This window comes from Balearica regulorum, chromosome 24 (genome assembly GCF_011004875.1).
Source record: "Balearica regulorum gibbericeps isolate bBalReg1 chromosome 24, bBalReg1.pri, whole genome shotgun sequence".
Classification (NCBI taxonomy): Eukaryota; Metazoa; Chordata; class Aves; order Gruiformes; family Gruidae; genus Balearica; species Balearica regulorum.
The window spans coordinates 7,239,946-7,816,661 of NC_046207.1; the positions used below are offsets into that span (position 1 = coordinate 7,239,946).

At 46.2% G+C, this 576,716-nt stretch overlaps 11 protein-coding genes and 4 long non-coding RNA genes across 49 annotated transcripts; 5 read left to right on the forward strand and 10 right to left on the reverse strand.

The window, feature by feature from the left end:
• Positions 1-9,054: 9,054 nt before the first annotated feature.
• DCAF7 (DDB1 and CUL4 associated factor 7) lies at positions 9,055-20,673 on the reverse strand. The gene is made up of 7 exons (XM_075775432.1): positions 20,225-20,673; positions 14,014-14,172; positions 13,485-13,596; positions 12,318-12,436; positions 11,475-11,684; positions 10,755-10,872; positions 9,055-10,213 (listed from the first exon to the last, which is right to left on the reverse strand). The coding sequence occupies exons 1-7, from the start codon at positions 20,360-20,362 to the stop codon at positions 10,041-10,043; spliced, it is 1,029 nt and encodes a 342-aa protein (XP_075631547.1). The 5' UTR covers positions 20,363-20,673; the 3' UTR covers positions 9,055-10,040.
• A 1,345-nt stretch (positions 20,674-22,018) lies between these two features.
• On the reverse strand, positions 22,019-55,547 carry KCNH6 (potassium voltage-gated channel subfamily H member 6). Of its 3 annotated transcripts, none has more exons than XM_075775324.1 (16): positions 55,280-55,547; positions 51,943-52,173; positions 43,817-43,972; positions 40,865-40,974; positions 38,673-38,985; positions 36,954-37,165; positions 32,213-32,641; positions 31,044-31,443; positions 30,554-30,753; positions 28,425-28,677; positions 27,741-27,934; positions 26,319-26,418; positions 25,770-26,057; positions 25,109-25,289; positions 23,759-23,957; positions 22,019-23,365 (listed from the first exon to the last, which is right to left on the reverse strand). In XM_075775324.1, the coding sequence occupies exons 1-16, from the start codon at positions 55,353-55,355 to the stop codon at positions 23,078-23,080; spliced, it is 3,630 nt and encodes a 1,209-aa protein (XP_075631439.1). In that variant the 5' UTR covers positions 55,356-55,547; the 3' UTR covers positions 22,019-23,077. The 3 variants fall into 3 exon arrangements, with proteins under 3 accessions (XP_075631439.1, XP_075631441.1, XP_075631440.1); XM_075775325.1 differs by having other exon boundaries at positions 23,206-23,365; positions 23,759-23,914; XM_075775326.1 differs by lacking the exons at positions 38,673-38,985; positions 40,865-40,974.
• On the forward strand, positions 55,260-63,907 carry LOC142605121 (uncharacterized). The gene is made up of 4 exons (XR_012838872.1): positions 55,260-55,313; positions 61,578-61,663; positions 62,284-62,392; positions 63,770-63,907. It is a non-coding gene; the product is annotated as an uncharacterized LOC142605121 (long non-coding RNA).
• On the reverse strand, positions 63,314-80,999 carry ACE (angiotensin I converting enzyme). Its single transcript, XM_075775322.1, has 25 exons — positions 80,545-80,999; positions 76,861-77,028; positions 75,399-75,486; positions 75,008-75,151; positions 74,580-74,771; positions 74,325-74,422; positions 73,624-73,796; positions 73,231-73,454; positions 71,707-71,851; positions 71,278-71,376; positions 70,922-71,044; positions 70,218-70,429; positions 69,552-69,688; positions 69,091-69,249; positions 68,592-68,679; positions 68,246-68,389; positions 67,824-68,015; positions 67,380-67,477; positions 66,914-67,086; positions 66,224-66,447; positions 65,847-65,991; positions 65,543-65,641; positions 65,009-65,131; positions 64,238-64,425; positions 63,314-63,957 (listed from the first exon to the last, which is right to left on the reverse strand). Exons 1-25 carry the CDS (start codon positions 80,752-80,754, stop codon positions 63,761-63,763), a joined length of 3,843 nt encoding a protein of 1,280 aa, XP_075631437.1. The 5' UTR covers positions 80,755-80,999; the 3' UTR covers positions 63,314-63,760.
• On the forward strand, positions 65,666-68,682 carry LOC142605122 (uncharacterized). 2 transcript variants are annotated; one of them, XR_012838873.1, is made up of 3 exons: positions 65,666-65,926; positions 66,873-67,039; positions 68,561-68,682. It is a non-coding gene; the product is annotated as an uncharacterized LOC142605122 (long non-coding RNA). The 2 variants fall into 2 exon arrangements; XR_012838874.1 differs by lacking the exon at positions 68,561-68,682 and adding an exon at positions 67,679-67,813.
• A 9,168-nt stretch (positions 81,000-90,167) lies between the features above and the next one.
• On the forward strand, positions 90,168-93,338 carry CYB561 (cytochrome b561). Of its 4 annotated transcripts, none has more exons than XM_075774992.1 (6): positions 90,168-90,306; positions 90,958-91,165; positions 91,392-91,490; positions 91,562-91,665; positions 91,744-91,901; positions 92,591-93,338. In XM_075774992.1, the coding sequence occupies exons 2-6, from the start codon at positions 90,964-90,966 to the stop codon at positions 92,787-92,789; spliced, it is 762 nt and encodes a 253-aa protein (XP_075631107.1). In that variant the 5' UTR covers positions 90,168-90,306; positions 90,958-90,963; the 3' UTR covers positions 92,790-93,338. The 4 variants fall into 4 exon arrangements, with proteins under 4 accessions (XP_075631107.1, XP_075631105.1, XP_075631104.1 ...); XM_075774990.1 differs by lacking the exon at positions 90,168-90,306 and adding an exon at positions 90,810-90,823; XM_075774989.1 differs by lacking the exon at positions 90,168-90,306 and having other exon boundaries at positions 90,830-91,165.
• An 845-nt stretch (positions 93,339-94,183) lies between these two features.
• On the reverse strand, positions 94,184-343,126 carry TANC2 (tetratricopeptide repeat, ankyrin repeat and coiled-coil containing 2). Of its 20 annotated transcripts, none has more exons than XM_075775485.1 (29): positions 342,970-343,126; positions 310,636-310,698; positions 300,821-300,920; positions 250,618-250,689; positions 245,152-245,331; positions 219,238-219,348; positions 201,931-202,079; positions 195,427-195,613; positions 182,305-182,568; positions 170,644-170,769; positions 162,765-163,046; positions 160,316-160,449; positions 148,808-149,039; positions 145,858-146,024; positions 143,200-143,807; positions 129,416-129,524; positions 124,929-125,051; positions 123,934-124,170; positions 122,438-122,623; positions 120,174-120,267; positions 114,908-115,041; positions 114,043-114,166; positions 109,581-109,756; positions 109,161-109,293; positions 108,577-108,606; positions 107,570-107,661; positions 105,942-106,088; positions 103,909-104,009; positions 94,184-101,862 (listed from the first exon to the last, which is right to left on the reverse strand). In XM_075775485.1, the coding sequence occupies exons 3-29, from the start codon at positions 300,885-300,887 to the stop codon at positions 99,906-99,908; spliced, it is 6,222 nt and encodes a 2,073-aa protein (XP_075631600.1). In that variant the 5' UTR covers positions 300,888-300,920; positions 310,636-310,698; positions 342,970-343,126; the 3' UTR covers positions 94,184-99,905. The 20 variants fall into 20 exon arrangements, with proteins under 20 accessions (XP_075631600.1, XP_075631610.1, XP_075631602.1 ...); XM_075775495.1 differs by lacking the exon at positions 342,970-343,126 and adding an exon at positions 342,283-342,826 and having other exon boundaries at positions 245,263-245,331; XM_075775487.1 differs by lacking the exon at positions 342,970-343,126 and adding an exon at positions 342,283-342,826 and having other exon boundaries at positions 94,184-101,859.
• A 4,876-nt stretch (positions 343,127-348,002) lies between these two features.
• Positions 348,003-374,290, reverse strand: LOC142605129 (uncharacterized). 2 transcript variants are annotated; one of them, XR_012838878.1, is made up of 4 exons: positions 374,145-374,290; positions 358,282-358,420; positions 355,141-355,286; positions 348,003-350,285 (listed from the first exon to the last, which is right to left on the reverse strand). It is a non-coding gene; the product is annotated as an uncharacterized LOC142605129 (long non-coding RNA). The 2 variants fall into 2 exon arrangements; XR_012838879.1 differs by lacking the exon at positions 374,145-374,290 and adding an exon at positions 359,705-359,990.
• On the forward strand, positions 374,233-390,738 carry LOC142605130 (uncharacterized). Of its 2 annotated transcripts, XR_012838881.1 has the most exons (4): positions 374,294-374,365; positions 379,297-379,400; positions 389,304-389,361; positions 390,581-390,738. It is a non-coding gene; the product is annotated as an uncharacterized LOC142605130 (long non-coding RNA). The 2 variants fall into 2 exon arrangements; XR_012838880.1 differs by lacking the exon at positions 379,297-379,400 and having other exon boundaries at positions 374,233-374,365.
• Positions 390,739-420,002: 29,264 nt separating this feature from the next.
• On the reverse strand, positions 420,003-448,035 carry MRC2 (mannose receptor C-type 2). Its single transcript, XM_075775286.1, has 30 exons — positions 447,863-448,035; positions 436,382-436,780; positions 435,902-436,075; positions 435,507-435,671; positions 435,214-435,327; positions 434,326-434,469; positions 433,580-433,768; positions 432,221-432,375; positions 431,845-431,952; positions 429,410-429,525; positions 429,101-429,249; positions 428,761-428,978; positions 428,373-428,515; positions 427,854-427,956; positions 427,601-427,739; positions 427,289-427,324; positions 426,751-426,911; positions 426,276-426,343; positions 425,941-426,041; positions 425,676-425,821; positions 425,236-425,350; positions 424,990-425,153; positions 424,666-424,774; positions 423,935-424,173; positions 423,680-423,848; positions 423,334-423,483; positions 422,933-423,052; positions 422,323-422,502; positions 421,897-421,923; positions 420,003-421,360 (listed from the first exon to the last, which is right to left on the reverse strand). The coding sequence occupies exons 1-30, from the start codon at positions 447,951-447,953 to the stop codon at positions 421,140-421,142; spliced, it is 4,413 nt and encodes a 1,470-aa protein (XP_075631401.1). The 5' UTR covers positions 447,954-448,035; the 3' UTR covers positions 420,003-421,139.
• A 7,601-nt stretch (positions 448,036-455,636) lies between these two features.
• Positions 455,637-499,701, reverse strand: TLK2 (tousled like kinase 2). The gene is given in 24 exon segments (XM_075775515.1): positions 455,637-458,348; positions 458,710-458,817; positions 459,783-459,894; positions 461,022-461,160; positions 462,651-462,820; positions 463,315-463,404; positions 464,366-464,457; positions 466,127-466,208; positions 466,577-466,674; positions 469,109-469,134; positions 469,137-469,174; positions 472,455-472,607; positions 474,009-474,145; positions 475,515-475,625; positions 477,043-477,135; positions 480,075-480,170; positions 480,737-480,904; positions 483,649-483,744; positions 484,845-484,888; positions 485,928-485,997; positions 488,481-488,552; positions 495,201-495,266; positions 497,074-497,162; positions 499,259-499,701. Coding segments are annotated over 23 exon segments (2,316 nt in total). The 5' UTR covers positions 497,155-497,162; positions 499,259-499,701; the 3' UTR covers positions 455,637-458,174.
• A 10,542-nt stretch (positions 499,702-510,243) lies between these two features.
• On the reverse strand, positions 510,244-523,677 carry METTL2A (methyltransferase 2A, tRNA N3-cytidine). Of its 2 annotated transcripts, none has more exons than XM_075775249.1 (9): positions 523,529-523,677; positions 521,582-521,673; positions 517,283-517,644; positions 515,858-515,907; positions 515,334-515,394; positions 514,032-514,171; positions 513,116-513,222; positions 512,851-512,916; positions 510,244-511,485 (listed from the first exon to the last, which is right to left on the reverse strand). In XM_075775249.1, exons 1-9 carry the CDS (start codon positions 523,615-523,617, stop codon positions 511,334-511,336), a joined length of 1,119 nt encoding a protein of 372 aa, XP_075631364.1. In that variant the 5' UTR covers positions 523,618-523,677; the 3' UTR covers positions 510,244-511,333. The 2 variants fall into 2 exon arrangements, with proteins under 2 accessions (XP_075631364.1, XP_075631366.1); XM_075775251.1 differs by lacking the exon at positions 523,529-523,677 and adding an exon at positions 522,942-523,290.
• Positions 523,678-523,819: 142 nt separating this feature from the next.
• On the reverse strand, positions 523,820-536,323 carry EFCAB3 (EF-hand calcium binding domain 3). 7 transcript variants are annotated; one of them, XM_075775254.1, is made up of 11 exons: positions 534,069-536,323; positions 533,856-533,935; positions 532,843-532,952; positions 532,169-532,267; positions 531,239-531,571; positions 530,570-530,641; positions 529,532-529,624; positions 528,568-528,667; positions 527,890-527,963; positions 526,129-527,411; positions 525,781-525,802 (listed from the first exon to the last, which is right to left on the reverse strand). In XM_075775254.1, exons 3-9 carry the CDS (start codon positions 532,853-532,855, stop codon positions 527,942-527,944), a joined length of 732 nt encoding a protein of 243 aa, XP_075631369.1. In that variant the 5' UTR covers positions 532,856-532,952; positions 533,856-533,935; positions 534,069-536,323; the 3' UTR covers positions 525,781-525,802; positions 526,129-527,411; positions 527,890-527,941. The 7 variants fall into 7 exon arrangements, with proteins under 7 accessions (XP_075631371.1, XP_075631372.1, XP_075631368.1 ...); XM_075775253.1 differs by lacking the exons at positions 525,781-525,802; positions 532,843-532,952; positions 533,856-533,935; positions 534,069-536,323 and adding exons at positions 524,564-524,674; positions 532,456-532,597; XM_075775252.1 differs by lacking the exons at positions 532,843-532,952; positions 533,856-533,935; positions 534,069-536,323 and adding an exon at positions 532,456-532,597.
• A 152-nt stretch (positions 536,324-536,475) lies between these two features.
• Positions 536,476-558,307, reverse strand: ITGB3 (integrin subunit beta 3). The gene is made up of 15 exons (XM_075775248.1): positions 557,919-558,307; positions 552,832-552,917; positions 548,529-548,712; positions 546,252-546,504; positions 545,605-545,767; positions 544,826-544,987; positions 544,570-544,665; positions 544,269-544,358; positions 543,749-543,883; positions 542,896-543,325; positions 540,397-540,619; positions 540,064-540,164; positions 539,824-539,943; positions 538,587-538,753; positions 536,476-537,851 (listed from the first exon to the last, which is right to left on the reverse strand). The coding sequence occupies exons 1-15, from the start codon at positions 558,061-558,063 to the stop codon at positions 537,783-537,785; spliced, it is 2,424 nt and encodes an 807-aa protein (XP_075631363.1). The 5' UTR covers positions 558,064-558,307; the 3' UTR covers positions 536,476-537,782.
• A 3,965-nt stretch (positions 558,308-562,272) lies between these two features.
• On the forward strand, positions 562,273-562,608 carry RPRML (reprimo like). The gene has a single exon (XM_010302331.2). The coding sequence runs from the start codon at positions 562,273-562,275 to the stop codon at positions 562,606-562,608; it is 336 nt and encodes a 111-aa protein (XP_010300633.2).
• The last annotated feature ends 14,108 nt before the right edge of the window (positions 562,609-576,716 follow it).

The window sequence follows — 576,716 nt, forward strand, 5'->3', positions numbered from 1 at the left end:
CTCCTCTCCTGTTTGACAGCATCATTATTGCTCTTGGACCGACTTTTATACATGCTTTTTCACAGCTTCATGGTGGCTCATCAACTACTAAATCCCAGCTTCCTTTCCTCACTAATTTCCAAGAAATAAAAAACTCTTAGCATCTTTCACAAATTTCTCCTCGCCCCGGAATTCACGGCCTTGCACTTTCTGCTGCTACATTTCATCTCATCTCTATTTCTCACCCTTCAAAGTCATCAATTCTCTAAGATATTCTAGATCCCTCATATTATTGAAGCCTCCCACTTTTGTTCATCACCAAATTTAATTATCACACTCGCTTTTTGTGCCAAGGTCATTATAAAAAGGCTTTAGTGAGATTACTCTTGAGACCAGAACTGGAGAAATTCAGTATTAATTCCCCACCGCGCCAGCACTAATGTCAAAACACTCCAACGTCACCTTACCATTTGGTATTTTTGTCTGTCTTCCAGTTCTTACATGTTTGCACATAAAATTCTGAGTTGAAGTCCTGTTAAATGAGACCGATTGCACGTCCTTTGTGTAGAAACTTGGTTTACTTAAGTCCAGGAGATATTAGACTAGCTAGTTGCAGCTTGTGACAGCGAGCCAGGAGTTCCCAGCAGATGGTAGGAGACAGCCACCCTGGTAAAACTCGCTCCTTCCATCTCCACCTGCCCAGGACGTCTGGATTTCACCAAAGCTTTTTTCCCCACTTTGTCAAATTGAAAAGTGAGTGATTTGTCCTCAACAGTTCATCATTTCACCCACCTATCAAGCCTAGTGTCTAAACCAGCAATTTTTATCTGCCGATTTGTCGTTCTTATTTTAGAGACGTTATCACAACACTGTCCATGTGCAAGTGCCATCAGGCCTTTTTTTAGACCACTGTAGACCCCTCTCGCTTTTTTTCTTCCCCTAGACAAGCTGGTACACCCTTCCTGAACTAGAATCAAAGTTTCTACCAATATAGGCTCTTCTTTTGTATACCTTGAGGAAAAAAAAAAAAGAGTAATTCCTTTCCCACTTTTACTGTCTACTTAATGCTATACTGGTTTTGTGCATAACAATCAGGTTATTTGTTTTACCAATAACACTATGGTAGAACCCGATATTCTGTGGTTTTCCACCCAGATTGCACACATCCTTTCAAAGCTATGGCTTTCCTGAAGAGATGCTTCATTCCTATAAACAGCAACTACCAAATATACTTAATTCTTCAACTTAAAAGCTATTCAGATTGTTTGAGGCCATTTAATGCAAAATCATCAGTAAAGATATTCACTGAGACTCTCCAGGAGCTACTACATTTATAGCTAGCCCATTTGTTTTACAGGAACTTTATAGAGGCCTAATTGTTTAATGCCATCACGCAGCATGAAGTAAGAAAAAGAAATGTAATCCCTGATTTAGGGATTAAAGAGCATTGCACAGGGCGCCACTTGCTCAAAGTTACACAGGAAGTCTGGAATAGACCTCTGGGATTTAACTCCTGGCATCTTTTCCCAGTCTCTTAATCACCATGCCATCATCTTATTTTCTATTTTGGTAGTATTTCCATTTTCCGAGGCATACCTGTCTGACTCAGAGAGCCTCTTCTCCTTGCTATCAGATATGCTATTTCTTCTTTCCTTCCTGTTTCCCTTCTTGTTTAGGTAGACACATCCTTCCTGGGGAGCTGAGCAGTCTCCAGGCTGAGTCCTGTCCCATGCCAAAACTTCCTTATGCTACATCTCGGACTCCACGGCCAGAGACGCTGAACAAGAGAAATAAAAACTGAAGGAAGGGAGGAAGAGAAACCCTGTAACTCTTCAAAGGATGCACGAAAGCGTTCCGCGCTCTTTTCTGCGGATCTGAGAGAAGAGTAATCTCACCGATTCCAGGCAGTTCTGATTCTGCCAACACATTCCTGTTGTGCTCTCAGCTTAGAAAACGAAGTTAATAGAAAACCAACATCATTATCCAGCTTCAGGACAGCGCGGCAGAATATATATTAGCCAAACCTTACTTCAGCTCCAGCAGAATACATCAACCAAGGGCAGCCCCTGACACACACCTGCCCTGTCCCGCTCCCGCCGGCACTCCGGCAGAGCGGGCTCTGGACCTGCCTGGTCAAACCTGGGAGCCAGTCTGCTGGTGGAGCGGGCAAAGCTACAGAGAAGGAAGAGGAGGAAGGATGTTGCAGATATTAAATGCTTTTAGATCGTTATTTGCTTCTGAGCTGGCAGTCTGGACTGTTTATAGAGCAGCATTCCTGGAAAAGGACAAAAGTAAACGCTTGTTACACTCACAGGCCCCCAAATAATCACAGACACCACTTTTTCTCTACCCTGATGTGTAGTATATTGTGTTACCATGGAAGTTTTCTTTCAAGTATTTTCGCACCGCTTACTGCTCAGTGATTATGTGCTTTTCACTTACAGCTGCTATCAGAGAAGCAGTGACTTTCCAGGGTCACAGAGCGAGTCAGCCTTGCCAGATGCCATCTGTTCCTTAATATTTACAAAGGGCAGAGAACCTCTCATCTCTTTTTCTACCCATATTCCTCTACAGGACTTTATGGCACTCGCTTTGCCACCCTGACAGGCACTCCATTTCTCATCTCATCTACCAGCTCCCGACTTTTTGCACTAGCAGCTCCAGTTTGCAGAAGTTGCCTTCTTTCAGCAGAGTGGAAGCTGAGAAAGTTTCTTCAGAGAATTCTGAAGCATAGATCCAGAGAAAAATAGATCTAGGAGGATGTAAATACATTTGTAGGGTAAAAGACAAACAAGTCTTAGAAGAAAAACATCTTTTCCAAATACAGATTACTAGAACAAAGTCCATATATAGCTTAAAAACACTGTAGCGTCTTTACGGATGACTCTTTCCACTGTAGTCATGAAGCTTAACAAGCTTTTATTTCAAAGCCCGTACACAAAGAATTAGAGGAATCCAATGCTGTCAGATAACAGTATAGTTCAACTAGGGTTTATCTAAATACTTACTCAAGTCATCAGTCCTGCTTACCAAGGTAGAAACAAATTTCAAGTTCTGCCACCCCATTCCCCTCTAGGTCCCAGTTCCAGCAACAACGACACCAGTGACTGAGCCTGTAAAGAAAACACCCTTTAACAGAGGTCAACCATACACTGGAGAGACTGGAAGCTAAGTAAGTGCCTAATTGCTTTGTCTTCAATTTGCCTGTATTCAAAAAGCCTTAGAGACCAATTATTTGAATTAAAAAAAAAAAATCCCTCTTCCCCTCATCTTAAAAACAAAAACATGCAGGCAGATAATTACCATTTGATGCGTAGGGAACAAGCGCCACACAAAGAAGTTGGAAAACAGAAGCATGAACAACACTGGTATACAGGGACCTCGCAGCAGGTTTGATTTAAGAAAGCAAGTATGTAAAGTACACCTGCATTAACCATTCTGTTTAAGTTCTGTTGTGACTGGGTTCTTAACAACGTAATTATTCTGAGTAACTTGCAACTTAGAGTAGCTAGAATTATGGAGTTAGTTTGGGTAGCAGTAGGATGAGAGATCAATATGCTTAACCAGTTTTGCAGACAAGATAAAGCAATCACTCTCCCTTGAAGGCAGGACAGATGAAGCTTATTTGAAGTAGTTCCCTGCTTGCCCCCACAGGTACCAGTTTTTAACTCACCACACAGTCAACTGCAGTCAATCTACAAATGTTCCATTTTTATTACAAAGTATGAAAGGCAGAAAATACCGTACCTAATACACAGGAGGCTGAAACTTAGAAAGAAGGTTAAAAAATCTGAATAAAACTACATAGGAAGCAGGAAATAGCATAAAAGGATGCAACATTCCACTTTCAAGCGATTTCAGAAAATTGCCTTAAAATTTACAGAGTTTCAACAATACGGTTCCATGACTCAGGTGTTAAAATCCATTGTAACAAAACCTTTTGTATTTTCTCCATAAAAATAAAGGAATATAGGGACACTGCAGTTATCCATGTCAACAACATATGTCTGTTGAATAGCAGGATACTAGGATTCCTCTAGGACAGTATAGTAGCAAAGTTGCAAATCTCAATACGGAAGGTGGAGAAAAGAAGGACAGAAGTAAACTACTATTGCTTTAACATATTTTAGTGAGAACAAGAAGTCAGGAATTTCATATGGATGTTTGTACAATCATGCTACAAAAATTACACCTTCAGGAAGTTACCACGACGGGACTGTGAATGGGAAGAGCAGAGGGAAAACACACATAAAAGTAAACATCTACTTGACTACTGGTAACAAAAATGCTTCGGTGCAACAAATTTAAATTACATTTTACACTGCTAGCAACCCAAGTTTATAAAAAAAGGTTCTTCTTAAATAGCAGATTTCATAATTCATATTTACCAGGTTGTCAAAAAAAAAAAAAAAAAGCAACGCATCGCTTTTCAGCTGTACTAGGACTCTTTCATTCACTGGTTCTTGCATTTCTGCCTTTGTTCAGATTCGACAGACCAATCCTCATCTGGAACAGAGGAGACCTGAGAGTCGCATCTTTTACAACCAGGAAAGCAAACTCCAATGGATGAGAGCTGGAATGCAGGCTTACAGCTACTCATGGCCACAATATTTTTTCAGGAAATAGCTTATTTCTTCATTTTGTTAGTTTTTGTGAAAAGAAATAAATGTGACAGAAGCCACACAGATAATTTGTTTTTATTTTTATGATTATGGAAATTCTAGCTTGATGCAGAGTATCAGGGGCTGCACAAAAGGCCACTAAGATACTGGGCAAAGTTTTCACCTGCAATCAGGCAGCAGCAAGCAGGTCTCAGAAGTGCCTTTGCCCCTGGAGCCTGCCATGAATCACTAGATGAGCATTCCGTGACTGGTATTTAGTTGCATTTTTAATTACTGTTTTTTAGTGCTGGTGAAAGGTGCTAAAGTTCTCAAGATCTCTTCCAAAAAAACCCAACCAACCAAACAAAAGAGTCAGGGGTTGCTAAACTCCTCTTGATATCCTTGAGAATGGGGCATTTCTGACTCTTCTGGGGTAAGCAGGGGGAAATACAGCTGCATCTCTAAGTAAGCATGAGAAAGTGCTCTTTAAGTGCCACATACAATTAATTCCCTGGATTCTCTAAAAAGATCAAGAGAAACAGGAACATAGTTGACAGTACCTTGCCCATTCCAGGATGATTTTGGACACCTCCTTTTAATGTCCACTGTACAATAAATACAGGCCTGTTCTAGAATACCTGTCTGAGAGTAGAAAGCAGGAAATACATATCAGAGAGAACTTGTGTTAACCGGACGGGGTAACACGGGGTGGATCTGATGTGGTAGAACCATTTTGCTAACCTGCAGTGGGAAGACTAAACCCTTCAGTACTTTGATGGAACTGTAACTGTGTAATGTATTGAGCCAAGAGCTTACCCTTGCTGCCGTTCATCCTTTTCAGGATGTTCTGAAAGACTTAAAACACCACTACCATAAGGAACTGACAAGTTCAAGAATTTAGGTTGTGTGAATTTACAGACAGCAGATGCATTTTTTGTATCACAAAAATAAGTTATCCAAAAAATCCAGCTATATCTTTACACAACCACCCTGCCACTACTGCCATCACGCTCGGAATGTAGAAAAGAGGATTCCCAAACACTGTCAAGTTCCTAAGCAAAGCAAAAGGGACTCTCGGTGACAAGCAGTGCTACATTACTTGGGTTGGCCCTGCAAGATTATGTCAGTCTCAGAATACAAAGCTTCAGTTTAACTTAACAGCATTGTCAAGTGCTCACATTTTTGGTGTTCAGTAGAAACAGATGAGGGTGCGCTACATGCTGACAACCATAGCCAGTTTAGGATTTCAGTGACTGTTGTATTTAACATTTTATACAAAACACAGACAAATGCCTACCATAAAAGGGCTGAGGAAAAGATGACTCTCTCCCTAATCTTACCAAAAATATACTTGTTAAAGTGCCATCCGCAAGAGAACAAAACAGACACGCTCAGCTTTCTTCATTTACATTTAAAACCAGCACAAGAGCATCTGTGAATTCCAATATATTGGTCTCCTCCCCTCACCTAGTCTCTGGCAGGCAGTGATCTACAGTCAAGCCTGATGCAGCTTTCTCATTGCAACACCAGGCAAAAATAGATCTTTTTACTATTATCCAGAACATTCAGGAGAGTAATTACAGCTAAGTTTTGAAAGGATCATTAACTTTGACTTATAAGAGGCAATGCCTCCCCCGTTAAGTACATTTCAAGGTTCCATAAGGAACAACCTGTATTATCAGTCTCCTTTCGTATCATTCTTTGAAACCACTGTGTTTTCTTTCTAAATAGATTGTCAAAGCACTCAAATCCTTGCCTTTTAAATCCCTGCACACAGAAGTACAATTCCCATAGATGCAGCCTACCACAGCCCATTTCATTTAGACAATTAACAGAGTTGGCATACTATACACTAATTCAACATCCAACGTGTTTTCTGTAGGTTTTCACCTCACTGAGTTTTACATGATGAAGATCTCCTGGTTGAGAAAACAATGTACTAGCAACAGATTAGTAATAGGAATCTATGGAAAGATCGGTTTAAAAAGAACACAACAACCAAACAATAGCTTAGTACTTTGAATTAATCAACTGGAGAAATGATACAGAACTAGTTAAGTCAGAGAAAAATATTTCTGTCCCAGAAACAGTCTTGCCTGTACCAACAATAGCATGTGATTTTCTGCTTTGCTAGTCTCACTGGTGCTCAGACTTTTGCCTTAACTTTACCTTTACACTCAAGAGATGCAAGGCATTTGAAAGCATTTGCTCTGCATCCTCTGCTTGTGCAGTAAGCACAAAATAATTGGAATCAAGTATCAAAGTATTTATTTTTATAAACTTTGGGAAAAAATAATTCTTTTGGGGGCTTTACACCCAACATGATTGAATGTTCAATGAGTGAAATATGATAAATTATATCTTCTGATTCACAGGCTACAGTGACAAGTCTTAGGGTTTTATTTTATCTTGCAAATAAACTTGAACCAGCAAGTAGACAGTTAGCTCCCTGCCGCTGTGTCAGCAGGTGCTGGCAAAAGGGCACCAAAGCCTCTCACTTCCTGCTCTGTATGGCAGTGCCATTTGCACTACAGAACATCTCACCCATGAGGATTTTAATGTCTTTTCAGTCATTAACCTTTCAAGTGACTTCTTTGAAAAGAAGCTATTTTAAGTAGCATTTCTCTGTTCCAAAACAGCCTCTAGTGATTTCAAATGTAATTTCATATGAGGAATGACAATGGATTACACCCAAAGCAATGTGTTACAGATTAGAAGGTACCCCAACTGGCTATAACAAACAGGATATATGCTTTTTATAGAATCCACTGGAGCCTATAAGATTCCTTTACTTGCCTTTGATGAGTTTGGAGTTAATATCCAATTCCACAAATTAATTTTGAGCAGTTTTATGGATGGAAGGACCGACACTGGATCCTCTTCAGGTTTGTAACAGGATTGTTTTCAAACAGTAGCAAAAGCTACCTGGCTATTCAGACTATTAGCCCCTTTATACATGCTCTCTTCTCATCATATTAGCGTAACAGATTGTATTCCTCTAGGAATATGCCACATTTGCCTTTTAATATAGCTTATGGAGTCTTTTAGTGACTTCGCTTTCAACTAAATTATCTTACATCTTCTTTTAAAGCACAATACTACAGTTGCAAAAGATGCATTTTTAAGCTAAGCAACAGATGCATTCATCTTTTACTCATGCCATCTATACAAGAATGAGACTTTGAAGCATAAAGGAGACTACTGAAAATACTAGTATTAGCAGTAGCTCCCTCTTCGTTACACCGCATATTATGCCTACTGTTTGAAATTAAACAGTACATGACAAGCCTGTATACGTATTTTTCTATGAGTATCTAAAGCTGTGAATGCCATTATCTGCCTCTGCTAAGAAAAATCCTAATTTTCACTTCATTCTGCATAATGTATTTTCCAGTTCAAGATGAAGTGTTATTGTAAAAAGTGATAGCCTAACTGCTTGGCTAACACTGTTCTGACATCTAGATCAAATCTGTCTGTGGAAGAGACTCTCAGCACTGCTGCTAATAAGAAAAACTGACCTTCAAGTCAAATCAAGCTTTCTGTCAAAAATCCCACAACTGAACACAGAATGTCATTGACAAAACATGAGCTTGAATCATGTTAAGAGTCTCTTGGTTCTCCGATACTAAAAGGGGTGATGGAATAAAGCTGTCCCTAATGAATTCCTATCAAATTCACAAGACAGTGCTTTTCTGAGCTCCATGTTGAGAAGCAGCCTGTAGAATATTTCTGCACATCCAGAATGACAAAAACTTTTCAAATTCTGTTCTGTATTTGACAGCGCTTTCAGCATCAGCTTCACCGTTTCACAGCAATCACTTTTCCCAACTTGCCTTTCCTGCATGAACTGACAAGGTTCAAGTTTGCCAGTGTCCTACTATTTATAATGCTGCCTCCAGTTGCAGGTAAATATTCATTGGGTGGAAAGACAATTTTGATACTTTCTGACATTTACATCAAAACCCAGCTGGTATACCCTTACAGACCAGCTACGGTTGTCATGTCTTCATTGAGAGAGTACTGCGGAGCATTCATCCGAGTAGCTATGTTATCAACAAAGATTTTTATCTTGCCTAATCCACTCAGCTCTGATTGAAAAGTATTCCTGTAGAGCAATCCACTATTCAAACCAGAAGCCCTTGGGCACATCCCCAAAAGATATGAGGATGACAAGTACCAAACCTTAGCCTCTATGGCATGGTTTCTTTCCTTTTAAGCCCATCGTTGTGCATTACATTAGGAAATAATTTCTTTCAGAGAAACAGCTTTCATTTGGATAGTGGATCAGCTTTTCCAACTCATCTTGCTCAATCAACAAGACCTGACAGTACAAAGCAAATACACTTTGGGAAAAAAGATTGCTTTGCACTCCTTTCAAGAACTCCCAGGAACACAGGCCAAATGCAAAGAAGCTCCAAGGAACAGGCTAACCACAAAATATTGCTCATATTATTTGCCAATCAAGCAAGCTACATAGTGTGAAACCATTTTATTTTGGTTTAGATAATAAGTTTTCTGAGGGGAAACCATTTGATTGGAAGTGTCAATCCCAAGTCCATTACAAATCACATTTTTTCAGGAGTCATTAATCTCCTAGGAGCTTAAGTCATGCACATATCTTCTTTCTGAAACCTATTACCATTCTGTTAGCTAACACAACTGCGGGATACACACAAATTCACTTAAAATTTAAAAATAAGGCCTACTATAGTAACAACTGCCTCTAGCATCAGAAAAGTGTAAAGAAATTGTGCAACAAGTACTTGTACTTCACAGCACCAGAAAATTCTGCCCAGGTAACCAGGTATAGAGAGCCAAGGCAACCATTAATTCTGGCAGGCCTTTACTGCCAGGGAGCCTGCAGTGTTACTGTGATTTGTATCAAGAAATAGATCCTGCTTTGGGCATACGGAAGTGGATCACATATCAAAAGTAAGAATTAGGGAGAAAAACCTTACTCAATAGAAAGTTAGCCCAATATATAAAAACCATACAAATGTTTAAACACTTTACAGGCAGCAACAACAGGAATGATAAAGATTCCTGCCAAGGTGGCTGTTAACAACAATTGTCTTTTTCCCCACCTTGTTTTGCACTTGCATCTATTAAACTAGTTGGATGTGCTGCCTCAGCTGGCTGACAAACACATGGACATATGCAGCAACTTAAAAGCCTGCAAGCTTACTAATACAGTCAACAAACAAATATACAGAACTTTAACAGAGGAGAAAAAAAAAAAAAAGAAAACCAGATCCCAGAAAGTCCAAGAGGCTCAGCACGTCTCTGCATTTTAGAGTCTTGGAGAGACAGGAGACACCTGCCATTGATTCTTCTAACAGTTTCTTGTAACAGTAGATGCAAAGCAACAACAGATACTGGCCACTTGACTTGTGTTGTTCTTACTTTAGAGGGGAGGGGAAATTTTACAGCCCTGCCTCAGTGTGGCATGAAGCAGTCATGTTACACCCTCAAAATCTCCAGGCAGTTGTTGTAGCAGATAGCTATCCAGTCTGGCTGAGTTGATGCCCACTGTACATTGTTGATTTCTCCCTCTGCTGTATAGGCCAAGATAGGGTCCTCAATGGCACGAGGCATTTGCTGGATATCCCAGATGAGAGCCTGATGGTCATCCGCTGCAAATGGAAGGGAAAAATCATAAGTAGAATCAAAGTATAACGAGATCTCCATACATGGCTACTAACAAGTGTATGACCCAAGAACCTAGATAGGATAAGGCTGCTGCAGTCCTGACGAATATTCAAGCCAGAAATACAGTGATACAACTATGCTCCAAAAAAATAAGCTCTGATCATTAAACATTATCCAGGACAGAGTTGGAAAAACAAATGATCAGTGGCATTCCTATCAAGTGAAAACATTTAAGAACTAGATTGCAAAAAACTAAGGAGCATTAAAATAATATAGCTTAGCCAAAGCAGATGCACAGTTTGGGGACTAGGCTGACTAATTCCACACAATAAGCTATAGTAGGTGTCTATTTCCATAAAAAAAGTTAGGGAAGTCACTAATAAAGCGCTTCTAAACTACAGATATTCCTTAGCAAAAGGCAGGCAGAGAACTGCACAAACTTTTGCAGAGAGAGGATTTTGTAAATGCAATTAAGGACTCCCAGAGATTCAGCAACACAGCTGGATAGAGATGGATCACACTTACCTGCTGTACAAATGTGGCAGGAAGAATGAGGTGCCCAAGCAATTCCATTTACACATGCTCTGTGGTTGTTTAACCTGGCAACAGGAGTGCAAGGAACTCTGACATCTAGAATGACAACCTTCAGAAACAAAAAACCCAACAAAATTAATAACTTGCATTTTTTCTATTTGTTTCTTCAGAAAACCAAATATTTTGAGCCAAGGCTATAAATACAGCTGTTTCCTAAAGGATGTGGTTGGCAAGCAAACACTGTTCTCAAAGAATAGCTTCTAGCCGGTCAGTGTGTCTCAAAAAGAGTCAGACCTCACAGGGAGGGCTTGTGAGTTATGCAACAAGGGCAAACGAACTGTGCTTCCCTGAAGCAGCACAGGTGACAAACTAAGATACACTGCCTCATGCGCTGAACCGAGAAAGAACAAGGTGACTAAAACACTTGCAGTTAAGAATGTATGTGAAAACTATTGCCCAACTGGCTCACAGACCCCTCTTAAAAAAACAGTTGAAATACATACAAGCCACAGAGATCAAGTTTATAATGCCAAAATTACTACTTTAACTCCTACTGAAGCTAGTGCACTAAGAATTGGTCCTTAATCACACTCCGTTTCAGGTACTGTCACTGCCCCCTTAGTTTAAAGAACTGACTACTAATTAGCACCAAGCCACCTCCCAAAAAAATCACAACCACTAGCACCTACAGAAGATGAGCGGCCACTTTACCTCCATGCCATCCATGGCCATTGTAGCAAGATAGTTGGGATCCTGCTTATTCCAGCAGAGACGCAGCAGTGGATGGTGCTGTGGGTCCTCATAAATTATGGTGCTGTGTTCCAGATGACGGAGATCGAACATCCTCACTGAGCCATCTGCACCAACTGAAGCAAACATATCTCTCCCACCACCTGCACGGCTAAATGCTATGTCATACACCTGTGTAATAACAGGACAGAGAAAAACAGAACCTGAGTTTTAGTGAGCACGCTGCCTCCTAAATCGCAAATTAATGGATTTTACATATGGATAGCAGATCTAATTGCAACATATCCTGTCAAATATTTGATGTTCCTAGTAAGCTTTTAGTTATTATGCTTGCCAAAAGGAGGGGGAAAAAAAACCCCCAAACTTAAAAGGGTTATGTCATTATAGGATCATTCACTGAAACTAAACACATCAATTCCCCAGACTCAGATTTTTTATACTAATTGCTGAAAAGTAATACTATGTTAAAATGAAATAATCTTGCAAGTTGTTTGTTGCCTTTGATAGGCAGTTGATTTCAACTCCAGTTTGACATTTTACTTCATTTTTCTAAAATATTCTGGAGCATAATCTAGTAAAACCAACATATTGTCAAGTTCAGATTCTATGATGAGTAAACAGAGCAGTTTTGACAGCCAGTAGTATAGTTTTAGTTTGGTACTCAAAACTGTATATCTTGATCTGAGATAAATTATCTTTTTGGATCATTAGATTTTTCAAGAAAAAGGAGGAAAACAGAAAAGCTCTGTTCCTTTTCTACTGCTTAACGCACATACAATGTAAACAACCAAAACAATCCATCACCTCTTTGTCATGCGCAATAAGCTGGGTCTTCACATGGCCAGAGACCAGATTTACTCTTCCCAGAACCTGTCCTGTCTCCAGACCCCAAATAGTGCAGGTTGTGTCAATACTAGAGGTACCTGAAACAAGAACACTTCTGTTAGCAAAATTAATATTATCACAAATTATTTAATCACTTACTGGATTAATGTAATATCCTCCAACATGTACAGATCAAAATAACGAAAAGAAGAGCATACAATTAAAATCAAGAACGTCAAACAGCCAACAGTCTACCATGCATTTAAATGACGCAAACCTTTTAGCTGCAGAAATAGTCTTCCACACAGGAATAAAGTGTAAATAGCTCATGTCTACTTCAATCTATTCAGAAGTCTGATGGAACTCCGAGATGAACTTTCCTATCCTGTAAGTCTCATGTGCATGTCAAAACCAAAATTCAATCATAGTGTTGCGAAAGCGTATTATTATTAATTGATTGTTTCTGTGGACTGAAGGTGGGGTTAGCAGTAAAGCTCTTAAGAGACGAGAGATGCAACACACAAAAAATAAATCATGTAGCAAATAATTACTAAGACATACTATCACTGTTAATCTCTCGACAAATCCCCCTGACATAAATGGCTGTACTCTTCTGGGAAACAAACCTCTGCTGGATCAGTCATCTTGGATTCACAATTTGTCCCATAATTAAGCCTTAAGCATTCAGCCCCCTTCAACTGAATTAAAGGCTCCTGGCTTTACTCCTGCTGCTGAAATGGCTTCCTAAAAGACAAAGCTTGGTACCTAGTTTTGTATCCACTCCAGAACATGCTGAAATAAGTCACAGGAGTTCATGTACATCATTACGTAGTGCTACAACAACAGCTCACCAGCCCTGAAGATTAAGACTCCCTATGTGCAAATGAAGAACACCCCTAATCCAACCTAAGTGACCCATTCTGCACTGGACAGGGCACCTTTCAGTGCAAAAAAGTGTTCATGAGCTGCTCAACTTTTTTTTTTTTTTTTTTTTGGTAACCTAAGACAATGGCAGTTTCTACAGTATACAAGTTTCTCCACTGGTTCATTATCAGATTAACCAGTGACATGCACTGACAGAGCAGTCAGTCACAACCCGGACTTCGCCTTTTCCATGTCAAAAATGTAGCATTTTTTCAGTCTCACCTAGAAGGTAAGGATCCACTTCATTCCAGTCAAATGATGTTAGTGGAGCACAGAAATCAGAGTTCTTGTTATTGTTCAGCAAACACTCCAGCCGGGTCTCTGTTTCACCCACCTTTAGAAAAAGTGAAACATCTGACTTAAATAGCAACATCACGTGACTTGTTCCACTTGCACTTCCAAAACATAAGGTGTTAATCCTGGGTTTCTTTCCTCTCAGCGTTACATCCTAAAGCTCTGGAAAACACAATCACCATCTCTATCTTCAATAAGGTGATTAAAACAGCAAGTACCATGATAATTCTGCTTCTCCTATAGTCTTCATATTTAGTAACAGTATTGCAGTTAATAAAACAAGTTATCAAGTGCTCTGACTTGATTTTATGTCTTAACCTCCACACTGTAGCAAGGACAAGACACTCTGAAAGGGAAATAACTCACTTCAAAAAAACCTGGTCTCAATTTAAAATGAGATCAATATGCAACACAGTTAATATCATGGTTCATCTCTTTCTAGGGAGGATTTACTCACTCTCCAGACGCGCAGATAGTCACCACTGGTTGCCAACAGGTCTGGATATACTCCCTTGGTGTCTGGGATCCACATAAGCTTTGTGGTAGGGTAGGGGTGATCAAAGGTGTTCCTGCAAATGAACTCTGAGCTCTCTTCATCCAAACCAACAAGTTGCACCTATAAGAAGCCATATTTAAAATAAGGCATTTTATCAAAATACTCATTTAGAATTACAGCATTAAGACTGAGTGCATTTCAGAAGGACACCTTCTATAACCTCAAGGACAATATAAAATGACCATCACATCAATGGAATGTGAAATCGTTAAAGCTTTGCTTCCTAGCTGGAGCATGTAAGCCAAGTGAAGTATACATAATCACCACAGTGCTTTACTTTGAAAAGATGATCTCAAATGAATTGAAATTCAATCCGAAAGGATTAAAGACCACCCTTCTCTTTTCCACATTGCAAAGCCTAGTCTAAATCACAGGCTTAAAGTGCACAAACATTATTCCAACTCATCTTCAACTGAACTGATGCTGACAATGTCATCTTCAGAGAGCAGGACAAGCTGTAGTTTGCATGACAACTCCCACAATAAAAGTCCTTATCTTGGAATTCTTGACCATAACCCTGCGGATTGTGACAGATTGCGTCAGTTAGCTATCAAGCTGTTTTCAGCATCATGTTAACTAAAATGTTCTGCCACAACTGCATAAAATTAAGATAGAGATTAATCATATTGCAGAGTCAGAAAGTAAAACTGAATTCAAAATTAAAGAATTGGGAAGCTAAAATATTTACATAATTATTCAAAAGTTTTGTGTGAAAAGACCAAGAAAGCAGGTCTGCTGAAAGATTCTAGGTAACTGAATTCCAAATCAGTTGTGAGAGTGATGCAAGACAGAGTAAACAAGAAACTATCTCCACATAGCTCAGTCATGACAACACCTGAAGTAATGCTTGAAGTCCCAGACATTATGTTATTAGAAAATTATTGACATGTCAGAAGGCGTTCAGAGAAAAATATGGTGGTGGGAGGATATGTTTAACCTAGCAGTGACTACAAGACCTAAGCAGGATGAAAGCCCCACTGTGTTAAATGCTGTTCAAACACAAACATTATGGGGACAACTCACTACAATTAGTTTGTAAGCCGCTCACTGTAGGAACTTCCTAGTACTTTCCACACTGCAGCTTCCTCCTAGAGAAAGTCCATTAAGCCACTGTTTCCAAGATGTTTATCTGGAAAAATCCTAAATATTCTGGGATAAGCAATTTAGTTAATAAGCTACACATTTAAACTGAATCTGAAATCTACCATATTTTTTTCCACATAACAGAAAACCAACAAATACTTCAGCGGATCTTAAACTATAACATTAGCAGTTACGAGCCCATTTAGAGAGGCCCTTAACAAATGCAAACCTTGCCCCCTACCACAATGAGAAGAATCATCCTTTTCACCCCATAACAAACCCTAAATGCTTCTAAAAACTGTGTATTTGTCTGCCTTGCACTCTCTTTATTACAGCTACTCATACTTCACACTCTACATAAATCAGTCAAGAATCTTCTGGTCTTCCAAAATGATTGACAAATAGCTTTCTAACTCCTTTAGGGATCAGAAATACTAAGCGGATTTTACAAAGAAAGCAAATTGTCCTTGGTGATAGAAAATCTTGTGGCAAGGTCAGGATCAGAAGACAAATGACCTCTAATAATTTCTTCTCCTTTGCTTATGCTGTTTTCAGCTCAACATGAGTGTATTAAGCCTACACAAAGCAATCAACATACTCATAACCAGAAGCAAGTCTCAAACAGCAGAGGACTCACTTTCACTGGTGTGAATTTATATATTCCTGGACTGCATACTCATGTTTAACCTCTCCTCAGATCTGAAGAAAAAGCAATGACTGTGTAGCAACCCAGTATCTTTGTGATCTTTGACATTTTTAGGTGCAGGCCACATTAGAGAACAAAAATTGCATTAGCAACATTAGAGCTCCTGGCAACTGCTGAAGATCAGGTGTCTGACAGTGATTGTCAGACCTGAAGGCAGCCCGTGAGAACTCTGAGCAGGAGGCATTGGTCTGCCCCGAGACAGGAGCAGAAAATACAGCTTGAGAAGGTCTATTCTTTCCTAGCTCGGCATATTCAAAAGTATAACTCTTCAGACCTGAACAGACACAGCACATTACAGAATCTCCCTATACATCCTCTTGCGCAGGCTGAACACAAGGAGATGGAACGATGGAATTATTTTCAGGATGCTGATTATATTAGAGCCCTGTCTCTCCCTCCTGCAAGTGAGGCAAGATTTGCTGCTGCCAGCTACTGCATGAAGGAGTGCCTAAAGTCCAGCCCAGGTAAGACTGAGGTGATGCTAACAGGAAAGTAACTGTCAGTCTGGATACAATTTGAACCATTCTACATCTACCTGTAACTCATTCCCACTGGGAAAATGAGGACCAGTGTGTTCAATCTCCATTATTTTTGCAATTATGCTATGACAGTAGCTAGGAATGCTAAATAATTATTTGTTTCTTCAATACATCAGGATATGCTAAAATTTGATGTGGATTTTCCTATCATAATCCAAGCCTTTACCAATGTAAGGCTTAATTGCAACAGTGCATCCAAGTAAAGAAGTGCCTTTAATTAGCATTCCTTAACTTCTAAAACAATTACATCTCTCTTCAACACGACCCAAAAGAATCAAACATAGAATTAAACAATGCAGAATTCAGTAACAGCTTATTTCTTTTTCTTGCATGGTTTGAGGAACAGTGAAGTAAGTTCAAAGTATTTTTTAAAATAAACCCTATATTCCTTTAATCTAATTAGTAACTACGAAGAACGTCATTTCACAATTATTTTAGGGGCATGTACAATCAGAAAGATCTCACTGCACCAATTATTCTTCAACATAGAATCAATTTATCTTTGCAACTCTAAGCCTTACAGAAAAAATGACCCTCTGCTAAAAACCACCCTGAACGCTCTGATTCGAGGCACTGTTCAGGAGAAGGTGACAACCTGGGAAGCACATGGTCACGACCCGTCTGCTCCAGTGACAGGAATGAGCAGTGTACAGCATCACCTTCTACTGTTTTCTAAAGTGGACTTCAGTTTTGTCTTGCAGATAGATCCCAAAATCAGCCTTTCCTGATGTTTTCCACAGATCATTCTTGATCCATGAAGCCATAGCCAGGAGTCTGCAGAACAGCATTAACAGTGAGATTTGTGAACACCTCCGTTCCCTCCCATTACACCAGTGATCCATGAGACACACTAAGGGCTGACAGCAGTTTGCTAATCCAGGAAGTTCAGGAAACACTACCCCAAATAATTTTATTTCTACCAACTGGAGCAAATAATATCTCTTCTTGTACCATGATTTGATCAGCAAAGGGGTACAAGCTGAAACAAACCTCCTTTGGGGTTCAAACAGTTCACGGCAACTAGGCTTCTGGTATGCTATACAGCTTGTTAGCGTGGGGGCTGACAGAGGTTAGATGAGGAACTGGGGAGAGCAGTAAATTGGGGTTTAGCAGTCAATAGATTTAAGTTCCGCACAAAACAGAGGTGTAAACAGCCATTTTATGTATGTAACCCATAAGTACCTCAAGCTCTGGTAATTACTACAGAGATAGAAACTCCAGACAAACGAGATAAGAATCTCTCCTCTTTCTTTCACTGCAATTCCCTCACAGCAGGCACTTCTGCTGCAAGAAACACTTGGTGCATTAAGTCTTTTTAAAAGGACCTTTTTAAAACAAACCCTAAAACAGAAGAGTCATAAGGAAAAGTATATTCACCTATTTGGCTAGATTTTAAGCAAGCTAGAATTGCTATTCCAGCCTATTTTTTTTAGTATATTAAGAGTAAGGAAGAAAGCCAGTTATTTGGAACAAACCATTGCAACATCAGAACAGAAATGTTGTCTGGACCTTGTCAGAAACCTCTAAAGATTATGACTGCAAAGAGAAAGTTGAAATTAAAATGAGTTTTCATTATCCTTTTAATTAGTGCCAACTGTACTATAAGTGTATTTTGATGTCAGAAGCTGGCAATATAAAACATCTCAACCGTGAAGGGCAAATTACGCAGGAGGACAAAGCTCTCACACATGCCCTGTAAAAATCTTAAATTTCTGCTTACCTCAGAAGTCAGGTCATAAAATCAACTGCTCCAGACCCTTTGTAGCACAATGTTATGGACTACTTAAACAGGGCGACTTCAGTTCTTTCCTTTTGTTCCTTTAGTTATACCACTTACATAGACAGAAGCTGGAGCTGAAAGAGTTTACAACTAGTGTGCACCTAGCACAAGCATACAGCGTCTGTCCAAGAGTTCCCAATCGGGAGCATGAACCTATTCCCTGAATGTTTCAGTATCCCCGAAAAGATTCAGCAAAGCTGTAAGAGTCATGGTAAGACACCATAAAGACAGTGCAGATGAAACACCACTTCCAACCTTATTCTAGTCCCCAAAGTAAAGGGGACAGCATCAATACTCTAAGCAATAACAATACTTGCAATTACCTAACTATCTTCCTACAGCGGAAGGCTGCACTGAAAGCACTACAAAAAACACCAAACAAGAAAACCACAAAAAATTCCCACCGCTCTTTGAAATATCAGAGACACAGCAAAATCTCCAGCAAAGTGAAGGTTATGTTTCACAGCATTTATTGTGCAAGTTTAATTTTTAATCATACATCATCTTTATTTCTATAGCAGCAGCATCCAGACTGGCATCTCATTCTCGTATTAGTTTCCAGCTCTTTACACCACATAGATCTAATAGCATGTGGTGCTTACATGGACTGAAGTCAACAGAATAGTTATTTCCGAAGCTCAGAGGTCAGGAGAAGCCCTGGGGAATATTTACAGACAGCAGTAATTCACATAGTCCTAGACAATTTCTGTCTGCAACAACTGTGAGCGTAAAGGGTAGAGAAGATAGTAGTTGACTCAACTGCTTTACGCTTGAAGCCTGAACTGAAAAGCAGACCTGATCACACTAATCGAGAGCAACCCCAGGGAACAGTCCAAACTTGAGGTAAAGGAAACATAAATGTAAACACAAAACTATTTGAGAGTTTGTTATTTTAGTTTATCAGAGTACAGACTACAAAAACATTTTCAAGTTGGTCTTTAAACAAACTAAAAGTTTTCAAGCTCAGGGCCCTGCCTCTCCCCAGCAGTACTCTCAGAACCACAGCAACGCTCACCAGCATAAGGAGACAGCTCGTACACAGCCTACTCATACTGGCTGGACTACAAAATACTTAGAAGTCTCATGTCTCAGACTGCTGCAAGTGCAGTAATTTAACCACTGAGTTAAGAGACGTTACTCCTGCCTCACTCCCTCTCATTACATCCTTGCACAAAGCCCAATCCCCAACACCAACTTTCTGACCTTATTTTCCACAATCCCCATTAATCATCTTGACAAAGCTACAGAGCACACACGCTATAAACACACAAAGCTGCATTTCCAAAATCTTAAGTTTCACACAAATTTCAGGATGCTCTATAGCTATGCCCATTTCCTCATCTCTCTTCCATTTATACGAATTCATTATATCAGATTACTACATTAAGGTCTGTTCAGAAATGACTGCACAAGCGTTTGGAGAGGTGAACACATAGTTTCTATTACCAATATAAGGTTCTCCACTTATATGTGGCAGGGAAACACTGAAGATATAATCTCATGCCTTATTACACCCTTGTTCTCAGAAAAAAGTAAAGGTACTGAGGAATCAGTGAAAGTAGTTTATGTACTTATGAAAAAAGTTATCACACAGAAGTCCTCCACAGCAAGAAAGTATCATGAGAACAGCACATTTCCAATGCAGACACCTTGTATATGTGCAGACTTTAGCCCTGGCCATAAACTTTCCGTCATACTGAAAAACAAGCCAGCTATGCTGAAGCCAGAGGACCTTCTAGCCGAGAAGCAGCCAGCAGCAGCACCACGGCTCTTCTCACGCCCAATCCCTGTCTCCCAACAGCCGAGGGCTCGCAGGAAGGAAACCAGCCTGAATCCAGGCCGGCACCCTGCACGTCAGGGGCGCATCCGAAGGCTCCACACAGCTCCCAGTGCCGAGGGCAAGGCAGGAGGCTCCGCCAGTCACACCAACCGCTCCCCCTCGCTCTGCCCCGGCCCCGCCGCCCGCTGCCGGCAGAGCCGGGCCCGGCCGCCGCCGCTCCCCACCTTGTTGTTATACTCCTCCACGAAGCTGCCCAGCGCCAGACGGAACCGCTTGTCCGGCCGGACGCTCCAGTTCATGGCGTACACGGTCCAGGGCGCTTCATATTTGTAGATCTCCTTCCGCTTCCCGTGCAGCGACATGGCTCGGCCGAGGGGGCCCCGGGTAGCGGCGGGGCTGAGGGGGGCAGCGGGCTTGGCCGAGGGGGGGCCCGGGCTGAGCTCGGAGGGGAGCGGTGGGCCCGACTGAAGGGAGACGGATGGCGAAGCGGGCCGGGGGAGAGGAGGAGCGCGGCCGGCCGGGGCGCAGCGAGGCCGGAGAGGTGGCGGGGAGCGGGGGAGGACGCAGCACGGCGCCGCGGCCCCAGGCCCGGCTCCAGGCCCCGGCGGCAGCAGCAGCAGCGCGGAGGCCGTTTGGGATTCGGCCCCTCACACAACGGGAACGGAAGCCACGCGGGGAGCCCCGCCCACTGGGTGCAGGTTGGCTGTATTGCCTGTCACTTACAGCCTCCGGCATCTATTGGGTAAATCACCCGTCCGTTTGCCCTTCTTCGGTCTTCTATTGGTGTCTTTGTCCTTCATTCCAAACGGACGCTCACCTTCTGGCTGGGATAACCTACCGTTGCTTTTGACCCCGCCCCGGAGGGAGGCCACGCTTGTTCTCGACATCTTACTGGCTACCAGGGGTCGCAGTGGCACGAGGCGGGATCTTGAGCCCTTATTGATAATCGATTGGTTGAAGCGGTGTCAGTCACATCAGCACGAGGGGGGTGGGGGGCACTTGCGGCGCACGGTGGTGCCGCGTGTTCGAGTCCCGCCCGTGCCCAGTGGCGGACGTGTACGGGCATGTCCCTAATTAACCGAATCTTAATTGCGCGGTTTTATTTCTGGTAGCACGCAACAGCATTGGCGTGTGCCCGGTGCCTTACTGGGGGAAGGGGCGCAGGTGGGCATCAGCTTCCTGGGGAGCTCCTGCCTGAAGCAGGGCAGGCTGAGGCCCAGCATCTGGCTGGAGCCCCGCGGGCAGCTCGGCTCCTCACGGCAGCGCCAGGCGGGTGCCCCAGGGAAGGCCTGGAGGCCGCCTCGCTCTCTAGGCCGAGGCATGGGACAGGGAGGAGGCATCCTGGCTCTGCCAGCAGAAACCTGAGCAGGCCCCGGGTATAAACAGTCCCTGTGTGGGATGGTGCCTGCTGGGGGCCTGGGCAGGGGCTGCCGGCTGGTTTGAGCCCCTGTGCTGCCCCGTGGAATGAGACCCGGGGGGTAGAGGCAGGTTCAACCCCCTGCTGAGGGCAAGGGCTCTGTCCTCACCTCTCGGGGCCATACGGGGTCCGTCACAGGTGATCCTGGGTCCAGCCCTCCTGAAGGAGCAGGCCCATTTGGACAGGGGCCGTGTCCCCTTCAGCAAGGGATGTAGGATGGGCTTTAGGTATCGCTGTGCTCATCTGAAGTCCCACTTGCTGCAAGGACTCTCGGTGTAATCTTTGCTTGAGGTGCGTTTGCAAAGTCTTTTATGATACACAGGAGAACTGCAGTAGGTTGGTCTTGTAGAAGAGCTTTTGCAAATTGCTACTGAGCCTGAGCTGCATCCTATTGGGAAGGAATTGCTCAGCACATCCCCCTCTGGCCTCATCTTTGACCTGGAGGACCTGCACGTGGGCTCCGTTAGCCCCATGCTCCCTGGATGAAGCAACCGGGGTTTGACCACAGCCTCTGCAGGGGTCTTTGCAGGTTAGCACCTGTGCTTTGTACTGCCAGGGATGAATTCACGGATGGTCCCAACAAACACAGCCGTAATCCACGTTAGGTGCCAAAAACATCTTTATTAGCAAAGTGTACACTAAAACTCCAGAGAAAGAGATGCTCACAGTTTTACTACTCTCAAAGGGAGCTCGATACATTACTTGAGCAGGTGGCCTAGGACTGTCACAGCATCTAACCGAACGGCAAGGCGGCAGTGCTACGTGGGCTTCTCCTAAGGGGGATTGCTGCAGGAGTCTGCCGGGGAAAGGGCTGGGGAGGAGGAAGCATCTATCAAACCTTTATCAAAAAAGAGAAGCTGGGAGGAAGGGCTGGAGATGAGTGTCTGGGGCTTTTCGGCTTTGCAGGATTGTGCTTTTGAGTTTTGTGCTTTATGCCCAGGCCAGTGACCGGTTGGGTTTCTCTGGGGAGTTGTGGGACGCGTGTTGGGGTTTGCAAGGCACAATTAGCCTTGCTGGAGAAGTCGGTGCCCTAGGACTCATGCTGAAGCATGCTGAAGTGGCAGGGGCTGTTGGCCCTTAGTTTCTGCCTTAGTGGCAAAGTAGGACAAGGATAGCTTCTGTCCTCTGTCCTTGTCCTGGGCTTCCCGCCTGCAGCTCCCCCCAGTACCACACTGTGGAGATCTCCTCCTCCTCCCTTTCTGTAATGCCCACAGGCTCCCCTGGGCTAAGCCCAGTACCAACGCAATGGTCCCTGCTCCAAAGAGCTGACAGCAAAGTGGCCTCGCAGCTAAGAGCTGTGGATTTGCTCTCCCGGTTGCTGTGGCTCACTTGGCTTGCGCCGTTCTCGAGAGGAAGCCTCGGCAAGGAAGAGGCGGTGGGTACCGTTTGGCCTAGCCAGCTTGTTGGAGGCCATAAAAGAACTGCTCTGGGTTCACTATAATGTGCAAATGAAATCTACTCTATGGGAACCGCTGGAAAACTTTGACCTTGGAAGCCAGCCACTCTACACTTCCTTTCACGGTGGCAGAAGACAGCTACAAATTATACCCCTGAGCCAATGGCATTGTCCTCTGTCTTACCCTTGCAGTCAAAATCAACATCAACTGACCGAGCTCGCAGTTGAGGTTCCTCTTGACTTGCTTCACAGCCCCCCACATCTCTAACTTCCAGGAAGCACTGGGTCGGAGAGGTGTCTCTGAATGTCCTGGTGCTCGGGAGATGCCTCCAAGTGCTCAGGGAGGGAAGGGAAACGAGAGCCCCGGAAGAGTCCCTGGGTATTTGGTGCCCTTTGGTGGGGAGGCTCTGGATTCAGGAGAGGTGGGGAATGGTGCTCCTGCTCAGAGTAGACCGCCATGGTTTTGTCAGATGCCACAGTGAGGTGCATCCCGCTTGACAAGGAGTCCCTGGATTTCATGTGGAACTTTTCTACCTCCGTGTAGCTTGGCCTCTGGTGGGAAAGGAGGAACCGGGTGGGTTATAGCAAAAGCAAAACAAAGTAGCCACGCTCTTCCCTCACCCCATCAGGCCCCAAGCCCCAAAATATTACTTTTTGCCTGAGGAAGCCTCAGAGCAGAGGAACCCACTCCCCCCTCTACTGATGGGGCAACTTGATAGTGCTGGAGATGGCAGGCTGTGCTCCAAAATCAGCGATGCACTGGGCAGAAGCATCTCTAAGTAGATCTACTCCCATTTCAAGACCCCTGGGCTTTGCCTGGACCCATGAGCGCTTGGCTGTGCTTTGCCTGCAGGGAGGCTGGAGGGAGCCGCTTGCCCTCCAGGACACGTCTGCTTGGGGCAGAAGGAAGCTCGGCCGGTGCGGAGCCGGGAGGAGTGACCTTACCTGCTCTGGGGTCGTCGGCTCCTCGTTCTCCAGGGGTGCGCAGGGGGCGAGCGGCTCCAGGCTCCGTGGGAGGATGCTGTACATGGCCAGGTTGTGGGAGGACGGTGAGATGGGGCTGTAAGCGGGCGGCACTTGGGACAGCTGGCGCTGCAGGAGCTGGAGGATTATATTAATGTCTGACGACATCCTGGACTCCAGCCTGGGGACAGAGCAGCCTGGCGTTAGCGCAGTGCATCCCGCTGCATCCCACCAGAGCCAGACAGGGGAGGCACTGGGGAGGAGGTGCCGATTCAGCTGCCTGAGGGCGATGATGCTTTGCCTGGTGCTGCTTGGTGAGGTTTTTAGAGAGCTTCAAACCAGCACTGCCACAGAGAGATCAATCCTGCCATCTCTCTCCTGCCACACTCAATCATCCCCTGCCCAGTTTTTTGTGGAGCCAAACTGGGATCTGGAGTGGGGAACTGAAGAAAGCTAAAACTACCCCGGAGGGGGGAAAAAAATTGCAATGGTTAGTTTTAATCTGGATCAATTCTCCAGGCCAGCTGCCTGTGCTGACAGATGGGAGCAAGGCAGGTTGGTGCCAACCATTTTTAACTGAGGAACAGAAGCAAATGGCAAAGTAGAACAAGTCCCTTCCTTTTGCCTTCTCCTTGACTGAAACGAGCAGCTCTGGCAGGAGTGGGTGCAGCCCCCCCTCGCAGGCAGTGGTCCTGGCAGCACTTACAGAGTGGGTAGGAGATCTGGCCCCTGCTGCCGGGGTGGCACGTTGGCGAGACACTGAAATACATGTGTGGGCACTGTGGTGGAGTGAGCTTAGCATGGCCAGCAGCCGTGGGCGAGAGAGCCAGCCGCTCGTGTGGGTGCTGCCTGGGGCCTTTAAACCTGCGTCCCCGCTGTGGGCTCTTCCTTCCCATTCAAAAATCATGTCTTTTTTATTTAGAGGGCAATGATGTGCACGAGGCTCATTTGCTTGAGCTACAGGATGTTTGCAGCTCTTTGCAACGGGAAGAGGAGGCCTGCAAAAGGCTCAGGTTGTGAGCCCGTGGGTGGTTTCATGTCTGCGATCGCACTGAGTTTGGGGGCAGTGGCAGAGTGACAGATCCCAGGGGTGGTGGGACAGCGGCCAGCGAGGTGCTGGGCTGCAGCCAGGGCCAGGACTTCCAGTTTGAGAAGCTGCTGCATTTGCAAAGTGCTCCCACTACCTCCCCAAGGAATGCAGTGTCCCAGGGGTCAGGAGGTGGCATCTGCTGCACACAGAGCCCACTGCAGCCACCCCTAGAGAGCAGGAGAAGGTGATGGCTCAGAGCCCCCCAGGTGCTCTCCACCCCTGTGCCCCGGGGACCTGCCCACCTGCTGAGCTGGGCCTGCAGGAGCTCCAGCCTGGACTCAATCTGCCCTGGTCTGTAGTCGCTGTGCAGGGGGATGTCCCGCGAGCTGTGTACCAAGGAGATGTGTTGCAGAGGCTCCGGGTGGTGGTTCGGCCTTTGGTCCTCCCAGAAGGTGAACATGTTGGGGATGTCCAGGGGGGTGGCTGGAAGGAGAGGAGACATCTCAGCACTTCTGTCTTGCATCCCCCAGCCCCACTGGCATGGAGGTGCTCCAGAGTCCATCATCCAACACATTCATAGAGAGCCAATCACCCTGACGTACACGGTGCTCAGGGAGAGTCTATCACCCTAGCACCTGAGGTGCTTATGGGGATCCATCACCCTGGCACCCAGGGTGCTCATGGACAGTCCATCACACTGGCACCCGACATGCCTGTGGAAGGCACATAGCATTTGTCCCCTTGGGGCAGCCCCACAGGGGTCCCTGGGTACTAGGAGAAACTGCAGGGCACAGGAGGGACAGAGCAGATGCTACTGGGGACAAAAGGCAGCAAAGACCCTTGGCCACAAGCATGGCTCCCCTCAAATCTGTGTGGCGTGCTTGGCTATGCCCCAAGACAAGGCCACTGTGCCCGAGCATCTCTCACCACCCTCCTGCCAGCTTTGGCTGCAGCTCTGGGTACCTGTGTAGGACTGGCTGCTCTCCGCTGCCTGCTTGCCAACCTCGGTGCCGCCGGCGCTGGTGGTGACGAGGCTGAGCGTGGGCAGAGCAAAGTCATCCTTTCTGGATGTGGGGAAGGGCTCAGCTTTTGTAGGACTGCCAATCTTGACCTCATCATCACTGGTTTGGGAGCAGGGAGTGGTGCTGCTGCCCAGGTCATCCCACTGGTCCTTACTCAGCAGGTCCTGCGGGTTGGTGAGCTCTGAGTAGGTGTGATACTGCTCTGCATCAGAGATGCCTGTGTCTGGGTCTGTGGGGCAGCACAACAGGTTAATTTGGGGAGTACCACACATAGCAAAATCAGCCCCCACCCCCTCTACGGTGCCTGTAGGGCTGGGGCATCCTAAGAAGAGGGAGGGAAGGCGCTGCGGGTGCCCCCAGGATGGGGATATGCAGGCTGGTCTGCAGGGACGGAGGCACCAACAGCTGCCTCCGCTTTGGGACAGTAATTAAATGCTGATCCCGCTCCCCAGCCCTGCAAGCCAGGCTCTGCTGACACTGTGGGACTCACCAGGCTTGTTGGGCTGGCAAAGGGAGTGCTTGCGTCGGCGCGCCCGCCGGTAGGTGCAGTCATACTCCTCGCTGAGCGGTGAGCGGGGAACGCTGTCTGCCTGAGGAATGAGAGGGGCTGGTCACCGTGGCAAGGGTGCCACGTCCCACCCATGGATGCCATCTCCCATCCATGGGTGCCTTGGCCCTGGGTGCCATGGGGACGACGGCCCATTCAGCATCCTCCTAGGGCTGGTCTCCAGCCACCTCTGGCTCTCCCTCACTGCCCTGTCCCACCCAGTGACTCCTGGGCTGGTGGCATAGCTCAAGGGATCCTAGAGGTGAGCCTGAGGTGAGGGTGTCAGGGCCATGGGGAAGGAAGGAGCACCCTGAGGTGGGGCAGGACATCCTGGGGTGAGACAGGACATGGAGGGAATTTGACTTTCTTTTCTATCTTATGTTGTAGAGAAAGTTAGTTGTAATTTAAAGCTAGCAGTTTAAACATTAATAGCTAGAGTAGACAAAGCCTATAGATCGTGGCATATGAACTGTAACAACTGCATTACAACATGCCGAAGAGCTAACTATAGAAACCGACCTAAGAGGATGTGATATTGTATAAGAAGATGACCACTTAGCAACCACTTAGTAACGAAACAGCAAACATCAAACCAATAAAAAAGCAAGAAGACCTCAGACCTTAATATTACTATTGGTCCGAACTATCGTGTGAGGGGTGGGGAACTTAGAGTGTAAGGGTATAATTGCCCAGGGATTTCTTTGTTCGGGGTCCCTCTTTGGAGGCCCCCAGCTCGAGCTGTAGCGCTATTAATAAAAAATACTTTCATGAAGGAATCTCTCTTTCAGCTCATGTGGAAACCTAGAGTCAAACCCTGTTATGGTGACTGGCATGCATCATTTCCATCACACTTACCAGGCAAGTGTCTCTGAAAAAAATATCAGGAAAGGACAAAGTCCAGTCATAAAGTTTAAGAGTCAAACAGCAACCACAAAAATGCTCTAAGCCTTTCATGGGTTGCAAATCTGATTGTTTAAAAAGGAATTTTCAGAGGGAGCTGGTACCCAGCTGAATGAAGCATGAGAATATTTCTTACTTCAGCAGCCTCAAAACATGTGTGTGACCCACTTGTCCAGGCTGGAGCAGTCCTGGAGAAGATTTACAGGTGCTGCAGAGCAGGGTACTACCTACATGGCTTGTGGGGCCAACTTTTCCAAAGAGCTCAGGAATGTGCAGTATGCATGTTTGTGCTGGGCTATGGGGGACACTGTAACCCCATGGAGCATGCCTTGGGAAATGTGGCTGGGGGCCAATCCACCACCAAATTGAGTGAGGAGCACAGGCTGACATCCTCACTTCAGCCCTTCCACTTGCCAAATTTAAGGCATCAACCACATCCCTCCCTGGGACAGCCCTGGCACTCACATCTCGCAGGTTGAAGGTGATCTCTAAGTTGCTCCAGAAGTTGTCAGAGAAGGCTGGGTACATGTCCAAGACCTCCAGCAGGTCCTCCCGCTGGATCTTGTGCAAGTCGCAGTAGGTCAGGGCCCTCACGTCAGCGTTGGACTTCCCTGGGCGGGCGTAGAGGCTGATGGGCTCTCCAAAGATGTCATTCTTCCCTGTGCCAACAGACAGCTCATTAGGGGGAGGCGGGCACCCATTCCAGTTCCACATGTACTGGTCCAGCAGACCTCACTTTGCAGCTCATGGACATGGGGATGCCCAGCAACCCTGACCCTGATTGTGGATGCTGGGAATCACACCATGAAAGCCATCACTGATGGGGAGGCCGAGCCAGGGCAGTGGGTCATCAGTGACGGTTGGGGACTGGTGAGCTGTGCCCTGCTCCTGCTCTCCTCACTCCTTTGTGGCCTCTCCCCGGCATCCCCTGTCCACCAGTGTGGTCACCAGCCAGATGTTGAGGAACAGCCTTCCCTTCTCCAGGACATAGAGAAGTCATTCGCCCCTCACCTGCCACCCTTTGTGCACAGCTCATCACCCATCATCCCTCACCTATCACCCTTTCGCCATTGCCCATCGCCCTTCACCCATTACCCTTTGCCCCTTGCCCATTGCCCCTCGCCCTCCCAGAAGGAAGGACTTTTCCACCTAAGATGGCCACCACAATGTCTTCCCGGAGGATCTCGATGGAACCCCGGGAGATGAAGTAGAGTGTGGTGAGGACATCTCCGTAGTGCACCAGGGTGTCTCCAGGCGGAGCGTGGGTTGTCTTGAACTTCATGGCCAGGGCGCGCAGGCAGCCTTTGCTGGCTCCTCGGAAAGCCTTGCAGTTCTGGAGCAGCGTGCGGTTGAGGTGGAGGCAGATGTCTGCCTGCAAGCAGTCGGGGAAGCCCTTCAGCACCTGCGGAGAGCGAGGGAGAGATGCCATCACACCACTGTCCCCGGGAATGACCACCGTGGCAGCCCAGGCAGGCTGGGCGACACACAGAAAGCTAAAGCAGGGGACATCTTCTGATCTTCCCTTGGCCTGCCCGTCCTTGGCTGGTACCGCATGCGGCTGGGGATGAGCGCGCTCCCAAGCAATAAATAATAATAACCAGATCAATCTATTTATACCCGCTGGTGGCATATCCCCCTTTTCATCTTTCCACCCACTAATCTTGGCTGAATGAGAGCACAAACTGGTAACGAGGTGCTGTCCTAATTAAACAGCACCTGCCTGAATGCCAAGAAGCAGCATGGGCCAGTTGTGAGCAGCAGCAGCTAAATATACCCGTGGCAAATACCTCGCATTGAACAAAAGCTAAATCTGAAGGTGAAATCAAGGTAAAACTTGCAATACGGAGAAAGTCGCTGCCACCAATGACTCATGGTGCCAGGGTAAAATCCACCTGGGTTTGGGTTTTTTTTGGAGAGCAGCATATGGCCCCAGGGTCCCCATTGCTCTCTTCTCACATCCTGCTGGCGGCCAAATCTGGGACAACCAGGCTGGGCCTGGCAAGCGTGGCTCATTCCTGGCTCCATCACGATCTCACAGGCTGGCAGCAGTGCCTTAGTTTCCCTACTGGGAAGTGAGGGGCGGACAAATTGATCGGGCTGTGGGATGATTGATTAGATTGCGTTGCGTCTCAGCAGCATCCAGCAGGAATTGGTGTCAGCGGCAGCACGTCCAAGCCGCAAACTCAGCTCGTCGCAGGGGATTTGCGACCTGGGTTTGCACTAAGCCAGGAGAACCTGTGCTCGGTAGGGTGCCACGGCTTTCCTTCTAGTTATTGCCACCGATGTCCAGCCCAGGATGTCTCCTCTGTGGGAGAGGTTTAACCCAAAGCTCTCCCAGCAGCAAACCCCCAAAGGCTGCCCAGTTCTTTAAAGTGGCAGCAGCAGCTGAAGGCGGAGAGGTTGAATTTACGCAAATCTGTGTCATGATGGTGCTCAGGGACGGAGGAGGATCAAGTCTTAGGAAAAAAGGGAGCATGAACTGGGAATGAGTGGGCTAACAACCTGCCCAGGGCCAAGAGACGGGGAGTACCAGGCCCCACCTCTCTCCTTGCCTCATCCTCTGCTCACCACTCTCTCTGCCTTGCAGCCGGCCGAACCAGCACGTTTATGCACCGTGGCCGTGAGCCGAGTCCTGCCACCCCAGCCCCAGCCCGGGACTCCTCAGCTGAGCCCCCTCCTCACCCCTGTGGTGCCCCGGCGCCGTTGGCACAAGCATCCCCACCAGGCTTGGAGACACGGTGCCTCTCCAGCGCGGCTCCGCCATTGATCCTCCCCTTTGCTAACAACCAGCCGCCTCTCCGGGCTCTAATTAAAATGGATCGAGGTTTATTTAAATGCCCTCTTTTCCCTGCTGCTGAGAGCGGGATGCACTTTGCTTAGCAACCGGCGGGGTGGAGAGGAGCTGGATCGATATCGGCTCCGCGGCTCTGTGACACCAACAGACATCGGCCTGAAAGTGCTCGGCGCCAACGGGGGCTCTGAGCTCCTCAACAGCGTGCTGGCACCAAACCTGCTCTCCAGCCAAGAAATGCCGTCATGGCCCCAGAAAACCTCTGAGGAGATGTGGAGGGATGGACAGACAGAGGGGGAGAAGGAGACAGGGGGATGCAGGAAGCGGAAGGGCAGACAGACTCTGTCTCCAGCCTCCCAAGTCTTCTCCTGCCTCCTCTCCACTGTGGTCAAAAGGATGGAAATGTTTGGGTGGACGCAAAGCTAGACTCTGGGTCATTCAGGACAAGGTGCCATGAGGACATGGGGCCTCCCTGCCCCATACTCACCGCATTCATGTCGATGCCGTTGGTGTAGGACCAGGCATGCTGGAAATACTCCTCCAGGCGCTGGCGCAGGGGGTTGGGGATCTGGTGGAAGCGGATGAACTCCTTGACCCGCAGCATCTGCGTGTGGTAGCGGGCTGTGCCCGAGTACAGGCGCTGGATGATAGCAGAGACATTGCCGAAGATGCTGGCATACATCAGAGCTGCAACGAGAGGGCAGGACTCAGCAGGACATGGGGAGATGCATGTCCAACTACATCAGACCTGGAACCAGCAGGTTTCCAAAACCCGTATCTACCATGGATCTGAAAGCAGTGGGTTTCTGAAACCTGTATTTCTATCTATCACTCCATCCATTTGTCTGTGCAGAAGAGGCATAGGTGGAGGGAGATGCTCTCTTAAAATCCCACGTGCTCTCCCTGTTTCTCCCCAGAGCAGCCCCTCCAACCTTCAAAGCAGGGATGGGGACAGTGGGAGACATGCAGGCACTCACAGCCAATAAGCATGACACAGATGGAGAAGATCTTCTCGGAGTTGGTGTTGGGCGAGACATTGCCAAACCCCACACTGGTGAGGCTGCTGAAGGTGAAGTAGAGGGCAGTGACGTATTTATCCTTGATGGACGGGCCAGAGGAGAGGTCGCTGTCATTGTAGCGCTTGCCGATCTGGTCACCCAGGTTGTCCAGCCAGCCGATCTTGTGCTCCATGTAGGGCCGTTCCACATTGCCGATGGCGTACCAGATGCAGGCCAGCCAGTGGGCGATGAGGGCGAAGGTGCACATGAGCAGGAAGAGCACGGCTGCTCCATACTCAGAGTAGCGGTCCAGCTTGCGGGCCACACGGACCAGGCGCAGCAACCGGGCAGTCTTCAGGAGGCCAATGAGGGTGGTGGTCTGCAGGGGAGAGGTGAGAAACCTCAAGGACAAGCAGGGGATAAAATTGACCAAAGGCGTGTCTCCAGTGTAGCCATGATCCCTTTGAAGGATAAAAATGCATTTCTAGAGCATGAATCACCTTGTTCTGTAGGTGACATCTGAAATAGGTTAGATGAATCATGCCACAGAAAGGGCAGTCTTCCTCTGCTGACCATAAAGGCAACAAGCTCTGGGGTTACCGGTGAGCAAGTGAGAGCAGCCAAGGCCAACCCCATGTTTCCTGATGGGTCCTCACCTTGCCAACTGTTGCTCCCAAAACGGCTGCCTTTCACCCCATCCCACAGGCTCTTAGCCAAGGTGGAGCCTCCAGGTAGCGCAGTAACCACGGAGGCCATCCCACTGCCAACATTTTGAGTCTGGTTGGCAACATGACCCCAAATTTGGCCTCGCTGCCATGTGGGACCAGTCCCTAAACTGAGCTCCCAGCTCTGCTGAGTCAGCCCCAGCAAGGGGAGTGGGTCCAGTTAGACACTATCTTAGCACTCACAGTAGGGTCTGGGTGGCTGTCTGACCCTACTGAATAAAATCCTAGGTCTCAGCTGCTTGATAAAAACCTGTCATGACATCCTTGTCCATCCCTCTGACTAACCACCCCTCTCCTTGAAGATCTATCCATCCACTGTTTATATCAAGCCATCTATATCCCTCTCTTTCTCTCCCATACATCTCTCCCCATCCATCCATGAGTCCCCTCCTGCCCTGATGGACCTCCAGGCCCTGCCTGTACCTCATCAGAGCCAGAGCGGAAGATGAGCAGGTCAAAGGGGATGGCGGCGACCATGTCGATGAGGAACCATCCCTTGAAGTAGTGGATGGCGATCTTGCCAGGGTGGCTCACAACCTCGTCATTGATGTTGACATAGGTGGTACGGAAGTTGATGACAATGTCCACAATGAACATGATGTCCACAATGAGGTCAATGATGTTGAGTGGGTCACAGGAGTAGCTGCAGTCCCAGTGCTTCTCCTCCACTTGCTCCTCATTGAGCAGGAAGGCAGCCGAGTAGGGGGTGAAGACAGCTGTGTAGATGACCAGCAGAAGGATAAGCCAGTCCCACACAGCCTTGAAGGGACTGTAGTGCAGGATGGTCCATCGGTGGATGCGTGGTGCCTGCAGCTTATACTCAGGAAGGACGTCAGCGCCCAGGGACAGCACCTGCCAGGAGATGGGTGTGAGAAGGACAGGAGACCAGGAGAGAGGTTGGATGAGGCCAGGAGCCAGGCAAGGGGCTCCCATGTGCTGGTGGAGCAGTGAGGAGCACGCAGTGGGTTTCCTATACCCTTTCCACCTTTGTCGCCTTCATGCGTGTTTGTCCAGGAGGCCACAAGGTGAGTTGCACACTATGGCTGACACCAAGGTCTGCCTGGCTCCTTGTCCATCTCTAATGGCCAGAGCACCCTTTCAAGTGTTTATCCACTTTATGCCTTGCAGACCCTACCACACCAACAGGGAGGAAAGTGCCACCTGCCAAGCCTCCTTGTGCCACCAGCTCTGTACCACCAGCCCAGGAGCTCCTGGGTGTCCCTGGCACAGGGCTCTGGGACAGCAAGCCTGGGGATGCAGTCCCACGGCGGTCCCATGGCCTGGCTCTGAAGGTGATGGCACGTTATGCATCTTGCAAGCTTTGCACAGCGCCTTTCTTGGCCCCAGCAGGGACCTTCCCCTTGATGTCCCTCTGGCACAGTTGTCCTCCAAGCAGAAAGGACAGCCTGGGCCACTCACAGCCATGCCTGGCCTTGGGCAATGCCCATTTCCCATCCGAGCATCCCCAGGGAGGGGGTGCCCTGCGGCCACCAACGTGCAAACACCACCTCATGAGCGCAGGCACCCTCCCACATTGTCCTGTGTCCCCAGGTCTGTCTGCCTCATGGGGACACACTCCCATGGCACCAGTGAGTCCCCACCAGTCCCAGGCCTGTCCCAGCTCCCCCCTCCAGGACCAACGCCGGCTCCCGATGGGCTCTGAGGCCACCCTGGGGACACAATGAAAGTGCTGGGACTGTCCTGCTCTGGTGCTGAGAGATGGTGGCATGAAGGGGCTCATTTGGAGCTGGGGGCAGCCGGATCCTCCCTGCTGCCCCTGCCGCTCCATTGTTCCCCGGGTGTTCCCGGCACCAAGCCCCCAGCCAAAAGGGTGCTTTTTGCCCGGCTGCGAAAGAGGAGAGAGGAGGCTCCACATGCCCTGAGGCCATGGTGATGGGCACCACCACCATTCTGGCAACAGATCTGGAAGAAGGGCCTGATCCTTCCTGCACTGACACCCGTCCTGTTCAAGGGTCCAAGGGCTTCCCAAGGGCTCCAGGTGCTGCAACCCAGAGCAGATCCAGCCCCGCAGCCCCATCCCACCAAAAGCAGCCGCTCCCACGTCCCGCAGCCCTGGGACATCGGTGGGTCCCTGCGCCCTGGGGGTGCCCCCGGCTCCTACCTGCCTGCAGCTTGCCCGGCGCCCCAGGCGGCAGCTGACCCTGGAAGTCCGGGTGTCCACCATGGAGGCCCCCAACACCACACGCCCAGGCAGCGACCGGCACGGAGGGCGCAGCACCGGGGCCATGGCATCGCCCACGCAGGCACGCATGCACTCGGCCGGGCGGGTGGGAGACACGCGGCTGCGAAGGGCATTCGGGAGCCCGGCGTGGATTAATCAAACCCGATCAATGCTGGGGCCCCCGTGGGGACGAGAGCACCAATGGGGCAGCGGGAGCCGCCGACGTCGCTGGCAGACGGAGAGGGGAGGGATTGGAAAAAGTGACCCAAACGCAATCGTTGCGGAGGGGAATGAGGCGCTGGCTGGGCTTGGGGACTGGCTCCCGTGGGGATGGTGGGGAAGGGGACAAGGCGATGCGGTAAAATGCTTTGTCCCAAAGCTCAGATGTGTCCAGCAGACCTGAGATGGGCTCCTACATCCTATGCCTGGGAAAACCAGCAATGCTCCCACCCTCAGCAGCCGAATCCTCCTGTCCTGCCCGGCCAGAGGCAGCTCTGTGGGGCCAGTCCTGAATTTGGGCCCCCAGTCGCTGCTCCCCATGCTGGGACCCCTGCCCTGCCCCTCGTCCCTGCTCCTGGCACCTGGCTCAGCAGAAGCAAGAGCAGGTCAAGCCCCTTTGTTTTCCGGGCAGGAATCAATAAAAAACCACAACCCCAAAGATTTGAGGCAGAAAAGGGAAAGAAATTCCCCAAAAGAGAATCCAAACCAATGCGGAGCCAGGGAGCAGCTGCAGCCTTGTCTCTCTCTGCCCCTCGGGGATGGGGAGGGCTGCGGGTGGCACCCTTGGGTGGCCTGGGTGGCCCCAGGAGTGTCCATGGGCGGCAATGCTGGGTGCACCCCGTGGTGATCCTGCTGGGTGCCCCTTCCCCCTGCACTTACCGGCTTTAGCTGCAGCCGCAGGCTCATGGTGCAGGGTGCTGGGTGCCGGCAGCAGGGTGCTGGGTGCCGGGCGATGAGCAAGGGAGCGAGGCAGCCGCAGGAGGGAGGAGGAGGGAGGGAGGAGGGAGCAGGGTGCGTGTGGGCTGTGGGTGACGGAGGGGGGAGGCTCCCACGGCCCTGGCTAACCCAGGCTGTTGCTTGTGCCCCATGGGGCCCAGCAGGGATGGGGATGGGGAGGGGGACACCGAGCTGGGGAGGGGGGCCATGCCAGAGCCACCAGGAGACCCTCAAGCACAAGGGGCTGGGCAGGATCAGGCCCACGGTGCTGGCTGCAGGCAGGCACTGAGCCGGTGTCCCTCCCGGCACGTATGCTGACATAAGTCAGCCCCCCATCCCTGTCTGCAGCACCCTCCTGCCCAGCTCCACCACCACTTGTCTACGGGGCAGCTGGGGAGACTGGGAGAGGTGCCACCCGTGAGAGAGGACCCCATCCCGGCGGCACCAACCCCATGGCGTCCTCACGTGCCTACCAGCCCTGGCAGGCTGAGCCCGGCACATTCATTGCACTTGTGACCTGCCCTCCCTGCCTGCTTGCTGCGGGGCCGGACCACCCAGACCAGCCCACGTCTGCCTCACCCTGCCTGCCAGCCGGTATTTTTAGATGCTGCTCGCGGTGTCTCGCCGCTGTCTCTGCTTCACCCATGAATTATTTAGCGGCCAGGAGCGGGGAGCCATGGCTTGGTGGGAGGCACGGGGTGAGGATGGGCAGGTCGCCGGGATCCCCCCAGGCCATGGGGAGATGCCGGGGGAGAAGAGGTCCATCCCATCCCGTCCTGTCCCGTCCTCCCTCCCATCCCATCCCACCTGGAGATTTAAAGCGAAGGGAAGATCGATGTTTGTGGGTGCTGCACCGCTGGGCCCTGCAGCCACCACCCGTCAGCTCCGATCCCGTCACCCCGCAACCAGCTCATCACCCCACATCAAGTGGCTGGTGCCACTGTGCCAGCGTCACCCCAGCGTGCAGCAGTGGTCCCTGGCGTACACGTGTCCCCCGGGATGGGGATGGGAGCATGGAGGCTCTCACTGTCCTGCTGGGGCATTCGGGGGCTGATCCCGGGTCACTGTGGTCACCCGCAGATCAGAGGGACTAAGTGGGTTTTGGGATGAAGGGGACAAGCCAGGGGGACAACAAGCCTAAAAACTGCCCCGTGCCGTGGGAAGCGGGGACCCCATCCACCAGGCACAGAGGCTGCGAGGCTGAAGATTTGCCGGCACGAGATGGGAGGAAAATCCCACAGAGCACCGCGCTCTGATGGAGCAAACTGTCGAGTCTGGGGGGCTTTCTGGGGTCAGCTGGCTGCATTTTCATTAAATTGGCCCTGGGCTGCTACTGGCAATGGTGTCCTTAGGTGTATTTTGTACATCACGGCTCTCCTGTGCCTCAGTTTCCCCACTTGTAGGAACTCCCGACCTGGGACAGCAGGATACAGCAGCACCTTTCACACGCACTGATGTCCATGTGTCCCCCACGGTGACAGTACAGTGCCATGCGTGTCCCCCGCGGCTACGGTGCACCGCCACAAGTGTCCCCCGCAGTGGCAGGGCAGTGCCACCCGTGTTGGTGACAGTGCAGTGCCACCTGCTGTCTCCCAGGGGATCCTGTGGCCCTCGGCGTGGCCACCCGTGCTCCTGGTGCGGGGTCCCCGGCAGAGCCGTGCCCCGGGGGTCCACCCCCGGCATTGGGGGCAGGAAACGGTGGCCAGAGCCTCCTCCACAAACGAAGCCACTTGCACACACAAACACGCACACGCGTGTGTCCCCTTCAAGGCCACCATCACACCATGAGCAGTTCATGCCAGTGTTCCCCTGGCCACAAAATACCAGAAATACTGATTTAGGGGAAAAAACCTGAGCATTTCAGCCACTCAGAGGAAAAGATGAAAATCAAACACAAGGATACTGGCATTTCCTGGGATGGAGACTCCAGGTATTGCTGCCCTCTCTGCTCCTCTCCTCCAAACCCCACAGGAATGGCTGTGACCGTACCCCAGCAGCAACACCACCACCCATCGCTGCCGCGGTGGCATCTCACCGCCCACGTACCTGTGTGACCTTCTCGGTGACGTTCTGGGTGCGCTCCATCACCTTGTGGGGAGCAATTATCTCAATCTCCGTGGTGGAGCCTGAGCGGTGCTTCTCCAGGTTGAACTCCACGAAGTTGAGTGTGAACTGGGGTATCTGGCTGATGGTCCGGTACTTCATGAGGTCCGAGTCTGAGGTGGAGTTTGGAGGGTTGGGTTTGACATGTGAAGCCTCTGAAAAAGGACGGAGAGGAGCATTGAGAAGGGCAGTGTGAGCAGGAACCAATCCACAGAGCCCTGACCTGAGGGTAGGACATCCAGGAGCTGGGGACCACCACAAGGTGCCACCAGAAGATACCAATATCTGCCTGGCCATAAAGGCTTGGCTTCTTCTGGGTGACTCAGACATGGGATACCCAACCTGAGATGCCTGAGAGGGGGGTGCTTTACCAAATGCCAAAACACAGAGGCATCCAATATCCTTTGCTACCCCTGAAGACTGTGGTGGGTTGGGGAACAGCCCCAATGAGGCCCACCAGGAGGGATGCCAAAACTGGCATGAAAACAGGTGAAGGAGGAGGTGGGTCTCTTCCACCCTTGCATGCTTCAGCCTGACCAACAGAGCTCCTGAGTTGCTGCCTTGGTTTTGGCCACCAAACTGAGCCAGGAGCTGGATGATATCCCCACTCAGATGGATCCTCCACCCCCAGGCTCCAGGTAGGGAGGTCATAGCTTTCTCTTGAAGAAGAGCTGTAGTGGGGCTGGATCCTGGCAGTTCTCCCTTGGGACCCAGGGGCCTGCCTCTCTGGGTCACCCCAGTGCAGGACCAGGGAGGAAGCCCCAGAGGTGGTCGCTTCATGGTCAGGCTTGTGGCAATGTGTAGTCACGGCAAGGAGCATGTACCCACACCCACGGCTTGAGGAACATCCCCAAGCACCGTAACCAGTGTGTCCCAACCTTTCCATCTCCTACAGGCAAGGCAGGGTTCTGTTTTCAGTTTTCTACCCCTTCTATCCCTTGCACTCTGACAGTGACTGAAGTGTCTGAGTAGCTGAAGACATTGTGAAGGTGCCCAGTTAGCACTAGCGATCCTGCTGCCACCCTTCTACTCCCTGCTCATTCCCCTTCCCTCTCTACGTTGTGTCCCCTCCTGAAGGTCCATAACCTGTGACTATTTGAGGATCATGATCCCCCACCCCATTTTCTCAACCCAGACACCGCAGACTGATTTCTCTCCATCCCCAGTTACTGAGGCTTCTCTTGCCTGATCTCCATCATATTTGTCATCATGCGTCTCACGATAACAAGAGGTCTGGACGTGAACACCGTGGTGGAGGTACGTTTCCTCCAGCCCTACAGAGTGGCCTGGCCGGTGTCTCGTCCACCTCCAATGCATGGGACACAGCTCACATTGCACATGCCTGCAGACCCCTTCCCTCCCTCCCGGGGAGGTGGGACGGCATCGGGATGCCCCTCATGTGGAGCAGCCAAACGCAGACTCACGCGGTCTCACATCTCACACGCAACAGCATGGATGGCTCTACCCAAACAGCAGGACCTGCCTACGCAGGGATCCGCATGGAGACCAGCGGGTTTTGGGGAGAAGACCCTAACTTATCTCCAGTTTGCAGAGGGAAAAGCAGTGCAGGATAAGAGACCTCCCCCCCGAGACGTTCCGGGGCCATCGCCCAGGACCGTGGCTCCCGCAGTAGGACCGACAACTCCGGGGTTTTTCCCCTACCTGAGTTTGCCCTCCTTTCCCTGAATTTTCTCTGGAACTCAGACCTCGCAGCCTCAAAGTTGTCCAAGGAGGAGACCCTGCGGAGGCTGTGGAAGCTGCCCCCCGGGCGAGACCGAAAGAAACCCCACGCAGAGTACGACCCTCGTGGGCCCAGCAAGGGAGGCTCTTGTTTCGGGGACGAGTGTTGTAGGGTGGGGTCGGCCTCCAGGCTCGGCCTCCGCTCCTTTTCCAGGAGGGATTCGGTCTCTGACTGCACACAGTTCTCCTTGGGCGATGTCTTCAAGTCCCTCAAAATCAGGGAGTCACCACCAGGCTTTAAGACAGCCGGGAGAAAGCGTTTTATTAGAAGGAGTCCTCGCGTGCTGGGGGGGGAAGGAGGGGGAGCCGGGGGGGGGTGAGAGGACGGGCAGGGGGCTGGGAAGCACTGCGGTTCCTGAGGTCACCTCCAGCCAGGACCAGGACCTGCTTTGCGGTGGGGCGACCGAGTCCTCGGGGACTTGGCAGCTCCTACCTCCTACCAGCTCCTACCGAAGGCTGGGCGGCCGCAGGGCGGTTTGCAAGGCGATGCTGCGCAGCTGGGAAGCAGGCCAGAGCGAGAAGAGAAGAGGAGACCCTAGGGATAGGCTTGCCTGGAGTACCTGCCTTTTCCGAGGTGTCCCTACGCCCCACCGCTGGACCTGCCCTTCCCTCACCCGCTGCAGGAGCTCAGGCCACCACTGAGGGTCGGTGCCCGGGGTCCTGTGCTGGCGTCTATGGGAGACGATGTGCTCTGCACCAGGAAGCACTGGGGGAGCTGCTGGGCTTGCAGATTGGGGCATATGTGGTTTTCCCTCTCTACAGTACCCCTGGCCGTTGCTAAACCTTTTTCTCTGGAGACCTACAGAGTTTCCAGCCTTTGACGACTTCTGCAGTGGGGTGCACAAAGAAACCACCTTCTGGGGCAGAAATCTATGGGTCTATGCCCACACCAGTCATACCCACGGGAGGGACTGGGATTTTGCACGCGTGCCCAAGGCAGACCACGGCACTTCTCACCATCCTTAAGGACCTTACTGCAGCTTGTAGGATGGGGTGCCTGGAGGGGCTGGCTGCTGGCCACCCCTGCATCTGCTGGGCTGCCCCGACTCGGACCAGGCTCCACTAAAGTGGTGGGTCATCAGGTTGCCCTCAATGCACATCTTCCGTGTGTGTACACCTGAAACACGGCAGTGCACCGCGCAGCTTCAACCTGGGGGTACCCAGAGCCTTTAGGAGTGCTGGTGTCTGTAGGAGCAACACACCCAGAGCATCTGATAACGCTACAGGTGTCTTCAACTTGCCATAAGCACAACCTCTGAGGAGACAGGCACCTTTCACCTCATCACATCTGTAATTTTGGGGAGCAGCTTTATCCAGGCTGTCTGGATACACCCAGCACAGTGAGAACCTGGTGCCTGGGGACGCGTTAGCAGAGCAAAAGCCTCCTGCCCACAGCACTGTGCCTCGAGCTGCGGCATTTCAGAAAACAACACGCCTTTGCCCGGAGATACCTTGAGCACTTTTGACAGTCAAGAAGTCACCAAGAACAGCAATCTCTAAAGAGGTCCCACCAACATTTTTCCAGTCTCATCATGTCAGCAATGACAGCACCACCCTCCATCACGGCAAGCACGGTCTTTGCTGATGGACTAAGCCAGAGCTGCCTGTGCTGCCTGCCCCCTGCCAGGAAAACGTGGGGAAATGTGCCCTTTCGAGGTTTGCCTGCAAGCCCCTGCCAGTCCCTGCTCAGTCCAGACCTGCTCCAGTCTCCTGCAGTCACCAGCACGGCTCCTCCTCCGGGTAGGGACAACTCCCTGGAGCTCCACCATCCCGGACAACTTGCACTACGGAGCCAGACCTTCCTCCCAGCTTTGGCAGCGGTACCCACCGGCTCGGCACATCTCCCGCTCCCCCCGCAAGCCACGGCATGTGCCGCGCCAGGCTGACCCTGGAGAGCAACACCATCTAGCTCTACCCCACGCCACCGAAGCACCGCTGCTCACGGCCAGCCCTCACCGGGGCCAACGCTCAGCGCTGACCCAGCGCCAGAGCCCCTACCGCTGGATACGGCCCGAGTCACAGCAGCCGAGGGAGAGCGGGATGGGGAGAGCGGAGGAAGAGCGCTGGGACCTGGCCTGAGGCATGGGCTTATATCAGACAAAGGCTACGGTTACCTTTCCATAGTCAATGGCTACTCCATCAAACTCACTGGTGGGCAGAGATTTCCGCTGGATTTTGAGTCGCCGCAGGGACGGGAGACTAAACTTCAACCTCCTACCTTGACCTTGTTAAAAAGAAAAACAAAACACAAGAGAGACAGATGTAACCTAGCTGCACGTGACGGTTGGAGCGAGACGGGTCGGGGCGGTGGCAGGGGAAGAGGCTACGGAGAAGTTTGGGTGGCTTTGGGGGACGTACCTCCTCCAACACACTTGCTATTCCCATGCCATCACATCGCCGTGTGCTCAAGGCAGACCCTAACCTGGCAGAAAGCACCGCTGGGCTGGAGGAGAGTCCCCTACAACTGCGGATGCAAGACGGGAAAGGTGCAGAGCATCCCTAAGCCAATTAGAGACTAAAGCCACTTAAGGGATTTGGACCTGGAGGAAACTGAGCCTCTAAATCTCCTTGGTGGGACTTGGCGAGAAAAAAAAAACACACAAAAGAGATGGTAAGTTAGCAAGGCATTAAAAAAAGTAGTTCTAGCACTTTTGTTCCTGGAGCTGTTCTGGATTCTACGTGAGTGATGCTGGACCAAAGACGGGGTCCCTTGCTGCCATCACAGGGGACCAGGAGACCACCTTGCTGGAAACTGGGACGGGGGCAAGGGCAGCCGCGGCTGCAAGGGGGTGCGAAAGATGTTCAGGAGGGGCAGGGGCCAGATGTGGAGAGGAACCGGCAGTGCCCACAGTGGGACCCAATGCCCCCAGTTGTGACACCCAGTAGAAAGTCGCTCGTTCTCTTCTAGTGCTGGTCCGTGGAGGAGACCGCAGCTGCCTGCCCTACAGGGTTAGCGTGAGCAGCCAGGCTCGCACCCTGCTGCCTCAGGGTCTGGCTCAGCCCCGGGGTTCACTGACCCCCAGCAGTACCAGTTGTACTCACTAACCAGACCAAAAGTGGCCTAAATCCCAGGGCGCGTGGGATGCCACACGAGCTCCGCAAAGGCATTTTCCTCTGGGAAAAAGCAGCACATTGAGGAGCTGTTTGGTTTTGGCAGGATTTGCTTCCCTCACTGAGCCCCGACATGCCACCGAGCTGCTTGGGCAGGCTCCCAACCTGCCCAGCTCCCCAAAAATGCCCCCGACGATGGGGGGACCTGCGCGAGCTCCCTCTGCTCACCCCATCCCCGCTGCCCGGAGCAGCTCTGCAGCTGGAAGAAGCAAAGCAGCCGACTTTCCCTGTGCACCTGTGAGCCGGGGACCGGCAACGCAGCCGCCTGCGGCCGTGTAATTAAAGACTGAGTCAGAAAACCCATGCACGAGAGACCGATCTGGGCTGGCGCCAGCAGCTCTGGCCCTTCCACACTCCCCGGCGCTGGAATGGGAAACCTGAGCAACACTCCTTGGGATGCGCAGTGCCATCTCCAACTCACAGCAAAGCAGTAGGTACCCCTGTTCTTTGGGTGCCTTCTGCAGCCAAAGGTACATCTTGGGGTGGGATGGGGTATGGATGCATCATATGTAGAGACATACGGAGAGCTGAGGGGGCTGCAAAGCAACACTGGTGCTGGAATTTAGGATTTCCTTAGCAGTCTGTGCATAGACTAACTGGTACTAAAGCAACACACCAAAAATATAAATCTCATCACACAGGAACACATGCGCAGGTTATATATACATTCACACATATGTCCGTAAGTCCTGTGTGTGCATATGTCTGGCCTGAGGATACATAAAACCCATCACCACACAGAGCGACTCCGCTGGTACCCGCTGCCATGCACACAAACACCTTAATGACTCCAGGATGTATATACACACCGAGTGTGAATGAGTTAAAACTCACATTACTGTACCGGTACAATGGGCAGCACGAAGGGTCCCCGTCGGTCCCTGATGCGGCCCTGGCTCTGGCTCCGCTCCCGGCCCCGCTGTGCCACCCCACATGCCATGGGGGGACAGACCCAGGCTGCTCCCACAGCTTTACTTTGGGTCCTGCCCAAAGTGTCCCTATAGCGACCCGCACCCCCAGGGCGCGTGTGCGTGCACATAGATGTGGGGTTATTTCCCCGACTGAAATGCAGGCGCCTGACACCGAGGGCCATCGAGCAGGAAGGTGGTTAGAAGCTACGGCTCTCCTTCCCATGGTTGGGTCTAACATCTGCATCCCTGGGTATCCACATCCCTTGGGAGCTTCACCACAGCTTCCCTTTGATGCAGCCTTCCCAAAACAGGGAGTTTGAATTTTCCACTGCCTCCAAAAGCCCCACAAAACCCTGGGATGAGCCTGGGGCAGCGAGGAACAGACCAAAGCCTGGGCAGGCTCAGAGCCATCCCAGCACAACCATCCTTGTGCCATTTGACGGCAGTGATGTCCCCATAGCACAGCCGTGCCGTCGGTGACACCAAATGTCCCCTGGCCCTCCCGGTGACAACCCCCCATGGGTCCCGTCCCGTGCCAGCACCTCCTGCCCTGGCCAAGGCCGTGCTGCAGGGACGCAGGAGAAAAAAAAACTCCCCGTGTTAAATATGGAAAGGACGCAGGAAGGCAGGGGGTGCGTGGAGGGGCTCCACGGCAAGACACCCTCTCCTTAAAACTGCACCATCCCGTGCCAGGGGGTCAGTCCCCACCCCTGCCCCCAGTTCCCCGGGGGTTTGGGAGGCGCGTGCGGGCTGGTGTGCACGCGAGGGGCTGTGCAGGGAGCACAACCGGCTCAGATGGTCTTTTTTCACCCAGTTAGTGTTTGGCTGGATCCGTCCCTGAGCCGGCAGAGCTGCGGCTCTGCAGAAACACAAACCTCCGCTCCTGGGCGCTCCGTGGGGCTCAGCCCCAACAGGGCAGGATCCTGCCCTGCCATGGATGCATCCTTCGGCCCCACGAGCTCCCGAGAAAACCGTGGGATGGGGATAGCCCTGAGGATGCTGCGCTGCCCTCCCACCGTCCCCACCGTCCCCGGGGACACCCACCTCCGCGCCAGCTCTGCGACAGACGCTGGTGCAGGCTCCGGCTGGCGCTCTTGGCGATGAGCTGTGCCAGGTCCTCGAAGTTGAGGATGAACATGATGACGACGCCGTCCTCGTTCTTCACCGGCACCACGTCCACCAGGCAGCGGAAACACGAGGCTGCCGAGCAGAGACATGCTCAGGGGGGGCCATGCAGGGGGTTCTGCCCACCCACTCCCCAGCACAAAACACTTTGGGCAGAAAAATATTTTTTTAAGCACTTTGATGGGTGCAATCCCTGCTGATGGGGAGTGGAGGATTTGGAAGCCTCTCTGAGCCCTGGGAAAGGGCCGTATCTCTGCAGCATCCCAGCTCACACAGATCGCATCTTGCCTTTTTTTTTTTTTGTCCCAGACAGTCATTTATATTAATGTACTTGAGAGCAGCAATTAAAGAGTAGGTAATTAAGAACTCAGAAAGTCCCAGGTAGTGGTTTAACCTCATTAAGCATGCTGCTTGTAATCATGCCATAGCTAATTGCCCTGCAGTCGCCAGGCAGTTTTTGAGCACTGACTTCAGCTGTCTTATTTCCTGGATGTGGGCAATGGGGGTGAGCCCGACCACATGCCCCATCCCAACCCCGGGCAGCAGGACGTGTTGGAACTGGTGTGATGGTCCCCAAGGACATCCCCTAAAGGCACTGCCATGGAGCGGACAGGCACAGGCTTGTCTCACTCCTGCCGTGGGGAAACTGAGGCACGGGGTAGGGGGGAGACACAAGGACTGGCTCAGTATCCTGGGAGTGAGGGGGCTGTGGGGAGGACCCCGAACTGGCCCCCATGCCACAGCTCTGCTGGCAAAACCCCCTGAGCCCTCCCTGGGCTCCTACCCCAAACCTCCGGGAAACTGTGGAGCAACCAGGTACCACTGCCCGGCCGGTACAGAGCGAAGCAACCTCCTTCCACGGCGGTTTCTGCTGGGTGTGGGTCCCTGATCTCGCCTTTCCCCCACGCTCTGATTACCAGGGATTAGCGGATCCGGCAGGGATGTGCTGCTGTCCCGGTCCAGTGCTCTCCCGCTCTCACCGTGGCCAAGCTGCGGCCGGGAGGGGGATGTCAGCCTTTCTATGTATAATTTTAAGGAGCTCAGGGCCTCCCGTAATCAGGAGCAGATGGCCGGCATCGGGCAACTTCAAAATCTGCTGTGACGTCAGGGATGTGCACACACACACACACACACACACATGCACAAGAATGGGAAAGAAATGGATATGGTAAAATCCGTTTAAAGGGCCCGGCAGCCAGGATTATTTCTTTCTTTATTTATTTCATCGTTGTTCACCACAGGGAGAGGAAATCCACTTAAACGCGTGAGCTGGGGAGGAGGCGGGGGGGGAGGATTTTCAGCAGATAAAGCTGTTTCGAAGGGACGCACGGGCACGCCACGGACTACCCGCGTGCGGAGCCAGCGGGGATGGAAAGAAATGAACCCTTTTCCCTCCCTTTGTCAGGATTTGTAGGGATCTAAAAGGCGAGCGGTGTGCTTTGGGTGATGGCAAGCGAGGGAGGCGTCCCACACGATGCTAAGGTGGCACAAGCCCAGCGGGATGATCTGGTGCCACCCCTGGGATGCTGCGGCTCTGCCCGTGCTGATGTTGGTGTGTGCAGGGGGTGTGCACGTGTGTGTGCCCACTCGCCTTCGCATGTGATGCCCTGCAGCACAGGATGCTTCCTCCTTTGGCGTGTGATAAAATGAGTGGGTTTTTTCCCCCACAGGTGACGTTGAAGCATCAGCAGTTTCCCTAGGACCCGCGGCCCAGTGGGGTTCATTGGCATGGGCAGCCATGGGCAGGTCCATGCTTCCCCCCTAGACTGGGAATCCTGATCCAGACGGCCTGATCCTGGCTCACGTGCTCTGCCTTGCTGCATCCCTGTCACTGCGTCACTTTTCCTTCCTGAGCCCCTCCGTGGTGGTGGGAGGGGATGGCTTCTGAGCTGTTCTCATGGGGGCCGGGTCCTGGCAGCCCCTGTGTGGCATGGAAAGGGTTAATCCCAGACCAATGCTAAACAGCTGAAAACTGGGCCCAGTTACATCCAGTTGGAGGGATATAAGGAGCAGCTGGGAGGAGGCTGGGGTTGGGTTTGGGAGGCAGCTGGTGCCTGGTTTGATCCTGCAAATCTGGGAGGTGCTGAGCCTGAGCAGCGCTGGCTGGGGCAGCTGTGAGCTCCCACGCACATCCCAGGGGAATTGCCCCAAAAGTGGCTCTGCCAGGCACAGCCCCATGTCCCAGGAGCTCAGTGCCCAGCTCTGACCCCTGCCCCACAGCGTGGATGGGACCAGGGAGGTGTTGGAGCATGAAGGATGGAGAGGATGGAGCCGGGGTGGGAGCAGCAGGTTCTCTTAAGCCCAGTCCGAAGGCAGAGCTGTCCCCCAGGATTTGGAGTCTCTGGGAAGCTGTGATTTGGGGTACCCCAGCTCTGTGGAGAGGCTGCAGCTGGGGGACCCCTAGCAGCCTGTGCCCTGACTCGGTTTCCCTGCAGTGAGCCAGTCAGGTCTCTCCAAATTCCAAGCCTCCCCATCCTTCCCCACAAAAACTAGGCACCTCAGACCTGCTGTGGTGCTGGTGGGCTGAGCCGGCCCTGGGAGGGACCCCAGCCCTGCGCTCCCGTCCTCGTTCCTCGATCGACTGTCCCCATCCATCTGCCTGTCTCTTCCCTTCAGCTGTTCAGCTAATCTGTCTCCATCCATCTAATTTTATCCAGCCACCAAATGATCTCCTGGAGGAGCCCCGGGGGCATTCACAACCTGCCTGCGCTCCACGGGGCTGCTCGGTGCCCTTCCGGGGCGAAACCCAGCCTGGAGGCTGGGGAAAGGGCTCTGCAGGAGGGATGCGACGTGGATGCTGGTTTGGAAGATCCCACACCCAATGCGATGGGTTTGCATGGGCTGGGAAAAACAGCTCGTTCCCTAAAACGCTGGGTCGGGTTTGATCTTCCCAGCACCCAGCCCACGTCCCTCAAGCCGAGCGTTCGGAGGTTTGCGCTTTCTGACCCATCTTGCCTTCTGACCTTGATAAAAGTGAGCACGTAATAACATTAAAAATGTCATTGTCGGGGGCCCTCCCTCCCCGGCACTCTTATCCTCTGCGGCCGCCAGTGGTTAATGCATTTGTCGGTATCATCGGTATTAAACTAATCAACAGGACATGGGGGTTTCCAAGAGCCGGACACAAACCAGTATTGTTATGAATATTAAAAAAGCAAGCTATTAATCTGCCCTCGGAGCTCTTACCGAGTCCTTCCCCCCCCCCCCCCCCGGCTGGGAGATTTAATCTGCAGGGTCTCATGGCAGAGTGGCTAAATCTATAGTGGCATTATATAACGGAGCGGAGGAGAGGGGCTGGGAAGGGCACGGAGGGGCCGGGCACAGGGATGGGGATGGAGCTGTGCTCCGGGGCTGGCTGGCACACCCGGGGAGACGCTCGGGAGGGCCGAGCCTTGTTCCCGTCCAGGGATAAATCAGCGTCAGGGCCGGGTAGAAACTTCAAAGGGAAGCACAGATTGCTGGGAGGCCCCAAAGCAAATCCTCGAGGCAGGATGGAAAATGATGGAGGTTGGGGCTGAGCCCGTGGGAGACGGGTCTCCCTCAGAGACGGGTCCGGGGTGAGCAATGGGTGCTGGGGAGCCCCTGCACCAGGAGCGAATGGGGCCTGCACCGGCCACTCTCCCCACACCCAAACGGGGATTTGGGAGACTGAAACCCGCTGTGACACCAGACCAGCAAAAATGCTCTTTGCAGCATCCCCCAAACCACTAAAATGACCTTATTAAGTAACGGTGGCAGGACGGAGGTTACTCCCTGTGTGGTGACGACCAGCAGGGATTTCTGTGCTTAGCAGGGAATTTTCTGGTTGGAAGCAGCAGCGGAAGGGGAAAACCAGGAGCATCGGGTGGCTGCGGGTACCCACCAACAGTGCGGCCACAAGAAGGATGCCTCCAAGCCCAGTGGGAGGTCCTGGGGTGCAGGTGGAAGGATGCTCTGATCCCCAGGAGCCAAAAGAGTCCCGGATCAATACAGGGGGGGTCTGCAAAATGCAGCTTAACTTCCTCTGCAAGCAAAGCGAGCGGCTGCATCCAGGCCCATGGTCCTTCCCTTGCTAAATCCCCGCTGGCCGCAGGAATTAGTCCAGCTTAGCGCGGGGCTGTGTGGCCAAAGCTGCAGTGCTGACGGCATTTCCCAGGGCTGTCCGGCCATCCCATGGGGCCAGCTCCCACTGGGGATGCAACAGTTGGCGAGGATGGGGATGGAGGGTTTGGGGTGGGGGCTCTGCCAGGGCAGGGAATTCAGGAAAAAGCCTCCTGGGAAGCATTCCTGGGGATGCTGGGGATGCTCTGGGCCTGTCCCTCTGTTTGTGGGACAGCTGGTCCAAGCACAAAGCATTCACGGAGCACCAGAGGATGGAAAACATGTCTCTTCCAGCTTTGTGCCCCAATCACACCATCCTCAGGACAGAGCAGGGGCAGTGGGGGTGGCCAGAGCTGTGGTGCAGCTATGCTGAGCATGGCAGAATTGGTCCCACAGCGCAGGATCTCTGGGACCGGAGCGTTTGTCATTGCGAGGCGGGATGTTTATAAGTCCCATCTGGAGTCGGGCCATGGTGTCTGTCCCTTTCCCGAGGTCACAGCCCCGCTCTGCCGAGCCTGACCCTTAAAGGAATGCAAAGCAAACAGCCCCAGCTTGGCTTAAAACCCAAGTTTTTGTAGAAGCAAAGAGCTCAAGTTGGGGTTGGGGTTTTGTCAGCTGGCCGTGCCTCCCTGCTCCTCCGCCACCCGGGAGGTCCCCTCTGTCCTGCCCTGTCCACCCCACGGGGCAGCAGCAGAGGCTCCCTGGGGCTGCCAGCGCTGGTCCCCAGCCCCAACGGTGCCAGGATCTGGCAGCTGCTGGTGGGATTTGCCCTCCTGCTTCCAGTGAGCCCGCTGGGCACATCACGCGTCGCTGGTTATAAAGCCGTACAGAGAAACCGTGGCTGGGTCCATCCCTGCCTGGCAGCTGGCAGCAGCTGCTGGAGAGATGATTGCTGTGCCGTGGATGTGCCTTGGGCTGGGGACAGAGGGGACACGTCCCGTGAGTCCCCCTGTCCCCTTTGGGTGCGGTGACACCCCACAACCCCTGCCTGCCTGGCTGCCAGCCCCATGGGGACCCACGGGGGACATCCTGGGTGACACTGGGGGGGACATCCCTGGTGACACCGAGTGCCCCAATCGCTCAGCGACCTTCCCCCTCCTCCTAGAGCCCCCAGGGCAAATCCCGGTTTTACAGCACCAGTGTAACGAGTTTGCTGGGCTGATCTGGTCCCTCCTCCCCGGCCCCAGGGGACCGGCACGGACCGCTCCTGCGGGAGGGGACCAGCCCATGGCTCTGCCCGGGGAGGGGACGGGGCTGGGGCTGCAGGCCACGGCTGCCCCACCAGCTGCTCCGGCTGCCTCAGCCCCGTGTCTCTCCTTTCATATTCCTAAGCATCACATTCATGCAGATTAACGGCGAAGCGTTCGGCGGGCACCGCCAGCTGCTGCCGCTCGGGCCATGCCAGCACCGAGGTGCCCAGCACCTGCAGCCGCCGGCCCCGCTCCAGGGACCCTGGGGGCTCTCGCTGGCGGCTTTACTGCAAAGCACATCACCCTCGGGGGGAAAAAACTCCAACCTCGTATGCAGCTCAGCCCCGCCAGCCCCTCGGTGCTGTCCCCAGGGGATGCTGGAGGGGGCTCGGCTCAGCCCTGGACACTGCGGGGGGCTGGTGGCCGTGGCTGTGCCTCGCCCCGGCGGGACCTGATCCCATAGTGACCCCCCTGGCTGGGGCAGCCCCCGCTGTGCAGCATCTTGTAAGGAAATTAACTTTTCACTGATCTCCCGGCTTTGAGCAGGGGATTAGAGCCCACACGTGCCAGGGCTGGGCTCTCCCCTCTTTCCGAGGCCTTTTTGGGGCTGCCATGGCAGGGAGGGACAGCTGCCCTTGCTGGGCTGGTCCCATCTTCCCCCAGCTGGATTTGGTTCTTGGCTCCATTTCGGCTGCCTGGAGCTGTTCTTGCCATCAGCACCCGTGGCTCCTTTTATAATTAACTAATGACAGCAGGGGTGTCTGGGTGAGGCCCGAGAGCAAGGCTGTCCCCAGGGACATGCATTACCTCGTCATACAGCATCCTGCCTGTGCAAGGGCAGAGCCACCTGCCCGGATACCCATGGGTGCCCCCCTTCCCACCTACCTCCATCCATCCCACCCTGGCCCTGCTGGGAGGAGCTCTGACAGGCAGATTTGGGGTATAATATTGTCTCTGGCAACCAGAAAAGCAAGGAAACAACCCCGCAAGCTGCAGAGCCAGGAGTACCGCAGTAATAAACAGCAGGTCGAGGCTGGAGATTGGTGCCGCCAGTATGAAAAGGAGGACAGGCGGGTTCGGAGCCTCCGCCGGCTAATTAAGCAGCAGCTCCCTATAATGCAAAGGCCTTTTCTTTGCCGATAAGACCCATTTATAATGGGCTGAGCGGTTGCAGGCTGAGTGCTGGGGGGAAACAATTGGAAAGCATATTGCCGGTGGGGCTGGGTTTTAAAAATAGACATGAAGGACTTGCTTCTGGGCTTTTTTTTTTCCCCCCTTCTTTTTTTTTTTTACTAAAAAAGAGAAGAAAGCAGCTCAGAGCTGTAACGAGAGTTTCCCGTGGCCTAGAGGAAGAGCAGGGCTCTGAGGAGAGCACCGAGCATCCCGTGAAGGCGGCAGGAACAGTTCAAAGCAGGGAGGATGGTGCTGGATCGGGCTCCCAGCCAAGTGGTCCCCAGGGATGGATGGGGAAACTACCCAGAGGGAGGGGAGCAGGGCTGCAGAAGCCGTCTTTGCCACAGCCACACGTTGGCATTGGGATGGGAGCAGGGGGACAGCATGTGCCCGCTTCTCCTCGTGCCTCCCGGGCTGCGCTGGGCTCCAGCCAGCCCCCTGCAAACCGCAGCGGCCGAGGGGGGATTCGCAGCCCAGCCCTGGCACCGCTCCCCCGTCCTGCTTCACCCAGGACTGGCCCCGCGGCGAAGAGCCTCGACCAGGTCCCTCGGCGAGGATGGGAGGAAAACCATACGGGAAACGCAGCTGGCGAGTGGCCTCATCCTGCCACCGCACAGGGTTAACTGTGTGTGTTAACACGCAGGGGTGCTGCCAGTGGATAATTCCTGCGGCCGATACGCCGGCACCTGGATGCCAGCCTGGGAGACAGGGTCTGGGAGGGAGGCCAGGACACCCGGGTCCCAGCCCTGGAGATAGGGTGCTGGGCTGGGAGCCAGGGGTCCTGCCTTCTCCTTCCCTTCGCTTCCAGTTGTTTCTCGTCCGCTCTGCCACCCCAGGAGCCGCTGGCAGCGGGGTGCAGCCCCTCGCTCAGGCCAAGCCCCTGTCAATACAATCTAAAGCAATGGGGAAACTCCACAGGTTGAAAAAAGGAAATAGTTAATATTTTTAACCTCTAGCAAGCACCCGATCTGCATCCCCCTGCCCCTGGAAGCCCTGGCCACTGCTGGTTTGCAGCACTAAATAGTTATTTAACTTCCTGCAGTATTAGAACTAATCACTAGTATTTTCCATCAAAGCTTCATTTTCATCTTAACATAATTCCATCTGTGCACACACAGCCGCATCCTGCTCGCTGGACAGGCAGCTCCGAGGCCGTCGGCTGCACCCGCTTTTGGCAGAGACAGGGGGTCTGCCTCGTCTCGGAGCACAGACCAGGAGACCTGTGTCCCAGCCCGGCTCCTCCGTGGGCTTCCCACGGGATCCTCCTTCATGACACAGGCGTCCCAAGAGCGATGTCACTGCTTGCCCCGGGAGCTCTGAGCCATCACCAAGGGCTTGCAGCCAACCCGATTCCCAAATAATCTGGCAACAACTTCCACTGCTCGAGGTCCCAACGCCCCTAGTGCCCCATCACAGCAGAGACGGCTCCATCCCGCCGGGAGCCACCATGGACTCACCCTCAGCAAAGCCCCGGGTCTGGGTGAAATCCCGATGCCCTGGCAGGATCAGACCCCTTTCGCTCCCACCGCTGGCTTCCGACAGCCCAAATCCTGGGCAGGTGACACCTCCCGCTACCAGATCATCCCAAAAAGCGACTCTTACTGTCTTTGCGGTAGTAAAGGATCTCGAGTTTGCACTCCTCGGAGCCGAGCAGGGCCTGGGTGAGCTGCGCGATGGAGCTCTTGGTGGTGTCGGGGCCGGTGAGGAAGTCGCAGGTGCAGGGTCGCTGCATCACCTCCACGCGGGAGTAGCCGAACATCTCACAGAAGCCATCATTGCAGTAGATGATGGCGCAGTTCTCCATCTGGGCGTTGGCGATGAGGAACTTGCGGTCTGCAGGGAGGCAGAAGAACACGAGGTTTAGGGAGGTTGTGGGGACCCACAGGGACAGGGGACAGCCTGGGTGGATGGGGGGTGCTTGGGCTTTTTGATGCCACCTGCCACGAGGCTTGTGCAGGGACGGGCTCCCCAGGGACACCGGTGAAAGGTCTGGGGGGAGGATGGCTGGCACCAGCCCACACTGCCCCAGGTGCTCCCCTGCTCTTCAGAGAGATGAAATTCCGCCAATTTCACGTGAATCAGTGACCGTGGAGACAGGGGGACCCAGAGGGGGGGTCCCCAGTAAAGGCAGTTTTTGCTGGGGTGGGCCAACCTGCGCAGCCTCCATGTCTCACCACTCGCATGTGGGGACTCGCTGCTGTCTAAGTCATGGGCAATCTGTCCCCGACCGGCACTGCAGGCAGAAGGAAGAGCTGCAGCGTCTGTCCCTCCCCAGGAGCTTATCAGGGACCTGAGTTATCTCAGAGACTTCCCACCCTTGCTCAGATTTGACTGAAGTCAGGCAAGGGGTGAGAGGAGGAGTGAGCGTGAGGCTTGGCTTCGTGGGAAGCCGGGTGAAACCCATCACACTAATGATTCTCCTAATGTTTTAGAGGATAATTGTGCCTTCGGGCTGAAGCTGAAATCCAGGCTCCGCTAGGCTGTGTGGTCCCTGTGCTCGGGAAGAAAGGGGCTCAGGTGGAGGAAAGGGGAAACTGAGGCAGGGAGTGGTGCTGCCCCATCCCCTCCTGGTGCTGCAGCCACCCGGGCTGGGCTGGGGCCAGACTCGCTGTCGTGCCGGGGTGTGTGGCAGCGCTGCCCAGCCCACGTTGTCCAGCCCAGATGGAGCCGCTTCCATCCTTATCCTGGGGGAGACCCAGCCTAGAACTTTGATTTGGTCTGACTTTTCTTTTTTCCAAGGCGATCGGGGGGTGCTGGGCTGGGGGGGACCCTCTTTGGGATAGGTTTGCTGGGATGTGATGGGGGGCTGTGGATGCTGATGTGACAGATGCTGTGCCCTTCCCAGCAGCATCCCAGCGTTTGGCATCGGCTCTGGGCTGGAGCCAGAGGCAGGTCAGAGCAGAGGGTCCGTTTGGAGGCTGCCTCCCATGCCAGACCCCAATTAATCTCCTGGATTACCCAGGAATGGCATCTGCAGCCTGTGCACTCCAGAACCCCGCTGAGCTCCAGCCTTGCGGGGAATTTCACCCAAATGCAGGAGAGACCTCTGCACGGCTGTGGCACCCAGCACCGGGACCCAGTGGTGTGGGGGGAGCCCTCCCTGGCACATTGGGGCTCTCCCTAATGTCACCTGCAGAGTCCCAGCTCTGCAGGATGCCTCCCAGTAAAACCAGTGCCCCCAGGGATGCTGCACTGAGGTCTTCTGCTTCATCCCACCCTGTGACAGCCCTTGGTGGCCCTTTGTGGGGGACTCCCACCCCAGCACCTTTCCCTCTCCCACGCAGGGCTGATGCTAGCGCTCGTGCTGCAAACAGCACAAACCAGCACAGCCAAATTTTCCCAGTTCCCTCTTCCCGATCCTTCCCTATCCCAATCGCTCTGCCAGCTGGAAGGCGGCACAAGGAGGGGACCTTCCCCCAAAGCCCTGCTCCTGGGGATGCGCTCCCCACCTGCGACGAACATCTCCCCATCCAACACCAGCCCCGCGGCTGGATCCAGGCTGTGCTGGCGCAGGACAGGATTTACAGGGCTGGCAGGGTGCCGGAGCAAGCTGTGCTGGGCACAGGGGATGTGACCGAGGCCGGGATGGGAAGGAGCTGCAGAGCCTGGTCTCCTCGGGGGTATTTTCACCCCAGATTTGCCCTTGCCCTCACCCACAGATTTGCCCTTGCCCCCATGGTACCGGGGCTCTGCACCGGCCCTGGGAGGGAAGCGTTGGGCCTCTCTGGCTCCAGCTGGGACTCAGCCAGTGCAGCTGCACCCATGGACGCTGCAGTGGGGGGTGAAGGCACCCACGAGCAGAGGTGGATGTGCTGCCAGTGACAGCGATGTGACTTGGGGGGGGCTGGTTTGGTGTCTCCCAATACCTGTCACACCACGAAGCTGCTGCGGGGGAGCACGGGGCGATGTTTTGGCAGAGCCCAGCTGGTGCCCGACATGGCTGGCAGAGTGCAGGCAGGGAGCGGGCAGGGACGAGGGGCCCTGGCTGCTTCCCCGCTGGCACGCTTCGCCACGTGCCCCCGCTGCTCCCCAGCCGCCGCTTCCCAGTGGGGACTGATAGGAACCAGGGACAGTTTTTCTCGCTTTCCGTCCCCAGGGTCACGTCACTCACTGCCAGGGCAGGCAGACAGATCCGGCAGGAATGGCAGCGCCAGGGACGTTTGCCCACCCGGCAAACTCAGACACCAGAGAAAAACCACAGCGAGCTGGGGCAGTGGGGGGTGCGCAGCCCCAGCACCCCACAGCAGACCCCTGAACACAGCTTTTGGGGGGATCCCAATCCCCTGCTCCCCTCCCCTCATCCCCAGCTGTACAGGGGTACCCCAGCCCCATTGGGGTGCCCAGACAGCGGAGCCCCCGCCGCCTCCTCCTCACAGCCCCCACCCAGCTGCACACAACCCCCGGCGCTCCCCGATGCGCACGAACTCTTCGCTATATTTGACACAAAAACCAGCCCAAAAATTCATATAAAGGGATTACTCCAAGCAACAGCAAATGGCAACATTTCACCAGGGACGGCTGCCTCCGAGCAGCGCGGAGTTGAAGGCAAACAGGCAGCGAGCCCGTCTGCGCTGGCGTGCACCCCTGTCCCCCCGCCCCGCCAGCCGGGGACCCCTCCCCGCCGCCCCGGGGACCCCCTCGCAGCCCGGGCACTGCGGAGGGCTGCGGTGCCTCCAGCCCCCGGGCACCCCCGGGCTGGGACCGCCCGTCCCCTTGTGTCGCCCTGTCTATAAATACCGCGGGGACGCTGCCTGGCTGTCGCCCACCCCTCTCCCCCCCCCGGAGGTCACAGGGGCGCCTTCGTTTCCCCGGGGACACCCCGCGGGTGGCCCCGCTCTGCCCTCCCGCCTGACACCCCCCCCCTCTTCCCCGCCGTGCCCCGAAGTTGGGGGGGGCCGCCCGCCGCCGCGGGGAGCGGGCCCGGGGGTGCGGTACTCACTTTGCCCTTCAAATTTGCGGATGATGGTGTCCAGGTAGGTGTTTTGGGGGGCCACATGGCCCCGGCGTACCGGCATCGCTCCGCCGCCCTGCGCGCCCCGGGAGCGGCGGAACTTCCCGCGGGGGCGGCGGGGAGCGCGGCCCGGCCCCGGAGCGGCTCGGTACGGCCCGGCACGGCGCGGCCCCGCTCCGCCTCACCCCAGGGTTGGCCGAGCTCTGGAGCCGAGCCGGCCCGGGGCTCCCATGCTCCCGGTGGCCGGAAGGGGGAACCCCTCCGCCCGCCCTGCCGCGCCCGGCTCCGGGCGGGGGCGGCCGGGGAGGATGAGGATGGGGAGGGGGGGGAAGGGGGGGGGGAGGACCCGCTTGAAAGGGGGAGAAAATAATAGAATAAAATAATAAGAGTAGAAATCCCCAAAGTGCTTAGTCACCGCTGCCCCGGCCCGCCGGAGGCTCCGGGGGAGCTGTCAGCAGCAACAGCTGCCGGCCGGGGGGAGCTGGCACCCCCCGGCGTCCGCCGCGTCTCCCCGGTACCTCCCGGCATCCCGCGGCACCGGCCCCCGCACGGCACCGCCTGGCACCGGCCCCGCAGACCGGGGGTGCTCCGGGGCGGGGCGCGGGGGGAGGGAGAAGGTGGGTGCTGGGGCTGCTGGGGGTGAGGTCCTTGGCGGTTGGGACAGGGGGTGCTTGGGGGGGGTGCACGTGGGGTCCTCGGGGTGCTGGGACAGGGGGTGCTGGGACAGGGGGTGCTGGAGGATTGGGGTGTTGGGACAGTAGGATGTGCTGAGGATGAGGGGCTGGTGGGAGTGCAGGTGAAGGGTGCGGGGGCGCTGAAGAAGGGGTGCTGGAGGAGGGGGTGCTGGGAGCTGGAGGGTGGGGATGGTGAAGGAGGGTGGGGATGGGGTGCAGGGGGTGGTGGAGGAGGGGGTGATGGTTGGCGCTGGAGTGCCGGGGGGGGGGGGGCAGAGGAGAGGATGCCGGGGTGCAGGGGGTGGTGGGTGGAGGGCAGCGTGCAGGTGGTGGTGCGGGGGGTGCGGGGGCCCAGGAGGAGATGCAGGGGTGCGGGGGTGCAGAGGCAGAGGAAGGGGTGCCGGTGGGTGAAGGCGTTGGAGGGAGAAATGTCTATGGGTGCAAGGGTGCAGAAGTAGAGGAGAGGGTGCTGAGGGGTGCAGGGTGCGGAGGAGGAGGTGCAGGCGTGTAGCAGGGGAGAGGGTGCCTGTAGGCACAGGGAGGCAGAGTAGGGGGTGCCGGGGGGTGCAGGGGGAGGAAGAGGGGGGTGCGGGGGGATGGAAGAGGGGGTGCAGGGCCGGGGTGCCGGGGGTGCCGGGGTGCAGGGCCGGGGGTTCCAGGGTGCCGGGGTTCCGGGGTGCCGGGGTGCAGGGCCGGGGGTTCCGGGGTGCCGGGGTTCCGGGGTGCCGGGGTGCAGGGCCGGGGGTTCCGGGGTGCTGGGGTTCCGGGGTGCCGGGGTTCCGGGGTGCAGGGCCGGGGGTGCCGGGGTGCCGGGGTGCCGGGGTGCAGGGCCGGGGGTTCCGGGGTGCCGGGGGTTCCGGCGTGCCGGGGTGCCGGGGTGCAGGGCCGGGGGTTCCGGGGTGCCCGGGTGCCGGGGGTTCCGGGGTGCCGGGGTGCCGGGGTGCCGGGGTGCAGGGCCGGGGGTGCCGGGGGTGCTGGGGTTCCGGGGTGCAGGTCCGGGGGTTCCGGGGTGCCGGGGTGCCGGGGTGCAGGGCCGGGGGTTCCGGGGTTCCGGGGTGCCGGGTGCCGCGGGCCGGGCGGGGCCCCACGCCCGGCGCTGTCCATTCGCGGCGGTGCTGAAGGGGCGGGCGGGGCGGGCGGGGGGGGGCTGGCTGCTTGTATGGGGGGGCTTGGCACGGGGGGGCCGGCCTGGCACAGGGCTTTGCGGGGACGGAGGGTCCCTGGGGGACACGGAGGGTCCAGGGGGTCCTGCGGGCTCTGGGGGATATGGAGGGTCCCGGGGTTCTGGGGCTGTGAAGATCCCATGGGCTCTGTAGGGCACAGGGGTCGCAGCGGGTACCCAGGTCTCTGTGGGACATAGGGGTCCCACGACGATGCTGCCCTGCTACAGCAGATGTTCAGAGCTAGCCCAAGTTCAGCTGCCCTCCTGCCCACCTCTCTGTACCCCTCAGGGTGAAGGCCAAAGGGAGCAGCTCCCTTTCCTTCCTGAGAAATCCCCTCTGGCCGGCCCTCTTCTCCTGGGCCCGCTGCTGAGGACAGTGTCCACTGAGGGGCTTTCTATTATTATTTTGTTATGCACGATTTTTCAGGCATGAAATTGGTCTAAGAGGATTATGGTCCATTACCATCAGCAGGAGTGTTTTGCTGGGATTTTCAATTAATATTCCACTGCACCTCAGCAGTACACATGAGAACCAGACCATGCCCATGGGGCACTCGACCCACAGTGTTGCGTGCTGGAGTTGCCTCCTGTCCCTGGGCCAGCAATGCAAATGGGTGAGCCAAGGCAGGTGCCCTTTCAGGCCCATTTCAGAGCCCTGGTGCTGCTTTTATCTCCAACTGTCATAGAAGTCAGCCTTCCCCAGCAGAGAAAAACTTGTTCTATTGTTGAAGAGGGTGAAAAACCCATTATCTCCCCCCCCATTCACTCTGCACACTGCCTCTGCCATGATTTACTGCGAGTCGTGGAGGATGTTTTGCTCTATATTACACAGATGCAGCTTAATAGCATGGGGGAGGGAGAGGGACACGGAGTCCAGGCTCCTGCCTTCTCTGTTTTCTTGTTGATATACTGGGTGACTCAAGGGAGACAGCTCTGTGCCGCAATTTCCTTGCTAGAAAATAGGGACGCTGGTCACTCGGCCTTGTGAAACTGCTCAGATTCCTGGATGACCAGTTCTGCAAGGGAAAGCAAACTATTATTACTACAGCTAATATGATCATAATTATGATTATTAATCACCAGGCAGTCAGGATTTAAGGTTGGCCTCCTGCCCTCCTCTCATCCCATAAATCAGTCTGGGATGTTCATGGACACATCACGTGGACACGGATGTGTCTGATGATAAGGGCACGTGCCGGCTCGCAGCCCTCCCCAGCGGGGAGCGAGTCTGCAGAGGGGAGCGCAGGGGCACCAGCAGGTCTTTGGCCATGGACCCCTCTGCCAGGGCTGGGTCTGTGCAGTGACCCCAGGAAGGTCTGTCCTGCTCTGGTCATGGCAATGGGGCCACTTTGAACCCCCTTTCACTTGCCAGAGGGTCTCATCCCATCACGTAGCTGATGGAAGAGCCTCTCTTACCAACCCTCTTCCCCATGCAGCCCTCGCAGATGGGGTTGAGTCATGTCATTCTCTTCAGGTTATTATTGCCTAAGCTCCAGGAGCCTCTTGCTGGCCCCACGGCTCTCCCAGTTCCCTTACAGCTCTCCCAGTCCTTCCAGTCCATCCCAGCAGAGCTGGTTCACGCGCGAGGCTGCCAGTCCATGCCCTGCCTCCCTGCCCTCCTAGGAGCACTTTATGCCCAGACTTCTATCAATTCCCTGGGTCTTAAGCATATGCTTGCAGTTAATCCTGTGCTTACATTTTATCCCAAATAGGAAGAATTGGGGTCTCTGGGCAAATTCTCCTGCTGTTCAAGGCAGCTGAAGGGCTCCCTCTAATTCAACTGAACAGTAATCCTCTCTCTCCCTGCCCTGCTCTTCTCCTCCTCTTCCTCCTTCATTCAGTTCTTTCCTCTCCTCCTCCTCAAATGTTTCTGAGGTTTTGCTTGTTTCCCTTTCCTTCCTTCCTTCCTTCCTTCCTTCCTTCCTTCCTTCCTTCCTTCCTTCCTTCCTTCCTTCCTTCCTTCCTTCCTTCCTTCCTTCCTTCCTTCCTTCCTTCCTTCCTTCCTTCCTTCCTTCCCACACCCTGGGCAATCAGTGGGAAACCACCTGATTTCCAGGGCAAAGGAGACCTGGGTGCTTCCCAAGGGTGTCCTCCCCTTCCCCGCCTCTGCACCACAAGGGCATAAGGAGCCACCTGGTAGTGCAGGGAATTATAATCTGTGCAGGGATTTATCACCCACCCAGCGAGGGGCTGCCCTGGACAGGTGCAAGCACATTGGGTGAAGGGGTACAGTCGTGAAATGGGGTGTGGATTTGGGGTGGGAGGTGTGGGATGGAGGGGACAGGCTCCCACTCAAATCCCAGCACAGCAGCTGCCGGCTGACGCTTGCCGGGAGAAATGTTTGCCAACCGAGAGACAGCGTTTCTCCACATCTCTGTAATTAGAGCTGCACTGCAAACACAGCCGGCAAGGGAGACGGGGCTCTCGCAGTCCCCAAAGCTGCTTGCAGCCACCGGGTCTGTCCCCAGACGGGCTCGGGTGTCCCGGCTACCTGGCACGGTTCATGCCCCTGCTTTGCCCTTCACTTTTGGAAGATGCTCCAGGGATGTGACGGGGAGGGAGGAATTGGGGCTGTAAATGGATTTTGCAGAGGGAAGGATGCTCCTTGTCCTGGCTCCCTCCTCCACCCCACCACTCCAAATCCTGCCGTATTTTTCCAGGCTTTCACCGCTTCACTGTTTGTTTGCGAAGTATATAAAAAAAAAATACCTACCCAAACCAAACAACAGTTAAATGTGCAGCCAAAATTAACCCTCATCAGCCTGGGCTTTCCGCCACGCCATCCCAGGGGAGGCCCGACAGGAGGCTGCAAACCTGGGAAGGACTCGGTGACATTAAACCAAGTCACAGACATTGTTTCCTGATAAAGGCCACTTCCCAGTTGGAAGTGGCAGGAAAAGCTACTGGGACTCAACTCCAGGATGTGGCACGCTCGGCTCACAGCAGCCACACCGGCATCCTGCCCGTCGTCGCTGCGCAGCAGGGGAAACTGAGGCATGGGGCAGGCTCGTGACTCACCTGCAGTCCTTGGGGTAGGAGGATGGATGGGGCAAGCAGGCAGCTGCAATAACTCACGGTGCTGCTGCAGGGAAGGCCAGGAAAGGGCAGGATGCGGCCAAGGGAGGGGGGTGCTGGCAGCGGCTGCAGCTGGTCTGTTTGGCTGGAAACCTCCTGGGCATGGGGGCAGAGCAGCAGAGAGCCAAGGGCTTGGCCGCACACTGCCCTGTCGTTCAGGTCTGCAACGCTTTCAGTCTGCGGCGGTTCCCTCCCCACCGCCTGTGAGGACTTGGCAAGGACGGTTTCAGCTCGAGGGGGAGCCCCGAGGCGTGGGTACGGTGCCCACCATGGGGACATGGGCAGAGCCAGCTTTGGGATCCTGCTGCCGACGCACCCCGAGGAAGCAGGGTGGGGGGATGTTGTCCATGCCGGTTGGGGGCTCTGTGGGGCTGGGTAGGGGGTCAGTCCAGCTTGCACCCCTGGGTGCATCCCCTGGTGAGGGTGGCACCCAGCTGGGTGCCTGGTGCAACATGTCCACAGGCGATGGTGGCACCACCCGGGTGCCTGATGCTTGATGGAGGGGACATCAGGAGAGCAGGGACGACCTTTGGGCTGGCCCCCTTGGTAGGGAACCATAGCTGAGCCAGGGGGCTGGGGAGAGTCTGAGCTCGCATGGGGGGACAGGACTTTGGGGTCCCCCACTTGCCCCTCACCCCCAAATTCCCCTTTATGCTCCTCAGCCCTGCTCAAGCAGCGGGGGGGCAGGACGGTGCCAGCCAGGGCTTGCAGGGGCTGAAGCCCCGGGCAGGGAGCTGGCAGGGATGGGGAGTCCCCGGTCCCTACCACGGCTCACCACATCCCTGCCACACGCCTGCTGTCCCCCAGGATCCCCCTCCCGCTGCCTCGCCCCATGTCCCCCGCCCGGGGTGGCCCCCGCTGATGGCCCCCGGCTGTGGCTGCATGCTTCCAGGCGCTCCTTGTCCCCAGGGAAGGGGAATGCGAGGAACGCGGCCCCGTGCACCCTGCCTGCTCCTGCCCGGCCACCCGCCGGCTAAGAATAGCCCTGGCTTGGCTGGGCCCCCGCCAGCACCGAGGGGCCGGGGCTGTGGGAACCCCCCAGCCACCTTCCCGCGGCAGATAACGAACGTTGAAAAAAAATGGAAAATGGCTTTCTGCAGTGCCCAAAGGGTCTCCGAGCCGGCGAAGGGAAACCAGGGTGTTTCTTGCTTTGAATTCATGTGATTTTAAAGCAAATCTCCTCTCTGGGAGCCTGGTGTGCAAGCAGGGTGGTGCAGGGCAGCCCCCCCGCAGCAAGCCTGGGGTACCTGCTGCTTCCTGAGATCCTTGTCGAGGAGTTACGTGAATTGAGGAGGAATCTCCTCTGTTTTCTGCTCTTTTCTTTTTTTTTTTTTTCCTCCTTAGGGAGTAATTTCACTAAACCTCCTAATTTCAGCAGAAAGCATGATGCAGGAGCCAGAAGGCAGCAAAATCTCTCCAGATGTTATCATAACCGGGAAGGGAAATCATCCTCGGTTTGAGGTATCTTGTAAAACATCGCTGCGGTGGCAGAGCCCTCGGGGCACCAGCAGACCTTCCTTGCCCTGGAAAGCTTCACCTGCCCTGTGACCCCCCAGCCCAGCAGCTCCATTTAAAGTCCGTGTGGGACCGTCAGTCTCCCCATGAGCTGGGCTGGCCATGACCTTGTATCCAGCCCCTCTCCTGGCTGGAACCTTGGACCTGGGTTGAAGGTAGCCTGGGTCAGCCCTGTCTTCTGGATGGACGGTGGGCTTGGGTTGTCTGTCTCTGAGCAGGAGGCCACAGCGCAGTGCACCCATTCCAGGACAGCGTCAGCTCCTATGTGGATTCTCTGGTGTCTAATTAGGGCTGATCTTGTGTTGCAGTCCCTGAGTGAGAATGTTCAGTGTGGCTCTTTGGTTTTTTTTGTGGTTTTTTTCTTCCCCTCCAGAAAGCAATTTTCATGAAACTTGTAGGATCTTAACGATCTTGGAGATCTCTTTTCCTCCACTAATGGGGTAGAAAGGAGCCAGGGGGATCAAAATTACTAGTGAGGAGCTGAGCTGGATGGAGCACACCTGCACCAGCCTGCTTCCCCAGGCTGAAAATACACTTGGCTTCAAACCCAGCTCTCACCGTGCCAGGTCTCTGCTCCGCAAGCATTGCGCTGCCAGGAAGGGGGGAGAGGAGGGTGCCTGGTGTGCCGGGATATAAAGCAGACGCATCAGGATACGACCATGGGAAGAACATGAGGTGAGTGCAGGCATCCGGGGCGGCTGCTCACCGGGTCTGGGGATTGCAGCAGAAAGACAAGCGTCGGGGTTTCGCCTCCCCGTGGGCATGCTGTGCTCAGCGGAGGATTGAAAGCAAACAAAAACCCGAGCGTGGGTGGGCAGACACCTGCCTTCCGCTCCTCTCCCGGGTGCAATGAGTCTCTCCTGGGCCTCAGTTTCCCCATGTAAGACATGACCAAGGGCAGAGGCCATCAGATGGGAGGGGGACGGGTGGATCATCCCAGATCCCCTCATTTCCCCTGCTGCTCCCGGCTGCAGCAGATCACAGCTCTTTAAGGCTGCAATAATCCCCAGCCTGGGATTAGTTTTGCACCTAATCACTGCAGAACAAATACTAAGTTTTATTTACAGAAGCAGAAGAAAGATGGGGGTGGGGGGTGGGGAGAAAGCCTCAAGCATGGCTGATCCCAAGATAATCGGGAGCTGGAGGGCAGGAGGCGATCGCTGACCTTGGAGCCCCCCCAGCTCTTACGTAAGTGAATGTCATTCCTGAGCTGGAACCACAGCAGCCGTGAGCCCCAGCCTTGTCCCAACTTGGGCTTAGTGACACCCCCAACCCTTTGAACAGTTCAGGCCTGGACTTTGGGGATTTCTGGCCCTGATACAGCCCCTTCCTTAGGTACGTGCTCCACAGTGAGCCCACGAGCTGTCAGCTGTGATGGGAGTCACGGTTTAGGGGAGGATGGGGATGCTGCAAGGGGATGCTGAGCTCTCATGATGGTGATGGGGGAGGCTGGGTGCTGCAGCTGCGTTGCCTCAAAGCCAGGCTGGTTCCCAGGGGTTTGTAGTTGCACTGGCTTGGGGTGGCAGCTCTCCTGCTCAAGAGCCCTGTCCCATTCAGATCTGAGCCCACCCGCAAGAAGGAGCTGAGCTGCTGCTCTGGGAGTGACAAGACATGGGTTTATTTTTCATCCATGCAAGTGAACAGCCCGGCAGTGGGCAAACCAGGGGTGGGAATATGCTCTGTCCCTCCCCAAACAGCCCCCTGTCACTTGAAGTCCCTGTAGCTTTGCCCACAGGTCGGAGATGGCTGGTGGGTGCCCAGGCTGGACCAGCTGCCAGCCCTGGGTGCAGGGGTAGCCCGTGATGGCTCCGTGCCCGCCGGTGCCTGAATGTCTCTTCCCCTGATGCAGACGTTGACAAATAAATAGCTCTTTTCTACTTTGTCTCTTGCATAGTGGAAAAAAACATCTGACCTGATTGGAGAGAGGAGTCGTGGGCTGTGGAAACCCATGGCTTCATTGGCAAATGTGCCCATGGCATCGCTGCCAGCCCGCCCAAATGCCCATGCTTGCACCCTGTTTGTGCTCCCCTGCTGATGGCTGCCTTATTTCAGTTCCATTTCTGAGCTGGATTTGAAGGCCTTTCTCCTGATTGAGAAGAGCTTGACGCCCAGGAAGATGGTGGTGATCAGGAAGATGAGTGCCAGGGCAAGCAGGACCCAGCCACCCGCTGTGGCTTGATTGCTGGACAGGGACATGCCCAGGAAATCAGTTTGGCTGGAGCCAGGTTGGGCTGGAGTGGCTGGAAAATGGAGAAATGAAGGACATGGTTGGTGCTGAGGGCTCTGGGCTGGGGTTTGTTGGGTCACCAGCTCTCCCTTTGCTGATGTCTTGGATGCCCTGTCCCCTTTAGCTTCAGCTCCATGGGAAATCACAGAGAAGCATCCAAACACCCTGTGGTTTTTGGGATGGCCAAGAGGCACCAAGACAGCCACATCCCTCCCACATGCCCCACCTGGTCCTGGTGAGGGCTGAGCTCTGCCCCATCATGGACCTGCTGTGCTTGGCTGAGCCCTGCATACCTGTGTAAGGAGTCCAGCTGTACTCAGGCCAGCCCAGGACCTCCCCATTCTTCTCATTCTCCTTCACCAGCCATGTCATGAGCGGTTCAAAGTAGCTCATCAGGGCATCGGCTGACATGTTGGGTTGCCCTGTGATGAGCTCCATGGCTTCAGGCCACGGCTTGCTGAAACCCAGCTTCAGGGCATCCCTGTGGCAGGAGAAATCAGCTCCAGTGGGTTCCCCATCGCCCTCTTGGCCACCAGCCCTTCCCTTTTCCCCAGGGTTGGGGCTCTTGGTATCAGCAGCCCTGGGTACAGTCTGTGTACCCAGCACCACAGGGCTGCCAGCCCAGAGCACAGGGAAGGAGGTTTTTGCCTGGGGGCAAGGGGGTGTTTACATGGACTAAAGCCCTCCAGTGAATCCAGCCTGATGCAGAGCAGTTCCTGGGTGAAAGGGTTCGTTTTGCAGGTGCTTTTCTTGAAGCAAGGGGGTTGTGTTCCCTAAGGAACAGGGGGCTGCGGAGGAGGAGGAGGGAGGGAGCCTTCCACCTGCCAGGGTCCCAGCTACCTCTAGTGGCTGCTTTTGCAATCACAGCCTCAGCACCCAGCCCAAGGTGCCCCTGCCCGGCGTCCCCCCTGCCTGCACCCAAGGGCCGGGGACCAGAGCATCCTACGCCAGGGCAGCGAGGGGATGGATGACCGGGGGGGCTGCATCGCCTCCTGTCTTGCTGGACTGGCTTTAAGGTGTTTGGGGACATAAATGTCTTGGCTCTGCCCTGCCCACACACCTACCCCAAGATCCTCCCAGCTTCCTTGGACTGGTAGATGTCACACGTGTGCAGGGCACCTGTGTGCCCAGCTGCCGCACAGAGCGCCTGGTGGAACTGGAACTGGATCACGAAGCTGACGAAGTACCTGGGGGGGTGGTGGAGGGGGTGAGGACATGGGAATGGACCCTACTAATGGCTGTGCAGGGGAGGATGTGTTCCCCCTCATCCCCTGGATGCGCCCTCCCAGCCTGGAGGAGCATCACTGGCTTTGGAGCTCCACCTGCATCAGCTCAGTCCAATCTGCTGATTTCTCCTTTAACTGCCATTTCTCCTTTAACAAGTGTTTTATTCTGTCTGGGTGGATAAACGCATCATCCTCAAATTCCCTCAAATCCAGCCTTCTCCTCTAAAGCTCTGTCAGGGCCTGCAGAGCTTCCCAGCACTCTCAGGATGGCACCATCAGCAATGAAACAAGGTGCCATCACTGGTATCTGAACTGGAGATCCTACTTCTGTGTCCAAGTGGTGTCTCTCCTGCCCCAGCCCTGATTACTCACCTGATGTAGGGGACGTTGGCAGGGATGTGAAACTTTGCCCCAGGGTCAAAGTCATCCTCAGACCTTGGCGCTGGTGGGCACAAGCCCTGGTACTTCATCCTGGGCCAGAGAGGGAGAGTTAGCCCAGCATGGGGAGGAGAAGGTGTGGTAAGCTGGGAGGGGACACAGCGGGATGTGAGGATAGGGTGAGCGGTTATGTATCCCATTGTGTCCCATTGCAGCCAACTGGAGCACAGGGAGAAAGGGCCCAGCAGGATAATGGCCAAGGCCCTTGCACCAAAGAGGGATCTGAATTCAAGCACACCTGAGATTCCACCACTGCTGGTTGTACTCATCTTCCTTGATCCGCCCATCAAACACCTTCCAGCGCCACTGGTCCATGAGGTATCCGAATGGCAGGAAAGCGATTTTGTCCAGGGCAATGCTCATCAGGTAGTTAATGTCACTTTCTGCCCAGGGTGTGAAGGTGTGAGCAAGGCAGTACTGTACTCACCTCTCCACCCCATATGGGTCATTCTGCCCAAGAGCAGGGTGTCCCCACCAGGTCCTGTCCCATCCATGCATGCAAAGCCATGGTGCATGTCCCTGATCCCTCCTACCTTGCCCAGCCATCCTGACCCTCTGCATTTCCAGCAGTCCCCAGCAGCCACTTTGCTGTGTGGTGCTCCCCTGCCAGCTCACCTTTGTTGTCCGTGACTTGGTCCAGCAGATTGATGCTGTGCAGGTGTTTGGGGGTGGAGACGGACAAGGCCATGACATCCCCAACAGCTTCATGGAAGCCAGGATTGGCCCCATCACGGAATGAGATGGGCTGGTCCATGTACTGCAGGAAGTACTGGACGTGGCCCATCTCATGGTGCACTGTGATTAGATCGTCCATGTTGACTACGGTGCACTGCTTGATCCTGGACCAGGACATGTGGGATGGGGGAGAAGGGAGAGCAGTGCTGGGGTGAAAATCTCCAGGTACAATCACACGCCCTCGAGCTATTTTTCCCTTTGGTATCCCTTTCCATGTGTTCCCACCCCACACCTGATGCCAGCCGGGCTGGTCCTACTCCATTGGGTTGGTCTCTTCCTTTTCTCCTGCGTCTCCTGCTGCCCCTGCCCATTCCCTGTCTTTGTTCATTGGCTTTTCCATTCTCCATGGTGGGACAGGGGTGGCATTGATTGCCCTCCATCCACCATGGGGGCTCCTGCCAGCAATGCCCACATCTTGGGTACCAGTAACAATGCCAGAGTGGGGCTGCCACAGCCATAGGACAATAGGCACTGTGGTGGCATCAGGCCATGTGCCTTTATTCTACCAAAACATTGCTCTCTGTCCCAGCACCACATCAGCTGACGCCACCACCTGCTCCCCACGGCCACCTGAAGTCCTTGCGGTTGTAGAAGTCCCAGGCTGAGGCATGACACACCACCTCCCGCCCGTCTGCTGGCTTCTCGATCATGGACTTGTCCCAGAACTCCTGCGGCATGGGGATGAGGCCCAGAGAGGTAAAGAAACGGTCTGACTCTTCAAACATCTTCTTGGGTGTCCAGCCCTGGGGATAGAGCAGACAGAGGACCTGGTAGGGGGCTATGGGGGATGCCAGGGTTGCCAGAGGCTGGGAAGGATGGGAGGTCAGGGACAGCCTTGTTCCTCTGGGCAGGGGAAGTCTTTTGGGGGCAGCTAGAGTTGGATCCAGCCCTTGGCATATCCAGGTGGGGAGAGAATACGGATGAGCCATGGAGGCTTTTGGCAGCACCAGAGCATTTGGCAACACGGGTGACAGCAATGGCAAAAGGGTGCTGGGTCCCGAGGGGCTTCCCCAGAGCAGCCTGGAAAAGCACTGACCTGTTGTTTCATGGCTGGGGTGGCATCCACCTTGGTGGCATCTGGGAAAGGTATCACCAGGTCGAAAATGTTGGACCATGATTGGGCCCACATGTTGCCTGAGAAGCACAGGAGGACAATGCATGGCAGGAGGGAGACAGGGAGAGAAGAGCAAAGGCAACCAGTTACTCCTGATTCCTGCACAGGGTGGATCACCCTGCCTGGTCTCTGCCCTGTCTGCACAAGGGTGATGCAAGCAGGACCCCATCCATGCAGGAGAGATCAAGTCATGCTGAGTGTGTTGGCCTTCCCTGGGGCAGACTGGCTTCTGCAGACCCATCTCACAAGGCCTTGGCCCTTTGGCCATTGCTGAACAGAGACCAGCCTCAACTCTTGGCATGACTTGGAGCAAACTATGCCTGGTGGGAGACACAGTTCTGCGTGAGGACCTAGCAAAGCCCTTACCTAGCAGGTGAGCAGGGATGGGACCCTTCAGGTTTATGCGCTCTGCACCGTACTTTTTGTATAGAGCTCGGCGTACGTAGGCATGCAGGTTGAGGTACAGGGGCTGCAGCTGCAGGTACAATTTCTCCAGATCTTCCTCAAAGGTGGGTGTCTCATACAGGGATCTCCAGAAGGCCCCGTTGTCTGTGTAGCCTGTGGTAGGGAAAGAGTAGAAGCTGTTAGACTCTGTCCTTCTTGGGCAAGAGTCTGTCTTGCTGCTCAGACACCCCAGGTCTCTCTGTATCTATGAGACATTAGATCTCATGGGAGTTGGTGGGACCTCCACACACTCAGATTTTGGCCCTGAGTTGGATGATCAGCCCAATCTTCTGTTTACAGTGTGCTAAGACCATGGTGGGTCTCTCAGGGAGCGGTACACTCACCATTAAGCACAGCTGCCTTGTTGCTCAGTTCCACGTATCTCTTGTAGTTGTTCTTGATCTTCTTCCCAGAAGCATCCCGCCAGCCCTTCCATGCAAACAGGAGCTCATCATAGTCCCGTGAGTTGGCCATGATGTCTGTGAGGTCTGAAGAGAGAGCAATGAAGTCAAAGTGATGTTGTTGGATGGGCTGGACTGACACAATGGTGCTAGACCCAATGTGCTGCTCAGGGGCCATCACAGAGAAGATGGGAAGGTCCCTTCATGACCTTTCTCCATGTCCCTGTTAAAAATCTCTCCTTTCTGGGTCTGTTGCAGATGACTCACCGGACACCCTGGCAGATCTTACCAGGATCCAGGGGACGACAGATTTCATTCTCTTTGCAGACCTTGGCTACGCTGTACGTGGTCTCCATATCTGATAGGAGGGTGTTGTACTGCAAATAAAATCAGATTATGTGAGTTCATTATCCTTGCTTCTGCTCTTGGAGAATGTCACAGACTATTGAGGTATCCCCAGGTGTTTTCCTCTGGTCCCTTCCAAGGCCAAGCATGACCCCAAACGGAGACTAAGTGGAGTCAATGCAGGGGGGATGAGGGCCAGCAAGCAATGTGCCATTGCCACCTAAGCAGCCATGCCCCACTGCAGCCTGGGATAGGCAACCTTTGGGTGGTAAATCCTGGAGACAAGGATCACAGCTTTGTGTAGAAGGTACCAAACTGTCTCCTTGGTCAAGGGCAAGGGGTGGCTTCCCAGTGGCATTTCTTAAAAGTTGGGAGAAGCCTATGTCTCCACACAAGGTAGTGGCAAGGGACACCCCCTCCTGCTCTGTCCCCTTGCAGCTCACCTCCTTCAGCTCATTCTCAGGCAGGGCTGCCCTCTCAATGACACTCAGCTTCTTGAGGATGCGTGTGACACTTTGGTCCTGGAAGTCGGAGGGGTCGAACTGCCTGGCCCTCATGCCATACTCAAGGGTGTGCTTGGACATGGCCAAGTTCTTCTCCAGCTGCAAGGGCAGGAAGGGTCAGGAGAGGAGTAAATTGAGGAAGATCTTTGAGACACCGGTCATCACCAGAAACACCACCTGGCATGCCATGACTGACAACCTCCCCATGGCTGCCCCTGTGAGTACATCATGGCATGACAAGGGTTTTAATGGAAAAGGCACCTCCTGGGTGAGAACATTACCCCTTGGCTAGGGGCAGAGGCTGCCCTGGTTTTCAGAGCTCATCTGAGACATGCCCTGGGTACCAGCTGCCTGCCTTGCCTGTTGCCTCTCCTCGCACAGACCCGGGGTCATTCCCATACCATGATCTCCTTGTTGTGGTCAGTGATGTTGGTGTTGTAGGCCCAGGATGCCTCGGTGTAGGCGTTCCACACTGCCTCGGCCGTGCTGTTGTACTCGGACAAGAACTCTTTAGCTTGTGCTTCGTCTGCTATTTTGTCTAGAGGAGGACACAAATGGGGGAAGAAAAGGGGAGTCAGGAGAGTCCTTCTTTTTGGAAGAGCACCGATCCATGGAGAAGCCGTGGTTGAGCTTTTCCCAGAACTACAGTTCCATTGAAGGATGCCACAATTTGGGAGCAGGTTGAGCCAAGAAATGGGGGTAGAGAGGTGCTGCTGGGGGTGTCCAATTGGACAGGGGATAACAGGACATGCTGCATGCCCCGGACCCTCCCGCTTGGACAGAAAGGGTGCAGCTGAAAACAGATGACCTGTCACACCATTACCAATGGCATTACTACAGCTTCAGACAATGGTACAGCAAAGGGCTGGCTAATGGTACCTGCTTCCTGGGAAGCAACACCCTGTGGGATTCCACACGGAGCTGGTTATTTCTCTTTTCTGGCATGGGTACCTCCCCCACCCACAGCAGAGACCTCCCTTAGCACCGTCTTGCCTAAGCACTAGTGATGTCCCTTGGGAGACCTCTTCCTGCCCCTCTCCAGACCCAGGATGGAGCTGCAGCCTTACCAATGCCTTCAGGGTAGCCTTCAGGGATCGGGGGACGCCAGTCAAACTCAGGCCAGCCCAGCACCTCATTGGTCTTGCTGTTCTGTTCCTGAAGCCACTGGGTGACAGGGCTGAAGTACTCCAGGAGGGCCCCAGCGTCCATCTTACCCGTGTCAGTGAGGGTCAACAGGATTTCCTGCCATGACTTGGAAGATCCAGCTTTCAACACTTCCCTGCAGAGGAGCAGGACAGCAAGAGCCAGCATGAGGACAGGGGAAGGATGGGAGAAAAGCCGTGATGGTATCTCAGCATCGCAAGGGTTGAAGATGCTATTCCTGAGTGGGACATGAACCTGGGAACTGCCTCTGAAGCCCCCATCTGTCCTGCATATGGGAATGAGGACTCCTCATCACATACTCGTGCATTTGTTAACACCCAGGGAGTCAACAGGAAACAAACGTGCTTTTGTGACCTCTTGTCTGGGTGGGAGCTTATGACAGGGACAATAGCAGTACTCTGGTGAGGACCACTCACTCCACCCCAGTGCTTCCAGGTATTTCCATCCATCCATCCACCTATCCATCCACCCATCTGCAAAGCTATTTCTCCAGCCATCTCCACAGCCACTTTTCCTTCCTTCCTTTCTTCTTTCCTTCCTTTGCCCACCATCAGCTTCCACGCACACATCTGCCCGTGGCGATTGTCCCGACCTCCTCTGTCCCCACCTGAGTTTGGTTCCAGCCTCTTTGGACATGTAGATGTCACAGGTGTGCAGGGGACCAGCGTGGTTGGCCGCCTGGCACAGCACCTTGTGAAACTGGAACTGGAGGATGAAGCTCACAAAGTACCTGCCAAGGAAGCCCATGAAAGTGAGCAGTGGAGACAAAGGGAAGCAGACAAGTCCCAGGGTGTGGGGGAAGGCACCCGGCCACACGTCAGGTCCCCACCATTTGTGGTCCCAAGCGTTGGATGGTCTCTTTGTCTTGAGCAGAAGGAATGCATCCCAGTCCCTGCCCTCAGAGTGGAGCCCCCACTCCCCCTGCTCCCCAAGCCTCTGTCCCCTTGCCAGCACTTCCTTTACCTGATGTAAGGGGTGTTCCCAGGGATGTGGTACTTTGCTCCAGGGTCAAAGTTGCTTTCATTCCTCAAAACTGGAGCACAGATACCCTGGTATTTGGTTCTGTAGACAAGAGAGAACAAGAGCATGAGCATGGAAATAAGGGGTCAGAAGAATAAAGGCATGGAATGGGAAGGGAAGGCACAGTGCTGAAGAAATCTGCACGATTAGAATGTGCTTCCATGTATTTCTGTCCATCCATCCATCCATCCACCCACCCACCTACCCATCCACTCATCTACCCATCCATCCCACCCACCCATCTATCCACTGTTCTCCAGCCATCTCCATGCATACTTTTTCCTTTTTTCCTTCCTTTCTTCTTTGCTGTCTTCCTTCCTTGCACACCCCCAGTTTCCACACCCTGATCCAACCCTGGAGACTGTCCTCTACCTCAGATACCACCAGTCGTAGTTGTAACGGTTTGGGGGTGTGCGGCCATTGAACACGTTCCATCGCCACTGGTCGATGAGGTAGCCAAAGGGCAGGAAGGCAATCTTCTCCAAGGCCATCTTCAGCAGATAGTTGATATTGCTCTCTGCATGAAACAGGGCCTGAACCAGGTTGGGAAAGAGTCTGGCTGGACAGGACTATGGGCACTAGACTTTTTGTGGGCAAGAGAGTGAGCAGATCTGGATGAAAAATGGTGACAGCCTTTCAGCGTATAATTTACTCCCTAGAGAAGGCTGTGTAGGACACAGGAGGTTTTTCTAGATACAGCGTCTACTTGTACCTTTTTACTGAATGAGAACAATGGGAGTGACAAGTGCGGTGTTCCCTTGCCTTCAGCCTGGATCTCAGAGTGAGAAGGTCTTTGGTGAGCGTAACTCTAATGGTATCCTCTTCACACGTTCACCCTAGGGCCTCAGGGTGAAGGGGTTTTGATCTGCAGGGTTGTCACACTGCTGTAAAGGCTCTCATGGTTTAGACCCAGAACTGGAATCAACTCTAGGATAGTCACCACCATGTCATGGGGAGCACAGGGGATGGTGACGTCTGCTTTCCCTATTGCCACAAGGAAACCTGGGGAAGAAAGGTTGGAGAAGGACCTGCTGGAGACTCAGCTGAAGCTGTGGCGTAGCACTGCCCTGAGGGGCTATTGGCTGCCATCGCTATGGTGGCATGGCTGCCAAGGGCTGGTTAGTTGGGCAGTGATGCCTTGAGGCGGGGACCATCTGCTCCGTGGTGTTTATGCAGCATCGGTCCAACGATCTTGGCTGCTGTGATGGCTTCCTTGTCATGAAACGTATTTAATGACAAGGCAGGAGGATCCCGGGACTGTCCCTCCTCCACAAAGCAGCCGCCTGCGGCAGAAATCTGTGAACGCTTGGTTTCTTTGCCGCTGTCTGCTTTGACGTGTTGGCTGAGAGACACTGGGTGCGGGGAGAGACTCTTGCCAAGCCAGGCAGTGCCCTGTGGCGACAAGTTCTCCTCTGCTGCGCCGGCTGGCAGGCGGAAATGTCACCCGCTGACTGTCCTCGTGACTGTGCACGAGTGCTCAGTGCCACCTCTACAGAGCTACACCGGGAGCTCCTGGGGTGGATGGTTCTTGGTGAGGGAAGGGGGAACGCTGGAAAGGTCAAAGCCAATCAAGCACAAAGATGCTGATTTCAGGTTTGGGGCTCTGATGGAGAAGGGAAGGGAACAGACAAGCTCTGGAGACCATCCCTCCTGCCCTTGGGGGTAAAGAGGATGGAGCCATGAAGGGCCCTACATGGACCCATGGAGATGAGAAGGGGTTGTGCATGGAACCAAGCATGGGTGAACAGCACACATCAACCATGTGGGGTGGTCTTGCCTGCTCTGGGTTGTGTTGCCAGACTGCAGCCCACCGTGGCATGTTCCAAACCCTTCCTGGTGCCACAGGCAGTGCCTGAGCCCTCCAGGCCACCCAGGTCCCCAGGGTGGCTGCCATACCTGCATCCTCGGTGGCACTGCTGAGGAGACCGATTTTCTGGAGGTGGCTGGGGGTGGAGACAGACAGGGACATGACATCGCCGATGGCCTCATGGAAGCCAGGGTTGGCCCCACTGCGGAAGGAGACGGGCTGGTCCTTGTACTGTAGGTAGTACTGGACGTGGCCCATCTCGTGGTGCACTGTGAACAGCTGCTCCATGGTCACCGTTGTGCACTGCTTGATCCTGCCAGGTGAAAACAGCATTGCCTGAGCTGAGTGAGGGACCCTGGCTGCCTGTGCACCCTCTTGGTGGGAAGGACCCTCCACAGCCCCTGAGGGGGTGGCAGCACCCCATAGGGTAGGGAAAAGACCCAGTGGAGGGGAAGGCAGGGCCCCTGCATGCCCCCACACACCTGAAGTCCTTGCGGTTGTAGAAGTCCCAGGCTGAGGCATGACACACCACCTCCCGCCCATCTGCCGGCTTCTCCAGCATGGACTTCTCCCAAAACTCAGGGGGCATCTCCAGCAGCCCCAGGGAGGTGAAGAACTCCTCCGAGACTCGGAACATGTGGGTGGCGTTCCAGCCCTGGTGGGCAGGAGGCAGTAGATTATGGCTGAAGAAGGGGCTGCCCATGCCCTGGACATCACCTCTGATGCTCTCCCAGCACTGTGGGGATGAGGTGGGTCCCTCCAAGGGACTGGGGTCCTGCCCCTCTCACCCTGATGGGAAGCCCTGGCCCCAGAAATGGGGTGAGCATTCCTAAGAACCACTGAACAGTGGTGCTGGTGCCCAGCATGGACAGGAGAGGGGAGCAGGGCTGATGCCCCAGGAGGGCTTGGAGCTGTGTGATGGTGTGGACACAGTCCCCGACCCAGGGATTGGGACTGGTCCCACTGCACTGTCCTTCCTCCTTGCCCACCTGTTGCCTCTTTGGTTCTTGCCAGAGAGGGAGTGGGGTCATTTTTTTGTCCCTTCCCCTCCTGGACATGGCTTTTCTGCTGTCCCCTGTGCAGGTATGAGAGACCACTTCCATGGGCTCAATATTACGGGCAAGCCTTGATACCCCCTGATTTTGTCCCCCTGGTGCCACCAGTGAGTCCCTCAGCCCATCACCTGCTGCACCATGGTGCTCGTGACATCAAGGTTGGGCTTCTCAGGGTAGGGGACCATCAGGTCATAGATGTTGTTCCACTGCTGAGCCCACATGTTGCCTGAGAAGAGAAAACAGCTGGAGCAGAGCTGGTGGTAGGTCGGGAGGAAGAGAAACACAGTGATAACTGGGACCTCTCTGCCCAACTGTGGCCCTGCGTGTGCCCCTCTGGCCCCAGCAGCACCCCTGGGCACAGGCTGGGGGGTTCCTCCTCTTACCCAGGAGATGAGCAGGGATGGGACCCTTCAGGTTGATGTATTTGGGGCCATAGTGGTCGTACAGCTTCCTCCGGACGAAGGCGTGCAGGTTGAGGTAGAGTGGCTCCAGCTGGTTGTAGAGATGCTCCAGGTCATCCTCAAAGGAGGCTGAGTCGTACCAGGAGCGCCAGTAGCTGCCTGTGTCCTCGAATCCTGCCAGGGAGGCAGTGATGACCCCCAGCACCGGCCCCCGGGGGCTTCCCCCAGCCCCAAGAGCTGGGACCAGGGACAGCAGTAGGATTTATGCCACTTCCCCAAAGTGAGAATGGAAGTTGGATGCTCAGCTGCATGTGGGACAGGGAGAGCAGCAGGGCAACCCATTGTGCCATCCATCCCCAATTCCCACCTGTGATACCTGACCCCCCTGCAATCCCCCATCCTGCTCGTACCATCCGTCTGATAGGCCTCGTTGCTCAGCTTCACGAACTCCTCGTACTTGGTGCGCAGCGGGTTGCCTGCGGCGTTGTGCCACCCCTCCCAGGCATAGAGCAGCTTCTTGTAGCTGCGGGAGGTGGCCATGATGTCTGAGATGTCTGGGACAGAGGGGACAAGCAGGCCATGAGAGAGGGGCATGAGGGGGGGGGTGACATCGCACAGCAGCTCTGCAGAAGCGCTGCTACCATCACGCCAGATCCAAATACCCATCCTCGCCCCCAGACAACCCTGATGAACATGGGTGGGACCTGCCAACCCCAGCCCACCAGGGATGTGGGAACCAGGACAAACTCATGGCCATCGGGTGCTCAGCACCCTGCAGGGGCAGAGGGACAAGGGCCATACCTGGCTCCAGCTCCCAGCAGGTACCATTGGCCAGGCACACCTTGGCCGTGGAGTAGATTTTGTCCATGTTGCTCAGGATGGTGTTGTACTGTGGGGAGGGAAAAGATGTTGGGGCTGGAAGGGGATGGGAATGGCCCTTCAGAAGAGATTTACAGACTTCCCAGCTCTGGAGTGTGTGTGTCCAGAGGGATGTGGAGGAGGATTAGTGTGTTTACACAGCACATTTTTTTGTGAGATAAGCATGTTATCACCCAGAGTTTTTGCACCCGTCGCATGGTGGGAGCAGGGAGGCTCTTTGGGACAGACAACTCGTGCACAGCCACTCGCCGAACCCCTCTCACACACAGCGCGAGCGCTCGCGATGTCCCAAACCGGGGCTATTTATAAAGCTCTTTGTCAGTGGGCCGGCGGCACGGACTGTTTATCCAAGCGAGTAGGAAAAAAAATAAGAAGAAAAGCAGGAGGAGGAGGGGGATTTGTTTCTGTGAACTTCAACAACAGCAAACAATAGCAACAGGAGGTTTCCTGGAACCTGCCTGGGGAGCCCATTCCCAGGGAAGGAAATTCCTCTGCTCCATCCCTCTGTCTGCTCCCATCCCTCTGCTCCGGCCGGGCGGAGGGGATGGAGACAGGGGACAGTGGCAGCTGCGGGATGGAGCTGCCTGGGGACGGGTAAGACATGGCTGATGTGCAGGGAGGAGACGTGATGCTGTTTGTTATCTGGGAGAGGGCAGGGATGGGTTTCCTGGAAGGAACCGGGGCCGACGCTTCTCCGGAAAGGATTGTATCACTGGGCTCTGCCAGGGTCTCAGTGGGGAGGGCTGTTAGGGAGCCATGGGCCAGGCTGGAGAAGACAGCAGTGCAGAGGCAAGCAACTGCCAGCCTCAGCCTGGGCAATATTTTCATGCACAGAAATCGAAATTTTGTTGCATTTAGGTAAATGGCCCTGAAAGCTCAGGACTGTGATGGGGAAGACTCAGGATGTCCTGATGTTCCTAGTGCGGAACTGTGTCACCAAGGCACAGCATTTCTGGGCTCACAGGGAGGGCTCGGGAGTCGGGTGGCTGCACCAGCTCTCCTTTTCAGTGGGCTGCATCCCCGAGGAGCACTGGGGCCGGGGGTTGAGCCAGCTGGCCCCTAGCCACGGGCACAGCCTGGCTGGTCTCCAGGTGACACCCAAGGCTGCTCTGTGTAAGCAGGAAATCTCTGGTTCCCACTGGGATAGCTCTGAAATGAGGTTAGGGCTGGACAATGGGGTCAGTAGGCACCCCACATCCCCGGAGATAGCACCCCATCTCCCCCCTCCATCACTCTCTTCCTTGTGCAGAGGCCAGGGAGACCCTCCAAAATGCAATGGAGGGGCAACAGGCCAGCAACAGAGTCTAGAGGCCTGGGAAAAATCCCTTTAAGGGGTTTTGCGGCGCCCCAGCAATGCCCAGGGCTTCACCAGCACCTCACCTACCTGCTCTCTCTTCTCCAGGGGCAGGTTGGAGGGTCCCAGGGTCTGGATGGACCCGATGATTTTCCTCAGCTGTGGGTCACTGAAGTTGCTCCAGATGCTGCCGTAGAGCTCCTTGGCTTTCTTCCCCCATAGCTCTGTGAAGTTTTGCTCCTCCAGTGACGCCTGGACCTGCATGGTGAGAGGGGACACAGAGACTCAGGACCAGCCCTGGGACATGCCACCACCCAGGCGATGGTTTGGGGGCTGGGGTCAGAACCACGAGGGTTTGTGTGAGCCAGAGGGGACAGAGCACGAGGCGGCAGGCAGGGCTGTCCCCAGTCCATGACACTCATAGATAGAGACATCAGCTTCCCGCTGACGTGGCAACGTCTGCAGCCCCGCTCGCCCGCGGCGCTCCCGGCGAGCACCAGCCAAGGTGGCCTTTGAGGATGTTTTGGAGGCAGCGCTGGGGTGTTGTGGCCCCGGTGGGGTGGGGATGCGGGGACGGGGGTGTCCATGCCACGCAGGCAGGGTGTCCGGGTGCTGCTGGGCTGGCTCTGGTAGCTGTCAGACCCCCCCAGTTTCAGAAGGAGCTCTGAGGTCTGGCTTCATTTTATTCCTATTCCTGCTGTTTCTCACCTTTACAGAAGCCCAAAGGGAAACTACAAACATGCCACATTCACTGTTCTCCTTTCTATACCTCCTTGCTAGATCTATACATGCATCCTTTGGCTGTCTGCAGCCTGTGCCCTGTAAGTGCCGTGTCTGGGTTTCACCTTGCAGAGGGGCACCCATTTGCACCAAGTCCCCGGTTTTGGGTCTCTCACTGTCGCCCATCTCCTGCCAGCCCCGATCTCTCTTCCCAGGGCTGTGGGATGGCAAGCAGCTGTCTGCGCCACGGGGGGTTATTTAGGCAGCTGGAGCTGTGGCCGATGGCCACAATTTTGGGACGGGGAGTACTGCAGGAGGTTGCATCCCAGCCTGGCCAGTGTCAGCTGTATTTTTGGGAAACACTGATCTTTTCAGAGTGTCCCAGCCTGGGTGATGCACAGGACGGAGCGAGAAGGTGCAGAGCGCCTGTTTGCTGTCCGTGCGCCATCCCGGCGTGATTTACGGACCTCATTAGCTGTTATCCATGGCATTTTTAGCCTGGCTCCAACAAGCCTGGTTTGTTTTATTTTAATCTTCACATTCCCTCAGCTGGCAGCAGGGAGGGAAGGGAGTTACAGTGCGGCAGGGCAGGAGGCTGCCCGGGGCAGGCACCCACGTGGATGTGGGACATGGGGGCGGGGATGCCGAAAGTGCTGGGTGCCCCTGGCTGCCCACCACTGGATACCCACCGCATCCCTCTGACATCCCAGTACCCATAGCATCACACTGGGTACCACCGGCCCTGATCCCCCGACATGCCGGGATGTGCCAGTCCCATGGACACCCTGCACTGGAGCAAGATGCTCTTGCATCACCCCACTAAACAGGGGATGTCTTTACCCCTTCCCAGACCCCACTGCGGAGCTGGGGGAGCTGTAGGAAGCAGAGTCCAGCTGTGTTTTGTCTTCTCCTTGAACAGGCGCCTGTGTTTGGTCAGGCGAATCGTACCCTAAACTCTCCTGACAGCTCCGGCGGAGCGAGCTGAGGCCGGCAGTGCTGCCCAAGCAAGCCAAGGCCAGCGGCACTTCCCGAGAGTCCCTTGCCATGGCCGTTCCCACCAGCCCTGGCCCTTCACCCTCGCAGCTGGGAGCTCTGTCTGTGGGGGTGCCCCTTTGGGAGTCTCAGAGATCCCTGGACGCCCACAGTCCCCAAGTCTCCCTACCAAAGGCCCCCACCCCACTCCTGCTCCTGGTTGCACAGTGAAGATTCAGCAGTGCAGGATGGAGCCCAGGGTGCTGGGGCTGCTCTGCCCCAGCCACCCAGAGAAGTCCCACGCCCAGGAGCAGCCCCTGAACCCAAACACTGTCACCAGGCTCTCGCCCAGAGCCCCGGTTGGCAGCAATGGTACGTGTCCCTCCCCTGTGGCTGAGCTCCCTGTCTGTGGTTCCAGCATCCCTGTGCCATCCCTGCGTGCCCGGGGGGATGCTGCCCTGCCTTTGTCTCCTGCCCCTCCCTGTCACTTTGTCCTGGGGCCACCTTTCACGACAGGTCCTGGAGGAGACCACGCCATGGTGGCCTGGCTCAGATGTCATAGACATGGGGGGGGGTGTGTTTGCCTGGCCCAAGGGTTCCCCAGATGCCCCAAATTCAGCCTTTTTGGGTTGTGCCAGCCAACTGTTAACCCTTTTGTAGTCAGTGCCTGCCCATCCCACCGCACACCTCCCTGCCGCCCCATCGGTGGGCTGACCTCAGGGGCCGATCCCCTTCTCTTCCTGGGCTGGCTTGGGAGCCTTGTCATGGCAGGGAGCACCTGGCCGTGATCCTCGGGCACTAATTAACACAGGAAAGTGTGAGAGCTGGCCTGGAAATGCCCCTTGAGAAAAGTCCATGCAAGGTGCTTTCCTGGCTCTAAGCTTGGACCTGGCACAGCTGGGATGCTCCCGCTCTGCCCCAAAGTCCCTGGCCGCACAACCTCTGCAGCAGATGTTGGGTGCCTGCCCAGACATCGCGTCAGCTCGCTGAAGAAAGGCTGAAGGGGCACTTGGGCGCTCTCAGGTGTCCTGCCAAGTTGGCAGCGGCTGGACCTGGTGGCGATCTTCGCCCCCGCGCAGGAAGACGCGTTTCCTTCCTGCCGCAGAGCGCGCTGTGCCTCCCCACCCCTGTGGGGTCTGGAGACGCTTGGGGCTTGATGGCAGCCCTTGGGGCACGGGTGCGATGCTGGGGTCCCTGAACGCACACAGGGGCTGCACAGACCCCTGTGCACCCCTAGCTATATGGGGCGGCAGGCACGTCTCCAAGCTGCACGCAGCGCTGTGGCTGTGCCCTGCGTGTCGGGGCAGCCAGCAGCTCCCTGGGCACAGCAAGAGCTGGGAAACCCTCTGCAGCCTGCCCAGGCACCACGATTCCCTGGCTGCGCTCAGCCAGGGAGTAACCCCTGGGCTGCTGGAGCTCCCTGCCCCGCTAAACCCAGCCCAAACACAGGCAAATCCCTGGCAAAACATGCATATGCCTGTTGGATGCACACAGCATTGCTCCCTGCCGGGACTCTGCCTGCACGTACCTGGGCTGATGTCTAATTCCCTGTAGCCTGGAGTGCTTTCCCGAAGCTGGCTTCATCCCCGTGGGCTGGGGACGAGGGGTGGCAGCCTCATTCCTGATGCCACCCCATTGCTTGCATACGCTTTGAGTTCCTGGTGTCTGCCCCAAACCAAAAGCCCCCAGCGCTGGGACGCAGTGGGGGTCCGGCACGGCGCAGCACAGGGACGTGGTGGCACCAGGCAGGGATGGGGACAGGGACGCTTGACACCTGACCCTGGTCCAGGAAGGGGGGGAAGGTGCTGGGAGGAGGGAACCATCTCTAAAAACAACCCAGACTCTGGTCTGGGGCCAGGGCTGTCGCTCCAGGGCAGAACCTCTCCAAGGGCCAATTTGGGGCAAACCCTGCAGTTCCCAGGCTACAAGTCCCTAGCTCTGGTTCAGCATCTTGGGGTGCCGAGAAAGGAGCCCGCAGGGAGGAAGGGGACCATGCCAAGTGTCCCCACCATGCCCCAGCCCCCCCAGTCCCTGGTGCTGGGGGCACCCCCGTGGCAGCATCGCCCCCGTCCTGCCACCCACCTGCAGAGCAGCGTTTTCAGTTGTCAGGTTGGTGTAGTAATCCCAGCTGGCCGAGACGCTCTCGAAGAGGACAATCTCAGCCGTTCTGTTGTAGGCGTCGGCGAAGAGGGTGGCCCCTTCCTCGGTGCGGTTATGCTCGGGGGGCTCGAGGCCGGGCCGAAGGGCACTCGCCAGGCTCAGCCACAGCAGCAGCCCCAGCACCGGGGGCATCGCGGCGGGAACGGAGCACGGAGGAGGGGGGCCCCGTTCGGTGCTTTGCGAGATAGCTTTGCCTCCGCTGCCGGCTGCTTATAAGCCAGCAGCCTTCGCGCAAACCCTGCCCACCGAGCCTGCCTCCCCTCGCAGATAAGACCGGAGCATTTTGCTTTTCCTTCGGTGGCTCCTGGGCTTGCTGGAGGAGCGAGGAGCGAGCGCTGCCTTGGGGTGCAAAGTCCCTTTGGCACCTGGCTGCGCCGGGAGGGAAGGGGAAGGGGCTGGGACAGCAGGGAGGGAAGGAGATGGAGGACAATCAAGGGAAAGGCGGAAAAAGGAGAAAGGAGGAAAAAGGCTGGGTTGGACGGGGTGGGTGGGAGGCAGCTCCATCCCTGCAGGGTCCCGGTCCATTCCCAGTTCGGCGCAGGGGGATCCAGCTCAACCGGAGCATGGTGCTTGGCAGGACATCCCCTCCCCACGCCAGCATCACGGGGCGAATGCCCCTCGGCAGCACCCTGGCCACCCGCCGCGGGGCACGAGGGCGAGTGAAGCGGGGAAAGCACTCACTTGGGGGGCAGCCAAGGTCCATCTCCCGCTGCCTCTTGTCAAAGTGGCCCCCTTCCCGGCATAACCTCATTTTTTTTGAGACATGGAGTATTTCTGCTGGCTCTGAAGGAAATGCCATCACATCACATCAAGTGTTTTGGACTTGGAGGAATTAGGCTGATGACAAATGAGTAACAAAAAGTTCCCTCAAAATGAAAACCAGACCTGTGTCGGTGGGCCTGATGATAGTTTGGGTTTTTTTTTTCCTTTTTAATTAACTAAATCCCTTTCCCCCAGGGCATAGCCCCAGCCCTGGGAGCCATGCCCAGGCTGAGCTTAGGCCTTAGGTTGGCTGAGCCCATCACCCCTTGTTGGTGCAACACCCCATGGGGACGCAGTGGACACCTGCCATGGAAGGGAGAGCTTTTTTGGGGGTCACAGAGAGAAACCCCTTGACCTGTTGGCCCTGCTGGGTGCTGCAGCACAGCTGGGCATTGCCACAGCCCCTTGGTGTGAGCCCATGGGGTGCCCCATGGGGACTGTGTGGCCCCTCAACAAGGGATGAGTCCTCCTGCCAGGGCTGGGGACCATATGGGGTTTGCAGAGGCATTTCCAGAATAAAAAAGAAAGGTATTTAGGAGGCTGGAACTCTCTGATGTCTATTAAACCTTCCTCCAAAAATCACAGCTTCGCACCCTGCCTGACGTGGGCACCCAAACAACCTTCATCCCCCCAACCCTGAGCCCATTTGGGTTTGCAACAGCACCGACACTGCCTGTGAGCCCAGACATCACAGAGCTGGGGGCGAAGCCAGCATCTGCCTGCAGCTCCCCCCTGCTGACCCCTTTCCCCACCGGCCGCAGGTCTCTGGAAACTCCAGTTTACTGGGAAGTTGGAAAAAAATGGTTGGTTTGGCTCCAATTTGGCTGGTGACCAAGTGTCGATGATTGGAGATTTCCTGCGCCCCGCCAGCCTCTATTCCCAGCTGTGCCGGGGAGGGGTTTTCCGAGCTCCGGAGCATTGCAGCACAGCCTCCGGCACCGGTGGGGGTCTCGGCGAATGGCATGGCTGAAATGGGCTCCGCAATCTCAGCACAGCACTGTTATCTGGAAATTCCCGTGAGGGAGGCCTTTTCCAAGGTTGGTGTTTCTGATGGGTGACCCTGCAGGGGAGGGGCAGCTTTACATCATTTTGCATGTGAGCATCTTCCAAGGGTGGTGCAAGAGGGGCTGATGCTGATGCTGTGGGACTTTGCACTGAGTGAGACGTCCTCTTGACGGCTGCATCTCCAAGGATGCCCGCAGCTCTGTGGCATCACATCCTATAAAGCTCCAGCTGGGATCAGGCAGAAGAACTTCCTACGTGTGGGAGACTGCTGGCAGTTCAGGTGGTTGTTGGCCCAGGAAGGCGGGTAAGACGCCTGCAAGCTTGAAGATATCTGTTGGTGCTTCCCTGGAGACACACTGTCCCCCAGCCCCCACCGAGGATGGGCTCAGAGACACCCATGGGACACCCTGCAGAGCAGGAGGGCTGGTCCCCGCTCTCCCCACCCCTCTCAGGAGTGCCAGGGTGGGTGATGGACACCCATCTGCTCCCAGTGTGCAAGGTACCTGGGGCTGCTGGCGCCACAGACCAGAGGGACAGGACGTATTGAAGGATGTGAAAAATGTGTTGCCACGGAGACGGATGCTGAACCGCTTGTGGGGACGCTGGCTTGGGGAACACTGGGCGAGACGTGGTGTCCCCAGGCTGTGAGGATGCTTGCATCGCCATCACCAGCTGCATGGAGTCCTTGTCCTCCCCCTCCCTGGAGCACGTGTGTGTGGACACGTGTGTGATGGCCAGAGCATCACTGCAGCACATCAGGGGGTGGGAGGGTGCAACTGTGGTGGTGCCTCACTTGCAAAGGAGCACGACTTGCTCTCAGCATTTTGGATAAGCTCCTTGGCATACCAGACCTGGAAAATCTCCCTGCCTGCTGTGGGCAGTGCTGGCAGGGGCACCCGCTGGTGCAGCCCCCAGCCCAGGAGCCCCCAAAATAAGGAAATAAGGAGTTTGACAGCAAATATTTCTTAGAGGAGCTGTAAGGTATTGGCCATGATAGTGGTGTGATGGGAGAGGGCAAGCAGGGGTGGTTGTGTGAAGAAGCAGGTATTTGGGGATGGGAAGATTTGGCGATTTTTCTGGGTATATCCCAGCCCTACGGCCTCTGGCTGGGGATGCTCAAACCCATTTCCCCCTTCTTTTATAATAAACCACGTTTTTGGCTTCTTCATCCCATTGCTCAAAGCATTCAAGAGTGCTTCCAAACTCCCATCTAATCCATCTCTCCGGGCAACCAAGGAGCTTCTGGAGGGGAGAGAAAGGATTCCCTTCTGATTTAAACTTCAAAAAGAGTTTTTTTTATCACGTATGCAGCCTTCTGCGTTACTTTTCCTGATGGCTGTGGTTTCGTGGGCACGACGGCTCCTGCACCAGTTGGTACAAATCACTGCGTGGAGAACTTTTTTCCTCCCTCTCTGGACACTAAGTTTAAAGGCTCCTGCTTTATTTACTGATGAAGTCAATTAATTATCATAGCGTATAATTCATTAAGCTGCTTTCCCAGATGTGGTGACACTGCCATAAGGGAGAGGGGAAAAAACCATGTCTCCCATTTTATTTTTTCATCTAAACAAACAGCTTTTTTCTCAATCTTCCAAAAAAAAACCCCAAAAACCCCAAACCCACCACCCTCCAAGCAACCGAGTTTTTTGCCATTTATTTCAGATCTGTGATTGCTAAAATATTTGTGAACCATTAGAGTAAGTGCTGTGGCCAGTGCAGCCCCTCAATGTCACCTGTGCTTGGGGACTGGGATGGTAAGAGGAACCCAGGAGTCCCTGCTCCTGCGTGCTGCTGTCTGACTGCAAAATATCTCTGCTGAGGATTTTTGGCAACACCATGGGGCGGTTTCCAGCTTTTCCCTGGATAAAAGATGTATTTAAAACCTGGCGTGTCCCCTCTGCTTGGGGATGGGGTGCAATGGGCCATGGGGAGCTCACCCCTGGCCCTGGAGCAGCGATTGCTTCTTTATCACCAAAAGCGCACACTCAGCTCTTGGCAGAGGCTGAACGCAGCAGAAATGCTCCTTATCAGCAGGATTGCCACCCTGCCCCACAAAAATGCTTCCCAGCACGCGTCTGCCCTAGGGCAAGGGTTTATGGCCCCGGGGAGGCTGGTCCTGGCACGGGGATACATGTGAGCCAGGCTGGCTGCATGGGGCAGCCCAAGCAGGACCAAGTGTTTCCCCCAGCCTCGGTGCTGGGCAGCTCGGTGGGGCTGGAGGTGGATGGGAAGGGGATGGAGATGTGGTTTCCACCATAGGATCTCTTCCAGCTCCATCCTCCGGACTGGGACCAGCGCCACCAGCCTGAGGATGTGCTATGACATTGCAAAGTCCTGAAAATGCAGCGTGCTAAGGGAAGCCATGGGTTCAGGACCCCTACATGATGCCCACATCTTGGGAAGGTCATAAATAAATGCAAGACCCTGATAGTCAGCCCCTGGGGAGCCCCCGGCCACAGTACAGGAGATGTGCCCAGTGCCAGGCATGTGGCTGGGAGCATCATGGGGCAAGAAGTAAAAGTCTGGCCAGAAATCATCCCTCCTCTTTCATCCTTCCTCCTTCATCCTTCATCTCTCCTCCTTCATCCCTCCTCCTTCATCTCTCATCCTTCATCCTTCTTTCCTCATCCTACATGCCTCCGTCCCTCCCTCCCTCACCAGCCAGCCAGTGCTGCGCACCGATACGGGGTGAGCGCAGAGGCCAACGTGTTCCCTCTGCACCCATCAGCCCAATGAAACATGGCAAAGTCCATTATTCCCCCCCCCCCCCCTTTTTTCCCCCCTTTCTTTAATAATCAAAAACAATCCCAGCCCCAAGGTGAGCGAGTGTGACTGCTCCAGGAGCATTAATCATCCTCTGCGAGCCTGGTGTGGGTTATCGTGGCTGTTTACCCAAGCTGCTATTAAAAAACTGCCATAAACACACCTTCAGCCTCTTCTGAAAGAGATTAAGTGTTTGCACTGGCTGCGCTGATCGTATCGCCCGCCCGGCTCAGCAAAGTTGTGCTTTTGGCAAGGAGGAGGGCAGGGTGAAGGAGGAAAATCACGGGTTTGCAGGGTTTTCCAGCCAGGCTGCTCTGTGTTCTGGCTGGGGAAGGAGCCGGGTTCCCGGGGAGCTTTGTCGCAGCTGGGAATCACCAGTTGTTCAGCCTGCACGGGACCCCAGGGAACTGGGGACCAACCCCCCAGCATGTCCCAGCAGGACAATTTGTGCGTAATCCTGAGCTACCCCACAGCCACTCCCTTGGTAGCCACAGAACCTTCCAACATGACTTTTTTTTTTTTTCTTCTTTTTTCTCCTATATTTAGTGAAAAAACTGTTAATTTTGCCCCGGGTTTGGGGTTTCATGGGGAACTGCAGTGGCTTGGGGTGTTTCAGGCAGCAGCTCGGATCCTCAGAGACAGCTGGGCTCTTGAATTGCAATCCTCCAGGGAGGCATCTTGCAAATTAGCATTTCTTAGCTATAAAAACTTGATTTAGGAAGGAAAAAAAAAAAAACAAACAACAAACCCCAAACCAAAAGAGGTTAGATCAGCAAAATGGTAATTTGATAATCTCAGGCGCAGGGAGGAAAAGCTGCCCATGCCAGGATGGGGTTGAGCAGCTGGGGAAGGGCAGGAACTGCTGGTTTTACCATGAATTACCAGTTGATGATGGTCCTATTGATCCGTGGGTGCTCAGCAGCCTGGGACAAACCTGGAGCAGGAGCCGGACTTGGCCGATAGCTGAGGAACCGGAGCAGCCTCCGCTGAGCCACTTCGACTCGCTGATCTTCAGGAAGCTGTGGCAGCCCCGAGCGTCCCCGAGCATCCCCCAACATCCCTGAGCAGCCCTGAGCCCCGAGGTCCGTGCCAGGACAGCCAGCACTGGCTCTGCTCCCTGACCGGCACACCGCCGCCCTGGCAGCGCGGGGAGGATTTCATTATTGCCAGCTCAGGGAAAGCTCAGGCAGATTTAATAAAGCCATTATGCCCCCAGCAATGTCTGTAATTAAAGAGCTGGTTACAAATGGCTCGCTGTTCCCCGGTAAGAGGAGCGTGCCTGTTTGTCCTCAGATCAGCTGCCACCGAGTCCTCTTGCACGTGACAGTGGGTGCAGGGACCCCTCAGCAAATGCTGCCTTCTGCCACCCCTGGGTTTGTCCCTGCTGTGGGGATGGGACAAGCAACCACGGCTATTTAATCACGTAGGGATGAGGGCTGCTGTGTCTTTTTGGCTGCTGGAAGTCGACATGGTTGGGCTGGATACAGTTATAAACATTTATAAATATGTTTTGTATTGTATTACAACAGTGCTGTTCTCAGCAGAGGGCGAAGCTTTTTGCCTTGCCAAATATCCTAAAGGATGAACCTTGAAATCTCATCCCCTTTGAGGCTTTTCAGGGGTCTCATGTCAGAGGGGAACCTCCCTCCGCTCTGCTCAGACACCCGGCCGGCCTTTCCAGCTGGGGCACAGCCCAGCGGCTCAAGGTTTGCAGTTTATGGTGGCTTTTATGGCTCAGCTGATGAGCGCTGGTAAACCATTTCCCAACAGCCACCACAGCGATAAAGCCCGACCGCAGGTTGGGAGGCGGCAGCGGCTCCTATGGCAGTGCCGTACACGGCCTCCTGCTGCTGCGGGGTTGTTCCCCCGCGCGAAGGCTCGGGGTGGTGACCCTGGGACTCTGCCCCCCCCCCCCGCCCCCCCCAGACTTTGCCGTTGGTGTGACAGCCCTCCATGGGCCCTGGGGCTGCACCGGGATTTCGGCTCTGTTGGATCACGTGCTGGTGGTGGGGTTTGTCCAGCTCCTGGGGTTTGTGCCCCACGGCACAAGTCCCTGACGGAGGGGGAGAAGGTGATGGGGATGTTGGGGGGAACCCCAGTAGGGTCTTTGGGGTGTCTTTGCTCAGGAGGGTCTGGGCAGAGGAGAGCAGCCCCGCGTGCCCGAGGGGAAGGGCAGGGCTGGGGGAGCAGAGGCCGTTACACCTGACCCCGGTGTAACACGGGATCCCCCCAGCCGCTCCAGGTCCCAGGGTGCTCCGGCCCCCGTGGGTGGTCCAGGGCTGAGGGTGCTCCGGACTCCACCAGCTGCTCCAGCAGGGCTGGTCTGGCTCGGGGGGTGCTCCGGGTCCCTTTGGGGCTCCACACCCAAGGACGGTGCCCAGCCCACGCGGGCCGTGCCCGGCCACCCCGGCTCCCACGGGTGCTCCAGGTCCCACCTGCGGCCGCTCCGTCCCGCCCCAGGGCGCTGCGCACCGCGGGCTCCGGGTGACACCTAGTGGCACCGTGTGACACACATACACACAGACACACACACACACAGACACACAGACACACAGACACACACAGACACACACAGACACACACAGACACACACACAGAGATAGACACACACACACACATAGAGACACACACACAGACACACACAGACACACACAGAGAGATAGACACACACACACAGACACACACACACACAGACACACACACAGAGACACAGACACACACAGACACACACAGACACACACAGAGAGATAGACACACACACACACAGACACACACACAGACACACAGAGACACGCACAGAGACACACACAGACACACACACAGACACAGACACACAGAGACACACACACACAGAGACACACACACAGACACGCAGAGACACACACACACAGAGACACACACAGACACACAGAGACACACACAGACACACACACACAGAGACACACACAGACACAGACACGCAGAGACACGCACACACACAGAGACACACACAGAGACACACACAGACACACACACACACATAGAGACACACACACGGCCCATTGCTCACCCCACTGCACAGTGCTGCATCCCCCAGGGGACACTGCCTGCAGCCAGGCCGGGGCGGGGGGGATCCCCCATGTCCCCCATGTCCCCATGTCCCCTCTCCTCTCATCCCGGGGGGGGCAGGCAGCGGATGGTGGTGCCTGAGGGTCTCCCGGGAAGGGGGCAGGCAGAGCCGGGGGGGGGGGGGGGGGGGGGGGGGGGGGGGGGGGGGGGGGGGGGGGGGGTGGTGTCCCTGGGGACATGTCACCCTGCTGCCAGCCCCTGACCCACAAGCCCCGCCAAAGGCCCTGCGGGGGTGCTGGCTCCTGGCACATCACCCTGCTGCTGCTGATGGGGTGCAGGGCATGAGCCGGAGTCAATTAAGCCAGATCCACATAAGGCCCTCATTAGCGCTGCCCACATAAATCCAAATTACACGGTGACAGAGCCATTGTGCCCTGTACACAGAACACGGCCCCCGGGGGCTGATCCAGCGGCGGGGGGGGGGGGAATCCCCCTGGTTTGGGGCTAGGGTCTGGCAGGATGCAGGGGCTCAGGGAGGTGCAGGCAGGCCTGGCACAGGTTGGGGGGGGTGTGTGTGTCACAGATGCTGCCAGCACCTTGGGGACTGTCCCCAAAATACACAGACACCCCCCACTCCCTTCCCTCCGTGGAGGTCCCCCCCCGTCCGTCCCCCCCCCAGGTTTGCAGTTCCCTTTCCCCCTCCCCGCTGTGCAATGGCCCCCCTCCCTCTGCAGTGATGCTGAGGGGGTGCAGCCCCCCCGCCCCTCGCTCTGCCATCACTCCGTTGCCTTGCCAACACGGTGGCCCTGTCCCTCGCTCAGACACTGTCACCGCTGGGCCTGGCGCAGCACCCACAGGTAGGGTTTGGGGGGGGGACGTGGGGGGGGGGGGGGGCTGCGTGGGTGTCCACCTCCAACCCCCAATATATCACTCAGCCCCCCCCCCCCCCCCCCCCCCCCCCCCCCCCGGCTCTGAGCTGGAGTGAGCCCCCTCCCCTGCACGAGGAAAGAGCAGAGACACCCCCCAAGACCCCTCCCAGCCAGAGGCCATGGTGAGGGGCTGCGGGGGTATGCAAAGTGCAGTCACCTCCCCCCGCCCCCTGCCCCAGGCCACGTGGGGAGGGTCTAACCAGAGACACACACCCCCCCCCCCCCCCCCAAAAAGTGGGGAGCACCAGCTTTGCCCTGTGGGGGGGTGGTACCAGGGCTGCACTTGGGGGGGGGGTGGATGGGTACTGGGGCAGATAGATGCAGGGGGATGGGGGGGGGGGGGCAGGTCCCCACCACGGGATGGCTTTGCAAAGATGCCCGGCCACTCCAGTTCTCCCAGCGCTCAGACGGGGTAGTTCTAGGGCTAACGGCCATCTCGCAGAGCCCACTTCCAACAGGCACCTCCCCGTGTCCCACTGCCAGTTCCCGTGGTCGGGGGGGGGGTCCCTCCCGGGGGGCGTCCCTCCCTGTCCCTCCGTCCCCAGCATTGTTGGGGACCAGGTTGGCCACTTGCTGGCAGAGCCAGGTGTTTGCATCTGGCAGGAGATGTGGGGGCAGGATGGGGCCATGTGAGCACCCAGTTGTGGCCCCCACCAGAGCCGGCAGCCCCACGGCAGAGGTGAGGGTTCGGGGGGCTGCTGCGATGCAGGGAGGAGATGGTGGCTCTCGCTGCCCCCCACCCCCCAGCCTGGTCCGGGTGCCAGTTCCCTGCAGAGCATCCCATGGCCCCGGGCAGCGAGGCCGGGTGCGGGCAGGCGGCCTTTGCAGTGCTACCTAATGGGATAAACCAATTCCCGTAACCCACTTATCCGGCTGATCCAATAAAGGTGGCTGGGAATAAAGTGTGTGCGTGGTCTTAATGCATCCCCCCTCCCCGTCCCCCGGTCCCGACAGCACCGTGGGTCTGTCTACAGCAGCTGGCCCGGTGCTCCTCCCCAGAGGCAGCCGCAGCGGGGCTGGGGACAGGGGTGGGACGTGGGCCCCTGGCGCTGGGACTCGCTGGCCCTGGCTGGCGGGGAGCAGGAGAGGTGGCTGTGCTGCTGGCGGCAGCTCTGACCCCCCAGGCCAGCGGGGAGCACCAGGGGATAACGCAGCACGAAGCACGACGCGGGTGCAGGTGGGTTGTGGGGGCCACGGGGCAGGTCTCTGGTGGGGCTGCAGCGCGGCTGGGTAATATGGTGTGTCTGTCCCACCCCCAGCACCGGGGTTTGCTCAGCCCCATGTCCCCCTAGAGCCATCGCTTTTGTCATGGGGGGTGTGTGTGTGTGCGCGCGCGCGCTCCCAGGCAGCCTTGCTTGTCCCTGTGCTGCCTCCCCCAGCAGCGTTTGGGGGGGTTGTTGTGGGGCTCTGGGGGTGGGGAGGGGGCAAGAGTGGGACACGGGATGGGGATGGAGTGGGATGGGGATGGAGTGGGACGGGGATGGAGTGGGACACGGACGTGGAGGGAGGGATGGTGTGGTTGGAGGGCTGGGCAGGAGGAAGGGGGCAGCAGGATGTGGGCAGGAGCAGGCACGTAGAGGCAGGAGGGTAAGGGACAGGAGCGCGGGACCGGGTGTGCCGTGGTGGCCGGGAGCCACCTCCGGGCTTGGGTGACGCAGCGGCTCCGGCAGCACCAGGAAGCGTCCGGCTCCACGGTAGGTGAGGGCGGAGCGGCAGTGACAGACGCTGCCCAAGTGGGACCCCGTGCCGGGGCTGTCTGTCCGGGACCCCCACTGCCATGTGGGGCCACCCGTGGCTTCGCTGCCCCCCCTGCTCTCTGTCCCCACAGGCCGGCATGGACGGGGCTCCGCCGCCTGCCAGCCCCGCCGGGCTCTCAGCGTACGTGGCCGTGTCACAACTGCTGGGCCTGACGCTGCTGGCCACCACGGGTGCCTGGCTGGGCCGCTACCGGGGCGGCGTGGCCTGGCACAGCCCCCTCCAGTTCAACGTCCACCCCCTCTGCATGGTGCTGGGCATGGTTTTCCTCCAAGGTGACGGTGAGTGGGGCCGTGGGACAAGCACCCTGTCCCCGCTGCAGCTGTCAAAGCCCCTGGAGCTGGGTGGGAGTAAGGGGGGGGGCAAAATGGTAACTGGGAAGATGCTCCAGGATCCCCTGCCTGTGTGCAGCACCCCTGGGAGATGCAGGGTGCCGGGGAGGAGGGGAACCCCCACGGATGCTCATCTGCCTTCCCCACGGATGCTCATCTGCCTTCTCTCCGGCAGCTCTCCTGGTCTACCGGGTCTTCAGGCACGAAGCCAAGCGTTCCACCAAGGTGCTGCACGCAGCGCTCCACGGCCTGGCACTGGTCATCGCCCTCGTCGGTGAGCGCTGGGGCTGGGATGGGAAGATGGGGCTGGATCCGGCCCCGGCGGTAACGGGCTCCTCTCCGCAGGCATCGTCGCCGTCTTTGAGTCCCACCGGACGAAAGGCATCCCTGACATGTACAGCCTGCACAGCTGGTGTGGGATGGCCGCCTTCGTGCTTTACCTCCTGCAGGTGAGGGCTGGGGATCCCCTGGGCCCCCGTGGGGGAAGGAACCCCGCAGTGTCCTGTAACATCCCCGCACCCCTGCAGTGGCTCCTGGGCTGCGGTTTCTTCCTGCTCCCCGGTGCCTCCTCCTCGCTGCGTGGGCGGTACAAACCCCAGCACGTGTTCTTCGGCATCGCCCTCTTTGCCCTCTCCATTGCCGCCTGCTTGCTGGGTATCACCGAGATGCTCCTCTTCAACATCAAGTGAGTGACCGAGCTGGGGTGGTGGTAGCCCCCAGACCCCACCGACCCCCAGCAAAGAGCTGCTCCAGCCCCATGGGGCAGAGGCTGTCGTCCCCTGATCAGGATGTGGCTCCATGGCTATTATATCTCCCCTGGAGGCCTTTAGTTCTGCTGCTGCTGAGTCACTTCCCAGAGGATGTTTAACAAGGGCTGGATCCTGCAACAGCTTTCTTTGGGGGTGGGGATAAAATATCCACCCTCGCCTCCCTGCAGTCAGGTGCTTTCAGAACACCCCCCCACCCCCTCCCGGGGCGGTCACATCCCCGAGGGCTCTGCCCTGGCAGCTGGAGGACACGGTGATGGCTCCAGCTGCACATTGGGGTGTCCCCGTCCCCCTCCAGCCCCAGCACCATGGGGACACGGCTATGGGGCGCCCCAGGAGCCACCTCCCTCTGACTGGGGGAGCACATCTGGCAGGGGATTGCCTATAGCCCTGCTATCGGACTGTACCCCCAGTTGTCACCAGGAGTGTCTCCCCAAAGTGAGCAGCACCCAGGCAGGGGTATCACCTCTTGCTCTGACTTGGGGGGGAAGGGACCTTTCCCAGGATGTGTGCCTGGAGGATGAGGATGAGGAGGAAGGGTCCCAGCCAGGGTAGGGACAGGCCACCCAACACCCCAAGGCTTGAGCATCTCCCTCCGCCCCCGCAGGGATTCCTACAGGCACTTTGTGCCCGAGGGTGTCTTGGCCAACACCCTGGGGGTGCTGCTGTTGGCCTTTGGGCTGGTGGTGGGCTACGTGCTGACACGGGACGACTGGAAGCGCCCGCCGCTGGCTGAGGAGCTGGCCCTCTCCATGGACTTCAAGACCCTGACAGAGGGTGAGACCCCCGATGGCGGCAGCCAGTGATGCCCCCAGCTCCCCGGTCCCCGGCACAGGCACCTCGTGGTGTCTGTAGGATGTCCCCATGTACCCCGTCTTGGGGCTCTGCCTGGCTTGGGGTGACGAGGACAGCTGGGGAAGGACATGCTTGTTGGTGTAATGCTGCCCATTGGGTTCAGCCTCACTTGGGCTTAATCCTCTGCTCTGCCCCATGCAGCCCCCAGTGACCCCCCGAGCCTGTCCCCAGCCCTGTGGGGCCGCGGTGCTGCAGGCAGGGGCAGGGGCTGGCAGCATCGCCGGGGCAGGAGGGACAGGGGGCCCTGGGCTCTGTTCTGGGCATCGGGGTGGGAGCGAGCGGCTGAAGCCCAAAGCCCATTCTGATGCCAATGGGCTGAGGGGATGTTTGCCATCATCCAAATTTCCCACTTGCTGCCCCTCAAAGGGCTCCCTGGGGGCTCAGAGTAACCCAGTGTCTGTGCAGGTTCAGCCTCTTTGTGTCCAAAAACATTTTCCCCTCTCGTGCGATGTGTTGTCTGCTCAGTGGATGCTCCTGACCTAATAAATGTTTGCAGCTAACCCCATCCTCCTCCAGCTCATGGTTTTAGGGTACCCCTGAGCTCCCACACACCGTGGGCAGCTGAGAAGGGCTGGGGAGGGCAGGGTGGGTATTTGGGATGGGATTGTCCCGTGCGGGCTCCATGCCATGCACCCGGTGCTGTAGAGCTCGGTAGTGGCTGCGTGATGGACCCCACGGCGACGTGTCTCCAGGGCCTGGCCACGCACCAGACGTGCCCATGGAGCAGGGGAGACCCACTGCCATGAGGTGCATTCCCGATTTGGGCTCATCTCCTCTGCTGAAACCAACCCCTCTTCCTCCTGGGTTTTGGCAAGGCAGCTGCACGGGCGAAGCTGCCGGAAACCTGAAGCTCCTGATCCCAGTGCTGCAAAGCAAGCGCAGCCCCAGCAAAGACACAAGCCCAAGCCAGGGGTTTTTGCTCACCACAACCCCCATGTGCTCTGTCCTTCCAGCGCTGCACATCCAGCCCGGCGGCTGCAGGCAGGGATGCTCGTAGCTGCGAGAGGTGTTCAGCTGCAAAACCGAGCCCCGGGTCTGGGCGGATGCTCTGGTTCTCGGGAGCTGCAGGGCTCCAGCGTCCACAACGCCGAGCTGTGCTTTCCACAATTTAACCCAGGCAACGCCGGTGCAGTTCCCTCCCCTATTTCATCAATGCCCCTTCGCTAATGGCAGCAGCAGTGCTGCCTCCGTCCCCTCCTGCTCCCGGCGGTGCCACGTCCCCACACAGCGACAGCCAGACCCGACCCCCACGCCATCCTGACGTTCCCAGGTATTTCCATGCCAAGAAGCCATGGCATGCTCCTTTGCTCATCGCAGTGTGAGAAAAACACCAGGCCAGACGCCATTTCCAAGTGTTAACCATTTATAAATAAGTACATTTTTTCATACATACAGTTTTCATTGTACAGATTACAATCTGTATACATTGGCGGGGGGGGGAAGCATTCTTTTGAACTTTTCACATCTATCTCACAGCTCACATGTACAGACAAGAAAACTCTGCTCAAGCAAATACAGCAAAGGAAAAAATATGTTTTCTTCTTTCCTTATACATGAGAGGCAAAGGCCTCTGCTGTCGGCAGGGGCTGCTCTTCCCACTGCACAATATCACAACTGTGTGGTGTTCAATATATCGGTAGAGAGAACAGAACATGCATTGAATAATATACTGTACAGAGAAAGTCCTTTACATCGGAATTATAGAAAAGCTAAAGGAAAATTTAAGTGTCTTAAAGATCTTCCCAGCAAGTGTCTCAGAGGATGGCAACCAGGGAATTGTACAAAGCACAAGGTGCGTGTACTGTACGTGTTTGTACCAAGCTCAGATCCTCTTGGATGTGAAGACAGAAGGGAGACGAGACGCTGAATGCAACACTATGGGAAAGAAAAGGCTGGACAGGGATGACACCGGCAGTACTGGCAGAGTCCACGTGAGTCTCTGGGTGGAACAACAAAAAGGACTTTACGTAGCGCACAGTGCTGCTCCCAGTGTCTGGCTTATCAGTGCACAGCGAGGCAGACCCACGGTGAAGTGACCCAGTTCCCTGGGCGTGAGGTTTTCCCACCCACCCAGCACGACCCCAACCCGCTGGAGGAGACGACCTGCAGCCCCAGCGGCGTCCCCGGGCAGCGTCGCCCAGAAGGGACAAAGTCTTTTGGAAAAGCAGCCCTCTGTTTTCGCGACTATAGGATGCGATCCCATCGGATGGGACCCGGCTGCTGACTCCTCAGTACTGTGACAGCTAGAAAATGAGCAGGAGGAATGGATACAGCAGATGGGTTTGATGTCCATTGGTTTTCCCAGTGACAGTCGCACTAGCTGTATTTTCTCTTGGGTAGGTCTGTAACAGTTGCGGTGAGATCCAGCTGTATAGTCAGGAGTTGGACACGAATGCATCTTGCTAAAGAATTGAGCCCTTAGTGGTTTATATTAGAAAAAAGAGTTTGATTGAATGAAAATCCAGCAATTATTCACACAAATCTGAAAAAATCCACACGTTAACTTTCAACCATTGTGCTTTGTGTCCAACACGCACCCCACCAGACTTTGCGTAGAGCAACTGGCACGGGGTGAAGGCATTTATCCGCAGAGGTCCCAGCGGGTACAACAGCTCTTCCCCTAAGCCCTTGGTTAAACACTTAATCCCGGTAGAAGAGTTATCTTGAATTCCCAAGACTAAAGCAAAGTACAACCACCAAAGAGCTCGCGACAGCTCACCGCAGACCCACCTTTGCAAGGAAGGCGGAGGACGAGCAGGCACGCCGGCTTGCTTGTTTCTCTAGATAAGGCGGAGCTGGCACTTCGGTTTTAGCTAGACTTCTTCTGGGTAACCCTGAATATACAGCAGCCTTTACACAAGGGGACTGAATCGCTCCAAATTTAATAGCCACCCTGGTTCCAGACCTAATCCAAGTATGGCTTAGGTGCTTGTCATACGCACACACAAATGTTCACACTAGCCAAGCAGTTTTCTTTACAGCCAGGTTAAAGAAAAAAAAAAAAACCCAAAAGTTCAGTGCTCGGACGGACCCACCTGCAGGCACTGGTGCCAGGCGGCAGACAGACAGACATACGCATGCCTCGGTTTGTCGGGAGCCGGCCAGCCTGTGCCCTCCCAAGCAGCGGCACAGAGAAGGTGGCTCAGGCTGCGCAGCGCTTTCGCCTTTGGGGACGGATCCCAAGGGATCTGTCTTTGTAAAACCTTCCCTTTCGTAAGCACTGATGACTACTTTCAAAGCCCTCCAATGCCATTCCCAGCCTGGCTGGTGGGGACCCCTGCAGAGCCCCCCACCAGGCGGGTGTCCCCTCCCCTGGGACTGGAGCATCCTCCCAGCCTGGGAGACAAAGCAAGAGCCGGTGAATCCCCACCAGGGACGTGTCAGACACCCACACCCGAAGCTGGGAGAAAAGATTTCGGCTTTACGGTGGCACACCCAGCTCTTGGAGCGGCCGCAGGCAGAGGACGAGAGGCACCTGGTGGGAAGGTCAGCCGAACACAGGGCTCGGCCTCAGCGTCGCCTACCCAACACGCCCCAAGAACCAAACCTGGACGTTTCAATGTCATCGAGAACCTGGTTTACTTGGTGCCCCCAAGAATCCTACTCGCTCGCAAGATGGGGGCTCGTCAGCGGTGCCGCTGCAGCTGGGGAGGGGATGGAGGTGCCGGCTGGCAGCATCGTCCCACATCTTAATTACTCAAAGAGTAATTAAACACATGGCATGGACGGACAACACAACACCGTGTCTGAAAATCTGCGCATGCTCCCGCAATGTGGCCCGGGCTTGTCAGCTCCGGGTCTAAGATGACAGCGTGAAGGGACGTCAGGTGAAGCTGAGCCTGGCGCTCCACCCAGCCACGCGTACCGCAGCGCGCCCCTCAGCAGGACCACGCACGACAGCACGATACGGAACGGCCTCTGCTTTCCGTCCACGCCAAATCTGAATTGTGACTTTGAGGACACGGGGGACTGTGTAAAGAACAGCTTTTCCTCGGAGAGGCGTGCTCCTCACCCACCTGGGAACCACAGCAGCCTCCTGCCTCAACTGTCCCTAAGAGAACTGCTGGGGAAGCGCTTTAAAACCACTGCAAATCATTTTGTATTTAAAAATTAATCAATCTGTTGATGCTTATATACAAGAGTCAGTTCTTGTGCTATAAATGTTATGATTCATTGCTTTGTTTTTTGTATTTTTTTTTTAAAAATACACTAAGAGACAAGAGCTGTTTTGCTATTTTCTAATGAAGACACTACTCACGCTTAAATATCCAGTATTTATCATAGTAACAAATTCAAACAATAAAGTGCACCCATTTACAGAGAGAACAGATGGAAAACCATTAGTGCAAGAATCCTGTGAAAAATGTAACATGTGGTATTGTGAAAAAACCTGCACGCCGCAGTATTTAAGCCTTCTTTCAGCTTGGTGTTTGTGTTAAAAGTGTGAGCTGTTTTCTTTTTCCCTTAAAACATCTTCATAAACCCAAAAGTTATACACAGAAGTGCTGTGAGGGGACGTTTCGGAAGGACTGGGAGCCCATGGCAGCGAATAGCGAAAGCAAAGCAGGGGCAGTTCTCCCATCGCTGCCCTCGGACCATCCCGTTTGCATCTCAGCGGAGAGAACCGGCTCACGGCCGTAGCGCATCTCGCTCGGCCATACAAAACAGGGACGGGGCTGAATTTGGTTACTTTTTCCTTTCAAAGAAGCAACTAAAGGCAGGAAGCCACTCACTCATTCAGGAAAGCTGGAGGATGGGAGGCGCTGGGGAAAGCGACTGGTGCTGCTCCAGGCCCACGGACAAGCACGTACCAGCTATAGGTCACTCTACGCGGAGAAGAACTGTGTTCCTTACGAAGCAGAACACGCTGCTTCAAAAAAAGAGAGGAAGAAAAAAAAAAATCATTACACCTCCTCTGCAAGGAGAGAAATAGTGCACGGAGCTGAGTGTCCCCGCGGGCGCGGGCAGCCCCCCCGCTGTACAGAGCCCTGTAAGAAAGCAGAGTCAGCACTGGGCTGCACCTCCAGAAAGAAACACCAACCTCAATCCAGTACTGGCTTGGACAAACACTAAATAGCCCAAAAGAGCCCCCAAATCTCCAGACCCCGTGGAGGAATGCCCCCCATCCCGAACGCTCTCAAGGTGTCTACGAGACACAAGCCTCCATCGTCCCAAGATGTGCACGTCCCAGTTTGCTCTGAGCAAATTAGGCAACGAAATAGCGACGAGATGTGCTGATCCACACAGAGGAAAAAAAAAACAACAGCCCCATCAAAGCCAGGGTTTGCTAAAGAGTTTTGGGCCAAGTCCTTATCTGGTGTAAATGGATGTAGCTGCACTGATGTCGCGCTGGGGATATGCTCATTTACACCAGCAGAGGTTGGACCCCGTGATTTGGTTCAAGAAGTCTTGCCATCTATTCGCATAGCCCTTTGGAAACACCGAAAGGTATCGCTCCTCCTGCTCAGCACTGAAATCGCTCTTAAGAGTTGATATGAGTGAGGTTCGGCATCGGGCAACAGGCACTATTTTGCTTTAAAACAAGCTACAGGGTTATCGCTCTCCCCCCCCCCCGATCGTCCCACCCTTCACCCTCAGTAACTGAAAAGGCAGATTACAAACCCACCAGTGATAAATGAATCTGTAAAGAAAGTCCCTCCACCCCCCAAAAAATTTCAGAGAATAATTGAAAAATTACTGAAAATCCTATAAAAAGGATTTTGGAAGTATCTCCTGCTTTTCACACTGTCTTGATGTGATTTGTATTTGATTAAAAAAAATAAAAAAAGAAAAAAAAAAACCAAAAAAAAAGTCCTGAAATAGATCGCATAAATAAATTATAAATATCTCTCTCTTAACTACAGATCCTTAAAAAGCAAAAGGTGGTCTCTACTATCTGCAGGTACAGAACACGGCAATCACTTTCCAAGATTTCGGGAAATGCTCAGAGGAGCACAGCCCTCGCTACGGCACTGGCTCCCCAGCAGGAGCGACTCGAAGGGAAGGGATGTTGCAGGGCTGGGTTTGCAGATGGACCCTTCCTGTCTCAGGAACCCTCGTGCCGTGTTATGCATCCTCATCATAAAAAAGTAATAAAAAATTTTAAAATTGCAATTTTCCTCCTTGAACACCATTTTCTAAGTCAGATTTTTGTTTTTCCTTGCAAGTAAAAAAACCCCATCAAATGAAACCCCCAACATTAGACCGTCCTGGTGACAACGTGGTGCTGTGTGTGAGGTGCAGTCGTTTGCTAACGGTGTGAAGTTGTTGATGCAATCCCAGTTCACGCGCAAGAGGTTTCTGGCCAATTCCCGTGGCTGATTAAAATGCGTACGAAGGGCCAACTTTAAACTCTCAATGCTTGTACAATGCCCCAGAGCAAACCAGTGTCGGGGCACCTGGCCGACGGCTTGCAAAGTAGCAAGGCATCTTGTGATCCCCACCCCTTCTGGCTGATGATGCCGTTAAATAACGAAGGAATCCAATTCGGATTAAACTGCTATAAACCAGATGAAGCAGGATGGTTATTGTGCACAGCTCCTTGATACTGAAACACATCGTGCCCTTGCTCACTGCGGACAATCTGCTCTTTGGGGGCAAAGAGCCAAACGACCCGGCTGGCATGGGGACCTGCGGATGCAGCCTTGGGAAAGGCTCCTGTGATCCCTGCTCTGCTCCCGCTAGGAATTCCCATCAGAATTAAGAGCTCGCTGAGCCAAAAGAAACCGATTTAAATCGAACACGATTGTCTCTTGAAAAAGAGCTGGTTACCTCCCGCTGCGTAGGGGATATTTCTGGGCCACCCCGCACCACGTACTAAGATATCCTGGTGGGGAACTTAGCTGGAATTGGGCAAACGATACTGGCTCGGCTGATGTTGGCTTCACGGTCAGCTGGGGAACGAAAGGGCTGGAGCACGTGCATGGCTGTCTGACCACCACACAAAGTACCGGAGAAACTTGGTCATGTAGCTACCAAAGAGAAATAAAAATAATAATAATATGCATGGAAATCAAGCTTGGGAGTGTGTGCTGAAAACATGAGGGTCTTACTCCAACAAGCGTCTTTTACACATTAGACTCCACAAATGGTCTCTTTGGTTTGATTGGGGATGTCTGCCCTTGCCTGGAGTCCCTGGAGAGCTGCCTGTACAGGTTGTCCTGGTAGGCCTGCGCCACAGGCAGCGTCCTTGCCACCTTGACGTCGGGATACGAGGAGGCTTGGGTGACTCTCTCCAGGAGGTCTCCCCGGGACCCATTGGCCAGCATCCCATGGGGGCTGTAATAGTCTTCCTCTAGCAAATGGCCGTTCTGTGCATTGTTGGTTTTGTTATAAAAGGCAATGTTGCTGATTGAAGAAGGCGGGCTAAATGATTCTGGCTGGGGGAGATTGCCAGGAGATGTAGGACTAATGACAGTGTCCACTGACGACACAGCCCAGGTCCGGTTCTGCTGATGGAGATGGGGGTACTGCTGAGTCCGAGCGGTTTTATCTATGATTCCCATGAACGGTGTGGTCCGGGAACGGGCTGGCTCGCTGGGGTAACCCCCCTGCGTGGGAGAGACCGGAGAAAGTTCATCGCACGATCTGTCGTAAGCTGGCTTCAGAGGAATCTCCATTTGCTGGATCGAAGCAGAAGGGCGGAAGTTGGGAGTCAGGTTGGAGGTGGAGGAGATGCTATTGCTGGAAGGAGAGAAGCGGAGGCCAACGCTCTGAGAGTGGAGCAGGGGCCTTGGAGTTGGTGGGTGAGGCTTGATTTCGCTGGGATTAACTGTGACGGGCCTTCTTATGAGATGAGACACATCTGGAGAGCCCAGCTGGCTGGCGGGGAGGGAAGAACGTTCCAGGTCAAGCTTTGAGTGACACACTGGATAGTAGGAAGCGGACTGGCTTCGCCCGATCTGAGGTGTCTGGCTGTATCTCATACCCCCCCTGTACGCCGAGGACGGTCTCTGGGGAAGGTCTTCTTTAGCCAGACCTCCGTGCTGACAGATGGCTCCCGCGCTGAGGCTCGCCTGAACATGCTGCACTGGTCTGCTGTCACCGACGATGCCCCCGATAGAGCCCTGGTAGACCAACCTGCTCTGGCTAACCCCCATTTCCCCTGACGCCGACTGGTACTTGCTGGCCATCGAGTGGGCAACCTGGCTGTAAGCACCGGTTGGGATTACAGTACTGGAATGGACGGCGGAGCTGGGCTGGTTGCTCCTCACGATCTGCGCCTTGGCCGGCTGCAGCCTCAACCCCTGCTGCGGCACGGCCACGGGGAGCTGGGGCATCTGGAAAGACCTCTGCGTCATCTTGGATAACGGAGACTTTGGTCTACCGGGGAGCTGGCTGACTCCGCTAGGTTCTTGCTGATAACGAACCGGGGAACCGGACTGTGACCTATAAACGCTCATGCTTTCTGCTGGGGGGCTGGCACGATACTGAGGACCTCTGCGAAGAGGAGAAGGTGGTGGGCTTTGATATTCCTTCCCTTGACTTCCGACAGGAGGTGGGCTGAAGCGGTAAGAGGAGCCCTGGTGAGCAGGGGACGTGTGTGGAGGACTGGGTCTATAATGTGAGTTTTGGTGCGTTGGAGACAGAGCTGGAGACGTGGACTGGTACCCTTGCCTGGTTGGCGAACCCACGGAGCTACTGGACCTGAAATCAAAGACCTGATGAGAGCCAAGAGGTGAGCCAGAAATATAGGCTGAGTCCCTGTGAGCTGGGGACGGGGGTGGGCTCTGGATGATGGGCAGCCCCTGGTTTGGCCTGGACTCTGTCTGCAAGCCAATGGAAACGTTTTCTACATCCTGCTCAAGGTATTCCTCCTCAAAGATATCTTGCACAGAATACAGCTCTTCGTGCTGGGCTTCAGGTTCAGGCTCCACCGGGAGCGGCGGCTGCTGCTGTTGCTGCTGCTGCTGCACCTGCCTGCACTCCTCTTCCACCCGCATCAGCAGCCGCTGAATCTCACGGTTGTTGGGACACAGCTTGATGGCCTCGTTCAGGTCCTCCAGGGCTGCTGAAAACTGCCTGCTTGACAAAGGGACAGAAATGAGAACTGAAATTACTCTGGATTTGAATGGAGCCGTTCTCAGAGGCTCCCGAGGGTTAAGTGGCTCGTCCGTGTTACTGAGGGAGATGTCTGTGATTGCTACCGCTGGCTGCGTCTCTCAAACTCTGTATTATGTGCCTCCCTTGGACTTACTTAATCCAAACCGAAGGAAAACACTGCCAGCCATTCTGGGGAAGAGGGGAACAGAGTCCTGAGATGGCACAACCCAGACTAGCAAAGATGCCTGTCCTCTGCAGTACGCGTTACAGGCTAATTAATTACTCCTCTCAGCACCACCGTGAGCTTTGCCCCCGTGTTAGCGAAGGGGAAACCAAAGCATCGCTAACTAAGAGCTGAGCTCACCACTGCTGTAAACAAGCGCAGCTTTGACAGAGTTGCAACCGCTTACGCCAGTGAAAATTTAACTTCTGCCTGATGCCAAGACCACACAGCGTCAGGGCTGGCTCCAGAGCCCAGGGGCTCCCACGGGTCAGTGCTTTAGGCAAGGCCTGTCTCTCCAGTTTTGCAATGGATTTGGCTAACTTCTTCAGAACGAAGGAATCGAGCACCCTTTGGGAGCCCGCGAGCCGCCCGGGAGGCCTTGGCAGGGGAAGGGCCAGCCTGCGAGGAGTAAAAAGGAGGTGGCGGTTTGGGGAAGGGGGTTGTCATTTACAGGGACACTGGTTGCTTTTGAGCAAAACCATGTTTGAGCACGACTGCCATCTTGGGGGCGATCGCAGAGAAAAACTCCCCAGCGCCTCCCAACACCAGCTCAAGCTTTTGCACAAGCCATTGAAAAACCAGGTGGAGGAAGGAAAAGCCTCCTGTTCCCCAGACTGTGCTGTGCTGCTGCTGGGCACAAACTGGGAAACAGAGAAGAAAAGCCAGACTGGTGATGGTTTCTGCTGGGGAGACCTGGGGAGATAAGGACGCTTGTATGGGGGGGAGGGTGGTATCATCTGGAAAGGAACCTGATTCTTATGCCTCCTTACAAGTGTTTTGGAAACAACGGAGAGGAAAACCACTAAAGGCAAGGCATTAGGTCAGTGTGGCTCAGCTAGCAGGACTTCTCTGCAGAACACAAGGTCATGGCTTCTCCTCCCACATCAAGAGCCGGTGGACCAGACAGCGCAGCATCAGCTGGGCCAGGAGCCTCCAGCACGGAAGGTCAAGTGGTGGTGGTGTCTGCTGAGCTACGATGTTTGCACAGGTGGACTCGACATACCTCTGGCTACCGGTGATTCGCTGCACTGCCATGCAAGGCATTTCGGCTGCCGTTTAAAACCGAGACGCGTGCAATGACAGTGCGCCCAGCCCTTGAGCCCAGGACTCGGAAGCAAGCCCTCCTGCTCATTTAGGAATGGCATTGATCGGTTTTGAAACGAATCTAATCTCACGTCTTTTAGCCTTCAGGGAGGTTAACAAGGGAATCCTCCGGGCTCCATCTGAGATGCAGAGAGATCCCGGGGCTGCAGCTCTCTAGAAGCCGGCTGCAGCGCTCTGAGCACAAGCTATGGCTGAAAGCTCACCGGCTGGCGCTTGCCTGCGCAGTCACCGCACAGCTAGCCAGCAGTTTCTGCCTTGCAAAAAGTGCTGCAGGACAGAGAGATTCACAGATTTTAAGGCCAGAAGAGATCATCGTGATGAATGAGCCTGCCCTCTTGCATAACATAGGCCACAGGGCTTCCAGAATCATATTTTGCTTGGAGTCCAAGTTGTGGTTGAACTAAAGTGTATTTTTAAAAAGAATACCCAACTTTGGTGTAAAGGTTTCCACTGTAGTAAGATGTTCAGACAAAGTTCAACTGAGATGAACCTCTCAATACTTTTGCATTCAGTTCTCTCCAGAAATTACCAAATGAGGGAAGGTGTGACTTTGGAGTTTGAGAGGTTTGTGATCTCGCTAATCAATGTTCCTTTGCCATTTCTTCCCATGGGGACACCGGTACGGTTTTGCATGGTGAATGCCTAGGTCAGTGTGGCCAGGCTTGAAGAGACCAGCCCCTCGCACTTCGCTCTCTCCTCACCTGCTGCTGCGTTTGGCCCTTGCTCTTGCATAGTAAGCTTCGTAAGATTTCGGTTTCAGCTCCAGTGCTTTAGTAGCAAATTCCTCCGCCATTCCAAAATCCTGTCATTACAATAGGTGTACAGATAAGTAATTGAATAGATATAGAAATAAAAATAGATACAGTTTGGGAAGAAAAGAAACTTAATACTGACATTTTTCTTTGCATGTAAACGTGGAAAACTCGATGGCATGTTTCACATGGATTCGACATCATTAACAGCCAGAGAGCTACAATGGCACGTCCAAAGACTCAAAGCCCTCTTGTAACGCTGGATACTGTCAGCACCCACAGAGGCCAACGTGCCACTGGCACCGTTCTCATCGATTGTGTCCCCAACAAGTGCAGGCAATCCCTCTCCAACAACCTACAGTCTTGAGGAAACATCTGGTCTCACAGAGGATGGAATGTAATCGCGTGAAGGATTTTTTTCCATAGTTGAAAGCAATAGGAAACCTTTCCCACACCCTCTGCTTCCCACTCTGCAACACACTGACACACTTCGAAGGGATGAATAAAGCTGCATGTGAAGGATGGGACTACGAAACCTTGGTGGCCACAAACAGGACTCACCTGGCAAAGGTCTCCTACCAGTGCCACCCATTCTGCTGTTCCTTGTCTCTCCCCTACATCACACCTGGGAGACTAGTTTGGGAGTGGGGAGGGAGAGGGTGGCAGCACAGGACGGAGGCTGCTCTGGGTGCTTTCGAGCGGCAGCGCCATCAGACTATCAGCCACAGTTCAAACCCTGCCAGCTGTCCTCCCTCGCCTTGTCCCAAATGCTTCACCTACCACTAAGCTCAGCACTTGTGAAGGAGACCTCTTCCCAGCAGAGGGGCTTTAATTTCACAACTAAACATTGCTTCGGATTGCTGGCTTGGGCAACGGCCCTGAGCAGTTCTGGGAGAAAGGACCGAAGAGTACTCCTGGTTTGTTCCAAAACTCAGTAAAAGCAAACCCCTGCTATCTGGACACCCTGCCTGGGGAAGCTCATACTTTTGTTTGTACCTTCGGTAGCAGTTACTGAAGAGACATTGCCTAATAGACTAAATTGGGAACAAAGAGGTAGGTACCTTTATGTTTTCATCTATAGGTACAAAAACTGCAGGAGCAACTACAGCCCTCTGAAATCTTCAATCACAAAACCTGGCATTCCCCAGTTAACAATAAACCAAAAATCTTGTCCTTACAGCGCAGGTTTAGCTGCGAGTTGGCTTGTTTAAAAAGAAGGTTCACACGTTTTCTACAAACTGTGGTGTTTGTTCACCAGCATTACGGTTTTACTTCCACTACTTTTCATCTTTCTCCCTCACCACTTAAAAAAACCATGAAGGTGTCACAAACCCCCCTCTCCCTCCAGTGGGATCTTCGCTGGCTCACGGCCTTGGAGGAGATTTCACTTCTCAAGTGTATGGAGAGTTTAAGCTGCAGAGGTGAAAGCCCCTGCACGCAGAGCAAGGGGGAGGTGGCACTGCTCTGCTGGAAGGACAGACTTGCTGCAGGAGCTGGTCACTACGTGCTGCTAGATGGGAGTAGGAAGAGCGACGGTGATCTGGCAGTTCTGGGAGGAGAGGGAGTATGTGGGGGTGTTTCTGGATGAGTCACTGCCCCGGGGAAGTGCTAGCCCCCTAAGCATATGCTCCTTCATTTTAAATTAATTAGCATTCAAAGGAGCACATCTCCTGGCTCCTCCCTCACCACTGCCCCAGAAATCTGGAAAATGCCTCCACCCTCAATTCACATCATCATCAAAAGGGAGTAATAAAAAATTCAAAAAGCTATAAACATAGCAATGAATTTTTAATCACCAGAAATGCATATTAAATCATTACTGCTTTTGAATTATAAAATGCCAGTGCTCTGTGAAGGACAACCAGGTTACACAGAGGAGAGCTCTCAGAGGTGAAAGCACAATCACAGGATGGACATATCTCTGTGCAGAGGCAGAAAGCTGGCAGCTTGAGCTTAAGGCCACGAAGAGTGGGGAGACTTACGTTCATTTTCCTTCGACATCGGGAGAGGTTGAGAAGGAGAGACACTTTCAGCTCACGGAAGGTTTTCAGGTCTTCTCCAAACCCTTCCCTGGGGAATTTTTTCAGAGCATACTGGTAGCGCTGGGCAGCCTCTTTCACTTTACCTTTCTAATAGAAAGAGAACATGTGAAAACACATCCTTGGGTTGAGTTTACTTCACTGCAGAGAACCCACTCACCAGCCCCAAGAATGTTTTAGGTGGTCAAGGTAACGCGACTTCACTATTTAGCTCTTTTCTAGAAAGGAAAGCCAGAACATTTGATCAAGGGAACATCTGATCTGGGAACGCAGATGCCTTGTGCAAGTTGAGTTCTCCCACTTTGTACAGAGTCGTCACGCTACAGTGGGAAACACAGCAGAAATTGTGTTATGGTAACTCGATACAACTCCATCTGGTTTCTGGATAGATGGTCTTTTGAGCTGGGTGATCAGTAACTCATTTCTGGAGAGCACCCTACGCCCAAAGGTGTAGGTCCTTAATAAGGACCAGGGAGGGTAAAGAATGCAAAGTGTGGGACTTTGGGTGGAGTTCCTGGGGCTCCGAGAAGCCTCTGCAACAGTAAAGATAAATGTTATGGCACCTATGTGGCTCTGAAGTTGGACAAATGGGTTGAGATTCATCTCCCTGGACTTTAGATGTCTAAAAATTAGGTGTCTACATCTGAGCCTGTCAACCAGGTTCCTTTTATAGTTATTGGGACGCAACAGTCACCTTCAAAGGGTGACTCATCTTTGCTATTTTGGGCACCTATTTTTGCGATGGGCTGATCTGCGCCCTGGAGGGGGGCAGCCGTGGCAGCCTGGGTGAAAGAAAGAGGGCAAAATGGGATCTAGGACGCGTGCAATTCATGATGACCCAGACATAAATTTTGCAGCTACGAATAGTAAGCTTTAAAACCTTTTAGACTCAGGTTTCTCAGCTGTATCATGTATCTCTGGCAGATAACTCCAGTTACAATGCCAGCTTTGCATATTTTTTGCTTCACTCTTAGAGCCCAACAGTGAATCGTTGTTCTTGCACATTTTGTGTGTTTGTGTGCAAATCTCCAGGTTTTAAAGATTGGGTTAAAATAAACACAGAGCGAAAAAGACTCTCTGACTGTAATGGTGGAACGTCTCCCATGGGCCAAAGGGCACGGCGAAGCCATCTGTGTCCTGACAATCTGTTTTCATTGCAAAAAGTTTCTTCCACGAGTTTTTCTGGGGTATACTATCGTGTTGCCTTGTTCCACGGCAGTGAGCCTGCTAGGTAATGACATCGTTGCCAGATCTGATGTGATGACATCAGCACTCCAAATCTCTGTAAAACACTTGGGTTCTGGTGTTTACAAAGAGGAAGTGAAGTGCTGGCTCAAATCCAGAATGTGGAGCAACTTGGCTTTGCTTCAGCTTTGTTACAGATTTGGACAATAAATCCCCCCTCCTCAACCCCACTAACCAAACCCAAACAGTTTGCAACACAAGGAATGCTGCGAGCAGTAGCTTGTACTTGCCACGGATTAAGGCAGCAGCATTGCTCAGTCAAAACCTCATACAAAGTTATGCTGCAAGCTGCATCTGTTCAGTTTTTCCAAAAACAATCTTCTCACCTTATAAAACATGTCTCCCTCCTCCATCAGCTTGCTCAACAGGATGATCATGATGTCTGGTTTGGAGGTCGCCATCGCCCATGTTGCTGGACCTGTAGTGTACAGGATGCATGATGGGTAAAGAACTCATACAATGCAAGGGTGGTAGGAAGCTGGGTGGAAAAAATATCCTGGGGTGGGAATTTCTGCTGGAGAGAACAACTTGGCATGGTCAAAGGGCAGAGCGCTCCAAATGATTGAGCTGACAATTCCTCTCGCACTTAAATTAACGTCATCCACATTGCAAATGTTTTCCTTTGCAGTCATTAAGACCAATCCTAATCACCACCACCACCACCACCACAGGCTGGGAAATGACGGGAGCCATTTCCACAAGAGGGCACTGCTGATTGTGGAACCAGCTGGGGTGGGGGAAACAAAACATATTTAACAGGAAAAAATCAGAGTGGTTACATAAAAGCATTTCTAAATTAGAATCTCTGGAAGTGTACTAGGAAATCTGCAGTTCAACTGTCGATAGGCGTTTTGTGTTTAAGTGGATTGTGATTTCCAACTTCACAAGGTGGGAAATACTAGAGTAGAAAATCCATTAAGGTGGAAAATACGACAAAGGAAAGGTCGTGCCTAAGTGCTGCTGGTGCCGGAGCCGTCCGTTGGGCTGGGGACACGCTGGCTCTGTGCAGGGGACCGCCTGTGCAGAGCCAGTCGTTATCTCAAGGTCTAATACTGGGAGGGAAGGGGTGGCAAAAATTTGGGGACAACTCATTAGTGTGGGTGAAGAATAAGTCAACAATATTCTATAAGTAGATTCAGTACATTTTGGGGGAAGGAAGTTAGTTTTTGAGTTCAAGTTATTCTCTGCAACAGTCATTAAAAAAATTATTTGAAGGTGAGGTAAATTAAAAGATTAGAGGTGTTGGGGACGCATGCAGGCTAAATCAAACAGGAGAAAGCAAGGCTGACAAAGCTATCAGATCGAAGCTGATGCTGACAGCAATGAGATATACCTCGTGGGCGACTCGGTAACGTCTGACAACCTTCAAAGAAAGGAGAAAACAAAAAGTTGTAGGAGAGAGGGGAAAAAAAAATGGATGAAGGTGAAAAAAAAAAAAAGAAAGGAAAAAAGCAGCTGTGAGAGGCAGGCAGCAAAGAAGCCAATGCACCAGCAAAATCCCCTTTCACAGGAAAACGTAACGTGAGCAGCTGTGTGGCGCAGTGCAGGTAACACTAAGATCTGAAAGCATACACAGAGCGAGTGAATGCAGCAGCTCACAGCAATGCATGGACATAGTACGTTTGTCGACTCAGACTAGTAAAGATAGAAAAAGCATTACCAGAGGAAAGACCTTGCCAAAGAAACAGTGGTTTATTGATTAACTTGGCTAAGTAATACGACAGCAAAAAAAAATAATCCCCATTTTAATAAAGAGATCAAGGCAGCCATGACTCGCCGGCTGCTTTCGGAGGATGAAGCAGCAGCTGGGGCTGAGGCTCCCTCTGCGTTACGCTTGTATTTTCTAGGAAGCCAGCCCCACTGCTCGGAGTCCTGCCTGAGCACAGAGCCGACAGCGGATGGTCCCCGTGTCCCTACCTATCTTTGCTCCTTTCTTCAGGAGAGTGACCACGACCGAGGTGTTGCGACACCCCACTGCCCTGTCGAGGGGGCGCATCCCGCTGTAGTCGACGTGTTCGATCATTGCCCCATGGTCCACCAGGAACTGAACCTGCAACAAGAAGCCCAATGGTCAGTTCTGCTCCTGGGCGAGATCTTCGTGCGCTGCTAGGGGATGTGCACCCAGCAAAAGCTTGCTCTGCTCCACTGCCTGGGCTAAACCCACCTCTATAGGGTCTGTGGGTACATCAGTCTCATGCTTTGACCTCTGTGGAAGAGCTCACGCATATGGCGGGCCAGGACCCCATACGGTTATCGCTACATCAACCCAAACTGTGCGATTTTGATGTTTTTATGCCAACTACCCTTTTTGTTCTGCGTCTATTACCGGCCACTTACCACCTCTGCATCGCCGTAAAAAGCTGCCAGGTCCAGCGGCGTGCGTCCATTTTTGTCCGCGTGGTCGGTGGCAGCCCCGTTCTCCACCAGGGAACGCACCACAGAGAGATGTCCCTTCAGACAAGCCCAGCTGAGGGCTGTCAGGCCCTCCTTGTCCATTAGAGAAATGGAGGCACCTGAAAGAACAAGCATCAGTTCACTGAGGAGCTCTCTGCTGTTGAGCACTACGAATCAACAAACCATCAGCTTAGTGATGACGGCTTATTTTTAGAGAGCTATGTACATAATTATTAATTTATTAACATTTCTCCCACCGTGGATCCCACCCTCCACAGCAACTTCAAATGCACTGATAGGAACTGTGGCAAATGAGTTTATGCACACCAAGCTGCAAACTTTTTCGCACCTAGCTCTGTAGGCTTTTCTGGCAAACATCTTCTGAGCAGTAGGGTGGATTTGACATCCCTCATCTGAGACATCAATCTTTCTTTTTAACTGTTTCGTTTTGGGTTGGTTTTTTTTTTAATCAAAACCCATTCCAGCCTGTGAGAGTCAGAGATGAAGACCATTTTGCTGTTTCAGCAGGTCATCACGTACCAAGGGGAACTAAGTCAATTCAGCTCAGTTCTTCTAAAAAAGCACATATTTTCTCCTCGTTACCCCCTTTCTTTTACCCAAATCGACACAATTTCCAGCATTATTTCTCCCTGAACTTTACCTAATATAAATACAATGTTGTGGGATAAACTACTGCCAACTGCAAGCCAGGGAGAGAGGGACTTGACGTTTTCTTGGACGAAGAAACTGCGCTGCCATACCAACGGGTCAGTATTGCTTCATACGGCATATGGATAAGCATAGGAGATCTGAACAGCAGCATTAAGCAAACACTCCTCGTCATGGCATGAAGACAACTCCTGTTGCCATGGCACAGGCAGGGCTCCGGCTCTCGAGCGTGCAGAAGAGATCCGTATCAGCTCTGCTCCTCCAAGGAATTGTGGCTACCTGCGGGATGCTCCTGCCAGCAGCCTGGGATGAATTGCTGCTGCAGTATTTTTCTCCTGCAGGTGAACTCTAAACTGCCCAGTGTGAGATCTCTGGCTGCAGAAAGCTCAGCAAATGGGGGAGTAAGGTGAATTTCCTGAACCCTCCCATTCGTGCCAGGTGACATATCCTCCGGTTAGCAAGCATCGCCCAGATGACAGCAAACTGACAGGTCTTCCAGCTTGCACAACTTTTTGCGGAGGAGCACAACACATGAACATTTGCTCGGGATACGCTCAGAAACCTCCGCCCAGAGCTCTCCGCACAGCCGCAGCACCCTGCCTGCTGCGCGCCTCCGAACTGCAGCCTGGAGCGCCAGCGAGGGAGGTGGCAAACGACGGCTGGGGCAATCTGGTGTGCCGAGGAGGGACGCTGGCTGCAGTGTACAAGCTAAGAGAAGACAACATAAACTCCCAACCTCTTGCCAGCCTTCTCTCGCACTGCCCACACTGCACCCAGGAACTCTTCCGAAGCTCTGGGAAGGCCCTCCAGATGATCCTCAATGGACCCGAGGCCAACTTTTGCTCAGCAAAGCAGGACAAAGCCTCATTTCATTCCTTCTTATTTGTACAGCTACCTTCTTGCAATCAAATCCTCAAAGTCTTTTCTTGTGTTTTCCCTCTGACTCTTCTGGAGCGGGCGAGAAAGCTCCTACAATAAGAGGGAAGGCTGGAAAGCTCCATCACCGCTTCCCACTCTCCCCAGCCCCGTGGAGGAGACACACCATACCACAGGGTGACACGCGCAGACTTCAGGGTATCACTGCCGCAATGCAAGCTGAAGGTCTAAGCGAGTGGACAATGCGCACCGCTTCAGAAATGCCAAAAGGCTGCTCCGAGGCAGGCTGGGCACGACCTCGGCAGAAGCGCCGAGCTCAGCCGTGGCTCCCAGCAGAACCTCTGCTTGACTCTGAAGGCATCTTACGCTCCTTTGGGGATCTCTGACCTACTTAGCATTAAGGCAGGCAGACATGAAAACAACTGATGGTTTCGAGGGCAAGTGGCTTACGGTGACCTCATGGGACCGGTCCCTGCTGCAGCGGGAAAGATTTTGTCTGGGTAAGCCCAGCTTGCTGCTGAGAGGGGCTGGGCTGCTCCTTCTCTAAAAGAATTAACTGGCTAAATGCAAGAGCTTATGATTTAGTATGTTATCCAGCAGGCACATAACAACGAGCCAGCTAGAGGAAAAAAGAAACTATTGACAGTGTCAGAGGATCAAAAAGAAGCAGGGAGTGTCCAGGATGGCCGGATCCCTTCTGTACAGAGGATGCATCTGCAGATGTCGTGCCCAGGCAGGGTTACCGCCCTGCAGGGACGAGGCTCGGCGTTGAGTGTCAAAGGCACAAGATATACAGTGAGGAGCAGCACCCACAAGTACCACGTACCCCAAGTTGTAAAAAAATCAAGGGATTGATTTTTGCAGGAAAATAAGCTTCAGACTCAAGCTCTCTCCAAATGGAACGAGCATCAAGAATTATTTTGCTTTGTGTAAGACAGATCCGTATACGTATCAGCTTTAGCAGAGCTGCTACCAGGAAAGTTCAATTCCCCATTCACACGTCCATTATTTCTGGGTGTTAAGCGAGAGCAGTAGGTAACTCTTAAAATTTGGATTTCAAATTGATTGATGACTACAACTCTGTTAGTAGAATGTGTTTACAAACGCTGACTGTGTTAATCAAGCACAGTCAAATGAGATTTACTTTGCAACACACTAATTAATGCTTATGCCTTATGATTCACACACTTGGATTTTAATGAAACATTGAACAGGATTGTCAAAGCCATTTTAATTAAAATATACCATATATCACTGTACTCTGCCCAGGCCTGAGCTAACTGTTCAGGACCACGCACTATAGCATATTTAGGGGAGTTTATTAAGCTATTGAGAAGAACGGATCTTTTAAAGTAAAAAGATGATTTTAATATTTTTGACTAGTTGGGCTCTCAGGGTCCAGAGAGCCAGGGAAACATTACGCCCATTTGCTGGCGATCCTATAGCCGGGATCAGATTATCTGGTATGTTCATTCTCCACTGAACCAGTCTTAAGCAACACGCACCGTTCTCAAGTCTGGCAAAACCAATCACTTATTTTAAGCCTTTTACACCGATTCAGTCAAGCTGCCAAAGGGGCCACAGCACAACTCAAACATGTGGAGAGTGTTAACTGGAAATTTTTAAAGAAACAGAGCATCAGAAAAGAATTAATTGAATTAATTCATAGGAAACTCATGCCTCAAACTGATCTTTGTCACATCCCCGTGCAGGTTACAGCACCGAGCAGCAAGGATCCCACTGGCCTGTGGCTCAGGACAGACAGACAGGCAATGAGAATACTTGTTCTTGGAAGCTTGGCAATTTTACAACTACTGCGTAAAATATTCAAGCGTCTCACATTTTGGCTAAGAGGTCAGACACAGTCACTTACGATATGAAGAAAACATCCCTTCTCAAACAGGGATCTTACCTGAAGTAAAAATATCAAATAACAACACAAGAATTAAATGCTATTTCTAGCAAAAAAAAAAAAAACAACAAAAACAAACCATGAATCGAAAATTACCCAAACATTGGCTATTTGTAAAAAAAAAAAAAAAAAAAAAAAAGAGAAAAAAAGAAGAAGAAAAAAAAGTTGTCTCTAAGGAACTACAGAAATAAGAAATAATTGTGTTCACACAGGTTGTAGGCAGCGCGTTGTTCTGACTCACCTCAAACATGTACATCAGAAATGAGTAAAACTGAAACATGCTCCTGTTGACTGAGTAACTCCTAGTGAGGAAGAGTTATTAGAGAGTGAAAGTACTGAATCTGTAAGCGCAAAGCTGAAGAGCAGACTATCTTCAAAACAATTCTGTTTTGTTTTCAACAAATACACCAAATCTTTGCCTGTGTCAGGGCCTTACCCTCCTGCTGATGTTGGTGTCAAAAACGTGGGTACCAATACTAGCACTAAAAATGGAAGTGTTAAAACATGACCCACATTCTGGTCCTGTGGGTGAGGCTCGCCTGCCTGTTCCATGGTGATGCTCATGGTTCAGTCACATTGCTTGTTGACTTTTTTTTATCTAAGGAGAAAGCTCCAACCATGGGTCAAGGGCATATTCTTAACTCAAAGCTCAAAGCGCCTGTGATATGTGTTTTACTTTCTCACACAAAATGCGTGGTTTTGAGGCTGTGAGCACCAAACACAAAACAAAACCGATAAGCAAGATTAACACTATGACTATTCTAGTCTTGCTCTTCAACAAGCCGGATCCAGTGCTGAGAACCTCTCCTACCGCCTGATCCAGCAACGATCAACAATCGTTGATCAACAATCCCCACCCCGACGTTACGAACTCCAGCTGTGCAGGAGACAGTGCGGTGTGACTCGTCGTGGCCGGTCTCCAACACACTTCCAAGCACGTGCTCTAACCTTGTGCAAGCAGGAACTCCACCGTGCCCAGATGTCCCTCAGATGCAGCCATCATCAGTGGCGTCCGTCCCTGCTTGTCTGCCATGTTCACATCAGCGCCGTGCGTGAGTAAGAGATCTACGATCTGCAACACACAAAGCGAGAACACACGTTGTACGTAGAGCCCCAGCTGGAAAGAACCCAGAGCCAAGGGAGAGCAGAGTGGTCCTCATGTCTTGACACCTCACCCCACAAGGCACGGTGCCCTGTGGGATTACTGCTGCAAGATTAGGGCAGAGCAGAAGCAATGGAGGTATAAGGAAAAAGGACAGGAAAAATGGTTATTACAAAAAAAAAAAAAAAAAACAATTACAAGGGGTAATGGCTTTAAACTGAAAGAGGGGAGATGGAGATGAGATCCGAGGAAGAAATCCTTCCCTGTGAGGGTGCTGAGGCCCTGGCACAGGGTGCCCCGAGAAGCTGTGGCTGCCCCTGGCTCCCTGGCAGTGTTCAAGGCCAGGTTGGATGGGGCTTCGGGCAACCTGGGCTAGTGGAGGGTGTCCCTGCCCATGGCAGGGGGTGGCACTGGATGGGCTGGGAGGTCCCTGCCCACCCAAACCAGGCTGGGATTCTATGAAAAATGACCTTTTAAGTCAGGAGCATCCCATTTGCTTCCCAAATGGTGAGATAACACAGTACTCAAGCAAAAGCTGTCTGCGGCCAGCAAGAGCTCAGGGTGTTTGAAGCATCAGTATCACTTCTTCTCACTCCAATCGTTCCTCAGAAAAGTTGGGGGTTGTCTTCTCTAACCGTATTTCAGCGAGATGGAAGGGATGGCCTGACCCTACATTTCAGGCCACCCCAACGGCGCGAGGCACCTGCTCACCTGCCAGTGGCCCTGTCTTACGGCGCTGAAGAGCGGAACGACCCCGCGGCGGTTGGGCTGTGCCACCGCAGCACCCTGCTCCAGGAGGAGTCGGCAGACCTCCAGCTTCCCGCGCCCGGCCGCTGCCGTCAGAGCTGCAGGAGAGAGAGAGGCAGTGAAGGGAAAGAGCCGCACGCTCCGTGTTTTTTTCCTACCTGGAGACAGGTCTTTCTGCTGGATACCGAAGCGATGGTGCCTGAAATGCCAAACATATCTCACGACAGGCAAAATGAATGAAGAAAATGGGTTGGATCAGTACAGTTCTAGCTCTTACTTGTCATTTTAGTTTACTTCAAAGGTCAACTCCTCCATGAAAAGATCTCATAATGTTATGGAAAGAGGTTAACTGGAATAATCAGCTTTTATTATTTTCTGCAAAAGCCACAGGCTGCAAGACCGAGTGTCTTAGCAGGGGCACAATGTCCAGAGAAAACACGGGTCTTTAGGTACATGCTGTCTTGACAAGACCTTCTGCAACCTGTCCTTGACTCGTTCCACCGTGACCCTGACTATGAGAAGGACCAAGCTGGAGGCACTGACAGATCACTGCCAGCCACTGCACGTCAGTAAGATTTGTGGCTTTTCTCTGCTCGAACGAGAACAGAGCAGCGTTATTCAGATGGAGAATTTTTATTTTCTAATATCCCACGTTAGCCTGTGCATCTTTGAGACCAGGGAAAAAACTGGAAAGCAAAAATCGTATGGATATGTTCACCCATTCTCCAAGAAAAATGCCGATTCTGGGCTTTGTTTCTGGCCAGGACTGATCCCATCAGCAAAGGTCTTTGTGCAAAACCAAAATTCTCTCTCATTTCTAGTATCACAGATGCTCACAATATTACAGGTGGGTAGAAGTAACACCTGACAGCTCTTTCCCTGACAAACTGTGCTCTGTTAACTCAGAAAGTACGGTTGGGTTAGAAAAGACACATTCAATCTGAAAATAGTTCCAAGTGCAGGACCTGCCTTTGACTCGTCTTTGGTATTAATTTTAGACTTTTTGGTTCCTCCCTCCTCTCCCTAACTTTCTGTGCACTTCAGCACAGCTCCTCTGGCTCGCTGCTCTGCTGCTTCTAGTAGGAGTTTGAGCAGAAGGTGGGAGTCTATTTCTAACTGACGTAGCTTGTTTTTTCTTTGAAGTGCATTTCTGTGGGATGGCTGATTACGAGGTGTTGATGGGTTTCCAACTGCAACACTGTTAATGTTGGGGGATTTAATTAATTCTCTATTCTGATCCACATTATGGTTGAGTTTTCTTCTCTTGGGGTTGAGAGACACCAAGAGTTAAAAGAAAAATCATCTTGCTGCCACAAGCAGAACATACTGCAAAATCTATAATCAGATCCATGTGGGTTTTAAACGTAAGCTACGGATATAGAAGGAGGACTGTGTGTAATGTGCATGGCAGAGGGATTGGTATGCAGGGCTTTTGGGTTCTATTTCTAAACCTGCCTGCACTTGAAATGTTGCAGGTTAATTTGAGGTATTTCACATCAAAATGACTTTATGTTTGCAACAATGAAAGTACTGTAAATTGCCAAAGTGTTTGGTGTTCATCATGAAATGTTCTTTGGAAAAGACTTTACAGAAACAGGATGACTTGATCCACAGCCATACCATTCTGCACCCTCCCTTGCAATCCACTCTACCTGGATTGACATGTCTTTGCTATTCCATTCCTCAGGGTCAAAGCAATTGGTGCAGGTTACTCCAGCCTGTCCTTTGCAGCTCCAACTCAAGAGAAGCTCAAAAGCTTCCGTGCTACCGAGCAGTCAGACCTTACTGCTTCAGGCAGGTCCCACACTGATGACCTGGATTCGCTGCCTGCTGCTGAGAGACACCTATCCAAGCTTGTCTTGTACAATGCACGGGTATCTAAGCATCTGTCCTCAGAAATGCAGAAACTCCTCGAGGGGCGAAAGGAGCTCAATCCAGCTGGACCCTAGGAGGCCAGCTCACCAAGGCACACCCAGACTTCATCAGTGCCTGTGCTTTGAACAGAAGGTTGGACCAGATAACCCCCTGTGGTCCCTCCAACTGCAATGAGCAGGATAGTCTGCTGCTGCTCTGAATACAGGTGCCTCTATCTTCAGCCTTCTAACCAAAGTGGCTTTTGACACCCCCAAGCTCCAGCTCCACTGCTGGTCACCTCAAGCCCAGAGCACTACCCTGTCACATCAGCTGGTGTCCAACTGTCCAAGCCCAAAAGCTCAATGAAACTACCTCAGGAAAAATTCCAGAAGTTCCTGCTTATTTAAGCCTTTCAGCACTCCTCAGATGGACTTATCAACCTGTATCTGGCATCTCCAGCGTGCCTTGCAACAGCAAGGTAAAGCTGTGCCCGTGTGTTGAAAGGAGATTGGAAAAGCCAAGAAGAGGTAAGGTGAGGAAATGAGAAAAATGGAAATGGTTCTGTTTGAAGTTTTACTATGTGCCAGAGAAGTCCTGTGGCCCAGCGTGCAAAGGCGAGTCCACCAAGCCCAGGCAAGGAGCAGTGACCAGGATCCTGGGCTGGAAAACAGGAACGTTCATTTTGCAGCTTTTCCATGAGGACCTAGTCAAGGAGAACAATCCACCATGCAATAACAAAGTCTTGGCATAAACACCATGAACCAGTTGCAGCATTTCTCACAACACAGCTCAAACAAAACCTGGGACAAGTTTCAGGTGTGGACGTGCCCCTCTCCGTCAGTGAGCAACGTCAGACAAGCCACAGTCTCCAGCATCAGGGATCTGCTACGGCACATCCTGCCTCTGCCGTTGTGCAAAGCATCTCTGTTTTCTTAGAGAAAAAACTTTATCTGGAGAAGGAATCATTAAATTGCTCCTATACGGCACGTGTGTCTGTTTCGCAGCCTGGCAGCAGGACAAATGCAGTTTGATGGAGTTGTTCTTTGCACCTCCAACTCTGATGGAGTTATTACAAAAGTGACTCAGATACTTTGATATTAGTCTTGTCCCAGAGGGAAATATTCCATCTGGAGTTGGCTATAGTGTGCTGTCAGCAATTCCTAAACTTATGATGTAACTTGGCACTGCCATTTGGATGATATCAGGCTGATATCACTAAGCCAGGCAGTCAGCTCTGCTCTGCGGAAGATTAGACACACGAGCAACAAGTATCAAAAAAACAGGCAAGACGTGATTCAAGTTTTTAGAGAAGATTGCTATTTTTAAGTGGAAACCAGCATTTCTCTTCAAATTTATCTAAACTCGCTATTTACTTTTGGGAAATAACAATAAAACAATGTGAAATGGGAAATATAAACTTGTCCTGCCTGTGACAGGACAAAAGGCTGCTGAATTTGGTGGTTGGCTCATTTCTGCTCATTCTTCCATCTTACCTACCACCAGTTTTAATGGAATAAAGGGGTATTCCTTCGAGATGGCTCCTCAATTTGTGTGTGATTTGCAAATCACAAATCCACATTCCCAACTATCCCAGTTACTCAGAACCCCCTCTCAGACAGAGAAACTCCCAGATGTCTGTGTGAATCCAGCTTTTTGGGGGAAGAGGTATAGGAGGGGGGATGGCAGAGATGGAAAAGGCTTCTGCTGAAGAGTCCTCGAGGCAACGGGCAGGCTGGGAATGGCAGAGCTGCCCGGGACACAAGGAAAGAGGAAAGAGAAGAGCCAGACTTTGTCAGGGAGAAGAGTTTGGTGCTCAGCTTACAGACTAGAGAGCACGGCTGAGCAGGAGAGAGCAGGACGGTGTGACCTGCAAAGGCTCCAGGGATGGGCAGGGATAGACACCAGTTCAGAAAACACCTATGGCTTGATACCAGGCTTTGCTAGATTCCTCCAGACAACCCAGGACTATCTTAACTCAAGGAGCTCATCTGTAGTGTCTGATGCTGCCTGTGAGGTTACATTGCAGGGACATCTTCGTGGCTTCTGATCAAACCCTGAAGGCATCTGGATCACCATCCAATTCACAAGATAATCCTCACATTTTGGACGAGCTGTGAACTGTGAGCTCAGTGGTCCAAAGCCGTTGTCTTGTTACCAACGCTCAGTCATTTCATTTGGCTAATTCCATATCCAATTTCTCTCTTCTCCCATGACACCCTAGGGGCACTTTTAAATTGCTCATTTGTACGTGTTGCCCTTATTTCTGCTAATAATGGCACAATGTCCTTGCTGCTCAGTTATGTCGCCGTGGGTGCAGGAGCTGACTCCTTCCCTGCCCCATGAGCCACCCGCCCGGCTCCTTGCTGGGACAACTCCTCCCTCCATCGCTGTCCTTTAAAGCTCCGGGGCAATCCTTTCTGATGACTCCATTCATTACAAGGCTCTACGGCTACGTTTGCAAATGTACAGCGCACAAAACAGCTCCAAACACAACCCAGTTGTCTCCCCCACACTCCTAACCAGAAACAACCCGGCTGAAGACCAAGCCACACACCAGGCACTGTCTGTACCTTTGGATCACGTCATCTTTAAACAACGCTGACAGAATCAAAATCAGTGCTCCGTTACCCAGACAGGAACATCACCTTGGTGTATTAACTTGACAGGAACATTACCAGTGATGCAAGTAGATTAGTGAGTTGAGCACAAAAGACAGTGGATAATATTTATGAGGTCATTGAAGTTAAAATCCAACAACTGCAAGTTTGAATATCCCAAGAAATGGAGATGATAGTGCATTCATCTCTGTGGAGTGGAAGGGGTGAACGGCTGCTTTTGTTCTGGTAGAAGTTAGGAAAACAAGGCTTCTGCATTATACCCATCAATACAAAAATATACTATTGCACAAAAGGATATTTGTTTAATTACCAGGTGCTAAATAATGAGAAGTTTTCAGAAAATCAATGGATAATTTAACAGTCATGGTGCTGCATGTAACAGGGAAGGGGAGAGAGAAACAGGGCGATGCTTTCAGTAAACATGCCACGGATCATGAGAAATTCGTGTCCATCTCACTTAATGTATTTCAGAGAAATTAGTGGCCTGGTTGTCAGAGATGCTGCATGCCTGAACACTCCTGAAGAGTGCCAGGAGCTGCAGAAGCTCAGATTTTCAAAAGCCAAACTCCTCTGTTTCACTTAGGCTGAGTGCAGCAAGCTCCACCCTGGCACCTGTACATCACCTGAAATCAAATCAGAGGAACTGATCCTTCTCCCTTCATCAAAAGAAGGGCAGAGATCGGGGATTCATCAGGTGACAGGGAGCCCATAAATACAAACACAAACATGCACGAAGCTAGAGCATCTACAGAAATCACCTGTCTCTCCCCAAAGGCTGTCAAAGCTGTTGATTTGTGCTCGCTCCACCTCCTCTTCGTCTTTTTCTGGAAGATCCAGCAGGTAGGAGACAATCTAAAACAAAATGACACGTCAGCTCACGAACTTGGATGCGTTATATATAAACTGCTGACATCTTAACATGAGCTGCTCTGAATACACAGAGGAAAAGGAACGGTCTCTGCCTGGCACCCTGAGCTCAAGTAAATGTTCTCCCAGAGATCAATCGCTGAACCTGCTGCCCTGTACAAGCCAAAAAAAAACCCCAAACCACCCAAGTGTCTTGGTACGACTGTACACGATGAGCCTTTGTAGTGTCAGTTCCTCGTAACCGTGTCTGTCCTGCTACAGATGACCCGGCGTGTGCGGCGGGCGCATCTGCAGCTACAGCTGCCGTAACCAGTGAGGAAACCGGTGTGTCCATCTGCATCAGCTCTCACCTGGTGGGGTTCAGCGAGTACGGTCATGTCCTTTTACTGCCAGGAAACTGAGATGTGGACAAGTGATGTAATGGTGCAGTTATAATCGTTATCTTCTTCATTAGCTTAACCTCTAGCCAAGATGAAGTTACTTCCAGAAATTATTAGCTCCTTTCTAGCAAATACTGGTTTTAAGCAGGCTGTTAAAAAGACTTCCACTATGTTTTTCTTCCAGCTGTGGATGCTTGAAACCCCAGAGAAGCAAATTACCTTCTTTAAAGGGCAAATTAAAGGATTTAATTGACTGAAAACTGGCAGAAAATTTCAGTGTTTGGATCATATGATGTGAGAAAGCAAGAGGCTAAGAAGAAAATGGAGATTTTATTTTAGTGACTGAAGGACAGGAACATTTTTCTCATTCTAGGAGAAACAATTATCTGCTGGGGTCTAGGCTACAACGAGCCTTTCCTGAGTACCCGGGAGGAAGCCGTGCCTGCTCCGCTGCCTGCAGCTGCCTGTGGGCACAGACTGAGAGAGGCACCAGCACAGGGCAGCAGGGATTTTGGTGACAAGTGCTGCTCTCCCGTGTCCCGCCAGCGATGCTCTAGTGCTAAATGGGACACGGGGAATGACAGCAGCATGGGGGGGAGCCGGAAGTCCAGGAGAGTGCTGACGTGAAAGATGCTGTTGAAGTGATGCCCACGGTCCCTCCACAGTAGATGCCTTGTGCATGTGATGCTGCCTGGGCGTGAGCTTGGTTTCAGAACCCCCCGTGGACTCAGGTGACCTCCCAGCCGGGTGCTGTACTGCTCAGTGGACCTCGTCTTGCCCAACTAAAGCGTAAAGCCAAGTCTGGTATGGTTACGCTAGGGTACAAGCACGTCAAGGACTCCAGCGTGGCTCCACCAGGATTAAGATCACTTTATAAACATGCTAAATATTTGTTTTATCACCAAAGTCAGAGAAAACCAGCAAAGTAATCATCAGCTTGCATCTCCTATGACTGCAAGTACCTCAAAACAGGGACTTGGAGTATTTTCTATAAGCAGCCATATACCTTTTATGGTACAACAGAAATATCAAACAATTCCAAAACTCCTTTCTATACATTATAAAGGTGACCAGTATTATCTGGGGGGAAATGCCTATTTAAAAAGTTCTGTGCCCTGTTACAAATTATGTCTTTGGCGTACAGATCTTCAGGGTTTTGAAGTCACATCTGCTTCTAATTGGTTCAACTCATAGTCACTTAGCTAATAAGAATTTCCCAGCTTTCTTTAATTAGCTCCTCTGATCTGAGCACATTACCTATGTTTTCATGGATTATGCTTAACAAAAGCAAAATCAAAACTCCAGTAAATGAGAGGAGCTCAATTTAGCAAAGAAATGAACCAATGCAAAAATCCTCAGAGATTGCTTCTCGGTAGGAAAACATACATCATTTTCCACATCGCAAATCTTTATCGGTATGATAGGAGCAAGCTCTTCAGCTCTTCTCTTCCCACAACACACAGTCCAAACCTACATGGTCTCGCAGAGCCCTAACAGCGCTGGAGGAACGCTGTAAGCAACACGCTGTTTATCCACCCTTGCTTAAAGGTTTATTCCGACAAATTAAAGGCTCTTACACTTCCTCTCTTGGATGCCTGCCCAGACCACAGGGTTTGCCAAGGGATCTGTGAACCCCACTTGCTGCAACGGGAAGGGGGGGGAAGAGTAGACAGAGGTACTGGCTCCACCTCCAAGACCCTCTTTGCTCCACGTTTTGGCTAGGAAACATGGTCAACCCTTGGTTTCCCACCCCGCAGGGGCTGGATAAGCCTTACCTCGGTGTAACCCATGCTGGCCGCAGCGATCAGTGCCTGCTGGATGGCGTGGCTCTTCTTAAACACTCCCTGCTGTTGCCCAGCCATCGTCCAGTCGCATTGGATCAAGAACTTCACCACCTCCAAGTGTCCTCTGAGAGCAGCGTGAACCAGAGCGCACTGACCGTTTTTGTCCAAATGATCCACCTTGAAAAGAGATGACAAAACACAATTAAGCCAAATCATGGGCAAAACGTCTTTGTTTCTTCAGTTTCCAGCCCCAGTTTCAAAATAACGCCACATGTGCAAAACGTGCATTTCTCTGGTAAACTGTCCCTTCCACGACCAGAAAACAACCATTCCCAAAGCAACTGTGCCTCAAGCTTAGACATCCTCTTGGCCACAAGCGTTTGCTTTGGGTAAATTACCATCATTTTTAGCTTTCTTCAGTTTTCTTCAGACTCAAAGGCTACAAAAGCATTTTCCCCTTTGTGTCCTGAAGTCCAGCGATCGTGTTTTCTTGCAGATTGAAATCATACACACTGGTATCATCTCCTTCACCCAAACCAGCTTGTTTTCCAGACGCCATTTCTTTTGAGACACAAAGAAGTGCCTCAGCCTGCAGCGAACGCACAATGCGAACCCAACGCAGGCAAAAGTCAATAGGAAAAAGAGATGGCACTTGGCAGCCCTGCAGGAACTTATTTGGTTGGCTTTTCAGGACAGGGCATGGTTTTCACTCGATGCCTTAATACATCAGCTGGGATTCTATGTCCTATCCCAACACCAGTAACTTGGAGAAAACAGGACAGGCAGATCAGCAACTGTCCTCCTGCTGGTAAACCCAGCGTTATTACAGACAACACAGCAAGATCTAAATGAGTCCCTCAGTCATCCCAACTTTCATACCAAAACTATACAAACCCATATTTTGCTTTTTGAACTGAAGCTAAACATATAGAGAAACCACAAATTGTTTCCAGGAGGCTCCACTTCAAAAATCAGCACAATTTTCTTCTTCAACAAAATATTTAAACTAGACTCATTATATACAATTAAAACTCCAAACATTCACCACAAAGCTAAACAAAGGGTATTTTTTCTAGGACAAGTCTGATGATAGAAGTTTTTGGAAAATGTGTCTCAAGGAGATATTTAAAGAACACTGTGCTGCAAAAGCAACGTTGCCATCTTAACCTCGTGAGGTTCCAGGACTTCTCCAGAACATCCTTCAGCAGGCCATCAGTGCAGTGTGATTAAGCAGTTTCTACCTCAGACCTGAATTCCAGAAGACTAATTACAGACTCCCAGAAGTTATTTAGCTTTTGTGTCAACGTGAGATTTTCAAAGCCACTGCATTTTAGCAGAAAAGCCAACCCTCCACAGCAGCATCCTGGCTTCATCTGCTGGAGGATATTCTTTAGCAGGGGTTACATATCCTGCCTGCAGCTCGTGCCCTGCCTTGCACAAACGCGGAACAGTTTAAATCAGCTTTTAGAGGAACGTGGTCAATTTACCTTGGCCCGTTTCTTGCAGAGCAGCACGACGATACTTAGAAATCCAGCGGCAGCCGCGTAGCCAAGGGGGGTCAGGCCACTTTCCGAAGCAGCATCTACGTTGGCCCCAAACTCCAAGAGCAAAGCCACCATCTCCGTGTAACCCAGGTGAGATTGGACACACAAAATGGGGGCGTTGTTCAGAACTTCGGTCCGATAATTGACGTTTGCACCTCCTAAAATCAGCAACCGACTGACCTGCACAGGGAAGGAAGAGCTCCTGTTAGCTGAGCTTTATGCAGAGAGATTAGTTTATAGTCAGGGCAACAACAGAATTTAAACCAGAACCGTTTGCACATTTCCAAGCAAACAGCGAAGGACATAAAATGCCCGTAAAAACACTTGATGGATACATGGTCCCATTTTAGGCATTTTCACCCGTATGGGAAGAAAGGAGCTGGGGCAAACACCCTTTCAGATACAGGACAACGTGAAATCTGTATCGCTGTCTGAAATCCTTTCTGCTGTAGAGATGAAGTCACTTCAGCTAACAGATTCGTCCTTACCAATGCAAATGGGCACGAAGCGCCTGACCTAGCACGTGCCGGTGTGTTTGGCGTCACCTCCGAGTTCGTGCCTGTCTAAGCCAGAGCCCTGCACGGGGCTGCCAAATTCCAACACCAGTTGTTGCATCCCACATCTTTTGGGAAGGAAAAACTCAAGTGAACCATTTTGTGCAGGCACAAATCCGCTATTCCCTCGCTGCCAATTAAAAGGAGATCCCTGGTCAAAGTAGAAGACTTGAGGGATCATCCCATACGGTAACAAAATCCCAAGTGAACGCAAGGTCTCTCCCCGGCTCAAGACGAACGCCCAGCAAAGCTGCTCAGTGCCCGGGTAGGACAACTGCCACGAGCAGGCAGCTCCAGCAAATGCTCTATGCGCAGTTACCGCGCATCGCCGGGAGCTTCCCACGCGAGCTCTGAACCACCCCGGCTCTCCTCCCCCTCCAGTACCTTTATGTTTGGGGTGTAGAGATTCCTCAGAGATGCCAAAGCCATCGAAAGACCTTCGGTACTGTAGGAGATCCAAAGCCCTTGCAGGATGGAGGAAGATACCCCAACTTTTTTACTCAGCCCCTAAAAAAGACAAGCTGACTTACATGCAAGCTTACAAATACGCTCCGTTATGCTGGGTAGATCCTCCTGGCTCTTTGGACTTCAAAGAGTTTCAAGACAGTAACAGCTATACGCAAGACAACGTGACAATTTGCCACGTCTGACCTTTGCAGTGAATTAATACGCTTGTAGGAAGTAACTTGCAAGGGTACTGTAGCCATTCCCAAGGTATTGGAAAAGCACGATTAAACCGCGAGCAACCTGAGTCCATTCGACACCCTCAGAAAACATCATGCTGAGGAGCACAGCATGCTGCTTCTCTTCTTTATTGAAAAAGTACACGTTATTTTGGCAGAACTGCTTCACAAAGTTCCCTCATTATTCACACAGTTAAACTAGATGACAATATCTGCTCACAGTAAGACAAATTAAGGAAGTCTCAACCACAGCCTAGAATAGTATTCCCGTATCTCACACCAGACTCCCCAGCGCCCCCCCTGGCTGCCGTCTGTGATCAGGCTATACGTTATATATAGAAGGTCTGATATCTTTTTCCAGCAACGCTAACTGGCAGAGCACACGACTGTTAAGCAAGTTTCCCCCCGTGCTATTGCAGGAGCAATAATTGCTCCGTAGCCAACAGACGGGAGCAAACGGTTGGACGGAAGAGGAGAGGAATGGGTTTGCAACCCCAGTATCGAGCTCTGCTGCGTGTCGTGCTCTGTTGTGTGATGCAGGTGCACCCTACGTATTGCTGTTCTGCTATCGATTTACCATTAAAGTCTGCTGTTTCCATGGAAACTGTATAGACATCTTTAATTCTGTTTTGATACGCAAACCCTGATTTTTACTTCCTTGCACGCCGTGTGGTCATTTCTGTGTGTGCAAAGCAGCAGGATCACACTTCAGTTTGTAAGTCTTTCGTATGACAGACAGTGGGAAGAAAACCAGCAGCAAAAGGTGGGATTTATTTCCTCTAAAGGAAGATGTGCAGGAGTCACCATCTGAGCCCGCCGCTGGACTCAGCTGCAGACCTCCAACACCTACGTGTGAAGGATATTCTGAAGCATCGCACCAGCCATCAACAGATTTGTCACTTGAAATGGCTTTACCATAAAAAGAAGCAACAGATTAGACGAGCTTTTATAAATAACAACTCCATGCGCTTGTTTCCTTCAAAATTCAGGGAGCTAAATAGAGAAAAATATCTGCTTGTGTTAAGAGGCAGAAAAAGAGCTCAGGAATTTTAGCCACCGTTAAATGCTACTTTTGAAATGACACAATACAGGACATTGGAGGTCAGCATTAAATTTCAGTGAACTCAGTACAGTATAATTGGACAAATGGAAAACAATTTTATAATAAACGGTTAAAATAATTTAAAAATAGTTATAATACTAGCAAAACCAGCTAAATAAGCTGTTTGAGTCACCATCAGGACCAAGAGAAAGAGTATGTATTTTCAGAATAGCCATCTGAAGATAATCACACAGGCTATAAAAATCTTAACCACTGTGTTAGAACATACATACTTAGATACTAGTGCAAGACATAAAAGATGACATTTATCCTTTAAAGAATAAATATATTCAGCACCATTATCATTCAGCTACTGAAACAAAACTGCACTATTTCTCATTTCACAGACAGTATCTTCCTTTTCCTTTTCTGTTTCCCTCTTCTGCCCAGGACTGTAAAGTAGGTTGAATCCTTCAGCAAAAGCAAATCCCAACTTGACACAACATCGAACCAAATACCAGTGGTTTTCACTTTGCTGGGACCATCCGGCCCAGGACCAAGGCATGGCCAGACCACGCAGGTTTTGTTTGAATAACTTTACAACCTCACAGAACCCATTTCTCAAACAGGCTTGCTTTCCCAGTCCTGCACTCTTGTACGCAGCTGTCGGCATCCTTGGTTTCTAATTTATCGCTTCCTCTGCTGTTTGGCCATGGGCACCTTCACCACTAGATCTTCATGAGGCTGTTTTTCAAGGAATATCAGACACCTGTACATACCTGTAGCTGTCAAAGCCAGTGTTTCTGCCTTTAATTGTCACTACAGTCTCAATCTGGGGACGAGGGACACCCATTTCTGGGTAACTGACATTTTAGCTAATTTAAGATGAAATTAAGGACTCTCTTTGGTTGATTTGCAAAACATACGTCAGCCTGAAGTTTGGGTCTTCTTGTATCATTACTGCACATTTCTCTTCTTGCCCTTTCATTCCATGCCAGGCTTTCCAAGCTGGGCTTCCATATGCTCCTGTTAAGACTGGTAATTGCTTTAAAAGACTAAAACATTTGTACTTTTTTTTTTTCCTCCAAAACTGTTTGAGGTTGTTTGGGTTTAAAAAAGAAAACCAGCAGACCTCAGCCATCAAGCGAAGCAGGGAGTGTGAAAGCTTCTGTACACCCATCTACCAGGTCATCGCCTTGTGACTGCATCACTGATGGTTTTACACGTGGAAATTCCAAGTGTCCCATCATCACCCTGCGCAAGGTACCGGTGGATTCAAACTGATAAGGATTGGGGCAGGACAAATACATTTTCTGCACTGTTTAATCAAAGTTTGTCTCCATACCCAGATCTCAGTATTGCCTGGCTGGACAAAATGCTTTAGCCTTGTGCTAATCCTCTCCTGGCTTCACGAGGGGTAAATAAAATGGAATTACAATGGCATCAGGCCTCTATAAATACCATCAAAATTAGGATCTTTGTGTCTGCGGAAAGCTGCTGCTATAACATGATACTTCAGGAAAAACACCGAATTGATGACCTGACATGCTCCCTACTTGGCAGAAAACCCATGCCATACTGGTAACGACTTCAACAAAAGATCAGCCAGAAGGAAAATCTTGAATGGAAAGAGAAAAAAAAGCTTGTTTAAAAACAAATACAAGACAGTAACAACAGGGAAAGGAGTTTGTGTACGTATTCTTGCAAATATTTTCTTTAAAGAATCCTCGAGACCTTAAACATGGTCTGCAATATTCCAGCTCAATGCCTCCTTCAAAAACTAACGCAGCTATTGTTTCACTCGGCAAACACTCACAAATGCTCAGTAAACACTTGTTAAAAAATGGAATAAGAATAAATCTATTCAAGGAAAAGCAAAAGACTAAGTTTTACAGTGTTTCTAATCCAGCTAATCCAAACCCATTCAAAACTTTATCGTGCTTCTAAATAACATACTGTTATGCTTATCTGTCACCGAGACATACTATTCTTACCGCAGTGTTGCAAACCCAAGGATTTTGCCGAGTGATTAGAAACAGAAGGCTGTACTGACATTTTTCATATGCTAATTGGCATTTTCTACTATTGTAAATATTGCTCAATTAAATCTTGAATCTACAGGCAACTTGTCCACTTAATGAAAATTGTCAGTTGTTTAGAGCCTAAAACCCTGTTATTTGTTTCTACCGTGGAAGTGTGAAATGAAGAAGATTTGGAACCAGATTTAGATGTAAATGGCAGCTGAATAGTAAACTCATACTGAATTTGGCCTTGGGAACGTAACTCAAAATTTGAAAATTATACACTGCTCGGGTAATGTGCCGATCTGGGGTTCTTCCCTTTGGCTCCAGCCATCGCTTTCCCAAATGAGGGGACTTTGCTACCATGCCTGACGGTGAATTCGGCACAAGGAACTCAATTAATAAATCCAAGAAGACTGACAGAAGGCAGAAACTATCTGTTCGCTCTGGGAATGCTGACAGGAGTCCTAAAGTTAAGTCTATAAAATCGTATTAGCCCAGACAAAAACACAGCCTCATTTTTACCAGTGTTAAGCACCCAAAGATCCTAACAGTTTTAAGAAATTTTGTATTTCCTGTGACCTTACAAATCCATCCTCTCGTTTCCATTTCCTGGTGTACGGGCCAAGAGGCCAAGAATGATAGTTGATGGGTCATACTGATGCTCACATCCAAGCTTGCCTTTCAATTACCCAGGTCTTAAATGTCTGTGTGAAGAGTAAAACGGACCGGCCATCAGATTTTAATGACCATAAAATTTTCCCTTTACAACCTAAATTTTGGGTTGGCTTCTTCAAAACCACTCCTTTTAAATGATTTATTTTTTTATAGCTGTTGTTACAGGAACTCATCTTACATGGGAAGAAACCTCTTATGGTAGAAGAGTAATTTTAGGTGAGGAGGCTATCTGCTGAATTTACAGTCTGAAGGACAGTTTAATTTCATGGAGCTCTTATATACCACTGCCAATTTTCTAAAGCTCATTTCTACACGTTTCAGCAGCCTGAAGCAATCACACTTCTCACAGCAACCCTAAAACAAGAAGAGACTGAATGCTGCCAGTGCTGGCAGATTATACGCAGCGGGGATGAAGTTGGCATAAGTCTTCATTTTAATTTTTGTTACCTTAAAAATATGTGCTTTGAGAATGTGATGTCCCAGTTCAATAGTTTGCTGTCGATTTAGTTTTCCTTCTTGACGGGAAAACCAGAAGGCAAGTAATGTGTGGCCACTCCTGAAATCAGAAGAACAAATATGTTAGCATTTGCTTGTTACACCAACAAAAGAACTTTTGACAACAATTTTTGCTATTGCTAAGCCTCCAACCTTGTCCAGCTTTGGGAAACAGAGCTGGACTAATTCTCACTTGTAAACTAGCATCCTTTATCAGTGGTGATCACTGATAGCTCAAAGAACCCCTAACACTGTAGGATAGCAAAAATAACACAATATATTTTCTATGAGCAGACGTAAATTTGGAAACAGTTTCATGAAAGCCGAAGCACTACTTTTAAAGTCATTTTCCAGGGGAGACCCGTACTTTGAAAGCATGCCACCAATCCTGAAGTCATTTAAAATATCCACACTTCGAAAAAACAGCCTTTAAACGACAACTACATTCTCCACCCTGTGACATGTCCTGCAGAGTGAAGCAACTTTATTTCCATGTAAAACTCCTCCTAAACACATTCTCCAGCTTTTCCAGTAATAAAGATGCTTCTGGCAACGACCTACCAGGTTGACAACCAAAGCAAATTAACTGAGCTATCCGCAGAGCCCTGTTTAAGGCAAAACATAATAAAAGAAACAGTAACTTCCTTTGCTAACGATGACTTTTACTCACATTTTTAAACATCCAAACTTCCAGCTTATAACACCAAAAGTTCAACACGGCTGAGTCTTCTGCAAGATGCAAGAAGCTGATTCTCCGCACGTGCACAAAGCACGCGCGGTGCAAAACCCATGAAGTACTGCAAACCATTTCTGGATGAGATCGGCAAATACCTGCCCCTGCAGGCACGCGTGGATGCAGCAGCAGGAGACCCAGCAGGCAGGGGAGGAGGACACCGAGGGTCCACGCATGGACCTCAGTGGTCTGGGGACCTGCAGTTCTTTTTGGTTTTTTGCCAACAAATTCATATTCTTCTTTAAGCCCCTGGGTACTCCCAAGGGAGTCCTTTTTAACCCACTTCAGTTCTCGAACTAAATAAAAATGTGTCCGCACATAAAAACAATCAAAGCCCTTTCAGCCAAAGAAAATAAAATATGATCTCAACCATGGCTTTAGAAGGGCTTTTAAGGACAGGGAACGTTATTAGCTCATCACTATTTGGTAAAGCAGAAAAGTGCTTTGCAAGTAAATATTACAGAGGACAAGAAGTTTTCACAATGGTGGGGATTTACCAGCGCCATCTCCATCCAGGGAGAATGATTACCCCGTCTCAAAATAAACTCAGAACAAAAGTGAAAGACTTGTAATGCTACAGCGAGGTGTTTGGCAAGGCCTCCCCCAAGCCCTGCCAATGAACCTCTTTTTGGACCGATAATACACGGATTCATTTGAGCGGAGCCCGACGATGCTCTGCCAGACCTCGTGGTACTGGTAGGATGTGGCCACGTGCCCGCTGGAGGAGTGGGATGGGAAACAAAATGCCTTTTTCTTACAAGGCAGGACTTGACCCCCGGGTCTTGACAGGTGAAAGAGCACCGCATCCCATTTACACATAATAAAATAAACTCTTTTGCTGGTGACTAATTCCATTGTGCCTCTCTCCAAAATGCAACTAAATTTACAGACGCATCATCAACTCAAGTAATAAACTGTTGTCTGAAATGTTTTTATTGACTGATAGTACACTTCACTCTTAGGGTGACTTAAGCTTAAAAAGAAACTGAAGAAAAACCCTTTTTCTGCGCGTTTTGCCTGCCAAGCTCCTCTCCACACCCTGGCCTGGCACATGGCGAGGTGCCCGTGTCGGGATCCCATAGCTCCCCGCTCCCCGTCACTGGAGAAGGAGAAACTCCTCCAGATGGTGACTCAGCTCAAGATGTAGCCTAGATGCCTCAGCTGAGTGCTTAAAATGAGGCAGGATACCTTGCACACAGGGCAGTGACACCGATTTCCACGTGTCTGTGCTGTAAGAATTCTCCATATCGTCCCAACAGAAGGGACAAACCACAAAAAGCTGGGGAAACAGAAGGGCCTCAGAAATGGTTGTAGCACCTTAAGTTATCTACAGCTTGTTGCCTTGCCTTCCTCTCGCTCTTCCCCTCTTTGTTCCCCATGTCTGGAGTGGGAGGAGAACATCAGATCAGAGCCTTTTAAAGGAGACAAGACAAATGCATTTGCTCATTATGCTGATTAACCTCCAGGAAGGCCCGTGGAAAGGAGAAACGGATCAGAAGGAAACAAGTGACTATGAAACACAGCTTGAGTGTTGCTAGATACAGCTGCAAGTCAAGGAGCGCAGCAATTCTAGATTTTATCCGTCCCCGTTCAGCCAGATTATGAAAACCTATAATCACTCTAATACACTCAACGCATCTCAATAGCTCATCAGATGCACAATGCTGCAGTTACAGTCTGGAGAAGAGCCAATGCATTTACCTCCACTAAAAGGCTGGTGGTGCAAGTTCACTGAGAGCCATCAGCTCGTTTCCCTTCTGGGGAGAGTCATCAGGCTTTCTGCTCCAGATCCGATCGCGGCTGCACTAAGGGACCCCGCAGCCACCCCTCTCTACCTCAATTTTTCACATCGTGATAGAGGAAATAATACCAGTTGTTTGCTTGTTGATGGAAAACTCTTCGAAAACGTTTGGGAAGGCTCTGAGTGGAGCTGTAACTATATCAATCCTAAGCATGAACTGAAGATCCAGAAACTTCTAACGTGCCTTTTCTTTACAGCAAGAGATGAAGCGCAGCTTCTGTCTGACACACAAGCCCAGGTTCCACAGTTAGCTCCTAAACTGCTTTTCAGCTGCAGCTGCTGGGGTATTTACCTAAATTTAATTATATGCATGACTTTGGCTGTTATGAATAAGGCATGTACGAACTATTCCAGAATATAGTACAGTATTCATGAGTAATACATTACCTCTGCAACGTTTCCCAGACCTTGGCTTTGGGCTTGTTGATAAATACTTGCAGTCACTTGTTCTGTCAACATTAATTGCATGCTAAACCAGACTCCAACAGCACAGGCTTTTTTTCTTTTCTTCCCCCCCCCAATACAGCAGAGGATGGCAGTAATGATTTCTACAGCAAGGAACTCAGTGAAATGATTTGCTTTGAATTTCACCACTGCAGAGTTTATCATCAGAGATTTTTCTATTTTTAATGTAAGATTTCTTTTTGTGAAAAATTAATAGCGCTGCCAGCTCAGTTCCAGCAGCCTTTGTCTGCTCTCGCAGGCTGCCTGTGTCGGCTCCTGTAATGGCCCGCGTGCATGTGCACGTACACATATACATAAAGACATAAAGATGAATCTTCAGCCTTCCAAGCCCCTGCATATCACGAACCAGTGCACACGTACAGCAGCTATAAGGCAGGCAGCTGTAAGTGAAGGCTATATCTGAGCACTAAGGGAGATGCTGGATTCAGCAGAGTGGTTCCTATACATCTGCTTCCTTTTTCACCCGAAGCTGAGGCACATATAGCTCTGGGCGCAGAGCAAGGCAGTGCAGAGAGTTGGTCCCTCAAGCACATCCCTCCTCGTGCCGCAGATGGAAGGGGACGAGGCGTCACTAATAAAATACCTGCGTGACCAAAGAGCTGTGATGGAGCATGGGGAAACACAAAAGAAAATACTGAAAGCTCCCAGATCTGTGTTTCTTCTATATTCTTCTATCCCTCAGGGAAAGTAAGAGAGATTTAAAAGGGTGTAAAACTACTTTAGTGCAAGGCACTGCACTACCAGGGTAAAAGGCAAAACACCCAAGTCAGAATCAGTCCCGTTTACTTCTGAACCCACCAAAGTCCAAATTCCCTGATTTACACCCACATCTCCATTCTTCCAGCTAATCCCATGAAAACATTCCAAAATCCAGAGATTTGACACGGTGCCCAGCAAATCTGGCCTTCCAAGAGACGCGTATTCATATTTTATTCAGCTCTGCAGAGTGCAATTTTATAACTTCAGCACAGAGAATAATGTCTGCTCTGACAAAGCCCGGAGCCTCCTTCGCTTTCCGAAGGATGTCTGTCCAGACTGCAGAAAGGCCAAGCTCAGCTCAGAGCTCCTCTTGTAGGATCATTTAATCACCAAAATTGATTTATTGACTTTTGTAACATAGTTTCCCTCTGATGTTATAATCGTGAATTAACTTGGAAAGAATTAACATTATACAAGAAAATTCAAACAAAACAGGGAACGCTCTTAAGCACACGATATTCTTTCCTACAGAATTAAAAAGTGGTTTAATTTGCTGAGCTATCTGGGACAGCCAAGTTCAAAGCCAAGAAAAATTCTTCCATCCCTCGGGTCAGACCTCACTGCAGTCAGACAAGCTATGGCGTATCTGATCAAAACCCATCAACCTGCCTAGAAGGCCACGGAAGCAACGTGCTACCGATTCTAGCTGCTTTAGGAAACTGCAGACATACTTCCTGATGAGCGGGACAAGAGACCTGTGCCAGCACGGCTGCTGCTTGCTTTCTTCACCCAACAGTTGACTTATTTGCACTGACTCACTCATACTGTAATCACGACTGTTCATCACACAGAGGAACACCTAATGGCCTCAACCGTTAGAAATCCATCATTCTGAGTATTAAACATGAGATTTCCAGGCTAAAGGGGGCTATATAGGATTATCTAAGCATACTCGTTCATAGTGCAGATGATAAGGCTCAATCCATACACCAATAGGTGCGTCGGTTAGACCTGCAAACCAAGTCCAGTGCGGGTAAGGCGCAACCCACGCGCCAACAGACACACGAGCCATAGACTTGCATACCAAGTCCAGAACCCCGGCTTCACTGAAGCAGGTCTGATCATAATTTCATATTTCAAACCATGATGTTATTGCCGCCAAGCAGAAGTGCTAGACTGACTACTTCTGGTTTACGGGAAACAAAGCACTGCACAAAAAAAATCCACATCCAGTCATCGTCCTAACTCTTAGTGCTTCGTTACCATTCCCCACAGCCTCGTGTAGTCTAAGCAGTAAAAGCCGCAAACCCATGATTTGTGCAAAGGAGAGCTAAAGAATTACACGAATCACTCTGTGAGCATTTGAAAAGCAGAAATGGAATCACTTAACGGCGTCTGGCCTGTCCTTAAGAGTAATTTTAATTTAAGTAACAGCATCTTGGTGATGGAGGACTTTAACGTTTCTGACATCTCATAAAATCAATAGGCTCGCTGGATGTTTCTTCATTGCCAGGGTGTGACTGAACACCAGTCAAACCAATACCATCTGCACAGGTCCAATCCCATTCACGTCTAGAGGGACGTGCTCAAGAAACACAAGCTCCAAATGCAGCCAGCGCTGCCTTGCCCCATGTCCTCAGCCCCAGGGAGGGGAGGCTGATCGAGCGTGCGTGAGACGCGGCCAGGAGAGGAACAAGCAGCAGTTAACAAGATCTGCAGCGCTAAGAGATGCTTTAGAGCATTTGTGCTTAATGACTCCTAACTTTGAATAAGCTGGAAAGCTCCTTACCTCTGGTGTGGTATTAACAGCATCCACAGCCGTATCATTCAGGTAGGAAGTTTATTCGAGTAACTTTGGCAGATGTAATGGCAATGACCTCAGTGATGCAGCTCAGCTGAAACAGAAAGTACGCTGCAGATCCGCTCGCAATCCCAGTCTCATTTTTATTTCTCAAGGCTGTCTGTTAAAAATTCCCTAGGTACTAACCGTGCTGCACCCATATTTTATCAAGGATGGGGAATGCATGTCTCCGATTACGTTACATACTTGGCTATCAGGCAGAAAGAGTTCATCTGCAGTTTACCCAGGATAACAGAGCTGCCTCCGTGTCAGGAGCTGATCCTGGAGAACCTCTACACTACGTGAAACAACTGCAGCCGGGCGCCGGGGACTGCCAAGAGAAGCAGCAAAGAGGAAAACCAGACAACTCTGATGGCACCCTTCAGATTTAAGGTAACAAAAGATACTGACAATGATTTAAAAAATATAGAACAGAAAAGGAAGGATAAAGGAGAGAAAAAAAGCATTTCCAAATGCTTACGGGCCCTGACTTAATGAGATTTAAAAAACCAGACCCAGAGAGCAGAGATGCAATTCCCTCGTCTCCGTTCAGTTCATAAGGCTTTTCACAAAATCTGCTGGTTGCCAGGAACAGATTACTTTATATTCAGAGAAAAGAAGCGTTGTCCAAGAGCAGTGTGAAAAGACTGCTGGCATATTTAATAAATATGTTGGATGGGTAAAATGAAGAACAAGATCTTTCAGGAAGCTCTCCAGTGACTACACAGTTAACATACAGAGAAGATCTCAAAATACCAGTGGTGATACACGTTCTGTTCTCATTCAACCTGACATAATTCAAAATAGATGGGGTTACAGCAGAATGGGGAATGTGATTTGGAAGTGCTTTACTGCCGCTCTGATCACGAGTAAACGACCAGGGAAGAAGCAGGATGGAACAAAGTCAGGGCTGCTCTCTCCTGAACTGTCGGAAGGTGGCTTTGCTCCGTAAGTGGGTCTTAAGATTTGAGGAATGAAATAACAGGAGAAATTAAGCAACATTTATTTCTTCAGTCAGCATTGATATTGCCTCCGATTAACTCCACTTCTCTCTTCTCGGTGGCTCAGTGCCACAGAATGAATTATTCCGTGAATACTTTCTTCCATTTAGATGTGAAAATGGTACGGCATACAGAAGTTTACAGTACAGAAGAAAAGAAAAAGAAAAGATTTTTATGAGGACAGTAACTCAAGACACTAAATATATTCAAACCCCCTCTGCATCCGAATGCTTAGGCTGCATGTCCAATGAGCCAGTTAAAACAAGCTGCTCTGCTGATGTCCTTTCTGGTGGTAGCGATCACATCTGGTCTCCATCTCATCTGTCATGATTTATAATCTGTCTCCCACTTCTCCTCTTCTGTTCCAACTGATGCTGCAGCTGCAGCCCTGCCCAAATTTCAGAGGAAAATTCTGCAGCGAAGCCACTTCATCGCTTCGTTAGACACAGAGCCACCACGTGAACGAGTTCAAGTTTCCTTCTCTTCTGCGCGCCGCCCGTCCTGAGCCCTGTATTACACAAGCATTAACTTCTGATGCTCAGAGAAGTCCCCGTTACAGATGCCCAACCAACGGCTTTAATAATTTATTTTTTAGCTCTGTATTTCTGCACGAGATTAGAGTTAACGTCTAGAGATGTTGGTGACGTGGATATGTTCATAAAATAAGTTTCCTACGTATTTTGTTGAGCTATTGCCCATTCTTTTTACATTTCAAAACGTACTAGGGTACGAGCAACGGAGTCAGAAAACTTTATTCTGGAAGTCATATGGGAAGCCTAGAAGCTGTATTCTCAGAGTCGGCACTCCATCAGGTCTCTACCGCTTGGTGAACAGATTGTTTGCCCCTCAATTAACTGGAGGACATCATGATGGATTCATCTTTGTGATTCAAAAATCTGGCACTCACTACGGTCTGCTCGAGGAGTAAATGAAAAGAGCAAGAAACACTGTGCTGTTGTTCTTACACGATGGGTATAGCCCTGCCCCAAATCACAGGTAAGCCACCGCTTCTACCATGCTCCACACTTCTGCCAAAATCAGAGCTGTGGAAACGATCTTAAAACACGAGATCCCCAGGGATTTGGTAATTCATTATACCAGCTCAGCACAGGCCGTGCACAAGGGCAGACGACTGGACCGCAGGCCGGGCGAGGGACAAACCTGACCTCGTGCACTCGGGTGACGTGGCATCAGCCCGCAGCTGGAGACGGCAAAACAGCAAATGACAACGCATCCCTCCTGCTTCTGCCGATGCTCCGAGTGCTGGCGCGTACGGGCACCTGCGGGCACTCAGAAAAGCCCAGTGTGAGCTACAGCTACAGCACCAGCAGAGCTAAAAGACTGGCACTCCGAAGCCACAAAAAACACGTTAAGAGAGGCAACTCCAATGGTAAAGCAATGCAAAATAATAATGGAAGCAGCAGTGCTCAGCTCCCTGCTGCGCCTCGAGAGCTGGGCTTGCCACCGACTGCCGACCGTTTGTGAAAATCTTATTATTTCATCTCCATCCTCACAAGGCGCTAGTGGGCACTGCATTATTTTTAATTTTCCGTGTAAGTATATAAGGGATTCAAATAAATCCTAAACTCATTATTTTGCCTCCCCTTGAATTCAAATAGCACCTTTGCTTCGCTGAGTAAAATCCATCCCACATGAATGCAGAGAAAACACTTAAGACATAGCCTGAGTTTTGGTGAACACTTGATCATTTCAGCTAACAATAAAGCAGAGTGTATTTTAAGAGCTTTTCAGAACCTTAGAATATAAAAGAGGAAGGAAGTCAACTAATTCATACACCATAATGACAAAGCGAGCTACATAAGGAGGAGCTAACTGTGGATAATTTTCAAGAAGCTGAGGACCCACTCCCCATTTAAAGCTCTCTGGTTTATCCCTGAATTTTTATAAATATCATTTTCACCAACTTGTTCTCCTCCAAACTTTCTAAATTAATTATCTCTTGACCGGGGATTGTTATTGGTCAATCGATTGAGCATTCCATAAAAATGAAAAAAAAAACCACCTTTATTTTTTTTCTAATGTATACGCTCTATCATTTTGCTGGGTAATATATAAAAACATTAATTTTGTGTAGGAAAAGTCTCCACTTGCAGCACGCCTCCCAAGAGAAAAAGGAAAATGCAAAATACCTACACTGTATTGTATTAAAAGACAGCTCTGCTAGAAACCATGGCAACTCAGCGTGTTGGATTAGAGATGCATGCTTCTGTTTGGATTGCTGCTGCATGCTAATCCACGCGGGGTGCCTTTATTTGGGGTTTTGGGGACAGATTTGGTGTTTTTTGTAGAAGAGAAGAGATGAGGAGTTGCCCTAAACCTCAGCGACAGAGCCACCAGTACCCCTCCCTGATTATTTTTTTGGTGATATTCCAAATTATTAGATATCTTCTAATAAACGCAATGAGCAGGAGCTGCCTGATAAAGTCCTGGTGCACTGAAGAGAACGCTTATTGCAGAGTATCGATTCCTCACGCGGTATTTCCAAGCTTGGACTTCAGAGTCAGCTCAGCCCAGCGGTGCCATCGCTGAACAAGGCACCAACACCCTGATTTTGAGAGATGCCAAATGCCTGCCGGGTCTCTCTACATTCCTGAACATTCAGCTTTTCTGGAAACCCGGCCACAGATGTCGAGGATTTCAGACGAGCACCACATCTGTAGTATCCATGAGAACAGCTCTGCATCTCCACACAGTGAAAATGTCCTCTGTGCAGGATATTCCTCCCAAGTTCTCTACCAGGACACTCTCCTCCATCATCACATTGGTGACGGCTATCCTTGCCGTTGTCTTATTGCGGAAGGAAAAATATGAGCTGCCCTCCCCATCACACAGAAAAACACAGAGTAAGTGCAGTTAACCAAACATCTGTGCAACAGCAAGGAGTCAGAAGCAGAACAGAGCCTTCGTCATCTTAAGGAACAGTTTAATTTCTGCAGACAAAAAGCATTCTTCATTATGCTCACTCTGGCCTTAATAAAGCCCAGCTCTGCCTATCAACACTGCAGCTCCGGGTGGGAGAAACACCTCGGGCTGCACTTCCAGAGTTCAGCAAGCAGAGGCAAGCCTACGCCGAAGGCATCACCTCTGCAGCGTCCCGTTTCTCCGAGTCGCAGCACGGCACAGGTCACCTCCCCAGGAGCGGCATGTCCGTGCCTGAGCGAGTCGCCCTGGACCGCCCTCCAGGCAGCGGAGGGGATGGCGTGTGGGATTCGCCCAACGGCAGAAACAGGCCAGATGCATTGCTTCACGTACTGCAGGACTCGGAGAGACTGCCTGCGGAAAGACGCGTGGATTGCAAGCATCCAAACTATGTGAGATGAGTCCAAGCCAGAGGTGAAGCACTTGAGGTGAAGATCTAAATGCTTCATTTTGCTAAGGTCCCGCGGATGCTGGGAAGTTCCCTGAGCAGTGCGGACAAAAAGCCTGTTTCTACCCTGCTCCAGACCGAGCAGCGACAACAGGGCACACACCACCAGCACGCACAACGCCGGGTGGTCCAGTGCCACCCTGAGAAGCAAAAGCCCAAATGAAGAGAGTCATATGTGTGCAACAGCATAGAGAGTATTTTTTTTTCCTTCCTTAGTTTTCCTGTACACGAAAAGAAAATCTGTGAGTCTACCTCAAAACCCTGTGTAATGGTTAGAAGAGCAGCCTGGACAGAATTCATCCCATCCAGTTTTATTTGTCAATACTGGAGACATCTCCTGGTGAGCGCGTCACCCCGAGCTCCCTTCATAAATCAACACGAGACGACACTTCCCAGGCACTCTTCATCTGACCTATTTTAGCCTTTTAGCTCATGATGAAATTAATTTCTCTCCTCTGACTATAAAGCAAGTCTAGACAAGTAACTCAGATGTTGATACTTAAATCTGGATAATTTCACTTCTGGGGTCCATATCTGACTACAAGTCTTTTACTGCCTTGCCAACGCACATCAATGTACTTCTGTCTCTCTCTCAGTCCCTTCATCAGCAGTACAGGGATAAAACATTTTATTAGCATTGTAAAAGCCTGGAAAATAATTGCATAGAAGTTTCTGATTAAGCCTAGGCAGAAAACAGCACAGCATTATAGCAGAATTTAGGTTACAAAATACAAGTGTAAGACTGAACGTACAACAATAACCATTTTCTGCATGCACCAAGTCACAAAGGATTGGGTCTTTCCCTAAAATGTTTTATGTTATCTGTCAACTAAGATGCTTGGTTAATAGTGCTACACCGACATGCTGGGGAAGTCATTAGTGCAATGCTGCTTAAACACTCTGACAAACGCTTTTTTGGTGCCGTTATTAAGCAACGGTGGCTGCTGGGCGGGCTCCCCTGCGGGATAGCCTGCAGCGATAGCGTGCCCCTTCCACGCCAATCAGCCTTTGCTTTGGACAGCAAACCACGGTGAGTGTTCAAAGAAGAGGGTTAGCACCTCAACAGGCTAACATCAAAATCTGGAGGATGGAGATCTGCTGTTTATCTTAAAAGTGTAGAAAAATGTCATGATTTCTGGACATTGTGGTCTTCCTCTCCCCTCTTTTCTGTGCTTCCGAGAACATGGGAACTCACTCTCATTAATGAAACGAGGAAAATTACTCCAGCTGCAGTGCCACAGACACAAGACCCATTATCCCAATTTCCTTTGTAACGTCTTCACACCTGGACACTCTGTCAGGGTAAGTCAATTAAAAGCAGCTTCACAAAAACACATTTCACTTCAAAGCTCTTCTCCTGGGGAAAAAGTCAGCCCCAGCAACCTGACTCTTTACGTATCAACATGGCGAGGTCAACAGGCTTCACGTTAACGGCGCATTTCTGCAGCATCGGATGATGAACTCTGGGAGCAGCCCATACAGTTGCCATGTCTTCTCAATTCCCAAGCGAGCAGAAAGAAATCAAACTCGCTGTAACAAACCAGACCCAGGCAAATTTTCATAGGCTTCTCCTATGAGCTCTGGCAGTAGCAAGCTGTGCTTCTTTTAGAAGAAATAAAATGAAAAATCATTACTTATCTTAATCGTCGCTATGGGTTTACCATGCTCTGAGCTCAACATCTCAGTATTAGCTCTTCCCCGAGAGCTGGACAGAAGGATTTTGAGGAGTGCAAAAGCTGAATCTCAGAGGGTCCTCTCTATTAATTGCTGAAATGTATCCTGTTTCATTATCAACCATCAGAGTATAACGCAATTAGTGCACATTATACAGCTGAGATATTTATTAGTCCTCCAGTACGTATGGACTCACACTCAAGGCAGTGGGAATATGCATCGTAACTCCCTTTTCACCAGTGGCAAAGAGCGGAGTCGGGTTAGGTCTGCAGGGGCTCCCTGCTTGCAAAGAGCACGAGCGCTCCCCGTACGCTTTAAAGTCGCCATTAATTTATCGTGTGAAATGCCACATATGGGACAAGAAGTGATGCCTGCAAGTCTCCTGAACCGTCCTGAGGGCAGCGCGACGCGTTCCTGATGTTCGTGAAAGGCAGCACCAAACCCGAACGCTGAGCAGAGATCGATCACGTTGCTGGGGCCCTGTCGAACGAATATGGGCTGATTTGTGCCTTCGTGCTAAAATCACACACAGCTGCACACCTGGTTTCACTGCGAAACCACCTAAAATGCAATATGTTTGAGTTTCATCTTGAATTTGGCATTCTGAGAACACCCTTACCCATCGCTGTGTATTTCTGGACCCAGAGGGCCAAAGCCCCCACGTCACCCAGCCACAGACATCGCTACTGCACGCAGGTGTCTTACCCACCAGGTAAGCATCCTGCACCTTAATTTTATTTTCGTGGTAACAAAGGATTTTTCTGAGTTGTTCTCATTATGGTTCGTTATGGCAAGTGCTGTGTGATTAGCGATAATTGCCAGGCATGCTGGCTGCCATCCCCTCCCCGGCTGCCGACAAGCTCTCTTACAGCCAGGCCAGCCAAAACCACAGGGACCAGACAAAACCAGTAGCGCCAAGCGGGAGCGACTGGGAGGGAGCAAGCCCTCAGCTCCACAGGCGCAAGCACCGCACAAGCATTGCAAACAGGGTGGAAAAGCACTACGCAGTGACAAGCACTTAATGACTCCGAGGAAGGAGATTAAATAAGTAACATTGATTGATATAAAGACACCTGCTGCTGTGAGATGCTTTACAAAGGGTTTGCTCCATAGGACTATTGTGTAGAACCTCCTAAAATGGCGAAGATGCCCGTTGGGAGGAGCTTTATAGTATTTTTCTACTGCAGCCTGCTTACCACAAAATTTGAAGTGGTAAATTACTCTGATGCTGCTAACAGCTACAGCTGCTTTCATCAGCCAGGTGGCTACTCAGGTCCAGCAGATACCATCACATTTTCTTCAGACTGACCACAGGGTCTGGGAGATGCACTGACGGGGCTTTGAATCTGAGTGCTTCCCTGATTTTTATAATCATATTTTAGGAAATGGGCAGGCCAAATGGAGCAAAGCTTATGGGGATAAACTACTAGAATTACAGTCAAAGTGTCTGTTTCCACTCTTCAGTAGAAACAAAGATAACGTCATTAATAGTGATCATTTGGTTTCGAGAATATGAATCTAACCACGATTAAATTCTGTTCCCTGTGAGCTAAGCCAGGAACTCAGCTGCTATCAGGATGGAGATTATGGATGCATTTACAGTCCAGAATTGCTAGAGACTGATTCTTTTCCTTATTTTGTTTTCAAAAAGACATTTAGTAGGACTACAAGGAACACAACTTCAGAAAGAAGCCAACTGCAAAAGACACATCCACACTGTTCATCTTTCACCTCCTTATCCTCTACTTCACGTGGTTTCGGTACCTTTGGAGAAAGGGAGGATGATTCCCCCTCTCCAGACTGAGCTGGCAGGAGTAATCTGCCAAGATGCAGACATCCCTGGTGCTGCCTGCACGGAGCTAGTCAACCTGGGACCTTCTGAGGAACAGCTCCTCTCATTCTGAAGACGACTATTAGGTTTTCCAAGTTAGTTGTGTGCCCAGGGACTGCTGCTTCCTTTTCATGAACAACCCAGAGAACTAAGGTGACTAGTACAGAGGTAGAGATCTACAGCGCAGACAGACCAAAGGCAGGTAAGACGCATCCGTGTGCAACTGGGTAAAATGAAACGATTCAGGTTAACAGTATCAGACGAACACATTTGTAAACTCTGATTTCTCAGAGCGTTTGCTTACCTAGGATCACAGAGAAACTTGGTCTTTTCACCTTCTTCTCTCCAAATAAGCCATTCTCGGAAAGAGGGATGAACAAACATTCGTGTCATATCTCTACGTTTGATAAGAAACATAGAAAGGTTCTCCATCCTCTGCTGAAAGTCATCCCACTCCAAAGTGCCCTCAATGTTACCTGCATTAATGGCCTGAAAAATATGTTCGTCTGTTAATGGATGCAGAGATGCCACTGCCACATTCAAGAGAGGCATAACCCGATCAAAGGAAGACTGCGTTGGGAACTTCATATTGCACTGCAACAGGTAAACTTCTGACAGAGACACTGGGACTACTTTGTAGCTGGAGCTTTTCAGTACTAGGTATCCTTTCTCTATGAGATCAAAAGTGAGTTTTAGGTACAAATAGGACCCTTGGCTTAAGGTCTTCAGGTGAGAACTGAGTTTGCCAAACGTAGTGTTGTCCATTTTGCCGTTAAGCGAGATGTTGTTCTGGATCTCCGAGCTGCTGTGTATCCGATGAAGGATGTATGCCTGCAGGTCCTGGTCTATGGCTTCATTCTCTTCCAGTCTATCCAAAAATATTCGGTGGAAGGGCAACAGCTTAATTATTTCCTACAAAGAAAGAATGGAAAAAAAAAGGATACTCATGCTGGCAGTGTTTATTATTCATTAAGTAAACTTAATTCATATTACAATAGCACCTTTGAGACTCCTTTAAGACCTCTTCCATCAGGGCGAGCACACAAGATGGCAGTTTGTGCCCTCAGGACCTCACAATCTCATCTATAATCAAGTAGGTTGCATGAGAAACATGACTGAAATAAAGATTAAGGACACTATTCCTAATACCGCATCCAAGGAAAGGGCTGGAAAATTCACACAGAGCTGTGCCCTTGTTATTCCTACCCCATCCCAACCATGCATCGACACAACACCCCTTCTGCTGTCATGCCAGAGGGATGGAGAACCAGATGACAGATCTGAGGCCAGAAGAAATTTTGCTGCAGCTGAGCTAAATACCTCCCCGGGAGTGCGCTCCTGTATCACACAGCTGCTATCAACAGGGAAACGCACGGAAACATCAGGACGGATAATAGCAAATGTTTTCCAGGGCAAAATAAATACGTCTCTGCTGCAGGATAGTGGGGCTAGGGATTCTCTCATCTGCTGAGCTCACTGATGATGCTTATGCAACATAACCCAAAGATCATCAAAGGCCTTTCCAAACGAATTCTTGTGCTGTGGGCTCTCAGTCACTGCGAAGAGGGGAAAAATGACGCAATGGAGCTGGACAAGGCAGATTCAGGACAAGCCATGAACTCTCCAGAAAAAAAAAAAAAAAAATTAAAGAGGGTGAGCACAGTGCAAAACTAAAGCTTGCAGTAAAGACTGTAGGGCTGCAAAAACCATAATTAAATGAGGAATTCAAGTCATAGAGATGCAATTTACTTACAATTACAAAAACATTTCTTCCAAATGATGTTTAATCTACTCCATTACTGAGCAAAAAAAAGAACTGCAGCACAAAGCAGCAGATAGCCTGTGCTCTCCTGGTGTCCTGGGGAGCAGCTGCCGTTCCCAGCCACAAAGGCAGCATGCGGCGGCTGGCTGCCTTGATGGAGCTGGAGCCAGCACTCAGCTCCCTGCCAGGACCACCACAGTAAATCAACCCGTGGATCGCAGTAAATATTAGCAACTCTCAGTAAAACCGCTTAATGGAGCTCCATAAAAATGAACTGTGCAGCCCTGTGCTAATAAAAAAATGGCTAATAATGAAAAAAAATGAGAAACGTAGCGCTGCAGACACGCCCTTCTGCCCGGAGCAGCTGGTCCTGCTGAAGAGCGGCTCTGAGCTGGCTCCCAAACGCGTGTCCCACCCCTCCGACGTGCATCTCCTTGGGGCTCCTGGCTCCGGCGCTCAGTGTGGATGTTCCCACAAGTGATGCTGCAAATCAACCAGCTCTACTGTGAAACAGCTGAAAGAGCCGATCTGTCCTAACGGGGTCACTGTGTTTGCTTCCCAGCTTGCTCCATTCAGCTGAGCAGTTGAGCCAACAAACTAAGGTCAGCTTAATCCTTATGCCAAGAGAGGGGTGATGAGCGGCTAAGGACAGGCTGAAGGTAAAAACCTGCCCAGCTGCAAACTAAAATCGAAATACTCGAGAATAACCCAAACAACATTCAGCTTAGAGCTTCAGCACCTGCCCAAGATATTCTTCATTGAGCTGAATAATGTCTTGCCCCAGCACTGACTTCTCCAGACTGAAGCAACTGCAGAAGGGGTATGAAGATATGCACTCCTGCACCCTTCCACACAGAGGAGCGGACGTTCTCGAGCAGCGCAGGCTGACAGACATCAGGCCCTACCCTCCTGATACGCTTGGTGAGTAAGGAGGCCGTTGGCACGTGAGCTGTCTCACTCACATGAACTCAACTATTTCCTGATGAACATTTATTAACATGAGCAAGTGATGCTGGATCAGATCCTTGCAATGCTGTAGAGTGAGTTTGGGGACATGAACGTAAATCCAAGTACAAAAGAGCCCAAAGGGTAACCTGAAACAAAGGGTCTTAAGCAAATCCAGATATCCACTAAGACCTTCTTTATCAAAGCCCGTCGTGACAACGACACAGTTTATCACAATTCTTGGTCTCAGCATACCTGTAGACTTGTCCTGACTGTCACTACCAGCTTCAGCCAGGAAGGGAATTTTCCAATCATTTTGCTCAGAAACGATACTATGGTGTCTCCATAATCTGGCTTGTGAAATTCAGCCTCGTTTAAACCATCAATTAATATGATGAAATCTTCATCAGGGATCTTCCTCTCTGAAAGAAGGAGAAAAAGAAAAAGCATTTATTTGAAAGGTTAGACATGTGACTGTGATGTACAGCCAAGTTACTACAGCGTTTTAAAGCATCATCAGACATTGCTAAAGAAGCAAAAAGACACAGCAGCAGCACCTTTCTCACGATACAGTAATTGCACATTAGATAGTCCCACACATACACAACAAATTCATATAAAATATGTATTCTAGTTATGACATAGACAACTGTGATATCCCACAGATAAAATAGCTAGTCCCCTTTTTAAAAATTACCTCTTCCTCAAAGTCTGATGTTGTTTGATGTGAATCAGTATCTTTCTGATAGGTGTTAATAAACACATTATTAGCGGTTCTCTATAGTTCTGGTATTAAAGTCTCACCCTGATGTCAGCCTGTCTTAATTTTAGCAACCGCTAAATAAACATTCACCAAGAAACTCACCTCCCCAACACCTCTAGATCCTACAAAAAGCAAATCATGGACTTATTAAACAGGATATTTTTGCTGCTGGTGAATACAGTAACCAAACTGATGTAGACAATGAAGTCAGTGTTTCTGCGTCAGACGCTGAGAGTGGTATCTTCTCAAAGGTAATCTTGCCTAATAGACTCAAAACTGGGTGGGAAACAAGAATTTATTGCTGGCATATGCTATTAACATGTACTACAGATTCTGATCTGTATAAAGTTTGCTCTCCTTTGTAAAGTACTACAGATAAATCCTGCTATCAAAAAGCTTGGTCTTCCCAGTAACAGGTTAGCTTTTCCCTTTGACTTTAAATTGCAACAGGAAATTTTCTACAAAAACCCAGCACAAAGTGTTCATCGATGACACGAGCAGTCTCTGTGGTGTTCCAGGGAGAACAGGAATTCGTAAACACCTTGTGTTTGGTACTGCTGAGCGCCAAAATCCCATCTCGTCCTTGCCTTAAGTTACCAAGGTGTGTTTATCTCCTAACGTACCGTTAACATCCGTACGAAAACCCACATAGTCTGCACTAAAATTACCAGAGATCCTTCTTCATTTAACTTCTCAGTAGGATTATTAGGTACACTAGAAAATACACTTTATGGCTTTCTGAAATCTTGGAGTGAACATAGTCCCTGAGTTTTATACCCACATCTCGTGTTTCTCATAAAGCCTGAGGGAGAGAAGAGAAAGCAGGGAGTGGGGGAAGAATCAGAACTTTGTTCTCCTATATATTATTTAGATTCCTTGAAATTAAGAAAAAAATAAAAATTTAAGAAACATGAATCTAACTTTCTCAGTGACATTCACCATTAACGGCTGCGCAATAATTTTGTCCCAGTAGCATTAAAGCTTCAACAGCACCTTGTAAAAGACCTGCTGATATATTTACAGAGTCTTAAATGTTATATATTTTAAAACCAATTTCCAGACACTGTTCATTTTGTTACAAAACACTCGGTGCAAATTAGCTTTCCAGCGCTCTCGATCAGCAAGGCTGAAAGAAAGATGGGAGTCCTGATTGTTGGCTCCATTGGAGCTGTGTTGAGTGCAGAGCCCAAGAGGAAAGGGGGAGGAAAAAAAAAAGCTTTTATATAAAATTTTTCCACCCCCCCCCCCGAACTTAGGACCAGATGGGGGTCAATCTGCTTGGCAAGAAAAATAAGCATCCTCCGAAATGCTCTGAATTCAATAGCTGGAATACCTCCCAGGGAGTTACTGTAATAACTACAAATTATTTTCCTTTAGAGCAGCAGTTCCTAAATGCTTTTTTTTTTTTTTTTTTTTTTGCCAAGAGTGTTGGGAGGAGAGAGTAGCCATGCTACTCCTACGGTGACATTTCTCCATGCCAGGAAAATCAACTGCTGTCAAGCTGTGCTGGCGCTACGTGTTCTTTGTGCCTGGTGGAACCACGCATGTCGGACCCAGATGCTGCTGCTCAGAACCTGGACACTGTGTTTTGAAGAACTGGTTTGATCAACAGGGTTTTGAATCTGGTAGAAGCTGCATCTATTTCACGTTGGCTCCTACACTGTCACATGTACGGTGGTAACAGAAAATTATCTGAACTATTTTTGCAGCCAACTTGCAGCACGCCATTTCAATAAACATCGTTTTGCAGGACAATGGTCCTGAACTCTGCAACGTTCTGACAGTTTTCATGGCAACAAGCAAAGATCTTAAATTTAGCGATTGTCACAACTAATTAGTTATATCTTGCAGAGGAAAGAAAGAGGAGGAGATAAAACCAATGCTGCAAGCCCGTAATCAGGATAAGGCTTGTTACCAGTTCTCCTAAAAGCTTTACACAGGGCACCTATAGACTTTTATGGCATCAGCTTTTTTAGTGAAAGCTTCAAATTCTCAAAAGCCTACTAAATAATGGCAGGGAAAGGGAAAAACGTTCGCCTCCTAAACAAATAAATCAGAACACGTTGCCATAAGCAGGGCTGTGCATGGAAACTGTTTCTTGCTTTCACCTTCAGAACTGCGAGGCCAGGTTCAGGATGTGGAAGAAAGCAAGAAAAGACAAAGCCAAATGCACGCCGTCATTAGCAGTGCATCTCCAGCCCCGAACTGCACATCAGGAGGAGAGGGGTGGCTGACCCCTCGCTTCCAAACAAGCATGCTGGCATATCCTCAGCTCCTCCACATCCCACGTCTTCCTGCAGCTCTTGAGATGCCATGTGGAAGGATTAATCTCTTGCTTCTTTTAAAAGCCCAGATGCAACTAAGCAGCATTTTAAAAATAATAATAACCAAAAAAATCTGTGCGGGAGCTCAGGGGAGGCGTGGGGAGCGTCATTACAATACCTTTGTGCAGATTTTCCAAGGGCTCCAGGACTCCCCGGCGGAAGGAGGCCATGGGGTCTTGCACGCAGGACCTGAGGCTGAGCATGCTCTGCAGGTGGGGCTCGCGCAGGAGCTGCTCCCTGTAGGCGACGAACTGCGGCGAGCGGCAGAGCAGGGCGGCCACGTTGTGCACAAACTCCGGCACCAGGCAGGTGTAGGCATTGTCAGCCTGGCAGTAGTGATAAGCGACAACCTAGCAAAGAGAAAACAAAAAAAAAAATGCATCTTCATCAGATGTGAGTCAGGCGAGTTGTTAAAAGCAGCATTTTTTGTTTGGTGAGTTTGATGTACTCTGGCAGGCGAAGTCTTTAAGAGTACCAAGTGTTAACTGCCCGTGACAAGAATCCAGACGAATCAGTTGGTAAAAACAGGCACTGATCCTGAAAAATGACTGGACCTGCCACTTGAGGAATAAATGAAATTAAGCTGTAGCTGCTCACAGAGATGGACACTGACACTAACTGACATGTCTGAAGCACCGTGCTGAGCAGGGAGCGATCGGATTGTGCTCCGAGCTCCGTTTAAGGACTTGGCATCAGTAATAACTTGTGATTGTCTTCTTGAACTTATTTTTTATCTGCTGTTTTCAAATGTCAGGCTCTGTAGAAGCAGGCAGAGAGCACTAGCCGAGTACCTTACAGCAAGGTAGCATCTGCAAACAACGGATTCCCGTGAACGGGGGGGAGGATGTCAGGCTTACTCTACATTTACTCATCCACTGCAATCCTGCTCTTCATTCAGAAAATCGATGAAGGAAGGAAGGAAGGAAGGAAGGAAGGAAGGAAGGAATAGGAAACCTTCCTCTTTTCCCAGGTAACCTGACTTTTCCAGCTCTTCAAACTCTGCTAGAACCCATTAAATTCTGCTCAGTTATTAAAACAAGCAGAAAACCAGTGATACCTTCCCAGTCCAACCTGCCAACTTTCCTGTTTTCTTTTGCAATACAGAAGGCGGCGCACAAAATGCTCGTACAGCACGGGGCATGCTGCGCCAGCACGGCTCCACGGCTCCTCCCGACACCGCCCAGCCATTTGCTGTCAGCCTCTGCCAGGTCAAAAAACCTTTCTCCAGCTCCCATTCACCGGGTTTTCTTTTCAAATGTCACTGATAGTACCCAAAAATATCCCGGCAAGGCAGGTGGGATCAGTTTTGTACCAAACCCACCATCGCCCTGGAGCACTGCAGCCCAGTATATAAACACTGCCAAACGAACCACATTTCTGAACGGGGAAAGGACACTGTAAGTGAGGACACTGCGCACGCAGGAGTGCTGTGGCCTCTCCGGAGGCCGCGGGAGCTTGGATGAAATGTGGCCTGTGGCTGTTGGCCGTGATTAAGGCTTTCGGGCTTTCCACCCGCAATAACCAGCCCTTGGTTCGCAGCAGTCTCCGAGGCGGACGGGGGTGGCTGGCCCAGGGACTGCGAAGGATGGTACCGAGAAATGAAAACATCTGGCTGTGGGGTCCTCACGCATTGCTGGCTCAGTGCCGGCTTTTCATTTTACATAGAAATATATGAATTACTGATGGCGTATAATGCAATAATTTCCTTTCACAGTCAAAACGAGGTGTGATGCACACAGTGATGATAAAGGTAGGCTGTTATTTCAAGCATCAAGCCCTAATACACGTGCTTAAGCTTTAATGGATACCTCCAAATTCCTAACAGAATTTTTCCTATGAGTCAGTTAAAATAGAATGTATTCCCTTAGAGAATAGCACTGGGTAAAGTAATAATAAAGATAGCGATTTCTTTTCAACAATCCTATTTATTTGGGGATTATAACTTGTGGATTCCACTGAATAAAGTTCTTAAGCGGCTGTCCCTTGATATCAGGTTCCCAGTAACAGAAACCGAATTGCTCTATGCAGAGCTCTTATTGCCCACACAATAGGTGTGTAGACACAAAAATAAAGTCTCGTTTTTACGAGATGTCAATTAACTTCTTCCAGGAATCTAAAGAGCCACATCATGGAAAAGGGGACACACCTAGTACCCGTGAAAGCAATGGTCACTGCTAGGTATTGGGACACATGTACAGTTACAACTCAAGTAATTTAAGCCCCTTCACGTACATAATTGATCCTTGTGCTGGCTTTAATGGTGTATTGACTAAGCCTTAAAGAGAAGGATGAATGCATTGCTTCACAGGTGCATCTGAAGCTAAACCAGTAAGCAATGAAGACTTTTGGAAAGGCAACCAAAGGAAAAGGCATTATGATGTTCTCAGAAATGCAACCGCACCAATTTTTTATCTTGATGTTATTTATTCTCTCTGACATTTTCTCTGTCTTCAAATCAAAGAGAAACTGCCAAAAGCCAGCGCTGCAAGCTGAGCCTGGTGCTAGAAATCAGGCTCCTCACTTGCACAACCAGAGTTGGGTGGGAAACGGTTTTCTCATCTTGTAAAACTTTTCAAGGTTTCAAAACATTTCCCTGTTCCACCCTTGGGAATGAGACCAGGGTTGATGTGAAAAGTGAACGAAGGAGACATCAGGACAACCAACGGGCCTAGTGTGGATGGGGCTCATCCCCAAACAGGTTCAAACCCTGTTCTTTCTGCCCTGTACTAGGTGAACATCTTTAATACCCAGCCACTGATGCTCTGGGGAAGATCTCTTCCAATTATTTCACTTTATATACTTTATTAATTGCTCAAGGATCCAGCAAGAGGGATGGATTACCATCTCCACTGCTTAGGATTCTCTTCTAAGATATGGGAAACGATGTCCAGACCTTGCTTTGCATCTGAAACGACCACTGCATACGCTAGTTGTAATTCTGGGGTGGTGTTAGTCTCTCCTCCTTTTGCTCAACTGGACAAGCCAAGAAGTACATCCAAGGGGAAGAAAAAAAAAACCCACAAAAACCCAACAAACTTGTATAGCCTGGAAATAAACTTTTCATTGAAAAAGGTATGCTCTCAATAAAACCTTTGTTTTTGATAAATCAAACTACTTTACTTTAAAAAACTGCTCGAAAAAGTTCCAACCAGCTCTCATCACAAACAAAATCTTTGAATTAAACATTTAATTTTACTTAGAAACTGTGTTACAATGAATGAAAACACCAGGGAACAGCATGCTCTTCCAAAGGAATGGGCATGCCTGGGTGTTGTCCCCAGTAAAGATTTACTTTTGTCTGATGCAATTTAAGGCATAATTTTTCTAATCATAGTTTCAATTTGAACTTTGTCAACACATAGCACAAAACACTATAAACACTAAATTGGACTTCCAAAACTTTTAAACCTTTATTTCAGCTCTCAGGTTTGTAAAATGATGTTTACAAAATTGGAAGCTGAGAAGCTCCTTCCTCTAAAGTTTGATTAAATTTAAATCACAGGATCTCAAACATTAAATATACAATGGTTATATGCAACCCTAATGTAAGAGAAGTGGATTACAATGAAGGATGGGTAAGGTAACATCTAGATCAAAAGAAATGCTCAAACTATCTGTTTATGTCATTGTCGTAAGGTCTGAGAACACAGTTTCGACAAGATGAGCGACTCCACATTGAGAAACCAAGGTCTTCTGTTGCTTACATTAAACATCAAATGCCAAAAGTTACGAACTTGTATAATTTTCTTTTTGCTTGAAAGGGAGCTTCAAATTCACACTTGTATGATGCATATTTTACTTCCAATAATTACCTCCTCTCCTAAAATGATTTCGGGAGTCTAGCTGGCTACACACCAAAGAAGTGCATTTATCATGAGCTTTTTTGGTAGTAAATTTTTTTAAATATAAATCATGTGTTATAAGGCTTGAGAAACACCAGACGTGGCGAAGGCAGAGAACTGCCTCTAACACATCATGGCCAACGTTCAACACGACCTTGTTCTCTCCTGAAGTGGGGTCAAGGAGCACCAAAACTCTCATTTACCCAGAAATGACACAAACTTCATCTTCTTAACTGCTAAAGCAGAATTCTGAAAGACGTTATTCATATTCTCTTCAGGTGTTAAATCCAGTAGGTTTTCAGGAGTGTCCTCTCCCAACTTTTCCAACACCAGCCATCCTACCCTCTCCTTTCTGCCACAAACACTTCCATTTCTCCCTTCATCCAGCCTCACGTAACCTTCACCATCCCTACCAACCTTTCTGCTGTCCTTCCAGTCGGGTTCACCCCTTCACCCACCCCTTTCTTGGATGCAGGACTCAGCAGCAGGGTCTCATCCTTCCCGCAGCTCTCCTTCCCACACCAAAATGCTTTTCTAAATCACAGCTGTGGAAACTGTGCTCCAAACCTCCAAGGCCAAGCTACCGATTTCACCTGGCTTGGGCTCAGCTGTGCAGATATGGAAGAATTCCATGAAATCAGAAAAAAAGGGACATTTCCTCACATGGGTTAGGACCTAGGAAAACACATGCTGGGAAAAAAAGGAAGACATGTGCGTGTTAAAGGGAAAACAGCTATTCCAAGGATAACGGAAAACGCCCGTGGAAGAGGAGGAGGCAAGCTGCATGAACACAGCAGGAGGAAGAGGCTGGAGAGGGCACAGAGAGCTGACAAAAATGATGCACAGAAGAGATTGTCTATCACCTATAAAGTACAGAGGGACAGAAGAGACTGAACTGTGAAGGGGGGTAAAGGAAAGAGAAAGAAGGGGGGAGAAAATGACACGTCAGGAGAGGCAGGAGATAACAGCAAGATGAGAAAGGCTGGAAGGACAGTGTGAACATCAAAGGAGAAAGAGGGGCTGAAGATGGCTCAAGGGAAATAAGCTATTTTTAGTTAATAGGACAGGCCCATTTTAAGCAGTTCTCTGGCACTATTTGTGAAAAAGAATATCCTCCATTTAAGAAGCATTCCTTTGACATCACGCCTCTGGTGTGATTTGCCTCAGCTTACTTCTGTAAGCGTGTCGTGCAAGGAGCCCATCCTGCCAAACACCCCCGGAAGGACCAACCTCACAGCCCCTGGAGCTCACAGCACCACCCGAGCTCCTCCAGTGCTCCTGAAGGGCTTCAAAGCTGTATTTTAACTGCATTTCTGCACCTAATAAGAGTTACCTTTTTTTGACCCATACAAAATAGCTTCAAATAAATTCGGCGTAATGCTCTTACCTGCCAAAATGCCATCTGCCAAGCATAATGTTGGTTGTAATAATGTAAACGGAAATCAGCACTGCTGTATTTTATCCATTACACATGACTGTGCATGTATGTGGTGACCCAGTTTATTGGGAATGTCCCTTACTTTTACATAGCCGAGTATGCCAGTAAATGCCCTCTGAAACTCATTAGTGTCGCAGGGCATCATGGCTCAGGAGTAATGAATCCCTCCACCTCTACATAAGGTAGGAGTACTCCCTTTGTTTTCTATACGCCTGCAGCAACGATAATGACGCTTTGGCTCGTGGCCTGGAGGATGGGGAGAAAAGCCTCTGAAGCCACCAGCCGTGCTCAGCATCAGCTGAGTGTGCTAATGCAACGGACATGCAGCTCCTCCACCAGCTGCTCTGCGTAGGGTACGACCCATTAGTGCAGCAGAGCTGGCTTTCAGGTCCATTTGTTTAAGTGCTGCTACCACAAGCAACCACACAGCATCCAGAAATCCAAAGAATACAGCTGTTCAATGGGTTATTTAAAACTGTGTAGCCAATCCATTAAAAATTCTCTACGAGTAAAGGATAAAACCTTCAGGGAAAATGGGGAAGGTGACCCTAACTAGCAGGGGGACAGTTCGGGCTTCTTCCTTTGAGCTGAACTGATCTCACCGTGCGTTACTGTACCTCTGAACAGTGCCAGTGCTCCTTGCCGAAAGGCAAAGGGATTTGTGGGTCAGTAATTTTCAATACAGGCTAGGGTCGGTGGGAAAGCCTCTCATTTCACTTCTCTGAGGTGCAGGACCAGCTCTGGACAAGCTAAGCTGAGTCACCATCCCTGGGGGTATTTAAAAGACGTGTAGATGTGGCACTCAGGGACGTGGTTTAGTGGTGGACTTGGCAGTCTTAGCGTGGACTCGATGATCTTAAGAATCTTTTCCAACTTAAATGATTCTCTGATTCTAAGGTCATGCTCCAGCTGAGATGCATCAGCTCAAGTTATACATCGCCCAGCATCGTTTGGAGACAGACAGGTGGCACTGCAAGGACAGCCACGTGGTGACTTGGCGATGGTCACTCACCTCCCCTGGCCAGAGGCAGTGAAGTCGCAAAGTATTTTAATGGATAAAAGATTAAACAGTAAAAAGGCAGAAAAAGCAAGGTGCAACATGGGAGAGGTGTGGAGTGCTGCCTTTTTATGGGATCTCAGGTCTAAAAACCATACTGTTCATATTCACAACTTTTTTCTCCCAGTTTCACCTTACAGTCATTCCGTGATATCAGGCAATATGTTTACAAGCACTGAACAGCAGCGGATGGGTGTAACAGTTACATGAAGCTACGTATTCAGCTATACGTGGCTAGCTCACCAGGAAAGCTGGTATGCCTCTATCGTAGCGAAGGAGCCAAGTCTAACTTGACTCGTTGGCATTGCAGAAAAACTGGCAGTCTGCTCACTGTCAGAGGGCAGACTTGAAATACATTCAGCAATCCTGCAAACTTATTTCCATAATACATGCATATATATTAAAACAAAAGACTAACCAAGCAGTTTTGCCAGAAATGCTTATGTTTTATTTGCAGGTGTCAAGAGGGTTGTTGCAATGTGCGTAGTTTTATTCATGACTTTTGAGAGTTTGTCAGATCTGGCAAGAGAACCGCTCTTGTCCTCCTTCCCTGCAAGTCTCTCTACTCCCTGCTACACTACAAATCCCTTCCGAGACAGGGGATGGAGGAAAAGCCGCAGAGGAACCTCCCCAGCAAGGACCACTCCGAAGCCGCTGCTGAGAGCTGGGGTCTGACCCACGTCCCCACGCTCTCACCACGACCGGTGGGAAGCCCATCAGCAGCCACTGCCCCAGCTCCTCCTCCCCCTACCTCTCCTCAGAGGCAGGAGAAGCCTGTGAGTGAAAGGGAAAAAAGGGGATTGTGCCAGCTCTGTTCCCGCCAAGAGGGTTAATGTTACCTTTAAAATTGGGAAATCGATTCACAGAAATCTCTGCTAAGAAGCTATTAACGTTGCCATATACTTAATATTTTCCTTGCAAGGAAATGGAAGGCAAGGCACTCACCTCTCGATGCCTCAAGCTTCCTGGCACACTTCTTTATCCCCGTCTAAATAACTGCCCTCAACACCATGCCAACCACAACCTTGGCCCACCCTGGTGCGGCAGCGAGACTTTGAACTTTCCCTTTTAAAAATATTCTCCCTCGACACATATGAAATGATCACTAGGAGCTGGAGCAGGACAGTCAGAGCAGACTGGGGTGATGCTCCAGGTAAGTTATACAAAGGCATTATTCTACTTCCAGTATTTTCCCCACTAATCTCTCAAGACAGAATCACCCTGCTTCCACTCCCAAAATCTGAGTGAGATGGGCTGTTGGGAAGAGAAGTGACAAAATGAACCAAACAATCACAATTTTAAGCTCCTTGTTTTCTCTCATTCTTTCAGGAGAAGCTACTGCAAACTCTGAGAAGTATCCGACCCTTCCCGCCACGATCGGTACTCATACGGCGAAAGACTCCATTTCCGACCAAAGAGAGGGACTGAGACCAGAGAAATCCCATCGGTTGCCCACCAGAGTCTGGGAGGAAGGGAATTTTGCCCTCTGTTTTTGAAGTTTTTCTCCTCCCGGGCCCCACCAGTAAGGATAACTTAGGTAACTTCTAAACCAGTTGGAAACAGCTTGTTTCCTGCCACAGGTTTAGCAGGACAAAACCCACACCTGATACTGTTTTTTTAAATTGCCTCATTTCTAAGCATTTTTCTTCTCCATTAGTTTGCTGATGAACACTGAACTAGAAATCATGGATGACTTCAAACTGCACTCCAATAATACCACAAAATAGTGCTCTTTTCCAGCATGGCAAGACTGAGTGGAGCTCCTGCTAGGCAATCTTCGGTTACTTACTTCTAAAATTAATGATTTGTTCATCTCTGACAACAAGAGCTAAGAGCAACCCTTGCCCCCAAGAACTTACTGCATGAAAAACAGACAGAAAAGTACAACCCTGAGTAATCCAGAGGAGGAAAAGCAACTGTTCACCTTTCATTTCTGTCATCATAAACACACAACTTCTGAGTTTCGGGATAAGTGACATTTTCAGCAGGAACGGAGTGGGTGAGAGGGACGGCGTGCTTCCCACTGGCATTCTGGAACCATTATTACTTAAGTCTGTTGGTGTATTATTAATCTGCTTTCATAATGATCTGCATTTCTCTAGCGCAATGACCACAGCACAACCTGAGAACCTCCTGTTCTGCTCAGTGCAAGCAGAGGGGGAATATCTGCACATAGCTTGATCTAGCTCCTCACCTACATTTCATGTATCTCCTAAAATATTCCTGACAACTGTGCTCGTCCATCACTGTCAACACTTTCTTCCCTACTTCAATTCTGACTCCAGTCTCAATGCAACTATAAAACACGCATGTCCAAGAAATACTTTTCCAACCAGACTAACCTACGGGTCAGTCTTCCCTTCACTTCCGTGCCATCTTTTTTCTTCAGCCAGTAGAACAAAACCTGTTTTAAGCAGGCCATCAGCAATTCTTGGTTTTATTCCACAGCTACTGGTACAGGAATATGCTGCTCTTCTCTCCCTTCCTCCTGCACCAAAGGAAAAACCATTCTTTTCTTTTTTAGATTAGACTTTAGAGAGCCTTTAGCTTACCTATGTGAAGAGTTTTCCTAAACTGTCCCCAAGAATTTGCCTGTTGGAGAATGTGGCATCAGACATTCAGATTAGGCAGCTAAATTATTTTAACCAACTATTTTTGCTATTGTCTACCAAGACGTTCAGTGTATTTGCTCTGTTTAAGAGTTCAGCATCTTCAAAGCCTCTTATGAACAAATTCTCATGCTCTCTCAAAGCCAAGTTAGATGCGTGTGATCGAGTTTCTGAATGAGGGCGACCGCACACAGAACAAAGAGCTCAATGCTGTTATTTTAATGGATTTTCAATTCTGTTGCCAGGTCAGTAATCCTTTTTCTCCCACTGTCACTCAGAGACTTCAAAAACCACAGCTGGGGTGGAATAGTCAGTGTTTGTTTTATATAGGAGGACATCATACAGCACGGTTCTTTCTAAGCAAATCAATTTATCTGCTGTTGACAGCAAGTATTCATCAGCGGTGATGCCGAGTTGTACTACTCAGGAGGTTACTAAGAGTGCACTAGGCACACGACTTCCAGCTATCAATCTGACAAACATCCTAAACCATTTTATTTGCCTTTATTTCCCTTCCTGAGGCTTGGTAATCCATCAAACTTACTGTGTGCAGTGTGCTGCACAGCAGTTCTGGAAAAGGCTCTGATGCAATAAAACCAGAACTGTTGTTTATGATAAAGAATCAGCAGCAGGAACATGGAGCTCAAAAAACGAAACAAAAAAAATCAAACAAACCAAAAAACCTCCTATACTTTCAGAAAAATTTCTCTTTGTGGTAGTGAATGAAGCTCTGAACCAGGACTGAAACATGTGCTTTATTTCAAGGCACAGCTTCATGCAGGCACACGCTGCAGTGCTGCCTGAAGACAACTGCTGTTCCGAATTGAGAAAACCAAGTAACACCTAGTTAGGTATTCCTCCCAGCAGCAGGTATCGAAGGACCAGTATCTGCACGTATCACTGTTCTTTTAACAGGCGGGGAAACGGAGGCAGGCAGACGAGATGCTGGTCTCCAAGGATCCCAGCAAGGCTAATGGCAAAGCTGGGAATAGACCCAAGGTCTCCGAATGCTGAATCAAGCCATGCCGCTGCTGCTCTGACTCATCCCAGGAACTGTTTGCTAAACAGTACGAAGCTTTTCAGAAGTTTCGCATGCTGCGTCAGCTATTCGGGTAGGAGAAGCGATTCCAAGAACTCTAAGGTCAACTCATCAGCCTTGGCATTGATCTACTCACGAAGGCCTAATGTTTGGAAGCCAGTGACGGTTATTTCTGGAATCTGCCTACATTTACAGTAGTCAAGATTTACTGGGAGATTAACAATCATACTAAAAGTCTGTAATCCTGCTGCTTGCACAAGAGGTAGTACATCTTCCGAACTCATTTGTTATGTTCTGACAGCAAAACGCAGGATTTGCTTTGCAAAAAAATTTGGCTAGAGGATTAGCAGGACCTTAAAACCCGTTCCTAACAGAGTCTGCAGCCAAGGTATAACAACCTATTTTTACTTTATTTTTGGCTATAAAGATTGCTTCTTGCTCTTTTCTCCAGAGATGCAAAAAAGCTTCAGTGCACGATCTATGCACTGGATGTGACGCACTGTTTGCAAGAGTCATATCCCTTACTTTGTTCAGGAGGAAACCAAAGCTAAACCTACCCGTTCATCAATTATGTATCCAGCAGGATTACTTAAGCACTCGAGGGAAGAAAGTCGAGATAGATGAGGTATTTTAAGCAGAGACAGCACACTTTACTGGCCTTTCTGGTAGTCTGTAACGCTTAAGATTTGCGAGGAATGCGATGACTAATGTGTCCTGAACAAAAGCAGACCTGGCCATTGCATCCCTTTCAAGAACTCCACGTGGAAGAGGAGAATATCAAGTCTTAATATTTATTTATGCAGCTAGCACACGCTCTCTGCCTTGCCACTGGGCGCAGCAGAAAAGCAGATAGGACAAGACAGTATCTGGCACAAAAAGCCAAGCAAGAACACATCCTGGCAATCATTTAGAAAAAAGACTTTGCTTGACATTTTCCTCCCCAAAGTGGGAGCCCGCAACAGGAAAGCATTAACTGCTCACATCCTCTCAAAAGGTGTATGAGGAGCAAGCTCCTCGCATTTCAAAGCAATACAATGGCACCTTCCCACCACCACAAAAGCAGGGCTAAATCTCAGCAATACAGTAAAACTCAAGCTGTAACTCTCACCTACAGTAAGCGATAGCATTATATACAATCCACACTTGCCATAACAGCAAACAATTTGTGTACCGCTGGAAAGGCTATGATCTGTTTTCTCCACTTTTCCAAAGCACGCCCGAGCGCACACAGCAGTAACGCTCGGTCTGCGCCCTTACCCTCTGGATGATACCCGCTCCTTTCAAAATGAAACGCTGGTCTAACGCTTGGCAATTTTGTTTTCACCACTGAAAAAAACCCACAATTATTCTGGTAATTATGTCGTATCGTAACATTTCTGAGGATAAAGTACGATGGCTGGGAAAGACAAACTCTCAGAGTAGAAGAGGAGTGAATTTGATGTAATGGGGATTTCATTTTACAGAAACAACTTTCCTAGGGTATTAAAACTTGCTCCAGAAGTTTTTCTCTAGCCTCTCCCAGTAAGCTGCTGAACACACACATTTCCCAGCGCACCAAGTGATGTAAGGCAGGAGACCTTCCAAGAGGTCCCATTAAAACTGACATTTTCCCCAGGACCGAGGAGGCAAATGTTTCCGTACCTGCGAAGCAAGTCTCCGCATGGCCTCTTCTTGGCGCCGGCGCATTTCCGGCGTCCCCGGGCAGCTCCCGCTGGTGATGGAAGAGTGAGCAGAGGGTGGCTGGGTTAAGGGCAGCTCTCGGTTTGCATCCACATCTGTCCCAAGGAAAGAGGGTATGAATTGCTACAGGACAGGCACGGCCAATATTATTATTACAGACTAGGCAGCTGCTATTTTCTGGCAGTTAAAATACTTTGCACAAATATTCCACTTAGGATTTCGGGCAGCAAGAGATGGTCACACTGTCCAGCCAGGCCAGGGGCTCCCCAAGAAACTTCTTTTGGAAGCAGCACTTTTGGGAAGGACTGCTAAGATAAAAGAGTTCAGCTGGTCTTATTCATCTCCTCCACTGTAATTTCACTGACTTTAAAATAATCACTATAACTGAGTGAATTGTGCAATCTCCAAGGTATGCTCTAGCTTCCAGTTTGGTACCTTTCAGTGCAGGGTTCTCCTACTCTGCAGTTCTGCCAGCAGATCTTCCCTCATTATGAACCATCGCTGGTTAATTTGGTTCCAAGTCTTTCTTCAGTGGAGACAGTCAATTTTTCTGAATTATGTGTCTATTTTATAACACACATAAATGGAGAGGTGTAGCTAACACATCCATCTGAAACCCATTAATGCAATCAGAGGGAGAGAAGCAGGAGTAGCACCAGCATCTGGAAAAGGCTTGCAAGCAAACAACGAATCATACTGGAATCATCTCTGTCATGTTTAACTGCTTCCTGTCACATTTTAGCTGATTCTTTTTGCCTGGCAAAGCAGAAATTGGCTTTACCAGTAGCTTGCTACAACAGTCCATTCACCCGGCCTTTGTGGTTAACATTTTCAAACCACTCATTTTTACACTCGTAGGTACTTGTACAGAGCATTTTTGAAGGACACTAAGACATGCAGTACCTGATGATGTCTAATTAGCAGTATCTTTATTTTAGGGACGTTTTAAAAGCAGCAGTCCTCTTAATCACAGTCTGTACTAGCAGAAGGATTTTCCTGAATGGATTGCTGCAATGCATCCTTGAGCTTGACTTGAAATCATAACGCAAACAATGACCCATTTAATGGCAAACAACAAAAGAGGATGACTCCTGCCTACATAATTAAACCCTGAATCTATTAGCAATGTTGCAGATTCTTGATTTTGAGTATGCAACACCACCTTCACCTGTATTATTTGTCAGAGATAGGAATTAAGAGTATGAGGCTGTATTTAAGCCAGTTTACTAATGCTGATACACAACTGCTGTAGTATAGTCAGGTCACCCGACTAGCATTTATTATTAGACATAGATTTTACTAAGCACAATAGATTTTTTTTTTCAGCATGTGGAAAAAAAAGAAATCAAATTTGCAGAGTAATTGTTATACTCTATAGCTAGACCAGGACTTGCGATGCCTTTAGGAAATAAAGGCAAATTAGTTGATTGATTCTGAAGGTCTCCATCCCAGTAACTAACACTGGGGAATCATTCAGCTTTGAACTGCATGGACAAACCAGAGTACAAACTAAACAACAGCGTGTTAGGTGTGACCAAGGATCTTTGTTCTTTGTGCACGAAAGACACAGGGCACCTTCTCATTTGAAATAGCCACGCTTTAGTCCAGAAGCAGTTAAGTACAGTAGTCTCTAATCTCCACAATCCCTCTAAGCAGACTGGAGCCATACAGTTGGTGCACTGCAGAGCTGCAGTTAAAATATAGAAACAAGCCCTGCCTTTCACTACGCATTGTTCATTTAGCTCTGACAAGTGACACTATCCAACATGCCAACATTCACTGACATTTCAGATATTTCAACATGGCTAAGAGTACTGGATTCCAGTAAACAGATTTAACTACAGTTTCACTGAGATACAGTGACCTAGATCCTTAAAGACACCTTTAGGTATCTAACCCAGTATTTTTAGCCCTGTCTTACTGAGAGCTGAATGATTTTCAAATGTTGTCATCCCCACCTGCAAACATGTCAGCACAGAGTGATGTGAATTGGATGGGACCACAAGAGGTAGAGTGATCCTGGGTGCCGAGCCTACATGGGCTTGACCACCCCAAACACTTATACCATAATAAACTGAGATAAACAAACTGTACGGGAAGGAGAATGCACCGGCATGGATTTGTAATAATAGAATATTGGCAATTAGAACTGGAGTCTTCCCAATCAGAGAAAAATTCATGATGTTTCTAAGTCAGAGAAATAAGAGACAGACTATTTTGATTCTTCAAAAGCAGATTTGGAACAGGAGCAGTATAAATATTGCTGACAGGTGCTTCCTTTGCTTGGCAACAAACACTAAGCTTGATTTCTTGAGCCTGAAGAGGAATGGGATCTTTTCAGCCAAAAGCATTATAGAAGCTGATGGAAAAGGTCTCTAATTTTTGAAGATCTGTGTACTGCTGTACTTACGTTTCGGAGAGGCATGTGGGCTATCAGAAGCAATCTGTCTCATACGTGTGCCATGGCAGCTGAGCGCAACCAGTCTGGAGATGATGGCCGTTTTTCCAAACCCAATGTTCCCAACGATGACTACACCTCGGTTGACGCTGGCGTTTGAACTCTGCAGCTGCGCATCTATCTCGTGGAACACCCAGTCCCGGCCAACGAAGACAGACTCGGTGGTAATGCTGGGCACCTCAAAGAGCAGTGGTTTCAGAGAGATGTCAGGAGGTCTGTAAGGTGCGAAGCGTACTATAAAGAAGAAACACAAGGAAAAAACATAAACGTCAACGCAAACAGTAAAACTATAGTTCGGAAATTGCTGTTTAATCTTCCTTAGAAGTCTTTTCATTGCAAAAGGTGAAAAAAACCCCAAGTTTGTTACCCACAGGTATGTTGTTAAAAGCATCTGGCTCGTTCACAGCATTTTCCACCAAAGGAGTTCAGAGAATTTTACAGGAGGAAGTAGCACACAGCTGGGTGAAGTGTAGCTGGAGAAATGAAATTTCTTGCTTAAAGTCACCATAATTAAAGGCCCTGGCACAGGCAGAAGGGTACGCTTCCCAAGGCAGCTGTCCCCATCCCCTGCGACACAGTATTCTATCTCTGTTCAATGTATAGATATGTAATATGTCTCTTCAATCCACTGAGCACCAAAAAAAAATCTCAGCACTTGGAAATGTTAAATCAATCTAAGCAAAGTTACTTCCAAAGTATGTGAATGAAAGCAGATTGCTGATAAGATTTTCCTGTACGGCAATTAAAACATTTTCTCTTTTCAGGAAGAAAAGCAGTGTTGCAGGCAAGAGTAAGTTAACAAGGAGCGCAAGAAATACCTCCCCAACTTCTGACAGATCACCTATGCTGATGCACTGCTAATGTCCAAGAACACAGACACCAATTGTGTTACTTTCCCCAGTTTAGATTATAATAAAATACACAACTAAACCCAAACCAGCCTTAAAACTTGTTCAGGAACATTTGGGGGTGGAGGGAGAGGGTATCTGCCATCTTTCCATTTGGCACAAGCTATCTAGGGAACGCACACCTAAAAAGAGTAACGACTACGCGCAGATCCGGTGCAAAGATGGCATTAGAAAGATCAACTCATATGGTGCGTTCTGCCTATGAGATCTGTAATTGGGAGATGATACACATAAATCCACAAAACAACACTCAAAAATGTGATGGACGTGCTTTGTGCTGGCAGAGACAGTTGCTGGATCTTCCCACTTCACCGCCGAAACCGTTTCTTAATTAAAAACTTTCAGAAGGTGGCCACAAAGACAGCAGGTGATTCCCACTCAGGGGGAGGTTAGTCACACTGCGTGTTCAGCTGCAAACTTGGAATTTTAGAACCTAACTCCTTCAAGTCAGGGCTAAGTGACGTGGATGGAGCTACACCAGTGGGACGCAATTTCAGACCTGGCGCTGGGACGGCAGCTCTGAACACACCTTCCAACTGCCGTACACCCATTGTACTTGACATTCAACGTGCATATTCAAGCTGATGTGGTAAGCTGTGGAAAATTTGAGCTGTGGATCACAGAAGTTGAATTCAATTTCTTTTGAGATCATGCATGCTGCAAATGAAAACCACCATGCAAATCTAGGTGTCTTTATAGCATATGTTAAAAGAAATCCCACGAAGCCGCAGAGGAGTTCCCCGAGCAGGGCTGCAGAAGGGCTCACATTCCCATCATTTACATCAGCTGCTTCCAGCAGAGACCGACTGGTTTCTTTGGAGTTTTAAAAGCCCTCAGACACTGAAAAAGCAGAAACATCATTCAGCAACTGCCAATGTCTGCAATTGCTTCACCTGCTCGCCCTCCGCTGTGGACGTGCGGGTGGTGGTTTAATCCCCACGCAGACCTCTGCCCCCCCAGGGGTACGGATAACGCTACTGCACCAGACTGTGTACTAAACTCATCGAAAATAGTCTATCAAATCACAACAGTGTGATGCTTTATCTACATGGGAAGAGGTTATAGATGTGCTACCACCCTGAAGATCTTACTGTAAATACAAGCACATGGTTTTTGAAGAGACCAACGTGCTGCATCATGCTCTGCGCTTCCGGACGAGCTCCGCTCCCAGGCTGTGCAACGAATCCCTCTGGAAGCTACAACCCAGCTGGCACCTGCTCCCTCCCAGTTCCCCCAGCCTCCCTCCCTCCCTCCCACCAGTCCAGCAGCAGAGGGGTGCTCCCCCCGTCCAGGGCTCTGCCACCTCTGCCCCAGCGCTGCCCCGTCCCCGTGTCGAACCTCCCCAGGGAACTGCTGAACCGATGCCCACGGCTCAAATCACCTTCAGATCCTTCACAGACCTGACCAGGGAGCTGACCCGCTTCATGCTACATCAGATAAGCCTGAGGAAAAAAGCCTGTATTTAAAAATGTTAGGTATTTTGAATTTTTTTTAACTGATACAGAAAATGCTGCAGATAGGAGCTGTATTTTTATTCCCACTTGGACAGGATGAATGTGCTTTACATTTATCCGAGGGTGGAGATGCTTTTTGAATTGCACGAGCTCACAAGCAGCTCGTCTGATTCCCCGTGCTGGGGCCTGTCACGCGAGCGCAGCAGGATGTGCTGGCACGGGAAGGTGCTGGAGAAGCCAAATCGCTGGCGGTGGCGAGGCACGGGGCCGCGTGTCCCCACGTCCCCATCACAGCTCCTGGCTGCAGCAGCACCAGCCCGGCTCTCGGCGTCAGCGGGACAGCTTCCCACCAGAGGATGGCATATTGCACAAGCAATAGCACGCGGACGTGGCCGAGATAACCAGCTGGAGTGGTCTGACTGATGCAAATTAAGCATTCCAGCAGTACATTTGACAGGAAATATTTTTGTTTGCATTATGCCACCAATACTATATATAGAAAATTAAATTAAAAGAAATATATATCAAAAGACAGCATTTGGAAAACATCAGGCTAAGATTTGCGCTTGATAAGCTACAGCTTTACTTTACTTGTGCATGCGTGTATATACGTGGCATGTTGTGTTAATGAGTGAAAAAGTACAATAATGTTCTGAAAGCCAGAAGTCTAACAGGTACCAAATGGTCTTGGGGGTTAATGTAGAGACAAGACTGATCAGATAGATATAAACTATGGGATACAAGCTACGTGGTGGAGACCTGGACTCAAACCTTGGTTTCTTCTCAGAGGTGCAGATGGCTTTGGGGCACTGTGACCCCTATACCACAACACCCCAAACAGACAAAGGATATCCTAAAGATTTGTCTTTACTGCGTGGACAAGAATAGACACATCTTGACTATCACCCAGGAACAGCATATCCTGTCCTAAAAAAGGCTTAACAACAGCTCAAGAAGAGACATCCCCACCTGTCCTACATCCAACCTTCCTGCCCCTCCAGACCTTCCACCACCACCGATCAAAGCAAACCTCTTCTCGTGCCAGCGCGGTGGGACATTTCACGACTTCAGGCTTTGTAACCTCAGGGCTCCTCAAGGGCAGGGGATGCTGGTGGGCATCTTGCCATCAAGAAAACACTCAGTGCCACATTGGTTTGGACCTGAGTGCTGAGAACACGCTTTTTGCCCCACCAGCCTCTCAAATCACCTCCATGTACCAGCAGAAGACATTCTATTTCACCATGCCCTCTTTGGAAGACGAACACAGTATCAACATTCTCTTAGCTGGACTGTCAAAAACGTTTATGAATAATTTAAGACTGCCATTGACTAATTGCAAGCCATGTGCCAGATACTCATTAATTCCCGATACTGCTTGCTGAACCACGCCAAAATCCTCCCATTGCTGTTTATTTTACAACCCTCAGCAGCCAGCGGTCCCCAAGCACAAACCCAGGGGAAGACGCCGGAGCCCTGGGGAAATCTTCACCTCCTTTCAAAGAGTTGAAAAAATATGCCACTTCACAAGGAAAGGAGAATTGGAGAGAAGGAAGGCCGCACCAGAGCTTCAACATCTGGGGCAGAAATTAAAGGATAAGCCAACAGAAATGGCTCTGAAAAAGAGGATAACACGGTTCAGAAGTATTGGGTGAGGATGTGCACATTTTGGATGAACCCTATCAGCCACTTGACTTTAGTACTTGTGAAAATCAAAGTGTGACCCTTGAAAATTTGTCAAACACTTGCTGGGTTTTATATTCCTTTTTAATGAAACATTTTATAGAACTAAAGCAGCAGTACCCCAGAAATACCCAGAACTTCTGATAATATCTTAACATAAATTAAACCTGTACTTGCCTGGAAATCAGTGTGTGGAGTGGGACAGAACGAGGTCTGGCAGTCTTCATGCCAGTGTAAAAGTTGATGAAATACTGTGCAAACTTCTCTGGAGCCCAAGCAATAAATTAAAATCCCAAGCTGAAACATGGCCTACCATACCCATCCCGGCTCTTTTTTGTGGCTGAAAACTTCAATTAAATCAAACCAAAGCTGGTTGTATTATGTGCACAATTGAAAGAAAGCCATTGGGCTGAAAATGAGCAAAATCAGAGAAGGGCCCATCCTGCTTTACCACGTAGGTCACCCTCTGCCACACAAAGTGAATTTTTAGTTATTTCACTTGTTGAAGACTTTAAAATACCTGTTTAGAAATCATTTGTTTTACAGCCTCCTCTCTCTCCAAACAGGAATTTTTTCTCAGCTACATTGGCAATCAGCATCCACAGCTCATTGGTTGTTTCACATTTTTTTTCTAGATGTGCTTTGTTGCCATTGTAGTATCCCTGGTGGAAGACACATCTTGCTGCCCAAGGAAAGCCCTTTCAGGGCTACGCTGCGCAGCCTGGACATCGCCAGTACGTTGAGATACACCCAGGTGAGAAGCGCTTTAATGTTTATTACAATGAAATGTGGTTCTGAATAACACAGTATCAATCAGCATCTGCTGTGTCCTTTGGTAAGTCAGAACCCATAAATTAGCCAAATGTCTGCGTTTATTTCCTTTACTTGCTTTAGACTGCAACTTACATGTCATCTTACAACGTATACATCCATCGGGATGAAGCCAGTGCCTATTTTTCACAGACTGTGTGCCTAAAAAAGGCCAAACTATTTTTTAGCGTTTTTAAGAAGTGTGTGAAACTCTCTTACCCTAAAGGTGACAGTAACAAATTATTGTGAGGAAAAAACCCCAGAAAAATTATAAAGACAGTTTAAGGAAAACATGCTACTGCCATATTGCTTATATGGGTAAACAATGCATTGGTGGAGCCTGCGCCACCCTCTCCTCCACTCCAAACCTCGCCTAAACGCCACAGTTCTCCAGACCCTGCACCAGCGCTGCCATTCGCTTTTTGGAGAAAAAAAAATCATGACGCCAACAGTCGGGATGTTCTAATACCACATAATTTCGTGGCCATGTGGCTCCCGCTCCAAGGTACATCACAGCTATCATCTTGTACTTTGGGTTACAACAACCCTGAACAGCTTCAAATCCCGCCAGCTGAAAATAGTAAAGAGCAAAAATCGTGTTCCCCGCCCTATTAAAAACCTGCCACCGGTAGGAATACTTGTCATGCTCTCAGCCGTTGGGATTGCTAAATTACTCCCCTGGTTAAAATAACGGATTTAACAAAAAATGGCAGGGACGGTCTCCCACTGAGTTTCTCTGCAGTGGGATTCTTGAACACTGGGAACAAATCAGCGGGATGTAACGTGTGCCCCGACACAGGGCCAGGAACTGCTTCGCTGCTTCAGCCCAGTGCCAAGACTAGAGGTATTAAACCCAAATTTAGGATTTACAGTTGGAACAAAGAGCTGGTGATTATAACAGCCCAGATCGATGCAATTTCACAGTAATATCTGGAACATGTAGTATTTGAGGGGAACCCCCCTCTCCTCACATACTCAATGAAATGAAAATATTTCCAAATAGTGGTGGTTTGGTTTTTTCACATCCTCTTCTTCTTTTTAAACGTAGCATGGCATCTCAACTAGGATCAGAAACAAATTCAAAAAAATTGAAACACTGCTGCTATTCTCATGCAACCTTCACAAAAAAGGAAAAAAAAAAAGGAAGAAAGAAAGAAAATATTTAGTGCTACATGGTTTTAAAAAGTGTGTCTGGAAAACAATTTAATTCTGTTCCTACAATAAAGTTTAATGTTTTGGATGCAATCACTGCAAATTACGAAGCCTTGGCAAGCTGCTCCCTTCGAACATATGGAAATTTTGTCTGTCAAACTTTGCTTTCTTCACTTACTGCCTGCTAATACATTTTTATAACTGCCTCACCAGCCAATATGATTTCATTACAGACTGCGATCCAAAGCGACACAAACCCACTTTTTTCTTCCAGTTGGGGGCTCGTGTATTTGGTAGAAATCCCACCCAACGGGGCTGTAACAGGTCGTGTTTGCGGTGCTGAGTGAAAACCCAACATGCCACCCCCTGGCTCCCGATATCCTTACCCAAGGACAGTGGGCACTTGCTCAAAAACACCCCAGAGAAAAGAAAAGTTTACTCTACTGCCAACAAAACTCCCTCTCCCTGCATACAGGGGGGAACAAACTAGTCTCACGGCACAGCAACCACTGGAAAAAGTCCCAAATGAGCTTTCTCAGTCATTTATTCATCTGCGCAACGAGAACTGATGGGGATGAAGCGTTAACCCGGCGATCTGTGGCAGATGCAGGGCTGTCACGGTGATGGCTTGGGGATGCGGCCAAAGACCGTGCTCAGATTAAAAGGGGGATGGAAGTTGTAGGGTGGGCTGAAACCCCAAGGGCATGGGGTGAATCTAGCTGGAGTTGCTTGGAAATAAACAAAATGCTAAAATGTCAGCCCTGACTCTTCTTCTCATTCCTAACGTCTTTTTTGTGGAATTTGCCAGGAAGAACCACAAAAATTTCCCCTCTCAAAAGGCCTTTCAGAAGTCAAAGGGCTGCCTGAATACCGGCATTGTGAGCATCCGTACGAGGGACGCGTCGGGATGGTGGCTCCGTACACCGCGCCTGGCTCCTTCCCTGCTGGCACGCTGCGAAGCTGGGGCTGCAGCCCTTTGCTTTTTGTTCAAAAAATAGAAGAAAAACATAGCAGCCCATCGCCCATCAAAGCTTTTCATTTTTTAGAAACTATCAAAGTATTAGCCCTGCAGTGCTCAGAGACTGACAGAGGGCTAGCAGGGGAGCAGTCAGGGAGAGGAATTTGGGGATCTTTTGCAGGAACAGTCTTTTGTGATATAGGGCTGGATGTACAGGTTCAGTCCCAGGCTGTCCGTGGGCAGACACGCAGCCCAGCCCAGCACCCCGCATGTGGCCTCTGGGCTCAGGGAGGGCAGCACCCCCAGCAAGCGGAGGAGGTGGCCATCACCCCGCACCAGGGCGCAGAGCAGCTCTGGAAGGTGGCGTGGGGGACGTAATTCCACACCCTGGTTTTAACGTACAACTTGCCTATTTGTACTCGTGTTCCTGAAAAATGAGGCTGCTCAGACTACGGGCCATTCAGTGCTACAATTCCCCTACAATTCATCTTTACACCATGGCTACGTGCAGCCTGCATCTGGCAAACCAGACACTTCAGTGAGCCCAGAAAAGCAACCCCAGAACGTTACGCTGATGGCACTTCACTGATCTCGGAACAGCACGGCAGCATCTGGCCTCCTACCACCAGACAGAAGTACTTAGTTCATTCCTACATTTATTTTCTTTCCCCTTCAATTTGGCCATGCTACCAAGGACGCTGGAAATAAATAAAGGAGACTGGTTTGCATCCTCGTGGAGTGGCACTTCTTAATACCTGTACGTAAAACAGTCCCGCTCCAGGATTTTCACGAGGATGTGGACGAAGCAGCTGCAGTACAAGCTCCCACCCCTGCGAAACGCGAGCCCGAAGCCTCCGGCACACTCCTACCTCGCAGGTCCTGCTGCGTGCGGGCACCGGCCACGCTCTGCCGTGGCATCCGGAGGGAGGTCCGCAGGGGAGTGTGTCTCTGCTCGTCCAGGTAAGCGAGGTCTTCTAAGTGGGCTGAGCTGGTGGCTGCCATGAGAAAGCAAACAACTACATCACACCTGGCTTTCAGACCTTATACTCTGCTTATTTATTCATTTTTCTAAACAAAACACACAGAGTTGTAACTACATTGAGTCTACACAGCTACGACGAACCAAGTCTAATTTCCCCTAGCAAGGAGCATGGAAGTGTTTTGGTAACTTTTTCTCATCCCTCATTGGAATTTGCTCTGGTTTGATCTCCTGTTGATGTTCACAAATAAAAAAAAAAAAAAAGACACATGGAAAATGGAGAAATGGAGTCTCTTATATCTGACCTAAGTTCTCCCAGTCACAAAACTTACTCAACTGGGTGTGCGCAAAGCTTTACGAAGGCAGGCAGCATGTCCTACTACAGAAAAGACAACTCAATAGTGCATTTTATGCTGATGTCCCATAATCTCCTCTTCAATTATTTTAGAGCTCTTTGGTTAGGATATTAACACGTATCTGTTTATAAAACTAGAATTAGAGGCAGAAAAAGTAAACTTTCAACAGAACAGCAAAAATGCACAAGTAAATGAAAAAAATGTTACCTGAACCGAAGAAGATAACTTTACTATTCCAATGCTCACAGGAGAATTTAGTTTTCTTTACAATGCTAGATTAAACAGGCATAATTTATTGATCTCTGCTGAAGGTGCCATCGCTACATGAATAAGCGTGGTTGGAACACAAACCACAGCTCAAAACTTCACCTTTCTCGAAAACTGGCAGATAATACAGCGCAAGTTATTTTTTATTGCATTTTTCAACTGAAGCACACGGATCGCCCCTGCACGGGCCGAGCGCGCACCTCCAGAACACCGGGCTACTTCTGCGGGGCAGAGCCAGGGGCGGCGACCCCCGAGGCATCAGGGAAAACGCAGCACATCAGCACGAAGGGTACATCAGCCTGATGCTGACGGCGTTTCTCTCCAAACCCCACAGCCTCAAGCATCACCTCGCATGTGCTACTTCCTACCAAGATGTGACTTTTTCTGCAATCATTTCAGTGATCGGTTTTTAAGCCACACTGTTTCCAAGGCTGCCCGATGATTACAAATATTTTTAAAATCGAATTACACGATGGGTGCAACATTCGGTGGGAACTGCCTCCAGACCGTATCAGAGGGGAACGGCTAGAGGTAACGCTGGCCACAAAGGTGCATCGATCAGGTTTTTTTATTGGTGATGACTGGAAGACAGGAGAAAATGTGGTTCAACCAAAACAAATTCGGATCACTTGCATCTGAATGTACCCACTATTCTGCCACCCTGTCAGAACCCTTTTCAGCCAATTAAGTTACAGAATAGTAGAAAATGGAATGAAAACTCCACTGCATGAAATAATCTTCCCAATTATAAACAGAAAACTTAAAAATAGTCTTTGCAGGTCACCAGCTCTCTTCTTGTTCCATTTTCAAAATTCACATGAAACATTTACCGGTGCTCAATACTCTGTATCCGATATTGCTTTTTTTTTTTACTTTAGTTTTTGGTCAATTACCATAAGAAGACTATTATTTTAAATGGAACTAATTAATTAAAAGACTTTTTCAAAGACTGCCTGTGCAGCTGACAGTAATTCTTTGCTGGGAAATGGGTAAATATTTTGATACAGCTCTCTAGAGTAGCTCATGGCACTGGACTTTGCATCCTTCCCCCTTGCCACCCAACACAACATGTAACAATTCAAGAAAACTGAAAGGCAGAAAATTTCAAAACTAAAAGAAACATTTTTTTCATGCAATGCCTAATGACCACGTTAAAATCTTTACAAGATCTCGTTGCAATTGAAAACTAAGGATGATTCAGAGGCTCTAACAAGGGGTGGGGAGAAGCGGCTTAAATTTGACAGCAATTTTTAAGGCTGTTCTTCAAATTGCCTGGGAGGTTATAAGAAAAAAAGAGACAGAGAGAGGACAGAAGGTAAACAACAGGAGCGAGGAAAAAAGAGGAGATAACCCATCAAAGTCTGTTTTTAGAAGTCCTTCATGCTCTTCTACTCTTGTAAATGTGATTAGATGTTCGCTGTGAAGGAGCAGATGAGAGCTGAAATGCTGGAATCACAAAGACGTGGCTTTAGCGCGGACGCAAGTTATTTCCTGCGAGCACTAAACCCGCTGCAGCCTGCTCGCAGCGTCCAGCATCCCGCTTCAGTCTCACTTACACTGCGGAGGCACGGGCCAAGGAAACGTGCCGTTCGCATAAAACCGCACGCGATTTATGCCCACTCTCTGCAGCATAACCAAGCCAGAGGATCTGCCGTGGAAGAGCAGAAGTGACTGCAGCAACCACAGGCAGACCCGAAGCATCCTGGGGGGATCTAGTTCAGGCAGACAAACCACGGGCAGCGCTTGCCCGGGGACCGCGTCAGGCAGCTCAGCGCTTCCCACGTCAGCCTTCACCCTCCATCCGAGCCGGCCACGCCAGCGTCAGCTGGGTATGCCTATACGTTTGATGCACTCAACACACGGGGCTGCTGAATTTCTCATGAAAAGCAGGACCTTCACCGATAATCCATTCTTGTTAAATAAAAATCCATTTTCAACTTCAGTTGTTTGTCAGGCAACGAAATAAAAACCAGCCAGCCAGGACTGCCTAGCACTGGCTACTGTGAAAATCCACATCACAAACAGCCCAAATTGATCCTGGGAGGGTTCAGAAAGGGAATATTCGCCTCCCTTTAAAAAAAAAAAAAATCAACGTCTGAATGCTTTTCTTTTATATCTGTAAATGACACTGCAGTAAGCTTACACAGACCATTAAATTAGGATAAGGATTATCATCCTTTCCAGGCATATCTTCTACCCTTGAATGGGAGTTATTAATGCATTACACACAGAGCTCAGCAGTTTTGCTGCGCCAAGGCTTCGTCGCATACAATAAACAAACTTGCTGGCTGAAAGAACTACTGTTTCTTTGTGAAGACACCACACTTTTTCTTTACTGAATTCTGCTAAATATCCTCACAAATTCAGTTCAGGTTACCCTGCTGAAGCTGCTCCTGCTGTTCTGAAAAAGGAAAGAAAACAAAAGTCCCCATATTGGGCTTGCTGCACGGAGAGCTGAGTACCCACAGCAGAGCACGACTGTGCGTATGCTCCATCACTAAATATATATATGTATGTATATGTGACTGCGTGCATGTGTATATATATCTCTCTAAATATATCTATCAACTGCTGAAGGACAATATTTCCTCCCTCTAAATTCCATATTCAGTCCTGCTCCAGTCCCATTTTAATTCTATCAAGAACATGCAGAGCCATCAAGGATGACCAGAAACATTTATCTTGCTGGTAATTTCATTTCTTTATACAAGACCATTCAATGTAGCAACAAACTGAAAAAAGCTCATTTTTCCAATTTATATAACAACAGTTAAACCCCCAAATTATCTCCTCCCCAAGTAGTCATCAACAAAACCCTAAAATAATCTTTTTTTTTTTGAAAATTCACATTTGTCCTTGAATAGAAAATCAGTTGTACAATATGATTATTAGCAAATTTTTTTTTTGACTCATGTTCTCCAGGAAAACACCCTCACACAAGCCAATCTTGTGCACACCGAGGAAATATCGCACTACAAACATGCTGCATGCCCAAGAAGCAAGACCTGCAATACGCAATATAGAGCCTCCTGTTATTTGTACAGGATTTAAATGCCAAATTGTTATTCTTGAAACACAGATCATTTACCACACACAACCTGTACTGCCCAAACTGTATTTGTCTCCCAGAACATCTACGACTAGTTTTACTCAGCTGTTTCAAAAGGATCAACTAGTGGCAGCTCCACAACTAGCGTGCAGTTTTCTTAAATCAGTACTAATTGTGTTCATTGAAAACTTTGTGGGAAAAAACTTGATTGACTTGCTAGGAGAGTATGCTCAGGCTTTGAAGCCCAGTTTTCCAAACTCCATCAGCTGCTCTGATCGAGGATGGCATCTCCCACTTGACACATCGCTTTCTTTAAAATAGAGGCTTAAAACCAACATGGGTATGGTCTTTACTTTGCAATATTGGCTATTCTACTTTTTTCTTCTGAGAAGGCTGCTTCTAGGGGGGTTTTGTTGGTGGTCTTTTTTCTTCTCCTTTTTAAGTCCTCAAAACCCACATTTAGAATGGCTTCAGATGAACAGAATCCTGCGATATTTCATCTCTTACACAGAAGCCACAGTTAACAGATAAAGAGCCAAGTGCCTCTCACACATCAGACCGATCTTCTCCCTACCGCCTGCTTACGGGCTGCAAGATTTTCCTGCTTATGATGCAGGGAAAGTTTTTCAACACTAAGTCAAGATTTCTGGAGCCTCAATGATGGACAACTGGTCACTGCAGCTGCTAAAGCAGAGCCAGACCTTGGAGACCTCCTTAGAAAGTGGGTTCTAGACGGTGCCCACACCAGCTAGCAGCTAACAGAGGGTTAGCAATGTTGGGACTCCTGATGACTTCTGAGGAACGTAATTTTGCCAGCACTTGCTGACTTGTGTAATTAAAAAACTTTTCTAGTGCAAAGGGTTGAACAAGCTTTCAAAATCGCATTAATCTTCTAGGATGTGGATTTTGGTGAGAAGACAGGAATGATGCCCAAGAGGTGTTCTTCACATTCACCCAGTAATTGAGGTCTACAGAGAGACGGCAGTCAGACCTTTATTACAAAGCAAGGAAAGACCATCAACTCCCCTGGCTCGAAAACAGCAAACGGCAAAAGCACGACGATCCAGCTGTTCCAACGGCTGCTCGATGGCACCAATTACTGCCCAGCAACCAGAAAAGAGTTTCTGAAGCAAACAATGACTGAATATTTTTCGAGTCCCTACAACACACGTGCAGCCTCTTGGAAGAAGAATTGTTTCATTTCCTGGGCAGAACTGCAATCCTGCTGGCATTTTTTATTTTTCTTTTATTTATTTAAAGAGTTTGCATTTCAACCTCTGTCCCATCTGTGAATCGAGAAGCCAGCTGCAATCCCAGATGTTCTGTAGGGATGGACTTTGTGTGCTGCCAGGGAAGAGCACGACGATAGTCGGTGGCCTCATTTATTGTTGATCTGCAAGAAGTGAGGCATTATTCCTGAGCAGCCCAAAGCCAGGCTCTCTTCCCACCTTCATCATCATCATCATCATCTTCTACAGCCGCAACTGAGGAGACTCGTACATGATGAACTGCAGTGAGCTGCCAGATCCATGTCACATTTTGCCATGGATTATTTTTGCAATTGTCAGTACCACTATCCTGCCATTTCTCAGGCTGATGAACTGAGATTTATCTTCCTGATTTAGAACTGAGGAATAATTAAAGAGATCTATAAGGCCAGAGGAACTAGAAGTAATTTTTCCTGAGAATATGCTTCAGTACTTCAAAAATTATGCAAGATCAATTTATCTTAGAAAATATAATATTAAACTGTTGAAAGCTTCCCCTCAATTCTGAACCTTATCCTACATAATAAGACACAGTGACTGCAGATAAAACATAAGGGAGAAAAAAAGTACCTCCCCAAACCCAATATTTGCATACTGCAGATGCAAATCTCCCAAGGAAATGGCAAACAAATAGTGGAAGATAATTCAGTTTCAATGTAATATTTGAACAACAAACACAAACCAACCTGACTTGAAATTGGTATCTGGCAGCCCAGGGAGGGGGGTGGCCTTTGCAGACTGGGTCTTCAATGGATTCACCTTGCCATGACTGATGCAAGGATCAGACTGCGTTATTCAAGGTAAGATGCTCTCTGTGTACCCCAAATTCAGCTTCCTAAATATGCTTCAGATTTAAGGACATAACTTTTGGCTGGATATCTAGTCTAAGTTATCAAGAAACAGCCAAACACAAACAGACAATACTAAGTTTTGGGGCTTATCTGAAACACCTTCACTTCATCTCTCTCCTTGGAATAATTCATATGAAGAGTTGCATCTAATTCAGCATTTAACCATACCCCATAATGAAAACAAAAAAAAGAAGGTAGGTGCAAATTTTCGTTCTATTGCAACGCAGCTACCACCGCAGGGCTGGTGGAAAAGCACACGCTCTACAGCAGATCTCATTAGAGCTTCCTTTCCCCATGCTGCAGTGCGTTTCGTTTAACATCACATTCCTCTCTGTGCTATTTTTGTATCCATTCTCTTTCCCTCGGGCAGTTAAAGGTATTCTTAAAAAGCTTCTGCTCTGCTTCCTCCCGTGTGGTCTTCAACGGGTCTTACTGCGATTTCACATCTCTCAGGTTGGTCGCTCCAGACTGGATCACTGCTCTTGCCCGGTTTATGTGACCTTTCCCAGACTCTTCCAGGGAAACCATAGGATAGAGGAAAATATGAACACACCCCAACATTAAAAACCCCATTTTTGTGACCAGTTTCTTCCAATCACTTTCGTCACCTGCTCAAATACTGCTGCTCGACCTCCTATTTTTCTGACCTTAGGTGGAGAGAGATTTGCTCTTCTGGAAGTCACGCTTTTCAAGCCACCTTTTATAACCTTTCTTGTACTATTAGCTTGCGCTTTTGCCCTTGTGCGGTGCAGGCAGAGGTAGGCAGGTCTGCCAGACACTCAGATCTCTGCCAGAAACACCCTTAGGGGACCAGCTACTGGGATACGGGATGCTCCCCGAGACAACCACCGCGCACTATGTTCTCAGAAGGACATTATTTACAGGCATTTATGCAAATCACCTTCAAAGATACACTTTTCTAATGGATAAAGAATTTAAAGTTAATAACTAATAATCTATTTGTTGCTATTTTATATTCTCCATGAGCAAAAAGAGAGAAGCTGGTATTACGTAAGGGCATTAATTCTCTATTAACATTTAAACAGACCTTATAAACCATGCATGTGGTCTAAAACCCACAAGATTTCATGTTTCATTTCATGGGTAATGGAAATAGAATGAGACTTTCATTGTGTACACGAAACGTAAACTTTCCTAATCAATTTCTGTTCATTCAAAAATCCAAATGCCCAACTTTAATGCCAAGCGTCTTTTGACAATTAGTAGGAAAAATGTTGAAGTATATAAAATGAATTATCGTGCGTATTTGCCTGGGATGGGGTAGGAAGAAAACGCACTTGAAGCTTTCAGTTTCTGGGAACAATAAAACAGCAAAGCAAATGGATTCATATGGGACTGAACTGTAAAAGTGAATTTTAAAGAATTATTGGAAGACCCAGGATTATTTTTATAGGGTTTTTTCTTGGATCATAACCTCTCAAAAATTGCAGCCCTCTCTCATTTCAGAGCACACACCGTGTCTCCCAACAGGTAAAAAGGTCAGCACCACACAGAAGAAAAGACCACATTTTTATTTTTTTGTAATTTGGGTGGGTTTTTTTGAAAGAATTTTGCTACCAACTCCTGACTGGCTTCCTGAAACTGTCACCCAAATCACTGGAGAACAGGTAAATGCAACAAAAAAGGGAATTTAAATTGCTTTTTTGGTAATTCGTTGTTGCTATCAACACGATGGACGATTTCCAGATTAGCTTTGTACCCTTTGCCATGGCCATCACGACTGCTTCAGGCCAGCAACACAGCTTGTCTACACCTGGCTTTGTGCGTGTCAGTGAAATACAGAGCTTTTTCTAACACGGACACTTGTTACCTTGACTCCACTTCTTTCTTCCCTTCCATTTCCTGCCTTTTTTTCTTTTTTTTTTTTTTCTTCTTTTAAAGCTTCGAGATTTGGGGTTTCAGTTAGAACTGGTGATTACTGGGTTATGCTTTCTGAATGTCACACAGCAAGAAAAATTGCTGTTAACACTGGAAGAATGGAACGTTTCTTTGTACTGCAAAGGCTGTTTGGGAGAGGTAACACAGACCTCCCAACACTCCCTTATTGTGACTACGTAGGAAGGGAATTTCCTTAACTAAGAACAAAGAGAATTTTTCATTTGCTTTTTTGTGGGTGTCTCCCCCATTAAATTAATACAGTATAACATAACATTGGTTAAAAGAAAAAAGTGTATTAATGGATTCGAGTTATAACATTGAGGTTAACAGAAAATATAATCACTTCCTTGCGTGCAAATGATTTAAAATACCAGTTAATGTGACTGACTGCGGTTCTAATCTGATAATACTCTACATTTTAGATAGTCAGGGATGGAGTTCACCAAAATAGAGGGAACTTTTAAATAAGCGTTAGGTGTAAGGCTACCAGGACTAAACTTGATTGTTGCAACTCCTTCCCCAATAATATGATCATCACGTAAATGAAGCTGTCTCAGATCACTGAAGTCAGCAAGATTACAAGATTACTCCAATTTAGAGCCTCAAGAGGGGTTTAACAAAAGCAGCGTGACACCAAGGAAAGGCGGCTGCGCCCAAGTGGCAAAACTGGAGTTGCTGGGACCTCTTAAATGCAGTGAGTACAGGAATTTACCTCCAGCAAAACACTGCATTTTCCCCTTATTTTCATGTCCAATGTGGCTGAATAGTTATGCTAAAGCTTTTCAGAAAATTCAGCCATCTGACCTTTAAACAGAGGTGTAACTTTGGTAAAATTCTAAGCCACTCAACACATGACATCAGAAATCTTCGGTGAATCCAGGTAAATCTTCTCCAAGAGGCTATGAGAAACCAAGGCCGATATCCAACGAAGGGCTACCGTTCCTTGTGTTTAGCCGGGGTGGGATGCACTTCAGTTTCCAAGATGAAAGCTATACAACCGTTTCATTCCAGCTCGTTTTATGCAATTTAGCTGATGAGAAAATCTCAATTTCTCAGGCTGTGCTGTGGCAACTAGTGTTCTTCCAAGGATAAGAGGGATACATCGAAGGAACTACTTCTCTTTTTGAATTGATAGGGACTTTATAAGTAAAATGGTGGAAACAGTATAATCTAGAAAATATAAAAAACTCCTGAGATTGTAAAAAAAAAAAAAAAACCCACCTTGGAATTCCAGAGAGACATAACTAAAAAATGCTGAAAGAATATTTAGCTCCACCAACTTGCGAGAAAAAAAGTGCAAGAGAAATGCCAACTCAGTAAGAAGATCTTTAAAAGACTCCCTATGGAGATCAAAACTACCTTTTCTGTATCAAAAGACAAAAAAGACAATACGGAGCCAGGCTGGGCTCCTCTCTGTGTTTCTGAAGACAGTCTGCAAATGGTGCACGAAACCAATTTCAGGAGCTGAATTGCATTTTTAGCTTTGAAAAGACTTGATGAAATTTGAAGGTGGAACGGACTCAGTGCCTGAGCTGCCCCGCTGGCTTTAACAGGGCTGGCTGTGCAGTGTGGTGGCACTAATTTAAATATAACTGAGAGCTGTTAATGTAAGATATTAGGAGAAAAGAACCAGCAGCTCTGGTCCCTGAATTTCCTTAAGTCTTTTTCTCCTCAAACATGGTATTAGTGCATAGAGACTACGCTCACTTTGTGCTTAGTTTTCTTCTCATTTATTAGTAGCACTTTACCTCGCAGCCAAGCTGTGAGCAATTTGTTGTCCGTAAGTTATGTGCGACACGGAGACCTTTAAGTTCTCCTGCTACTGCAAGAGGGATAATTTGCTCCGACCCTTTTGCAGCACAATTCCCCGTTCTCTTCCAAGTCTGTTTGGCAACGCTCGCTGCTCGGGCAGACAGCAGTGCCCTTCACAGCTGCTTCTGACTTCATTCCATAAAATTGCCTAACGACTTTTATACTCCGTCCAGTAACTCCCCCAGTATTGCTCACCATATGTGCTCCCACAACTGGGCTTGTAAAAAACCTCCTATCACATGTACGGTAACCCATGGATCTCTGTCATTCCCCAAGACCCCAAAGTGCTCTACCAAATCTAACATCTCGCTTTGGCATTTTAAGGTACACAAGAGTTTCCAGTGTTTTTTTCCAAGTGAAAGTATTTACAAAAAAAAGACATTTTAACTGTTTTTGAAGAAATATTGTGCAAGGAAGTGCAAGATAAGATCAATCTGCGTTGGGAGAACTGCTTCCAGCTGTAGGCCACAGGCTGAGTGAAGGGATGTATTACATGGCAGTGACTGCTGTTTGTATGCCCGCTGTAAGAACCAACATTTTTGTGCCATTTTGGAAAATATACAGGGAGAACTTTTTTTAAAAATTGAAGTAAAAAAAAGAAAAAAGCCTCAAGGTTTAAGTGCTGCCACGCATTGGTCCCCAAGAATAGACTGAACAGACTAAAGCCAACTCTTGTATTCTTGTCCATAGTTACTACTACAACGATTTATCCTGAGACATGAAGTGTGTTAGCTGATACACTACTAAAAAGCAGCAAAACCCCCACAAAACCAAATCATCCAGAAGGAAAAGGTGTTCCCGAATCTTGCTAGATACAGGCAAATAATGTTTCAAGAGAAAAACCAAATGCATCAAGCAAGCCAACAACTTCCAAAGCCAATTAAACCAATACACACATATTTAAATGTACAGTGCCTGGCCTACCCCGTTTTCTTTTGAAGGTGTTTATAAGGTGTCATTTATAAGAAATGAACCTAAAGCACCGAGGCTACATAAGCAGAGTTTCCCGCTTTTTTCCTATCCCCTCTTTTCATTCTGAAATCCCAGACTTTTAGTCTTTCAGACATAAGCAAGCAGCATGTGTTGCTGTACCTCCATACTTAGGGTGCCCATATTTGAGCATCTACAAAATCTTGTTTCTACATCGCTTTCAGGCCTGTGGCAGTCCGAAGTGGGATTAACAAGGAAATCTAATCCAGTTATGGAACGCGGCCTGGGCTGCCGAGAGATGCTGTTTTAACAGACAATGTATAACCCAGGCTGATGCAGTCCGGACTTTGTGGAGCACTGTTCACGCTGCCAGCCAGCGGGAGAACCCTGCAGGGACTCCACAAAAAGACAAAGACTGTATTTCTCCATGCGTCTACGCAGACCAACTGACCAACCGACCAACGCAATAGAATGTTTAACCCCAGAAACATGAAATTAAATGAAGAAAAAGTTGATGTTGTGCCAAAAAGAAAAAAAAAAAAATTCAGTGATTAGCAAATCCCAGATGCTGCAAAAGCCAAACCAGTGCGTGCACACGTGTGCATGGAGATCTTCAGGACAAAGTCCACCAAGAGAGATGGGATCCATAGTAACTCCTCTTTAGAGAGAAAGTATCATAATTCTCTTAACTCCAAAGTTCTTAAGATCCTCAGAGAAGATCAGATACTTGATTTTACTTGCAATGAATCCTTTGACATAGTAGAAATGGCTATGATGTTTTGGAATTATGTGGTACTTTAAACCCTAGATTATTCGCATTGCAGCAAAGAATTATTTAAAAAAAAAAATATTCTCCAATAATCTTATAGTTGTATAATTTTGTAAAAAAGGGACCACAGACTGCTGAAATAACCATTAAATATCATCAGAACCAGTTTTCCCCACAGGAATTTTCCATTTAGAAGCAATAAGACAAATGAAAACACAATTTTTGTCACGCTTAATGATGATGACTACCAAAAGGAGATTTCTCTTCAGATAACGAGAACATGAAAAAGGCTGAGACATGCACGCACTGTGTCTCGTTCTGACCTAAAGGCAAAAACGTTTATTTCTTACCTGCTACTGAATTTGGCCGCGGCATAAGGTACAGAGGAATAGACTGCACTGACTGGGACAAGACCGTCTCCAGGTTCCTCTCCGGGATTTTGTTCAGGCTGTAGGTGGAGGCCGTCATGTTCTCATCCACGCGGTATAAGCAGGAGTCCATGCTGGATTTCTGGGACTGCCAAGGTTTCAGGTTTCCTCCAGATCCAAGTTCTTTACTGCTTTCCCCTCCATATTTAGTGCGTTCCACATTTTCTGAGTAGCTTGTCAAAGTAGCTTGAAGGAAGAAATTATAAACAAAATGAGTAACAAAGAACGAATGGCTTGCACACACGCTGCTCTACACCGAGTTGTGCAACGCAAGAGCCAAAAATGATGTTCATCATATTTTCCACATTCACATACATCAGAGATTATGGAATTTAGTTTAATGATACTGTTTCTGCCTACTACTTCTAAAAGAACATTTAGGCTATAATGTTTTGGCTCATACTGTTAAAACCCATTTGTAATTACGAAGAGCATTAAAAATTATGTGCAGCATTGCATTCAAATACACAATTCCAGAAAGAGCAGAAATTATTAAGGAAAAAACATTATCAGCGCTCCTCATATCTTTTAATTTGCACATTTTCAGGGGATGTTCGCAGAAGTTTATAACCTTGCAATGTCTGACACCGAAAAGCCCCCACCTGCCTTCCATGAACAACCAGCTCCCATGGATTAGTTTGGTTCAGAAACGAACCCAGTATCTCATTTGATTGACAGCAGGTTTTTATGAAGCTTTAACTGTAATCCACACATATTCCCTTATAATATTTCATTTTACAGATCAGGATTGTTGCTATATTGACTTTCACATTAGGAAGTGACAATATTACACTGATCCACACCACGACCATCATCTCATTGGTGTTTTCTCTTCTGAATTCTGATGCAGTTATCCCCTGGCTGTAACTCCCTTCGGGCTGTCGACTTTCCTTTTGTCTCTGGTCTCCTACATATTCCTTCAAGGTCATAACCAGACCCCTTAGGTATTGAGAGAAGGTCCTGATGCCCAAACCACATATTATCTGAGCGTGTCAAACGTGCCTGCTCCCTAACTTGGGGGGGGAAAGAAAAAATAAGAAAAAAGGAAAAAAAAAAAAGAGATCACAAACCAGAGCTCACTATCTCTCATCGCCCCAGTCACACACATTTCCACTGCTATGCAAAATCCTGAAATTCAACTCAACCCTGAATATGCTGACGCCCCCGATGTGCCCTGTGCTTGTAGATCCACTTGCTAAATCCACTGAAATCCGTCATTTTCGCTTAGCTGTGGTAAATACCTTTCCCAGTCCAAATTCTCTGCTAATTTCTGAGCCATCTGTCCCTGGGCAAAAACAGCGTGGATCTATCGCTTCTTGTAAAGTCTCCTCAGGGGCAGCTGCCTTGCCTTCACAAAAGCCCACTCCCAAACCAAGGGAGATGCTGCCTCATTAACAAACAGCACAATGTTTATTTTTATATTGATAAATGCAAACAGTAAATTACTCCAAAGACTCACACGCTTTTAGGCTAAAGCTTTTTCTATACCAAATTTTAAGAGTAAGCAACATAGAACAGAAGTTCCAGCCAAAGAGCACCTGAAAGAGGATGCAGTTTAATCAAAAATGGGTAAGGGTTATTTCACTTGTTTTAATAAATGCATCCAGAAGCAGAGAACTACATATTTTAGCCAGTTGTTTTCATGTTGAGCACAAGAATAATTTCACTGCCCAACATCAGGCATTCAATTTAAATTCTCAGAAATACCCATATAGATCTGACAAAACACGAAAGGGCTGACCCCTAAAGCCAGGGCTCTGGATGGCTCTCCTCATCGAGGTGCCAAGCAGACTGCTGGACTCTGTCCCCAGTGCAAAACCCTGAACTGCCACGTCCAAGGACTGATCTGGCTTAATTATAAATGTTAAATGACATTATAATAGGAACCAGAATTAACTGCTTACATCTAAAGTCACAAAATCATCGTTAAAAATAATTCAAGACCTGTAATTCTTACTGTGCCTGTTCTTTATCCATCCCACCAACATTCACCCCTAGCTCTGCCATTTTATTACTCAGGATTGGGCTTCTTGTCCATGCAAGGGGATCAATATCCTCCTATCTCATCAAGCGTTCCAAAACAGAGTTGCTTGTAACATATTTTGAAATTTAAAACCAACACACGCAACTGCAAAGAACCGCTATTTGCTTGCTGGCATTTAAACATAGGTTTGCTGTCAGGTAAACACATTTACGCTCTAGCACAGGAAAATAAGACAAAAACAAGAAACAGATGTTCACAGATTTCTCTTGCTCCCTCAAATTGTTTAATGTTGAGAAATACGTTTGAAATGGTTTTCTAGAAAATCTCCATTTCAAAGTCTGGGTCTGCAGTGCTAGACATACCATGTTGTCTATTTACAGAAAACAATAATCAATTGATCCATTAAAACACACTGATTTTAAATCTCAGTATATGTCTAATTATTCTGTGTAGAAACACATCACCATCTGAAATCACTCATCTTCCAATACATCAAACTGAGGAAAACCAAAATAACTATGTGTCAAAATAAGTTTTCTCTAAATGAAGCAACAACAACAACAAAAATAATAAATCCTGCTGGCCGCTTTTCTAATCATCAATTTGTGTTCATTTTAAACAATTTTCACTGTTTTACACTAAAGCTGTTTTATGTGCAAACTCTTCATTGAATCAGGTATTTAGGATCGTTCCCTGTGGATTAATTTACCTTCTGAACAGCCTTGGATGATATAAGTGCTGCTACACAGGCTGTAAGCGATTGCTCTATGGACTTAATCTCTTCTATGAGCTATTTTAAACCAAACCAATTTTGACTTTATTTAAAAGGCAACAGCGTAAGGCTAGCTACGAGCCAGCAACACGAACCGACATGCGGAGCACGTCTCTGGGGAGAACTAAACGGCGTGACCCAGGGAGTTGCTCAGAAATTACAACTCCACCATCAAAACTTGTGAAGCAACAGCTAATTTCAGAAAATTTACATGATCTGCACAAACTAAGGTTGATGCAGTGTGACACTCAGGGCTAAAAAGTTGGTAATGCTCGTATACAAAGATTTGGTCAGCCCTGAAGTGGTCAAGCAGTTGGACTAGATGATCACTGTAGGTCCCTTCCGACTGAAAAAATTCTATTTCTTGGGCAGAAAGAACTTCATCTTGGCCCCCCGATAGGATCAAGCCCATGAATACCCACAACCAGAAGGAAATCTGCAAAATAATGCAATTTCTTCAAGTTTTGTGCCCTAAACTTTCCAGAGCTGCAGAGGGTACTCTAGGACAGGGTCGGTGCTCACATGGTTCGGGTGTGTGAGAACATCTCCCCGTCATCTTCCCGTCATCTCCTGCGCCGGCCCCTGAGGGGGATTAACTGCGCTTTACAGCAATAATCTCTTCAGAGGGTTGCATGGGGAATGAAGACCCACCCTCAGGATGAATCCTACTCACAGCCACAACAGGACTCCTGTTGCATCCATAATATATCTAAATTTTACCTACATGTTAAAAATATTCTGGGCCTTAATCCAGATGCAGAGAAGCCGACTGAAACAAGCAGCAGCTACAAACTAACACGACGGCAGCGCTGTCCATACTTCTATCGTCAAACAGATTTTTGTACACATAGAATAGGGCAGAGGAGCATCAGAATATCAGATCATACTAAAAATTGACTCTGGAGTTAAGATTACTTCTGATATTACTACTCTGGTTAGACTGAACATCTAACCACAAAACAAGTATTTTGTGCTCATCCTTTGAGATCTCTTTGCTCTATGATTAATAACGATGACTGGCTAACACAGCTGATGGCCTGCAGAAAGGAGGTCCCAACGATGTAAGGTCCCAACAGACCCCAATTTTACATTATATTTTTTAAATTGTGCCAGCACTAAAAGAGGCTGCAGCCACTGGAAAGCTGGAACATGACTGTGGCATCTCTTAATACAAGGTTTCAAAAAAACCCCCAAATGGTCCTTCAGATATTGCCAGAAAATCTCTTCTGGGTCCCATGAATATTTTTTTACAATGAGGGTGGTAGGACACAGGTTGCCCAGAGAAGTTGTGGATGCCCCATCATTGGAAGTGTTCAAGGGCAGGTTGGATGGGGCTTTGGGCAACCCGGGCTAGGAGTGGAAGATGTCCCTGCTTACAGCAGGGAGGTTGGAACTAGATGGTCTTTAAAGGTTCCTTCCAACCCAAACCATTCTATAGCTCTATGATTTTTAAACCCATGGATACCTGATCAACCAAAATCTCAAACAAATGCAATCTCTTAACAGATAGTGTGCTCTAAATTTTGGAAAGATGATGGGTTTGAGATCATCAGTTCAAAGAGGAGGAATTTTTGCCTTAAGCCACCTGCTGAGAGGCAGATCTTTCAACCCAGAGTCTCTAACAGATGATACCCAGCGCATCACATTACATGATGGGACATGTTAAGCTGGGGCTGCCACGACAGGAACACACCGTGATGCGAGAAGGGTCGCAGAGATGCCGTGGGAGAACATGCGTTTACAAGAAGCTCTTTTCGCTGCTGAATCCAGCTGGAAAGCACAACCCTGGTGAAAAAAGCAGAACATCGCAGTGCCTGGGCTGTGCTACACTGGAGCCGGTGGGCTGCGATCACACAGGCCACAGTGCGTGCCGGCGGCTGTGGGGAGCAGAAGAGATGTCGCTGCCCCGTAGAGGCATGGAGAAGGTTATTGCAGGGGACGGGGTAAGATGGGGGCAGCTATGCAAGTCACATACTGAACCTGAGAAACCTGACAGCCGTGCAGAAACATGAGGTTCTCTGTAGCACTACAGGAATACCGCGTGTATATAAATATAGACGTGTGTGTGTGTACACGTATCTCCAGCCTCACACTATTTCATATGAACACAGACAGAATTTGAGACATCTAAAACATGTGAGTGCTGTAAAACACAGTAATGAATAACAACACGTAAAGACCCTCAAAGGAGAGGATGCAGGCAGCACGGTGCCCCTTTCCAATCCCCTCTGCGGCTTTCTCTGAGGACTCGCCACATCTCCTTCCACAAGATTTCAACACCACCCTCTGTAACAGCACTCACTGCAGCACAGCCTGGTCGTCTTTGAAGACACGTGGACTTTGATGCCAGAAGGGGATACACTCCAGAGATGCTGGAGTCACTTTACAGTCCTGCCTTGCTTTTAGCAGCCAAGACTTACACACCTGCATTCTTCTTGGCAGAGGTCTTGCTTACGTTAAGCTTTCATTTTCCAACTTGTCTCATTTCCCTTGGTGAAACATTCTGATTAGAACTTTTTGCAGGTAACATGGTATAAATTTTTATTTCTTTGGGGAAAAAACAGATCTGTATCACAGCAGCAGTTCAGCCAAGACAGCTGACCGTAGATGTCAGTGCAGCCAGCACTACGCTTCCTGAAGAGTTTCATGTATTTACAGGATAGCAAATATTATTTTTCATTTAGTTGCAAGCTGGCCTATGCCCTGGAGCATGAGGCTTTCAACTGTACTTGTCTTGAGTCAAACACGCGAGGGGATTTTCACCATCCCATCCAATTCTCCTTGAGGCAGAGATCATGCCTGGAAAACATCAACCTTTACATTCACCTTTGAGATGGAACTGCAGGAGAAAGTAGTTTTCTATAGTTACTTCTTTATGATGACCAACAGCTGTAACATTAATTATATATAAAGATTTATAATGTCTCAAATAGGAAATAGGGATTTTGTTGCTTTAAAGAAATAACTGCAGCAAAGTAGCGAGCTTCATATGTTGCACTGAAATTAGGTACTTAAAAAAACCTCATGCAAACTCTGCAAGTTAACCTCATTTCACTCGTCTCCAGGAACATACTACAACATGACTTGCCTTATCGCATTAGAGATGTCCTAGCTAACAGGTATGAGTTGGTAAGGAGTAAAATAAATTTTTTACCCTAATCTACATAAGCCTTCATAAAGTCAGCCGCAGAAGGTTACACCTAAATATAGCTGTGTCACCCCAGACCGCTCCAGGGAGCTCGGCTGCCAAACAGAAAAATTTGGCAGGCAGAAAGCATAAGCCCAAACCTTTCCTGAGGGAAGAGGGCAGCCTCGGGCAGTCACACACAACCCATGCCCCAACGGCCCCTGCAGCACTTGGTGCTTTCAGAAGAACATTATTCTCTGCTCAACACCATCAGCTGGTGAGTTTAAAGCTGCTCCATGAAAAAAAAAAACCAACCCCCAAACCTTAATTCTGCCCTGCTTGAGGTCAAAATCCACACTGCTCTGTACATGTTTAACGTCTGTTATAACACTGGTATGAAACGGGAAATATGAAATAAAAATCACTGGCTTAATTCATATAAACAATCCTGTAAGAAAGACAGATTAAACAGGTAAACCCATTTCTGTTTCAAGCCTTGAGCTGTTATAAATCACGGTAAGTACACAAAAGGTCTTGAAACATAATGAAAAATACCCTGACAGTAGCATCATGCTGACCCTATATTCATTCTGTTCTAAATCTGAATTCCCTGCTGCACCGCTGACAGGCGGGATGAAGAACGGTAGGAATGCCTTGAAGGGCTCGTGCCTGCCTGCTACCCACACCAGAGGTGTAAGGCGCGGGTAAAACAGCCTTTCGACACAGTGAGACACCCCCACCGTCAGCACAACTCACTGCAAATACCCCGCTCCCCAGACAGAAAGATCAGCAAAGCTTTAGTTTGTTTATAAAATTGCAGAAACAAGGTAATGAATGTTTTTAAGCACAGTTCGCTATGGTAAACTTTAAAGAAACCTGTTAGAAAGGTTCCAAATCTAATACAGAGGCAGGAATCTTGTTGGCTGATTTACCAAAGCATCATAACCCTCCCCCCCACGCTCCTAAATACTACTATTTCACCATATCCCTCTTAGAGAACCACACGTAGGTCTCGAGTAACGTCTCTGCGACCGTGATGCACTAGAATCACGGAGAAGGGCTGACCGAACTGCAGAAGCGGCCATAAGCTGCACGCTCCTTTCCTCGCCCAACCTGACCACGTACGCTGTGCGAACCTGCACCTCGCTGCGCGCGACAGCTCACTGCTGGGTGTTAACAGCAGGGCTGTTAAAATTTCAGAAAAGATGCAGGTTCTGTACACACATCCCTTCAACCCCACATGGACTCCCACCGCCTTCTTGCTTCAGTGCCCTCTCTGCATTGTCCGCCTTTCACCAGTTCGGATCCTTCTTTATTTTTGCCTGTCTCCTCAACACCAGTTCACCTTTTTTTTCCTCCTTCAGCATCCGCAGGGATAATTTTTCTTCTTCTAAGTCCACCACAGTCTTGAAACTCGTTTTAAAATTGTAAGATTTAAAGAAGAAAGCAGAAAGGAGGCACATGGGAGGGGAGCGTGCACGAGGGGAGGGAAGTTCCTTGTAGACTCGGCATTAACATTTTGGACAAGCTTGGATCATTGTGAAGTTTTTCCTAACCATGAAGGTTAAAATCTTGCTGCTCTTAAAAGCTGAGAGTCCCCTCTAATCTCACGCCGTCAACAGCTAAAACATTAAAGAAAAGTCACTTATCACAGTATCCAAAGTAACACCGTGGGAGTTGACAACACTGAATTTTCCTCTAGCTGTCTTCTGATCCATCTTTTCAGTTTATTCCTTCTTTCAATTTTTCACTCAATTTTTTTTCCATCTACCAGGCTGGACTGGACTTCAGGTTTATGAAGCAAATTTCACAGTTGGAGTATAACATGTGTTCTGTGCCGCTTCCTTCAGCTTTAAGCACTCTTCTTTCTCCTTTTTTTCCCCAGTAAGACAGATAACAAAGACCCGCAGCTGACCCATTACCTGCCCAGTATCGAAGGGCCAGATTTGGGTGGCAAACCCAACCCCTGATGCCTCAGTGCCTTAACTGGGCGAGGGCAGAATGGTTGTGTCGTGACCTCATGGTTTCTCACCTCTGACATCGACCACGAATCATGTCACGTGCACACACACACGTTCGCTTTCTGCTTAATTTGTCCTTTTAATGAAATGGAGACAGAACTCAATCAGGATCCAGAGATGGTGTCCCTTTGTACTTCGTGTGGTTGGGATTCTGTGACCCCACCTAATTTTGCTCACGCCCGATAAATAGCCTCCCTTTTCACCTCCTAAACTCTCAGCCCCGTCACCTGCAATCTGCAGGTGCATTAGTGAATGAAAACTCATTATTCATCAATATTAGACATTTTTCAGGGAGCTCCTCCTTTGGGGAAATGAGCCCAAATGCAAGCTGGCTCGATTTTAAAAAAGATCTGTAATTCTTAGAAATCTTATTCATTATTAACAGAGCATTTCATAATACTGATGAGAATGTCAGAATTCAAATGCTTTAGCTGTAAGATCATAAAAATATTTAACCTGAGTTAAATTTATCTTGATGTGCCTTTCAAGCTGCTCTTTGTTCCCTTCTCAAAGCAGCTAAACTTGCAAACAAATCTATCTTGTTTTATTGTCAGCAGCATCTCTTCTGCTTAGCATGCACTCTACATGAATTTATTAACAAACCTATTTTTAACCCACGAACACATAAATCTGCAGAAAGCTGCAACTTGACAAAAGCTCAGGAGTCAGAGTTAAATAAAAAAACAGCAAAAAAAGAATGTGAAAAAAGCTAGAGTGGACTCCAGGAGGGGACAGGGATCCTTTACATGTCATTCTTCTTTGTAAAAATCCACAAAATTTAAGTGAAGGCAACTGGTGCACACGGTGTTAGACCTATCTACATCACTGTGGCAGCGGTGCAAGAGGATTTATGCAGCTCACTGGTTTCCCTTTAAGTTGCTTTAACATCATACCTATGTGCTTGCTCAAGATGATCCCCCTAACAATGAAGAGGGGAACACAGTGTAGATCATCACAGGACTTTACATGAAGAAAAAGGTGGCCCAGTTTCATCTTGGAGTAAATTACAGCACTTCTACAGGAAGATTCAACGTGGAAAACAGTCATTTTTTAATACCTCTGGGAGACTGCTGCTAAATGACATAGAGCGCTGCTTGAACATCACACATGCTTGGGTAAGCTTTATATACTGGCAGGAAATGTTTTCTATTTTGTTTTACAGGCTTGCATAAGATTGCTGGAGATTTTCTTATATTCTGCAAAGCAAAACTTTCCAGTCCACGTCTGCGGGGATGTGAAGTGCAAAGTTCCCCCACAGCAGCACATGATTCTCAACCAGTTTTCTTTTCAGTAGCAGATTTTGAACATCAACAGTTGGCTGCTTTTACATAGAGCGCGCCAAAAAATCCTGGAAGCTATTCAGAGGTTAAAGTCAGGTCAGCATTTTCACCAATCATTCTGTTTTACACAGAAAGGATTTAGTGGCTTCCAGGAGAAAGGGCTGACTTGCTCCTATCTCTCCTCTTGGCTCGCCTCCTCTCTCCTCCTCCCTCTTCTCCATTTCTTTTCTTTTACAAATAAAAGTGTCTGAATTGGAAGATCTGGACACTTTGCAACGTTTTTGTTACCTGTTCAACCTAAGTAGACTGAACTTCCCTTTCAGACTGATCTAAAATTTCAAAATAAGTCTGTTCTAAGCCAGTGATGCATTTATTAAAGTGATCAGTAAGCATGAAACAGCCCCTATGCTGTGCAGATTAGAGATACGACTGGCTTGTTCTCTAATAATTGAAATTATATAAAAGGTGACATACAAATGGACAGGAAAAACTCCAAGAGGACAAGTCATCAGAGAAAACTTGACTGGTTTAAATTTGGTCCTTTACATCCAGATTAAAACACCACGACGCCCACTCTATGCATCTCAGGGGATAGTTAGGCTCCTAACACAGTCAATTTGGAGTTTAAAGAGCCATGCTCTGATTTAACCTTGACAAATTAATGTTATGTCTAGCAATATAGATATGTAAAATGATCTTAACATGTACAAACCCCTTTTATGCTAAGCAACATCACACGGAGAGAAGCAATTATGCATAATGGTGTAAGGAACAACTTCCCACCTTGGTTAACTGTTTTCTGTCCTTGGCTAATTATCAAATATTTTACAAACAGCACGTTAACCTTCTGGGACACACGCTAAACCCTCTGTGTTCTTAAAATACTAAATTTGGTGGCGATTAATGAGTGCAAGATTTGGAGGCGACATTCGTTGCAGCTCACAATTGATAGGTGGCAAAAATCAAGAGATCTTCCCCAAACCGTAACTTTTATCAAGAGGACTAAGAAATGTATTGGAGCTGCCTATTATAAAAACACACCTTCTTGAAGCTAATGAGCTAATAGTTTAAATCACTTATTTGGGAGGAGCAGGAGGGATCATGACTCAGGAAACAAAATACTTAGGAAAATGTTTACTGTCTTTCTACATGTAACAATGGCACGAAAACGTAAGTAATTTTGACACGGAAATCTCCAACCAGTTTACACTTTTGAGGTACCATGTGAAGCTGCTCAGACCAAAAGCTGTGTCACTACAGTCATCTTTGCAGAGAACAACCATGAGCAAGGGAAATGCATACAAAGAGATCTGTATCCAATAACCGAGGAATGCAACCAAAAGGGAAACCGGATCCCTGACCCTCCTGAAACAAAGGAGCCGACGTGTTCCGAAAGGGGAGAGCAAAGCACCAGGTGGGCTTCGCTTCCTACACGTGGACAATTTGTCTGCTCTGTTCCGTAGTGAAAATAATTCCAGGGAATTGCTGTCATGCAGAGAGCACCTTCGAAAATTGTCGCACACCCAATTCGCATCCCAACAGGAGGGTAATGACCAAACTGCGCATCCATCTCCCGCAGTGAAACAGCCTCAGAACTGACCTTACGCTTGCAGAAGACAGCGGAGGTACAGAAAAACAGATTTAGCAGAAAACCTCCTAACTTTTGCTGCTGCTGGGAAGTATGACTGGAGAAGACCGTTTTCCCCACAACTTGTTACAGCTGCCCAGCTTCTATCAAATGCCAGAATAAGGAGGTGTTGAAAATGTTATTGTCAAAATAAAGGGGGGGGGGGAAGAAGGGGAGAAAGAGGCTCTTGTTTTCCTTTGGGTACGAACACTAGCAGAGGAAAGCCTTGATTTTCGAAAGCCTTGAAAAGTGCTTCCCCTACTCCACACGAACGTATTTTTGCAAGACTTTTCCATCTGGGATACATTAACACAGCCTTGGGATAAGCCACCTTCTTTTATTTTCCAAAGTTTCCACAGAAAAATCTAAGTTCCAAACAGAAGAACCTCTAAGAGAGAATCTTCCTCGTGAGGGGCAAAAAAAAAATGTTTCAGACTTAAAAATTAATTACTATAGACCTCCTGAAAAAAGGCTAGGGTAGAAAGTCTGAGCAACGAGCTTCAATGTCTTATCGTGTCAGGAGTCGGGATCATGCTGACGCTCCTCTGGCACACAGGCATGCCCCAAGGCCACCCAGACCTCCTCTGGCTCTCACATGGACAAGAAACTACTACAGTTCCATCACCTCCAGGTTGGCACCTGCCCACCACCCACAAGGGCCAGACGAGCACTGACAAATCTCATCAGTAAGAGCAGTTCGTAAAAGCAAAGCAGGCACATTTCTGCTGATTCTGCTGCTCCACATCAGGCTTCATTCAAGTCTTAGGCTTAATTCACAGCTCTGCCGAGAGGCAGGACCCAGCCAGAATCAAGCGTCCACTTCTACTCACCGTGATCCTCCAGCCCAACCAGGCTTCAAGGGACTGCTGTCGGGCAGACCGACGCTCTGATCGTGGGACATTGTGAGCAGAGAACGAAGGGTGCGGGGTACTGCAGTGACTTTTCCCAGAATTCATTAACCTACTTCGCTATGCAGCTCAGAATAGCTTACATATTTGCATTTTAAGATCACGCAGGCAGAAGTGCTACAAAGGTTGCTGTGGCATACAGGAGCTGAACTAAGCCCAGATTTCCTGATCAACCAAGCAAAATACTAATCACTAGTACAACTAAACTCCCTAAATTATCAACATTCCTTTCTTTTTCTTTTAAGCACTACATAAACTTTTGCTAAAGTAAAATCTTCTTAGCTGGAGAAATGTTCAACATAAAAGATGTGGCAAGGACAACCAAGTGAGGACCGTTCTGCCTGATGTTACATGGACATTACTCTTCTCCCATTGTCCCTTTATAGTTACTGAACAGAAATTCATCTGTGTATGTTATTTTCTCAAGATCCTTTACACTTGAATGAAAAATCTGCTACAGCAGCTACAGAAATTCACTGAAATTTCTGTTAATTTAATCCTGCCCAAGGCTGAGCTTAAGAAAAGTAGTCATTTCTGAGGCACGGAGTCACTGATAAGGTGGCATTAACAGTCATGGGGCGCAGAAGATAATCAGTCTTTTATATTTATAATAATATAATCCAACAGTATTTGAACTATGAATGTGATGCCATCATCCATTCTCTTTCCTCTGACATCAAAGGACAGTGGCTGTGGACTAAATGGAAATGAAGGGAAGGAAAATGCTGAAAAAACAGATGCCTCTCAAATTACTTGAGGTAGTAGGTGGGGATGGCAGCCCCAAATAACAGCCATTGCCTGGCACTGAGACCATCCCATCTTCCTATTCGACCAAAAAGCTTGTGTCTCTCTAAATTAGCAAATCCACATTGATAAATGGGCAGTAGCTGAAGGAGAGGATACAGAACAACAGAAAAACTTGGTAGAAAAAAACCCCAATAACCTCACTAGAATTAAAGGAGGCAAAAATGCATTGGGAAGAAAGATTGCAAGAAGAAAAAAGGTGAAGATGGCATGCAAAAATAGAGGAAGAAAGATAAAACTCTTCCTCTTTCACCATTTAAACAAGTTCCAAAACTTTGCATCAAATAATGTAGTCACCAACCTCATCTATCCCAATTTTCACCAACTCTGTGTAGTTTTACCTGTGACGAATAGAAGACGGAGGGGTACAAATTCACCTTGGTCACTGCAGTATTAATTTGAACAATGCAAAACCATTCCACTAATCAGCACACGCACATCTATTACCTCAAATAACGCTTATGAAACCAACACAGCCGACAGCTTCGCAGTAGAGCGGGGAGGAGGATGACCTCACTCACCTATGATACCGCTGTCTCTGCTCTCCAGTGTGGAGGTAGGGCTGGTGACGGCGCCGTAGGTGCAATCCTTGGCAGTGACGCTGGTGCTGACGGGCGGGAGGGTGGAGCAGGGGCTGCTGGCGGGCGGCGAGGCGGTGCTGCTGGTCAGCGTGGAGCAGGGGCTGATGCGCTGCGTTACGGCCGAGCTCTGCAAAACAGGAACCAGGAACATGTCACTCACCGCAGTCAGTCAGTATGGGGGGAAAAAAGTCGTCCTCTAGCTCAAGTTGGAGGATGTGCTTTGTATGGCAAAGTTAAAAAGTGCTTCACTGTTCAAAATTAAAGTGGCCACTGTGCCACCCAACATCAGTGGGAAACACAGAGATGCTGGGCTTGCTTATATTTCACTCCTTAAAGAGAACAGATTGCAGCTTCCACATTCAGTAGGAAACACAGGAAACATAAATAAAGTGGTATTTACTGAAAGCCTGATTCTATACTTTACTATGAATACAGACAATTTTGTTAACTTTGAACTGAAAGTTGAAAAAAAAAAAAAACCCCAAACAAAAATTACAATACAGTGAGCTGAATTCTGTGCCTCTGTTTAAGCAGAGATCTCCAGGGTGGTAGGTATATGGCATGATCTCACCTTAGGGCAAGAAACATCATATACAGGAAATCCTACAAAGACCTCTGAGCCATTTCCGTCTGCTCAGAAACCTTTGTGGGGCTGCAATTTCTATTCTGCTCTATAAATGTTTCCTCCATTCAAGAGAAACAACAGCGGTTTTACACCCTTGCAGAGAGGAAGCTCCAAATCCCTTTTCTAGATATGAGACAGCTCTTCCCTGCCCAGACGTGCTTTCTCCACCAGATAAAGTTTAAAAAAATCAAAACCACAATAGGGAAAATGTTGCTCTCCAAAGGCAGAACAAAACAAAAAATGCAGCAGAACAAAAAAGATGGTGTTTTAAAAGTTATTTTGGAAAGACCCCATAAGAAGCTGTGTGCAAGAAGCCTGGGAGAGTTTATACATCCGATGCTGCGCAGAGAGATTTGTTTGTTAAGAAAACAAAATCATTCTTGAATTCAATTTGAGACAAGCTGTGATACAAGACAGATCCCTTGTTTTAACCACAGGCTACTGCACACACAAGCTTCCCTGGCAAATGGTCCTCCTCTCCAGAGATACGTCCCGGAGTGTGTGCAGGCACCAAACACTGCTGCGCAGAGTCACCGGAGGAGGGCAAGTGCAAGAGATGGCTCACCCACCACAACGCTGGGAAGACGCTCTTGTTGACCCAACATAGCAACTTAATCACCCTTACACTGTACTTGAGAGCAATCATCCAGAAATCACTTTAAAAACGGCAACTTCAATAGTTCCCTTCCACAAAACTAACCCCAGACCCTGCATGCTGTTCGCGGTGTGGGCGTCAGAGGAGCAGAGGACCCCCGCGGTGGGTCAGGCCAGCGATCCATCTCCCCCTGAGTACAGGAGGATGTACAAGGTCAGCACTGAAAAAAATGGGCTTTTGAGCATGTGATCCTCTCTGAAATTTGTCTTTTCAGCTTCTGCAGCAAGGAGGTCACCCTGTCTCCTCCTTGCTCAGGGGACGCCGTGGAACGCCATCATCTCTCGCGCTGCTGCTGTTTTCTGTAGCTAGCCTCTGTGGACAGTGGTTTTTTCATCGTAAAATGATACTAGTCCCAAGGAAGGAATAGCAGAGGTTAATTCCCCATTTGGAATTTACTTAAATGAGATTTCTTTTATTCTGTGTGAATACTTCCCTAATAATTGTATGAATTTGTATTCCCTTTTCCATGTCATCTGAACCCAAGGTGACCATGGAGAGCATCACGCTTGCAAACTGCAGAACAGGTTTGACGTGAAAGTTTTTTTTTCTTCCTCTCTATTTTACACTTGAAGCTGAAAAAAATGCCTGGGATGGACTTTTCTAAGTAGAACATGTGAAATATTTACTGGTTTTTAAATTAGAAGGCAGCTCCGATGTGTAGCTACTGGGAAATGATCTAATTTGTCCAGGGTATCCCAATGGGGCTTGTAAAAATCCTTTCTCGGAGCATAACCACCCCGGCGTTCGAGGCGAAACAGAGCATCCCTGCCAGCGGTGGGATGGGGCTGCGCCGAGGCAGGCATCCCCCTCCACCGCCCCACGCCTTTGCTTTCACGCCAGCGTGCCGCATCAATCTTAACTTAATTACAGAGTGCCCTTAACGTGGATTAGCACATCAACAAACCAGGGATGGAGTGCTAATACGACAGCTCCACAGGCATGTTTTTTTACGTTAAATAGCGAGATTGCAACACAGGAGAAACTAAACCGTGCGAGTATTTCCATGATAATTTATAATCTCCCTCCGGTATCCGCATAAAATATTCCACACCAGTGAATGAGACAGCTGCCACCACGTTGACTCTTGAAGCACTCAAGAGAAGCAAACCAACACTTTTTTCTCCTCATCCAATTTGTGGTGCGACTAGTGGATCACAGTTATTGTTATTTTCCATTCTTTTATGTTCTAGGTACTTACAAATACATCTCTTTTTTTCCCCCAGAGCCTTCCAGGAATCGCAGGCAAGCTGACTGCTCTATAAATTCTGGCTCCCTGTATATTCTGGTTTCACACATTTGTTACATCACCCGTCACGCGCCTTCTCTCTCAATGAACCCTTTTCATCTTCTCATACTGCAATCTTTTCAGATGTCTAAATACCATACTGATTTTTGTAAATCTGTTTTTAATTTTGCAAAATTATTTCTAACTCATTAATTCTAGTGGTGAAATTAAAAACTACTTGTGTGTCAGTATGCAGTGACAATATTCCATTATGCTTTCCCCTTAAAATTACCGGGGTTTATGGTTTTCTTAATATAACCTAACATGGGGCTCTTTTTGGATCGCTGCTATGCATCAAGCAAATGTTTTCACTGAGCTACCCACTACAGTGGGACTGTCTCTTCTGATTTATCACAGCCACTTGGACTCCATCAGTACACCTGAGTTATCAAATTAGCTTTTTCCAATATTAATTTTCTTTAACTCACTGACAGTACAACGAACTGCGCGAAGTTTAAGGTAAGATTATTTCTGAGGTCCAAAGGCGGCCAACAGCATCCTGGGCTGCGTTAGGAAGAGCGATGCCGGTGTGCGAAAGGAGGTGATGCTTCTCCCCGGCTCAGCTCCGGTGGGACCACACCGGGAGTGCTGCACCCAGGTCTGGGTTCCCCGGTACAAGAAGCAGATGGGGATACTGGAGGGAGTCCAGCAAAGGACCACAAAGACGACTGAAGGACTGGAGCACCTGACATAGGAGATACAGAGATATTCAAAACCCAAGCAGAGATGGTCCTGAGCAACCTGCTCTGAGCTGACCCTGCTTCAAGCGGGCAGGTTGGACAATCTCCAGAGGTGCCTTCCAGTCTCATACTACAGCACCTAAAATTTAATCTGCTCCTATTTGGGATCTTTCAGAACGTGAAGCATTACTACTATTACAAATTCTTTATGGTGAGATTTTTTCAGCTGTTACTTTAAACAAATCCCTCCTGAAACTTATCTCAGTACTAACAAAATAACATCCGCTAACCTTAAAACACAGAAAAATAATGCTTTAATGCAAATTAAAATTCAGTATAAGAATCGTACACTCATCTTCCCTTCAGCTGATAACACCACTGTTTCATGAAGTGCCATTATAAGTTCTTTTATTTGTAGTGTTATCAATACAGCTTCTTGAGAAGCTCCTTGCAACTGGAAATTACTAAATAACATGGTATATCACTTGGCATTGATTGACATGTTTTATTTTTGTATTGATATAGAAAAATGTTCCTCTGTGCAAGTTTTAAATATAAATTTCCATTGACAGAACATTCTGTATTATTATTGCTGCTGTTTCATCTGTCACATTTTCACTAAGCTTTGAAAAACTAAACTGTTCTGTCACAGTCTCATTGTCCTTTGCGCTTCTCTGACAGCCAGTAGAGTTAAAAAATAGTCTCCCAAAAAGTAGGAGAAAAAGAATTTATTCTTCAGCATTTGTGATCTCTCATTAAGTGAAGCATGATTAAGAAAGAGACAGCACATAAAACACGCAATTTCACAGCAATCTGGATTAGAGAATATATCCTTTGACATATTCAAAATAAGGCAACTGAGTGAAAATGCAATGTGCCGATTTACAGATCGGGGCAGTTTTAGTGAAAACACCTCTATTCCTTATCTTCACTTTAGCTCAAGCATTGGTGAGATTGCAAATAATTATTTTCTCGCTTGAGAAGGCAAAGCATGGTCAGAATAACAAGTAGTAGCCAAGTCCCAGCTTTTGATACAAAGAACGTTTTCTTTGCCCAGGCCATATATATTAATGCATTAAAACCTAGAAAATTGTACTCATTTTTAAATTCAAGTGCAAATTAGTAGTCGAAGTCTCAATCAGATTTTAATTAATCAATGATTAATGGAAGAATTAATCTTTGCAAATCCCATAAATATTTTACTGATGAGGCTTTGGGCAACGTGGTCTAGTGGAGGGTGTCCCTGCCCGCAGCAGGGGGGTTGGAACTAGACGATCTTTGAGGTCCCTTCCAACCCAAACCATTCTATGATTCTATGAGTTTCAACACTAAGTAGAGCAGCTGAAGGAATTCAATTTGGGAAGGAGAGTTGGAGAGGCTTTCAGAAGATTTGCTGCAATCCAGAAGCAGCTTTAGCTTGGGCAGGATCTGTGCGTGGCTCCTGTCCCAAGACAGCCAGTGGCAGGTGGTAGATGGCAAAAGTCAGAGGCGGGCCACCAAGACCGTTAGATGGCTAGAGCTGATGATATAGGAGGAGAGGCTGATGGAGAAGGTTCATTCGGCCTGGAGAAGAGATGCCTAAACTGCATCTGGGGATAGCTGCAGGCTTCCACCACCTGCAGGGGCTTGTAGAGAAGACACAACCATGCTCTTCTCAGAAGTGCAAAGGGAAAGGACAAGACACTATCATCACACGTTGTAGTAAGGAAATTTTCTATTAGGTAAAAGTCAAAACTCCTATAATCAGAGTCATCAAGCCCTGGAACAGGCTGCCCAGAGAGCCTGTTGATTCTCCATCCATGGAGATCTTCAAAACTCGCCTGGACAAGGCCTGAGCAATGTGCTCCAACTTTGAGCAGGCGGCTGGATGAGATGACCTCCAGAGGTCATTTCTAACCTCAAGTACTTCGCGATTCTAGGCAAGCGCTGACAGCAGGAGATGGTCACAAAGAAAGAAAAAAAATTAACTTGGTAATTGAGGAACCAGCCTCTCTTTATCTTCCCCAGCACATGAATACCATTCAAAGGCCCTGTAAAACTTTTTCATGCAAAAATTAGCACACAGCCCAAGATATCAATCTATTTTAGAGGACAACTCTCTGCTGTTTCTCTTTAGATTTTTCTTTTATTTATTCTCCAAAGACATCTTTTGCTTTAGAGAAAAGACGGGATTTTAATTTTTGTCAAAAGGCAATAACAAAAGGAACCATTTATAGTAGAAAGCTCTGCTTGGCTTTGAAGTATTCAGTTCAAATAGGTGCCTGTTAGAAGTACATTTTCTGGCACAATGTATAGTAAAGTACATTTCAAATCCACCACAACTTGCATAAAAATTTGAATGAAAGTGTTAAAAGCTTAATGAAAATGTTAAAGGCAAAAACTTTACAAAAACACACTTCTTGGCTCTCAACCATACTTTAGCCCATGCAGAAGATCAAAACCCTTTTGGTTCAGTCTACAGCGTGGGACCGATAGACCCCAGGATGGAGTCAATTAAAAAAAAAAAAAAGGAAAAAACCTGTCTCCTAGTTTCATCTCACCAACACTGCTGGAGTGGGGATACTGTCCAGGCTTGAGGAGAAGGAAGAAGAAAGAAACTCAGGCAGTTTCCACAAAATCTACATTGTAGCCCTGAGCTTTTTTGCTATTTTGCTTTTCAGCCAGCCAGAAGGGAGGTAACAAACTCCATTACAATAAAGATTTTATGATTTGCTTTCTGTATCTGTTTTCAAGCATGAAATCACCTTGTTCAGCAAACATGGGCAAAACCCGTGACTATCCGTAAAATCAGGCTATTACTACTTACCTCTACTTTCTGGAAAAACCGTGAGCCTTTATGTAACATCGCTAAAGTACTTTTGAAATATTGCATATAAGATGCCACGGCAGTACAGATTATTTTGGTCACTATAATCTGATTAGAAACGCTACCCACTCCTACAACATTTGCAGAAACAGAAAAACAACAGAAGCTGTTTCACACAGTGGCAGCTGATCCCTGAAACGTACTGCTGTGCTGTAATGATGATTCACCGTTTAACGAGGAGATACAACCTTTTACCTCATAACAATTATTTCACCATTATGAGACACTCAGCTGCCATATCGTTAGAACATAACTGCTCTCTCACACGCTGCGTTTGGATCATAACCCGTGCAGCGACTGCTGTACAAGCAGGAAGGACTGGAGGCGTCGTACCTGGTTCTCGTCCTGCACCTCCATGCTGTACTGCGGCCCTGGCTGTACCTCCGTCACTTTCTCTCCGAGGAGGAAGCCCAGGCGAGTCATGAGTGTATTTGCTGCCTCATCTACGGATGGAGGGGGTCCCAGCTCCTGCTCGGTATCACCTAAACAGGAAGAAAAACAGATTTAGACAGGAATTGTTTGCCTTGGCTACCGCTCAGTGTTTTTACCAACAAAACACCGCTAACTTTTCATGCTGCAATGTCATTATCCGGGTTTTCAGGTTATTCATGTTTTTCAAGTCTGTTTTAACATTCCACGCTGGTCATTAATTTTAGGTTATGCATTGCTCCAGCTGTCAATACACGTTCCTTCTAACGTTAGCTGTGATTCCGCCCCTCACTGCTCGTTATATTCCCAGCACCTCCCACGGAAGCAAACACAGCCGCCCCTGTACCAGCAGCACCACCCGGGAAATGAGACTTCCTGGACCAACAACGGAGAAGGGAGAGCGCTCCTTCTCTTCTCTCATGAAGAAACTACCTAAGTTACTCACAGAGAAACCAAGGCCACACATGCAAAAGCACTCCACGAGACGCAGAGCAGCCGACCTGCGCTACCAAGTGGTTAACGACAAAGGACAGAAAACCCGCGTGCATCTTCCACGATCATCCACTGTTTCTGACACGCTCACGGTTCTGTAGAAAGCACTGCTCTCCAGACACCAAAGCCCCCTGAGCAGTCACACTATGGGCCACGATACAACACAAAGTCCACCTGCCAATTCTCCATCAAGTGTGTAAAATAGCTCAAAAACAACATTCCAGATAATTTTTCAGAATTTTTTCCTGCCATCTGTAGGGAGAAGCACGGACAAGCTTCCAGCTACCAATGCACACCTGGAAAAAGGCCAGGCATGCATATTGACTTTCCGTATCTTTTTACTTTATAACAAAAGTTTGTAGAGATTTTCAACTCATAGTATCACAAAGGTAAGTCGGGTTCTGAACGTCCAGTTCTTCTCTGCTCACGCCAGCAGCACTATGAAAGCCTGAAGGTCAAGTTCCTTCCACATTACACTGAAGCAATACTGTGTTTAGTGCAGTTGTAGGAGACTAATTAGGATTTGCAATTAGTCTACAGTTAATTATTCATCTGATAATGTACAAATCTGGAAAAGGGCCGATCTCCATTTTGCAGCTTTGTCCTGGCTCAGGGGTGCTCCAGCACTCAGCCTGAAGCTACAGTAAAAAGATGTTACTTTAAATACTGCTTTTTGATAACTACCTGAAAACCACAAATCACAGAATCTGGGATATGTATGAGACCTCAGAAAATTTAAGCCCGTTGCTTAATTCCAGAAATTCCCATTTAGACTCACAACGTACATCTCACGGAAGCTTAGAGCAATTTTTCGGTGTCTCACCTGCACCACTGCAAATTAAAAACCCTCGAGCATCTCACATGCAACCGCATCTGCATTCATAAGCACCATCAACTTTGGGAGCTGAGCAACTGGAGGCGTCCTTACATGGTGACTTCACCGTTATGAAAATGGATTACATAGTATGATAATAGAAACTGTCTTCTAAGTTACTGAATCCCTATTGTACTGCTTTATACAACGCTGACGTGAACAGGATAGATTTAAGGTAGAGACAAATTTAGATGGATGGCCCAATTTTCTGAACTGCTGACCACCCACATTCAATCTGTGGGCATTTACTATCTCTGGGAGTCAAATCCAGAACACATACATTTATGTAAAATGAAAATTATATAGGCTTTTATTTCCAAGGTTATTTTTTTCTTTTAAAAAAGTAGACTTTTAGAATTTATCCTAGATATCCACGTGGAGGATATGGCTCTGTTCCCCATTCTGGCTTCAGAACACTTAATATTAGTATACTCAAACCGTGCTGACTTTCACACCTTGGCAGAAGGGAAAAGCCAGACCTGTCTCTGCATTGCCCACCCAAGGGAGGATTTAGGGAGAATGCCTGGACTGCGCCGGGGCAGGCTGCAGGATGCTGGGCACAGCAGGTTTCCTTCGGCTCAGCATTAGGAACCACTCCCAAACCTTGGAGGCTGGGCTTAACCTTGCCCTTAAACCTCCCCTCTTTTAGACTACCCCTAAAATATCTCCAAGGGGCACAAAGCTGTCTTTCACCTGCAAAATAAAATTACGAGCTTCTCCCAGGTCACAGTGTAAGAACACAGAAGATACAGAAGATAATAACTATCTGCTGTGAAAACAGCTCTCATTTACCTGCAAGATGCTGCTCATGGCACAAGGCATCAAGAGCTGCACCTGAAGCAGCTGAGCTCCGAGAGCACTGCATTTAGAGTAGAACTATCAATTATTTTGTTGTAACATGGCTTACAAAGTACAGATAACTTTGAACTTAAGCAAAGCACTATTGCACTGGATTATTCCCTCTTTTGGTTTTAGGTCTTTAAAAATAAGAGAAGTCATTTAATTGAGTGTCAAAGAAGAGACAACAGCTTCAAGATGCCTGTGAATGGGTATTATGGAAAGAACCTGTCACTTGCCTTTCAGGGTTGACAGTAAAACCTAGTACTCTTTTTCTAAGTTCACTGCAAGGGCACAACTGTGTTTTTTTCTCCCCTCTCCATGTGTGCTATCCAGCTGATACTGCAGCCAAATTTTACACACGCTTCAGCACATGGTTCCCCCAGCCTCACTGGGGAAATGTGAACACACAGCTGATAACAGAACTGGCCTGAGATATTTTTAGCTATTCTGACATGACTGCTGTAACACACTATAACAGCTCCAACATACATACTACAGTCAACTCAAATAAGCAACCTCTAGTATATCAATAAACAGAACAAACTGCCCAGCTGCACACACGCAAACCAAAGTCAATCGGTGGATTCCAGAGATCTCAACGCAGCTCACGGTCTGAAGCTGCTGCACTGTGCTACATCACACGCTTCTGCGTACAGTCAGTAATATTAAAACCGTATCAAAATGCTCAGTGCCAAGAATTTTAAACAAGAATAAAAACCCTTTAATTCCCCGACTCATGGCATGTGCATGAGCATTTTGAGGGGTTCTAGAGACTGGGTAACTTTATGCCCCTTTATGTTCAGCAGAAAGCAGATATTTTTAATATACAGACACAAAACAACAGGATAAAAGGGTTGGTGCTGCTGGGCTGGGTAGGTGAACCACACCTATGTACCCACTGAGGTCTCCTGTTAGTTTCCCAGCAGCCATCAGACCACATAACTTGTTCTTTTTCATGCCAGCTGACATCTCTAGTTAGCTGCTTCGCTCGCTTACGTCTTGTTTGGTTTGAAGAGAGAGGTTTTCAACAAGAAGCCCCATTGCAGTGAAACAGCCAGGGACGGAACACCAGACCCACCTTGGCACCTGCCAGTAACCTGCCCGGCGCTGATGGGACACCCGAACAGAGCATGGACTTGCCTCACCTGTATTCAGCTTTAGCCAGAGATGAATTTACTTCTGATTACACCGTTGCTGATGTTACCCAACTGGGAGGAGTGGCTGACACAGCAGAAGGCTGCGCTGCCATTCATGAGATCTGGACACGCTGGAGGGTTGGTCGGAGAGGAACCAAACGAAGTTCAACAAGGGCAAGTGTAGGGTCCTGCACCCCAGGGAGGAATAACCCCAGCACCAGTACAGGTTAGGGGTGACCTGCTGGGAAGCAGCGCTGCAGAGAAGGACCTGGGAGTGCTGGTGGACAACAAGCTCTCCATGACCAGCAGCGTGCCCTCGTGGCCAAGAAGGCCAATGGTACCTGGGGCGCATGAAGAAGAGCGTGGCCAGCAGGTCGAGGGAGGTTCTCCTCCAGGGTGAGGCCACATCTGGAGTTCCGTGTCCAGTGCTGGGCTCCCCAGTTCAAGACTGGGACCTACTGGGGACAGTCCAGCCGAGGGCTGCGAGGATGATGAGGGGACTGGAGCATCTCTCGTATGAGGAAAGGCTGAGAGAGCTGGGGCTGGTTAGCTTGGAGGAGAGAAGCCTGAGAGGGGATCTGATCAACACTTATCAATATCTAAAGGGTGGGTGTCTAGAGGAAGGGGCCAGACTCTTCTCAGTGGTGCCCAGCGACAGGACAAGGGGCAACAGGCCCAAACTGGAACATGGGAAGTTCCATCTGAACGTGAGGAAAAACTTCTTCCCTCTGAGGGTGACCGAGCACCGGGACAGGCTGCCCAGAGAGGTTGTGGAGTCTCCTTCTCCGGAGAGATTCCAAACCCGCCTGGACAACCTGCTCTGGGTGATCCTGCTTTGGCAGGGGGCTGGACGAGATGATCTCCAGAGGTCCCTGCCAACCCCTGCCAGTCTGTAATTCTGTCATTTACCAATCTCCACGTGATAAATGCCTCTTCTGAATCTTATTAAAAATTATTTCCCTTTGCAGCAAGGAATTTGATAAAGAAACTTTTCCCCGCTTGGAATTTGTTGTGTTTTGTTTCAAGGCAAGTGCTCCAACCCTGGAGTCAGCATTTCAGGTACTGAAGTCAGAGTCAAAACCAAAAGAGATTTACTAGATTTACTTGCCACTAGTCCAAGGACTTTCATCACAGATATAGCCCGCAGAGTACAAACACGTTGTGGTGAATTGCTTATTTCTAATAACATAAATAAAACCCCATGAACAGCTCCAAGATAGATTAGTCTCAAAAGTTGTAGCCTGGTTGGAAGGAGAAGTAATTTGTCCAAGCAGTACCGGGTTGTTTTGGGGGGTTTTTTTGGTAAGAAAAATGTAAGCAACCAGCCTTGCTTTGCACTGCGAAACCAAATGAACTTGAAAATAAGACATTCAGATTCTTTTGTAGTGAGCTATACATAAATTAAAGGTATCTTCTAAAAAGTGGAAAAAAAATAATAACGTTCAAAAGACTACATGAAATAAATATGCAATCAAATTTTAGGTAGAGTCACCAAAAAGCTATACTAAAGGATACTTCTTTCTTTTAATCCTTAATCTTCAGAAGAGACAGGTAATGTCAGCATTATAGGACAGAAATAAATAGAAGCTCCTACAGAGATGTGAAACAGGTTGTCCTTTTAGATGAAAATACTACACGTGTTTAGGCTATCTGGCATTTTTATCTATCACAGCAGTAGAATGCTGGACACAGTAAATCGGAGGCTGCAGACTTAACCCTGCTGCACGCACGGAGCGGTCCAGAAGTGGAACAAACAGGAGCGAAAATCAGCAGGGCAAGAGCTTCCCATTCCCAGCACGGAGCCGCAGGGAAGAAAGCAAAATCCCAAACCAGCACCAGCCACTCAGGCTTCTGTTCCTGTACCCAATGCTCCCTTATGAAAAGTCCAATCTTCATGGTAATGGGAAAAAAAATAAATCGAAAATCCAACACAAATGTGACTTAAGTAGTCTGAAACCAGAAGACAAAGAAACAAGAAAACAAGAATATGTGATTTCTCCATCTCTAGCCCTTGAGGAGCATACTATGATTTTTTTACTTATTTATTTTGCTTCGGGACTGAACTATACTGGAATAGATGCCACCAGACATCTGGACAGGGAGACAAACAGAAGGTTAATTAGATCGGGGTCAGGAAAGCTGGGAGGTCACTTTGTGTTGCCGACGGCAGGGCGGTCTGTGGGACAGAAAAGCCTGTTGAGGCAGAGACTGAAGCTGCGTTAGGAGATCGATTGATTGATCGATCGATTGGCTGGGAGGAGGGCGGGGAGCGGGGACTGATCAGCAGCTGAGCCATAAGGCCGGGGGGATCCACGGGGGCGGAGCGGAGGATGCAGGAGAAGACAGAGCATCGCTCTGCCACAGAGCTGCCCAAGAGCGCTTCACCCATTCGACAGCGCAAGAACAATTGTCAAATATTAGTAATTAGTAATCATTAATTAATTTTTTTACATAATTTAGCTTCCAGAGTTGCACCAGATCTCAGCAGTGCACACCTCCACGCTTTCCAGCTACTTTTGTCATCCTTTTAAGTTAATGACTTTTTTTTTTGACTGAACTGCAAAAATGCAAATTAGAAACATTATAACCTGAGCTTGTCAAGCAATTTAATAGCTCTAATCCTTCCTCCATTTAAAAAAATTCAACCCACTTTACATATGTCAGAAGACCTCCACAATTCACCCTGGAATTTACCTGATTTAGGCCTTTTAGGAGTAATTTTATGGATCCCGGCAACTCTTTCAGGTGTTTTGCCTACATATACCCTCAGTATTTTTGAAAGGGTCAACTCTAATACCTCTGTTAACATCATACTCAGCAGGATGGAATTCATAAGTGCTCATAAATGTTCATAGCATTTCCTTGAAAATCAAATATATCATTTTATAAGCACAGTTATTAGGTTTGCTCTTTTCAAGAAAGCATTCAAAACGTACAATGTTTTTGCACATTATCATTTTAAAACACTGTTTCTGTTCTGTCCTTTCAAATCCTGTAATGAAATCTGCCACATATTTCAGCTGCAATTGCTTACAAGCAAATGAAATTTCTTTATGATTTATTTTGTAATTCTGTGACTTGTTTGATAGCTACCATTGTCTAATCTTTCAGACAAATGATGTAGGGTAGCGCCCCTGGGAGACACTAACAAAGTGTCTTTACTCCAGAGAATATTTTTGGTTTAATCGTTTTACTTCCAAAACCAGACTCCGAACACAATTTAAATTACATCTGAAATCTATTTCAGCAAGTGGCTAACAAGAAGAACTGGGTAAGAGCTCACTTAGTGGCACCACCACAGAATTTACCTGACTATGAAACTGATTGTCGTAAAAATAAAAAATTCTTAAATTAGCAAAGAATAGTTATATGCAAAGAGTGAGCACCTATGGAACGCCAGAAATAAATGATACCATTTATCATTTTGGTCTTCAATTACATAACTGTAGAGTTTTATCTAATGACTTCCCTCTCTCCATGTGACCTGAATCTGTCCCGTTATTACGTACGTCTGCTTTAAATTATTCTGGATACACTTGAGCTATATTTGGAAAACGCCCTTGACCATTTGTGCATATTCCCCTAATCTCAGAACTAACGGAAGATTTTTTTCATTAGCCTTGTTTACATCAAGAAGAGATTTTTAAAAATTTAACCAATACGGGACGAAGGCTGCCCCAGACGCATCACTTTAAATGCACGTTTTTGTACTGCTACTCATCAGATACTAAGTAGTTCTGTGAGAGCAACTGAAAACGGTCCCACCAACTTAAATCACACCGTAGACAAGTGGCAAAGTAAACATATTCTCCTTGTACATTGATATCAAAGCTCTCCAGCTAGCCAAAAAACTAACACTGAACTAAAGATGTCCAAACCACAGCTCTGACTCGACCTGTGCCCCGGGTACTGCTCCAGCTCTGCTTTCTATAGTGGCTGTTGCCACTCTATCTAGTAATTTCTATAAGAAAATTATCACTAATTCCACTAAGTCTGTCTCTTGCAGAAATTCCACAGACATTTCCTCTAAGAAGAAATTCAAACAAAAGAAATTCTCCTTTGCACCGCATATAAATACTGCTTCCTAACCAGTCCCTCCCACCACCTTTGCTGATGATGTCCTTCAACGTTCCTTCAAGTAGATTGTCAGAAAGACAGTTATTTTTAATCAGAAACCATGCCGATCCAGAGACCGGCAGAAATGTAATTTCAGTGCTATCATAAAATCTAATTCAATGCATTTCATGTTCTAGATTTTAAACAAAATCCTCTGCACACACATTTGGGGATGAATTTTCCTGGATTTCAGCTCCCATTTAAGTACCAAAGAAAAGGGAAGAGGGGAAATGTGAGGACATTCAGTGCACTGATCACTGAACATGTATATAAAAAAAGAAAAAGGCCACAAGTATCATAAATATGAGCCTGGGTATGTGGAACATTTCCTAAAAGCGGGATTACACTTTGATCCCTGAAAAGGTTCCTGAGCTCTTTAACATATCAAGGACAACATGACCCACAGTAAGTCCCCCACTGATGGAAAGCAGAGATGCAATTATTTTTTCCTTTACAGTTTTGGCGTTTTAGAGATAAAACATCAACCTGATCATGAACATGGGTCTGTTCTCCCGGCTCTAAACATACAACCTCTCATCAAACACTGACTGACCAAAGGCCTTGACTCTTTTAAAGTTGTTTGGTACTTGTGTTTTAGCTCTTTGAACTAACCTTTTATTCCAGACAAGTTTGAGGATGGTATCTTACACTCTCATTGATGCAGAGGGGTTTTTTAATATGATTCATAATCAAAGAGAACAAATAATCCCTTCAAATACTACTTGTTTGCTAAAATTTTTCTTTTGCTATATTAGTAAGGCAAATGATGACACTTCACTGTAGCCTTTAACCACTGTTAAATGGGAGGTCGTGGGTTTATAATGGAGTAAGAAGAGACCACGACAGCATAAAGGCTTTTTCTTTACTATATCTGATACATTAGCACATTCCCAGAATAAGTTTTATTATAAGCAAATCAGACTAAATTACGAACTTCGCATTTAAAACACTGACAGCAACCTCTAAAACCTACTGCCATTATATACCTAAATAAGATTTCAAAAGTACTGTTTGTATATTAGAACTACCACATGAATGTAATAATCTACTGTTACCACTTATTAGAATACCAAGTATAAAACATTGCTGGATAATTCTTACTTTCTATGTGAGAAATTGCATCATATATTAAAAAAGTCCCGCAGTGCTCAGACAGGGTATGTTCACGCTGTCACAAGCAAAAGGACCTGGCATGCTGTTACGTGGTGCAACTGCAAACTGAAATATTCTCAGGTAATCCAGCAGCGGGCTGAGATGCAGTAACTCCATCACTTCTAGTACTCGCATGGACTTTTGTACAACTGTTGTAGGCAATTCTAGTAGCACCCCTAAACGTAACAGAGTATTTTCTGTGCTTTTCGGTATTATTTTCAAACAGAGCCAACGCCTAGGGCTGTTGCTAACCAGCATCCCTTCGGTGATTAGAGGGGGAAAACCCAACCGTCCGTTTGGATGAGATCCATTTAAAACTTGTTGTTTCTCTACAGCATAAACCGTATTAATGAAAACCTTATGCCACCCAAAAATAAACCCAACCATGCTGTCGTTGCAGCGCGTTTCAGTTACATAGCATATGATCTGACATTTCACCCATGTAATTTGGGTGGAAATACCACACTGAAGATACCGAAGGGGGGAAGGCACAGGTGAGAGCCATGCAGGTAACCCCCATCACATCTCCTCTTGCCGGATAAGCAGAACAGATGCTGAGAAGAGACGGGAATAGAGCAGGGAGCCCAGGAACGACACACTTGCTCCAGATGCCAACACATGTGGTGGGACGCTTCTCTGGAGGGCCAGGGACTCCCCATGGCAACGTACAGAAGAGCTAGGGGGGACCTGACTCAGAAGACAGCAAGTAGAGGAGTCTGAGAGGAAGGCTGCTACAGTATCAGACCAAATACAACAGTTTTGGACCCTGCAATAAGTTCCAGACCACAGGAGGACTTTGACAATATAGTGGTATAATCAATGCTCCCCAGCAAGGCTGTACTTTCCAACTGGCAGCTGGCCAAAATTTTCATGTTTGGATTCAAAGTCATTATTTTTCAAGTGATTAGGAGTCAAATAATTAGTGACATAAGATGTCAAAAATTCTCCTTAATAAAGCAGACAATCTACTGCGATGCAGGAGGTTATGAGCAAATTGATCTCCTTTCTTCTGCGTACAAGTGCAGCTGTGCTGCCCAGGAGAAAGGAACAGACAGGATGAGGGGAATACGATGATCAAAACAAATTACAGCAAGGGGAACGATATTCACGCTGGATAAAAATAAAGACGTACTTGTTCTGCAGTCCTGCGGAGGGTCAGGAAGTCAAGGCAACTGGTAAGAGAGCAGAAGTAATGGAGTGGCTTTCAGAGCACCACATATTTTCACTTACAAGAAGCTCTCCATAGTATCACTGAAGTTCAAGTACTTTTTGCACAGGACAAAAAAATACCCCGAAAAGCATCCATTGGCCTCATGTCTGTGTTAAGACATGGGAACCAAGCTTATAAAAAAATTGAGCAGTTTTCTATAAATGCAGCCACTCCTTCTATTGTTAGAGCTGGTAAAATTAATATTGAGGGGATTTTGCCTCTATAATGAGTTGAAACAAAATAATAGTATCTCAAAACATTGTAGAGAAAAAAGAAGGGAAAAAAAAAGAAGAAGTAAAAGCAGAATTATTGACCACTTCCTCTAGACTGTAAAGCATTTGGGAATAAATATCTGAGCCAGAAGGAAAAAGGGAAGACTAACTGACACGACCATTATCTCCTTCCTTTTTGCCTCACTTAGCATCCCAGTATTTCCACTTGTGACAGGCATAAATGTAAGACTAACTTCAAACTAAACTCCACCTAAAGAACTCCTATAGAACTCAATAGCTCCGGGAGCTCAGATGGAAGATGAGGTTTGTGTAAAGACGACAACAGCACTGCAAGCAGGAGCCCAAAGACAACCAGGACAGGACTGTCACAGCCAGGTCAGGGCTGCCACGGCGCTGGGACCCTCAATGCTGCACCGAATGCGTGCCGAGGCACCGGTAAGTCAGCCTGACAGATGCTGAGTGGAGACAGAACTACCACAAGATGACCAAAAGTTGAAATCATTTCCCAAATCTAATTCGATAGGTAGTATCTTCGCCAAATTGGAAGCATTGATCAGTCTTTTCTTCCAAAGAAAGGAAAATCTGGGAACAGTGATTTAGTTTTGCCTAGAATTTATAATTATAAAATGCAAGTGCAGACCAGTGGTCCTGTGACACGTCATGAGGACACTGAGAAACACCAGCGTCTTTAGCAACAAGTGAGCAGCACTGCACTTGTGTTCGAAAGGCACATTTTACTTATTCTGTCAGCAATAAATTGAGATCCTGAAGATGGCTGAGAAATGGCTGAAGATTTCAGTAGGATGACAGAGGCAGCAGATGCCTTTGATGACTAAGCATAATAAATAGTCCAAAAGAAATTAAGCAGAAGACAAGCATGGAGACAGATTTGTTACCTGTTACTTACGGGGGGGGGAACCCCTTCCATCTTTTCAATATGAATGATTTCTTGGTCTGAGACAGGATATTTTGTACCTTTGCAAAATACGTTAGGCTAGAGAGAAATCAATGTCCTGTTATCTAAGCCAGAACTGAAATTGCTTCAGACTGAAATTCTAGGTAAGTTATCTGTCATTAGAAGGTCCAGTGACTGGTGAAAGATACGGTGACTTATGTTTCATTATTAGCCATGCCTTTGTCCCATCCCTAATAGGTACTTTTGTCTTACAGATGGGTATGTTAGGCCAACCAAGGAGCTGAAAATGGAGCCATGTGCAGACAAAGCAGTAAGAAGGCATTTGAGCATGCAAGGACTATCAGGACAGTGTTGGAGGTCTGCATTAGGCTGAGGGTCCAAGACTTGCAATCATTCCATGTACATCACCTACCTGACCAGTCCCTGAACTTACCTAGTCCTCAATTTTGCTTGTAGCCAAAGCACAATGTTCTACACCCAAAGACAGCTAAGCGGCATGGATGGTCATCAGAGTACAATCCTGGAGCGAAACGATGACCCACACCAGTACCGAAGACAAACCCTACACATCAGCTTCCCAACATAACTGATGCCTGACTAATCTGCATAACTCAGAGTACCTTGCTTCAAAGGCCATCACACTTTTGCAGCCATACTGCCCAAGTTGCAACATTTGGAAGCAGCAGTGGCCGATTGCCCTTGTTTAAAAAAATAAGATACTAGAAGAGGAAACTCCTCTGCCAGGAGTCACTCACTCAATGAGAAGTCTGACCTTGTCTGGTGCTGTCCATCAGCAATGAAAAGGATAAGTACACAGGTCAGGGAAAGTCTCCGATGCTCCATCCATACAAGAAAGTTTCGTATCAAGCACCTGGTCACATCTGCTCAGACATGGAAGAAAAGGAGGCTTTACACTGATCCTTGTAGGCCCATCACCAACAAAATCAACAGGGTTGGTTTGCTTGCATATATATTTACTTACTGGCAAGACAAAAAGCTGTAAATATTCAGTAAGCCAAAGTATTAGCACAAAAAAGTTACTGTTTCCCAGTAGGACAACTGAAAAGAAGCACTCCTGTTTGATGAAGCAAAATGACTTGTTAGACTCCCTGGGATCCATCCGGACAGGTAAAGGTGCTAAGCTGCAGGAAATTCTGCTGCTAAATTAAGTATCTGATGGGCAACACACTTCAGGGGCCACCTAGGTTGAATGTTTTGGCAGTAGCTGCAACACTTCAAAGTTGGACAGTTCTTCACATAAACAGAATTTGGATCACTTAAAGCCTTTTTTCCCCCTTTTTCCCTTTTTATTTTTCCCACAGACAGATGAAACCAAAACCTAGGTTGTAAAGGGAAGTTGGTTAAGAGATCGCATCAGGAAGCTTCAAGAATACCAGGTCATCTGAAGTTATTTAACAGTTAAAACATATGGCAATAGCACACGGAATTTGTCTTATGTTCAGTTTTTCTCTTGAGCATCTCCCCTTTGACAAGAAGGTTCAATAAACCCTAAATTGTAAACGCAGCCACTGTTCTCTGAGCTGCAGCTTTCAGTTTGCAGCAAACCCAACTATACCTAAAGTGGTCTATGGCTTATCCCAAACAGATACACATCTGAAACTCTAAAAACACCTTCACTATTCCTCTCCAAATCAGAATTTCAGACTGGGGTGGGGGTTGTTTTGGTTTGGTTTATTTGTCAGAGTTAAGTTTTGGAGGGTTAATCCAGGAATTTATGCTGAAACTGTTTCCACCTCTGAATACAGCAGAAGAAACCAGCACTGTCCTCCCAAGAGAAGCGTGAGAAAAGTCAATCGCTTCCATAGCAACCGATGTACCGAATTGCCATGACTCTCTTCTGCAATTAGGGCTGATCACAACGATTTCCCCTTCCCTTCAGGTCAGTGGGCTTGATAATGCTGGGACAACCACAAGATTCAACAGTAAAACCATTTGTCAAGCCATGGTTGCTTTGATTATTCCCTTGCCTTCCTCCCAATTCATCACTGTCCAACATGACAGAGGTTGATCAAGGATCCTGCTGGTTGAATTTGTTTGGGGGTTTGTGGGTATTTTGGCTCATTGCCTGTATTTTCACCATGAAAAATCAGAGTACAACGCTGTTGCATGCATTCCCTATTAAAGGCCTTTTTCTAACACCTGAGAAACGTCTTGTTATTTTAAGAGAAGCGTGTGGTTTGTGTAAAATGAAAAATACACATTTTACATGATGAAAAGAAAGAAGCAGCAGCAGCATGCTGATGTCAACCTCAACGATTCTTTAACCAAAGCAAGAGAAAAAGGAGCGATGAGATGAACATAAACGACGCTGCGATGGTAAATCATCCTTTGCTGTCTGTGGCAGCGGCATTGCTGGGGTACCTAACTCAATTAGGGATGGAAAACGGATGCCTGCCAGCCTAATGCGGAACAAGCAACCATCCCCAGGCCAGACATTTAAGACTTGTGTCCCAAAATTTCTGAAGAAGAACTTAATCAAATTAAAAGATACTGTCATAACATACTTAGCCTTTGAAACATAATGACAAGGTAATAAATCACACAAAATGCAACTGCAAACATTGATCTAAGACAAAAGGCAATTACCTGAAAGCACCATCCATCTCAGACCGTTTCCAATAGGTTTCCTCAGCACTTGTAAGGCAAAACATGCTTTAGCTACCATGCCAAAACCAAAAAAACAGGTCAAAGAAAGATGCCCTTATGATACACAACTAAGAAAACCAAGAAGCCAGGATGCTGTTCACTACACAAACCAGCAGGCAGGATTGGTGAGGTGAAATAAATTTTGAGGAAAAAAATATTACACATTAAACTGTGAACCACTAGACCATTACAGAAAAGGTTTAACAGTTGAACAACAGAGGTTTGAAGGTCAACTCCTGTTCTTCCATTGTCTTGGAAAGTCTGACAAGAAGGAACATGCAAACGTCTCTGCCAAACAGCGTCCGCAGGATCAGAGCTGAGACAGGGAGGGAGGATAGATCAAAGTCACCACTAAGTCAAGAAACAAGGAACAAGTTCTCCACCATAGACACTCAAGTCGAAAAGGGCTTGATTGAACTCTAAATGACCACTGCAACGACAAAAACTTACAGAAATGTAATTCTGATAGAAATGGGTTTCTCAAAGCCATGAAACAGCTTTTCTTTGTCATCTTAAATGCAACAACTATAAAATGTGGGCCAATTTCTGCTTTCACTTAAATAGATTAAATTTATCTTACAGAATTTAATGGCCTTCCTTGGCAAAAAAAAGAATATCGTTCCCCAAAAAAATTATGTATCAAGCTTTGTCCTTCCTATTAGAAGTTCCCTCAAAAGAGATTAGCCACCTGATTCTTCTTTTTCCTTCCTCAAAGTTAAAACGTCTAGGGCACATCACCTCGTACACTGATTCACATTGCAAGATGTCAAAAGCAATAATTCTCCGCAGCAGCACGAGAGGCCAAGCGGTGGCAGGGTGGTTGCTCAGGAAACCACCTCTCTGGAATGTGCAGAAATTAGCCTGAAGCCTTAAAATAAACATTTTAGCATTGAGCAAAATTTCATCTCTAGGCATCTCAAATTGAAATAATCATTTCTATATGCAGAGTAGATAATGTTCTCTCCTCGTTGCTATTTAGTGTTTTAAACTGCCTTTAAGTGTATAATTAATTGCATTACTTGTCAGGGATCACTTTACAAACCACTCCACCCTCACTCAACTGCTAGGCTCTAGCATATCTTCAGCCTTATTTTTTTTCCTTCTTTCAACTCATATCATCATTCCTGGAGACACTCAGGATTTAACACCATGCGCTAACATCCTTCACAGGATGCACGTGTTTTAGAGGAGGGTTAAAATAAGCCTAACACTGAAGAAAGGAGCTGCATTTCCCTGGAAAACTGATTACAGGCAGTGCCTGCAGGCTTTGCCGCAGTCCAGAGTAGGACTTGGCCCCTCTGCCTCCACCTCCCCATCCGGAGCTGGACGCTATGCCCAGACTCAAAGTCCTTTAGTCCTTATGAGTTGTCCAGATCTTTGGTTTTTCTTTTCTTCTTTACACAAGGATCCTTCTCCAGCCACCTACTTTTTTCCAAGGTCTCTTCTCCTGAGCTTCTTTAGCCCAGCAATACCTCTAGCCCTTGTGTTACCACTATTTTCACAGCAGGAACCACAAATCCAGACAGGTAAAGCATAATCCACTCCCACGGCAGAAGATGAGCAAACATCCACAGGGTAACTGCTCGCCAGTGACCAGCTCACCTCCAGAGCTGCAGCACTGAAAGAGGAAAATTGCTTCAGAAGCCTCCCCAACGCATTCCCCCATTCCCCCTTCACCCTCCCATCTCTCATTGCTTGCAGCCAACATGAACCTGGCCGGGCCCTTCAGAACCTGCAGTCCCTGGATCTGGGCAAACGCGGGATTCCCAGCTAGATGAGGTCCCGGGCACCAAGCGTGCATGGACACGATGGAGAGGGGCTCCCCAGCAGCTGCCCTGGCACACACATTTTTGCCGTCTGAAACCCCTAATCTGAAGTTTCTACCTTTACTGCAAGTTAGTGCTGTTCACTAGCACGTACTGTGACAACTCTCTTTCTTCATCTCGCTGCTTCTTTCCTTCCTTAATGATGCTTCATGTTTCTTTAATGATACTTCAAGGCAGTAGGAAACTCCACTTTTTCTTTCAGATCACTACACTACCAGCAAGAGGAGGAGATCAAAAGGCAAGAAAACTCATCGCAGATCCCATTGTCAGAGCCAGCTCCTGGGCTTGGCAGGAGTCCTGCCCTTCAAAACACCCCGGCAAGAGAAGCTAGGGCAGGGGGAAGAGACACACTTGCTAATGCAAGACATGGGAACGTGGAATTTATGCTTTTTTAACCCAAATTTGAAATTCAATTTTAATTCTCTGTGGATGCAATCATAATGTTTATAATTATTAACAATTCTAAACATGACAGTAGAAGCTATTTAGTTAGAAAAAGAAAGGACTGCAACAGCAAAATTTTAATTGTAATTCACGATGACAGAAAAAGAAGGAGCACTTTTCACAGCAACTGTGGCCTCAAAAGAGGCACTTCCAAGCACAGGGACTGGCTTTTTGTTCCAAGACAACTCCTCTTTCAAACACAATACATTAAAGAAAGCCCACGTTCAAGATTTGAACGCTCAATTAATTCCCCCAATTGTGAATACTCTATAAGTTCATCATCCACAGAAATAAACAATAGCTTGATTTCAGAGAATCATTTATTAATATGACCTTTTCTACTGCAACTATACATTTAAGAGGAAGACGTCACATATTTACATGCCATTTCAAAACACTGGCCATGCTTTCACCCCATCCAAGGCCTATGCTGAATATGGGTCCCTTTGCTTCATAAACCTGGAAAGCCAGAGGAGGAAACTGCAAAATTCAGAAAAAAAATACACTGAAACGCTGCTGCTTTACCATGGTGCCAGTCCCAGCCGCCCCTGAGGGCAGCACCTCCGCAGCCTCCAGCCCTCCGCAGGTTGTCACTTCCAAGTTAGGAAGAATCTGGGAATTGATATTGAGCTGGCGGGGAGATGCAGCTATATAAAGACTTAACAGCATTCGCACATCTGCATGAGGTCTGTCTGGGCTTGAAGGTATTTATGCAACTGCCTGCCCGAACCGTCAGACGCATACAGAGTTAAGCCAGGGAGGGACACAACCCACTTCTATTTGTGTTTCAACCAGAGGCCTCTAGCAAGATGTATACTTTTACAAACAATTACTATGGGATACATAAATTAGAAGCTATTTCTTTAAAAAAAAAAAAATCAAAAAAAGTAATATTCTTGGATGCAGGTAAACAAGTTTTGCATTAGTTGATTTAATGACATTTCTGAAATGTGGTTTTATTCCAGCCTCTCTGAAGAGGAACATTAAAAATTTAAATTTAAAGTTGTATGTTTCTTGGATCATTTTTATCTTCTCAAAAGCAACTCTCTAGATCTTCTAAATTAAACAGAGGGAAGAGCGGCCACAAGGTCAGCCTGGACCACACACAAAATTGCAAGTAACACGCATAAACGGGTATCAATTAGAAACTAATACTTATTCAAGTTTGCAAGTCAATAAAACTTGGCTGGGGAAGGTCCAATCAACTCTCTACCAAAAGGAGCCATACTACATTTAAAAAAATACTTCTGGGCTGGAATTGCCTGTTCTCCCTCCTTTAATGCAGAGCCTTTGCATGCAGCTTACCAGGGCAGTATGCATCAACGTCCAGTTTCTGTGCTGAAGAGAGTGTTGGTGAGCCAAGCTCAGACTCTGGGATTCGAGGGCTCTCAACAAACTTTGCTTTCCTCAAAGGGGCTAAGGAGAAGGAGGGGGAGAGAGAAAGAGAGGTCATGAGTAAGGGAAATAGCAAGCAACAGATGGAAGCACTTAACTAAACGACACTGTCAGACTCATATCAGGTTACCCTTTTTTTTTTTTTCCCCAGAAAAAAAAATTATCTGCATTCTTTACAAAGGAGATGGCTCTTGTTAAAACTTTCAAACTGTATGGTCTTACTTTAAAGTGTGTGATTATTGAGGCACATTCTTGATACTCTTAAATGCTTCCTTTTATTAAATATTTTTTTTTAATAGGAAGCAAATAGGCCTGGCTTCAGCAACTGTAGAAAAGCTAAGATCATAGAGAGGTACCCAGAGCCCATAAGGATTTAAGATATTTAACTATAAATATCTAAAATGAACACACAAATTCTGTGTTCAGTAATTGTTTCCTTTGAACATCAAATTTCAGTTTTAAAACATTCTGAATGTCTGACCAAACAGATTTAGTGTTCAACACAAAAGATCAGAGTAAAGCTACTGCTGTCCGAGACAAAAAACAAGCACTCCACTTTTATCCTTGCAAATCCACAAAAGATTAAAGAGACTTAAATAAAGAACAGGGAAAAGGTAAAAGTGTCTGTAACAAAGCAGTACTGACCAATAGTGCTAGAGAAATGGGATTTTTCCACATTTTAACAGCCTGAATTCTAAAAGACACAAAGTTCTGTGCAACATTTGTTTGTAATAAATAATTACTAAACCATTTTTATTAATAAGTTTTTAAATAGACATTTCTGCCAGACCAGAGACCTAGAACTAGCGAATAAGTTACATGCAGAGATTATTATATTACATTTCAAAGTTAAACTCACATGCCCATTAAAGCAAAAGGCTAATTTGAAAAGCCACTCTGCAGACGGTATCATGGGTCAGCATGCTTCATGCCTCTCTGAGTCTCAGCATAATAGCCTTGATTTACATAATTTATATTTATAGTTCTCTATCCTGCAAATTAAATTTGGGATCTGAAACTAAAGATTGGGGGGGACACATTCTCATGCATCTCCTGTAATAAAAAGCTCAACTGGTCAAACGATGACCTCTGAGGCAGCAATAAATCTCGCACTTTTACGGAGCCTGCACGCAGCCACCATGGCTGGCCCTGCAGTTGGAAAAGGCTTAGTAATTCCCAGGATGAGGACCCAGAAAGACTGCAGAAACCAGCTCACTAACTGAGCTGGTACATACATGATCACAGGAATTTCTAAAAGGGGGGTGGGGAAAGCGGAGATCAAGGTTAGTGTCTGGTTTTTCAATACAAAGTGCCTATGAAGCAGAATATAGGCAAGGAATCAGACACACCCCCCACCAAACCAGCTGCTGAACACCCTCCGGACTCTCCTTCCCCTGACGATCCGTCCCAGGAGCCCTGCTCTGATGAGGGATAAAAAGGTACCACACTGCCGTTTTGCCCAGGATGAATATTAGACATACGTTAAAGCACGTCCCCCTCCGGAGCCAGGCGCGAGGAATGCGGGAGACCGACGGGAGATAAGGGCACCTTGAAGCCCCCTTCTCCCCCCGGACCTGCCGCCGTCCCACCAGCACACGAAGCTCCTGGATGCGCAGCCCAGCTCAGAGACACAACCTGACGCTAAACACCACGAGCCAGGAGTCAACGGTATAAAAAACCCCCAATCCCCCCCACACGCCCACAACAAGCACCCTATCAGCCTGCAAATTGGCCAATGCTAGTGAAAAAATTATTCACAGTAATGATCTTCTGCCAGACACTGATGTAATGAAAATACGTAAATATCGAGAAGATTATTACTATGGCATGAAAATTGTTTAGAATAATAATTCTGCACAGGCCAATCTACTAATACGTCATTTGTAATTGCAGTTTTAACAAATATATTTATTTCAAATATTTTACCACAGTCCTAGTAACAGTCATTTTTATAACATACATTTGAAACAGCTCATCTTTCCTTTCTTTATCATTTCTGGCTAGCCCTAGAACCATAAATCATCCGATGCGACACTTGGCAATGCTCATTTTGTTCTGAAACACAGAACAAACACGGATCTCCTAGTTCAAGAGATGTTAATGACTGCAATGGAATTGCCACCAGAAGGCTTTGCGCTAAAGATTATTGAAGCTACTAACCCAAAGAGGATGAAAAAAATTAACAAAGAGAGGGCTGATGGTACCAACTCTGCCGCTTTCTGTGCGGACTCAGGTCCTGCATCTCCTGCAGACTTCTGATCGGCACCTAACAGGTCAGCTCCCATCCGTAAGGAATGAATACAGACACCTCCATGGGTTTTATTTCTTCATCTCTTCTGGATCTTCTTTATTCCTCACTGAGGAGCTGACCCTATCTGCTGACATTCACCTGATTAATTCTTGCCTTCCCCAAATGACTGACCTATGACGGCAGATGTGATCAGCTCCCAGATTCACCAAGCTGATCCATCGCTTTTTCTTTTAAGTACAACAAAGAACTTCGTATTAAAAACGTGGTGAACTCTCACTGCACTGCAAGTTTAGTCACAGGTGTCATTTTACAGTATTTATGTTTTTACTCCCTAAAAAGCATGACTTAAGTCCCAAAAACATATGTTACCATCAGACAAGATTCACTATGTCAACGTGACTTAAAGACAAGAGTTTACTCTAAAGGGCTCAAGTCAATATAATCTTCTTGGTGTAACTGCAGATTGGGGAAAAAAACACAAAGCAATAGTTTCTTTTATTTCAGATATTCTGAACCTGAAAAAGACAAAAAGCCCTCCTAACTCATATGTAACCCGATTACATGAAAGGAGGATTTTCACGTAAAAGAATTAAGCGCTCCTGACTCTTGTCCAAATGGAGATTATCCTGACAGATTCGTATTTGGGCATTAGTTTTCTACTGGAATAAACAACAAATGGAAATGTCATAAATTCAGAAATCTGTTTTGCCATTTTTTAGCCAAACGTTAAAGGATAACATTGATCTTTTTATAAAAAGTGACTTTCCATGCACAACAGTTTGCCTAGGTCCTGAACATCCTCCCATGAGCACAGGCAAATCTTATGATCAAAGGCAGGGGATCAGCATTCAGTACATACTATAAAAACTAATAAAAGCCTGAAAAAATTATTTGAAGTATTCTATACTTGCCTCTGTCCATTAGGCCTCTTATAAGATTTTCTGTACAAAACAGACCAACTCCAGGCATTGAACAGCATCAAAACAGCCTTTCCTGTTATACAACAGCATTTTTTTGAGTAGAGAACAGTATTTCTTCCAAAAATAGTGGAAAAAGGGATATTTGCAGCACCCAGTTACAAAAACATAATTAATTCAGTGAAGAGGTCAGTAGTTAGTAATGCTGTCTTTCTAGAACTGCAGAATCACAGAATCCCAGCCTGGTTTGGGTGGGCAGGGACCTCCCAGCCCATCCAGTGCCACCCCCTGCCATGGGCAGGGACACCCTCCACTAGCCCAGGTTGCCCAAAGCCCCATCCAACCTGGCCTTGAACACTGCCAGGGAGCCAGGGGCAGCCACAGCTTCTCGGGGCACCCTGTGCCAGGGCCTCATTTAATTCAGGAAAACGTACTGATGACAAGGATCCTGAAGTCACAACCCTGTCCCTTGGGTCCCACTGCCCGGTCACCGACGGCAGCAGCCGGTGCCGTACGAACACTCAGTGGGCCAGTCCTGCTCCTCAGGGCTCGAGGACAAACCTAACACTGGTGTTGTACAAGAACTGACTTGCTACTACTAATGAACTTAAATTTAAATAGCTAGAGAAGTTATTTAAAATAAATACTGCATATTTTTGGGTCTAGTTCCTGCAGTTCTTAGTGAGATGAATTCCCATCGGTATCCAAGCCAATAGAGCAAAACTGAAAATCCTTCCTTCAGTGCAAATAAGTCTCATTTGACTTTGACAGCAACTTTCCCTGCACAAGGAAATTCTAGGGTAGGAATTAACCACGTAATGCAAAACAATTACCAGGGCAAGCATTCAGAAAGTTTAATTAGATGGCTCATTTATGACACTTTCTGCAGCAGGTGGTCTATCTTCTAGTGAGGACAAAGATATAAATTATTTCCTTCTCGCCTTTCCTGCTAATTCTCCTTAATATCCACATGGACACTGTAAGTACAATGCTGTCACCAATGACTAAATCACAGTCTTCAAAACCGACTGGAGTTTAAACCAGTTTAAAAACTGTATAGAACGTATTTTTTGGAAAAAAATGTTTCAGAGAAACTGCCCTTCCAAAAAGGAATAATTCTGTTATCTGGGTTTCAGGATTGCCCGTTACATTTTTTATTATTAACTCATAGGCAGCTTCGTACACTAGAAGAGCCATACAACGGAGGAAATGGTCAATAAAATCCAAAGACCTGCTGACCGCCACCACCGCTTCTTCGTCAATGAGATGGGACACGCTTCGTTTTCTTTCCTCTGATGACTGAAGAGGAATAACCTTGTCACCTAACACCACAGCTAGTGTGAATTAAAAAGCATACATAAGCAAACACGTATTTAGAGTAGATGCACAGGACTGCAATAAAGCCCTGTTTAACGCCAGGGGAACTATTTTATTAGACACTGCAATGTCAAACAGTCTCTTTAAAAACAGAGATACAGAGATTTATAATATTCCTCAAGCTTGTATGCCCATACTAGTTATTCCTGAAGCTCTTGTTCCAGAGGCTGGGACGAGCAGTGCAGGAGAGCTGCATGGCCCCTCCAACATGGAAAACACTTCAAATATCAGGGCTGCTGATGGTTTTGTACATCTGCACGGAGCATTGGGATCAATTCTGGGCTGTCTGTGGACAAGACCAAGAATCTCACCTACTACCAAATAAAAATAACTGAAGAAAAACCAGGATGTGTTTATTGCTTCAGAGTAATCATTTTATCTCTATTAGCATTGTGCTCTAGTTCGGCCTGTTGAGCTTCCTAATTCCATTGCATTTTCTATGTTACCATTTCATTGTCACATAATTTATAGATGAGTTAGTATTTTAATTAAAAAAAAAAAAAGGTTTTGTTCAGATTAAAAGGCATTGATAAAAGGAAATTATCATGGATTACTGAAAGGCTTCATCTACTAAATTCAGTTTCAGCTCTGAAAGGAACGTTTCACTAAAAAAAGGGTTATTAACTTCTAATGACCTGATTGAACAAAGTGTTTTTTCAGGCAGCTATTTCAGTAGATATTAATTCATTCCATGATTTGACTACTATATATATATACACACACACCTATACCTTTGTGTACATGCCATATATCGGCTAGAAGGGGTGCTGGGTCATCTTGTCTAGACGGAGCTTTTGCCAAGAAAGGCTGGACAGATGATCCTTGAGGTCCCTTCCAACCTGGTATTCTACAATTCTATGATGAAGGTACACAAGAAACCAATCCATCTACGGACAAGGAAGAGGCTGGAGGAAACACCAACTCTTTTTCCACTTTGTGAACGATGGATTGACCATCCCAGGGTACCCGGAGCCTCTCCTTGTATCGGCTCCTTGCAAGCATTAGAGAAACATACATTATGGTGCCCTGAACTGCATTCACACAAACCACTACAGCTTTTTATTACACACACTCACATGCTTTATCATTATAAATATAAACAGTGTGGCCACATGCCTGAATTCTCGACTCGCTCCTACGGGGCAGGTCCTGAGCAGAGACCGGCTGAGGAGCTCAGCTCAAAATCAGCTTTTCTCCCGAGTTTCGTACTGTCCCCACCTTACGCACACAAGTACTGCTGAATTTCAACTGTGCTTTGAACCTTCCTCTGTGTGAAGAGGAGGGACTAATGAAATTTGCTACCCTCGTGTAAAAATACTGGGTTTATCACAGGCTAGAGAACGAGAGAGTGCCACCAACGATGAAAACGAGTGACCCGCTCTGTGTTTACTGCACGCTCATCTCTTGTGACTGGTTCGGCTGAAGGAAAGCTGAGTTTTGCACTTAAATATTGTATTTTTAAATATTCTAAGCACAGTATAACACAAAATCTGTATGGAGAGAAAGCAATCCCCAAAACACACAAGCTTTTACAAAAACCTGCCCAAGTTAGGCTGCGATGAGGTCTGAAGAGCAAACTTCAGAAAACTCGTATTTAAAGAGAGTAAGAGCGGGCGCTCTGCACATCATCCGTTCCCCATCTTTAGGTAATAACGACGGCTGCCGTGCCAAAGGCTGACTCACGTGCTGGAAGCTGCCCAGTGGCTATGTAATGCTGCAGAGAGACGACTTCATTGAAGTCTCCCTCGTACTAAAATGTTTTAAGTGCTGCAGTGCTATTGATCCATGGAGCTCCTGGAACAAATAACTGTCAGATTCAACACAGCTGGACTACACCCAAAACACAAGAGATGTAGCTTTCAGTGCTGCCTCTGATCCCAAATGACTCTTTATTTTGCTGAGGTAAGAGGCGTAAAAGAGAAAATTACAGACCACGTGATTATTTTTGCTGTGGCACTAAGATACCAGCTATATGTAATTCAGATTTTCAGGTATACATTAAAAAAATTATCTTTAGAAATAAAATAATGAAATTACAGGTTAACATCCTTCTTTAGATAATTCAACATTATTATTAGTATATATACAGAAACCACTATGTAAGAGTAACAGTTTTTTCCCTCCTGTTTTTTGAGAGTATAAAAGCTTTTCTAATTACGTTTCAAAGCCTCTCTCCTTTCATCACACGGTTGTTGCAGCATTGTGGGTAGGGCAGAACGTACAAGTAGTGAGAACAATGTGTTGTCTGGAAACATCACACTTGTTCCAAAACTTTCAGAAAACATGTTTAGTTTAGGAGATAAGGTGCTGAAACAAGAAAATCGAAGGAAATGAAGGTGGAAAGAGGAAAAGAGCAAAAAATGCAGGAAAAGAAGCCAGTGAGCTGGTAATGGAAGAACAGTGATGGGAAAGGAGAGTTAAAATAAACAACTTATCAAAAACTGTCTCAATTTAAAAATTCTCCTTTAAACTGTAAGAAGTGTGTAACACGAAGGTTTTGCCTGTTACTGCTTCTGAAAATGTTTTTTGTCAAAACAAGGAATAACCTTCTCTGATGAGCGGATTCTGCAATCCTGTGGCACCACAGAGACCTACTGGAAAAGGATTTCACCCTCCCTGTCTCTCTCCAGATGAGCAGTTCTGTACAAGGCAGAGAAAGTAACAGCAAGCCACAGCAGTACTGTTACAAAAAGATGTTCAGTGACATCAGAAAGGAATGAGTCTTCTGAAAAAGTATTTTCATTAAATCAAATTATAACCCATCTTACTTAAATTATGACAATCTCTCCCAAATACAAACAAATAATTGATCAAACTCACCTTCTGTATGAACAGGCACTCCTAACCAATTTTCAAGGGAGAAAATAACTTGGTTTTGAAAGGCCAATATGTATTTCAAATACATACAAAATAAAATAATACAGATTTCTGTCTAAAGTGTTCAATAATGGCCAGTATAATGATGTTCGCGATAAATTTGCGTATTCAGAAAGTATTTTGCCTAAAATACTAACCTGTACACCATCTGCACTCCCTGAGAGAATTTTAGCTCAATTTCCATTTTGCTTAGTACTATGCAATTATTTTCTGTCATTTATAGCAAATGGAATAGCAATTTGTTATCAAACTTATCACGGCTGGAGACAACAGACAGCGAACCAGCCCTCTCCTGGGTCAGCCCAAATGTTTTCACTTTAGGTTAGACCAGTCGGAGCATCCCAGCATGAATCTGTTGAGCAGCTGGTGCCTGGAATACTCTGGCAAGCCTTTAGGAAGAAAGTTGCTCCTATTAATGATCCCAGAAAGAAGAAAAACCCTCTCTCTTTCCCTGTAGATAAGTTTATTTCCAACGCAGGCTGCCAAAAAGTCTTTATCCCCGTAGGGGAGACAGCTTTGAGGAGAAGTTAGTTATTTAATTAACATATAGCCATGGCAGGAGGAGGATATGGTACTTTCATCTTTCCATTCAAACTTGTCAAATTGTTTTTGACTCCTTGGAGTCGTGTCACAGTAGTAGACTTCTCCACATCATTTCCCATCTAAAATTCTTCTTTTTGGCATCTTCTGAAGTATTTTAAAATTGCCTCTTTTAGTAGAAATTCCTCATGTGTGACTCAAGGTAGAAACTTATGTATAAGAGGAGGAGGATGAAAGAAGAGAAGGGAAGTCAGCATCACTTGCTCCAGCTAAGTCATCTCGTTACGAAAATAAGCAATTCCCTCACTGACTTTTTTCATAGATTTCTGATGCAGTGAGTTTTCCTTTTCAAGTTTCAGTCTTTGGTTATACTAAAAAAAAAAAAAAACCACCACAGAGGGAATGAAGACCTGGGACTACAGGATGAAATCATGCCATTTTTAAGCCTGCGTAAGATCTGCTCAAATACCCAAAGAATCTTCCCAAATGGCAGAAATGGGATGGGGCAGAGCTGGAGGGGAAAGCGTTCCTCACCCCCCTCGCATCCCTTTTCCTAACAGTTTTATTTCATTAAATGTTAAATTTAAAACAGATGAGAGGAGAATGCAACAAAACATGAGTGCTGAATTGTGTTACTCCCATTCAATCTCCTACTACCCTGGAGTTGTTGTTTCAGCAATTCAGTGACTCAAATATTGCACTGGCACTAAAAATGAAAAAAACTGTGAAAAAAAAGAAAAAAAAGACTTGGATATACTGTAAAGAGCATTTATTCTAAAGAAAACAGCAATGAGCTTGGTCACTTTAATCAAATTGTAGGTAACCCTGCTAATTCACTGTTTAGAAAGAAACCGTTTCACCATTTTCTAAACATAAAGTCCGACTCATCAAAACACAACGCTCACATTTCAAGATAAATTTTCATGAGAAATCAGAAACTAATTAAAGAACTACTGAAGCAAACATATTTTCCTCTTTTATGTACAAAGCCGACTGTAAGACAACTCTTGGGAAAAACTGTCTGGTTGCTACCGTGTCCCCAACAAGGGGCTTTTGTTTTATGGGGCTTTTTAAAATCGTACATATTGAACAAGTCAGGCTGTGGAAACCTATCTGAACATTTAACGTAGCTTAATGGATCTCAAGTCACTAGAAAAAAAGAAAATATATTTAACTGAAGATTCTTCCCACAGAAGAAAAGAGCAAGTGTAATATAACCACTTCCACAATAAGGCTGATCTTCCTGGCAGTGTGTGTTTTCCTCTTTTGCACAGCTCTTCTCTCCATTTTTATTTACACTGAGATTTGACTACAATAAAATTTGAATCATGACGTGTAACTGCGAAGCCACATTAAAAAGCATTCAGAATGGCTGTTCTCCTACCCTATTACACCAACATTTTTTCCAGTGCTTGCGCTGCTGCTGGAGAGCTCAGGAAATGGCATGCGTTTTGAACCACTGTCCTTCCCGTAAGGACGGGAGTATCAGCTTCCCGGAGCTCAGGAACCTGTCTCTACCAGCGAACACCAGACACCAAGGAAAGAGCGTGGCGAAGGTGACGGTGAGAGCCCTGTGCAGTCTCTCGCACCAGAGGTGTTATCCCCCGAAGCCCATGACAAATTCATCTCCCATTAATATAAACAGGCACACGTTTTGAGACAGATTTTTGCATTTCCAATACCTTGCGGCACAGCTTCCTCCAATTTAACTACACAGTTTGAAAAACCACTCCCCAGTCTTGCACTGCTGACCTCATTTCTGAAAACTCAGGGAAACTATCAACTTGGATTCCCCTCCGCACGGGTGACGGCTCTTCCAAAGATATCCCAACAGACCAGTGGAGCCTGACGCCGCCAGGCAACACTCACGTTAACTTTTTCCTAATATATTCTGTTTATCCAGGTGAGCATTAAGTGCCCTTCAGACCACTTCCTATTAACCTGCTCCGTACAGACATCGGCCCACAGGTCTGTAGTTACTCAGAGCTCCCTCAGAGCCCTTTCTAGTCCTTGATGCCGTAATAACCACCTTTCAGCTGCCTGGTGTTAAGGAAGTCGTAAACGAAAGGTTAGCCAGCAAAGACAGTAATTCAGCGTCCCTAAGCAGCTCCTGGTCCTCACGCTCTGTCACAGTTTGTTTTTATGACCTGCTCTACCACTGCGGCCCTCCGAGACAGACGCACCTCTCTGCCACTCCTTCTCCGCAGCGTCTGTACCGACGAGGTCAGTACCCGCGGCCTCTGCTAAGGCTGCGCATGAGGTTGGCTGTTCTGAATTCTAGTGCTCCCCTGTAATTTTAGCAGTAAAAAAAAATCAGAAACTGCGCTAGGCTTGGAAGGGATCAGAAAAAGAACAACAAAAAGGAATTATTCACTCTAGACACTGCTGCAAGAAAGCTGTTTAAGGATTTTACAAGCAGCCAAGAGTGACCAAAGGTAGGCATCAAATTATATAGCCACATTAAATGTGAACAGAAGTGGCAGGGGCCAAGGCCAGGAGTAAGCCTAAGTTGCACGTAATCAAAATCTATTTCATTCTCCCACCGCATCCTTAAGATCATACCAAGATACTGTAACCACGATAAGAGAGAAGACTAAACTGTAAAGTACCATTCAAAGCCCAAGTAATCCCACGTTAAAGCACATCTGAGACTAGGTCCTGTTCACTACGCAATACCATTGTTTATGACCAGGACCATACAGCATACAAGCCAATATAAATTCATTACTTGATAACAGCATTTAAAATGAAGACAAAAGATGTGAATAGATAAGGTGATCTTATTTATGTGTCATTCAAATTTTGCTATGCTAAAACTAATTTAGTTGGTTTAGCTGAGAAAGGCAGACCTGTAATTACACTCACATGCATGCATAATTGTTCAATTGATACGAAACTGTATTTAGGATCCATATTTCTTTGCTGGTAGGAGCTTCACAGAATATTACGTCCTTAAAATGAAGCTGCTTATCTGGCAAGACACAAGTCTAAATTAGCTGAACTTGTTTGTTAACACTTGAAAAACTGTATTATGCTGTGTTTACAAGGCAGGTTTCCACCTAAGGAAATTGCTACCATTCAACCATCCTTTAGTTTTCAGGAATTTATTCTTTGCTTTTAAAATTTTTTATTTACTTGGAGAAGTAAATAAGCTGTTAGAACTTTCTGTTTTGAGAAGTGATGACTGCTCATCAGCCTTTCCTTCCACAGACAAAGAGGGACAAGGAAACACGGCATGCCTAAACGATTTAATTAAAGTATCTAATGAACACACGATTATTTGTGTGCACACGCAGTTAAAGCAGACCAACTGGACCTGCCTCTGCTAACGACACAGACCCAACCATCTCTACGAGGTTTTGGTGGCACGTGCATCCTGCGACAGCAGCGAGATGTCCCATGAAGGACCGGATCCTGCCTAGTCCCTTAAGTGAAAATAATGTTAACTTTGCTGGGAAGGCAGTGCTCTCAGCACCCATTTCTAAGCTGAAGAAGGAACAGTCATGGTACACAACAAGGCCAGTGACCATTTCTTGAAAGAAACACACCAGTCTGGTGGCTTTCTTTCAAAAAAGATTTTCTCACATTTATGCACTTCCATGACTCCGAAGGTAAAAAGAAAACTATAGCAAGGGGAAAAACCTGTATTGTCCTAAGCCTGACTTCGTCTTTGCAGAGAAAAACCTTGCAGAAATTCCAAGTTCCCATTTTCCACAACCTGCAAATGGTACCAAACCAAGGAGCTGCACTCTTCGTCGAACACATGCAGGACCACAAATCCCTCCATGACGCATCATCCATCCCTGGGTCTAAACACATGTGGTGGCTGGGTGATTTTACAAAACGCAGCCACAGATGCTATTTGTGTGCCTGAGATAAGAATCAAGATCCATAAGTACAGATTTTTTTTAGAGCGGGGGGGAGGGGAAGAAATTAAAAATCAGTCTGTATTGCAAGAGCGCTGCTTAGTCCAGCTCCAGGGGCTGAAGAAACTGCTGGCGATGGCTGCTGCCCATCCTTCCTCAGCTGAGCGAGTTTCCTACCCATCACAGAAATTTTAAAGTAGGGCATTACAAAGAAAGGATCAAAGACATAATTGCTCCGCTGTAAGCTCCTGAGGAGCTATTTTCCACAAAGGCAACTCCCAGAACAAACACTTGTTTCGTAACCTACCTCAGAAGTGCTGCCTTATCCCAGCTCACACCTGCCTTGGCTCCCTCTGCATCTTTAGCACCCTTATCTTCCCCTTTCTGCTTTATCTTTATCCTTTGTCAAATTGAGTGTTCTTCTCCCCACCTTGAATTGAAGCTTCTTTTTTTTTTCCAGCTACACTTTTCTCCCTACCCAGCTTTCATGGTATGTGACAGCTGTCCCATCTCCTCACAACGCCGATGCCTTCATCTTCCAACCAGCCCTGATCGTGCCGTCTCCCCTCTTCTGCTCCCTCTCCTCCCCTCTCTACAACTTATCGCTCTCTACAACCACCTGAAAGGAGGTTGTAGCCAGGTGGGGGTCGGTCTCTTCTCCCAAGTAACAAGTGACAGGACAAGAGGAAACAGCCTCAAGTTGTGCCAGGGGAGGTTTTGATTGGAGATTAGGAAAAATTTTTTCACCGAGAGGGTTGTCAATCATTGGAACCAGCTGCCCAGGGAAGTGGTGGAGTCACTATCCCCAGAGGTATTTAAAAGACACGCAGATGCAGTGGGACATGGTTTACTGGTAGGCTTGGCTGTGCTAGGTTAACGGTTGGACTGGATGATCTTAATTAAGGTCTTTTCCAACCTAAACAATTCTATGATTCTCTTGCCCATTTTGAGGACTCCAAGGCAGATCAGGAGAAGCAAGCCAGATGAGCTGCCTTTACAGACCTCTTTCCAAACCTCTAAACAGATTTGGTACTTTGCAGAATTGGGAAAGATGAAAAGAGACAGAAATTCAATACAAAAGCTCCAAAACCACTGCTGAGACAACAGGAAAAATCCCACCATGTCCAACAGCTCACTGCCTGGGCCCTCAGCTCTTGCAGCACCAAGTGTTAGCTGGTACAACGTCCTGGTGCACAGCTACAGCAATTCCCCAGTGGGAAGTCTTCACGTGTTACACGTGTGAAAGCTTCCCCAAATGTCAATTACTGCCATCAGCAGTAACAGTATTGCCAATAATAATAATTTAACAGTTAGAACATACAGAATTGGAGTGCACATCATAATTTATTTAAAAGTAGGGTTGGATTTTTTTTCTTTTTGGAGGGGGACAGTTGATTGGTTTTGTTGATGCTCATTTTTCTTTGCATTTAGTTCTTTTTAAAAAGTAACTAGTTTGTCATAAATATGTGGTTACAGTAGAAGCTCAGCTTGGCAAGAGGTTGGATTTACTGTCTGTTTGGTATAGCTCCTTGAGATTTACATAATTCACATTGCTGTTACGAACAAAGTGCTGGACAAGCTTATTCACCTGCTCAATCTGTTTCTAGAAATTTCAAAGCATGCCCTAGGAAGAATTGCAGAAGGCAAAGTGCTTAGTCTTTTTTTTTTCCCCCCCATGAAATGAAATGAAGATGCAAACCTTTGACAAAAGCTGAACTTAAAGGGGCGTTTCAATTCACTCAGAAATCATCCTCTGTAAGCGTATTCTCACTAAATAGAAAATTGGACATTCTAATAGGAAAACAACCCACAAAGAAGTTAAACCACCAACTTGTCTAAATAGATCTAGATCTGAAAGATTCTAACACTGAACAGAAAGAAAAGAGTAAGTCTTGCTTCCCAAAGAAATAGGGTAGGCAGGAATCCATATATAAAAATTCTATGTTACATATATGGAGAAAAATCACAGAAACCCTGTAAAAGAATAAAACGGGCAAACCCAGAAGAATGTAGAAGAGCAAGCAACAGTCCCACATCTTTCACCTCTGCATGACCTAATGTGATACACTCAAACATATCCTGCTGAAAACAAAGGTACATAAACAAGTCTTTGTCTTCTTAAGAGGTGAAATTTTAAAACACTGGGAGAGAACAATGTTAGGTTTAAATTAGCATCTGCCAATCCAGATTTACAAAAGCTGACCAATCCGTTTCCTCTACTTAAATTTTATGGTATCTGACATTGTAAAACAAAGGGCACTGCAGCTTTAGAACAAACTTGACACGAAGTTATAACTTAACTGAAAATATTTATAGTGCAAAACCACTTATTTCTGAAATCAAACTATAACACAATGTTATATACTAAGTACTATTTTGATGCAAACATGAAAGAAGAAATTTAATCCTGTGTGTATAAACAAATCAAATGTGCAATGTTTAGATGGTTATTTCATAGCAGTGCTGGGTATTTGGCAATCAGAAAGAATGTTTCAGCACAACAATGTATTTATACATGTACAAATGCCTTCTGTCCAAATATAAACTTTTAACAAATATGGTATGAAATAAAACTAAGCCCATATGTTCTGTAGCAGTGATTCCTTTACTAGAAGACAATGTGGAGTTACTTATTTTCATCCCGTTATGCAACCTGCCCTCGGATTAAGTGGGCAACAAGAATCTGTCTATTTTGCAGAGCTGTAACAGCAACAGGTACAGATCCACATCACTCTTGTGCAAAACAGAAAAAAATTTAGAAATGTTCTAGTATTTCAGAAAATTTTTGTTTCCCATTGCCATGCCTCTTGCCTATATAAGCAGATTTTGGAACGCTCTTCCAAAAGTATCTTTTCTAACTGGGGGTATGGAGGAGGGAGAGAGAGGATAAAGAAATGGAAATTGTGCGTGTAAAAAAAATCCTGAAGAACAATTGTCTGTCAAGCCCTAGAGCAGCACGTGGTGAGGCACCAGGCGGAAGGCAGCCTGCCCTCGCTGTTAGACACAGAGCTCCTTCAACTAAGCCAACAGTAACCCTTTCAAAACCTCTTGGTGAAATCAGGCCTTTATTTTCCAATCTTCAGCCAAGGAGCTACCCACCAACTCATCAGAGTCCCGAGGGAAGAGGCTCTCGGGCAGCCCATCGCGAGCCCCAACCAAGTTCAGACCGTGACAAACACAGACCAGACCTGTGTGTCCCATGAGATGTGATGAAGGAGCTCTCCGAGATGAATGTCATGCGTGGCCTTCAGTTACAACACGGCACATCTCAGGACCCTAAGTATCTGGTTTAATAAATACAAAGGTACTCAACCAAATAAACATTGGAAATGAAGATTTGTTTTTCTTTTTTTCCCCTTCAGTCAAAGCATCCCTTCAAAATAGTTTAGGTTAATTTTTCTCATTTCATTTTAGCAGGAGGATGTTGCTTCTTTGATGACAGAAAAAAATGCACATCTCCACATGTGGTATAAAAATCTCTGGCCTGTCAGCTGTAGCTGTAGTTCAAGGAACTGGGTACTTAGAGCGCTACTGTTCAACTATTAAAAAAGCTGATGCTGGAATAAAAAAAGCAGCTGGTTCAGAAACGTATACGCACAGTATGTACTTGGAAATAAATCAAGAATCATTATCTTGGTAACAAACAATATGTTATTTCTCAGTGAAGCGCACAGAAGAGGGATGGATTATACTAACGCAGCTTTTGAGGTGCAAGAACCACGGGTACAGGTTTCTGCCTACAGAAGCAACGGTCAGTCTTCAGACAAATAATCCAACCCAACAACCCAAGGTGATCATGCAGGTGACATGAAGAAGAGTTTCCAAAACAGGTTGTCTCACTGTAGGACAGGATTAGAAAACAAGCAGCCCGGTTGGAGATAAGGGCTCTTTCCAAAAAAGAGTGTCTGTGAGGCCCCTCTGCTCCCAAGGAACGGCACGATCAAGTGCATGGAACATCTCTGAAGGCATGCTCTAGGAGCAGTAGGAGGAAAGACATAGCACAGGGAAGAGCGATGGCCTGATTTAACTCCACAAGAGACTTCCTACACCACCTTCTCTCGCTATAGAAACCTCTTAGCTACATCTAAAAATTAAAATTCTCACACACCAGAAGTGTAACCATGACAGATGCTCCATTTTGTGCAGCACCAGTGTGAAATAAGGACAGACTTCTAGCTCTGAGCTTCTCAAAAGCCACAGAGGTTCAGGGCTATTTTGTTTGTCCTTTTAATGTTATCTGCACTAAACATAAACCTTTGGGGTTCTCCCTTTAAGTGTATACCCACCTATGTGAAATGAAAAGCCATGAGCACCTTTTTCCAGCTATGGTGCCGTGATGACATGTTTACCCCATCCTCTGCAGGTCTGAGCAGCTGAAGGGCCTCATTGCAAAAAACAAACACCAAACCAAAAACCCAACATCCTAGGGAAGAAGAAATTGTAAACGTTCTGCAGGCCCGGCAGGCCATCTCACACCCAAACATGACGGGAAGCGTGTGGGATTTTCTGCCTATCTCTATTATGGTTTCTATTCTGACAATATGGAAGGCAGTTGTGTGTCAAAACACGACAGAAGAGAGTTCACCTTGTAAGCAGCGTTTGGGAAAACCCATGCTAAAACTGGCTAATGACTTTCAAAAGCCAATAAATACCATATGCCGATTTTTTCTTTCCCTCTATTAAAAAATAAAAGTTACAGCCAAACTATCCTAAAACTAATGCAGAAATGTCATGAGTTTGACAGGTCTCCAACAAAAGCTCTCAACACATGATTTGGTTTAATTCAAAAAGCTACAAACAAACATACTATTTATCTGTATAAACTTCAGAAGTAATTTTGGAGCCCATAAAAAAATTAAGTGGGAAATTTACCAATTTCACAGAAAGAATTATGTCGGTTTAGTAAAGATAAATGTACCTATGTGGGTACACACAGAGACACATTTATCCACCTGGTTTACTTCTGCAAGCCTAGTTGGTTTCCATTTAAGTATACACCTGTCAAAACAAATCACAAGTCCAAAAATAATGGATGAAGCATCCCAAGTAAGAAAGAACTGACACAACAAGAAAAAAAATATTCAGTATCTATCTTTGTAAATGACAGAAGATCCTCCTTCTCCAGCAGGTTTCATTGCTGGAGACATTAGGGTTTGCCACACTAGAGTACAAGACAGGACTAAAAAAGCAGGTGCCAAAACCACAAGGAAATCTTGCTTGTGTGGGCTTTACATCATTTTTTAAAAAGGGACGACTCAGTAATTCTGACAAAATACAAGTTTTCCACTTGTTAAACCTCTGGATAGCCACAGATTGCAATGCATCAGGTGAAATTAAATAGAAAATGAATTATGCACAAGGGGGAAAAAACCCAAAAAAACCAAACACAAAACCAACACATCAAGCATCTTGAAAAAGCCGACCCTAATGGCACTTTACAGATAACTGAGTCCTTGTCGTTATTCTGCAATTCCAAAATGCAAGAGTGGGCCTCACGTCCAACCTCCACTCCTACGTGAAAAACATGAATCTCAGATCAATGTCATGCTGACAGTATGACAGTTAAAGAAAGCAATAAAAAGAAATGTAAGCATACTGCAAACAGGATGGATATAAAAATACCTAAAAAGGATGAAAGTCTGTCCTGACACCAATAATTTCAAGCACAACACCCCTCAAAAATTAGGTGCAACATGAGCACTAGGCACTGGAATAGCTTTTTGTCATATTATACCTTGAAGTGATTGGTTATACATTTGTATTTTTCCCAGTACTATTGAATTTAAAATCTCGGTCTTTTAGTGAAAAGGAAAATCTCTTACCCAGCATAGATTTTATATTCTGCTCAAATCTAATTTGTGGTCATTTTGCAATACAAAAGTAAAACCTGATCTCAATCTCATTGTTCTCAAAATTTAAAACCAAAACACTCTTGATATCTGTAGTATTTTTCAATACACTCCTCGGTAGTTCTTTTATATTTTGGCAATGCTAAAAAAAAAGTGGAATTTTTTTCATTGATTGTTTATTTTACATTTTGTATGTGAAATTCTGCACATCCCAGCAAGCAGGTGACAAAGTCAGATTATGTAAAAGTATCGCAGCAACTACTAAAAGAAAAACAACCCCAGCAGCATAACCCTCAACGACACAAAAAAACCCTTCTAATGGCTTCCTTGTAAACTAGGAGCATCAGCATCCCTTATTCTACACTGATTTTCTGCAGAGTTAAAGGAGGCCAAGGAATGCCTAACATAATTTAAATCCAAGTCCATGCAAGACAAATTGTCCAAATACTCACAGGGCTTTGTTTTCTCTCCCTATCACCTGGGAGCGTGCAGCTTTGCAGCAGAAAGTCAGCAAGCCTCTCAATTCATGGGTACCGACGCCTTGAGAGCAGCACTTCAGTAAAGATCCTCCTCTGGTCCACCCCTCTTCCCCAGCGCTAGCTCCATATTGCTGCTCACAACGTCAGGATGATGTTACAGGTGACACCTCCCGCTGCTGATGTCAAGCTCGGTTCCCAAAAGCACAACCACCATCTCCCTGCAGTGCCCGCTGCCCCTAACAAGCATCACTTCTGCATCTTCTCTGTTCCCAGGGAGCAGGCTCGAAGATGAATTCAGAAAAGCTGACGGGCACAGAGCTTTCTCTCTTCGTTAAGTCTCTCAGCATTAAAGAGCCTTTCCTTCCAGAATGCTGCAGTAAATGTAGCCTATACGCCTCCCTTGGGGGAAAAATGAAGTATTTTTACAGTTTCTTCCTATGGTGCAGTTTAACCTGCTCTTTTGTTAGAGCAAACTGCTGAAAGAATAGGTAAATAATGGCGCAGTATACCGGAGTGAATGATTCACTGATGCTCTCCTGAACATTTCAGAGTAAGCCGAAGGGCTAGCAATGCAGCCCAGGACCAGAGCTGATGAATGGTGCAGTGCTGCTGTTGTCATGGCAACTAAGAGGGAAAAAAAAAAAAGCAGCACCATATAAGGAGTTGTGACATGGATTCTGGGAACAATTGTACTAAAAGGCTGTAAGCCCTTGGATGCTTTAAAGCTGCAGCATCCCCTTCTCCTCAGCTGGATACAGGTTTCATTGTTCAGACCGAAGCAGTCAGCACAAATCATCACACACACAATCACATCAATCCAAGACACATTTGCATTGGGAGCATTGTACCAAAATGCAGTGAAACAAGGTGATTTTGCAGTGGTTTCAAATAATTGAAATAGAAATACTTGAAATTATTAAGTAAGGAAAATGGCAGGATGCTAACAATGACCCCAACTGGCATCTGTGAAAAACTAGGGTACCAATGAGACCCACGGATGGCATGCAGCTGCCTGCAGGTAAGAAGCTCTGTCTCTACAGAAGCAAGCCTGAGATGAACCAAACTGCAGCACCATCAGGTGGCTGACTGCCTGAGCGGCAGTGCCACCGACCAGGGATCCAGCCACTCCTCCTGGAGACGGGAAAATACCCCCGAAACTAACCTGTAAACCAGCCGCTGTTGTGCAACGAAGGCTGGCAGTGCCCCTAAAGCATCTCCAGATAAAGCAGTGCAGTGAAAGCCAACTCACACATACAGTTGCCACAGCAAGCTATCAACAAGACCGAGGTTTATATTCCATGCTATCACAGAAGGGAACAAAACACGTTATTTTACACTATCCTCATATGCTTTTTGCTTAATGCACGTACTCAAATTGACAACATATCGTGATCAAGAGCGCTGCAACTATTTCACCAAAAGCCAACACAACACTGTAGTTCTGAAGTCTCTCCTCAGCAATCAAAATTTAAACTTTTAGAAATCCTTTCCATTTATTACCCTATTTTATTTGAACAAATGTGTACTGGCACGGCCAGCTTCTCCCCAACACTCAGACACCTAAAGCAGCTGCCTCATCATCTCTCACATTCACACCCAGCAGAGTTAGTGCGTTAGTTTTGAGAGAATAAGTAGTCCCAGACGGCTGCAATTATTAATCTGGGTTTGTCACCATTAAACAAGAAACAATTAGAGTTTTCATGTAGAGAGAGCTCGGCTTGTTTAGTCCCACAATTACAATTAGCATCAAGAATATTTAACCATTTGCTAAAGACACAGAGAGAAGGAAGAAATAACAATTTTCATGGCTATTCCCAAGGGACACAAAGGAAAACCCCAGCTCTCCCATTTCGCAGTACTACAAAGGACATGGGTGATGGTGGCACAGCGGACGTTGCCCGTGGGTGTCCCCAGCCTGGCTGGATCTGTGCTGAGAACCACGATGGTGGGTTCTACTGGAGTCAGTCTCCGTCCTGCTCCTGCTTAGCTCTGCTCTCACCATCTTTGAGGGATCTAGTGAAAGAGTACATGTTTTCTTTAGGAAAGAGGATGCTATTAATTGCCTGAACGCGCCTAGGAAGATTCCCACCCGTTTCTATTAAGTTTATTCTTAGGGAAAGTTCCCACATTCTCAAAGCGCGGGATTTGCAATGAAACTGATTCCTCAGGTCCATGTCTTCAAAGACACCGAAGCATCTAATTCACGCTGGAATACAGGAGGAACACGGCCTTTGAGAATCCAAACCTAAACATCAAGGCCATTTTTAGAAAAAACATGATATATTTCCTAAATTTCTTGACAATATTCTCCCTCCGTGCATGGCCACTCACACCCACATGCTCTTTCTGAAATAATCCTAAAGCTTGCAATCTGTCATTCAATAGAAAAAAGAAAAAAAAAGAAAAAAAAAGTAATAGCCCAGTATGGCAATAAATAAAATTATCCCTGCGCATATAAATTTACAGCATGTAAATTAAAACTCTTTCCTGAAGAGGAGCTAGGTGCTGCACAGGGCTTTGTGCAAACCCTTTGCAGGTGGTGGGTTCCACAGTAATAGAGTAAAGCATTGGTAGCCGAGTTTTTCAGCCCAATATCTCATATATTAACCTAATACGACACTGGGTACTATATTTTTGGCATTGATTCAGTAAAGCACTTAGATACATTCATCTCTATAAGCACCCTCCTGAAAAGTGATGCTTTCCTGAATGAAGGTATAGTATACAATGCAATCGCATTATTTTCATTGCAGCCATGGCTTTGAGCCATCAATAATATACTTTTGATGTATAGTAGAATATTTAACCCAATGGTTTTGAAAATGGTTGCTCTCTTTGTGCAGTAAGCATGGGAACTTCTAAGTGCTAATTTTATTCCAGACAGAAATCAAAATAGCGTCTTCTACATACTTATCCTGGGCTGGTAGGATTGGGGTTTGGTTTTTTCCTTTCTTTTTATTATGTATTTTTCACATTACACTTGCTAATAAAGCCACTGTTGTTATATAAAAAAAAAAATATTCAACAGCATAAACTGAAGTTGAACACGCTGATCTAAAATATGTTCTTAGTCACAGCTAAACAATAGGTTATACAGGCAGGAGAGGGAGAGCTGATTACTTATGCTTACTATTACTTCATCCTTTAGAGCCACAACCACCTTAGTTCTTCTTAATCACCAGACTATTCAGAGTGAAAATTGCAACCATGCTGAATATTTATCAACCTCTGAGCCCAGCCAAGTCTCCACACACACAGACCAACCCCAGATACCAACATGTTAGCAAGGAACCTCAGTTCCTCTGGAAAAAACCGGACGCACCACGTAACGTCTGCCTATGGCTTTTTACCAAAAGTGGGCATTTTACATTTTCTGGGGATGAAAAGCCAACTTGTTTACAAATCAGCCAGGTTAAGAACTTTAAAAGATTATATTATAAAGTAGATGAATAAATAAATAGATAGGTAGCATCGCAGTTTCTACTGGGCAAGTTTCTCTGCACTGTACAGGTTTGTTTTCCTTTTTAAAGGGTAAATTAAACCCCGAATTACTGTGACACCCTCCGACACCCAGGAGAAGGGGCCACCTCAGAAGCTGCTTTCCCCTCCCCATCGGACCCAACAAACCTACTCTACTACACTGGAACAGACGCACACAGATACAGAATGACCCAAGATACTTTAGCCCTCGAATGTGAGCAAATCATCTTGTGAAGAGCCTAAAAAGTCTTTTGTATTCAAATTTTCATCTGTGAAGAATTCCAGAAAGCATAAATCTGGAAGGTGGTACAGTCACGTTTTGTTGCAAATGTTCTTAGGAATTAAATCCTTAGTAAAAGAAAAAAAGATATCCAAGACAACAAAGTGTTTTCTGTAAGAAATGGTTACCATTCTGCTATCCGACCACTCCACAGATATGGAAATTATGACATGAATGGGTTAGTCACACACAAATGTAAGAAGCAAACAGCATGAAAAAGCCCCTACAATTGGATAATTTCTCAACAATTTTCTGTGCTCTGAAGGTTGCTTTGAAAAATCCATGTGGCAACTGTCAGATGGACAAAAGCCTCTCTTTGTAATACTTCAGCTTCCCAGAATCACCCTCATCCCTTTTCCAAAAGGAATCACTGCTGTTATTGTGTAGGATTTACAACTGGGCAGCAGAATGAGACAAAGAAGAAGAGGAAACCATCACAGCCAGCGAGACTTTGTGAAATGTCTCCATGCCTTTACTGTCAAACTGCTGGCTGCTTGTTTTTATCTGAAAGCTCCTGCAGTCACAGGAAGATTTTTGAACCAAGTTGCTTATCAATTCTACCAGATTTTGAGTACGCTACGATGGCGCTTAAAAGACTCCTCTAAAATCAGAGAGGGGTATTGAGCAAAACTCGTTTACTAAGGATTAAGACCAAGGAGGGCCTGTACAAACTGTCAGTCAATGTCCCCCAGAAAAAAAGAAACCAACGCAAACCCTTTTTATTTGCTGATATAATAAGTGGTCAGTCATTGCCATCTCTTTCTGCTGCTGAGGGATTTTTTTTTTTGCTTTTTAAGTCTCTCAGATTAGTAGTAACTAAGAGAGACAGCTGATAAGGAATAGTTGAAGAAACGTGACAAATACTATGAATAACAAAGAGCGGAAAGCATTACTTTCCCAGTTCCTTTACATGTTACCTTAATGAAAGCAAACAAATTCCTATAATGACTGCATGAGGAATGCAAAATCAACACCTTCCTTTTTACAATATCAACAGTAAATTAAACTAATAATTTAAAAAATCATGCTAATCCACCAACGCACTGAAACACACTTTGAATTCTAAGTATATCAGGAGCTCTACCGGAGGCATCAAGACATGTGCATGCAAACCATCAGCATGTGTTTTCATGCTATACCGGACTGGGTCCAGCTGGAACAGGGTATTTAAAACAGATGGAAAAGCAGGCAAGTAGAAGACAGATGTAGTTACCTTCCCAATCAACTTCCTACAGATTCTTATGTGTGGCCCCAAAACAAACCTGCAAAAAACTCAGGTGTCTACACTTTTCTTCTCTTACTTTTATGTAACAACAATTATCAGCATTTTATTGACATCATCCTGTTTTGTACACATCTTGTTCAGGTCTAGATTTCATCACATATGGTTTCCAAACCAGAGCAGTATGTATTTTCACCAGCTGAACACCTACAGCATGGCTCTACAAGATCACCTCGCTGGTGTTTGAGCGTATGTTTCAGCGAGCTGCCCAAATCCCTGAAGTTTGTATGAATTCACCGTCTCTTTCTTTGAATTACTACCTGCAAAAGCCACTGCTGGAATTCCAGTATCTGGTCTTTTGAGGAACTAGTGGGACACTCCAAAGAGGAGCCCTGCCAAATCCAAAGAAAGATTTCTGAGTTTGGAGCTAAATGGAGTCTGATCTGTTTCCACCTGGAAAAAGATAATTATGAATACATGGAGCTTAAGCTGCTAGGCTGAGTTGCTGTGACTTTGAGAAGCGGGAGGAGGTCAATCTCTGTTGCCAAGCCCAAGGCCCAGCAGACCTACACCAAGGCAGCTTGCTGAGCAGGCTGGAAGCTGGTAGAGAAATGGAGCTGCAGAGGTATAAGAAAAATTACTCTTTCCATGGAGTAGAGCTCAAACCCTCTGCAAGTATTTCAGAGGAGACTAATGAACTGTTCAAGTAGATAGATGAATATGATGTTACTCAGAGGTACAACAGGAAAGCATATAAACACAAAGGTTTATAGTCGTAAGAAGGGGACAGAAGGGTAATGAATGAGATAAAGGCCTAAACTATTTGTAAAATATAATGCTTTTCGTCCTTTCCTAACTGAAAAACAGTCTACGGAACTGACTAGTATTACCTGCCACTACTAAGGAAGTCACAAAAGCCAAAGAAGAAAATCCCTGCAAGTAACTAAAAAACTAGAAGGAAGAGGAAACTGGATGAATGTGAGGATCATGGGAGAAAACTCAGGAAAAGCAGCAACAAACTAGCTATACATTATACAATAAATTAAACAAGTACAGACATGCTGTGAGAAATAAAAACAGCCCTGATTTATTTTTGTCATTTTTCACAACCTATGCTTTTCATGGCAGGAAGGTTGTGGATTCCACACCTACCCATTACTATATGACAGGGAAAGAAAAAAAGGAAGGGGAAAAAAAAAGAAAGAAAGAAAGAAAAAAAAAGTTCATTGCAAGCACACCCAGAATTCCCACCCCATAGCAGCGTATTTGTAGCAGTGGAAAGTACTGGTAACTGGAATAAAAACTGACAAGGTTTTGGAGACACTAAGCTGAAACAGACTGTGTTTTGAAACTGCTTTTGTAATCTGCTACTGAATTTTATGATTCTAAAAGTCAACCCCAAACTGTTAAAAGCCAAGCAGGTTTTAGCAGCTACTCTGGTAAAGTACAATACGGCATGTTCCCAGCTGCTCTGGAAAGGAGAAGGAAATGACGACGGACAAACAGAAAGGAATATCCACCTGCACAGCCCTGACTTAGGAAGGCTAACTGAAGGAGATTCTTAAAAAGAAAAACATTTCAAAATACCCCCCAAATCCATAAAATCCCACAAATCCTCCAAGTGTCACAACATCAGCCATCCTGAGGAACCGGCCTGTGAACTACATGGCTGTTCTCATTGCCGCTAAGCAGCAGGTTTAGGCCTTCGCATTTTAAGGCAGAACTTCAGCCATGCTTTACAAGTTCTTAGCGATGGGAAACTCACGCTGAAGACAGCCCAGTAAGGCACTGAAACTTCTTTTTAACTATTTTCATGTCCTTTTCGATCTCCTTCTGCCTGATTCTCTCGCACCTCGAGCCCCACCGCTACCGAACACGCTCAGGCCACCCCAGGATCCTGCCCAGCGACAGCCACGATTTGGGCATCTCCTCCTCCCGTCCTTCTCAATTTCTCCTTTCACCAGAGGGCAGGGAAAACAAAAGGTACAAAGTGCATCAGAGCTCCCTTTCGCAAGCATAGATCTGATTATATCAGGTAAAAATTCTTTTTGGAGGTTTCTCTCAGGACAAGCTCAGTACACTGGCTGATTGTTTTTAAAGATGGGCACGGAGGGATGTCAGATTTTAGGCAAGAAGCAAGTTTCTCAAAACTGCTACCAGGAGAAATACGATGTCAGGCTTTTAAATGGATGTTAGACTCCAAGTGCTTTTGAAAATCCAAGAACTTTAAAATCTCTAGGTATTCAAACCACAATCCCAGCAGATTAGATAAATAAAACAGTTTAAAAATATGCATGAACTATGGAAAAAAAAAATCACTTTGCTGTATACGTTTATCATTTTTCTGATGTATTCTCTCGGCATTCAAAATTTTAGCATAAGTTCTTTAAAATTACTGTAACACTTCCCTTGTGCATAAGCCACAATACAAAGTAGAACTGAAATACACTCTGCTAGAAATTTCTCGGAAAACTAGAGAATATTTGTAAAACAGAGAGATCATTTTCAGAATAGAAAGATTTCTCTGTCAGCATGAAATCCAATCCGTTCCTGGTTTTGACTAAAGTAGCTGCTATAATAAACAAACGATGACTTGTATACAGAAGCTTGTTCAAAGCGTTTTCTTACAGATTTTTTGCACCAACGGACCTTAAAAGCCCCACTGAACTTTATTTAAAGTCCTTACCAGTTAACTTCTTCACAGGTTGGAGCCGAACACTGATAGACTGATGTGTGAGTAAGGGGGAGGATGGAAGGGAGCGGGACATGCCCTCCATAATCCGAATGTGCTGCATACCTTCGGTCACTGGGAGTGGCGGAATAGCGTAGTCTGGTTCAAAAGCACAGTCGTTCTCTGTGGAGGTGCCTGGTGGGAATATAAAAATAAAGAGGAACTGGTCAGAATACAAGGGAGTCTCCTGCTTTTATCATTACTAGAGAGAGGACTGTCCGGCTCGGGGAGCCCAGCCGCAGAGCCACCCCGCTGCACGGAGCGCTCAGTCCTGCAGGGACAGCTGCTTTCTCCTGTTCATCTTGCAGGGTCTTGACACTTCCCTTGAAGAAGTTATATTTCTGGAATAGCATCTCAGCACACCTCTTTAGATTATCAACAGTATAACCATGAAGAATTTATTTTTATTTTTTAATTTGTCTTTCAGAGTCCTAGAGTCACCAGTTTTAAATATAATGCAGACAAAGCAATAATCTGTTAAGTTTTTTGTAGGTTTTGATTGTATATTTCTAACAAAAATTTCCAGCTGATTTAAATTTCAACATGAGGACCTTTAGTCTACCCCCCTTGACCAAAACAGAAGAACAAAACCCTCCAAAAGCAGCCGCCTCCAACTCTCCCCTAACAAACCCACAGAAGCACCCAGAGCCCACAAAGCCTGTATGGGGGTCGCATCACTACGGATCCACATCGTAGACACCAGATAACATGACAACAAGTGGAGACAGAACAATAAAGGCACATACTGCTAATTGTTGCAATAAATATTAATGACAAAGGAAGGGCAGGTGCTCCAGATCAGCAAGAGCTGGGAGCCGTAAGGCTCCTCCTGTTACCTGCAGAATATGGAAACCTCTGGTCAAGAACACTTGGTTCTCCACCTCTGGTCAGTAAGATTAACAACCTAACACAGACAACTAATAATTCATCTGCAAAACCAACTTAAAACTTTAACATTTTAGCTTTCGGTGCCTACTAAGTCTTTCCTCCATAAAGACATTTATTATTTGATCTCCATTGGATAGCTGTGTGGTTCTCAATGGCTTGCGAGAAGAGAAAATGTAAAGTCCTGGCCAGAAGGTTAGACAGACAAAAGTGAGAGAAAACAAAAGGGTAAATGCCTCAAATACACGGTACTCCAGAGGAGACAATGGACTAACTATTCCAGACAGCCAAAGGACAATGTGAACAAATCAACATCTTATTTATGATCGGAGGAAAAGCCCATATGAAAAAAAATCTCAGACAAGCTCCTGAAGTGTTCTAAGAGGTATCACTTCTGGCTACAATCCATCCATTACTGATGCCAACTTTCAGGAACATCCCTCACCATTTTTGTATCGTTCTCTACTAGAAACCAAAACAAACACTAACACGCTTTACACATACACTATTTTTGACAGCTCAAAATATGACTTTTTACTCTCTTGCTTACTGAACGCTTGCCACACTCACAATAGTTTACTGAACACAGATTCCAAGTCTAATCCTTACAGAGGTGATTTTCTTTAACTTCTGTATGCTCTAGTAAGTATGCTACAGTTTGGTATGTTTTATTCATCAGAGACTGTCATTATTGCCACAACCTATGAGCGAGACACTGATGGTTTTCTATTCATTTCATGCTGCTTTAATTAAGTGTGCACACAAATGCTCTAACGGAGTACATCCCTTTAAGGAAGAACAGATCATTGTTTTTCTTTTTTTGTATTAAGAGATACTGTTGCTGGCAATATCCTGCCTTTTTTTATTATACATATATAAAATATTTGGCTATAGTCAGAGACAACTAGAATTACTGCCTCACCACCCATTTCTACGTCAGCAGCAGCTCAGCCCTGCTTCTCAGCCAGAGCCCATCGAAGCGAGGCGGCCGTGTGCCACTGCGACCCACCTCCCATCAGCACTGCTTCGTCACATTGAGCCTGCGCTTCTGGCCAGCCCCAAAGCATTTCATCAGTCCTCTTCAGTCATGCACCGGCAGTACTTTGGTGTGCTACAACTGCATTCCTCTCATGTAATTTCGGTGTCCATGGAAGAGATGTCTACAGCCAAGCAAGCTGTCTAGAATCGCTTCTAGAAAGCAGGGAGTTTAGGGCAAGATTCATCTAATGACACGTTTGAGGGTTCTGCTTCAGGAAGAGAAGAATCCCAGGCCGGACACTCCGCTGGCTCCATCCATTCCCTCTCCAGGGACTACTAAGGGAGCTGAGGGCAACAGGCAGCTCCGCTGCACCCACCCACGTTCAGACCCCAGGGTCTCCCATTTGAAGCACATCTGAGCTGCACACAACGACCACAGCCCCAGAGGAAGGCACACTGCCATTTCTCAGATCTCCTTCCATCGGATGTTACGCAGCACATCAGGCAGACGGGACAAATGAGGTATGCTGGAGACAAACACGCTCTCAAGAGCAAGGCCAAGACTTGCACACACACAACACGGGACAGTGCTACTGCTCAGCAGAGCTCGAAATCTCGAGTTTGATGATCTTGTTTTGAGGTTTTTCCTGCTAATCATCCAAAAGAGGTAGTGGCTCTGTGAGTGGAGTTGGGCATGATTTTTCCAGGAGGGCAAAATTGGATAGCATACTGCTAATATAAGAAAAAAAATTTACTTCTTCCAGCTGTGCATTGCCAATTGTAATTACTGGCTCCATATATAGCTTCGTTGACATAAGCTGAGCGAGGACCTTGCCTTTTCCAGGGTTGTTGCGAGCTGAACACCGCAGCTGACTCTGCAAGCCTATTCATCATCACCTGCGAGCGCCAGGAAAGGCAAACCAGCATCAGTGCCAAAATCGGCACTGGCATCGACAGAAACAAGCCATGCTGTTTTTTCAAAATACATTTGGTGCCAGAGACAAAAAAAAAAAAAAAAAAGATTTGCCATCATTGATTTTGATTCTTAAAAAAAGTTCAAATTTCCTCAGGCTGGATTTTGGGGTTTGAGGGAACCATAAACACTAGGCATCTACTGCAACTTCAGGTCTGGGAAAGACCTAGAAGTCTGTGTGCATTTCACTGGTTATGATAGTGTAAGTTCGCAATATCTTTGACCTAAACCCGAGGGCAACCGGGGGCAGTATCTTACATAGAAATAAAAGTAATGATATCTTTGCAAAGTTTTCAGTAGTATTTTCCCTCTCAATATTCAAATGCTTTACAACATTTTGTGAACTCACAAAATATCCCCAACATACTATTTTCATTCCACAGATGTCAAAATTTCTCTCTCATCCTTGCCAGAGTAAACAAATGTGCAAACAAGGTAATTGAAAGAGTCTTAAATTTGTTTCAGTCAGAAGGAACACCGGGTTTAATCAAACCCTCAAATTCGGGATCAGTCAAAGCTGAACTGGAACTTTGACAGTTTGTCTATAAAATATATTTAAGCAAAATGTTACTGCAAAGTGCATATTTGAACTGATAAACTATTTCTTGAAGTATTCCAAGATAATAAAGCTTTAAACAGCTGTAATACTTGGGCATCACACCCAGCCCCATGGAAGTTTAAACACAAGAAAGACGACCGCCTCATTTCAGTTGGCTGGTTTATCTAGGCATAATAAAACCCCGTAAGCCATCATTATGAAAAAGACGTGTTGACATGTGCAGACAGATAGCAACTTACAGACACGGAACAGGGCAAAGCTAAAGATAATACTTATATAGACCAAAGAGACAACTTCTACACTGCAGAAAGCCTGTGTCTACACTCACATCCGCTGATCCAAATGGAAATATTTAGCACAGAAGCTTGTTTCTCCAAGAAGCTAGACATATTTTTTTACCTGTTTCCCCCTCCATTCCCGCTCATACTGAAACTTCTTGCTAGCTACTGCAACTCCTAGAGTCATACTCATTGAGGCAAACAGATATGGGTTGGTCATTCTTTGGCAAGTAAGTACTTGCAAAAAAATCCTCACGTTCTCTGCCCAAAAGCGGTGCTTTTCCACGGCAGCTGAGATGCTGAATAAATAGGCTGAAACGTAACCTGGGAGAACAGGGTCTGAAACATGCAGACAGAAACGCAGCAGGCAACTCCCATCGGCAGCCACATCTGAGCTGCTGTATCTTGTAACAACAAGCTAACGGACAAAACCCAGACAAATGAAAGGACATCACAGGGACCAACGGCAGAGACTGTGGGCAAGGCTCAGCCTCCAGAAGTAACACAACGGGAACTTTATCTGAGCTAACAGTGTCTGGAAAAGAGCAACCATTCATTCAGTATCCTCGAAGCACAGAAATGCTGCTTGTACGCAAGCTACCACAGGGTACACGCAGTTATAAATTCCCTTGTTCCTTCCCAATTTAACTCTTCTATTTTAAAATAAGAAAATTTAAAATAATACATTTTAACATAGGAATTTTTTTTTACTATTTTAACAAGAGCAGTTTCAGCTGTTGATGTTTCACAGGGCTTCAGGGTTTTAACTAAATTCCGATCCCCCTAATTCTGATCGCAAGCTTCAATCACTTGCAATAATTTCGCCTGGGCAACGCTGGAATACTGCCAAAAAAGAACAATGCTCTGGAGAACATGTCTCCATAATAAATCATTAGGACATCATGACAACAACAGACTTGAACCTAAATGAAAGGAAAATTATTGCTGCAATCCCAAAGAGAAAATAAGTCAATGCACATAGCACCTACTAGAGACATGCTTCCAAAAAATGCTTACCCTAAAGAGCTGTGTGAAAATACCAGCATTTTCACAACCCTCACAAACGAGCAATTGCTTAAAACTTTAATTAAGCTACTTCAAAGGACACGTAAGCCAGCGCAGATGTAAGAGCTGCTGCCACCAGTGACAGAAATTCCCACTGCATGGCTCTAGTGGTGGTTTTAACGATGTGATACTCCACAAAAGAGTTTGTAGAATCACTATTTAAATAACGTAAAAACTATTTTTACTACTCTCTTCCCAGGACCTTTTGCCCTGTTCCTGGAGGATGAAACAAAACAAAGCAAAAGATGTTCCCAGGCAGGAACGCTCAGGTCCCATCTCTATCACATCACGGGGAGGATAACCTGGTTACCGAGAACCAGCCAGGCTCTCCCCTTTGCAATCAGCAGGGAAGGCAAGTGGTCACCGTGTGCTAGCAGCCTGGTGATTTGTGCTGGTATGTGCTGAAGATGTCTTATGCCACGAGCTCCAATGACCATCTGCAAAATGGAGATGCCGTCCACTCTACAGGTATGCCTGTGCTGTGCCATGAATTAGTCTAAACTCCTTCAAACTAGACAACGATAGTCTCACTTGTGAATATTAGTATATTTGTAGCTATACGGATAATAACGATGGTTACAAAACTGTAAGATTACACAGTCTCATGAAAACCACAAAACGCTTATATAAAAGGTGAACAAATGAGACATGAGTCACTGAGGCAGAACAACACTAAGGTTTACCTTGCCCAGATCGGCTCTGACGGGAGTCTACACTTGCCTGTCTTCGGTCTGGTGGCTCCTCGTTCCCTCCATCTGCATGAGAACCAAAACAGCAGAAATAGAACATCATAGTGGACAGGTCAGGCAGATGCAACTTTTCCTTGAGTACCATCACCTATCTTGTAGCAACACAGAACAAAAGGTCCCTCTCGCAGATGGAAACGGGGGCAAACTGCTGACTGACTCCTCTGCTGTTCCTTCCAGTTTCTCCCCAGCTCACTGCAAATGAAATCCGTGAGGGCCTCAGGATATAAACAGGCTTTTAATTTCTCCTACTGACCCCACAGACATTTGAATGAAATAGTAACCAAGCTGTGCATCTTCAGTTAGTTCCTTCATTTAGGATCGTTATATCAAAATATAAAAAAATACTTAGCATTTGAAGAACGAGATTCAGAAAAAAGAAAAAAAATATTTTTTGAAATTGTTTCCCTTTAAAATTGTTTGTCAGCTAAAAAATGGGATGGCTGGGAAGAAGAAAACCACTCTCATTACATCCTCTTGAAACTGTTTAGGAAAGCAGCTATAGTTAACAAGTAACAAATCCATCTGGATAAATGCAGAGCGGGACATTGCGTACAATATTATACAATTAATTACATGCTGGTCTTCATCGATCAACTGACCAGATTAGAAACAATAGATATGCGCATCAATATAGATGCTTGAGTACACAGGGTTTATGCCAGCTGGAAGCAAAAAGAAGTCCAGCTACACAGATTGTGAAAAAGCAAAACCAGGCATTTCAAATGCAGGATATATTTCAGAGGTTATTACACCTTATGGCAGGAGGAGGGGAGGCTTTTATCATCTTTAAAAATAGTTTTGAAGTAACTGAATTCTTAAATAGCTGTTTAAAAACTCAGTAGTTGATTTTAGCATTTATACTTTTTGATTATACTAAAAGCAGCTGCACTGTGATGTGTTTATATCTATCTATCTAGATATATCTATATATATCCCCAGTTATTTGTTGGGCAGGCCTGTCATGCCATAAAGTAATTCAACTTTATCAACTCGTATTACATGCGAGTTACATCTGTTACTCTGGCTTGAAAGGGAAGTTGAGCGAGTATTGGAGCACATCACCAGAACCGATAAGGTGACCGAAAATCTCAGCCTACTGACACCCCCAAAAAAGCAGAACCACAGCCCAGGCTGCAGAGAGGTTTCTTCTTTCCTCCTCCCTTGACAAAATGCTTCCAGCCCTCAGTTTCCCTGAAGCAATGCTCAGGCACCTTCAATGGGGGCCAGCAATGCGATTTTCTGTCACCTTTGTGTTTCTCCCTGCTCATACCACAGCTGCACGTCCCGGTCAGCCTCCTAAAGCCAGCTACAGCAATCTCGAAATCCCTGCCTTTGTATCGTTTGCTCGTGCCCGATAAGCATCCCAGCTACTGGGCATCAGAGGGGCCACAGATCATGACATTTTCCCCGCTCGCTCTTCTATTCTGGTTGCAAGGAGAATGTGACATTACAAATGAGACTGAAATTTCGATGTATTCAAGGAGCCTTTATTAGCCTGGAGACACTCTCTTGGGGTTAGTTACAGTGAGTCTTCCTACAGTCCGGCTGGCGTGAAAGAGTATTAACAGATCACGCGCTCTGTATTTTTACTTGTAATATACAATGTTAGTTTTGAACAGTGCTTAGCATATGGATATCATTATCGCTAAAGGCCCCCCAGCCACGAGCCCACATATACAACCTCTAAGCTATGAAGAAAACAAAAAACCTTTCCGTTCCAAACACAAATACACAATGCAAGATAATTAGGAGGAGTGAAAGTTTCAGAAGACGAGGGTTATTAAAATCAGGAGTAAAATCCTGTCTTGATCAAAAGCCACATAATCATCATTAAAAGAGAAACGCAATAATTTTTTTTTTTTGCATAGTTATTGTGAGGAGTGACGCTAAATCAACATGTTGCCAGGACAGCCCAGCTAATCCACAGGTGGGTCCAGGCAAACCTTCCCCGGCACGGAGCCGGCAAGAGGCTGCGTTGGTTTTGATGGAGGTGGACTGCTCATGGAGGAGATGCTGCAGGATGTGACCTCGCAGCAGATCGCACGTGCAAAGGTCTGGTTATGTGGCAGAGATGGACCAACGGCCCCGTCCTGCCATGAGAATAACCCCAGAGGTCCCCACAGGCAGGAAGATACAACGCAGTTGGGTTAAATTACATCTAAAAGAACCTCTGAAATAAGACTTCAAAATCAAATACAATTTTTGGGTTTAAAACTACAGTAAAATGAGGGAATGTTTGGTGACATGAAACTGGTCTGTAAGTTTTTCTTGAATTCACAGAGTAACTTTTTTCCATCGTGCTTTGCAATGGGATTTACACAACAGCTTAACTCTCATTTCAGTGAAATACTTTTGAACAAAGGCAGCTAATATTTCATCACATTAATAATAGTTTCCCTATCATAAACAGATGTTCCAAATTAACTTTAAAATGCCCTTATTCTAATTCATGTCAAAGAGCTACACAATGCCCCAAAAACTCTAATACATGCCTGACAGAGATGGAAGAGTTTTGAAAGTTAGGGGGAAAAAAATATAAAGGACTTTAAGGACTAAATTGAGCTTAAAACATAAGAGTACAGTAAGGGGTGCCTGACCTCCCCAGTCAATGTTGCTGGGTGGGATGAATTCTGGAGACGAAGGAACAGACCAAATATGAACCATTCCAATTTATTCATTTTCCCCATATAACCGGGCTCTTTTCAAAACATATGTTACCCTCACATCCTCAGCATGGTTTTGCTTTAATTCACCCCATTCCCACTCCTGCAGATCTCCTGTGGTCCTCCGTCCTCACCCAGCCAGGTTTACATTCCCACCTGCTTCAGATCCACACGTTTCAGACAAACTTGACCCAGCACCATTCCCCTACCTCCCGTTCAGAAGATTAATGAAAAATAAAACACGATTCACTAGGGACATGTAAATACTCTCAGCAACAACAGTTGCCATCACCAGGTGGTGGACTGGAGACTGGCAGAACAGGAGAGCATCTCTTGCTTTATGACATGAGGTACAACAGGGAAACTAGAGTAACCGAAGCATCAACCTGCATTTTATCGCAGCTGGTTTGCAGCTCTTCCAGAATTTGAGTCCCCCATTAACAGGAGCAACAAGGTTCTTCCTTGACACCATTTTTGGTGCGGAGGAAACACAAGCTGCTGTTTGGAAGACAGAAGGCTTTTACCCCACAGCTTTACTGGGAATCTAAATCCTATTTGGATTTTCTACAATGAAGTAAATCTAAGAGACAGGCATGTCCTTTATTTTAAAAGAAGAAAAAAAACCCAACCTGTTAGCTTTTAGCCCAAAATGAATAGGTTTGGGTCTCTGGGAAGTCAGATATCTTCTGAGTGTGGTACATTTACAAAATACAAGATGGAAGCTTAAATAGATACACCGCCAACCCACAAGTAGCAGAACTGCTGCATGTATCATGTCGAAGTAGGAATTAATCTATTTAAGATCACTTGGAAGGACAGGATCTCTCCTGTACAGTCACTTGGCCATACCAAAACCAGTGCTCGTGCTTTGAGAACAAGCATTAACCAAGGCAGCGGAGCTGACGGCCCACAGACCCACGGTCCTGCTCTCCAACGCTCCACAGCAGGATGCAAAACCGCGACAACCCGCTGCCAAAGCCATCACATTTGAGAACAGGAACTGCTGCACAGGATTCAGAGCCTGGTATAGATTTCTCAAGTAATTTGCAGGTTACACAATATATTAAGGGGGAGAGAAAGATCACAGTAAATTAACTTCCTGAATCAATTTAGGAGGGTGGGAAAGGAAAAAAAGAAATCTGATGACTCAGCATATGCGATGCCGTTAGTCAGCACGCAGTTGTGCTCACCTGTTGGTGCTGCGTTTGGTGCAGTTGCAGCAAAGGCTGTAGCCTGGGTGAAACACAGCGTGATCTAATGGGCAGCCTCAAACCATGCAGTGGCTTTTAATGAGGAACAGTTTGAGAACAAGCATAGCCGGTGTGAAGCTCACAAACGTAGAGAGGTGCATGTGCCTGCACACCTAATGTAGAGAAATAAAACCACGGGTTCACTGTACTGACATAAGGCAGCCAGACAAGCTGAGGGCTGTTTCGGGAAGCCCTTAACCCCCTCCCCTGCGACCACCCACCCTTCCCATCTGACGTGCCCTGTCTGTTCAAGTAACAGCAGCAGCAAACACGGAGCCCCCCGCCACAGGCAGAGCCAGGCAGGGTGGATTCTCCAGGGCAGAGCAGGCGCCTTCTCCCTCGCAGGCAGCAATTGGGAAATGATGAATACTTGCAATAAAAATATAAAAAAATAATACAAACAAATCAACGCCAGGTAGTGGAAAAGGCTGGTACCTGCAGAATTGAAGATGTATGGTGAAAAGGCAGAGGACTGCAGGAAGATAAGGAACAGCCTGCAGTTAAGAGCTGAACAATTTAATTTCTCTTTCTTTGCTACAAATCAAAATTTTGAGCACACTCCATTCCCTGCAGTGGAGGAGCAAGGTTACTAGAGAACAATACCATACATAATTAAAGACTTATCTTAATACACACGCAAAAAAAAGAGGCAAATTACTGTTGCTAGGGGAGCATTAATTCTCACGTTTTCAAACTTCTGAGTGCTTGAGTTTATGGTCTTGATAGCATTCACGTCTTCATGCACATCAGGACTGTCATTCCAATAATACTGTTAGTGATTTTATTTATGCATGATTTTAGTTAGTTGTTAGTATTCGCTCTAGCAATACCTATTCTTTATAGGGATCACCTACTATTTGGACAATAGTTTGCAGACAGTATCACTCATGGAAGTGCAATCAACTCAGCTGCTGTAACGCCTGTCAGCATGGTGAAACACCACAGTTATTGACAAAGCATCAGATGCAACGTGTAAAAGAGGTCACCGAAAGTAAATCGGTTGTGAAATCATTGCTAGAAAACACAGACATCTGTGTTAATTTAAAATAAAGATCAGAACAGACCAAGATAAACCTGGTTAAGAAGCTTCTACAGAAGTTGCCATGAAAACAGAAAGTGATTGTTTTTTGCAAATGCCACAGGGGAGGTGAATGACATAGGTAAAAATAAAAAATCCTCCCTCTCATTGCTAGATACAGGATAATATGGATTACTGAGCCGATACTTTACTATCTCAGTGTTAAGAAACTCCCTTACAATTTACACATTATTTTAATTTCAGAAAGATGCTGTCTCATCAGCATCTAACATCCCTCCAACTGGGATGTCGGACGGAAACTGGGGTCAGAAATCCAAAGAGGGCTGTCCAAGTGGGGGATTATGTGGTGAGCATACAGCAAATGGGAATAGCTAGTAATTCTTTCTCTCATTTACAAAGAAGTTAAGTAATCTGAACACAATCATGGTTAATAACAGCTTCAAAAAAGCAGTCTCTCCTACTATAAATGGGGCTGAGAAACGTCCGCTTCCTGTTCCTCCTTGCCTGCTTGTCTCCCCCTCCTCTATTCTACCAGCTCTCCATTTAAAACCAGTGACACAACAAATCCTCTCCAATACACAGAACAACTGTATTCTTTGAACTGACTGCTCCCGAAGGGAAAGAAAACCCCAAGGGTTTCAGCGATCCTACCACGTAAATCCACTGCACAAAGCACTGCATCGCAATTAGTAGGACCGCTCTGCAAATAAAATACAAGCAAGATGCATCTGCAACAACACGATCTGATGTCAGCAAACAGCACAGCACCTTCAGCATCACCTCACTGCCAGGTGTTCACGTTAAAGGCAAAGACAACAAGTCTTAAATAAAGTGCCAGCAGTCCAATATTCCTGTTCCCCTATTTAATTAAAAAAGGGTCTAAAATACACAACGTGACTAAATGTTTTCCCAGTTCTTTTATGTGACAAAGCAATTTTTAATGCAGAAAAATAAAAGGGTGGGTCAGCCTGCTTTACGCATGCTGGGAAATCTGCTGCAAGAACTGACTGCATTAGATGTGCCGTTGCTCTAACAGCAACTGACAGAGCGTGCTCCGCTAGAATAGCTTATAAATCATTACTTTAAACCTGCATCGTATCAAAATTGTATTTGGAAAACACAGAAGACTCACACAAAGCCAGTCCAGCAGTTAGAAACTGAGCTGATTCCAACCCAGCCTGGCATCCCTGCAGAAGGAAAGGACTGCCTTGTGCACGGCATAACGTACGGCGATGTGGCTCCCAACTGCCATCGTGCTCCCAAAACACAGACACAGGCAAAAGGAAGAGAAAAAATAAATATAAAAATCAAACTGCCGCAGGGGGTGAGGGAACGCCAGATCAAAGCGTGCGGTGACGGCAGCCAGACCGGTCCCAGGACCTCAGGACGCCGCTGCTGACGGAGAGAGCGCTGGGTCCGGTCCCTGGAGCCCGCAGCGGCTCAGCCCAGCGTAGGAGATGTAGTGGCAAATCTCGCTCTCAGCAATCCCGATGGATCCCAGCCAGGCGAAGGAAGGACATGTGCCAAACGCAACCGCCTGCCGTCCTCCCGGGTGCGAGCCGTGCCTGGAAAGAGGCAAACCGTACCCAAATGGAGCAAGAGGGGAGGGCAGACCGAGCCTGGTACTTAAGAGTCATTTTAATAAAAAATTCTTCCTGATTACTTAGTTTGTGAGGGGGTCTTCTGCTTCAGAAAACAAATATAAAAATTATTATTGTGCTTAAATTAGTATAATTATTAAAATTGTGATAAAAATTAAGAACTCCATTAATTTACTAACAGAATAAAGCACCTACCCCCACCAAAGTAAGTCCCCATTGGGAGTGTTGGGGTGCGTGGGGGGGTGTGGTTGGGGGTGCTGAGGGTGGGAGATTTTTAGTGATGGAACGATAGGACAGACCTGGGTTATTAATTGCCAGACCATTAAAAAAAGCTCCCTAACCACTTTCCAACATGCTGAATCCCTTATGAAGGGCTCTGATAATTCACACAAATCATAAGAGTGACACAAGGCGTACTATTTCTGTGTAGAATTATTTTTCTGCAATTAATGCTAAAGATAACATTATACAAACTCCCTCAAATTCCTAGACCAGATGAACAGATCATCATTCCTCGGCTGAGAGTACCCACAAAAAGCAGGTACTTTGCAGAGGTAAGCCGAGTAGTGACATTTCAAAATGTCAAAAAGGAAAAAGCCTACCTCAATTACATCACTGCTCTGATAAAAAAAAAAAACCCAATCACCAAACATACAAAAAAACCCAAACCAGTAAAAGCTTTTCAGCTGCGTACAGTTTATTATGCAAAGCAATGGGAGACACAAGTCGCAGAAATGTTTTCATAAATGTAATATTACATTTGGTAACTGTTAATCCATGGGTCATCAGAAGACTTTCTTCCTTTTTTGCAAACAAAATGCTAGTATTTAGGAAAATGGAAATGCCAGGCTGTGTTCTGAAATATAGTTTAGCTAAAGTGGAAAATTAATATACATTTAATACAGATAAGGGGTTTTACCTCATTATATGTTAAATATAATCCCACTGGGCAGTAAGCAAATGAGGAGCTGGTACCGACATACGGTGGGGGCTGACACCAGTGGAGTCCGTGGTTTGAAAATAACCTTGAATATCATAAAATGTTCAACTTTATGAACAATTATTTCTGGAGTCATGACTATAAGAGGGCATAATGGATCGCAGAAACCCAGTATTATTGCCACTTTGTTAATACACCTAAAGACCAGAATACAAGTACACATGCCGGCTTGGTTATTCTATGAAAGCTTATGAAACTACATTAGAGATTTTTATCCGTAACTATACAAAGAGGCGTGCACTTTATACTTTGTGCACTTTAAAAAGGCATTACTAAGTACATTATCTAAATTTATAAACAAAGGCCAGCTACCCCCAGTACCTGCATTGTATCCCAGCTCATTAAGGAACATTCTCAAGAGCAGAAAGCAATCTGTAGCGAAAACAGCGTTCCTTAATTTGCCCAAATGGCTGTGAGAAAGGGCAAAAGCAGACATACATGGGCTCTGAATAGCCAAGGTGAACGCAAAGCATAACCCAGACATCAATCTACCCCCACTAAATTCATAATCTCAAGACTGGTTGTTCAAAAATGTGTATTATATTGGAAGTATACACTTTGTATTTCACGTTGAAGATGTCAGTGACTTCTTTTTATTTTTATCCATAACCTTCTTTTAATAAAAAGTCTGAAACCTCCATGATCCTTTAGATAGAATAAAACTTAAAAATTCATCCGAACTCTTTGTTTCTCTAATGCAGACATCCCTAAGCAGACCAAGTACACACCACAGTAATTTTCCTTTAAAAAAGCATATTAATTTAAAAACAGGACCAAGAAAAAATAAGAGCACACAAACTCAATATAAAATTAGATTAGCAAAGTTAATCTTGAAAAGAACTGGACTTCTTCAGACTCCTTACGTTCCGTTCACTGTCAGTGAGCTTTGGGTTAAATCACATCAGTGCTTCTAAAAATTCAACCAAATAAGCCATCTAACCTCACTGCATCTTAGCTGAGCAATTTTGTTTAGATTTACTGTTCAAATTTTCACTACTTGGCCCTAAAACTGTTTTGATGAACAATCTTTCAATCGAGTTACTAAAAGGGATAGAAGTAGCCTCGCTCGTTCACTATTTTAATCATTTAAATAAATGTAAAGCTGGTCTTTTTGGAAACCACATAAAAGTTAATGGGGCAGTGTAGGAAGTAATCAGCTGAATGTAATGTTTACTGTCACTGAATCAGAAAGGTACTAATTTGCAGCAATCTACGTGCATCAACTTATAATTATTTTTCTGAAATTATGTTTCGTGCTTCTATGGGGGCAACACAGAATCACCCAGGACGAGCAGATAAAAGAGCCAGGGTTACAACTTTCAGAGAGGAGGAAAAATAAGAAGCGTTTGCCTCTTCAGCAGTCGTTGTAAGGAAATGCAAACGCAGATACAAGAGATGGAATTTTATCCACCCAGTCAATAAAGGCTGAGGAACCATGGCAGATGGCTTGGAGAAAGCTGATCAAAGCACCCGAGTCAGAAATAACCTCACTGACGTGGAATTAGAGCTAAGCATTACCTATTTTACAAGACAAGACAATAACTAGGTTTAATAACTGGACAGAATATTGATTTGATGATAGAAAATATGTTTTTCTCAGAATTTGTGAGCAAATGCTCAAAATAGTGTTTTGTTAATTGTTTTCAAAGAAAGTTAAAATTTATCCTTATACACGAGATGGAAAACACAGTCAATTACAAGATCTTTATTCCAGACAAAGTATCTGTTTCACTATCAAAATCAGAGGACCTGAGAACTCACTCACAGCACCATCTAGCAAAATATTATTAATGCATCATTTTGCATTTTACTTCTAACTTTTATTTTTGTTCTGACAGGTAGATGAAGACCTTTTGTTAACAAACTGTGTGCCACTCAGAAGATAAATGAGGTTAATAGGTAAATGAGGCATTCTGTCTCCACAGACCTTTAACCTGGACCTTCTTCCCCCTGATTTTTGCTTTCTTAAAAGCAAACTGCACCACCACCACTGCCCAGGCAATTTCTCTAAGCCCAAGGGGTGTTTCCCAAATATTTCTCTTTCCCAAACGACAGGCTATTCATTAGCAAATCAACATTATATCATACATCAAAAAAATGTAACTGCAACCTGAGGAACACACCTTGGAATCCAAACTTCCAACATCTGCTGCGCAGACAACTCAATCTGGAAAACTGGTACGGCAAGAAACTGTTTCAACCATGATGTCAACCCTCGTGCCTTATTCCTTGCTGCTGCTGCTACTCCTACTAGAGCAGTCAGTCTGATCCATAGCAGTGCATTTTTGATCTAACATACTGGAATCTGTAGCCTGGGAGTCACCAAGTGTTATCTTACCAGAAACTTCGTTAAAGATGCCCAAGATTAGGTATTTGGGAAGAACCAGCCCGCTGGTGAAGTCACTCTGAAGCAGTTAACATCCGGACACTGTGTCACCCCTGCTCTGGCATGGTGAGAAGAGAGATGGGACCATCCCTTCACCCTTCCTCCTCTCCAAAGTACAGCTTCTCACTTACTGCAGGGACTATCCCTATGTTATTTTAGCCCTGGTGAAATGGAAACCCATCTTCATAAATGCTTGGAGAAAGAGCAAGCACATCCCTTCCAGGCTCTCACCCTCCCAGCAATGGTTTTTCCCCGAGCCTCGCCACCACCCATGGACCTCACGAGCCGCTCCAACACGCACCCGGGCTCGCTCCCGCTCTGCCCAAACATGCCTTGGGCTTTCAGAAACTCAGCTTAAGTGTGCCTCAGCCACAATGCCCGCAGGAGCCTCCGCGGTGGGGAAACGGCTTCTATTATCCTTAATCAGTAACCCAGCAGCTCCTCTGAGGCATAATCTAGAGGTAAAAGTTAAACGGAACATGTTTTCATTTACATTAAAGCACAAATTGTTTCTCTTGTTGCAATGGAACAGAATATCATTCTAGCCATTTGAAAGATGGGGTCTTCTATATTTTGGGATAAGGAAGTCTTACTTTCAAACTGAATTAGCATAGAATTAAACCTGGTGTCAGCACACACAAGCAGAACAAGTTATAAATTGTTACACCTTCCAATCTGCATAGATGTAATAATGAATATATATTGGGGGGGAAAAAGAGGTAGGAAAACAATAAAAATAACCAGAATATTTCAAAAGGCGATCAAAGAACAACTCTACAGACAGTCCAGTCATTCATTTTTTTAAAACTCGTTACAAGGTGGGAAAACCCTTTGTTCTGTGTGTGAGAGCTCTGGGTGTCTGGCGGGGAAGCATACACATGCTCGCGATGAGGGAAAGGGGCGAGAGTGAAGGAGGATCAGCGATGACTGACCTCCAAATTCCCTCCTTGTCATCACTGACTCAACATGCTTTCGCTCTCCATCTGTAAATTATGAAATACTTGTACACTATAATAAGGCTGTCTGGGACCTAGCAACCACAAGAATTTTCAGCTTCAAATAAAAAGCATGACAGATATACTAATTATTCCAATTGATTGAATATGTTAAAATGTAATTAACTAAAAACAATTAACACTATATACAACATATGCTTTTCTTAGCAGCTAGAACAAGAGTTAGTTATTTTGTAGGGCAAATTTTGGCTTTGTATTGGTGTGTGCCTCTAATTACAAGTTCAAACAGCATTTTCAGAATGGCTTAGTGGTCATCTGTCCTAAAATCAGTTGAGAAATTGGTACAAGCTCCAAATAGGTTATTCTGATGACAGGCGGTCCGCTGCTAGCGCTCAGCAATCCCTGCACGACGACAGCAAGACAGAAAGAATACAGTGAACAGGATTTATTATGGATTCAAAGCACTATTGCATAGGAAAAAGGCTCTGAAATCCCCCAAACCCATAACCGACGTGCTGAAAGTATCGTTTCGGCCTTGGCGGAACGCATGGGAATGCAAAGGCCACCCAAGCTCTTTCCCTGGGAATTAACTGGAGTCCCGTACCCACTCAGAGCAGGTGACGCTCCCCATATGCCACTGCCGTACAGCGCTGGAGAGAGAAGGCGGTAACTGCACAGGAAAAGCAAACCCACATGGGCACAGGCACTGGCAACAAAGCTGGCTCCTGCTGTTGCCTCCAAGATGCTCTGCTCGGTGTCTGCCCTACCTCCCTAGGACAGCAGCAGCACAGCCTACCAAAATCCCAAGCAAAATATTTCAAGTACTTGCAAACGGTTTAAATTAACCTTGGCTTCAGAACTCAAAACGTTTTGTTCTTGCGCAATGATCGTACACCAGATTTTAGTGTTAGAGCTGCTATGGCCAACGTGTCCTTCCTACCTCTTTAATTAGCTCCATAGCTCCCAAACTGTGAATTTTGCCGCACAAGCCTAAGGCGGCACTGTTGCTAATGCTCCTCTAAATGATTCTCTCCCAAGATCACGGAGTAAATCAATGACGCTCAGCGGTGCTGTTCAGACTGCCAGTCCCTGCTTTCACCTGTGAACTACAGGGCTACCCAGATGTACTTAATTCAATTACCTTGATCAACCACATTGATTCATCCATGACTTACTAGAGGAAATTGGGCTTTGGCAGAGCGTACCAGCACTTTTGCATAAGAATTTGTCGCAATTAACATGCAGTTTGAAATGGAGGTCTTCCGGCTCTAAGTGTGCATGTGATCCTCACCGTAGTATTGTCACAATTAAACATACTTGGACAGGCTGGTATGAAAACCGTTGCCACTCTCCAAACAATGATATGGATTTTAATACTGAAGAAAGTTATTTAACTACTGTCTGAGTCTGAATGTGCTACCGAAATTAAAGATAACTAAGGAAAAACAAAAGGGAAAAGAAAACAAAAAATCCCATCTGAAAACATTGGATTTCATAGCATTTCATTGTTTTCTCAAACAGATGTAACACTGAGTATTATCTTCCATCATCAGCTCTTGTTGCATTCTGCACTCTCATACTGCAGCTGAATTAAGTCTTCCATTCCATTTCTAGTGAATGCACCAAGGATGTTTTTAGAAACAAATTGCAACTTTTAATCACAGGCATTTCCACCAAAAGCAACCAAAATCCTTCTTCCAGTCTGTTACCTCCTGGAATCCAAAGAACTACATTTTAAAAGTTACGTTTAAACACTAGAGTAGGAATAATGAAACACAAACACCCTCAGGAATCATCTTTCTTATTGCTCCTGTGGCTCTATACTGTGACAGAAAAAACTTCTCAGAGGTATGCGGTCACAACTTAGGGCCTGTGATCATAAATACCAGTCAATCTCCTACTTAAGGCAATTATACAGTAAAATATATTAAAAAAGTTAACAGCTCTATTTAGTTGGAAGAATGAGTAATTACTTGTAAAAATTATTTTCCAGATACTACTCAGACAGTAGTAGTAATATATATACCTACACATTTACAAATAAAGACAGGGCTTTAAAGAAATTATTAAGTATTCAAGAAATTCTGCCCGAAAGATAAAATGCAAAAGGAAAAGCAATACAGAGATATGCAGTACCACTTTGTACCTGTATCTGATTTCCTATCCATGGAACTATTTCTACATTAATTTTATTAGATGGCACTTTACAATACCGCACAGTCTAAAGTTACATAGCAATCCCTGCACCACCACAAAAGGCTTGTCTCGAGTACTGCACAATGTTGGATTCAGTCAGGAACAATACAAAAGGACATGGAGGAATAGCAAAGCATTAGTCCAGCATCCCTAGCTGTCCAGGAAGGAGTTTGCCCATGCTAAGGGATGCCACGTCACTCTTCACTGCAGCACCAGCCTTAGCAAGCTGCTGTCGAGTTGTAGGCAGTATCATAAACTGCTTTACAGAGACCAGACATAAATCTCTCTAATTAATACAATTACAGAAGCTCTTTATACTAATTTTTTTTGATTTATCAACCAGGAGGTACAATCAATCTACTACTAGCACATTATGCGTGATGGCTTATAAACATTTTTTGCCAATTAAAATGACGTGGATTACTCACATCCTAGAAGGTAAGAATACATTCCCTTCTCTTCCATCAGTTGTAAAGGAGAATGAAATATTCACAGACAAGGGCAAAAAGCTGCTAAAGTGAAAGAAAACTATTTTAGAAACAAAGAACTTCTCTTGCATCAATATTCCAGCAAATTCTGCTACTTAAGCTATCCATTCGAAGGAGCATTTTGCAAAGAAACCCACTCCTCAAAGAAATGCAAGTCATAGACCACAGATCAATAACTAACCTGGCATCTAACGGAAACGGTGGTTTACCCTGATCATATAATGCTATGAATACAGCAACAAAAAATTCCCTTCCCAATGAGAGAGAAGATAAAAAATGACAAACAAAGAGTCCTACAGATAGAAAAAGTAATCAGAAACAATTAAGAAGTTATTTACATGGTAAATAGTCAATAGCCTAAATGCAAACTGTTTTAAAATGAAAGCAAGAAAGTAATTGCCTTATGGCAAAAACCCTGCCATTTTTCTTGTTAAAAAAAAACCCAAACCAAAAAAAACCCCCAACATTAAAAAAATTGGTAAAAATAGTCTGATGCTTTGTTTGCACATACTCTGCCTGTATCTTACCACCAAAGAAGCAAGCATCTGACGACAACAGATGGTACCAAATTCAAACCCAGAATCCGTGTCAGCGGTTAGCTAAAACCTTACAATGTCAGGAAATTTCGCAAGGAAAAGATAGGAGAAGCAAGAAACCACATGGCTGGGGTGGCACTCTGGCAGGCAATAAGGATAAGGCATCATGAACAAACTTTATTCCTGAAAGCTTGTGAGGAAGGAAATTGTACTTCACCAGAATACATGCAACATGGCAAAGAATCACCAAATTTCCAAAACATGGGCTGACCCTTCACGTGAGGAGAAACAAGCCTTAAAGTCAAGAGTTGGCACAAGATGACCCACAACCATCAGCAATGGGGTATTCTGCTGCATTGGCTTCTTTTCCACACAAATGCCCTCCTTTTAGGAGTCTTTTAAGCGAAATTACGATCTACCTGCCAAGGCCTGAACATTCAAGGACTGGTGGGTCTTCCGAGGCTCGTTCAACAGCATTTCAGCAAGGCACAGATTTTCCTCCATGGGCCTCAATCTTGATAACACTGCTGCTTTCATAAAGTCAGTTAGCTGGGACTTCAGATTCCCACTAATTACAGAAGATCGCGACCTATAACCGGAGATGCATTTCTGTGGGTAAAACCGCCCGAGTGTCTCAGTGGCTGCTGCAGAAACTCCTCCTGCTCCTTCACACCCGGGTCCACACTTACAGACAGGACTTGGCAAGGAAAGGAGTGTTAACCTGAGGATTTCATCTGGGAGAACTTTGTTAGGCTAAGTAACTTCCATCTTCTCCTCCAAGTGATCTCCATACGGTTACATGCACGGAGGGACTCGGAGGAAAACCCTCACAGCTGGCAAGAGAGCAGGGCCTCCTCCCCAAGGCACCCCACCATCGAACCAGGCACGTCTCCGGCAGAGCATAAAGCCATAAGAAGAACTTAAAATTAGGACCAAGCCTGGCCAAGGACATCCACCTTCAACGGCAAAAGTGATGTTAAATCTCAGGGTGGAGCCCGCTGGCCTGTGGTCCCTCTGCAGACAGGTCCCCAGCAGCCCCCTCTCGCCTCGCTGTGCTGAACACCAACCATTTAATCCCATCTTACTTTTTGGCTAACTTTTTTTTTCTTTATCCTAGGCTTAGTCAGCTTTTTCAGCATCACTACATCGGTTACAGGGTGTACTTTTCCACTGGAATAATTTTGCCAATAACCTTCTGAAGATATTTCCCTTTTGTAGACACAGACACGCTTGCCAGCACCGCTCCATTCACTGCTGTGAAACCAAGCTGTTTTCACCTGAAAACGTATCAACGTAACCCAAATCAATAGTTTGGGATTTAAACTAAATCAAGACCACATGCACAGATATGTTTCACTTGTGTGTGGATTTATATTGTTAAAAACATTTGCAATCTTGCCTGTGACCAGGCTTAGCAGTGACTTTGCATTCAGTTCATCTGCCTTTGCTGTCACTACTTAATTAGCTGTTATGTTTCCCTCATGCTGCCCCACTACCTGGATGAGGTGTAAATTATCTGCTAAAAAAAAAATTGTTTATACTTATCTTTGTTTTGCTTGGCAATTTAAAACTGAGACTGTTGAGCATTTAATTTAATGAGGCCACGTTTTGCATAGCATTACATTATGTAAAATAATTACACTTTAAAAATTACTGCTATACTGAAGATTATGGAGAAACCTGTTAGTGCTAAAATTATTCTGTTTATGTAGACAAACTTTGAAGTTTATTAATGAAAGTTTGCAGTGAACAGCTGTTCTGATGATTAAATAAATTATGACTAAGTTTTTGTGTTAGCTTCCTCGAGCAGGCAGCTATTAAAAAACTAGACAGACTAATTCTATAAAACTCATGAAGCACAGAAAGAAGCGCAGCATATTACACAAACATGTGAAATTATAAGGAGAATTCAAATTGTCCACTATTTTAAGTGGTTTTCAGACTTTAAAAAAAAAAAAAAAAATACTATTTGTTTGGAGAAACATATGAAAAATTCTGAAGAATTCCTAACACCATGATCTGTCTTAAAGTAACCTACAGATTTCAGGTAAGAGAATATTTAATGATATTTAAGTTTGACTTACAAGAAAATTTAAATGAACAAGCAAATTAGGAATGCACAAAAAACTGTCCCTGATGAAATGAAAGGTGAACTAGTTTCTCAGCTTTGTACCCCATTTCCAAATTCGCTGTAGGTCACAAGTGGAAAAGAAAAAGGAAAAAAGGGAAAAAGGGAAAAAAAACTCCACAACTGTACCAATTTCCCTCTCATGTTCCAAAAAAGGTCCGTACATGGGGCAGTGGTGAGGGCAGGAGGAGCATCAGCCCCTCCCTGGGCAGAGAGCTGTAAGCCTCAGCCAACACTGCATGGTCAAAAGAAAAAATGTAAATGCCTCAAGATAGGCTGATGCACATTTAAGCTTACCTTAGTCATAAAGATGAAATAAGATTTGATACAGAAGTAATAAACTTGAAAGGTTTCCTGCAAAGATGGAGCAGAAGTCAAAAGGAGGGAAACTTAACCTGAATACATAATGACCAAATTATATGTCAAAGTATTTCAGTTTTACAGGCAGGTACAAATTCATCTAACTACCTCATTCTTTTCAGGCTTTCATGGATCCAGCTCTTTAAAAGAAAGAACACCTAATAACTCGAGTGCTTTGCGCACTGTAATAGAAACATTAGGAAACACCAGATCTAGAGAGGACTGCAAAGCTAATGCAAACAAATACTTGTTTTCTTAGAAGCAATTTTCAAGCCTCTCGGAAACAGAGGGCACAGCAGTCTTCAGCAAGAAGCCAGTCCATGCAACCAGCACGTTAAGATCAGGCAAGACATTTTCTGCAAGTGTTTTTCCTTGTAGACAACTGAGTGATAATTTTATATATATATCTATACACACACATATATGTATATATACACAGACACATACTGCTGGTTTTCTATTTGAGAATTATTTATCTTTTAAAACAAGATGAAAGTTAAAATCCAGAAACGCCCATTGGATGACCCAGCCTGTCTTCCCGCAGCATAGAAGCCACATATTTTCATTTGCTTACGTTTGACTGAAGCTATCTGCTCCTCTGCTGCCAGAAAATCACCTCCATTCAGTTAGCTTCAACAATTATTCATTCTGTTAAGGCACTGTGACTTTCTTCATCATTTCCACTTCTCGTTTCAGTTTGCGTTAAATGCTGCATGTCACATATCCCTGTATTAGACTGAGTGGCCTTATGGTACCCCTATTTTCATCAAAGTATTGTACAGCACAACTAACTCAGCTCCCCCCTTTCTGATAACCTTCACCCCCAGAACTCCTGATCTTCCAGGGTGTGATGTTTCTTTCCCCACATCCTGCAGCCCATTGTGGCTTTCCATATTCTCCCTAATTTTGCAAGCCCTTTTCCAAAATGCTGACATCAGCACTGACTGTAGCACAGCACTCCTGACCTCACCGAGGTCTTGCATAAAAAACCACCTTCTCGCTCATGCTACTTAAGAATTTATTGCACACATACCCGTATACTTCATTAGCCCTTTCTGTCACAGTACCTAACTGGAAACGCAACCTTTTCACCGCCACTGGTGTCCAAGACATTATTTTCTCATTTGCAGGTATATGTATGTATGCGTGCCTCAAATTTGATTAGCTAGTATTAATTATCCTACTGATAGCATGACAGCATCATCAAACAGTTTGTACACCCCCGTGTTTAACTGACCTTCCCCTGCACTCGGCACTCTGTGAATTTTATCAAACCCATACACAACCCAGCAAAAACACGCCATGTGATAATCAGTCGGGCTTTGCATCACTTCTGACTTCCAGAGATTTGTTTCAATTCAGACCGTATGTAAGAGCATTTGAAATATCTTTTTAAATAAAACTCAAAGCCCAGAGCTCCTGCACCAACAAAAATCCCAGAGCCCGTGCGTTTATGGAGAACTACAAACCCATACGCTTTCAGGGGTGTTTTACGTCCAGGTGCTTTATGCGACTGGCAGGAGTCGAGACGACTTTTCCTGTGGCTCCCAGCACCTCAAGGACAGAGTCTGGCACTTACAAGGAATATGCAAAAGTTAAAAGTGGAGGAAAGTGAAAAAATTTAGCTGTAAACTGTTAACAGCTTGCACTACGTTGATCATTTGAATGACACTACAACCACCACAGAAATGCAATTGTATAGACGAATAAAAGCAGGCAGGCCTAGCACCCCCCCCCACTTCCCTCATCATGCACGCTGGTTTGCAGCTAAACACACATTTAATGAGCACACAGGCTGAATGGCAAACTCTACTTAAACCAACAGGGGAGACTTCCTAAAAGCTTGTGAGCGCCCAACTAGCAGCCTATATATCTCCATGCTGTCTTTGTTACAGTATACGCATCTTTAATCTGTTTACACAGGCTTTAAACAGATGTTGACAAATAAAACCCTTTTTCACAGCCATTTCATGGTGTTTCTGAATTTAAATAGCATTGAACAATCAAAACTGAAGTAGTTCATACTATAATACATGAGCATGCTGCCTCTTCTGCTCCTTCAAACGCAAACTCACCCACTTCATGATCTTTGCGGATGTTGGTGGCAAAAAGCCGGGCAAAATCTCAAATAAATAATATAGCCCCAAATAAAGATACAGTTGCTGTTCTCCCAGGATCAACAGAAAAAACCCCAATCCTTTTAATGGAACTAAACTGCTTATACAGTAAACATACCCTGTAATCCAACTGCATCACTGTGCTGATATGGTCCAACTGCTTGCCTGGGAGAATTCAATTCTGCAGAGATAAGACCGCCCACATTTAATCCCTACATCGACATTTATGGACAAAACAGCAGCCCTGGACTGTCTCAGAAGTGGAGCTTTTTGTATCACACCTATTATCTCATACGCTTCACAGAACACATACCTGCCTCGTTTGCATCACTGCTTGCTATGCAAGAAACACCTTACAGCCGGCATCAGCCACAAACTCTGAAAGCTAATTACCGACTACTTTTAAAGCTAGCTAGGAACAAAGAATCCAAGCAATTTTGGCAGTTTTCGGAAGTATCAATGCACAGGTTAAGATCCTGTCAGTACAAGTGGCTCATGTTTAAAGGCAGTGAACTAGAAGACCAGCTACCAGTTGCATCCGTAACTGCTCTCTGCAGCATCACGCTAGGCTCAGCGCTCAGGCAAGCAACTGCTGCTCTTCCAGCATCCTCTGGCTCCTGGAAACTGCCGCCTGATTCTCTGAATACTCCTTTAGGTGCAGATTCTTGCACTGGACTTTGCTGGGCTTCCACCAGAGACGTCTGTCCTACATATCTGATTCACAACCCAATAGAAACTGAGTATTTTTAGCAATCTAAGCTATATGCACATTGTGCTATCCAGGTAAAAGCACACCTCAAAATATACTTATTTCGTTTACTAAGGACAAAAGAATCCCTTTCCTATGGTTTAAGAAGATCCATCCTATTCCTAAATTCTACATATAGCATACTACTACGTGTTCACTTCCTTCAGGGGGTGGAGGGGAGGAGATAACAAGGAAAAATAATAATCTGTGCAAATTCAGTTTTAGTATATCTGGTTTTACACAGAAATAGTATCATCCTTATGTCTAATTCTTCTTGCATTTGTCAAGCTGCTTGAGCAATTAATGAAAATTAAGTCTTTTGAGTAGCTACATCTTTTATTTAGGTTTGCTAGAACAGTCAAATACATTACATAGCCGAATTCAATCCTTTCTTCTTAACTGACATCAGGCATTACCAGGCCAGTAATTATATTTATTCATCTCCATTAAAGGACAGAACGATACTGACTGGCTGCACAGTTCAGTCTACAGATTCCTTATTACTCTCGGTAGTATAACAAGAACAAATCAATCCTGATTCCTGCTCTAGAGCTCCATTTCACTCTTCAAACAGTAAAAAAAACACTTAGAGTGCAAAAGAAAAAAAAAGTTTTATTTGAACAGATCTGTATTTATCCTCTTCTTGAGTCACATGCAGGAGAATTTAGAAATGCATGTTGTTGGTGGTTTTTTTTAACCTAAAAGGTTTTTTTGTTTGTCTTTAATTAAAGTACTTTGGGACTGTGCATCCTCGACCTCAGAAACTGAGGCTCCCGGAGCAACCTACGTCAGAGCTCTGGCATTCAGCAGGTCCAACCCCTCCTACTCCAAGCAACACCAGTTTAGATCAGGTCACTTAGAGCTTTACTCTTCATCATTTTTATCCTTCTGCAACATGTTTATGAGAACCTGTGCCAAGCTAGCATAGTTACCTGCACGACTCACCTTTTTCCTTTTTATCCCAAGCTGAAAGGAAAGCTTCACACTCTCTCTGAAGCTGCAACACAATGAACTTAAAAGGCACTAAAGCAGACAGCACCACAGAGTTTCTTGGGAACCTGCCATTCCCCCTCATGGATCAAGTCAACAAGGAAACATGTACCAAAGGTAAATCTATACAGCAGAGAGAAACATAAAGGCTTTCACGAATGCATCGAAGCAATAGCAAGAACACAGTCTGCAATGTGCCCAAGTTACCAAGTGCATTAGCCTCAGGCAACGGAGCTGCATTCCACCAAAAAGGACTCACCTACATTCCAAGAAAACTTCTTATTTCAAAGGAAATGTTTTGGTTCCCATGATGTAACTACGTGTCACCCGTAACTAATAACAGCAGGAATACAGACAAGAGTACTTGTTAATTGTAAATGGAGCACACATCAATAGGCAGCCCCAAGTTTAAAGGCGATAATACATCTTTCAACTTGTCAGTAGGGATAATCTAGGTGTGAACCCCACTCCAACACGTAGTACACCTGTAAAAAAAAGAACCAGTTTTGCTTTAAACACACTTCAAAGCTTAAGCTACATTTTGATTACCTTCTGAAAAGACAGGTATCTTCAAAACTTTTAAGGGTCAATCAGCAGAGAACCATCTTTAAACTGGTTTCTTAACACATAAAATATTCCAAACAAAACATAATAAAACACGTTCTTTAGTAAGGAGATGCCTAACTAGTCCTTTTTGGTTTTAAACATCCCTTCTTAAACAGTCTTCTGAGCCAGAACCACCTACTGTAGACACCCATTCATGCAGCAGCTAACATTACAAGGCATTGCAGCGGTCCCACTTCAAACGCATCCAGGTTAGGTAAGCAGAGTAAATCATTGTCAATAAAATAGCCTAATTACAATTAATTTTTTCTAAAGTCTATATTCAAATTAGCAACACATTTTAATGTGGAAAAACCCGAAAGCGTGTACTTCAATTAGTATATTCCTAAACCTATACACGTCAAAGAAAAGTCCTACATAAACACCATGCCCACTACAGCATGACCTTTTCATTAACTCTAGGTGAGAATAAATAAGGGATTTACTTGTAAAAATCCCCAAGAATCCCCCCAAAACAGTTCCATTTTCAGCAAAGAATCACTTTATTACTTTCACTACCTCATGGCATTCATATAGATGAAGGGGGTATTTTCCCCCTCCCAAAAATGGATTTTAATATTTGATCCCTTCTCAAGAACATGAGAAGTACCAACACTTGAAAAGCAGAGAGGCAATACAGCAAAATCTCCATTTGCTGTTTCTCAGTGGCTGGGCCATTGCTCCCAGCCACCCCAGAAAAACGCCATTTATACTATCCAGAGTACATGCAAAAGAATCTACATAAAGAGCAGCAAAACTATGTGCTTAGACAGCTTTTCTGAAATAAATAACTTTCAGGGAATTTCTTTTAAAGAATAATAATTGACCATCATATATCATAACTATAGTATGCACAGACATCTGTGCTGCGAGAAATGCTGCGCAACAGGAAAGACCCAGACTTGCCAGCTAGAATATGCACGTGAATTTTAAGAACCTCAGTATTTTAATGCCATGGTATGGATCAGGGTTTTGCTTCTTTTTATGATTTTTATTATTTGGGATCGCTGCTGTTCTGAAGGGAAAAAAAGAGATGATTGCAAGACTTGAAGCTATTGGGGGGAAAAATTTCAACTGACACAAGAAGTCTTACACTGGAGGGCAGATAAAATATGTATAAATTCTACTGAGTTTGTTGATTTTTATTTTTTTGTCATTATCAACGCACCACATTTTTGTTTGGTCTGTTTCTTTGAAAAATAAACTATTCTGGCCCCAGTATAACCACCTGTATTTCCTCCCACCTCTCCTGAAGGAAGCACTGCTGCTCCAAACTACCTCTTCATATTCTCCTCCAACCACAGACGTTCTCCCAGCTGGCTTGCTGTTCCACACACCCACCTAATAAGGTGTAAATGTTTCTAATCACCTCTTTTTTTCCACCACCTCTTCTAATATTAAAAATAAAGCCTGCACACTCATGCTTGTGGATCTTCTGTCCAAATGGGAACCTGTGAGTAAGATTACGAGCTCTCCATGACATCAGAAAAGCCATTCCTCGGCCCCGTTATGTTTTACCACACAATCAAAACAAACAAACAAAAAACCCAAACAAAACATTTCAAGAAAAGATAATAATAGGCAGAACCTGGCAACAACAGTGTTTGACACAAAAAAGCCGTGGTGGTGAAGGTTTTTGCTGGCTACTGTTTTCTGGCAGGGAGCGTGGTTTATTTGTGCAGCTCTGCTGCAAACCCATGCTTCAGTCCTGACTCGTCGTCCACAACATCCCCCTCTGCAAATCAGCGTGGTTTATCCAGTCCAGTGAAGGAAAACACAGGTGGATTATTGTTCCCACTAGGGAACAGCAAAGGGGCATTCCTTTACCTCAGTAACTTTTTTTTTTTTTTTAGGAAAGTCTTTATCTATACTGAATTTTTGGGTTTGGTTGTTTGGGGGGTTTTTTGTAAGGTTGCAGAGTTATCAAACACAATCATACATTAAGATTCGCTATATAAATGCAGTCTTAGCAAAGACTGAATCACCCTACCAGAGGAACGAAATAACTATTTCATGTCCCAAAACCTTCTCGAGAGAGAAAACACCTACATCGGTACAAGTCAGACAAGAATCCATCTCACAGTGCAAACAGGCTGTTGTCTTGGTTGGCCGTGAAGCCCAAATAGCTGAAATACATAAACTGACATACTGACATACATAAACTCCTCTCACGTGGTGAGAGGAAATGGCAGACAGTGATGGAAACCCTTCAGCTAAAGCTTTATCAGACCAGAGAAATGCAATCTTAGTTCACCCCACACAGCCTGAAAGCCGTAACAGACCATCGCTCTGGGTAAGCTCCCCAGAAGTAAGACCCCAAGGCCAAGTTCATAGCTAGCACTGGTCAGGCAGATGATCCGAAGGACACTTGCGGGGAGTCAAAGTAAAACGAGGAGCAGTTTGTGGCATAAAGCTGAGCCACAGCTCTCCAAACAAGGAAAGGGAGAACGGTGACTACGCTAGTGCCATGCTAAATCCTTGATTCTCATCTGGATGATTAATTCACAACCACGAAACACAAACGTAAAAAACCACACTTCTCCAGTAATGCTCGTAAACATCCACTGATCCCGTTTTGATCAGTGATAATACTTTGTCCCTTGAGAGCCCTTGTAAGAAAGGCTTTTGGATTTCTGTCTCACCAACGGCAATCCAAATGGAATCGCGGCAGCTCCTGCAGAAGACCTCCAAGGTGAGCTCCTGCTGGGTTTCCCTGACGGCCCCTCTGCGGTCTCTGCCCACAGCCCCTCACACCACCTCTCAGGGAAGGTCAGTAGGTTTAATCTCCTGCCGAGCTCGCTGGCAGTGACAGGGGTTACATGCCAACCTGTTCTTAATCCCAGTTGATTCTAATTACAAGCCTTCACTAGCTACTGGGCAAATTTAAGTTTTATTTTTATCAAAACATGCCCACCTCCCACCCTAGCATGTTATACTGGCCATCCACAAAACTCTCCAAACAATACTGAAGACAATGGAAGCACGCTGAGAAAGAAGCATCCAGTCTAATGAACACATCCTTAAAGTCGTAATAATCACAGAAACACAAAATAATGAACATTTCCATAAAAAATCCAGCTCATCCCTTGTCTGTTTGCACTACAGCAGTGCGGGCGAGCTGTCCTCCCAGCAAAGGTTCTCATAGCAGAATCTGGAGCACTTGGTGAAGACACCTATGTGTCACCAAAGGTCAGGGCTACGAGGGGACCACGAAGAGATGGAGAAACTTTTCCAAGCAGGAGAAAGCGCCGAGGTCATTTTAAGCACCCACTGCACATTAGAAAGAAATAATCAGCTAAAGGTTAATCCATAACTTGTACACTTAAAAAACGTTAAAGCCTTGCTCCCACAGAACGCGTGCTGCCGAGTGACATTTCGGCATATTATAGTGACGTTATGTGCTACATTTGTCATTTCAGAGATTAATTCCACATGTTGCCAACTTTACATCAAGTAATGAACATTAGTGAAACTTCTGACCAGAGAGCTGTTAAAGAACTTCCAGACAAGATATGTGAATTTTTTTTTAAGGTTTTCTGTTACAAAAGTCTCTGCACCTCTAAGAAAGTAGCCATACCCATTTTTCTCTCTCTCTCAAGTAAATCTGAAGTCTTGAATACTATTCCTAAAATTAATATATTCTACTGTATTCTGACAGAATCTAACTAAAGAAAACCTTAACCACGTAACACCTAGTATCAGTGTCTCAGTATTTACAATATGTTTACTGGGGTATATCCAGCAACTATTTTTAATGACATATGCTTGACTGACCCTTACAATGGCACTATTATAACATAAAAGCTGACTTTCTTGCCTTACATGCCACTAAATCAGCATCTCCCAGAGAAAATAATCCCATATAATGGCTTTTATTACTAGACATTAAAATTATTTAACATATTGGACCTTTACCTAGCATTACACTGATACATACATATAATGCTGTTTTTAAGTTAAGTATCAATGTCCTTCTGAGTAGTCTAGCTGTTGGAATTTTTCACTGTATGTTACAAACCTTTCAAAAATCTCTAGTTTTTATTTCATTGCTTACAATTAAAAAATATTGTCCATATAAAATGTGATTATTGGACCACCAGAAAGCAGCGTATCAATTCCTCAGAGTGACGGTAAAGACATAATCCCTGTTTGGATAGTCTGTATAGAAATATTTCACAGTAAATACTAGGAACTGTACCTCATTTCCCTAAATATCATCCAGTTCTCACAATTCAGTGAGAATCACACCTAAAATTTCACCTAAAATTACAGCACATGCTATTACTAACAGGCTCTGCTTCTCCTGTAAACATGCACAGCCCGCAAGAGTACTTTGAAATAAATTGGAGCTTACAATATTATGAACATACCATATTAAAACATTTTAAATTTAAAATATTTATATAGCTTGTACTTTTTAGATCAAAAGGGATAAATATCAAAGGCACCGTGAGAACCTCCACAGTTTACGTTACGGGGCCCATTATAGGAAATGTTACTACAAAAGTCTCAATCAGTCTTGTTGACTTCACAGTCCCATAAGTTTTGTGCCCAGAGTTTTGCACAAAACAAACTTAAATGAAAAATATTTTGCCACATTTCATGTTCTGAAACACGTAAACTTTGAAACACTTCAGCCTTAAAGCTACAGCATCCACCTGTTCGTATTTCACAGGGGCGATACCTGTGGTTCTCTCACCCTTTTCTATTTCTCCTTTAGGAAACCATACACGAGTCCTTAGACCAGGATAAGGCATTGTTCACCAGGTTATGTGTAAAGGCATGTGCAAATACCGAAGCATTTATATACTCAACAAATGTAGTATTTGCAAAATAGGCCAATTCGCCTGAGCACACAATCTATTGCGATCAAACAAGATTTTTTTTTTTAATCTTATTTTAAATCAAATTTATCAGAGATGAACCCAGACAAGGACCTAGAATTAAAGTTACTTTAAGGTTATAAATCCCAAATCATTCAACTCTCAGTTTTGCAGCTCAGCAACGATCATTCTGTCTCAATGGATAAAAAATCATCTCTCCAGGAGAAAGCCATGTAAATCTCCAGGTAGAGGCTTCCCAAAAGGAAAGACAATTACTTGGGGAGGGAAAGTTACTTTAAAAAAAAAATAATAATTGAACCATTTCTTCTACATACTGTATACACTATCTTTTTTGCAAGAGCACCCAGTTCTAAGCCTTGGTCAACATGAGTTTAAGAACACAAGTAACATTCCATTCATCACATAGCTGAAAATGCATCTAGGATATATTTCTGAATAGAAAAAAACTTTTATTTTTCAGTAGTAACTGCAGACTTGTTTGCAAATTTACTTAATTTAAGTCTGTTTCCCTTTCTTCTATCCCAATAATAGCTGCCCAACCACCAGTCAAAATCATTGTATTTTGCTTAATTTCTATTCAACAGAAATAACTTAATTGCAGCTAGCTCTTCATCTGCAATTTTGCAGCACTAATATATACCAGCCATTTTGTTTTCAGTGTGTAACACCAAGAAACAGCTGTCTCCAGCCTACTTCTCTATTAGTATAACAGATAATTCAGAAAAATCAGCTAAGAAGCAGAAAGTAGCAGGAACAGCTGATTTTATCATGCACAGATAGGACCGTTACCTGATTTTTCTGATTCACTACTGCTGGCTTTGATTCAGCCAGACGATTTCTCTTTTCCTTATTAAATCCCCACTGCTTATAAACCCGTGCTACTTTCACACTTCCTGAGTACCTAACTGTTAAAAAGAGGGCTGAAATACTGTGATTACAAACAGAATAAAGCACTTGCACTGTACAGATAGTATTTTTTATATTTTCAATTAACGGGAAGAGGGCACTCATTTGATCAAGTCATTACAGCTGCATTTTGCTGGACCACCTAACCACGAGTAACAAGGATGTATCAGTTAACAGGCTCTGCTCTCCTCTTTCCAAGGGTGTCCACACCAGGGAGCAGAGAGAACAATCCATCACCTACTCTGACTGCACCATCCTGCTGTCCGAATGCCAGTTACCCAGTGTTCTCATAGGAAGCGTCACTGAAGTCCAAAATGACAAATTTCTAAAGCCAAATTTAAATACTTTTGAGACTAACTGCAAAAACTGGTTTTCAGGAGCTTCTGTCTTTGCTGCAAGGCTTTTCATCAGCCCATGGTTAAAAAAAAATCTCAAGGACTTGTGATCATTTCACGCTTAATAGACTAAATTGAAATTTTATTTTCTTTTTTCTTTTCTGGAAGATTTCAAGGCATTTATCTTTGCCCATATAACCCAGAGAATATGTCTGGTATAATCCAGTCATGCAGAGCATGCAAGGGTTGTGCAGTGATACCACTAAGGACTAAGATGAAAATTTCCAGGATACCTTCAGATAAGAAGAAACTAGGAGATGTAAGAGTCCGAAGAAATGTCTAACTGAAGCCATTATTACTATTAAACTTCATTTCAGTTCTTAAATAAAACAAAACTAGCCAATTTGTAGCCTTGCTGTTACCATTCTTTCACAGCGCTGCGTGAGAACACAGATAAACTCCTTATTGCTGCACTTGGTAATGAAGATAATTCACCTTCTTGTTTCATCTGCAAATCTCAGTTACATAACACCCATGAAACAGCCAAGAAAAAGAAGATTTCTAACCAAATGTACACTATACCTTCAGAGGTACTCTTGCTACTACAGTAAACTATTTTTAGCACCTATAAATCTGCTGCATCATTCTAATTTTAAGCCAGTTACTAATAAGTGGCATCTGAAATATATGATGTTTTTATTCATAATATTTAATTGAACCAAGAAATATGCACTACAAAACATTATTAAATTCAAACACAGACCTTTCTTCCTTGAACTATAGTTTACACTGCAATAAATAAGGGGTGGGGAACAGGTATGCATGATAAAAGCACGGAACAGAACAAAATGGAATTAATAAATACACGATTATACTCCAGTAATGTAAGTAAAAATATTAAAACATGTAACCATCCATTTATAAATAAAATTAATTCCTTAAATACAATATTAAAATTGTCTGGCCAAGCATTAGCCAGACTTAAGAAGCCAACATTTTCGTCACAAAACCCCCTGTTATTTATTCAAGTTCATGAACACTCACAAACCCTCACGACATGAATCCCTCAGCCCTCTCTTCCCCTTCCCTCTCCCGAGGCCAGGTTTAACAGCCTAAATGGAAGAGTCCTTTCACAATAAATACATATTTCCTCTACATTTTGCCTGTGTAAGTACTGCATTTTCCTACATTCTGCAATGATAAGCCATCTCATCAGAAACCGAAAAAGTTGACAAGTCAAGATCCAGCAACTTCTCTCCCCAAACGATGGTGCACCACGGGTTAAGGTGACAGCTATCGACATTTTGACCGCACTACCAACAGGTTTCAGCCTGTGAAGGAAATCCCAGCTGTGTGTTCCAGGGAATTCCGTCCCTTCTCCATACCCCCCACGACCGAAGCCTGTGAATCAGCATTACATTAGTCCAAGCACCCCATGTCACAAGTCCTCTTTGAAATCTGTATATCCATAAAATAAACAGCGCTCTCGCTAGTAATGACACAATATAAGAGCAGACCTACCAAGGCTGTAGAACAGAATTATACTTTTACTTCTTAAGTTTCACGGCAACATTGTTACTACCACTGCTTAATAATCTAAATAGCCCAACGTTAAATATATATATGTGTTCAGAAGCATACCATAATGTAAAAAGTCAGCTCTATCTAAGCCTTCACATCTCTGTTTCCTTGGGATCCTCGTGACCCCCACCCCAACCCCTACTTCATTCCTCGCAATCTGCAATGACATAGTTTTGCAAGTATTTTATTCAAAAAAGGAAGCCAGTAATAATTTAAAGCCTTGTTATTCACAATGCAAACTAAACAGTGTATTAGGCTTATCAATAAAATATGAAGTGTTCATTCCCATGGTTTTCCACATCTCAGATGAGACTCCCCTCTTAATACTCTCCGGCATTACTATATACACAAAACCAAATTAACAAACAAAAAAGGTGGAGGAGGAGGAAGAAAGGAAGAAGAGACATGCAGGGTGTGTTTCATTTTAAAAAGGAAAAAAAAATTCTTATATTTGATTGCCATAACTAATAATTTTAAAGATAACTCTTTTATACATGCGAATCAACATTTCCACAAGACATTCTGCGAGTGTTTAAACACAAGAGGCACACACATTTTCATGTACTTTAAAGCTCATAAAAAAGCCACAGAGCTTTTAAAAATTTTTAAACATCTGTGCTCTAACACCTAACTGCATCCTGAAGCAAACAGAGAAACAAAAGATCCCCCAAGCAGTATTAACCTCTTCAGCTTTCCTCATCACTTCCTCATTGCCAGTAAAACTTGCCATACAAATTCATTTCAGGCAGATTATTACATGCTTTACTTTTTGTGCTTTATCTTAGCCATTACACTATTTAAAATGTAAGCTGCAATTTTTTTATATTTTATAATGAAAAAGAGATGCAAACTCATTCAATGCAAAAACATAAGTAAAACTTTAATCAGTGAATAGCGCATTTTGTATTTTCGCGTTGTTAGATTTCCTGCGGAGCCAGCCATCTGTTTTGGGGTAAAACCATCACTGTTTGCAATATGGAGACATTCTAATTAATGAAGTAAAAATAGCAATTTGGTTTAAGAGGCTTTGGCAATTCATAAACTTACCTAAGTCCATCCATTTATCATACAAATTCCTCTCTCATCAAGGAAGGTCACTCGAGCAGAGTATGAATTATGGTGTTGTTTTGTTTACTGAGGGAGCTGAAATGCGGATCCAGCAAAGTATCACCCAGCACGCGGCTAAAATGCCTCAGCACCTTTCCAGAAGTTGACTTTGGGGTTTTCTTCCCCTCCTCCTGCTACGTTTTTATGGCAATGACTCCATCTCCTCGGGAGCATGGAATGGACATTTGCCGGAAGGGTGTACGACAGTAGACACAAATCATAAATGTACCTCAAAACGTAAAGGTGCACTGCCTGCTTGTTAGATGTCTTAGATAAAGCACCCCTATTGCTTACCGTTTATGAAAAACAACAGAAAACCACCCACGTGGCCAGGGGCCACAAGGCTACTAAGAGCCACTGCAGAACTAAAAAAAAAGAACTTTTTTTTTTTCAGTGCAAGTATGTTTGTATTTATTTTTATTACTGCAGTGCTTGGAAGCCTGAATTGAAATTAGGGTCCTACTGTGTTGGCAGCTTGTACAAAAACACAGTAAGAAAAAAACTCTTGTCATAATAATTTTATTAGTTTAAGCCCTACTCCTACAAGATCCACTGTCAGCATTACTTCCCATGAATTTTAGACCCAAGGACAAGTCGTTTTTTGCCTGGCATGTACAGGTACGCATACTTCTTAAGAAATCATATAAACCAACATTTGGGTTATTTTGGAGCAGAATGAATCCTAAGTTTAGGCATCAGTGACAGAGATACCTATACCTTAATCATCTCAATCCTTTTATTGTCACTGTAAAGAAACAGGTACATCTAATTTGGGATACAATTAATCTTGCCTATTCCACGTGGGAAAAGTGGCACCCTTAGCTCTCTAGTGGTAACAGATCACTATTTCATCTACAGACACCTTTACTGTGTAAAGTGTATGGTAATCAGAAACTATACCCTTTGCTGCTTTTTGGTTGGTTGGTTTGTTGGGTTTTTTTAATGCGGGAAGATGACTGTAGAACAAGATGAATACCTGGAGTATATGAGCACTGGGCACGTATGTCTGCTTTTCATTCATAACGCAGAGGTCAGCCTTTAGTTACTAATTTCCTACTAAAAATGTTTCCAAGTTACAAAAATCTCTGGCCTGCGCCCTTCGGAGCACAAACCTGTGTGGTACTGCCGTGGTGCCTGGAGCCCTCTCGCCTCTCCTCGCCCCCGGGTGCAGGTGCTGGGTCCGGGCAGCAGCCGTCAGCTTTGACAGCGGCCACCCGTATCGCCACGGCTCCGCTTCGCAAAGGTGCCTGGTCTCTCTGGCACAAGTCTGGTGGTTTCGGGGCTATATTTGTAACCGATTACCGGATGCTGAAATGCAGCAGCAACCTCCTGTGATCTCAGGATGGACCTGCTATCAGGCAGCAAGATGGTGCAGGGCATTCATTTGACACCTATCTGCTAATCAGCTTTTGCTCATTAGAAGCATGGGCATCTTATATCAACACATACTGAACACGTGTTCTTCATACAAATGCTATTTGGTAAAATCCTTTGTCCGCTACTACATATTCGTCTCCACATGAAAGATAAAAGTGATTTTCTTCCTCATGTAGAGCAACTCTGACTTCACTTCAGGCTTTCCTGCTTAGGTGTTTCCTGTCACTCAGGTTCCCACCAGTCATTTATTACCACGCAACAGAGGATCTCTCTTTTCTGAAGCTCTGATTTCCTTTTAACTCTGCATTCATTATGTATTGCCCCTTTGGTTTCAAGCTAAAAGAAAGTCACAGATAGCACTAAAGAGAATGAAACACAAAGTTACCCTGACCTTTTTCAGACTGAAAAATAATTTGTAGAGTTCTGTTACCTTTTGTACCAACTCCGTGTAATAATTAGTCCAAGATAAGAGCTAACAGGAGGGCAGACTCTCACTTTGCCAGCAAGTTATCACAAAGCTGTTACAGAGCTGTTTACTAACGTGGGTATCAGCCTTCCTATTGAACACAGTTGATTGAGATTACCCCCGTTTAAAACAAATTGTATCTCTGTAATTACTGGACTGAAGATTAGTAATATACAATTAAGTTTTGATCATCACTCAACTTGATTATCTACTTTGCAGATTGATCACCCTGACATCCCACAACACACCTCAGCTATGGCTCAATAAGACACATTTTATGAGCAGGTTTCTCTGTAACTGCTGTTTAAAACTGCCCCAAGTCTAGAAAAATTACACCAAAAATTTCTGAGCAGGTTTTTCTATACAGAAAAACATTTTAAACAAATTCTTAGCACCTTAAGTCCCTTTTCCCTTTTCGTTATCCATGTGTTTCCGTGGTATAGCTTACTGTAAACCACAGAAAGGTGATCACTGAAAACAGCATCAGGACTCCTGTGAGTCCTTTTCACACCCACGAATCCAGCTCAATGCACGTTTTACAGATACCTTCTCCTTCCTCTCACCTGCCAGACAGCTGTGGATCGCTACTCACTGTGCTAGGAGGAGACTCAGGCACTTCTTGGTGACCACTTCTGCAACCCCCTGGTTCGGCACATGGCACCGCCACCACAGAACCACACAAACCCACGCCGAGCGCCTAAGGCTGCACATCCATTTCAGAAAGCAAGCTTAATCTTAACCTTAACCTCTCCTTGAAAAGTTTGTAATATAAGTCTGCATATGCCATTTTTAACTTGAAACGTTTATTTTCAAAATTAAACAGGAAATCAGATAACTGAGCTAAGTTTTTTACATATAAGGCACATTTACAGAGATTTAATTTCTACTTAAAAATCATCATAGTGGTATGGCGCCTCATGTATGCAATTATTAAGCACTTCACATGCTGGCACCTCAGGAACTTTTTCAAATCTCACTTTTATGGCAGTTATCTACCTTCTCTTTCAATCAGTTTTGCTGAGCGGAACTCCAGAAACTACGGGCTATAGATTTGCCAGGGTCTGGGGCACTGTATGAAGAAAGCAACAGTGTCACCTTAGTTAGCCTGCACTTTATTCACACTCCATTAAATTACTGTAAAAGTCACCTTCCACATTTTATGAACACTCCCAGTATCACTGATGCACATGAGCAACTGCTGTGATTTTAACACCAGTATTACGTGACATGAAATAAAAGGGGTCTTTGAGTACAACCAAGCTGGCAGCAAACCACTCCTGGCAAAGGTTTCTTGGCTTCACTCCTGTCTCACAGCTCACATCAGGATCCGAAAATCACGTTTTCTGGAATGTACAGGTTAAATTAGGAGATGGGGGTTTGAATTTATTTTTCAGAGAGTATGTTTGGTGAATTGATATCATCTGTGTCATGAAAATGGATCACTTTTATGGGTTTATCTCTTTGTTGCCATTATTTTACATATATTTTTACATTAGTGCCCAACCAGAACCAGGTATCACAGCATAAAGCACTCAGTAGAAAACCACTTCCAGCCCAAAAACCTGCTCACATAACTAAGCATTTATACTATATATTAACACATTATGACCACAAACAAAAGTGTAACATAATGAAATATTACAGACTTCTAATGCTGGAAAATGCATTGGAAATTTAAAATTAGTTTTAACTTCAACTCAGAATACTGGTAATTCATTAAAATTCATCTAAAACATTAAGACTTTGGATAACTCTGCAATGCTACTTTAACTCGTAAGTTGGTTGTAACTTCACAAATATGCTAAATACTACATGAACAAGGAATCCACACTTGTTAGATCATAAGGAGAAGAAAAGGCAGCTGCAAGGTAAATTCTTATGCCAAGAATGTACTGGTTGCTTGATAATTACAAATATTTTGTTCATACCCAAGGAGAAATTCATATGCACCTCAACAGAAGAACAAGTTAATGTAGGTCCACAGTCGTCTTAATTACAATTCTTACATAGAACTGCTTGCAAACCAGCTGCCTGTAAAGTTAAAAACTCAGACTTCTTCAGAGACCTCCAAGCTCAGAAACAAGAGGGAGCTGTTTTCCTGTTAGAGACACTCATCTCGAGGATTCAGCCAACAGACTTCAGAAGATACTCCCCAACTTACCTGCAAATATGGGGCGAGTAAAGCATCAGCACAAAGAAACTGTGCTCAGAGAAGTAGTTCTTTAATTCTCGATCAAATCCGCAGCCAAGATCTGGGGACATCTTTGACAGTACACAGTATTTACTCAAGGAAGCTTAACTGCACTCACTGAAAGGGGCTTTTACAGTTAAAGGAGTAAAAGGAGTAAAAGGCAGGAGCTCTTTCACAATGTTCTCTTCTTCCTATACTGGCCAAGACTAATGGCCAAGCTGTCCTCTCCATTGTCACCGCTGTTTTATCCACAGCACATGGCAAAGGCGACGATGCCAGCAGCAGCACAAGCCAGCAGGATACCTTGCACACAGCCAAGGCGATGCTACCAGTCCCCTTTCTCCCTGGCTTCTCCCCTCCGAAGCCCGAAGGACTTTTCCTTTCACAGGAGATAAATCGGGCTCCCTGGCCCTGAGCTGCTACGTTATTCATTCTCTCGGCTGGAGAAGCTGGAGTAAGGCCAGCCGCCTGGATTTCCTTCACGCACAGTGTCCTAAAGAGGCACATTTCGAAAAAGCACCCTGTGATAAATCATTCCTGTTGCCAAGCACAGTGTCTTGAAAAGAAAGAAAAAACCCAAAGCTGACATTAACCTTTTGTGCACTGTGATGCCTGAGAACCTGTGTGCAAAACACCCACTGACAAACATCCAAGAAACAACCATGTAACACGTATATTACAACGTAAATGCATTACAATTGCATAAATTGGAAAAAAGACGCCGTTTTAATTTCCCAGAATACACTTTTCCTTTCTGTTATCCTATTGAATTTAAGAGGAACTAGGTAGAAGACCAGATTTCAAATTAATCTAATCTAGCCACTTAAAAATGCAGGGAATCACACAACAGGATTTTCAGAAGTGCCCAATAAGCCTACGTACTCCTCGTTAAGTATTTAAGAGCTCCTGGAAAATCTGACAGAAATAAAGTTATAAATACCTTTTTAAGAATGGCTCACATCCAAAAAAATTTATCTATCCCAATTAAAAATTGGATCAATTTGAAAATTACTCGTTCAGTTTAAGCCTGTCACACTATGACTAAAAGAGCCATTCCAGTTTTGTTAAAATACAGGTTTATAAAACACAGAATCAAAAAGCTCAAAATCAGTCCACCATACTTTTCCACATCTGTAACACTAGAAGTGCTACAATGTGCAGTGTGGGAAATACTTCTCTTAGGAAAACAGGAAGAAAATTAAGAAAACTGACTTGAATTAATAAGCCAATGATTATGAGAAGGCCTGCTTCACCATCATTATGTACTCACAGAGTAGCCTCTGTTTCATGTGATTTTCGTCTCTGTGCCCTAATTTTACTGCAGTGAAGTGCTTTCAGGTGCAGCTCCTGCAGTTACCCCATCTCAGCCCTTCCCAGGTGCGATGCTGAATGGGTAGGAACAAACAGCACACTCCCTCCCCAGCTGCTTCACAAAATAAAGAAGTTTTGTTTTCACAATGTCACATCCATTTTAAAGTGATGATCTCTCTGGAGCAGGTCAAGAAGGGAGGTAAACTTCGTCGGTCATACCAAGAACAACCAGCAGAGACAAACATCTCCATTTAAGAGCAAGGATGTGGCTCAGCATACGCAGTGGGCAAAAAGTTGTTGCTTTGTTTAATCATCAATAAAAAGAAGATAAAGAATAGCTGGATGTTCAGCTTGTAAACTGTTAGTGGGCTTTTATCTTGTAGAGCAGTGTTCAGGCCACATTTCCCAGCTAAGGATCAGCACTAAAAGGCAGCTGTGACAGCCAGAATTCACATTTTTCATACATTTTAGAACTCTGATCTACTGACATCTTTCTAGATGTTTGTATTTAATAACACTGCATTATTGTAAACTTTCAAACAAGTTTTGTTCGTGTGACATGCTAATTAAAAATACAGACGCATTTTTGAACTTGAATTTCTAAACAGAAAAAAAACGCAGAAACACCACTGAGAATGCTTTCCATAGCTTTTTATTCCTTTTAATAAAACAGTATTGGCAACTCAGTGATTAGAACTAGATATTTCACTGTGAACACCTTCAAGGAATACTTTAAAAAAAGCGTAAGTGGATGACTCAGTCTTTTAAATCAGACAAGAACAACGTGACAAATAAATAATTCAAACGCACTATTAATTCTTGCGGTATCAGTGAAAGGAAGTGTTTTAATACAAGTTAAAAGCAGACTAATATGTATTCAGTATAAAAATAAATTCATGGATTAATGCTTCACTTGAAATTGTAAAAAAAATCAAATATCAATTAAATGCCTTTTTTTAAAGCAGTATATTGGAATCATGAGATAATCCATGATTATCTTCATTTCTTACTCTAAGAATGGACCAAAGGTCCAGCTCATCAGGTTATTTTTTGTCTATCAGCAACTAGTAACAGAGGTCTCAGAGGAGAGTAGGTGGTTGACAACCATTCCAAGTACAGCAAATGGTTTCATGCATCATTTTAGCACAATTCGCCCAACAGAACCTGTTTAAATGACACGAACCACCTCCTGCTACGATCTGGACTCTTTGACAAAGTTTCTTGTAAAATCATGTCCCTAACTTGCTTAGATTTTGGGGTGGGGTTTTTTTGTATGCTAAGAGAGTATGGGTTGGTTTCTATACTGATCACATCCTCAAAAAAAAAAAAGATATAAAAGGAAAAATAAATCCTTCCACATCAGAAAGATCTCACAGTAAAAATTTCCACACTCCCTTCAAATAGGTCATTTAAAAATGGAAGCTTTAGCAAAAATTATCCATGAGTTACCTAAAAAAATATATCTGATATAAAAAAAAGTCCTCATAGGCATGTTGAAAGAGTCAAAGTTTCTGTGCATGCAACAGAAACAGTCTGAAGAGGAGAAACTTCTAAAGATATGACAGCTTAAAAATCAATCCTCTTATAAAGAAAAGATAATTTTTCCATTAAAAATATTAGTAAGTACTAGACACTTACTCTTCCTTAAGGAAAAAAGAAAAAGGGAAGAGCAAGTGCAGCTCCAATAAAAAGAATGTAATAATGGCATTACAGACATCGATTTACCAACGCTCAGCACAGGTACTTCACGCATCAAAGAGATGCTTATATGAATGAAGCTAAACATGTATCTTCACAAAAACAGGAACTTTACATACAATGTGCTGAACTGGGAGCTGCAAAAGCCACATTAAAAAAGGCACAGAAAAACCCAGGAAGCTGAGAAGAGGATGCAGGAGAAGGGAGTTGTGTTTGATCATATTTGTATACATCACGCATTAGAACAATTCACTATAGGTCAGTAGGTTTTGTATAACCTGGCCAATACTTAGTGCACAAAAATACCTCAAAAATAAAAATACGAATCATACCTGGAATATAATTCTAAGATGACGCAATACAGGTTCAACATCTGTCAATGCAATAAACAAATGCAAAAACCTGTATCAACACTTCCTGTGGATAAATCACACTGAATATAAATAATATTTATATTTAGGTCCTGAAAAAAATTTGTGGTGTGGAAAAATCCTACATCTTTGGTGGAAATTTAAGTAAAGGCATTCTTAGACCAGTGAGGAATAATACTGAGGGGAGTGTGATGAAAATGGAACAGGTTAACAGATATGTACGGCCAGAGGGTTCAGCTCTGGAGACAAACCAACCTCTTCAAAATACACCCAAGGCAGACCAGAAGAACAGGCAAGGTCTACCCTCTAGTCATGCTCTGAAGAGCTAAAGGACACCAGGGATCCAGCAACTGGAGTCACACACGGAGAACCAGCAGCGGTTCCAGTGAAGAGGCTCCATCATCTTTGTTACAGCGCAGCCTGGGGAAGCACGAGCAGCGCTGGCCTGGCCCCAAGGGACAACTCACCGCACCCCATGTACCTCGTGCAGCATCTACCAACGTGACCTTTCATTCATCAAAGCAATAAAAAATAATTCATGAAGTAGGCTTTGTTTCATTTTGTTTGGGATTTCTCCTACCACGCTGTAAGGAGAACACTTCCAGCCCCTGCAAAAGTGCTTGATAGCCAAAAAATGTTTTGCACATGGAGCACAGAATCAGTGTGCAGCTTCTAATCGTGGTGTTTCATGAGACTCCTTCCTTCTTGCAAAAGGTTATGAAACTGCAGATTGCTTCTTAACAGTGATGAAATACCAAAATTAAATAAAAATAATGAAAAAAAAAATAAATCAGCAGGATTGTGAGGTCCCAGAAACTTCCTCATAATCATCTGACTTATCTTTGCTAAAGCTGCTTCAACTCCTATTGCAAAGCCGCCCTTCAGGGTTAGCATTTCAGACCCGTCAAGCTAGAATCACCCTGGGACATAACTGCAGCTCGCCATATAACCAAATTGTACATTAATCTCTCCATTCAAAGCTGTTTCTCACATGCGGCGGTATTCCAATGCTTCTTTCAGAGCAGTAACTACAACTCTCCTGACTGTCATCACACTTCATCCATCTTTTTTTTTTTTTTCCATTACAGCAAATCCAGTATTATTTGCTGCTTACTTTATAACCAGATAGTTGAAAAATCAAACATATTGAAAATGAAATTTAATAAACTAACAACCTAATAATACCTTCTTGCCATCCAGTTCCAGTCTCATCTTGATTTTTATTGTCACATTTAGAAGCTTAAACACAAAATGAAATTATGAGACTAGAGGCCTATTTTACATTCTGAGATTTTACAACAGAACTGGGAATACAGGCTCCCTCTATCCCACACAGCAATTAATATTCCTTCCTTCCACGCTATTTTGTAATATTCAGAGGACACACAGAAGAACCTTCCTTCCCGCTCCCCAAACAAATACAAAACCCACGACTTTTGCACTGTAGCATCTGCACCACATGCTTTGCCACTCAAAGTTTCTACTTTATATTCTTTGTAGTACCTATACTGCATAAAAAATTACATACTGTTGCTAAAAGATTATTCTATTGTGGTCTTATTGAACCTATCCCTACAAGTTAATCAGAGAAAAGACATCGAAGTATCAGCCTTTCACAAATCTCTTGGTATGTAGACTCCAGAAAAGCTAAATTTAATGCTACAAGTTGTGAAAAGCCACCTTGAAAGACCGTCTTTTGCAGAGCTGAGTTCATTCCTAAGAGACAAATTCAACTCGCCTGTCCCCATGAGTCACAGGCTCCTGCTGCCGTGCTGCACGCTGGCACCTTACACAGCGAGAAAGGGAGCTGCCCAGTTCAGCTATGGCTGTTGTTTATTGCTTGGAAAAATCTTCCTGAAATTGTGCCAAGTCACAGGATGTGAAAATTCACAAGCTAATTAGTAAAGGAAATTACCTACGGCTTTCTGTGATTGACATCGGTTAATTTCAAATCCTTGCAGGCAAAATTTCACTGCAAACAGAAATTACAGTTTCAACATTCAAAAAGAACAAAAATTGAAAGCCTGATATTTAGCTTCAACTTTTCTCCATTTTAATTATTTTGCCTTGCTTATTTTTGTTCCACATCAAGTTCTGATTAGAAGAAAATAGACATTATATATTCAACACACTAAGGAAAAATGACAAAAATCAAGGTGCAAGTGTTGAATATTTCTAAAACAATTTCTTTGTTGTGAATAACATTACTTTTAGTCTGCATGTGTATAAAAAAAGAAATCCATTTTTAAGATTAGATTATTCACTTTGTTTCAATCGTCCTTTAAGTTAATGAATCCAAGACTGTCGGTGACCTAAGAACTGGGGCTAGGCTTGTTCCAGCAAAGAAAGCCACAGATCAGTCATGAGACATTACTGATTTTACAGATGAAATAGTTGAATTCACAGATACAAACCTTTGTTCTTAATTGACTTGACTGCATTTCTAAAACTGTTATAGATATAGTAATTATTAGTTTCTTCAGACATCCTGGAAAGGACATTCCACATTCCCAACAGGTTGGCTTAACAAATCTCCAAAATTGATTATGGTTATTTTCTTTTGAAGCAATTCTTTTATAGTTGTGTATGAGAATACTTTTTTTTTTTTTTTGAGGAATAAGACAAGGTCATTTGATGTGGAAAACTATAACTTTATCTCCTGCGTATCAGCATGGTGGATTTCAGCACAGCTTTTGATACATGATTTGTCAGAAAACTTCTACCCCCTCTACTGGTTCAGCGAGCATAAGGCAGCTATAGGTGGCTGCCACATACCCACTAGTGTATGTGAGTAACACCACCACATACCCACTAGTGTATGTGAGTAACACCACCACATCCCAGATGTATCCAAAATTACTAGTACATACGTATTTTATTCGGTCCCCCTTACACACCTGTGTCACTACAACCTGACTGTAATAGTATACTGATATACGTCCTTCCTGTTGTGGTTTAACTCTATCCAAGCCAAAACCAGCACGCTTCCTTAGCCAAAAAAATCCTGCTAGATTTAATAACAAAATTGATGGGTTTGATTTGCTTAGCACCTGTGCAGTATGGCATTTTAAAGCTCAACATGTTGACTCACATAGTACGCAGGAAGACTATTTTGATGAAACTAGAAACTGCTGTGAGCTCTTCAGTATTCATCATCAAAATACCCAGGCGTTTCACAAAAACGGACTGCTCATTCATAAGGGTGCGGGATGAGGTATAACCCCCACTTTACAAATGTAAATCTAAGGCACACAGATTAAAGACAATATTTCCACCAGGTTTTTGCGCTGAACTTCAATCATTATAAAGACAGGATTTGAGAGCACTGACCATTCTTTGCTCCTTCATACCTTCAGCCATTGCTTTCTCTCAGTCTTCTACCTACTTCTGTGGATGTAACAACTAAATACCTGTCAAGGAAAGGACTGGAACCCTGATACCACACTTTGTGAGCACCCAGCCTAATGAGCACGGCACTGTCCATTATCTGCCCCCGTGCATGGGGTTAGCCTGTCCACGAGCGTGACTTTGCGTTTGTCCTTGCTGAACTCCGTACGGTTCCTCCAGTTCGCTGCAGTCCTTCAGACTGGCAACCCCTGCCCTTCAATGTATCAGCCACTGCCTATAAGATAGTGTGACCCACAAACTCGGTGAGGATGCTCTCCATCCCTTCTCCCAGCCATTGCTAAAGATGCCATATACTACCGATGCCAGTATCAACTTTGAGGAATGCTCCTCATAACTGGCCACCAGTTATGACTTTCAACTTTTGATCACGCTGCTTCAAGCCTGACAGTCCAGCTGGCTTTCCTCTCAGGCCACAATCCACCTATCGAGCCCACATCCCCTCCAGTTGGCTAGAAGGGTCTTAGACTCTACTGAAAGCCTTGCTCAAGTCCAGGTAAGCTATGTCCACCGCTCCAGCCCCATCTGCAGAGCCAGTCACTTCGTCACTGATGACAATCAAGCTGGTCAAACACAATTTGTACTGGATAAATCTGTGCCAGCTTTTCCCAATGACCTTCTTGTCTTTCAGGCCTGGAAATGGCTTTGAAGAAGTCTTCATAATTTTTCCCATGACAGAGTTGAGGCTGTCAAGCCTGTATTTCCCCAGACTCCCTCATTTCCCTTAGATGGGTACAACACTTGCCTCTTCCCCATCTCCGGGGACCTCCTTGTGCTTCTTGGCACCTACCTTCCAGCTTCCTACATTCTCCTGTGAAGATACGGAGACGCCAGAAGCGAGCTCTGGTGGAAAGTATCTGGAGAATGACTGGGGAGCTCCGATTCATAACAACCTTATTACAGCTTTCATACAACACTATCTACACTGATATTCTTTGCATGATGAAGCTGTTCAAAGCTCTTTAAAGGTTTATTAGCAGTTATCAGTACAGTAAAAAGCCAGCTGTGTTCTTTAACCAGCATTCAGTGGTTAGTCAACCAAGTCAATCCACCAGGGATTAAAGCAGCTAGGTTGCACAACTGAACAGTTTGTTTCTAAAAGTACCTTTTTGACCAAAAAAAAAGTTTTACAACAAAATTTAAAAATTACTTCTAAAACTTCTTTCAATATTCACCATGCACCTCCATTAAAACTGCTGGCAAATACAGTAGAAACAAACAGCATGCAGTATGAGGAAGAAAGATACTCCCAACATCATGTTTCCCTCTTTTCTTCCAAGCCTCCCACCTTCTCCAGTAAGAAACAAGAGCCACTTCCACAGCTATACTCACAGCCCCAGCCATCTGCCACCAGCACCCCTTGCCTTCTCCTCTTGCTCGCTCCTGCATGAAAACAAAGCTATTACAGAAGACCAATGAACTCCATGAGCTCTGGTCAAATACTGCTTTCTGCTGGTACGACATTCAATGGAAAATATTACATATAATCCACAAAGGCAAATCACTGTTACTGTAGTTTCTGACAGCTCAAAACCAAACACGCAGAGGAAAGACTGTCAGCTAAGTTCGGGGTGAGAAATGGTGGTTGACGACGCAGCGTTGGTGGAGCCGACCCACTGCCTGAGGGCAGAGCTCTGAAGGGGAAACGGCACAACCTGCAAACATTACCACTGCCTGACCCTTTTAATCTCAAAAATTGATTCCCTTGTTTGCAGAATGGATGCCCACATAAAGGATCAGTTTAAAAAGCCTTTTTCTTTTCCCTAGAAGAAACTCTCTGGAGGTTAAAGAGCTCAGAACAACATGTAAGGACAGCAGAAGGGGAGATGGCTGCCGTAATGGAAGCAGCACTCAGAGCAGAACAGAAAGACAAATCAGCCCCTGCTATTAGAAGGGACTTTGGTGAATTAATCTCAGCAATCAGATCTGTAGAATCTGTAATGAAGGTGAAGGTTTGAGAAGGATTAAAGCTGCTATGGAAGAACTTGAGAATGGACTCACTGACCTAGAGATAAATCTTGGATAAAAACCAGCAAGTAGGAATACATCTGAAAAATAAAATGTGGATGACTGAGGAAAAAGGAGTGCTTGTAGATGCACTGATAGAAATAAAAACTGAGGAAGGAAATAGGAAAAGAGAAAGGACCAGCACCCAGCAGCTGTAAAGGAGACAATCCTCTCAATTGCTCAGAGCATGCCTTCCTCTCTTTTTTAGCTATTTGAAACAAATACAGTAATCAGTATAGAAGAAATATATCAAACATTTTTCCCTCACCTGACCAAACCCATGTACCTGATTTTACAATTTAACCTTTTTGAACATTTCAACAAGCCCTGATACAGGCTAATGAAAAGGGAGGAACTAAATAAGAACTGCACCTGTACCAAAACAGTAAATATACTCACAGGGCCTGCCTCTGAACATTGTTGCCTATTGAAGAGAACAGTACAAGGTAAGTGGAGAAGAAGGGATTTAGAAGTCCCCAAAACTTAAGCCTCATAGCAGCCCAAAATATGGCATGTCAAAGACAGGGAGATGCTGCTCCATCATAAAAATCAGACATTAAGAAATACAGTATCTTCCAATTCCCCCACAAAAAATAAAGCCAAAAAATTGGGAATACTGAGAAGGAAAACTACAAGATTATGAGTGTTCAAGAAGATTCAACTGAAAGAAAACACAACATGTTGAAATATTCCAGAACTAACGCAGTAAAATGCAGTAATCTGGTGGGCTGAAATGTTGAAAAAATGTAGGAAAGGCATATTGTAAGGTTTGAAAACAGGGGCAAAGCAGAAAGGAGTTTTATAAACATATCACAATATGGGAAGTTAGAAGGGGAAGGTTGAGGCAAGGAGGAAGGCTTAAAATATGTCTCTGAAAAACTTTGCATATGCAAATCATTTAAGAATACCATGTGACACTACAAGATGACAATCAGGAAACACTGGAAAAGATCTGAAAAAACCTCTCCAGAAAAAGATGAGCATATATGTCTGATTTGATGCAAGCAAAACAGATAAAGAAAACAAAACCAATAAATTAAATCTCAAGAGGGTAGAAAAAGCCACAAAAAGGATGTGGAAACAATACTCACATAATGGTGCTTCAGGTAATAAAGTCACTTTTAGGGCTCTGGAAAAACAGGAGGTGGGGTGAGGATATTCATTGCTTGCCACTCCTGACAGGATGGAGCAGCCAGCCTTAGTCACACACTTGTTACAGCTGGTGATGTTCAAACTTGTGAAAATATTGGCAAGGCTTAGGCTGGCAGAGCTGGATTATCCCCTGCTCCCCCGTACGCTCACACACAGCAGCATAAAACAATACAGGTTGATAAACTCCAGTGGAATGGTTGAGTCAGTAAAGGACTGAACAGACCTCAAGAATTATTTATGAGCTATAAAGCAAGTTATGTTAATATCTGTGGTGGTGGTTTTTGTTTTTTTTTTTTAAAAAAGTATTTGTGGATCAGAAGAAATACATATAAGAATAATATGGGCACTAGCTGTTAAAATTCTAAGATAGCTGCGCAGGAGAGATGCAGAAACTTTATTGTTGAAACATCTTTTATTTGTCTGGGAAGAGAGCCTGGTAAATGAACAAAACATATTCTGACCAAATTGACTGGCCTCAAATTGCTCCAGGGGAGGTTTAGGTTGGGTATTCAGAAAAAATTGTTCACTGAAAGGGTAGTCAGACATTGGAACAGGCTCCCCAGTGAGGTGGTGGAGTCACTGTCCCTGAAGGTGTTCAAAAAGCACGCAGACATGGCACTTCAGGACATGGTCTAGCAGGCATGGTGGTGTTGGGTTGACGGTTGGACTTGACGATCCCAGAGGTCTTTTCCAACCTTAAAGATTCTATGATTCTATGATTCAAATAAATATGCCTTACTAAGAAGAAAAATGTGTGCATGTGTACACACACTTCTTCCCAATATATTTACTTCTTGAGAAGAAATACGCTAAATTACATAAATTAAAAACAAACTTTCAGGAAGGGTGAGCTCATTCTTAACAAACTCAAGGACAAGACTTCACTGTGATCAGAGGGGCTATGGATTTGTCCACACACTCAAGACTTGTTTGAAAATGGATTTATGAAAAACTAGCAAACTTTTTGGAAGAAAATGATCTCTATTATTATTTGGATGGAATCTCTTGAACATGTGGATACATTCAGTATTCAGTACCATAATACACCCTGTAAGTCTGGTAGGTCTTTTAATATCTCATTTCCAATACCTTCTTAAATTAAGTTATCCTGACATCTATAGGACCCACCAGCTGGATCTCATCACTCAGCAACTTCTTTCAGAAACCCAAAAAGCATTTGTCACCCTCTAAAACTCTTCTGGGGTAAAAATTATGCTTAGACTTCCAAAAGAGATCAGATAGATAAGAAACCGCATGGAGTTCTGACAAAGCAGCGATGAGACCTTTATAGAAAGGCCTTTTATCTTAGAAAGGCAAGAATCAAAAGAGAAGAGCATTTGATAGGGGCTCTTTTAGTCCTGGAATTAAAATACAACGTGGCAGGTTCCAAAAAGCCCTATAAATATATTGGAAGTTAGAAGTAATTGGCTCTCCTGTGAACCAGGAAAGCCAAACAGGTTTCAAAACCCAACACCAAAACTATTATGAATGACAGGCAGGCTCCTAGCTGGTAAGCTCAAGATAAAAATTGTGTGCAAGAACAAGTAAGACACAATTCCTAACTAACTCAGCAGAAAAAAGCAAACCCTTTGGGCTAGTTTATAGAGGATTACATGCAGATAAATTTAACATGCAAAAAAACGACAAGAGCACTTTAGGAATCTATCGCAGCCTCCGCCAGATATAAAAGGCACAAATTCCTGGACTTACACCTCACTAAGTGAAGAGAAATATAAAACCAAATAAAACATGTGGTTTTGCAGCTGAATTTTACTAGGTTCTAAAGGGAATCTGAACTTTTACAATAATATTAATTTAACACAATAATGTAAGAAGGAAATAGTCTATCTGCCAGGAAAAGAAATAAGGGTAATTATAATAGGTGGAAAGATTGGATCCATTACATAGGCTTAGTTCACTAACATGATACTGAAATGAATATATTAGTGGATTGATCTGATGTAAACTAATTAAATACATATCCAGATCAATAAAAGTTCAGTATAAGCAAGTAAACTGCAGACAAGTATGAGACAGGTCCTTGATAAAAACAGTAGAGTACCTTGTAGTCTCTGGATTAAGAGAACAGAACAGAATTGCCCTGGAAGGGCTCAACTTGGGGGAAGAAGTCTGAAAAAGACTTCTGACAAGCAGCAGCAGCAGGCACGAGTTTTAATGCAAAAGCTTACCCTAGCCATAGGGCTTCTGGCCACAACCATCATGCTGGATCTTCAGCCAGAAGGAATAACAGAATGGAGCAAAGCACAGTCCTTTTACGCTTTAAACCAATCATACTCTTAACTAAATTTAGCCCTGGACACAAACTTATGAGTCAGGAAACATACATGTCTGCATAGCTCTGTAAATTAATTTAGAATAGAAAAAACATAAAGGTCATATTTAACTATATTCAGATCACATTTCAGCTTTAAAGACACTGTTGTCTGGCAGCTTTGTGGAATATCCATTTCTGACAGAAGAAAATACAGCCTAATCAAGATACTATTGCAGTCATAATGTGTCCTCAAAGCATTACTGTAAAATATCTTGAGTGCCCTTGAATCACAAGAGAGCTTTTGTTAAGACAAGAGATTAAATGATGTGCACAAATACACATGCACAGAGTTGTGCTGCATACAGTACACTGCTATGAAATCCTATCAACAGAGTTCTGAAAGTACACACACACACAAAATTAACCACAGGAGATTACACAATCTGATGCTGCAGTAGAAATTCATTTATTTTAATTGGCATTACTGCATGTAAGTGTACATTCATACGCACGTAATTGGTTTCTTCTTTTATAAATATTTTGTGTGTTCCTGAACCACAATACCATAAAGAGTACCAAAGAAAAAAAACCCACTCCAGCTGAGTCAAAATAAATTTTAACCACAGTTCTTCAGAGAAGTTGCTCAGCAGTTTCTGAAGGAGGAATAATAAGAAAGCATTTTACTATTACCACTACCAGTGTTCTTTTAATCATGAAGAATTATCAAAACCACATCACAACATCTAGGGATTGTTAGCTTGACTTCATTGACCCTGTTCACTAACTACGTTACTGCAAATTAAAGAAACTGCAACAAACAGTAATTTCAAAGGACAGTGTGCTCACCTGGATTCCCCAAGGAAAAAAAAACACAATACCTTTAACCCTGATTGAAAGGTTTACTCCCAGACTGGAATGCAAAGTGACTGGAGTGTAGGAAATTAAGATATACACACTGCAATTTCACCCAAATCCACACACACTAGAGACCTGAGTGGGCTGTCACCTACCTACGTAATTTAAAATCATTACATGGACGGTGAGTCACCAGCAGATCTGAACCCTCTACTAGACTACTTCCACAACATAGAACTTACGATTTTGAGTTTGTTCCCAATTCCCAGAGATGGGTGTAGCTCTCTGTTAGTTTCCCTCTGAAAACAGGTTGTTCCAGAGACATCTGCCTCCGCTGTCAGGGCAGCTCATGCTCCAGATCACACTCTCCCGTGATCAAACAGCTTCTGAGGCCATGAGGCAAATCAGAGCACCGAAACCATCAGGGAAGCTTCACTTCCAACTTCTCTTTAGCAATCTAAATATTGTTAATGATATATACAATTTTTAAAACTTCAATAAATACCTAATCTTTTTAAAGCACTTGGCTAAAAAAGAATCCAGAATTCCCAGTGTCCCACCTATACATCCACAAAAACAGTCCCCCCAAAATCCTACAGTGAAGGCAATCGTCAGGTAGGTGACCTGAAGGTATGCACTCACCATGCAAAGTGGTCTAGAGAATGAAAGACTTGGACCTAGCTGTTAGACACGGACGTTTAGTCAAGGGGGTGCGAGGATTCCTCAAGAGTTTTTCCTTCGCATATCAAGAGACTGGGAAGGAAGGGAGGATGGGGAAAGGGAGTACCGAGGTTTAGGGTAAGCAAAGCAAACAGTAAGATGATGACTATCAAGTCACATTGTTCAGACCAGCACAGGAGTGCTCTGTCACTGGCAGGGTGACAAATTCCTTTTGTATACTATTAGATATGTACTCTCCTTTTTTATCAACTTTTAAAGCATCAAATTTGTAGTTCGCCAGAAATGCAAAACAAGTAAATAAAGGAAATCTCAGACTTGTAATACTGTATGCTACACAGAAATGTACATGGAAGATTTATTGATTTTTCCTTACTGTATTGCAAAGAAATACAGAATTCAATATATTTATTAAAAACTCTAGGAAGCAATGAATTCATCTAGTGTCACGTTATAGTTTGATAGACTAACACTTATCTGAAAAGTTATTTTCCAGTGGAAGGATGTTTTCCATTTAGACACTGTTAATACAACAAATCTTATCATCTCCTTTTTTTATTCCCTCTCCTCCCCTCAAGAATGCCAAACAGAACTTCACAATAAAGCAACATATTTAAAAGGCAGAATTGCAATAAATTATATTTATAATTTAAATATAATTTAAATTTTTATAATAAAAACATACAGTATAGTCATTTGGCATTAGAGCAAACCTCATCTGTTAAATACCATCATCACTTTTCAAGAAGACCTCTTTTTTCTGTTCTGCTCAAAGACCGAAGTACAGCCCTATCAAATCTTGTTATTTCAGAACTGACGTTTTTCAGTCACAAAATAAGAAACACCTATTTGCAAAGCTCTGCATATACAAGATCTTCAATACTGCTTTGGGAGATAAGCCAAAAGGAATACTAGGGACCAAAAACAGAACATCTGACAAAGATATGGCTTTGTACAGAAATCACAATTTCAGATTATTTGTCTATGTACAGTTTTCCAAAGGTTTTGAGTATCATCAGAGGACTTGCACTTTCCTGGGCTTTAAACTGTAAACGCGATACTTCACAGAGATACAAAATCACAAGAGGACAGAGCCATCTGCTCATGTGTCTTCCCAAAACCTACATGTCTTTTTGTGCAGGTACCTTCCTCAGATTAACCGCTCCTGCAACAAAAGACTAGGGAGTTCATAAGGGAAGAAAATCTTCATAAAAGCAGTGAACAACAACCACAACCTCAGGCTCCGATCACTACGGGCATCTCTGCAAAACAGACATTTTTCCCCACTCTATGGATACATGCTAATAACAGTAACTAATGCAAAGAAGTCAACACCATGATGCACTGCTTAAACTTTTCATGACAAGTATCTTCAAGATCAATCAACAAAACTGAGACTCTCACCAGAAACCAGACTCTAACGGATTACTGACGTCCAAGGACCAAAACGAAGTTAGCACTGCTATGAGGCAACTTCAGGACACGGAGAAGCAATACTACTGAGAAACACAGTTCCCCTTCCCCAAATAAAACTTGGGGTAGTAAGATATTAAAAGGGTGGGGGGGAATTCTGGGGGAATTTCTGTAAATAAGTACACATTAACTTTTTTCAACCAGGGGAAAACAGTTCATTTTTTCCATTGCACTTGTCGCCATCGCATCTCTGCATCTTCACTTGTGGTTTCCCATGGAATATACGTATGCGCTACTCACACAGACACACAAGCACAAATAAACACTGTATCCCAAAATATTCAAAATGTGCTGCCAGATGGCTTTAAAAAAGAAAAATGAAAAATCTAATTAAAAGCTCTTACACTGCCAGCACTCCGTTTTTGGAAATAAATACAAAAGTTAAATAAAAATATTCTTAAAGCATATCAATTTTTTTGTAATGTTGTGCTTCACTATTCCTGTCTCTCCTAACCTCCTTCCTGGATCAAACAGGCCAAGCCATATGAACCAGCACTAACTGTAAACTTCTTTCCTGGCATGGCGGAAAAAGGAGACTAACGGAAATGGTGATGAAATTTAGGCAATTTCTTCCCATTCCTCTCTCTCCCTCCTGTTGAAGTAAAAAAAAAAAAAAAAGCAGCTGCTGTCACAAGTATTGTCTGTAATGAAGAAGATTTCATGGCCACAAGTTATCACAGTCATTTTTGAGGGGAAAAAAAACCAATTTTCTTAATTTCCATAATTGAAACATGAACCTTGATGTTAGTTTACTACAGGATTATGTATAACTATTATTTTTTTTTCCCTACATCTTATCTCCCCAATAAAAACAGATTGTGGTTTACATACATTTTTAAATAAATATACATATATTTTAAAATATTAAATTACAGCACAGTATTAAAATGACCTATGATGATGTTTTGAGTCTACGAGATCATCAACTGAGTACATCTATTTATTAACAAGAAGAAAGATCAAGTAAAACCAAAACACACATAAAAGGAATACTTCCAAAAACTGTAAATAACACACATGCATGAGTAGTTGACATTTACTTACCACTGGACCTGTTTTTGCGGTTTGACTTCCCTCCTGTGAGAAGCATCTTGAGACTGTTTCGAAACATGGCGATCCTGTTCCACTTTCCGTATCCCACAAACTGTGTAAAGTAAAAGAACAATAGATGTAAAAAAAGCAACGCTCTGATTTGGTCAACAGGAAAACATTACAGAGAAACAGTAAGAAAAGAAAATTAAAAAAAAAACAAGATAAAAACTTAGAATGATGAAAAACTATTTTGCCAATACATTTCCCAACAATAGGTATCAAGATCCACATAAAGCCTACCATTCTGTTTGCTTTCATTCATCCAGGCTATTTGCAGGACAAGACAATTCCAGCACCACTACCTATTTTGTCAAATGATTTGACCAAATTATCACACTAAACTGGGAAAGACAGCATTTCACAACTGCCTCCCTTTCCCATTACTATTAAAGCCAAAACCATCAGAAAGAGTTGCTACCCATTCACGTTGCTCAAAGTCAATCTGGCTCACAACCCACGGACTACAAAAGCTGTTGTCTTTAGCTCCTGGCCTAGTTGCCTGTCAAATTCTTCTGTGAGTTGAATAAATTGTCATGGGGAGGAAAGCCACTCAAACCCAATGTTAACTGTTGCAAAAAATGAAACAGAAACATTATCCATATATTTTCCTCACTCTATACATCTTCGGGGAAAAAAAAAACAAACAGTTTTGTCTGTGCTGTTGAAGATAAAAGAATGAGCTTCTGGGTTCAACAGACACACTGACAGCTTGTTCTGGTGGAACATCCTCTTATTGAAGTAGGTAAGCCATCAAAACAGCAACAACAAGAGCAGCTGCTAACTAGACCAAAATAATCACAAGTAGTCTTTGATCAGGACATATAATAAACCACAACTTTCCTTCTATTGTACACATAGTGTTCCATACTTACAAGGTAACACATTCATCTTATAGCAATATAGCATGAAATTTTTTCCTGCAAAAATATTAGGTTCTTCTTGGAGGATGCTCAATAAATGCAATCTTGAGTTTCTTCACATTTATCTAATATTTTCAAGTGTATTAATGCAATAATACCCAGTTCAAAGAGCTTTATATGTACCTTTAAAGCCACTGAAAGTTCTTTTAATATGACTTACTCACTCACTGAGAGATACTAACATTCCAAGGCAGCAACTCAGAGCACATGTTACAAACACCGGTACGTGTGCACGGATCACCTTAACTTTGGCCTTTCCTGACTTCCAGGAGATTCCATTCACTTTAATTAGATTCCACAAAGAGATTTTGGGGTATGTTTGTCTGAATGCATATATGTATGCATGCATGAATATTAAACAGAAAACACAGTACTCGTATTTCCTACGAAATAGCATCTATGAATCACTTGAGTATCATCTGGCATCTTTCTGAGGCCTTGCACAACAACATCAAAGCCCAAGCAGCCAGTGTTTAGGCTTATTCCCAGGGCTCCTAAACAAAGCTTAGGCCCCTCTTCGAAGCATCCTACTGTTACATGACAACAAAAGACATTTCCATCTGGGCACAAACACAATTGTCTTAGATTTGAATTCTGTTTATTTTCTTTAGACGGCTGTTACATTCCAGCTCGCAGCATAGGAAGAAAACTTCTGGGTTCACATATCCTTCCTCTCTTACAATCTCTTGCTAATAAACTCCTTCATATACAACATCCTTTGCAACATCAGAAGGAGAAAATATGAAGTAGACATTAAATGTAAAGAGGAGGCAACAGAACTCAAAAGTGTTATTTAATTTGGAACATGATAATATTATAATCCCTCCAACATCCCACTAATCCAAATGTATTTATCTAGGCCTTGAGCAAGACAAGAAGGCAGTCAACACGTCCTGCTACTATTTGGGGAACTGCTTAAGTCTGAATGTGACTTGTGATTTCCTGCTCTACAATACTGAGCGCTATGCTGATAGCATAATGTGTACATTTGATTGATCCATTTATTTGTATTTATTTTAGAAAAAGTAGACTGAAGTGGTTCTTATATTAAGCCAAGTGTCTTAGCCACAATGAAGTTATTTTTTTCCTAAAAGTTTATGAACAGAACAATGTGACTATCACCTAGCAACATCTTTCCAAGATAGACAAAACAAGAAGTAGTAGTTTATTTGTGCTCTCTGACAGTCATATGTAAAAATAAGGAGAAAAAGTTTCACCAGCTATCAGAGTTAATAAGGATTCACACTAACGTATCATGCTTGCAAGAATACACAACTGTGTTTCAACAAGCAATCCAAGGCACTTCTGGAAACATAGCTACTGCAGTGAAGCACGGAGCAGAGGGGAGGCTTCTGATGAGGAATTTATCCTAATTCTGTAGGCAGGTAACGCAGCCTGCACTGAGCTCCTCTACCCAATCCTCCCTTACCTGCCCTAACTATCCTTGCGTACCGACTGTAGTGCCACGTCTGAGTAAGACCTTGGAAGCATTCCCACCGAAGTCATACTCACGAGTGTGCAACTCCAGTGAAGTAAGCAACGATACCATTTGCAACCGGCAGACTTAAGTTTGATTCTCCATTCACACTAAAGTAAATCAGAATCACTTCCACTACTGATGACAGAGTAACGTCAGACTTCGACTATCACCAGCCAAGAATAACGTCCTATTTTTCATGTTTTACTTGTGGCTTTAAGTGTACTAGTTAGCTAATGCAGGTGGAAGGATAAAAGGGGGTTGTAAAGTGCTCAGATTGCTATTTCATACTAGGTAAAAAGAGGGTAAGTAAACAACAATCTTAAAGCATTTGGTGAGCCTAGGGTAGAGGAGAAAGATCCTGCTAAAATCCCACTGAAGAAAAATGTGAGGTGTTTTCTTTTTCTTTTCTTGTCTATTTGTTTGTTGTTTTAAAAAAAAGCAGCTCTCCAGGTGCCCATTTTGAGTCCCTTCTAAGTCGGGAAGGACAATCAATCTTTATAATGGCACCTTCCTCAGAATCAAACTCTCATGGTAGCAGCGGACAGTCCAAAACTTCAAAGTTCCTACAAATTAAGAAGGAGGTTTAGGGACTACCCCCACACCAGCTTGTGCTGAGAAGTGAGTGGAGCTGTGCCACCAGTGCTGAGGTAAAACCTAATTAAACCTAATTATGCTGAAGGAGCCAACTGGGCTAAGCCTGAACAGTGCCAAAGGTGAGGATGACAGTTTGCTAATGATGTTTACCTCTAGCCTTCACATGGCAAACCGTGCCAGGAATCGCTGTGCTGCTACTGGGATTGAATTAAGTCTCTGCATAGGGCATATATGGGGCCTCCATAAATTTGCTTCGAAGAACCACGGAGTAGAGAAAGAACTGATGTCTTGCATTAAGAGCCTCAGTTACTGGCCATGGGATGTCTCAAGGACTAATTCCATGTTCTCAGAGCTCATCTAGAAGCCTCAGAGGATGGCTAGACCCTTAGTGACCTGCAGAGGTGGGAGATGGCAAGAAAGGTCTTTTACTAATAGACCTCGTTTAGCATCAGCTCATGATGTGGTTTCTCACTGTGTCTTACAGACAATGTTGTAGTACTCTTAAGTGTAAGTACTCACTAAATTTATAACCTGATTAGTTATGGTTTTCACAATATAGAATAGCAGAATCAGTGGGTCATCAAAACCAACTGCTGTTTTTCTTATGCATGCACAATGACATGACTTTGTGGCTTTGAGCAAATGTGGTCACAGCTCTTCCTCTGTTTAGTTAGTACTAAGCCAGAAATAATATTTAAGAATAAGCACTCTAATTTAAAATTTCTGTTGGTCATATTAGTTCATGGAATTAAAAGGATTAAATAGCAAATGGTATTACAGTATTAGGAGGAGTTGGATCAGGCATTTTTTCATACCCCAATGAGCTCCTCAATGCATCTTACAGTCCAGGTTAATTCTCTTCTCCGGTCTCACAAGCAGCTGTGTCAGCAGAAGCTAAAGATGTGGCATGCTGATGGCGATCCTTTACACTCCCATTGCCATGGGATACTTCTATTATCAAATCGGGCAACCAAAAGCTACTACACTTTGTCTTTAGCTTGTCATTTGTAACTTTACTAAATCTAACAGACATGTTATGTGAGCAAAATTCTCCAAACAGTATCAATAGGTACTACCTCAATGAACTCTCTTTTATAGCATCAATGGTGCTTCACAAAAGTAGGGGTTTTTTTTTAAAAACAGCTCAAGAATCTTCTAGTTTATGTATAGACAGACTCTGCCACATGTTGTTTTATCTTCTAACAAAGCCAGATTTCAATGAAATACACAAACAAAAACAGTTCCTGGAGCATGAGAAAGCAGTAGTACAAATACAATGAGGAAAAAAAAAAAAACAAACAACAAACACAAGCTCGTAGAAACAGACTGAATGCTGCAAGCTGAAACTTTACACCAAATGCTAAGCTTGAACAAGTCTGCAACATCTCATAAATACTCCAGAATGACTAAGGCCTATTTCTTTGTTTTCCTAATTTTAAGACAAGAGTTTGTAGACAGGCTGCGAGAACTACCTCACATTTTGGGTGGCTACACATTATGACAGCCCACAGAAGTAATTTTTGCTTCTTCTAGAGATGTCCTAGGGAAAGATATCATCTGTCAGACACGGAATTTCAAAATCAAAGCAAATTATTTTTGCCCCATATACCACCACTAAAACAGCTAGATCCCGGTATTTTCCTCTTCTATGATCATCTCACTAAAAATAATTTTTTTTTTTTTACGTAGAGCTGATTAGTAAAGCTAAACTCTTTTTCAAAAAAGTGTTTGATGTCCAATGAGACGTACAAACATTGCTTGGCCACTGCTGTCAAGTTTTGTGCAAGCTAGCATTAGAAGTTATTAAATATTAGATCTATACTTTTCTATATTTTTTTCCAATAATGAAAAGTTTCTAACTACAAAAGTATTAAGGGCATGCAATTTAAATCCTATTTGCAATGCATGTTTCTTAAGACTTTCCCCCTTCAGTTTTCAGTTCCTTCTTTGCCTCCAAAGTGAAAATACTTACATAAAAGGACAAGCATTTCAAAAGTTGTTTTTAGAAAGTAAAATAACTATAAACATTTTTGTCTTCCAAACATTTTAAAAGAAACAGATTTCTTTATACACGTTCACAATTTTCCTCCTTGAAATCTCAGCAGAAAGCCCGATTAGGCCGCCTGTGCATTATGGCGATGTTCACAGATATTAGTAGTTCAAAGTGGCAGACTAGTGAGTACAGTCAGCACAGAGCCTCTACAGAGCTTTAACTGAATGTGCCAAAAGGGCAACTTAAAAAGTAAAAAAATAGCCCATGCTTCCAAACTGGAGGTGGTTCAACAATTCTGTCAGCTGCCTCTTTGTATATTAATTTGCAGTTGAAAAGTGAGTGAAGTAAAACAAGAACACTCCTGTGCCAGACAACATGATCCCATTAGCTCATTGTCCGACAGCAGCTTATACTGTAGCAAATTAAGACAGAATTTACTCCCAGAACCTTCGTAATATTCGGCAGATGTTTATGAACACTATCTAGTCAAAAATTCTCAAAACATTACATCTACGGATACATATAAACAAGAAGTATTTGCAAACTTCTATCAGAACACGTTTTTCAATGAGAAATCACTACATCCTTCAGTGACAAACCACTTCCCAAATTCAGAAGAGCATAAGAAGTGTAAACCTTACGGCACCCTACTCCCTGCGATACTTTGCCAAGCTGTAGATAGGAGCATTACAGTATTGCTTAGTGGTGCAGTCCCACCCAAACGTGAACGTTGAAAGCCCTCTGCAACAAACCACTTCTGCACTGAGCGATCAGAAGGCAGGCATTCCTACTTAATTTCTATTGGAGTCTATCATTAAAGATGAAACAATGAAACAAAACTTTGGAAATTGGAATCAGGACTTGGCAGCACCAAGTCAATGGAATAGACACAGAAGATCACGACAAATAGTTAAAAAAACCCCTCATTAGATAAACCTTAATTACTACACTTTTACTGCTGATGAATACCATGACAATATTCTGTTTTGACAAGCAGTAAAACGATTAGTCCAGATCTCGCTACTTATTCCTTTATTCATCTGCTTCAGTCTATCTCAGAATATCCAGAGGCATCACATTTCTTTGGTACATCTTCCCTTAACTCCCAACAGGAATGATGAAAATTTTTTTTTGGGGGGGGGGGGGGTAATTTCCTTTGGAAAAAGAAGAAAGTCCTCTGACAGAAAATACTCGCTCAGTTATGCAAAATAACAGAAAAGTTTGTTACTCATAAAATACTCTATTTTAAAAGTTCCTGGTAGCACCCTTTTCATGAGGGAAGCTGAACTCACTAGATTAGAAATTAAGAAGTGTGTATAAGAAGACGCCCAAAAAAAAAAAGTACCTTTTTGAATATTAGTTTTCAGGACTTAAAAACATGTAAAGACTAAATTAACATTCTGTGAACAAAAAAAATGTAACCTTTCACAAATTAGTGAACTGTTTTCAAAGAGCATTCAAACTTCAGAAAGGAATAGGTAACAAGGACTTTTTTTTTTAAAAAGTGACAGATTTATAAAGCTAATTCTCACAAGATGAAAGAAATTGAAAAATGAAAGGAAGGCACACAACACAAACCCAGTTAGGCTTTCGAGCATTTACTCTATCTATAATGTATATTATACACAGAAATCTGTTCCACATTTGCTCATAACAGCTGCTAGACTGAAACTTCCCATGCTCCTCAAATAAATTATTCAAAGTTTAACCTATACTCTTACTGTAAATTGCCTTAAAATTCAGTAGGATGTTTTGAGATGACCTGATGACAAGGACCAGTAGCCCAGGAGAGCACATTTAAGCAGCACTCCAACGTTCACCAAAAGACTAGACTGCTAGACGTCGTACCTGATAATTGTCAGTATATGTCAGAATCTCCACAAACTTCATGATGATCAAATGCACTAAACTCTGTCTCACATAACAGCTCTGACTCACAAAAGGAGTGTGAATAAGCGACTATAACAACTCTGAAGTCAAAGGAAACATGTATTTATAACCTTGGTCCATGCACATTTAAAAACAAAGGAGCAGAATTTAGAGATTAAGTATTTCCAGGAACTTTAGGAATGAAAAAAGCATTGTTGTAAACCAGCAAAAAAGCCAAGAACTTCTAGAATTATTTGGGAAAAGGAAAACAAAAAATGAATTAAAAGGACTAAACCCTACCAATCACCAATTACAGGGTTTTAAGCAATTAAGAGTTTATTAGACAAAGTTCTTTAAATCAATAGGCTTTGGAACAACTGAATATGAACAAAACCTCATGATTTTATGTTCCCTCACAAAAGCCTGAACACTAACCGTTAAGATCAGGGGGCCTGATGTGAAGGTCTATCTGTCCATCCCCTCTGGCCCCTCCTCATCAAAATCCTCTTGACTACCTTTTCTACAGATCTGCCACTAAGCCCCACAACTCAAGAGCCCCAGCATTTGTTCTCTCTCCTTCCTCCTGTGAGCAGCTAGATAATGCCCCATGTAGTGCCTTTGGTTCTCCAACTATCCTCAATGGAGATACACAAATATATAAAAAGACATAAAAGTAACTGGATGAGTGTGCAGCAGGTCAATATTTCACAAGGAAGCAGGAAGTCAGCTTCAATCTCTGCTTTTATTTTAGCAAAATAAAGCAACCTTTAATGCTCTAGTTGAAAAGCAATTCTGAGGGCATAACACAGTAATATTCCCATGTCCGTGGAGTTGCCAAAAACAGCCCTAAGGTGAATGTGGACAAACATAGTTCTGGATGAGTCTGTGGTGATTATGTTCACTTAAAGTCTGTGGTGTTTGTGTTCAGAGGTAACTTTTCTACAGTTAGAGCCTGAGAGGAATGAGACAAGTACTGTGTTGTTATGAGAACCCATACAACTTCCTCTGAGGAACAGCTCATTTTGGAAAACAGCACTTCCAGAGGGCTAATTAGCTGTGCAACAGAGCCAGACTGAAGCTGCTATTTCCTTCTGAAGCTGTACATCAGCAGGAGGAGGACACCACCAGAGAGGTGCAATTCTCCATTGTTCAGCACAGATGTACTCAGTGTAGGCTTGAGTTCCCTGTCCTCCATTAACAGGAGACATTTGCTTTTCATTTTGTCTAGAACATAGTCATACTTCTAGTAAGAAAGATGAAGAATAAAAGCATGATTGCTAAGAGAGAGCTATGCCACTGATAGCTTATGACTCACTCTGAATCTAGATGACCTTACCATTCTCAACAACAATAATTCTGGTAAAACAAGCTTGCTGATCACAGAATACTAACTAATATACTTTGCAACCTTGTCGGTCAAGGTTTGAATTTATTCTTCTGGGGAAAAAAATTCTCAAACAATACTTTATATTTAAGTGGTGGGATTTAACACCAGAAGAGCTAAATAGCTATTTAAAATGAGATGAGAAACACTACTGAAAGAATGTAATCGCTCACTACAAGAAAGTCCAAAGTCAGAACCAGTTCTCTCTTGACGATAAAAACGTGGTGACCTTGAAATTAAGGAGATTTAATTTTGAACAGGGCTTTATCATTTTGCATAACCCGGTTTCTAATTCTAGATTAATGATACAGACTGAATTCATAAGGGACACTTACATTCTCCATATACAATGTCAATTATACTGTCTCTGAGAAAACTGGTAACCTAGGAAAAGTTAGGAATACAATCACCTCGCTTTCATCAACTCATCTTCAGTGTTGCCCAGAACAGTTAAAACTACTGCTTTGGTTGTAATTATTATAAGTAGCTGCCTCCATCAACAACCATGTGAACTAGGTATTAAAGCCTGAAATAAAACATGGCACTGTTCTGCAGAAGTTGAGTCTAGTTAAACCGTCTGCCTTGGAAGAAATTTTAGGGCACTTTCTACAGCTGGAATCAACAAGCCTCGTTCTGCCAGGACCAACAATCCTGATTCTGCCCCAAACCACCAGAAGATTGAAGCGCAGCAAGTTTCTCCATCAGGAGCCGCTTGCATTTCAGTGTTTAGCTGTGATGTGGAGCTGCCAAAAATCCATCACTCAGAAAAACACCAGCTACATACTACATGTTCTATTTGAGGCTCTTCTCAATCTTAAGTTAATTTTGAAGATATCGTGGTTTGGCAAAAAATTAGGCAACGTATAAAGTGGCAGGAAGTGTTACAGCACTTGACTGCTTCGAGAGATCAAAGGAAACTTGAATTATTTTCTTAATTTTTAAATGATTAAAAATACGTATTAAAATACAGACCTAATTAAGGAACTGCTGCAAGTCTGTTCTGCAAACCTGCTCGAGTCTCAAGAAAATTCAATATGGAGCTGAAGTTCAATCCATTGGCAAGCACTGGAGATTTTCTCAGAACACAGAAGATTTTGGATTTCACAAAAAACACTTGAAAAATGAAAACAGAGTGTATTTCTATAGAATGCTGTGACACTATTATACATTTTGTTTACAAAAAAGTAAAAATATTTAAATCAGCAGTTAGAATGAGCTCAATAAATAACATGGAACACTACATAAACAAATATTTTTATTACATCGGTTTTCCTGTTGATGGCCTCCAATGGAAAAAGATAGAGAACGATCAAACACTAATACATGAAAGCTATTACATCTTTTCTCTAAATACAGAAAGAATCAGGTTAAAAATTGGTAAAACTGATATAGGAAGATAGTGCCCATGCTCCATGTTCCAATTCTAAGTGATCACAGATTAACAAAGAAACACCAGAGTTCAACTTCAATTCTATTTAAATAATTAAGTAACTACTGCAAAAACGTGGGGGGAAAAAAATCTCCTACCTTGGTATCTTTAGACAAGTTATATCTCTAGTAAAAAGTGTCTTCCTCCATTCAATGAAAGTCCTGAAAGACAAAAAAAAAAAAAAAAAAAAACAAAAAAAAAACCACACAACAGAATTTAGTAGCATCTTCTCAACATACTACTATGTGTAGCTGTGCGCACAGAACTGTAATAACCTCACCCCAGGAATAAACTCCCAACTTTTCCAGAGTATTACTGTATCTGGTATAGCTACCAGTCAGCCCCCACTCTTTATCATCACAATTAAAAAGTTAATGCTTGTGCTTTTAAACCTCTGTTAATCAATACTAGTCTTCCCTCTCACCACTTTTCAAATGGGAGGAGAAGAAAAGCGGATAACACTTTCCTTTGATACACATCATATAGTGCATTATTTAAAAATTAATGATGTCACTTCCAAATATTTTCCCTCAATCTATCAAGGTTGCCTGCTAAAATGCTGCAACCTCCCCTTAGTGTTTAAAATTCAATCCTTACATAAACACAACTCCCACAAAAGGATTCAACACTAAATCAAGACTTCAATACTTGGCCCTTTCCTCTGTCATCACGTACTTTTAACAAGTTCATCAACAAAGAGCCATGAGAAATGTATCTTGCTACTTACTGAAAAAGACCAGAGCACCTATTTTAGTACCAGGGCGTGTGTTTATTTGAACTGACGATATTGTGTTACAGGCTTTACCAACCTATTCTTTAGAAATCTCATCTGAGAAACAGCAAGCAGAAGGAAATACAGACACATCTCATTTGTAATCAAACAAACAAAAAAAAAAGTAAACTGAGATCACCTTAAGCTTGCAAATTTAAAGCAAATAATATTCAACCACTTCAGCGGGGTTTTTTTTACTCTACTGCAAGAGGATACTGAAAAGTAATTGACAGCTTAACTTGTAATTCACACTGCTCTCCAGAACCTTAAGAGAAACTTCTCAGATGGTCTTATATGAATAATTTTGTATATAAAACTGTAAGACATTCCATAAATTCATGAAGCAATCCCATCTTACTTCTCATCGTTGCCAATTACCTCCCTGCTTTCATTTTTTCACTTCTGTGGAAAAATAGCTAAAAAGCTAGTAACCAGCAAACAACGCTCACCAAGATCGTGGCTGTTCCAATCAGTCAAGCATGGCAAACACACAAATGCAGCTCTGATCCCACTGCGCTAAATGTGATTCTTGCTATGGCACGGAGGAAGGGTCTGACCTCTGTCTCGGCTCACGCACAGCTGTAACCTGGACTCTGCACCACAGGCTGCCTTACCCCACGTTGCAAGAGGATGTCCCTTCTTCTAATCCCCTTCCTGGGTTCTGCAAACTCTGCTTGCACTCTGAATCATCCAACTGCCTGAGCATTTGCATTCTGTAGAAGCTATATTGTTAGAAAGACCCAGCTAAACATTTCAGAATGAGTGTACAACCACATATAGCAAGAGACCACAGTTATGGAACTTATTTAACTAAGCCCGTATGGAGGCCAAACCCAAATACGTTCAGAACAAGGAAGATTTTTATTCGGCATTACTTCACACAAGAAAACCCCCGCTATATTCCTTAGATCCTAAAGAAACAGAAGAAGAAAGGATCTTAAACCATTTATTCGGCATTCTCCACAATTCTTTTAACTGGTCAAAAACTAGGTACTTGCAAACACCTCCAGTAGGTGATGGAGTAAAAAGAATATTTTCTTTCAAAAGCAGCAATGTTACTATTTTTTCAAAACTGAAAACATGCACAGTTTTGAAATAACTAAAAATAACTCCTTTTTAATGTTTCAGTTTGCTGCCATCTATCTTCTTAATATATTTCTTAACATGATACCCTGTAAAACAAAGAGCAGAATACAGCTTATGCAGTGTAGGCTGTAGATGAGTGCTGACTACCCATAATTCGCTCAATAACTTTCCATCTGTATTCAGAGAGCATATTTGATGAATATGCTCTGCATTGAGCTTTTAAATAGCAGAGCTTTCATCTGCTCATATTATTACATTAGAAATCTTTATGTGAATGCAGTAGATATTAGTGGGCTGTCAATAAAAACTGAATGTCATTAAAGTGCTTTTATTCTTTAAATGCCTTTAACCCTCTAATTATATTTGTAAATTCCGCTATTTAACTGTATGAAAGTTATAGATTCTGACATGTTGTATCACAACAAATACATTTACAGACTAATATACAAACAGGTTTTTTTGGGGGGGAATCAATTTTAGAATTATTCCCTCTTGATTAAACACATAAACCAGAACTATGGTGTGTTTCAATCAGAAACAACATACAGTCAGAATTTCTCCAGATATTCTAAGAGTCTGGGGTTTTAAAACCTCTGTCCTTTGGTAGGGCTGCAAGTAATAATCTATTTTTAGAAATTACTGTCTTTTTTTAATTATTATTATATCAGTATAGTTTTTCCAAGCCAGTTATCTTGGGCTTGGCAGAGACAAAGTCCTACTACTTAACTCTTACTCATCACCCAAACCAATATGAAGAATTTCCTCCCCAGAAGCACAAGGTGGGCTCTCTGTAACACAGGCACAAACAGTTGCAGAACAACTGTCCAGCACTGTCCTACCAACTGCAAAAGGTGGTTCGGCATTCGGATTCATCCTACCTTTGGCCATCTATGAAGAAGCCAATTACTGTCAGTCGGGAATTTTGCCCATAAAAGCCAACTAGGAATAACCAGCTACGACTTCCAGTAGCCAACCAAGTTTCCAAATTCAAAACATGACCTAGGAATAGGAATATTCCTAAGTTCCATAATGCCAATTAAAAAAAAAAATCCTAAGGAATGCTTTTTGTCAACAGAAAAGGTAATTTGTGTCAGGAACACAAACAGAAACAAGAAACACTGAGACTCTTACAAGGGTTTCTGGGATACAAAACAGCACCAAAAAACCCTTCATCCACCGATCGCATTCACTGACATTGCATCCAACTGTTGATTTCTTTCCTTTTGAAGAGTCATCAGCCCACAGGAATATCAATTCAACTATACATTTCCTATACTATGTTTGCTGTTTCAGTATATCCATCACTTTATTCAACTTCATCCAGTAAAACAGAAATAGTCCCTTTAAATAGTTTTTGATAATTCTCTGCATTTGGGACCTTTTCACTGATTCAGACAATTTCTGAATGAACACATAGTGAACAAAGCTGCTCAAACAGCAGTGAATGAAAGGACATTATGTAATTTCCAAAATGAGAAAACAAAGAAATGCTATTAAAAACTACAAGTTAGTAATAACTTCACAAAGCCAAGTAAATAAAAATTTAATAGATACATTAATTAAGGTTCAGCATGCTCAGTAGATGAGGCGGTTAAGTAATTCAGGCACAAAGCAGTCAATCTGCAGACTTGCAGACCCAAAGAATTTCTTGGTTATACCTGTGTAGGTAATAACTGTACTGAATTCTTCTGCAGAAGAACACGTTAAAGGGTACAACAGCACACTCACCATACCTCTAACATCCTTCACATAGAATCATAGAATGGTTTCGGTTGGAAGGGACCTTAAAGATCATCTAGTTCCAACCCCCCTGCTGCGGGCAGGGACACCCTCCACTAGACCACGTTGCCCAAAGCCCCATCCAACCTGGTCTTAAACACTTCCAGGGATGCGGCATCCACAACCCCTCTGGGCAACCTGTTCCACTGCCTCACCACTCTAACAGTAAAGAATTTCTTTCTAACATCTAATCTAAATAGACCCTCCTTCACCTTGAACCCATTACCCCTTGTCCTGTCACTACACTCCCGGATAAACAGTCCCTCACCATCTTTCCTGTAGGCCCCTTCAGGTACTGGAAGGCCACAGTTAGATCTCCCCAGAGCTGCCTTTTCTCCGGGCTGAACAACCCCAACTCTCTCAGCCTGTCCTCATAGCAGAGGTGCTCCAGCCCTCTGATCAGCTTTGTGGCCCTCCTCTGGACTCTCCCCAACAGCTCCATGTCTCTCCTGTACTGGGGCCCCCAGAGCTGGACGCAGTACTCCAGGTGGGGTCTCACAAGAGTGGAGTAGAGGGGCAGGATCCCCTCCCTTGACCTGCTGGTCACGCCTCTTTTGATGCAGCCCAGGACACAGTTGACTTTCTGGGCTGCAAGCGCACACTGCCGGCTCATGTTGAGCTTCTTATCAATCAATACCCCCAAGTCCTTCTCCTTGGGGCCGCTTTCAATCCATTCCTCGCCCAGTCTATAGTTGTGCTTGGGATTGCATTGACCCACATGCAGGACCTTGCACTTGGCCTTTTTGAACTTCATGCGGTTCACATGGGCCCACCTCTCCAGCCTGTCAGGGTCCCTCTAGATGGCATCCCTTCTCTCCAGCGTGTCAACCACACCACACAGCTTCTTAAAAAGAGCTTTTCTTAACGTCTGTCAAATACATAAGTATATGGTCAAAAGTTACCACAATTTCTCAGTATCTATGCCCTAGTGTATGAGTGCACCAAAAAAGGCATAAAATAAAAGCTAGCTAAATTGACTATCCTAAAGAAGGGCTCCTAGTTAACCTAAGGATTATTGAAACAGGTAAGAGAAACCGTTTATAAAGAAAAAAAATCACAATATTCTCAACACTTTTAGCTGACAGAATTAAACAGCCTTCCATTGTTCTAAGCCAGAAGAGAAGTACCTACAAAAGGAACAAATGCTTTCAGGTTCAGTACGCACGTTCCAGCTGCACTGTTTTTCTGTCAAGCTAAAACCCATGACAGAAAGAAGACTTAAAGCTTTAAGATTTAAGAAACAAAACAGAAAACCTGTCTTCTATAGCCACTTGACTTTACAGCTGTAAAGAGGTACAGTATGAAATGATAATAGGAGGTTTGATTTCACAGTAACAAGTTTGAGAAGTCTGTGAGATATCTTGAGATGACTACCACCCATTCTATATTTGAAAATATTTAACATTAGTATTGAGCAAACTTCCAATTAACAGGATGAAATATAAGACTGGTTTTCTATCCATCCTAAGGCAAAGCAATCTTTTTTCCCATAATCAAAGCCAGCAGACACTGCATTTGAGCAGGTAAAAATTCACAGTGATTTTGCAAAGCTAATTGAATTTGAAGCCTCTAAACCAAACATAGCATAGGTCACATGTATCCTGATCTCAACAGTTTAATTATATTTTCCCAGAGAAATTAACAACTTACTCATACTTTTATCAACAGAACATTAATACACAGACATTAAACACAATGACCATCTGTCTTTGAAAACCATACACGACACCAATGATCAGAACATGTTGCTCAACCAGTCCTGCTGGAAAGAAAAATCTCTGAAATGGTCTCATGAATAGGGATTTCCATCTTTAAATGAGGTTATTTTTCTAGTTTTGGCTGTCAGTTGCACCAGCTGGTATTCATCTGATAAATTGAGTAAGCTTGGATGGTATTCTAAAATCAAATAAAATCACAGTTTAAATTCTTTGCACATACATACATGTTGGAAACAAAATACATACTGACAAAAAAATAGTGTTGATTCCAGTTCTAGCTCACATAAATTCTTTTCTAAGCAAAATGTGTGTTTCGATGATGGCTGCCATCTAACAAATCAAAGATCAGGAAAATGGCAATATTCCTTAAATCACAGTAATGTAAATATGGCTGACCTAACTTTGTTAGGGACTAATCTGGAAAACACGTCTCATGTTTCCATCTTGACAAAGAGTTTGTCTTCTCAACTTCTATTCTCTAATTAAAAGTAAGATTTGAATCATATGTTACCATACATAATTACTATACTTACAGAGTTCATTACATAGGAACGTATACCATTGATAAATCAAGAATGCCACAAATAAAACCATACAACTTAACACTTCAGTCCATAATTAGATACATCTTGGCTGATTCTCAACAGTATTAAGCAAGCATCCACTCTACCATATTCTAAGTTGGCAACAGTTTCTTCATGATCATTACTCTAAATAACTATGGGAAAGCATCCAGACATCACTGGAATGATGAAAGGGAAAAAAAAAAAATCAGAAAATTGTCCACGCTTTAAATTAAGATTTTTCTACTTACTTCATGTGCCTTAAAAAAAAAAAAAAAAAACAACAAAAAACAACCCACAACAACCAACCCAGGAAAAACAACAAAACCAAAAAAACCAACAAACCACCCTGTGTGTTAAATACAGGCAACATTTACATTCTGCGATCTTAAAAACTAAGACTCCTGGTTTTATATGAAAATTATAATGAGCTTCCCTTTTATTTCCTGCTTAACAAACAAATAGTTCTAAGCTATTAATGGAGTATCCCATTTATTCTTCAGCATCTTAATAACGTTTATCAAAATGTACCAACTTATCTAGTAGCACAGTGATTTGGGGAGCAGGAGCTGTTGTTTGGTTGTTACAATGACTAGTGCTACAAAGCCCTCACCTTTCTAATGCCTTCAGATGCTAACTACCATAACATGTTTAATAACATTAAATACAACCTGTTTGTTCACCCTCTCCGCTCTGTCTACAGATTGGTCATTATTTATTAACTAGTTGTTTTGGCTACTGCACTCATGATACACATGCCAACGTGACCATAAAATGATGGGTTAAGTATGGCCCAAGAAAAATATTTTCCTTCTAGAGTAATTCAAGGTTAGGAGACTTATTGTAATTATCTGACATTTTAATAGATGTCAGCAAATAACTAGAAGAGGAGACTTAATGGCCCACAGATATCATGACACTGAAAAGATATCTAACACAGCAGTCATTCTGAACATCCCAAGCCTATTCCAATCTTTCCAATGCTGCTGAAAGTCTTGCCAGGGATTTCAGCAACAATCAAACAAAAAATTCTGACAACACTGCTCAAACATACGCAACGTAACAAATTTAAGGATCAAAATCCTAACATGCCAAGAGTGTTATTTACAGCATAGCTTTAGCCCAGGGATCATGTTTGCATTCCTGTATCCATACACCACCATCACTGCTAATGCTACTTCAGACACTACTGGTAAGAAAGCAGCCGAAAACACAGCAAGGATCAGCCGGTGCCTTTTGGATTTCTACAGGTTCCTCCCTCTCCCTGCTCTCTTCTTCTTTTAATTGCTGCTAGAACTGTGCTCAGTTTTCACAGGTTTGTCTTGTTTGACTTTTCTTTAGAGCTTTAAAAGGCCACTTGCACAGGACCTCCTCTAGCAGGGGAACAACTGTTGCTCCTAACCTAAGGCAGTACCTAATAGCTGCTACTGTGCTGCTTTATCTCAGAAGACTCTGGATATTGAGAATATGAAATAACCACTCCAAGCTTCCTTATCCAGCTCCTACAGAACAAACAAGTTTCAAAGAAAGTCAGTCAAAACCTTTCCTCTGCTCCTTCAGAGGCATGCAACCAGAACTTAAGTACCCAAAAACACTACTCTTCTTCCCAGGCTGTTTTTGCTTTTTAAATAACCCATGTGGAAATGGTGTGGAAAAATGTGAAGATGAAGACAACTACCAGAAGGAAAGAGAAGCAAGTGCAGATAGGGGAAGAAACTGGAAAAATGAAATGGAGTGCAGGGGAGAAGAGAAGGTAATTTCTAAAGGAGAGGCGGGGTAAAGCGTCATGGAATATAAGACTGAAAAAAACGGGTAAGTGGTAAAAGTGAAAATGATGGATAGAAGACAAAAAATACATGTAACAACAACCAAAAAAGGTTTCCGGAAAAAGAATCTAGGAAGAAACTTGCAAGAAATAAAAGGGAATTCACTACACAAAGGTGCGTTTGCACGTGCCAGTGACTGCGTGTGACACTAAGACCTACTTCTGCATCACACCTAGCAGATGCGGTTGGTACCCGCGCCGGCTGACCTAATTACAGCCCTGTAATTCAGTACACAAAGCTACGGAGAGAGGGAACATGATGACGCTTTCACTGTAATGCACGCACATGATTGCACTAACAAAATGTCTGTAATCTCATGTGCTGTGAGCAAGTGCCATAGAACATGACAGTCAGGAAACACAGATAACTGGGGTGGGGGGGAAATCAGGGCAATAAAAACACTGGATGAGGCATTTTGGGTCTTGCTTTTTCATGAAACTATTACAAATAAGTAGCTTGAATTTTTTTTTTATTTGAATTCATTTCTTTTTATATTGCCAGAGGATAGAATTACCTACAGTTGAATGAAACAAAAGTAATATCCTACTGACAGTTTTCTTAGTGAAAAGTATGTGTCCTTATAAAAAGTCAATTAAACATGTGGTGCAGTCCCATTTCTTTTTCAAACATTTCTTGTATTTGGTACAATCAATAATACTAAAGTTTAACATAGACAAACAGCTTGGGCTTTGGGTTAAAACAGAAAAGGAAAGACGGAAAGAAAGAAGAAACATACCTTACAAATCACAAAGGATTTTTCATGTGTGAAACCATATTTACATTAAAAAGAACAGCATTTTTTTGTGTCCTTAACTTAATCTGCTAACTCTATAGACCACATCTTAGATTCCGAGTGAAATACACGAATGAAAAGGGAATTTTTGTGACAGTTTGTTTCACTTGGCTTTCATTTTTTTTGGTAGCTGGTTAACCATATTCCACGCAGGAAAACTGTGACTTAGCAGAAGTGGAGATTCTGCTTTAAGTCACTTCTTCAAACCTTCCAACAAGGGAACACGTACATGAGTAAGTACTTGAAGGAAAGGGTATATTTATACACCTTTTATCTTTTATGAAGTATAAAAATTGTATTTAAAAATAGGCCTGACTACTTAAGACAATGTGTTTAAACTACAAGCAGTTATAAATGAAGCCATTATATGAGCACACTTGAAATTACAGCATATAGCATACTTCAGAAGAATTCAATGTTGTATATATGAGCTCTGCTTCATGCTGTTCTTGTTAGCTAACAGCTCAGAGTTTCTGATTTCATCCTGCAACAGGCAGTGAAAATGTAGATAAGAAGACTTACAGTTCTGGTATGAAGAACTGTAGTTCCTGCACTTTATGCAAGTGAGACCTGAAAACCCAACGAGATTTTTTTTTTTTTTTTTAAACTGGAGAAAGCACCTAACCTAAAAGCAAACTATTACTTAAGTCCATAAAGAAACTCAAGCCACAAGGAAGTAAGAAGTAGCAGGCAGAAAACGGTCACCGTGAGAGTACCAAAGTGAGCTGGGCACTTCCCAAACCCCAGCCTTACTTTCTCCGTGACTCTTGAAATCTACTACATTACTATGGCTTAAAAAGTCAGCTGAGAATATGGAGTATCCTCTTAACTTACCCCAAATGCACAATAAAACATGTTGGCTCACAGGAGCCACTGTCTTTAGCTCAGGTGTACTTAAGTCACTTCAGAAGACTGGTACAGGAGCATTTGAACGACCTGACCTGAAATTTGTTTTGCTCTGCTCAGAGTGTATCATGTATCCCTGCTATGTTCTCTTCTGCTTGGTCCGTCCACTCTGTTTCACAGAGAGCTGAGTAAAGATGAGTGGTAGCAATGCTACAGTACTGGTGCTTTTCTGAGTCTCTCCAGTACTGGAATGTTTGGGGACACTGCTCTCTTTCATTTTGGGAAAGGAAATGCTCTATCCATGACTCATGGATAGAGTCAAGAGAGTATCAGAAAGTGAGTATCAAAACTTAAAGATAATGCAGCAGAGCTGAATACAGCAGTCTTGGTTTGGCTTTTAGACAAAGCATTCACCTCCTCCCTCATTTAGCTTTAATAAAACTTCAGCAGCGAAGGGTGAGATTTCTTCATAAAGTTGTGTAACTATAAAAACAATTTGATTTTTTTAATTACTATCTATAGTCTGTCATATGGAGGAAATCTAAATGTCTTCTAGAGACAGAGAGATAGGATGTATGTTTTTCTCTACATTTAGAACATAAATGATTGCAATTGCCATGTCTAATCTAGAACAATTTATGTCATCATTCGTTGAGGCAAATCCCAAATCCTACCCATTTCTAAATAAAACCCCTTGTCATTGAAGAGCATGCACAACCAAGGAAAACAGGAAGAAACAAAAAAAATAACTGGTTTGCTTTGCTTCTGAAGCCTACAGCAGCCAAATACATCTTAAAGAAATAACACATACCTACTCAAACTTGTTTTCTCTCTAAAGCCATTAGGTAGATTTGCTGGTGAGAGCAGGGAGACCCATGCCTCACCCTTGCTTACACCTCCTTTCTGTTGTGGCACCATCACTACTCACAGTGCTACCCTGACAGTAAGTACCTGGACAGAGGACTGGAGTAATAGTGTTACCAGGGGTTCAAGGCTTCTCTTTGTAGAGAAGTTTCTGTATGCGGATATATTCCATAGCAGTACTTGCATACCATATCCATATATATACATACACCTCTCATACACACACTCCACTTCCACCCAAACTCTTATTCCAGAGTGATGAGAATTTAGGGCTTTTGGAACCCCCTCCCTCTTGGTATACAATCCTGCTTCTTTTGTTTTAGTCTTAAAAGCAGCATATTCCCACCCCCACTGCAGCGCAACAAAGTCAAAGTCTCTGATTCACCTTTATTACAGTCTGGAACAATGTCTATTAAAAAACAATGGTCTGAAATTTCCTCAGGCAAGTTCTGCAGGAAAACATTTCTGACATCAAGATGTGTTACAGAAAATCCAGTAATCTCTACTGTTGTATTACCATTTGTATTAGGAAGCCTTTTTTCTTTAACAAGAATGAGTCTGAAAAAGGAAAAATAGTTTCACAATCACAGTTTTGTAGCTAGATTGGATTATCTTAAATCTAAATTGGGTATGCATATCACATTTTCCAAAGTTTACTACTTTTAAAGCAAAATAATGCAAACAATACTGCAGAAACCACTTGAGAACATTCTTACCACAAGTCCAAAAAAAGGCATATTTCCTCAACTACCACAGGAAGCTCTTTTATGTTGTATAAACACGTGTAAGGAAAGTGAAGAGGAAGAACTCTGCTGTTGGCTTTTGGAACCTTGCTATTAAAGCAGGATTCACAATCCCAATTGCCCAGCTATGTGGTATGGTCACTTAACACGTTAGCCTTTTGAAGGCCACAAGACCCATGAACAAATCCCTGATTAACCCATGAGTGAAGCAACTCACTGGCTCAGTAACACCTCCCAGGAACGTGGCCAAGTCAAGAAGATGGACACGCACACTATACCATTGAAGAAAAGTGGCACGACCTTACTTTCAGCAGTGATTTAAAGGGCGTATCAGAAACGAGGATTTACAGGTGTCTGCAGAAGTGTTCTGAGAGATACAAATGGTATTTGTCTACATTTCACTTGAAATTTGCACCTAATTTACTCTTTTCCAGATAATTGTTTTTTGAACCACATCTCTTTCCCCTGCTAGATAGTTCCTGTCTCCTCAAGCACTCCTTTTCTACAGAAGTCCTTCGGTATCTTTGATCATCCTTGTTGCCTTGCTCTAAGTCTTCTCCAGCTCTAAAATATCTTTTAGAAAATAAGCAGGCCAAACTTCAGTCTTCAAGACGGGCCATTCCACAAATCTCTAGGATGGCTCTATGATGCTTTGTTTTATTCACTATTTCTTTCCTATTAATCCCTAACATTACACATTGAGATTTTTTTTTGCTTTGTTTTGATTTTAAAGCTGGCAGGCACTGAGCTGATGTTTTCATGGCTCTACTAGTCATAATCCCAAGATTCTCTACTGAGTGGTAATAGTCAGTTTAGAATCATAATTTTCTATAACTTGGATTTGGTTTTCCTGCAAATTTACCATATTGCATTTCATTCGCTGTTATTAAACAGTAATTAAAGACTTATGGCCCTTCTGCAACCTTTCAGTCATCCCTTGCTTTTACTGCACTAAGTCTGTATCACTAGTGGGACTGACTACCTCCAGCTAATTTGCATATGAGCCCGCTAATTAGCATGATCCTCAGGTAACATCCCTCTGCCATGACAGCCAACTCTTTATTTCCATCCTCATTTTTATCTTCGCCCATTATTCTCCATGACAGGACACTCTCTCTCATGCTGTGCCTGCTCAGTTTTCTAAAAACGTCTTTGATGAAAAACTTGGCATGAAACTCTTGTGAAAATCCAAGTGGATTCTATGAACTGGATCCTCTCCTCCATGATTTCCCAGCCCCTTCAGCAGAACTTCATGTAGTTTCTAAAGCAGGAATTCCTTCTGCAAAAGCCATGGCGAGTCTTCCTCTATGTATCCAGCTGTCATCTAAGTAGCATGAAGTGCTACTTCATGTCACACAAAGTCACACACAAACGTGAAGGTAGTACATCATCACCTCCATGTTCCTAAACCAACGAGCCAAACAGTTTGCATTTGCTGAGATAACTTTCCGTTTCCCCAGAATAAACTGATAAATCCAAAACAATTTCTTTAACGCTTTTAGCACTTGACTATAAAGAGCCCAAAAACCCGTTACCCACTCAACAACCTGTCCACAGAATCTGCTGTCCTAATGGCTGCTCACAACTGCGCTAGCAGAATTCAACCAACTTCCCTTTTTCAAGGCAGTACGAGTCAAGTTGAAGCAATGGAAGCATTACCACTTTAGCTATTTATAACTCATATTTCAGCACCTGTTATGATTACAATAGTGTAGGTCTTCATTTTAACAAAATCGATTAAGAAGTTTAAAACCTTAACTCTATCAGGAGACATTCACACTGAGCTCCTTCACTTATCCTCATCAACAACATTACTCCATCCTGGTAAATGCACTATAGTCTCTCCTTTGGACCTAAAACAAGCAAGCTACTCCTTGCTTACACAGTGTGTAGCCTTGGCAGTGCCTGCCGTGCCTCATACACTACCTGAGGTGGAACAACAAAAACAAGCCTTGCTTGCTCTTAGCACTGCCGGTGCTACAGGGAAATAAGGTTCTCACGTTACAGACGAGTGTGTGAGAGATTTTATTTTTTTCAAAGAAAAGTCAACAAAAAAGTAACTCACTCACACCAAGTTCCACCTAAAATACAAATGCAGATTTTCTTTCTACATCAAGTAAGCATGTCATTGAAAGTCCTGCAAAATAACTGAAAAGGCATAAAAGTAACTCTTAGGAAAATTTCTTGCTTTAATTTATTTATAAGATCAAGTCATTTTAGATTAACCAAACCACTGAGCCACTACAATATAGTTCCATAACAACTCAAACTTATCTCAAAAATTCCTTTAAGGTGAAACCATTAAAATAATAAGGTAAAACACAGGAAAACTGCCAACTAAGAAATCATTTCTCTCCTCTATAAAGTCCAGGCAGTTAAGATTATCATAAATAAAGCTGGCAGAACGAAAAATCTTCCTCCTCCCAGTTAGCTTATTCTGCAGAGCTGACAGCACCGTGTTTGCATTGGTTTTCCAGGTATAGTCAGTCCATTTCCTCAGCTGTTCTCCCTTACAGGAGATACTCACACAGCAACAAAAAATATGAAAAAATAAAATAAATAAAATAAAAAGAATCTCAACTGAGTCAACGCTGAACCTAAAATTACTCTTTTCCTTTCAAGTTGAGGTCCCTCCTGTTAAAAGGTTGCCCCACTCATGAGTGCCTTTTGGTATAATAATCATCTTTAATACACTAATACATACAGAAACCAATAAGTGAGGTTTCATTGCAGCCCCTGTGCTCAGCCTTCAGAAAAAATATAGATCATTTCACTTGCATCAGAATAAAGAGGCTTCCTGAAACACATTTCATATTTAAAGGTGAAAGATAAAATGGCTGAAACATCAACATTTTCACAGTCTAAAATGTTGCTAAAGCACAGGCCAAAAGATATTCCTAAATACCAATTTAGGACAGTCTGTCCTTACACAAATATCTAGTTGCCCTGGAAGTTCAGTGATTCCGGTTGATGCATTGGAAGGGTTTGGGGTTGAATTCAGTAAAGAAGCTACTTTCCTATGAAAAATAAAAACAGCCACCATTCTACCAGAGCTATCCTTAGCAAAGAAAAACGCACAATATATATTAAGAAACACATCAGGTAACTAATAATTTTTAAAAGTAGATTTATTCAAAAAATTAGACTTTAAAGTTGTAACTGAGCATTCAATCCATCTCTGTATGTAACTACTGCCTATCTGAGAAAAAAGTTATTAAAAATTCAGAATTGGTAGCTGGTATTCCATTGTTAAATGATGGTACATACCCACAAAAATAAATTTTAAGCTTAATTTACTTTCGGAACAATATTCTGGCTTTTAGGGTTTACTCTCTGCAATTCAATTCTTTAACTATCATGGGTAGCATACTTTTAGGTTAACTTTTTTTAAAAAAAAGAAAACATAAATACTGTGGGAGGACTATTTAAATAACCTTTCTCAACAACAGCACCTGTATCTGCTTCATTACTGTCCCTATTTCTCTCTTTTCCTATTTAATTGCTCTTCCCCTTCAAGTGTCTGCTTAACCCTCCACCACAGGTAGTAAAAGTTTCCCTTGGAGCCTGTATCAAGATTATTCAAGCTATCAACGGGTTAAATGTTTTCAGCAAGTTTTAATTTTTTCAGAACATATGCATACACACAAACACATCACACACACATATATATATATTTGGGAAGCCCATAGCAAGGACAGTGCAATATTTAACAGGACAAGAGTGAAATCATGGCCACACCAAAATAAAACTGGTGCAAATACACATAATGATGTCAAACACCACCACTCCAATTTCTTATGTCCCAGAAGTCAGGTCTTTTAAATTATGGTGAAACACCATGAAGAATAGTATTTCAGATGTAAAATTATAATGGTTTCTGTAACTTCCAATTCTCATCATATCTTCCCTTTCTCATGCTGAAGATTAATAGAGACATACATGCGAATGAGGTTCTTCCTGAGAACTGCAGTATGCGAAATTGGTTACGCTTCCGTGAAACATTATCTGGTTAAAATACAAGAGCACAGTACCATTCCTTCCACTCAGATGACCCTCCCTCCAGAACCATCCCCGCAGCCGCTACCTGCATAAGAAAATCAACACTTAAAATGGCTTTAAAAGGCTCTAATGGAATGCACTGTGAGCTTTAAAAAAAAAATATTTCCCTTTCATGTCAAGAATATCTTTTCTTCAGATTCAACCGGCTTGCTTGTTTCAGAAATGTTACTGCCAGAATACATAACAAATTCTTCCCACACTCTGTTTTTAAAGGTGCAATTAAATGTTGACACGTATAATGTGAACTGTTATCTGGCATAACTATCTGTATGAAGCCATTTCCATCCATCTGCAGCTGAAGTTTGTCATCACATTAGTACACGAATCCTACCCCAATCCTAGAATACACATTTTTAATGTTGAATATCATGTTTAAAATAGTAATAGAAGACGCTTGATGTTTCAGACATGCATAAGATAAGCTTGGAAATGGCCCAGCTTTGTGCACACCGAGATGCAAAAGTTTCATTAGCAGCACAGCACAGTACATCAGATTCCTTGGAACAGTATGGGGATAGAGACAACGAAACTTTTACAGAGGAGGTGTGTATTATCTCTCTGGTAAGAGACAAATAAGTTACTATTTTATACAACAGCTCTAACCATAGTACCAAAACCAATAAAGAACCTTTGAATTATTTCTGCTCATGTCAAATTTGTGTAGACTGGCTTCACAAGCTATCACAATAAACAACACCTAGAAGTATACTTTCCCTATGTAGTTTTGAATAACGTATCAATGCGGAAAAAAAACCAACACAGATTCGGTGTTAGTTCTAGGTCATTTAACAGTAGAGAATTGGATCCATAACTTGAAATCCTTCTAGAAAGCAATTACTACCACAAAATTGCTACTATATGACTCTATTGCATCAATTAATAAATAAGAACTGCCAGCAGATTAAGAAAAAAATTCTTGACAGGTTGTTTCTGCTACAAACTCCGTGTGCTTTAAGCACTCATACTATACTTGGCAGTAAAGTTGAACACTTAGCTTAATTTATGTAAGCAAAATTAAAATAACTACACCACTGAAGTAATTAAAACAGAGGAAGATAAGGAATGAATTTTAATACTAATAGAAATACCCTCTCCTTCTAATTCTTAATTATATTTGTTTGTATAAAAATATTTGTGTCAGGGTACATTTTATTAGTTTGCTGTAAAACATCTGTAGAAAACTCAGGCAGCAATTAGACAGATTCATGTCTAATACTGAAGACCAATTTACTACATTCCATGCTGCCATCTAAGAAGTGCTATTTAGTCCTTTCTAAATGTGCCCTGGCTACATTTTCCAAGTCTACAGTGAAATATAAATTATGGCTATGAATACATACACATATATACCCATACAGAATTTTAAACAAAGTGAGTAGGTCAATTTGCTAGAAAAAGGGAAATCATGTAAAATTCTGTATTAAAGTTTGCAATCAACCTAGTCATTGAGTCCCAAAGGTCTTAGTATACAAAGCTGAACAACATTGTAAATTCAGAACAACTCAGGGAAAAAAATGTAGTCATGAAGATTTACCAGCTTCTAAATACTGAGCCAATAATTACATATGTGAAAATCCACTAAAAATCCACTTAAAGGATGCTGCTTAAAGCAAAACATGACCTATAGAATCTTTACTACCAGGATGTCTAGAGAAATAATGCCGCTTTGCATTCCAGTTCAATCTCAAGTTTGTCAACCTCACAGATACAAGAAATGTATCTGTCCTATCAGCCGGTATTCATCTGAAACACACACAAATACGTTCCTTACAACTCTTTGAAATACTGTCCTAGCAGCATTAATACTAACATACTTGTTCCCCTTACCCACTGCCCCACATACATAACACCGATATAAATGCTTATTAAAATGTTAAATAATATTTAAAATATTTTCCTCACATTTCTTTGAATATTAAAATTACTATTTTTAATCCAAAGGAGAAAAGGAAAAAGGAGAAAAAGCAGCTGCACACTCATCCATCTTTGGACAACCAGTCACTGTAAGTGCAATTATCTGTTCTATTCAAAAGGATGTTGACTGTCATTTGTAGTAGCACAGGTATAAATGTGTCAAAACTCTGTTTGACTTTTGAACCACTTAACCTAGTCAGTCTTAATCCTCAGATAAGTTTTTGTTATCTCTTACCACTTTGTTATGAGATTGGTAGCCTTTTTCATACAAGCTTTTATTGTTACTAAGTTCACCACTTTCCAGTTACTCTTCCCACCAGCATGCAATTATCTGTTCAGGAAGCACATTTACAAATTCAGAAACATCTTGTTGCTGTTCTGTTTCTCAGTTTCATCTTCACTATGTTAGTTCTCCTCTGATAATTTATTTTCACATCTTCCTTCATCCTCAGAATTCACAAGACAGTTTTAAGAAACATAAAACATCTTTACAGATCTACACCTTCACCACTAACTCCACCAAGGGAAAAGCAAATAATGTCGCTCTGATATACTGGCAACCTGCTGACCACTCTGCACACACGCAGACCCAGGTTCACCACGATGTATGTTGTTATCTCATGAGGCAAGGTTATCAATGGACACTGGAAAAAGGCAGAGGTTGCCATCCTAGAGAAACATTTCCTTCCAGCTGACTGAAGGACACAGAGCAGAAGTCCGAGCTCGCAGAAAACAGATCCCCTGGGAATGGGGATGCCAACCAGACATCGTCTGGGGAGGCCATAGCTGTTGTGGCTAATGGCACAAAGGACAATTGTCAGATTTGCTCAGCCCAAAGTTGCTCTGTGATACTGCAAGGAGCAAACACACCACTCAAGGCCTCCCAGTCCTGCACACCGGCAAAGGCTGGTGCCTTGCTGGAAGACGACTGACTTCCCATACAATTGCTAGTTTTCTCAAGACCAGGTAGAAACACTTCTTCATGGCTGCTTTTGCCTGTTTCTTAATGACTTAAAAGCTTACAGCAAGCTCTCCACGTTGATGGAAAAAAGAAATGGGAAGGAGTGCTTGTTGGTGTGATCGTTTACTTAAATCCTGCCATTACTAATGAGAAGCATCATAAAAATCACGTAAGTGTGAAAGGCAGTGGACTTCACTTCATACTAAAAGTGTCATTTCAGAGGATTTCATCACACGTGAACAGAAAAGAAATCAATGGTGTTTGTGAGCAGATCCTACCCAAGCCTTTGCTGCAAACCAGCACGCAACTCATGCTGCACTCGAGGGGCGAGAGATCAATTTCTGGCAGATAAAACAGCAGGATGAGAAGGGGGAGGGAGGAGGAAGAGGAAGAGCACAAATAAAGGAAGGAAAACCAACCTGACGTTCCTATAATGAGTAATATGCAAAAGCTAGCCATCTGATATCTATACCAGAGGTAAACACAACCGTAGAAGAAAAACAAACAAAATACATTTGAAAAAATACTAGGTTCTCGCTAGCTTTCTTACATTATGTCCAGAGTATTTCACATTCTTGCCTACAGTATTTCTAAACATTATTTAGTAAAACCCTGCTAGCAAGCTGCAGATAAAAGCAATTTCCTAAAGGAAAACACTGAATTCACAGAGGTATACAAATAACACAATATGAAACCTGGAGACCTTTTTCCTTTATCTAAAAAGCAACCAACTATAAATATTGAATCTTTCAATCAAACTAGGCACATCAAACATGCAAACAAAGTGATTAATACTTAAAGTGGTTTCTTATTTGGAAAAAGATCATAAACTTAAATTTTACAAAGTATTTATATTTTCAGTAATCATTTCCTATTTGTGTTTTATCCAAGAAGAAAATCAGATCAACTCCCATTAGCACACGGATTTCAGATGCAACAACTCTAACATCAAGAATAAACATGAAGGAATGTAAATTCAGTCTTTTACAAGAGAGAGCACTGACACACAGCACTTTCTACTGGGCTCTTTTTAGTGATATTTTAATGATGTATTACAGAACATCTTAAAAATACAAAAAAATCCTCCTAAATAACAATTACGTACTTCCTTTGAGTTATCTGAAGTAATTCCAGACTAAGACTGAACTTTCCTTCCTATACAGGGACTCCTGAAAACTTGAAAACGATGTTATTTGCCTTAATGTATACAAGCACCTACTACATCAAACTAAAAGCTATTTCTCCCCATCACAAAGAAGATGCGTCCAAGATTATTTTACATGTAACATTACATATGTTACTGTGGGCTTACTGTTACACCCTTTTGAGCTTGGTCTAGCCACATCTGGTATTCCGTACAGTGAAGCGTTGGAGCCAGACTCTGTGCCCTTGCATGGAGTTACAAAAGGCTCCAGAATTTATTCTATTGTCATTTGTGAAATATGAGATATTATTTTGGATTAATCAGTGCTTAATATTGGGAAGTTATAGCTTTAGCATTTACAATAATTTTTATGTGTCAAAGTGCCCAAATAACCTGTTGTAAACCAGTCATATTAGGAAAAGGAAAACGGAGACAAATGAACAAATTTCAACTCAGCTTTCCATTTTATGCTGGTGTCACAACATAACAAAAATATTCAGAAAATTGAAACCATTTGAAAGGTTAGCCCAGGTTTGGGAAATCACACAAACAAAACCAGCCTTGACAGTCAGGAAACAAATACTTCATTGCAGCCATACTTTTGTCAGCCATAGTTTCAAGGAGATTTGGGTTTTGTTTCTTGCAGATAACTCAGTCCCTATACACCACCTATGTGAAACCAAAATTATTGTTTCCTCTGGGAGAGATGTCTAGGGAAAAAAGTAAGAAAGCATTATTTTATGTATTGCTCCTACAAAGTTCTAAAATACAACACCATATCAAAATTATTACTTGATCCAAGCTAATTGCAAAAATCGGATGCTCTTTCTAGTGACGATAAATGCAAAGTGCATCTATTATCAAAAGGAAATACTATATAGTTTCTCGTGACCTGCTCCAACTAACAGCCATTACTCCTGCTCACAAACTACAGCGATACGGAGTCTCAAAGGGGAGACTGTTCTCCAATCCGATCCCCATGCATTGCTCGATCTGACTTTTAATCATGTCCTGCAGTTCACACCAGAACCAGCCACGCTGTGTCACTTCTTACATGAACATTAATATTTATTCAAATTTTCTTGCAAAACTTATCTAGAAATCAGTCAGCCAACAACTTGTCATGCTTTATGCTTCTTTTTTTTTTTCCTGACGATCCACAAAGAGCCTGAAATCAGAATATGGAATAGCAGGACTGCTGCCAGCAGACTTCCTGCACTCAGAGCTTGTAGCATATGGATAAGCTCTTAATACAATACAGAAAGACGACTTCTGAATGTAAGCAGTCAGGACTAGCTTCATGCAGAAGTTCAGCAAGAGTGTCTAGACTATGAGCAAACTGCCCCCAGATATAAATCTGAGGATTTATAGTACAGGCAATTGACAAGTACAGATTTAAGCTGATGAAATTCCAAAACTGCAGATTTCAGTAAGCACTTGGATGCATCAGATGCAATAACACAGGTGGCAGCACGTGGCATCTGAGAAGGGTAAATCCCCCACATATGCCAGAGTCAGCTCTAGTATATTCATAGCTAAATAGGTAATAATTAATGCAACAAGATTGACTCTGCATACAGTATTACTCTTTAACTGAAGAAAACCAACCCAAACCATAGTCATGTAGAACATGGTATTGTCAAGACAGACTCATCACTTGGAAGATTTTCACAGTTGCTCAGTTTCCTGATAATGATGAAAAGCTAAATAATCTTATGTCATATGACCTAATCTTTCTTTAAAGATGGTTTTATCCAAACTTGCAGATTTTTCATCCCCCCCCCATTTATGAAGAACATTAATTTGCATCTAAGATTTTCAGTGTTTATATTAGAATGAAATTCCCCAACCTCACAAAAAAGCGTAGCACATGCAAAGCTGTAAACACAGCCCATAGTAGTCCCTTATCTGCTTTTCCAACTGCAAAACTGTTTGTTTACAAGGACAAATGCAATGCAAGAGTTTGAAGTTAATCATAATGGTTTTCCTTAACGCAAAATCTTAATTGTAGCCAAGACACAAAAGAGAATACACGGTGTATAGTTACGTCAGGTACACAAAAATCATATAATGTATTTGGTTTACATAAATGCTGAAGTTTCTCACAAAAAATATCTAACTGAGGCAACTATTTCAAGTAAGGTGCCCTCATATCTATCTGACTTAAACTCTGTTTCTGAATAGAAATTCTTAGGTGCTTACTAATTAACATTCATTAACTCACTTTAAAATCTGTGCATGTGTCCACCAACTTCAATGCTGATCTCTGTTTCCAAAGATCAAAAATACAGCAACACAACACAGAAAACTAACTCAGTGCAAGGACTATGAATGCATTCAGTAGACTTAGACAAAGTCTTTACTGATCAGATTTGTTAGGTAGTCTTATGGGCATTTACAAGAAGCAGGAGCAGTAAAAAAAAAAAAATCCACAGAGAAGTAAGAGCCTGATGCAAAGCTTATCTACTCGATGAGGACCCCTGCAGTTATAGCTATGCCGGGGAGAGGAGGGAAGATACTGGCAAAGTCCCCTAGCAGAAAGGCAATGTATGCTGACATAAGAGCAGCTAAATCATCTACCCAAATAACTTGAGAAAGAACAACAAAAGCTCTCTTTGAAACCCTATCTGTGTCTGTGCGTGAATTTCGTCCACACGGTACTTTCAGTGTCTGAGCAAGTCTGCAATAAGAAGCCAGATCTGAAGAGTCCCAAATTCACAATTCCCCCTCAACTTCCCTAGCTCCATGTGCATGCATGCATGCAGGCAAATGACACTGAGGTTTTTTTAATTTTCAGTTTGGACATTTTACAGAGCTTTGCATGTTCCAAACTCCTCTCTTCCTGTTTTCCTTTATTTATACTATTGACCATTCTTTTTGTTCAGAATAAACTCTGAGAAATTAATTTGTTCATATTTTAAGTTTCCAATTTTTCAAGACCCTTTTGAATCTAATCCTTTCTTCCTATCCCTGTAATCCCTTGAAAGCTGATGTCATCCACAGGTTTAACTAGTACACTCTCAATTTTATCACCCAGGTTACTAAACAACTCGCTAACCAGTTCTGCATCCACTTGATGGCAGTTCTGATTATGCTATATCTAACTTTTCAGGCAAAAATATCATAGGCCACCATATCAAAAGTGCTACTAAAAGCAATATAGGGAATTTTTTACCTAGTTACAAAGGTTTTCTCATCATCGTACAGCAGGTAGCAGCAGTCTGTTCATGACTAGTTAGTAGTGCCAAAGGATGAAGAACTTGAGATCTTTCATTTCTTATTCGGCAAAGTCAAAATCAAATCAAAGGACCACTCCATTATTCACTCTTTTAAAATAATTCCTCAGTTTCAACCTTGCATGTACTAACCAAGTTGAGGCTTACATCATACCAAAAAAAGCCAACTTCTTTAGTGCCTAGAAGATGGTCTAGCGGGCATCGCAGCCCATATTCCCCTGACTTACTCCCCTCACACTTTCTTTCAAATGCTAGCAACTAAAGCCTCAGCATAGACCCCCATGCCTGAAAATACTTCTCAAGTTCACAAAAATAAATACTTGCATCTCTTTCACTTTGGAAACGTACGCTAATTTAGAACTACACCATTTGGCTTGTGATCACAACTTGTAACTGGCAAGAACTCCCACTGTTATTACTTTTTGGGATAACTACTACCCACATAGTGCCAGATGGTATACTCCACCTCTGCTGAGGAGGTGTAGGATCACTGCCTGCTGTCAGCATTGCATTTTATTATTTTTTTTAAAATCAAGACACAGATAATATTACAAGTCTGAAGAGAAAGTGGGTGGGCACATGTAGCTCCATTACAGCTTAAGTCTTCAAAGAACAATATTCCTTTCTTTAATGGTGCCTGTTACACTAAATCCCCACTCCTGAAGACAAAAAAGCAAAGGATGCTGTGACACAGGCCCAAGTATTAACCAAAGGCTGGTGCCAATGGAAAGCTGCTCACAAAGATTTCAAGCAAACACTTATGTTCTAACTGTGAAGCTGAGTATCTCATACTAATAACTGTGTGAAACAGTAGAAAATTGAGTTGGGGTCCTCTAATCAAATCTTACATTGAAAATTAAATAGGAAAAATTATTTTAGTAAGAGGAAAAAAAATCCCCATTAAATTAGCAAATGGGAGATTTCTCCCTTCATAAAAAATAAATTAGCTATTAACCTAAGATTATTTAGAAATGTAAAAGCTGCTAGAAGAGATAATAAGCATCAGACCCCAATTTAAGCAACTACAGAAAGTAACAGATTAAACAACACAGAGCTAGATACACAGAATAACTGCCTGAACCGTATCATTTTGCAAATACCCTTAAAACTAAAGTCACATGAAGAACAATGTGGCCTGAGAGCTTGTGGCGAGCCAGCAAAATCCAGAAGCACAAACACAATTTTGGTCATTCAAATCACTACATCCACTTAAGATTTGCACCCCTCCACAGGCTCTGTTTTATAACTCTCATAAAAGCTTGACACGCAATTCCGTTGGGCTCCTTCCTTCAAGCATCACATTTCTAAAATCTACCCTCACAGTATTTTACTTGTTTTTTTCTCCTCTCTCGGAACTTTTCCACGTTCTGTTCCATAAAACCTCTGAAGGATAGAAAGTTGTTTATCTGTTTGTCCACTAATCTCCCCTTTGCTGAAGACTTTCTTCTGCAGCACTCACAAGAAACAGCCTGCCTAAGCCTATCCCAATTATCTACTCAGTGACTGACTTCTTATGTTCACAGACATGCACCAACCACCGAGAAGAGAGCCAAGACACGAAACTAAAAATCTACATACTATTAAAGGAGCCTAGAGAAAGAGGAGTGGACATGGGGGGCTTAGGCCGGAAAGGACATGACTATTTTGCCCAACTTCTTTCAAGTTACAAGCACCATGCTGCCATCTCCCTAGTGACTCCCTAAGTCCTGGTGAACGACAGAACAGGTAGGATTTCCCAGTCACATCTTTCAGCATTAAAACCACATACCTCATTTCTACAGAAGTGTGCACCTTTATCTACTAGTTACTAGGCCTCTTCAAATTGTTATCTGGAACATTAAGAGCATCTTACTATCAAAAATAGTTTCTTGACACAGAATAATCCCACAGGACAGAATGGGAGATAAGGCAAAAAGGAAAATCATCTGTTACTAAAGAGGTAAATAAAAGGATCAACAACAGGAAACATGCACACTTCATTGTTCATTGCACTCTGGCTGCATATTGTTCCTTTACTTTCTAATAATATTTCTTCATTAAAAATGGTAACTTTATGGGATCACAACCCAAGAAGAGAAGATGGCAGAAGTTCATTTTTATTGATGGAAAAAGGCATCACCAGAACCTGCTGTGCCAGACTGTGGGACAAAACAGGACTGTTAACTCCACCAGTAAATAATTTCAGGGCAGGAACACCATGATGAAGGCAGTAAAATGGAATTATTCTTTTCACCTTACACCCAGACATCTGGTTCAGCACAGCTGAGGGACCAGTGGCTTTCAGCAGGCAGGTGAAGGTAGCAGAAATCAACAGCTGGGTGACAGCACAGACAGGTAAAACTTCAAAGAGCAAGAAAAGATAAGCCTTTTTGGTTTGTTTCCCTAAAACAATAAAGCAAATAAACCCATTTCCATTTAACAACTGCAGAAAGAATCTAAATCCTCTAACATTTATACCTCTAGATACACGACCAGGAAGCTACTCAATTCACGTTTGTTTCTCCTTACAGTCTTCTCCCAGTTTTCCTTGTATTTTTTCCTCGACTTCTGTTGGAAATAAGAGTGTTTCACAAGCTCAGACAGAAGCAGCCCACTAAAAATGCTAAGCATGACTTAAGAGCCCCTAAGTACAGCTTACCAATATTTAAGCCAATCATTAAAAAACACTGACCACAGGATCTAGCTCAATCAGCTTAATACTCTGCAATTCCAAGGTTGGAAAATTCACCTGCAAGGAACTTCAGATTACCATCAAGGTGACTGGCAGGGAACAGAGAGACCATAATTGTTTCCAGGTTAAGGACATTAAGACACTTTCAAGAGTTATCAGTTAATGCTTTACAGCAACTGGAATCAGCGCACAACTGCTTTCTGGAACCACAAAGACTGTAAACATTCATACTCCCATTCTGAAGAGATATTTTACATTGTCTTTAATTTTGATACTTTTCATAAGCACTGATGGTTTCTCTTTTTCAAATGCATTCATCAAGTTTCTCATCCAAAGAAAGAAACTCAAATTTTTAAGACAGCCAGCTGAAAAGAACACATAAAAAAAGAGGAGGAACCATTCACACGCATATACAAACCTCACTCATTAAGGCATCTAAAAAATATAAATTCCCTCAGTGATGTTTCCTACTGACTGCTTTATAAAAGCATTTTATTTAAATCTGAATACAGAAAAATAGCAGCAATCTGCCAAAATATTATTCTACCTGCCCTGGAAATCATACAGGCATGAAGGGAAAAATGAAATAAACACCCAAAATATCTAAAAGTAAGTAAACAGGGAGATCCTCTATGATAAAATACAAATTAAACATCTCTTTTCTCACCCTCGCTAATTAATAACAAATTCCCAGTGTGACTTATATTGCAAATAAGGATTCGCCTATCCAAAATACTTTTTTCTCTAACGAGATCATTACGAATCTCAAATTTGAGATCACTAGAATTCAACCATAATTAGCAGTTAAAGCTGATATAAGTAAAAAATGGACAGTATTCACCATTAAAATGAGGGACTCTGAGAAAAAAATAAAAAGAAAAAACACACCAAAACAAAACACACATTTACCCTATTCACTGTTATTTGGGAATTTTACCTGAACTGCTCTGTCAAACTATTCCATATTTTAATCTTAAATATATCCCCTACAGATTAGGGTAAAAGATGCAGTTCAACTATTCAGCTGAATTTCATTAGCAATGCATTTATACAAGCTTCAGGTTTTAAGTATTACACTGTGAAAATCTGCAAAGTGTCACTGGTCTCTGAAAACTAAGTCAGCTCATTCAGTGCCAAAAACCCAGAAGATATGGAAAACAGGCTGTAAAGACACGTAACTCCTCGTGATGACCAAACCTTTGCTGTCTTACATGCAACCTACTCTAAAAGACATGATTGCAAACTTCCAGATTCAAAAACTTGGGGAAAGAAAAGCAAGAAAGCTTGCCTCCATCCTTCCAAGCTTTGGAAAGACTTGGATAATGGCAGATAGACATTTGCTGTTTGCATACACTTACGGCTCAGCACAGGAACAAACGCAGCTTTGAGCTTTCTCTGCTTTGATCAGAATGAGGTCAGAAACGCTAATCAGATGACTTTTCAATAACTTATGTGGAATGGGGCAACATGAATGGAACTGCTGGTGGTGCAAGAAAGAATAATTCATACATACCAGAATCTTCACTTTGGACATATACCACTTTATTCTTGCTCATTAAGTACAATCAAACACCTAATGAGCAACAAGTTGCTCCCAAGACTTTGAAATGAGTATGAAAGATCTCTAGCAACAAATCACTCCCCAGCCTTCCTACCACGGAGCTATCAGTCTGCTCTGGAAGATATTCCTTCAGTTACCAATATGTTCTTTTCATAAAGTACAAATAAATAACAAATACTGGTAACAGCTGAAATGTCAACATGCATGATTCATCACCCTCTTCGTTAGTTATGCCAGTTCAAAAGAGAACACCACTCTAACAGATTACTTCCCTCCCTATTAGGTCATACAACATCATTCCTCATCAGCACGAGGGCCCCAGCTCAAGGCAGTGGCGGCGTGTGGAGACTTGCCTGCATAGGAATAGTAACATGAACTCACCGGGATTCTTCATGTTCCTGAAGTATCTACGTGTGCCTTTGCCAAATTGGCTCTTAAGGATTACTACCTAAGGTTACTTCTTCAGTAAAGCTAAGTAATTCTCATCTTTATGAAGCGACAGGATTGGTGGGAGGGAAAGAAAAAGCCACTCTCAAATTTGAAATTCAAAAAAAGCAACATTTTTAGCAAATCAGCCCAACACTCAGAGCGAGAAAAAGCTTTACCAAAAAAAATTTAAAAATGACCGAGGAAGCAAAACTTCAACCAAGGTTTGTTTTATGCAGAATATGCACAAACCCAACTATTATTGCATTTTATAAACACCATGAATAAGTAATGATTCCTTTGAAATCAAACAATCGAGTAATGTGGCAGAAAACCAAACTTGAGTCAAATAAGCATACTATCCTTTTTATGTTATATCATTACTAATGAATGTTCCCTTACAGAGTATTTTTCAATATGGCGTTTCTCACACCACAGTATGAATTCACGTATTTGACACATTTTGGAAGGATAGGTAATAAATGCTGACCAGGAAGAAGACCAGACTATTCAGGGAAGTCCACAGATTATTCAAGGATGCCTCTTCCTGAAGATCTGAAACACTCTAGTCCCATTACCACAGCACCCAAAACATACGGCATTTTTATTCAAAATCCAGTAACTTCTGCTCTCCCATCAGAATCCCACAACCTGTTCCATGCTAGGACAACCAGCTAAATTCCTCTCCAATTTGTCCATCACCCTCATGATGAAACCAGACCCTTTCATCACAGGCCACTTAAGTAGAACCTCAAGGAGCTCTATCAGATGGGGCAGCTTCACAAGGGACAACTTCAAGAGTGGGCTCTAAATTCCCAGTTTCTCCCTTCTTAAGGTAAGTACACAAAACAAGCCACTATCTTCTCTAATTAAGGTAGGGCTTGTATTTAAAGTAATTACTTTTTAAACAAACATAAAACAAACAACTGCATTTTAGCCCCATGAAATAATGGGGCTGGAAAAAGTCTAAGTAACATAACTAGAATTTGTTTTTTAAAGCTCATAAAATCCACCTGGCAAATAAAGCAAAGATGAATGATCTAGTTCACTCCACCACTGCAAATATTTGCAGATGCAGCGAGCTTTAAAAACTAATTTATCTCCAGTGAATGCAACAGGCATACTCTCTACCTTGAAGTTAAAATGAACATGTTATTCCAAGATGCAAGAGTCAGAACCAACCAGGGGGCTCAGTTCTGCTCTGACTCCTGACGACAGTAACCCCCCCAGACCTTACTGGTAACGTCACTGGATCTTGTATGACCACACAGCTTTTGCATGTTCTACAGATGCTCAAAAATGTTCCTAGAGGTTGGCACGTGTTTATTATATTGGAAGCAAAGTGCAAGACAACCTGAAATTACCGATCAGGCTGATCACAAGGATTATAATCAATGATGTAAGTAAGGCTGTGAGTGTTCTTTGTGTAGTACTAAGCATAAACAAAACATGCACGCAGGGAAAGGCACTCACTGTACATCGAAAGGTACCATTTGCAGAGACATTTTTAAGGCTTCACCCAAGTACTCCAGGCATGAGTTCACAACTGGCATCAACCCTTCAAAGAGTTCAGTGCTGCTGGGAAGGACAGACGCAGCCGCTCTATTTCATACTCGTGCACCCTCCTCCCGTCACCCTCGTGTTCAACAGGTCAAGTTCAGTTTATTGATCCAGCTAGAAATGAACTCTGCAAAAATAAATAGTTTTCATTCACCCACCAGCTGCTCAAGCATTTCACTTGGTACGAGAGAGAGGGCTACAACATCACGCCACTGCGGGTGGGAGAACACGGACAAGGTCACTGATTTTTTCACCAGTTCTTAAAATCAGCTTCATTTTGTCAAGAAACAACCCTTAGAGCCATTTGCTTGTCTAGATGTCAAAGGAAGTCACCCTGGCGTATCACTCTGCTCTAAAAAAATTCATACTCAAAAGTTTAAAGAAAAAGAATGAATGTGTACACAGAATGTGTATATAAAGACATGAAATCAGAATTTTTTTCAAAAAAGTTTAAGGCAAAAGATTTTTTATATTTCACAATGTGGAATTACAGGTGTTTCTATCTTCTCAGTTGATCACAACCACCTCTAGAAAAGGTAAACTTAGATAAAACATAAGGAGGAACAGAATCTTTTTCTTTTTTAGATGAGAAAAACCATGCACAAAGTTGGGAGGGTTGCAGGTTACTTTTTTTAATGTACCAAGGGGTTGTTTTAGACTTTTCTGGTTGCCTTCTTATTGTTTCCCTCTAGCTATTTAATAAAAGAGTAAAATAGATTATTACAATTTTTAACAAGCATCCTGAAATTAAAGAAAATTTAAGATTCCATTCTAATAAAACTTAAATGTGTCACAGGCAAACCAAAGCAGGCCTTGCAGATAAGTGTTCTGGAAATACATATATAGAACAAAACCTGCAGAACTCAGCGTATAGAGTGCATAATACTGCATGTGATGCGTATTTGGGACTTATACAGTTTGCATTTATGAGCATTAATATTAATAAATTAGAATTTGCAAGCAGAAAATTAGACATGCTTGTCTGTAATGTTGCATTAAAAAATTAATCTTTTAAAAATTCACTGCACATAGCAGTATGCTCACGGATTTCTGAACAACAACATATGTATCAATTATAACCTAAAGGTTTAATTGAAAGTAAATCTAGTCTATGTAACCTGAAATGATAAAGTGTAATTTAGGTACCTCAGAGAAGACATTTTTGTTCAGAATACTTATTTCTATTAAAAAAGCCACAAACTCACATAGGATCATGGGAAAGCCAGTGGAAAAGACAAAAAGATGAGAACAAGACAGGAATTGCTACAACACAAACAACATTGATAAGGAGTTTATTTTATAAAACTGTATTAGTCATCCAGTTATGCTGAACATGTAACCAGTAATCCATGTTGTAATTACCAATCTAAATCTCATGCAAGTATGCTTCAATATTCCATGACCATAGTCTAGATCCAAACAGGATACAGCCCTACCATTCCTCGCCACTCAAATGAAACTGGTGGTAAGTCTGGAGTACACAATTTTGCATTTATGATGCACTCAGCAAGAGTTACTACAAAAAAACAGTACAGCTCTTCAAGTATATTTTTTTAGAAGCCCCAGAGTTATAATGGCCACAGACCTCAAACGGTCTGTGACCATTTGACAGGCTTTGCCTAAGCACTACCATTCCCCCTCCCCCCCCAACAGTTTGTTTGCAGAGCCAAAAAAAATGGGATTTTGATTATGGCAAGTTGCAATATATTGTACTTCCGTAATTCAACTGCTCGTTCATCGTACATTTTCTAGATAAACATACCTCTACACAAAGTAGCCATGATCTAAGGTGTCTCTCACCACTTCAGTAGGAAACCCTCGTGACTGTAGCTAGCGAATTCTCTTCAGTGTGTTCTCACCAAAAGGCACTTATTTTGCCAGATTCTTTTCTCTTATTTTATTTTTTTAATTTATATATTAGGAATGGATGTTTTCAGTTGCAGGTTTTGTATTTAACTTTCGAGGCTTAAATAAGAAAAATAGACAACACCCAACCTTTAGCATTTTGAAGAAATCACTCCAAGCTCCAACCTGAGAAATGCTGCAAGCAAGGTTTCATGGCCATGTTGTTGTTCTCTATGGCACGTTCGCTGTATTTCTTCGTGTTCTTCCCCCAATTCAACATTAATTTGCCTTCATTCAGTACACCGTAGCTATGCTGCACTCCCCAGCAGCACTAATTAACTGCCATAATTTAATTTCTTTAGCTATTTCGTTTTCCTTATGCTATTTTCACCTGTATAAAAGCCTAAAATCCATACTGACACATCATTCTCTAACCCAGCTTACTGCCTAACATACGCTCCCGAACTTCCCAACACAAACAGGGATGAGAATCTGTCTTTTCCTTGCACAGTATACATCTCAGCGAAGCTGTTTGCCTCATCATCTCTCATTTCTTTTTCACATTTTAGCCCCCAACAACCAGCCCACGCCTCTAATAGAAAGATACTGTGTCATTAGACTCCACGCTCCTTACTCACCCTACGGGAGGAGTAAGAGGGCGGCAGTTTAACCCGTTTTTCCCAGCCCTGCAGAAGCAGCAGGCAGGGCGGTGTGTTTGTCTCACGTGCATCCTACCTGCAGCACAGCCCCTGTAAATACGGGGCCATTCTGCAAGAGAAATTCCTTCTCACAGCCTCCCTTACCCTTTGAAGGGATGGAGCCCAATTCTGCAGCACGTGATTTGCGCACGAAATACCTTTGAAAATTGCATGCCGCTCTCTTAGAAACAGATTTCTCATCGAAAAGATCGGATTTTTTTAAACTCTACCTGTACGCTGCTCTCACCGCCCCCACCTTTACAGCCGCCGCTATCCCAAGTTTTTTAACGGGCAATCTCGCTCAGCTCGAGCCCGGCTCACCCACCCCGCGGGGTGCGGGTCGGGGGGGCGCCCCGGCCGCGGGAGAGCAGCGCCTGGAGCCCCCCCCACTGTCACGAACACGGGGGCTGTACCTGCCCCCCCCCACCCCCGCGGTGCGGGACTCTGCCCGACCCCCAGCCGTGTGCGGCACCGTGAGGGGGGGAGGGGCGTGGCGGGGGGGGGGTCTCGCCGCGATTCCCACTCAGACACCGCTACCCGCCGCCCCCGTCCCCTCCCCGCCGCACGCCGACATGTCGCCGGGCGTCGCCCCCTCACGATCCGGCTCCCCTCCCATCTGTCGCCGCGGGGGGCGGTGGACACGCACACACACACACGGCCCCGCGGGCGCTGGCCCTTACCTGGAGCGACGGCGTCGCGGGGCTCCCCGGCGGCCCGCGCCCCCCTCACGGACGCACCGGCCGCGGCTGGCGAGCGCGGGGCGCCTCCCTCTCACCACATCGCCGGGAGCCGCCGCCGGGGTGAGCGCGCGCCCGAAGGGGAGGGGACGGGGAGGGGTGGGGGGCGGCCGGTCTCGCCCCTCCTCGGCGGCGCCGGCTCCGCCGCTCCCTCGCCGCCCAACCGCCACAGCGCCCCCCTCCCTCGCTGCCGCCCAGCCTCCCCGCCGCGGCCTCACCCCGGGGAGCGGCGGCCCCCGCGCCTGCTGCCCCCCGTTCGCTCGCTTCGGAGCGCGCCCCCGCCGCCGTCTCACGGCTGCGCGCGCTGGGCCGCGGGGAGGGGGGAGGGGAGCGGGCGGGGCGGGAACGGCGGCGGGAACGGCAGCGGCGGGCGGCGCTCGCCCCCCGGGCGGGCGGAGGGGGAAGGAAGGGAAGCGGCGGGCGCGCGCGCCCCCGAGCTCCTTCCCTCCCTCCGCGCTCGGAGGTGAGCCGCCCGGGAGAGGCGGGGCTGCTTCGTTATTCATGAGGGGGAGGGGTTATGCAAAACGCGCACCCCTCCTCGCCCGAGCGCATCCTGCGCCGGGGGCGGTCGCCTCGGGAAGGGCGGGGCGCTGCCGGGCGGCTCCTTCCTCTCCCTCCCGCCGCTCGTACCTGGCGTGGCCGCTGCGGAAGGCGGCGGGATGCGCTTTAATCACATCCGCGATCGCCGGCTGCCATAAGCACCGGTCGGGAGAGAGCGGGAGGGTGTCGGGAGGCTCCGGCGTGGCCAGAGCAGCGTCCGCGCCCGGGAGAAACTTCAGCGGGAGGCGGGCGGGCGGGGAGCGCTGTGGCGGCGCGAGCGCCTCCTGTGAGGGGGAACGCGGCGGCGCGGGCCCCTTCTCTGAGAGGGGGCATCGGCGGCGGGCCCCGCTGTGCGGGAGCCGTTCCCGGCACAGGGCCCCCTCGCTGCGGGCGGGGACGCCGGGGCGGCGACCGATGCTGTGGGAGGGGTTTGCGGAAAAGAAGGGAGCCGTCCGCGGGCGGGTCCGTGGGCCGGGCTGCGCAGCGGGAACAGACCTCAAGCGGCTCCGGCATCCGTCCGCGCCTCCGGCAGGGCCGAGGCGCTAAAACCGCGTTTGGTGGCTGAACGTGTTCCTGCAGGTACCGCTCGGAAGGGACCGGGGCTGAGCGAAGGGGTTTTTCTTGGTGATGAGACGGAGCAAGGCGATGGGAACGCGATCACCGCAACCGGCCCCGGTGCCCGTGTGCTGCCCGCGCAGGTGGAGCTGCTGCAGGTACCTCCCGTCCGTGTAGGCTCCTCTCTGCTGTGAAAACGCCCCCACAGCCGCCTATCAATCAGCTTTTGTTAAAAAGATTTCTGGGAATAATCCCTGAAATCCAAAACGTTCCACTCATCCTCCCCAACAAGAGATCAGACAGACAATGAAGACCCGGTGCAAAAGGAACACACAGGAAGAGAAAAGCTGTGTTACCTGTTAAAGCTAATATAAACATTTATTTAAATTACCTAAATACCTTTAGAACTATACATTGCAACTAGCAAACTGATCAGTGTATCAAAATTGCTTAATTGTCCACAGCAAATGAAATAGTGACAGAAATTTGGTTTTCTCATCAAACCATAAAAAATCAAAGTTATTTTTCAACAAAAAAGTCCATGGTAAAGAGAATTGAGGGTTTTATCTGGCTATTTCCCTTAAGAAAACTAATATTTAGGTCTTAGTCAACAAAATAATATTTTTAGTCCAGTACAAAATGTTCTCTTTAATTAATTAAAAGTATCAACACTCCCTTGGGATGGATGCCTTGTTAAACCTTCTAGGTGCAGATTACTTGCCTCAGTCTAACCCCAGGATGGTTGAGAGCTTTACGTCGCATTTGCCCGCAGTGCCAAATTAATGTCCAAATAAATTAAGCAACAGGGTAATCTTCAGTTGTTACTTGAGAAAATTACTTGTACAAAAATTAAATTGCAATAGAAATAATCCTACCTAGGAAGTATTAATAAAAATTGGAGGTAGTTCTGTTTTGGTTTTTATGTGTATTTGTTAGCAGAGCTGATAAGATGCCAAGTTTCTGGAATTAAGCTTGGATCAGAGTGAATGAATATATGTCAGCTGGATCATCTGTCACTTCAGTCGCTGGGTTTTGCTTTCACAGGAGAGTGGCAGCACATAAAGCGGTGCAACAAGCACTTAAAAAAAACCACCAAACCACATAGTAGGGAAATCTTCCAGAAATATTTTCATCTAAATCTGTAGCCTCCTGTCTCTTTCATTACTTCCAGCAGAAGTGCTTTCTCTAATTGCTTATCTTCTGTTGCCCTTTAGCCTTTTTAAACCACATATACTAGAGGGGAATACATAGCTAGAATAATTTCCGTTTTTCCTTCAGCAACTTATTAGCATAGCAAATCACTGATTCTGTGCACACAGTACCAAGGAGGAATAATAGTTCCACCTACAAGAAAATATTCTCAGAACTGATGTCAACTGCTTTATATACATACCCATATAATTCCTAAGAAAACAGATTTCAAGACATAGTTTGTGAAAGAGAGGGAGGATCTGACGCTTCCAGTACAGAGCTGAGAAGTCAAAGGGAATGAGATAACAGCAAAAGACCTGCTTCCAAACAGGAAGAGAGGGGCCACAGCATCTAAATACTTAGTCATTTGTGTCCCATCCAGAACTGGTGTTAGTCACCTCTGAGAACGCCAGCGCGATCGCACAGGGTCCGTTTCCCACCCTGCCCTATTTGGCCAAAGCCAAGAGTGGACGCTTCAGCGCGGGTCAGTGTGCAGAAAGGTTCCCCCAAGTGGAAAGGTTCCCCCAAGTCTCGTGGCAGCTGACGTTTGTGGCTGTAGGACCTCCCGAGGCACGCGTGAAGTCCCGCAAGCAGAGGAGAGGACAGTAAAGAGAGCATCCTTGTACTCCACCCGTGACAGCCTCCCTGAGTTTTGCAAGGAGCCAGATCCTGCTGGAACTTGGGGAGTTTGCTCTGAAAATGCCATCTGGGACATGGTTTGTGGACCCTGGCTGTTGAGGTTTGGTATAAATCAAGCACCAAACTGCCCATACCTATAAGACCGGTTGGTCTGTGCCTATGCAGAAGCACAGCTATGGGTATGTCAAGAATATCAACACAAATCACATACAGCATTTAAAGTTTTCAGGATCACCATTCCTGGCTTTGGTCCAGAAATCCAAGTTCCATTTTGGTCACATCCACATCTAGCCCCTTGGCATTACAGCTGCTTATTCAAACATCTCTTCGATGAACTAGGGAGCCAAAACATTCACACACAGCCTCAATCAACCCTTTATGTGTTGTGTGTTTGTACTGCAAGCTGATGTGAAGTTTGCACAACAGCAAAGAAAAAAATTTGGCTGTAATAAACAAGATGTTGTCTCTTAAATAGCCAGAATGCCTACAGGAAGATATAAAAACATTTGGTCTTTTAGATCATGTAATACCATCCGATCGTCTCCTAGATGGATTCTATTAAATGTGACCACATAAAAAAAAATAAGTATTGCTTACAATATTTGTTATCTAAGAAATTTATGCCTGTGGAGAAAATATTTTAGCGTAATCCTGTAAATGTGAGATACTCATGTTCTTCACACTTCAGCAGTCTGAAACAACACTGGGTCTGCCATCGCTTCAGTAATAACAAACGGTATATCTATTTGTGTAGCCTAGGGAGTTTTGAAATAGATTTGGGGTTTTTTTCAAAAGGAAAGGGAGATGTGTTTTGCTGGCTGTTTAATTTTTGCAATTTTTGGCAAGAGCACCTTGAGCTCTGGATAACTGACTCTAGTTTGTCTACATCTAAATAAATGTGTGCTTTATGACCCTTCTACCACCAGGGTTGCATTTTAACACCAGCATTACTCTTCATCTGAGCAATGGCTGAAATTGGGGCTTGCCAACAGAGCGTCTGAGAAGAAATCTGTTACAGGATGAGTAAAGAGAGCTTTATTTCCCTGTATACACCTGTTTTGGAGCAAGATGTCCAGATAACATGAAAGGAACTGCATTTTGGGAATCTCAGAATCTATACCCAGATTCCAGTTCTTTCAATAACAGAAGCCAACAGAAAAACTTTTTCTGCTTGCAGAGCTCCATCTCCTCAGAAATACATATAACCAAATGCCAAAACTCCCCCTTTGACGCTGAGAAAAAGAATGTTAAAGGCTATGTAGAAACAAAGAACTGGTGACATCTGCTACAGCTTATCAAACCTACATCAAACGGTCCTGCCTCTAACAGGAAGCAACTTGCAGCCACTCCCATTTCCGTCTGCAGCAGATGGAAGTACAGAAAAGAAAAAAAAAAGCCAGAGGCTTAGATGAAGTGAAAAGGTATTTGGCCAAGAGATGATGAGCTTTGCACCAAAGGTCTGTCGGAACACGAGATTGCTGACGTCCAGAAAGATTTCATTCTGTGCGATCAGAGACCCTTTGCAGAAGGTCTTGCCCACTGTCCTCAAGACATTTTCAGCGAGAACAATAGTGCTACACGTGACTTTGTGAGAGAAGGGCATTAGACAAGATGTTAGGGTGTTGTTTGGGTAGCAGTGAGCAAAGAGGGCTTTTAAGTAGGATGATCGTGTCCCCTGTCTAGCCCGTGTTCCCTCCTACCGTAAAACTTTTCAAATGCTGCCCGATGCTTTCTCATGTTTTCTTTTTGAAAAAGGTAGCTGAGAGTCCTTAACCCACCAACCAGATGCACACAGCTCAGTGCAGAATTCTGTGTCTGTTTAACAGAAAACACCCGTTATTAAAAGAAGAACATTGTATGTCAAACTATAATTACAATTTTGAAAGAGAGGACACATTTATGCAGATCATAATTTGGCAACAATACCAATCTCACCCTTTTCCTCTCAAGAGGCACTACAGGAGTGTTCATGATTGCATGTGGTCCAGGTAATGTCTTGACTGAAATGATGCACCACTGGGATACACCTATGAGAGGGCGAACAGCTTGCAGTTGTAACCAAAGGAAAATTTTCCTAATTGTACCTTCTGCTTTGTTAATGTTACAGAATTAGTATGCTCTTTGTAGACAAAAAGACACCAGAATTTGTATATACGTAGACCAAACTAGAATACCAGCTTTTCCACCATTCAACTATGTCAGGACCAACTCAGCTCAGTTTTTAGAGTTCACGAGATCACCGTTGATGACTGCAGATGGCAATCAGACAAATGTTCATTTGGGGTAGGAAAAGCTTCAGACCATTTTCTGCAGCTTTGGCACAGCTATTTATAGACTGCGTTCAGTGGCTACTGAAACAATTTCAGATTACGTGTGATGTTTGTGGTCCTGAACAAAGATAAAGATACACTGAGAGCAGCTGAAAACTGCATTTCCAGTTTGTCTGCATCCGTTAATTAGAATTCCAGCACATTATCCTTTGCGATTTATGTTCCAGCATTCTGGAAGGATACTACATGTGGATGGATACTTTGCTGTGATGATCTCAAGACACAGGCAGGATAAGACTCATTGGCAGACCAACTAGTATAGTTGGAAAAGTTAGAAAAGCTTTTCTGTTGTTTTGTTTGGTTTTTTTTAAACTTTTCCTACTTCTGCAGAGTTCAAAGTTTGCTGTTAAAGGGGTTGTGCACCCTGAAAAGTTGCCTCACAGTTCTAATTACTCCAATCAATTTAAGAAAAGACATTACTTCTACTAATAAATCTTGTCCAAACTGAAGTGCCAGAAGATGACAACCAGTTTCTGTGTTATTTTCTGCCTATCCCACCTATCCTCTTATCCCCTGACAGAATGAGCAAATTAGCATGTTTAGCCTAAAGAAAAGACAACAACAACCATTAAAACATTTAACTCGGGACACTATAAAGTTGATGTAAATCATTTATCATCTTTTGCACATGTGTTGGTAGGTCACTGAAAATTTGCAGCAGACACCTCAGGTACCTGCAAGGAAGATAACACTGCTCACCTTCACAATCACCCTTGGAAAATCTTCAGAAAAGTACCAGTTCTAACACAGTGCTAAGTATTTTACAAGCCAACTAAGTAAGTAAGGCTAAAGTAAAACTGTCAGAAGTTTGATAAGTTGATTTAATACAGTATATTTTAAAGAGTACAGTTTTAGTCATAGCCATTTTTATGAAAGGAAAAAGCTTTGGTTCATTCAATTTGTTTCTGTCAAATACACTGCAACTCTTAGCGGTGATGGAATAAATGATATTTAGTGAAACTGCTAAAATAGTCCTATGTATTGCATTAACCTCTAGCAGTGCTAAAAGAACACGTCTGATTCTTTTCCAGCAGAGCACATCTCCTGCGCAACTCACACAATAAATCAGTATAGATTTTTTTTTTTATTATTATTATTGCTTGCCTACACCAAAATCCAAAGTGCTGTATAAGAGCACTGGCCTGAGCGGTTATTTTGTTAACTGAACAGCAACACTGATGACAGGGAAACAGCACAGTAACTTTTTCTGGATGTAACAGCACTGAAACGCTTCCTTCCCTCTATTTCTGGGGTTTAGTTTATGATGCTGAACCCACTGAAATCAGTCAGGGTTCTCCCACCACCTTCGGTGGGGGAAAGACCTGACCTTTAGCGGTTGGTTTAGTTGGAGCTGATGATCTCAACTAGCAAGCGCTCAGGTCCACAGAGTTTCGAGATCCCTCAGCTCCCACCAACATGAGTTACAGCGACAGGAACTGCCATGTTTTGCAGAAGCACATCTCACAGCAGGAGATGTGGAAACACCTTCCGTCTGAAAAAATGCTCCAAGTCAAACCACCATAAAGAGTGGAGAGGATGTCTCCATCCAGAGTTTAGACGCAATAGCTGCTGAATTCTGTGTGAGAATATTTTAAAAGCATTATTCCTATCTCCAGTAGGATCTTCCAACTCTGATACACTATCCCAAGAGGGCATCATTATCATGAACCACAGCAAAGCTCCAAATCCTTTTTTCATGACATTCCTAAACTGTTTGCTCCACCCTGATTCATTTTAGGAAACTGATAAGACAGCTGTGAAAATACACAATGTAAAGCACTCTCATATTACAAAACAGCTGGCAGAATTTGCACTTTTTTTTTCTCCCAAGGGAATAAAGATAGTTGTTTATTCCACTTTTCAAAAGGCACATGAACCAAAGTGTAACCTTCTCTTCATTAACCCAACTGGTATTGTTAAGTAGGTGTGTATCGAGATAACATTTTGGCCTGCAATAATCAGCAAAGCAGCTGCCTCTGAAACGTGTGGACTATTCTCAAAAGATTTTCTTATTATGAAAGGGGGGGGGGGGCAGTCTTTCCTTTCATGAAATGCTCATCATTTTCACTGTTCCTCTTCAGTGTCTACTATAACCATTACTGCATTTCTCATTTGACAGCTTCCTGTCACCAGGTGATGGCTATAAAGATCTGCAAAGCTTGTTTGTTCATCCCAGTGCAGTACTGATAACTCTTAATGGCAATTTTTTTTTTCAGAATCATGTATCTCAAAGGCAAGAACATGATCAAGATGCAGCTTGCTTGGCTTATTGTGCTGTGTTGTTTGTACAGCCTTCCTACAGTCCTCCCCAACTGCTCTGTTATTTTACTGAAACTTCTTTCTCACACGTTCGTGAACTGCTGCTGTTTTACACCCTGGGGATGCCTGCAGTTCAGTGATAGGTCCCTCTCTAGAGACATTAGCACTCCAATGGAGCACAGGAATCCAAATCTTCAAGACAAATGACACCATAGACATATTTACAAAGTGAAAAATGATGCTTTGATGCTGCGATTCCTTTTTAATGGTTTCCTTACTTCAGTCGATCCCAGCTGTCTGCTAGCAGTTATTATCCCAACCCTCGCCTCTTTCTCATCTCTTGGTTTTGCACTGATACTGAACAGCAGCCCACACATGAGAGTTATTTCTTCCTCCTGGTCCAGATGCGATGCCTGCAGCCTAGACCCGCAACTGAGAAACAAAGCTTGGTAATGGACTTGCAACTTAACTAGGCAACCCCAAAGAGCTACAGATTGCTTCTTCTGCTACCCCCAGACTCGCTGTGTGCATGCTCCTGGCAAAAGATCCCAGGAGTATCTCCAAATTTTCTGCATTAAAATGTATCCTGGGATGGGCAGGATGGGAAGGGCTCTCTGCCACAGCTTTCTGTCCCTTTCGCTACTATTTTAGCCAGAAACAGAGTGAGCAAGTAAAACGGTCACCTAAAGTAAATGTATCCCTTGGAATGCAAAAGAATATGAAATGCAGTTTCTACATCACCGGGTCATCTCGCAGGGATCCTGAGAAGAGGGAATCTGGGCTCTGGGTAGTGAACTGGAAGAGATGTACTAGAGGTGCTCTGCTGCCTCATCCCTGGGAAGGATTTCCATGCATAAATCCCTCTGGGAATATTATTGCTTTCTTCAGCATCCCATCCTAGTTGTTTTTGAAATCTACAAAGGATTATGAGTGAATGGAACCAATGACAGTGTGGCTGTCTGAACCCTTTCTGTGCATGTCTTCTCTGAAAGAGGGTGATTTGATAGCACCAACCACTCTGTATGCAATCAATTATTGCCTGAGTGCTCCAGAATGAGATGAAGCCTGGATAATTCAGAACACCACTTGACCCCTACAACTTGTGCCTACAGCTTTGTCACACCATTTTTTTCCATTATGAATATCTGTTGTGTAACATCAGATACTTTGCAGTTAATTTTTTTTTTTTTTTAAGGTAAGTCATATTTGAACAGAATCAAAAATAAGCAAGAGCTAAAATATCTGCAGTGCTGGGGCTGTGCCAAACACCCACAGATTCTGTACCTTGTACTCAAGTCTTGTCAAGTAGCTCAGCACATCTTTATTCTAATCATTTACTTTCATTTTATGCCTAACAGAGAATTGTCCTGATTACTCAAACAAGGCACAGCAAGAAAAGTATAGAAAACGTGTGGTCAGCTTTGGGCACTTGGCGCTACTATCAGTACTCTAACCTCCACAGCACACTTACGTTGAAATATTTAGGTGTATGTGCAATGATATATATAGCCCCTGACTCTTCTTCCACAAAGTCTTTTAAATAAGTAATCAGGTAACTTTAAGCAGAGAGGCAGCAAGAACTGTTAGAGGTTATAGCATGACTTGTACAGCTGAGAGAGGCCAACAGTTAATAATTCTTTCTGGCAATGCAACTCAGTCCAGGGTTTTCAACCCACAACCATTTAGTGTCATCCGTGGGACCATGAACATCTCAGTATTGCAGACAGTAACAAAGCAATTGGTTTCCTTTTACATGGGCAAGCTCTGCATATCTACATAGACAGTATTAGGATATGTGATAAAATGCTCAAAGAAAGGAGCGCAGAGGAAAATGGACAGGCAGAGAACCCCCCCCATGAGCTATGAGAGAACAGAGCACCCAGACCCACTCCTCCCAGCACTACTAGAGGCACCTGGGAACAGGGAGCTGCAGCAGCCTCAGCTGTTGGGCTAGTGGGTTTGGCAACCCCGTAACAGGCACAGCCTCTGTAGACAAGTCCATGCAGCAGTCTGCTTACATGGAGTTTTCAGGGGACCAGCATCCCCACTGGAACATTTCTGAACATAAAGAGTTCAAAAATCACTGCTCTAAACAGAATGGGTATAGAGTGTGAGAAGACACTGCCTAACGAAAGAAGGTCTTCAGGAAACTTAAGCATTAACAAACGCTTGTGTGTTGTGAGGAACTGAAGCGACTACTTTATTCATGTTATAAAAAAAATGAGCGATTCACCAGTAATCTGCATGCCATTTTCAAGCATGTAAAAAACAAACCAACCAACCACAGCTCCAACACAGTACTGTGATCAAGGATGATCACTGTACCCAAGACAAGTGTTGCTACTGGATGTTCTGAAGGCATTTGAAAGTAAGTTCTCTGACAGAGCCAGGATGGTAGTACAAAGGGGAAAAGGAAGAAAGAAAAAAAAAAAAAAGGTGACAAAAGAACCACTAAACCACCATAACCAATGGCAACACTATTGGGTAGCTCTCACTGCAGCCACAGCCATGGGGACACCTATTATATCAGTTGGGCTTGACATCACTGAAGCTGTTTTTTTTCCTATGAACTTCCTAATAATCTCTCTGCTGTGATAAAACACTCTAAACTCCTGACAATATAGTAATGCAATACCCTTCATACAATGCCTTCAGTGCACTGTGGCATAAGTGACTTTGCCCAAAGATATCATCACAAGCTAAAAGAAAGAGACTGGCTGCTGTGTCTAGAAAGTGTGAATTAATGCCAGCCAGGTTTTCTCCTCTCCTGTGAAAGGACTGCAAACTGCTTCCCTCAAGGAGGCTCTGTATGTGGAGTTGCTGTTTGTATCCACTCCAATTTAGAATTAAGAATGTTTCTATACTCAGTCACCACAGCGAAAAGTCATATTGTTTCCACCTCTTCTTTTGGTGCAAATATCATACTCAACAACAGCAGCTCCTCACAAGAAACAGCAGTCAACTTCTTGCTTGAATTAATTTCTTTTACAAATTTGTACTGTTGAATAAGTCTTCCTATTTAAGAAAGATTTTAGGAACAAATTTAGGGAGACAGACAAATCTTTTAAGAAAGAAAGAAAAAATTAGCTCGTGGAGGCAGTACAGCCCAAAGGATAGCAACAACACAGATGCAGAGGAGAAGCCAGCATTTTCAGAAGTGCTCAGTGTTTACCTTTTCCGCTAATGTCAACACAGTATTTCCCAGAGGTAAGAACAAGTCTTGAGAACATAGGCACAAGACCAGGAGGGTACAGAGATCTATAAGGTAGGGCTAACGCACAGACACTCTACAGGTTTATAAAGACAGACCACGTGCACAAAGTCTTACAAGAGTTTGCTTTGATTTTAAAGCCCATATGACACTGGACACTTCTCCCAAAAGCGTAAAAATGCTCATCCAACAGCTCTCTAGTCTCTCAAATTTAGGAGGTATTTTTCAAATAGGACTTGAACACTGAGAATCACCATAAAAGACAGGAGGAAACAACAGGGTATAGCACAGAGGCAACAAAGTCAGACCAAGCATGAGACATGATAAAAGTGAATTTTAAGCACACAGAGATGAAAATAATCCAAGGGAACAATTCCTCTTCCACCAAGGAACCTCCCTGTACGCAAAATGAAGAGATAATCTCTCTCTTCTGCCACTTGCAGAATAAAGACACTTCCCTTGACTAGGCTGTGTGCGAAGAGAGAATAAACATCATTTCTTCATCTGGAGCTCAAACAGACAAGAAACACCCCGCTAGTTTGTTCCAGTCAGAATCAGGAGAAAGACACTAAAAGCAGCCTGTTTTTCCTGTAGATTTACTTTGCCCACACCCCAAATTACGCTCCCTTCTTGAAGAGATGGAGATCATTCACACTCTTCCATTGAATGAAAACCAGTGGGCAGGCCACTGGTATGAAGGAGAGGAGATCTGTCCGATCTGTTACTACAAGCACCCATGATTAGGATGCACAGGGAACGTTGATTGTACCAAAACAACACTCAGCTCAAAGGTGGAGTCTGGAACAAGGGGAAAGGCAAGACTGAGGCAAGGTCAGACAGGAAACTATTTATAAACTACCCGTGTTAGGGGAACACTGAGGACTCCTGTTACTCCCAAGCAGAAGGACCAGTGGCTGACAAAGGTCACCCTGAATTGGTTGTGATGAGTCCTCCTTACAGCCAGAGGTCTGGGAGCATAACCCCACTGTAACACTAATGCTCTTCAGTGGATGGAGCCTGAAGTTTGCCTCTATCCCACCGCTTAGGCTGTCTACCCTCAGACAATAATTTCCAGCAGAGGTGGCTTATATTTTAATTTGAGTTAATAATTGACTCATTAAATGTTCCTGAGATCATTGAGATCATGTTGTTAATAAACCTGCAAAACCTGGGAGGCAAAAGTAAGCTTGTAATCCAGCTTTTATAACAATAGCTTCAGGAATTGTGTCCTGAAAAAGTTGGGTGCAGAACATGAAACTTTAAATCAAAGGTGAGAACAACTAACTTGAGGGGAAAAGAAGGAAGGAAAGGAAGGAACGGAAGGAACGGAAGGAACGGAAGGAAAGGAAGGCCAGTTCCCAAAATCAAATCATTCAAGAGCTTAAAGTTAAGGTAGTCCCAAAAGGAAGAAGCCTGAAATAGTGCTTAAGAATTCAGATTTGAGCAGGAATTAGAATATTCCTATAGAGAATAAGCTGTGATTTCAGTGTGTCCTGGTGGAGCATTATCTCTGTTTTGTGCTTTGTTCCTTACATATGGGTAATAGAGACTCTTTGTAGCTTGGTGAGATGATTTGATCAAGGCTGGATTTATTAGAATAGGAAAATTAAGCAAACATATAAAAACACCTCAGAGTCCGAGCAACTCTGAAGGAAAACAGTCATGTGTCGAGGCAGCAGGATGATTTTTCTTTGTTGGAGGAAGACAGTGAGACCCTGGCAGGAGGTACAGGGAACCAAGCTGGATTTATGGCAGAGAGGAGGTTCATCAAGAGGTGCGCAGGGCTAGTTTTTGCTGGAGTTTGAAACAGTTTCTCAATTACTACTATTTTGAGCATAAGGCAGATAATTCTTAGACCTTGAGGGAAAAGGGACTATCGAAACTAATGGCTGGGGTACCAGAATTTCTGAAAAGCCACAGAGCAGGGTACAGGGCCCAAACTAACACAGAAAAGAACTCAGTTTAAGATTTAGATACATTTTTTGTATAGCAAAAAGATACACTTAGAAGTTTTAATGTCACCTTCCAAAAACATTCTTAATATAGGCCTACAGTATTCAAGTTTTCATCCCTTACCTTACACCTCCCTGGAAACTGCTTTTGGGGCCTTATACAATGTCCGAAGCAGTCAATGGGAGCGGTTTTTGAACAACTTCCAGGAGAGCCATTACAGTTCCTTCTTGGCTGCCTTCAAAACATGCTGCAAGTTTCAGCTATGAAACCTGTGTATATGAACAGAAAAATATCTGAGCAAGTTAAAGAGGAAAACATTCTTCAGATGTGCTTTGCAGAGTCCACCAGTAAGGACATAGCACAACAGCAGCAAGTGACTGAGGATGCAGGTGCTGTTAATTCAAGTAATCCATTTGATGTTCAACTATAGAAATAATATTTATGACACCCAAGAAGCTTAAAAAAACCAAACAACCTAGCACCAGGAAAACCATTTAAAAACTGCAATATTCAATATTTGAGAATGATCTCATATAAAAAGATTAAGTGCAGCAAAACGTGTAACTGGAAATGAGAGAAAAAGTGAAATGTCTTAAGATTTAGCATTTGAGGGATATAGAACAGGTTTTGCCAAGAATTATTTACATACATCTGCACAATTCCCATCCCTCTATTTTTACATTTTTTGTGGGCCAATAAAGAGAGCTGCATATTGACAATCCTAAAAATAAGCACTTAAGCTTTAAAAACCATTTGTGTAACAGTACAGAAAAGGATGATTACGTGCAAATTAACCTTTCCCACCACTTATGTAGCTTCAGCTATATTAGACTGAGGGCACAGCATAACCTCTTCCTCCCCTTCCTACAGGAACAAGAAAAAACACACAAGAAAAAGGGTTGGGTGATCCTAATCAGAGACCATCTTGGCCCAATCTTCCTGCTTTTGCATCCTATGAACTCTTTTCTCCAGGAGTTTTGTATCCCAGATAAGCCATTCTACCCTGTAGCACGCGGGTTTTTCAAGAGGTTACACTAGATAAGTCCACGGTCCCTGTTGGCCTCAAAAGCTCAAGGTGAAATCCTGGCTCCATTCAAATAAATAGCAAAACTCCCCTGCCTTCAAAAGCCATTTCCCACTGTAAATTCCAGAGTCATTTGCAGAACTGTCCATCTGCTTAATTGTTCGCCCCAGTTGCTGGTTTCTGTCAGCATTCCCTTCCCTGCATACCTAATAACGGCTTTGCTCTAGTTACTTAGTTAATTAGCTTTCAGAGCATCTACTGTATACCAGGTAGGGGTACTTGAATGGCCATCCTATAAATAGGCTTAATAATGGCTACTTTCTTTCCCTACAAGCAGGCTTCAAAAATTAGGGACCTTTCTCCAAAGTAAGTTTTCAAACACACATTTAGAACTGGCCATAAATACCCAGAGGGAATTTTCCTGGAGGAGGGACAGAGATTACATGGGCTAAGGTTTGGCACTAGGTCTTCCCAACGTAGGCTCTGCTGTTGCCACACAATAAAGGCAACACCATGCAACCCACTCCTCATCGTGTGCCTCCCAGCCATGCAGATTTTCAATGGTGACCACCACCTGGCAAAACTGTAACACTCACAAACAAGTATTTTAAAATAAACTCATAGAGTCCTGACTTCACCAGATGTTTGGCATATTTTTCGAAATCTTGTTCAATGGGAATACAGGCAGAGGAATGACAAAGAATGGAGCCACAGCAGATGTCTGCATACAACCATGTTTTAGTTGTCCTGCATCTTCTATATTCCCTTTCAATACAGAAAAAAAAAATCCATAACCTGACAAATGCTGATACAAATAAGGAGAGTCTGGGACTATAGTAATAGTGGAGTATTCCTGGTATTGACAAAACCATTCTCCAGTGGATGCCTTTAAACTAGTCATTTATTCAGCCAACACTATTTCAATGCAGCTTGCTTATTCAGTTGCCTTACATTTCCTATAGTTTGTTTCATTCATGGCAGTGACACTGACAGGTGAGAGCGGGGCAAATTAACCTGCTATTGAAGCTAGGACCGGCCATCAAAGCCAGCCAGAGCTCCCGCAGCTGTTTGCATTTGTTTAGAATACAAGGGATAATTTTAGCAGCATTCCCTTTTGGTTTTTTCTCCGTTTAGAAAACAAATGCTAAACCTTCTGGGGAATATTCAAGAACTCACTTGCCATTACCATGAGCCATACATTAACCTCATCAGCATCAACAGAACTAAAAATCGTGGTTTCTGGAACAGAGAGCTGAGCAGATGAGTGTGGCTGAGCTGTCGGGACAGTTGTTGAGGGTAGAAGCTGCCAATCTAAAAAGATTTTTGCCTCTCAGCTAACAATTTTAGTCATATGCAGTAAAGGTCCTCCCCTTTTCCTTTGCTTCCAACTGGCCTTCCAGATGCTATTTTTGCTAAGCATTCATGACAAATCTACTCAGTACTGTAAAAAAGCCAAAGGTTCTTTACACCAGTAATTCAGCTATGTCTGCCATGGCTCCATTCAAAATATTGCAGCTCCACTGCTGGGGCTTTTGACAGCACAACGTAAACACACAACTGCAGGCAAACAAGTTAAAAGTAAAATGAAAAGATAACAGCTGGAAGACAGGAGTCCAGTGTATTGTTTCCTCTGCTTTACACAGTTACTTATTCTTGTGCAGTCAACTTCTCATATTTCTAAAGAAGTAATGTTTATGTGTTTTATGCATACTTTGCCTTGGTGTTAATAACAACCCAATAGGTGATGCAAAAGCAAATGAGGCCTGTGGCAAAAGCAGCTCAGGCATAAGTGATGAATAAAATCAAATGTGAGCCTCAATTCCCTCATTTCCTATTGCTTAAATCCTTGGCTTTGCCATTGTTTTAATGGCATTTCCTATAGTCTTTTGGTTTGTTGTTTGGAGGAAATAAGAAAAGCAAATTCTTTTTCTCTCCTCCATGCTTCATCATCAGTAGGAGAATTTGAAGAGGCTAGAATACTCTGACAAAAATATTTTTATCAGAAAAAATAAGATTTCATTCAATTTCAACTGTACTTGGAAAACAATTGCTTCCAAACATGTCTTCAGGCTTTTGAACAGCGAGCTTTCCCTCCTGACATACACACATACTTCACTATTATTTTCCAAATTTTTCCATTTGGAAGACAGTACGAATGTGGGGGAAACACTGTCAAGCTTTGGAACACTTTCCAAATGAAAATAACTTTTGTTTTTGAAAGTAACACTTGCAGTACTTACCAGGTGTTAAATGTTTGATGCATTAATTTTTCAAGTGGCAGTATGACCCTGAGGCTGGTTTTAGGCTATTTTGGTACAAAATGTCAGGTTCCTGCTCCAAAGAAGACTCTAGAGCTCTTCAAGACCAGCAGCCGTGTTTCTAGAATTAAAAAGAGAAGACTGCTTACATGAAGGGACATTAACCCCTTCCAGTCTCAGCTGAGCAGTGGGGTTGAAGAACACCAGCCTTACCAGCATACAGAGATACAGGCTGCATCACTGCATCATGTTAAAGATCTATGGTAAAAGATATAGTAATATCAGAATAGCTAATGCATTTTTTCCTTAATTGAGCACTAAATGCAGAACCTATGTGATTATATGATTAATTATGCAATAATAATATGACTCTGCAATAAAAATGGAAATTCAGTGGGCAGTCTGTAAACTGTAAGTTTTCCTAAAAAACAACCTCTAAATACCTGCGGAGGAAGCAGCATCCTTGGAAAACAATGAGTCATAATTTTTTTTTTCTTTCCTTGACATACTGAGCACAAAAAGGAGCTAACATGGATAGTAGCTGTTAGCATGTTTGTGTTACGTCGCTTTCTTCATGTCTGAGAAGAAAAGGAATCCTTTAATAAAATAGTAGATAAATAATTGTTCGGGGTTTTTTTTTTCCTCAGATGAGGCGCTCTTGTTTCCAGTTCATTATTTCCTGTGTGTCTTGGCTTTTGATGCTGTGTTTCTCTTGCTCAAAATTCATTAATTCAACATTTTGCCATGAAGAGATTCCCACATAACCTGGAATGCATTCAGATGACTCACAGGGGTATGACGACCACATAAAGAGAGCAGAGAATGTAAATATAATTTAGTCAAATGTGTATGTCTTACCAGGATGGATTCTACCAGCATAACTCATACTAGGTAGCATGCTAACTTACCAGTGGATCCATTTAACCTAATGGAATAATTTACATAATAAATTAGGGACAGATTTTCAATGGTGACCACCACCTGGCAAAACTGTAACACTCACAAACAAGTATTTTAAAATAAACTCATAGAGTCCTGACTTCACCAGATGTTTGGCATATTTTTCGAAATCTTGTTCAATGGGAATACAGGCAGAGGAATGACAAAGAATGGAGCCACAGCAGATGTCTGCATACAAATATGAAGCCTCATTCCACCTGAAGCAGCATTAAGCCCATTGCATGAACAGAGTGAAAGTACCACAGTAAATAAAGGCATGACCTGCTTTATACAGGACACCTTCTCACACCCATACTTCAGCTTTGTTTCTTCATGCATGCGCAAGAAGGAGCGCGAGAAAAGAAATCAAGTATTAAAAGCTTTATTCTGTGAATGAGAGCTGAAGGCAGCTCAAGAGTTTCAAACACAAGAGCAATCCAAAGTTGTATCTCTGGTGCTATACTACCTTATTTACATAGACGCTGCACTGCACAGGGAAGGAAGAGATGTGCCAGGAGGTGCACAGGTCCTCTGCCATCGACCCTGGCTGCACTGCCTCACACCTCTGACCCAGGCACACCTTCTATTTGTGCCTCACCCCGGCTGTTGCGGATGTTTACCAAGGAGATGATCTTAATCCTTCTCTTCTCTTTCCTATCTGGAGGCTTATATTCTTTCCTAGATTGTAAACAACACATGATATTTAGCCTTGAAATACAGTATACATGTAGCTATCATTTTCTCACAAATGTAAGGATCTTTTTCTCCCTGTGTGACCCATTTCAAATACTGCAGTCATTTGTAATGCATAATCGTACCATATCACATTGGTATTGAATCTTTAGCCTCACTGTGATCAAATATTTAAAATACAACTAATAAATTGAATGTAGACTAGAATTTACTGCTACTGTATCCTTTATAATCTACAGATAAATTATACAGGCAGAATCCCTCCAGAAGTACAGAAAAGAACAAATTTTAAATTGGACTGACAGCAATGGTCATTCACAGGCAGTAAGTCTCCACTTGTGTATTACACTGACTGTGGATAAATGGGAAATTGTTACCTTCCAGACTGTCAGTTCCTCACCTGACATTTACTAGAAAAGATTAAAAGAGCCAGTTACAGCTGACAACAGACTGGATTGAGATTGTAGGAAGTATGAAGATTTAGAATCTGGTCTGTCTCAGTGAAGGCTGGGCCCACGCACCTGATTAAAATAAGGATGGTCAGTTATTTTGAAGGTAATAAAAATCTATACTCTCAAAACAACAAATATCAGCTTTCACAATCTATCTGCTAAATAGGTGGGATGTGAAATTACCTCCCTGACAATGAGCATTCCTGGGGGAATAGTAAGTGCACAGCACAACATAACAGAAAATCTGAAATAAAAGTACAGAGGGCCTTTTTAAGTGTCATCGTTTGTTAATGCTGACATATGTGACTAATCACAGTCAATTCAGTGTCGATGTTAAGTTTGTCATTTTTACAAGGATTGAGTAACGTTAAATATCACTGTGGGCAGGCGTGATTGTTATTTAAAATAAAATTGATACAAGTGTGAAGGGCCACAGCTACAGTTGGTGTAACACGTTAGTACTGCCCATTTCAGGACAGTGGAGTGATGCCAAATTAAGTCATCTAGGAACCTGTCGTCTTGTATTCGAATGAATTCTTACATGCTGTTAATAAATAAATAAAAAACACCAAAAAAACCACCAAACCCAATAAAAACTGTACAACAAAACCAAAAATAATGTTTGCATCTGTTTCAAGAAGTATGTGCACGATTTAATCTCTGGTTTTGGGATGTACAAATTCTACAGCCAAGGTTAGGATGGGGTTTGCCCTTGAAAAATTAAACAGATGCCTTAGGTTTGGTTTGCTTTTCCTTTTTTTTTTCACCCTAGCAAACAAGAAAAGCTGGACACAATGTTAAATCTGGCACTTCACAGACTACCTTTGACCTCCCTGACAAACTGCACCTAGCAATCCATCTGCAGTATATGCTGTGTATGCTCGTCCACGTTGGCTTCTGAAATATATTACGGGAAGGTAGAGACAAGAATTTGCAATTTCTCTGCAACACCATCAAACATATCAAATAAGTCCTCACTGCTCATTTCCCTTGTCCAGAGGACAGAAAGGATTGCCACCACAATAGGTCATTAACTACCTTCTTGCTTAATAACCTGAGAGGCTGACATACAGACCCCTGTGGTTTTCAAGGTCCGATGCACTCACGGGTTGCACATGAAACGTGAAGGAATGGGTTACTGCATATGAAAGGAGGTCATAAAAAGCACGCAATCAACTTGCTAGTGGAGGTTTAGGAGCTAGCTCAAAACAAGACGCTGGCAGGTTGCAAACCCCTGGGCATAACATGCCACGTTCTTTCCTCCTCTCCAGCTGCCAGCATTAAGAAAATCCCTAAAATACAAGGACATCCACAATATTGTTCAAAACCAGCAAATCAACATGTTTCCCTGTGATTTCATCTCAGCCTTATTCTGCTTTTTGAACACGGGCGCTATGTCACACGCCTCGATCTTTGGGTGTGCAACTCCACACCTCACTGGGATCCCACCTCTGCAACACACATTTCAGCCTCTTAAGAGACACCTACTTTGACACCCCCCATCTAGAGTCTGTCATACCTACCCTTGGCAGGTCCCTGATAAAATAAAGTCATTAAAGTTAAGCATGTGCGTAGTTCTATTAGCTTACATAGGAGGGGTTACGTGCTTGAAGTTAATCCTTGTATAAACTATTTCCTCTTGTTCAAATCAAGGTAACTGTTCTTGGCAATATGGACTATGCCGCTGTATTTGTTTGTCTATCAGAGGGGACGGGACAGGCAATCTCAGGGAGGATATGACTACAATACAAATATTTAACACAACTTTACATTTTAATTTCATCATCCATCTTCGTAATGATTTCCTAAGCTTTGCTAATTCACATCCTCCTCCATGAGGCAGGTTATTATCAAAAGCCCTCTGAAGTACAGGGAATATAAAACCACAAAAGGAACCAGTATCAGAGCAGGAACTAGAAAAAAAACCTTTCAAAAAGCATTTCAACACCTGCATTTTGGGAGGCTTGTCCTGAAACATGACATCTGATCAGCTGCAAACCTGGGAAGCTAAGGATGCATCTCTTTTCATGCAGTGCAATGGCATCACTTTAATCACTCGGCAGCATCACATGTTGAATAGAACATTTTTATTTATTTTTTTAAAAATAAATAGACTCTTGTCTTTGCCTTCCTATGAAGGTTCCCACATTGAACATTCAAGTGAGGGAAAGCAGCAGGGAGGGGGGGAATCCCCAGGAAACAGGGACATTTCTGTAGTAATTATTTCACACCAAAAAGACAAAAGTTGACAGAATGAACATATGATTAAAATCATGGGCAATATTAAAAAGCACCAGCTACATTTCCTAGTTACAGGATCATAGGAGCGGGTTGCTTGGTAACTCAGCCTGCCAGCTCCAGCCACGCTCCGCTCGGAAATCAGCCATAAGAGGAACTCCCATGCCATTGCAGCGTTGCTACGGCAACATGCAGAAGTGATGGATCCCAAGTTACAGACACACCTTAAGCAAGAATATGTTTCCTCTCATTTTAAATGCTTTCCAACCCATAAATACATGGGGGCTGTAATTCTAAATAGCTCCCAGCAAGGCTAACTTACAGGGGTTTTTGTTAGCATTCATATCATTTGAGACTTCGCACATGTAGCAAAGCAACTAGCAAGGGAAAAAAAAAAACCCACAACATAATGTCTGCAACACTGATTGCAAGCAGTTCATCAAATAATAAGGTACAATGCACAGCAGATGTGTAACTGCATTCTTACAGCACATTAAAAAACAGAAAGAGAAGGGTACTCTAGCTGGTAGACGTGAGGTACAGTGAAGCTGTGGGAGGTAATGTATACCAGTGGGGCTGTGCATGTAGAAAACCTGGGTTCAGACAGGCAACTCAGATGGAGATACCTGTGTTCGAGACACCCTCTTTCCATCTGATAGAGCCTACCCTTATCCCATCTCCCTGTCCCACTGTGTGCAGTTGTAACACAGCTCTACCAGGCTACCTGACAGAGAGGACTAAAAACCTGTTGTGTCCTAAAACCCCAGTCTGATGAGGGGGAAGTTTACTATGACCACATGGAAGAGTAAGTTTGTTGACTCCTGTAAGTAAGTTTTCCCCATGAAGCCAAAGAGTTATGTGGGTTTGCAGGAAGTCAGCTTTAACCCACTGTGCAATTCCTTTACTTCTAGCAGCTGCTGTCCACCACCTCATTTCTGCACAGTGATTACACCGCTAAACCAGACACGCGCCTTGGCAGGGAACTTCACTTTTCAAAGTCAGTCAACGCCAGCTTGTAACAACGTCAAGTCCGCATTCATCTCACTGGTGGTAGCCAGATCCTCAGGCAAATACCAAGTGCAAATGATGAGGACAGAGACAGAGCTTCTCTTTCTGTTCCTGTGGCATGCCAATGACTGGTAACTGAGTACAAGGGGGGTTAACAGAAGCTGAGTTCTTTTTTTCCTGACAATGTCTAAAATGGCCTCACGAACCAAAATTATAAAATAATTACACTCCGCCTTGAGCTGAACACAAAAAGGTTATTCACTACAAAGCCCTAGCAACCATCTTACCCTTAAAGAAAAAGAAAGCAGACTGCCAAAGCAGTAATGAAATGACACACAACTGTTAATTTCATGTCTGTTTTTCAGAAGTCTGCAATAATAACCAGTAATTCCTTACAAAGCATCCATTCTTGTTCCCTAATTCCCACCTAGGGATATTAAGAGACTTAACCATTCCCTAGCTGTATCTTTTAGGCAGATAATATACACTTTATTCCTTAAGTAAAAATACACAAATCTTTTTTAAGGGAAATAATTGAATTTATAAAGGCTCTATAAAAGTGCTCAAGTGAGTCCAAGGGCTTAGCAGGACCAGTAATGACATCTGAACATACAGATGAATTTTTCTGTGGCCCAACATGAGGTGAGTTTGATGGCCTCAGTACAACACTTCCTATCAGAAGGTGACCTTCCATAGTCTTAACAGTTCTGAGCAGAAAAGAATGAGAACGGCACTAAACCAGACAAAGCTGCACAGGTTTATGCTGTAATTAGCTGAAAATATACAATTTCATCGTCACCATTTGTGTATCTTTCAAGAGGACACATATTTATTACCAAGTAGAGATCTGAAAATAACAGCAAAGGCAGGCAGGATTAGGAATAGCTCCTCTAATTGTGTTGCAACATGATGTTATTGCATAATGAAAAAGAATTCAGTTCCAGAAGCAGAAATCTCTGTGCAGCTCCTGTGATCAGCCACTTGGGAAAAAGAACTGCCTCAAAACATTGATCCTGCTGACTGACTCAGGATTGACATTAACAGGTCTGCTAGTCTCATCCAGCTGCCAGCTGCTCTTATGTATGTAGGAATAAACTGGGCTACAAAGATACTTGTGGCGTGTAAAAAAAAAAAAAAAAGCATATTCACATATGGTACCTACTCGACAAAAACAGATGCAGGCACATAAACATTCTGCAGTTTAAACAGAGAGAATCTTCAGTAAGCAGCCACGAATGTATGGCTACCACTCCACATGAATTTATGCAACACTAATGCATTCTCCTTTGCATCCAGTGCAGAGTCTGCGGCAGTTCTCAGCTACAAATGCTGCCCCCCCCTCAGCACAAGACAAAGATAGAGACTTCCTCACGGGACTTGGTCAGAGTGGTGGCTGCAAAGGCTCAGCCCGTTTGAATTGCTAGGGCTTCTAGAACTAAGCTTAAGCTTCTGCTTTTCACAGGGCATGTGCAAGACATTGTCAGCATGCTGCAGAGCCCGGATGTAGGGTGCAATGAATGATTCAACCTTTTGCCTCTGTAGTTATTCTGGTCAGCCCACGCTACTGGCCAAAACGTCAGCCCTCAATCATGGATTTGGTCCCCAGTGCCAGTTTCAGCCTGATGTTCCCTATGAATTTTGAAATACAACCTACAGCACAATACCATAAACACTTTCTATTACTGTATGCTGTCTAATAAGCAATTCAATGAGCATTATATTTTTATTTACATCTGAAAGAGCTGCAGTAAAAAAAATTCTGGGCAGGCTATGCATAAATACATGAAATTGCTCCTACTTCACTAATGAACTATTGTGTGTAATAAAATTAATCTCATTCCACCCATGATATAGCTAGTTTAATTTTTGAAGCAGGGAAATTTAGACGCGTGTAATTTGTAGAAGGTGAGCCAAAATTCAAGAGATCCACTTTAAATCAATCAGGCAGTTGTTTTATTTATATAGCATCCTTCAGAAAAATTATCTGAAGGCACTTTACAATGCAAAAATAACTCAACTTGGCAAACTTCCAGGAGGGTTGCTGCTGTTGACCATGCCTTGAGACACCGTTTGTATAGCAAATGGGTTCCTTAATCAATGCACACTTTTTTTTATCCAAATCTGGTTTATATCCTAAAGTTACAACTACAGTCACTCTAAGCAGGTGTTTCTCGAGAGCTCGTTCACACAGCTTGCCTGTTGGTCAAAACCAGCTGTTCTATGGGTTGGTGACACACCTTCCTCACACAGCTCTGCATGCTTTCAGGACAATGATATTCACTCCCATACTCTTGGCAGGGTTCTCTGTTATTTCATTTCTGCATTTGAGGAAGAGATGGGAGTGGAAAGGAAGCTGTCTAAGCCTTTTTTGCATTCTGCATACTCTGGTGCAACACAGGTCTGTGTGTACTTTACGTAACGTGCAAGACAGATGAGCCTCAGAACTGAAGCTCACATGAAGCTTTATGTAAAATACTTGCACAACAGACTCAAAAACAAAGCAGAGCTCTGAAGCAGAGCCTCAGGAAATGTAGCTCTCTACTGACTTGTGCCAGCAAGCCCTGTACATTTTCATTATTTATATAGAGCTTTAGATGAGCAGAGCAATGTGCACTAGGTAAAATGTACTGTACGAGTCAGCTCCAAAAATTTAGTCTAATGGCACCAAAGGAGCACACAAATCAATACAAAACATACACAGGATGATGTATGGAATTTTGAGTTGGAAAGTGGCTAGAAATAGGTTCAGTCTTAAGAACCATTTTTAGAAAAAAATGGGTCTTTGTGAACTCTGCTTGGACAGCTATTCCAAGCACATGGAAAGGCTTAGAACAAAGGGAAAAGCACAAAGCCAGCAACAGTGAGAAGCGAAGGAGAAAGGGAGAGAGGGAGAGAAGGCTCATGAACTGTACAGGACTGTGAGGACTTGGGAAGCTAAAAAAGCTATGAGGATACATAGGGAGAGAGAGCTCAATAGCACCTCCATGAAGTTGGAATGGATCAAGAATCTGAACTGGATGAACAAAGCAACACAAGATATTTTAAACAAAGGACGTGTCCAAGTGAATTGAACCCTGACATGGTTGGTAGATGTTTTGCTTTTAATTTTGAATTAGAGAGATACCCAATAGTGAATCTGGAGTTTAAAGCTGTGCTATAAAACAGTATTTCAAAATAAAAGCAGTCACACAGACATTTTAATTTATGCATCTAGTCATATAGGATTAGTTTCAAGCTTTTGTATTTTCCATGTGGTTTTGTCTCCTCTCTGTGTAGCTTTCTGAAGGAACAGTTGGGATTAGGTTCAAGCTAAAGTTTAGCCTCAGCTGTCATAATCTTCAACACTTAAGAACATCTCCCAAGTATTAAAACTAGATGGAGAGGAAGATCCTCAACAAGTACAATGCAACAAGTAGATTTATTCTGCAAAGCTATATGCTAAGGGGATTTTTTCAAGTATTTTTCCATGTTCTGGATAAAACCTTGCATGCTACACAGACTTGATTAATGGAGGCCTCACGTGCAAAAGCATGACTAATCCAGTATCTTCACTAACCTGGTGGCGGCCCTCCCCCAGAGTGAGTGGAGTACATGCACAATTGATGGCCATACCTAAAATCCTTTTCATGGGGAGCGATATCCCTACAACAGATCAAGACCTTGACTACAGCATTATCTTTGCTGCCTGAAGATGTTAACCTTCTCTCATCCCCACTCTGCATAAAAACCTTTGTTAAATTGTGATCTTCCAACAGCTAGTTTCTGTGCTAAGTGTGCAGAGCTCCTGGTGTTAAGGAAAATACAATCTAGCAATAACACTGTGTACAGAAGGACAAAGACACAGCAGAATTAAGGTTGCAGTGCATGCTGTGTGTACAGTACTTATGTTTACACAATAAGGTGTGTATTTAAAGGAAAAAAGCAGGATCTGTTAAGTAAGTAGTTTAACTCTCCAGTTTCTTGCTAGCATCACTTTGTGATGTACTAGGTATATCGCAATGCTAAAGGCTCCACTATATTTTTCTACTGATCGCATACTAGGAAACTATGTGCTCTAATGTTGTTGGCATTGACACAAAAGGCATCACAAGATAGACCCTGAATGGCAGACAATAAAGCCAGCGCAGGACCAGGACCTGAGACCTGCAGCATCCCAAGAGAAGCATCTGCACAGGGCAATAGCTCCTGTCTTCCAGCTGCCATCAAATTCTAAGTGCAACAGCAACAGGGACACTCTGCTTTTCACAAAAAGCAAGACACCACCAGTAAAGTGACTGGTAGGATCTTCCCTCTCTGAAAGACGATGTCTCCAAGTTTCTCCCAACACATTTGAAATTTGGGACAGAAAATAAAAGACAGTCTGGAGCCCTTTCTTTCCCCCAGGAAAGTTTGCCAATCCCTGTGTTACGTGTCCCATAGAATTACTATTACTGCATCTTGGAAACAGAAGTGATGAGGTGCAAAGCTAGAAGAGGGCAGGAGTTTGTTCTACAGGGAGAGTTACTCCTGACATTTTTGTTGGAATGATACTTAGCAAGCTGGAATGGGAACATGCCAGATCAGGGGAAGGGAAATCTTGCTCTATGCTCTTGCCTTTGAGGCTTCAGATTGCCAAAACATGCATAAATTTGTCATATAGAAATTAAAGCTCACTTAAGTCATGGCAATTCAGAATTCCCCTTCCTCCTTTCAAGTGAGGTGGCCAGAACACAAGAGAGGAGGCAAAACCACAAGGGCTTGGGTACAGAAAAGCCTTTCTGTGCTGACTCTTTTTTGCAGCGACAGACTGCGCTCAGTGTAAGCTGAGGGCTTTTCCTGCACTTTACAGTTTTCCCACTGCTTCCCCACCACCACCACACCACCCCCCCCACCCCCCCCCCATTACCTTTGGTTGTTTTAAGACATGTTGTTAAACAGAGTTATCTTCCCCTTCTTGGCTGGGAAGAACACCCTACTTTGGGGAAATTTCAACCAATGGCCACTAAAAGAAAGGAAATCATAGGAATCAAAAACAAGAAGCTCAATTGTCAGCACTGTTTTTTTCATGAGTTCAGGATAAATAGACTGGGGTTTTTTTCCAAAGAAAAGGACATTTTGTACATATTTATATATACGTTAGTGCACCTATAAGACTGAAGCTTGTAATAGCCTCTCTGCTTGTGAAAACACTGCATACAAAATGTTCGGTGAGCTTGAAAACATTTTGGGAATCACTTTCAGAGGCCTGTAAACAAGTCACAGAACATGAACTCCTCGATATGCACAGGGGACATTTTTTTAACGATACTGTTTGCCTTTCCATATAATCTTTCTGAAAACACTTGTGTCAGGCAGGGGAAAAAAAAATCCAGAAAAATATATTGCATTGGGGTTGAAAGAATGTAAGGCATCTTTCTGCTCTTAATGAAGTTAATGCAGAGTTTATAATTGACCAAAACTAGAACATGTCTGATTCAGCCAATGTCACAAACTGACACAACCACTGAATATCCTGTTTATTGTTTTTAAAGTATATTTTCTCCACTGACCGGACTGATGCTCCATTAAAATTCTTGAGGCCATACCAAAAAGAAATTCTGCCAAAAGCTGCCCATTAACGAGCAATTAATATACAAGCTTTAAAGTACAAGGTTGCTCATGCCATCCCACAGAAAATATTCTTTGCCTGCTATTTCTCACTGGAGACGTTTTCTGACAGAACATTCTATCTCTGCCAGGGATTTCAAAAAGTAGACTATAATTCTCAAGAAGAAAAAGTCTATACTTGCTCACTCTGAAAATACTTGGATTGATTAAACTTTAATCTTAAAGGCTGCTTTCTGGCCCACTTAACAACTCGTGTAGTAACAGAAATGACACCATTAGCTGTACAGCATCTGCCAGCAATCAGAACAGGGTAACAAGACCATTCAAATATACATTGTGAATATGTGATTTGTAACATGAGGACTTGGGGTGGGACAGAAGTTCACTTTGGGCTTGCACCATCAAATTTATAATGTGGTCTCACTGTACCCACTGGGCAATAAAGTCCTGACTTACACAGCAGCATTTCTTTGCATTGATTATTCTTATCACAGGAAACAGTGCAGAGATGAAAATAGCCTTTGAAGAAGTTCTACTTAACATCTGACCCCTACGAGGGCAAGCGAGGGTGTAAGAAGTAGCCTTGGTTCTGCATTTCAGTTTCCCAGTCATAATAGCTACCTACAGAGGACTGACCATGGCTATTTTTTCTTTAGCCAGAGGACAGACTGAAGGCGAACTGAATTCCTCATCTGCTGCAGGGCTTACACAAACACGGGCTGTCTGGTGCTCAGGGCCAACCCACAATGCGCCCATCCTTGCAAAGTAGACATTAACCTGCACAACAAATCCAAGAACAAAGGCTAAAACAGAAAACCCCATCAAAAGGGCACAAATGCAGCTCCACATTCCTCAGAGGACAAAGGTTTGTTGTGGGTTTCAAAGTAAAAATATAGACTATAACAAACATCACCAAATTATGTGTTTTGCCTGGTAAGAAAATATTTTCAGCCCAGAGACAATTACTAGTCCATATCTAGGAGTCCGACAGTGTTGGTGCTCCTCCAGCTGCATAGTTCAGACCTGCCAAATGCCACTCATTTAAATTGAAGCATAGAAGGGTTTTTTTGCTTTAATTAGCAAAACCCAAAAGCCTTCATTGCTTCAATCCTGCAATACTAGAGTTATTATCAAACTTAGTCAAATTACTTTTATCACATTAAGGGACACAGAGCTGACAAATAAAGGGTCTTTATGACAACTTTGTTTTTTGCAGTGAGTTTCTGCACACACACCTAGCCCACTGTCCTATCTACATCCTGTAGCAAAAGCTACCAACAGCTACAGAAAGCAGAGATCCTACAGAGGACAAAAAAGATTCTCTCACTCATCTGCCATTCTTGCTTCTGACAACAACCAATTAACAGGTTTCCTGAGCTGCATGTTACATTAAGACCCCTGTATTATTCAGTAGTAACTGATGGACCTATCCTCTATTCACAGGTAGAATCCCTTCTTCAACCTCCATGTCCTCCATGGAACTACTTCCATGTTTTAATTACATGGCCTTTCATTAGTTTATTCATCAAAATTAACAAACTCTTGGGATAAAATTCAGTGGATCAAACATCGATTCATTTTAATTACCTTGATATATACATTAAATAAATGTATTTCTTCTAATTCTAAACATTACGTCTTGTATTATAATGAATTATGTTTTAAAAGCAGCTCACTCTTGCTCCTTCTTTGCTTTCTTCTTTTCTGAATTTTACACTTGGTACAATTTTGTGTTTTTAGCCAGCAGGACCTGATTTTAAAATGTCCTATGATGAAGTGCTGCTGTTCCATTTTGTATTCATCTCCAGTGTTTCTGAACTCCGTCTGTTCTCATTTATATTTGCACTTCAGTTTTCATGCAAGAGAATCCAGCTTTAGAACATGATAAACAATTTGCGATCCTCTAAGAATACATCAATTCCCAGATGGTGAAAAAAATTGAAATCAGATCCTTCACGTGAAGATCTAGCTCTTAAAAGATTCCCCCTTAGGCAGTGTGGAGGCCTGCAAAAAGCATGAACATAAATACCATGATACTCTGGTTTTCCCAAATACCACTGTTCTCAGCTTCATTCAAGTTCCTGTTGTGGCCGCACTGTAATTTTGAACAAAATAACAGACTATTCAACTTCAGACACAATCTGAATTCAAGTGTGACTCTTCAGTGAGTCAGGTGAGGTTTGTTGCTGTTATGGAAGATTTTATACTGTTTTGATAATGCTTTACAATGAAAATTTGCAACTGTGTGTGAGGCACTGTTGACTGTTAGTTCAGAACACCCTTGCAAACAAGGTCATGAATCTCATAACCATTATCCTGATATGAGATTTTAAATACATGTCATTCCAAAGGGACCAATAAGGCTGAGACCTTCCCATTTTCATAGCCCTGAGCTGGATTTTGCAGTGTTTATTACTAAACTAAAACTGCACAAAGAAGAAACCCAGGCTTTGAAAATCATTTGATACTGCTCACTCAGGGGCATGCTGGAGATATTTTGCCACAGAAGAACTCTAAAAGCATCTTAGGGATTACATGCGCTGCAGGACAGCAATTTTATAATGGTATCTCTGACTTGTATGTGTTGCACACTAGAGAGTCTCTTTATGATGCTAAACTATAATGAATCACATACACACACAAAAAGAAAAAGGAAAGAGATATAATGCAGAACACAGACTGACATGTAAATCCAGAGATTCATGGGTGGGATAAAGCAAGCTGAAACAGCAACCTCAGGCATGTTGTTTATATAAAGAAAATGCAACTTTAAATCATATGGGTAACACCAGTTGGCTTTCATCTGTTCTTTGCCTTTGTCATTTGCCCAGCACAATTGCTACATTAGCAAGATAGTCTGCAATGAAAACTCACTGCTGAAATAATACAGACAGAAGGGAGAAGGCAGGGTCAAAAAAGAAAAAATAACTTTAAAAAGCACCTAAAGATTCAATTTTTAAAAAAAAAAAAAAAAAGCCAAACAAACTGAACTAATGGTTAAATGGTCAGTTCTACATCCATGATGGAAGCGAGTCTGTGATCACCTAAATTGTTACTAAAACCAGCTTGATTTCAAGGGGGGGTGGGGTGGTGAGGCCCTTATTCAGCACCATAACATACTAAGAGGTAGCTTGTGTGCATGCTCTGAGCAGATGTTGCTCCTAGATCCCTGCTGCTTGTGCACTGTAGATTATGGGACAGATTTACAACAGTATTTGGGGACTTAAGCATATTACTACATGTCACATGGGATTGGCAGGAACGCCAAACAAGGTTATACCTCTTATTTAGGTTGTATTATCATAGCAGATGGAGATTCTCCTGAGGTTGCATCTTTAACATCTCCAGGGCAATGAGCGCTTTATTTTCCTATACTTCATGAATCCACATGGAGTGCTGGCACCAAAACCAGAATAATGACGGCAGAAAGCGAAGGAAATAGCCATGGCTACGCTGACAGAAGGAAGACATTGCTGTTACTTAAATCTGATACTCCTGGGCAATATTCCCTCTCTGCCTAATTAATATTTTTCAACATTTTAAAATTATTTTTGTCCTGTTTGCAGTAAGAGATTACATGTACAGCAAAAAAAAAAATCATTAAAGTAAGCCTCATGCGTTGACCTCAACAAACAAGGAAATTCCAAATTAAGAGATACCACTGAGCTCTGGAAACTTGACAATATTAAGAACAGTGGAGGTGAACCAAGGGCAAAGGAAAGGCTTCAAATGTAACTGGTCTTTGCTAGTGTCTCTTTTGCCCTTTTGCTGTTTTTGTCCTTGTTAGCAGGACAAAACCACAAAACATTAGCATGTGCCAGATGGAGTCATAGAACAATGTCTGATACATGTACCATGACGTATAGTGGAGGACTGGAGTACTTATGCTACTGTGTCACTGTGCTTTGAATCTATCAAAATATTAAATAACATAGCAAAGCAAGAAGATGCACCTGAGTTTAGGAACATGTGTAGTTCTATGCCTGCTTACAACTCACAGGTGTGATGCTGCACTGAGTATGTTTTCCTCTGAAAGATGAGCAAGACAGAATGCAAACAAACAAAAGGTATGTCTGGATCACGCCTTGGTTTAGACTTAAAAGCACCGCAACTCTGTGGTTAGTCTTCTGGAAACAGTCTTTAAAAACAAACAACGCCAAACATGCGGTCTCTGAAGAGAGAACAGAAACCTCACCGTTCCCTTTCTGCTCTTGTGTAAACGTGTCTAACATCCACGGGGAGACTTCTCACAGAAACCTCGTATGACACGACCAAAGCCTTGCACCAAAACGGCTCCCCAGCGACTGGCTCTTCCCTCCACTGGCGCCGCAGGAGCCGCTGCGGATACCCCGGGGCCGCAGCAGGCCGACACCCCTGGCAGAGGGCTGGAGCGAGGTTAGGCCCCGGTTACCTCCAGCTCCCCAGTCCCCGGGTGCTCACCAGGGGCGGGCAAAGGGTCTAGAAACACCTCGAGACAGACCCAGGCGCCCTTTGTAAGGCCCCGGAGAGAGGCACGGCCATCGCCTCAGGGCCTGGCTTTGCTGAGGGCGCGGGGATCCCCAAAGGGGCCTTCCCCCTTCCTCCGAGGCCTGAGAGGAGAGACAGGCCGCGGCCTCCCCGCTGCTGAGAGCCCGGGTGACGGGACGCTGAGGAAAACCCGCCCGGTCCCCGCTCGCCCCCCGCCGCTCTCCCTCACGGCGGCGCTGCCCCGCCCGAGCGGCCGTTGGGGAGGGGATCGCCCGCGCGCCGGCGGGCCCCGTTACCGCGGTAACAGGCGGACGCCGTCCAGCGCCCGAGGGGCCGCCGCCCCGCTACCCCCCAGCTCCCCGCCGCCTCACGAGGAGGCGCCTCCCGCTTCCCGCAGCGCGGAGGCCGCCCCGCCAGCGCTCCTCAGGGGGGCGGCGACGGCAGCAGTGCTCACTCACCCACCCACGGGCGTGTTTTCCCGCCGGGAAATGGCCTCCGCAGCTCGGCCGGGTTACTCCTCCTGCGGCTCCCAGCCCCCTTCCCGCCGCTCCTCCGGTCCCCAGCCCGGCGGGGGCCGCCGCTCACTTCCTCCGTGCCAGCTTCAGGTGCTGTCTGACCTTTCCCGCCCCGGGGGCAGCTTCGCCCCTCGCCGAGCCCCACCTGCCTCCCGCTGGCTGCCCCGGGTAAGGTGTCCCGTCCCCCCCCCCCCCGGACTGCCACATAGCTGGCTGTTGTAACAGATGGCGGTGATTAAACAGTGTGATTAACGTGGAGGAACCTCTGCAGGAACTTGGCAGCAGGACAGGTGATGGTGAGCGTGGCTCCCACTGTATTGCCAGTTACATAAAGCTGAAGTGAACAAAAGTTTCTTTGTTCCTCCTGTGCGTATACCACAAGACAAGACATTTTACTCATAGCCCTCTATTTAAGCTATGGGTATCATCAGGCATTTCAGTCCTTCAGAAAACTTGCGTCACAGGCACAAATTAGAAAACAGGAGAGCCAACAGCACAAGCAATATCCATCAGAGAGAATACCCTGATGCTGGCAAGCTGTCCCCCTGGCTCCTGAGGAAAATAAAGCTTCCCTCCAACAATCTGCCTGAAAAAAAAATAATCGGGTAATCAGTTTGACCTTAATCATATGAAGTGGGAAGATTAGCCAGACATCAAAAAAAGATGAGTTGGCCTGCCATTTCTTATGCTGTATCAGCCCACTCTGGGTTACCCCCATCCTCTTTAGCCAGTCTCTGATAGTTAAAAAGGCGGCAAACAGGCCTAAGAATAAGCTTAGCCACTCATACTGAAGGGTTAAGGGCAGGGTCAATCTTGCTCAGTTCCTTGGCTGAGCAGACGATACCCCGAAACAGGAGATTTGAGTTGTGTTGGTACAAAGCTGCGTTACGAGCCTATTGATTGCAGGGGCCAGCAATTTCGTTGTCCCTATGGCATCCATGATTTAAAGGGATGAACAGGAAAACTCATACAATCGCATGATCTAAGCTCAGAAAGGACTGCAAAAACCAGCCAGCTCAATCAATCTCCTTGCATTCGTATGCGATTTATCCCAGAAGCTGGGTGAAATAGTGTCTTATAAATATCTTATCTACACTGAAAAAGTATTTAACTACCTGTGAACGTTTCAGGTGATGGTGAGTTCATCACTTGATAAGATGTTCCACTGCTTTATTATCCTCATCACTAGGTAATTGTGTGATTGTGGTTGTTTTAAAACTTGCCTGCCAACTTTGCAGGCAGTAAATCTTGTTCTGCTTTTTTCAGTATTGTTGCAAAGCCCTTTGCTATCAGGTGCTTGTTAAAGGTGTGTGTAGATATACACAGTGATCAAGTCACCTCTTAACCTTCTTTTCAATTAAGCTGAATAAGTTAAGCTCCTTAAACCTTACATGATTAATGGTTGTTTTCCAGGCCCTGGATCATTTTTGTAGGCCTTCTTTGAACTCTCTTTAGCATTTCCACATCCTCCTTTAAGAAAAGGGATGAAAACCAGATAAAATGGCCGCCTCTTCATCTCACCAATTCATTGCAGAAGCAAAAGAGAAACTTCTTGATATTTATTTTTGGGTATCAAAGGACCATCCTAAGCTTTCCCCCTTCCCCCCCTTTTTGAGGCAGCAATATATTATAGAGAGGATTTTATTTCTTTCAGTACAGCATTTTCATTTGGTTTGACATGCAGTAGGCATAGTAGAAACTCCTCCTTAGTAGCTCGTAATCATTTGAGGGAGACAAAATGACCCATCTGATCTGCGTTCTCGTCTGTTTTATTTGCTGGTGTTCTATGAGTGGTTTTGTTGATACCAGTATGTACAACACTGATATGCACATGGGATTGCAAGCTTTGCACTTGCAGGAGATAATACAATGAATAAATAAGGAAAAAATATGGAGACAAAATGTTATTTAGGTCCCTAGGCAACCGATGGATGTAGCTCTCAGTTCTGTCTTGCTGATGGAAATACGTTCATACATGGTAGTACGAGCATGGTATTGTCTCTATAATTATGATATTAAAAGAGAGAATTGTTTATATTTTTATGATGATAGATTATTAAATCATAAATACAGACCTTAATGCCACAAAACACTTGATTTTAATTTATGAACAACAAGACTAGAATTAAGTTATGCTTTAATGTGTTTTGCAGGATGTGGCCTAGACATGGACAGTTCTTGAATTCTAGACAGTCTTCAGCACCAGCTTCAAAAAGAGGAAAAGATGGAAAACATAAATGTTTTCCAAGCTGTATTCCCCTTTCACTAATACCAGCATACAGACTAGCTGCAGCAGACTTTCAGTGATGCAACAAGACTGAATTTGGCCCTTGGGGAACAACTTTAGCAGGTTGACTTAGGCTATCTGATATGGAAACTATTCTCAAGTGTTGGTGTGTCGCAGTTCTTAAAATACTAAGTCTCTGAAAATGCCTACGTAAACAGAGTGTCTTAAGGAGAGAATCATAGCTTCTGGCTTCAGAGTCTCGTGCCCTTTCTTCTTCTTAAATAACCATCCAGCCTCCAACTGCCTATTTTCCTCTCCCTTTTCCTTCTTCACTTCTTCCCTTACCTTATTCCTTGTGAATGAGGCCTGCCTTCAGAAAACCTGTTTTCCAAGGGGTGATACCATCGGACACCAGTAGCTATACCAAGTACAACTCTGCATTTTTTATTCAGACACAGAAGCTGATGAACTCCAGGAATAGCATTATGTATTTTCATCATAGCTACTACATTTACAGTTAGCCAGTATGATTTTCATTTTATGGAAACAAGTAATCATTAATTTTTGTATGTAAATATTAATCCTGCAGAAAACACCAAATCTTTATTCTGTTATTAAAGATGTAGGACATGATCGGAATCAGTGGAATTTTGTCCATGCTATCTTCCCAATGTCTTATAAAAAGTAAAGCATAAATCATTCTTTACATCTCTCTTAATCCTTGTTTTCATTTCCTGAGATTGCCAACAAGCAATCAATTTATGCCAGAGAGAGAGAGACAGAGGTGTTTTGTTTGTCTACTGCTGCTCAGCTGACATATTTTCAATGTTACATTGGCCTTTTACACGGGTGACATTGCAGTTTATTGAGAACAGCAGAAGTATGAAAATGTGTTATGAGGTTTTTATGACAAATTTTGAGAGCAAAACTTACACAGGTTGTAGTGTTTGAGATACTTTTACAGACTGCATGTGATAACTGCATACAATGAAAGAGACGTTAACAGTGTTTCACAGAGCAGAGTTGCAGGTATGCAATTAATGATCCAGTGTCAACTTTTTTTTTAAATTGTATTTTGCACTCTGAAAATACCTTTATTTTCTATAGCAATCTCTCTCTGATAATCTTCTGAGTTATTGGTAAGTCTATATAATATTTTTGGATATCAGAATATCCAAGTTGACTATTCATCTCTTGTTTGCACAGGCTATAACAAGGTTCATTTCTCTCTTTTTTTTTTACAGATGCTAAATAGTTTAAGCAGCAAGAGAAGTAGTTCAAGATGGTTGCTAACTAACAGTTGTAAGTTTTCTTGATTCCTTTGATAATTTGTGATATCAATTTTGAAATATGTTCTCAGAATATATATTTTGTATCTAAGAAACTTTGATTTTGACATCTCCTTAGATATCTTTGATTCTTTCAGAAAAATGTTGTCATGGTACATTCTTAAAGACTGCATTGTGCTCAACAGTCTATGAGTTTTGCTCTTAGCACTTCTGATTTATCTCCCTAGTTTCTCGGTGAATATAGCTCACATTATCTCCTCTGGTGCATAGAACACATCTATTTTTACAGGCCACTTGAAATATTCTGTCCAGAAATTTGCATACTGCTCCTTGAATCATGCTGCTATACCTTTCTCTCACATTACCTCTCCTTTGTTTCCAATTTAGTTGCATACAAGTAGTTAAGCAACTGTATAAGTTCAGAAGGTAAGATGTTATAATGAGCAGCAAATAAATCTTCAGGTGTGCAGAGAGCTTCTAAGCACAGAGATGGATTCTCTCTTTAACATGCAGCTCCAAATAGAGGACAAATTCAAGTTGTGCTAAGGTGACCAGATTTTTCAGTTAGAAAGATAGTGCTTTGGTATTTGCAATTTTAAAATCCCCAAAGTAAATCAGGCATATTAACCAATTCTGTGATTTGTACAGATGAAATCATGACATGAAACCACAAAAGCTGCCAAGCTATTTCTGTTATTTCTGTTTGGTTCAAACAACCATAGGAAAAATGTCTGGTAGGTATCTTCTCTCTCATCTTCCACACCCTTCCCTATAGGCAGGAACATGGGGGTTTTTTCTGCATATACTGAGTCATCCAGTTATTGTACTTACCTTGTAATGTCATTCTCAGATATGTTAAGACACGATTCAGCCTTCAATGATAGTTGGCGTAGAACACAAACTCCTTGTATGGTTAGAATTAAACCAAACTACAGAAATCATTGTGTTGGCATAACGATGTATTTTGTTAAAATAATCTTTATATGCAGTCTGGAATGACGAAATACCAGGACATGTTTATCATTCTAGGGAGAAACAGAGTGAAAATGAGTAAAGGTGAAAAGAGGATTATCCCATAAAGCTGCAACACTGTAGTCTAAGCAAGCTTACCAAAAAGCAGCACAGTCCGTCCTCAAGTGGCTTTCTGGCTCTGTACTCCTAGCTTGCTCCCTGTGCTATTGTGGTGAGGCTGAAGACATCTGCTAGCATACTAATCCTGGAATGTTTCAACTTATTATTTTAGTAAAGACTTGATGAATCATCAGGGTCTAGAGATTGCTCAGGAAAGAACACCAATTCTGTCCATAGTATATTTTGGATTTTGACCATGTCTTATATTACTGAAGTTTCCTGTGATCAGATTCCTGGTTTCCCATCTATGAAACTAATACTCTGTTAGACCTTGATGCCACTAATTTCCTGCTCATGAATAGACCAAGCTTATTTAAGGTAGTGAGCAATTTTGCAACTACAAGGTTTAGAATTAGTAAGACAAAGCTCTAATTTGTCACTAATGGCAAGACAGCCTTTCCTTTTGAATAGAATCAGTTCTAAGAAAACAAATATACTTGCTTTGTGTACAGGCTTCGATCAACGGGTGAGAGATGAAGCACAGGAAAGACAGAAGTTCATCAGCAACGCACAGTATGCGAGGGAAATGCCATACAAGATGGATTCAGAGTCTCAGGTAGGCCAGAAAGCAGTAGAGAAACCCACTGCAGCATATGTTAAAAGTTATTTCCACTTGGTGGTGAGCTGAGAGTAGCTCTTTTAAGATGGCTATTTCTAAATGACATCCATTTTATTTCATTATCTTGTATTGTAATGTTTGTAAAAAGCAACAGAAAGTCATGCAGCAACCTTTCCATCAGCATCTTTGTTCTGTACAGAACTGCATTTATTTTATGCAGGGCTTAATAATATTTCAATACTTTAATTTATGTATTTCAAATGGATCCTTAAAGTCATATCTGCTTACTGCACTATTACAAGTAGAATTCCTGCTCCTAGCCTTAAAATATTATTTACAATTCTGTCACACTTACAAGCCTTTTTAAGGATTAGGCCCCAGTAGCCCACTTGCTGTTTAAATACAGTAAAAGACTGTGACTACTCCTAATTGCTTACTAAGCAGCGATAGCTATTCAAGAGAGCATCTGGAGCCTCTTCTGCTTCATGCATCATCAAAATAATTCTCAGCTAAATTCTGAATGCTAGTCTTTATTACTGGCAATTATGTAAGAGGCAGAGAGATCACATTATGAATTTTAGAGCCAAGATGAAATTTGTAAAGATGGCAGTTAAATCATCTGTTGATTTGCAGATTGGGCCAGTTTGATACAGAGTTACTGAAAGTAAATTTAGAACTCTGCAGTCATTTATACAGTCCCTCCATTAACTTGTTACATTTTAATAGATTTTTTAAAACTAACTAAAATGGAAAAACGAAAGCAGTAAAGGAAACATCCAGAAAAAAAATGCTAGAATATGATATTGCTGTACTGAAATAAGTGTATCTGTTTGCAGCTGCTTTCTTACTGTAAGTAATTTAAAAGCCTAAAGGGGAGGGGGGAAGATTGAGCGGTGTAGGGGCTTTTGTTAGGAACAACACACTATGCAGTCTGTCTCCAGTATGTAAATTAAGATAGTTTCTTTGGCAGGCAAGTCTACTCACTCAAGCAGGTGCAAACTGTAATATTTATGGGAAAGACTGAGAAGGTATACAGAACTATTACCACCAATTTCATTACAGTTGTTCACTCTCTGCAAACAACTGCTGATCTGTAAGGGACTTGCAACCTGGGTCCAACAGCACTAAACTAACTTCAGAAAAAAACTTGATTTTGACCAAGCTAGACTACTAACTAAATGCTACGAGGACAAACTTTCTAGCGTACATTCAAATAGACACCCAGTGAGAAAAGTGTAGAGTTTCTTTTGTTCACCTCTTTTGGGGGTATCGCTATGAGTCCCAGCCAAGATCCAAAGGCTAGACAAAGTATGCATCATACAAATATATGTCTATAAGACCCAAATGACAAGAATTTGCTTCCTTTCTAAATTGAGCAGTATTTTAGCTTCCTGATTTTTAGTGGAAACCATGACTTTTAACTTCTACAATAGTTTTTCTAGTAATTGCACACTGAAGCTTAACTCTGGTTTCAAAGACACAGTAATATAGAAAGTGTATGTTTGTATGCTGTACAAATTCTCAGTGTCAGTCATTTTGTCTGGCACTAAATTTCCACTCGTGTTATCTGGGTTGGTCAGGTAGCTCTTGGGGGAAGTTTAACAGGCCAGAAGCAGAAGGTGTCTTTACCTCTTACAATTGGCAGGACAGTGCCTCAGATTCTGGTACATAATAGTTCGGCTTTATAGGCCATGCTGACAGCAAACATGCCTTGCTGGTACACGCTCTGCCACTGCTCCCTTTTTCCCCTTTATTCCACTATGCCGAGTATTTGTGGAGGACAGAGGCTGCTATGTGATGGTGATGTTAGCCAGAGATTCCTTTTTTCTTGGGACAATGCTGAAGCAGTTGAATCAAATGGCTTTGGTCATTCCTCTTGATCAAACTAATGATGACAGCATTAAAATAGGAAAAACCAAACACCAAATAGCTGTGCAGTCAGACTGATCATCAAGACCACTGCGCAGTTGCACAGCAAGTCCACTTGCATTGATGGCAGCATTTCTGCAATGTTTGGGCATGTAAACAACTGGAAAACAAATACAAGCATTTTTTTATTGTGCCGGATGAGTTTTACTCACAAGTAAGGCAAGGAGAACAGAAAACTCTATGGAAAGCATTAGCTCCCTCATTTTATAGATTTTTATCTCTGGGTTTAACAGTGAGCATCCTTAAATACAATACTAAGTTCCAATAAACGATTGCAGTGTTTGTTATTTATATTTACCAAGATTATTGCATTACAAGGTGATTATTCCCATCAGTGGTAAACTTAGTCATTCAGTGGATTAACTCTTTTATCATGTCATGAACCTCATAAAGAACATGGGTTATGAACACTCAGACATGAGATCATTATCATCCACGTGCACAACACTGAAAAATCTCTCTTATTCCAGACAAATAGTATGTTTTGTTCCTTAGGCATGTCTGAGACAACAGAAGCATAACAGAAAACAGGCTAAAAAGAAAAAAAAAAAAACCACCACACATGGGAAAAACAGAGGGGGAAACCCAAAGTTTGGTCTTTGCTACAGGCAGTTCTGACACACCACAACCATCAAACATAACAGTTGTTAGACTAAACTGGTGTCATGGAGAACTGCCAATGAAAAGAAATTCCATTTTAGAGGACCTACCTTAAAAATTCAAAATAAAAACAATTGAAAAATCCATGAGAACTAATTTAAGAAAAAATCAGTAACAATTACATTTTTCAGCTGTGCCTACACCCACTGCACCTTTCAGTTTCTCAAGCACGGGTCAGATCTATGTTAATGACAAAGCTGTACTGTGCTTCCACAGCAGAATGAGGAAAATATAAAGCTCACCTGAACCCCTTATTGCTGAACAAGGCAAGAAGCCATCATATGTTACGTTAGACAAGTACTTATGTACTGGCTGGATTAGCATCAGTAAGTCCAAGGGATCACAATAATGCAATAGCGATGCAGAGCTGCCTGTATTATCTTTCTGTTATCCACTCCACATTTGTTCACCATCTTGTGGACCCAAACTGCAGTTCATAATACCTACATTATGGGATGAGGTCTCACTCGTGATCAAAAGACACTTGGTTATGTTTTGGCTTGAACTTGTTCTTAGTGTAGGATACTGATAACTCAAATATTCTACTATGTGTAGCTTATTAATAAAATTTCAGTCACCCATAGCCATCAGCTGTCACAACAATAACAGAAGCTTAATTATTTTGAGTGTTGTACCCTATACAATTGTTTGTCCAAAATACAAAAGCCGGGGCAAGTGTGAATTGACATAAAAAACTCCACTGTAAACACACAAGAATTGGTCCCTTTATAAAAATAGATTAAATTAAAAAAAAAATCCCAAAGTTTTTATGTAGAACAGTGCACACCAGAAACTTTTCTTGAGTTTTACAGGTGGCAAAGACAAATTATTGTAGCGTATTGAGCTATGTTAATACTTGCCATTCTGTAAGGGAAAAGCAAGCTTCTTGTTTGGTCTTGAGTTTAACTGAAAAGCAGTCAGGATGGAGGAGGTTACTACAACTCATAAGTTTTTTCTTGATGTAGGTTTTGTGCTCTTACTATGTTTCACAGGCTAGAATGTGTTTTTACTATGTTTCACAGGCTAGAAATTACAGGGAGAAGGGAACAAAAAACCCACAGATTTCTTAGAGATTCAGAGTAAACCAGGAAAATCCTCTGGTCTTCTCTTATAGAAAAATCTAGGGAAATCTTCTATCAGTGCTAGAAATTACATGTATGAGCCCACTGAGTAGAAGTTAACCCCATCTCAAAGTTAGATAGCTGTAAATGAGATGAGTTGCAAAGTAAATTGCTTCCCCCTCAGCCAGAACTTCCACTTGTTTCATCCACCTGTAGGATGATTAGCTACAGTACACCATGTCTCATCATCGTATCGCACCAGATAGCCACTTTCCTAAGAACATCGTAAGAACGCAGAATTTGGTGCTGCAATCATCGTGCTATTTCCCAAATATCTTTTAATCTGCTGAGATCAGGATATCTGTGCTTATTGCTATTCATAGTCTGTTTTCCATTTGCTGTCATCACCATAAAGAGATTCTCAGAGTTAAAATGCATTAAACATGAAAACTTAGTGCTGCATCTCTCATCAGAGTATGATATTTCTCAAAACAGACATGGCTCATAGCAGAGGTCAATCTATTTTCCAAAACATTATTTGGTAGTTCCATTAAACTCTTGTCTTAATCCAAAGTACCCTTGAAAGTTGCGTGATAGACTTTAGACATTAGAAAAACAGTCAAATTATATTCACACAAGGAGTTCTTGGGGAAATAATTGTTTTATTTATTGATTTACCAGCTAGCAATCCAGAGAATAAAAGCTAGGAACAGCTAGATCTTCCAGTAAAGTTCCCAGGAGAACTAAACAAAACTGAGCATGCCCAGCTGGATCTTGAACACTCTGGACAGTTAGATTTCTCACTTGTGTCTAAACCCTCTCAAGAGCTACAAACATTGCATATTCTCCTAGCCTACATGTCTAGGTAATGGAGTTCAGGGAGGAAATGTCACTGAGGCAGAAAAAGGAGGAGGAAGCCTTGGCTCCAATCTACTGAAACTTAGATCCCTGCACTATTTTGCCAGTCCCCAACAGCTGGATTACAACTGTATTAACTTCCTCCTTACCAGTATTTGTTTACACTCCATGCAAAGTGAACACTGTAGGTAGGAAAACTCAAGAACCACCCCTCTAGAGACAACAGCTTAGTGGCTAGGGCGTTCATATGAAGGGGAAGCAAACCCAGTTCTACAACCTGAGAAAGCAGTCTACATATTAAACTATTTGGTAAAAAAAATGGGATTGGGATGTTGCTTCCATGCTTCCCTGTGTTACGGGAGAGAGCATAGTTCTCAGAGTGGGCTAAAAGGCGTGAGTCACCTCATTTCAGATGTGGAAAAACCTGTGTCTTCTACAATGTGAAATTAAGTCTATAAACACTGTCTTACGTGGTTGAGTGTGTTTTCAAATCAGGTCATTACATTTAGGTCAGAGTCATTCCCTAATGTGCATACTATTGGCAAATGCAGATGATATTACTTTGACTTGGCGGGATTCAGGCTTTCCTAGTCTACAAAGCAAAGCAATCTTACTTGAACTTGGCAAACTTTAAAACATGCAATGGGTGAATGATTTGGCTGGGTGTGCATGCCTCTCCCATACACTTTCTCTTTTAAGTGACATTGCTTTTGTAATAGTTGTATTCGAGTTTTGATGCATATTTCTGATAGTAATTTGAATACATTGCTCAATTACCAACCTCACTTCTATTTTGGTTGTTATACTGCCATAATCAGTGTATTAGGTGAACAAAATAATACACAATTATGATTTCTGTCTCCTGGGTTTTTTCCACCATATTTCCAGTGACAGAATTACATACTACAATGTTTTGATTCCCCCTCCCTCCCCCAACTGTATTGTGATACAGATTCATAGTAAAGAAGACCCAGTCAAAAAAGAGCATCCAAATGTTGGTAAGGTGGTCAGAAAATGGTTTGTGACTGGACCTGCTTTCCTGGAAGTTGATTGTACCATCTTAGACTGGTCTCTGGGTAACTCTGGATTACATATTCACCAGGTAGTAATGCAGCCTGATAGAAGTAGAGTTACAGAGTAAGAGTTGGAGTCAAGGACATGACGTCCACATTATATGTGTTTTAAGAGGTTTTACTTCTGCCTGTTGCTTGGCTGGTCACTGAATGAATGCTGATGACCAGCTGGAGCCTGTCTTCCCATTAAGGTCTATCCAAAAGGCATTGTAGGATGTGTTCTCCCAGACTGCTCCTTGCTAAGTGGAGACTAGAGAGTTGGTTCAAACGTACAAGGCCCGAATCTGAACAAAATGCCACTGCAGATGCACCCTCTGTGCTCTAAATGACTCCTGTAAGTAGCACTAGATAAGGCATGCTTCTGTATGGTGGGGTTGGGGTGTTTTTTTGTCTTCGAGTGGCAATCAATTACAAAAGTGAATCTGAGACAACTGTTACATAGAAGATTTTTCTCGCCACTAGTCAGTCCCTTAGTTGTGTTTAAATTCATTTGGGTGATGTTGCTGGTATTCATTCAAGTGCAGGACAGACTAAGGCCATCTGTCTAGCACAGAATAGCATATTGAGAAAAGCTTCGTTCACAATGCACATTCTATGCTAAATACCAATATCTATTCAAATAACTTGACTGAAAAATATTTTTTCAGCCTTGTGCACATCCAAGACAAAGGGATACATAGCAATTTTGTTGTTGTATGTACATACTGAAAATCAGTAGATTATATTTAATGCATATTCAAAGATTATAATTTTACAATTTTTAATAAAATATAAAGTCCATAATGAGATCACAAATATCTATAAAGCCTATTTTGCATTCATGAAGATAGGTTCTCAAATGAAAGAAATATTTGCAAGTGCTATTTTTGGTGGAGTTACAAGGCGTAAGATCTCCAAGGAAGCATTCCAGTGTAACTGAACTTGGTTCTAGAGAAACAAGTTGAGTATCTACTAGTTCAAGCCTTTTTTTTTTTTTTTCCCAAAAGACTGTATCAACATGCAACATTATGTTTGCTCAGTATTTCACAGGAAAGGGTGGTGAACTGAGCAAATTCACAGTTGTTTTATGATTAGAACAGAATGAAAGACAGTAGTCCAGGGTGATCTGATGGCTGCTGAGTTTCACAAGAGCCTTACCAGGTAACCCCTAAAATATGTGGATGTTTTACTTCAATATGCCAGAGGATTTTTGTGCCAACAAATATATTTGGCTTGTACATATTTCATGTATTATACTACATGATGATTCTTTTACATCATGCAGCTTTTCATGAATCAAAGTTTACCCTCCAGATATCTCTATTTAACTGACTGAAACTATTTGGTGAGGATTCAGGTTGTCTGCATTGTTTAATACTTATTCTCAGAAGAAACATTTCTGTTTATTTAATAAGCTTTCTTTTAGTTATTGAGCTAATGCAGTAGCCTCCCTATGAATGGAGCTATCTACTGGTTTATCATTCCATTCCTTTATCAAACAAAGCGTCAGTATTTTTATTTCCAATATGTAGTATTTGTCTAGGCATTTGTTCTGCTGTTTCAAAAGTGAAATGAGAATCTTTTATGCATTGCTATCTAAATGAAAATGTATCCATTTATACCTTTAAACCACAGGACAGATTAATTCAGTCTTTCACTTGTCCTCAATGTTTGCTTCCCTTTCTTTCTCCCTGATATAGGTAATGTATGTGCTTCCACTAGACCAGGTAGTCCATATTTTTGCCTTAATTATCTGTCCTCCCCTCCATGCTATTGCTACATATTTTGGACAGTACTCCCTCCCCCTCCAGTGAAAAGATTATTCTGAAATAAATCAGAAAACTAAATGATAATAGAGATTATTTGTGAACAACAGCTCCCTCTAGTCTTTTTTCTGCTTTATTTCTTTTCCCAACAGGGAATTGAAACTAAAATAATCTCCCCCTAACACAAAGATAGATCTTGGTGTCTCACTTCTACATTCTGAAATACAGTGTTTATAATTTTTATCCTAAATTGAAAGCCAAATGGAATTTAAACAGTGGAACTAAGTATGTTAAAATGGACTGTGAGATTAGAAGATTATGCACACTTTATGGTCTCACTTTAAACACACATTAAAAGTATCTGGGTAAAAAGAAAGGAAATTACAATGCCCCTGAGAAAAGAATCTAAATCATTTTAAAGCTGAATAATGTGGGGTTTATTTTCTAATCTGAGGATACAGAACACAATTATTTGTCTTTATTGGCTAAAGCTTCTACCCCAAGCTAGCAACAGAGCATGTGTAGATTTTTGGAATTTTTCATCCCTTCTCTGCTCCTCATTTGTACCATACTCTAGAAGAAGTTACACTGCACTTCACTGACCGTTCAAACTTATAGCTGTGTTGTCCAAAGCTTTGAAATAGTATTAAAGACTTTGAAGGAGACCTCTAGCCCCATGGTAGCAAGCAACAATGAACATCTAGACTTTTCCAAGATGTTTAAATAGAAGAGTGAAGCTAGAGTAGGGTATACTAAAGACCTACTTTGGTACCAACACATATAAAACTAGACTTATTTCTATGGTTAACATTCCAGTTTGTGGAGAACCTGCATAAAGAGAAGCTATCTGTTCTTAGCTATTTTATTTGTCAAAGAGCAAGAGATCTGTGGTTGAAAGCTTACGTTACAAAAATAAAATGTGGAGAAAATGTGCTAAGTTCTTATGATAGGCAGTTAATCATTGAACAAGTTGTTAACATTGCGGTAAAGACTCCATCCTTCAGAATATTTAAATGAGATATGACTATATTTCTAAATTATAATATTTAGACCACAAAAATTGCACATAAAAACAAACAAAATATTCCCCAACCAAACCAACACCACAAAGCACAAATAATCAAAACCCAAAAAGCTAAAAAGCAATGAATTTGTGAGCTCAATGACAGAAGTACCATTTACTTTGGAAAGGTTATTTTGTATTTAGGTTCTAATGCTGCTATGGAGTGATATCTTCCGGCAAGTTGCTTCCACTTTCTGCCTTAGTGTTTTGGGCTCTCTAGATGCTTATCTAGATGATTATCTCCTCCACTGCCATGCTACCTGCCAGCAAATGCTGACTGGTGAATAAAATAATATCCTTTCCTTCTTAGAAAAAAAATGAAATCATATTCCAAGAATGAAGTGAAAAATAGAAGTTTATCTGAATATTTTTAAGAAAACTGGCCTTATCTAATTATCAATGATACAGTAAGATGGAAATTCTGTTAAATTAAGAAAGCATATAAAATTTATTTCCTAGGTTCTAATTTCATAACAATAATGGTGTGCTAATCCTTTGCACTGCAGTATTTTACTTTAAACTTCCAATATGAGGTTTGCAAGATGTGTCAATTTTTTTTTTAAACATAACAGGAATAGTTCACTAATCTGGATGACAAAAATATTTTCTACTTCTGATTGAAGTGTTGCTATACTAGTAACAATGCAACACGTTGAATGTACAATGGTGATACAGCTTACGAAATAATCTTCATTAAAATATGCAAGTTACTACAGAAAACAATTATAATCAGGAAGGTACTTGGCAGAATCAGATCATAGAGGTCTTAAGAGATGGTACTTCAGGAAGAATTAACAGTAATATTGATTATCATTCTGAGATGCTCTCATGTTTATCACCGTTTTGACAGTGGCCCAGCAGGAAGACGTTTCTCTCAGCTAATACACTAGCCTTTTAGCTAGTTAGGCTTTTCTTATCCCCCACAGAAGTTTTCCTTCTTTCTTCCTAAAGAAGGTTCAGCAATCTTTTCTTTATACCACGTACAAGGAAGATTACACTTATACAGAACTTGCCAGATTGTGAGTAATGGATACGTTGGTACATGCTACAGCTCTTTGGCTCAATCTTTCTGTGTACATGTAAACAAAACCTGAATCCTCTTACACATTCTGTTCCAGCTCACTGTACTAAAGATCTCTGAAAGATGGGAAAGGAACCCTTTACTGCCATTAAAATTAAGACTATCAGCATAGTCTCTGTGTTTGAGTCATTTTCACATATATCCATACAGATATATATATTAGGAAACTATTTTTTTTAAACCCATGATCATTCATTGGGTTTCAATTGGTTTTCAATCATTCATCATTCAATTAATGTATATCTAAACTTTCACCAGTGCCATACATGGACTTTCAGAATCTCCAAGGGAAAAAAAAGGGCTTTAGGAGTTCCCTGTAGCATTTGATTAGTATAAGTAAGATTAATGTGCTTATATTGGGGAATGTTAGGTTACTGCCCTTATACAAACTTCTGAAAAAAGGATTTTACTTTCAATTTCTGCTTTTCAGAACAATCCAAAACAGTGTTATGCTCACAAAGCAGGTAAACGTAATCAGACATAATCTGGTAAGAATTTATACTACTTCACCAATAAGCCCTTGTCTCAACATGTGACATGCTTCTTCTTTCAGCTTTTTCCATGTATCCAAAGATATTAAGCCAAATTATGTAAACATGTTTGTCTGTGATTGGTACAAGTTGGATATGCATAAAAGTTTATTACATTATTTTCAATCTTCCCCCCCCTGCCCCCCCGCTTTGGATTAACATAGCTTTTTAAATTCAGAAGTTGAAAGACTGGTACATTACCTATTCCGCTTTTCTGTGTGCATTAGTCTAGACTTAATCCTTCAAGTGTGGCTACTCCAAGAAGGAAACTATATTATCTCCAAGAGCTTGCTATATTCTTAACCCTAAACTGTGTAAGCATTGTTGGGATATGTTAATTTAAAATTATTATTTTCAGTCTTCAGTACTCAATATTGGTATTCATATTTGAGCATAAAAATTCAATAACAAAAAGTTACTCTGTTTTATCTCATTACAAGGAATTTTTAAGGACCAGAATTAATTTGAGTGTTATTGACGATGGATACATCTACATGAAAAACACTAACATCTTAATGACAAAGGTCACACCTGTCCTCTAGAAAACAGAGGGCAGAATTGTTTTGTGGAACAGGAACATATGAAGTGTTTCATAATTGAACCACCATGACTTGGTTTGAATGGCTCACATTGTAGTTCCCCCGATGATATTAACATGCAAAAGGTCACAAATCCAAATTAGACTTGCAAGTTAACTAATCTAATAAACTGAACTGGAAACATTCCCTTGTATATCTGTTTATGTCATGTTGGTACTTTCTTACATTGCAGAATCACAGCTTTCAGTTTTATTCTTATAACAGTGATATCACTCTGGCAAGTCATCTGCAAAATAGATTAAATATTTTTAACAGAAGGCCTTGATTTATATAGTGAAGAGTCCCATACTCAAAAGGAAAAAAAAAACAAACCCCAAACACAAGCCACACCCCCAACCTGAATAAAATGCAAACAAAAAGTTGAAGAACATAGTATATTATGTGGAAAAATCTAGTTTCAGTATGTGTTATCACCTTGGGGGAGAGATCAAAGGAGGAAAAACGAGTTTTCTATTTATGGATGGTACATGTGTTTTCTTCCTGCTCTTTAGAAGATTTGTTCTTACACTGCTTTATTTGTATTGCAAATTTTTTTCTTCAGAGTTGGTGATGTTCAGTCACCTCTTTTTCTTTTCTAGACCTTCACAAATGAGAGTTCTGGAATCGGACATGGATCTGTCATCAAATCTTCTGGGAACAGATCAGGCCTTAAATTTCCTATTATAGACAATATATCAGTCAAGCAGAAGTTGAAATGCAACATGAGCTTAAAAAAAACTTGAGAAGCATGTACTTGACCAAAATAAAGTCACCTCAATTTCGTGTGCCCAGTACTCACCCGAGTCATTTGTCCTGATATTACAAACAGAAAATGGAATGGATGCTTTGTAATTAATTCATCATTTTATTATTTGCTTTATTTTCTTCATATAAATAAATCAGTTTAATAACAAAAGTTTCAAAATAGAGTTCATGCTTGCATTTTTAAGTAATTTTTAAACTGACACACAATGGAAAATTTATATTGGAATTACACCTGCAACTATGAACTTTGTCATAGTGAATTAAGTGAAACAGCTTAGTGGTATTATTCAGGATATCCAAAATTACTTTTGGGATAAGAAATCACAGAATATGCAGGCATGCCTTTCAGTTAATTGTGAAACACGGGATCAAAGGCCAGAGATAAAGCACATCTTCCGGTCACGTTGTTCCTTGGGGCACAGGCAGTTTTGCAGTCAGGTTCACTGGGCTTTTCATGAGAATGGGATCAAGTCCTTATTTCATGCAACTTTGCAATTGGTTGAGATAAGAAGGGTAATTTAAAATGAATTATTTGTGTTTAAAATACAAAAAAAAAAGAAAGTTGCTATTCATAGTTAATTTATCAAAACAACAAATGAATCCTCCATAATTTACATAGCCACCATTAAACAAGTTCCAACCTAACAATGTGTATGAGTAAATTCTCAGAAAACAACATGAAGTTTGCCAGGATTAGCTAATCAGTTTATTGTTTCAGTGAAGTCAGTCAGCATGTATGCCAGCATTTTGCTTTTTAAAGTGATACTCCATTTTTAATAAGCACAAAGCTTCAAGTATTTATAGAACAAAGATTATTCACTAAATATCATAGCAGATGGGTGGTTTCTCTCTTCTTGAGGGAAACTGTGGTAACACAGCTTCAGCTCTGGAGACAGAAACCCATACAAAGAGAAACAGTTTTGCAGGAATGACCATCTCTGCAGGTGTATATCATTGTAGAAATGCAAAACTATTTTGATGTTGTTCTTGACATGTATAATTAAACTGGGGCTCTCCACACAATCAAGAATACCATTGAATATTCAAGACTCAGGTGTTGGGGTTTTTGAGTTTTAGAGAGGAAATAGTCCTTTCCTAATTCTGATTTACTGCATATTTGCATTCCTCTGATTCAAACCCAACATTCAGCAAAAATAAGTATATTAAAATTAAAGGTAAACCCACACTTATATCAGCATTATTTCATGTCTTGAACTTAATTTAGAACAGAAAATATGCCTCAGGTATTTGGGGAAAATGTACAGTCAAAATTAACTAGTGCCCTGATCTTGCAACAGTGTAAGGACAAAATCTTATTTCCATTCAAAGTTTCACTTACGTCAACACAGAGTCTGAGTAAAGGACTGCTTTCACTTAACTGGTCCTGCTCTGCAAACAACTGTCTGTTTCTCCCTGTCCTTCCAGCCAGGGGAGAAAAAAATAAAATAGCAGCATAGAAATAAAGCAAAATTATACTATGGATACTATAAAAAATTATACACTATACTAAGCAAAATATTACTATGGACCCATTCTTATGCATGTAACTTGCTGTTTGTCTGTAGGGATAAAACTAAAGCTTTCCTTTAATTTATCAGCAACAAGTAGTTCAAAAGAAAGTTTATCTCAAAGGCCTATCCCTGTGGCCTTCCTCTCTGTTCTTTTCATACTGCATCAGACTGGCAATATATTCTCCTGCTTGCCTGTCACATTCCTAATATATTTTATCTTCATCTTTTATTTCTGACATCCTTAACATGCAGGCAGGCATGCTTGCCCGATTATTTTACATACTTATCTACCTCTCACAATTTATTTCTGACTATCCTCTGCCACTTCAATGACTTTATCTTTACAGCACCTGTGGGTTTGTTTATTTATGTTTGAGTGAGAAGCTAAGGCATTGTAAGTGATTTATGTAGGATAAGTTTTAGCAGAGCACAAAACTGAATCCAGCCTTCTGTACAAGGATCCTAAGTACCGGTTATATTTTCTCTTCAAGACTTGTTTGAGGCTAGGAGAGCTCTATTTCTGCTGAGGCCATGGCCAATGAGGTAACTGTGAGAGCTAACACAGACATTTTTCTTTCTTTGATGTCGCCACCTTGGAATTACCACTTTCATTGACTCTAGAAACTTTCAAATTGCTATCTATATGAGTAAATAGCTTGTTTTTTAAGAAGAGAAGGAAATACTCAAACCTCTCAAGACCAATGAGATTGCTATGGCCCCAGTTTACTCATTTTTTTTTTTTTTTATGATGCCTTGGAGTTAGAGGTGAAATATTTATCATCTGGATATTTTAGTGTATAGTAGACCAAAAGTAGCACAAGAAAAATTAAATATTATGGTAAATGTTGCCTTCTGCACCACATCTTAGTGAATGCTTAAGTTGCTCCTAAGTTTCTGCATGGTTTCTCACAATAAAAGCAGTTTACTTGACATAGCAGAGAGAAGGACATAGCCACAGTAAAGTATGGGACGGCAATCGTGGATAGAGCATGCGCATTTTTAAAACTGCATTACCATTGGAATACTTTCAAGTGCATCCATGTAGCAAGCAGAAACACGATAAAGCAGCCTCAAGCAATTTAAAAATATGCTATATGAATGAGCAGACAGCCCAAGCAGAACAGTAGTCCAAACGTCTCCTTGGGAGAAAAGGCAAACACACATTTAACAGCCAAGGGATAAAGCACAGCTGGGAGAATCCCATAGGTTGTAATTCCACATTAGTACAGTAGCATCATCTACCAGGGTTTGACCTGAGTGATCTAACCCACAACTAAATCAGTCTGTCAGAGCAATTGTTTTCTCTACCTGTAAGTTATATTCTTTCCTGTGATTTCAAGATTGTACTGCATGAGGCAATTCCACAAGAAAACACAAGACAGAAGGCTGCGTCTCACTTGTAAGTTAGTGATCTATCATGAAGCATGAGCAGACTGATTCTATCCAGCCAGCTTTTATTTTTGCACTAAACAAGACAACAGGACTCGCAGTCATCTCATGAGATTTATCACATTTTCTAATGTTTTATGTGACTTTTTATAAGATAATAATTAGAATCGCTAAATTTTTTTTTGTGGTTGTTACCATAACATATGGTTTTGTGTATAAGTGTTAACACGCAGAGTTTTATTGCCGGGCACCCTTGAGGATTAGAACAAGCAGCAGAGCTCCCCCAGAGTACGTATTAAAAAAAAAAAAATCAGCTCAGCTTCACATTCAAACTGGGGCAGATCAAAGTGCTCACTGAAAGTTTACATTACTGTGTAAGAAGCAAGCGAGATAAGTTTCTTAAAATTGAAAATCCCATCTCTTACATTACATAATAAAAACCCCTCAGACGAGTTGACAATGCAATTCCTATTGCTGACACAGAAGTGGTTTCTTCTGAAAGTACGTATTCAACAGAGTAAGAACGAGGTGGGTTAGAACACATTCCAGGAAGGAGGTAAATATTAATTGGCCTTCTAGGTGCCACTGCATCATTTAGTAGTATCTGTTAGCATTCTTAACATGTTCCTACACATGTCCTACCAGACAAGCAGCATTGATTTTCTGTCTGCGTTCTAGAGAAACTCATGAATAAATTCATACTGTTAACAAGAAACATACTAGAATTAGAATTACCAATAACTGACTGTGCTATAACATCAATACCAGGATAATATTCTTAAGCCACTCCAAACATGTGCTAAACACTTGACACAAAATAAAGCGATATTTTGACTGTTATTTTTTGTTTGTGGGTTGTTTTTTTTTTTTTATTTTGAATGCAGATCTTGGAGTTCAACAAGGTTGTGTAAGAAATTCAAGTGAAACTGCATTTGAGAACAGAACGTAAATCTCAAAGGAGGCAGCGTATAACGCTGTCCTCTAACCTTGGTCTACATCACAGAGGCCTTGAGACAAAAAAATAAGATGGGAACTATTCCAGCACAGGCACAAGCTCAGTCATCTCCAACCCAGTCATCCACATTGACCTCCTAGGGAACTATCAGCTCCTCCATGGCAAACAAACTGTGCGGTTCATCCCTTCTGCACCATAGAAGGGCCCCTTTTAGGTCCAGAGGGAAAAAAGCTTTTCTTCTATTCAATATTTAACCATGGAAGATTCTTTTAAGTAAATGGAAGATACTGAAGATGCCAGTCAGTTAAAGAAAAGTCTTTCCCTGAGCATTAGCCGATTTCCTAGTATTCTGGGACACAGGAACAAATTTAGTGAAATATATTTGGCACAAGGTGAACAACATTGCTTGTAAGAAGGTGGAAATGACAGGTGAAGTGACAAAAATGCATTATCAGGAGAGGCTAAATCTCCCCACTGGCCTTTAAGAGAGCACAGAGTCACCATCACTGCTGTAGAACTACTGCGGAGAGAATTTAAGAACAGTGAGTCCCTCCAGATGGGAATTGTCTATAAGATTCAGATCATTCTGAATTTGAAGATAGGTCAAGTAATTCACCTGTTCAAAAGATGCTTAATAACATCAATTACAGAGATAGGGCTAGAGCCCACATTTATTGCAAAGGCTGACATTCCTATAAAAGTGACCTGAGATATCATGGTAGCTTTGCTGTATCGGTTCTGTTCGCTGTTCCCAGACCACTGCTGCACCCAACTGCCCAGGACCCTCAGCTCAGTCTGCGCAGAGACCCAAGTCCTCAGCAAACTGGAGCTCAGCAACACATTCTCCACAAACATTGGATTTGGCTGACAGTTCCACACTCGGTATGCGTACACCCTGGTCCTTTGTACACTATAGGGACTCTTCTACTTCAGAAAGTTTTGATTCTTCACAATACACCTGGAGACAGCAGGTTACTAGAGGATAGCATCAATGGTGGAACATTTCATCTCCCAGTAGTACTTCATACATCAGTGAGAACTTACAAAGTTCACCCAGGTCTTAGTCTCTAGATTCTTCCGGCTCAAATTTCCTTCAGACAAGATTCACTCTTGATCTTCATGTTGCTTGTGTTTTGCATGAGAAGTTGCCATTCACTTTTCTGGCAGTGCCTTATTTACAAAGCCAAAGTAATACAATAAACAACATGACAATCTCCCATTCAGCAAACAGAGGAAGTGAAGAGGCCACAGGCAGGTCAAGAGAAACTTAAATAACATGAAAGGTGAGGAGTATATTCAATATGTATGCAAACTCTGGAATTATACATAAACACACAGTAGCGACATCATGAATTGCAAGTACCTGTGCTATCGCTAAGTGACAAACTGTGTAGATTTCAATGTTTATTTTTATCCTAGGTTGGTTTCATATTTGACAGGTTGTGTAAAGAAAGGGCTACATTTTTCCTTTTTCAAGTTTTCTATATAGTTGGAAACATACAAAATTAAGTTAATAGTTCTTCCATCGATATCTCCAGCAGCTGTCTTTCAGCTGGTTCTACTAGACACACTGAAAGCACTCAAAAAAGAGATGGTGTTTGCATCAAGATACTTCTACAAGTCACACACTGACTTGCTTTATTCCTGAAGATCAACAAACACCACTGAAGCTTTAACTGAGCTTTCTTGGGCAGAGACAGGAGGGAGATTTATGGGTTTTGTTGTCACAGAATTGGAGGCAAAAAATAGATTCCTCAACATGACAGAGTCCGCCACAAGCCACAAGTGTGCTCTTTGGGCACTGGCACACGCGTGGCTAACAGGATAGTCATAGAACTTGCCCAGCACTGAGCCCTTTAAGCTCAGGTTCTTTATGTATCTCAGTCATAATCAGAAGTTCAAGTTAGGAGATGCAGCTTTGTTTGTCAAAGTTTTTTAATTGCTTGCTTGTCCTATTTTCTATCTGTGGTCTAAATACAGTAATTTCTTTGACTGCAGAGACTTTCAAATAAAGGCAGAATGAAGGAGCAATAGGTTTCCCTGCTGCTCGTTGTAATCAACAAGCTGCTCACTCTGTCTCAAGAAACTGCTTAAGCAATTAGATTCAGAGATGCTATCAGGAAAAACATTTCTGTTCCCAGCTTCACTGAAAATAAACCAACTGTCTGTATTTCAGAGTGTCAGCTGTCCCAGGAGACACAGCAGACAGCTAGGCAGAAGTTTCAGAATGAAACTTGTCTCTTCAAAAAAATTAAGGAAACTCAGAAGTAGGGGTGACACATGGTGTGGAGGTAACAATTCAAATGGAACAAACATCTAGAGGTTTTTCCTGTTTTGCACAGGAAGATTGTAAATATTCATCTTTCCTGCTATGCCAGCGGGAAGCCTCCCTTCTCTTGAGTTTCCTCAGTCTCCTGATGAAATTAGCTGGAGTTAGCAATGGTACCTGTTCCATCCAAGAGATTTAGGAGGACACATGCCAGAAAAGGGGAGAAAAGATAACCAAAGACCAGACTGGAGAGAAACTGAAAGCTGTACGGGCAAACAGCTCTCCTGTTATTCCAGCCTTCAGACAAAAGCCTCTTCCTTTTTTCTCAACACAAAAGATTTGGGCAATCCAAACCATGGCTAGAAGGAGATGGAAAAAGGGAGGAAAAAGCCCTCAAAACCAAACCCAAACCACCACCCAACAAAACCCAAACCACCACCCAACAAAACCCAAACCACCACCCAACAAAACCCAAACCAACATTCTGCTGGTGACATTCACTTGAGTCCGGTTTTCCAAGGTGTTACATATGTAGCACATAGGGGCACTGGGCATATTTAAGGATGGAGATGTAACTTCATGTGGTTAAGGTTTGTATGTGTGAAGCCACAAATTGCTTTTTCATTTTCATATTCTTATTTTTACAATATTAGTTAATCCAGAGTCCAATCCAAGGCTCAACATTTTTGTTTAGTATTCTGTTTATTAAATAGAAACCCCATCTGCTCATCAGATTTCGTGCAAAAAAGCACTATATCATAATCAGTAAATAATTCACATGTTTTCATCCATCAGTCATAAATGCAAAGTCGTTAAAATGTTTTGTAACATAACTTCCCCCCCCCCCCCCCCTCCCCATTTGGTTAAAATATCACTCTTCAAGAAATGAGCTTCCCCTGCATCACCACAAATGTAGAAAGGCTTCTAGAAAGCAAGCTGCTCAGGACAAATATTCAAGATTCGTGCAATGCCAACACAGCTGAGATGAGAGAATATTTGGCAGATACCTGCTGCCATGTTTGATAGGCGGTATTCAAACATATTTGTTCTTCTCAAAGAACCAGAGAATTCTCAGCAACACATCATCAGATTTGGATTACACAAAAGCATAAAGGGGATTTAGAAGCTATAAGGTTTTTTCCTTTGAACATTTACCAGCTTTAAGGTACATATTAAAGCTAAACTGTTGGATATTATACTTTCAGGTCACCATCGTGTGATAGAGGTCCTTAGTAAAATCTCTTAAACTCCTACAGCATTGGTGCAAAGATACTGTCCATTATTCAAGTGTAGACTTTGCCAAGAGCAGTGTTTGATTTCTTCCATCTTAATAGTCTCCTGGCAGAAGGCTCAGAAGAGGATGGAGATCAGCATCATATCTGTCAGATTGCTGAAGGTTGTCCTACAAATCCACTGCTAGAGCCATGTGTCTGTGTGGGAAGCCTGCAGTTTGTTCATCAGGAATGCCTAAAGAAATAGCTCAAAGCTCAAATAAAGTCAGGTGAGAGAGAGAGAGAGAAACCCACAAGACAAAACATTTTGTTGAGATGCTTCTGCCAGATTCACCTCTCAGCTAATTGCACTATACCAATGGACTTGAACAAGATATAGTCTTCAAATTTAGTCAAATTTAGTCATTTAACTCATAGCTCAATCACTGGGGTAGTATTTTTCTGTAGCACAAGCTTTCTCAGTGAAATAACAGTAGATATTAATGCCTGGTGAGGTTACTGGTACGTAGCAAGCAAATCACCCAAACCATAATTTTTCTAGTGCTTAGTTTAGATTAAAACAAGTTCTTTGATATTAAGTGCTGAAATATTTAATAAGCGAATCTACAGCAATTAGTACTTTCAGGTGAACATCAAATTTTGCAGGGATCATAAACTGCACATGCAAGACTAACAGGTAAAGAGAAATGTTTGAATGACAAAAAAAACATAAAATGAGAGGAAATGTGTGAAGTGTTAGAAGAATTCAGATGGGGAGGGGAGAAGGAATATGAACAGGGCAAATTTTAGCATTCAGGAAGGCGACTCCCAGCTAGAGAAGAGTTCTGTTGATTATGATTATTCTTTGATTTCACCCTCACTTAAGTCAGCATGCCTTTTTTTTTTTTTTTGCCCCCTAAGCACTACTCTTGCTGTGCCATTTCTGGTTCCATTTGAATGAAGATTATCAGTGATGTTATATCACTGTAAGTTTAGATAATAAGTGCATTTTCACAATATGGACTCCGTATTTATCAAGAGATTGAAGGTAATCACAACAAGTTGGTTTAGGGGTTTTGGGGTTTTTTTTAAAGATGCATTCTACAGTGTTTGTTAAGCACCGAGGTATACTATGGCTTCTGAAGATCCTAAGTGAGTTGTATAATTTTCAACTTACTCCTTGTAAGCAAGCACTTAAAAATACAAGTTTAAAAAAGCTACCATCAGATAATAACCAGAGAATTAACTTCCAGAAAGGATATAAGTAGGTATATGATCTATACACACACCCTAACCTAGTGTAGATTGTGTAAAATGCCAATCCTGTATGCAGGAAGATAATAGCTTATGCCAGCTTTGTTTCTTCAGTCTTAAAAGGCAGATGTATATCAGTGAAATCCTGTGTACTTGATTCCCCGCCAGGCCTTGTTCATTTAAATTCCTGGCTTGCCCCCAGCTTAGGGAAATGAGTCACATTTCCCAAACCTTCCCCAAATCCTGTCCTCATAGAATAATTTAAGTTTCCCCTCAGAGCTAGCTGAGGGAATACGGGGATGTGGTCCTGTTTGGATAGAATTCCCTGGCTAGGTCAGGTGCCAGAGCAAGAACAGCAGCAGTGGTATGTTAAGCAATTAAAGAACTAAGTGGAACCTTGTCCCAAGAAGCATGTTGGATGAGATACCAATCTTAACAAGCAGAAGTTTTGGTTTAGGTTAGGGAAGTGTGTGGGGAGAGTTTCAGGTTTGTTTTTTTTCTTGGGGGTTTTGGGGTGTTTTTTTGGTTTTTGTTTGTTGGGGTTTTTTTTAAGCAGGCCATCTGTGCACATGGAAAGCAGGGCTTTTTCCTCTGTAGAAGTTTTGTTCCGCATCTTCCTTTAGAAGAGGGAAAAGAGAAGCTGTTTATAGGGTGGGGGGCTGTAGCCATTTATTTTATGGCACTCAAATTAAATTCATTGTTGTCTTAAAAATAATGAGGGGAAGATGCAAGTAAACAATTCCAGGCAATTCCTTGGCTTTGCTGGTACTGACAAGGCCTTAGATGGAGGTTTGTGTATGGAGTCCATTATTGCATTTTACATCAGTGTGGCTCACTGTCCCTCCAGTTTTACTCCATAAGAGCTACAGATTTTGTCATTTAAAGGCAAACAAAAAATCCAGTGCAGTCATATACCATGCAGAATTTAACAGAAGACTATTCCAATTATCCCTACTATTACATGCATTTAGTATTAAAAAATGCCGTGGTTTCAAATGATTCAGGAGAATTTCAATAAAAAGATAGCAATCAGTAGAAGACAGCTTTAAAATAAAAAAATTTCCTCATTCCAATTTTGTAACAGGCATGATGTAGTTTAAAGTTAAAGACTTAATTTTTTGCCTTATTGCAGGGGCTGATCTGGAGGCTGTGAAGACCTGCAAGCTTTGCAAGCAGAACCTGATAACTGATGTGGACAATTTTAACACGAATGCATATTAAAGAAATCACCAACAGTCATGGGTAAGAAACTGCCTCTCTTCAGATAGGAGTCCATATCCTATTTTGATATTGCTGCCTTGCAGTATTTCAGTGTGTAGGGAAATGTCAACATCAAATGAAACCTGCTAAACTGTGAGAAAGAGATATGCTTACTTATGCAGATTTCAATAAATGTAAAGAGGCCTTATTCATCTTAGGCTCAGATTGTACAATCCCAGAGCGTTTCACAGAAGTGCCTGGTATCTGGAGGCTTTCTATAGAGAAAACCTGTAATTAAGTGTGGCGATAGGAAAAAAAAATCTGGTTTGTTATGTAGATACAACATTGCAGGAGAGAAGCAGATTAAGGGAGAACAGCCAAGGATTTCCTTGTTTGTCCTTCACAACATTATGTAAGATGCAGAATTTAGCAAACTAAGCAACAGAAGAATCGAACATCATCTCGTTAGGGTTTGCTTTTTTTTCTCTTTTTTTTTTTTAAATGAACATGGAATTTTAAAGAAAGAAGTACAGGAATGAGGGACAGAAATACTGAAACTAAGGGAGTCCTTTTTTTAAGGATAGCCAAGAATACCCTGTTTTCTAAGAAATTAATCTAATCAAAGCCAGATGTCTTGATTTCATTATAAGAGGATGTTAGTATTGAAGAAAGATCAGCACTGCTCAGCAACCAAAGAAAATCTTCTTGGTAAGATTTAAAACCACTATTCTTGAATGTCAGTAACCATGAAGTAATAAAATTTGTGCATTAACAAGTTTCCGTGACCCTAGGGAGTTCAAATCACAGACAGGACCCCGCTACGCAAGCAAGCAAGATATTACAACAAGGCCTTTCAGCAAATTGCAATAGAAGTTACCTTCTCCAGAAGCCTTGCAAATGTCTTTGCTTTCCTTGGAGTACCTGGTAGGAGTTTCAGTCCCCAGTTCCACACAGCCTTTTAGTACTAGCAGTCAAGTAACAAAGCTTGCATGTGAACCACACGCACACAGTTCAGTTTTGAATCTTTTAAATACTTTGTGGAATTTGACCTGATGCCTGTATTGGAGTCTCATTCGATAATTCAGTGCATCGTACTTACACATTCCACACAAGGAAAAACTGCAAGGCTCATTTTCCCCTCAGGCATTTTGAAAATGGGATGAATTGCAAGGGTGAATAATTGCTAGAGTATTTAGAGTAATTAAGATTATAGGTTGTGTTGCTTTCTTGAGGTGGTTTATATCATATTATACTGCTGTACTTTTAGGGTATTACTTGTGATGCATTCCTAGTGATGCCAGAAGCTTCTAAAACATATGGTTAGGTGCACTTTTCAGCATTTCTACTAATCTAAATAAATAATTCAATGTGCCAGAGTCTTTCCTATCAACTAGGAGAATATGCACAATCTGGTAGAAGTGTCTTTCTCAAATTATTTCCCCATCTGCATGCCTTCAGGCCTTACTTACTCATAAAAAAAAAAGTAAATTATTTCCCAGAATGCTTTGACAGAAGCATTCACCAGCAAGCTATTTTCTAGATGATCGATTTGCCACTATACTGTAAAATATATATATGAACAGAAAGCCTTTTACTTAGGCTGAGATTGGCAGACACTCATTGAAAGCCTAAAGGAGAACATCATCATGGCTTGATATGTCCAAAAAGAACACAGAAATTTAGGGGAAAAGGGTGGAGAAAGATGCAACAGTTAAAAGACCAATTTGAGAAAAGTGTATAAACATGCTAGAGTACAGAATACTATAGCACAAAGAAGATGCCACCCCAGTTACAGCCTTTCCCAGGTGTACCAGCATACCTAACCTACAAGAGGGACACACCACTACCCTCAAGCCACCTAAACAAAAAAATAGACAAAGAAAAAAGTGTTTTGATCAAAGTCCTGAAGAGCAGAAAGAATTCAAGGTTAAGGGTAATGCTGTTTCCATTCACAGGCTGGGTGGTCCTGCTTCTCCCTACTTACAATTTTTAACAAGATGACAGTACTTCTTCGGAACACTATTAGTAGCCTTGAGGTAGCTTTTAGTGAGCTTGGATTTACATTCAGCATCCAACACGTACACTCCGGAAGTGCACACATACACAAATCCCTTCTTCTCCTTTCTGCCATTCTCCCTCTCCCCCCCTGCCCGATGCATGTATGTATACATGTAATTTTTTTGTCTCTAATCAGTGGAATACAGCCATCTCCGACTTGGAATGAGGGCTACTATTCCACGCCAGCAAGATTGTACAATGTATTTACAGGGGAAATAATTATTAATTTCTATAGTTTGTTTCACTATTGGCAGCTGGCACTTTAATTACAGAGGCAAAAGGCAAACAAAAACACTTGTTTGTCAAGAGCAACACAAAATAAGTGTTTTGTCCTGAGGGTTGATTAGATTCACTATTTAAAAACACTATTCAATTAGAACCATAGAGAGGGAATTTGGGGAGGCAAAAATTGTTTATCCTCAGTATAACACAGCCAGGATGCTGCATTTTATTTTATGACAGTTACAAGTGCCATGAAGTCTTCAGTACCTACAGGTGGTCAAGATCTCTTGCTGTATCTCACCGAGAACTGACATTTTTAGAGGCAGTTCATCCCTCTTTCATGATCTGTTTTAGGAAGGCGTAACACCAGCTTGTTCTGCACCTGGTTCCTCACAGTGACAGGATTTTCCTTAGAGACCTTCCATCTAGGAACGCAGAAAATTCACTCCTTGTTTTTCATATTAGTAATTATTATCTACATTATAGTTGATCTAGATTAAAAAAGAAAGCAGCCACCTCCTCCCAAAAACCACACCCCCCCACACACAGTTCTGGATAGTACGTCTGTAGTTTTAATAGCACCATTTCCCCCCCCCCCCCCGCCCCGCCCTTTAATTGCTGCTTGGTGTTTGTCATTGCTCATGCCAAATCAGTATTTCACATTTGCTTTCTTCCTGGTGCGCTATACCGATCTTTACTAATATTTGCTACAATAGACCCATTTCTCTTGCCAAATTGTGTTACATCCTATGCTCCATTTTACACCTGAGGCCAGACTAAATGTCAATCTTTTAGTTACTTATGTTCAAAACCTTCATTCTTTCCTTTTACAGTACTATTCCCATTACAGTACTAAAAATAAAATGCAAAATCATGTGCTACATGCCAAGTTGTGACAGGAACGTACACATGCATCCATAACTGTCACGCACATGCCTTGCGACAGCAGTGCCTTTGTTTTAGTGATGCCTTTCCAGCCCTGTGCTGGAGCATGCCAGCTGCCACTCAGGCTGCACTGTACTCCTCTTCCTCACACACTTTTTAGTCGTGCCACGTAAGAAAGCTCAATTAAACACAGGAATAGATAACTACACAGCCTATCGCAGCCACTAGACGGGTTATTACTACTACAGCATCACCTGAGACCATAGTCAGTTCCAGCATCTTTGTGTAGCTTAGCACAAGGTAGTCACCAAGAGTGAGAATACAAATTTGGTTTTTTATGTACAGGCTGTTGTGGTTTAACCCAGCTGGCAGCTAAAACAACCACGCAGCCATTCACCCACTCCCACCTCAGTTGGATAGGGGAAAGCATTGAAAAGGGAAGAGGAAAAAAAAAAGAAAAACTCATGGATTGAGATAAAGACAGTTTAATAGGACAGAAAAAGGTGTGAATAATAATAATAGACTTTACAAAACAAATGATGCACAGCACAATTCCTCACCACCTAATACTAATGCTCAGCTAGTTCCTGAGCCATGCTGCCTCCCAACCCACACACACACCCCCAGTTATGCACAGAGCATGATGCCATATGGTACACAATATCCCTTTGGGCAGTTGGGGTCCACTGTCCTGGCCGAGTCCCCTCCCAGCTTCTTGGGCAACCCCACGTAATCATTGGCAGGGCAGTAGGAGAAGCCAAGAAGTCCTTGACTGCTTGGCAACAACTAAAAACATCAGTGTGCTACCAACATTATTCTCATTCTACATCCAAAACACAGCACTATACCAGCCAGGGAAGAAAGTTAACTCTATCCCAGCCAATACAAGGACACAGGCAGAGCAGGAACTAACAGATTCAGGCCTCTACCTTGACCCACATCACCTTTACAAATAGATATTTACAGAACTCACAAGACTAACCCACATCCTGGTCACCAGAAAAAGGGTAAGAAAAGTAGTGAAAAACCCCAGCACTTCCAGTTACCTTGTAGTGATAGCCCATCCTCACTGCTTGCTTCTGAGAGTTACAGCAGCTCACCACTTTTGTTATGAAGCTGTTCAATCCACACAGACCCAGCAGAGCATTTCCAAGCAGACCCTCCTTTTAAAAAAGCAGCCAGCAAACTTCTGCTATACAGTTTCCTCACAGGTGTATACTACAATCACAGCTGATCCTCATAGCCTTCTCCACATCCTAATGCAAGGTAGTTATTGAAATGATCTTCACGCTAGTTTTGGCAGCTTAACAAAAGTCACCTGTGCTTACCCTGCTCACTAAAATTAAATTAAATAGTGTTAAAAATTTCTTTAGAAGAGATCCTGAGTAACTTTTAGGATTGTATAGGATTATATGCCTGGAAAAGGAACCTGGAATGACTGAGGAATGAGAACTATAATGACTTTTTTGCCAGTGCTAATTTAAATAAGTGCAGATGTATCCTCACCAGCTTCTCTGGTTGATGTTAACTAGTCACCAACTCCTTGCAATAGTTTTGGCAGAGATGCATCAGGGAATCTTAATTAAACTAAGGGTGAAAATGAAAGTTTTGATGAGGCCTTTTTGCCAGCACTCTGCCTTATGGTAAGCATCTCAACCCATTTGAAAGGTTTTCTTGGCTGTAGGTAAATACCGTTTCCATCATCTTGAGAGATGCTTCATTATTCCACTGATTCCAGGTGTGCAGACCAGAAGAGTTAGAATACATTCGGTGCTGTCATTTGTGACCGCATCAGTGGGTCAGCACTATGGACATGTCAAATTAAAACACATTTCCCTTGTTTTAGCTTGCTATGAATTGCAAAGCTCCAGATGAAACTTTCCAGTTAATTGTCAGGCAAACTTTACATGAAGCTGGGACTGTGTTCTGTACTGTGCAAAGCTCTCTAGAATGGCATTTTTGATGTTTTTTTAATTCATAGAACATCTTTTCACTGGAGCATTATGATTGTAGTGGAGCTGATCTAAAAAAAGATCACATCAACTGATCCAGTGGCTGCTTGTGGCTTGTCTGAAGTCTTTCATCAGTCATCTTGAAACTGCAGGAATAGTGATTTTCAGTCTTGACTGTCTGGAGGTTGGGAGGGATTTTAATTAGAACCCAGGCTATGAGATGCTAGATTCTTGTGATTCCTTTCTAGTCTTGCCACTTTGAAGTGTCCAGTCTAAAATAATACTGACAGAGTGATAAGAATAATTCTTTTTCTTCTATTGTTGTTGTTATGATATGTTTACCCTTACAATTAGTGGGTATTTCCAGCTTAGTTGTGGCTGGCCATCATTAAAAACAAGATAAGACAAAACAACTAAAAAAACCAAACAACCAAACCAAAGAACTAAGCAACAGTTTTCTCCTGACAAGTCATCAGTCCAGATAAGAAAACAAAAAGTAAAATAATACTTCCAGGTGTAACACATAAATCACATGTCTGTGATGCATCAGACCCTGGCATTTTCCATAAGCTACCTCTCATTTGAACTATCTGTTATAACAAATAATTTTTAAAACTTTCCATTTGCCGTTCAGAAAGCTGAATGCAGCCACAGTGCCAGCTGAAGTCAGCAAAGAATTCAGCACTTCCAAGAATCGGACAAAAGAAGGGGGATTAATCTCTGTTCATTTTAGACATCCCCAGTACAAAGCCACAATTTTGTTATAATCTGCACAGAGAAAAAGTAAAGGCTGAGATGTGGTTCATCTTACCTTGGGAAAGATGAGTTAAACTGGTCACACAAGCCTTGCTGTAGAGACCCTTGTCTTTAAAGGCATGACTAGGTTATATATAAATACCTATGTTGCGGACATGAAGTGGAGCAGACAGATTACAGTCATAGTGGTTCATGCTGGTTACTGGAAAAGTGAATCAGTCACCTAAAATCACTGACAAACACCCAAACAAATTTTTCAACTTGTGAAAATTTGGGTTCAGGTGCAAGATACCAAATCATAGAATCATTTAGGTTGGAAAAGACTTTTAAGATCATCAGGTCCAACCATTAACCTAGCACTGCCAAGGCCACCACTAAATCAAGTCTTAAAGTGCCACATCTACACGTGTTTTAAATACCTCCAGGGATGGTGACTCAACCACTTTCCTGGGCAGACTGCTCCAGTGCTTGATAACTCTTTTGATGAAGAAATTTTTCCTAATCATCTCCAATATAAACCTCCTCTGGCACAACTTGAGGCTGTTTCCTCTTGTCCTGTCACTTGTTACTTGGGAGAAGAGACCGACCCCCACCTGGCTACAACCTCCTTTCAAGTAGTTGTATAGAGCCATCAGGGAGATCAACACTTCCACACAACACGGTGTCATCTGCATTACTGAAGTGCACTCGATCCCCTTGTCCAGATCATTGATGAAGATATTAAAGAGAACTGGCCCCAGAACTGAGCCCTGGGGAACACCATTTGTGACCAGCCATCAACTGGATTTAACTCCGTTCACCACAATTCTTTGGGCCCACTCATCCAGCCAGTTTTTACCCAGCAAAGAGTACACCCATCCAAGCTGTGAGCAGCCAGTTTCTCAAGGAGAATGCTGTGGAAAATGGTGTCAAAGGCTTTACTAAAGTCTAGGTAGACAACATCCACAGCCTTTCCGTCATCCACTAAGCAGGTCACCTTGTCATAGAAGGAGCTCAGGTTAGCCAAACAAGACCTGCCTTTCATAAATCCATGCTGACTGGGCCTGATCACCTGCTTGTCCTGTACGTGCCGCATGATGGCGCTCAAGATGATCTGCTCCATAACCATCCACAGCACCAAGGTCAGACTGACAGGCCTGTAGTTCCTTGGATCCTCCTTCCACCCCTTCTTGTAGATGGGCATCGCATTAGCTAACCTCCAGTCAACTGGAACCTCCCTGATTAGCCAGAACTGCTGATAAATGATGGAAAGTGGCTTGGTAAGCACTTCCACCAGCTCCCTCAGCACCCTTGGGGGGGGATCCCATCCGGCCCCATAGACTTGTGTGTCTCTAAGTGGTGTAGCAGGTCGCTAACCTTTTCTCCTTGGATTATGGGGGCTTCATTCTGCTTCCCATCTCTGTCTTCCAGCTCAGGGGGCTGGGTACCTAGACTACAACTGGTCTTACTGCTAAAGACTGAGACAAAGAACGCATTAAGTACCTCAGTCTTTTCCTCATCCTTTGTCACTATATTTCCTCCCGCATCCAGTAAAGGATGGAGATTCTCCTTAGCCCTCCTTTTGTTGCTAATGTAGTTATAGAAACACTTTTTATTGTCTTTTATGGCAGTAACCAGATTAAGTTCTGATTGGGCTTTGGCCCTTCTAATTTTGTCCCTGCATAACCTCATGACATCCTTGTAGGCCTCCTGAGTTGCCTGCCCCTTCTTCCAAAGACCGTAAACTCTCCTTTTTTTTCCTGAGTTCCAGCCAAAGCTCTCTGTTCAGCCAGGACAGTCTTCTTCCCCAACGGCTCATATTTCAGCACATGGGGATGGCCTGCTCCTGCACCTTGAAGGTTTCCTTCTTGAAGAATGTCCAGCCTTCCTGGACTCTTTTGCCCTTCGAGACTGCCTCCCAAGGGACTCTGCCAACCAGTCTCCTAAACAGGCCAAAGTCTGCCCTCTAGAAGTCCAAGGTGGCAGTTCTGCTGAACTGAAAGCTCTATAATTTCATGATTGCTATGCCCAAGATGGCCTCCAACCATCACATCGCCCACAAGTCCTTATCTTTTCACAAACAACAGGTCCAGCAGGCACCTTCCCTAGTTGGCTCACTCACCAGCTGTGTCAGGAAGTTCTCTTCCACACACTCCAGGAACCTCCTGGTCTGTTTCCTCTTTGCTGCATAGTATTTCCAGCAGATGTCTGGTAAGTTGAAGTCCCCACGAGAGCAAGGGCTAGCGATTGTGAGACTTCTCCCAGCTGCTTATAGAATATTTCATCTGCCTCTTCATCCTGGTTGAGTGGTCTATAACAGACTCCCACCACAATATCTGCCTTGTTGGCCTTCCCCCTGATTCTTGCCCATAAACACTCAATCCTATTATCACCATCATCAAGCACTAGACAATCAAAACATTCCCTCACATAGAGGGCTCTCACCTCCTCACCTCACCGCGTCCTTCCTTAACCATCCTTCCTGAAGAGTCTGTAGCCATCCCTTGCAGCACTCCAGTTGTGCCAGTCATCCCACCATGTTTCTGTGATGGCAACTATATCATAGTTTTCCTGCTGCGCAATGGCTTCCAGCTCCTCCTGTTTGTTGCCCATGCTGTATGCATTGGTGTAGATGCACTTGTGTACCATCATGTAACAAGTGAGAGAATTGGGTACAGAATCTGCTCCTGTGGGTATGTCTCTGGCATGGTGCAGTAGCAGGACAGAATTACAGCTAGAATGAGTCTGGTTTCTGAGCAACCTCAATTATCTTAATGGCCCAGCATTACATAGTGAAATGTGCTCTAAATTAGTCTCACTCCCTCTCCTGTAATACAAGCCAAGCTCATCTGATGTGGGACATTTACTGCAAGCAGGATAAATAGTACAAAATGCTGAAAATTTTTATTTGCTATCATATTTTCCTAAAACTTTCAGGAATTGAAGTGACAGCTTTAGTGTGAAATGATACAAAGCTGCAGCAGTCAGAGGTTACAGATGGCCTTGTTAAAAACTCTCATGAAGAAGTCTATCAGCAACAGACAAACATGAAAGAGAAACTACTTTCAAACATACACTTCAGAGAGAATACTGAATTAAAACAGACTCACAGGAGTAGTTCAGTGAAGCTTTTCACAATCATTCATTAGTTAATCATTCAAATATTTTGATACAGAATCACGTACATTCATTTTTGACGTATGTGTGCTTTTTGATAGCTGAGTCAGCCCACTTGATGTAAATAGATCATCATAGCAAGAAAAATAAATGAGCAGTCCCCCAAAGGTGGCACAGAGGTAGAATGTGCCGCCCTGTGATGGACATTACATCCGTTAATGAGTGTTTGATCCTATTTTTTTCAAGCGTTTACCATCAGTGCTCTTCTGCTGTTGGGCTGCTGGCACTGTTTGAACCTTCCCTCCCACCCACCTCCACATTGATATGGTTTGGATGGGGAACAGCAAGCGAAATGCACAAGTCTCCGGCTACGAGACCGTTGGGCTTTGAAAAAAAATCCTGTCCACACCTCCAGTGTCACTCTGAGTTCAAAGGAATGACAGAGGCTTTCCCATACTCTAGGTACCACCCTGTGATGAAGAGGCAAAAGACCTTTAGCTGAAACGACCACATAGGTTGCATCAGCAAGATGCCATGTTCATGTGTCTCTCCTCTTTTAAAGTCCCAATTCAGATTGTACTTGGAAATGAAAAATTTCCAGATGCCCAACTCTCTCACATCTATCTCAGAAGAATGCATTACTCCTAGGTTTAAGTTCAATTGTACTTCTGAAAGTTTGACTGTTATTACCAAAAAAAAAATTATTAAATCCATATAAATCTCTAAGGGGGTGTGTGTGCGTTGGTAGTTTTTTACCCATGTGTAAATTTTATTTTAGAAGCCAATAACTTAAAAAAAAAATCAGAAATCATAAAAAGTAAGCTACAACCTTAGATCTTTCTTGTCTTAGGACCAGCTGCTTAAATGAAACAAGTCTTTTAAAAAAATAAAGTTAAATATAGATAAGTAAAATTTAATGACAAAACAGACAGTCATGCCTGTTCACAAGTCATTTTGATATTGAGAGTAATCCAGAGCTTTACTGTATCTTAAGTATTAAAGTAATTTGCTCATTTGTCCTGTTTTTAAGTATTTTCATGCTTTCATTTTTTTAAAAAAAGCATTCTCTTTGCTTTTTCTAGCTATATTAAATTGTATGTCTAATCGGTGTTAAAATGGGAAAGCTTTATTAATCTTGGTTTTCTTTCTCCTGGTGCTCAAGAAAGCCTAAAGCAGAGGAAAACGAAAGTAAGCTTTGGAGCTTAAAACTCACTTTTACAAAATTCTTGCTTAATTGTTCTCATTAAATCTGCAAGATCTCATGAATTGGCAAGAGGGACTTAGATATGAGAGACACATTAAACATCAAAAAGTGCGAGGAAAAAAATTCAGGAAATGCAAGTTTCAGAAATTAGGAAAAATGTACATGATATCAAGTGTACAGTAAAGATACTGTAGCTGAAAAAAATTGAAGCTCCCCACAAAAACAATGAGCAATGAAAAGAAAAAAGAAAACCCCCACTGTATACAAGTTCTAGCTGTTGGGTTTTAGTCCTTTAATTCTTTAAAAGTCTATTGCAGTAAAACTCAATTTGTTACTCCCCCTGATTATTTGATTCACTAAGATGTTAAATTGCCTTTACCAGCATTTATGAGCTTTTTCTGGAACATCTAAAAATAAGGCTAGCATCTTGTTAAAGACTTTATTCATTTAATAAGGCTTTTGTTTTCATCTAGTTTTATTTTAACAAAGTCATTGTGTTTGCTTTGCTTTGAGCTGATGAGGAAATTCTACTTAACCCTCCAGTTTTAAAAGAGCATTTTAAAATGCTAACAGCAAGACATTGACATATGTAAAACAGGGCAATGAACTGGATTTTTTTTTTTTTTAAGATGTAATCACAAACTGCAAGAAAATGCTTTGCTTTGACTTGCAAAATAATCTTGGATTCTGTGTGTTAGAAAATGGAGTGCTTACTCACGCAGCTGGTCCCTATAATGTCAAAGAGCATGTCTACATCAAATATAGAGGAGGAGCCCGAAGCTGTTTTCCACGCTAGGTTCAGTGTCTGAACAAACACCAAGTGAAGCCTTGTCCTCTGAGAAAGCTTCCTGCTTCTGTTTCTGCTGGTTCAGGGTTCAAGATCTAGAACCATATGAAGCCATTGGATTTTTAGGTGGCTGCCCCGCTGAGCTCAGAAGGACACCAGAAGGAAGTCAGGACTCTTACTAACCTGATGGGAAAAAAAAAAAAAATCCCCAATTTTTATTTCTCTTACCTTAGTGAAACAGTCCAGACAAGAATTTCAAAGAGCTGCTAGTACTGCTGATTAAAAAAATATGTCTTCTGCAGTCTGAAACTGTCTTTGTTCTTCAACAATGAATTTCAGGCTGTGCCCCATTTTCCCACCCTTTCAAACTCTGTATCACCTTGCAGCTTTTTCCTAAACATGACCATTAGTTGTGATAAATAAAGTCATCTTCAATCCCACAGTACTCCTAAGTTCATAGCAATAGCTACCCTGGAATATCTTCTGTGAACAACAGGGGTTTAAAATGAATTAATGAGAAGAAAAGAACAATTTTAAAAGGTAGTTAAGATACTTATTTGAACTTCCTTGCTTATTGATACTTACTTGTTATCACCTGTTGTTAGGGATCATCCAATTCCCATATCTGAGAGTAACGCAGTTTGCATTTGTTCTTTGCCTTGTAATTGTGAAACTATTACTGCCTCCAAAGTTTCTAGCCACAACCTTGACTTTGACCTCGAAGTTAAACTATCCATTACAGAGCTATTTTATCCATTTTCCATTACAAAGATATTTTTCTTTGTCTCAACTTTGATTTTGTAATGGGTATTTAAACAAAGTAAACTTCATATTTAGATAAGTTGTGTAGACAATGATTATTGGCTAAGAAGAGATTAACTCTCTGTAAATGTAAATTTACTCTGATGTAAATGCTTGCTGAGTGGCATTACAGAACAGGGACTCTTGTCCCTCAGCCAATAGAAAGGACTTGTATTTCTCTGAAAGGTAGAAATAAAATGGAAATAAAAGGGTAAGGAAACTTTCTCTGGTAAATCATTTATTAACCTTAGCATGTTAATATTCTCCAGAGATGTGAAATCGCCTTCTTTGGCCAAGCCAGCCACTTCTCCTTCACCTTCTAGGTCCTATTGCAATTCATTGTCCAGGATTGGTGAACAGAAAAATGAGAATGCATATTTTAAATAGACATTTTAACAGTGAATGACAGGTATTTGTTGTCTTGCAGATTTGTTTACTAAGGAGCTGATGATGAGGTATGAAACCGTGATGCTGCTGCTGCTGCTAAAGAAAGGTTTCTCTTAATTCCCAACAGTTACAGGAAAAAAATGCCACATATAAACAGGATTTAAAAGATTCGTAATGCCTGGAAACAATGCTAAATGCAAAATGACTTATTTCATTGTAGAGGAAGACTTCAGATCTTATGTTTATAACATAGCTAATACTCTCATAGCAAGCCTCTCTCAGCTGGAGCAAGTTTCGGTTCTTTGTTGGACTCGCTCCACTTCCATGGGTTTTTGCCAAAGCAGGGCTCATTCAGTTCTGTCAGCTGGGGCTACAGTGACACCTAGTAACTGCTGGGCTAATTACAGCTGAGGTTTTCCCAGGCTCTGCCCTGTTAGCTCCAGCAGTGAGAAATTCCTCACCCACAGCAGGATCTGCCCTTCGCAGTATCACCTTCGATTGCCACGAGAGCCAGCGCTGAGCCGAATAGTCTGAGAAACAGCAATTTACTTGCTTACGCTGACACGCTCCTTAGAATATAAAATCATGCTTTGAATCATCCATTTTAATTAATTAGTGATACAGTATCACTTCTAAAGAGACCTTCCTGCATGCTTTCTACATTTTACATCAACCCCCATATGGCCACTATGCCAGCAGTTCGTTCCCTGAACACATCTGCTACTTATCTTTTGTTGAATAGACCAAATTTACTTCATATATAATACTTAAGAGTTAAATAACAATTCAAATACTAGATTTGACAATCCCATCAAAAGAGAAAACTGCATTTTCAGCTGTACTTTCAATAGATAAGGTACCAGTAGGTTACCAAGGTAATCTAAGAAAGCAGGACTTTGCAGTTTGTGCATGACTTGCAACCAGCAACTTGAAAAGGTTTTCCACATTTTAAAACTTAAAAACAGTACTATAAGAATTACAAAATTCCCATTTTAGGAAAAAAGATGCTGAGGCACCGGCCACTTGAATGATTTCCACAGTGTTTAGAAGATGTTTAAGTGCAATGAGAGAGACCGTACTTTCTGCCTGTCCTGGTTTCAGCTGAGAGGATTGATTTTTCTTCATAGTAGCTAGTGTGGGGATATGTTTTGGATTTGTGCTGGAGACAGCATTGATAATATAAAGATGTTTTTGTTCTATGGACTTATTGTTGAGCAGTGTTTACATGGGGCCAAGGCCTTTTCTGCTTCTTGCACTGCCCTGCCAGCGGGATGGCTGGGGGTGGACAAGAAGTTGGGAGGAGACACAGACAGGACAGGTGACCCAAACTGACCAAAGGGGTATTCCATACTATATGACGTCATGCTCAGTTTATAAGGAGCTTGGAGGAAGAGCGGGGGGGAGCAGCGGCATTCGGAGCAATGGCGTTTGTCTTCCCAAGTAACCGTTACGCGTGACAGAGCCCTGCTTTCCTGGAGATGGCTGAACACCTGCCTGCCCATGGCAAGCGGTGAATGAATTCCTTGCTTTGCTTTGCTTGTGCGCGTGGCTTTTGCTTTACCTATTAAACTGTCTTTATCTCAACCCACAAGTTTTCTCACTTTAACTTTTCTAATTCTCTTCCCCATCCTGATGGGGGGGGGGGGGGGAGTGAACGAGCGGCTGCGTGGTGCTCAGCTGCCCGCTGGGGTAAAACCACGACACTGCCTTACTGTACATTCCTGCAGTAATTCAGACTGTGTAAATCTGAAGGCTATGTCAAATAATACATTTTGAATGTTGGGGAAGCTGTGTATCCTCAGATGGGCAAAAAAACTGAGTTTAGAAGGGATTGCACAGGTGCCTCTGAAAGCAGAACAGTAGGCTAGTGGTGCAGATAATTGGCAATCAAAATAATTATTCAGTGAGTGTTCTCTACTTCCACACTTAAGAAAAAGCAATGACATGCATTCTTGTTAAGTTCAGTTAGTAGTTTTCTTGTTGATGAAGGCAGGTATTCTAAACTACTCTTTTTTCTTTATTTACAGATCCTGATTCTGAGAAAAACAGATAAAACTCTCATGACAATTTAATTCTACCAAGAAGCCATTATATTGAGTACTCTTTTCATTGTTTTTTTATACCCCTATTTTTCTCCTACTTACTTAAAGCCAAAACAAGTGTGTTTGTTTGTCACACAGTCCTTTTTGCAGTCCTACTGATGTCTTTACAAGTCCAGACACTGGCTGCTAATTACTTTAGAAGACCATAGATCAAGGATAACTAGTAGTGAAGTCAACATGGCACTTCTATTGATTATGTCCTAAAACTGCCTCAAATAATTGGAAACAGTTGGCTAGTAAGTTGGGTTAACTGACCTTCTTTAACCTTTAAAATCACAAGCCTTGGAGATTCCTGTGGTTCCTTTACTGTGTGTTTTGAGTCACATATAACACTGACATTCTTTGCTTCTGAGGTTTCTTCTGATTAGAGCTTGAGCTTATAAAACTACGTGACCCTGTACACAGCTTACAGCCAAAAGGTCCAAAGCACACTCTTTTACATCAGTTGATTGAATGCACATGACAACAAACCATTGAGTGCGTTGCCTTCAACTTGAGCGGGAAGAACTTTCGGTAAAGGTCTTGTATTTAGTGTTCTGTTTCTTTAAGAACGAGCATGGCCTCAGCAAAGAGGGGTTTTTCCTTTGTTTTAGAGGGGAGAATGAAGGCAGAAGAAAACCAGTTACTCAGATCTTGACTTGAATGCTGACATACAAAGACACTGAGCTGAATCCATGCAAGCAACTAGAAAATACTGCTGCTGTTTGGAAGCGAAGATAGGAAGGCGCCTAAAGGCTTCGCTGCACTGTACAGCAAGAAGGCTGGAGTATTTGTACCTCAGAAAAAAATTGCTCAGTACAAATTTGCTCTATAAATTCTTTTAAGCTATGCTCAGATTTGTACATGAACCTTCTGAATTCTTGTCTGGTTACCGCATTTCCTAACTTCTCAATTCTCATAAACTTGAAAAAATATTACTTAATAAATTATAATTCTTTTTACTGTGTGTGATGAGAGGGTATAATTTTGCAAGTTTTAAGGCACTTAATATCCCCTATGCTGCTTGCTAACACTGTGCTGGTTATTGTCCATCACTGGAAACCTGATCCCCATGCGTGGCTGTGCTCACTAGTCTCCAAGCTGGTCCTTACAAACTACACACTAACTGCATGAATTAGAAGATAATTATTAAACATGAACAATACCTGATAATATGACCAATAACCATCCTGAGTGAAGAGTACCTAGTATATTTGTCATTATCCCTGAACAAAATTACTTACTAAGCAGACACTGTATTCACAGAACATTGCATTCCTTCTTTATCCAGCAAAGATTAATAACTTCTGAGTCAGACTTATGCCTGGATTCTGGGAACGAGGAAACAAAGATCTTGCGGTTACTCATTTTGCACAAACTGCTTCTTTTCAGAGTAGCGGTTTTTACCATGGGGTGAAATGAAAACAGCTGCCAACTGCAATTTGCTTCAAAAAGGCACAGTCCATACATGTCTGTGGCTCTGAGGAGCCCGGATCTTCGATACGCTACAGCCATTGAGCACTTTCTTTCTCCTGAACGTTTAACACTGAATTCTCACCCCCGCAAACACTGCTGTGTCGGATCTGAGTGGTAAAGAGCAGGCTCCTCACCCTTTCCACGCACGCTGCTTGCTAGATCTTGTATACAAAACAGCCGGCGTGTCTTTAGCAGAGCCAAGCATGGCAGAACGGCTTCTGTACTGCCTGTACCATCAGGCTCCCAAATATATTTGAGCCCTTCCCACACGCTCTGGATACTGGGACCATCTCAGTGCGGGGCTAAAAGTATTCAATGCAGGTGATGAGCAAGTCCTAAGCAGCTTAGGTCTGCTTTCACCTCTCAGTGCAGGCAAAATCAAGGGAATTAGCCCTAATCTTAGGGCAGAATGCTGCTCATCTAACATCAGGTGCGATGTAGATGCTGCAGCTTGGCTAGCTTCTCCAGCCACCTTTTTTTATTCAAGAGAAAGGGCCACTTTAGGTCACCATTCATCTGACCCAGTTTAGACCTAGCAGTGCCCAGCGAGCGCATCACAGCCAACTACGACAGGAGCCTGCTATGCCAGCAGCCCAGGTTGACTCAGATTTATCAGATGAAGCCCACGCTGGAGTCCAGGTGTGCTGTGTTGCACTTAGACAAGCTATAAATTGCTTCTGAAAATAAAACCCATGTTCCTCTTCAAAAGCCTTACCGCTAGTCCGCAGTTCAGGGGCTGGTGAGAAGCACACCCGCCCATGGCTAATTTTAGAGTGTCCTAGTTGCCAGCCTCGGAGGTGTTGCTGTCTGATACCTAAGTAATCAGGAAGGAAATTAAAGGGGATTAAAATAACAAGGTTATTTTGTATCCTTCTCCAGACGAACCAAGCCTGAACCAGACCTCATGGAATTTTCTAATGACTCCCTTAAAATGGGTGTGCTCAATTCAAGTTTAGAAGAGCAGATAAAAGGCAGACTCATCTCCATGAGAAAGGGCCTTTGGTTCCTACAAACTATTTTCTCCAAAGGCTACATTTATTTTAAATTAAAAAAAAAAAAAAAAAGGCACATTCTGTGCTTTACTGCTTAAAATCAGCAGTGCAGGTTTTACTGGCCTTCCTTTGAAGAGAAACTGCATACCTGAATTCAGGTCAGGTCACCCTGAGAGCATTTAAGCTCCAGAGCAAGGATGACTCAAGTGTCCTTTCCCCCGCTGCAGTGCGGTGTTGTTCAGCATTACTTCCACTGCTGTTTGCAATTAAATGGAGCAGCCCTCACTGCTCCTCCTCCCAGCTCCTCTCACCTCTCAGATGAAAAACAAAAAAACAAAAAAAAAGAATCACCTGTTCCTTCAAAGACCCTGAGAGCTTCTCCTCCAAGCGCCTGCGCTGTGCTCTTCACCAAATGAAAGCCAAACCCAAATGGCCCCCGCAAACCCAAGGGAAACTTCGTTTCTCCCAACCACATCCGCATGGTGGGGGAGCAGGGAGAGCACCGAGTCTGTCCCCCAGGGAAGTGAGCACTGGGTGCCGACAGCCCCGGGCTACCGAAGGGATGGGGGGAAGCCCTGAAGCAGAGGGAGGTGAGAAAACAGCACCCAGAGCTGACCTCGTGTGCGGCAATGCTGCCGGTGGCTGCCCTGATGTGATGCCCGTGCTCTCTGCAAGCAGGACGCTGCTGACCTCACTGCTTCGGGACAAGTGCTCTTGTGCAATGGTTTTGGTGTAGCTCGCCCCAGCAGCCTTGCTCCAGCAGCAGCGCCCAGAGTGTTTGGTGCTACGGTGGTCGTGTCCACTGTTCACTGCTCCAATACAAGCTACGGGATGGAGCAGGTTCAGGCGGATTACAGCCCCATCTCCAAACACTTGGTGAGAAACGGTGAATTTCAGTGCTTTTCCAAGGACCCTGCTCAATCCGACATCTTCCTTGAACTCAGGAGTCGTCCACAAGTAAATGTTGCCCATTCTTCTTCATTTTCTCCCTCCAGCCAACTCTTCCAAACAACCACCAGCAGAGGAGAACCACCATACCCACAGGGCACGCAACCAACCAATGCCAGGAATTAAAACAAGGCACACCCCCCGACTGAGCAGCCTTTGAGCCTCCTCTGCTAGAGACAGGTAGGTGTAATTTCAGCTTTATGTTCGCTACTTGTTAGGCACACAGGGAAAGACAAGTTTTGGTTTTCCCAAGTAAAAGGGGGGGAAAAAAAAGGAAGAAAATAGGTGGGGAAGGAAATTTTATTTCCAAGCTTCTAAAAGGATCTTACAAACCACAGAGAGTAAAAAAAAAAATGCAAAACTATATATATATATATATATATATAAAAAATATATATATATATAAAATTGACAGGGTCCTTGTAAGCAATTCTTCACATTATTCTAATGGTGATAGGAAATACCACTTAATCATATATGCGTTTTTCCCATAATCCTGATCACTGCCGACAGCTGACAAAAGTCTTCTCATACAAAATTTCCCCTAGACTGTACAGATTTCTTTTCTTGAAAGTAAAAGAGAAGGAAAGAGAACAAATTAATTAAGGAGGAGAGGAAAAAAAAAAAAAAAAGAAACTCTCTTAAACAAGGTGTTCCCACATAGGGCTGTGTTAAAGTCAGGTGTGATCCCTCCTGCCTGGCAACAGGACCTCCTTCCTCACCCCAGCACTCCATGCCTCTCCACAGCACAGGCTTTTCTCCAGCGCTGATAACTCAACGCTGTCCCAGCCGTACCCCCCCGTGCTTCCCTGCGCCCACCTTGCCCAGGGTCTCATGCACTTCTCCAAACAAGCCCCATCCCTGCCCAGCTGCACCCCTCAACCTCAGCACCACTCCTCTCCTGCTCCTTCCCACCTCAACTTTTATTTTTTAGGACTTTCTAATAGCTCTGCTCATCTAGGAGTTAATCCCGGACCTCCATCCCCACCAGCAGCACAGCTTCCAGCTCAGCATCCCTCCTGCAGCAGGGATGCCAGCACACTGCAAGCTTGCTGCTTGGTACATCAACGCCCGCTGGGGATGAGGATGAATTCATGCTCCGCTTTTCAGGATCTGGCACCCACGTCAGGAAGCCATGGGCCTGTTGACAAAACCAACAGCTCCAAACCAGAAAGAACCTAAGGAAATAAATGCAGAGAAAGCCAAGAAGGAGAAACAGAGCCGGGGCAGCTCCATGCACTCCAGATTCTTGCTCACCCTGAAATGCTATGGCAGCTTTTGGACATTGCCAAAAAGTAAACAAAACCTCAACAATCCCTTGTTCCCCCATCCCACCCCCCAACAAATTCTAAACCACTTAATGTCCAGCTTAAGTGAAATCAACAGATTTTAAAATCCACATGGGTATCAAAAAGGAGCGTAACAAAAATTAGCTAGTTACCATTGTCATCACAACAAAAAAAAAAAAACAAACAACCCCAACTCAAGCCTTGGAGGCAGAGGGCTAAATGCAACATCTCTTGCAGGGGCTGTACTGCCCCACTTCAGAGGACTAAGGGGCTTTTTGGGTCCCACTCCCAGCAGGGAACCCCCCTCGGGGACCAAACATCTCTTGCTGTGTCCAGGCATCCTTCGTCCTGACCCGGGCACCGTGGACGCTGCTGCAGAGGCAGCTGATGGAGGAGGACGGCTCAGCCCCGGGGCACCCCCGCTCCTTCCTGCACAGCTCTAAAGCCAGGCAGAGGCTTAGCACTGCACCACTTTCCTCCCCCTCTGCTACACCCTACACATGAAACAGGCAACCACAAACACCCCAGCCAGCTGTGTGAAAGAACGTATATATTCAGCACGCACTCAATACAGTATAGCAAAAAAAGCTATCGTTTCCTTAAAAAAACCAAACCAAACCAAACCAAACCAAACCAACCACCGGACTTTCAAAGTAACCACCAAAGCTTCCAAATCGCTTCCCACCCTACAGCCCTGACGCTTGTCTTTCTGGCCCAAACAAGGCAACCAGCAGCAAGCGACCCCAGCCCCCCGCCGTCCCTGCTCGGCAAGGGACAGAGGGTGGCCCCGGCTCTCCAGCAGTGCCTTGTGCCGCGACACCCAGCTCCTCCCATGGAGCCTGGGTGCCCAGGATGCTCCTGCCGGGGAGGGGCTGGCCAGCGGTTTGCTCTGGTGCTATCCTGCGCAGTTATTTGACGGGGGACAGACACCAAAGTAGCAGAAAGCAGGGCAGGTTCTGGCTGCTAGCCCAGGGGGAACAGTCGCAGCCTCGCCGGGGCTGGATGCAGCCCTAGGGATGTACCAGGGAGGAGAGGGGATCCCATCGCTGATGCTGGGGGGCTCCACGCTCAGATTGCTGTGACAGTGTCTCCGCTGCTTTCTGCTGGAGGTGGGGGATGAGGCCAAGGAGGGGGAGAGGAGCGGCACGGTGGCAGGGACGGGGGGGCTGGCAGGGCCCTCACCGCTGTGCGTGGAGGGGAGGTAGATTGGCTTTAGAGACCTCTTGCCCAGGAGAATGTCTTCTTGGACACCAGCTCAGTTCCTGGGAGGAACGAGCCTTCCGCAGGGCCCTGAACGCCTGTTTTTTCCTTCTCCCAAGGGGAAGGTGTTTTGGAGCCTGTTCACGCTGCCGGAAAGCTCTTGAACTGGAGGGGGGGGGGGGCAACTTTCCTCTAACCTTTTTAGCCCTGAACCTGCCTCCATGGCTGCTGCAGGCGAACTCCTGGCAGCTGGGGACAAGCCCAGGGGTGGCAGCAGTGACCCACGGGGCAGGAGGGACCCCAGCTCCCTTCCACTCACCCACCTGGCCAGACCCCAACCCCATCCCCTCTCCCTGCTCTGCTGCAACGGTCCTGCTGCCGCCCCTGCCCCGTGCGCCATGGGGATAGCGTGTGATGCTCTCCGTCCTCCCCCCCTCCCCAGGTCCCCGTCCCCAGCATCCCCCCTGCCGTTAGTCTTGCTGCTCGTTCATCTCCATGTCCGACACCAGGATGTTCTTCTCAGCAGATTCACTGGGGTTGGAGGTGGTGCGGCTGTAGCGGGCACTCTCGAAGGCGCCCCGCTCCGCGCTCCGCCGACGCTTGTACAGGTAGATGGCGACGCCCAGCACAGCACACAGCGCCAGTGTTGACAGCACCACCACCGCGATTGCCGTTGTGTTCTCTGGCAGAGCTGCAGGGAGGAGAAAAGGCCGGTGAAAGGCAGCTTGCCATCTCCCCCTGTCTCAACCCGCAAGAGGGGCTCCAGCTGGTGGGGCTCCAGCCGGACAGGGGGTCTCAGGCAGGACGGGTCAGAAAGGGACAGGACTGGAGTCTGCTTTGGTTTTGGGGCACAGTCTGCCCGTGGCAGAGCTCCTGGGGACGGGCAGCCTCTCTGGGTCACTCCTGATGTGTGTGAACATCAGGCAGCCACCAGGGATGGATCTTTGGTATCCCACCAGCATATGTGTTGTCCATCCCCCAGCCTGGCCAGGCAGCGTGGGCAAGGGCAGGAGAGCCCAGCAAGGGGATGGCTGGACACACTCCTCCATGGAGGGATAGCTCCTGCTGCTGAGGAGTCCTAACCCAGGGGTAAAGCCACCTGGAAATGGGATTTCCCACCCACAAACACCATTTATCCGGTTTTTACTACAAGCTGGGCTGTAGCATGCCCCCCCCAGCGCCCGTTCCTGGTCCTGGTGCTGTGCCCAGGCTGTCGGTGCCACTCACCTGCCCTGGAAAAGCTGCTCTCCTCCACTGCAATGGCAACACAGACAGATGAGTACATGGCCACGGCACCCTTCCCTCTTCCCAGCACCACCGGCCCTGCATCCTCTGCTGCTCTCGGCACAGATGCTGGGTGATGCGCAGCTGCAGGGGTCCTCTGGTTCTGCTCCACCACCACCCCACCAGCCTCATCCTGCCCGAGGTGCTGACCCAGACGCTGAGAGATGCACAGTCCACCCAAGCTCCGCTGAGCCCAGTGGGGGCCTGCAGACCCCAGCACCAGCCCCGGCTATCCCCTTACACTGGAATTGCCCAACACACGTGGCCAGTGCTGCCAGCAGGACAGAGCTCTGCCCTGCAGCACCCTGCCCGGCCCCCCAGCTCACCCCATATCAAGCCCGGCGCCTCAGGGAGCAGGGGGACCCCTACCTCGGGGGATCTTGCAGATGACCCCCATAGTGACATTGGTGCAGGAGCCCAGGCGCCACACGCCATTGCTGCTCTGGATCCAGTAGCAGCTGTTCTGGCTGAGCATGCTGGGCCCCGTGTCATGCTGGCCCCAGTTGGAGTAGTTCACAGCAGTGTTGTCATGCCAAACCAAGGTGCCACCTGGGAAATGCAAGAATTAGGTCTGGAGAAGCTGAAGGGGATGCTCCATCTTTGCCGCAGTTCAGAAAGCACGGGGAGGGGTGATGGGGTGATGGGGAGGTGTGATAGGGCGACAGGGAGATAAGGAGATGGGAGGTGTGATGGAGGAATGAGGACGACCAGGAGCTGCAGGGCACCTTCCTGAACCTGCAGGCTTCAGCGCCTTAGAAGAGGATCTGGGCTTGAAAGCCACCACTTCCAGCCCACCAAGCAAGAGGAGAACACACATGGCACGTCCAGCATAGCCTGAGGCAATGAGGCTCCTGGTCACACCATGGCATGAGCCCCCCACACTGGTGCCACCAACAAGGGTGTCCTCTGCTCACTGCAGACATGGTGTGAATCCACAGTATTGCCTAAAGGGGATAAAACCTTGTTCCTTCCTTTGTACCTTTGGGGTTGAAGGTCATGCCCAGCCAGGCACCCTTCGATGGGCCCTCGTACGCCTGGAGATGCTCCCACACGAAGACATTTTCCATCTCATCCTGGATGGACAACACTGTACCACCAACTGCAGAGGAAAGAGTGTCAGGGAAGATCCCAGAGCTCGGAGGATGGAGCTCTGGAGCAGCAGTGCCTGAAAGGACAAAGCTGAGGAACCATGCACAAACCACGTGGGAGTTGGGGAACCCCAACACATAACAGCAAGGAGGAGACGATGGCTGACCAAGGCTGGACATGGGCACAGGGACAGGGGTCCCATTCATGCACCCACAGGCATCCTGGGGACCCCATTCTCTTCCATTTCCAAGGGCACGTCCCCCCTCTCCAGCCACCACAGCCCCCCTGTACCTTTCTGGCATCTCCTCATGGCATCTTTCTGCCCCAGGGTGATCTCCATGTGGAAGGTGTAGCAGTAGTCCCGGAAGGGGATCCAGGATGAGTCCTCCAGCGACTTGGGGCAACTGCCGCTGTAGCTCCACTTGTGTGTGCGAGGGGCACCTGGGGAGCACATGATGTATTGGGGGTGGGTGGGGGGGCACAGGGCGGTGGGCTCCCACAGCACCTTGGGGCACCCAGCCCCACAGGGATGCACACATAGCTCCAGAAGTTCCCTGGGGGGATGCCATCTCCAACCCTTGGTCGCTTCCCACCTGGTCCGCCCCACGCCAAGCCCCCACGTCCCCCTGGCCAGCACCTGCTTGGAGCTGGCAGATGCCCCCCTGCAGCTTGGTGTCACAGCTGGCCGTGCGCCAGCTACCATCCATGTCCATGTAGGAGCAGCCAGCAACCTGCTGCGGCTCCCCGTCCTGCCAGTTGGTGTAGAAGAGGTTCTCCTCCGTCAGCCATGAGTAGCTCCGGCCTCCCTGGAGAACCAAGGGGAGAAGAAGCTGGGGGCCTTCCACAACCCCCTGAGGGATCCCAGCCCCAGGTGCTTGCCCCCTTTCCTCACCTCATTGTTAGCCAACCCGATCCAGAGCGGAGCCCGCAGGCTGCTGATGGCCTGAGTGAGGAAAGCCTGGCTGTAGGGGTCGGGGATGGTGGCCAGGGTGGCGTTGAGGGTTTCGCAGAGCAGCAGCGCCTCGTGCCACCTAAGGGGTTTCTGCAGGATGCGGTAAGTGCTGTTGTGGTAAAAGAGGGTGCCAGTGGGCGAGGGAGGGTACGGCGTCCGCGCGGGGCTCAGGGACGGGTCTGGGGGAGCAAAGAGACACGGTCAGAGGGCACGGAGGACACTCCGGCATCCCAGGGGGGTCACTCCCTTGTCCACCCCTCCCCAAGCTGGGGTGCCCCTGGCAGCACTGTGCATAGGGCATTGGCACCTGGGGACATCCTGGTGCAACCGGGGAGGGCAGAGAGGCCACATCCCCACTGGTGACAAGCAGTGACACCCTGGTGCCATCCCCATCTTGCGGCTGTCCATCAGGATGCACATCCCCATGGGACATGCAGAGCCAGGCTAGTGTGCACAGGTTTGGGGGTGCCCCACAAACTGCTGGGTCCACGGACTCGCCTCCCAAGTAAAGTCCATGTCCCCAAGCTCCCCCAGCACCCTGAGCTCCCCCCAGGCTGAGTCCATCGCCCCAAGCTCCCTGGCCACAGCCCCCCACAGCATGAGGCACTGGGGTGGTGGTGGCAGGTCCTCAGTGAGCAGAGATTGGGGTTGTCCCCCCCACCCCGAACTACCTATGCTCCGCTGGCAGATGTAGCCGTGCTTCTCCTCCAGGCAGCTCCGGTCATCCCAGCGCCCCGTGAAGTGGGGGGGCGAGCCATGCCACACCACCACGCAGTTGGTCTGCACAGCCAAGGCGCGAGGTCAGCACTGCCCTTACCATTGTCATCCAACCCCCAGGGACACCTCCACCCCAGGGACACCACCCCACCGGGCCAGTTCCTGCTCTGCCTTTGGAGAGCCACCCCAGCACACTAAAACCTTCCATCCTCATGGCGGGACACGAGGCTGAGACCTTCCCAGGGGGATGGCGGATGCCTCAGAGGAGTCTCACTCACCGGCTTGTCGCGGGGGCTGGAGGCGCCGCAGCCTGAGGGCTCGCCGGGCGCCCAGCTCACGTGCCGCAGCGGCTCGCCCTCCACCCACTGGAACTCCCTCTGGGCGTCATGGAGGCCAATCCAGAGGTCAAAGGAGATATTGGGCAGCATGGATGTGATGAAAGCTACAAGTGATGGGAGAGGTGCTGAGGACCACCCCCTGCAGGTCCCCAGCCAGCGGGGCCTGGGGGGGCAGGGGGGGCCTACCCTGCTCCAGGGGGCTGGCGATGGTGGCCAGGACGGCGCCCTGGCTCTCACACGCCTGCTTCGCCTCTGGCCACTTCACTATCTCAGCTTTGTCGCGGCCATTGAAGCTGAAACACTGCACGGGCAGAGGCACAGGATGGTCCAGGGTGTGCAGCTCCCCCCCCCAACCCTGAGCCCTGCACCCTCCCCACTCACCCACCCTCTGCAGCCCCATTCAACTCCAATGGTCCTTCTCCCCTTTGCACCCTCATGCCTGCCAGCCCCCCAACCCCACAGCGCACCTCTCTCCCGGCATCCCTGTGCATGCACCCTCCAGCATTTCCCCTGAAACACACGCATGCGTCTCTCTCCACCCTGCCATTTCTCAGCCATCCCCTCTCCACTTTGGTGGGACCGGTGGAAGCCCAGGAGGTGGTTGTCCCCTCTCCATCCTGCTGTACCTTGCTGAGGAAGGGAAACCAGCCATGGGGACAGCCTCCGCTCACAGGAGCGGGCAGCGGAGGGAGGGAAGGCTTCGCGGCCGTCCCATTGCTCCGCTTGCAGATGTAGGGCAGTGCTGTTAGGCACTTCTGGTCACCCCAGTCCTCTGCAGGGAGAGACAAGCTGGGCATGACCTCCTCACAGCACTGGGGTAGGGAGGGCTCTGCTCAGCCTGTGGCCCCCGGCGCCCCAGGAGCCCCAGCGCAGCCCCATCCGGCCCCTCACCTCTGCTAGCCGTCATGTACACACACTTCTTGTCCTTGTTGATGGGCCGGGGCTTGCCTGGTGCCCAGGAGATGAAGTTGAGGAGGGACCCGTCAGACCACCTGGGAAAGGAACCAGCAGGAGCACGAGGCTGAGCAGGGACTTGGCAAATGGGACCAGCTGCACGCCCTAACCAGGAGTATGCCCCACCACTGCCCTCTCTTGGGTGAGGAACCTCCATCCCAGCACCGCAGGGTGCCCCCTGCAAGATGCAGGCACTGAGCTGCGGTGCTCTGTGGGCTGGGGATGGTGGCATGGGGATGTGCAGGGACGTGGTGGCTTGGTCTCAGACTTACTTGAACCTCCCGTCGTTCTCGTAGGTGTGCAGCCCGATCCACCAGTGTTGCTCCTGGCCCCTGGAGAACTGCATGCCCAGAGAGAACATGCTAGTGCCCTGCAGGGACTGGGTGTCCCTGGGGACAGCCATGGCCACCATGGGCCCTGCAGGGACTGGGTGTCCCTAGGGACAGCCATGGCCACCATGGGCCCTGCAGGGACTGGGTGTCCCTGGGGACAGCCATGGCCACCATGGGCACGGGGACGGGCAGCCCCCCTGCAGCTTGCACCGTGGCAAAAAGCATCACCTTGCTGAGCCCCAAACCCGCACCAAGACCTATCGCGACCATACAACACCCTTCTTGACCCCAGCACAGCCCGTATGTCCCCAAATAATGTCCCTCTGGCACAGGATGGAAGAAGCCAGGGAGGGGAGCAGCCCAGGGAGGCAGTGGAGCCCATCAGCACCCAGGGAAGTCCCCGTCCCACCAGTACCTTCTTCAGGTTCTGGCCCAGGAAGCGCAGCTCAGCCTCGCCATGCACCGACACCAGTTCCGCCTGGAACCAGCTGCAGATGCGCTGAGCCTGCACCCATGTTGAGTGGTGCTCGAAGAACTTGTACTCAGCCTCCTGGTACTTCAACCACTCTTTGCTGCCTGCGGGCAGGGATCCAGTGTCACATTGTGGCTGTGTCACCCCCCACTGAAGCCACCGGCACCCGGCACCCCGTCCCTCAGGCCCCAAGGGGTTGGGCTGCTTTGCTTTTGCCCCTCTCCTGTATGGAAAGGGTCAACATCCAGCCGAGGGGCCTGATCCTGCCTGGTCCCTGCAGGGAGCCCCTGCAGCCATGCCGTGCAGCAAAGGGCAGCAGGATGCCTGGGCTCCTACAACCCTACACAGGATCCATCCTCTTCTGGGTAATGCTGCAGGGACACCCCGCAGAAACCACACTTCGCTTGTGCATGCGACGGGGTGGCAGATGCCCAGGGAGGATGGTCTACACCGGACAGACACATGGCCGCAGCCAACACACCTTGGGTCGTGATCTCCGGCTCCTTCACATCGGCCCCTGGCAAAAGGGCAAGGAGAGGCTGTCAGCAGGACGCGGGGCTGGGATGCTCCTGCTGATGCTTGCCCGCAGGCTCCAAGGGCAAGATGCCCTCTCAATTCCTCCCGGGACTGGCAGTACCTCTCCTGTCCCCTGAATTAGGACTCATCCTCCCATAAATTACAACGTTCAGAAGGGAGGTGAGAGGGTCCCCCTGTACCTGCTCCAGCATCCCAGAGCCCATCCTCTGCCAGGTTATTCAAAGCTGAAGGGTTTGGGGGGTCTCTTCACCGGTACCTTTAGGTAGTTTGCAGATCCAGTCCAGCTGGGCTTCGCACTGCATTGGCATCCACTGCAGGGAGGCCAGGTCCAGCACCACGCAGGTCCGGATGTCATCATCATCGTAGTTACTGCGGTCAAAGTTGTGGTAGAAAAACTGGGGGTTGAGAGAGACAGGCGGTGTTGGGCATTTCCACCTGCACTGGATTTGCCGCCTGCTGCACCCCCAATACCAACGGGATTCATATCGCCGCAATCCCCTCGAACTCACCCCCAGCCCGTCGCTCCACCTCCAGCTCCTGTCCCCTGCGGGGTCCCGCCGGTTCAGGCCGATCCAGAACCAGTGCTGCTCGTGGAGTTCCGGCTCCGACTCCCTGCAGGGAGCCAGAGGGAAGAGTGAGAACACCTCCCACACACCAAAACAGAGCTTTTTATATTTATATACAAGAACATATTTATAATCTGGTGATTTTTTTGTTTGGTTTTGCAGCCTGCTGTCCCCACAACACCCAAAGGCAGAAGCTTGGATAACAGGCACCTTGGTGCACACTGGCTCAGGGCTAAAGCAGTTTTAAAACCAAGCTCCATCCCCAATTTACGCTGAATTTCCTGCACTTCTCCTGTATCCTCTCCTTGGTGCAGCCACACCAACCGATGCACTTTCTGCACACACATTCACACTTTGCACATCCATGTCTCATCCACACATGCCAGAGCACGGGGAGAGGTGTGAGCTTGTGCCAAGCTCTCTTGCACAGTGGGATACGCGCTGGTACAGCCAGCCTCTCACCCGAAAATCTTGTTGAGGGTGTTGGCGACGAAATGCTCCTCCTCGTAACTGCCCAGGCTGAGCAGCTGGGCTCCCAGCTCCCGGCAAAACTCCTGAGCCGCAATCCACGTCTTCTTCTCTTGCAATTTTTCAAAGTTGAACACCTGGGGAGGGAGAAACCGGCAGTGGAGAGGGCTCAGCATCAGGAGAGGAGCAGAGCATCATCCCTACCCTGCAGTCAGGAGCATCCTGAGACATGCTGCCGTCCCTCAGCCCGAACCAGGCTCACGGGGTCTGGGCTGCCCTTTGCAAGCACCAAAACATGCTCCTTCACCCCCTCCCTGCACCAGTGGGGAGACACATGCAGCCCCAACAATGGCCAGGGCAAGTCCCCCTTAGCAACCATTACCTTGTAGCAGTGACGGAGCTTGGCATCGGAGCTCCATCCTGGGGGGCAGGTGGTGGCAAGGCTGGGTGTGGGGTAGGGACTGGGCAGCTCGGGGTTGACCGGGGTGCCCAGGTTCTGCCGGCAGATGTACTTGGCCTTGAAGGTGCTGCAGTTCTTCACCTCCCACAGCCCCACTGAGCTGCCGGTGGCCAGGGCCACGCAGCCACCCTTGTTGTAACCTGGAGCACCCATGGGAGTGGGGAGGATGCCAGCCTTAGGGTCGGACTGTGCTGGGTGGCCGAGCCAGCACCTACACCGCAGGGAGGGGACATCCCCATCCCACCCACGGCCGCCCCCTTACCGGGCTGGTCGCGGTTCCAGTGGGTGTACATGACCTCGTCACCGCTCAGCCAGCGGAAAGCGCCTGTCTCATTGATGTCCTGCAGTGCTGTCCAAAAATACTCCCCATCCCAGCCGTAGATGAGGCTGCTGACATAGGCCTGCTCAAACCTGGAGGGGTGGCGAGAGCAGGCGATGCTGCGATCTGAGGTGCTGAGCAGCCCACGATGCTCCAGCCCATGCATGCAAAGCCCGACTCTTGCATCCCATCCCCCCCCCCTTGTGGGGGCTCATTTTGGGGCAAACCCACCACCACTGGTGTGGCACTGACCTGTTAGTGATGGTGACCAGCGTGGAGCCGTAGTCGGAGCACATCTTACGGGCGTCACTGTAGGGCACACGGTCCTCGCCCAGCCAGAAGCAGGAGGGGCTGTGCCACTTCCAGCCCTGGGCACAGGTGACAGGGGATGTCTGCTACCACTCATCCCAGGAGGGACCCCAGGGGGGCGGGGGGTGAGGGGAAAGCAATGTCCCACATCCCCTGCCACCACCTCTGCCTTCTCCTGGGAGGTCTCCTGCCCCCGGCCACCCTGGCTTGACCCTGTTCAGCTTTGAGCTCTAACAAGCCCCTGGCCCCAGAGCACATGGCTGCAAGGAAAACAAACACCCAGGCAGCTTCAAAGCTGGGGAAATGGCTATCCCTGCCAACGTCCAGCCCTGGCCAGGGCCTGGGGACAGGAACACAATCCTTCTCTATATGCCGCGGGGCTGAATCCAGAGCGAGTCCCACCGCAGCCTGCTTTAATCCCTCACCATGTTGATGTTGGAGCCTCTCCGGGGCTGGAGACACAATAGCGCCTGTTTTATGCCAGAGCAGGGAGTGGGGTGGCCCCGGCGCTGGCAGTGGCCCCGGGAATCATCTGCGAGAGGGGACATGCACGTGATGGAAGAGCAAGCCGGGGTGGGAAAGGTGAAGGGGCTCAGCCAGGGAGGCAAGTGGTCCCAGGCTCAGAGACCCTCCTGGTACAAGAAGCAGCATCACCGGGATTTTACGTCTGGGTGCCCTGGGCATCGGAAGGGCAGTGGGGGACATGTGCTATCTGCAGCATCAGCAGCAGGGTGGGGAAGGAAGTAGGAAAGCAGCTTTGGGAGACCAAGAGGAAAATGACCCCAAATCCCACTTTTTTTTTTTTTCCCCAAGTTCCTGCTCCTGCAGCCTTTCCCCAAAGTTAGCAAACCCAGGTACGGACCCATTGGCTGGGTCCCACCAGGAACAGCGCAGATGCCCCTGAGCAGCCAGGAAAGGGGCCCTGCATAGGACAGTGCATGTCCCCGATGTCCTCAGAGGGGTCCCCAGCCAGCCTTGGGCCTCAGCATCACTAAAATCGTATGGGTGCTCTCCCATGCACTGAGCACCACAGCAAGCCCCTGTGATCCAAAAAGGGGCCAGGATGGGACCGTCAACCCCAACTGCTGACTCCAGCTCCCAATCCCGGTGTGCCCCTGCATTCCTCTCTGGCTCTGCCTTCCCCATTGCTCAAACCTCCATCCCTCATTGCTTCCTTCAAGGCTGTTCCAAAAATACAGGGGTTTTGGAGAGAGGGAGAAAAAGCAGCAAAGCCACCAAGAAAAAATAGCACAGTGGCTGGAAAGGACTGGAGTTGATCCTCCGAGCAAGATGCCACCTCCTCTGCATCCAAGCAGCAAATGGCCCCATTGAGGATGCAGAGGAGGAGGAAGGATGGGAAAAGGCCTTTCCTTGGTTCATTTATCACTCCCAGTTTGTTTCCAGCGAGTGCACATCTCTGCTGGGCACCCAGGACCAGGGTAAGACTGTGGCTGGAGAGACAGGAGGGGGTTAAATCTGCATGGGGACATCCTACAAGGCCTCAGGACTACTGCAGAGACAAGCAGGATGGGTGGTGGCACATTGCCACTGAACGCCTCGTCCCCAGCACCCGCCAGCACCGGGGCTCCTCTGACTCCAGCTGGTAGCCCCCCCGAGCCTGGCCTGGTGTGCCAGCTCACCCAGCTGCTGCGCTCCCCCCAAATGCTTGCAGAGCCAAGCGGCTGCTGGAATTTGTCTCTGCTGAGACAGGGTAAAGACCGGGGAGGAGCCCAGCAGCACCTCCGGGAGCTAGCCTGGAGGGGCTGCTTGCTAGTCCGAGCGCGAGTGCGCGCTGGCTTGCTTTGAAACTCTGGGAGACATTCAAGGGAGGCGGCGATGCCAGGGTTGCTGCTCGAAGACTTTGCAAAGAGGCACAAAAGCAACTTCCCAGCAAGTGTGGAAATGGGGCGGCCTCAGCCCTGCTTGACAGCTGGGGAAACTGAGGCAGAGCATGGTCCAGGTGAGAATCCACCAGTTTGGTGGCTATGTCCCCAAAACGCCCGTATCCTGCACAGAGAACGCAGCCTGCCATCACAGGGCCAACAGTTACATCCGTCCTGCGGGGCTCCTGCACGGAGCAGCTTTGCTGCTGGGTTTTGGCACGGAGTGAGGCAAGGGGAAAAAAAAAGAACATCCCTGCTGGCAACCCAGCCAGCCCAAGGGGGAGGATCTTGGACGATGGAGACGTGTTCCATCCCAGTTTCTTCCCGCAGTCTCATGCAACCACAGAAGTGAGGGGCTCAGCAGCCCCCAGGCACAGACCTGCAGCTCTGGTGCTGCTCACTGGGGCTCCCTGAAATCATTTTGGGGAGAGGTCCCCTGGGACCCCAAAGACCCAAGCATCAGGCAGAGATGTGGAGCAGCCAGAGCCACCTCACCTTTCGGCACCCGTGGTCATCCTCATCCTTCTCTTGGCTCACCCGACCGGGCTTTTTGCAGATGGACGGCAGGGTCTGGTTGCACGGGCTGTCGTTCCACCTCCCTTCCTGCACAGGGTGAAGAAGAGCAGGTTTGAGCCCAGCCAACAGCCCAGGAATTCCCCAGCCCAGCCACCTCCATGTTGGGTCCACAAACTTTCCTTCCCTACACCAAATCCCCAAGGATGCTCTGCTGGATCCCTCCTATCCCAACAGCTGGGATTAGCCAGGTTCAACCCCAGCCAGAGATGCTCCCCAAGGTCCCTTCCCCAGCCCTGAGGATGCTGCAGTGCTCTCTGCAGGCGTGCAGGATGAATCCCTTGCCCCAGGCTCTCACCGGTCCCCAGATAGTCACACAGTCTTCCAGGCTGTCGCGGAAGTTGTTGGGCTCGAAGGGGTGCCAGTAGGTGAACCTCACAGGTGTCCCATCTGACCACTCAAAGTTCATCTGCAGCTTGAGGTCATTTAGGCCAATCCAGAGCTCCTCCACATCTGCCAAGACAGGAGGATCAGGGAGTGAAACTCCCTCTGGCCTGGCTGAAACCCTGCAGAGACCTCGCCGGTGACATGAGCCTCCACGACGAGACCGAGCTCTGCAAACCATCTGCCAAAACCCCTTGGAGGTGCTGCAGGGCTCAGCCTCTAACCCCAGCCATGCCAGCAGGCAGGGCAGGGCAGGGCAGGGCAGCTTCTGCCCACAAGGACAGACCCACAGAGGGGAAAACGCAGCAACATTTGCCAGCAGTTTTCAGAGAGGTGCTGGCAGCAGCAGAATGATAAAAGTCCGGACTTGTGGGCTCAGGTCCAGCGAGCTACTGGTTTTCAACCATTCCCTCCCATCCTCATCTGCTCCCAGCCTGGGACCGCCGGCATGTCCCTCTCCTTCCTCCACCCTCCTACAGCTCCTGTCTCCCTCAGCATTAAGTCCCTGTAGCCCCCGGCCCTTCCCTGGTCCCTGCTGAAGTCTGGGTCCCCAAATGTCCCCGTGGCAGCTTTTGCTGCCAAGGCTCTTCCACTGCGGGCTCGCAGGAGCGCATCATTTGGCTGGAGGGGCTGCATTTGTGTGGGAACAGCAAAACCTGAGCTGAGGATGACCCTAATGAGGGGTGGCACAAGCGGGGTCCGGAGGACGGTGGCATGGGTGCTCCCCTGTGCCACCATGCACGATTGCTCAGGCTGAAACTTCCCAAGTACCATCTCAGCTCTGACACATCCCAACGTGGGAAACTTCAACCCAGACAGTTACATCTGGTTGAACCTAGAATAGGAAAAAGAAACCTGGGACACCATAGGCAGGAGTTCCCCCTTCACTTGACCTGCTGCAGGGGACACTTAAGTTTCAGGCAGACTTAGCAGTAAGAAATGCATGCTCCTCCAGCAAGGCCACGACTTTTTTTTCCCCCATCCTTTTCTAAATTAACCAATGGGACTAGTGCCATTCCCAGCTGCAGCTGCATATTTTCTTGCCCAGTACCGCAGGCTCCCAAGAACGGCTTTTACATTTGCTGGATGGAGGATGTGCCCGGAGCACAGGTTCCTCCAAGCAACACACCACCTCCCAGCCTGGGGTCTCCACTCCCTTCACAGCCACAAACTAAAATTCAACTTTGCAGTCTCCATCACACAGAAGTGACCTTTCCATACACCCCAAAATTGCACGGGAAGGGTGCTGCGGATACAGCTAGCTCCCCCTTACCTTGCTTGATCTGCTTGGTGACAAACTCCAGCTCGGAGAGGGTGTGGATGCTGACCAGGTCCCCCCCGCTCCGCAGGCAGGTCTTCTTCGCCTCCTGCCAGCTCTTCTTCTCTCCCACCAGACGGTAGCAGTTGGACTGGAAGGGCTGCCAGCTGGGCTCGCAGTCCACCTTCACCTCCGACCACGAGTCTAGCAGGACACAAGGCAGCCTGAGGGCTCCTGCCCGGCTCTCCAACCCTCTTGGCAGCGAGAGATCATGGGCAGGGACCCACTGGGTGCTCAGGAGACCAAGCCAAAGCAACAGTGGGAAAGCTACGGCCAAAATGTAACATGCAATGGCAATGTGTGGGCAGCGGTGGCTTTAGAGCTCTGCGGACAAAACAAATTCCTTTTGTTTGCAAAGGAGTGACAGCAGAGCCCAGCAGAGCGGAGAGCACCCTGTCCTCCGGGGACCATGGGGAACCTCCCGCTCCTCTTGATTCCTCCTCTATTGCCCAACCTGTAGTTGCACCAAGCACTTCTCAGGGGATGCTCCTTGCGGAGGACTTTTTCCAAATCTAGGCACCTCCTGGGAGCTCCATCGCTGCTCTGCACACCCAGCACACCAGCAAGGTGGGGACACCAGGAGCATCTCCACGGGCTGCTCCGGCACTTAGACAGCATCCGCTGGCCAGGATGGGACAGGAGGATGCCTGGCCAGGATACAGGACTACCCATTCCCGGTGCTACTCATCCCCACTTCTCACCCGTCAGGAAGGGGTCGGCGGTGGCATTGGGCTTCTTCTTGCAGACGTAGGGGAGGGCGATGCCGCAGTCGCGGTTCTGCCATCCCCCGGATGACTCAGTGCGGATCACCCCGCAGTTCTCCTCACTGGGGTTGTCTGGCTGGTCTAGAAAGTGGGGTGAGGGCGAGACATGCTGATGAGGGGGCTGGTGGGGCTGGGACAGAGCCAGTGACACTGCTCACGCAGGCAGGGCACCGTGTGAGGGCCAGCACCAGCAGGGTGCAGCTCTCCCTGCTCCAACACCAGTAAAGATCTATTTATTTTGTTGCTTTGCATGATGAAGACGTGACCCCGCGTGCCCGGGATTATTTATTGTGCCTTGATCCACAAGGACTTGGACCATCATTATTTTACCTACAAACATTGGATGGCAGCTGGGGGGAGACATGGTACCAGACCTGAACTGTTCCAGTCTGTCCCCAAACCTCCTCCTGGAGTGCCACTGGGTGACAGCATTGGGCACCAGAGCACCCTTGCAACAGGTCCTTCTGCCCCTTGAGCACCCCAGGGTTAGAGATGGGTGTCTGCAGTTGGAGACCATGCCTCAGCCACACTGTAGTATTGAGCTGGGATGCAATGACCCTCCAACCAAGGGTGCTCAACCCAGGTTATCCCCAAAGCAGCTGAGGGTTTGCAGAGGGACAATTCCCTCTCCAGCGTCCTGTGTCCTCCCTCCAGCTCTATGGATGTCCCAGGCTGCTCTGCAGCCCCACAGGGTTCTTCATCCCCAGGCAGTGAGGGGACACCTCACAGCAGCCCGGGCCACCTCCCCTGCCATGGGGCCATCTCCAGTGGTCGCAGACTGTTCCATGGCCTCCCCCATCACCACTATAACCGCCTCCAGCTCACCGCTCTCCCAGTTGAGGTACTTGAGGGGCGAGTTGTCTGACCACTGCCAGCCTCCATTGATGTCCAGGTCGTTGAGCCCAATCCAGAGCGTGGAGCTGTACCCTGTCAGCAGCCCTGGGACCACATCCAGAGGCGCAGGATCAGTTCCCCCAGCTCAACCCCCCGCCTGTCACCATCCCCAAACCAACCACCCAGGGCAAGCAGAGAAACCTGGCATCGGCAATGGCCACAGTACCACCAGCTCTGCCCCACGTGAGGAGGGTGGGTGCGCAGCCAGGCTGCCATCGTCTCACCGTTGATATAGGTCTGTTCATGGATCTCGGTGATGCTGAGCAGGTTGGCCCCTTGCTGCTCGCAGCTATTCCAGGCCTCCCGCCATGACAGCGTCGACTGGAAATTGAACTGGTAGCAGCTGTTGGTGAGGTGGTCCTTGTCCCAAAAGGTCTCGCAGTCGTTGCCTATGGGGATGAGCACAGTGAGCACCCAATGCAGCCCCATCCATGGCTCCAAAAAACCCCAACAGCCTCCAAAAGCCAGGTAACGAGAAGCCAGTGGGGCTGCTCTGGCATTGCAGGCTACTCATGGGAGGAGGGATGAGCCAGGAGGGAAAGGGAGAGGCAGGAAAACCCCCAGGAGGGATGAACATGGGGTTTCTGCTTTTCCCTGCGGGATGCTCCCCCCCACTTACTCTTTATGGGGCAGAAGCCCCATCGCTCATCCTTGCCGTAGTCCTGGGTGGTGGCACACCAGAGATGGCCGTCCTCCCGCCCTGTGCTGGTGCACTCATGAAACCACTGGTTGTCATACTTGAAGGGGATGGTGCACGGCTTCCCATGGGAGTTGCCTTGGATGGTGTAAATCTCTGCGGAGAAAGAGAGGCCCTTGCATGAGGCTGTGTCTGCAGGGGGGGCTGGAGGGAGGTTTGGGCTGAGGGGTGCAGGTTGGCTAGTGCAGGGGCTGCCTGCTCCCTGGGGCTGATCCCCATTGCCCCAATCCTGCCTGGTTTTGCAGCTGAGCTCCCCGGGTAGGACCCGATTGCTGCAGCACCATGGCTTCACGTTTTGGGGCTGGTTTGGGTTACAGGATAATACTTGCTGCAGCACCATGGCTTCACGTTTTGGGGCTGGTTTGGGTTACAGGATAATACTAACACCCAAGAAGGCATTACCAGAGTATGGCACGGAGCACAGATCCTCCTCGGTGCCGTACGTCCTCCACTGCGAGCCGCGCGCCTGGTCCCCCCTGTCCAGGGAGGAATTGCCTGGGCGGGCACCAAGATGCTGCGAGAGCTGCTCCCCGAGGCCACGGCAGCTCCAGCGCATGTTGACAGACTCACGGTCGCACTCGTAGGTGGCCAAGGGGTGCTGCCCTGCCGTGGCATTGGCCCCGTGCCATGACACTCCTAGGCACTGCATGGCCCCCACGTTGAAGAGGCGATTTCGTGAGACCCATTTCCACTGCTGGGCTGGGGTGCTGGTGTTGCAGCCCTTGGCAAGTCTCACCAGAGAGTCCTTCGTCTCCAGACAGCCCTGCACGCCCGTGTTGTAGATGAGGAAGACTTTGGAGTCTGGGGAAAAAGCAAGAGGAAAGGCTTAGAGCATTGCTGGGGGTTCAGCATTGTGCCACACATTGCCCCCAGCCCTGCCAGAGCATCCTGGCCCCCTTTCTAGGCACAGCAAGTTTTGGGGTGCCTCCCTGTGCATAGCACCCGGCACGCCAGGGACCACTGCTCGTCTGCAGATATAACCCCAGGGTTTGCGCCGATGCCTGTCCTCAGGGTGATGGGCTCCAGGCAGGGTGATATGGACGGGTGTTTGCACCCGGAGCCAGCTGAAGCCTTGTCGCACCCCCGTGAAGCACAAGCAAGTGGCTTTTCAGCATCGGAACCGGGACAAAGAGCTCGCCCGTTCCAACAGCATCATCAGCGCCATTTAAAATTGAGTTCCCCTCGCAATACCCGGCCGCAGCATCCCAAGGCATTGCAAGGAGTGCTCTGCCGGAGGAGCCCACGCCAACGGCTTCAGCACCAGCCATCTGCTCCAGGTGGAGAAAAACAGAGCAGGGAAATGGAGAGCGTATCCGTCATTTTTATGTGTATTTGGGGACCTGTTAAAAAAACTGCGGAGCAAACAAGAACTTCAGAGGAAGGTCTTCCATCGTGTGAACAGGCGTGATGGAAAACGCTTGCACGCAGCCGCGGCTCTCACGGGCATAGCCCCAGCAAATACGAAACGTCGTGTTGGGACTCTCTGAAATCCCAGCGCAGGCGTTGGGAGGCGGGAGGAGAGTAAGGGGAATCGCTGCCAGCAGATAAAGCGCTAGCGCAGCTGCGGAGGGGAGAAAGGCTGATCTCAACGCCGGCTCAATGCACGTACCACGGTCCTGCCCACTGCGACCGCCCAACCCTGCATCCCCACGGCAATTCCCTGACCCCCAGCATCACTGAGGGCCACCGCAGGACATGAATCCATCTCAAAACCTGTATAAACCAGTAAAGCCAGGACATTACACTGGGACACGCTGCTCCAGCTGACATATCATTTTTAAAAGTTACTTTATTTCTCCAAAAGCATCTTTCTAAGCTAAAAAGCCACCCTCAGGGCTCCGCACAGCCGTTTCTTGCCCCAACACTCCAGCAAAAAAGCTGCCCAAAGCAGCACATCAACAAGACAACTTTTGTCAGGGATTTTTTTTTGTTTTAAAAGCAACCCTTTTTTTTTTTTTCCCCACTGCAAGCATCCACCAGAAGTCAAAGCAAACTCACGGGCCCCGCTATATTTAGCTTTGGTTTGCTTTGGTTTTTTGCCATTGTATGAATTTTTTGAGCTGAAAAGGTTTTCATTTCCTATTCCCCTGCAACCTCACCCTGCCCCAGCTATGTTGTAACAGGCAGCTCCGGCACATTTGAGCAACAAACATCTCGGCTCAGCAAACTTTCCTGACTTGTGTCTGAAAGGAAAAAAGAAATGGAGGAAGAGACAACCTCGTTTTATTTCAGAACTTCAGCATCGATGCAGCTCCAGAAAAGAAATGATGTAAAAGGCCTGTTCCCCAGCCAAGAGGACATCAGTGATGACCTCAAATAAAGAAAAGCGAAGCTCGTTCACGTGGCGATCTCCAGAGAGCAGACTCTGTGCACGTGCAATAGAAAAAGGCAACAACTGGAAGAAGAAACATTTAATTTCTGGGAACGTATTTTTCAAATCATGGCAAGCGAGAAAATAAGCAAAAATCCAGACAGGGCCGATTCTGGTTGGCTGAAGCTCAGGTCCCTTAAACTGGTGCTGGTGTTTCACCAAGTGGAGCTGGCTTGATCCTGACCTGGACATCAGGAGACCAGCTCATCCCCTCCACCAAACACCCATCTCAGCGTGCCAGCATCATCCATGGCATCACCCAGCCCATCATGCTCCCCTTCCTGCACGCAGCGAGGAGTGGTGCAACCCACCAACAGCACTGGGGACATGGGGGGGGGGGTGTGTGTGTGTGTCTTTAAGCACTTCTGGGGAGATGCAGCATCAGTGCTGTGACCCACTGGACCCGCATACCAACGCTTGGGCAGGATGAGGCCTCCCTGGGACACAGGCTGATGCCACACTGCTTTGCAAGGAGCCAAACACTGTCCTTTTGGTACTAGGAATAGAAAAAGCTGCTCTACCGCTAGCACTGCCACGGCCATGGGCAGCAACGGACACTCTTCTCTGATTATCTGCTAACCTGGCTTTGCAAAAAAAAAATTAATAGCGCATTGGAAAAGCCCTGAAGCCAGCTCCAGGAGCCAGTGTCAGGGTGCTCAGTGCTGCATCGGGGCTGTGCAGCACCATCCAAGGGCAATGCTTGACAGCAGCCACGCAGCGGCACGATGCTCAGAGGAAGCTGTCCAGACTGGAGGGAGCAGTCCCAGGGCTGGAAAAGCACAAAATATCATTTTACTCTAAAAAGAGAAGAGCTGGAGGTAGAAAATTATAGGCTAAGGGGTTTGGGCTGCCCCCACAGACAGCTCAGCCCACAGCCCCTTTGCCTGAAGCAGGCAGAAGGCAGCACCAAATGTGCCCCCCCCAGTCCCTGCTGAGCCCTGGTGGAACGGGAAAGCTTTAGCACCGGCTCAGCCCTCACACCTCCCCAGCCCTTCCATCTTCTCCCCTTGCAGAAACCACTGTGCACCAACGGTGGGGACCTGCTTCTGGCGAGGCTGTAGCGGGCGGGGGGGATTATGACCAACACGAGCTCAACATGCGTCAGCAAAGGCACGTGCTGTGCTTCACCCAAAATATGCTTTTTTCTTTCACTTATTTACAGGGAATTCAGGGCTGACTTGACCCCCCTCGGTGTCCATGACATTGGCAGCAGCACTTGTTCCAGCCCCTGATGCACTGAAAGGAGCTTTCAGCCTCCCCAACCCCAGCCCCCAGCACGGCCGAGCCCAATGGGCTTTGTCACCTACGGAGGAAACGGCTCCCCAGGAGACCACCGGTCTTTTTTTGCGTGGCACCCCTTACATCTGCTGAATCCAGGTTCTTCCCAACCATCTCCCAGCTGACGCTGGCTGCAGGCACTGTGCCGCCAAGCACCAGCCTGGCTGTGGCCGGCTCCAGCTCAACCAACCACGCTCAGCACCAAAACCAAGAGCCGGAGTGCACTCTTCCCCGCTCCCACCCGGCTGCTGACGAATGGGATGGATGCGGAGTTGGGTGGAATGGGACCAGTTTATATCAATGATTCCCTTCTGCCAACCTGGTATCACAGAGAGTAGAACCAACCATTGCAGAGGCAGCTCCAGAGGAGCATCCCAGCGGGATCGGGAATGTCCCCGTCCCTTCCAGGGCCCCCTCTCCTACACTGTCCCCCGCAGCCACGGCACAGTTACGGGTGACTACTTTCAGAGATGGTCCTCGGGTTTTTTTTGCACCTACTTGTGGACTTGAAACCCCACTGGCAGAACTTCCCAACTGCCCTTCGGCTACGGAAACCCAACCATGGCAAAAAATGGCAGCTCCTCCTCCCTGCCCCAAAGAGGAGCTGCCTGCACACCCTGTGCCTCTCCCTCCTGCATCCCACATCTTTCGAGCAGGGCCAGCTCAGAGCAGCTCTGTTCCATCATGTCCTGCTCCTCCTCCCCCTACATGGGAAATACCAGGATGCTCGCACTCTGGCACAGTGGGAGAAATTGGCCTTGGCACCAGCAGCTGAACGCCGCAGAGCTGGAGAAGCTCTGATCCTCTGGGGCAGCCCTCAAGGGAGTTTTTACACCCTGTGCCTGGCTCCAGGTTCTCTTTTTCCTTTAATTAAAAAAAGCAAGTTTTTAGCCAGCAGAAAGGCTGAACCGAAGGGAACTCAGCTCAACCCTTCCCACAACAGCTTTACCAACCCACAGCAAATAAGGGAAGCTTTGCAACCTACAATTTTGGGGAACGTGGGCAGCACCGGATGAGAGAGGCAACGGGGATGGGGAGGCTCCAGGGGACAGAGGTGGCCATCAGTGATGGTAGACATGGAAAGCAATACGGCATGGCATGGTGTCCATGGCACCACCCTGCCCTGAGTGCATCCCAGCCTGGCCACCCACACCAGGACACCCAGAGCACCCCTGCTCTGTTGCATTTGTCACCCTCCCACCAGCAACAAATGCAGGGAGCAAATTTAAGAGAGGACTGAAGCTACAGCTGGACCCCAATCCCAGTTATCCCAGGCTGGAGCAGCTCCAGAGCTTTGGCCACAATTTCATCTGACTGCACCCAAAGCGAACGCTGGCCTGAGCATGGCAGTGCCACTCCGTCTCGGTGCCCGCATCCCCTGCCACCGCCCTGGCTCCTCTATGAGGCTCATCACGGCACCCAGTTGACGGCAGAGCCCTTCACAGCAACTCTGGGGCTGCGCTGGGGCTCAGCCCCGTCCTGCAGCTGCCCTGGTGAAGGTGCCCCTGCCTGGTGCTCTAACTCAGGATTGCCCTTTTTATGGGGTGTCCCGAAAAAAACAGCTCCAAGCCCACTAGCGCAGGAGGCTGAGCATGCATAGAGCAACAGGGACAATCCCCTCCTTGAAGGTTTCTGTGCTGCAGACACAGCCATGGATGTCGTTTGCTCCAACCCACCCAGCAAAGGCAGCAAATCCTCAAAGCACAGCATGGTGCCCCAGCCGCAGCAGCAAATCGGGGTCCATCAGGGCTCCAAGACCCAGGAGCTCCTCAGGGGCTGCAGACACTCGTGCAAGGAAAGCAAGCCTGCTAATGAACACCTTCATTTGGATTTGGGGCCCATGCAAAAGTTTTACCCGTAACATCTGGCAGCAAGAAACGCACCCTTCACTTGGATGGTGCATAAAGAAACCTCCTTTTAGCCTGAACCTCCTGGTTTCATGTGCTCTCACTCACTAGAAAACAGGGCACAGCAGCCCCAAGACACCTGCTCAAAACTGCCAGGTTTTCAGCCCATTATTGCTGCCTGAGGATGAGCAGCTGCTCTGAAACCCACCAGTGGAAGAAAAGCTGCGGGAAGTGGCAGCTCATTCACAATAAACAAGGTGGGGATGCACCAAGCTTGGGGGGGGGGGGGGGGGGGGGGGGGGGAAGATCAGCAGCAGAGAAGCAAAACCCTCTGGAATAAAAAACAACAGAAAAAGAACCAAAAAGTACTGCTCGTCAAACACAGGAGGGTTTCACCCAACAAACTGAGCCCAACGGGCTCAGCTTGCGCAGCCCTGCAAGAGGGGAGGGGACTGCAGGGACAGGGAGAGATCTGGCCCAAAAATTCACCTTCTGGTGTCATTTGGGAGTGCAGGACCCCAGGGCTGTGCCCCAGCACTATGCCTGGATGGCTCCACTGATGGATGCTGCAGGGGCACAGAAATGCCCACGTTCCATCTTAAATTCTGTATTGTTGGATGAAATATTGCAAAACCCCCTTCCTGGAAAGAAGTTCCCAGCAAAGCCCAGCATTACCACCGCTGGCATCTACACCCCCAGCAGTCAGTCCAGGCACGGTTAATGCCATCCCCAAGGTCTCAGTGGGGAAAAGAGCAAACTCATGGCCAAGGCCATACAGAGCAGCAACTTTTGGCCCAAGGAAGGAGCCCTCCAAGGGCTGGGAAGGGGAACCGGTGATAAGAAAAGCAGCAGCTGTACCCGTGGGAGCTCCCGACAGCAGAGCTGGAGCACCTCTGCTGCCGTTGATCACGGGGTACGAGAGCAGCCCCAGCCCACAGGGAGGGCATTGATGCTCTACCTCCCCCTGCGAGCCGCTTTTGGGCACCGATAAACTCTATGCAACCCCTTAAAGAAGAACTTCAGATTAAAAAAAAAAACCACCAATAAACAGGAGGGAAATGCAGATGGTATCAGCAACCCCAGGACATACCGCGAGCCTCTGGCTCAGGAGGGAGCACCAGCTCCCATCTGCTCGAGAACCAATGGCAAACACCAACCCAGTCACCTCTGATGCTCCTAATATAGTGGATTGCATCAAAACAGGGATGGTGCCCAACATCCCACAGGCTTGCCCTGGCCCAGCACATCCCTGGTGCTCAGCTGGGGCCAGACTCGGCTGAAGGTGCCTCCGGGCAGTCCAAGCCAAGTACCAGAATAAAAGAGGGGGGTTTGTTGCTTTTTTAATTTTTTTAAAAATAAACCTCATGGAATAAGGAGCAGCTCTCTTGTTACAGGGAAGAAAGTGAAGCTCTTGATGGCCTGGTTGAGGGTGTGAAGCAGCAGGACCTGCACTTGGAGCAAAGAAACTCCTCTTGGCTCGCCTCATGGTGCAGAGAGAAGCCGCTGTTTATACGGTGGGAGCTGTACAAGACAAGCTCCTTACTTGGCCGTGACCATGAAGGCTACCTACCACCCTGCCTACTCTCTGCTGCCTTGTAAAGATTTTGGATGGGGTCCACATACCGCATTTCAGCCTCTCCACAGACATTAAGAAGTCCGTCCTCCCTGCACCCTGCCCGGGATGCAGACAAATAAATGCATTCCATGGGGGATGCTTGCCTGTGGGCAGCTCAAGTGACTCATCCACAGCCTTGGCAGGGGACAAGGGAGCCGGGAGCCCCACCATCTGCCCTCTGGTACCCAGCAAAGGGTGGAAGGATATAAATTTTCCCCAAATTTCCCCCAGACCCACTCCAGGCTCCAGCCCTGCACACATCCAGAGGTGGAAATCTCAGGTTTGCTGACTCCCCAGGAATGCAGGGAGAGGAAGGCAGCGCCATCCATCGAACGAGCTCCAGCCTGGGATGGAGGAGCACAATAGACCCAACCAAGAGCACAGCGGGGAGTGCCAAAGCATCCCTGCCAGGGTGCAGTGGCCAGGCTCGCCACGAATGTCCTGTCCCACACATGTGTTCTCACTCAGACAAAAAATCCTGGCAGTGGCAGCCTCAGCCATGTCCCAGGGGGACTACTCTGGCCCTGGCTTGTCTGACCGTCGCCAATTTGCTCACCCTGAAGCATCACCCACCAGCACTGCAGAAACCCCTGGCCAGCAAATTCATGTCCATGTTCAAGGGCGTGATGTGACATGCGGGACAGCCCCAACACGTGTGCCCATAGACATGGTTCCAGCACAGTTGGCTGAGAACTCCTGAATTTTTCAAAACTACTAAAGAAACTTCCAAAAAAAAAAAGAAAAGAAAAAAAGATCCGCATATTTCTCCTCCCTTGTTTTTCCTGCACCACTCTTGCTATTAACACCCTGAGTGGTGCCATTGATGTCTCAGGACAGGGAATCCCCATTTCATCAAGCCCAAGCACATTTACACAGCAAGGACCAGCCCCTGGTGTCCCACAGCTTTTTTTTTTTTTTGTTAGATTAAAATAATGTTTAACATGAAGCTTTTCTCACTGCATGCTCTTTGCTTGCCTCATACCCACCACTGAAGGGCAAGACTGGGGTAAATGGGGCTGTTGCCCAAGGTTGCAGTGTCTGCATTCAGGCAGAGGACAGGAAAGGGCTTGATCTCCCCATTCCCAGTCTCAGCATCATCCTGCAAATGCACCATTTGACACGGAAAATCCCATTTACGTCCCTGTTGCAACAGCACGAGGTGCGGTGCAGGACTGAGCTCTTGCCGGGATGGGAATGGAGGGCACATCATGCTTGAAGAACACCCTGTGCCTCCTGCAAATGGCCAAACTTTCGCTCCTGGGCTAAATAGTACTCCCAAGAATTTGCAAGTCAATCCGCTAATCATTTTCTAATCCTTAATTAATTAAAGATGGGTTCTTTAAGAAAAAGAGCATCTCTGTGGATCTCTTTTGGGCTCTGAGCAATCTTAAGAATGAGAAAAATGTCGATGCTCCACAGTTTCGGCACAGTTTAAATTAATTAAAATCCTGCTTCTCAGCCGCACGTGAAGAACAAAATTTTACAAATTGCTTAAACAACCTTTTGAGGAAATGGCTGAGTCAGGACAGGCTCAAGGGGGCTGCAAGGCGGCCACCGCACATGCGCCCGCTCCCACCCAAGTCAGCCGTGCTTGATGGAGCTGAGCAGGGTACGATGCACCAATGAGCGGTGCTGGGACCTGCAGCAGAGCTGCCGACGTGGGGCAACGGCCCTTTGCCGAGCATGCACGGAGGTACCGGAGCGAGTCTCCCTGTTACAGATTTATCAGCCAGAGAAGACGATTCAGCACACAGCAATTGTACCCCCTCAGCTGCCATTTGCTTTGACTTTGGGGCAAAAATGTTCACTGGAGAACATTTAAGAAAGAGGGATGGCAGGAGTGTGCCTCTGCCCCACAGGGAAACATGCAAAATCCAGCCAGAAAGCGGAAGAGAGAAACCAGCAACGTGGCTTTAAACATCACCGGGACCTCACGCCTGAAAACCCCTTCTCGTGTGCCAGCAAGGTGTCCCAGGGCAGCGCCTTCACGTCGGAGACCTCCTGGGGCCACTGCGCACTCTGGGTGGCTTTGGGGGAAGGGGACGGTTTTGCACGGCAGGCTAAATCTCTGTTGCTTTTCATTCTTGTAATTCTTGCGCAAGCAGCCATCCCTCCTCCGGACGTGTCGTCCGGGTCCCCGCCCGACTGCTGAGGCTGCAAGTGTGCTGGGGCGGCAAGGTCCCCGGCAATCCCCCACGCCCTGCCAGCCACGGAGCCGCTCTGCTTCCAGCAGCAAAGCCGACACCTCCGTTACTCTTTCCTGCTGCCACATAATCCAGAGACCACCGAGTTATAATTCCGTGGAGCTGCATTTGCCATGCAACAAGCTATTTCCATTGCGAAGAGGAAAAGAGGCAGGGAGCTTCATGCAAAGGCTGCTCTGTTTGTTTTACGGGCTGTAAATTCTTCCACGGGTCCCTTTCGCCCCCTCCCCATGCTGCAAAACCGACATGGCAGCTTTGGCCTGCGGCCGCAGGGACTTAGTCCCACACAGGGCACCGGATGGGTGGAGGAGCTGATCCAAAGCACCAGCAGTGCCACGTCCCTGCACTGACACGGGGACTGCAGCCACAGCAGGATGGGAGCTGCTGCCTCAGTTTCCCCACCACAGGCACGTGGGTGCGCAAGCGATGGTGCAGAGATGGGTCAACCGGTGGCAATATCCCATCAAGGAGCCACAAATCTCCTGTCAAAAGCCCCATTGCAGCTTCCCAGCTGTCCCGGAGGCAAGGATTTGGCACAAATCCCTTGAGGAAGCAACAGCTCCCTAGAGAAAGCACTGTCACCTACTGCGCAAGCCCCTGAAGCCCCTGCCAAGAGCATCCTTGTGAAGACCACTTGTTCAAGGGATGCTTGGGACTAACCCACCCCGATCCCAAAATCCTAGCGAGGTTCCTTTCCAAGCTGCAAACCTGGGGGACCTCGGACGTGGCACCTCCTTCAGTGCATCCCCTGCCCCTTTCTTGTGCCGGGTCTGAGCTGGGGGCGATGCAAAGGGAGAGCAGCAGAAAACTGGGGTGGGGAGGAGGAAACGAGGGTATCTGCACCCACTCGCCGCTGGGATGCTCAGCGGGAGCAGCACAGCAGCGTGGGCTGGAGGGAGCTCAAAGCCGCCTTGTTCCTTACCCTGCCCTGGTGTGGGGTCGGCTGCCACCACACTCCCACCTTGCCACCGCAAACCAGCCGGGACAGAGGTGCCTCTGTCCTCGGGCTTGCGCGGGCAAGTGGAACTTGCCAGGCCTGGATCCCACCAACATTTTTCAGGGCGAAACAGGCAGAATTGGTCCTTACAGGTAGCTAAGCCCTGCCGAAATCAAGTAACCCCCCTTTAAACCTCCAAAAGGAGAAATTCACATCCTCAAGGAAATTACGGGGAGGTTTAACAGGAATTCAGCTGTGGAAAATTGGGGGTTTGGCTGAGATGTCTCCAACCAGGAGCAAAGCCTGAGACCACTCTCCTGGACACCCTGGGGTGCGTGGGTCTCCTTCCCCATCGCCTCCTCCTTTCTCCATCTATCAGACAAGCAGTTTCTCCCAGCTGCGTGCCTCCACTCCAGGGCTGGACCCCTCGCGTGGCACAGGACCGTAGCACCACGGCAATGCAGGGTTGGACCCTTGTGATGCTCAGCCCCAGGGAGCTGCTGGGCTGGGGGGGGAAGAGGGGAAAGCAGGGGCAAGGCGGGAGGAAAGCAACAGTGCTCTCCCATGCTGCCATTTCCAAATCTGCTTTGAATTTGCTAAACGTACTCTAATAAAATAGGCCAAGGGTTTACAGTTGTTATTGTTCACGCAAAAGTAGCCAATTCTGCTTTTTTTTTAAAAAAAAAAAGTCTTCTCAGTGGGGCCAAATTAATCCAAGGAAGCAACAAAAGCAGTTCCTCGCTTCTGTGCTAGACTATCCTGGGGTAAAAAGTGTCTCAAATGGCAATTCCAGGGGCCTTCCCAAGGAGCCTCAGGCGTCTGGCACATGGTGTCTCCAGAAAGTTTAAAAAAAAGGAAAAAATACAACCCGTTGACTTTATTGTGAGAAGTTACAGGGTAAAAAAAAAGGCAGTCTGCAAACCCCACTCGGGCCCCGATCCCGCGGGGCACTTTTCTATAGGATTAACACGCCGGGAGATGGGGAGGGGGGGTGTCAAAGATGGGAGAGGGAGGACTACACCAACAGACGACTTTGGTCCCTTCCCGACCCCCCCCTCCATGAACTGCCCTCCCCGGGGAGACAAAGGGCCGGAGCGGGACTGCGGGGCGCTGCGGCCGGCGGCCCCCGCCAGCCCCCCGCCGCTCCCCCGGAGCCGCCCTGGGCCCCCCCGCGGCCGCGGAAGCGTTTCCGCCGGGCTCGCCAGACGCTGCGTGGCCGCACGGCGCGGGGAGTTAAACTAATAAAAGCGAGCGAAAACGCGGCGGAACGGGGAAAAAACACGACGCGGCGAAACTGGAGAAAACAAAACGCGGCGGAACGAACCGCGACCGAAGGAGGGTGAAGTAAAACAAACCGCGATAAAACCAAATAAAACATCCCGGGAGAAAATAAATCGGACCGATGTGAGCCGCGCCAGAGCGAAGCGCCCCGCTCCGCCCCCCCCGCCCGGGTCCCGCCGCCCCCCTCCCCGGGCAGCGCCCCGCAGTGCCGGGCTGACGGGGCCGAGCTCGTCCGGGAGAGCTCCCCCATCCCTCCCCGCACTGCTTTCGCTCCTTGCCGCGGAAAGCGGTGGAGGTGGGGGGTCGGAGGAAGGGAGGGGTCCGGCGGGAGAAGGGAGGCCCGGTCCCACCTGGGTGCGCAGCGCCGAGCACCAGCTGGAGGCCGAGGAGGCAGCAGAGGGGGGCGCGGAGGGGCCGCGGTCCCGCCGAGCCGCGCCCCATGCCCAGCGCTGCCCCGCTCCGCTCTGCTCGGGGCCTCGCTGCTCCCTCGCCAGGGCCGGGGGACGGCGGAGGGGCGGGCGGGGAGTGAGACGGAGGAGGAGGGACACCGAAAGGAGAGGGAGGGGAGAAGGGGGGAAAAAAAAGTTTAAAAAACTAAATAAAATAAATAAATAAATAAACTCTAACAAAACGAAGTGTGTGCGCCGGCCTCAGACACTGCGTCAGCGGGAGCCGCGCTGCCCTCGCCGTGGGCCCAACCTAAAAAAGCGGTGGGGGGAGCGGACAGACGGGGGTCGGGGTCGGCCGGGGGCTTCGCCGAGGGGGCGGCCGCGCCCCGGAGGGTGTCTCCCCGTCATGCTGCACAGCGCGGGGCTCGGCGGCGCTGGGGGGGGGGGGGGGGGGGTGTTGGGGGTGAAGCGGGGGGATGGCAGGAGCGGTGCACAGCCTGGCCGGGGAGGGCTGGCTCCCCCCGCACTGGGAGCACTCAGCATCCCCCTGCTCCCCAGGTGGCCCCGATGCCGCCAGAGCAAGGCCTAGGGTGCGTGGGAGATGCCCACGGTGCCGTCAGCCCCGCGTTGGGTCTCAGTGCACTGCGATCGAGCGCCTTCCCCTGCCTGGGACCTCAGCGTGGGAGTCCACCTCCGCTGGTGAGAGGAGCCAAGGGCTTCTGCAAGCTGCTGCCGCGTGTTTTGGGTTGCACCTCTGGGTGTTTGAAGGGGTGACATCATCCCAAGCACAGTATTCTCGAGCAAAGCCAGCTGAATCCTCCTCCATCCATCCCTGCAGCAGAGCTGGGCAGCTCCCGTCTCGCCTGTGGATGGGGGATGCTGAGGTCATACACAGCTCATTGCACCTTCCACCCACCCTGCCCAGAGAGCAGCCTTGTCCCTGTAGCCACAGGGGTGCTGGTGCAGCACTCTGGCTTCCTGGTACTCTGCTGAGGAGCATAGGATGAAGAGCATCACACAGTATCCGATGTGGATATATCCCATATATGAGACCTGTATATAAAAAGCTGTTAAAAACTTCTAAATATTTTTTAAACTTTTTTTTTTTTTTACACCTACCCTCTAGGTAGGGCTGCCCAGCCTCCTCAAAGCCATGCAAAGGGCTTACACTGGAAAGCAGCATTTTCCCGATTTCACACGGCCATCAGGCTGTGTGTTTCTGTGCAAGGAGGCCCCCTGCAACAGGAGCTACACAGGCATCATGGATTCCTGCTTGGGGGGGTGTTCTTTGGTGCTAAAGCCCACTCGCCTTTCAAACCATCAGAACTGAGCGCAGCTGCTCATCCCTTCCTGGAGGACTGGCTGGAGGTAATAGGTCACCCCAAGGCACCTGGAGGGGATTCAGCATCGCAGTTTTCTTGATTTAAATAAAATCCCCAAATCCCTGAAACCTGGGAGGAAAAAGGTCCCCATTAGGCAGCTGGGCACTGCTCAGGCAGTGGCTCACCTGGGCATCACCCTGCCTGGCCTCTGGAGGGCTGGTTCTCCTCCCTTTCCGGAGCAATCAAGAAAGCTTTGAGCAGGGAGGTAGGAAAGCTCATGGCACAGTGCAAAGGTGTGGTTGCACCGGTGCACAAAGGGTAATGCCCATGGTGCCCATCCCATGGGAGCATCCCTGAGGATGTGGGAGTCTCACCTCCTCCTCAAGCTCTCCAGGGATTCGGGCAGTGCAGGTGCAAGTGTGTCAGACCTTGACACACAGACTTGCCATGCAAAATTCAGGCAAGACGATGCTTTTAATCAGGCCAAGATTATGGCAGCGCTCCCTTGAGCGGGGAGCAGGATCCAGCCCCAAGACAGCACGATGCGGGGGGACACATGTAAGCCAGCCACATGTTGTTTGGCCATTCTTGTGAAAATAAATGAATCTGTTGTTTCCCAGCAAGGCAGGAAGGGCCTGCAGACCAGTACCAGGACGGGTTTTGGGGATGCAAACCCTCTGGGGTGTGTGTGGGGGCCAATTAAGCACATCAGCATCTGGGCTGTTGAGTTTTTTTAAGCCAAGGATTATTTTTTAATTGAGGCAGCGCTGGGAGAACAGCCTCACTCACCCCGCATGGCTGGACGTGTGCCGGGGGCTGCCCATAGGGAGCAAGTGCGATAGCCCGGAGGAGAGGGACCTAACCAGATCCTCATTCCCATCCCTAAGCTGTGGGGACCGTTCCTGGGGGATGCCACCCACCAAGGCACCGGCAGCTGGAGATGATGGAGCTGTGAACTCCCATGAGTGGGACTCTCCATCCATCCCAGACATCCCTTTCCCAGGAGGCAAATCCCATCTGAAGGAGGGGAACACAGCAGAGCTGAAAGGCTTACAAATCCCACAGAGCATCACCACCTCCTGGCCTGGTTCATCCCATGTCTTGGAGGCCCCTACGCTACATTTGATTAGAAGCTAATTAGCACTTCCTAATAATTAATTCCTCTAAAGTGGGCCAACAGCTCCTCACCTACTCTCCTCCTAATTTGGTTTAGCACCAGTTGAGTTGCTACTCGTTGGAGCAGATCAGGAGGAAATGCATTTTTCTCTTCCCCTGGGAGGTTTCCAAGCTGTCTGACCTCTCTGGCCCTAACGAGTTGCTGCCAGACAAGGGGATGCGGCTGTGTGCAGGCAACAGCAACTGCACCACCAGCCACGCTCTTGAGAGAGCTCTTTGCACCGGGTGAGGGATGGGAGCGACAGGCTTGTCCTGGGCTTACCCAGTGCTTGGGAAATGCAGTGTCTGCAGCCAATTCCTGCAGTCAGAGCATCTGTATCTGTCCCCTAGTTGGAAAAATAAATGCTATTTTTTGGCTGAAGCAACATACCGTATGGGGACGGTCACAGTGGAGGGGCTGCAGCGGGACAGGGGGAAATCGCATCAGCTCAAGTGAAAAGTCATCCTGCAGAAGGATTGGAAAATATTTCTGGAGATGGATCTGTGCCACTCACTCACCTTTTTGGCTGCAGGTCTGCCCTGGTTGGGAGCACTGGCAGAAAATGGGTCACTCAGTGGTGTGCAGCTTCCCACAGGTTGGAAAATGTCACTAACGAGCTGTGGGACCCAGCCATCCAGGATGGGAAAGAAAAACCCAGATTTGAAGCTGGGGTGCTTGGTGCTGGCAAGGCACCCTGTGAGTTACTGAGTTTTGGGCTGGTACAGGGCACGTTTGGTGTTTGCTTGTGCCAGAGGCGTTAGAGGACAGGATCTGGGAACCTGTGGACCATGAGAGCAGTGTCCTTAGCACCAGGCTTGAGGGCAGATGCCTTGAAGGAAGGATCCACACCAACCCATCAGCCACCTCCGAGGACTGGCAGGTCCAAAGGGTCTATTTTAGAGCCTGGGGAGGATATGGGGGTACTTTATACAGCCAGGAAGGCTGCATGTCCTGCTCGATCGTACTCTTCCAAGTGTGTTCCCCCATCCCATGGCTCTCTGCAGGACTAGGGGCTCCAGGAGAGCAGCGCTGGAGAGCAAAGCCCTGCCCGCAGGCAGCAGCCATCGAGGGGCTGCCGGTGCCACAGACTTTGCTTCGCTGCAGCAATTGCAGCTGGGGACTGCCCGCACGCTGGGGACCCGCAGCACCTGCCAGGCTCTGCCACGAGCTCAGCCCTCTGTCCGTGCTGCCTCGGCCTCATCCTGGCCCCTGAAGAGGACCGGCTGGGCCAAAATCAACACCCACCTGGCAGGCACTGCTGCGCTGAGGTCACTGCTTGGGGAAGAGGCCGTCTTGGCGTCTGCTGGCTCCTCTCTCCCCCGCGCCGGCAGCAGCAGCAGGGGAAGGCCACGTCACTCTCCACTCTTTGGAGACAGGCGAGGGATGGCCAGGACAGCCCCAGTCCCAGCGATGGAGAAGGCTTCCCCTCGGAGTTTGCTGCTGGGCTCTGCACTGTGGACAGCGAGGAGTGGTTGGCAGTGAGGGGTGGTTGGCAGTCCCCTCACTGGGATCTGGGGCTTGACACATCCCCCAGCAGAGTGGGGACCCGCACGGGTACAGCGGGTGACTTATCCCAAAAGCACCCATTTGAATTTGCACCCTTCCCTCCAGGGACGAGCCCAGAGACACTGTGCAGGGGGCTCAGCTCCTCCGCGCCCCAGGTGCGTTCGTGGCCATCGGATGCGTTGGTGGCACTGATGCTCCCAAGGGTTTGGTTTTCCCAAGTGCCAGTGGGTTCAGTGCTGGGAGAGGGGTCTCGGTGCTGGTGGCTGGGGCTCTACTGAGCAGGGGGGTGTTGGGGAGGCACCCTTGCTTGCACTGCAGTTTGCTCCCTACGCTCCTCGTGTGAGCACAGAGACACAGTTTTTAAGATCAGCCCTGGCTTTGCTCGACACTCAGCTGTGGGTAGAAGGATCCTGGCCAAAAAGAAGGGCCATTTCCCTGCCTCCAAACTGACCGTCCCCTTGGCTCTTGCAAGAAGCAGACAGGGCTTTGCCAGCTGCTGGAGTCCCTCCAGAGGCTCAGTCAGCCCAGACCCCCTCCCCAAATCCCTCCCAGCACCACAAAGAGGGTCCCTTTGTGGGTGCCCCGCACCGAGGCTCTCGGGGCTTTTTGCTGCTCTCTCTTCTGCAGCCCTTAAAAGTCAGGCAAGTTCAAGCTGCAAATAATTTATTAAAACCAGATGTGCTCGCTCAAAGCTGCCACAAGGAATTTCAGGGCGCTCCAGCCCTAGGAGGGCCAGGGCTGAGATCCCTGCCCTTCCGCCACGGGGGCGAGATGAGGCCGGGGGCTGCCTGGGGAGCAGTGCTGCGCTCCCAGCCCGCTGCCTCTCCTTCCTCCCCAGGACTCCTGAAAAGCAGCAGAGAGGAATTCCAAACATTTGCAAGAAATTCACCTTTTAGAAAAACACTTTCTCCTCATGACTCGAGCAAATTAGCAGAGCCGGGTTGCAAGTGGGGAGGGAAGGCAGCTGGAGAGCGGTGGAGGACAGCACATCCCAAACAGCATATTCCTCCTGCTGGAAGCAGGGATGGGACCGGGGAGCAGAGATCCCACCCTGTCCCATGGCACTTTCTAGCAGGAGTAGCGTGGTCCAGCGGCCACACAGTCGGCCCCAGATGCTTTGTTTCCACCTCTGCCACTGTCTTACATCATAGCCACCGGCACATCCCCTTCTACCTCCATAGCTCACCAGTCCTCTTAGCCTGGAGGGGTTTTGGCATCAGTCCCAACCAGTCTCCCAGGTTTGGATGCAAGCAGGTGGATTTTGAGGATTAGCAGGAGCCGGGATGAGCCAACGCTGAAGAAAGCAGGATTTGAGCCCTGATCTCGATGCAGAGCTGAGCCAGGCCAGGAGGAGGTTGCCGACACGGCAGCCTGTGTCCCACGGACCCCAGCCAGCTCGTGGCTCCTGCGCAGCCGGCAGCTTCGGTCAAGAGAGGACAGGGCTGAGCAGAGCTCTGGGTTTTTTTCTTCCCATGAATGCAAACCAGAGCCAAGCACCTTATAACCCGCTGCCTGCGTTCCCCGTGGCTACTTGAGTGGGGACAGGATATCTGGCCTGCACGCGAGGCTGAGCCTCCCTGTCTTCACCCTGCTATTCCCCACAGCATCCCTGCAGTTTTACCTCCATCCCGTGCCTTTTTAGCTCCAGCTGGACCATTGCACTCCTCTGCCCCATCCCTGCAGCCCAAGTAACAGTGGATAGGAGAGTGGTGCCAGGCCAGGGCTGCCTGTGGACTGGCAAGGCTCATCCCACATGGGTGGGGAAGATAAAACCTCTATTTTTAGGCTTTACTGGACCAGCTCAAAGCGTTGAGCCTCCCCTGTGCTGATCCAGCAGCCAGACAAGGTTTAGAAATAAGGAGCAATGGAAATGCTGAACTGCAGCTGAAGGATGGAGGGAGAAGAAAGGCTGCGGCAACCCAACCCACAGCAAGATGCAGAGCTGGGAGCAAAGAGGAGCACGGAGCAGCGCAGGGCACTGGCAGCAGCTTGCAGCTTCTCACCAGACAGCACGCGCCAGCGGCTTTTCCATCCTTTGCGCCCCCATACACGCATGAAATGAGAGCGTGTCTACGCCCCGGTCCCAGCTCCCGCTCCCCCGCCCAGCACAGACAATAGTGTCCTTGTGACCGAGACACCCATTCCTGGATGTGAACGTGGCGAGGGGAGGCCGAGCAGCTCCGTGTTTGCTTGGCCTCTTGCCCCCACCCAGGGCGATGGCCACAGGGCACCCACCCGGCTGTCCCCGCGGGCTCCGCAGGCAGCGCCAGGGCAAAGCAGAGGCTATAGGCACAGCCACGTGCGGCAGTGGAAATTCAGGGTCTTGGTGCAAAGATTCCTCAGCATTTTGTAGAAAAGGCACCTCCAGGCTGGGTGGGAGTCAGGGCTGCGCTGGGTCCTGCTTCCATGTGCTGCAAATCTCCTCCCCTCCCACTGTGCTGGGAGGGGGAAGGTTTAATTCAAGGCTGCTTGAGCCAGGCTCACATAACACCCAGCAAATAACATCCTCTGGCAGCAAAACTCAGGGGGACAGCAGCAGCGGTAGCAAACCTGTTGAGGGTTTGCCAGGTCACAAAATAAACTGGGACTGGCGCATTTGGCAGAAGGAAGCTCATTGCATAGCATGACTCTTAACCACTAACATAGGAGATGAAGTATCCAGCGAGGCAGGCCCTCAGTAAATCTCATTCACGCTGGCATCAAACTGAGCATGTAATCCCACAAACACCCCTGCTCCCACGCACGCCTGGTGGGTACCTGGCCCAGAGGCCTGACTGCTGCTGTAGGATGCTCGTGCATTTGCTGCTGAAAAACTGCCACTGCCGCCTCCCCCTGCCCAAATCTGTGTCCCATCATCAAAACTGGCACAGGGGGCCAAAAAAATAATCAATTGCAGCAGCGGGGAGGGAGCCGAGCTGCCCTCGGTGTTTGGTTTCACTCACGCTCAGCCGAAAGCTGACTTTAACTTCAAGTGCAGTGAGGGTGATGTCAGATTTGCAGAGAAACCATGATGGCCACCTACTTGACTCTTCCTCCAGAGGAACCAGACTCTGGCGGGCAGGTACCGCCCCATTTCATGGGAGGGATGCCCAGGGATGCCCCACACAGAGGCTGGGAGATGCCAGCAGAGGAGCTGGGCCTGTGAACTGGCACTCCCTGGTTATTAAGTCCAGATATAAGCAGACTCAACATCTTCAGCTGCCAAGGTCCTTTTTCATTTTCTATTGTGTGGCTTTTTTTTTTTTAAAGCTGACAAGACTCAGCTGTAACAAATTAAAGGAGCTGAGTTTCTCATCACCGCTCAACACGGTTATTCTGGGTGACTGAGACCAGAGCCCCGGGTGTCCACAGGCTGGGGAGCAGCCTGTGGCACAACCAGCCAGGGCAGGGGAGTGCAACACAAATTTTCATCAACAGACACAAAAAAAGGTGGGTTTTGTGGCTTGAACGTACATAGCTTCTTAAGGCAGCTGCTATTCTATTGGAAATGAAGGACAAACCCACCTTGGATGTCTGTCTCGATATTCCATCACAAGATCAATGCCAGTAATTAGGCAAGCCTTGCTAATTTTCAGCAATAGCCTGCATGGGGAGGGATTCCCCGCTCCAATGGGGAGACCTCACCGCTCTGAACTGTTGAATGCAACCTTCCTCCATTCTTCCTCATCTTGTCCCATGTCACCTCCATGCAGCCACTGCAAGAGAGCTCGTGCCACTGCTACCAAGAGCAAAACAGTAAGAGCCAAGCAAATCAGTTTCTTAAAACTTATTTTAATATCCATGTTTCATCTGTTGGGTAGAGCCAAAACAGTCTGGCCTGGTTTAAGTTACAAATTCTTCATACACTTTTCTTTAAGTAAATGAACAGTGTGGCAATAGGGTCTGTTACTGGAAGTGAAACCCATATTAACAAGGAAGGTGTTGCAGCCAGAATTCTACCAGGGTTCTTCAGTGCTATCAGCCCCAGGAAAGGCCAACACTGGCCCCAGGCCCCTGGATGGGTGTTGCACAGCAGGAATAAATGCACCTGACACAAAACTAATCACACCCACAGAGATAGCACACACTGTACGTCCAAGAAACAACAGGACTGGGATAGAAAAAACCCTTTTAGAATTCTCCCCAATGTGGACAGACACCAAATCATCAGTTTCAGCAAACGGTATGAAGTATCAACCCTGATTTCGCCTGACAGAGGCTGAATAGATGTGTCAAAGTGCTGCTTGCTAAACAGTTAACTTCTGGAATAGAGCAGCAGGGATGGAAAGGGCTAAGAAATTATGGCTGAGGATTTAAAGATGCAGTATTTCTCTTCTTTGTTTAAAACACTACAGTTTAGAGACCACCTTAATGCAGCTGCAAGTGAATACATCCAATTAAAAGCCCAAGAGTCACTACAAAAATAGTAATAAAAAAAATCAAAGCAGCACAGTTCTCCACTTTCCGGTCCATTGCTTAATTTCAACAGACTCCTCCATTTTTCAGTTAACCACAAGTTCCTGATCAGGTTTAAGCATACTACTTGCAGACGATGGCTTACAATAAGGCAGACAAGTGGCAGTTCTCTCCAAAAGTGCATGACTGAGAACATCGCTTGCCACGAGAATGCCATTCGCATACCGAGCACCCCAAACAGCCCACATGCTGCCGGAGCTGTGGGTACAATCCTGGAGGTGCTGCAGAGAGGACAGTCCACACCATGGTGGTCTGGGCATTGGGTTAGGAAGAGTGCACAGGGCAATTTGTTTTTTAAACAACACCCGGAATTGCGGTAGTGCACCACTCAGCTCCCTCCTGAGACAAACCCTGTCCTTGGACACTGCATCTTTAAATATTTCTGGCTATGAACTCCTGCCACATGTTAGGAGCACTCCAACCTGGCTGCCACATGTTCAAGTGCTGTGCTGTGTGTGTTTTCAGTTTTCCTTCAGTGTAGGGGGGGAAAAGGGGGCAGAGTGGGGACAAGAGACTTGTGTTTCACAGCCAGCAGGCTCCAGCTGAAGGTGTAAGACCCCTCCAGGCAGATTACAGAAGGGAGACAAAAATAATAATAAAGGTGTTTGCTCCCTTCTAGAACATTATCTCATTCTCTCTCATTTGAAATCGGATGCAGCAATCGCAGCAAGTTAGGAAAGCCAGCAAGTTTTAAAAGGAAAGTGTTAAGGGAGACAGGAAGCTTTGCTGCCAAGTCACCTAACTGAGAAGAGCAGACAAGTCTTCAGCTTTGGATTTTTATAACATGAACAAGATATGTACAGTACTGCATTAGCACAGATCACACCTGCAATCAACTGAGTTGTACTCCAATTCTTTCCCATTCACTGCCTGCCTTTTCAACAGTCAACAGATATCACGCTCAGGAGAGCGGAGAGCACATCATGAACGTGTCAGAGTGTGTTTTCAAAAAGAACAGCACTTCAAATAAATTAAAAAGGTGCAACCGTTGTGAGAGCTATGAAGCAGCAGCTGAAAACCTTGTGGCAGTCTGAACTGTGATCCACTCTGATCACACGAGATCTATGTAGGCCTGTTCTCCTATGGGCTTCACCGCCCTCCTGAGAAGGTGAATTATTCATACGAGGCCACCCCAAGGGAGCAGAAAGCTGTACCATCTGCAGAATGGACACTGCCATGAACCTGCTAATACGGGTTTCACTTTGAGATCAGAAAACTGTTTTCTTCCAAAAAATTGTTATTTTTAAAAAACTGAAATTAATTAGGGGTAAAACACTAACTCTAGTGCCATGAACAGGCAGGATCAACTTTTTTCCCCTCCAAAGGGCAAAGAGTCATATACCATCCCCAGCTGAACCTTGGTGCTTCGAGCTTTTCAGGAGATGTTACCTAAACTTTATTAAAAGAAAAAGAACAATGTTTAAATATCAACACTGGACTAGCCCAGTCTTTTCCCAACGTCCACATTCTTCATATGAAGCACACACGGCGTCCTGGATTCCCCAAGACTGCATGTTCAGAAGTTCACAGTACATGGAACCATGTCTTTTTGTATTTTCTTGAGTTTCCCCTCCTTGCTCAGAGCAGCTATCCTTTTGTGGTCATTTACTAGATAAACCTCAAGCCATCTCCTATCCACATGGCTTGGCCTAGATGCCGCAGATTTTCTTGATGAGAGTTGATGTTGTCATGCTCTATGGATGGAAAAAAGCAAGAGAAAAAAAAAGCACCTGGTACAGGTTCCTTGAGACCCTTGTGGATTCCTCTATTCCAAAGCTATTTCTGAAAGTCTTTTTGCCGGTTTCTCAAGCAGTTTTTTGCCTATTATTCTGTCTCAGTTTGAAGAGCTGTTATTGGATGATCCAGAGGTTGATGCAATTGCAGCTCCAGCTGGGCTGCTTGTGGATACAGATTTGCGGATGTGAGGCAGCAAGTATGGGTCACAGGCCAGCTGCTGAACATCTATCCGATCCTCCTTTCGGTAGGCCAAACAACGTCTGATAAATGCCTGCAGATACCCCAAAGGCAAAACAAGAATCAGTAGACGGACAGAAACAGGAAGCTTTCGTTGACAGATAACTTTGGGCCAGTCTGACAACCCCAGCGCTGAAATTCCTTCCCCAGTGACAGCCCAGCTCCTACACCAGAAGCTCATCTTTTATCAGGAGAAAGCACGGGCAGTGGCACACGCTGCACTCTGTTCAGTCCTCAGCCTGACAACTACAATGCAAAACCACTGACCACTCTGCAGGAGGCAAGCACTGAACACAGAACTCCTGCTGATTTTAGGGAAATCAAGAAGAAGGAACTGCCCGTGCCAACGGCTGACTGACACACAGTGCAATCAAACTCGCTGCAAGATGACCTACCTTTGCTTCTGGCGTGACTACTGGCTTTGGAGGGAATTGCACCTCGGTAGCTTTCAGAATTGTGTTCTCCTGCAGAATATCTTGTTGTGACTGGTTGTGACCAAAGGGCTACCAAAAAAATGGAAGACAGTTGGTAAAGTTTGATGACAGGCCTTAAAAACCCTGTAACACTACTGTTTATCATCACTTGACATCAGCATTTTTCCAGGCCAGAAGCCCATGAATGTTGTGAAGGTGCTCTGGATTCCAGACAGATGAGCAGGACACAGTGCTCCCACGCTTAAACTGAAGGGACCAAGCTGGAATGTGTCTGGGGTGTCTCCGTCTCAGACAGGAGGGATCTCCACCTGCTTCCAGAGCTTGTAGGTCAGCTTCAGCATGTGCAAGAGGGCCTTCATTTATCTAAGCTGACAGGAGATTCACCCACTTCAATCTTTAATGGGTTGGTTCCACCCTTTATGTGACAACACTAAGCAACGCAGTGTGTTTGTCAGTCCAGGCTTTCACAACACTTGGTAACCAAGGACTCATGAAAACAAGAGTTGACTGAATTCTTTTCCTGCTCCGACCTATTTCTTCTGTTGTCATAAAACAAATTACCTTTTCTCATGACAAATCACCTTTTCCTGATCCAGACTCTTCCCTTCCAAACCCATCCTAAAAACTTCTAGAGTGGGTCTTTGTACCTACTTTTTTTTTTTTTTCCCCCTAAGTCACTTGCAGCTGACAAGCAGTATCAGGCTCAACAAAGATGTAGCGCATTGAAAGCGTCACAGAACAACGCCAGACCAAGAACCTCAGGCGTCCGGCCCTGAATGACACACTTGTCCTGCCCATAATGGCCTCAGTAGGAACATGCTCAGTGGAAAGATGTTCTGCTGAACATTGCTTTTGAAGGAAGTGCCATTGTAGAGCAAAACACTACCTAGTAAATTCTCCCCACTTCATTAGCACGGACTGCCTTGAAGACAAGGTGGAAGCACCTTCTAAGCCTGAGAAGGAAGTAGAAGCCAGAGCTGCCTCCCAAAAGGTTTGGGAATCACCACTAGGAAAGGAGTTAAATGCCTTCTTACCTTTCTGCCATACAGACATTGATAGAAGATGACTCCCACTGACCAGACATCAACTTTATTTGAAATCTTTGGAGGTTCTTTCCCAACCACAAAACATTCTGGTGGTAAATACCTGATTAGAAGGAAGTGACAAGAAGTTATGAGCAGCATCTCTAAACACTTATCAATCTTTTTCTTTATAAAGGAGGGAACAAGGTTCTGTGGACAGATATTGGCTTGGGACTCGAAGGACCCAATTTCATTCCTGTGCATCTCTGGGCCAAGATCACCAATGCATACACCCCTTCCGGGATCAGTGATCCCAAGGACTCTCCAGACACTCATGATCTGCGCTAGTCAGCACGGTCAGTTTCTTTTCATCAGAGCATCTAAAATAATCCCATTTTCTTTTATCTTCAGAACTGGTATTTGTTGTTTAAAGGGCCTGGCCAACAATTCCACAATAGAAACACACAGCCAAAATACATATTTCTACAAATACAACCCCAGATGCCACGTCATAGTTAGAGACACTCAGCCTCGCTCAAACTACAGTTAGTTTCATTTTTAGAACAAAACTGTACAATACAGAATGCCTTAACAAATGTTACTATACAACTGTTGCCTATAGTGACAGTCTGCAGCTTGAGTAATATCTAAGAATCACATTCAGTAGCGCTCACTGTAGGTCTTGCTCTCAGTCACGGGTGATGCAGTGACAACATTTGGTCCTGAGGATAAAGCATCACTGAAAACATCTTTCACATGATACTTGAAAGTGAAGCTCTGGCTGTAGACAGCACTGTGAGATTTACATCTTTTGTAAGAGCTAACTATGGATTTTCACCTCCTCATTTCAGTGTAATACTCTTTCCATCTCCCTGATGTACCTGAATTTGCAAATAGGCATGGTATTCTCCTCCTACTTGCTTAAACTGTCAGACAGTGCCATTATGGACTGTGAAATAGCAGCCAAGCTCCACTCCAGAGCTCGCTATCCCAGCAGCATGCAGCATATGCAGTTTTTCACCAGGCCCTTTGGATAAGAGATGGATTTCAAACATATAAACGCTAACTCGCTGAAAAATAAAAAGCTGCCAGCCTCAAAAGGAGCTGTGTGACAGCAAGAGCCATTTCCAGGGTCTCAAACCTCCAGTGTCTCAAGCTGTCACAGACAATGTCAGCACATACAGAGCTGACAGAGATCCAAAGCTGTTTATAAACTGTTCTTGATCTGCAAGTGCCAAAGGCAACGCTTACCAGTAAGTACCAGCCCCCTGCGATGTCAGTTCCATGCCATCAACAGAGTTGTAGCTGTCATCATCCATGATTTTGGAAAGTCCAAAATCCGTGATTTTTATCTCTCCACATGCAGTACCATTGACTAGGAGAATGTTACCTAGACAGAGGAAGGAAACAGCCCCTTAGGATATACATCTAGCAGGAAAAAACAAGAATAAAATTGCATTGAACTCTGGCACTATGCACGAGAGGACAAGGAATCTACATGGTGAGCTGCAGCAGCCTGGGGTATATTTTAACACTCAATACCCTGAGCTTCAGAGACAACTTGGCTCCCACCAAGTGCTAGAACTGATCTGCCTATCCTGGAATGACCCAACATTATTTGTGCCTCCAGATTCTGAGCCCTATTAGCCCAATGAACTTGATGCCCATGCTGTTTTGACCCCTCCCAAATGTCCCATTGGAAGGGCAGGTCAAAAAGGAGGATTAAGGAAAGAAGTACACATACACAGTTATGACTCATTCTGCCCAAAAGTCCTGACTTGCCCTGGCCTCTCAATAAGCTAGAAACTCTCTCCTTCCTGGCAGTGCTCCCCAGTGGCTTTCTAAGCTCAAAAAGGACAATTACTGCTTAGGCAAGAGTCTTTTACAAATCCATCAAGGATCAAAAAGTCAGATCATCACTGTTTTTCTCAAAGCCTACAATAAAGCAGCAGAATCATGCGTGATGGCAGTGGATGAATCACAGCTTTAGACAACTGCAGGCAGAGCTCTGCAGCATGCTCAAACAACATGACAACAGTCGCAGCTGGAGGAAGAAACAGGGTCACTAGAACTAGTGCAACAGCACCACCTCCCGCACAGACTTCTTATGCTGATGCAATAAACCACAACACATACCAGTTACACAATGCTGATGAAGTGCCACCAGTATAGGGAGACAAGCCAGGGAAAACTGCCCAAAGAGACGGCTGAATTTTACCGGACTAGGAAAAAAAAGCTATGTAGCCAAATACGCATCACTCCAAAAGACAGCACTTCCATTTTTCCCTCGTGACTCTGCCCAATAATATAGGGAAATCTGCAGCAACATTTGGAGACGACCTTCGACATGGCAGATGTTGCTGAATTCAAAGGCAGACCTGAGCAAACAGCTTGACTGTATGTCCTCAGCTTTGTGAGCTGCCACATGATATGAAAAACCCTACGCTTCCAAGTTAGTTTCTGCCACCAAATTTTCAGGCAGATGATTACAGCAAGAATAAGCCAGAAGACTGGGAACATGAAACACACTAGTAATTAACAGAATCTTTGTGAAGCAGTAACAGAAGCTCTCAACAGCAGAATACAAGCAGGACATTAAGAAACCAAACAGACACTTGGTGGTTCAAGGGCTTGTTCTGAACAAGAAGGCTACTTTTTCTGGAATGTTACTTCCTTGTTTTATGTTGCAATTCTGGGACACAATACCCTTTTCACAGCATGTTCTATGCATTTTAATTTTTTTTTGTTGTTGCAAGTTAGTTTTCCCAGACAGTCCTGTTTCCTTTTTGCTGTCTGACCAAAGTAAACTTCCCCGTGTTACTTATAACCCATTACCTTTCGTCAGCATCCTTAAGCACGTCAGCTAGCAGCACAGCATACCTGGTTTAAGGTCATAGTGTATGATGGGAGGTTTGATTTCATTTAAGTATTTTAAAGCATTCACAATCTGCATGATAATGGATCGCGCCTCTTTCTCCGACATTAACTTGTGCTGTTTCAGGTAGAAGTCCAGATCATTTCCCTCACAGTATTCTAACACTGTACAAAACCTGAGGGCAAAACAGTAGTTGTTGTAATTAAGGCACCTGATAGAAACCAGAACACTTTGTTATTGCTTGTCTGTAAGACTCACCTATCTGGTCAATATATTAAATTAAGAGTCCTCCAGCCTATTAATCCCTTTCTAAAAATAAGCTACTAGGAGCACAGTCCTCACTGCTCAGTAGTACAAAGGTCAGAGATCCCCCATTAAATGCTAGATCCAGAAGCAGAAAGCTACATCAGCTGGGGGATTTGCCCAGGCCACCAGAGAGTAGGATTTACTAGTAAAGCACCACATCTGACATAATACAGCATACTGATTTGTGCTAGTGTCTCTAGAAAACCAATGTGTGTTGAAACTGCTCAGACATCTCTGCAGTACAGTCTGTATGTAACATTGGTGTGGACATTCTCCGGACTCTCCTGGAAATTTTAAGACACCAAATACTGTGCCTGTAGTGAATGGTCAAACCAAGTCAAAGGACACAGCAATGTAACTTACGAGTCAGTATCCAGTGAAAAGTAGTCATATAGCTTAACTATTCGAGGATGATCCAGTTCTTTGTGAATTCTGTACTCTCTACACGCATGTCTGAAAATAGGAAAGTCTGAGCATTAGTCATACAAGTGACTTAATTCTAAGTTCTGCGGATAGCGAACCCAGACATACCACACAGCAGCCCAACTTCAATCAAACCCATGCACATTATTCAGACAGCTTAAGAAAAGGCAAGCAAATGAGCAACTGCGCAGAAAAGTTCTTGAGAACCACAGAATCTGAGTGCATCTCAAATGCTGGCAATACTACAAAATAACTAATCTTGATTAATGGTACTGCTTGCCAAAATAGAATAACCTCATAATAAATCGTTAAGGGATCCAAGATAGCCGAATACAAAAATCAGCAAGTTCTAGAAAAGTTCCATGATGCTCAACAGCTCAACTTCCAGGCTTCAAATTCAGCTTAGTTCGTGCCAGTGACTTGTTGCTGTATTAAGATCACAGGTTTATCTTTGAAGCTCTGTCAAGAAGGCTTGGCTGCCATTCTGCAGAGCTTATCTAATCCACAGCATTAGGGAGCAAGCGTTACCAACACCAGAAAGCTTCCTGTACCACCCTTCTAAGCCACGACATACATATAGTCCGAATCATCTGTGAAAGGATTAGGTATTCCAGGAAACAGAGGGAAGGGGAAGGCTTTCAGGGAGCACAGTGCAGGTGTGTACCCGGAATATGGGCAGGAACTACTGTTTCCCACAAGAGCAGAGCTTAGACGGTTCAGAGAGGGGAAGTCACTTTAAGACTTTCTTCCCAGAGCACTAACTGGTGCTTTAAAACCTTGTGCCGTAGTACTTATACAAAACTGTGTGTGTGCACACATTTTAAACATTTCTAATCTGACCATAACTTTTGCAAGTAGCTACTGGGACAGAGAGTGGCTTTTGAAATGTGGTGAAATGCAGAAAAAAAAATGGCAGTCTGTTCACAGGCAATGGATAACCAAATACAGGAAGAGTTTGAAACACGGCTATCTGCTTTACAGCTTTACTTACTTGTGATAGTTTTCTTTCTTCTCATCTCTCCAGTTTTTATTTAACTGGTGTATTTTCACAGCTACGTATCTCTGTTCTGTTAAATCAAATGCCTGCAGAGAGAAGAGCTGAAAATCAGTAGGAATCACAAATTCAAGTTAATACTGCAAATGCAGACAAGCTCTAACAAACCAATATCCTCACCCAAGAAATGAGCATTACAACATACTGAGTGAAGAGGAAACCCACATTTTGATGTAATTAGTTTCATTAATGAAACCAAACAACTCTGAAAACAATTGAATATTCTGTGCTTTGATCTGACCTTCCCCATGGGATCTAACTAATGCCATATTCATTCTGACATTTTACCACTAGTGCTACAATGGGATCGGAAAGGTCAAATTAACAAGATGTAGGCAGTTAATCACACTGGGAAAGACCCTGCTGTTACTTCCCCAAGCCCCCTAACTCATTTTCTACACTTAGTTAAAAAACCTCCAAAACATAAAGAGTATTTTCAATACTTTGTTTCACATTGGCAGCTCAGCTCTCCATCTTGGAGCATAACGTTTCAGCTTATTTAGAAGCGGGAGAATTCAATGACAGAACTGTAAATTTTGTTCTGTTTTTTCCTTCCAGTTTCTTGCTATTTAGATAGTCTTTAAAGAATGGACCTCTGGAACTGTGCTCTTGGAGAAATGCAGAAATTTTGTCTGAGAGCAGCAATAGCTAATAATTTATAGGATGGGGCAAAATCCTATTGTAAGCAAACAAGGATACTCTGTGTCCATCTCAAAAGTTGTATATTTAACTCTCAATGCTTAATAGGTTGGCCAAGACCCTGGAGAAGAAGGGCTAAGCACTTCTTTGTTTCAATAACATAGTTACAACTCTTAAGTATGGTCAGGTATGAAGCATTCATACCCTCTCGCTTTCATCTGTGGAGCCAAGGCTTTCTACTTAGTCAGCAAAGCCTCCAAAGAGCCATTCAGAGTACTTACATGCGGCCCACACTCTTTTTTCCCCACTACCTGAGCGGTCTAGCCCACCTAGTTTAAACACCTGTTGTTGTACTGCATCAAAATAATGAATCACCATGAAGTTTCCAATATTTGCATCGGCATAGTTATTTTCATTCTAGCCAAATTCAACATGAATTAAAAACTACTGAGTACAGATGGGGAATATTTAGAACTGGAAAGGTTCTAAGCATAGTAGTGAAATAGCGAGCACCAAAGTATCACAGGTCTTGGCCATGAAAGAGTGCTGACACACAAGCAATCCTCAGTTCCAAGGAAGTCCTGAGGCTACACACATCCCCAAGTCTGCTACTTCAGCGTGTAAGATGAAGACACCACAAAAAAAGCCTTCTACCCCCAGGAAATGCAGGCTTTGCTTTTATTATTTGAGCTATTTTCTCTTATTTACAGTGACGTTCAGACTTGCTATGCCACACTCAATAAAACATAATCACTTAAGGTATTTGTGTGTAGCACTTGAAGAAACAGTTTGCTTCTCTGTCGTGACAAAATTTGCAGACTTGGTGCAACGCTTTCCTGAAACACACATTTGCAGGAAACCTGACCTCTGAGGACAGGGGCAGAACCTAAAAATCTCAAGTCTGCTGTCTAATGCAAGCCAGATGCAACACATGCTTCGTCCTCCCTTCTTCCCTCCACAACCACACACAACATTGAGAAAACAAGTGTAAAAATGCTGCTTACTGCAACATTTCATTGCAAATTCAGATTACACCACTGATTGCCAATTCAAATTTACCTTATACACTTCACTGAAGCCTCCTCTACCCAGAAGATGTAGCAACAAATATCTATCATTTAGCGTTGGATGGTCTTTAAATCTGGTGAGAAAGACACAGCTTAAGAACGCTGACAGAAATAATGCAATCTACTGCAAAATAAATTACAGCTATGACACAACTCAGAAACAACATTTCTATATTAAGATAGAAAAATATTAAAACTGACTGACAGATTTGATGCTATTTGATCACTTTGCACTGATGAAAAGGCTATATAATGGTACCTTGATGCACTTGGAAGCCTTTGTCTTACATTAACTTCAAGTTATATTCCTGTGCCGCCACCCCCCCATCAAGTGGCATATTAAGTTATAACATCAATTTAAAAAAGATTAAGGGTTTCCCATTATGAAGGGGACAAATAAAAAATTATTAAATGTTCTTGTCCCTGAATCCCACGTGCTTACTGGGAGTTATCTTCATTGTGTATCCTTTTCAGTTCCCTGATATGTAGATTTCTAACCCTCTCTAGCCGTTCCAACTCTGCCTGGATCTCTGCTTCTTCCTGCACAAGGAAAAACCAAAAGGAAAACACAACATTGGGTAAGATAGCATTTCCGCCTGATTTACAGAAACACAAATGTAATTCCACTTGTGAAGAAGTTATTGGTAAATAACTTGTTTGGGAGGTTAAAGAGACGGGCATAGTCAGCTAAGAGTGAGGCGGAAGGTGACAGGAGCAGGCATATCTTTACCCCTTTTTGTTTTTAACATTTTTCTGTAATTAAGAAGCATTGTTGCTCTGGTCCTGCTTCTTCCCTGATCAAGGGCTACAGAGCTGTTTTTGTAGGAACTCAGCTTCTGCTAGGACAAGAGAAAGAGGACAGCCCTCAGAAGTAAGGAACAGGGATGTCAGGATGCCTCATGGGGATGGGGCAACATCCGAAGAAGATGGAGAATGTAAAAGGACAACATGCGTCCTGTTAGTGGTAAGCAGTAGAACAGGTCAGAGTGTAACTTAGAGCCATGTGGAAGTTCTGATAGACTGTTTATAACAGAGTTGGAAGTTCTCATGCCTTCAAACACAACGCTAGAATTCACATCACCATGGACAGGGTTAGAAACCTCAATTAAAACGTGCGCCTTGAGCAGTATTATTTGGTATATATGACTCAAGGGACATAGCTACCTATTTGTCTTGTGACTCTGTTCCTTCCCTTCTCAACTTGTTCTATTTTTAGGCACAAAGAATGAGCCAGTTTCCAAAAGTGGAGAAGGATAAACATGGCTTCAGACAATGCCACAATCCCAGAACATTACTTCATTTTCCATTATGGTCCATTTCCAAATGGATTCCTCTGTTTCAGGGTGGCGCACTACATGCCAGCATAGATGGACCTGCAATTAATCCATTCTAGCAATGCAGAAGCTGTAGAGCAAGCATGCCTTTAGCATACTCCTGCCATATCACTCATCTTTGCTCACAGGTCAATAAAACACAACAGGCAGAGTGCCAGCAGATTCCATGTGTGCATTAACTTTCCTTTCCCACTGAAAATAACAAGGAGTACAGTAGCGTTAATGAGACCTTGCATTCAACTTCTGTGTCGAGATTACAGGAAGAAACTAAGCATAGAGCTCAGGCACCACCTGAGAAAAGAAGGGGGACTCCAGCAATGCATTTGCATGCTTCCTCTTTGTTTTGTACAGGAAAGAAAACTCTTTGGCCTTAGCAGAGATCAGAGCTAACCAGGAAATGGCAGAAGACATCTATTTATTTTTTTTTTCCAGTACTCCATCTGTTGAAGCATCCCAGAAAATGTATTTAGAGGTTATTGCAATCACTTTAAACATAACCAACAGCTGACCATATCCTGGGCTGCATCAAAAGAAGTGTGGGCAGCAGCTGGAGGGAGGGGATTCTCCCCCTCTGCTCTGGTTAGACCCTCCCTTGGAATACTGCATCCAGCTCTGGGGTCCCCAGAACAAGAAGGACATGGAGCTGTTGGAGCAGGTCCAGAGGAGGCAATGAAGATGCTCAGGGGGGCTGGAACACGTCTCCCATGAAGACAGGCTGAGAGAGTTGGGGTTGTTCAGCCTGGAGAAGAGAAGGCTCTGGGGAGACCTTGCAGCACCTTCCAGTACTTAAAAGGGACTTTTAAGAAAGATGGAGACAAACTTTTTAGCAGGGCCTGTTACAACAGGACAAGGGGTAATGGTTTCAAACTAAAAAGTAGATTTAGACTAGATATAAAGACATTTTTTACACTGAGGGTGGTGAAACAGTGGCACAGGTTGCCCAGAGATGTAGTAGATGCCCCATCCCTGGAAACATTCAAGGTCAGGTTGGACGGGGCTCTGAGCAACGTGATCTAGCTGAAGATGTCCCCGCCCATGGCAGAGGGTCGGACTAGATGAGCTTTAAAGGTCCCTTCCAACCCAAACCATTCTCTGATTTGATGATTATCTAAACATAACCTCACTTGCAGGTACAGTTCCTACTGAAGCCAATGTATTTGAAAACAAATGTGCATTACAACTACCTAAACAGTACTAGTTTCCAAAAGCCCAAGAAATTTTATTGGACTGTTACTGATATGCTGATTACCCAACGTTGCACAGAAATGGGAAAGTCAATGATGGTTGCAATTTTTGTTGTGTTCTTATAATTTTCTTCCCTTGGTCCATTCCTTCTTTCCCCATATTAGACATGCACAGAGCCCAGCACTAGGCAAGTCATAGTGACAGAATAAGAGACATCGAAACAGTGGAACTCCCTGCGTGATGCTATAACCGTAAGGACACAGAAATTTATTTATTGAGGCAAAGAACATCTCTTGCCTTGGAAAAAATTATTATAAAATCCTGGCCATCCTTTTCAAGCAACATAAACCTCTCAATTATCAAACAAACAGTAGTGACCTCCACAGAGAAATGCTATTGTTCATAGAACACTATCAAAAATCTACCTAAAAGTCTTTTCTGCAGTCAGTTCTTACCTTTTTAAGATGACCTAGTCGGAGTTGAAGATTTCTTCCTGTTCATGGTATTCTGCTAACGTTAACCTGCATAGAAGGGATAGATCCAATGCAGTAAGTTTCAACACGTGATAAAGCGAACAGTCTGCAGAACACACGTGTCCAGTGGAAGTGACAGCTACACAGAGTACATCAACAGCCAGCAGGTAATTTTTTTAGGTAAACTCTGCAACCTTTTTTTGACCAGGTTGCTGGTCAAAAAAAGTTTCATAATGTTTTCAATATCTTTTACAGCCAAAATGTGTCATGTAGGACAGAGGAAAAGCACAGTCTTATGCTAAAATAATCACAGATCCTATTACTAGTGAAAGGTAATGATGTGCTGAGATCTTTAATGTTAGAAAAATGAATCATTATACTCATTTTCTCACTACTACCAAGAAGGAGTTTGGTAAAGGCATCACATGTGAACATAAAGTTACGAAGTCCATATCAACCGCATCAGTTTACTTTGTAAACAAGATATGCATGTGACAGCATATAAATATCTTTTTTGAACCTAAATTCAGTTCAAAGCATATTCCAGGAGGATTCCTGTTGCAGCGGTTACACTCTGCATAGTACTTAGTACGATGGTTAGTGTACAAGGTCTCTGCAGCATCAATACTACAACTAGTTCGAAGAGGGGACCGAGTCCTGTGTCTGTGCAGGGCCGTGGGACCTTGGCTCACTGTACAGTAAGTTGAGAGGACGTAGTATTTAGCTGATTAAGTGTTCACCTTGAAATGCCCCATCTTCTCTCCACTGTTGATAACACAGAGGGTCCACATAATTGAAGTGCTAAAGCAGTTATTAGCTGATAAATTTAATGCAAAACTCACAAGCCAAGTTCTCTTTGAAAGAATCATGACCATAAGGAACTGCTTGTAAAGACACATACAAAACACAGCCCATACCATAAATGTTTACATGTTAGCATGCTTTTATATGAAATGAGACAGTTCACACATCCCCCACCCTCCCTCAGTGACAGCCTGAATTTTAATCGGACTCAGCTAATCTAAAAGACTGTCCCAGAAGTTTAGGTCTTTGGTTGACAATGAATAACCAGCAACAAGCTTTCCACATATTCTGGTGCACAAATGAAATACAGGGCTAAACACAACAGTGTACTGTTAAGCAAGAGATGTAATGAGTACCACCAGGCTAACACTGCCCATAATAGCTGCCTGTTAGCAGCAAGCATTACAGAAATCAAAGGGGCTCTAAGGAAAACACTGCCCTGTTTCACAGAAACATGCTTGAAATACACGACTTCTAGTGCAGCTGAAGACTCGAAGGTTGCCCAAGCTGCCCTAACAAACCTCAAAAAGCCCAGCAGATTAATCTTCCTGAATGAAAAAAATCTTTTTCTCATTCACAGGCTAGAAACTAGCTTCAGGAGAGGGCATGCTTAAGTCTGCATCATGGGACCTTCCTCTCCTTTTTATGACACAGCAATAACCATGAACCAAAGAAGCAGCAAAAATCAAATGAAGGAATTCGGCTGTCCACTTCTCATTCAACTTTCAGAAACATTTATATTCAACTTCGCTAAAAAACAGCCTCTGTAAGAATGCCACAAGAAAAAACCTCCCTCCAAAAAGAAGAAAATTTTGTACCTGATATACATCGGTCCAACAAATGCATTTACAGGATAACTAATGATTAAGCAAGTAGTCAGTCAGTACAGTTGCTTCAGCTGACTTGCAAAACAATGTTTTCATAAGCTAAAACACTCCACATACACCACATCCATACACTGGCAAGCAGTTTTTAATCAAGACCACCACAAGATCATCTTCTAAACCACAAAGATAAAACCCTGAAATATATCAGCAAAGAATGATAAACCAGCAAGAAACACAGACGTAAAGACCTGGTAGCACAAAAAGACTTACTAGCAAACCCAGGTAAAGCTAGACGATGTCAAGGCAGGTTCACAACATAGGCAGAAGCTCACTACGTATCACAGACATTACCATGATTTCCAGGCACATCAAGACCTGTGCTGCCATGTCTGAGAATAAGTCACACTATAGCTGCACCAGTCTGCTGAGGAAAAACATCCCTACAGAACTGGGGAAAGCATCATCCTGTACCTCAGAAGTGAAAGGTTATCACAATGAATAGCAATGCTTCAAAATATCCATGCACAGGCATTCAATTTACTTCGCCAAACTCAATGCAAAAGGACGGCTTTAAAACTTTAGTTATTTTTAAACTCACTTGGCCAGAACAAGGGGTAAATGTCTCTATTCAAGCTACCTATTTGCAGAAAGCACACAGTGCCCTCCAATACAACTGATCAGCAGGCACCAGCACCCTATTTGGGGGCACCGCCCTGGCTGAGAGCACCCTCAGTACCACAATTCACCCAGTCACGTGCCATCTCTGCAGTGACTGCAGAAGGTAGCGGGAGCTTTTGCTTCACATGCACTTTTAAAGATCAAAATCAAGAATTCAAAGGGCTCCAGGAACTCTGAGGTGAAGTCATGCTCAAGATTTAATAGTGCAAAAAGTGTCATTGAGAGTTACGGTATTAGCCAACAGTAATGACATGAAGATTGTAAAAGAAACTTGTAGAAGGTAGGGGAAAGTCTCTGACTTAACGTATTTCTAATTCACAAAAACTTCCAAAAAAATAGTGTTCTAAATTTCTTGTGAGACACAGCTTTCCTCTCTGAGGACACTGGGGCTCTTAGAGCATCAGTAACTTCAAAAGAAATAGGGAGGGGGGGGAAAAATCTTCTGTAAGAAGAAAAAGCAGCACTTCAACTACCCTTCTATTTCCCGGACCCAGGTATGTGTGAAGGATTACTTTGGAGATAAAGGTCAATGCTTATTGCGCTGTCTTTATAGATAGGATCTTTTTTCTTCAGAATACCAAATTAATTGTTTGAAAGCCTCACCAGAAAGTACATGGAAATAAGGGCTTCTAAATGTGTACAATTTTTTTCCTAAAACAACCCTAAACCAAACCACCATGCATCAGAGTGATACCAAAATCAATTCTGAAGTTGCAACACTTAAGATAGACACCATTTTTCAAATCTGATGCAACAGGAATACTGAAAAAGTCACTGCATTCAAAAAAAGTTAAGCTCATACAAAGTCCAGACTCAGCAATGATTCTTGTTTTACTCCAATGAAAACTATTTAGAACTGCAGCCAGATGTTGCTGAATGCCAGGCTAATTCCACAATATTCATTTGTGTGTGGAGTGAAGCCTAGAGGCCAAGGGCAAGATTCCATTTCCCAGTAGATATTTTGTGCTGTAATCAAAGCATGCAGCTTTGCAATGCACCAAGAAGGCCTTGTAACTTACGTTTCGTTTTCTGCTCCATTCGTCTTGTTCTTGCGCTGCTTCTGCTCATTACTTGCTGGAGGGGTCTGTCCCATTGCAGGTGGCTTCCGTTTTGCTAACATTTTTCGTTGTCTTTCTATTTCTTCCCGCTGGGAATTTATCCTTTCCTGTTGTCTGGAAAGAAGAGAGTAGAAAAAACATGAAGCACACAACTAATTGTATGTACTCAGTTGTCTTCAGCATCTGTTCTTAACAGACTGTAGCAATGAATTTCAGATCAGTTGTACTTGTAAGATTAGTAACAAAATACTTTTGTACAGAAAAGGGGGACGTGCCAAACATTATGACTCAGATTTTTTAAAGGTATTTTTACATAAAAGAGGATTCTTTTCCTGGCCCACAGAAACCTTTCAGTAAGTGAACGGTTTTATTCATGCAGACGATATCCAAAAACAAGGAGTTGCCAACCTCATGGAAAACCTACAGACCCATGGTAAGTCGCTAACTTTCCACACACTTTTTCCTAGAAGGCCCTGTTCTGAATCTCAGACTTTCCTGTTAAAACTATTCCTGAAGTCTGGCACTGTCTGAGAAAGTATCCTTATACTTCAAGGGTACAGTTAAACTATCCATAGTTCTCTGAAATAGAACCAACACCATTCCCAATTTCACTAAGAAAAGAGTCTCTCCTCCATGATAAAAAGACTATCTTAAACCATACCATTTTACAGTGATAAAAGCACTCTTGAAACATTAAGTCTAAATGACTTGAGCATTTACATACTTAATTTACTTTTTAAAAGAGACTGAAACTGCAGGTAAATATTCCAGAAGTATTTCTTCCATGTCTTACAGCACAAACTAAGGAGGAATCATAAAATCCTTAATCTGCGCCTAACAAGAGCTGCACCTCCCTATCAGACTACAGAGAAGTGATATGATTTTAAAGGATCACACACAGCTTGCTCTAATGCAATTAATTTGCCAAGTCCTACTTAAAGGTCTAGGCCAGGTGGGAATTTACTGGATATTTCCACTAGCATCCTGCATAAAACGGTCTCTGATCTTCATTTCCAGGTTTCTGCAGCCCCTTTGATCACTGTTACCAGGAGGCAAAAAAGTTAAATAGTATGGATTTTCTCTTTTAAGCTTGTCTACTTTCTACTTTAAAAAAGAAAAGGAGCCAATTAGCCTTCCTTGACTAATAATGCAACTATGCAAATCCAATTGATTGACTCAAGATACATATGAGAATTTGGTCCACCCCTCCACCCTAAGCACTGCACAGCCAGGTGCACTGAGAATACCCAACAACACAGCCTACTGCTTTCCAACTACTGAGGCCAACTCAAACAATTTGATTCCAGTTCAAGTCTCCGGAGGTTTAAGTAGAAACGTATTTCTCACTTCAATGCGAAACCATTCCCCATTGTCAGTAGTTGAGTTTCTATCTGATCCTTTCATGCATCAGTCACACCATTCTCACATTTTGACATGCAAGACATCACACACAACTGCTTAGTTTTTTTTTCCTTCTCTGCCTCTGAAGTTAAAGACAACGTTGTTTGTCCTCACTTGATGAGGTTCTGGAAGGCATAGCCATCTGTCCACTGCTCGGTGAAAGATGCCCCATGCCGCACCGTAGTGAAGTGACCTAGCCTCAATCGATCCTGCATGCTTTTATCTCTGCATGCCATCTTCTCCTGTTTTGACTGAAAACAAAATAAAACACATGTTAAAATATAAGCCATAAATTAGCAGCTAAGAGCTGCGCCATGTTTTAAATCACTACCAATTCTTACCACTTTTCATTGTTTCAGTACTACTTATCTGAAACCAAGCTGCAAATCATTGATTGGATTACTGCTGGTGCTTCACACTGGTCTGACAGGCATTTGTTTGACTGCCTCCTTTCTGACATTTCAGCCTCACCTTTCCCTCCCCATTACTGCCTGGGCAACTCACACCCATTCTATCATCAGCTGAAATCAGTCTAGTGGCAGGACTAAAACTATCCCTTTGTATCAGTAGCTTAGCTAGACTCCAGACATGGCTCTGATCAGGTTCTTATTCACTCAAACAGGAGATGAAGGAAGAAAATGCACCTTGAATCATTGTTAAGACTAAGATACAGTGATCAGCCAGCTCAGTCTTAGACTTGCACCACTCCCAGATGTGACACAATCTCAATTAGGTCACCAACATGCATGAAAAAAATGGTGGTGGTGTCAGTCACAGAGTGTTTCCGGTGAGAGGAAATTCCCAAGGCCTGAGATGAGAGCAGCAAAGCTTCAGTCAGTTAGGATTAAAGATGAACCAACCAAGCTCCACACTGGAGCTACACACCACCTATCTGAACGTCAGGTCTCTGTAACACCTAGCCCAGAGTTACAAATCTTCCCAGAAACAATCAGCCCTGTGACAAAATCAACTCAACCAGACTGCACGTACTGGCCAGCACCCTGGCAGTTTTGCCCATCCAGTGCCCACAAACAATAGATATAATTGGCCAACAGGTGAAAGAGCAATCAACCCCCCACATTGTTTAATCATCAGGAAATCTTTCAACACTGAAGGAGGCTGGATGCTGGTAAACAGCAGCCTGGCACTTTCCCCAGTGTCTTTAATGTGTTGTTTAGAGTGTTATACAAAGCAACGATCTCCAACTTTGCCATTTGAGAGAAGGAAAGGTCTAAATTACTTGCCCATGTCACAGAGCGTATCTGGCAATTTCACTGCACAACAGGATACTTCTCTTGTATTGCCAGAGCTGGACAATGTTGCTTTTCAGGTGTATGAGTTTCCAAATCACAAAATGCCTGCTGCATTTAGAGCTCAGACTATTTCACTTCAGCAGGGCAGATCACTCTGAGACCGTGAAAAGCAACCAAACCAAAACATTCTGAACCATTTCAGTCTTAGCATTACATTCCTATTTGCAGAGAATTAATTTAAGATAGAATTCCAGCTGTCTTTTATCACTACAGCAACAGGAGCAGGTTTACACTGCTCCAAAGAAGATAGAGAAGTTTTCAAAGACGTGAACTGTGACTGTAGATATGTGGAAAGTCCCCTGCTCACCTTTTCTATAAGGAGCTTCTTGCTCATTGTTACACATCTATTCAACCGCTCCTTGTACTTCTCCAGCATCTTTTGCTGTTCATCTATCTGCCGTCTCAAATCGCAGTTGGCCTAGAAGTGAAAAGAGAAGAAAAGTCTTTGACTTTAAATCACTCAGGGCCAAAGCAAGCATCACCTAGGAAGAAGTTTCTCCAGCTAGCTCTAGGCATCAGATTAAAGAAAGTAAACCAGCAGGATAAGAAAAAAATACTAGGTTCCTCTTACCAAAACATCCAAGCCAAGCCCTTCAATTTTTAACCCACTTAAAACTTAATACCCCTTTAGAACAGGGAAGTGCTATCACTCTGGTTTACATATAACAAACTAAGGTAGAAAGAGACTAAACACAAGGAGAAGGTTTGTTTTTTTTTTTTCTTTTTAAACATTTAAGACCTTGCCACAGCTACCAAGTCTTAAAATATCTTAGTCATCCCGGGACTATCCTCCCTCTTTAGTCACAATACTGGCAGAGGAAAAGGATGGGGTAAGCCACTTTTCACTTTCAATTAAATTCTTGTTCGAGTTACTATCCATCAGCTCTGCTATACAGATAGCTCCTAGCAACAGCTACGGTTTTTAACACCACCACAGCGTACAGCAGGATTTTACGTGCAACCATTTTCATTGATAAAAAGTTACAATTTAACCATCCTCCTTCCAACCAATAGTCCGGCTTCTGATTAAACAGCAGATGTTAAAAAAATAAATCTATTTCTTGCTTCATGGATTTTTTCTACAAACCCACATGTGCCTCTGTGTATGTCTCTATGAGCTCGTCTCAGCTCTTTTAGTTGCTGAGACCAGACACTCACAGAGAGCCTTCGCTCTTCTCCCTTTAATGTGTTTTCTAATCCTTTTCAACACTTCACAAGAGATGCCTCTCCAGCTGATGAAAGCTAAATCAATTAGAACTCCTCCATTAAGACAAGATCCTTGATTTAAAGGTATTTATCTTTTACTGAAGAATACTAACGGGAATTCTTTAGGCTCGACTGAAAGATATTCTCCTCACCTCTATACATGCCACTGACTCATGAATGAGCATTTCAGAAAACACACTTCCAGTCTACGGAGAGGCTACTGAACATGTTACTAAACAAAAAGCAGTCAGCTCCTCAGTATTTAGAAGAAGGAAATAACTGTGAAGAGAATCAGGTTAGGTTAGGTAGGGAAATATACAAAAAGCGTGCAACAGATCAAAGAAACACCAACACACTGCTGAGGACACAAATACCTGAGCTACAATAACTCTGCACTGTATAGCCACAGTCACTGCTACACTGCTTGTGGATTCAAGTGGGCTCAAACAGAGCATCTACAAGCCAGACAATTATCTTGCCAGTAAGGGATGACTGGGTTCGTTTTACCTTGTAAGTGTTGCTTCTACAAATGGTATACAAAATCCTGCTCTGCAGCTTAGCTGGCACGTGTGTTCTAGGTAACTTTGAGTAGCAGCTTTTGGAAAAGTTGCTCCACTTTAAATACTTACTCTTAATAAGTCATCTATCCTCCCCTCCTTCTTCTCCAAGTCAGAGTTCTTACTGTTTTCTAGTGCAGATATTTTTTCCATTGTGAGGTCAGACTGTAGGGAAAAATCACCATAAACCACAGTTAAGAAAAACAGATGATATTTCAGATAGTCAGCATGTAATATCACAGTGTAACCCCCTCTGCTCTGAACAGTTAGGCCTAAGAAGAAGGAACCGATCCCCTGTATCCTAGTGGTCTGGGGAACAGCTTTCTCCATTCTTCATTTTCTTATTGCATGGCAGGCTCCTCCAGCATAGGAGGTTCAGTCAGCTAGCACAAAGCTGCTCTGGAGAACACAAACTGGTAATATGTAACAGGCTACAACATCCTCTGTGTCTGCAAATTTTGTTTTTATAGTCAAGTTCTGCCCACTCCTTGGTGGTCTCTGACATCCACTGTCCTTTTCTGCAGTGCAACATAGCTTGTACAGGAAAAAGGCTTAAGAAAAATCCCACAAAATCGCAGCCCTCAGCTGGAATATCAAATTTATGAGATCTTTCACAAGCACAGATAACCACCTGCTAGACAAAAGACAATACCTGTGGGTTCTAAGGTGGTCTTGACAGAAAACACAGGTCTTCATTTTAAAATATTGTAACAGATTGACAGCAGGAATATTAGGCACAAGTCTTTGTTTCTGACAAACTGATGTATTAGAGCCCACTAGGGACAGGTGTTTTACAGTTCAAGTGAAACCTATTTGGAAAATTTTATAGGGTCCAGCACATCTCAAATACCTTCACCAATGAAGTGACAGTTATACCAAGGAACAGAAGACAAAAGACATACACTATATTCTCTAGCAGTAGGAATATTTCAAACTCAGCACTCTCATGAATGGATGGGAAGAAAAGGGGAAAAAGTCAGTACGAACATGAACACAACATCTAAAAAAACCCCAAGTCAACACAAGGGAATCTCACTCCACAACTGCATAAAGAGATTGCACATTTATGGCTAGCAAGCAACTATCCTGGCTCTGACAAGAGTTAGCAGAGACTTACCCGTGGAGTTGTTATATATCTGTTCTCCAAATTTCAGGCTTGCCTGGAAGCTAACACCATAAAGAGACAAATTTGGTGGACTGTTGCTTCTCTGCATATGCCCAGTATGGGAAAGATCAAAAAGAACACCTGCCAGCATTGCATATCAAGATGAGCCTAAATCCCCCAAAAAAAGATGAGGCCTGGGCAGGTCACCTCACTTCTGCCTTAACTTGGTTTATGCTTCCTGACAGCCTGCAGGAAGCACATGTGACAAAAGCTTTTGTCACTGAAGGCAACGAGAAAGCTGTCTATTGAAATCCTAGGCTGCACTCACTCAAGCAGCAGAAAGTTTCTCTAGTGACTGTCACCTCACTTTGCCAAACGCACAGACATACTTGCACTGTGTCAGATGAAGTCATGCTTCAGGATATATGCTCTTACATGTGACTTCATCACAATTCACCTTGCCTCAGAGTACTTGGAGGGCCCTAGCACTGACTGAAAACACTAAGAAAATCTTGCTCATGCTGACTTGCTTTTAGCATTGCCAGAAGTGATTTAAACTGGAAATCACTGAAGAGATTTTTTTTTTTTAACCCCATCAACTCCAAACAGGTTTGGAAGGGAAAAACAAAAATGTATACATGTACTCATCACGCAGTCAAGCATCTTCCTGGATTCCTTTCCTTGAGCATACGCTACATCTAGACCTCTGGAGAATACCACGAAGCTGAGCACTGGCAGAGAGCACACTCGGACAACATATCACCCTTTTCAAGGAAGATGGACCCTGTGGGCATGTTAAGCAGAGGAGAGAAGAAGAACATCCTGCTCACCCCAGGAGGGACCACTATTTTAAGCATTGGTGTTGGGACAGCAAAGATTGAAATCTGAAAGTTATCTCTGGCAGGTTCTCAAGTATGGCATCATTCTCGCACAAGACTTCTCCATGCATTGGCAAGAAACAAGGATCTTCACAGACCAGCACTTTAACAATACAGACAACAAAATGTGACCCCAGTGACACAACAGAGCTCAGAGACTTAACCTAGTTAAGCATCCCCAGAGTCAGAATTGCTGTTCTTCATGCGCAAAGGACTTGTACCACCTGCTGGGGAAATGGAGAATGAACTTCCCCTGGCAATAAAATCAGTCTGTGTCAGAGATGATGTGAGAAAATGATTGACACAAACCTGACTGTTTAAATATCACTCAAGGGAAGGGTCAAAGAGAAATCTGAGATGAAAATCAAAAGAAGATTAAAAGTAGGCTTGGAGAAGAAATAAGCAAGGTGCTTAGCAGATAAAGCTGAACATCCTTATAAGCAACAGAGGAAGATGACACAGCTAAAAGTAAATCTTGCCATAAAGCCACAAGAAGAATCTTAACAATTTAAAAGGCACCAAAAAGACAGCAGCACAGTCAAAAGAGCTCCTCCTTTTCTTGACTCCAGGTCAGTGAAGTTGCTGAGAACACATCACATTCCACCTTGACAGGACAAATTATGCCATGGGTGTACTCTGCAGAGGACAAAGAACTTCCAGCTAGACTGTGGATAATTGACAGTAAGCAGTGTGGGCGCATCCATAACCCAGCGCTTGAAGAGAGGCATTCATAACTATCCTCAGGTTTCCTTCACATCTTCACTTACAAAGAGAGGAAGAATATTCAGGATACAACAGAACCTAAACAGACAGAGCTAAGGTGTTCGTCTCCTGAGCACATTTGCACACAGCTGAAGAACTGCCCACAGTATTGACACAGAAAAGCCCAGTAACAGATCTGGCAAACTCCAGTAGCAAGAACTGAAAAGCATCCTTTACAGGATAAGAAACAAAGTTCAGAGTGATTCACTTTAATCTGTAGTTACAGACTGAGTTCAGACTACTGGCTCTTTTTACTGGAAACATTATGTCTACTACAAGCGGCATCCTTTGGCGTGGAAGACGAGCTGCATCAAGCTTCAATCTCATATCCAAGAGACGTATCATCTAGTGAGCTATACCTGTGACTGTTTGTGCTGGATGGAAATCTGTTTTTGGGAAGTGCAGGAATGCTCAGTGTTCCCTGATCCGGTAGAAGATGGGCTGCCTTGCTGGGCCTGCAAAAGAAAGTTAGTGTATTGTTATATGCTCCTCAGCATGATCACTACTGCCCATGCAGATACGCTTATCTTTACATGGGAGGTGCAGACTGGCCTGGGCACCATACTTTCACATTAAGGTTTAAGAATGCTCTAGAGATTTAGTTCATTAAAACAAGACAGTCAGTTTCTTTCAAGAAGTCTGGCCCAACCTGCTAAAAGACAAAGCTTTTAAAAGCCTAATATAATCCATGTCAGGTGAGATTACGCGATGCCAAAACAAACACTTCTCACAGCAAGACTGTAATTCATTCTTTTGCTTTTTTGCATCTATCAGATTAGCCTCTCAGATGCCATTATTTTGATCTACGTAAGATTTTGTATCTTTATCGTTTTATTAAACAAGTAAAGCCTGGGACCTAGAACTCTTCACAAGGAAGATGAACTTACCAGAAGATGGTAGACTTGGTCATCAATAAACCAGGCTGCACTTGAACCACTGTCTTTGAGCAGAAAAGCTTCAAGTTCCCCATCCCTTAACTAGAAACATCCCTTGGGATTCAAATCTTTTCAGAGCTGCTCACCGAGACAAAAGTAAAACAGAGGCCACCTCCCCTCTGTGCCAGCTGCTCATTCTCTAGCCGCTGTTTCGCCAGCATCACCGACATCAGCGTTGGCAGAGCAGAGTGTTCCTCCTGCGGTTCCTTTGCTGTGCTGCCGTCTACCCCATACAGCGGCTGCTCCACTCGCCGCTGTAACACATTCAAAAAAAATACAATGAACTTTTTTTTTTTTTTTTTTTAAAAAAAAGCGATTCTCTGACTCTGCCAAAACTGTTGTCAGTGACGCAGCAGCTCAGGAATGGGCAGGCAGCATGGCAAGGATCTGATAACTCAAACAGGACTCCTGGAGTGATTCTTCCAATGGCAGACATCAAAAAGTAGATGAAGTTAACAATTAAAAAAGAAAAAAGAACAAATGAACACACAGGACAGAATTCCTTGTCACTTAACACATGCCCTTCCTTTGCAAATGCTCGTGTTTTAGAGCCAGTGGGGCAAAACAGGTTATAGATACAAAAAATCTTACTGCAGTACATTTGTGGTCAATGCATTCAAAATTATACTACTTGATGTTTTTTAAGGACTCATTTTAAAACCACCACCAATGTCACAATACATTTGTTATTCTGGTGAAGCAAACTGACTCAGAATTGATAAACATCAGCAACCTAACCAAGTCTAGGACCCAGACGTCATGGTAAGCTCATTTCTGTCGTAGCTGGGACCAATCTCCTGCAAGATAAGCAAAGTTCTAATACGTTTCCAAAATCTTTTCGAGATGCATTGCATCTCTTAAAGGCCAGCTCCTTTCTCCTGCAGGAGACTCATATTCCAACTGTGATACAGGAACTGGGTTCTATAAGAACAAGAATCATCTGAGCTACACATATTACAGCACTCAGAATCTCATTGCCCTTGCTTTGAAAGCCAGCCCATCACTGCTAAAACTTGGCAGTCTGGGTAATCATCATCTAAGTCCTTCCAAGCTGTAACTCTGGGCCAGGCATATGCCACACAGAAAGTAAACAGTCAGGTCAGGCTTTGGTTTTTCTTAAAAACCTAAATTGCAACCTGAAGCATATTTTCAGGCTAACATTACAAATGTCAATAGTGCGCTTTCTTCCCCAAAAGAATGCTTGTATATGAGAGTGACCTTGCAAGAGTCCGAAGACCTCCAGATCATTCTTCTGTTCAAAGGAGAAGCAAGGCAATTCAAAGCAGTGAAGAGATATGAAGACAAGAAGTAACATCCCAAAGTCATTACAATTCCTTCGCAAGTTCTGACTGCAGAAAATTTCCAGTACAATATAGATTAACTCACAGGTTTGGAGGAGGTTTGTCTCCTTGTGAAAGACATTTTAACACTCTGCTCTCCTCCTAGATCATACTGACATCTGTAATGGGTAAGATACTCAATCTTCTCCAATTTTCACTCATCCCCCCCATTTTTTGAGGGCTTAGCTCAAACCATTGATATCCAGTTTGTAAGAGGAGGACTGATCTTCCAAATGCACATAATAGCTTGTTATGAATAAGCAAATATTATAGGTTTAGCTGCAAGAGTAAAGCACAGAAGATAAGAAACATAAAGAGCACCCGTGTAAGGAGAGAGACAAACTGGCCTAGCTGAAACTAACCGTAACACCAGTCTTCACCACATGACAAATACTCTGGTCAAACTTTTACCTACTCAATACATATAAGTGTAGAAGAAGAAAACCAAAGGAAGAATCAACTTGTCCCATTATAAACATCTGCAGGGTACCTTATCTGCTGGAATAAAGAACTGTCCCCTAATACCTCACACATCTGCAACATTCAGAGATGGTATTTTTTTCATTAACTTCTCTTTAAAAAGGTGTACCAGTGAATTAACATGATAGGAGAAAGGGCTCTTCAATTAAGCAGACATATTTTAATTTTTGTAAACATCAAAAATATCTCGAAGCCAATCTGACGTTCTCCCTTAAAGCAGCATTAAAAGCTTCAAAAATCTAGTAACATATATTAAATTCTGAGCAGAACACTCAGTGCTGGGATTTAGTTCAGTACACATTCATGAACTGTGCAAAGGTCTCTGCAGAATAATGTAATCAGTAAAGACTTTGCATTTGGTTTTTGGAATACTAACCTATCCCATAATGCTCCACACTTTTGTGACACCTAACAAATGCAGAAAATTTTTAAAGAGGGACCCAGGCAATGTTTAAAACTAGAGATCAGACACCACAGCCTCTGAATATTGCTTTGCTAGTTGAAAGAAAGAAATTTCTTTAGTTGCTCTGTGCTAAAATGGCTTAAAAATACTGGTTATTTCTCTATATTCAGATCTTGCAGAAATGCTGTGACAGCAAAATGGAATTATCTAACAAAAAATGAGAACAGATGTGCATGTACACGCATTGCTTTGCAAGCTTTTGCTAATGCTCCTCACAAGTCACATGCACATAAACAGAAGTAAAAGACCACCCCAATATCATTATGGTATGCACGTCTTTCAGTATACCCAAAGCATCCAGTCAAGATGGGAATGTCATTGTACTAGTGCTATACAAACATACAACATACTCCCAACCTGACAAAGAAGTTCACGAGCTACAATGGAATACAAGATAATATATCAGTTCCACCTTTTATTAAGGACAGCAATCTATCTGTAACCACATGGCAGGCTAAAAACATTGATCTTGCACGCTTTAAGCTCAGATATTCATATCCATTACAACTAGACTAGCCACTGTTAAAGCGCCCTAGATATCTGGCATTGCTGCCAGAACCCAGTTTCAGATTTAAAAAAAAAAAAAAAGAACTGAATAGACAATAAGCCAAATCACTCACCAAGAGACCCTTCCTTCCTGTTTGGAACCTTTTATTACGGCCACCAACCTAATCAATGCCATGCCACCAGCTCTGTCCCCAGGGAGAATGCTTACCGGCAAGGGGTTGGACAAGGAATGCTGTGGTGATGATCTGGCAACAGGCGGCACACTTCTACCGGGACTGGTTCCTGGGCCACTTCCCCCAGCAAACTGCCCAAAGTAACAGATTTGATCATCAGTAATTCCACAGAGATATTGTATGTAAGCAAATTTAACAGAGACAGAAGAAACACATTAATCTTAAAATGAAGCCTTATAGTTTCTAGGGACTTATTTAAACAAACTGAAGACAAGCCAAGAGGAAAACGTTAAAATTTCATGCCCTGTTTTCAATAACAACAGCAAAAGTACTTCAGACAAACATTCACATGTGCACTAAGTAAATTTTTCTTTTTAACACAAAAAAAAGATATAAACCTGCACACCTGAATATAGATCAATTATTTACTGTATAGAATTATGAGGCCAATTCCCTGTGAGAAGACATCTCTAATTGTGCACCACAGAAATGGTAAGAAATGCACACCTCCACTGAAGCATCTGTGCCAGTCACTGTTAAATACAGGATATGTAAGCAGCTGGTCAACTAGTCTAGTTGGTACAGAAATTTGTATGTTCCTGCACCTAAAAAACTTTAGCCAGCAAAGAAATAAGTGCTAGCACTTAATTTCTGACTACAAGTTACTCAGTAAAATAAAGAACTTAAGAGAAAAGCTAGAGCTCTGCATTGTGCAGACCTAGAAAAACTTCAGAAACGATGCAATAAAAAGAATATTGATTATTAGAATGTTCATCATTGTTTTGGGGAGGGGTCTCTGCCTCCTGTGGGCTGCCAGCCTCCCACAGCAAGCTTTTCAAACGAGGCAACCCCGTAAACAACTTCCTACTGAAATCAGCAGGGCTTTGCAGGTAGGTTCTTTTGCAGCACTGGACCTGTATTGAAATAGGTTTGTACACTCAGAGATATCCTCACCTGAGATCCAAGTTCCAATGGAAATCAACCTCGAACTTATACTTACGTGGCTGCTCTTTTAAAAAATTGCTTATCAACTGGTCAAAGAAATGCTAATTTAAAAAGCAACTTCCAAAAATCTCATATCCTCTAGCTAATCAGATGCAAGCATATCAGGTTAACATCGTCAATCAATGACTCCAATGATGGATCAGTAACAGAAATCACATTACAGACTTCCATGATTTTGCATGATGTGAATTCAAGCAGATTTCTCAGACAATGTAAAGATGCTTACCTCAAAATAATCACTAATTTTATGTCCTCTAGGAGTGCCTTTTCCTGAAAAGGAAAACAAAGGATGAAAATAAGAGTTGATATTTTTAAGAACAGAAGTTATGATGCCATTCTAAAAAACTACTCCTGTATTTTGACACTCCTTTACCTGTAGAAAGGTGCAACACCTATCACAACAAAAGCCTGCCCCAGGGTTATAGCTCTTGTGCTGTTGTTGGGAGGGTTTACAGCTGATAATTCAATTAACTCTCAATTCCAAACCTGTCAAATCCAATCAAACAGCATTTGCCCTTGCCAAAGTACTTAGAAAACACTAAACATCATCAAATGTTGCATAGGTTCTCCAAATTTCCTTCAAGATAAGGACAGAGCAAAGAATACTTTTACTCCTCCACCTTCAGGTAAATTACTGCATATCAGATCTCTCACAAGCACTCCTATAGGAGTTAGAGAGATAATTAGTGGTGGCTTAGTATCAGCTCATTAAAATTTAGCCCTTTTCTCTTATTATAATATTATCAAAGCAGTTCCGTCAACACAATCCTTGTCACTTTCTTGTTGAAGAACAAAGGAAATAGAGATCTGCCCCTATGCCCATTTGCTAGAAAATCTGAACTTGGACTTGAAAACACTGTGTTTTTCTTAGTACTCTGAGACAGCACTGCCTACTTTATACTTCAGCACAGTTTGTTCTCTATTTGTTACGGTGAGAACTTACTCTAACAAGGCAGGCATATGTCTCAAAAAGCAGGAAGAGAGTACAGCCTGTATTTTGAAGTCTGGCTGCTGTATATATAGTGACACGGGACCAAAACACCACTTCAGAGAAGCCATGTTAAGCCTTTGGGCAGTCTGTCCCATAAAAATGCAATAGTTTGTGCAAATAAGCTGTAGACGAGTATTTTACTGCCAATGAGGATAACAAGGCTCCCAGAAGAGAACCACACTATCATGGAGTAGTTTATAACAAGCCTGACACACCCTTGAGAAGAGCCATTAGTTTCCTAGGACACTGACTGTGCAAAACGTGCACAAATTACCAACCGTTCAGAAATCCTGCAGCAGGGTCAGGAGAACAAATTACCTTGACTGGTCTCATATGCTTCTGCTTTCCTTTTTCTATTCCGCTGGTCATTCTGTTTTTTCTCGGGAGTCTGTTAAGCAATACTTCAAAATTAACATTTCTGCAGTTATTCCAAGATTTAAAGAAAATACCAAAACACAGTAATCTGCTCCATATTCCCAATGGCCATTTCACTTCTCTGCTGCATTTGTTTCTACTGCTGGTACTTAAAGAAACAACTGCTCTCAAATAGCTACTACCTTCTGATATATGCACTGCAGAAGGGAGAGAACACTGTTAGGAATGAGGTTAATTTTTTCTTTTATTTCAGCTGCAGCAAGCCAGCCTCTACTGCCCAGTTGCCTCTCACATGGTTAGCAGAATAAGTTCACTTATAAAAATCTGTATAAACCATTTCACACTGATCACAGTACTGGTACAAGAGGTTTGAGTACAGACATCCAAATTTGCAGTCCAGTGGCTACTGACAGTCTACCAGGACGATTCATCTTGCCTGCAGCTAATGCTTCTTCCCAAAGCTCTTTGCAGATGGCTACAAGAACTATCCTGTCTACTGGTGCACAACTGCAACCTTACACACAATAAAGCAGAGCTCCCCAGGATGGCAGTCAAGAGAAAGCTGCCACTGATGCAGCAATTCATCTGGACTTATCCCTCAAAGTCAAGGGTCGGCTGCATCTGCTGTTTCCGTGAGCAACCAGAGTCCTGAGGGGCAGCTAATCAGTGGACAGCAATATATTTATGTACAGACACAATACAGAGCACAGGCGGGAATCTTGAAGGCTGCAAAAGCATCATGCCCCTCTGTCTGTACAAGGCTAGCAAGTCTAGACATGTGAGAGTGGAGGAGACCCCGGCATGGTGCTTTCCCCATCACCAGGGTCACTTATGTGGCCAAACCTGCTGAAAACATTAGGAAGCACTGCGCTAGAAGCAGCTTACTGAGGTTGCTGGAAGGAAGGATATCTTGTCATTTCCATCACCAACGTCATTTTAAAAAACATCTCTTATCCCAAAGGGTCCCAAATAATTTCCAAGCTATATGCGTTACAATCACTGCAGCCACCACTAAACTGTAGCCTGGGGGCAGGAAGAAAACCACAGTGTGCAAAACACAGCTCTGGGGGAGGGAAAGCAATGGCCAGAAACTTTGTGGTAAACCTAAGTTTCATGCTCTTTGGAAACCAAAGTCCAAAGTACCCTGTTTAAAGATCGCTGCCAAAAGACTTGCACACAGTAAGCACAGAAATCAATCTACCTCCTTTAACAGGATAAAAAGGATAAAGCTGACACAGCCAGAATCGAAACCTGGCTGTGTCCCCAGTGGATGCTGGACATCTACAGTCCCATGTTACAGCTGGGCAGTCACTGACATGTTATTGTTTTGGTAAGAGGATGGACAGGATGTTAAGACAAAGGTCACTATTGTGTCTGCAAAGTACTTTTGAGAACAGGGGGACTGAAAACTCCAGAACTATCTGGAGATTTGCTGTTCCAGCTCCTGTATGTGTAGAAGTCAGTGACATAGCCTCCTCACTGTGTAGTGAAGAGCAATTCATGAACAGCATTGGCGTTACTGTAACACCACAGGCTCCATTACAGCCTCCATGGAACCGTAAGCATATTAATGAGATTCAGTTTAAGTTGTTGTTTTTCCATTCAAGTACTTACATAACAAAAATTGCACACATCATTGTCTGTTACAGACTGAAAAAGCAAGGAATGGTAGATTGATTATGTCACCTCGGACAATTTAAATCACTCCACAGATGTTCATTAAAAAAAACCCAAATAAAATAAGAATGAATACTTGTTTTTTTCCATTATTAACTATACTTCCTTGTATGGAGTTTAAGATACGGTGTTCTCACCAGACACCTCATATCAGTACTGCCATATAAACAGCGGGGAAATACGATCCAAAACTTACCTGGTGACCGTGGGGAAAGTTCTTCAAATGCATAAGAAAATGCATTTCAATTTGAGATTTTGCTTTATTAATGTGGAATTTTAAATTAAAAATTTAACTCTACAATTAATTTTGCTGCTTTAGCAAGTGTTTTGAAATAGTTAATCCTAAGGCAGTGAGATTAAACAGGGACAAAGCATCAATTTTCACCTCCCCACACTTCCACAGAGCAATTCATAAAAACGCTCTGCTTTGTACAGACCTCTGCAAATTCACATACTTGATAGGTAAGGCAAACTTTTCCATTAATGCTCTCTGGCTTTTTATTTGGCCAAAACTGTATCCAAAACCAGCAAACAAATCACAATGCAGCTGAAAACAATTTCATAAGCTGAGCATTATGAATACTGTGTTTTTGGGGTTGGGTAAAATCTGCCTGATACAGTGGGAAGCTTCAAGGAGGACTGTTTCACAGCATGGTCCAAAGACTGCAGGGTTATGATCCAGACTAAATACCTCCACTAGTCCCTTTCACACTCCAAACAAAGAACACCGACACTCATTCTCACATAATTCCCTCTATGTTTTGACTTTAATCATGTCCACCTTAAACCCGATTACCATGAGGATTTGTGCCTGCTTACCTCCAATTCTTTATCACTCAGAGAACCCACGCTGCACAAGCTCTGGTTGGAAGACTCACTATTTAATGGACCCTAGTGAAAAACAAGCAAAGACTGTTAGAAACAACTTCCATACAAGGCAGATACGTCCTATCAAACATTGCATCTCTGGGCTAACTACGCTGCTCTAAGTCATGTGGATACAGCAGCAACACAGGTCAAATACCTAGGCACATGATGGGGCACTAAAAAAAAAAAACTTCAAAAGTGGATTGGAGCAAGGTGGACTGCCAATTGGACAGTCTTTTCCCAGTATACTGATCCAGCCTTTGCAATGATATTTCCATATTAATTTATATCCTAACTGTTCTATTTAACCACATCCACAAAACAGCCAAGGCCATATTCACAAAGTCTAAGACAACTGGTGTGAGAAACAAAACTTCTGATTTGTTGAGTGGCAGTAGTTCCAAGCTTGGCTCTTCAGGCAAGCATCTGCTTGACACTGGGCTAAAAATTCAGAGGCATCTTCCACCTGGCAAGGCAGCTATTACTGTTATCAGATGCTGGCAGTACCACTGATTCTTCTTTAAATGCGTCACTTTTTTATGCTTTTTTTTAACACTAAGAGAAACAACAAGCGGAAGTTGTGTTAACAACTGGCACCCATCAGACAACCATTCCCACTAGGCTATTTCATAGACCCATGCCTGACCTGCCAACAGAACAGTTGCTCCTACCAGGCTAAAGCACAAATTCAAGAGGCTGCAATAGATATACCAAAATAGTATCCAGGTACCTAGAAGTGTCTGCATCTTTGCAGGCTCTGCTAGATACACATCTGCATTCTTTACGTATCCAAGAATTTCTGAAAATTATTTTCTAAAATCTATATCAAAACGGGTTTTAAAAGGAAAGAAAAGTGAATTATGCAAAGTCACTGTGTTTTAGCCTAGTGCTCTGACACAAAAGTATACTCCCACAGATCTAACTTAAGAAATCTAGACGAATGTGACAAAGATATAAAAACAAGATTCACAATTACTGATGTAATGCATTAACAGGAAGAATGACATGATAAAGCCACCTCTCCATTAATAACTTGTAAGCATCTTTTCCCAAAGATTCATTCTATTTTAGCATTCTTATTTTTGCAGTAACCACTTCCCACCAATCAATCTTTCCTCAAGGCAAGGCCACTTCTCATTATATACTTGAGCAGAAGACTTATGGGAGGGGTGGGGAAAAAGCCTTAACACCACAGAGAAATCCCACCGTAGATTATTTTTGAGGGTAGCAGTTCCCCCTTCCTCATTTATAAGACAAACATCACCATCAAATTCAACTTGTGACACAACCTAGCTATTACTAACCCCAATTTCCAAGCAGGCATCCAAAGAAAGTAAGAGTTCTGTTTACCTTCTGTATTCCACTGTGAATGTTAACTATCAAATTTGTTTCTCCTAAAAGGACATGCTTAGTTGCTTCAAAAAAACCAAACCAGAACACTTGAACAGCTCAAGAAGCTACACACTTAGGATTCCCTTTTAAAAGCAAATGCTTTAAGAAAAATTGCAGATGATATTCTTTGAACCATACCATAACTCATCACAGAAATAGCTCAAGACCAGAAAGATATTTTACCTCATCTCTTCAGCAATACAAAAGCTTAAAATTTAGTTGCCTTTTAAACAAAGGAGCAAGCTCCCCACCACCCAAGGTGATGGCTCACAAATCTTATAGGTACAACTCTTGGTTATGCAATGGATTTACTCCTTGGCCAACAGGACTTAACAGAAGTGCCAACTCTAACCTTAGCTACAGCCACATGAAGGCCTCATTAATTAAAAAAAAGTAGTATCTTACAGCAACAGAAAGTTAATCTTTTCACCCATGTAAAAAACTTGTTTATAAACTGCACAAATGCTGTCCTCTAAAATCCTTCACTTCCTCTCCTGAACTCAAACCCCAGCAGCACGTTCAAGACATCAACCTTCTGTGCAAGCATGAAAGCTTTATTAGGTGCAGGAGCAGCTCAACAAATTAGCATTTGCTGGTCTCAGATGGACAGGCTGGGGTTCTGACATGATGAAGATGAAAGTGAAAGCTGTTTCCACATTTGCTTAAATCTCACTGCCTCCATTTTGCACATGGATAGCAAATGACAGGAACAGCTGCTCCCAAAATGCCACATTCGAGCTTTTCAGGAACACTGTGGTTGAAAGGGTATGTCAGTGGCTAACGAAGGGCCAGTGTTTCAGCAGTGACCTGTATTCCAGGGTCAGCTGGAGAAATAAACTGATGAGGCTGTCTACAGTTAGAAAAGATCTTAACATTTTTTCAGAAATACAAGTTTACCCTCTCCAGTACAAAAAATCCACTCAGCTTGCAGCCGAATGTAATGTTCTGGAACGCAAGCAGCCGGAAAAAACGCCTAATACAAAATCCACAATGTTTTTCTTACTTCCAGTTCCACAACTACCTGTACCAACTATTCTGCGTGGGAAATTTACAGCTCTAGCAGTTGGAATCAAACCGATTTTTTGCATCAACAAGAGCAGTTCAGTTCTGATCACAGATTCTTGAAGAGCAAAAAAAACCTGTTTCCTTTTACTTTAAAACTTCCTCTACTGAAACTACACTGACAAAATTGTAAAATTGAACTCAATACAGTAGTAGAAAGGGTCAAAAGGAACTAAGTACTTAGTTATGGAACCAGAGAAGAACAGCTTGTCAGATGTCTGTAAGTATCCACCCAGTTCACTGTCATGTGTATTGATACTGTGAACAAAGCAGAATTAATTCTTTGTAGGCAAGTTTTGACTCATTTCCACTGCATCAGCTTTCCCCTGCCTTGATGATCTTCTGGAGGACCTTCCACTGACACTTCCCTTACACTAAAGTATTAGGCCTATCTTACAGGCAAGCAGCTGAAGCATCTTGTTCATGTCAAAGTTGGCAAAAAAAGGTCTTGTTTTGAGGTATTTCAACTATGGAAACACAAATTGTTCATTAGAACATGCTGTACCAGGAGCAATAAAGATACAATACCTAGGACGTTTAAGGAACATGGCCTAGTCCTTAGCTGCACCTCTTCTCGCACAGTATGCGAGAGAAAGAAAAAGCAAGTTTTCCTGATCATCCAGCTAGATATCTAGTTTCACAAATAATCTCATGTCATCAACTGCTTACAGCAACAGGTTTAGACAATGGATGTAAGAAACCATACATCTGAGCATCTCCCCTTCAACTAACAGTCAGTGAGTGTGTGTATAAAATACCCTTCAAATTTATGTTTTATCATTCACCGACTGTTTATATTTAACTCAGCAACTGACATTGAATAAATGTTCAGTACTTAATTTAGCATGCCATTATAAGTGGTCACGACACAAAAGGAATTACAGGAACAAACCTGAATTTTGGAAAAAAACAAGTAAGCAATGGCAAAGAATACTAACATCAGAATATTGCTGGGGAAGTAGCAGTAGGGAATAATAAACACACAATAGTTTACACAGGAAAGGCTTATAAATTTTGTTCCTGAAGAAGTCATCTGCACTGGCTTCTGGCTTTCCTAGCATAGACTACTTAGGGATAATACTGCACCTCTCTGCTATCACTTACAGCCCACTCATCCACTGTACCCTGTCAAGAGAATCGGTGATGGGGCTCAGCAAAAATTCAAAATACGTAGCTCATCTGAAATAAGCTAATAGTTTCTACAGTGTTTACCCAAATGACAAGCACAAGAACAGCACACACTTCCTCCTCCGCAAGGAATTTCTTTCCGAGATAAGCTGGCATGCTCTTTTCCCTTGTGATTCACCTATCAACTGCTGCTTCTAAGTCTGTGACCTACCTATGCACAACAAAACCTCCATGTTGAGAAGTGGATGCAACAGTAGCAGGCGCTTTCAAGACTCCTACTCAAAGGCAAGAATTTAAAATCTGTCCACTCACAAGAGCTGGTTAGTCATTTCTCCCTTTGCAAGAGCCCTGGAAAGGCCATAAATGAGGCATGATAGCTGAAGTTTCAATAGAAACAAGTTAGCCTGATAATAGCTCCCATTGGATCTTCCATAACAGAGCTAGTCTGACTCAGACCACCCTTACCTATCTCCTCTTCAAGTCTATCCACTGCCTCGCATGACTTGGGCTTTTCCTCAGCCTCTCCAAGCTCCCAGAAATGATCCCTCATGGCTATCCGCAACTCTTATGTAGGGCAGTCTCCATTTTGTGCTCTCCAACTCCTCGCACTGAAGGACAGCTCTAGGAATTCAAGCTGCCTAGCCAGAGTCACCAATGTGGACTTACAGCAACATGCATTGCAAAATTCTCTCAAAAAAGTGAAATGGCTGATTGGTTTTCCAGTTACTCTGGTCCAGTGCTACTGTATAAGACAGGTTTAATTAACATATTCGTACCTTATTTCAAGCATCACATAAGTATGAGAATTACAGCCTGCTTATTAATTGGGCTTTTAGAAAATCTCGGTATTACAGCCAATAATGAAATCCCCAAATGACCTAGGTCTTTTTGCCACAAGAAGTTAATCTACTATCAGATCTTCACAGGTAACCTCCAATATATCAGATGGATAAGGAGATTGCAACAGCATTTGCTTGGCTTCCATTACAACTCAAGAGTTCTCTCAGGTTGAAAAAATAGTAGTTTTATTTTACTGACAGCAAACTGGACAGAAGGGTCATGCAATTCACTCTAACCCTTGGTTCAGGGGCAGAAATAGAACTGAGATCTGACAACTATTTCTGGGCTTTCATAGCCAGACAATACATTTGAAATAAGTAATATTGCACATGGAAGCATCCAAATAATTTTCAAGTATCTGGCATAAAGTCCTGGCACATTCTGTGGTAGCTGATAATAAGAGTTTTGAAACTTAGAATTGAATTTAACAAGTTCTTCTGGTGGCATGCGACACCCGTTAAAGACCATCACTAAGCAGCACCACTTCCCTCCAGAGAAGACATGATTATTCTCAACCACGAATACTCAGCTTGGTAACTTTGCTGCTAAAAATGTGGCTAAATAGACCACACCACTGGTAGTTACTGAACTGATCGAGACTGCTAGAGTGACAGAGAAAGGGTAAAGACCAAAATAATATAAGTAAATATTGTTCTTATTTATGAGCAATTCTCTTTTTGGTGGCAGATGTTCTGCAGCGTAAGTGACACTTTTCAGGTTATTTTAATTTCCCTCTTTACCTCAAAGAGGGAGGAAAGAGAGCACTAGCTACCACCAAGACGAATACTACTTCAACTCCAGCACAGTCATCTGGATCTACAAGATTCCGACAGCAGGACAGGGAAGGTTACTCTCTCTAGAAATGCTTCAGCCTTTTTAGTTTAGCAATAATAAAGTGGCACACACAACTTAGTTTGGAGATCTTTTAAAGACCAAACTTGTAGAAGATACATGTGTTCTGTGATGATCCACCTGGCCAAGCCTGAGGCAATTCATGTGCAAACACAGATTCAACCACCACAGTTACCTACTCCAATTCTTATCCAGTAAAAGTCTGTGGAAATGACACGAATCCTTTGGAGTTAACCCGACTGATATCTTAAAGCCAGCACCCAGACAGGGGGAAGGGAGGCAGAAGGTGAGAACAGGCCAAATTAAACAATGTTATCTAGAGAAACAAACTACATTTTGTTTTTTTGCACCTACTGACCCAAGGAAGGTGTGCGAGATGACTAGTTAGAATAATGCCTCAAGTAACTACACTTACATTTCCCCTAGTAAGTAAACATAAATGGGAGCTAAATAAGCAGAAATACAGGTAGATGTCGGAGAGGTGTCAGGTGTTAATTCAAGGACTTGCTTTGCGAATTTGGGGAAGAATGGCACTTTACTGTCAGGCAAGGATGGACACCTAAAGCATCACTGGCTTTTTGAAGCTATCTAGTGACCTGGATGAACCACACAAGTATAACAGTTGCTTAGAAACATTCCTTGCTCATAGATTTGATTCCATGCATTAATGCCAAGCCTCTAGAGAAATACATTCTCCAGCTACTGAGATAATTCATCACAGACTTGCAACAGAGTTTTGAGGGACTGCAAATGACATCGGTCATTGGGTTGTGCCTTCAGTTACCACAGGAAGTGACAGCACACAGCTATTTCCAAAACATTTTAGGATTTCTGTCCTCTACTACGGTTACTAGAAAGCTGTTCCAGAATCCCATGACTCTGATGGCTAGAAGTTTTTTCTAGTTCCAAGCCTAAAAATTTATTCTAGATAGCATAGTCTTAGTCACTCTCAGAAACACTTATAGTTGTTCTTTACTTGCAAACATGCAGGGAGAGTGAGCTTTAAAGCTGCAGTTGTACTGAGGATGTAAACTAGTAAGTTAGTTTTGCACGGGGCCAAAACATAGCCTGTATTTTTAAACATTAAAGAAACCTAACCAAACACACTAAGTGATACACCCAGTTCAGTGGAAGGCAGGAAGCTCAGTTACAACTGCTTGCTGCCTTCACCCAATAGGAGAGCATCTTAGATGACATTTCTTCCTTTTATGCAATAAACAGCAATAGAATACCTCCTATCCCAGGAGGATGTGCCAGTCCCGGTCCCACTAGATGGCACTAACTTACTCTACGTAGCTTTCCTTAAACATTTAATTGGAGAGAGCTAAAATTCTTAGTTGAATCATACAAATTGTATCACAGCTTTCCCAATATATTCCCTTTAAGACAATGACCTACCAATGCCAGTGCGGAGCATGACGGACGGAGACTTGGGGGGGTAGGGAGGGAATTTGAAGCACCAACCTGGGAGGGAATGTAGTATCTGAGATTAATATTGCAACCAAGATTTGCTGCAACATAGTAGAGTCATGCTAATTCATATCAATGGTTGGCTGATCTATTGCAAATTAGCAAGTATGCGAGTAAAGAAATATATATTGTTTGAAATAAGTGTAACGCACTTTAACAGTTTACTGACTAATACAAAGTACAACACTATACTGCACAACAACAGGTAAAAGTAAAACTCAGTAACAGAAGAGCTTTGCTCAAAGCTAAGCCTCCAAAAAATGAGGCTTTTTTTACTTGGATATGCTTTAGAAACAAAAACGAGTTTTCAATATTCACCCTACAGAGAAAGGGCATGTACTTTCTGCTCCAAACATATTGAAAACATAATTAAGACTTTCTTTCTGGTATCTTTTAAAGGTTATTCCTTTATAAGGAATAGTTCCTAACATTTTTTTTTTGTGAGCATTGAGTGTGTTGGCACTGTTTTAAAGCAACGATAGCATCTATGCTTCTAAGTTGTAGCTATTCCATAAAGTTGTTCGGCTTTATCTATACTGGTACAGCTACAAATGTTGAAATTACATATGTGGGGGAAGAGGCAAGAAAGAGATGAAAAAGTACATAAAAAGTTGTAATATTCTACAAAACAAGTCTTTCAAGATCGTAAATACGTTATGTAAGCATAAGCTAGTAAAAGCCTTAAGATTAAAAAAAAAAAAAGTCTTAAGAACAGGGAAAAAGATCAAAAAACTTAGCCCTTAACAACTTCTAGTGTTAATCTTCCTTTCTAGGCTACCTTACAGCTGGACATTTTACTTACTCACACTCCCTTCCAAGACTTAACCTTGTTGAGTCCTGACTGAAGTACTGATCAGAAAAAAAAGTATGAACTCAAACAAAACTCTTTTTCAAGTTCTGATTTGCTTTGAATTTTTTGTAAGAAATACAGCATCTACAAAGTTTCTTCCCTAAATAATTCTAAGAGGTTTCTGAAAATTATCTAGCAATTATATGTTTTACCATCTACCTTGATATTGTCCAAAACTCAGTATCTTCCTCAAAAGTAAACTCCTTATCACTGACCTAGTTTAAGACGAGTTCTGCCACCATTTCATTGCTCAGAGAGACTATCAATTAACACTACCAGCAACATGTGGAGAACTAAGAGCTTAATGCTAGTATATCAAGCAACCACACAATTATAATTTAAGTGCCATATTCAAGAAAGGCAGCTACTGCACAGTTATGAAGTTATACGTGAGGACAAAGATGGGATTTTACTAGCAGGCTGTGGATCACAGATATAGGAGAGCTTACCTTCAAATACTTTTTGGAGTGTGTTCTATGCGACCAAGTACACAATTTTAGCACGCTGCACCCATAAAGAACTGAACAAATTCCTGAATATATTAAGTCTGGTTACATGTTGTATCAAACACAGTAAACTTGAAACTGTATCTAACAAGTGGCCAAATCAGTTCTCAAATGCAGACTTGGAGAAAGGAGGAGACAGATGAGATTCCCACTTCCAAAGACAAAACTGTCTTGGATTTTTTGGGGGCGTACAAGCTCCCTTAAGATAGAGCAACTCCTAAGAACTTAATTAGCACCCAAAATCTTCTGTATAGCAAAACATCTGCTGATAGAGATCCCATTTTCATTCCTCTTAAACATACTTCAAGCAAATTAGCACTCAAACCACAACTATCGATACAAAACTGCTAGCAAAGCAAAATTATTGAAGTAGAAATTAAAAAAACAAAGTGCAGCGCAGGATGGATAAGCAGTCATGCCTGTTACCAAAGGTACTTACACTCACCTTAGCAACCCCGACTCCAGTGAACCTGGCCTCCAGTAGTTCCTGCCTTCGTGGGTCCAGGCTATGCAATTCTTCCATCATTTCTGCTGCTATGGAAGAACAACACTCAGATTATGCAATGAAAGGAAAGGAGAGAGATTTTAATATTCCGTGCCACTGACAGGACTCAAAAGCGCCTGTTCTGCAGCATAACCATGCAGAAAGCATTTTCTTGCAAGAGAAATACAAGATTACCATGCAATAACAACATGACTTTGCCACCATATTACTGTATTTAAACCACAAGCCCGCTGGAGAGCTTCCTCTTCTATCTGTTGTACCAGCCATTTCAAGATCTCTAAATCCAAGAAACCAATTATGTCACATTCTCCCACTGGATGCTTTATTAAAAGGAAAACATGGGACCAGAGTGTTATGACTAAATGCTTCAGAGCTTTTCAGCTGTGCTGCGTGACTAGGAGGGGAAAAAAAGCAACATTCTTTACCCCATAATTTATTTTTGGCCAATCCTGGAAATACTACATCTCCCCAAACTCAAGATTTCACTGCTCTGGTTCTTCCAAACACAGAAAAGGATTGTAAGAAGAAATAATGCTCATTTAAACCTTTTACTCTATAGAGTAAAGCTGCAAATACCTCTAGCGTAACAGCTGCTTCTATATAGTGGATGTACCTGAGGTACCTCCTGGCAATCCAACACAATGGATGCCAGTATTTGAAGGGTTAAAAAAAAAAAAAAGAAACCAGCATACTTGTGTACACAGGTTAAAAATCGGGAAATATACAATTTGAATACTGAACTGTGAAAAAATGGGACAAATTTCTATGTTCATTATAACTGTGAATCACATCTTCCCAACCGCACCAATCAAGTTCATTTCCAGAAATGTCTGTTCCAGTTTCATTTTCTGGACTAAGGTAGAAAAAAAAAAAAAGAGACACAGAAGATAAAGATTTGCTGTATAAAGAGCATATGCTATGAGGAAAGTTCTTGAAGGGCAGCAAGTGCCCTCTAGAATAGGCAGTATACAATTGTTCCTTTTATTAACTGTCCATTTTGTCCCTGCCATTTCCTCCAAACACTGCAGATCTCAGTTACGGGGGCAAAGTGAATCCATCCGGGGGCATTTACAACTGCTCTCTGAAATCAGTAACAAGCCTCAAAAACTAATGGGATACCAAATGTGATTATTGGAGAACCCTATTTCTACTATTGGCTTTAAAACCCCAACAAAGCTATCAGCCCAGTTTTCAAAACAGGAAATCTGTGCACTGAAGAAAATGACAGACAAGCCATGAACGCAAAGATGTTAAAGTACTCCCAGGTTTCTCCCCCATTACGGGGCACAGGGTGACCATCCAGGAGGGAATCGCATCCACACACCAGGATGCTGGTGTGGGTAAGGGACTGCCACAAGTTCCTGAGCCTTTCCCCCCACCGCAGGGCCGAGCTCCCTCCTGGGGCCTGGGGACTGCCCTGGATCCCCACATCATCTCTCCCAACAGGGGATGGCATTCCATCCCTGTCCTCCTCGACTCCTTTGCGGGGTGATTTTCAGCACCTCTCTCCCATCCTCCCTCCCCACCCGGGAAACAGAGGCACGCGTTTGAACATAAGCCGGTGAGTGAGCAGCCTTGCCCCGCTGCCAGCTGCTGCACCGCCTCGGCCTGCCTCCTCCTCCCCGGCACCCCAGGCAGCACCGCCTCAACTCCCAGGCCGGGGATTCACAGGCCGTGCCCACCTCTTCACCTCCCCCGGCGGCCCGGGCCCTCCGCGCTCCCCCGGACCGGGCCGGGCTGACAACGCCTCCCCCGCCGCCCCGCTCTTACCCCCCGCCCGCCAGGCCGGGCCGCGGTGCGAACCCGCGGGGCCTGCGCTACACCGTGCCCCGGCGAGGCGGGCACCCGCGGCCCAGGCCTCTCTCCCTCCGCCTCGGGGCACAGGCCTCGGGCCCTTCCGCCGTGACCCCGACCCGGCCCCGCCGCTGGCTGCGGCGGGGAGCGTTGGACAGCCTCCGCCCCCCGCCTCCACCGCGGCCTGGGGTCGCTGCCCAGCTAACCCCCGCCCCCCCCCCCCCGCACCCAGCCCCAGCCCCGCCGCCCCCAGGGCGGCCTCGGGCCCAGCGCCGGGGAGGGAGGCGAGGGGGGTCCTCGCGCTTCCCCCACCGCCCCCGGGCTCTCTCACCTGGCGCTGCCGCCGCTGCTGCTCCTGCCGCCGCCCCGCCGCTCCTCTCCCCTCCTGCCCGGGCCGAGCGCTCCCCGGGCACCGCTCGGATCCCGCCGCCGCCGGGGGCAGGAGCAGGAGGAGGAGGAGGAGGAGGAGGGAGGGAGGGAACCTGCTGCGGCGGCGGCGGCACGGGCGGGAGGGGGAGGCCAGGGGCGGCTCCGCGGCCTCTCGTGAGCCAGGCGCCGCCGCCGCCGCTGCGGGCACCCGGGCCCCACGCGGGGGAGAAGGGCGGAGGGGAGGGAGGCGGCGGCAGCGGGGAGAGGGGGAGGGAAGGTGGGGGCTCGCCTCTTGCCGGCTCCGGGAAGGAGACGGGGCGGGTGCGAGGGGTGAGAGGAGATGGATAGGCCGCGGATCCCCGGCCTCGCGTAAGAAACCTGGCGCGGCCGGAGTGGCGCAGGCCGCCGGTAGCCGCAAGGCCTCACGGCAGGACAAAGGCCCGAGGGAGCGCTCGGCGGGCGGCGGCACCCGGGCAAGTGGGGAGGGCTTTGGGGGGGGGGGGGGGCCCGGGGCTGCAGGGACCTCTTCGCTTCCCTGGGGGGAGGGGGGGGGCGGCGCGGCAGGGCGCGGGCAGGTGCCGGGGCCGGTGCTCGCCCCCTCCCCGCGGCGCTGGGCCCGGCCCGGCCCGGCCCGGATCGATTGGTGCACACACACTAGTGAAACCGCGCGGCGTCTCGCGAGATTTGCACGGCGGCGAGAGGGCGGGGGAGGGGCGGGGAGGGCAGGTCAGTGCGGGGAGGGGGGAAGGGGGGGCAGGTCAGCGGGGGCGGGGCTTACGCGGGGCGGGGCCTACTCGGAGGGGCGGAGGGAGGGGCTGGGATGGGGGGGCAGCAGGGCCTGCGGGTCAGGGCAGGTCTGGAGGGCAGCAGGAGGTCGGGGAGGCAGGATGGGTCAGGGGGGCAGCAGGCACAAGCTGGGGTCAGGTGCAGCCTCGGGGTGTGGAGGGATCTGGGGGTCAGGGCAGGCCTGGGGGGGACATTGTGCTGCAAGCACAACAGGGGGACGGGGGTCAGGGCAGGCCTGGGGGCATTTCCCCCTCAGGGGAGCAGAGGCTGACCTGCTCCGCCCCCCCGGGTGTCCCCAGAAAGGGGGTGCAGGCAGGGTGTCCATGCACACCCCCCCCCCACCCCAGTTCTTCACCCCATCTCCACTCTCCCATCTTTCACAGCCAGGAGTGACCTCGCTCCCAAAACCACCCTCATCACCCCAAGGGAGGGTGCAAGGGCACCCCAGTACCCACCAGCACATCACCCCTGCCCACCCCCTCACCCTGGGGACCCCACAAAACCCCCCAGGAGGGGGCCTGGCCCCGCTCGCCCCCTCGTTGGGGGCTGATCAAATACGGATATCGTGTGTGAAACACAACCCCGGGTGCCTGAGCAGCTCCCCATTAACCATTGTCCACCCTCGCCTTTCTAAGGCTGGGCTGCCACGACACTCAAAAAAAAAGCCCCAAAGAATTAAAATAATAAAAATCAGGGCTCACGCTGGCAGCAAATGAGCGATTACATCGCAGTTTATTCATCTTTCTGCTGGGCCGTGGGGGCAGAATGCAAAACGCTGCTGCCGGGCGTTGCAACCCGCTCAGCTTTAGGCTGAATCAGCTTTCTGAAAAGCAAACAAGCAGGGGAGAGGGGGAGAAAAAAAAAAAAGAGGTTTGTTGGGAAAGGAAGTGGCCAGGCCCGTCCAAGGGGAGGCAGGCGCGGATTAGTGATGGGAGCGGAGGTTCCCACAGCTCTATAAAGGATTCGCGTTCCAAAACGCCGGGGCAGGGAAGGCAGACGTCCGTCACCTTCGTTTTGCTGCTCGCCCAACATTGAGCAATTCATGACCGAAATGGAACCTACCAGTTTGGCAAAAGCGGTGATGTGGAGAAGAGCTGCCAGAGCTCTCGGAAGGCGACAGGGAAGTTGTATTATTTTAAAATTGTTCAATTATTGTACTTCGAGCCCAGCGTTACTTGTTAATTTGGTGTTGCAAATAGCTTTCAAAGCGCCTGCCTGTTCTTGCAAGTTGTGTTTCCTGTGCTTTAATCTGTTTTTTCGGTAGAAGAGCCACTCCAGTTTCGGCTCCTGCTGCATGAGTCACATTTTCAGCACAACCAGTGCAGGAATTTTTAAAATAAATAAATAAATAAATAAAGAGCATTTCATGGTTTGTTTTTTTTAAAGAAAAAATTCTACAGTAAATATTCCATCAGCTGGTAAACTAATCACAGCCATTTAGGAAAGCGCTAATTAGTACCACTTGCAGTTAACATTGTTCAGGGAGGTATAAATGTCATTTGTGCGGTTCAGTTTGATTTTGGGTGGAGGGAGGAGAAGATCTGGGAGCCATTACACCCAATAAAGGGACTGGCTTCCCGTACCCTTCGGCTCTTCTGGACCCCCACCACCACCCCCAGAAACTTTAAAAGGAGCGGTTCACCTCTCAGGGCACTGGTCAGGAACCAGATACCGTAACCCCAAATCTATGGCATTGTCCCCCCCATCTTTGTGTTTTAGGGGTGATGGGGGCCACTTTGATCTAATTTTCCTGTGCTTTTTGGAGGGAGCTTGCTGAGGCTCTTCCTCCTCTTCCATGCGTTGCTGGGGATCGCATCGCCAGGGATCCCATCGCCATCTTTTCATGTAGGCTACCAGAAAAAGAGCACGGGGCTGTCATTTCCTAATGGTGTTTTGCTCGCTATAGTTTTCACTGCAGTCAGACAGATCAAGGACTCTATTCTTTCCTCTGGCAGGACCAGATGCCCAGGGAGGTAACAGGGAGGAGGATTTACTGCAGACAGAAATGTTTTCTAAAAGACAGCCCCTGGTGCACCACCGAGTTATGGGCTTGACATCGGACCTGTGGCTGCAGTCCTGGGCTCTGCCGGGGTCAGGCTGGAGCAGTGGGTGGTGACTTCTGATAACAAAGCTGATAAGCTGAGGTTGCACCATCCTCCTCCTGACCTGCCCCTTCTCCCTGCCCCACGTTCCTCTATGCTCAGGAAAATGGTTGCGATTTCTCTTCATTCTTGTGATTTCAGGGATGGAGCACGTCTCCTTTAAGCATGTCCCCTCCAGCATGTTTTGGGGGAGCTTTGGGAAGACAGCCCTTGTGGCTTGCTGTCCAAGCTCCACTGTCTCAGCTCTGCTCCTGGATTTTCAGCAAGCTGCGAGTGCTCACAAACCCGCTCCTCTTAGCCTTGGTTAGCCGTACAGTCACATCCCTCCTGACTCCTCTGCTGCAAACTCAAATACCATCCTCTCTGCAGCTCGGAGCAACACCTTCACCTGCAGTTTCCTTTCCAAGATGCCGAAACAGCAGCACACACAGGACATGGCAACTCATCTTTCTGTGACATAGAGCAGGAAGGAATCAACAAGTTGGAACTGTTTCTGGCTGTAAAAATTTTGGAGTAGCCTTTAAGGACACTGCTTGCTGTCTGCGGAGCGCCAGGTAGGTACAAGGGGATTTTACATAAGTTCATCTGATAGCCTCAGTAGGAAGTATGATACCTGGATAGATTTCCCAGTGCAGACAGAGCCCGTAAGTCAGTGATCTCAGAGGTTTTTCCTCCTATGCTCCATCAGGACACTGCTTTGAGCGGGGATGCACTGTCCATCCTAGCCTGGTACTTCTTACCATGCTGTGCCAATGCATCTGAGAATGAGTTCCCTGGAACAGCAATGATCTCTAAGGTAAAAATATATTTATTGGTGATAAGACACAGCACGCTTGGACTCTGTTACAGTGTTATCTCCTGCGGGAGCTAATTTCCCCAGGTTTGGACTCAGCAGAGAAGTGGTGGACTTTTTTAATTCTCTTTTTTAAACAAGAAAAGCCAAGTTGTTAGAATGTGCTTCTGGCAAGAAAAGGTCAGTTGGTGACACAGTTTTTAAAGAGAAAGGTTTTCTAATTCAAAGTGGCTGGAATATGTAAATATTTAATCATTTTGTATAGGAAAATTTTAGATTCAATTAAAAATTCTAATGTCAACTTTTAAGATACTACTTCTAAAAGCCTATAAAACATAAAAACTAAAACAATGCTTATGGTTAGGAATCCAAAATTCTTTCGATCTCAACTTGATTTTCCCTATAGTATTTCAGTTTGTGAACCATTTCAGTGTTTGACTTTCTGGCCCAGCAACAGAATATTTGAATCTCCAAGAATTCTCATGCAGGAAAATTCCTTCCGGCCCACACTTGAGTGACACACAAAACCTATTCTGTTTTCTCCCTTTTTCATTAACTTCGTAAGAGCCCCTCATCTCTGGTCCCTTCAGACTCAGTTTCAGAGCTGGCGACAGGGTGATTATGAGCAACGCAGTATGTACGTGGCTGACCAAATACTATCATCTCATTCATGGGGGCAAGCCAGCCCACCTGCACCATCATCTCTACCAGATTCCTCCCATACAGCATCCTACTCTCCAGGTCTACCATCAGCCAGTGTTAATGCTTCCTATTACATCCCCCATGGCAGCTCTCATCTTCTTGCATCGGTCTCCTTGGATGTCAGCAATATCCTTGGCAGGTTGCACTTGTATCATGTTTTGAAGAACTACTCAGCTGCCGCAGCCATTTTGTCACTGAATTCGACTTGAGCAGTCTCTGAGAGCTCCCCTCCAGCCAGCACGGCGCGCTTAGCAAAATAAGGGCAAACTCCTGCCTTTGCATTACTGCTTCACTGTTAAACGATGTTAGATTTCACCAAAATTAGATAAGATTTTATAGATATTTTAACATAGCATGTAACAAGTTCTTTTTCTTTTGAATTTTGAAAAGATAAAATACCAGAAGTCAAGCTTCTGATCTTTCTAATGCGGTTTTGGTGACTTTCCTTTGCCTCTGCTTTCCAGGCTTGTACAATACTCTAACTACATTTTTCCTAGCATTTCTGTACTGCTGTGAGGTCTAGAAATGTATTGACATAATGTAACAGACACACAAAAAAAGAGATTCCTCAGTGATAGCAGGACTCTAGGAGCTGGGGATTTGAGAAAAGCACTAAACAGCCTGAGCCTTTAAAATGTAAAAGCTGGCATCAGTGATCTCAAATCCACAAATTTTACAGCCATTGAGAGAAAAAACCAAAACAAAAACATTCAGCACTCAACAGGTTTCTTAAGGTTTTAGCACCAGGGATGATCTCACCTCTAGGCATCACATCCAGAAGAGGCTAACCCTTGTCTGTAGAGCAGATTCTGTTGTACCTAAGAAGGGATGAGTCACAAGTGAAGGAGCATTCAAAACATCTCACCCTTGTGTGGATTGAGCATCTAGGAAGGGGTAAGGCTCCCGGCACAGCCTTTCCCTCACTAGGAACCTTAAAAGGGTCTCTCCTCATTTTCATTAGACTGGGAGAAAGTATCTCAGCTGCTCAAAGATAACATGCCATCGCCTGGCTCCTTCCTGAGGCCATTCAGAGAGCCTCCATCCTCCCACACAATGGAGTTTATCTTGGAGGTTGTTCCTGCCCCTCCCTCTGTCTACATCTTCAGGTATCCCATTAGGGAGGCTTTGATACCTGAGCCCAGTAGGAAAGCATCCAGGTCACTCAACCTCCACACATGCAGCAAGCCAAGTGCACCCTCAGAGAGGTGTCGAGCCAAGGGAGGAGGCAGCGCGCCATACATGGAAACGTGGACCCACGCAACCGCCACGGCCTGGCTGAGGGGAACCAAAACCCAGTTTTTTCTTCTGCACACACCTGAAACAATGTGATTCTCCTTTATGTGCCAGAAAATCCTTCCCTGTTCTCACTCACCAGCTTCCTAGAATACAAGAGGGTACTATTCTCGGCAGGATTTGCCCCCTGCTTCTCCTCCTCCAGCATAAAACAGGCATAATGACACCCTACTTTAGAGGGCTTTTGAAAGCCTCAATTAAACAAACTGCTCTAGATTTGTGTAAGAGGAAAATTAAATCAACATCCTATTGTAAAGCTAGAGTTACTGCATGCATATTTCTGGAAGTATATTCAGCCTCTGTGTGAATGTCTGTAAATACATACCAACCTTCATAACAAGGCTCATCTCAGTAGGGTAGAAGTCACCTGAAGTTGAGGAAAAGCCAGATTTACTTTTCCATGCAACCTCGATTGACCTTTTCACATCCACCCTTGGCACTGAATGTGGAAAAAACCGTGCGGCTGTGTAATTAAAGACTGCAGTGCAGTGTACCTGCCTAGGTGGTGCTCCCCAGATGGGGGAGGACCCAGCAGTGCGCCTCGTGCTAGATCCCATGGACGACGTGGTAGTCTGAAGGGAGATCAGCCAATTCTCTCTCTAAATGAGGAAAGCCACATCCAGTGCCCCTGGAGAAGGGTGGCAGGGTACCTCTCCACTTGCCGCTGTAGAGCAGATCTCCCGGTGTTCCCCACACACACCACAGAGGTGTGAGTCTGGCCTCTGTGACCCGGGTCTGCAAACAGCAACTTCCCATTTCACATGAGGTGAAACCAAGTTTCATAGGCCAAGGGATCGGCTGCGATCCCCCAGAATTCCCAACCCCCAAACAACATGAAAATGCAAGAGCTACAAGAGTCCTTTGGACTACAAAACACTAAAACAACCTGAATACAGTAGTCACTCTCTCTCTCCACCCCAAAATCAAGCTGCTGTTCACACGCTGTGTTGGCACTTGCAGAGAAGACTCTTTGGAGTTATTCAATACAAGGGAGCACATTTTAGAGCAGCAGGGTCCAAACCTCACCAGGATGTTCTTCCTTCCTGGAAACAGTCATGGACCAACAGGCTGGGAGCTCCAGGGAGGTGCTGACACATTAGATTTGCTAGTGATCTTTGCCATCAATGCTTTCCAACCACAGCCAGTTCCCACTCACCCAACTGTGGGTCAAAGACTGTATTTTCAAGAGTAAAAACCTTCGCTGGCATGACACCTTCTGTCATACCGTAATGCCTTTGGAAGGGAGGTAAAAGCAGAGGCACACTTGGCAAACATTCTCTTTCTTCTCCCTGCCTGTGTTCCAGCCAAGTTGCCAGGTCTGGCTTGTGCTCTCCGTAACAAAGGTAGCTGTATCCTATTTAGTTCAGATTAGCATTCACTGCTGCCTGCATAGGTAATTTCCTGCACTGTGTCCCACTTTCTTGGCAATACAAGCTCCCATTCAGCAAGGCACTTACGCACAAGAACTTAGTGCCTTTAGCAAGAGCTAAGCACAAACTCCAGAGCTTTGCTGATTAAGCGCAGAGCTGACAATTCCTTTCCCTCTAAAGCACCTCGCTTCACAGGAGAGTCCTCCAAAAAATTCCTCCCTCCTCCTCGCTTTTCTAGTACTTTCTGTCTTGCCCCGAAAACATATATGACAACACTGTTAGAATCAGAATCCTATGGACAATGTATAAAAAGAGGCGTGCCAAGCACACACCTCTGTCAAGGTAGATAAATGGCTACAATAGTAAAAGTGATCCTGATCAAGTGTCTTCTCTTCTGGACTAATTTTCACCAATATGGCACCAAACCAAAAGTGGTGGCACTGCTCTGATTGACCAATCAGATCCAGTTGACTGATCAGGAGAAGAAAGATGACTGCATGACTCAGTATCTCTCCATCTGTCTTTACAGAGATGGAAGGATGCTCCTCAAAGCCCTTAATCACTTGATCCCTGTGGCCTCATCCTCATCCGTGCCCTCACTGAAACCTGTGTATCTTTCATTTGTGCTCAGGAAAAACAGTTAAATTCAGTTTGGGTCTGTGATTCCTGCATGGAATCCAACTGCGGACCAGCCGGCGGTCATCACAATGCCAATGACAAAAGGAAGCTCACTCAGCTTTGGTTATGACATAATGCCAAAAGCCGCTGGCCTGCATACATGGATGCTCACACCCCTGTTTTATTGAAAATAATCAGGTCTCATTTATCGTGGAGCTCTACAACTAACTACAGAATTAGAAATGGTAGTGACACACCCTGAGAAGGTGGAGCTGAAGTATTTGGGAGAGAAGACAATTGTGTCTGGTCTCATATGCTCCTGGTCAGCAGCAGCTGATGGTTACTGTTTTAACAATAAAAATCACTAAGGATGACTGCCATTTCCCACTTCCCTGTGTTGTCATGAAGATCCTGAGAAAGCTCCAATTTTCAGTGGAATTTACAATTTATTTATTTTCATAGTGAGGATATCAGAAATACTCCCCAGCCTCTCATTCTCTTAGCTTTCCCTGTTCCCTTCCTGCCTCACAATTTCTAGCCAATCTGTGAAATCCCGATGCAGTGAGAGGAACAACATACCTGGGGAGGCAAAGGGTTCTTTGCCATTCACTGGAGCCCTCAGCATCCTGGCTGGACTGAAAGCCTTTCTGAAGGACCAGCTCTGGCTCAGCCCAAGTCACAGGCTTGATGCCATAATCCCTACATGAAAGGGTTATGCAAAGGGTCAGAATAGGTGATGATAAAGTTCCCTTCCAGCCAAAACAATCTACGAACCTCCAAGGAAATCCACCATTCTCTGGCAAGAACCAGGACCAGACTTTCCCAAGTGTAACAATGTCTGGCTCCAGAATCACAGGGGCAGCGCCTCTGCAGAGCTATGAAATCATCTCTTCTGCTTGGGAGGTTCAACAAGCTATGTTGGCATTGCCTGTCAGCCGCAGACCACAAGACTGCAATGCTGGGAACAAAACCAGAGCAGATATGTTCAGAATGGCTTTAAAGCTAATGTTGCACTGCTAAAAAGGGGGGGGGGGAGGGGAAGAAAAGAAAAGGTATTTAACCTCGCTTTTCAATGTAGTAAAAGTGAATTTGGAGATTTCCTTTGTACACGCTAGAAAGCCGTTGTGCAACCCAGCTGCTCAGCAGGCCCAAGGTGGGAATGGCAGAAGCTGCTGCAAGTCAAGACCAAGGTACCTGAGCAGAGCTGTGTGGGAGGCAAGGCCTGGAGTCGCAGGAGAGCAGCAGCTTCAGAGAGAACAGGAGCTGGCAGAGATTAATGAAGGAAGCTCAGACAGTATCTGCCTGTAGGAGGCCTGGCTCAATTTAAGGCCATTAACTTGTTGCTTTCTGAACACCACCAACAGGACAGGAAACAAAAGCATGTCTGCCCAGCATGGTTCATATTGAACGATTGCTTAAATACTCCAGCAGAATGAAGAGCATTAAGAAAGGCAAAGAGCCACTTCAATGGCTGCAGGCTCACAGGGCTGCAAGTTTTTGCATGAAGCCCAAGTCAAAACCAGGCAGGCAACTAGGATGCAGCCTTGAAAGTAGGAACAAATAAATTACTAGCCTTCATTTTCTCCCATTCAGGAGTTTAAATTTAAAGGGGACTTCATCAACTTTAAATAAATCATGTTTATGATTAAAAACATATTTTCCTGCGCTGCTTACAAGCCTTTGGATCATTAATAAGGCATTTTTCAAATTACCTTAATTCACACTAATTATGCTGCTTGTTTACCCCAGTCAGTAATTTTTCTTCCAAGGAGATAAAGCTATCCCAGGAGGAGTTCCCCCTCCGGGGACCAAGAGGGAAAGGACCCCAGGGAACTGCTTAAGGCACCCGTAACACAGGGGAGGTCTTTCATTCAAAGCAACAGAGCTGGTTACATGAGTCATGTCACATCAAACACTCACAGAACTTCTTTTGCTAAGCCTCTTTGTCTGGGTAAGACGAGGGGACATGAGTTTGCTTAGCTCCCAGAAGGCCTTGAGCTGTGCTTTGCCTAGACCTTGCCTAAGATACCAACCTTGCCAGGGAACCAGACTTTGGAGATCTAGTGTGAAAACATAGCAGTGGCTGCACAGCTTCTGGGTTGTGCCCAGCAGAAGCCACATGTTAGGGGCAAGTGGAAGGGACAGAGGAGACAGACCCGTTTCCCCTGCCTTCAGCACTGGTTCCCTTCAGCTTTTCAAGCTCACGTGCTGATCAGCAGGAACTGGAGAGCCAAGGAACACATCCTCCCCTGAGGTACTGCTTTGCCCCCTGCACCCTGGTGAAGATGCATCAAGGGCAGGTCAGTAGCAAGGCATGATTTTTTAATTGAAAAAAATCCTTTTACATTTTCCTTTACGAAAAAGGACAGGAAATGGAGAAGGAGAAAAGGCCGCACAGTAGCTGTGAAGCAAAACATCTCCCATTCATTTTTCTGCTTTCCAAAACAAGCTGCTTCAAGCCTTAACGCCTCCTATGTCATTTGCAGACACTGGAAAGTCTCTTAGCCCTTTACGAAATACAGTACAACAAATTGAACAAGAATTCTCTTCCCAGTTATTTGATTTCTTTTCAAGATTATTTAAAAGATATGTAGAAAAAAGCAATGGTGCATTTCCATTCCCCCCCCCCAGCACTGCAGCCTGCCTTTGTGGTGTGAATGGATTTGCTGGGTAACCTTTTCTCAGGAAGGGCTGAAATGTCCTAACCCAGAAGCCTTTGGGTAGCAGACACATGAATACCTGCAGAGTGACACAGTGGCATGGAGGTTACAAACTGATTGTGCTGCCACACACCCAGCAGAGAGAATTGCTACAGCCCCTTACAATGATTTACAAATCAGGGTGCTCCTGGTTTGACTCCAAAGACTTCTGCAGACTCTCCAGAGATAGTAATGACATTTCCTCATCTTTTTACCCTTTCTCCCGTTTCAAGACAGCAGTTATTTCATAACCTATGTGTTCTCTATAGTTGACAGTTACTCTTAGGCAACTGTAAGCTACAAATACAAGTGTCTAACTAATAAAATAGTTAGACACATGAACTGCTCTTCAGCCAGTGGTGTACCCACAATAGACCTTGCTGCTTCATGAACTAAAACAAGGTAGGAGATATCAGGCAAGGCTTTTCCTTCTTGAGAGACGAGAGCAGGCACTAGTGACACTCACGATCACAGAAGAGGAAAAAAACTGCAGTTACTTAATGGCGGCCCAAATCCTTCACATCAGGCGCGCAGCAGCATGTGAGTTTCTGTGGAAGCCTGATTTATATTAATCAAACCAGCACTGAAAAGCATTACCACAAAATTTATTCTAATACCTGTTGTACCACACCCTAAAAATAACAAAAGAAAACAAGCTGAGATAAAAGATATTTGCTGTCAAAAGCGGGGAAATACCTTCAGAAAGCCACAATGTTGCCTTCCTCTAGGAAATTAAACAAGAGTGGTAGACATTCTTCAGACTTCTTATCAAAGACAGTGTCTTGTCTACTTGGGTTTAGCATGCCACCATGACAAGGCAATGCAGTTTGTGACCCGGGGGCTGCAGCCAGCAAAAACAGTTTCTGACTGTTCAAGCAGAAAAGGCAGGTAATTCTGTGTAAACCCCGGTCCCGTGAGCTGCTTGCAATACTCTGCACGCTGGAGGTGCCCCAGAACTGGCATCAGCCCCAAATCTTTGAAAGCCTGAACCTTGCCTGATATGAATTTATAGCACCTGACCTATAGTGTGCTAGCTCTCTAGATGAACATCCTTGTGGAAAGTGAGGGCAAGGCAGCATAATCTGCTTTCTCCACAGATTATCTGCACACCATGAGGCATCCATGGGGAAGCTGGCACAGAGAAACTAGCATGCTCTCAGTTCCTGCCCTCGATCAATGTATTTTAACTTGTGGATTTGCACAAACCTTAATGACTAGAAGAGAGCTGCATGAGATAAATTGGCTAAGGGATCCATATTAGGCATAGTGACCAGTTGTAGAGAAGAGCAGATTTCCCCTTTGTACGGTTTTTGTTCCCAAGACAGGAGTACAAAACATGGAGGTAAGGTTGAAGCCTTCCTTCTGTTTTATGTGGAAATCCAGAGTAAGAGTGACTCACTACTCAACCTGCTCAGCTGCTGTAAGACAGCTTGACCATTCTTTAAGTTATTAAAACCATAATTTAAAAAACTCAGACCAGTAGCAAGACATCTAAAATACTGCTTGGTCTCTTAGAACATTCATCCTTAGCAAAACTCACTTGAAGCGATGCAAGCACTGTAAAAGGCACTGAGGTCCTGTGTGCGCTCAACTCTGTAAAACCACATCTCACCAGGAGGAGACGCTGCACGTGGCCATGAAGAGGCTCCAACCTAAAAAGCACACCCCGTTTCCTCACAGTTGAGGGGCAGCAGGCTTGCGGTATTTGCACTGGATCCATACTCGGTACATTGTCATTTGTTTCCCACGGTTCACTTGCAATCGCCGATCAACCAGATTCTGGATTTTCTCCAGCCCAGCTGTTGTGAAGAGATCATCTAATTCATCTGGAAGCAGAGAGAAGTAGATTGAAGATGCCATAGCTTTCATTTAACTGATACCGGCTCACGCTGAGGGCTAAACTATGTTGAAAGATGGGCCAGAGGAAACTCACAGTCTGGCAGGGAGTCATAAAGATCAGACAGGACTTAACTGCTGTACTATGGGGGGATTAAGATCACAGTTTCTCTTGTTTCCCTTGAGTTTACCTTCCACCAAGGAAGGAAAGAATTACATGAAGGACAACTAGAATTACAGAGACTTGACAAAGAGAAAAGAGCAGCAGTTTCAGACATGGGTATTGCCTCTAGTAACTGATTAAGGGAACATCTTCTGGCAAGTAGGGACAGATCCATTCCTTCCCCCTCCCCCCTCTCTCCAGAGGAATTTCAGAGTCTGCAAGAGCAAAGAAAGGGATCAGACCTACGCTTTTAAATGGCGGCAATAAGATCTGTGCTGTATAGGCTGGAGGGGAACGGGATTCATTAAGGTTAACTGGGGGGAAAAAAATCCTTAAAAAAACCACACCCTGCTGGGGCCCAATCAAAGCACTAAGAGCCCTTGAGGCTGCAGCACTTACCCTGGCAGGTATTCCTGACCAAGCAAGTAAATATCATAGTGCCCCAGCACACTGGCCCTGGGCAAAGCCAGACCGAGTCCCGCTGAGCAGCCAAGAGTTTCTTCAACTGCAGCCTGGGAGCATGTGGTTTGTATGGAGTTTCTGTAGAAAAGGGCTAACAGGTCCCAGCTTGTGCTCTTTTATCAGATGCTTTCCATCGTGAAGCGTTTGCCAAACACGCATTAAACATTAATTTTGTTGTGACAAACAAGACTTGTGCAGTGGGGAAGGGATTGTTTGTTGCCGTTGTGCCACTGCTCTAAAACTGACCGTGCAGAGGGGCCCATGGTGGAAGTGACTGGAGGTGCAATTGGTGATAAGCAGGGAGAAGACAACCCCTGCTGAACACCAAGCAGCAGCAGGACTGGAGAGGCTGCCTCAGCTCTATGCTGAACCACACCCTTCTTATTTCCTCATTGGAGAACACTAAAGTTAAGAGAAATTCCCTCAAGTGGTGTCCATCTCACTCCATCCTCCACAGGCAACAAGAGTCAAGGAGAGCTCCTCCAATCCCACCACTCCCAGCGTAGCAAACACACCAGTCTTTCTCTAAAAGGATTTTCCACTAAGGAATTCACTATGCCATATTTTCGCATCGGCAAGTGATGAGCCCAGGTCCCCATGCAATTGAGGGACACTTAACATTTCACACTGCTCCAAGAAAGACAGGCTGGAAAGAGCTAGTGGCAAAACTTGAGGGCACAGGGACAAGAAGAGGCAAGGAGAGTCAGAGGGATGTTTTTTAGCCTCCTACCTTGTGTGAAGAAGTAGACCCTGGTGCCATCACCTCTCACATAGAAGTTATCAGACAGACACTGACCTAAGGGCAAGAGGGATTTAAACAGTTACCAGCTACCATTTAAAAATCAACAACTGCCATCCAACAAGAAGCACTTCTCCCAGCACACGCTGTGCTTAAGGGGAATTAACGAGCTGCCTCCTAAACAGGGTAGACACTACTCCAGAGAAGCATCACCTATTAGTGATCTGGCAAGACTCCCCAGGGGAAAAGAAAATACCTTTCTTAAACCGAAGCTGGGCCAGATCATAACGGCCATAATCTCGTAACAAAATCATTCCTCCAGGTTTCAGAAGGCGACTCAGTCTGCTAACGATGCATTGCATCCTGAAGAAAGGACAAAACAGAAGTATTCAACATTCTGCAAAATGATGTGTGTTTCCTTAGCTCACTTTCCAAAAAGAAGGTATAGAGTTTTACATATGTTTCAACTTGATATAAAGAGTGACCAAAAGCTAGCATTTTTCTGCGCTCTCTCAGTCTTAGGTGGGTAGATTTTATTTGGTCACTTTATTTCTGACACTCCCTGATTCTGCTTTTTTTTTTTTTTACAACAATAACTTAGCCTGCCACAGCAGGGATTAACTGCTCTCTCCTACTAATTACAAAAGGATCTCCACTGGTTTCTGTAAAACAAGTAATAAGTGAACTTGAAGAAAAATGCTGTGAAATAAACCCAAAAGGAACAAAAAAGAGAGACTAATGTAGATTTTAACACACTGTCACGCTAAGATCACAGCACTTTTCTTAACTGTTTTCTGAACCTGTCCCCTCCCTTCTTGCCACTTCCCATATGAGAAATTCATCCAGCCTTTGAGCCTTAAAAATCTACCAGCATACTTTCCACAAATGGGTGCTGAGTGTTCAGTGTGGCTGGGGTTCAGAGTAGGTGAGCAACTGTGACTGCAGCAAGACGTCATCTGTAGCCACTTAGCACTTCAAAATCACATGTATCCTATGCCAGAATTTGTTACAACAGAAAGTACCTGCAAATTTCATTTTCAGAGGCTTAATGGCAAACTGGACCAGACAAAGAACAAACTTTAATTTTCCTGATATGAGGGAACCTACTCATTAAAGAACTCCAGCTCTATATGCATTATCTTCTGCAACCAGAAGGAATTATTAAAACTTACTTCTCTGGGAGAATCGCTGAGAGGACAAAGATAAGAATAACAACGTCAAGACTCTCATCTGGCATTGGGAAAGGACTTTGGTCATTGCACAGGTCATGGACAAATGCAAAGCAGCGAGAAGAATCATATTGCGCATTGTTCTGTATTTAAGGGGAGAGAAATCAGAGCATTAGCGGCAGACCCTGATCTCAATACTACCCGGACATGGGAGCATTTTAACTTTCATATAATAAAGTGCTGTGTCCAGAGACCTGTTTCAGCGTCACTGGCCTAAGGCAGATGGGGTCAGATAGCTTCCCTGGTCAGACAAGGAACAGGGGTGAAAGTGACAAATAAGGACACGTGGGGGATTTACAAAGAGCTTTGGACTTGTTACTTTCGGACAATCAGCACTGCCAAAACCCCAAAACTGGATTGAGGGATTATTGCAATTTTAAGGTCAGAATTTCATCTAATAGTGGTAAGAAGTGAAGGATTTACACCATTAAGCTGGAAATCTTTACAAAAGCGAGAGCATCAGGGCCCCTCTCTGCATCACTGCAATCAATATTCAGTTCAACTACAAGCAGACTACTCCCTATACTCCAAAAATAAAACCTGGCTCCCTAAAGTTACGCTCTTAAAAATCACATTTAGACTTCTAAAAGAAGTTGTATATTTTTCTAAAGTTGCTGCTAAGGATTGCAGTAGCCTTTATAACAGTGCTTGTGTCACCTTAAGAAGATGAAATGGCATGCTGCCTCTGCTGCTGTCCTCCCCATCTCATCTCATGAAGTGACTGATTACATCTGATACTTCATATATTCTCAGTCCTGTTCTGACCTGAAATTTGTTAGCAGTATTTGTCCTTTGACTAAATTCCAGTCTCCTGCTCCACAGACAACAGTATCCCTCCGAGCAATCAGACCACGTTCCCAGAACTGCAGCGACAGTAATGCACACACAAACCAAAACCAGCTTCAGTTCCTGTTAAAAAATAGCCTGAATGTTTTCAAGGTTCAGCAGTTACTCGGCTAAAAGAGCACTGGATTTAGAAAAGTTCTGCCAACCACAGGGGAAAGAAAATCTGGCTGACTTGTCTGCTGCCAATGTGACATTTTGAGAACTCCAACTTCCCTCATTTCTACAATCTTTGATGGCTCATTTTCATGATTTACCAGTACAAGGGTCAGCATCAGAGCTAGCTAAAAAAAAGTAAGCTGCCAACGCAGCTAAACAGCTGGTGGTAGCTGTGATGTAGTTGTGTTAATGTGCAATTGGTACCATGTTCTTCCTACCTTCATAAGTCACCACTGAGTTTACCTGGACAAGATCCACAGCTGTTGCAGAAAAATCACAGCAATAAACAAAAAGACCTGGGTCACTGAAATAAATAAAAGAAACTATCATCATTTATATAAAGATGTTCCACAGGGATTGTCTCAAACACACAGAACTGGGAGCCAGAAATCCTGGACTTTAGTCTATGTCTGTCAATAATGCCTTGTGCAAAATCTGGTGGATCATGATGCTCCTTTATGCCTCTGTTATTCTCATATGGAACTGACTGTGTATTTTTCCTTCTGGAAAAGGGGACACTAAGGCCTGTATGAAAATGCTTGCAGAATGAGACATGTGAACTCACATCACGTTTTGTTGGTTACATTCTAAGACCAAAGATTCCCAAGCTCAAAATACAATCATTTGAAGCTGCAGATGGCAAACGTACCATTTGTATCTGGCCTTTCTCTGAGATTGTCCGAACTAAGAACACATGCAACACTTTTCCAATTGTTTTTCAGAGGCTGGTATATCATGCAGGTAAAAACCTACTGAGAACTACTTACTTGTTGGTTTGTAAAATTGGGAAGACTGTATTTCCAGCACCACAGCCAACCTGTGCAAACAAAGTGAACACATAGTGAAAAATCATTTCTTCAGCATGTCCCATGCAGCTAACTTCAAATCATCACTACAACCACGGAACAAAGAGCAACTCGCAATTAACAACTGAGCACAACAGTGACCGTTCGCAAATCTCACTGCAAGATCTGAATATGTTCAGCTCTGAGGAGCAGGTTTACATACAAGCATTTGCGGAAAACCACTAAGCCAGTTCTCACAGAAATCTTACTAACAAGCTACATATCGTTAATCTTTAGAAAACTGTTATTGCTGGAATCCCAAGCATAACAACCTGTATGAGTCGTTGAAGCATTGGCAAAGGCCGTGGATTAGTTGCATTCACTCCCACAGAAAATCAGAGCAATGGAGAAAGAAGTTTATTTTACTATAATTAAATCCTGGTGTTTCAGAGTTTCCTTCACTGGATGGCTCTTCCTCAAGCTACAGCTAGGCCTAAAATGATTCTGCCTTATTACTCCTTCTACTTCATCCCATTTGAAGACAAGATGGCTCACACAACTGGGTTTAGGAAAATTTGCCTCTGAATGTTTAAGGAATCAGTAAAATTGAAATAGACTGAGCAGAAAACACCGCTGATGGCTTGCAGTGACAGGTACTACTGAAGGTGCTAAGGTGAGACAGGAAAGCCACAACGACCCAAGAACTTTAAAGCCTGAGGAAGTCTCAAAGCTTCAGATTAAATAAAAAAATCAAAAGGACAGTTCATACTGACTCTCCCTGGAAGGGCAGAACTTCCACAGAACACGAAGCCTTCAATATAACCAGCAATATCAACAATGAACAAACTAGAGGTGGCAGAGCAAAAGGTCATTACCAGCTCTCAGGAATCTAATATTTAGAAGTCCTACAGACTTTTCCAGGACAAACCCTGTATCAGTCTGAGATTCGCCATTATTCCATGGCCCATAAGGAATAAACCAAACAGCATCTTTACATTCTTGGTTTCATCGTTTTGTTTCACACCTCCTAAGGCAAACAAAAGTCAGCACAAACAAGCAAAACATAAATGACAAGGGAAAGCTTTATACAGACAAGGAAATGAATCTGCTTCTTCAAAAGATGACTTTTAAATGCTTCTTTCAACTTCTGATAGTAATAGTATGTATTTTAAACTCAGAAACTTCTTACGGTCCTTGGGCTCTGCCAATTCACAGTCTGAACCAAAAGAATCCCGACAGATTTCATTCAGTTCTAAGCTGCCCCATGGTTTTTTGCATTTTATTGACTTAAGGCAATCATCCCATTCACTTACTGCTTGCCAATGATTAATACTTTTATGTCTCAGTCCCACTAACACTGATAAAAGGGACTGTGTGATGTGTGACGCTCTGTTTTACAGCTATTACCTCTAATACTCGGTAAGATGCAGATGATCCTGGGTAATCTCCATCACTTTGATTCAGTTCACTATACTTCTGTGTGGCCAACTCCTCTGTGCAGATCTTGGGTGTGGTTTTTATCAGGTTTAGCTGATTCTCTGCCCTGGTTTCCAATGAACAATGTCCATTTCCATAGCATCCCAGCCCTTCATTGTTGGATTCTTCTTTATTACTAAATTCATGCACAGAATCCCTATTTTGACTTGGGTTCCTGCCAGGTGCCAGCTCAGGAAATTCAGTGAACAGCCAGTGCCTGTCCTTGAAGAAGCCATTTTCATGGATTTTATAAAAGTCATCCCAGTACCTCTTAGCATTCACCTCATATTCCTCTGCAAACACAAACAAAAACATCACCAGCACTCAAATTAGAAAGTCTCAGAGTTTAATCAGTTCAGACAGTCAGGGATCACCGCAGACATCTATTCAGCAATCTGCTTTAATAAGTAAGGTTATTGACTGAAAAAATCACCTTTATTTAAATTGTGCCATCCCACATGAACACTCAGCCTGCCTCCTTGCAGTCACTTTGTTAGGACTGAAAAAGGGAAAAGAGATATAAGAGGAAACTGTCTGTCTCCTGGTAGGATTTAAAGGAAGCCAGCAACAGAAAAGGCCTCTTTGAAGGAGGCTGGAATGAAGAAATCCAGGTTTTACTTCCATCTCTAACACTAACTTGTTCAGTTCACTGTACAATTCATTTGGAGCCTCATGACACTAAATGTCAAGCACTTACAACTTTTAAGGAATTCTATGACAGCTGCCTGGAGCTGAAGAGCTCCTGTCCAACACACTACCCCATTTTTCAGATGGAGAAACAGAAAAATTAGTCAACTATACAGGCCTGGTAGAAAGCTCAATTAGCATTTGCGCAATACTCCAAGATTACAGGACAGCATGTTTTACACAAGTGTTGCTAGAGTCCAGTCTACAGCACTTTGTTTTCCATAGTTCTATGCATGTTAAGAGCATGACGCATTTATGAAATTAAAAGAGGAGAATCAACACAAGTGACGATTGTCATTAAAGTAATAGGAGAGAGCTAAGATGGATAGGCTAAAGATAAGTATTAACTTTAGCAGCAAACATTATCATTTTCACACCAAGTGGATACATTCCAAGATGAGTATTACAGAAAGCTGGAAGAACTCTTAGAAAGCCATGATCTACCGAAATTCAAGTCACTCACAGAAATTATTGCCACACACCTTCACAGATTTCAGATCAAGGACAGTTCTAGGGGAACTATTTTTCCATGGGAACTTAGGAATCCCACTGGCTTCCTGAATTCTCATTGATGTGATGAGTTCTCTGTCCTGGGAAATAAGAGCTAATTATAGCACCTTATGCTTGTAATCACCTAGAGGCATTAACATCCATGGCCAGAGATCCCAACTGCATTCCAATAACATGCAACTCCTTACCCATCTTTGCACAGCAACAGGTGCATTACCAAATGCAAATGATTCTCCCACAATTAAAGATGATGACTGTAAGTAAGAATGGATAACCTCTCTCCAACATCTGCTAAGAGGAGGGTTAAGAGAAAAAGCAGGTGCCTTAAAATTGGAGATTAGTATTATCTGAACCACAGTTTATTAGTCTTTCTGGAAAGCATACAAGTGTTTAGAAGACATCTGACATGAGGTAGTATAATGAACCAAGAACAGCTGGAAAAAGAGGTAGCCTCAGCCAAATATAAACCAAAATGGCTTTAACAGAGAATCGGAAGTCAGTCATATGTGTATTTTTAGCACAAAGAGCTATATATAATCTCTTTACCTGAACTACAAGGATATTCTCCTTTTAAGAAGCCTTGTTCTTAAACCCCAAGCCAAAAGAAATTTTAATGTCTGATATTAGACTAGAGCAGTAAGTTTGTGCCATAATCTCACCAGAGCTCAAAGTAAGCAGGGTCAAGTCAGTTTACTGTTTGCATAGGAGCACTCAATGCCTGCTCATGTTAGAAGAAGCACCATTACTGATTCAGTCCCCGGCACACTCCTTCCTGAACTGTCACTTCTTCCATGCACTAGTAGGGATATGCAAGGCTGCTGGGGCTGGAAATGCTCTTTCAGCTAACAAAAATAGGAAGTCCTGATTCCTGCTGGTCCCTAACAATCCCATGACAGCCTGGCTGTTAATGGGATGCTCACCTGAGGTGCTGTGGCAATATTCCAACCCAGCCATTTTGGATTACCCACATTTTTGCCACAGTGTAACACCGAACAAGGCATTGTGCTCTTCCTGTGTTAAATTATCATGAAATTCTGTTGGATGCTATTGAACAGCTGCTATACTCCAACCCACACGTGTGGAAGCTATATTTAAAACTCATTTACCTCATACCATAGTGTTTTCAAAGCACTGGAATAAAGGATTGGTAACTATATCAATGCAAAAAATCAAGGGCCAGCTGACAAAGGTCATGCAAGAAACAGATTTAAAACAAAAATGACCATACTAATTTTTCAGTCTGACTTCCCACACAACTTATGCCAGAAAAGTTCACATAATACTCGCTTCAAGACCCTCAGCTCAGGGGGACATCGGTGTGTGAGCCAGATTCCTCCAGAGACTTTCTTGATAAGGACTCCTGACCTTTCTGCTCATCTTTGTAAGGACACCCCCAAAGTCAAGCCCATACTCACCCTTTCACATTGCAGAAGTGCAAACAAAAGTAACTGTTCACAAAATACAAGAAGAGAACCAGGAACCCCCTGAATTGCACAGGGGCTAATTACGGAGCCTCAAAAAGAAACCAAGAATCTCTTCCACTTCTTTCTCTGTTTCCAGCCAGCAGACACGTCTTCGACATACCCCACAGAACTTCTCTCCTTCTTCAGAACAAATTCTGACAGCCTCAAGAAGTCCACAGAATAATACAGCCATAATGACCAAGAGCCTGCCTTTGTTCTCCTGCCTGGACGTTACTGATTCTCAAAATACTAGACCCTTCAGGCACATTTGGCTGGGCTGGCTTCCCTATGTTTCAGCCATCCCATTGTCTCTACACGCTTCCCACTGAATAGCAGCCATCAAAATTTGACTGGCTTCCATTGTTCAGTCTGGGAAATGCATCATGAAGACCTGACAAACTGCTCTAACAGCAATTGCTCCACAATTTCAGAGTTGTATATAGGTTCTCAAAGCATGAGAGACAGCATCCTTTAATGTTAACCAGATTTTAAAATGAACTCAACACAATGGGTATCACAATAGAAACTGCTGGATACTTCTGGGAATCCAAGAAATTAGGAGGGTTGCTCTTTGGTATAATTAAATTTGCTATTGTGAACACAGCTATATGGGAAGTGTCTCAATAGCTCCAGTAGTGTTCAGCATCGCTTTACGGATGACACACTCAATTTAATTTGAACAAAAGGAGCAGATCCATCCTAGAGCTCGGCAGGGTGAAACAAGATCATCATCGAACAAAGTCTCTTATCATACCAAAGAACAGGAAGCCATTTCACCATCATTTAAGGGACTGGATGATATCTAACGGGTGTGGAGGAAAGACGCATTATTAACCAACTCAGAACAGCTTCAACTGTATTACTTGACTGTAGAACTGTGCACCTTTAGCTTGATTCAGATTCAGGTAAGCTTTGCATTTTGGATATATCAATATCCTTTAAGCCAAGTTAGAGGAAAGAAAAACTTTGGAAACCCTTTTCTGCCTCTCTGATGATAAAGACTTCAATCAGGATAAAATAATTTTTCTTCACTTCTGATTTAATCATCATTATCATGCTGCTTGCTAACTTGGTAGAGACAGATATGGACACTACTTTATTAGATTCTCTTAACAGAAAAACTAAGCTTGAATTAGGGATTGCTCCACAGCATGCAAGCAAATGAAAGATTGACTGTTAGAAGTTAAAGTTTAGAGAGCAAAGGCAAGCAGAGGCAATAACGCTACACTGAAAGAAGTTTGTTGACAAGGAACACTAACAAGTATTTAAACATACACAATGTGAACAAAGAAGCTAACCCAAGATGACTCCTCCCAACCAATACCATTTCTGTTCCAGTAGGATGAGTCTCTGGAGAAGGTGGAAAAGTCACAGAGAGGTAAATTAAGAACAGAAAGATCCTCCTCCTCCTCCATTTTTCATTATCCACCACTAGGTAACGTATTTTGAATGATTCGGGAGAGGGGAAGAAGGGAGGGATAAATGATGATGCATATGCAGCTCTGGCCAGACTGTTCCGCTCTTGTATGCACAAGTCAAGACGTAGCATTAGAAGACTATCTGAAAGTACCTTGTTTATCTTGTGGCAATAGCTGTGAGCTATTCTCTTGAACTTTACTCCTGGCACCGGCCTCCTGCTCTTCTGACCACTCCACATTATCCCTGTGGTGAAAAAAAAAAAAAAAAAAAAAAAAGATGAACTACTCAGCTGAGGATGGTAGGGGAAAGACAGAGAGAAAAAAAGTCTAGACAGCCCTCTGCAAACTGACAGCTGTGGATTGTGTTTCCACGATCTCTAATTCTAGCTCAGCAGCAGTACAACAGCTATCAGCACGTACGGCTCCCAGTTCTGAGTGAACAGCACTCGTAGCATTACAAAAGATGCAACTGGAAGGGATCCCAGGAGACACCAAATCTGTCCCCTAATCCTTTTCCCTATTTGATGCTCAGCCAAGTTTAGAGGAAATAAATCCTTACTATAAAACCACGAGGACACTCAGCACAAACAGGCCTCCTTGGAGAGGAGCTGCCATTCTGACATGGTGAAAAGCAGTTGTTCCTACACAGGTGATGGACAGGTAGGTGCCTGCATGCTTTCACTGAAGCAGGTCATCAACATGGGCTATCTGATTTAGCTGTCTTAGAAAACTACATCTTCTTTCTCAAGTTAAAACAAAAAAGGCAGTAGGGTTATTTGGAAAGTGAAGTATTATATTAAATCCAATTACGAGAAAAATACATAGGAAGCTTCAAAGCATTAAGAGTTATTAATAACTTAAATGTGCATACACATTTGTATAGTCATTAAAGTGAGTCACTTGACCTTTTTTCACTAAAATAAGTGAATGAAAAGCAAAATACAAGGACCAAGAAGCACTATTCTGGCCTCAGGAGGAATTACTCTTTTGATATTAATTCACAAAACTGAGACTTAAATATCAAGTCTGTGAAAAGCTAGATTACTAGGAGCTTCTGCAGGAAAATACTGTTGAAGATACACTTTTTAACATACCTTTGGTATATTATAGTCTCACAATGAATGACAAGCTGATACATGCACATATTGCTTTATTACAAATTAAACATACCCAATTCTTAACAGGGTATAACAGCCAGAGAACAAAAGTGGACATATTTACCTCAAAAATGCAAAATACCTTCAGTTCCCAGCAAATTTGAGAATTTGGGTGCTTAACGTTTTTTAAAGCAATAGCTTTCTCCAACCAAAGACATCCTGTTCCAAGCTAACACCTAGCACGATCTCACAGTGCTACAGCATTGCGTGGCAGCAGATAGGTGAAATGGTCTTTGTTCAATTTATACATTAGTCATTAATGCATACAGATGGAGAAGAGTTCCAGGTTTCTGAGAGTGCATAATTTAACTTTATTAATTATAGCAATGAAACGATCGCTACAAAGCAAACCAACACATTCTCCTGAAGCATCAAGGGAGCCTGAGGAATCCCAACTGCTTCGGAAGGAGCCGAGGAAGGCTCAGGATCCCCCGGGGATTTGCACCCGCGAGCACCAGCTGAAGAGGGCAGGGCTCCCCCGCACCTCCCAGCCCTCACGGCACCGCCGGCCACGCTAGCAGCGCCCCAGCCCGGGGGTGACAGTCCCCGGCCCCAGGCCCTCCTCGCTGCCTGGCTGCTAGCCCCACACCCACAGCTCCCCTCGGCCTGCTCCGCACCCCGGCGGGCGCTTCAGAGGCCGGCCCGGGCACCGGGCCAGCGCGCTGGGAGAGAAGCGACAACAGTGTGTGCGGCCGGGTCCCCGCGGAGCGCCGTTACACAGCGCCTCGCCTCAGACTACCGGCACGTCAAGGCGGTGAGGACAAGCCCCCTCGTCCCCAGCCACCCTACCCAACCCCCGCGGCCGGGCACAGAAAGGCACCACAGGGCGACAGCACCCCGGAGCGCCCCGGCCGGCTCCGTGGGCCGCTCCGCCGTGGGCAGCAAAGGGCCAGGGATCCGGAGCGGGCACCGACGGGGCGAGGAGGCGGCGGCCGCCCTCACCAGGCGTTGTGCTGGAAGAGGCGTGTAGGGTCGGTGAGGAAGCGCCTCCCGAAGGGTCGCCGCTCCAGCGCTTCCCTGGGTGCCGCCATGACGGACCGCGCACCACCGGAACCGGAAGCATCGCTCCGCGGCCCTACCCGAAAGAGGAGTAGGCGGGCGGGCGCGGGCGCGTGAGGGACGCAAGCGTCACGTGGGGGCGGCGGCGGGAAGCGGGCGGTGGGGATGGGGCGGCTGGTGCCGTAGAGGAATGGCGGCGGGGAGAGAGAGTCACCGCGGCGATAAAAACGTCTTTCCATGGCTTTTATTTCGCATTTTATACAGCGGGGTGGGAGCAGGCCTGGCCCAAGCCACTGCTGTCCAGCATTCACCAGCCTCCGGTGGCATCCAGGCACGGCCTTTGCCTGGCGTCCGTTGCCGTTCCCGGCCTTGGCCGCCGCTGGTGGTCCCGTCTGTGGGGTGCAGCCGTTGTTGCCAGCTCGTGGTGGGGGTTCCACAACCAGGAGTAGGGACGGGAGGTGTGGTGGAAGTGCTCGCTGCCCGTCTGCGGGCCGATCTGGCCCCTGCTGATCTTGCGGCACAGCCTCAGCGGGCTGCGGCGCTGGCGGAGGGCCGGGCCGTGCCTCTACCGCTTGGGCGGCTGTGCCTTCTGGGAGGGAAGGGAACGGGAAGAGGAGGCAGACTGCGGCCGGGAAATCTCACAGCTGTATCTGGGTGGGAGCACGTGCCACGTACATACATTCATGATAAAAAGCACCTCAGTGACACGTTATGATGTGGGGCTGGCAGGTTATAACCAATTCATGCTGATGATTGACAGTAATAAACAGCTAAGCTATTACTATACCTCTGCTTTCAGTTTTCTTTGCGCTTATGACAAAACTGCTCTTTAATACCCATCTCTAGTTAAAGCATTCACCAGACAGTTAATGTATAGGTTACACGAGTGACCAGTCACACTTAGCTCTCTAGTTGCCGTCCCCATACGACAAAGGGTAACATCTTCCCTCTGCATTTCACACTCACTTGTGCTTGTGTCTTGCCCGGGCTGTTAGTTGTCGGATGACGTGGTGTGTTTGGGCGCTCGGTGTTGATGTCAGGGGAGTGTCCCTGCTTTCTGCGGTGAGCAGGGGGCTGGAGAGCAGCTGCCTGATTAAACAAAGCACGTGTTTTCAGGCTTGTCCCCACACCTCCTTTGGTACTGTTACACAGCTGAAGCATCGCTTGTCTCCCTCACCTCCTGCACCCAGTTTCTCTCGCAGAAGAAGTGGCTCTCAAACGACATGGTTGGTTCATTTCTCTGCCTCGCCGCCTTTTGCAAGCCGCTTTTTGGCTTTGCCCGTGTCGTTGTGTATCGTTTAGAAATCAGCGGAAAGATGGGTACCTGAGCATAAGGGCTGCCTGAATGGGGCAAAGGTAATAGGAACCGGAGTCACTGACTGTGTGGCCAACAGCTGCTGCCTCCTGCCTCTTGGTTTGTCTCCTCTTGCCAGGGAAAGACTCGGTCAGTTCCTCACTGAACCAAGAGTCACAGGAGCTGCCATCTGGCCTGCCCACCATTAGCAGGCATAGATCCACAAAGGCACTGATCCCTTGGCTACAGTGTGGAGTGCTTAATCTGCAGCAATCATCTATGGTGTAGGGGTGCCTGTAGGTGTTGGGGTACCCTAGAGCTCACCCACCACTAGACACTTTTTAAGCGTTTAAGGCAGCCACCTTGCACAGACACCCCTGGAGGGTGATTCCTTCACCCCTGGAGCACAACCCACTACAACTGTTTGATTTCACTTCTTGCCCTGGGAGGGTTTTGGGCTGGATGGACTCCCAAGGTCTGCTCCAGCTCCATTTTCTGTGATCCTCTTGGGAATGACCTTGGGAAAGGTTTGCTAATGCAGGTCTAACCTGGACCCTGAGCCTTGCTGAACTCAGTTCCAGAAGCACCGATCCTCCACCTTCAGAGAAGGCCACATGCCAGGAGGGAACAGAAGCAGCTGTGGCAAACGCCCCAGTTGGGTTGTCACCCTTGTAGCTCCAGTGACTTCCCTTTTGGACAGAGTGGGGGTGACAGTGGGCAAACCTTACCTTTGAGGTGCTCCATGTAAGCTGCTGTCTCCCTTTTGTTCCTGGCTGAGACGTGGGCAGCGCTTACAAAGGCAGGCATAGGGTACACTGGCTCTTTCTGAGGTTTTTTGGGGCTTCTTTCTGCGACGCTTGAGGGAGTCACCATCTACTCTGACTTTTTGGCCATTGCAGTCCCTAAGCTTCTGCTGGTAGTAACTAGAAGGCAAAAGAGGGCGTCATTGTACCGTGAAACACAGCCCAGGGCTGCTCAGCACTGGCTGCTGTGCGCCCGCATATCTGGAAAGACCGGCTGCGTGAGGATATTTAAACTGCAAAGGTGTGATAGACACATTTACGACAGTGTCTTTGTAGAGTGGGTGCCTGAGCTATGCAGGTGCTTTTGGATGTACAACTAGATATGAAACATTTCTGGAAATCTATTTTTGGTGCCCCTGTATTCTGTATATTTTGTTTATAAGGGACAAATATCCCAGTAAAATGGGGACCTCCCTTCCCTATCTCACAGACCTAAGGCGGCTCACCTGATGATCCGGAACAGAGTTCTCCGTGGCAGAGCTGCCAACTCTGCCAGCTTCAAGAAGACTTTGAGGAGGAGGATTCCTCTGGCATCGACAGAATCGAAGCTGTCTGAGTCATTTTTCCCTGGGGCTGGAGAGGAGGAGAGTGGTCAGAGCCATGACCGAGCCTTGTGTTACCTTCACAGAGCTCAAAGGGGGCAGAGACCCCAGCAGCCCCCAGGAAGATCTGGACAAGTTATGCCATGGGGATCTATCCCCATTTTCTGCTGAGTGCTGGTTAGGTATCTAGCAGGGAGGACAATTCCCTGCAGCTTATCGTTAGCCAAAGAAGGTAAAGTCTTCTACTCCTTCTGTGTCCCATCTTGTAAAAGAAGAGTTTGGCCTCTGCTCTTGTAGCCAGGAACACCTGGACCAAATTCCTGCCCCGGTCCCTGAGACCTGCAAGCACAACGATGGTCCTTCCCCATTGTTTCTCTCTGCTTCTTGGCCTGGGAGCAGAGCTAACCCCAACCTGGCCTGTCACGGCCCATTGAGCTATAGCTGTCTTGTCCGAGTAGAGCAGCCTTTGTTTCTTTGGGTCCCAGATGCTGATTTCTTGCTCAGTACCAATTAGGCTGAGAATCAGATAAATTCAGATATCTCTGGATAAGTGAGGCTTTTGCTGGAGTAGAATGTCTCTTACATGTTGTCTGGGCAAAACACTCCTTGTCAGTAATGACGTCCAGAAAGTCAAAGAAATCCACTGTCCTGTCTCCTGCAGGCAAGTGGCATCTCCGTTAGCAAGGCATGGTTTTTTGCTGTAATGAAATGCTGGAGCAGCTTGGAGCTGGCGCTGCACAAAGATTTGCTACTAAACTCTAACAGCAGGAGAAAAGTGGTTAAAGCTTTTACATGTAACTGGGCTGTGGAACTTGGTGTTTTAGCATGCATAAAGAGGTCCAAAGAGCGCAACATGTATTCATGAAGATAGTCCCTGGTAAGTGCTAAAATGCAGCAGCCCAAGTACAGCCTCTGGCTCAGGAAGCATTTTGGTGCGGTATTGCCCCAGGCTGGGAAAGCACATGGAGGAGGATCGCTTCGTTCACCCAGAAATTGGCTGGGAATAACCCACAGGGGAGTAATGCGAGGTCTAGTGGACTCACTGTCGGCATCTGCACACACCAGCTCATCATTCGTCTCTTGACTGGTTAAGCTAATCCCCAGCTTCTTAGCGGTCACCTCCAGGCTGGGAAGTTTAATATTGTCATCTGGGTCTTTGGGGAGCAAGTTGAAAGCATCGGAGAATGCTGCAGGCAGGAGAGAACAGCGGGTTAAATGGGCTGGAGGGAGGCACTACCTGTATTATATTTGTTTGGAAACAATGAACTATAACCACCGGGATTTGGGACTGGGATTGGGTGGTTCCTTACTGCCCATGGCAAAGCATCTACATCTAAACAGCTACCAAGGGCGCAGGGGAGTTGGGGAATCTGGGCAGAGGAAGAGTGATCCTGTATTTAACATAGATGCTGGGCGAGGTGGTTGATTTAGTTCTAGCTCTGCGCTCATGAGCTTCAGTTATCTGTCAAAAAGGATACTGATGCTTCCCTCAGCCACTGGTCCCCACATCCTTGGGAAAGGGGATTGTTCCTTCTTTTGTGTACTCCTGGTTATTGTCTCAGGAGGATCATGCAATGCCGCAGGACTAAGCTGAAGGACAAACCACTCCTGGCCATGCTGCCAACATGCTTTCCAGGGGGGGAGCCCATAACAAGGTGATGTTACCTTTCCCTTGGTTCCTTGCCATGTTCTTCACTGCTTTGCACTCAGTTCTCTGCTAAGGGATGTGTGAGAGGTCCCTGCCACAGACACAGGCGTAAAGAGAGATGGACACACTGACAACTGAGAGGCACACACTGACGAAGACCAACCGATACACAGCTCCTACTGATAGAGCTGGGGCAAGCAATGCAAGCGCCAGTCCTGGTCTGATCCCTATGGGCCAGACAGTGCTGGGAGGAGTGCCAGAGAAGAGCTCACTACGCAGCTCCACACTCACAGTAATGGGAGCGAAACACCGTGCGGCAGCTCACGTTAACTGCTTAAGGCTGCAGAGAAACAATAATGGAGTCTCAGCTGTCTTCCCCAGTTCAGGCCAGCTTTAACAGAGGGCGACTGTAGCCACCCTGGTGTGTGCAGGGAAGCAGAAACATCGAAATAGCCCTGGAAACTTCCCTTGGCCACACTGCAACACTGGATGGACCATGCTCTGTGGCCCACAGCCCTTGTCAGGAGTTGGCCCAATCCCCCACCTGTGGCTCGTGTGTTTCTTGTCTAGACTGATAATGCCAATACGCACAGCACTGCAGGGATGAGTATAAAGGCAGGAGCCCCGCACGTGATCACATAGCAGGCCGGGGACAGCAGCAGTTCCACGCACCCTGTTTGCACCTTCATGCTCACCTGATTGTCTCCCTTGGGAGGGGTTTTATCACCCTCTTCTTAGGCAGAGGCTTTGGTGTCACACTGCTTTTGGGAGCACAGCCAGGAGGAGTAAATTTTTCTGGATGTGGAAAGACAAATAAGCGGTGAGTATCATGGGCTTCCCTCCAGGCAGGACTCACAGCTGTAGACATCACCAGGAGAGCTGGAAGGACTCTGCGATGATAGCTGTCCCTGTTTTGTGGTACCGCAGCATTAACTCACTGTCTCATCTTGTTCGTGGGCAGCAGGCTATCCAGCAATGGAAATCCTGTGCCCTCCTAGCATTCCCTGTTCTCTGCTACAGCTTCTTCCCTATGACTAATTTGAATCTCCTTTTCTTGCCACTTAAGCCTCTGATTGCCTCTCCCACCTGCAGTGGATGTGGAGGGTCATTTATTCCCCTTCCTCTTTGTCCTTCCCTCCGGAGTAGCCAGTGCCTGGAACAGCAGGTAACTCGGAGACAAACTGCCATCCATGGAGGTGACACTTCATGGACAAGCTGGTTTTCCTTTCTCTACCCTTTGGACACGGTAGCCAAAGGCTGACTAGTCACAGGGGGGAAATAGCATCACACCAAGCTCTCTCTTACAGATATTGTCCTCCGCCTGCTAATCCAGAACCTGGTTCGGCTGATGGATGCGAGGCCACACAGTTGTGATTGAGCACGCCAGGATGTCGTCCCTGCAGCACTGTGACCAAGCACATAGGACTCAAGGGGTGGGGGCTAAAGACCCAGGCTCAGTTCCTGCTGTCACCCTAGAAAGTCTGTGAGACACTGGGCAAGGTGCTTCGGGCCATTCCCAGAGACTTCCCAGCCCCAGAGGAGATGCCCAAGGTTTGGCTAGACAAAACCTCAGCCAACCTGATAGTTGGCTCCACGTGAGAGGCTGGTTTGGAGGCCTCCAGAGGCTCCTTCCCACCAATATTTCTGTGATTCACTCACCGTTCACTTTTGCCTCTTTTAGCTCCTCTGGGTTTGAATGGATCCGTGGGGTGGCCAGGAGGGAGCCTTCACCACTGACATCAACTTGGTCCTCTATGAAAATAAAAAAGGCCCTCTGAGCATTGTTTTCCTTCTAAATGTGGGTGTTTTAAGTACCATCCTAAACACATCAGCGAGGTGCTACCACCTTCTATGCACAGCCAGGACATGGAGGGAGATTGGTTATATAAAAATAAGAGCAGTGTTAGTAACATCTTTTGCCTTTCTCCAGCTCCATCCTCCAGAGGATGTAAAATCTTTTCAGCACATTAGTGAAACTAATCTCTCCTGCATGCAGGGAGGGGAAAAGCCCTGCCATCACTGTGATGAGGGGGAAGCAGAGTGGGAAGGGTGGCTTGCAGACAGATTGGTTCTTGAAACAAGAAGGGAAACAGAAGCCAGAAGGTGTCAAGCAAATCTTTGTCAGTCTCAAGCAGCCGATCCTATGCCTGTGACTTCCCACCCTCATAGCTCAGGAGTTATGACACGGAGCAAGGAGCATTCTGAGAGCAGCATCATGCTTTGCTTTTTCCAGCAGCTTCACCTTTGATGTGTTAATCTCTGATGGCCCTGAGCAATATTAAGGTTTCTGGTGGGAAACGTGTTCAGTTGGAAAGTTGGACTGGGGACGGTGTGTTTGAATCCTCAATGAGAAGTCGGAGTTTCACATGGTTTCTCTTGGCATGCTGTACTTGGGAGCTTGGCTGCACAACCCAAGTGCTGTGACTGCCATGTGTAATCGCACGTGTTAAGGAAAGCTAGCGAATGTGGGAATTTGTGTTGTTTGTCTGGCTTCGGTGAGGCTGCATGTGGCCGTACTGAGCCCTGCAGTGCAGTTTTGGAAACCTACTGCAGCCGCTGGTGTGTCTCTGGCTCTCCCTGCACAGCAATTTGCAGTTCATGAAGACAGGTGGCCTCAGAGTTTTCTTCTGAAGGACTCTTGTCTAACACTATTTGCTGTCATCTAGCAGCAACTGGGGTTATGGAGATCTTGCTTACCTTCCCCCAGGGGTGGTTGCTGGACTGTCCTCACCGCCTTCATGGATTCACTCGGATTCACCTTCCCGTCAGCTGCAGAGGGAGAGCAGTGCTCAGCAGCAGTGGAAATAACAGACACCAGAGCACAGAGGGGACAAGGTGCTGGTGCTGGACCCAGTGGCAGCTACTGCACCAGCCAGGGGCTTCCCCAAGGTGATGGTTAGTGCTTTCTTCCTTCCAGAGGAAGGCAGGATGGAGTCCTTGAGCAGGGTCAGGCGTTGGAAAAAGGTAAAGTTGAAAGCAAAAGTGCTGGGGCTTGCTTCTCTACACTGTCGGGAATCCAGACTGACTTCATTGGGCACAACCCCCCCCATAGCACGGGGCCTCTGTGGCAATTGGGGGTACAAAACCTAATGCACTAGACCCTGCTGAGACAGGAGGAGGATTTTACTGCTAGAAGAGCAATTGAGTCCCTCGCGACCAGACTTTCATCCGTGTTTACCCCACATGAGTGGGAACCTACAGCATTATTTTAAGGGGATGAATTACCTCATGTAGCTTCTGTGTTACATATCATGTCCTCATCGTCTGACAAGCACCAGTACAGGCATGCAGAAGGCTTTTAACTAATCTGTTGGTTTCCAGAGATTTCTAGGCTTCCTCCAAGAAAAAAAGCCCTCAGATACCTACCCTTACCTTCCATGTGTCCTAAGGCTTCCAGCTCCTCCTTGCTGGTCAGGTGGACCTCGCTGGCCATGGAGCCCAGGATGGAGTGGAGGTCTTGGGTGTCACCTTTGTACCCTAAGGTATGGCCCGGGCAGTATTTGAACGGAGCAGGGCATCTGACCAGCAGCAGAGACTGGTTCTCCAGGGAGATTTCAGGGCTTGGCAATGACAGCGAAGGGACAGCTAGAGAGACACCATCCACAGCGGCAAGGCTTGGCACCTCCTGTGGCTCTGGGGTGAAGTGGGTCTCCACCATAGTCAGGTCAGAGCCCAGATTATCCACAGCGGCTGTGTCCTCTGTAACAAGAAAGTGTTGGAAACGTCCTCTGCATGCTGGCAGTCAGCACAGAGAGACTTGGCAAAAAAAGGCTATTAATAATAATAATAATAATAGAGACTAGAGACTCCTTTGCCTTTCACCTACCCTTTCCATCCCAGGATCTAAGGGACTGTAGCCACAATAATGCAATGAAACTCCCTCCCCCCGCCCCAGGCAGGGTGGGATGCTGAGGCCAAGAAAGATTAAATTCCCTTTCCATGGCCATTCATCACCCGTCACCTCCCCTCCACATGCTGCACCATGTGTAACACGCTCTAGACACAGCCCCCTTCTCCTTTGATACGCTGAGGGATGGCGTTTATATCTTGCTGAGACACACAGAGTTCACACCATGCCCCCTGTGCCAAATAATGCAAAGCAAAAATTCAACACAAGATTAAAGGGAAAGTAGAAATGGGGAGAACTTAACCTCTGCTGAGTGCATGGCATATCCCACACCAGCCACAAGCATGAGCTGGAGGGACTCAGCAGCCTCCCCATGCCCCTGTCGCTGGCTTGCTGGCTGGAGGGGCCATGTAGGAGGAGAGAGCAAGGAGGGAAATATTGGTCTCCACCTCTGATGTGTCCTAGGGCTTCCTGCAGCTCCTCGCTGGCTAAGGGGACCTCCATGCTGCCCATGTTGGAGTCTGTGTCCTGGATGTCAACCACGTTCCCTGCAGTATGGGAGAAGATGGAGTTTAGTCAATGGGGAGATATGTTTGAGAAAGGAGAGTCCAAAACCCGGAAAGAGTTTGCAGGGAGACTCTTGGCTGCAGCTCTAAATGTTTCACCAAAAGGGCAGTTTACAACACTGAGAACTCTCATAACTGCAAAGGATTTGTTGATTTTTAGAGAATCTCACCCCAAAACTGCTTCCCAAACCAGGGCCTTTTTGGCCAGATGTAGGCTGGAGGTCCAAGCTCTCCCCAAAGCATGGCACTCTCTCATCCCAGGCTAACCCCGACTCCTTCACTGCCCTGGAGATCCTATAACGGATAAAGCCCAGAGCAACCCAGTCTGATCTCTCAGCTTCGAGCAAGAAGTTGGACTAGAGACCTCCTGAGGTCCCTTCCAACCTGAATTATTCTGTGATTTTGTGCCCTGGGAAATCTCAACACTTTGCTGGTGGTGGGGTGGGTTTTTTTTTTATTATTCCAGCTTTTTTTTTCCTCTTCCTCCACAATTCTTAAGCTCTTTGCCCAGCAGATGCTCCCGATCCTGAAAAATCCCAAAGTGCCGATACACTCACCATCCACAGCCATGTCCTCCAGTGCCGTGCCTCCTGCTGATTCTGGTCTGGTAAGTGGGTTTCCACTGGGGCTAGGTGAGACTTCAGCTCTCCAACATCGACCTGCTTTCCTAGAATCAATGGGGAGATGTGTTTCATTTCAGAAAATTTCCTAGAGACCTGGAAAAAACAGTTCTGGGTTGTGAATGGGACAGAATGCACCTTAAATTATCTCCTAGCTGTGTCAGTAAGCGCTCTGCTCATTCTTGGATCTATTAACAGACATCAGTTTACAAAATGAGTTGCTATATTAATGTGCTCGAAGAAGAGCACTTTCAGGAATAAAAATAGCATTAAAAAGAACCCTGGCCCGAAGTGTTGCTGCAGGAGCTGTCTGTGGGATGGGTTGCAGGGTGTCCCCACTATCTGGAAACCTCCAGGAGTGAAATTTCCCTGGGGATCTATCCCTGCCTGCAGTGGGAGAGGATCAGAAAGCAGCACAGAAAGGTGCAAAGCATCTGACTGAGCACATACAGACATGACCATCTAGTGGTCCCTAACACAAACAGGCTCAACACAGCCCAAAATTTGCAGGTTCAGCAGGGCTGGAGTTATTACCACTGGCAAATGGCTTCCCCCCAGGGAGCTGAGAGCAACCGCCACCTCCACCACCTGCCCTAGGGAGGCACCTCCGGCTGCTCACAGTCCTTTATGCCAGCCAGCACCGTGACACAGCCCTGATTTGGGGGGGAAAAGGCCACTCCAGATTCCCAGCAGCTGGTCCTTACTGTCACGGGCCTGATCTTCCAAGCAGCCATGTCCACTGGCATCAAGGGGCAGTGAACTTACTAGCTAAACAGGGGTCTTGTCTCATCCCACAGCTCAACGGGAAATGGAGATCTTCAGCCTGAATTGCACACGTGGCATCACTCTGGTTTCTCCAGCATGCTGGAGTCATCGAGGTGGGACAGAGGATTTCAGGGGAGCATGATGGAGCAAACACAGCTGAGATGGATGGGGAGGAGCAGGGTTACCTTCCAGTTCCAGCACAGCCTCATCCTGCTTTTCTCCCTCCTCATTTCACAGATTCATGTCCAGGCTGGACATGCTTTTCCTACCAAGGGAGCAGACAGACATGCGTGAGATGACCCTGCCCAGTACCCGTCCCTCTGCCTTGGGGACCCAGATCACCCTGGAGGGAGGCTCAGGGGTGGGACTGGCTCAACCCCAGATGGTCCCTGCATTACCTGTCCTGGGGTGTGACAGCCACCTTGGAGGAGCTGGGGGCTCTGTGCTGCAATGGCTGGGGACAGCTCTCCGTGGCACTGTTGGCCCTCGAGGCTTGCCACTGCGGCTGATCTTGGGTGTCGCTCATATACTTGCTCTTCTTCTTCTTCTTGCCCTGCAGCTGCCACTCCTTCCATAACACCTCGAAGGACGAGGGGGTCTGGGGCCGGGAGCACCCACACCATCAAACACTGCCCCAGCACAGGCTGGGCCCAGGGAGGGGAACAGGAGGGACCTGGCAGCCCCCATCTGGGAGGCTCTGGGAGGGTCCAGTCCTCCATCTCTGGAAGGTCCCCCAGTTCCTGCACAGGAGTCTACCCCAGGCTGGGCCACACTAAGGTACTCAGCAGCAGCCAAATCCATCTCCAGGCCAAATCCTAGCCTGCGTTTCCCAGTAGAATATACGGACATGCAGCCCCTGGCATGACCCAGAGCTGCATTCCTGGGGGCTGAGGGTTGTGTGAGTGGGTGATGGGCATGTGGTTTTGGGGTGTGGACACACTTCCAAAAAGAACTTGTGTGAACGTGTGCAGGGGCCAGTGCCGCCCACCCTCACCTGCGTTGCTTTATCTGCCTTCGGCACATCCTTCCTGCACACTGCCTGCCTGGGTGGATATGTCTCGGCCATCAGTGCCATGCATCATGGTGAGGTCCCCCTGCAATGTTGGCACCATCCTCCATCACCCTCCCCTTCCTATCCTGCAGCTTTTCTGCCTTGAGGACAAGCAGGGAACATGAAGAGCACCGAAACGATAGATAAAAGTGGGCTCCCTCCATCCAAGGAGCCAACCCCTTGCTTACTTGGAAGTCCTGCTAGATGTGGTTTTCTTGCTGGATGTGGCACTCCTGCTGGGTGTGGAGGTCCTGCCGGATGAGGACACTGTCCTGGGGAACGATGGGGCTCGGGAGCAGGCAGATGTGTCCTGACTCTGTGCTGAGCCACGTCATGATGGCTGCTGCTGAGCCTCAGTGGCTGCGGGGCCATAAGGTTTTAGCGGCTTGCAGGGCTCCATCCCCTCCTTGTCCTGGCCCTGCTGTGAACAGGGACGCTCACGGGGCCCTGCAGACACCCAGGGGCCTCACATCCAGTGGGGCTGTGGCCAAGGGCACAGCAGGGAAGGATGCAACCCAGGCTCTGTGTCTGTGGTGGGGCAGGAGGTGACTTCAGTGCCAGGGGATGTCCAGCAAGAGAGTGCTGCAGAGCCAGGTTGCCCCACAGCACCCTGCGCCCCTCTGTCCCTCCCCAGGGACACCGCAGCAGATTCACCCTCTGGGTGACTGCCCCGGTGGCCTCGGGTGCACTCGGGCAGCACAGGGCAGTCCCCACGCTCGCTGCCTGGTGTTACCTCTCTGTGCCTGTTCTGCCTGATGTCACAGAGCGCCTGGTGGCACCAGCGGCATTCCCAGGCTCAGCTCCCCACCATCAGCAAGCTGGGACAGGGTCCTATGGGGTCCAATGGGGTGTCTAAGGCACAGGGTAGCACAGGGATGGGGACTACATCCAGAGCCTGAGTACAACTGTGCCTCCATCCCTCCGGCTGCTGCCTGCTGGGCCACGCGCCATGCCTGCAGAGAGCAGGATCCGTCCCCGTGCAGGCCAGACGTGTCCCATGGGAAGGACCTCACTGGCCAGGCTCAGCAGGGAGAGTGGGGCAGGTTGCCAGGATGGACCTGAGCGGGGCGAGGGGAGGGGTGACTGCCCTGAACCTTGGGCTGGCACCGCACCCCAACGGCGCCACGAGCTCTGCAGCATCTCTGAGCAGGTGCCCAAACTGAGTGCTGCTTCAGGGCAGGTACGGAGGGCTCGGCCGAAGCCCCTGCACCCCCAACTCCCTCCCTCTCCAGCCAGCCTAAGGGGCGTCTTCTCCGTGCTGCAGCCAGGCTCTGCCTTGGGCACCCCTTTGCCTTCCCATCAGCCCATCTTGCAGCTGAAATGCTCTCTGGGGCCAAACCCAGCTGAGCCAAAGCCCAGAGCCCTCTTGGGTGCTGCTAACACCCACCCCGAGCCCCCGCCCCATGCAGCTGGGGGCACTGGGTGCTGCCTCCAGGTGTCTGGACCCGTGACATGGGCTGGGGGCACCCCGTGGCCCATGGGGTGCGGGAGATGTCGGAGGGCCGGGCAAACCGTTTTTCCGGCACCTTCTGTGGTCCCAAAATGCTGTTTTGAAGAGTGGACGCTGGGTGTCCCCGCAGCCCTGTGCGACGCAGCGCCGAGCAGGCACAGGGGCTGGGGGCACAGGCAGGACCCTGCTCCCGGGTTTAGCACCTTCACCCCCAGCTCAGCTCTCCCTGTCATGCCGGGGTCCTAGGGGCTGCCCACGGGGCAGGAAGCCCGGGCACAAACCGCTGGCGTGGACACCAACACCGTTAGTAATGGGAGGCTTTTTATTTTATTTATTTTTGTGATGTGAATTGCTACAGCTCTGCTGCTGCCCATCCAACCCTCCCCGCCCCAGGGCTAAGCCCCAGCTCCCACGCTGCTGGGGACAGGCCAGCCAGGGAACAGAGACGCAATGCCACCACCCGCTGAGCCGACACGCTGCTGGGGCGCTCAGGGCCAGCCCCACACAAGGCACAAGGTCACTGTTGCTTTTTGGTGCAATCTGGGGGACCGGAACCCCCACGCTCTGGCTGGGGAATTGATCAGGCAGCAGAGCTGTTACAGCCAAACTCTGCTACTCAGACGTTTCTTTGTTTTCTCCCCACAGGACAAACCACGGCTAATACATAGCCCCAGGCAGCAGGACGTGGCCTGAGCCATGCCTGCTCTTCTGGATTCTGACCTACACAGAAAACCAAGTGTGGTACAGTTATGCAGCCCAAAAAACAAAGAAAAGGGAGAGAGGTGGCCAGGCTCAAGGCTAATAGGCATCACAGCCCTCCCCAGGCTGGTGCCTTCACATCCACCTACGTTGTGGCACGGGGACATAGGGAGCTGAGCACCACCCCTGGGGCTGAGCCCAGCTGCAGCTGGGACCAGCACAGCTGATGCTACATAGAGTTGGCTGAAGGTGCAAACTGTGCACATGGAGGGAATGAAGGGCACTGCAATACCAGGGCGCTTGCTTTTCACCATCCCAGACCACAGCAGCACCAGAAATGTGTGGCTGCAAGAAGCAGGGGGCTAACCAGGTTGATTGAGCAGTGTCCTCAACCTACAAAGCTACATGACAGCTCGTGCCTGCTGCCAGCAAGTGCAGCTGCCCTGTCCCCCAAGGAGACTGCTTCCATACTCAGGGGGACTACATCTGTCCAGTGCACGAGAGGACCCGAAGTGGGCAGAGCTTCTCCAGCACAGGCCATGGAGGAGAGCACAGTTCAGCCTTCGCTTCAAGCAGCTGCTCCCGTAATCTGCTCAGCCCGATGAACACCTAACAGTTCACAGACTCGCCAGGCACAGAAAGTCCCATTTCTCCATGTTCAGTGTATGGAGGGGTCACTGGCTCCTGCAAGGTGACCCACTGAGGTAAGGATGAGAGGTTTGCTGTGGAAAGCACATCCCTGCAGTTACAGTGGGGTGACGGACAACAGGGCTTTGGAGGCAGTTGAGGGATTGTTAAGTTACACACACACACACTCACACACAGATACACACAAGTTCTTCTGTAAACCAGACTCCAGAAGATCCCACAGATCCTCAGCTGATCCCACAGCCAGCGCTGGATGTGGCATCCTTACATGTTCCCACGGTATGTGATGTTGGTGAAGGTAGACGTAGCCTCTTTATATAAAGGGTTGTGGCCCTGGAAAAAGAGCATCATCACTTTGTGCTTGGCATCAGCATTCATTCTACTTTACAGCTGGGGAAACTGAGGCACGATTCCAGCATTGAGTGGTGGATCCATGTCTCCACTCAAGGCTTTGGCTGTGCAGTTTAACAGCTCCCCATAAAGTTTCATGGGGGAGGGCAGAGAAAAGCTGCTGTGGAGGAGAGGAAAGGCAGTAGGAGCTCAGGAGCAGAGGCCCCCTGAAAGAGCCACCCCATTCCTTTCCTCTGGGGAGGTGGAGGAGAGATGGGGGACAGGCATCAGTGCTGTCCCAACCCCCCTCCCTCATACTCCGGATGCCTCAGACCTTCCAGCATCCCGTGGCAGGAGGGACCTTCTGCCTCACTCACGGGATGGAAACACTGGTGTAGACAGTGAGTAAGAGGGTCACACTGGTGACAAGTGCTTGTGATATGCTAGAGGTGGGAAAAGCATCTGGGACATCTGCTATTGCCTGTGCACAGCCCCTGGGACTGCAGCAGTCTCGGGGAGGGGGTGTCCAGGCTGGCAGTGTCATCCCGAGTCCTGCCTGTGACACACTGCCGTGCTTCAGAGAGGGGTGGGACAAGCTGGTCCCTAAGGACCATGACCTGGGACTACAGACAGCAACTGGGCTGTTGTGCTGGGAGCGCTGGGATCTGGATCCACTCAGCCCAGGGGCTGTGGGATTCAGGGATTCCTGCCTAGCACACCCAATCCGCTGGCCCTCACCGTGTCCCACTTGGCCCTGGCCTTCTCCTCCTCGAAGCGGGCAAACTCCCGGCGGTCATGGATGGTGATGAGGAGCTTCCAGATGAGCAGGGCAGCAAGGCCAATGAGCAGGATGGCACCTGTCACTGACAGCAGGACCACCAGGATGTCCGGCCCCTTTGGGCAGTCTGGAGGGAGAAAGGCAGGGTTGGGGGGGCTTAGCTCCCACAGGAAAATTAAAAGCAGCTTTGGGGCTGCCTGGCCATGGGTACATGGAGCTCCTCTGGTCTTGGGAGGGCTTCATCCTCCCCAGTTAGGAAGCAGGAGCCTCCACCCTTGAGCACAGCAGGCTCTATAAAGGAGGACCCCATCCATGGGGTGCCTGTGCTGAGATCCTCAAGCTCCTGTCCGTAGGGCAGGGGTCTGCACCCAAGCCTAGAGCAGTCCAGATCAGGGGCATCGCAGGTCCCATCCATGGTGGGTGATGACATCAGAGACCAAGTCCTTAGGCTGGTGGAAGTTCATCCCCAAGCCACCAGCCTGGCTGACACCCCACAGCACTCCCACTCTCTGGCTGTGTGTCAACACCATGCCAGCAAACCCGGGGCAGTGAGATCTGGTGTGAATCCCAGCACCCACCCTGCTCCCCCACACGCTCCCCAGGGCCATGCGGCCACCCTCGCCTGCCTCTCCTCTCCAGAGGTGGGGTGGGGAGGCGGGCTGCAGCCCTGCTGATGGCAGGCAGTTCTAAAGAGAGAAAGCAGCTGCCCTCATGGCCCTGCTTTCGAAGAATCTGTGGCCATGCAGCCCCTGGCTCAGCTGGAAGTTAGACCCTGAAGTTGCTGGAGACCCCAGGGCTGCTCTGCATGGTGGGGGGCTGCCATATCCCAGCCCTGAGCTGCAACCATAGCATTGCTACTGCCTGGCTAACAGGAGCCAGCTTTTATCTGCTTCTCAAGAAAAGTCACACCCATAGAGTCAGAGACAGGATCAGGGCAGTGGGAAGGTTGAGCCCCCATCCTTGGCCTCAACATGGGGGGTGAAATAACGGCAACGCAGTGGGGAAACGTGAGACAGGCAGGAAATCGCCACGCAGGGAACAAAGCAGCTCTAATCCCTCTCAGCCCCTGACCACGGTGCCCCGTGAACCTGGTGGCGGTGAGAGTTACAAAAGGGGCAAAATCCCCCCGTTTAGCATAGAAACCCATCGTGGCACGCTCTGCGCCCACCCAGCCCAACTGCAGCAGCTGGGTCTTACCTCGGTCCTCAATAACATAGAGGATGGACTTGCCACTGGAGTCCTCATAGTACTGGAACCGCACAACGCAGTCGTCCTCGTCCTTGTAGGTACAGTTCACGGCATCCTTGCCCCTGTCACCTGCCAGAGAGAGAGGCTCAGAGCCCCCTGTGCCAGGGGGATCCACACGTGGAGGGAAACCAAACAGCGTACATGGCCCACTAGATTTCCACATTTAGGGCAAGGGTTTGAGTTTCTTACCCAGTTCCTGCACCGTCTCGATCTCATCGCGGCACATGCGGCTGCAGGTCTGCTGCTCCACCAGCACTCCTCGCTCAAACTTTTTGCACTCCACACACTCCCTGAGGAAGAGGAGGGAGGTACCGTGAGCTCCTCCATGCTCTCCCCAGGGGACCGTCACACCTTTCCTTCTCAGACTGCAGAAATTGCTGAAATTCCAACCCAACCAGGCTCCAGCTGGTGAGAGCTCCCGCCGCCACTGCGGCCAGCTCCCTGATGGGATATGACCCATCCCAGCTCTCTGCCAGCTCCCAGATAGGGTACGACCCGTCCCAGCTCTCTGCCCTCTCTCACTTTTTGATGGTGCAGGCATCCGGGCACGTGGGACACTTCTCGCAGGTGTCGCCGTAGGAGCCAGGCTGCGTACAGTCACACTTGCCGCAGACGCAGGAGCCGTGGCCGCTGCACACCAGCCCGTTGCTGGACATGCATGTGTCAGTGCGGGTGGTGCAGTTGCAGTAGTCACCGGTCCAGTCTGAGTCGCACAGACAGTCCCCGCAGCTGCACTGCCCGTGGCCTGGGGACAACCCAGAGGGTATCAGGACCCTCAAGTGTCCCCATAGATCCCATATCACCCATATGGGATGCCCATGTACCCGGAGTGGCAGCTCCACCTCCATGGGCACAGCAAAGCAGACCAGCCGCCCAGGACAACCCCATTCCACTGCCCTTGGGGTGGGACACACAGCAGCTCACATGAAACTTCAGCCTTTCTCATGTTCCCAACACTCCTGTTATTCCCCCTTATTCAAGAAAAAAAATGCTAAGTCTCAGGCTAAGCTGCCCCAGCTGTGGCAGGTTGGCAGAAGCAGCTGGAGATGCTCAATCAGATCCATCTCTGAGCTAGTCAAGCTTTGGCTTTTAATTTCAGATTGAGTCAGGACATCTGGTCAAAACCCCCAAATCCCACTCACTTCCCAGCCCCAGACCGGGTAGAGGAAGCTGATTGCCGGGAAAAACCCAACAAGCTCTGCACGCTTGCCGAAACTGGTTTAATCAGACAGACAGATATGCTCAGATCCTGCCAAAGCCTGGAGCTATTTGGATTGTGGTTTGATTTCGGCTCAGAGATAAGGCACAGTAAGCAGTGGAAACACCATGGAGCTGACACATGCTGACCCGTCCCAAGCCCTGAGCACACCAGGGCACATTGGGAATGCTGCTCCTGCTGAGGGTTCAACTGGGCACCATCCCCACCGTGGTCTTGGAGGCACTGGCATGAGAAATAAATGCGTAACCCCATTAATGAGGAACTAGGGCTGAATCACGTGAAAATAGTGCCACACTGGGTGACAAGGCATGGAAACAGACAGGGAGGCTGGGGAGAAGTGGCTCAGTGGGACAGGATTGATTCCAATAGGGTCAGACAGGTTAATTAACAGCTTACCCAGGCTGGAGGCAGTGCTTCATCATCACCCTTTGCCAGTCAGCTGGCAGCCCTTGTGTAAACAGGCAGCAGGAGTAGGGACAGGCACCCAGCTCACTGGGGCACTGACTGTTCAGCATGGGGAAACCCCAGCATCTCCACCTCCCTCTATCAACAGGCTGTTAAGATAAAGGATCAATCCCAGCAGCAGAGAGGCAGCTGTGAGCCATGAAGTTGGGCTGAGGGGCAGGTGGGGTCCCAAAAACTCAATTTGGGAGCATTGGGGAGCAGGAACTGGTGTCATCTGGCCAGCAGGTTTCATCTCACCTGCTTGGTTCCAGCAGAGTGGGATCAGCTTTGGCCACTGACATTTTCCTGGAGATTTTTTTGGCTTGCAGCATGAAAGCGGTGGCTTTTTTTGTCACTGTGTTAGCAGCCACCTCGCCTGGGCTCACGGAGGGAGGCTGGGGATAAGAAAAGGGGTGGCTACCCCTCTCTTGTTCCCCTCTTGAATCACTTTTGGGGATGCTCTGCCCCTGGAGGTAACATGCCACAGCTTCCTGACCCAGTCTCAGGCACTGCCAACCCTCTCACATCCTCTGAAAACCCAGGAGATGGGTCAGAGTGCTGGGGTTTGCTCAGATCTCCAGTGCTTACTGGAGACATGGGTGGGAGAAACCGTAGAGGCTTATTCCCAATGGGGAAGAGGCCCTGGCACATCAGGACATGTGAAACCACTCTTGGGACAGGTGTTTTGCAGAGAAGGGCTCCTTCCCTGGTTCCTGGCATGGGAAGAGTACCCAAGGACCTAGTCCTCTCTCCCAGTACTGGGAGCAGCAGCCAGGGCTGGAGCAGGAGAGTCTGGTAGCACATGGAAGAGATGAATAGTCAGGAGGGGCGATGCTGTAAGGCCAGCAAGGGGGGGAGGGATTTGCTTCCTCAATGTTTTTGTCAAGGGGAGTCTTCAAGAACCAGGTAGAGGATAAAAATTGCCTCTCCCCAGCCCTTTCCCTCCTCCCTGGGTTTCCTTCTGCAAAGCAACACCTCTGATGTGTCAGGGGCTGCAATTCAAGCAGGGTCTGGCTGATCCCTGCCCCGCACACCCCAGAGCTGCTTCCCAGGGTGCCCACCAGCCAGCCCAGTGGGACTCCTGAGTCTAAGCAGGGACTGAGGTCTGCTTTTAATCCTTGAAGCCCATCACACTGCCATGGCTCTTGGGCACAGAAGGTGATACCAGCTGCCAAAAAGGGATTAATTCTCCCTGGCATCACTTCAGACCTATGACTGGTCCAGGGAGAGCCATGGCTGGGCAAGCCAGAGATGGGGACAATGCATGGGACAAGTCCCAGAAGAGCTGGTCTCCCTTGTCCATGAACTCAGGCAGCATAAACACCCTGAGCTGCTTCCTCTCCGAGCCCAGCACTCACCTGAGCACATTTGGCCCTTGAAGCGGACACAGGAGAAGTCATCACATTCGCAGTATTTGCCTGTCACCTTCCCAAAATCACTGCTGTGACACACGCACTGCCCGCAGATGCACTCGCCACGCTGGCTGCAGAGGGGCTGGCCTGGCTTGGGGCTGCAGTTGTCCTGCTGCGAGGGGTTGTACTCCTCCTCCGAGCACTCGCAGTGCGAGCCCAGGCGCCCGGGGTTGCAGCGGCACACGCCGCACTCCAGCGTGCCATTGCCTTGGCTGCAGAATGAGCTGTTGGCCTTGGCTTGGCTCTCACAGGAGCAGTCACAGTCAAAGTTCACCACCACTGTCAGGCTGTCCTTGAAGCCCACAGGTTTGATGGTGAAGGATTTCTGCCGCTCCCGTGGGCATCCCCGCACCTTGGCCTCAATGCTGAAGCTCACCTGGAGGGCAGAGGGGTGCGTCCGGGTGTCAGTACCACCAGGATGGTATTGGGTACCCATTCCAGTGCATGCCCAAGCTTAAGGAGCCCAGAAATGGGACCTACCAGGTCTCTTTGGGCTTTTCAAAGCTGTCCCAGCACAGTTTGGGCCAGGGCACATTCCTGCCGCAGTAATCAGGCTAAATCCCACGCACTCTGGCCAGCACTCTGGGCCGAGCAAAACGACCACAGAGTTTCCAAAAAACCCATTTTCCTCCTTGCACCCACCCAGCTGGACCCGTCTCTCCACTGCAAAGATTACAGGGTCTGTGTCACCCAGGAGGTGGTGGGGCAAGCAGACAGTGCTGGTGGGGAGCATCAGACAAGCTGGCAGTGCTGCTACATAAAGGGGAAAAACCCCCAAGCCCATGAACAGGATTCTCACCGTGTCCCCAATCTTGAGTCCCATGCAAGACTTGAGCCCAGGGATGACCTCATCGTTGAGGCAGGTGGCATTGAAGGCCAGGGAGAGCTCTTCAGGGAGGTCGCGCACCTCCAGCTCCACCTTGGAACGGATTTTCTAGGAGAGGAGAGGGGAACGATGAAGACAACAGCACAGGCTGGACAGGGCTCAGTCCTGGGGAGGGGTTCCCCTGAGCACCACAGTGATGTTCCCACACACATGGGAAAGGAGCTAAGTGCCCAGAGTCTTCCTCAGGACTCGGCTACATCATTCCCTACAGGCAAGTGCCTTCAAGGGTGGGAAGAGGCAGGCAGTGAACACAGTGACCTCCCTTCCCTGGGGTCCTCACATGTGTGGGTGGAGGTAGATGCTCACAGCTGGTCCAAGGACAATGCTCAGGGCTGGGGGAGTTGCCAAATCTGTATGGGCTATTTGCATTATGAAGCAGTGGCTATTTTGGGAGGGAGAGAGGTGTTGTTGGGCCATTGCACTGCACACTCACCCCATAAGAGTCCACTATGAGCTGCAGGACATTGCTGGAGTCTCTGGACAAGGTGCCAACGGTGGTGCCTGGGATCAGCTCACTGTAGTTCTGGAGAAATATCATAAGCATGGTCTGCTCATCACAGGTGAATGTGCCACAGCGGGGACAAACCCTGTCCAGGCACACGGGAGCTTCCCAAGGAGCTTTGACAGCACAGGAGACCACCAAGCTATGTGCAGTCACTCAAGGTAAGCTGCAAAGGGTGGTCCTCAGGACCCACCAGACCCCCAAGAAGGTGGCTTTTCACAGCAACTGTTACCTGGTAGAGGCCAACAACCGTATCTGTCACAGCAAAGATCAAGTTGATGTTCTTCTGTGATAGTTTCTCAGTCATCAGACCCAGAGAGGGATAGTCCTGGGGAAGAAGAGAGGCTATACCCTTGGAACATGTACCCCAGTCACCACCCTGGTCCTCATCATGCCCTCCAACCAGGGCTGGACCAACTTTCCAATCCCATGGGGACCCTCAACAGGAACTCTGGGCTCCACAACCCCACACATGCGTCAGGATTTACCAATGTGGTAGAGGCAGAGTAGAAGTTATCCTTGTCAATGTGGCACTGGGCATCGTTGGGCTGCACGATGCCAGCCAGCCTGCCATCCAGTGCAATGTGGGTCTTGGCATCCGTGGTGAAGACGAGTAGGTGGGAAGCATCGTTCCTCCATCCGATTTTCTCCTGCAGTGAAAGGCAGCTCCCAGTGGTGTGGCATCATGTGCTGAGGACAGCCCTGTGTGCCAGCACCCCACTGCTGCCTTCACTGCCACCCTGGGTCATGGTTTGGCCATAGGGACCAACCTGTCACTGCAGCGGGAACCAAGGACAATCGCTCTCCCAGGGAAGTGCTGGGGGGGGTGTGTGTGCGTGGGCCATGGAGCCTGGCAGGTGGGCATGGGCTGCTTGCAAAGGCAAAAGACAGGTTTTAACTTGCCAGAGCATTAATTGAGGTTGCTAATAACTGAAGGATGCAACCCATCTCATCTCCAGCAAGGACAGGAGATGTCTCTTCTGGGCCAGTTACTGCAGGGCTGATATGGGATCATCATCAGTCCCCAAGCACTTGCTCTGCTCCTCTCTCCTCCCAGGAAACCACACAAGGGTCCTGCTCTTCCCTTGCCTCAGCTATTGACCTAGTAACGTCCTTGTTGAATGTTTACCCTGTCTGGATCTCATCCCCACAGCAGCTCCACAGGGCTTACGGTCCTGTCCTAGTGGGGCTGGGTGGTCCCTGCCAACCCACCAGGGCCAGCCTGACAGCCTTCTCCTGGCCCCAGCCAGGCCTTCTTGCCCCTTACATCACACACAGTGGCCTGGATGATGGCGTCGAAGCCGCCCTCAGGCGCGTCACGGTTCCGTGAGACATTTTGTTTCTGCACCTCCTCGTTGAAGCGGGTCACCTCATCCGTGAGTGACAAGACGTGTTTGTAGCCAAACATGGGCAGACAGGTTTCCCCGATCCTGTGGGACAAAAACAGTCAGGGCATGAGGCTCACAGGGCTCTTCCAGCTCCCATCCCCACCCTGCAGCCAACCCAAATCCCATGGTCCTGCCTGGGATGTGCTGGAGGGACCCAACCACCCCAAGAGCCTGAGGCTGGTGAAAGACCTTTTAAAAATCAATCACATGTTCTAGAGGTGCTGGGCTCAGGTCAGCTCCCAGCCTCTGTCCTGCTGAGATTTTTAGGAGTTACTTTCTTTGAGCCTCAACATCCCTCCTGAAAAAAAATGATGTATAATTGTTTGTTTCCTTAAGAGTGACAAGGATACTTTTAGTTTAGACCTGCTCCTCCTCCCTGCACCAGCAGTGCAGCAAGGTTTAAACCCTGCCCAAAGTCAGGTGCCCAACTCCCTGCTGAAATCCATTGCTACGGATTTCCAGCCACATTCCAGTGATGTTCCATTAACTTCTGATCCTTACAGGACACCCTCAGCCTGGGACTTACTCATAGCAAGGGTTTGCGATGGCTTGAGGAGGAGAGATATACATATAGGGGGAAATGGGCTTGTCCACAAAGGCTCCAAAGCCAATGCGTAGGTTGCTGGTGAGCTTGCGCATCTCGCTGGCCAGCTTGGTACCCAGGTACTGGATGTTCCTCAGATCATCCTTCATGGAGTTGGACAGGTCCATCAGGTAGTAGATGTCCACAGGGTAGTCTTCCACTTGACGCACTTGGACACGAAAAATCTGGGAGTCATCTGTAACATGACAGGGCAACAGAGTGAGAGATTCTCCCCTGGGAGGAGCAAAGGGGGCTCATCTCAGGGCTAGGGAGAAAGTCAGCCTATGGGGTCAGCAGGAACCCAAGGAGATGGATTAAAGGTGCTGGGAGGAGACTATCACAGTTAAACAGACACAAAAAGACAAAGCCCTTATGGCAGGGTGCCTGCATGGGAGATATGCTGTGCACCCCTTGGAGGTGGCAAGTGTGGCTTATGGTTCCTGTTCTCCAAACCTCTCATTACCAGGAGATTAGCAGATCCTCCTGCTCAGAGCTGACCCCCCGCAAGCTGTCCTGCACTAACAGTGTTACCAACACATGCTGGATGGAGCAAGTGAAACCTAGTGTACGGGCAGCAGGTCTTGCAGGGATTACCGGGGGCTGCATAGCTGCTTCAGGCTTCTCTGGGTTCCTGAGGCCCCTGAACATCTCCCAGGGCCTCCCCCATCCCTATTCCTTCCCTCTCCTCTTGGCTCCTTCCAGTCCCTTCTGGGAAATTTTTGGTGAAACATTTTCCATTGAAACAAAAACCTCCTTAGACAGAACATTCTGGGGAACAGGCCAGTTTTGATGACTTTTGTACTTAAAAAAAAAAGCACTGAAAACACTTTGGGTTGACCTTTTCTTTCTGCTTTTTAAGAGACAAAGGTTCTTTCTTGCTGTTCTTTGAACTGTAAGCTGGGGCACAGCTGCAGCCTTCTCAGAACACCTCAAATGTTGAGGAAAAAAGCTTTAATTGAGCTTAAATTGTTATTGTTTTCATATTTCCTTCTAAAACTGCATGTCAGAGTCTGACTTTCTGTCTGGAGAAAGTTTCAAAATCTACAAGACCCCAAAGAGCTCCATCCCCCCTGCAGCTGCACCACTGGAGCACCACCACATTGTCAAGGGTCCCAACTTTGTGCTCAGAGGACATCTGTTTCTCCTTGTTGAGCTCAAACCACGAGGACTCTGAGCTTGTGGGACACGAGCTGTGACCTGTCCTTCAGCAGTTGGTCTTGATTCATGAGTCAAGGCAGATGACTCATGCCAAGCTTTGTAGGTTGGGCAGAGATGATATCAACCGGGGTTTGCTTTTACTGCTTCCAAGGAACAGTAACTTAATGACACTGCACACTGCCCCTGTTCCTCTCCAGAGCAGCACACCTAGCTGCCTCCTGCCAAATACCTTCAGACCTAAATAGAGGAATGGCTATGCAGCAGCTATGTGTCCCCATTGCACAGGAATGCTTCAGACTACTGTCATTCAGACAAGTCAGGACTCCTCTTGCCCAGGCCCAGGGATGTGAACAGCATGCCACGTGCTATCAGCCACTGATATCTGGCCCCAGGCCTTTAACGAGCACAAGGAACCAAAATTTGTTCCTGCCAAGACTGGAATAGTCATCATGAGTGGATGGCCGGGGACAGGCTATGCACAGTGCAGAGCACAGCCACGGTGACACCACCATTCACTCCCTGTTCCCCAACTGGTTTTGTGACCTTGGGCAAGTGATGCCCATTAGTTTTGCCTCCTGCCTGGCATCACTTGAAACTCCTCAATACTGGCAAATGACCATAACAGTTAATTGGCTCCAACCTGCCTGGCTGAAACGAGCCTGGGAAATTACAGGAGCCTGTTGGCAGTCCAACCCTGCCAGCTGCTTTGCGGCTTGTTAGACAAGCTGACTTCTACTAAAGCATTCAGAGTACAGGAGCAGTGGCTAAGGTCTAAATGACTTTATAAAATGAGCCCGTGCTTTGTTGAAGTCGCATCCCATCCTGCCCCTTGGGGTACCACGGGATTAAGGCAAGAGACTGAACTGCAGAATGCAGCTTGCAGACAGCCTGGCTGCCCATCAGCGGTGTTCCCACAGTGTTTGACGCAGCCCTTGGCCTTGCTTCCAGTGGACGTGAGAAAGCCTTGGCCAGCAAGGCAGAGTGATAGTTCACTCATTGCTTGAGCCCTTTGGGTTATTCCCACTGTACTTCCCCTTCCCACAGCAGTTTGGGGGCTCTTACCCGGCCTCAGGTTCAGTTGTATTTTCTGGGGGCTCATCTGTGTGGTGGTGGAGCTCCCTGAGCCCTTGTCACTGAGGGGTTGGTCCTCCAGGATGGTTACGGTGCTGGTGGGAAACTCAATATATTCCTGCCTGCAACTTTTTTGCAGGTTTGCAAGCAGGTCACAGCGAGGGGATGATTGCATCTGTGGGAGAGGGACACGGTCAGGAGCCAGTTCCCCCAGAAAGAAATCTGGGTTATCCCAGGAGAAGGATGGAGGGCCCCCTTTTCCCTGGAGACCCCCCTGCTTTATCACACCTACTGCAAGACCAGGCTAAGAGGCTTTTTGGGGCACACAGTCTCTGCTCAAGGGAGGTAGCAGACAGGGGATCCAGGATCAGCAAGTCCTGCTGGGGTTCAGAGCAGGTTTTGGTCTGCTGTGCTCCACATGGAAGCTCAAGAACCCCTACCAAGACAGAGCAATGGATAACACATCCCTGCCAAACCCCTTCCCGACTCCTAGCAGCTGGAGCCTCAGGTTTGGTTTTTGGCAAAGCTAAAAGGAGAGCCCATGTATGTTAGATAGCTAGGAGAGGGTGAGGTGGGATGTGAACATGGTAGGCTGGGGGTGAAGGGTAGAGTCTGGGCTCTTTTTATTATTTTATAAACTTTGGCAAAATACAAGCCACCTTTTCCCTCCCCATTTTCTCAACACATGCTCTTAGAAATCTCGCTGTGAGCAAGGAACAACCCTGCTGCGGATGAGCCTGTCGCACACAGTGGCACTCGGTTCCTGTCCAAGAATGGTTCAGGCTTATCTCTAGCTCTCCAGCTTCCTGCCAGATGGAGCCAGCCGGGGGAAAGGAGAACCAAAAAAGGAGTGAAAGAGCAATGGGGCTGTGGATGAAGCTGTCATTTGCCTGTCAGGGCCAGGAAGCTCAAACTGTGGAGTCATGGTGGGGCTTTAGCCCCATCCCTCTTTTCCTAGAAAGCTCCCAGCTGCTCACCCTTATCACGGCACATTCAGAAGGGCTCTCATCACTTTGGTTTCTCATAAAGACAAATATGGGAAGAATTTGTTTCACAGCCCAACACTGCCAGGATCTGCCGCTGCACATTCCCAGCAGGGCAGCGGCCACCCTCCCCTCCAAGCATTTTCCTCTATCTCCCACCTACAGCTCAAACCTTTCTACATTCAAAGTCTTGCAGCAGACCAGCACAGCCTTTACCTGCAGCAAAGCAGGGTGGCACAAGTCCTGGTGCAGCTGGTTCAGCTCCCTCCCTGCTCCTCAGAGGCTGGACCCAACACTGCAGCCTCCCAGTACTGGAGAGGTTCCCCATCCAGGATATCAGTTCCTCCAGGTTCAGGCTGGTTGAACCCAGGAATGAATTTGCACATTTTAAGCAAACAAGTGGAAAAGTGCAAACGGTGTCAGGCGGCCCTGGCTGGCCCACAGCCTTCTGGAAACAGCAGCCAAGCGATAGCCAGAAAATACATCAGCAGGCGTGTTCCTCCCCCATGGCCTCCCGCTCCCACCCTCACTGCCTGGAGAGCGTGCTGTCTGTGAAGACATCCCTCTAAACTAGCTCCCTTGCACCCACCCTGCAGGCTTGTCCCACCGGGATCCCCACTGTGGGAAGAAGTGCCTGGTTTATTCCAGATCCCATCAATCATCACATACATTCCTGTGCTGGGCAGGGAAATCACTGGAAAGATACACAGGTGAAAAGCAGGCTTGGCAGACAGGTTTTTAACTGTGGCACTGGGTGATACCTGAGATCCAGAGGGATTCCCAGGCCCTCAAAGGACACATGACACCTTATGGGATTAATTGCATCATTCCCACTGCAAGATTTCCATGGAGAAGCTATTTAACCTTATGGCTACATCCTTCCCTTTTCCCTGGAGCCCTAAACATCACGACTGACTCAGGACTTACAGGAGCCTCCCCAGCAACAAAATTACTGCAGAAGGCAAAGGAAAAAAAATTACTGATGGGGCATTTGGCTACAAGGCCCTTGCAGCCCCCAGTCTATCCCCCCCCCCCCCCCCCCCCCCCCCCCCCCCCCAGGTCTCTGTAGACTTGCCCACAGCCCTTGGCTGAGATGCTCCCCAGCTCCACCTCCCCTTTGATCACCTCTGTCCTGCTGCAGGGAAGGAGCTTTCAGCTCAAGGTCCCTCCAGGACAGGAAACTTGATGAGTTTATCCCCTGACTGCTGTGAGTACAGGGTCAGGCAGAGCCATCTCCAACCCTGAGCTCCTCCCTGCTGGGCAGGGAGGCTATGGGAAGTCACACATCCCCACAGCATCTCCATTTTCATCTCACAGGCAACCACATACAGCATCAGCTCCTCTGCAGGAGAGCTCCTGGGAAGACCCAAAGAACAGATGCCTCTGCAGATTAAGCTAAAACTTTCCAGTAGGTTCTTTGAATTAAACCCTGGTCTAGCCTTGCCTCCATGCGAATCAGAGCAGGTGACATTTTAGGTGGATGAGACCCTTGAAGATCTGCCACAATAATCTCCACAGTGATTTTAGAGCCACTTCTCAATGTTAAGACTTGGCCGACTTTTCCAAAAGGAAAAGTGAGTGGATAGGCACATCTTTGTTGGTAGGAGTGGTCAAGGTCTCTGAAAAATAAATAAAATGCAATTCTCCTCTACATCAGCACCTGGTGGATCAGCGATCACAAGAAACTGCAACAAGATCCTTCTGTGCAAAGCCAGGATGGAGCAGGAGTAACTGATAACCCCTGGCTCCTGAGGAAGGCAGTGTGTGGGGGATAGGGCTGCAGTGGGGGCAAAAGGAGCACACATAAGGGCACTATCCCTTTAAAAGAAAAGGGGGGCACAGTATCAGAGACCTCCCCACCCCAGGGAAATTAAACAAACCCACAGAAAACACCCTCATTTGCTAAATTAAGACAATGTGGTCCAGATGTTGGAGGCAGAGTTACCAAGCAGAGCTTGCACAGCCTGGCTCTCCAGAGGCTGGTTGCTGGCAACAGAACAGCTCCCTCACTGCTTGTCACGTCCGTTCATGAGCACAACCCTGAGCAGCACTGGAAATATTTCCTTTTTTGGAAACCTTTGCTGATCTGGAGAAAAAGCCCAACCCCATCACAGCCCCCGCTGCAGCATCAAGACACCAGCCCGGCCCAGGAAGGCGGCTGGGAAGGAGGGAGCCCAGCCCAGCTGGCCATTCTCCCGCCAGAGAGGGGAGCGAGGCCCCTTATCACACTACAAGTTCAGCCACTCCTTGCGGGAGATAAAACGGGGCACAAACATCTTTATTCACACTGAGAGCCTCAGTGTCTGATGGGCACAGCAAGCAGAGGCATCCCTTCCAGATACACACTGACCCCAAAGCATCAAGCCATACAGACATAACCCAACAGCATTTTCCAGCTTGGATCACTTTTTCCCAGGTCTTTTCCCAGTCCTGGTGGGCACCATGGGCAGAGCCACAGCTGGAGGAAGCAGGGTTTCCCAGATGGAGAAGCAGAGAGCAAGAAAAATCTTGCCAGAAGGGGAAGCTCCTGGCTGCAAAGCCCCAAAGGAGATTTCATCACCTGTCCCCATCCCAGCCTCACCTTGTCTCAGTCCTGGTCTGCTCTCCCATCCCATCCTGCCAGGAAACTCCCTCCTCCTACCTCCCAGACAGACTAACCCCCAGGGCAGCATTTTTGGAGGGGAGCACAACAGAACTTCCAGGTTCTCACCTACCCAAACAGGGTGATTTTTAGAGCCACAGCTCAGCTCTTACATCCTAAGTAATCAAAGCCATGCCCCTTGTGTTCCTTCCCCCCTCTTTCCAATGAAAAAAAAAGGCTTTAAACCCAAACCCTAACTTCTAATCAGTATTTGCTCTTCCTCCCTCCAGGCCCCCTTTCCCTTTCCCGCCCTTGCAGCAATTAAGCTCTTTTAGAGAGTTACAATGGGTTTTCAAGAAGCAAACCAAAAGTAAACTAAGTTTTCAAATGTACATTTTTTTGAAAGACAAAGTGAATTCCAGGTGGAAACATCAGCATGTCCCAGCCAGCTCAATGTAGCCCCCACCAACAGACCCAGATAAGGGGCAGATTTTCAGAGCAAGTCAGGAACAGGCAGCTCAAGCCCCATGATATGTCTCAAGCCATGGTCAGAGCCAGATGCCACCAAGGAATGTGTTTAGACACAGTGGGAACAAGTACAGACCAAGCTTATGGCTGTAATACAGGAACCAGCATCCATCCCACAGTCCAAAGGGTCGTGCCTTCCTGCACATCCCCTGTCCTGCTCAGGGACACGCTTCAGCCCTGCTCAGCCTCTCCCTGCTCTTACCTCCATGGAGCACCAAGCACAGAGGGGGCTCACAGCCAGGCACTGCTTGCAGGAGTTCACCCCACGGGTGGTGCAGATGTTACCTCCTGAAACAGCAAAACAGAGAGCAGTTTCAGCCTGCAGAGCCCAAAATCCACACATGTGCTGAAGCATCAGTGCTCAGCCAGCAGCTTCATGAGCAGCTGCAGCCCCCATCTCAGCAGAGCTCTACTCTAACCCCTTTCCCAGCCCTAAATTCCAAGTACTGCCTCCTTGCCCCTTTTATAGCAATCTCCCCAGCCCAGTATCAGCTGGGCTTCATCCTGCCCAGGACTGAGCATCATTTCTCACCTGCCAGCTCCTTAAAGGGTCCCCCCACACCTGCAACATTGCACACATGTCGGAGTGAAGCCCCCGTCACTGGTAGGCGGGGTCATCTCCCCTTGTGCCTCCCTGCAGACATTTTGGGGTAGCGGGGAGGGAGAAGGGGTGAATTCCCAGTGGCACAGTGCAGTACCCACAGCCCTGCCAGCAGCCAGGGAACTGCTGCCTCTTCCCACCACCCCCGACCTAGCGTGGTCGGTGCTTTCTTTGCAGACGCTAAACTCGGTGGCTGGTCTTGGCTCAGGTTCAAACCTGGGGAAAGGGGGGGGAGGGAAAGGGCACAAGTCCAGAAACGTGCTAGCAGTGGTTTGCACCGATGCCCCAGGCCAAGGTTGGGCTCTGTCAGTGGAAGTGGCAGTGGGGACTTTGGGAGATGCGCGCTAGCACCAGTTGTGATGGTCAGAGGCCAGCAGGTCCGTGTGGGGGATTAAAAGGCCCCAAAATGCCCGCAGGGGCCCCAGGGCAGCGCCAGTGCCTGCCGGGGCAGAGTTGCTCCTCTGGCAGAGGCAGGACTCTGCGGCTCTGCGGTTCCCACTGCCAACAGCAGAAGTGGTGAGCAGCTGGGGGCATGCCTGTGGTGGTGTCACCCTCGGCTCTTCCTCCCTCCCAGGGCACAAGCGTCTCGGCAGAGTTGTAGGATTTCCTAGCAGAGCAGACCGCAGCCGTGTGCCTGCCTGGCTGGGGGAACGCTGCAGTCCGGGGAGCCTGGGGGGGTGATGCCATGGAGCAGCAGGTGCTAGGGTCTCCCCTTTGCCCCATGTCCCCCAGTCCCTGCCCAGAGCTCTCCCCAGCAACCACAGGCAGAAAAAGCGGCGTTTTCTGTAGCTGCAGGAAATGCAACACAAAGCAGAAAGAGGAAACAGTGAAACGATGTTGTCAGGTCTTTGGGCAGAACCACAGCAACAGCACTGTGCACTCATGTCTGCTGGCACGCAGCCTGGGAGCGCGACTGTGCGTGTGTGTGTGTGTGTGTGTGTGCACGCAGAGCGGCCATGCATGCAGCGTGTCGTGGATGTGCGTGTCTGTACGAGGGTGGTGTCGCAGGCTGAGCTGGACGTGCTGCGGCTGTCCCAAAGGCCAACGGCTGCTCGGGGATGTGCCCTGGGGCACCAGGGCTGGTGTGCCCCCTCGGACCTCTACCACCTGCACCCCCTGCTCATCCCTTGCAGGAGGACTAAACTAAAGGCTAAACCCCAACTGCCTGGCTCAGCACCAGTTTTGGGGTGGCATCTGCTCTTGGAGCTTTTGCTGTACACTACAATACCCGGCAGCAGCATGTGATGATGGGAAAGACTTTAAATTTAGCATTGCCCAAAAGAGCGACAGGTCGATCTCCAGTGCTTTCTGCACCAAGGCCACTTAGCAATGTGTTAACAGCAGTATTGCCTCCTGAGGCGGAGGAGTCCAGATAGCCGCGACTGAGTAGGGAGACGGCAAAGGGCTCTCGGAACACAGCAGCAGCACCAACAGTGCCGGCTCCCGCTTCTCATGCCTGCTCCTGCCGTGTCCATGTGAAATCCCTCCCGCCTTGCCAAGCGCCGGCGGCTGCAGCCCAGCGCTGGGGCACGTGCCTTGGATTTGCACTGTGCTGTGCAGCTGGGAGCCAGTTCTGGCGGAGCTGGCAGCGGCTCATCCCTCTGGGGAGGGCAGGGGAGACATTACCCTGGCAGCCTGGGCATGGGGACAGCCCTGGCATCTCGAGGTACTCAGGATTAAACTCTCAGAGCTGCTAACCGGGGGGGGGGGGGGGGGGGGGGGGGGGGGGGGGGGGCACATGCCTGAACATGGGAACAGCTTCCGAAACTGCAGGTCCCTGGGGGGTCCCGATGCTTTGATACCTGGACCAGCGCCACGGCCCCTCGGCTAGGGTCGGGGAGAGGCGCCAGGGAGCTGTCTGCCCCATGCCAGGAGTTTCACTGCTTTCCGCTCTCACGTCCCTCCCTGTAGTGACCGTGTCCAGCTGCTGACTCACAGCTGTGGTGGCTGCAGCACTGGCTGGGGCTGGGTTATAGCACCCGGTACCACCAGCAATGCTCCTGGCCCAGGCTCCTATTTAATGCCAGGATGTGAGATGCACTGGTCCAAATCCTCCCTCAAAGAGGTTTCCCTTGTGACTTGAGCCAAGTCCCTCAGCTGCCTCCTGCCTCAGTTTCCCCTGTGCAGTGTTAACTCCTGTCTCAGCGAGACCTGGCTACACTGACACACAATGTGGAGAATTTCCAAGCTCGCGTCTGCCAGCCGAGCCCCCCGGCTGCCTCCACTTTGCTTCCTCATGCCGCAAAAACTGACCTCTGGGGCACATGAGCCTCAGGACCATCCCTTTGGGCTGGAGAGCTCTTCTGCTCCCCAGCATTTGTACAAATTACCTCCTGCCTGTGCACAGCCTCTGAGCCCCAGTGGTTTCCTTTCCTCCCCACAGCCTAGGGGGCCCTTGATCTGGTGTTCCCCCTCCATGCTGGACATGTAAACCCAATTTTCTGGTTGGTTTTGGAACAAGGCCCACAAGCCAGGCTGTCCCCCCAGGCAGAGCAGTGGCCCCGTGGCTGGGAAGCAGCACGTGGGGTTAGGTGGAGCTGCAGCACAGAGGGTCCCTGCGGGACGGATGCTGCCATGCCCGAGGCTGCCCTGGGGTCTGCTGTCACAGCATGCCACCATGCTGTTGCTGACAGCGGTGGCTTTGCCCAGGGAGTCCCTGCAGGTGGGCACCTACCCCCTCAGGCTGCCTGAAGCCCCAGCCCGGGGTGTCTGCCCCAGACTCATCCAGCCCTGTGGGCTCCATCGCTCCATGACCAAGACACATGCTCGGGGATGGAGGACCCTTCCCCAACCTCCAGCACCATTGGGGCCATTCTTGGCTGCACTTAACACAGGGCTGGATAGAGTAGGGCTACCCCTTCCCCTGGGAAGGGGCTGAAATCCCCTGGGCACCAACGGTGATGAACAGAGAGCAGTTATCACCATCCAAACATGCGGCTCACCGCATGAGGGAGCCTCACCCCCCTCACTGCAGGGAAATGTCTCTATTTTGGCATTTCCAGCGCTGCTTGTGTGGCTGGACACAGGAGTGCAGTGTCGGGAGGGCTTTGCAGGACGGAGGAGGATGCTGCAGCTTGAGCCCTTTCAGGCTATGGCCCTGAGCACCCAGCAGCGCTTCCCAGGCTCAGGATGCTGCCTGGCTGTGAGCAGGTTAACAAGATTCTAGCACAACCTAAACTAAAAAATTCTGTGGGGTTTAGTTCCCTCTTTTTTTTTTTTTTTTTTTCATTTCTGGGGCTTATTTTTCTGGCCATAAAAACTAATAAGCTCAAGTATAGAAGCTGCATTTTTCTACTACAAAAGCAGCTTGTCTTATATAACCATCCAATCCTAAAGACTCACAGGCTTTAAAAAAAAAAAAAAAAAAAAGAAAAGAAAAAGAAATCCTGGCACATGAAATACAGGGAAATAGGAGATAAATTGAGCAACATGGGAACTACCTGCCTGGGGCTGCACAGCACTGCAGCCCCAAGCGAGGTGAAATGATGCACTTGAAATACCCCAGATACGCCAGATGTCTGCGGCCGAGCATCACTCTTCCCTGGGTGGAGCAAATTACTCAGTCCCCAATCTGCACTCCACGTAACCTCCTCTACTTACCGCATGAGCCAGCCATGCACTTTGGGGTTTTTTTCCCCCTTTGTCAATTTGAGCAAGAATATGCACATCAAAAACTTGATAAAGATAGTTTAGAAAACTTGATAAAGATCTCCTGCCCATGCCATCCTGGGGCTGTGTCTTTTCTCTGAACTTCTCCCTCTCTGCCAGCATCTTCCCAGAGAAGGGATGCCCCAAACTGAGCTCAGCTGATTATAGGCACTGAGACAGAGCAGCAGAGAAATCCCCTGCACAGCCCTAAACTGCAGCTCTATAAACTTAAACTTTTCCAGGGGTTATCCTGTATCCTGTACTGATGACAGGCAGCTCGCTCTAGCAGCAGATTGGAGCCTCAGGCTGCTCCTGGGAATTCACCAAAGTCTGGAATTCTTTAGACAGAACAATGTTGCCCCAAACCCCCTCGAGCCTGGCCTCAAAGACAATGGGGCTGATTTATAAACCGGGAGCTGAAAACACCGCACCATTTTGCAGTTGCAGGATTTACTCCGAGGCCCAGAAACATACCTGGGAAGGAGATAATGCTTTTCTAGGCTTCTTCACTGTGCTTCAGGCATTGGAAATTTTTTTAAAATACAAACTACATTTGTCCTGAAATCACCTGATGCTGGAGTTTTTAAAGAAAAGCACCGAAATAACATGAGAAAAAATAACACTAGACAGCAACGCTGACTTTAATACCCTCCATGCCCTTACAATGTGACTACCTGCCTTGCAAACTCACCCAGCGTATCTTTTGTTATTAAGCCCAAGTCATTCCCCAGTCCTTCCATAACAAACCAGTACCCAGAGCCAAACACAGTGTAGGTAGAGAATATACACTTGCTGCACTCAGTGCGAGAATAATGCACCAAACCATGTGTTGACCCTGTAACATCTTTTAGAAACTCTCCTGGCCCTGACCCAGCCAAAGCCCAGACGGCTTGAGCGGTGCTTTGTATTTGGGAACTGCGCCAGGAAATCGCAGACCCTGGGAATGCAGCAAGTCCTGGGATTTTGGGAAATAACAGGCAACATAATCACGAAATGACCTGGCTTTAAGCAAGTGACAGCGCTACAGGCTGTAAACCTACCCCAGCCGCCAGCAGCGCAGAGCATGAGGATCCCAACAGCCACGTAGAGTTTTCCCATCTTCTCCTCTGAGCCCTGAGCGTGGGGGGCTGCTCGGACCAGCCCCACCGTGAGCGATGGAGAGGAGCTCTGGGCTGGCCAGAGCATTTGAGCAGTCCAGGAGATGAATCATGAGTCTGGGTGTATGACACACATGGCGAGCGGGGCCGGACGGAGGAAACTGCGCTGGTTCGTCACTCAGTTTTGAGTCAGGGAGTGCCCCCGCCCGCTCTGCCTACAGCTCCTCAAGCTTTTTTTGCTCTCTCAGCTCAGGCAAGGACCTAATAAACCCTGACTGCAAGTACACACACTGGTGACCTACAGCCCCGGGGCTGGTAACAGGCTCTTTCCCATAGGCTCTTTCGCCTGGGTTTAATTCCTTGCAAAATCATCTTGCTTACTCCCTCCTTTTATTAACTCTTGCATGAAAGGCAGCCTAGGTTTTAAACTCAGTCTGAGCTGCCTCTGAGTTAAAGGATTTAAGAGGAAATAGAGCAAACACACAGAGACAGAAAAGTGTGGGTTCTCAGCCCCCCTCCCCAGAGCATTGGTGCAAATGGGAATATCTCTGCTGGAATGGAGCTGGGAGCTGAGACCCAGCCAGGAATTGGACCTGGTGAAACCAGCAGTTTGGGTATAAACCTGGACATCGCGAGGGAAGGGAAGTTCAGCTTTGGGTCAGATAATCTGAACCTGATTTTCTTCTCACTTGTATTGTTTTTTCCCCCTCTGTGTCCTCAGAAATTGTAAGCGAGTACAGGGAGTCGGATCTGCACAAGAATTGTCCCTGCTGAAACAACAGAGCTGCTTGTGGGTGCCTCCCAAAGGGGCTTTATAAACCTCTTGTTCCCCTGTGATAACAAGGTCCTTCTTGGAGATGGGGAAACTGAGGCACTCAAAATACAGGCTGGAGGGCACAAGGGGGAAAAGGGCTGTTTCCCTGGAGCCCAGGGCTACTCCCTCCCACCAGGTGACAGGGGCTGGGGACAGTAATGACACAACCCTGGGTCAGGATGATCCGACACACAGAAACGCCAGGCAGCAGAAAACGAGCTCGTGTGGGTGCTGAGAGCGGCAGCCGCAGCCTGGTGGTGCTGGAAGCTGCGGGGTGATGTGCGAGGTGCTGTACGAGAACCACGGCCCCATGCCGGGAGAGATGGGGACAACGGCGTCTGCCCCAGAGCCGTGCAGCTCTCAGCGAGAGATGATGGTGTTTGCGAGAGTGAAATGGAGATGGGGACTCAGCCCCAGGAGCCGGGGACTTTTCTCGGCTTTAAAAGAAATTTTGGTGCCTCTCCGCTTCCCCACGCAGTCCCACCGTTCCTGTGGGGTGCTGCTGCCCTCCCGCGGCTTGCATGGGCTCCGCTCATCAGGGGATCATTTTCCTGCTGCGATCCAGCTCCCTCCCCAACACTTGTTAATGAGTATTTAGTAAAGGGGACTAGGAGAAGCCCATCCACTCTCACACAGAGTTAAAAAAGGGCTGCACCTTGGCTGGGACATCAATACAAACCCCAAACCTGCTTTCTGGGGGGCTCTAGGTCTTGTCCCACTCCAGATCCAGTCATCTCGCACTACAGACACCATTAGCCAGTTTTAGGGTATCTAAATTCCTGGTTTTTCTGCACGTCCTACCTGGAAATGCTGCCTATGTGGCCTTTTCCCATCATGCGGGGCTTTTTGGCCACACGGCAGCCTGTCCCCATGCGCTGCACTGCATCACCCTGCGAGCATGTCTGGTGCTTGATGGAAGGGACAATGAATTTGTCTAAGTTTCTAAAGAGAGAAATGTGGGAGCCCTGCTCTGCACGCCCCACAGACCTGACCTGCCATCAATCTTGCAGCCCCTTTTCGCTGGGGTACTCATCCTGCCGAGCAGCTGGTTGCCCGAATTAGAAAGCACTGCAGGCTTCAAAGGGGCACACAGCCCTGTCTGTCCTGAAACTCCCTACCCAGCAGGAGCTGCAATACTCCAGCCCTTGCTTCTAGCATGGTGCAAAGATGTTGAAAAAGAAGGAAAGAGGCACAAAATGAAGTATTTGACCTGCCTGCTCTTGTCCTGCCTGAGGACAAGGATGGCATGAATTTAATTCAGCACATTTGGACTGAATTTTCATGCCAATTGCAAGAAGGTGCTGCTTGTCCTGAAAACATCGCTGTGATGTTAACTCTGGGCACCATGTAATAGCTAATGGGGTGCTCTGGGTTTTGAAGTCCCTGTTTGGATGAAGGCAAGGAGCAGGCAGTGTTTGAGAGCCGAGTGGCCCCATGACCCCAGCTGCCCCATCACCACAGGCTGTGACCCAGGAGCGATGGGTGCAGCAGCCTAAATCTGTGCTCGGGTGTGCAGGGAGAGAAGAGACTGGAGCTGGAGCCACCAGAGGGAGCAGAAACTCCTTCAGTCTGGGAGCGAGATGGGGAGAGGAGCTCCCACCCGGGCTGGGAGACCAGGGATGCTCTGGTTTCCCGTGGGGATTTTCCTGGCCCTTAGGTTAAATATGAGCAGATGCTCTTGTTGAATCAGGGCTTTCCACCTTCCTGCAACAAGCACTTCTGCTGCAAACTGCCCTTGCGGACCAGGCAGCCCTTCAGGGAGAGAAACACCAAGTGCAAAACAGGAGGAAAAAGCAATAAGTAAAACCCAAACCAAACAGGTTTTGAGCCCCTATAGTCACTGCAGCAGAACAGGGACACAGGTCCCAGCTGCCTAAAAGGAAAATCAATTGACACTCTACCAAGCCACCCTCCATCCTCAGCCAGCCAGCCTCACGCCTCTGCCTTTAGCTGCAATTTATCAAATCTCATTTAGGCTTATTAAAATCCCCTTCAGGGGCTGGGCAGAGAAAGCAAGCCAAGATGTACACAGATAAAGCAGGACAAAGTCCCCACATTGTGGCTCAAGGGTGATCTTCTGTTCTATGCCATCCAGACACGTTTCCAGGCAAACATCAAAGGACAAAGCTGGGAAAGCCGGGACATGGCTGTTCCACGGGCATAGTCCTGGGATGGGCAGGGTTGGGACTAAGCCAGACATGACTGGACAACCTGACTCATGCTTTCATTTTGGGAGATTATGCAGACAAGGAGAGGGGAGCAACGATGACAATTCCCCTGGGATTCCCTTGCTGGGGCTGAGGGGCCCGAGGGACAGGGTCTGCAATGCTCCAGCTCTAGGCACAGCAGTGATGCTGCTGGAGGACCCAGAGCTGGGGGCATGGCAGGGAAGGGGTATCGGGCAGGGATCAGGGTGCAGCATCGCAGTGCTCCCCTTCAAAGTGGCTAAAGGAGCAGGAGAAGAGAAAGACAAAGGTGCCTGGGGAGGAAACCCCCAGACAGAGGAATATAAGGATGCAGAGGGGGATGGATCCAGCTCTCATCTGGAGGCACAGGACAGGCATCACTGAGCAGAGCTGGGAGTGGACTGGGCTGGATTGGGCCAGCACTGCTCTAAGAAGGAGTGGGTGGCACAGAGCAGCAACCGGGGATCGTCCAGAGCAGCGCTGACCTGAGGCTCAGGGAGCCTGCGTGGGGGGGGACAGCAACCTGCCAACGGTCCAAGAAGAACACCGACCATGCGGGCTGCTTTTGTGAGCAGGTGGGGGGATCTGGGAGGAAGGATGAGTTTGCTGCCTCTCTGCAGGGCCTTCGGGGTCAGCCCCCACTTGGGGGTGGCACAGGAGTGGGTGCAGGCACCCGTGGCAGGGCAAGGGGGGGGGGTGCACACGCATGGGGAAGGGGTGGGCAGCCTGGGTGAGCGTGGAGGGGGAGGAAGGCGGTCCTGGGGGGAGGCTGGAAGGGGGTGGAGTTGCTGTTTTTTTCTTCGAACACGGTGAAGACTTTAGCTTGGAACTTGCATTTGTGGAGCTCCCAGCCGGCAGGAATCAGCTCTCCCTCCTGTGGGAGAGCCCCCCGGGGGAACAGGCTGCATTGCTCTGCTGCCCTGCACTTCGGGGTGTCAGCTTTGGGGCAGCGGCGAGGGCAGGAGGCATGGGGTGTTCTTTGGCTGCTTTCCTCTCCCCCATGTCCCCTTCGCCTTTTCTCTCTCTCTCTTTCTGCTTGTTCGGGGGCTTGTGCTAACGCCGCCTGTGCCAGGAGGGATCCGGGACCGAGCCATCCCTTGGCTGCACAAATTGGCTTCCCACCTGCTTGCTGCCTCGGGGAAGCTTGCCCTCCATCCGAGGTGTTGTGAGAAGAAAGGCAAGAGGTGGCTCGGAGCCCGCCAGCCCACGACTCTGAGTCCTGGCATGTGAGGGGTGGGCAGGGTGACAGCAAACTTTCCTCTTGCCTTCCCCGGAGATTTGGGATCACGCACAAACCATGAATGGATCGTTTTTCAACCAGACTCTCCTAGAGCAGGGAGCTTACCCCAACAGGACCCAGGGTTTGGGGATGCTCATGGCCTGCTGCAACGGGACCGGCGCAGTGCTGGCGACCGACGGCGGCTCCTCGGTCCTGGCACCTGATGAGAGGAGCCTTTACATCACACGGGTGGTGCAGATCGCTGTCCTCTGTGTCCTCTCCTTGACTGTGATGTTTGGCATCTTCTTTTTGGGCTGCAACTTGCTTATCAAGTCCGAGAGCATGATTAACTTTTTGGTGAAGGACCGAAGACCTTCCAAGGATGTGGGAGCTGCAATCATGGGACTTTACTGAAGCCACCGGGCTTTTGTAGGCAAGTGAACTGTCTGGATCTGGTCCTGAGATGCAGATTCCCATGTGTTTGGGGCAGCTGGGGGGGAGTGGAAAGGGAGGAGGGTTCTTTTAATGTGTCTATGTCAATGGGAAAGCAAACCTGCACTTCCCAGTCAACAAACTGTCATTGTGAATGGGGAGATCTCCCCAGAGTTGTATGAAGCACAATAAATGACCAGCATCATGTTGCATGTAGAAATGGCTTAAGTTTTGCATGAAACTTGCAGAAATAGTGATAATGTGCAGACCTGGACTCTATTCTGCTGTTACCTTGGATACTGCTACCTGGGATTTAGGGCTAAACAAAAAAAAAACAAAAAAAAAAAAAAAGGAAAAAAAAGAAAAAAAGGCAAATAACTCACTAAAAAAAAGAAAACAAAAACTCAACAAAATAAAGGGAAAACAAAATGCGTGGCACGGACCACATCTTTGACCATGGGGCAGGGGAAGGGAAGTGCCATGTGGGTCGTACAACCAAGTCTGCATGCTACAAAATGTATCAGTCTGTTTGTATTTCAGACCTCAAGCATGCATCTTCTGGTAGAGTTTTGTAATGGGTAAAGCATGTTCTTCCTTATATTTCTGACCTATCTTGTTAAATAAAATGGTACTTTCTTCTTTCACACTATGCTGAAGGAAGAAAAGAACCCAGATAAATACAAAACCCCACTCCAACCCCAAAACTAAAGCATGCTTCTTTTTGTACACAACAGCCTTTTTCCCAAATGCTATATTGTTACAGTCCTTGAGGTTTTTGTAGTTTTTTGAAAACTGGTGAACATTCAGGAAAAAAAGAACCTGTTTCAAAAGAATTTGGTGTTGTCTTCATTTTCTTTCTCTATGCGTGCCGAGTTCAGGTATTTCCATCCTAGTTCCAGATATAATCATCTCACCTTCCAATTGAACTCTAATTAAAGATAGTTATTTAAAGCAGAAACTACCATACATTTTTCACAGGCAAGTATCAGTTATCAATAGCAAATAAATTTGTCACGAACTATGTATTTTGAGCTTACGTTAAATATCTGCACAGTACTGAAGTAGAGATTCATAAAGATGCACTGAGTGCCTCTTGCAAAGCCAGATTTCAGCCTCCAAGTTAAAATCTCCAGCTCCTCTGATCCTGATGAGCTGTCAAAACTAAATTATGTGAGAGGAGGAGGACTCCTGACCTTTGCTCTTTGATGGAATTACAGCTCTGTCTGTGGGTGTGAGATGGAAATAATTTGAGTTTTGTTGTACCAACAATATTCCTGCTGGGTCCACTTCTGTAGTGGGAAAGAAATCCTGGCTGCTTGAAGGACCTGATGAGCTGATCTCCTTGGATGTAAATCCTGAAGAACAGCTCTCTGCTTTTCCCAGAAAGAGGAACAAGATTAGAGTACATTTGGTAATTAATCAATATTTTCTGAGCAGCTTCTTCAAGGTTGCCACAGGGTATTGGTGGACTAAACCCAATGCAGAGCAGGACTAGTGCAGCGTTGTCACTGGTTGCTCCCACTAACCTGTTGTCTGTAATGCCTTAGGAGCACAAAGACAATGTGGCAGCAGGACCAGAATTTGGGATTCAAAACTCTGAAACATCCCATTTGTGTCAGTGAAATGGCTGAACAGGCAGGGCTCTGAATTCTATGAGCAGCTTGTAGCTCTGCATACCTGAGCAGCGTTCTCAGCACAGAGGGCTTGCTGCCCTGCTGGCAGATGTAAAAGTGGCTTCACACAGCAGCGTGGATGGGGATTTTGGTCCCTGTTGCTGAAGGGGGGGGGCGGGGGGTGGTGGTGCCACGGCCATTGATGTCTTTGCGTATGAGTGCAAACTGCTCCATTGTGGGAGCACAGCCTGGTCACAACAGCAGGGTGAGATGTAAATAACCCCAATGCATACGATGACCTCTGCTCTGCAAACACTTCGGACCGTACTTGCATGTATAACCTAAATGTGTAACTGCACCTTCATGTCGCTGAGCTATCAGACGACAGCCCAAATGTACTCATTAAACTCTCATCCAGCTTCTGCTTTAAGCTAGCATTTGGTCCTTCTTGCCAATCCATCCACCAGCTGGGACACCAGTGCAAGGGACTATTCAGAGATGATGGAAGAAACCCTCCAGTCTTTGTAACACAAGCAAGGCACAGGAAAAGTTGCTAATCCAAAGAAAGCACCGCAATCACCTTGACTCTGACCTGCAGCAATGTCCTCAGTGAAGGAGCTGGCAAAATTATCTATATCCCAGCTGTCCCTACCTGCCTTGATCTACCAGGGGCCATGAGAGCTGGTGCGTGTGTTGGGGGGGGGGTGGGGGGTGGTCCTGCTGCCCAGTGGGGAAACATGGCTCTGAAATCCTCCACAGCCACTAACTTGCCAGATGTCCTTATCAGCCACATGCAGGAGTGGGGCATGGAGTTCTTCATCCCTTTTGTGCTGTGAAGTCTTCCAGAGCAAAGGAGAAATGTCAGCCACAGTAGGGTCATGTATACATGGGGTGGAGGAGCAATGTAATGCCCCAGAAAGCAGAGCTGGGCACCTGCTGAGGCAGATGGAGCTTCCTCAGGAGTCAATTAGGAGAGGGAAGACTTTCCACGAGGCCCTTTGGGACAAAAGCCCAACTTTACATTGGCTTGTTCATCCTCTGGTCGTTCCGTGTCTCTTCCCTGACCAGAAGGACTATGTCTACATTACTAGGTCACGTGGACCAACAGAAGAGGGTCTGCAGAGCGAAGCCGTTGGTGAGCACATTTGCCAAACCACATCATGTCTCCCCATGGGGTTACTGGGCTTCTGCAGTGGGTTCAAGGCACTTACGCACAGTTCCCCATCCCATTAGATTCCCAATAAAAGACTGATTGCCCCATTGAGAGGAGGAATTATTTGGGGAAAAGGACATCTCTGGACGATTGATGCCAGCACTGGGACAGTAAGGGGAGACCAGAAGGAAGGCAATGGAGGGCTGGCATGGTGAAGGAACCCCTTGAGTTAGAGATTTGGGGTCTAAAGACCCTCTTGAGGTAAAGTCATGGTTGCTGTTTTAACTGCTTTGATTCCTGCCCCATCCTTTTCCCACAGAGCAGATGCCACTGTGAGCCATGTCTGGTTGAAGGAAAGGTGCCGAGGGCACCATGCCACTACCTGGATCGCAGGGGAAAGGGCTGCCATCTCTGGACGGCTGAAAACCCAGCTGCCCTGTCCCAGAGGCATGAGTCCTGCAGCCAGAGGATGAGGTGGTTACTCCAGGGCTTGCGTAAGCAAAGCAGACCATAATGGCTTTTTCTGCTGCCTTTCCCCACAAATAGCTGTGTTTTTTCACCTCACAAGCGCTTACTCATTTAGCTTAAACTCATAAATGGGTACTAGCTCCCAAGAAAATTTAAACAGTTTTTCTTTTCATGAAGATGGTTTAATGTTATTTTGCCTTTTGGGTTTTGGTTGTTTTTTTTTTTTTTTTCTTGTTACTTGTAGCACATTAGCTTCCAGAATGTCACTGGGGTGCCAGGAGCTGTACGAGTATGACTGAGAGACACTGCTGGCTATAAAGTATGGCAGAGAGACAGGGAGAGAAGGGACTGACTTAGGTGGATCATCACATCAGTGGCAGAGTGAGGACCAGACATTGAGTCTCATTTAAAATCATCTCCTAGCAGTGGAACACAAGATACTCATGCAATCCTGCGGGACTGGCCACTGGTCCATCTAGTCTGCATTCCTTCTCTGAAAACAATCATGATTTTAGGCAGTACATGGTCAGTCAAGTTATCCTACTAATGGGAAACTGCTTCTTGATTCCCACCAAGAGCAACCTGCGCCGGACCTTCACAATCCTCCTTCAGGAACGGCTGTCTCCGGGCTGGTCCCCACTTGCCGCGGCTCCATTCCAGCTAGAATTTCTTCTTTCTAGACAGGGAGCAGGGAAACAGCAGAGAAAAGCAAGTGTGAGAGCATGTCCCCCCTGCTGAGGAGCCTGTCTGCAAAGAGAAATCTTCTACCTCTGTAATCACTGACTTTGCAATTGGAGAAATAAAGAGGTGGCTTGACCCACCTGAGAAAAACCAGCAACCCTGGTCATATGGTCCTACCTGCAGTGGGGAAAAACCCAAACCAAGTACCAGATGATACCCACCTCCTTCTCCCCGCCCTGGCAGTCTTGGCTGAGTACAATGAAAGAGTTAAACAGGATGAGACAGACAAACAGATTAGGGAGGAGGGAGGATCCCAACCTGAGCTGGGCACCAGATGTACTGGAGTGCGTGCACCAAACACACACAGTATTTAATAATTCCTGAGAATTGCCATGGTAATGAAGTGCAGAGTCAGGTTGTTATGGTAACAGCCTTTTTTTTTAGGCAGGGAGGCATTACCCAGGTTGTAACCTCAATCCAGACTGAACACATTTCTGAGAGCCCAAAAAATAAAAAAGTAAAATAAAATAAAATTAGATAAGTAACGGTTTCTTGTCTGGCAGTTCTGGGCTTGTTCTGTAGGTAGGTGGAGTGAGCCAGGTTCTTCCAGACACACGTTGTCCTGGAAAGCCTGGGGAATGGCTGGAGTGGATCTCTGCAGGTCTGAAACCGAGTGCTGATGGGGGTGAGGGGCTGGACCCCTCTCATGGGTGGGTCTGGGATGCTCTGCCACCACCTGGTTTCCCTGCCAGACCTCTGGCCTGGCTTCAGGCACATCCCCAGCTGGCTAACGAGAAGGACACATGCGTCTCTCCAAGTGTATATGCACAGGAGAGCAGTCATTGACAAGCCAAACCTACAGAAGGATGCTGTGCTGATCCTAGTTCGCAGCCTGAATCCCAAATGATGAAGGTCCCAAAGCTGGTCTCCAAGATGAGACAGACAGCTTGGTGGCTGGAAAAGGAGGTAACAGACCAGTTTTCCTAAAGCCACATGACAGACCTAAGGAGAAAACACAGGTTTCCTGAGCTCTGGCAAGGTCTCCAGGCTGCTGTGCTCCCCAAAGGGTCACCTGTCAAGACAGAATGGAAATCTGTTTCCCCCTCCTGCCCTCCCATTGATGGATAAAAAGCCGCTTCCATCTCCCCTCCTAAGCCACCCAAGTGTGTCAGGTTTGTTCAGCTGATCTTCATATTGAATTTTAATTTAGTGCTGGTTAAATCACCAGCTTTGTGAGTCCATTTTCTATTAAGGAAGCTGAGGCAATGCATGTAGGGGTTCACTTAGCAGAGAGATGGCTTGAAATACACAGTGCAATTACTCAGGAACATCGCTCCATAAATCCCCACTGCAGCTCAGCATGGTTCTCTTGTATCGGCTGTGTGAGAGCCATTAGCCTCCAGATAAAGCCTCTGTAGTCCATTAGTTCTGCCAGAGAGGGACAAGTTGATGCTATGGGAGTCTCAAGGGAGAACTGAGGCCAAACGATGACAGAATTCAAGAGCCAGCATTGCCTCACAGCTTCAGAGACTTTGCCTACCAGTTTCTCTGTTTGAAAGAGAAATGTTTCCCAGTTTCTGCGTCTTTCCAGCTGCTTTGCTGCTGTGGTTGCTGATGGCATTTTGGCCTCGAATTCCTCAGATCCCCTGTCCTGCCCTGGCCCCATCCTTGAGCCTGCCTGGAGTCGCTAGCCTGGCACAGGGCTTGCTCCCTGCTGAGGTGTGCAGAGCACCTGCCACCCACCACAACACCCAGGGCACAGAAATCTCGCTTCCAAGTAAATGTGGGTTGTCCCTCTTGTCCTTTGCCAAATCAGAGCTGTTATGGAATTGTGTGAGCATTTAAAGTCCTCGGTATAAAATGTGGATCTTGGAGCTCCACCTGTGCTAGGAAGATGAACAGTGCCAGGAATGTTCCTAGGCACTGGAACCTGACTGATGATACTGTTAACTTGTGACAATGGTTCTTGGTATGGTTCAGACCTGTGCCAACAAACTGACCCCAACAGTCCCTGGGCAGTGGCAAAACAACAGAGTTAAAAGACCACAGTGCATTCAAGGACATTGCTTTGGACTGTGCTATCTGTGCAGGGTGAGTATCTCCTCAGAACTGGTGGATTTACATGCCAGTGTAGATGTCTTTAAAGCAGTTGTTTGGCTTTCTGAATCCAACCCGGTTTTCTCGAGTATGAATGAGGGATTGGAAACCCTTTGTTTTAGTCCTGGAGAATACATCTTTGGAAAAACAGTGAATGCAGGGAAGCACGAAACATCCTCAACATCCTTGACAACTGCCTGTTCCTTGGTGTTGGGTAGATCTTTGCGCTCACACTAGTTCTCCCATTAAGGTGACTTAGCCAAGCAATTCATTCCCCAGCAGTTTGGTCAAATTTGCATTCCTCTGATTTTAGAGACAGGCAGTTTCTTGGACTTGTTTGTTCCATGAGCACATGCTTATGGAAAATTCAGTTCACAGAGAATCAGAATGTTTCCAACAATCACTATAGTTTGGCACATCTCTGAAGATATCACTGTCGATGTGTTGGAAAGTGGTGGGGGCACTGGCAACACTCAAAGACACGAACAGGTATGCAAAGTGACTGATCTGAAAAACACTGCTCATCTACATGTATTTCAGGTTGTAAGTATAACAGAAGTCTAGCTTCAGAGATGCCTTTGCAGCTCTCATCGTTCCCAGAAGCTCTTTAGTGTGGATGATCATAGAATCATAGAATGGTTTGGGTTGGAAGGGACCTTAAAGATCATCTAGTTCCAACACCCCTGCTGCGGGCAGGGACACCCTCCACTAGACCACGTTGCCCAAAGCCTCACCCAACCTGGCCTTGAACACTGCCAGGGATGGGGCATCCACAACCTCTCTGGGCAACCTGTTCCACTGCCTCACCACTCTAACAGTAAAGAATTTCTTTCTAACATCTAATCTAAATCGACCCTCCTTCACCTTGAACCCATTACCCCTTGTCCTGTCACTACACTCCCGGATAAACAGTCCCTCACCATCTTTCCTGTAGGCCCCTTCAGGTACTGGTAAGCCGCGATTAGATCTCCCCGGAGCTGCCTTTTCTCCAGGCTGAACAACCCCAACTCTCTCAGCCTGTCCTCATAGGAGAGGTGCTCCATCCCTCCGATCAGCTTTGTGGCCCTCCTCTGGACTCACACCAACAACTCGATGTTTTTACATCATTAATTTAAGGCAGGTTAGTCAACAACAAAGCAAAAATGTCTTTCTCATGACAAAGACTTTAGAACAGAAGTGCAAGAAGCTGAGAGGTGGGTCTGAGTGGCAATCATCTTGGCTGCAGGTCACAGGTGACTTCAAGGTGAAAGCAGTTTTGCCACTCTTTGTCAACCTATGGTATTCAGCCAGTCAGGATCATGAGTGCTGGCCACGGCAAAGTGCTCCCTGCTGGGGTGCAGCCAGGGAGCAACCATTAAATCAAACAAGTTCCTTCTTTTTGAGCTAATAAGACCTGTCTAAACATTGCTTCTCAGATGAATGGAGTTCCCCTGCCCCAGTGACAAGCTTTGAAGACACCACCACTGCAAGTGGACTTACTCTCCTAGCAAGGAGCTGTGAGATTAGAGGACACGGCACCAGCATCCCTTCTCAGATCTGCCCTTTCTTTCCATGTGGGCTCACTGGCTGTTTATGATTTATGCAGCACCAGGTGTGCCTTGCTGATATGTGCCTTTGGTGAACCACACCACTTTTGGTTTCGCTCTGAATCACTCTAGGGGGAAAGGAGGCAAGACCCATCCTTCCTGTGATGCTCCAGTTCTTCTGAAAGGGGCCAATACTGTGAGGACATGAGTTATCACCTCATTCTAACTGTGGACGTGTCACTGGAAGCGGAGATGACCAAGGCAATAATCAACAAAAGGCAGGAGAAACATCAGCCCTGTGGCAGCAGGCAACTAGAGTGACCTTTCTGGAAAAGGGGCTGGAACCGCAGAGCTACACAACTCTGCTTCTTCATTAAAGAGCAGGTTCTGTCACCTTAGTGAGTCTGTCGGTATTGTTGGAGGCTGGTACAGAAGCGTGGGTGTGAGGATGGATGCAGGTGCTTGTGCAGAACGCTGCACCTTCCAGGAAAACAAAGTGTGCATGAAAGCCCAGTGCTCATGGCACTGTTCCATTTTCATGACAGCTGCCTGGCTGGTGCTAGATGCTGGCTCTCTGCTCTGGCATGGCTCAAGCTTTCATGCATGTGGGGTTAAATCCGGAGTCATCCTTTCTGGCAGGCCCCACAAGCGTTCACATCTTACAGGTTTCTGTGCAGCTGTGAGTACTCTCCTCTTGTCTCACTGAGTCCCAAAATGCAGGTTTAATAGGACAAGACAGTGAAGAAGCAGACAAAATGTAATTAGTCTTTAATTAGCGACATTCATTCTCTCAGATATTTGAAAATTGGACTAATTTGTTGCAATGAATTCCCAGTACAGACAGCCATCCAGCTTGGTGTGTGCTATGCCAGCTGCCACACCAATGCACAAGGACCATCCTAGAAACTGAACACTACTACCCAGTGACCTCCTGTGATACTCCGCAAGGGCCAATTCCTCATCCCCAGAGAGATGTGAAAATCCCTAAACCCCCCAGGCTGCAGCGAGGCTGGTTTAGTGACCCATGTACACAGCAAGGCTCATCGTTCTTCATCCCACACTTCACAAACCAGGGAGCTGGTGGGACACTAAACCTCACACACCCAGGCAGGAGCATGCCAACAATCCTAGTGTGATGGGACCATTTGCAGCATGCCAGAGGGTTACAGCTAGAAAGGACAAGAAGTTTAATCTATGCTTGTCTCCATCATGATTACAGCATGCAAGCAGCTGGCTGGCCCAAAGACAGCTGCGTATGGTCAGTGCTGAATCAGCTGTGCTGGTTGCCCCTTCTCCTGTCTCTGCTGCTCAGTCTGTCTCAGCTGGTGGGTTTCCAGAAGCTCTGTTTCATGATCAGGGCTGCCCTGGGCTGATGGAAACCTCTAGGACACAAGTTGGAGTTGGCAGTGATGCTTCTAGATCTGCCTTGGCAATGCTTTCTGGTAGAAAACCGTAGACTTAGTTGTCCCTGGCTCTACTGGAGCTACCTTCTACCCGGACAAAACTGGGTGTCTCCACCATGAATGTGACAATGCAAAGTGAAGTGATCATTCTGGCTGAGGAGCTTCAGGAACTAGGTTGCTTTGCCCAGGTGCACGCAATTTTTCTAGCAAGTCCCTTGTGAGACTCCACATCCCTGTTTCATGGGTCAAAGGCTTGGTATTTGGTACAGATGGCAGTTTCCCAGTGGCCAGGGATGGTTTAGAGAGGTTGCACAAGTAGGAACAAACATGATGCTGTTCTTTTCATTGCGGCACTTAAAGGATCATGCCTAGAAAAATGTTGGACTTATTCTGCATCCTTGGCTCAAGTTTCCTTTCTCTCCCACTGCTAGGCAGCGTGCTCTGTGCCAGGCGGCTGCATTTCATTACGGAGTTTATAAAGTGCCGGGGGAAGGCATGGGGGGATGAAAAATTACGCACACATTTCACTCAGTGCTGACTGTTTGTCATCTCATTGTACAGAAATATAATAATCACTGGGGCAGGCAGGGGATGCAGAAGGGAGGTACTAATCACATTTGCACCATTCCTGTATCGTGCGGCTTTTTTCACACTTCCATCTACCTGGGCTGTATCACTAGGGATATTTCTTTTGCTTTGGGGTTAAAACTGTTTCCAGCTGTATGTGCTTCCCAAATGAATGGGAAGAAAAAAGAAAGAAGGCAGCTCTGTGGTGGCTGAGCACTTGAGATGTTTCAGTTTCAAGTCAAGACCTGATATCTTTTTCCCTCGGGCTGCAAAGCAATTCCAAAGTGCTCCTCTGTACTGACCACATTTCACGGTGGTACGAATGGCTCTGCCCACTCCCATCCTCTTGTGTTTGAGGTGCTGATTTCAAAGCACTTTGCACTAGAGATGAAGTCTCTGGCGCTGCTGTATGAGCTGCAACAAACCCACCTCCTTCTCCTTGGCTCGAGGTGGAGCAGCGAAGGCTGATGGGAGAGAGAAGTTAGCAAGAATCTCAGCTGCTTAGGAATTTGCCACATGCACAGTTACTTTAAATGGCTCAGGCCTGCTGCCTGCAGGTGTCTTATTTCAGGGCTTTCAGATGACTAATAGCTCCTTTATTCTCTGTGAGGTATATACCAGGTTACCCTTTAACAGACAGGAGGGAACAACACCTGGCAACAAAACACAAAGAAACACAGCTGGCCATTGAGATGCACTGGGCCAAAGTCCCTTGTTATAGCTCCCTCCTCATGTGCAGGGGGTTAATGGGGTGAAGAAATTGAAGAACAGCAATGCCAAAGCTCAGCATCAGCACTCCCCTCTTTGTTATGGTGGAAACACCCAGCTGAGCCTCACAGTTATGGCCATTTCTGGAGGAGGGGATCGTTTAGGACTGTGGTTTCATGTGCTAAAGCTTGTGACAGCTACAGCTTAGAGCATCCCCAGCTCCCTGCACCCTTGCTGTCTCTTCATGCCTCCCCACGTCACACACAGGGGAGTCACTCTGTGAACCAGATCGGGGAACTTGGAAAAAAAAACATAGTAAAATAACAATAAACATAGGTTTCCACGTTGGTCAGTTCATTCTCTAGTTCACCATGCAGCCCCTAGGCACCACTGCTGGCACAACCATCTGGAACTGTGTCCTGCTACAGGAAAGAGCGGGGAAAGGCTGTCACGTTGTGACAGGTATTTCTCAAGCTCCCCAGAAAACAGCTTTAGAAGAGTTCTCCCTCAGCTTTGGATCCACTAAAACCCCAGGACCATTCCTGTATAGCTGCTGCCTAGCTCACTGTCCCCCATCCACAATTTGTATAGCTGATATCAATGCAGGTTTGCAGAACACTGCATTTGTTCCTAGTGAAACCATCACAGGGGCTATTTCAGCACCATTTCTCTGTTTTACTGGGCTCCTTTCAAACTCTCATCTTGCCTTGCATTATTCATACCTCTCCTCCCAGTGCGGGGTGTCTGCAAATGTATTACACATCCTAGTCTCCTTTGTTCAAGCTACCAAACAGTCCTTGTGCAGAAGCCCCTTGTTTTCTGGCAGCTTCTCCCTTGCTTTTCTTTTCTGGGTGCAGTGAGGCATTTTTGGGAAACACAGGTAGCTTGCCGCCAAGTCTGCCATCTGCAGCAGTAATAAATCCCTTGCCCAAAGTAACACGGGACCTGTTGCTCCCTTACTCAACGTCAAGTCTTCTGAGTAGATCAGTTCACTGCAGTGGAACTGGGAAGTTTTACTCCTGCTTTGAATTTGGATCACAATGCAGAGATGGTGGGAGTATGTGGCATTGGTTTCCTGCTGATGGGTAATTTTGGAGCTTGGGAAATAAACAGAGACATAACATTAAAATCTCGTGATAAAACTTGGCTTCCTTTGCCTTAGTCCAGCTGCCACACATCATTTCCATTTCTCAGGCTTTTTCTCCCTTCTTTTAGTCCCCATTTATTGCAATGTGACAAGAAAATAACTTTTTATTACAAATTTGGGCCTTGTCACTTTGCCTATGTCAAAATTTCTAACCTCCTCTTCTTGCTACTCCTCCATTTTTTTTCTCCCCATTTTCCTTCAAATTTGCTCCCTTTGCCTAGATGGGACAATCTCCCTGTGAATCTAGGCTACTCCAAGGAAATGCTTCCAACTCAAAAATATCGTAGGGCAACCAAGTGTAAGCCATTCTTGTCATGATTTGCTTTGTGTGGGTCTCTTGCAAGTTATTTCCTCCTGAAATCCCAAGCTCAATGTAAGAGATTTACCTGTCTTTCTAATCAGGGAGTAATTTCAACTGGATAATAAATTACCTGAGAAATGAATATGGAAGGAGCCAAAGCTCTCCAACAGAACAACCTCCAGTTTTGTGCTATTAATGCCCCTTACAAAATGTGTCAAAACTCTGCCAGCCTTTGCCGTGTCTGCTCAGGGGACTCTGCCTTGTGGCTAGGAAAATGAGAAGACAGTGGGGGAAGTGTGCCCAGAGCAGAGCTTGAGGAAAGCATCTCCTGAAGGCCAGAGAGCTCTGGCACGGCTGCCACATTCAAGCTGAACACAGGGAGCCCATTGTGCTGTGCTGGGGCTGAAACTGGCCCTGAGCACCTCACTGTTTTCTCTGCAGGCTGCCAGAAACCCACTGAGCTGCTGAGAACAGGCTCTCAGTATGCACAATCCCTTGTGCAAAGCCCCACTTAGTTAAATCAGGTCCTGCTCTGACTGCACGCTTACACCAGCTGAAATCGCAACTTGATGATCACACACCGGTGCAGGCAGTTGCCGGAGAAGGGCGTTCCCTCCTCCCATCCTCTCTCCTGTGCCCATCAGCGAGGCAGATCAGGGAGCTGATCTGGCTGAATATTGGGCTTTTTTTGTCCTCAGTTCTCTGGATCAGCTCCCTGACCTGACTCACAGTGAAGGTCCATTTGCTGCCAGTGCCATCACAGGGCAGACAAATGGGAACCTCCATCTGGCACTGGTCTGCATCTCCCTGACCGCAGCCTCAAGATTGTGAACGAATCTTCAGATGAATCGACTCTCCATCATGGAGGAGCCCATCATGCAGCTGGAGACACTTAACACGGAACAGCAGAGATGCTGGTGGACACTCCTGCAGTGACTGAACCACCCCCCCCCGGTGGCTTGAGGTGCACAGGGTGCCGTGTCCTACACCAGCAACAAAGCCAGCAGTTCCGATGCTGAACACTGCCTGCTTGCTACGTGGGATCTATCGTCCCATTCCTGCTGGATGCCAATGAATCAAAATAACTCCCTGTTTTTCCCAGCCAGCACTGAGCTGGGATGTGTTTGGGAAGGCGACTGCGACACTGTGACAGATGGCCAAGAAAGCAAATGCTGTTTTTTATATCACCTCCGTGTTTCCTCCTCTGCTGTCTCCTGCGCTGGAGGCGGTGTTTGGAGATGGTGTGTGCTGCCAGCACACGGCTGGCACCAGAGCTGAGGAGGCAGCAGAAGGCTGGAGCAAGGGGCTGGCCACCTCGCACACATTTCTCCCCCGGCTCTCTCATGCCTTGTGACCTACATCAAGGCCTTCTCCTACAGGAATTTTTGCCAAAGATGGGGCTTGGAAGTGGACCGGTGCTTGAGGTGGAGTGTTTGCTTTTGCAGAGCCACTGAACAGCCCCCCCCACTACCTGCCTGCAATGACTGCTGGCCCAATCTGTTTTCTCTGACCCTGAAGAGCCAGATAGATCAGGAAAACTAGGCCAGGGTCTCCTTCTGCCAGCTAGTGTCCAATACCGGCTCTTCTTCTTACAGACCCAACACTAACTGCACATAGAGGACTCTGGGTAAGCCAAAGCTTTGATAAAAGCCAGTTTCTGAAACTCCTTGATATGCCGCTGCCTCTCCTCTGTCCTTGTGCTTATCACTCTATCTCTGGGCAAGGGACCACTGAACTCCCTTCCTGGGGTGCAAACATCATGGCAATGTTCGAGGAGGGCTGGGCTAGTGAGAGATGGAGCCCTAGATCCTCAACATGCAGTAGAAATTCAGTAGGCAGAGCAGCACACTTCAGCAAGAGAAGGGGAGCACAGAGAAGCTGGTGACTGTAAGCTGCTGTCATTTGGGTGATACCCTTGGAGGAAGCAGGAATGTCCCTACACAGGGACATAGGCATGAACCGCACGAGCCCGTGCAGGTGGCTGCTGCTCCATGCTGCGGGCTCTGTTTCCATGGCAGGAGAGAGCTGCTTCTGCTGCTCTGCTCGGCTGCCAGGACGCCAGCTCCTTTTGCAGCCTGCCTGGTACGGAAGGAGTGATCGGCATCTCTGGCACAGCGTCTATCTGCCTCCTGCTTCTGCTTTGTTGCACTTGGCAATTCTCTCCCTTCTCCCTCTGTTTTTCCACTAGGAGAGCTCACACTCCTCTGTCCTGGCAGCAGGTTGACAGACGAGAAGGGGTGGAGAGATGTATGGACTCAGAACTGCTCAGCAATGGCTCTCCTGTCTCTCCCTGCCTGCGATGGAGGAAGACGCTCCCTGAATTCAAAGGAGCAGTGGGAATCACTGGTGTTTAAGGCAGCCAAAGCCTCTTTTCCTAGGATAGGGAAACTGAATTCAGAGAGGGTGATGAAAAATCAGTGTCTCAC

Coding starts and splice junctions, on each gene's coding strand:
- ACE (XM_075775322.1), bottom strand. CDS start 80,754: ATGCCCCCGGTGCTGGGGCTGCTGCTGTGGCTGAGCCTGGCGAGTGCC. Junction 70,430..70,921: donor GAGGCTGGAACCAAACTCAG/GTGGGGACAGAG, acceptor GCTCCTCTGCAG/GGAAGTGTTGAAAGCTGGAT. Junction 65,992..66,223: donor CCAAGTCACGGACAACAAAG/GTGAGCTGGCAG, acceptor CACCCTGGGCAG/AAAGTGACATTAACTACCTG.
- KCNH6 (XM_075775324.1), bottom strand. CDS start 55,355: ATGCCGGTACGCCGGGGCCATGTGGCCCCCCAAAACACCTACCTGGAC. Junction 23,958..25,108: donor CTGCAGGCCCAGCTCAGCAG/GTGGGCAGGTCC, acceptor CTCTGTCCCCAG/GCTGGAGTCCAGGATGTCGT. Junction 23,366..23,758: donor AGCCGACGACCCCAGAGCAG/GTAAGGTCACTC, acceptor CTTTCCCACCAG/AGGCCAAGCTACACGGAGGT.
- MRC2 (XM_075775286.1), bottom strand. CDS start 447,953: ATGGGGCGCGGCTCGGCGGGACCGCGGCCCCTCCGCGCCCCCCTCTGC. Junction 428,979..429,100: donor CTGGAACCGCGACCAGCCCG/GTAAGGGGGCGG, acceptor TGGGTGCTCCAG/GTTACAACAAGGGTGGCTGC. Junction 425,154..425,235: donor CGCCAGCCCCCTGGAGCAGG/GTAGGCCCCCCC, acceptor CATCACTTGTAG/CTTTCATCACATCCATGCTG.
- EFCAB3 (XM_075775253.1), bottom strand. CDS start 532,528: ATGCTTTGGGGAGAGCTTGGACCTCCAGCCTACATCTGGCCAAAAAGG. Junction 531,572..532,168: donor AGCCCTAGGACACATCAGAG/GTGGAGACCAAT, acceptor TTCTTGTTACAG/AGGACACAGCCGCTGTGGAT. Junction 530,642..531,238: donor AGGACACATGGAAGGTAAGG/GTAGGTATCTGA, acceptor CTCCCTCTGCAG/CTGACGGGAAGGTGAATCCG.
- CYB561 (XM_075774989.1), top strand. CDS start 90,907: ATGTGGGGCCACCCGTGGCTTCGCTGCCCCCCCTGCTCTCTGTCCCCA. Junction 91,666..91,743: donor TCGTGCTTTACCTCCTGCAG/GTGAGGGCTGGG, acceptor GCACCCCTGCAG/TGGCTCCTGGGCTGCGGTTT. Junction 91,902..92,590: donor ATGCTCCTCTTCAACATCAA/GTGAGTGACCGA, acceptor CCGCCCCCGCAG/GGATTCCTACAGGCACTTTG.
- RPRML (XM_010302331.2), top strand. CDS start 562,273: ATGAATGGATCGTTTTTCAACCAGACTCTCCTAGAGCAGGGAGCTTAC.
- DCAF7 (XM_075775432.1), bottom strand. CDS start 20,362: ATGTCGCTGCACGGGAAGCGGAAGGAGATCTACAAATATGAAGCGCCC. Junction 13,597..14,013: donor ACTATCTGCGCGTCTGGAGA/GTGAGTAAATCC, acceptor CTTTTTCTAAAG/GTGGGTGAAACAGAGACCCG. Junction 11,685..12,317: donor TTATTGCGCATGACAAAGAG/GTGATGGATTGT, acceptor GTTATTACACAG/GTGTATGACATAGCATTTAG.
- TANC2 (XM_075775485.1), bottom strand. CDS start 300,887: ATGTTTCGAAACAGTCTCAAGATGCTTCTCACAGGAGGGAAGTCAAAC. Junction 182,569..195,426: donor CAGAGACAGCGGTATCATAG/GTGAGTGAGGTC, acceptor TCTTCCTTCAAG/CTACTTTGACAAGCTACTCA. Junction 149,040..160,315: donor TGCGGAGACTTGCTTCGCAG/GTACGGAAACAT, acceptor TCTCTTTGCTAG/GTTGTCGCTTATCACTACTG.
- METTL2A (XM_075775249.1), bottom strand. CDS start 523,617: ATGGCGGCACCCAGGGAAGCGCTGGAGCGGCGACCCTTCGGGAGGCGC. Junction 514,172..515,333: donor CAGCTGTGGATCTTGTCCAG/GTAAACTCAGTG, acceptor CCTTAAATACAG/AACAATGCGCAATATGATTC. Junction 513,223..514,031: donor TCAGCGATTCTCCCAGAGAA/GTAAGTTTTAAT, acceptor TCCTTTCTTCAG/GATGCAATGCATCGTTAGCA.
- ITGB3 (XM_075775248.1), bottom strand. CDS start 558,063: ATGCTCTGGCCAGCCCAGAGCTCCTCTCCATCGCTCACGGTGGGGCTG. Junction 544,359..544,569: donor CGGTTGTTGGCCTCTACCAG/GTAACAGTTGCT, acceptor ATATTTCTCCAG/AACTACAGTGAGCTGATCCC. Junction 543,884..544,268: donor TCATAGTGGACTCTTATGGG/GTGAGTGTGCAG, acceptor CTCCTCTCCTAG/AAAATCCGTTCCAAGGTGGA.